The 494,096-nt window shown below is 33.3% G+C and overlaps 9 protein-coding genes and 1 long non-coding RNA gene across 22 annotated transcripts; 5 read left to right on the top strand and 5 right to left on the bottom strand.

The window, feature by feature from the left end:
* The first annotated feature begins 12,014 nt into the window (after positions 1-12,014).
* On the top strand, positions 12,015-28,572 carry LOC118679864 (uncharacterized). The gene is made up of 6 exons (XM_036357137.2): positions 12,015-12,139; positions 22,751-23,140; positions 23,212-23,939; positions 24,009-24,158; positions 24,224-28,055; positions 28,127-28,572. The coding sequence occupies exons 1-6, from the start codon at positions 12,093-12,095 to the stop codon at positions 28,398-28,400; spliced, it is 5,421 nt and encodes a 1,806-aa protein (XP_036213030.2). The 5' UTR covers positions 12,015-12,092; the 3' UTR covers positions 28,401-28,572.
* Positions 28,573-29,997: 1,425 nt separating this feature from the next.
* LOC106618959 (uncharacterized) lies at positions 29,998-35,339 on the top strand. The gene is made up of 7 exons (XM_014236902.3): positions 29,998-30,578; positions 30,642-30,763; positions 30,910-31,023; positions 31,112-31,362; positions 31,853-33,409; positions 33,813-34,051; positions 34,118-35,339. The coding sequence occupies exons 1-7, from the start codon at positions 30,366-30,368 to the stop codon at positions 34,577-34,579; spliced, it is 2,958 nt and encodes a 985-aa protein (XP_014092377.2). The 5' UTR covers positions 29,998-30,365; the 3' UTR covers positions 34,580-35,339.
* A 3,699-nt stretch (positions 35,340-39,038) lies between these two features.
* LOC106618957 (very long chain fatty acid elongase AAEL008004) lies at positions 39,039-132,521 on the bottom strand. Of its 10 annotated transcripts, none has more exons than XM_036357140.2 (11): positions 100,188-100,780; positions 82,692-82,740; positions 65,151-65,549; positions 59,021-59,103; positions 55,128-55,235; positions 51,167-51,250; positions 49,745-49,801; positions 46,710-46,815; positions 46,385-46,521; positions 46,142-46,297; positions 39,039-42,014 (listed from the first exon to the last, which is right to left on the bottom strand). In XM_036357140.2, exons 3-11 carry the CDS (start codon positions 65,206-65,208, stop codon positions 41,610-41,612), a joined length of 1,194 nt encoding a protein of 397 aa, XP_036213033.1. In that variant the 5' UTR covers positions 65,209-65,549; positions 82,692-82,740; positions 100,188-100,780; the 3' UTR covers positions 39,039-41,609. The 10 variants fall into 10 exon arrangements, with proteins under 10 accessions (XP_036213033.1, XP_014092370.1, XP_014092372.1 ...); XM_014236895.3 differs by lacking the exon at positions 100,188-100,780 and adding an exon at positions 92,087-92,208; XM_014236897.3 differs by lacking the exons at positions 82,692-82,740; positions 100,188-100,780 and adding an exon at positions 131,467-132,512 and having other exon boundaries at positions 39,039-41,981.
* Positions 132,522-139,259: 6,738 nt separating this feature from the next.
* LOC118679868 (uncharacterized) lies at positions 139,260-143,120 on the top strand. Its single transcript, XR_004975381.2, has 2 exons — positions 139,260-139,677; positions 139,835-143,120. It is a non-coding gene; the product is annotated as an uncharacterized lncRNA (long non-coding RNA).
* Positions 141,252-188,552, bottom strand: LOC106618960 (very long chain fatty acid elongase 7). 4 transcript variants are annotated; one of them, XM_014236903.3, is made up of 8 exons: positions 188,179-188,552; positions 150,282-150,428; positions 148,679-148,869; positions 148,515-148,595; positions 147,677-147,839; positions 147,398-147,534; positions 147,049-147,339; positions 141,252-143,620 (listed from the first exon to the last, which is right to left on the bottom strand). In XM_014236903.3, the coding sequence occupies exons 2-8, from the start codon at positions 150,340-150,342 to the stop codon at positions 143,441-143,443; spliced, it is 1,104 nt and encodes a 367-aa protein (XP_014092378.2). In that variant the 5' UTR covers positions 150,343-150,428; positions 188,179-188,552; the 3' UTR covers positions 141,252-143,440. The 4 variants fall into 4 exon arrangements, with proteins under 4 accessions (XP_014092378.2, XP_036213046.2, XP_036213044.2 ...); XM_036357153.2 differs by lacking the exon at positions 188,179-188,552 and adding an exon at positions 167,654-167,672; XM_036357151.2 differs by lacking the exon at positions 188,179-188,552 and adding an exon at positions 164,976-165,082.
* Positions 188,553-192,715: 4,163 nt separating this feature from the next.
* On the bottom strand, positions 192,716-234,222 carry Elovl7 (ELOVL fatty acid elongase 7). Its single transcript, XM_014236879.3, has 6 exons — positions 233,464-234,222; positions 201,217-201,357; positions 197,200-197,307; positions 197,044-197,124; positions 194,028-194,489; positions 192,716-193,936 (listed from the first exon to the last, which is right to left on the bottom strand). Exons 1-6 carry the CDS (start codon positions 233,500-233,502, stop codon positions 193,724-193,726), a joined length of 1,044 nt encoding a protein of 347 aa, XP_014092354.1. The 5' UTR covers positions 233,503-234,222; the 3' UTR covers positions 192,716-193,723.
* A 17,356-nt stretch (positions 234,223-251,578) lies between these two features.
* beta4GalT7 (beta-1,4-galactosyltransferase 7) lies at positions 251,579-252,991 on the top strand. Its single transcript, XM_014236878.3, has 3 exons — positions 251,579-251,872; positions 251,948-252,539; positions 252,598-252,991. Exons 1-3 carry the CDS (start codon positions 251,758-251,760, stop codon positions 252,845-252,847), a joined length of 957 nt encoding a protein of 318 aa, XP_014092353.2. The 5' UTR covers positions 251,579-251,757; the 3' UTR covers positions 252,848-252,991.
* Positions 252,992-253,470: 479 nt separating this feature from the next.
* EMC6 (ER membrane protein complex subunit 6) lies at positions 253,471-254,078 on the bottom strand. The gene is made up of 2 exons (XM_014236883.3): positions 253,858-254,078; positions 253,471-253,788 (listed from the first exon to the last, which is right to left on the bottom strand). Exons 1-2 carry the CDS (start codon positions 253,982-253,984, stop codon positions 253,580-253,582), a joined length of 336 nt encoding a protein of 111 aa, XP_014092358.1. The 5' UTR covers positions 253,985-254,078; the 3' UTR covers positions 253,471-253,579.
* Positions 254,079-256,932: 2,854 nt separating this feature from the next.
* On the bottom strand, positions 256,933-365,055 carry tnc (tenectin). The gene is made up of 7 exons (XM_036357159.2): positions 364,330-365,055; positions 305,478-305,582; positions 271,465-271,503; positions 268,390-268,587; positions 268,029-268,283; positions 258,266-267,938; positions 256,933-258,165 (listed from the first exon to the last, which is right to left on the bottom strand). The coding sequence occupies exons 2-7, from the start codon at positions 305,569-305,571 to the stop codon at positions 258,063-258,065; spliced, it is 10,362 nt and encodes a 3,453-aa protein (XP_036213052.2). The 5' UTR covers positions 305,572-305,582; positions 364,330-365,055; the 3' UTR covers positions 256,933-258,062.
* A 106,721-nt stretch (positions 365,056-471,776) lies between these two features.
* Positions 471,777-476,164, top strand: LOC106620187 (multiple epidermal growth factor-like domains protein 10). Its single transcript, XM_036357653.2, has 2 exons — positions 471,777-472,612; positions 474,008-476,164. Exons 1-2 carry the CDS (start codon positions 471,872-471,874, stop codon positions 475,829-475,831), a joined length of 2,565 nt encoding a protein of 854 aa, XP_036213546.2. The 5' UTR covers positions 471,777-471,871; the 3' UTR covers positions 475,832-476,164.
* Positions 476,165-494,096: the final 17,932 nt, after the last annotated feature.

Consider the following 494,096-nt stretch of genomic DNA (forward strand, 5'->3'; position numbering starts at 1 on the left):
TAAAAATCTTATACTCCCGATGAGGTCATAGAAAATACTTGTAGTTCTTCAAATAAATTTTTTAATGGTTTTGGAGCGTGAGAGACTAAATCTTAAATATATATTTAACGACCGCTAGAATGTGGTCTCACTGTCAAAAGCATGCTAGATTAAAAGAGTTTTTTCGCTAAAGAAGAACATAAAGCAATGAGACGCAGTTCAAAATACTAATTTAACGATAGCAACAAAGCACTCATCTCGGGACCTATCTGTGGTAAGCCAAGATCTCCCATGTGTTAAAAAGCTCAAGTAAAAGGCTATATTTAGTGTTGCAAATTAAGAAACAAAGCAATTACTGGTACACTAGAAGTCGAAAGATTTTGCAACCAATGCTTTCGATTTAAAACTATTGAGTTCTGGTTTTAACTTAACTCTAATATTATTGTTTGCTTTATGCATAAATACATTTATAAACACTTCTTGTTTTTTCCAACGCTTCAGCTTCCAAAAACGCGCATCTCACAACCAAGCTCACAAAAAAAAAATCCGTACCCTGTATATTTATTTCTCACAACTAATGCTAGATTTACATGCCACACGAAGACAGTAACTCTGTGATAGGTATGTACATAACCCTGCAAACCTAACAATGTTGAGCAATAACAAAGAAACCATAATAATAGTAAACAGCCGTAACAACAACAGCACACATACATATCCACACATAACAGCTATGCCATTTTAAACAAATTTTATGCATGCGAGGAGGAGAACTCAACAACTGCAACTTTCTCTTCTTCTAATTGAATGAAAATAAGCGACCACAACCACCAACCCAACAACACCTACAACAATAAATATAATTTCCTGATGGAGATTGATAACTTTGTCTATAATTTGAATTGGACAGTTGGCAATATTATTATTGTCGTTGTTTTTAGATAAACTTTTTTCTAAAAGATTGTTTCGTTATTATATTTGCTGGCATTCGAAGACTTCAGTTGGATATTTGGGATGATTGAATAGCGCCGCTGGCGAACCTTAACCCAAACACAATTGAATCGAGCAACATTTCTTCATCGGCAAAAAGATCGGTAAATAAATAAATAAAACATAAGAAAAGATACCAAAAAAAAAACAATAGTTGCCTTTTTATTGGGAGTTGAGGTCGTAAAACAAAAGTAAAACTGGAAACATTTTTTGATTTATGTGAAATGAAAGAAAAATGTTGTCTATGAAATGGTCATTAAAAGAAAGTAAGAACTGGCTGTTTGCCATTCCCACTCAGTGGCTTTGAAGCCTGATTTGAATGTTGGTCAGCTTGTTTGAGCACAGTGGCGGAGCAGTGAAAGCAAGGCCCAGAAGTTGGTGTTCTCGTTTCGACTTAGATTAGAAATGAATTGGTAATACCATACACATGTGTAATTCTGATGATTACATTCGTGGTAGAGAGATAAGGTAATGTATAATGAAAAATGATGGTAATTAAATAGTTATCGAAAGGTAATAATAAAGTTGTTGGCAAAAAGTTAAAAGTATTGTAATGTTAATGATTACGATTAAACTATATATGGTAAAAGTAGTATCATATTTATATTATTTTACTTATTGTAATTATATAAAATTAAAAGTATTGAAAACTATAATGATAATGATTACGGTGAAGCTATGTAATATCGTGAAAATATTGATCATCCTAATTATGCAATTATAGCTATGATATAAAATTAAAAGTAATCGTAATATAACTGATTATTGTTAATGTATAATAGTAATCTTATTAGCATTTTATTATATTATATATTAAATATATAGTTAAGTTATAAAATTAAAAGTAATGATTATCGTAATGATTATCGTAATGATCATAGAAAAGTTAATTATTATAATTAATTGGTATACAATTGTAATAATCGTAATAGTAATGATAACTTGAATGATATCAGATATGATCATGTTCTTAACATAGAGGTACAAGTAATGGTATTCAATTTTTTTATTCAAAAGAAAAAGTTTTCGGCCACCCAAATAGTAGACCTCTGTGGTCCGCCACTGCAATTGTTAAAAGCTTGTTGACTTACTGACCGACCGCAACCAGATCTAAGATCCATTCGGCGCAGCAACTGTAACTAAAGCATCAGCTTGTGATGACAGTGAGAGTACCCGCCAGCAGTCAGCAGCAAAGATGCGAAGATCAAAGACGCTGATCTCAGCATTTCAGCATCGCAGCATAGGCAATAGTAGGGTGCGTCGGCATTTTAAGAGCGGAATGGGGTAAGCTGCCACACAACGGCATACGCATCACTTGTCCACTTGTCCAATCCGCACTTAAACGAGCGCAGATTCTGCGTGCACTAGTATATACGAGTACAACAACATGCTTTTAGACTGCTGACTGTTAACGCTTGGCTTTGTCGGCTATTTGTTGATGGCTCTTTGCCAAGCCGGCATTCGTGGCGTTTATGATGATTATGGGCTATGATGTAGTTTATGACTCCGCTGCTACCACTCTTCTTGGCTAACCGATATAATAGCTAAGTGTTTCTACTATTGTTGTTGCTACTGTTGTTGACGTTGTTGCCCATAGCACTTCCCCACCGCTGTGGTTAGTGTTGACGTTGGCTACGATGATGATAATAATGGTGATGATAATGATGGTGCTACAGAAAAAAAGAAACAACACTTTTGGCAGCTGATGGTTGGTGCGATTGCCGGCTAACGGTTGGCGAGCTTCTAATCGAAATCTCCAGCTGAGAATCAATTCAGTACGCTTTATGGTGATCAAAGAAACAAACGCGAATTTCTCCCAGGCACATCGGTGGTGACTTGGCGGTTAACCGCAATTATTTACAAAAATCCATTTGTATTGAAACTAAAGTTGTACGGAACTTTCGAAAATGAAATAGTTTCAGTTGCTTCACGAAGGACGATTTGCCAAGAATTCTGTGCTGGTTAAATATTTAAAAAGTGAAGATTAAATACCTGTGAAGAACAGTGACAGGCTTGAAAGAGTGACAGAGGGCTATCTGTGTGTATTCCAGTTTGGCGAAATCTTTTGGGGCTTTAAAAATCGTTAAATATTTTTTAATTGTGCTAAATTTGGCGATCAACTTGCTAATTATTTGTAGTGTGATAATTCTGCATGTTAGCTTTGAATTCGCATAAAGATAATTTTAAGAAAGGTGAGCTATGTACACGTGGTATAAGGTATATAAATTATGAAAAAGTGGCTGGTGAATTACCGCAATTTTTTGTGCGTACTTTCACCGCTCTCATCAACTTTGATGTTAGGAAAGCTTTGCAAATTAGTTGAAGTTCGTTAAGTTCAAAAGTTAATTGAATATTCTGAAATATAGAACATGTAAGGACGGTTGAAGTTCGGTCAGAATCGAGCATTAAATAATGTCGTAAGCTATAAGCATGTTTGGAAAATAAATGTTAATATGTGTGATATCTGCAAAAAATACTAAATTCGTGTATAGAATGTCACTAGACATTCTCGCATATATTATGATTTAAAGGTGTGCGGAATATTTCCAAATGACTCTAAAACTTTCTTATAATTCAATCTTAGTTAATAGGCAAAAGTATAATAATAACAGACAACCCGTTTTTTTAACACGGAAAAGATACTGTATTTATTTTCTTTAGATTCTGAAATCCAAACCAATGAGAGGGACGTATGAGTGTTGGTGGATATCTTACACTATTACATATACCATCTCATAACATTTGACCCGGACCGACAAAAGAAACTACATTCACTTGTTATCAGTCTCGGGTGGGATGGTCTTCAGTGCTTTCTACAATTTACTTTTAATGGTTTCAATGGACTTATGCCGCGTTTTTTTCATGGTTACCCACACCACAGTAATCATTGAAAACGAAAAGCATTACCTAGATTTTGGACCGACTTTGGCGTGGTATTCGGCTAATTTTTGGCGCGATTCGCTGGTTTGTTGGACATTTTCGACCTACTATTCATAAAATTACATCTCGTCATCAGTAATGATGCCTCAGATGAAGTTTAGGTCCTGAGCTGCGTTGTCAAAGGTTTCTTCTGCGATGTCTACTCCACGTAGTTTTGCAAATTATTGAAGTTATAACATTATATAGCGCAACATGGCATCGAACTTAATACTTACAGTCGTTATTTGGAGATAGAGAAAAACTTGAAAAGATATCAGCCAATTTCAAAATTTCATATCAAATAAAAACAAATTGGTTAATCATACAAGTATTCCTAAACTTTTATCTATATGTTTGTAATATAAATTAGCTAACTGGAGCGTCGTAAATCAGTAAGATTTTCACATATCAGGAGCACTATTTGTGATAAATTTTGTTTCGATATCTTTGTTGATACCTATTTGTAAAGTGGACTGAGTTTATACCTTCCACAATGTCACTATACGATTTCACATATTTTCCAATTTGTCATAATCTAAGTTTAATGCTGACTCATGTTTTACTTTCTAACACAATATTCTAGTAGTTTTGAGCAATACGGTTATATGGGTGCTTTATGCTTATTATTATTTTCGGCTTGAGGAAACAGCTTTATAATCATAGTATATACTTAAAAATATAATATTATATATAAACTTCTAAACCACTGAACCGATTTTAATAAAATTAAGTAAACTGTGTACAGGTTGACTCAACTATAGTTTATAAATGGCCATGTTGCAGCATATTTCACTGACTCCATGAGAATCTGCGTTACCCATCTGAAGGCTAAAACTTCCCATTAATATAACTTTCGCCATGTCTATAATATTATATTATACATATATATATATATATATATATATATTGAAAACTCTCGCGAGTATATATATATATATATATATATATTGTATATATAAAATATATGTGCATGTTTTTAGAATTTTATGTAAAGGAGTTTACTTAACTTTATTTAAAATCAAATTCAATCCCCATAGGTTCCAGTAAAGGCGTAGATGAGCTTGTGTGGGAATCACCTTGAAAATATACCATATGTCCATAGATGTATTTGATTTTTCGATATTGTATGCATGTATGTAATTTAGCTATTTATAATTAATTTACACATTCCAAATTGCGAATAAGCTTAAAATAAATAGTTTGAGATGACGTCATCGCTATAACTAATTGGTAATATATGTACCTATAATACATACATACCCATGCATATTCGTAAGTACATGTAGTATATATATATATACATACATGCACAAGAGCGCTAGTGAATATGATTATGTAATTAGTGAAATATGTCCACTAATTGCTCTGAGTTAACGCTTGTATATACATATATATGTACTACTCGTATATATATTTATTTATGAGTGGCATTATTGTCTTAATTGAAATTTAATTTTCATTCTCATTCTTTGGTGAAATTACTTTTTCACTTATCGTGAATTGGCTTAAGGGTCAACAGGCGCGAGCCAGACTTTTAAGTACACTATGCATCGATCAAAGCAACTGAAGTTGAGAAGAATTTGATTTTTCTTAAATATTTAATATAAAATATTTATATTATTATATATACTTAATCATAAAATTTACGAATTTTAAATATGAAATGCAAATGCAAATGAAATTATGTTTCTCTAGTTGAGTGTGTCTGTGAATATGTTGAAGACTGTTCTTCCAAAAATACGACTTTGTTGGAATAGCGGTAAGCCAAAGCACTAAAGCAGTGTTGTTATGAGTCAAAGATAGCTGTTTGCTCTTTAGTTGAGAGTTTTCAACCTGAAGACTAAACGTGGTGAATACATTTCCGTTAAATATTGCTTTTTGTGCGGAGGTCGTTGGTTAAAGAGTTAATTGAAACATTCACTCTCACCGTTTATGTACATTATTTTACAAGCAATAGTTTATTAGTTCGAAAAATATAAAAAACAAATTTATTTCCATTATTGAATTATTTATACAAAAAAGTTAATTATAGTACAATTATATAATAATCTGTAAGAATACTACCACACATTAAGACAGCTGAAGTAATTATCGCCTACAATGCTTTATCGTGAGATTCGTCACAACTCAGTGAAGCTACAAAATGTTCATGGTCAGTCAATTTGTCACACTGATCAAACTATACTCTTAAGCTTATTACATACTATACTTAACATGATCGTATTTTATTATCGCTTCTGCTGAGCACAGAGTCAAGGGTTTTTTATTTTAATCTGTTTTTAAATAGATGTGAAATTTATTTTGCAAGTAAAGCGTTGCTATAGTTCTAGATGAAGGGGTTATATGGCCAATTTAATTAGATTTCAAATACTCAGAAAGAAAAGGAAAAAAACATATGAGATAGTAGAGTCAAAATCGTTCAATAGACAGAGTTGACAAGATCTATCTCTGAGAACAGCACATTATTTCCTTTGGTTTAATTTCCGGGTTACCCAGCAATAAATTTATACTTCCCAAATATAGTTGTTTACTCATCCAATAAAAAATATGGTATAAGAAACTTAAATAAAGGCGTAACATTTTTCGTAAAATACTTTTTATTAACCATTTATTAATTTCAAAGTGGAAATTATGTGGAAAAGAAATAACTCGCGCCATCATGATGGGTTCGATTGAAACCTTCGATATGTCAAATTAAACGAATTGATGGATCATACGCCATACAGACATAGATGGGCGTCCGTTTTTTGATGCCTGAAGAAGCTTAATGCGAGTGGAACTTTGTTCGACGATTTTTTATGTCTCAGCTTGTTTTTAAACTTTTATATATTTCGATACCACAATAAAACTGGAGAGTAAACCTTGAAAAAAATTCCTAACTTAATTTAGTGTTTTTTTGTAACGTTTCCCAGTTTTCATATCGCAGCAATCCTCTGACCTATTTATTGAAATTTTCTCTGAAATGTTTTCCCACTATACCTTATTCAATCCATTTTCCATAACTCGGAGGCTATAGATATGCGACCACAGGTAACAAAACGTCGTCGTAGCGATTGGTAGTGAAATTTTAACAATAAAAGTCAAACACTAACATTTGCTGAAAGCTAACAGCTTCTGTAATTGCGGCAGTCGCGCCATTTTATGACTATTGCTTATATACTATCAACATTACTAAGACGTATAATTATTGCAAATTAATTTAGATTTATCAGCGCGTCTAATGAGCGTCAGATGGGCATTCCTTAGTTTTATGATGGCATTACTAAATATTTTATTCTAGATGGGCTGTTTATGTGTTTTCATAGGTACAAATACATACAAATATTTATTTATTTATTCCAAAAACATATATATACCACACACATATACACATACATACATACCAAATGAACTGCATGCGATGCGCTGCTACGAATTTTTTACGTGAATCAACACACGAAAGTGCTTTTCAATTACCACTATTTGCTTTTTGTTCAGCTCATAGCTTAATGGGTTAGCTGTGCAATGCATGCACGGCGGATGAGCGAATAAAAGCATTGAAAACTCAATGAGTGTGGGTCTAAGTAAGTAAGTATTGGCAAAATGCTAATGCCATTCAGGCACGTGAGAATAATGCACCGTCTGACTGCCAACAGCTGCACAATTGTAGGAAACGCCACAGCTGTAAAATAATTAGCAAACATAATTATAATTATATTAATTTTTATTAGCTTGACTAGTGACGTCGCGAGACTGGTGTAGTAGCGGCGGCAGGTCTGTGGTTACATTGCTGAAGCGAGTTCGCGTAAAAATTCCATAATTTGGCCAACATTTGTTTGGTGCAGTGTAGTATTTTCCTACGCTGATGTAACACAAAAAGTCTTTTCCTGGAAAATTTTCAAAAAATGCAGTACTCGTATATAAGTAGTGTACCAGTATATTAAGGTTGCGCGAAAATAAGTGATTTTTATTTTGGGAAAAGTTTCTAACATAACGTTAAATTGTTTATAGTAAATATTGTTTTTTTTAAGGCGTTATATGACTTGTGAATTTTAAAAATTTTTTATCTTTTTTCATACATATCGAATGTATTTTTTTTTTTTGAAAATTACTCCGAATATTTGTAGCAGATCCGCTAAATAGTTTTGGAGATATAATCGTGTTTCTAGAATTTTTTAACTTAGTGTAAACGGCTCCCAAAATTTTAAACGTGTTTTTCTCGAATGAGTCGGTGAGGAAAGCTTCTACGAAACGATTGGGCCGTTCAACTTGAAATTTTCACACATTCTTCTTAGATACATATATTTGTCAGGTAATGATGGAATAACAGTTTTAAAAATAATGACGATTTTACAAGTCACTTCGAATTGTAAACCATTTCAGCAAAACTTTTTATTTGGGGAGAAAAAATCAAAATATTGACAAATTCATCGACCTATTACCTATGTCTAAATTAAATATTTTTTTTGTTTTCGGATTTGAGATAATTTTAAGCAGAAAATTTTCCTCACCAGACACTTTTTTTCGGAGGTTCTGCTGCAGATCGGCTTCGGAATCTGGGTGGCTCAAAACTTTAAGAAATTAATCAACGAGCATTAAATTATATTAAACTCTATGAACGTACATTGTTTGTATTTATTTATTAAATAAAACGACATTATCTTCTGAGTCTAACGAACTTCGTTTCAAACATAATATACTCTGTACAGGGTATAAAAAATGTTCCATCCTAATAGCATATTCGTACAATACACTTGTATTTAACCAAAATACCTTCGTAACCACGAGTACATATGTAAGTACATACATGTATATGTACGTAGCAAGCGCTTATTCAAGCAATGCAGTTTGCCACACTTGCACTAAGTCGCAGAACGCTCTGTGGAGTATTTGAGCTGGAATGTGCGCCTGCGATTTTTGCTCGCTGACTTACTGACTCACTGAAATGTAATTTATATGACTTTGCATCGGTGTGCGCTTCTTTTTGCATCGACACATCGTTTGCTTATTATTTGCTATTGCTTCTCCCAGATTGTATAAATTAAATGCTTGTAAAGTAAATCATTATTACTGAGTTATGCAACCTTTTGCCTGAATAAATAAGCGTCATAAAGGCGTTTCATATTTTCCTTGACTCTATGCCTCTATATTGCCTTCATTGCAAACTAAATACTCGTACATACGATATGAATTCACTTGTGTTTTATAATGCGCTGTACCAATTCCCAACCAATTTATTTTATTGACGAACTGCAACTAATTAAATTTGAATAAGCTCATATTGCTGTCATCCGACCAAATACATGTGCATATGTGTGTTCAAAGGTTGGCGGGTAGTACGTGTGGTATACGCATCTTGTTATTTTGATTACAGCAAAGTTTGCCGATAATGCACATACATACATACGTACATACGTACTCAAACATCTCATCATTGACGTTATTATTCCATTTGCTTTTGCAGTCATATCGGAAATGCTTGCCTTTGGTCTACGTCAATTCCTAATAATTGATTGTGCGATCAAATTAGTGATTATATTTAGCTTGACAAAAAAAACTGTATTACAATAAAAAATATACCTTGAACAAAAGGTTAATTTTGCTTTTTTTTGATTTTTCATTCTTTTTATACTCTGAATAGGTATATGAAGTTTGCCAACTCCAGAAGAAAACGTCAGAGACCCTATCGAATATGTATATAAATGATCAGCGTGACGAGCTGAGTGTCCGAACATCTTTCTTAGCTTATTTGTCGGAACGGCCGAAGTCAGAATACTATATTAGCTGCCATTTTTTTTTGGTGAGTTTATATGGCAGCAATAGTCGACGATATCTCAAAAACTAAGAGACTTTCGTTCGCGTATATACTTGTACAGACAGAGTAACGAAAGTACGAACGGACAGCCGGACATGGCTAAATCGGCACAGTTCGTCACGCTGATCATTTATATTATATTTATATACATACATATTTCAAACTTCCTTCTCACTGTTAACAACATCGTGGCACCCCGTTCAGGGTATAATAAATAATGTATTTTATGTGCGATATTTAAATAGCCAAATTATATTCGCATCTTTTTAACATGTGACGAACAAGAAGAGGTACTTTTAAATATAGTTCTTTTCTATGAATTTGCTTGAATTTGAATGTTGAAGTTGAATGTGGGTGATCTTACTTCAATCGTCTTGACTAACTTAGAATCAATTCGAGGATAGTTCGTTCGATGTCCAAAGCCAATAAAATGATTTATTTTAGTTTATTTATCGAAACTGTACCATATATACCTTAGGTACGGCGACCCTATCGTTTATAGTAAAGGTTTTACTTATCAATATACGTGTAAGTATATGTTTAGAATTTAGCTCCTACTTCGTGAATAACGTGTTATTGACAATAAGAAACTTAGTTGAGTTGATATGAAAGAAGAATTTAGTTCTTGCATATGGCAAGAGGTCGCTTGATTTGGGTTCGCTTTTTAACTTTATCTGTACGCTAAGGCGATTTGAATGCTGAGGGGAAGGAGAAATTCGAAAGGGTTTCCGTATATTTTAGATAGTCAAACACTAGCGCCATCTCTGTAAAACATTTTATTTGGGACACTCTTTTAATATGACAAAATCTAACTCTGTATTCGTAAACTGGATAGATAATTGTGAGACATCTTTCTGATAAATTACTATGGAAAGTACTTGACTTGACATTACTTACGAAGTATATATTATATTTTTGGATATGTCAATATTTTATTAGGCAATAATCTCAAGAACCATATAGTACATACATTCATATGTATGTGAATTTAAAGTTTCCAATTTTAATTAGCGCTCTATATATAACCAAAATATATATGTTACAAAATTTCCACAACTTTGTAATTTAACAACAACAATAAACTTCAACACTTGCAAAGTTTCCTTAAATGACGTTTTTCTTGCTGCAATCTTCTCTTTTCATGCAAAAATGCTGTTGTCGCCGTGCCATTAACGCTGAAACCATTTGTATCCACATCATAACAAATACACGTTATATACACGATCACATAACAACCAACTGATGATATGCAGATGCACTTCTCCACACTTTTTCCGCCTCAGCGCGGCGCACGTAAGCCTTGCAGCCAACAAGTCAAGATTTTTATAATTTTCCTCATTGGTGGATTAGCGACGACGATGTGCCATATCGGGAATGTGGCGGCCAGTACAATAACAAAGTATACGGAAGCTCCATTCGCAGCCAGCAATGAAACAACTACACGCCTACCAACAAAAATTATGACCGATTATAACAACAACAATAGTTTGTGTGACAAAAATGGTTTTAGTGTAGAATTGCCGAAACCTCTGTTTTTATTAGACAGCAGGAAGCAATTTGCGAATACATCAGATGTTGTAGCATCGTCAGCAGCAGCGGGAAAACGTCAACAACGCGCTTACTCCAATCGGCCGACGCTGATGGATGTCGCATTGCAGGCATCGGCGCGCGAGGGGCTCAATGCAATGACCGAATTGTATGGAAAAATTGTGCCGAATATACTACGCAATGGTGAGCATTTGACTATATACTTAACAAACTCCTAATGTACTAATAAATATATTCGAATATTTATTTACTAATAAGTATTATAAGTCTAAGGTTATGATGATTTTTCGTTAATTTACAGGGTTTCCAAAAAGTTGTTGCAAATAGAGTATTCAGTTTGAATATATTTTTTTATAAAATTTAAAATATATATTTTTATCGCACTATACCTCCACTCCTTCTCTTACAAGTATATTCTGATAATTGTCCATGCGAATCTTGCATTATACATAACAATTCTAGAAGACTTATTTAATTATTTCTTTAATGACTTTCAAAATTGCATGTGTCTTTCTTTTATACTATAATTTATATAATTTTGCTATCTTATCATATTTATTTTTCACAAAAAATTGCCTAAACATAGAATCATTCTATTACATCAAGAATATAGCTTCTGTGAATTATGAATCCCGTAGAAACAATGAAAACTCTACTATAATTTTTTACTATATTAGTATAATAATTCATTATATTAAATAATAATTCTATATATTGCTATCTTTTGATCACCCTTTACTATTTTAATAATTCGTTGTAATCATTTCCCTCATTTCATTTAGGACACGTGCTTCAAGACAATCATCCAGCTGCACTGCTTTCCAAATTTAGCGAGTCCGTAAGTGAGACTCTGGAGCAGGAAATGGCCGCTTTTGCAACCATATCGGCGACGAAAGCTTTTCGAAATAAGTGAGTACAAATTAACTGTAACCATAACTAAAAACGGTATATTTGAAAACGGGAAAGCAGAAAATATTGAAACAGCATGATAAATACTCTCTTCCTAAGCTTCGAGTTGATTAAAATCAAGTGCGAATTTTTAAGCTAGTTTGAAAACAGACTTCATTTTCTTGGAATTTTGCAATAATACAAAGTTTGGCGTTTAATGTGTAGAAAAAAATTTAAGTCTCTTTATCGCTCCCAGTACTATAGATCAGCATTGTCGAACGAAGAGCTCGAAAAATTCACACATTTAAATTTTTAAGGAAATTAGAATAAAGTACGTTTGGCGGATGTAATTTCCAGCACGCCCCAGCCTTTTTTCTATTTGTGATGGTTCTTTAAGTGGAGAACTGTCTTAAAGTGGTATAGCCTAAACAGCTAACAGAAATACAGCATCCTAGATATATATATACGTAAACATACTCGTAATCCATACTGTTATTGGACTTGCAAGAATCTTTAAAGAGGGCGCTTTTCTTACCTTTCTTCACATTTGCGACAATTGTATGCTTGGTTTGCAATTTCATAGATAATCATAGTAGCCGTGGTTCGGATATTACTACTGTTATGGAAGCTCTCAACAAACGTTATGTAACCCGCTGTTATTTAGAGGTCAGCTTTGACTCCATTACGGAATTGGAGTGCATCTATAAAGTGTGGTTTTCAAGTATTCGCCGTTTAAAAAGGAAAAAAGAAAGTAAGCTGATATACAAAATGACAAAGTATTGTGGCATATACATATGTAAATATTTAGGTCCTCGAGCCTTTACTGCGTTTCTTGAAACTATTGTTGTTGTAAAAACATGTAAAAATTCCTCATAAATTTCGGATTAAATTGTTTCGGTTACAAACATTAGATATACATTCATCAGATAATTTCGGGAAGGTATTTTCTATTTCAGAGCATACCTTGTTATTTGTTCACAAATATGTTGATTTTATTACTATTTTCTGTTATTACTTACATACGAGTATATATTCACGTACTCACTTCGTTATTACTTCTGAGCGGCGCATGTACCGCTATCGCCTTACTGTAAATCATATATACATTTATACGCACAATGTAACACAAGCAATTACTTGTAAAAGTAAACTTTCACTTTGACATTGAATTTGAGGCGCCTATCTGCCAGCGAATATAAAAGCAAATATTAATTCCAAAAAAAAGCTGCATAAATGTCTTGCGGTGCGTTGAAAAGTTAAACGACCGCTTGTGGCAGCCGCATCCGCGATTTATTTCTTTTCTTTTTTCAAATTTTACAGCAAATACCGCAAATGACAAGCTTGACGTCGCGGCGTTCACCAAGCGCTCGCTGAGCCATTTCATCCTTTCCTGTTGGTCTTCGGTTAAACGTGTAGAGTCAGTGGCTGCCTCGCGGTTGCCAGTTCATTGGCCAACCAACGGAAATCCAGGTGAAAATTCACTTAAAATGCTTGGCGAAATTAATAGTTGGACTTGCCGATGTTCGCACATTTTCCGAACTTTTGCTTGCTTATAAGCGGTAATTTGCATTTCAAGATTTTCTTATAATTTCTCTCTGTGTACCCCTGTATGTGTGTAGATGTGGCGGTGTAGTTTTATTGTGAGTTTAACGGTGATTTTGGATCCCGCCCTTCCAATTCCAATTAAATGTGTTAAGTAGCGATTGGTTTTAATTCGATTTGATAAACTATTTCTGTTATGCTCCTCTTAATCATTGATTTAAGAGTTCTAGTTAGAAATGCAAAGGCGTGCGCGGTTTCTTAGAGCAATAATTTATTTTTGATTTAATTTAATATTTCTCGTTATACTAACACTTTTCAGTTAGATATTTTCTTCTTTAAATAAAACAATAAAATTTAATATTTAGGTAGATATGTAGGTAGGTAAAGTGGCTGTCTAACGACGCACCTAGGCCTATAGGAGGCCCATTGTGATACCACCGGGAATAATGTCACTCTCTCGTCTCATCTCTGAACCACCCTGCTCTCCTGATGATGCTCATCAGTACAAATAGTTGTATACAAGTATGTGCAACTTCCGATACGTCGTCAAGGAATCCCCGACCGATAGTTGCGATTCTTTTCCTGTATAGAGCTTTACATTCGCATAGAAGATATTTTACAGTTTCCTCTTCTTCTACTTCCTGACAGCTTCCACAATAGTCGTTGTAAGGAGTTCAGAGGAGGTCAGAGTTCTTATGTCATTCCTTTTGAATTTTAGTAATCGGTTTGTGCGACTCACGCTCCAATCCTGCCACGTTCGTCTGCTAGTAGAGCAAGTTGTTGTTTGTCTCCACCGAGAATCAGCTAGATTTACAGCATGTTCGCTGATTAAGTGTTTGCAAGTTGCCAGAGGCATGAAATTTCCCTCTTTTTCAGGGGTTAGTTGCAAAGTGGTACCAGTTCTGGCTAGTTCATCTGCTTCGCAGTTACCAGGGATATCACTATGTCCTGGAACCCATTGCAGGTTTATCGTGAAGTATGATGTCGGATCCTCTAATAGGTGAAGACACAACTTTTTTCGATTCTAGCTCTGTTCCATTACGTCCATCTATTTGCTTTATACCAGTTGTTTTGTTCGATTTGTCGCAATTTGAAAATTATCAGTAATATTAGCTGTCTCCGTTTTTGAACTCTGGAAAGTCGTGAATCGAACAAACTATACCAGTTGCAGCAAACCAACTGGCAGTCTTTTCGTTGTATCCTGTTCAATCACGTCCTCTAACGTAATTGTGTGAGTGCATTTTAGTTACCTCTTAGTTTCGAGGCTTACGTTTTTGGTAAGCAACTACTACATTTCAAGGCTCAAGTCAGATCAATAAATTTTTTTTTTTAATTTAAAAGGATATTTTTGTAGGAGCCATTCACAATCGTTATCGTAACACTGGTATAAAATATGCAAAATAAAACTTGGTGGCATTGAAGACTGCGGTTATCCCACTTTAATGAGGTATACGCATACTCTTTTGTATCAATTTAGCTCGGTAACTCTTTTGTTGCTTTTACATGTACATTTTTTGATAAGAGAGCAGTGCGCAAGTATAGCGATCAGAGAAATAGCGAATCGAAGACGGATTCAAAATATCTGGAAGAATTATAGTGAACTAGCGTACCCAGCCCAGGGCTAGATTTTGCCTTATTTTTTTTAACCAACAAAATTACAACATTAAATATTTAATTTATCTCTTAAATATATTAAATTATTCAATTATCTTCATATGCATTTTCTTCTATTCTCTTCTTGAGCGGGTGAAGATGATTACCTACACTCATATAAGTACATACATGTTAGTAAATAGAATATCATTCTTGTCATTGATACAAAAGCATATTGGGCATCGGGACAATAAAATATTAAATATAATTTTTTTTTTTTAAAGAATTAAAATAGTAATAAATTAGTACGTGATAAATATAAACGATATAAATAAGATAAAGTACTTTGCTAGTTATTTAAAACCAATTAAAATGATTTCATCAGATGTAAATCTAGAGATAGTCTTTTGTTTCAATTTATAAATAAAAAAAGCAAGGATAAATTAAATTAACAGAACAAAAAGCTTGTAATTATAAATATATACAAGCGATGACCATTTTACACAACAGACTCATAAATTCCTTAAAACTCATCTTAAGGCTAGTTTTTAGATGAGCCGACTCGGGAGCAAGCGACATAGAATTGGCCGGGTGAAAAAAACGAATTCTTCAAATTTAAACTGGCGATAGTCAACGACTGACCTTGTGCTTTGTTAATAGTTATTGCAAAAGCAAGACGCAAAGGGGATTCGGAGCCTCTTAAACTCGAACGGTAAATCGTTGGAAATTATCGGTTTTCGTGGAATCAGTACGCCTTCGCCTTTGAATTTACCACCGATGATTGTGGCTTCGATTGAATTCGGTGACAATTTTTTAATTGTTCATCTAGTGCCGTTGCATAACTTAGGTGCTTTTAAATTGGATTGTCTCGGTAGCCGTGAATTACGCTCTTCTTCAGTTTCCATATTTCTTCTTGTATTACGAGTTTTCTCAAGGCGTAACTCCGGTTCCTCAGCTGTTTTATTTGCTCTTTTTTCCTTACCTTTCTTTGATTTTGAGGTTTTTTTTACCAATACTTTCTAATTTTTTGAAGAAATATGATTGGTGAAGAAAAATACAATTTTCCGTTGTAATAATCCACTTAAAACGCATCAGTAAACGAATACATTCGCGGCGCTTACTTACCTTGAATTCTTAAAAATCCTTAATTATTTACTTTAATATATTTTATTATAGTTCATTTTACTTCAATATACTCCATTGTACTTCAATATGTTTTATAATGACATATACATATATCCACAAGGCATGTGTCAACACAAATTTGGGTTATAAAACAATAGAATAGCATCATAGTAAATACAAACTGTATTTGACAGTTCAAAAAGAAAAGTGCTTCGATCGTCACCAAACTCGTCAGGTCAATCTAAAGATTTCCTGAAAGTTTTATTGAAACGGTCCAGCCGTTTCGGAGCCTACACGGAATATACACACACACTTTCTTTTTATATATATATATGTAGATAAATATAATATATAGATTGGTTCGAATTAGTGCAAGTTTGGTTGTCTTCTGACTGGTTGGCTTTCAGTCATGAATTACTCGTTATAAACTATTTTTGGTCGGCTTAGTTTCATTTTCTTAAATTTTATGAAGAAGCGCAGCCAAAATATTCGCAGTTCAAAAGACTACATTATGGACCCTTTTAAAACAAACAGGCATACATATACACACATTTGCATGCATGCGCGAGTGCGAGCAAAGCTTGCGTTTATGCGCATTTAAATTATTTAGCGAAGCAAATGAATTTGTTTTTAGCGACATACATACATAATTGCAGTGTGTTAAACACCCACAACGAATTTACATTACCCACTATAAAACCAAAGAAACAAAATAAAATAAAAATAAAAATAAAAAAATAATAACAAACTAGTAGGTATTTACAAAACATGCGAATGAGCAGATAAGTAAATAAAAATGTAATTTTGTTTGTACAAATTGTTATTTTTACTGTTCGCAATTATACAATTACAACAACAACATTTTCAGCTATGCACAACAAGCACCGAGTTGCTCTTTGAGTGAATGGTTAATGTCAACAATTCGTGGAAGTCACAAATGAAAGGCGTTATTAACATAAATAACAAAAACGGCAATTACAGCAACAGCAAAATAAAGAAAATAACACATAAGTGGTAAATATTTTTCCACAAGCAATTAGAAAAAACGCAAACTAATGAACAGTATTAGTGGAAGAAAGCTTGCAAAATTTGAAGAATTGATTGACGCGCAAATTGCTAAAGGGCGCAAATTAAGCATAAGCTTACGGATGCGCTTAAAATTAAACACTGCACGCAGCTTATTGTTGCCAAAAAAAAAAATAAATAGATTATAATAATAACCAAGAAATTCAGTTCAAATGTCTGTAGTTTAAACAAGCACCGCTGCATCGAAGCTATAATACCCTTCACAGGTGCACTTCTTATGGCATTTTAGCTATAGTAGTCAGATGTGAACAATATGTTCGGAGATTATAGCGTTACCTTGAACAATAAGCTATGCCCAATTTCGTGAAGATATCTCGAGAAATACAGAAGTTCGTCATACAAGGACTTGATTTTGATCGGTCTGTTTGTATGGCAGCTATATGCTTAAGTGGTCACACATCAGCGATTCCGATAAATAAGCAGCTTCTTGTTGAGAACAGGACGTGTGCAAAATTTTAGGTCGATACCTCAAGAACTGAGGGACTAGTCACGTATATACAGACGGACAGACAGCGTCTCCGACGTTTCCTTCTAAGTGTAACAAATTTCGTGGCAAACAGGGTATATAACTGGTCATGATATAAGTATACATACGGTTATGTATAGTATATTTCGAAATAATGTGTATATGTATGTATGCTATTTTCTAAGCGCTAACAGCAAACGCATTTGGGTGATCGTCTCAGATGTATGCTATTTGGTGCTTTCGATTTCATTAGCTACAATTCGAGCTGTTACAAAAGCCATTCACGGCAAAGTGAAATCAGCGAGCATTCACAAAAACAAAAGTAAACATTATAACTAAAAAATGCTATACTATCACTATCACTATACATACACATGCATACAAGCAGATAGGCAATGCCAATAACATATAGAGTTTCTGTGTATGTTTGCACATAAAACCAAAACAGATGGCCGCACGCTCCGACTAATGGCGATGCTACGGCTAGCCATTGGCCGAATGGTGAATGCGTGTAAGCATACATACATACATACATATATTTATGTACACACAACTAGTATCAGGTTTGTGACAAAAGCGGCTAAAGTTCATTGACACCTGACGAAAATCTGCATCGAGCTTGAGCGCGGCACGGCAAGCTCGGGGCCAAGACATTTTGATTGCGCATAATAATTTACGATTTTATGGGGAGGTAGTTTAAACATAAATACATACATACACATATGTGTAAATGTATATATACATAAATATATAGAGTTACAAAAAGCTCACACCACAAAATAAAAATTTCAAAATCGCTTAAAAAACGCCAATAAATTCGTTAAGCGCCTAAAACTCCAGTGAAATGGTGCACTTTGGTGCCACTTGTAGTTTAAAATTTACATATGTACGTATGTACATGCATGCGTAAAAGTTAATAAGAAAGTACTATTTTATTTAAAACATTTCCAATTCGCTTTGGCTTCTGCTCAACCGAAATTAACTTACTTTTACTTTCTTACAAACGAATAGCTATTTATTGTCCGCGAGTTTTGTTGTGCGGCTTATGGAAAATGTGTATGTATGTGTGTGCGTGCATTGGTAAGCTGTAACGGTCTGTCACAAGTCACAGCGTCTTTTTCCCTTTACCTAAAGATATTTGTTAAGTCTACTCAGTCCATTTCGTTTAAGCCGACCGTGGCAATGCACTCAATGCACGTTTCAATTAGTTACGTAAACGTCGCAGCTGTCAAGTTGACAGTTCGTTCGTTTGTCGCTTTAATAAACTCATCGTAAATAAATGCGTCAACACCGATTATAAATATGCTTACACTTTTATTGTTAAATTCACCTTTCTTTGTCACCTCTTAGTCGTAAAATGTGACGTAGAATTAATTGGTTGTCCGGCAAGTTAGAGAGTGACGTTCAACGACTGTACAAGTATTTGCTTTAATAACAGTTTTCTGCCTACAAATGGCGGCTTCTGCTAGCCTATTCATTATTTGAGAATCTTTTTTGTGTGTGAAAAGCACTCGTCGTTAAAATTTTGCTTGCCGCACGGTGACCATTCCGTGAATAATGACTTTCCAATATCTTTGATTTTGTCAGTTTAGAGTTCGAGCTTATGAACCACCCAGTGGAATTAAAATCTATTTCGACATACTAATATAATATCCCACTGAAACTAAGATTATTAAATCTCTTGACTTCACGTAACTTATACTCTACATAAATATTTATGTATGTTCGTATCTTAAAAAAAGAGCCTATTTTAGGGTGAAGTAAAAAACAAATTTTGCAGAATCATGTAGACTTTAAATTTCTTAAAAGAACCTGCCTCAGCGGTATTTTTTGTGAAAAAAAGTTTTTTTTAAGTGTTATTTTAAATGGAAATTTTGAATGCTCACAAAATTATGCTAAAATACTGTTTTGCAATGTTATTTATTTTTCGGGTATACGAGTATATGTAAGTCATTCTAACCTATAATTTGAGTGGTCAGTTTTTTTGGCTTACCTTAGTACCCAATCACCACTTTCTTCTAAAAAAGTGAATGAAAATAGAACCATCGGATACAGCTTACCCTGCGGTCAATACAATCGGCATAGAACCGTAGAACCATTATTTTTCCCATTATTATCTTGAAGAAGTATTACATTAAAGTGAGTCATCCAACTCATTTGATTGAGAATGACTTGGATAAGTAAATATTTGTAACGGCTTTGCTGATTGTTACACAGGGTGGTTTCTCTATGGAATGACTAAAAGGCATCAAAAGTGTTTATAGTTATTGCCATGTTAAAATCTCCGAACCAATTATTCCGATCGTATCAATATCAAGATAAAGATCTAGAAAGAACTAGCATAGAGGGTTTAGCAATGAAACGACTAAATATGTTCCAAGCATTTAAAATCCAACTAAAACATGCAAGAATGCTTTGTTGTCATACAACTAAAAATACGCTTATTGTCAAAAACTTTGCAACTAATTTCAACATGTATCTGAAAAATAACACCCATAAACTGAAAAAAATCTATTCCAACTATTTGATATCAATCATATAATTAAGAATTAAAAAAAAAAAAGTGTATTTGTGAATTTTCGCGTTTGCATACTTCGTGTTCCACCATTTCGAATTAGAACTCGTCCGTAGCTAACTTCTTCAATACTATTATAGTCCAAGTTTAAACCTATTTCCCTTTGTAAAAACACAATATATTTCTAGTAATTGTATGCTCAACATGGTAAGTATATTGAGTTTGCTAAGAAGTTTGTAACACCTATCGAAGATCATATATCTTTATATATTGTATATTATTATTGATGTTAGAACGTTTTAAATAGAATTCCGGCAGACTGCGCTGCTTACGTGTCAGATATTCAAAAGTATATTTGAGTTTCAGTTGCACCTGGTAAATGGCGCTGAGATCAGATTCTAAGATAGCATAGGTATAGTTTAAACTATGAAGACTATAGACATGTGTATGGTGTGTATTAGTGTCTAAGCATTCAGACTGCTATGCTACGATACATACTTATCTGTACGAAGAGTCATAAAGGATAGTTTGGTTGTACACATTTGTTACTCTTTGGTACATCCATTATTTTCTTCTTACGGATATTACTTAAAACTATTTATTTTGAAATTTGTTACTGTTTTAAAGTACATATTTTACATAATTCTTCATAAAATTATCAATGAAAATCAAGTTATTGTATGAATTTGAGAAATTATCGTTACGAAATTCGGCTTGGATTATTATCAAAGATAAGGCTAGAATGTCCGAACATATTGTTCAAAACAAACCATAATAGCGTATAGCTGCCATACAAACTGTCAGCTTAAAAACAAGATGGAGATCTGCATAACGATTTTTTCTCCTTATTTAGTAACCTTAATTCAACTTGATGGTTGTTTATTATATATCAAACAACGTGGCCATAAAGAACTAGAAAAACTTTCTCCGTTGAATGCAAACAGTTAGCCGGTCTAGATTCGGTGCAACTGAAGTTAACGGTTTTGTTGTTTGGTTTTTAAAAATACCCTTCGAACCGACGAAGCGTTTTATCGGATCTTTTCTCGTGAGAATTGAATATACAAAACCGCGTACTAAAAATACAAATATATGCAAGTCTTCTAAGAGTTTATAATGCTATAAAACATAAAAAAACCGTTATAACCAAAAAAAAAACAGTACAAAATTATAGATGAAAATGCTTTGTGGTGTATTGAACTTTGCAATTCCGTACGAATCTGTCATTTGCTATTGAAATGTTAAAGGGCAAATGCGACACCGCAAAGAGCGTGCACACATTTGTACATACGTATGCATGCATGCTTAAGTGTATACGTGCATTTGAACTCGAACGTTTTACTATGTAGTATTAAATATAAATGCCTATACTATATATGCCGTTATAAATCATGTTTATTTACATTTTTTTGTTTTCGTTTGATGTCAAAACCGGCTCGAGTCGTGACGATGCAACTTGCACGGCACCAAGACTACTAGTCGCCGCGACACCACGATGAACCCAATGAAAAACTGTTTTTTATTGTTTTTTCTTTTTTTTAAAATCATTTGGTCGAGCTTTGCAATTGAAAAGCCTTTTCCACTTTCTCCACTTCTTTTTCCAAAAAGATCGTTAAAACAGGAAAACAAAATGAATATAACTAATAGACATAAATAAATACATTAGCCAGCAAAAAGCATGAATAAAATAAAACAAAAAGTGAAGCGACGATGAATTGGTTGCTAGTGCGAACGCTGCGATTTTAATGGCCGTTATGCGCATGCAGCTGTGCCGCAGCTGTTGTGGCGGACGTTTTGGTGTAGGCAATTGCTGTCCCATTGGCGTGCAACGGAACTTGTATGTGGCCGCCTGGCGGCACACGAGGTGAGCCGAATATCTGGCGAGGGCAGGTGATGAGCATTTCCAACTTGTTTGCAGCTTGTTTGCGCACTAAGCTGGCGCTGTCGCCACAGAGCTTTCTCAGCACCAACGCACGGCCATTGTGTTGCCATTGTTGTTGCTTACGGACCAACTCTTTAACGACGCGGCGACGACTGACTGCCATGGCAATGGCGTAGACCAATTGCAAGCTGGGCGCTTAAATACAGACAAATCGGCGATTTTCCATTCATTTCAAGTGGAACACTCACAGCAATGCGTCGAAAAATGATGCGCCGAAAGCGCAAAGTATCACGCGTGCGCAAACAGCAATTAACTTTTAATTTTCAAAAGGCAAAAATAAAAAATTATAAAAACCATTAACTACCGTGTAGATCCTCCAATGGAAATTACATGAAATCGCATTAAAGTTTCGCTTCATTGTTGCAGCTACAAATACTTCAATGAGTTGGCACGTCAGGCGCACACCTCGAAGATTTCATTGCGCCACACGGCACTGGAAGGACTTTGTCCGCCGCGTGATCCGCCCACATGTATGCCTGCATCGGCGCGTTACCGCACACACGATGGCACCTGCAACAGCCGGCGGCGTCCGCGTTGGGGTGCCTCGCAAATGCCGTTCAATCGCTTTCTGCCGCCCGAGTATGGCGACGGTGTCGACTCGATACGGATGTCCAGTGAGGGCGGACCGTTATCATCATCACGCTTCGTCAGTCTGTTGGTGCATGGTGCGCGCGATGGTGAAGCAGCGGTGACACTGATGACCGCGCAATGGGGACAACTGCTCGATCACGATATGACCTCCACGGCGCAACCGCGGTAAAGCATGTCTATAAATATAAAAACACACGTATTTTTTAACCTCTAACTAAATTTTTACACTTACGCAGCTCAATCAACGGTTCGGTGCCAAGTTGCTGTGGCAACACTGATTTCCACCCATCCTGCTTTCCTATTAAAGTGCCGCTAGACGATCCATGGTTAGCGCCACTTAAAGTGCGCTGTTTGGAGTTTCTGCGTTCGGCGCCTGCGCAGCGTCGCGACTGCATACTCTCTTGGCGCGAGCAAACTAATCAGGCCACCTCTTATATAGACGCATCACCAATATATTCGAACAGCGCCAAGTCTTCCGACAATGCACGTGTTTTTCGCAACGGTTTGCTTGTCTATGGGCGCGGCAATCCTGCTGAGGATGTGTGTCAACGCGGTGCAATAGCTACGCAGTGTATACGCGCAGGTGATGGACGCAGCGGTGAGCAGCCTGGTCTATTGGCTTTACATCACGTTTGGGTGGGTGAGCATAATCGCATAGCGTTGCAGTTGAGCGAAATGAATTTGCACTGGAGCGATGAGAAGATCTATCAGGAGGCGCGACGCATTGTGGGCGCCATGTTTCAACACATCACATACAGGGAGTTTTTGCCTATTGTGTTGGGTGGTGAGGTGTGTAGACTCTTTGATTTAGAATTGTTGAGCAGTGGCTATTATCAGGGTTATGATCCGAAGACGAATCCAACGGTCGCTAATTCTTTTGCTGCGGCCGCTTTTCGTTTCGGTCATTCGCTGGTGCAGAATTCTTATATGCGCTGCGATCGTTTTCACAATTTCATGCGAAATAGTAAGTGAAGAGTTCGACATTTTTATGTTTTAGTTGTGAAAAACTATTGGAGTTTGCCATTGATTTTAGATGTCAGTCTACACGAGGAGTTCCAACGTGGTGATATTGGCTCGCCCGGTTCATTGCATCGCCTCATACGTGGCTTGGTGAATCAGCGTGCACTGAAACGTGATGAATTCATAACACCCGAGCTGACCAACCATCTCTTTCAAACACCAGGTACATTCATCACATGTCACTTAATTGTTCGATATTTTAAACACTATACTGTTACTCTTTCTTAGGCTTTCCATTCGGTTTGGATTTGGCTGCCATCAACATACAGCGCGGCCGGGATCATGGTGTGCCACCCTACACGTCATGGCGTATACCTTGCGGCCTTACGCCCATAAATAGTTGGGAGGACTTTGCTAATGTGGTCGGCCCACAATCGGCACAACGCATTAGTCACGCCTATCGCAGCGTACATGATATTGACCTCTTTGTTGGCGGTATTGCCGAACGACCTGTCGTAGGCGGACTCGTCGGTCCCACATTTGCCTGTATCATCGCACAGCAGTTTAGTAATTCGCGCAAGGGTGATCGTTTCTGGTACGAGAATGGTGATTTCGAAAACTCTTTCACGCCCGCACAGTTGCAATCCATAAGACGTGTCTCACTTGCGCAAGTGCTCTGTCGTGCTGTTGGCGGTGGTACAATGCAGCCACATGCTTTGTTACCGCCGGAAATTGAGGGCAATAAACGCCAAATTTGTGGTACCGGCGCATTGTCGCCGCTCGACTTGAGTCCATGGATCGAACAGGATCCTTTTGCAACTAGTACGACAACACAAGCACAGGAGCCGGATCGCGTATTTGAGATTATAAACACAGATAAAATTAGGGACGACATACCGACTGGCTCCGTACAAGTAGTGAAAGAGAATAAGGCAGGCTTTCCAAATCGTGAACGACCCGTGGTCAATAAGAACTCGGCAAATGGGTTTGTGACTCAAATTAAGGTGCCGGGTGAGATAATTCGTATTAGCGACAAATTAGACATACGACAAAAAGGGACATCTGCTAAACGACCAATTGCGACTGCGAAACCAATTAAGGGCATTAATAATAAGATTGACAAAAATCCGACGAAAATTACGCTTAATATACGTGGGGTAAACATACGACGACCACAAGGTAACCGACGCACCACTGTAATTGTTAACAATATACCTGTCGAACTGCGAAGCGCAACGGATGGCAACACTCGATTGAACGCTGCTGGGAAGATGAATACAACAAATGCGCAGAGTACAACCGAAAGCATGACCGACGGGCAGTTGGAAGCACGTATAGATGACATTGAACTTGAAACGCAAACGGAACTTAACGAACTACTAACTACCGAAAAAGTTGCCGAATTCTCAAGAGATCACCAAAAGAATGCAGAAGAAACTGAAACCACGATTACCTCGAAGCACAACAACTCTATAGACGATCCATTACCAACTCTACTACTACCAAGCATCTCTGACAAAAACGACAGCACAGCAACTGACAATGCACGACAATCAAAGTTTGAACTGGAGGTACGAGCCGAATCACTTGACACTATTAACAATACTGTTACGCCCTCAATTAAAGACATTCTCTCTGACGGAACTATTCACGCAAAAGTACCAACTCTCCATGAGGAAAATGTAGATGAACATATTGATGACAGAGATAGTGAGACTTCACAATCCAATAAAGAACTTACATTCCTTGAGGAAACTTCGAGTAATACCGAAGCAAAGACAAACGTAAAAGACGTTAAAAGCATACTGAGAGAATATTTCAGTAATGAAAGTGAAACCCAATATAAAATGGTGAAAAAGGAGTTAGTAATCGACAGAGACATAGAAACAGACATTGAACGTGCAGATAATAACTCACTTACTAATTGGAATGGCAGAACTGAAGCCCCACATGCATTTTTATCAGACGGCGAACAGAACTTAGCGACAGTTTTGACGGATAACGTGTCTACCAAAGACAGCAAAATGCAGACAACAGAAGTTCAGACGAACAAGGAGAATAAAGACAGTACGTGGACAGATACGGCAAACTTACCGCTTACAAATTCAGCGCGTTCAAGTACAAAAACAAACGACGTTACGCTAACTGAAGGAGCCGACAACAAAAAAAACAATTTTACACAACACAAAATTTTTGACAATGAGCCCAATACCGCTGACCTTAACCCAATGAAACGACTACAAGAAACCGACGACCTTACAAGTTTAAGACGACGCAGACCTCAGCTGAATCGAAAATTGATTGTAGTTAAAGTACCGAACCGGAATAATGAGACAAAAATTAGATATCTTACAAAAACGACAAAAAGTGCGGGCTTCAGAAAAACGACTTTTGTAACGCCGCTTACGAATTTGACCACACGACCCACTTCTCGACAAGTGGAACTCAGACAATACCAAACGCAACCAACATTTTACACACGACCCCAGAAAGTTGTAGTCAACGGACCGAATTCAGATCAATACGAAATCGAAATAAACATACGACAAACAAATAAGCAATCATCTTCAGTACAACCCTTAACGACCGCGGCGAGTCCGTACAAACCATTCCATTATGACAAATTCTCACCCAGTTATGTGGGCACATATTACTCGAGCACCATATCGCCACACGCCTTTTATCCGAACACACCCACCGTATCGGCTAATGTCGTACAAACACGACGCACCAAGCCCCCGACCGTCATTTATATTAATGAACACGAAGACCGTTACACAACAACGACACGCGCACCGGGACTTTTTCAAAATATTCTATCGTTCGCGACCAGCGGTTTTGGCAACAATAACAGGCCACAGCAACCGAGTCCACACAGTACTACAGCACAAAAAGAGCATGCGAATTATGGAGCTAGTGTCTCGAATATTTATGAGAGTAACCAAATTTCCGGACCGAACACGGATGTATCTTCCATATCACACTATGTACCACGCCCATCGAACCAGAATGTGTTACCAGCCTTTCCTGCCGTTCCATCGGCTGCTAGCCTGAGTCAGGTGGGCGGTGTAGCGAGCAGTGGCGTGGTACAGGCGACCAGTAGTGCAATCAGCACTGGGAACTTTGGTGCCATTATCGGTGTGGCGCAAGCGAATGGCGGAGATAGTACTTTCAGTTTTAATATACGGCCAAAACCCAACGTAGTCGGACAGTCACAACTTCCTTTGCCGCCAAATCAAATCAATGGAGGTAGTTACGGCCTATTGCCGTCACGAAATCCACCATTTAACCAAGGGCCAAACACAGGGTTCTTAAGCTCGCAACATTCAGTGGCTTCCCCAAGTGGGCAGACATACTTTGGTAATACGCACAAGGAAAGTACAAACAGTCCGTTTTCAAGCGCACATAAAAGACCGCAACAAGGCACTTATGACTACTATAGTCACCAACAGAACTTACCCCTACAGCAGAAAACAAATTTTGAACATACTCTTACTATCAAGGACTATGACGAAATCGCCATATCACGCACACTCGAACCAATTCTGACTAACAACTCGACGGATGACGAAAATGACGTCGACGACAATGACGATGATTACTATTATAGGGATGATGATGATTTGAGTGAAAAATTTGACCAAGACGGTTACATGAGACCTGAACATATGATACAAGCAGTGATTAAATCGAAAGAGAACGAATTGCGGAACTTAACTGCTAACAAGAACTGTAGTACTAAAATGTTGGACGACAATTACGTGCTGCCCGTACTTAACACAACTATAGACACGCTGAGCAAAGAATATTTACCTAAATCGTTGGAACAAAATATAGGGACGACCAATACTGAGGAAAGCACGACTACGACGACCGAAAGTGTGACCGACTTCCCTGATGTTGTGGGTAAACACCTTAATAACGAGATATTGGCCGAAGACTATGACGAAGAGACGACCGAAACTTTAATTGCTACAAAAACGACTGCAATCCGGACGTTGACGAACGAGAGACAAAGTATAAAGAAGACTGAAACTAATACTGAAACTACGAAGGCGAAATCAGTTCTTGCCGAACGTATTGCTTTTGCGCCCATTAAGATATTAACTAAGCTAGAAAGGTTGGTAAACAAAAGCTCGTAGTGTAACTAAAATCAATTATTTAACTTAAAATTTTTTTTTTTTTATTTAGACCAGACAATTGGATAATTTACGATTCACCCAAAAATTACCCTTCACTACCCGAGTTACCAGCTATGAACGGAGATTCGTCTGCACCCACAGATGAAATACCGATGCCTATAAGAGGTTTGGCTGGCATTTGGCAGAAGAAGATACAAACACAAAAGGGCAAGAATAGAGAGCAATTTGTACCTACTAAAGCGCCGAAGTACATCGAGTCCACGTTACAAGCAGGAGCGGAAGTTTTTACAACCGTTTCACCAGCAAATACTGTACTCGCCTAGATTTAAGTACTGTTGTGGTTGAGATTTTGTTAGAAGCCCAGAATTATGTATACGAATATAATATAATATTTATTTATTTATAATTAGATTAGCCTATTATTCTCACATTAATATTGATGTTGTTAAAATATTGACTATTATTGAAAAAATTAAAGAACGTTTTCAAGTAAAATATGGAAAATAGATAACCTCTTCATCTAAATCAAAAATTTTGCCAGAATATGGATTCTCGGCTTTCAAATGCCAAGACATCCTATTTACGTTAGTGTTTTTATCAGCTTTTGACAGCCAAGTTTGTTGGAGTTATTTGCTAAAAATATAACGGAATTTTTTCTCACTCAAATCCATTAATAAATTTGGTCTTTATGGTGAACATCTAACGCAGGACCACAACATTTGAAGTAACAAAATTAGTTAATGAAAAGTTTCTAGATAAGTAAAAGAGAGAAGTTTACCTTGCGCAGTAATTCTGTTTTCTCTACTTTATAGGAACGATTTCGGGTTAACACTCATCAGCGTTTCTAGAAACGATTTTAGTTATCAAAATGTTAGAACAACATAGATGATGTTGGACAACTTCAGAGATGCTTTTACCTCTATAACAACAACAACATCTGTAACATAAAATTAATAGTGGAGTTTGAGGAACTGGTAAACTGTCTCATTGCAGAAAATGCGAAAGCCTTAGATTCGCCACGGAACTTTAACGCGCAAATATAAGGCTGAAGTTCATTGCCATGCTTTAATTGAAAGTTTAGAATGGTCAGGAACAAAGAAAACGGTCCATATTCGACTGAAATCTAATCATTTTAATAATTCATATATTGTAAGGGATTCTTCGATAAATCGTCTACCTTGTAATTCACTCTTGAGTTCGATCACTGGATTGATAAATAAAAGTCCCAATTTAATGGCTATATACTTATTATTTCTAATCCAAACGTACGCGTAACAACTAATTATCTGAATTTACAACTTCTTATTTACATCTCAATTGCTCTTAACACGGCAGCACTCTAATTAGAACTGTGTCTACTGCACAATCTGGCAGCCCTTATTTAGTAGATCTTTAACAAAACTTCGCCACTAAAACATTCTGCAACTACGAATTCGATGTCTAGTTGATTCTGACAATATATCGTCGTTTCGATTTTGTTCTATCATCCGTGTGCGTCACAATACTTAACAAAATGTTATATTTATGCCTGATACATATATTAAATATTATATCAGCTTTATAATGTTCGTAAATCCTTTTTAAAGATCATAATATACCTTTGCCAGTATAGATCAGTATTTTGTTACTTTATTTGTAGAAAATCACGAAAATGTGTACTTCCCAACAATACGCAAAATAAAGCGATTTACATAAACTTAAACTTTAATCGATTAACAAATTTAATCGTTCACAGAATTTTATTTATATAAGAGCATTATGGCAACCACTGAAAACACCGGACAATAAACAAGCTGATTTTCAAAATAGTTGTCAACTGAGCTTTGCCTCTCACTTTCACCACCAAGATCAAATGGCTTTGTTTATATTTCCCTTTCACTTATCTTTGACAGTTACTGCGTCTCTGCCATGCCGACAAACAGAGCGACAACGGCGGCGACGTTGGCGTTGGTTAGATTTTTATTTTCACTTTAGTGCGTTTGGCTGCGACCATAGTAGAAAAAAATAAATTTTTTGCAGAAATAAAACGGATTCAGCATCAGCAAAATCGTTGTAGATTTAGTAATTGTAGGGCGAAGGTTTAGCAGTGAATTAAGTAGGCTGTAATTGGAAAATGACCGTGAATTGAAGAAACTAAGCGAGCTGGTCTCGATTAGGCTGACTAGCCAAAGACTGGTCAGGAGGAGAACGAGCAAGTGAAGGCGAAATTGTAAGTCTGTATTCGGTGTACATATCGTTGGTAGAGGTGATTGTGGTGGTTTCAATAAGAAGCTAATCAGTTGTAAGCGATGGAAGCTGATTTCAATGCTTTTGCTGAATCACTATCAGCTTCCTCCGAAGAAGATGATGATTTTTCTACGGCTGAAAATAGTTCAGATGATTCCGATGGCGCTAGCAGCAGCGCACAGCAGCAACAAATGAACAAACAGCTCTGCAGCACGAGAAACGCTATGAACATAAATAATCCTACAAACTTGGTGCATAAAATATACAATAGGGAGGTGAGTTTAATTGAAAATCATAACTTTTTAGTTAACACTATATAATGCACTCTATGTATTCAGCGTACTGATAATTTTTCGGGTAGAACGCGGTCAGACCATGCACAACAACGTGCTTATGAGCAAGTGCCAAATAGATTAAGATTTTGCCTCAAGGATATTGTGCCGAAATGCTTCCTACAAGGGTGAGTAAGTGCTTTGAAATGATATTCAATTGGACCCTATATGATGAAATGGTCTTGCAGAATTCACTATTAGTACTACTGCAAAAATGTATTTGTGTATATATAAATATATTATCATATATATATATTGTTTTATCCCTTTTCAGTCACATGTTTATGGGGCTTAGCGCCTGTGGCCAATTCCTCCTAAGCTATAAAGTGTGCTGCAATGACAACATGATGACCAACCACTACTCATTTGGTTATGGCTATAAATATACGTAAGTAACTAATTTGAAATATACATATATTTATATGAAAGTGCTTAATATTTATAACGATTACCAACCATACATTTTTAATTACTAGCTTGTACTTTTGGGTCTACCAACCTCACAAACCACTACGCAGCTTCTTCAAGTGCTGCCTTTTTGACGATCATGGTGTTGACAATCTAAAGAAAGTGACGATGACTCAATGGAAGCGTACCGATCCTCGTATACTCATTGTACATGGCGCAGCTGAAAATGAGAATGAGGATTCATATATTACCTATGTTAAAGTTCCTAAACTCGGTTGTTTAGATTGTAAGAAACTCCGAGATAATGAAGATAGCACATGTAAGTATGTAATTATATCCTAAACCGGATTTATTAAGTTTGCCACGAAGTTATTAACACTGAAGGGGAATGCTAGAGACTCTAAAATATATAATATAAAATGATCAGTGTGTTGAGCTGAGGCGATTTTGCCATGTCCCTCTGTCGGTATATACGCGAATTAATCCGTCAGTTTCTAAAATATCGATTTGAATTTGCACACGTCTTTCTCTCCAAGATGCCGTTCATTTGTCGGAATCAAAATTAAGTTCTACGAAAAACTTTTTTATGTAACGAGGTATCTTCACGAGATTTTGCATGAATCATTGTCCAAGGCAACTGTACAATCGAATCGGAGAACAAATTGTTCAGCTTTGGCAGCTACAAACCGTTCGATCAAAATGCAGTTCTTATTATTTGCGTGTGCAACCGAAGTTAGCATTTTTTCTTATTTTTTTTTTGTTAACAATTTATAGAAAGAAATTATAGTATCTGTTTTATGTAATTTTAGACTTCCGTTGGCACATGCTGTGTTTGAAGTGCAACTTAACTATACACACAAAGTATTCTTCAACAGAATCCGATCCGAAATTCGACCCATATATAAACCTCATATGTCCCGAACGTCTTTTAATAGTCTCCAATGGTTTTATGCATATGATGCATATTGAAATAATGCCTGCTGTAAACACAACCAATTGTCCACCACAAGGACAACAGCAACAGCATCTGTTATCATCTAGTCGTAGCACACCGTGCCATGAATCATCAGCTGTGTGCACATCAAACATGGAGCGTCGCTTACTGCCGTTGACTGCCGACGAACAAGCCAGTTGTGATAATCACAATAACGTTATCGCACGCATTATTGCCGACTTTAGTGATATCGAAACGGACTCTACGCATTCCAGCGAAACCCCGTTACGCGCATCACAAAGTGACGCCTCACTTACCTCACCCGGTTCGGCAGTGACATTTATTTCGCGTAAAACTTACGATGAAGTGATTTTCACCTGCAGTGGCAGCGCTTCACCCAATGCAGGTGCCGCTTCAAGCAGCAACAATACTAACAATGCCAATAAAATGACTGAAACCACGGCGAGTGCCGCTACAACTGGCCTCAATGGCAGTCCCGGCGGCGGTAGCGCAGCGCGTTTTAGTTTAATTAATCACCGCGGCAGGCGTCACCATCGCATCGTCACAAAATCCTTTCGTAATGGCGTTACAACCATCGATCTGCAGACAAGCGCTGCAACTACCACCTCAGCCACGCCAGCTGCGGCCACAATGTCTGATCGGCTTAACGCTTATGAATTCACCGAGGATAATGAGAAGTGTGAGAAGATCTCCACTTTGCGCAAACGTCGTTTGGCCGATAAAAAATATGAATTTTCCGAGGACAACTCTGAGAATATTGTGCCGTTTACGAAAATACGTTCGGCCAACAAAAATCTCACTATGTCGCATTATACCTCGTCTTATGGCAATAGTGGCGCACGTACGCTACATCGTTCAGCCACCGCCACCGCGGCCACTGGTTCGCATCATTTCTATAATTCGCCATGCGCTTCGCCATCATCATCGCCCCGTCCGTCACACGCTTCGCCGTCAAATTGCAACGATGCGCGTCACTGCACACCGCCGCCCATGCATCGCGCTTCGCCCATAACTTCGCTGCAGCAGGGGTTTCGTTCGCCGCCATACAGTTCACCCGTTGCTGGTGGCCACATACGTTCACCCAGCCGTCACGTGACGCCAGCACACATTTACGGCTCCATTTCGCCACCGCAAACCATCTCCACAGCCACACAGCAAATGCTGAGCTTCAAGCCCTTGGGTACATTATCGCCCCTCCAAGTATCGCTGGCCAAACGTCATCTGGATTTGAGCGGCGCCATATCGCCGAATGCCAATGCACCATTCCTATCACCGCGCCGCGAAGAGAATCGTGTAGTGGAGCTGCCATTGCAAGCAAACACCACCGCAGAGAAACCGTTGTGCACGAAAAAGTTCAAGCGACGCTTCGTGGAGGAAGACGATGCCGCCTCGGTCATAACCAGTGAAGAGGGTAAGTTGAAAGTGCTAAGTGTAAAAAGTATTAATATTTATGCTTTCGCATTTATGTTGTATTGTGAGTGCAATATTGTTGTTGTAGTGGCATAAAATATGTTTCCAATAATTTTTGGCAACTTTGCCGAGTTGACAGTTCTAGACCACGACAGCCGGTTTGTTATTGTTGCTGTAGCGGCAGAATTCTGCTGTCAACTCAGTCCCTGGTCGGATAAATCTGGGTCCGTTCCGGTTACATAGACCCTACTGTCGTGGGTGATACGTAGACAGTCGGGTCTACGGAATCGGAACGCACTCGAGTTTTTATAAGATTAAAGGCTGTTTGAGAATCTTTTCTGCTACAACAACAACAACCGGTTATAAATGCACGCTTGACTAATCATTTTCTATAACCTCATTAGATGACTGTATATCACCTGGCTATCACACCTCACTGCCGGTTGAAGTACATGGCTCCTGTTATTCGGAAATGCAAATGATTTCTCAGGCCACGTACCAACAACTCAATTGCCCCAGTGTGGTGATAACGCAGCACTCATTCGATTTGGAGACCTTTACGTACTACACGATAAGCGCTCTATGCCAGAAAAATGAGAAAACCTACGATGTGTTCTATGACTGGGCGTGTGAACTAATAAGGGTGAGTCATTTCCGCTGTTATCAAGCAGAATAAATATACTGAAATCTATATTTTCTTCTCCACTAGGTTTGTCCGCTCAGCCAGACCATCATTTGCCTGCTGATGGCACAGTTTTCTGCGCGCGATCAGCTGCCCACTACACCAACAAATTGCCTGAACTGTTCGCTTAAATTGGACTGCGTTTATCATCGTCGGCAATTTGAGTGCCGCATACTCTTCACTTGGAACATGGAGAGCGGTGAGTGGGAGGTGCTTGACTATGGTGAGTTGCACGAGTATAAACAATCGGATATATTGAGTCCGATCAAACGTTGTGGCCGCATACCGATTACATTGTCGCAGACGGCGAAGAAGCTTGCCAGCGAGATGACCGCTAGTCTCAGCAAAATTGAACAGAATTATGCATGCAATCTGCGCGTGCTCGACTCGAATATAAAGAAGTCCAAATTGAGTGTTGCCGATTTTGATAATGCCATCGAGCTGTGCTTGAAGCGGCCACGCGGCAGCAATGATAATGATGATGCTTAACAACAGCAGCGAGAACCACATTAAATGTGTTGTCGCTTGTGGTGAGAAGCAAACACATATTGCTATATACAAACATACTTTGAGACTGAATGCTGACGTCAGATGAAAAGTGCTCTGGTAGAGTGTGAGCCAAATGCTCAAGTCACTTAGTTGAAAATAGTTTCAAACGTATTAAAAGACTATAACTAATTACAAAAAAAAAAATGCTGTAATTTTTTACTATTAATTAGACTATTAGATATGAATATTTCAATTTGATTAGTAATTTTGTGATTCATTAACTTTCAATTGTTAGAAGTCGGAAACTTCCCATTTAATTATTATTTTTAGGTACGATGAGCTTTGCTTATTGCTCTGTGTAAATTTGAAAAATTATAATATCCACTTGTAAATTACTTCTTTTGTTGCATTTGATAAATGTATGTTCCAAAATTTCTCATAAAAGCATAACTCTACACGCACTTGTGAATTATTTATTTGTTGTAATATCTAATTTTTGAAGTGTATGTTAGTTTTTAACATAAAACAGCTCGAAAATGCTACTTTACGAAAATATCGTTTGTTTTTATTGTAAACTTACACATCATAAATGTATTGAGTACATGTTTTTTCCTAATAATACAAGCTATTTTTGCAGCAACACCAACAGAGTGAGACAAAAAACTAAGTTTATTTCCTATAAAATTCAAGCCATTACTCCAAATTATCTTTATCAATTATCAAATTAAAAAATAAAAATATATCATTTGAATTACAAAAATCCGTTGTTTTATTGTTTACTGCCAGTGTTTGCGGAAGTTCACAAACCATTGCATACTCAAAGGCGCGCACTTCCGCCAATTACTTGCAAGCGCTCCGGTCAGAAAATGTATATATAGAAAGATTATTGCAAATTCAAATTATGTTTTTTTTTTGTGTAATATGCAAATGTGTAGAGGCAGATAATTCATATAAGAACATTCTTTGTGTCTATTTATAGCCTTTTCCCCGTTTCCCTCATTGCGTGTTGACTTTTTCTTTTCGAAGTTGGGTTTTTGATATTCCCCAATGTGAAAACTAAAAATTAGTACTCATAAAGATTTGATTAAATGTTTGCGCCTTCTCTATTTATTAATATTCTTCGCTTCCACGTGTCTGGTTGATTTTCAGAATTTGGCCGTTTTTGCAACTGCTTCTTTGCATTAAGATGGAGCGATTTTTTATATATATATGTTTATTTATTAATTTTTTATACTCGCGCAACATGTTGCACAGAGCACAATAGTTTTGTTCACCTAACGGTTCTTTGTATCAGCTAATACTAATTGAAATTGATATGGAGATATATATAGTATATAAATGATCAGGATGACGAGACGAGCTGACATCCGCGTAACTGTCTGTTCGTGCGTGCGTCTATCCGTGCAAGCAATAACTTGTGTAAGAATATATCTTGATGAAACTTGACATACGTATTTCTGGGGACTCCAGAACAATAACTCACTGAATAAAAGAGCCAAAAGCATTAAATTTCACAGCCAGAATGGCAGCAGAGGGCTTTATGGGAGCCGGTGTTAAAATTGGACAATGGGATTGCGAGAGCATGAAATTTTCGGTTACAACCGAACTTAGCGCTTCCTTACTCGTTTATACATACATTTTTATTTTCAATATTTTTTAATATATCATATTTAGTATTATTATAAGTATTATTTATAATTATTATTTTTTCTTTACCATTTATTTTAATTTTTCGCTTAAAGTTTTAATCTTCTATAAGATAATCTTTTAATGATTTTTTTGTTATAATTTTTAAATATTTATTTATTTATTTTTGTAAATATATTTTTGTTTTAACTTTTTTTTTTTTAATTCAAATTTAGTTTTTTTTTAATTTTTTTTTTCGTTTTTTCCTTTCATTTTATTTAAATTTTTTAATTTGTTACATAATAAAATATTTTCACGATATTAATATTGTTTTTTCTGTAAATATTCTTTGCAAATGTGTTAGCTGTTTTTTGGAGAAAACACACCTCACGAATTTCATACATACATACATACATATGTATATTTGTATATATGTACAACCATCCATATATTTTACTTACTCGCTCTATTTTATTCATAATAAAAAGTATTTTTTTAAATTTTTTTAATAATATTTTAATTTATTTGCATTCTTCATTGAATTTTGCTTATTTTTACCCTCAATTAATTTATACATATTCCTTTTTTTTAAACATACAACAAAAAGAAATGATGTCATGACAATAATATACAAAAAATCGACCCGAAAATGTAATTGTTGTTGTATATTATGTATATGTGCACATTGCCTTCTTCTTTCTAACTCCTACATACATACATACACACATGTGACTTTTTTACATTACATACATACGCACATAACAAGCTACGAGTGAAAGCTTTCGCTTCGAATAAAGACTTTGTTGCATATAAAAACCAATAACAAAAGTAAAAAGAATAAAAAATTAAAAAAAAAAAAACGAAAAGACTTAAGCCTAAGCTATGTGTAAGTTAGAGTAATGCTTTAAATTTCTAGCTATTGTAAAGAATTCATTCATTTCCAAACGCAAATATTTAGAAAATCGTCGCTTACACATACATACATACATTATTTGTTATTTTTTTATACTTAAATTTTACAAAAGCTATTTTTCAATCGAAATTAATAATGTTTTTTTTTTTTTGTAATATTGCGATTTGTCTCAAACACTACTGTCCATAGCTGTGCAGTAAAGGGTGGGAGGTTTAATTGTTTATGATTTTTTTGTTGCACTCATGGTTTAGTTACTTTGTGTTTATTATGAATTTTTCTTATTACTGAAAGCTTTCTAAAGAGCTTAACTAAATGCAGTGAAACAGTTCTGAATTGGTTGATAGCGATACAAAGTTTTCTATATATGAGCTTTTTAAAGAAAAACTTAATAACAAATTTACTTTTTGTGCTTGGTGAAAGCTTCTTCAAACATGGTAATCAAAATCAAATATATGTCAGTAGAAACATAAGCTTAAAATATATATGTAAGATATAATCTAAAGTGTTTTTGTAATTTTTTTTAAATTTTCAGTGAAAGCTTTATCAATGTGCAAACAAAATGCAATGAAAGTTTATAAATATATAAGTATACAAAGCTTATGTCAAGCTTACAAAGGATTTCTAAACATTTTTGGTGAAGGCAGTTTTTTAAAGTTTATCTACAATTTATATATACCTTTCACATTTTATGTGCTTTCATTAGAAAGTTTGCCAGAATTGTAGAAAAAATCAACTCGATAAGTTATTTAATTTATTTCATGCGCGTTGTAATATTAGAATCAACTTTTTTTTGTCCTTAAAGCTGTTTTTTTCTTATTTTCTTTGTTTAAATTAAAGCAAGTGAGCTTTCACTAAAGTTTGATTTTTTTGATTACGTTTCTAATTTTCAATAAATTTTTGTCATCACTAAACAATAAAATTAAATTTAGATTAGAGTCTTTCTGGGGTAAAACTTTAAACATGATACTAAATTTAATACCGTTATCATAATGTGACTGTTGAAAGCTCACATAAGCCTATATTTTAAAAAATTCTAATGAAAGCAATTATTTGATGTCCGATTAAATTTTTCATTTAAATTAAATAAATTACCAAAAAATAAATAAGATGCATGAGCTTTTTAGAAGCTTTTTGAATTGAATTGTATATGTATGCTTCAGTGTCCAAGTTCGTGAAATTTTTTTGCAAATATGTAAATTTGAAAGGATTTCCTAGCTCTAGTTCTAGTGTTAGCTCTAAAATGTACTAAAATATTGGTTTTCTCAGCTTCAAGTCGCTTGAATTTACATAGAAGTTACGCAATTTAGAAGTACTGCTTTTATGTACATATACACATATATGTATATCTGTGTATTAATGTATATATAGACTAAAATTTTAGTTCCAATGTTCTACGACTGCAATATTAATCAATACTTTTCACTTTTCAACTGCGCAATTCCAACTTCAGTAGTGTTTGTTGTTATTTTCTTCATTATTTAGAATATGATTGCTTAGTGAATACTACAAACACACGAAATGTAAGACTTAATGCTTTCCTAAATATTTTGTTTAAGCTTCAAAGGCTAATCTGCTCGACATACATATGTACATGTATAACACAATTAATTAATTTTAAAAAAAATTTGTTTCACTTTATTTTTGGCTAGAGTTTCGCTGTTAAATTATTTTTGACTAACTGCTTGACTTTATACTATACTTTTTTAATTTTTTGCTTTGCATTTTTACTAATCTGCACTACAAATTGCTGCAGTGTCTTTGAAATAAATACAAATAGTTGTTGTATTTACATTTTAATTTTTTTTATTTAATTAGCGCAGTAATTATTTGTTATAAATTTTTTTCTTTTTTCATCACTTTTTTGGTTGTATATTTTGTTATTTCGCCTTTGCTTTACTCTTCATTCATAAACTACAAGTGTTTTGTTTGTGTATTTTCAGTTTCTTTTATTTTATCTCTTTAATTTGTAATTTTTTATTAATTTTTTTGATTTTTCATTGGTTTGTATGTGTTTGTTGCTTTGTGTGTCGACAATTACTGCTTACAGGATTGCTCTTATATTATAAGAAATTATTATGTATTTATAAACAAATATTTCTAAACGCTCACAAAGTTCAACTAACACATTCCCACATACCCCGAATGTCCGTTAATATGTATATAGTTTATGCGCCGCAGCGTTGACTCATGCGGAAGAGTGGCGCACACGCTTCGGTTAGCCGACCTGGTAGCATACTTTTCGCATGCAGTGTGGCATGCGCCTAATTAAGTTCGCTGTAACTTTTGTTTGTTGTTGTTATTTTTTTAATAATAAGCTATGTCATGTATTCTTTGACCCACATTCTTTTTTTTTTAAATATATATTTATTTTTTCACATATTTTTAATATGTATAGAGTTTTTTTTATTTATTTATTTAACTTATCAAACACACTTCTCGCTTACTAAGCCTTACATAGTTAGTTAATTAATTATTTTAGACTAATTAATTTCATTTTTCAGCTAGCAATTATTGATCACAATTAGTTTTCATTGCGTACATGTTTGTTGTTGTTGCTTTTGCCTCTTTGTACGTATGTATTTATAAATATGATTCTCTTTGCTGCGATTTAAATGACTTGATTTTCCATAGTTTTCGTTTAACATTTAATATTTTTATTTTTTACTTTAAGATCTTTACAATATTATATATATAATCGATTTTGTACAACAGAACAACAAAATAAAAGTAAACTCAAATGTTCGATACAGAACACTTTACATTCAAATAAATACAAATATATATGTATGTACCTATGTATGTGTATATATATCGTAAATCGTAAATTAGCAAATGTAACGGTAATATAAATCGTATTTAATTGTATACCTAAACCAGTATTTTATTTGTTGTTTTATTATAAATTAATATTTTATTTGTATTGTATATTGTTTTTGTTTTCCCTACAAGCGTAGTTGCAATCGTTTGTGTACATTTTTGTATCAATTTATACCCTATATGCATAAATATATACTATACATATATATCACTATACATATATTTATGTGTTTATGTATTTATTTACTTATACGCATGTACATACGTATATATGTGGAAAATGCAGTTGCAAATGTAGTTGTGTGTATGCGTTGTATAAGTTTATTGCTAAGTTTGTAATTTGTGTATGCTTAGTGCTGCGCGATATGCTGTTGTTGAAAATAAAGCTGGGGTAACGGAGTTTACGAGTGTATATACAAAATACCGTTTCGAATATAGCAATATATAAAAAATAGTAAATAATCATTTATTTTGATAATGGATATATTGCAAGCAACATTGTTGCGAGAATTTTTTTTTCATATTTTGCAGCAACATTGTTGCTAGATTTTTTTTTCATATTTTGCAGCAACATTGTTGCGAGAATTTTTTTTTCACATTTTGCAGCAACATTGTTGCTAGACTTTTTTTTCATATTTTGCAGCAACATTTCTGCGAAATATTTTTTCGAGATTTTTTTTCAGTTATAAACAGATTCAACGTACAATTTGGAATTTATCTATTAAAGATATTAAGATTAGAAATAATATAGGTTTCTAAGGAAATTTTGCTATACAAAACTTTAGTTATTGATTAAATTCATTACATAAAAATTATAAAATGAAGTATATCAGATATTTAAAAACGATATAACTGACTTCAAACATAATTATCAAAATATTTAAAAATGAAACAAGTGAAAAACATGCAAATGTTTATATAAATTTTAAGTCGTAAAACAAGTGAGAAACGCTTCTATTAGCAACATTTTTGCGCAACACTATTCGCAAGTTTATTTGTTTACATAGAAAGTTTATAAAAAAAATAAATACAAATTGAAAGTTCGTTTTAAGTTAAGCAGCAAATCGCAGCGCACTAATTATACACTTGCAAATGGTTGGCAACGCTTTGCTTACGCTATTTACGCCCTGTTTACTATTTCCTGCTAAGCAGTTTTGTCTTTATGCTTATTATTTCTTTCTCGGTTTCTTACACGCGTGGCAAAAAGTTACCTGCTACTTGTTGTTTTTCTAAGTATGCGCATGCGCATGCATGTTGTGTATATGGCTTGTGTATGTATGTGTGTGTATGTGTATAAATTTATAAATTTAATTTTAATGCAGTATGTGTATAAGATATATAATAAAAAATTAATGCTTATTAACTTTTTCTTCTTTTTTTTTTCCGCGCGGTTTTTGATTTTGCAACCACATGCTATAATTAATTAATTTCCTCTTATAATAACTAACCTTTAATTAATTCATTAATTATAATATTATTTTTCTGGCTTTGTTTTGCGTATTGTTGTTGTTGTGTTTAGCGTTATTTTTTTTTTTGTATTTTTTATGTTTGATTTTTAGCTTTGTTTTGTTTTTGTAATTGTTTTTGTGTTTTCTTAGTTTTGTGTGTTGTGGTCTGCTTTGCTGCCGACGCCGTAGCCATCGTATGCGCCACAACGCCGCCTGTGGCCCTATATTATTTTTGTTGTTGCTGCAATTTGCGTTGTGTCAGCTGCGCGTCCAATTCCCCGCCCACCATTTTGCTGTGTCCGTTGGCCAGCAACGGCGCCTCGCCGTTCTTGTACACGCTGCCGTTCCCCGCCGACGCTTTGACGCTGCCGTTTATGCTGGCGCCGCTGCCGTTGATCAGTGTGGACGCTGTCGTCGACGCCGACGCCGTTTTGTAGCCATTCTTCGGGTAACCGTTGGCTACGCTGCCATTACTGATGACACCATTGCTTACGTGACCGTTGGCGAGTAATGCTTTCTGCTCTTCACCCTCAGCGGCTTTGTTGTTGCTATTCTTCTGCTTCACTTCCACCACCTCGTCGTCGTCCTTCTCTTTGCGCTGCAAAATGAACATCAATAAATTTTTGTGTTTCTATTTGGAAAAAGAGCAAGTATTAATCACAACCGTTAGCCCACAGACACCATGCAAAACAAGTGCGATTCGGTTATTGTGGTGTAATAGGACGCAACAGTAAGTGCATGGCGGAAGTAATGATACACATAAACACATACAAAGAAGTAATTGCATGATGAGTGGACAGATTGTATGAATGGATAATTTTTTTTTTTGCAAATTTTTCCATTATATTTTTTTTTTAATTTATGTAAGTATTTTTTTTTATTTTGTTTAGTTTTATACAATTTAAAAAAAAATCATTATATTTTTTCGTTACATTTTTTTTAAATTTTTTATCAATTATTTTTATTTTTTGAAATATTTTTTGATTTGAATTTAATTTAGTTTCGATTTTGTTTTTTTTTTTTGTAATTTGGCGCCGATGAATTTTCATATGCGTGAATGTTTAATTTTCGTGAATGAATTTGATTAATTCATTGAACGATGATGGTTTTTCGATTGATTGGTTGATTGTATGGTGGATAGCAGATAGTAGCAGTTGATTGTTTGTCGTAGTTGTTACAGTTGTTTACAGTTGTATGCGGCAAGAAAGCAATCGACACGGGATGAAACGAAAATGAAAAAAAATTGAAATTATTTAGCAACAAGTTCTTAGCTTAAGTCTTTGGTTTTTCTCATACTACATATACATATATTTGGCTGGTGAATAAGCACATCGCAAGCTGACACAACCAAAATGCATAAGTTTTATAATAGATATAATATTATAAAGGAAAAGCAATTTGAAATTGAGAAATACTTTTATACTTTATACTATATTAGATAATGCCAATGATATATTTTAGAAATAACTATTCAAAAAGTGTGTTCAGTAGGCCTAATATGATAACCTAAATTGCCGGAAGCAGCCGCATGGTTTGCAGTTATTTTTACTATCAAGTATTGGAATTGATTTGTATGGAGCTGGAATATTTGTGGTAAAAAAATTTACCTTCAGCTGAAATGAAGAATATAAATATAAAAATTTTACGAGTCTTGAAGAATATATGTGACCAAATAAATCATAAAACTATTTTAAATTTTATAAAATTTTTTACTAATTTTGTTCTGTTCTACGAGTATGCTCTTTAGCTTTAAATATTTGGTTTAAGTTAAGGTACTATCTCATACGCTTTATCACAAGGTAACAACAAAACTCAACAGGTAGTGGATTCAAAATTCGACAGAGATAAAACCTGAGAATATAAAAATTGGGAGTTTCCACAAGCAGTATAATATCTATTTATATATTTTTTTATTGGGAATACTATCTTGTATAATATATCAACTACTTCGGGATCCGCGAAAACTTATATGATGTTTAAGGTTAAATGATTTTAAAGGCATGCTTCATAATCTCAAAAGATTCAACACTATACTTTTAAGCTTTTATATATTTCAGAAATTGAAATAAAATTGGGAAGATTATATATTCTTTATTGTTATTGTACTTTGCACACGCACACTTCATTACTTCAATAGAACAATATTTACATCTAAATTTTATTTCAAAATTCGCCTAATTGTAGGCAACATTTAAACTTTTTCGTGTTGTGAAATATTAAAGAAAGTAAATTGACTACGCATTTTTCATAAACTATTATATAAAATGTATTCAATTAAATGTAATTAATAAGGCGCTTTTAAATTTAAAAAATACCAGAAAACGAAATTTTCATATATATTTAAAAACAAAAATTAAATAAAAAAATATTTAAGTAAGTAAATATAAATATTTTTTAAACACTTTTAGCACGGATTAAGAATTGAGTTCTTCCTTATTTCAATAAATTAATTACTATTCTTATATAAATGAAAACGTCTACTAAATTAAATAAATTTCAAAATAAAAACCAATTTAAGAGAGCATTAGCAAAGGGAGCAAGTAAAAAATAAGAGAGCGGCATCTTAAAAGAAACGTATAACTTTATACCAAGCTATCTGTTTTCTCTCCCACTCGCTTGCATTAGCGTGGTCTGCTATCACAGCGATTTTACCTATATCCAGCTCTAATAGCTAACTTTTGCGCTAATGATGGATAATATTAGCATCGTTTATTATGCCTCAAGATGAAGCTAAACATTCCACACATATTACGCTGCGGGGATGATATTGAGAAACGGCTGAGATCGCGGCGAGCCAGTTAAGTAGCCTAGTAACCGAGAAAGAAAACCCACAATGAAGAAACAGTAACATACAACTTATTTAGTAGCAAACCATGAAATTCATTGTTCAATTATGTAATAATCGAAGCTTTCACTTGCATCACCAACGGCGCCAAGCGTCAACACCATCGTCATTGCCGTCATCAGCACCAACTCCAGCGCTATTGTTGTCCACGTATAACAACAAAGCAAATGGTGCGTTTTTTTTTTATATTTTATTTCACGCTGGTTTTTGTATTGAGCTTTTCAATCTTTACAATGCATTAGGAGGCGTTGCGGCTTTACGTTTTTCGCTGCCGCAAATTTTGTAGTTTGTCTTTATTTCTTCGTTTTTACTGTTGTTGTTCGTAATTATACTATGTTTTGGGTTATTTCCTTCAACTTGCATATCTCATGTATATTTGGTTAATATTTTTGCTTTTGGTGCTTGAAGAAGGCTCTCTGACTGATTTATTTATGAAGTTTACTCGATATTGGTACGTTTTTAGTTGCTAAGGAATTATATTCCGAAACGTCCATTGTAATGAAAGTTAAATATTTTTAGGATTCCTAACCCCTGATTTTGATATCTTTTAAAATAATTTAATGTGATCTTGCTTTATTTGAATTCAGTGTTTTTATTGAATTCCATAAAGTAGGTAAGCGCATACATTCCTCATCAATAAGTAAGACACACCTATATTGAATTTTAATTTAATTTTTTATTGCAATAAATATTTAACTTTTTTTATTATAGAAAGGTTAATGTAATATTTTTTCCGACAAATATCGTAGGAAAATTTTTACAAAAACATAAAAGTTTACTAAAAATTTTCTTGCACTATTTTGATATCAAGAATTAGGCTTATCCCGTATACTCTAATATACGAATTAATGCTCGACTGAAACTGCGTCCATATTGCTTGCTTCTTGCTCGGCTAACGGTACTATTTACGCTTGTATGACGATTATGCGCTTTGTTTTGACTAGAGGGTGGTGAGGCAGAGCGAATTCTTTTGGTTCTTACGCGTGTATTCTGCTGAATTTGCGTTTGAACAATATTTCAAAATTTGTAATTCAAAGTAAAATATATAAAAGCAAAATTCGTACAAATAAGCATAAATGTCATATAAATAAATATTAAATGGAAAAGTTTTTCTTCAAGCTACTTAAACGATGAGTTGTAGTGCTATATAGGAGAAAGGAACTATAAGGTTCTAGAAAATCAAATATTTTTATAATGAGCATTTTAAATAAATATTAGTAAACAAATAAAATAAATAAATATACATAAATATGTATTACTCGTTAGTGATAAGTGTGCAGTGCTCGCGAGTAAGAAAAACAAAAGCTAGTTTGATTATATACAGTCGAGTCTTCTTAATTGTAAGCATTTTTTAACCTTCTCCAATTTAAAATTTTTTTATTAAAATTTTTTTTTTTTTTGCATCTAGTCATGGCATTAAATTTTAATATTATTTTTCCATTTCTTGCATTGTTTTTCAATAAGAAATTTTCTGTATAAGCTTAAATAAAAACTGCGTTTGCCAAAATTATATTCAAGCTGAATTCAATACTTAAACAAATTCAATAATAAACAAAAAATTTAATTTTATATACAAGTATATTGAGAAAAAACGATATAAATGCTCTCGAAAAGTAGAAAAAATCGATAAATTAAAAATAAAAATACATTTTTACTAAAAAAATTAAAATATTTAACAAAATTGAAATTATTAAAAAAATATTGAAAAATAGTAAAAGTCGATACATCTGATATATGTATATCGATATATAATATATAATACAATATAATATAATTTTCTACATTCAACTTTTCCTACAGGGTACAATGTGCTTATAGCCAGTGTAGTACTAATAGTTGTGGTTGTAGTTGTGCCAATAGTAGTAGTACTAGTAGTAGTAGTAGTGGTAGCATGCCTTTAGGCGTTAACTTACCGTGCGGCGACCCTTGTAAGCGTTCTTGTAGAATTCATTGAACAAGAAGAAGAACATCACAGCGTGCATACCGATCCACCAAACGAACGCCTTTGGATAGTTGCAATCGATGAAGAGCAATTGGAAGGCGTGCACCATGATCAGCACAAATTGTACCTGAAGAAAGCGAGAGTAAAAAAAAGATAATAATATTATATTTATTATATGTGTGTATATATTTGTGTAAGTAAATTAATACTTTACCATTTGCAGTGTGGTCAAGTACTTCTTCCACCACAAATATTTCTGGAACTGTGGACCCATGGCCGAAAACATATAGTACGTATACATAACGATGTGCACGAATGTGTTGAGCAGACCGAAGAAAGTGCTGTGACCACCTGTTTGAAGGGAGAGAGCGGAGAGGGAAAAGTAAATATACATACATATATATATATATATTTTTTTTAAAGAGTGAAAACATAATTATGCAAGTGCGAAAGTTGGAGGTCAGTTGTAACGCTACACTTGCACGTACGGTACATTTGACTATGAGTATATATGTGGGTGTGTGTTTGTGTTTACGCACCTGGTGTGAACTTGACACCAAACCAGACAGACATCGGCATGCAGCCGTGATGGATGACATGCAGCGTTGTTACTTGACTCGTCTTCTTGCGCAGCACAAAGAAGATCTGCAAAAAGCGAATAACAAACACAATTACATACAATCGTTGACACATTTTTGGTAATAAATAATTTTATGTATACTATATTCATAGGAGCACCATCTTTTGTAGGAAGTAAGCGTTCAAATATGAAAAAATAATAATAGTGCTGTCACGTGCCAAAGTTATAAGAAATTTTAAGTTTTTTGATAATCTTTTCAGTATTATTTGTAACTAATTACTATATGTTTCACAAATTTGCAAGATTATTTATATGAAATCATTTCATTCATCACGATCACAATAGATATATTTTGACTTGTCTGCTTTTTCGTTTTTATATGCTAACACTATTAGACCCTGAGTAATTAGTTTGCCACGAAGTTTGTAACAACCCGACACAACCGTCGGAGGCCTCATAAAGTATATACAAGTATGTATGAATATTAGAGTGGTTAAAAAAACTAAAGTATTTTTCGCTTGTTACTCTGAAGAAGTGGTTGATAGATAGTTCTAAGAGTTTGTCTAAGTATGAGCTCTTAATTACAACGGGAACGTCCTCCGCTTTACAGTGTTCTATTTTTTTCTTATTATCAGATAGAAAAATTTATATCTCGCTTTTAAATACTTAAAAAAATATTTTGTTTTATGGATACTATAGAAAACTTAATGCTTTTACGATTTTTTAGTCTATTTAACCGTTTAAAAGATATTAACGGTGTAAGTTTTACTGTTCCAAGGCAAAATTGTTTTTTTTTCTTTTGACTTTTATAGCTCAATGGAAAAATTCATTTTAATTTGCAAAGCTCATAATTTTGTAGAAAATTTACTGCTTTACAAAAACTGCCTGTAAAATTTTTCGATTAAGTTAAGCATTTACAAGATATTTATTGTCAAACATCAATGCCTATCAACATAATAAAAAACAAAAAAAAACGTTAACTTCGGTTGTACTGCAGCTATAATACCCTTCACAAATACAAAAGGTTTCTTAGAAGAACTTGATTTCGATTGTTCAGTTTGTATGACAGCTATATGCTATAGTGGTCCGATATCGGCCATTCCGACAAATGAGCAGCTTCTTAGTAAAAAAAAGGTTACATGCTAAATTTAAGAACGATAGCTCAAAAACTGAGAGACTAGTTCGCGTATATACAGACGGACAGACAAATGGACATGGCTAAATCAACTCAGCTTATCATGCTGATTATTTATGTATATATGATATAGGGTCTCCGACGTTTCTTTCTGGGTGTTACGAACTTCGTGGCAAACTATATTAAGTATATACCCTGTTCAGTGTATAAAAAAAGACCATGTTTGTAGAGCAGTAAATTTCGTACCAGACAATGAGCTTTGCCATTAAACATTTTTTTTCATTGAGTTATAAAATTCAAAAGAGTAAAAAAAATTTGTTTTAAAAGAGTCAAACTTCAATCGTTAATACCACCATCCACGATTTGAAATTTGCTATTGCATTCACCTAGATATTAACTTCGACTAAAAAAAATGCGTTTAAGCGCTTTAATACACACAAAAGTCGATAAACAAAAATACAAGAAAACCAAATAAATCTCATGCAATGGTAACCGTATATGCTGTACAACAACTTAGACTTAATTATCATTTCACTCAAGAATCGCATAACAAATCGTAAAAATGCCACTGTGCATTTGCATACGTTTGAAAAGCAAATTTATGTAATATTCATAGATAAATAGAAACTTATGAAGGCAACGTACGATTATTTGCGAAATTTATGCAAATTAATATATTGAAACACACAAGTTTGTAGGAGTAAAGAAGACATTGTTAATGAAGTGACTAACACCTGTATTATTTACGACCAACTGATCAGTAGTAGTTTGAGGTGTTCCGAACAAAAGCAAAAAACAAATATATGGTCTGAAAATTTCGAAATATATGCGAATGTAAATATTTTTGGTTGCATTCTTCAGATGTCGAAGTGTGTTGTGCTATTGAGATTATTTATTGTGTTTTTTTTCGTGTGCGAGCGCGGGAATATATCTGCGCAAACTCTTGAAGTAGCTTAAGTCGACTTAACTAAGATAGATGTTTTCAATACTAGACAGAATCTGAGCATTTATGTATAATATTTAAAGCTTCTAGTTATAATATGCTACAGAAGAACGAACATTTTGTCGACTTAAAAAAAAAAATAACACAAATTGATTTTTCATTAAATTGACTTTAGCTCTTTTAATATACTGTCACAGTTATATATAGTGCGTATGTTGATCTTCAGTTACTGTCAAGTCTTTAAATTAAATAATTTATATAATAAAAGTGAACTAGTTCTAATTGGCAAAATGAGAAATTTCGAAACATTTAAACATCTTTTACATTTTAGCAGTAAAAATATGCAGTCATACGGAATTTTAGATCAAGTCGTGTTAAGAAAAAATTAACTGTAACATCCAGCACGCTTTCGTGCTATATTTTATGTTTAGTAAGGAAATTCTGAGAGCTTATGCTTCAGCTTTCTAGTGAGTACAGGATGGCCTTAAATCATTTTTAACATTTTAAAAATTAATTTCGGGCACAGAAATACAACCTAATAAACACAAGATTGAAGTTGAGCTTAAAAAAACTGATGGCGAGCCGAGCACGAGCGAGTTTTTCGATGTAAACACATAAATAATTTTGACTTCATTTATCTTATTTCATCCATAGAAAATACTATTAAATAAAATTTCTTAAAAGTGTAAAATAAAAATAAATAAACTAAACTAAAATAGTCAACTTGATAGAAGTACGAATACTTGATAGAGTTACGAATTCGAATCTTCTGATTTATTACGAAGTATCATTGCGGTATTTCTTTTAAAGAAAAAAAGCGCGTCTCAAAATCGCTACGACTTCATATTACGTATTGGTCACAGGTTTTCTTATTCAATATTTTAAAAATGATAAATAAAATTCTCAGCGCACTTACCGTATCCATGAACTCAGTGAATTTGGAGAAGTAGTACCACCAACACGCGTGAACCATCTATATCAACATTTTGGTTATTCAGATGTGAATAAAAGGAAAAAATATATTAGTATACAAATTTTAAGTAAAATTGTAAAGCATATAAATTGGTTATAATTTTTTCAATACTTAAAATAGTAAAACTTTAAACAATTTTTTATTGGTCAACGTAATAACAATATGCAAACAAAATGAATTTTCATTCCAATAAATTATAGTTTTTCACTTGTTGTTGGTTGTTGTAAATTTGGTGTCGGAAAGTATTTTTACATATCAAATAATTAAATATTTTGTTTTTCTAACTTCTTTGTCAATTTGTTTGTGTGTATTTCGTATTATCTCATTCCTGTGGGAATTTAGGGTACTGCGGCTCTCTCGAAATTATTGTAAATATATATATATATTTTTAGTGGGAATAAAACCAGTTACCCATAAAATTATAGCCAGTATCTTTTAACTATTTTTTACAAAGCCATATTCACCAGTACTTTCTTATGTGCTGTCCTAACCCAAAAATGTTGCTCTTAAAACCAAATTATTGTGTATTTACACCGATTAGGCATATGCGTGTATATATTTACAGTTGAATGAACTCAAAAAGTAAGCAAAAACACAAAAATATTTTAGGCTTATGGCGACATTTAAATTGAAAGCGTTTAAGATTATGTGATTTTAGGAATTTTTAACAATGAAAGTAAAATATAAATTATAGCTGGATTACAGAAGTTCATATATCATGTGAGATAAAAGCTCACTAAAAACGTCACAATAGCAATTTTTAGACATAGAGCTTGAAAGAAATCCGCTATTTACTCAGAACCTGTATATAATCAATGCCAGTGATGCTAAATATTTTATAGTAGTTAATTACAAGTGTAAGCTCAAAGCTTTTTCTTGCCAGTGCTTTCATTTTCATCAAATTTTTTTTAGGCTCGATAAAAAGAGTTCATTAACGTTATATTATTCTCAGTACTCAAACGCTTTCAACTTTGCATGCGATTATTTTGAAAAAAAAAACTCAAAATATAATTATTTGAAAAGCTTCACAGTCATATAAGTATGCCAAAAAAATACTTTAAATATTAGTGACTTTTTAAGAAAAAATATTGTATAATTTATGCTTAAGAGATAACAAACTTTATAAACTAATATTAGATAAATTAACAAAATACGCGTAAATAAATAAATTAGTGTAAACAATTTGGGAATGCAGGAAACTTTGGGTGTGTTTCATAGGTGCATACAACGTTTCAAAAAATAATTTTTCGTGTTTTTATTAACATTTTACTCAGATGCTACTAACAATACTCGTAATCAATAATATGTGATATTAGCAAACGTGATTCTACATTTGCAAAATATTTTTTTTTTTTTAACACATACCCTTAATGTTCTAGGGTTATTACTATAATCGACTGGCTGACATCGGAAGTTATAATGCCCCGTTAGCCAACCGGAAAATGCTATCTGTAAAAGTAGAGAAAGATTTTTTGTGTTTTGTTGATTTTTCATCCAATTTTTATGAATAATTGATATTTCGATTTGCACTCTTGGCGTGTAGAGCTTTTCGAAATTCATGCGCTTGTTGGTATATTTATGAATATTTCGAGAACTTGCGAAGCGATTTTGAATTTTGAAACCTAATAAAACGAAAGGAAAATCAAACGTTCGCATAGAATTTTCTCTTTACAGAACTTCTATATAAAATATTTACACTGGAAAAGTTGGATAGGGCAGATAGAGTGTGGAAAGTGTGGGAGTTTTTCGGTTTGTTGTTAGTGGGAGGGAAAGATAAGCTGTCGTGTCGAACTACCGGACGGTAGTTTGACATGTGGATTTATTTAATATATAAGTTTAATGTATATACTCGTACTTATATAGAGAAAATATTGATAAAAATAATGTAATCATTCATATGTAGTTGAATCTTTAGTCTTTAAAAGTAATGCTTATTACGATAATACTTACAATGAAACGTCTAAACGATGTGCGCAGTTATGGAACTAATATATTTTTACTGATTATAATTACTAATAGATAATGATTTTATAGATTTAATATTAGGACATAATGAAAGTTTTAACTTGGAGCATAGAAATATTACCTAGACTAAAATGAAAATGCTTTTAAATCACGATATTACAGGATCTCGAAAAATATTATGTGAGACTCATTCATCAAGAAATATTATGGATATGTATATTAAATTTAAGAAACATAATCCAATTTTCAGAAAATATTTTCTTTTAATTTTTTATTATATGCATTTAAAAAAGAGAAGTATGCAATAGGCACCTTTATTGTAAGCGAACAGAAAAGAACACTCAACTGGCTTAAAGTTTCACGGAAATAATTGTTTTGTGTTTTGAGTGAAGTTGGCTGCGGTTGTAAGACCTATTTTTTACTAAAATTTGTGTTGTGAATTTTGAATTGAAGGAACGCCAATAAAAGGTCTTAGCGGTTCGTCGTTGCTTTGAAGGCATTTCGTCCTTTTGATGTGAATTATTTTACCACTCGCTTACAAAGTAAGGTGTCAGTAAAAATATTCATGAGAGTTTACCACATTTATAGATAATTTAGTATGTGCATCACAAAGATATTTTATTTATGCATAAATACAAATTAAACGCACATATATACATAGGTATACACATAGGGATGAATTTTTTAATATATTTAAAATGTTTTCTACTCACATTTAACAAAAAAGTACTAGTTGTGAAAATCTACTTTTATTTTGGAATGATAACAAAAGTACATATATATTAAACTATTTCTACGATGAAATATGGCTGTGAGGATTCGTTGATTTATTGCTCAATGCTGGAAAATATGTTTTTGTTAAAAAACGTGTATTTTGAGTAAAAAATTAAATTAATTATTCAAATTGTTATCTGGTTACTATTTAAAGTAAATTTTTTTCGCTGTTTCTCTAATGAAAAATGACATAAATATTTCATATTTTTAAAATTTCCGAATTTTCAAATAATAATAAATTAATTATTATGCTCGGCGGTCCTTTGCTCTCTATCGAAGCCGTATGATACAATATATAATTATAAATAATTAATTAAAAGAATTATTATAATGTATAGATTATTCTTTTTTTAGACTTTTGAATTTTGTGTTAAATAAAATAATATTATTTAAATTTTAAACAATCCTCTCAGCGTTACCTGGAGGAATCCTTTATCTAACGAATTAGTCTTAATTCTTTTTGTTTGTGGAGCTTCAGCATTAAGCTACGAGGAGCACCGCAAATCTACTGTGAGACAATAGCTACCATTGCCTTATTATTAAATATTTATTTATTAAAATTTAATACATTATTCCTCGAATGTCATACTTCAAAGTACAATATTTTAATAAAGAGAATTCAACTACGTCCTCATGAAAAATGTACAAATTCAACCGGTTTTTATGCACGAAAAGGAAACTTGACGCTAATATTAAAAATTATTAAAATTTTCAAGTATTTTTTAAACGAATGTTTTTTATTTTTTGCAAATTATCTTGCCTACTTAATTTAGGTTTGAATTTTTAAAATTATAATCATTATCTTATTAAACATGTATGAAACAATTAACAGGATTTAAATAGAAACAACATTATATAAATAAGAGTTTTTAATAACAATTTTTAAAGTAATTTTCAATTTTTTCCAGCAAAGAAATTGTAGCAAAGTAATAATAATATTAGCTAAGTTCTACACACTAAAAATGATATGGGCAAATTAAAAAAAAACCCGATGATAAGAAAATAGATATTATAGATATTTATGCATGAAGGCACAATTTAAGTGGCTAAAAAAATAATACTGAAAAGAAGAGGAAACAACGAAGAATTGCAGAAAAAAGTTAAACATAAAGATAACGGTTATAATTTAGCTTTTGGCGGTAGTTTAAGCATATGCAGCACTTATATGATTTTCGCAGCGTGATTAATAAGCTATGCCTAGGCTATTTTCTACACTGCAACAAATTTCACTAATTTTTTTTAGCAGCTTTAGGCGAATCCTGATGAAGCACGAAGCGCAACTGGCGGATGATTTCAATGATGATGACAATCTGCAAACTACTACTACACATATATTTACTAGAATACATATGTATGTGTTACTACTGGTGGCACATAATTTATGGTTGTAGATATGTAAATATGTATATGAAGATGAGTTTAGAAGCAGTTTGATTATAAAGATTTATGCTTTGTTCTAACTAATTGTAAAAAATCGAGCGGAGCGCAGTATATTTATTTATCTATTTTGTTACGCGAAGAAGATTTTTATAGCAAATTTTTATTTTTAAATTTTCGGACTTCAAGGTGTCTGTATTTGAATTGGGTTTCACTGTTGTTGTTGTTGATGTCTCGCCGTTTCGGAAATTTAATATTTTCATTACTATTATTTTTTTGTTGTTCTTTTGTTTTCAGTTCATTACACAGTCCAGTTTTAGCATTCGCTCAAACACTTACACGCTTCGTAGTGGGATCATCGCTATAATCCACCGGCTGACATCTAAAGCTGTAATGACCCCACCAGCCGCCCATTAAACACTAAAATAATATACGTTTCGCAAGTAACAGAAAAAGAGAAATATTTCATTTTTAATAAAAAAGAACTAAGCACTAAAAATATTGCAAAATTAAGTTGTTTCGGCAAAATAAAAATAAAAATTTTTTTTTAACTACCAAAATAAAAAAAAACGGCAATAAGGGAGCAAACAGGTGGGCGGAAAGGAAGCAAAAGCGCATATTTTACATTTTACGATGCTTTAATAAAATGTAACGGTACTTTAGTGTGGATTTGAGGTTTTTAGATAAAGATTGAGAGGGATAGGATGTGTTATGCAGGTGTACATAAAAGCTTCATAGAAAAAATTAAAAAATAATAAATTTTGATTGTATGTATGTAAGTTTGTAAGTAAGTATGAATGAATGAGCGCGTGTTTGTGTGTAAGTAATGTGTGGATAGTATGCGCTTGTCACGTGTACATATATACATAGAAGTTATATTTATAGAGAAGTATATATTTGCATTTTCATTTTATTTCGTTGTACATATGTATGTATTGTATTAATGCTTCGATGTACATATGTATGCTTAATGGCAAAATCCTTCGCATGTCCTTGAAATGCATCGCAAACTCACTGCCACAGGTAAAGGTGTGACAGTTTGACACAATGTTAGATTAGAGTTCATCTCTCCGTCACAACGTTAGTTCGAGTTTGTGCGATGCAATAAATGATTGATGGATGGTTGAATGATTTTACTTTTGTTTTTAATTTTTTATTTTTTTGGTTGATCCGCCAATGACCACCAGATGAACCCATTTATGATACATACCTCGTAAAACAGCCATGCACTAAATATCACTTGTACTGCGTTATAAAATATCAGTGTGTTTTGTAACTGGAATGGTTTACGATTCTCCATTAATCGTGGGCCAAGCACCTGCAAAGAGATAAGCGGTCATTAAAGGTCTAATGTTGGGGAAATTTTTGTTTGTTTCAGCCATAACTATGTTTTCGTTGCTGTCATTTGGTTAGGCAAATACAATAAAATTGGTAATAAATATAAATTTTAATTAATATGTGATAATATATTAAGTAATTGTATACATATACCGCAGTTTAAACAGAGAATGTGTTTATATTGTAATCTTAATGCCTACAAGCAATCTACCTACTGTTATTGAAGATACAAGTGTGACTTACTTTAATTTACGAAATATTATATAGGAGCGAATCGAACAAACAACTGATATAATTCATATAAACTTACATAAAGAAATACTGGAGAAAAGAAAGGTGTTACAACTTTTGAAGAGTCATGCAATTAGTACCATCTGATAAGAATTTATCTGGACTGATTTAATTAAACTGTACGCGCAAACCGAGTCGTTTTCCTCGATTGATACATCCTTTTATATGTTCGTGTGAAGTTTGACCTGTATACACGTATGTCAATTAGTGTCTTTGTTTACGACGCGAAAGGTTTGTCCGGTGAATTTTACTACGGAAAAAAAGGAACGGGCAAGCTTGAAATTATGCGTTTCTATTGGAATCAACGCTACGAAATTGTAGAAAATGTTGCAGAAGTGTTTTGAGGAGTCTACTTTATCCTGACCAAAAGTTTTTAAAGACAATAGTATCGAAAGAAACAGTGTATGGAAATCAGCGTATCAAAAGACATTACTAGTGACAAGACGTGTGTTGATCGGTATGACGTTGAAACCGGGTAACAGTCTTGCAAATAGCGCTCCAAAAATTAGTAGAACCCGAAAAAGCCGAAATTTTCTAAAGACACTGAAAGCTATTCCAAATGAGGCTTATAACAAGTGTATGGAAAATTGGATAACGCGTTGGCATGTTTGTCTTGGCTTAAAGGAAGCCTATTAAAGCCTAGAAAATGTTCGGTTACACTAGAATTTAGCTTTGAATTACTTGTTAATATTAATTTTGATTTTTAAAGCCACTCTTAAATGTGATTTTCCCTCCTAGAGATCGGTTACGGAATCAAACGAGTTTTAAAAACTGAATTTCCGATTACTAAAGTTCATCAAATTCTATCAATGTACATATATATTTTTACTTATTTAATAAATAATCCTCTTCAAAAAAAAAAAAAATAAATAAACGCCTTTTTTCTGACTTTCCTTGGGAATATAACCTCTAAATTAAGGCATGCTACGATTTTATCAAGTGCAATCAACGCTGTAGAAACTAACAGCAATGTCATTTAATGAACTTAGCTCTTAAACTTTATCCACTTTGGACCTGACACCTTTGCACGTTTTGAAATTATTTGAAGTAGAAAACTAACATATAATCCAATTATGTGTTTAGCTGTTATTATTCGGCAAATTGAAATTAAAATCAATTGCGTTGAGGTGCTAATATAAATATATATATATTGTTTTTTAAAATTGTATCAATGAAAATTCACCAAAATAAACCAAAACATATATTAATAACCATGAGTCATATTTTAAATCAACATTAATTGCCACCGGCTGTGGGATTCCCATAATAATTGAAATTATGTATATAATCGCTTTAGTTAGGTAATTTAGTTCATAATACTAAGAAAATCAAAGAAACTTTTCCTTGCTACAAATGTTTAGATTCGAATTGTACTTATTTAAGTAGAAAACACTATGTTTTCCAAACGCTAATTCATGGAGACAAACAATAATAGTTTTCAAAACAGAAGGTGGTGAAATTAAATTATAACACAAACTGATCTCAGTTGGCTCATATTCGAAAGGAAATTGCCTTTGAAGAAATTTTCCTGGTAGCTAGCGCCATCTACCGACAAAATATTATCTGAACTATTATCAAAATTCGCTATTTTGGTAAGATCTGGTTAAAATTTTTATCATATAATGACAAAAGTAAAAATAATGTTTTCCAAAACTTTTCAACGGTACCTGTGGAGTCAGCAGGATCAGACTTACTGTTTAGAAACTGATAATGACAACGTGGAAATGAAAGTCATATATCAAAACAATTTGCATGTGTGAATATTCATTCCAGTAAAGTGGGAGGGGCATTTGGAAATTATGAAAATTATTAATTACAATAAATAGTAATTAATGAACGTAACTTGATAATATATTTAAATTCCAATTACACTTAATACAAAATCAATTTATTAACTGCTTTCCAATATATTTAGTTATATAATACCATTAGTATGCGACTACTTTTTTTTATCTATATATGCATGTTTAGTTATTGTATATTTGTGTTTTGTTATTTTTCAACTATTCTAATTGCCGCTCAATGTTTTCGAGCAAATATGTTATATAATATGAATACATATTATGTGTATTAATATTATACCTATATATCTACAAGTATATACATACACACATATACATATGTATATTCGTATTCTGAACTACAAATATAATTGAAATGCGGCTGTGGCTGCCGATAATGGTTATTTTTATTACAGATTATGGATGTACATTTGTATGTAAATATGTAGTAGCGCAAACAATATGTAGACGAGACATTGGTCAGACAGTTATTGGTTACACAGCAGGTGTGTCGAACGGCCGCTAAATTCACTGAAAGTCGATTATTTTTAAATGTATGTGTATATGTGTGTGTGTGCATGTATACATATATGCTTGTATATTTGTTATATGTTATTGTTGCAGCTATTAGCGCTTTATTCCGCCAATTAGTTGAATTTAACGGATAAGCATCTTGCTTCCAAAGCAATTACCTATTGTACATTAGTATTTGGTACAAAATAACAACATTATTAGTTCATAGTTATGGTATTTGATAATATGTATACAGTTGTATAAATATGTACGTTTTTATGGCAGAAAGATGCAGTTAAAAAATTATTTTTTTTAGTACGATTATTGTTATACATAGTACCCTAAACAGGCTATATTAAAAAAAAAAGGTAACCGCCGAGCCTCTATAAAGTACATGCATATATTGTATGTAAATGATCAGATTGGCGAGCTGAGTCGATTTCGCCACATCATCCTGTCCCTCAGTTTTTGAGATCCCTCAGTTTTTGAGATATAAATCTAATATTGGAATTCTAATTGCACACTGTCTTTTCTCCTCTTGAAGTTGCTCATTAGTCGTTACCGTCGATATCGGACCGCTATAGGATATAACTGTCATATAAACTGACCGATAAAAATTAAGTTCTTGCATGGAAAACTTTTTTATTTGACAAAATATCTTTACAAAATTTGGCATAGATTATTGACCAATACAAGGCTACAATCTCTAGACGTTTTCATTTCTTTATAATTTTGAACATTTCCAATAATGCTTATAATATTTTTTAGTCTGTAAAATAGCTAGGCTAAATTCCAAATACAACAAAAGCTTGACTATACCCCCATTTACATACATATATATATATATATACATATGTGCACTGCCTTAAGTTTGTAAATCAAGCACAAAGTAGCTACTCTACTCAGTTGTAAATCATTTGTAAATAATGCGCTGTTATAAAAGTTAAAAACACTTTACGGAAGACAACAACAATAAGAGCTAATATACATAGCTACCGCAATGATATGCAACTTCCTGCCATTCTAACGATTATCAAGCGTGTTGTTTATGCGCATGAGTAGGCATACAAGTGTATTTGTAGACACAAAGTACATACTAAATAAAACTTATTGGCGTTTAATTGCAAATATTAGAAAATATAATATTATCTGTTGTAGAAGCATAAATCGAAGCACTCACCTTAACTAAGTAAACATATGTGAGGCAAACTGCTAATGTGGGGAATGGTGATGACATCATCGGCCAATCCTTCGTCCTTGAATCTGAAATGATACAAACAAAATCAAAACAACTTTAATGCGGATGTCGAGCTGTCGAGTTAAAGAGGAAATGCGAAGTTGTTGCTTAGTTTCGAAAGCATTTTACTATATTAGTCTCTCATACTAGATGTAATGAAAAGTAATATAATTTTTATGTAAAGCCGTTGACATTGATTTCATTTCAATTAATTGCACTAGGAAGAAAGTGGAACCTTGAATCAAATAGGTTGATCTTCACAATCACATAAAATATGTATATATTATGTAAACGTACACATATTTATAAAGTGAACATTAGTTATATTTAAAAAAGCAGTAGTTGTAAAATATTTAGTTTATAGCCTAATAAAAACGCGGAACAGACAATGAACATTCTTTAAATGCAGAATGCTCTTAACATTTAAGAATCCTGTGCATTTTTAGTAGTTTGTGAAATAAATAACTGTTTTCGAGATTTCAACAATTTCATTTAGAATAGGCAGAGAAGAAATTCGAAAAATGTCAGATAATCGTCTGAAGTTCGAAAATGAATTTCTGCATATTTGTTGTAACAACATACAATACAAGTACATACGAGTATGTATTTTCAGTTTGTTTTTCAAAACTTCTACGTTAATGCTGTTGGAAAATTTAAGGTAGAAATTTAGGTAGTTGCAAATTTCAATCTGTGTCTACAATAGGTCTTCTTAAAAAACTTTTGTGAAAACTTTGAAGTGTTTATTTTTTTAATACGAAACATTCTACGATAGGAAATCTCGACATCTTTAGGAAGTAATTTAATTTTTCAATTACAAAATTGATCTATTTCAAGACTTGTTAAAAATTTTAGGGAAGACTTTGTAATTTTTAAGCTTTAAATTCTAAACTGTGCCTATTTACCTTAAGGCTTCTCGAAAACATACGAAAATTGTTTCAAATTTCCATTTTACCGGTAACTCTATTTTAATAACTATTTAAACAATTTTTTTTTTACTTTTTATTTAGAGACCCTCTTATATAATATATTAGTAATTAACTTTGGTTAAAGAAAAAAAAATATATAAACCTATGTTTCTGGAGCTATGGAGTTAAGGCTCTTCATCAAAATTTTCTTAAAGATTTGTACAAAATTTATATCACAGCGAGCCAAAAGACACAATTTAAATCAAATCCTGGAAATATTCACAAGTTCTGAAGATAGGTTTTATTATACCCTGAATAGGGTATATCTAAGTTTGCCACGAAGTTTGTAACAACCAGAATGAAACGTCGGAAACCTTATTAGATATATATGTATACAAATGACCAGCGTGCCGAGCTGAGTGGGTTTAGTCATGTCCGTCTGTCTGTCTGTATATACGCGAACCTATTCCACAGTTTTTGTGATAACGATCTGAAATTTTGCACACGTTCTTTTCTCAACAAGGAGCTGCTCATTTGTCGGAACAACTATAGCATATACAATTCACCGATCAAACTTAATTAAGTCCTTGTATTGAAAACTATTTTATTTGACAAGGTATCTTCACGAAATTTGGCATATATTATTATCAAAAGCAGCGGTATAATCTTTGAACATATTGTTAAGATCGGACAACTATAGCTTATAGCTGTCATGCAAACTGACCGATCAAAATTAGAATGAAAATCTTGTTATACCCTTTTATGCTATAAAAATGCACTTGTGTAGAGTATTAAAGCTTCGGTGCAACCGAAGGTAACGTATTTTCTTGTTTTTAGAGTTAAATTATTACGTTTTCAATAAACATTTTAAAACCCTAATCCACTTCATGGAGAAAACTGTGGATGAGTGGAAGTAACACAATTTGGGCTTAACACTAAGGTGTAGTCGAGGCCTGAAACAAAGTACATTTTCAAAGTATTCATTACCATTCGCCAAATTTTATTTTGCTTTAGGTGAAAACCAAGGCGTCTAGGAGAAAGTAAAATAAACTCTTCTTGTTAGGGTTATATATAAAATTAAAGGATTTCAAGAGATCAACTGACTCATTGTAGAATACATATTCAATGCTTAGCTCACAAAGCTAGCAACTATCTCAAGGAAGATATTATTCTATAAAATTTATGGAAAAAGAAAATATTAATCATCGACTTCGTCTACCTAAAGCAAGTTCAACATTACTTAGTTAATTATCAAATTAAACGTTACGTTTAAACTTTATTACCAGCAAAGTGTGCTTTAAATTTAAATGGTCTTTATACTTTTTGGCAAAGATGAACTTCAATATTTTATGGCCAACTTTAAGCTCGTTTCAAACTCATAAACATTTTTTTTTTACGAATATAAATTCGTAACTATTTTCGTCAGCGATAAGCAAGGCGTTGACACTTGGCACCAAATCTGTGTTTGCATATTCATTTTGCAGCCTTCGAACTATGTTTTTGAGGTGTTAATTGGACTAACCTTGAATGGCGTAAGCGTCTGTTTTTCCTCTTGCTGCTCAATAGTTTACAAAATTTTCTCTTTTCTCCATATTTAAATTTGTTGATTTGCATTGTTTTTGGTACCATTTGTATTTGCCAAACTGCTTAAAAAATAGTTAACACAAATGTAGTAATTAATAATAGCCCATGATGGTTCGGTCAATGTTGGCCATCATGAATACGCATTGGCCAACATGTGTAACACAAGTTCGGCTATTACAAACATTCGAAACATATGGTAAACGCCAAGATGTAGTTTACTAGAGATCAGCTCGTAAGCGGATATGTACTTATGAATCTATATATGTTTGGTAATAAAACCGATTAACGACTTTACGATGTCGTTTGAACAATGCTAAAGATATATGTATGTGTATATATTGGCACGAGAGAGATATTTCAACACAAAGAATATTGTGCCGCTAGGTGGCGCTAAAGTATAGAGTTTGAATAAAGTACATTTCAAGTTTGGGAAAAGAAATTTGCTTTTATTTTTACAAAATCTATACAAAGCAGACGTGCCAGAAATCACAAAGATAATAAAGGCAGGATTCTGCTTTAATATTTTGCGAGATGGATATACGTATATAGTTCGACGCAAAGAACTTATTAACGTTGAAGAAATTCTTCGTCACGACTTACACTAATTTAATTTTCTCTTAAAAACTGCTTTTTATTTCTTAAAGGCTTTGGTAAGAAATCTTACAGTAGCTAAGTATTTTGACCTTAAAAATATATGGGCCTCTCATTATACAAGGTATACAAAATGATTTGGAATTATGAGTCACACGTTAAATATTTGATAAGATAGTAGCGAATCATGAGTAGGAAATTAGATCAAAGGCTTCACTTCGTATCAAATTGATACCGAGAAATGCGTTCTGCGTTGAAAATACCGAAGAAAGAATGACTTGATTTCACTTCGTGCTGAATTGAGACTAACTTTCGAAGGTAACTGTTATGCCCGACTAAAAGAGCTATGATATTAATAAAATCAAAAAACGTTTTTTTTACTAAATCGAAAAACCCGTTATTATTGGGAAAGAATTGGTGATGACCATGATAATTAGAGTTAGGAATGGTTTACTATGTACAACAAATTTCGATTTTCGTCCAACTTTTATTGTAAAACTGTATCAGCACTGACCCCTTGAACAAAGTCAGTGTTTTGACAAACATATTTACGGAAGATATCGGGAGTTAAAGGGCCATCTCTTTTGATATTTAATTCAATACAAATAGAGAAAAATCTAAATATTTACATTATTTGACCCTGTATGTAGTGGTAAAAGGTAGTGTCTACAATATATATGACTACTTATTGTATACTAAACCACTATTTCTCTTCACCAAAAGCTAAATAATTTCTACCTTAACTCTCACACTCACACTGCTTATAACGCCTGGTATAGAGAGTATGCAGAAGTAAGTTTCATTATTTTATTATGGGAATGTTCGAGAATGTTGAACCAAAAGAAACCGATAAACGGCCATCACACTTCAATAGAACCGATACAAAGGCAAACGTCGCTGAGCACACTTATGAGTATGCTGACATTTGTCAAACATCCAAAACGATCAGAATTGCTATGCGCTTTGAATGCGAAATGCGGTGTAAAGCAAGAAAAATGTTGAAATTGCAAAAAAATTAAACTTACATAATCGTAAATTTGGTTTGCACACATGCGCACATATCTACATATGTAAATATGTAGGAAATTAACGCGCATTGAGTATTTGCTTGCAAAAGTGATAAGACGACAGACAATTATTGAGTTTTACAAACAGTTTACAGTTCTTTTCATGCATGTGCTACATATGTACACATGCTTGTGGGTGCCAGGGCGTATGCGTAACCAACACACCCACGCACATACATACCTATTTTTGCACTTTAGCGATTTTGCACAAAGCTGGGTGTGGTTTTTGTTATATTTGCCGCTATGCCTTTTTAATATGGATTTGCTGCCGCGATAACCGCTTGATTAATGAGCTTACAGTCAAACGCACGTTCTTCGGTGTTATTGCCGAGCACCGATCGCTGTATCTCATGTATGTTGACAAATTTTAACACCGACAACACAGAGCAATCAAATATAAATATGTATATTATATAGTATTGTGCTGGATATAAGTATAATCAACGCACCAAATTTTCGAAGCTTACTTGCATATATGTGTAGAATTGTAGATATATACTCACACAACTATACGGTAAAAATGTTGCTACATGTATATACATATGTATACCTGTCATGTAGTGATTTAGCTTTCAGCATTAAATTTTTATGTATTTTTTTAAAAATTTTTGACATTTCTACTAATATTTGGTTGCTCTTTTGTCATGAAGCGTTCGATATAAGGACTTAAATCTATGCTCTTCTTTGAGTTAAAAGGGCATTTTCTGGAGATATGAGAGAATTTTATTTTTTCTATGGAGAGCACATAAGACAATTGAAATTTGACCTGACTAATCGCTGTTCAACAAGCACAATTATGTGAGAGAAAGTCAGGCGGCAGTGAATCAGTGAGAATCGGCTTTTCTACTGTTTGAACATAAATGAGCCTTTGAGTGATCATTGCGTGTGCCGGAAGGTGACACAAAATCGATTTCTCATATTGCGATAGGTTATACGTTTAGAAATAAGTTTGTTTTTAAATTTCCAAATTGTTTTTTTTGTAGACTGTGATACTACTTGTAGATGTGCCCTTTTAAAGTCGGCATAATTTTGCAAAAATAAATTGGGAGCAATTCAGCAACGCCAACGTCAATATCATCATTTGGAATATTGTTCTTTAAAAAATGTGTTTTTCTAAGAGAGACAAGCAAAGTTACAGTGATACTTATTTTGAACAAAAGCAGCTAAGCAGGCAACCCTAACTTTTAATTTATTTAATTTATCAAATCGGTTGTATTTTGAAGAATAACAAAGAAGAAACCTTTCATAGATGCATTGACATTTTATCTTTACCTCCGATGCTCTGATATGCATAAAATAGTTAGAATTATAATATCAATTGTTTCAAAACATAGGTAATCCATACAATAACCTTTAGAAAAACTTTGCATTGCGTTCCTACTTCGACGGTTGGATATTGATCATAACACATAATCCTTTAGTTTTAAACCTATGAAGTGCAAAGTATAAGATTTGGTTACCTATTGATCTTCTATATATTTTAATGGATATAGTTTTCGATCTAGTTTGCCACATTTTTTTCTTTTATCTTCCACTAAACCATTTCCACTGAAAAAACTTTAACCTTTTTCATTGAAGTAAATTGTTTTCAAAAAGTAGAATACTTTCAGTAAGTAGGTTACTACATTCAACTCAAATCTTATTCATAAGTTTTTACTTATGAAACTTTATTCATTGTTATATATTGCGCTGCAAGTTTTCATAATTCTAGCTTCATGACAATTTTCTGTATTTCAAATCCCTTTATTTTTATTATAAAGCAAACAAAATGTTCGATCAAAGCCTATTTTTCAACACTAATCAACCCTACACAGCTTTGCATTAAAAATTATTACATACACATAGCACTTAATCGTTGCCGAGTGCTTTAATAAACACACCTCCACCCACCCAGAAAAACTCACTACAAAGTGACCAGTTACTTACCGCCATGTGAGTCCATATATCTCTGCATACTGTCAATGTATTTCATAATTAAGGCCATTGTGCTAACGGTACTAGTATTTGTCTATGCCGAGTCGATTTGTACGTAAGCTTCTGGTCGCAATTGTTGTGGTTAGTTATTGTAAACGACACACAAACTCAGATTCTCACTGATTCCTGCCACGAACGCTGCAGCTTGGCTGTTGTTTCAAGCTTGCTTGTTGCACGTTGACTTTCGCCGTTCGATTTTAATGCAGTACTTTATTTTCCACGGCTTTTCCTTTGTTTCTGTTGTTGTTGCTTTACAAATAGAATATTGCCCTAGCTAGTTGTAACTACGCTTGTTATTGTTATTCTTGTTGTCGTTGGTTGTTGCTGGTTATGTTGATTGTTTGGTGTTATCTGCAAATTGGTAAATGGTCAATAATTATTTAATTGAGTGTAAAACCATACAAATTAACTACAGTCGTATATGTTTACAAGCTAATATTTATATTTCTATTCGCTTATAGGAAATGTTAATAAATATACATATCTACAAATATACGTAGTAGATAGTACACCTGTAATGGACATCTGGAAGGTCATGCTTTTGCATTGAAGGTGCAAATAAATGAAATAGCTCACGCGATTAGAATATTCTAGGGTTCAGTGTTGTAACGGCGATTCGTTGGTAATTATAACTTTGTAGAGTTATCAATACTCTTAAAACGCATTGTTGTTATTCTTGTTGGGATACGATAAAGGAAAACAAGTAACATATAAATCAGCTTTTCTGCTGAGTATTCAGTCAATTGACATACATATATGGTACATATGTACAATACATAGATACACACACATAGTAAAAAAATGTTGGAAAGCCCAGTTGGACTTTCATCGACGCCTTATTTATTGAAAGTTATCTAATCTCAACTAAGGTTCGTAAAGTAGTGACAGCAGCAATTCGGGAGGTAAATATACCTACGAGTATACATACCTATATACATGCAGTTTACTTTAAAAATAAATTTGTTAATAAAAGCTGAACAGGGCATTTTTAAGCAATCCTACGCCCCAACTGGAGTTAAAGGAAGTACCATATCTACATATATCTGTAATTTTCGTAAAGTTCAAAAACTTAGTACCATTCGCAAATTATTGACTACTAAGCACGAATCAAAAGATTTAAATAACAGTAACAGCAAAATATTACAAATTTTACTCATTTTGAAAGCAAAAATGAATAAGTCATGAGAGACTTTTGGAAACTAATAAAAAATCGGAGATTTAAAGTGTCGGCAAGTTAATTGCACATGAAATTTAAAATTTTATAATAAAGTTTTACCGACACGTGGAGGCATTCCCCAGCTTTGATTCTAGCAAGTTGCAAGAGTATAAAATTTTCGGTTATACCCGAACTTAGCTATTCCTTACTTTTTTAATATAAACTTTTGCAACACCTGAAAGCATATCCCCGCCTTTGGTTTGTGAAATTGCGAATGTATATATACCTATATATATTATATATATATCGTGGGGTTACACCCGAACTTAGCTCTTTATTACTTGTTGTTTTTTTTATAATTTTTCATTTGTGAATTTTTTAATTTTGTATATTTTTTGGTTATCATCTATTAATATGCACATAATTGAATACATATTTCAACAAACACACCTAAATGATCGTTCAATAGCGATAACGAAGCGTTTCTGCATTTTGTTTAACGACCACCTGCGTTGCCGTATAATTATAATTACTTTTTATTGCCAATTTCACGCTATAAATCTAATTGATAATTGAAGCGATAATCTGGTTTTAGACTTAATTGAATTAAAGGCTAAACAGATTTTTATGAACAAAATTAAATTTGATGCGCATACTTAATATTAGGATTTGTTTTTAGTAAAATTTGTATTTTTTGTTTTCTAAGAATTATGGGGCATAATAAATACAGCGATTAAATATATATATGTGTGCAGCAGCTGGTGATTCGAATGAAGCAACATTTTATTCCTAAGTGCAATGATAACTTCCCGACTGCTCGCACATCATAAAGTTAAGATATCATAGTAAGTGTTTTATAAACAGAAAATTCCACAGAATCGATCAAAACGAGGCTGAGTATCGCAATACGCAGATAAGCCGAAAAAGGTACACATATCTCCAAACATTTAAACAATTATAGTAACTATGGTATGCCTAGCATATATTATTACGCTCATATACTAGAAAAGCCAAATATATTTTTATTTAATACCTCACGATTTATTGTATTTCAATAAAAGTGTAACTTAGACTTTTAATGTATACAGGTACTGATAAGCCTTGAGTTCTGGCAACCGAAATCTTTGGTATATTTGTAGTTTTTGTTGCTGTTTATTTAAAGTTTCTAGCGTGTTTATTTCAATGTGGTTTTTTAATAATGTGACAATTGTAGTGGGTCGATAAGACAATACAGATGTCAATGTCACTGCTATTAACATTGGCAATTGTGGTGTCAAAAGTATGATATGATATTTATATCCTGAACAAGGTGTATTAAGTTTGCCACGAATTTTATAATACCCAGAAGGAAACGTCGGAGACTCTATAAAATATATATATAAATGATCAGCATGATGAGCTGAGTTGATTTAGACATGTCCGTCTGTCGGTCTGTCTGTATATACACAAACTAGTCCCTCAGTTTTTAAGCTGTCCTTTCCTCACTAAGCAGCTGCTCATTTGCCGGAACGGCCGATATCGGACCACTATAGCATATAGCTACCATACAAGCTGAACAATTGGAATGTATGGAATACTCTTTCAACTGACGAGTTATCATCACGAAATTCGGCCCGAGTTATAATTTAAGGCAAAAATGTATTCTCCGATTCATGATTCCTCAGAACATATCACTATATCATATAGCTGCCATACAAGTTGAACGATCGGAATCAAGTTCTTGTAGGGAACCTTTGTATTTGTGGGAGTATTACAGCTTCGGTGCAACCGAAGTTAAAGCTTTTTCTTATTTTTCATATATAAAAATAATAAACATGATATGAAAAAAAATAAATAAAATAACATTGTTTTGCTTTGGCCTTACATTTACTGCGCTAGACGCATTACAAACAAACCAAAAATAGAAGGAAAAAATCCAATCAAAACAAGAAAAAAGTTATAACTTCGGCGCAAACCTTTCCAACTGCATTTTTTATAGCATCAAAGGGTATAAAAATATTTGTATCCTGATTTTACCCTGTCAGTTTGAATGACAGCTATATACTATAGCGCTCCGATCTGAACAATATATTCGAGAATTGTAGCGATGCTTTGGATAATAATATGTATATGTCACAATTCGTGAAGATACATTTGTTATAAAGCAACCTAAATGAAGAAAAAATGTGCAAAAGAACTCATCAAGCATTCATCTAACTGTCTGCTGCTTTCTAGTCTCAAAATGTTACACATCAGCACGGTTCATTGCATACAAAAGATGAAAGATAATAAATGTATGCACTGTAATCATATCATTCACAGCAGCATCTCCATATCATCGTCGTTATGCTACGGCCATTGTTTGAAAACTGGGATGCGTCGCACTTTCGTCTGAAGGAATCTGTGTTTGCGCCAGTTGTGTCAATTGTTGTTGACTTCTCATCAATCTGTTGCCGTCGAATAAGGTCAAGGGCGGAAAGGTTTTCGTCAATTTGCAAGCAACAGATTAGCAAAAGCAATTCCATTTCATTGCTGCTTAATAATGATTATATGCGAATGTATGTGTACGTAATCGCAAGAATTTCATTTTAGCTGGCTTTCTTGCTTTCGTTTTCTTCACTCTTCAACACCTTTGTGTGTCGTTCGTCGTTGTAACGTCACTGTTTTGTTATGCAAAACGGCACACTTCACACTCACACATACATACATATGCAAGTGTGTATGTAGATGTGTACATGCACATACAATCATGGTTCACTGCACTGACACTTGGTTACAACATAATTTTTGCACGCCTTGCAACCTTCAATGCTTCACACAAATAAGTGCAACAGTTGCCACATTGAGCTCTGCTAAGTTAGATGCCGTTGTATGTAGAGCAATGCTTATAATAAACGATGTGGGAAAATACCCGGGGACGGTGGGGGCTGTCAGTTAGCTGGGTAAGCGCGCTGCAGTGCCGTTTCGTTTGGTTAAATTGGTCAAAGTCACAAATGTGCTGAGTCGGACAAATTTTGTGTTGGCTACTCGTCAGCTTGTGGATACTGAGGCATGTGTATATTTATGTACATATATATCAATAGTTTTGTATACAAGATGTAGCATTTTGATGGTAAACAGAACTTTATTGCGTTATTTTAAAATACCTCGTTGGGATTTACATACTTAAATACATATCTATTTAGGCTTATAGATATGCATACTAATTGTCGTGCTTTAAATAAATTAATACGGTTACCATTTATGAAATTACATCAATCTCTAGTTATAATAAATATGAACGACCTATAGCGACTTTAAATCAAATTTGAAAGACACTTTGCCATTAAGCGCATTATTCAACAAATATTCTCTTGAGTTGAATACGTGCTGGCGATCAAAAGCAAGACAATTTTGGTCTGGATTTGTAGTCTAATGCTGGAAACAGTCACCGAAATTGGGCCCTTCTACACTTACCGCCCGTATCAAACAAAATTTCTCAAAAGTTATGCTCGTAGCGGCAATGTCGAAATCAGTTGTTCTCTTTTGTTTTCATTTGACCAATGTTACCATTGTTCAAATTCTATACAAAATTTTTCACACATTTAGTTATAATATTTCATAATGAGAAGCTCAAATCTAAAATTCTACTATAAAAAGAAGTCTACCCAATTGTAAATAAATGTATTCGATTGTAATCTGGAGTTAGTTTAAGAACATTTAAAATATATTCAAGTCAATTTTTAATTACTACAAAATATCGAAGCTGGCAACCCTACGGGAAAAACACAATTTTCGCGGATATCCTACCGCACAGTCTGTAGAAATGGACGGTAGAAGTGATGGTGAATGTTCATTTACATTGCGCTCTCATAAGATAGGTCGTATCAGTCTACGGTTTTGCGTAGGTGACTGTTTCTAGCATTACGGTGTCTGCAGAGTGGATGCTGAAAGTCGGGCCGAGCGTAAAGCTGATTTTTATCAGCGCTGAGCGATTTTGTCTACCGTAGAGTCGGCGCTGAGTTCCGTGCATTTATTGCTTTTTAATGTGGTAATCTCTTTGTGCTTATGCACATAAAAAGAGAAGACATGGATTAATCACATAAAGAATATTTTGCTTCCAGATCTGTGCTAAGGGAATGTTTCTATCGAATTTGAATTTTAGAGATGTCGTTTACGAAATCTTCTTAAAGAAGCATAGGTGTATTGCTTATTTTAGAATATTTTTTATAAAATTTTGCTGTGATACAAAATATGTACTATGGTCTATTTATCAACCGTCGGTTTAAAAAAAACCAATTCGGGTGCTAATATACATAAAATAGTGAATTATTATGTAGAAGAAAAAAATGTGAACTTCGGTTACACCGAAGCTATAATACCCTTCACAAATACAAAAGCCATACAAGAACTTTATTTTGCTCGGTCAGTTTGTGTATACAAATTACATTTTATGGCTTTTTAATTGCAATTTAGATTAAACACTTTTAGTTTGATAAGAAAATGTCCACATTTCTAGGTAATGCTGACATAAAAACGCCGAAGGAATGTGTAAAAGCCATGATAAAACTTGCAATTTGTAAGCCAAAAATTAATAATGATAAAATGTTTCGTTTAGCAACTTTATTTGCAGTGTTTTTTTTTCTCAGAGATAAACAGAAATTTAATAAATCATTATCGAATGTAAAATCAGTATAAAGTTCTAGTATACTTTCGGAAGTAATATTTTTTTGAAAATATTTTTTGGAAAATAATATTGGTGTTTGTTCTCATTTAATTTAATAAAATTTGAGTAAAACTGAATGAAAAACTCTATCTTACATTAGTATATACATACATACGAGTATATACACACTATGTATGTATGTATATAGAATAACCTATTTAATAACCACCTTCACAATGATTGCCACAATTATTTCAAGTAACTTTTGATACAAGGCAATACTTGGTCAATAAAAAATTTTAAGTTCCAAGTTAATTCTGTTAAATTACAATAACTTTAATTTGTTTGATACTTTAAAAATTTTTACATTTTGACACAATTTTGCATAACTAACAAATTAATTATAAAAAAAAAAATAAACATTTAAAAATTTAAATTTTTATTATTCATTTTTATATCAAAATTTTTTTTTTACTTTTTTACATTTTTTTAAATTATTATATTTAAAAAAATTTTTAGCTTTTACTTGCACTTAAAAAAAAATTTATATAATTTTCTTATGATCTACTAAATTTTTAATTGACTTAATTTAAATTTTTACATTTTATATAATTTTCTTAATGATCTTCTTAATATTATTGCTTCTTTATATTATAGGTTTTGCAAATTTGCTACTCATCCGAAAGCACATACTTTTGGCAAGTATTGTATAATTTTTAAGCTTAGTCTAAATTAGCGATTGAATTAAGCTCATCAGACAAAGTACTGACTGAAAAAAAAATATTATCCAACAAGCAAAGTTCATTTCAAAATATTTGCAAATAAAATGTATATATGTATATATAAACAAACATTATTTTTGGCGAACGCTTACATACACACATGTCTATATGTATGTATTTCATTATTTATAAATACTATATGGTATGTAAGCATACGTAATATTTAAGAACTGCGCCAAAAATAGATGAAATAATTATCAATTATACAATTTTCAAGCATGTGCACACATTTATGCATACACAAGTACATATATACATATCATAACCTAAGCATGTTTTTATGACATAACCAAAAACATATCATTAACGCTTGATTTATAAATAAACAAAAAATTGTGAGTAAAAGGCAAAAAAAAAAACAGAAAAAGTAGATAGATGTATGTATGTGTGTATATGTGTGTGTATCGTTTTTGACGTAATTTGCACAAGGAAAGAGCAGACGACTAGATAAATCAGCAAATGCAAGACATCATAAACATACACACACATGTACATATATATTTATATATATGAGTATGCCACTGCTGTAGCATTTACGTATGGTCTGCATGTACTATATTGCATAGTGTTTTGGGCGAACAAATGCGGCAGCAATCGTTAGGCGCATTCTACATATAATAGGTGGTGATGGCGGTGACACCCCACCAATGACATCTGTTACCACCGCTCAACGCCAACATAAAGTATTCAGCGTTTAACACTTCTGCCACAAGACAAGTGCACCTACATATACATAGGTATGTATGTGCTTATTAAGTGAGGTGTTTATATGGCCAATGTACAGTGAAAAATGCACTGCAGGCAATTTGGTGGAATATAAATAAGGTGAAAATCGTCATATACAAGAGTATATTAACGATATGCATATATTTTCTTAATTTTAGACTTTTCATATAGATATTATGATTTTCATGATAGGCTCTCTTAAGCAAGATGTTCTTAGAAATCGAGATTTTTTATTTATTAAATGTGTAGCATTATTATATGAATTAATAATTTTTTTTAAATAATTTATAATTTATTATTTCGAACATTTTTTTTTTTAATTTTTATTCCATAAAAATATTTTCACAGATTATTAAAAAAAACAATAATTTTTAAGACTCATTTCTCACTTTCAAGAAACTTTCACTAATATTATTACTTTATTAACAAAAAAATATAAAATACTTGTAGTAGTTGTTTGAAACTTAAAACATATAGTAAAAGAGAAACTGCAAGTTTGTAATATATACATATGTCTGTATTATATTAATTAACAATTTTTGGCAAGAAAATAAATTTTTTCGAAAATATTTTTTTTCGAAAAGTATTTTTATTACATAAATATATGTTGCACACATTATTTTGTAAAAAATATTAATTTTTAGAACATATTTTACACTATTAAGACACTTTGAGTAATAGTATTAGAAATAATATTAATAAAAAAATTATAATAATGTTTGAAAAATGTATGCCAAAAATGATATTTAAATATTTTTGTTATCTTTTTTTTTAATTTTAAAATATTTATTTCAAATTTTCTATTTAAATATGTAAATTTCATAGCTTACTCTCGCATTTGCTACTTTCTTTGTCTTAGTTAGACATTCTAGTGTCAGAAGATTAATTGTTGAAAACCAAAAAATAAATATTTAGCCATTTTAAAGAAAAAATGTATACGTTCTTGCTCATAGTTAATTATTTTATTCGCATTATTTGTGCACAATACATATAATTTTCCAATAACAAAATAAATTATTGAATAAATATAAGTCAAGTTAAAAAAATCTTCATATGGTTTGCTGGGTTACACTTTGTGTATTAATGTGTGAGCGCTTGATACGGACACTAAAAAGTGAGACTAAATTGAAATTAATAATTTAGAATGTTTTACATTTCCACACCAGCCCACATTTTGGGAAAAAGAACAACAAAAAATTTAAACTTGACAACCGTACATATTAAAATTACATTTATTTAAATTTGTGTGTGCTTATATAATCTTTATGTGCTTCGGCATGTATTATTCACACATAATGAAGCAATAAGTATATACAATATACAAATACGGTGCGCGTCACTTAGCCATTGCGGCAGGCAGTCAGCTTGATTTAAATGTAATACATACACAATACAACACACACATAGAAGCGTACAACTTTGATATGCGATAATTGCGAGATAACCACAAAACTGGTGCGGGGATTGGAAGAAAAAGTGCGGCGCCGGTGGAAAGGGTGGACACCACTGACTGACGGGGCGCATCGTTAAGTGGGTGTGAGGCACAGAGCATACTACAATAGTGAGTAAATAATAAAAATCACCGCGCACACTTAGTGACGGAAATATCATTCTGATTGCTAGACTGGCTAACGGGCTGATGACATGACGACCGCACTGACAGACAACAGCTCCAGCTGATAGTGTGTAAACATCGTTTGCACGCGAAAAAGTGGGAGTTGCCATCACACACTTACACACATACAAATTCATGCATATTTACATCTTCATGTGAGAATGAGCTGAGGCCGCTCTTAACCCCACCACATTGCTGACTTTCTAATTAAACATGCAGCGTCGGCTGCAGATTATGCTCTTTAGTTACTCACTGACCATGCCCAAACTCATCTCTAGCTCTCATGCTCATCTCGGTGTTAGCGAAAAGTCTACGGCCGCATCGTGTCTATTTTTACATGCCCCTTCTTTGTCCCTCACGACTGAGGCCGTCATTCACTCTTACTCAGTTCTGTTCTATGAGTGCTCTCTGCTTTTTTGTTGTTATAATGGTCGAAAATAAATAAATAAAAAACGTGCAATCACGTGCAAAAGCGTCGACTCATTTCGATGATGATGATTTTTAATATTTACAAACAGTTTGAATAAAATATCATGGCGTAATTTTTATTTTTGCACACAATTATATACTCATAGTGAATTTCCTTAGAGGAATTTTAAGTTTCTATGGAAATCGTGCTTTACATACAATGTTGTTGATTATTTGAGTAATTATAAACTATTTGTATGTACATAAGTAATATTTTAGAATTACCGGTATATTTCATTAGAAAAGTAGAGGACTTTGACCGGTGTCATTAAACAAATATTGTTTTAATATATCTTAATAAATTTGAATTTAGATGAAAATATAATAGTAAATACAAAAAGTCGCGAAATTATTCCCTTTACATTACGGTTTGCTAACGGTAAAATAAAAAGTGTTTTCGAATGGTTGATATGAGATTGTTGGATCGAAGAGAAGATAATGCTGCAATAGTTTGTTATTTCTGGATCACGAACACATTACAGATCTTTCCTGGTCTCTTTCTGGTAACAGACTTGAACATAATGAGTCGAATTCAGATAAATTTTTCACTTTCATCCAGATTTGGACTAATATACTACAAAATATTTTTTTTAAGTCACTATAAGTATCGGAAAGTGTGATAAACAATATTCCTTAAACTTCAAAGTATGTTTATGGTCAGCAGTTGTTTCCAAACACATTGAAGACAAGAATTTATAGGCTATTAATTTTGAAAAATCGAGGAGGTCATTAAGCTACCTTACCAGTTGGCTACTAGAAGAATATCTTGTACATTACTTTTATTCGACATGGACAAAATATATATTTTTGTGAGATATTTTATAGTCGATAGAGATTGCGTCTTTATAAACTTATACTATAGTCTAAGCCTGGTAAAGGTAAACAAAATATTATAATCTATATTTTTTAGTTTTTTTAAACTATATTTATTTTTCACAGTTTAATGTGCTCTTATTACTTAACCACAAGTGGTTTTTTCACTTTCATTACGGATGCTTTGAAGTAAATTTTTTATGCAAATGACAGCATGGATAGTTAATGCTTTAAGCTGCATAGTTTTAAAGTCGTTGTACGATTTCGATTATTTTCACAGTTTGTGATAGGAATGGGTTGGTAACCTCGCATACCAAATTTGTTTGAAATTAGTTCGATAGTTGCTAAGATAGAAGATTACAGCCAAACGTTGGTGGTGCCACGCGCAATTACCAATTTTTACACCTCCTCCTATTAAGCTCATCCCTAAAATCTTGTTTGTGAAATTTAATGCTTATGGCGCAATTATTTAGTGAGTTATCGCACTTCTACCATCTTCAACATAACCGTTATATGGGGATTGGGCATGGTTATTATCTAATTTTACCCATTTTCACAGCGTGTGAAAAAGTGCTAAAAATATTTCATCCCAGCAAATTTGGTTAAGTTAGCTTCAACGGCTTGGAAGATATGTACATTAAACCATTTAGAGGGCTAGGCTACGCCCACTTTAAAAAAAATTTCAGCCAATAGGTGTCCGTTATTACCATGATCACCTTACAGTTCAGTATCTTATTTAAATGCTTAGTTATGGAACTTAATAGGTTTTCTTTTAATAGCGTTTTATTGGTGTGGCGGTAATCCGATTACGCTCATCTGCACCTCTCTTGAGCGCTAGGGAACCTATGGAGCAAGTTTCATCAAGATATCTCTAAAAATTCCTTTGACTCTTTAAGAAAAAAAACATCCGTAACGCAACAAGCTTTAGGCAATTAAATAAAACTAATTAAGCTTAATAATTGAAAACGTTGATACTCTTTTCTAATCACTTTTAATTATGAAAATGTAATCAAAATTAAGTGTGATTATGTACACACATACACATACAAACGGCAATCGAAAAAGTTATTAAATTATAACGTAAGGTTAATCTCAAATCTGTTTGTAGGTGAGCTACAACTCCCTAGTGTGATTACTGAGCGGCCAAGCAGGACGCGTTTTGCGGGACACACCCTTTGTTTCAATAAGCACGACTGCCACACGCGAAGGTAATAGTAATAGCGAAGAAAAGTTAAATTTATTGAAGTATGTACATATATTGCTTGAAAACTTTATGTGGGTGTTAGTGTGTGAGTATATGTGGAGTGAAACCTATAATTTAAAAAAACTTGACGATTGTGGGCGGTTTGGCGCATATTTTATTCATTATTGCGATGATAAAATGACAAACATTGAATATAATATAGTGAATGTAGCTAACATAAAACTTTTAAGAATTTGTTTTGACGGAAGCACATCAAGATGTATAGAGTAGTTACTTTGGATTTAACCACCGCCATAACAGAATCCATGGAATCTTTCAAAGCAATTATTTCCGACATACAATCTGAAAAACAGCCAATTATGCCAATTATGCTAGCATACTTATAAGGTTTGATATATGTAAAATAGTGGGGTGGCGATTTTTGTTATAAAAATTATTATACATTTATAAAATGTTTCAAATGAGTTTTTTTAAGTGCTTCTTAGAGAAGACAATTATTTGTGTGGCAAAAATCAATTAATGAGGGTCCTGAAATCAGTTTTTGTCATGCTCTCATAAAACCACTAATAACGAAAAATGTAAGAAATGTGTTTTGATAATCCCTTTATTAGTAAAAAAAAGACCGCAGAGATTTTTCATAAGGTTAAAGTTTAATTATTTTAAGACATATTTTTCTTTTGCATGAATTTTACAGCTCGCTAACAAAAAATTTTGTTACCTTCAATAAATTTTGAAAGGTGAGGCTTACGAAAAACTTGTGAGAGGCAATTTTAAAAAAAAATTCAATTTCCTAAAAAAATAAAATACAAAATATTTTTTTCAAATAGTAAATAGAGATAAACATTTTTCTTTCTAACACTGAAAAATTATACGAAACTTAAAATTGGAGGACTATTAATTTTAAGAGCTCATGCTTGGAGAGAGTTTTTTGAGCTGTCTACCAAATAAATTTTTTAGATTATAAAGTGAAATTGAAGCAACGATTTTTCGACTCCTCCAAATATGTTTACAATTTTAGCTATTTCTCGAAAAAATAATATTTTCCATACTACAGAGTACCACCGCTGAAAAAAAAGTATAAAAAAAGTTCGTTTAATTAACTGACGTAAGTATAACTACTTATATTTGACAACAATCAGTTAACAAGGCATGTAATTAATGAAATAAAGCTTCAATGCAGCAAAAATATTGACAACACTCAATTAGAAAAGGCTGACCTGGCCTAATTGAGGAAAATTACAAAAAGAAGAAGAAGTAATGTACACAAACACACATGCTCAGGGCAATAACTGAAGCAAAATTAGCAGCGTTAGTCACACCACATATTTGGTATGTAAATTGATTATGCCACAGGACAAATAACAATTTCAATAGCGCACACAGCTACTTAGGCTCAAAACAAATGCAAATATTTGTTAAGGAGTCATTTGAGGGGCTCGACGTAGCAGTTCAAAACACAAACATCCTACTGTATATGAACAAATATGTTAAAAGTAAATATGTTAAAATTCTTAAACATACAAGCAAACGGGCAGAAACATCGAAAAGTGCCGAAAGACGGACGCAGCGTATACGTAACAAATGGCGTCAAGTGCATATTGATGTACATATGTATGTATGCGCAATAGTATATATTTGTATTTAGTACGTATATATGTATATGCCGTCACAAATCGATCACTGGCAACAGACAGACAGGTGTTGACGTGAAGAGACATATGCATCCACACACATGTGTTGTATTCGCATGGATATTTACTCGCACGTATATCCGCTTATTTCATTGACCTGGTTTTGTCCAAATACTCAGCACCTTAACAGCTTTGTCTCAATAGACGACGGAATAGCAGTAGGCACGAAAGAAAAATTATGTAAATATATATGTATGTACATGTGTGAGTAAATATGCCATGAGTAAGCAACAGAGTTGTATTGTATGTGCAACAACAAAAAAGGCAAAACAAAAATCCACAACAATAATAAGGCAACTTGAGGGACAATGTAATAAGAAGACGAGTGAGGCGTTTGAGTGCAGGCGAAGAAAAGCGCAAAACGCCAAGCTATTTAAAATCACAGAGCAAACACATATCCGTCACACACAAGTTGTACAAACATACATACATACAAACACACAAACACGCTTGTGTTGCTGCCACAGCTGCTCAATCACTGAGTGGCACTATAGCACGTGGTATTGTTGTAGCGTGGCGACAACATATTGCAACGCGCACACATAAACACACACAGCTATCGGTGGCGTTCGTTCGGCTTGGCGACCGCAGCATAGGCTGAGTGGGTTTTGCGCGCGTAATCAACTCCTTTACGTCTGACAATGGGTCACGTGACTGCGCGCTGACGCTCTTCAATGTCGTTTAGTGTTCGCATGAGAACAAAATAAGAAAGCGTTGCTACAACAAGCAATTATGTGCATTCATACATATATATGTACGTACATGGAGAAAATTTCAGTATAGCAAAAACAATGCGCTGCGGCGCCACACAAAGCGCCCACACGTCTCCCGGCGCCGCGTTCATTCACTTGGCAAAGTTAGCAGCCTTTACTTCCGCCGATTACTTTATTTATTTTTATTTTTTTCATACCTAGCTCTCTCGCCACTCACTGTTGACTCTTCATATTACCTAGATTTCACTGTTTGCCTTCGGCCAGCAATTCAGCCCAAAGTCAATTTCTCTTTTATCCCACAGCTTGAACTCTTTCGTAATACGAGTATCCCTTATACTCTTTATATGTTTGGCTCTCAAAGTAAGAGTTTTCAGCGCTTTTCCAGCAATATTTTCTTGAATGAATTGTGTGTTGCGAAAGGATACACACGTACCTACATAATAGTGTGTACGAAATAGGGGTTACACAACACTCACACTGAGCGCGGAGCGTCGCAAACGAGTTGAGAATATGCGTCTTGTTGCACCTGCATATTCGAGAAAATCCTCGTTATTCAGTATTTTCTGTATTCTACAAGTATATGTTCGCGCATGAGAACGATGGGAGCTAGAAGAAGCGTAGAACCTCGGATAGGGTTGAAAGTAACTTATCGATGAGTCAATGTCTAAAACTTCAGCAGTGAGCTTAGTAACATTCTGACACACACACATACAAATATACTTATGTAGTAATGTTTTTCTTTACATCAATATGTCTGTTATGGAAACACAATAATATTTGTACTAAGTAAAAGGCACGACATCGGTGACGCCAAACAGACGCAATCGAAGTTTAATCGCCTACTCCACTTTCTAACTGGACGTTATTCTTATTGTTCGCTAGGTGTTTGGTACTGCTTTGGTATGTGTGTGTAGGGGCTGACACCATTTTATGTAAGTGAATAATTATTTTTTGATTGCAAGACTGATACATTTAGTATTTAATAAAAAAAAGTTTAACAATTTACAAGACAATTGAAGAGTTTGCACTTGAAGAGTTCTTTCTTTAAAATAATGGCTAAAAATGTAAGGATATATTTAGCAAGCTGCAATATTCCCGCTTTCCCGAGGATCACTAATGTTTTCGATTAAAACGAGCACGTGCAGATAGTCTTTAAAACCGATTAAAATAAGACTAAGCAAATAAATCATACTTTAACTCCATTTTATTCATTTGATTTGATTTGAGCGCGTGAAACAGTTCGAAGCTGTCTATAGCATTATAATCCGGCGCCAAAATGCATCAAGCTCTGAATTTGAAACCATACATAACCTTAAAATTCCATTTATAACAGACACTTGACTGAACGTATCGTATATGAATAATATATATGAGTGAGACTTCTTGTTGTATCAACTTATTACTTTTTATGGTAATTGATACGGGATTCAAATATGTATAACAATTTAAAAAAAATGTCATTTATTAGCGGGAAATTTATGATATGGTTTAGTTTTAATCAAATATTCATTAAAATCGTTTTTTTACTTATTAAACAAAACTATTATATATATATAGATACGAAATCAGAAACCAAAATTAGTATTTCTTTAAATCAGATTCCTTAATATGATATGAACCCTCAAATACAAAATCTTTAAATTCCCTAAAATTTAAACTGCTTAAGGTTAAGTACTAAAACACCGCGATTATACGATCAAAATAGGCCATATTAAAAAATATTGAAACTATCAAATAAAAATGTCTCTTTCTGTGATTCCAAATGAAGGAAACAATTTTGTTTTCATCTGTATGAATATACTGATATGTAGGAAAGTCTTCAGTCAAATGATTTTCTTTGCAAGCTCTCTAAAAAACTCATATAAATCATTTGAGAAGCCCTATATAATTTTTAGTGTAGAAATATAACCGAAATCTAACCAAAGTATGTCGAATCCAATATTTATTAATTTTCTTTTAAAAGTGTGCGTACTACATAATTGCATATTATGTGGCAAGGATTATGAGTTTGAGAATATTTAATTTGAAAAGTCAGCATTTGGAACTTGCGTGTTAAGGACCTTAAGTGTTATAAAACTTTCAGTAATTTCATGCCGCTGCCAAGCATACACTCACTTCTTTAAAATGCTTTTCAACATAAAACTTTGTGCTAAGTAAGGAAAATTTCATACAACAAAAACAATTTTGCTAAATCATTCATAGTTTTTTACTCATTTAAAGAGATAATAAAAACATCGCTGATAATTTTTAATGTATTTATTTACAGCCGTGCATTTGCACACCCAACTGATATGTGATTCACAAGGCTCTTAAAGAAACACCATTGCAACTGCCACAAACACACACCCACACCAAGTAGCCCTGCGAAAATGTGCAATTGCATTGTCGAACTAATTATAAATTTATTTTATGTACCAAAAGTTCTATTGTTGTAAACTTAATACAAATACTGCCAACAATGAGTAATTATTTCAAAGTGAAAATGTGTGCTAAAAACACTAAAACAATAACCAAAGCAAAGAACCCACCCTGAGCTGCAAACAAAAAGGTTGTAAAATGTGGCTTCTTTAGTGCAGGGTAGGACCACTGACCGCCCACCCGTTTTGCTGACATATTTCCGCTTTAAGCCATAAAAACGGTATTATGTTACCAAAACAGCACGCACCCTATGCACTATATACTTGTAAAGCACAATTATATGTATACTATATACAAGTATACATATGTAGTGCTATGTACATAATGTGTCAGACTAGACATGAATACCCGTGCACATATGTACATACATACATATATATATATTATATAATGTAATATTTGGGCTTGATTTGACCCGTCTTAGTGGTTTGTGTACCAGAACTATACTTTCCACTTAATGTGTGGGCGTGGCATTGAGGTTACAAGTTGTTTTTTTATTTTTCAATTGCTTTTTAGCTCTTATCTTGGTTTTGATTGCAAAAAAATGCACTACACTCAAATAACAACCGCAGTGAAAGCACGAATGTTGTAAAATTGTTTGATACTATCCTACAAAGTTTCGGCTATTACACATGCTCTAAGTAAGTGTGAAACTACAAGAATTAAATTTTTACATGTGAAATATATAATAGCTAGTAGAACTTACTTTTGACCGTTTGTTTTACTAACAACATCCTAAATGTAGGCCAAAAGATAATAAATATAAATGATTGCCTACATTCTGGCTCTTTCAGAAGAGACCAGCCTACAAATCTTAGTAAAATGATCAATGAACTTAAAGGATCGAAATCGATGCCGCGAATATTGGTGATCTTGTAAATACTAACCTAATGGTAATGTTACTAACACTACTAATAGTAAAAATATTTTTAATTTTAAGGGAGAGTTGCTAGTTTGCCATATACATAAATATTTACTGCTAAGAACCAGAAATGAGTAAATAAGCTTATCATAAAATAAATTCCTTCAAAATGTAATTTTTGTAGTAAAAGAATTCGAGCGGCATATGGTATGTGCTTAATTCAATATCAATGGGTATATCTGCTAGAATTAGGAAATCTAAATTTGGTATTCAGAGCACTCCACATTTCGCTTTTATGATTTAGTTTGCTTACAGCTTATTAAAAAAAAATTTTTTTTTGCTACACTGCACTTTTTAAGGCGCTGTCTTAACCATGAAATATAATAATACGAGATTTTACATATACAGAAGTTAAACTTACTGCAAAGTACAGCTTGAAGACTAAGATATCACTTTAAAAAATGGCTTACCTGCAATAAAAAAAGAGAACATATAATTAGTTATAGTTTATAATAAAAATTAAATATCATTTTAATGTATTTATGGAGATGATATATGCAGATATAGATATAGATATCGAAATTTGTAACTAGTCTGGAAATAGTTCATTTTATAAGTAGCTGTTTGCACTTTTTGCATGTGATTAAATGACTTTAGAAAATAAGCCAACAACAACAAAAACAAAAACACAACTAAGTAAGTACGCACAATTTTCTGTTTCCCATCATTCATAAAGGCATTGAAATGGCCTCGATGAGTGTCTAATTTACTACAAATAAATAAAGCGGATTCTCTTCATGCATTAATATACTTATGGGAGTACATACATACACACATACCTATGTGCACTCATATGTCGATGGCTGTTAATTTGCTCATTTAATTTTTGGTTATAAACATTTCAAGTAAGTTATTTATTTTTAGAGGGGATTTTATAAAACTGCGTCGGTACTTTTCTCAAATTGCTTCCTAACTTTGCCTGCATTCGGTCAACAGTTGTTTGGTGGAGAGAATTATCGCAGGACAGAAAATATTTCATATAAAATATTCTTATGTAACATTTTAAAATAATGTAAGTATAAATGTTTTTGAACTTCCTCTCATTTAGGCACGCTGGTAAAATTTCATGACTGCAACGAAAATGCGCTACACCATGTCACCGTGCAGAAAGAAGGTTGAATCGCTATTTTTCATGAATTGTGCAGTCACAGCTTATTTGTAACGAAACAGACAAGAGGTTGCCATCGATTTGAAAATATTAAGTATAAAAAAAACAGCGCATTATGGATTTAAAATGAAAGAAGTTTGCAGCTTAACATTTTGTTTAGAAATGTTGCCACATGACTGAAACTATTAATTAATTTAAAGCTTAACATTTTGTTTAGAAATGTTGCCACATGACTGAAACTATTAATCCTCAAAATTATTAAGTAAAAATATCACCCATAGGTTGTTTTGTAGAAAGCCTACACTTGAAAATATTTTTGAGAAGTGCTGCCACTTGTTTAAAAATCTGTTTCAAGTAAATTAATATAAATATGATTACTGCTTCAGACGAACATTTTGACGCAATATCTGCGAAAAATATATTTTTGAGAAGGGTTGCCAAATGATCGAAAAATTTAATTCAAACTAAAAAGAAAATAATAGAAAGAAAAATGTTATAACCTTAATAACTTAACCTAACCTAAGCTAAATTGTATTAACAAATGGCGTTAAATATTTTTTCTATTAGAATTTCACATTTAGTATAATTATATTTCTAATTAATTATCATCGCATGTGCGTTGAATAACTACATCTAACATTAGAGAGGAGCCTATGTAAATAAAAATCATAAATAATTAATAAACTTTTTGTAACACCAACAAAGTTAAAATAAATTGTAAATTGCTCTTATAAACTTTTTACATGCAAATTAGAGCTGTCCGTCCCGATTGGGTGGGGAATTGAACATAAATTTAATACCAACCCACTTCTTGACAACTGATTGCAGTGAGATTTTTTTATAAATTAAGCACGTGTTTGCGAAATAATTCAAATGAAAAAGTGATTCGAGTTGATTCACACGGAATAATGATGATTTATTCAGGTGAATTGCTTGTAAGAAAAAATGTGTAAGCGCCTCTTTAAATAATTAAACAGATTTTTACTTTGAGTAAAGAGCAGAATTATATTTGCCTATGCTTTAAGTTCTCTTTGCTAAACTTATACATACATATGACCATATAACACAATTTTATGAAAAATCCCCGAAATATTTATGAATTCCCTAATTAGTTCAGTGCCATTTTAAGATTGGAAATCTGGTCACTTTGTTTTTGTTGAAGATTCAGAAATTAAAATAATTTTAAATGCAAAATAAATTTGTAAAGGTATATATATACATACTACTTACAATTACATATATGTATGTACATATAGAAGCATTAACATAAAACCTGTGTAAGCAGATTTTTAACTCATTGATTTAAAAAGAAAAAGTCATAAACTTATTTATTTAAATCGCATTTACATATGCACTCACATATATAGACACATATAGAGACCCAAAATCAGATACCAAGCCTCTTCTAGCGCTGCTGATAATTGAACTTTTAATAAATTATTCATTCTGGCTTATTGATATCGAAATACAAGCATATATACCTACACATATACTTATAAACATAGTAACAGTCTCTCTGTGGCAGCATGTTGCCATTAATATGCAACAAAAAAAAAAATGGCAACAGAAGAATGAAAGTGTCAATACGCACACGAAATTTGTGAAAGAAACTCGATTTTAAAACGGGATTTTATAGTTTTGACTCATAAATAATATCACTTTGTGCTTTAGAATTAAATTGTCCCAAAAAAACGAGACCTGCGTGTGTGTGTTTCAGTATATCTGGCACACGATTAGCATGCAGACTTTTACTTATATCAATTTAAACTTTATGTATTTATAAAAGAGGTCTGATTAGTTAGTTTTATGACTACTCAAATGACTATGATAATTCCAACTTTCCAATTTGCAAAAAAAAAAAAAAGGTTGAAACTATATTGAAATATTGTATATCTACATATGTATATATAAATTTGTATTTAAAAATATAAATATTTAAATAACTTATACGATGTTTTTTAATCATTTTAAAAAGCAAATATATTTTAAACCCTGAACAGGGTATATTAAGTTTGCCACCAAGTTTGTAACACCCAGAAGGAAAAATATATGTACTTATATAAATGATCGCAATGATGAGCTGAATCGATTTGAATGAGCAAAATTCAGTCCTTATATGGAAAATATTGGTGTTTGATAAATCATCTTCACGAAATTCGGCACAGATTATGGTTCAAGGCGACGGTACAATCTCCAAAGAAATTGTTCAGATCGGCCTACTATAGCATATATATAGCTCAATAATAGTTTTAATAACTTTAATAATAAATAAGATTAATAAATATAAAATATTTAAATTGCATGGCATCGAAAATAAAAAAGAGTTATAATAAACTAAGAAAAATAATGACTTTTTAAATAATTTATTTAATAATGAAATAAAATTAATAAACTAATTTTAAATTGTTTAAAAAAATTAAATAAAAAATGTGTATATGTTGTAAATGTAGTAGTTAAGTTACACACACTTAGTATTTAGTTATTTTATATTATACACAAATAATTGATTTGCAGATTTTTCTATTTTTATAGCTGTTATTAAAAAAAACGAGGTTTAATATTCTACTTTTTATCTTAGTAACTTTTCTTTTTTAATTATTTAATTAAATTTTTTAATTATTTTTCGTATATTACCACCAAATTCTTCACAAATTACTTGCTCAAGTGAACATCAAACACCGACTGAAATTAAATTTAAAGCTAACTTGACAAAACACTTTCGACAACAATTTCTTTGAACAAAATTAATTTATGAAAATCAGTTCAATATAAGCACTAATTGTCGCTTCATTTGGTATATTTCCAAAAAAAATCCAGACAAGAGATACCTTTGCAGTAAATTAGGAATGCAAGCGAATTAAATAGACGTATATAATTAAATATATGTATACTCGTATACAAGTGTTTTGCATTTCTTTTCAAATATACCAACTAATATATACGACATATAAAATATATATATATATATATGATTTCGTATAGAACATATGTGAGTGACTAAGTTGTTCTGAGATGGAAAATGTTTCAAGCTTTAGGATGATTCTCTACTTATTTCTTTAAAAATCTTAATATTAAAATTTTAGCTAAAATATTTATGGATTTTTTCGGAAAAGCTTGGGTAATGACTATATTTTATAATATATCTTACAAACTAATCCTTCCACCGGTAAAGAATTACATAGGATTAGAATTTTAATACAATAATATTGAACGCCTAATTGTAGCCAAAATTTTATATAACAGAAAAAAACAATTACAAAGCCTACATTTACATAGTACGTGTATCTACCCTATACATGCGTACTTTCTTATATACATATATCAGTTTTAATCTAAACATTAAGGTAACTAATTAAACTTGTTTTCGAAAGTTGCAGACAAATAAATTTTATTGAGCTAACAAACCCAATTCGTAGGTCAAAGTAAATTAATTTGTTAGGTCAAATACCTTAATATTAATGAAGTAAAATTTATCGGAAAAACAACAAGTGTAAGTAAAAAAGATTACAAATTGTATTTGTAGAGCACTTAAAATACGAAATTACAGGTTGGTCGAAAAGTTGGTTGGTCTCACTGTGAGAACACATGCAAAGTTAGAAGAAATTCTGTCTATTAAATATTTGTTTACAAGCCATTCGAAGTTGACGTGTCAGAGTATTTTTTTTAATATGGAAAGACTTGAATATCGCGCAGTGATTAGATTCTTTGTTTTAAAAGGTTTAAAAGCAAAGGAAATTTATAAACAATTGTTAAAAGTGTATAAGGAGTTCTCGACTTCAAAACGTACCGTTGAATTTTGGGCTGGTCAATTTAAACGTGGTCGTATTAGGCATGAAGACGAGTCATGCCAAAACCGGACGACCAAAAACCACAACCACACCAGAAATCATTGAGCAAGTTCATAATATTGTTAGTGAAGAACCAAGTTTGACTAAGCGTGAAAGTGCTAAATCAATAGGCATCTCAGTACTTCATATTTTATATGGTGACTTACATATGAAAAAGCTGTTTGGAAAGTTAGTGCCGCACACGTTAACAATTCAACAAAATCTGGATCGAAAACAAATTTTTCAGCGTTACTTGGAGCGTTTTAAGCAGAATAAAGCCGATTTCTCGCGTTGTTTTATAGCTATAGATGAGACATGGATCTAACACCATGATCCTAAATTGAAACAAGAACGTTTACAGTAGACTGAAGAGACTGGTTGTTCAGCTCTAAAGCAGGTGAAGTCACAACGATCAGCAAAGAAGGTTATCACATCAGTTTTTTGGGATGCAAAAGGAATTTTGTTGATTGATTATCTGCAGAAAGGTAAAACAATCAACTCTAAATATTATTGCAGCCTTTTGGATCAGCTGGATGAAAAAATTCGTGAGGAAAGCACCAAAACATCATTTTCCATTAAGACAATGCCCTTGCTGACAAAGGTGTTTTAACAATGATAAAATTTAACGAACTAAAGTACGAATAACTTGAGCATCCGCCGTATTCACCATGAAATGTATTACGGAGGTCTTAAGTGATTACTAGAAAAGTTTCTATAAGACTATGAGCTTGCAATTTAAAACGATTCATTTTCATTGAGTCATTAAATTCAAAAGAAAAAGCCAAGTTGACTTAAAATAATTAAATTTCAACGAAAACATCGTAAGCGATCATTTTGTAGAGCATTGAATTTCCTACAAAATCTATGAAACGAGTTTTTTCAAGTAGTTGCAAGCAAGATATGAATTTTTCTATCTGATACTAAGAAAAAAATGGGAAATCGTTAGGCGGAGGGTTCACGTTACAGTTAAGAGCTCATACTTGGAGAGCTTTTCTTAGAGGTGTCAATCAACCAATTTACCAGAGTACGAAGCGAAAATAAAACCATAGGTTTTTTGACCCACCTTAGTGTACACGTATATACAAGTATGCATTTACGCACATATATATTATTATAGACGCAAAATTAATTAGCAACTGCATAAAATTGAATTAACTCACTTTGCTAATAAAAAGGAGACATTCCAGATTAAAAGCGTTTTTAAATTGCTTATAAAATATTAATAATTTTATTAACAGCATAAAGAATTGCCAGTGACAGTGACAATTGAAGCAATTGAAAGTGTCAGAATTGCGGTTTTCTTTATTTGAAGCATGCACTAGAGTGCTAGAGATTGTAATTAATTGCAAAACCAAAGCGCAAATTAATTAAACGAATCAGTAGCGGACAGCAAAAAGACAAATAAAATTGCAAAAATAAAAAACCAAACGAAATGCGTATAAAATATTTATAAAGTAGTCAGAGCGAATAATTGTGGTCTTCAAGCAAGGGAAATAAACCACAAAGTGACGCATTAATTTAATTTATAAATTTTGTATGTGAGGAAGCGGTGAATTATCTCCTTTGGTTAAGTGGAATTTTTATGCATTTTGTTGTTGCTTTTAATTTCGCAATAATTAGCTTTTGTGGCGTACTTTGATCTTGAATGCCATTGGAGTCAGCATAAATGTTTGTTATTGTTGTTGTTTGTGAACTGTTCTTGAAATATTTGATATTGTGGAAATATTTTGTACAGTTAGGTGTGCGCATATAAACTCCACTAAAGTTTTCGAAGTAAATACTTTTTGTATGGCTCTCACACATTTCCTGGTAATTAACTGAAGCAAATAAAATACTAGTTGCAGAAATTTAGAGTTTAACTTTTTGTACTTTCAGAATTTAAGTTCTGAAGTTAATCGACAATTTTCTTTTTGTCAGCATATTTTGGGTTCTATTTTTTCTAAAAATATAAAAATAATTTTTACTTTTCCTGTGGAAAATGAGTTTATATAAGTTGTATTTATATTTGATCATTAACGATATTTATTCTTTTTTTTTAATACTTTTATTTGATAAAAATATTTGTTCTAATTAATTTTGAATGCCTATATACGCTTAAGCCTCACATTATTTGGTTTAATATCTCACACTATTTGGGTAAAATCGAATATATGTTTCCATAGTGCCTAGGTGGTACATATATGGTTTTACTCATCCATAGTGCTTTAAATATTTTTAATTGAAGATATTTTTGGTTCATACTTATTTTAACCACTTTCCTTAAGAAACTGTTCTAAAATGCGGTATAGAGAGATTTTTTTCTAAAGAAAGAAATGAAAATATCGTAAATGAAATTAATCGTCTGAGCGAATTTGTGGTGGACACAAGACTTTCAGACAAGCTCTGGCATCGCAAAAGTAACTTGTTATTATTCAAGCATGATCAAACGTCAAGCACATAATTTAAGCTAACTATAGGGGTTTTCCCATCAGCTTTGTTAATTCGTTAGTCGTTATTCGATAGTTTTTTACATGCGTTTTGTTTTTGTAAAATTAACAGATTGTCGTTTTATCGTGTAACGAAGTACCTGTCTGACAAGCTTGATAATTTTTTCGTTACTTGGTAACTTCAAATCAGCTGTATGCTGTGAGTCGTTGCCTAAAAAGTTCATTTGATTCATTGCGAAATAATACATTTGCTGCTCGCTACAAAAAAGTTTTAGAAAAAATTTTCAAAAGTAAGTATTTAATAAAATTGAATAATCTGTTTTTATACCCTCAACAAAGTATATTAATTTTGCCACGAAGCTTGTAATACCCAGAAGGAAACGTCGGAGACCCTATAAAATATATACATAAATGATCAGCATGATGAGCTAAGTTGATTTAGCCATGTCCGTCCGTCCGTCCGTCTGTCCGTCTGTATATATACAAACTAGTCCCTCAGTTTTTAAGCTATCGATCTGAATTTTTGCACCTGTCCTATTCTCAACAAGAAGCTGCTCATTTGTCGGAACGTACTACGATATCGGACCACTATAGCAGTAAGCTGCCATACAAACTGAACAATCGGTATAAAGTGCTTGCATGGAAAACTTTTTAATTTGACGAGGTATCTTCACGAAATTAGGCACGAGTTATTGTTTAAGGCAACAATGTATTCTCTGCAGAAATTGTTCATACAAATCACTATATCATACAGCTGCCATACAAATTGAACGATCGGAATCAAGTTTTTGTAAGGAGCCTTTATATTTATTATTATAACTTCGGTGCAACCGAAGTTAACGTTTTTTCTTGTTTCGAACAAAATTTACCACACTACTAAGACAGCGCAAAAAGTATTTCAAGTGTTTAAGTGCTTTAACGAGGTATCAACTAACGAATTACCAGATTAACATTTTCGGTCTGAATAACCCTTATAAATATTTTTGAGACTGAAATTCTCTCCGATATTTTTTTCACAAAATATAATAAATTTTATAAGAGCCCAAGTCTATTTATAGTTAATCTGAGTTTAACAAATAAGTCAAATTATTTTTACATGCACTGGCAGCTCTTTTTTAAAATATTTTGAAATATTTCAGACACAAATTATGGTTTTACTTATTGAACTAATTAATTTGTTGCTGCTAATTTTGCGAAATTTATTTCGAAGTATAGAATGACGCGTTTTGTAGCGTCTACGCATTTTTGGATAAACTTTCGTTTTTATACACATGCAATATTTATAATTAATAATGTTATTATTTCATGACTACCAAATTTGTGTAAATGCATACAACAAAGCATGTGTGCATGGTTTATGTTTTTTTTTTGTTTCTTTCGTTTTGTTTTTTTGTAGCTAACTTTAACTGCGTACTGCCATGGCTTTACACTTAAATTTTCATTGATTAGACCTTCAGTCATGAGCGCCGATTTGTTGTTATAAATATTTGTCTCCTGCTTTTATGTATTTATTCGGTTTTTATCACTTCGAAATTGCTGCTTTTGGACACGTTATACATACGAACACACGCAACTTTGCAAGCGCACACCGAGAAGCTTTTTTAGGTTATGCACGCGCAAGCATGCCAGTGGGCCTACGCAAACATACACACGCAGCTACAACGCATGTGTTTGACGTGTATTTCTTTAATTTTGTTTTTAACTATATATATACGTGATATTTAGCTGGCTGAAATTTTGTGCATCACACCAAACTTGATTATTGGCTAATGACACAAAAAACCTGACCTTATCGCAACAATTAGCATTAGGGAAAATTTGTACGAGAAAACAACGAAGGCACGCACACATACGACACCAAGTGTTTACAATTTTAACAAAAAAAATAAACAACAACAAAACGGGTATGACTTGCAGTGAAAAAGAGATGTATACACACACACATGCATAGTTAAGTGTATGTGTGTATGTAGGTACGTTAGTAACTGTGTAGTGATTCCGCAATAGCTTTTGCACTACAAAAAATGCCAATCCGAACACTTCAATTAACTGCAATAATATTTATAATTATGCGCTTCGTCTTCTTCGCGCCGCCTCATGCAACTGATCTTCAGATATACGCGGCAGTTAGCATTTCAGCGTCTTGTATCTGCAATTTTAGACTAAAAGTAGCTGTTGCATGCAACGTTTCTACATATGTGCGCTTGGCGTGTGTGGCGCGCTAAGATGCACGCGCGGCGCACTGCCAGCGGCTGATAGAAGCTTGCGCAAAGAATAGCGAATACGAGTTTAGAAATAATGCGCGTTCGTATGCGCTTGCAAATACATACATTTTTATGTTTTTAAGTATGCAATCATTTATAAGTTTAATGCTATCGAAAAAAAAGAGACATACGCACACACTTGTACGTAGATTGGTGGTGCGCGACACACTGCCACTGAAAGCGTTTAGTTTGGCGTTGAAGTGACCGAGCCACTGACCAAATGACTAAGTAGTCACGGCACTTATACGCACACACACACACAAATAAAGAACTTGATATAGGAAATAGACGGACGCGCACTTTGATACACAATACACAACACTACAGTTGGGCGAGCGACTAGCTACTAACTTACAATGCGCGCGTTCGACTAACATTAAGTCTACGCTAACTAAGTAACCGTGATATAGATAGCGCGGCACCGGCTGTAGTAATAAAAAAACAAAAACGCACAACCAGGTTGGAGGAAATTCAATCGGCGCGCACATACAAATGACTATCCAGCCGTCACCTGTATGTACGTTGAAGTGACGCGTCAAACCGAACCGCACTGCGCCGCGCCGCGCCTGCACATCAATTCCGGCGGCCAGCAGTCATAATTGTAAGTTTGTCGCGCGGCGCTCAAACAGCAGTTAGCTACATATCTAGCTATCGGCGATAAGAGTGAAGACAGGCAGAACCGCAGTGCGTTTGTTGTTGCTAACTAACCAAAGAAGCTATATATATGGACATAATTTGAATGTATGCGCCGCTCATCGCTCATACGCCGTGTAAGCGCGCGCGTGCATATCGGTATATACATTTGTATTTGTGTTTGCATCTGTGTGCTTTAGCTTAGTGAATAAGTTTTTTGGTGACGCCTTGCGATCTCATTGTATATATATATATAACAACGAGACATACATACATACATGTGCTTATGATAAAAACATACATGCGCGCTTATACGAGTATATACATATATGGACATACATATATCAGTTCACTTGCGCATACAAACTGAAATATCTAAATACTCGTATATATACTTATATGTATTTATAATATGTATGTATAGCCACAGAATTGCACAAGATAGTTAGCCGCAAGCTCGTCACCATCAGATTGGCTGCCGCTCCCCACAAACGCCAGCATAAGTGCTGAAAATAATACTAGCCCAATACACAAACAAATGTTTACATACAAACAATAAATACACACATATATTTGCTTCATTTACGTACACACGTGCATGGTCGCTGGCCCATATCGTGCGATATTGGAGTACTTAATATGTATGTGCCATATGTACATACATACATAAGTCATACACTAACGTTTAATAAACTATTGGCTATGAAATATGTATTTTAAATATATTTTATTCGAATTTATGTTTACATCGCCGATCTATTTAACAAATATTTTTGTTGATTTCTTTGAAAGAGAATCGCTTTGAGTACCAAGTATACAAACTCAAGCATTTATCTACACTAGTCGACATAAGTATGTTGACGCAATACAAATTGTGAATTTTTGAGTTTGGCTTTAAAACGGCTTTATAAATAGTTATTGTTAATGTTATATTTTTAATTACCATATAGGCGATACAAACTTAAAAATAAGAAATCAAATAATTTTCATGGAAACTCAAAAAGTTGTAAAGTAATTATTAATTTCAAGAGTTGCCAGAAATATAATATTTTGACAAGTATGGTAGACTAAGACATATATATTGTAAGCTTGACAAAAGTGAAAAAATTAAAAGAAATTTAGTGAAACATATACTTTCATTTGGCTTCAATAACTTTTTTAGGACGCCTTGGTATGGAATCCACTAAATATTGTCAAATCTCTGGAGATATTGCTTGCCAAAGAAAAGTTACTTCAAAAATAGTTTTCTTCCGTTTTTATTTAGTAAAACTGTTTACGTTTCACAAGAAACCTGAAGTGTTCTATAAAATTAAAATTTGGTTTTTGATGATTATTTTTCAAAAGCTTAGTTATTATCCGAGCTTAATTGTAAGGCACGTTATGCTGTTGCTGGACAAATTATACTCCAATTAGCCTTTCTCCGGAACAAGAGGCACTATTAAGAAGGGTACTCAATTATTGATCTCGGTCCATCAACCTGGTGATAGGAACCAAGGCATGACGCCCATCATAATCAACATATCCCCTAAGCACGACAGTGAAAAAAAGGCATTTTTTTTGGAATTTTACTAAAAGGAGCTGACATTTATCAGCCAATTCAAAGCGAGAGCGGTATATTTAAATTTATTGCAATTAAAAATCGTGAGGCGTGTATATTTTGAGTATATTCTACTTTTATTAAACTATCACAAGAGGGAAAATTTATTCTTTGCACATAAAAAAGCGTGAAAGCAGATGAACTCGTCTTAAAAGCAGTAAGTTGGCAAGCAATGGACAGTAATAGTCAAATCATTAAAACTCATGGCATCTCAATAAGCATCACGTTTTCGAAAAGCAATTTTAAAATTGTTATTGTTTAGTACAAAATGATTAATAACACAAAAAAGGCTTAACTAAAAATTAAGTAGTTTTGATAAGAGCAGGACAAGAGCCTTAAATCTAAAATAATATTTTGTTTTACAGCTACTTTTAAACAGCTTAATTACCTAATGCCTTGAACGACAGAAGATACCTCATTTATAGTCGCATAAATGCTGTAAGGTTTTATTACAATTATAAATAAAAAGTATTACACTGCGGAAAAAAAATGTTGCAGAACTTTTTTATATTTTGTTTTACACGCTTTTCACCGCCTTTTGATTTACTTTTCAAGCGTTTCTTGCTGCTTTGATTTTGCAGATGACTATGGCTCTGCTTTACGCTACAACACACCCTTCTTTTTTACTTTTTGCACATACCTAGGCGCATGGGTGCTATATAAATACATCCAGAGTAAATGTATGTATGTATGTATGTATATATTGTTTGTATTTGTTTAAATGTATATTACACAAAAATATAGTCGCGAAAGCCATGTCAAAAGCCAACACAAACACACATACAAGTCATGAAAGCATTGAAATATCAGCTGAAGTTTAAGGTAAACGGAAGTTCGTATCTTACGTGTGTACAAATTCACAAACACACATATTTACAAACATATATATTTGCAAGTATTAATAGCTTGAAGGCATTATATTATACAATAGGCCGAAGTATCAAGTACGCGTTTGAAAATACTTTCGTTTATTGCTGCAGTCATTGCGATGTGGAAGCACCTATCCTTACCCCACCTTCGGCGCAGTGGCGGCCTTTAATGGAGCTATTAGTACATTTCATTTGCTCATTCGTTGTACATTTTTGGGTGTCGCTTCAGCGTTTGTGAGCATTCATTTCAATTTGTGGGAGTGTGTATGTGCGTTTGTTTAAAAATATCAAAGTTAGCACGCACGCATGCGCAGTGTACGCAACATATGTAAACCGCCTTTGGCACTCTAATGCCGATTGAATGCAAACCCACACAAGCGAAATGGTCGTTAGCAGGTGCCTAAATGGCAGAAGACATTAAAAGTGTTGACAAAAACAAATATAATTTCATATTGCTTACAGAGAGAAAAAAAATCAGGATTTACAAAAAACAAAAAAAAATAGAAAAAAACGGTTAACTACGGCTGCACCGTAGCAATAATACCCTTCACGGGTGAATTTTTAGAGTACAAAAAGATCTTTATCTTGATTTCAATCGCTCAATTTATATGGCAGCTATATGTTATAATGATCCGATCTTAGCAATTTGTTCGAAGATTGTAGCGATGCCTCGGATAATAATGGTCTATGCCAAATTTCGTGAAGATATCTCGTTAAATAAAAACATTTTCCATAAAGGATATAATTTTGATTGTTCAGTTTGTAAGGCAGCTATATGCTTAAGTCGTTCGTTATCGATACAACAAATGAGCAGTACCTTGGGCAAAGAAATCTAAGGAACTAGTTAGCGTATATACAGACACACAGAGAGACGGCCATAACTAAATCGATTACGTTGATTCTAAGTGTTAAAAACTATGTGGCAAACTTAATATACCCTACTCAGGGTATAAAAAATTGATTAAAAAAATATCGAAAAGCAAAAAAAAATTTAAATAACACAAAAAACAAATAAAAATTAAGATTAATTAATAATATGAACAAAGAGTAAGCAATCAGCGATTTGCAAGCAATCTTTTGGCAGTATCTTAATAAATATTTTATAGTGAATAATGAAGTTCATTTATGACAAAATATAAAAACAAAAACAGAAAAAGTTTCTATGACAAAACTATGCAGAGTCTTTTATTGTAACACTATCGACTACGGAGCACAGCTGTATGTACATATAAATACGCACATATCTACATCACAACGGTCACGCACTCACGTCTGAGATGCTAATTTGCATAGACCTGTAATAAAATGTTTACGTTTTAAATAATAAAGCTACCTGTTTGCATAGCAGAAAACCCAAGCTTTGGTACATGGTGACAAAACAAGATCTTCGACATCTTCGAAAACAAAGTAGATGTAAAAAATTACATTTGGATATACATATACAAGTATATGCATATGTCCAACATGTGGTCAATAAAATTAGCTTAAGTGGTCGAAAATACTTCTACGCAATATTAATATATATGTATATATATTTAAATTCATATGTATGTACGTATTTATGGCGTCTCTAGAATTCAATAAATTTCCACTAAGAATTTGTTAAGTATTGATAACACAATCATATGCTGCAATAGTGGGTACTTATAGCCATTAAAATTTCAAAACTTTTTGAAATTTGATTACATCCAGACCAAAAAAAAGTAAATTATTTATCAAACTCGAATAACTTATCCTCCTGAAATCTAAACTAAAATTCGACGAGAGAGCTTTAAAAATATTTTAACTGTCTAACTTCTAGCTAAAGTGGTAACTTGCTAATAAAGTCTTTTAGCTAACGGTAAAACTAAGCAATTTTATTCCATTGCCAGATGCGACTTTTTCACTCACGGGAACTAAATTTTATATTTTATTACTATTCACTTTTGATTTTCAAAAAACGACTTTTTCACTCACGGGAACTAAATTTTATATTTTATTACTATTCACTTTTGATTTTCAAAAAAGTGTAATCGGCTCCCAAAACTGTATAGACGTTTTTTTCGAAACGATGTTTTCAGAGTCAGAGAGTAAAATTTATCGAAACGGCTGAACCGAACGATTTGAAATTTTCACAGTATCTCCTTACATATTTTTCAGGTAATGATCGAACGAACAAGATTTTTGAAAATAATTTCGATTTTTGAAGCCACTCTGAAGTGTAAAGTTTTTCACAAATAATCACGTTTTTTTCTGGAAAACCTTCGTTCATTACCTACATTCATCCATAATAATAATAGGGGTATTCAGACCGAACATGCATATCAGGTAATTTGTTAGTTGGTACTTCGTTATATCACTTAACTGTGATTTGTGAGGTGATGTCCATTGTATCACATCTCAAAGCACATGGTTTGTTATCAGCACTCTTCTTAATCTCACACAGTCAGTATACATATATCACTTCTTATCAACTCATTTGCGATAAAATTCTTTAAGAAACTTTGTGCCACAACAGCGTAGGCTTACTAGGTCATTAGAAAATATAATAAAGATTGTGGAGACTCCACTCCAACAATGCAGTCACACTTGTCTGGGGAAACTTTTACACATCCACTCTCTCCACTGCACACACGCTCTAATGCTGTTGAAACAATGTTGCCTTAACTTAGGGATTCACTTGCTGTCTGTATAAATATTTGTAAGTATAGAAGAATATGTAGGTGAGTTTGTTGTTTGGTGATGTTTTTGAAACCTTGGTGGCGCCAAATTCGACGATTTTGATTTCTTAACAAGCTGAGTGTTAATGTCGTGCAGCATTTACAACAAAAAAAAATCTTGGTCGACTCACTAATATTTACATTGGTTGCTTATATTAAAGAATACCATATATATACGCAAAATATGAACATATATACATATATATATATAAAGAGTAGCTAAAATACCGCTTGAGCATAGAATATTTCGAATTTAGCTCCCTTGGGTATGAAAGAAAAATTTTTCCTGCCGCAACTCCTCCCTCAAATTGCAATAAGTCACGTCTGCTTCATCTGGCTATGATTTAACAAAATTAAAATAAATCCTTGTTTGCTTGGGAAGTGAAAGTGAAACAAAATTACTAAGGTTGACATTTATATTTATTAGCTGGCATGCACACGCACACACATACACACTTCATCAGTGGTGTTTATGTACATAATAACGCCTATCGGTATGTAAGTATGGACTTTTGTGGTTATTGATATTTTGTCATTTAATGTCGACATGTGTCAACTTAATCTCGTTGTAGATACTTTTGTCGCTTTATTCTACATCACTACTTGACCGACAAATCAATTCGTTTAAATATCGGTTTGGTTTACTTATCTGATATGTTCAATTCATTTCACTTGTACTTGAAAGGTGGTAACCAATTGGCATAAGCAGGAAGATATTTGCTATCAAGTTGTTAAATTTAAATTATCTATTAATGATACTTTTAATATTTTTTAAGGCATTAAATTTATTTTATAAAAGAACATTAAATGGTTAATTTCAAATAATAATTATTATTAATTTTGTACTAATTTAATTTTTTTGTATTTTTTACATGTTTAAGACATTAATGTCGTTTATAAAAGAATTTTTATATATTACTATTTCAATTATTTTAGTAAAATACGATTACTATTGAATACGAAAAGCAATTTTTCTTAGTAAAAATTTAAATACACGGCATCAAAACAATTTATAATTATGATTTATTTATTATTTTTTTTAAGTAAACAATTATTTAATTTATTTTTTAAATTCGATATAAAAATAATTCAAACAAATTTATTTTCTTAGAAAAAAAATGAATAATGGGCATCAAAACAATTCATGTTGTTTTTTTCTTTTTTATGTTTATGTACCAATTATATTATTTTGTATTTTTATACTCTATTTCATTTTAATTTATATTTAAATTTGATTTTATATTTATATGTTTTTTAAGTAAAAAATTTAAAATTTTTTAATTCGACATTTAAGTAATATAAAAAACAAATGTATTTTCCTAGAAAAAAATAATATTCAATATCAAAACAATTTATGTTGTTATCTTCACTTTTTTTTAATTTTGTGTAGTATTTTGATTTTGTTTAATTTTTTTAATATTATTCAATTTTTTTTATTCTTTTTTATTATTTATTTTTATTCTCTTTTGTTTTTACTTATTTTGTAACTACGATTTTAGTATATCAAATATATTTTTTGTTTTTATTCCACATTAATAGTTTATGTTGTTGTATACCTATATTGAAATTCAATTAAATTTTATTTAATTTACTTTATTTAATTTAATTGCGGTTATTTTTTACTTTAAATTGGTTATTTTACTTTATTTTATTTCTATGTTGTCTAATTTAATTTTTTATGGACAAATTATTTTGTTTTGTTATTTTTTGTTTTCAATGTGCGTTTTTAACAATTTTGTTAATTACTTGCATCTTCAAATAATTCTGATATATATTTTACATTTATATATAATTTATACTAATAAAGAATGCTTCATTTAAATTTTACTTTAATTCATTAAATTTTATTTACTGTTTAAATTTTACTTTGTTCTAGCATTTTTCATGATAAAAATATATTTTTTATAATATATTTCTACGTAATTAACTATTTTTGGAAGTAATATTTTCTCTAGTTTTTTAGAGCATTTTATATTTTACTAAATATTTTATCAATGTTGGATAACATATATCATTAAATTCTTTTCAGTTTATCAGAAACAAAATTTATTAGATTTCTCTCAGTTTATCAGAATAAATTTGTGTTTGTTTTTAATTGTTTATTGTACATTTTCGATTACTCTATGTTAACCAGTCATCTAAATACTCGAAACTTAAAATTTTAATTTTATAGGCAAACTCACAAAAAAAAAAATATTACTTCAAGTAACTTGAATAATGCCAATAAAGTATGCTTTTTTATTTTACTTCACTCCACGTTCGTGTTTATTTTCACAATTTCGTGTCACATGTGAGCCATGCCAACATATCAAGTTGACGCTAGATCCTTAATAATGTCTTTTTTCCAACATTCGTAGGCCTTATTTACATTCAAGTCAAAATGAAAACAAAAAAAACAACAACAACAACTAATCACTATTGAGGTTTTTCTTACTTTTTTACACGCTTTCCGCACACGCGCCTTCTTTTCTAGTAGGTTAGTCTGGTTCTGCTTGTTTTTCCTCTCCAACAGCCGCTGCCACTTTCCTCTTTCAAGTCTGACAGCTGCGCTGCGACTTATGTGCTTATTTGTACGGTGGTCTAGATATTTACTATAAACGCTCAACTGAATATTTCATAACTGAAGTTGTTTTTTTCGCACATTTGCAGTTTATATCTTCGCACATGAAAAACCGAAGAAGCTTTAACCGAAAACCAACCGAAACGAAACGAAAAAATATTGGTGTTCTTGCAATAAGAAATGTGTGGTGTTTTTTGTCATTTGTTTTTGCTTTTCACTAAAAAATTAACTTTTCCATTAATGCAATGGCTTGAGTATTCGTTACTGTAATATTTTAGCTAATCTTTCCACTTTACCGAGTTTTATTTTATTTATCTATCCGCATTGGATTATGCTAGTTAAACAAAATAATTCTGACTAAGTTCACTTGGGGAAAAAAATAACTTTACACAGTTCAACGTAAATCAGTAGATAATTTTTTCGCGTGTGTATGTCAATTGGACAGGCACAACCCAAAGCGAAAATCAAACTGAAGTGTATGCGTTCAGTGAAGAGAACGTGAACCCGTCACCATAATTTTGCCAGACAGCCGACGTTCACTTGCGTCGACGACGACGTCGCTGCTGACAGAGCACTTTGCCGTGTCGATGGATAACGAGAGAGTTTGTAAAACCAAACTGGTGCAAAAATTGGGAAACCGCAGTTGCTTCGAGCTTTAGCACATACTCGTATAGTCGTAGCTCATCCGGCAGCAGAGCAGACTGTGCTAAGCGTATATTTGTAAAACTAAGATAAGTACATGCTTTTATAGAACGAAAGAGCGGCAAAATGCTGAATGCTCAGCCTCTAACGGCTTGAATGAAGGTAATGCAACCGCTGAGCGATGTGTACATTGGTACGCTCGTTAGAAAGACTACATAAACATCAAATAAAATAAGGTAAATAACCATTACCTCTAAATATAAAATAATACACTAATAATATTCGAAAGAGGCATGCCAATTCACACGCGGCAGAGTCATCAAGGGTACGTGCAAACATTTCGCCTCTAATTATTTACCTATACGCACCTTTGCCTTTTGCTACCTTTAACAAATGCGATGCACCACCGTTATCCGCTCTCTTTACAGTCGCACACCCTCCCTCCATCTTTGGCATTTGTTGTGTGCTAAGTAAAGCTAGTGCTGGAGATTCTTTTAGTGCACACAGTGTTGTAAAACGCTGCAAGACAATTGTAAGCAACAAAGAGTGCAAGTAGCAAACAGTTTGCTCTCTTTCTAACATTTTCTCTTTAAACGGCATAAGCTTCAAGGCATTTTTTGCTTTAGTTAGTCGTGTGATAGCAGAAGCATAAAGAAAAGTGGTATCGACATATTTACGAGCAATTCAACACAAAACCTATTTATAAATATATAAATATATTGTCTTAATGGAATGTAAATATGTACGCATGTATATGTAATGTGCACAATAAATGCACATAGGTGAACAAAAAATTTTTCTGCCAAACATTTTGGTTAAAAAAAATATATATTGAGCCGGAGTGCGATTATAACATAAAAAATTTCCCCTTAACGATGTGTGCTAAATAAAATTTTAATTGGATACGCTATAGTCATGTTTTCATTATTCAAAATTTGTTCTTCAATCCTTTTTGAAAAAACAAAAAACTTAATCCTAAACTATTTCTAAAAACTGTGCCCAAATTATTAATTTTTTATATATTATATATTCTAACAAAACTGTTTAAATTTGTTTTTTCCTGAGTTAGTTACAATGCGTGTTTCAGAGCAAATATTTTAGTTTCGGATGAGGAAAAGGTTAAAGGAGCAAAGTTTGATGGCATCGACTTTTTCGTAAAAATTCGACAAAAGAAAATTTTTCCTTATAGACAAATAACTGTTAAGCACGCACTGACTGTTTCGCTCAAGCTACACGGCCTAAAATTAGGCTTATTTGTAGAAAAAAGTAATTAAAAATATTTTTATCTTAAACATTTTCGATGTTCACAAGAGGCATTTCAATTTGTGTGTACGTTTTCGAACACACTGTGCTTGTATTTCAAATAAACCATGTGGCAGATTGGCGGCAGCGAAATTGTGTAATTGGCACAGTTTTCAACGTACATGTAGAGTAATTCGACATGCTCATTCTCGTGCTCTTTCAACGCAGCAACTCTGCTGTTGACACTCTTTCATTTAGTGCGAGTATCAATGAGTATTTGTACACTTTATCCAATTCGTATGGCTCAGTGGTTGGGTTGTTGTGTTTGGATATTATAGTTTGTTTGCACTTGTTGTAGTTATTTTTTTCCCCCCAACAAAAATTGTTTGTACGTAAGTATGTCTTATCGTACATTACCACTTCTCGTGAGATTTTGTTCATTTATTTAAAATATTTTCGCTTTTTCAATATGATCTTTTGTTTGCTCACCGCATTACTTCCATAATTCATTGAAGTCTCTGTGTGTTTTATATTCGTTTATTTGTGTATTTGGGTGAGTGTGTGTTGCTTTTGCAGATGAATGTGTGAACACACACACTTTATTCTTACAACGGTGCTATTATGTCATCGCGGACACATCGATGTCATCGCTGCTGTGAAAGAGAGAGGGTGGGAAAGTGCGTTAGGGCAAGAAGAGAGAGTGAGTGCTCGTCTTTGCTAAAGTTTTTTGAATTTTTTTTGTTTTGGTTTCTGTTGTTTGCTGGCTTTGCTCGTCCAAATGTTGTTGACTAGAAATATTACGGCTAAAGCACATGGGAGAAAAGGAAGCGCCGCTAAAGCAGTATCCGTTCAAACAACAAGCCAAATGTTGACACTTGTCATAATATGGGCCACACTGGACTTGTAGATTGACGCTTCGTAGACATCCTGTTTGTTTTCGGCATTGATTAGCAGCAGTTTGAGGGTTTGAACTAATTATGGAGTAATTGGTCAATAGATTTATTAAAAAACACGTCTTAAGCTTGATTTTAAGGGCTTATATTCACTAGTGAATTTCAAATTTTTAACTTATACAAGTATATCGCTTGTACATATATTTTAGTATATTCTTCGAAAATTTGCATTTGGTCCGGCAAATAGTTTCATAGATATGATATATATGGTATATATGCAAGAATTTTTTAACGTAATCGGCTCCCAAAACTTTGAACACGTTTTTGTCGAAAATCAATTCTCAGAGTGGATGAGGTAAAGCTTTTCCAAGCTGGGCTTTCACACTACCTTCTTAGATGTATTAGTTAAGTAATGATCGAAGGAATAAGATTGTCACAAAACAAGAAATAGCGCCTTAAGTAAGAATGAGAGCAGCAATATTGCGCCATGCTACATCATAAATGAAATGAACTGTTAAAATTCCATAGTAAAAGTTACACAAAGTCTTCTTGACGTGTCGAATTGATCTGTTCTTCTCGAAGCGAAATCATTACGAATGTTAGAAAAGGCTTATGGTGAATCTATTCTATCGAAAACCCAAGTCTATGACTGCTGTAAAGCCTTTAAGGACGTTGTTCAAAAAGACCGACAGAGCTGTAGTTGTGAACGATTTTAAGACCAAAAGCTCATTAAATACCATCGATTAACCACCGTATTCACTGGACTTGGCCCCACTTAAGTTATCACTCCGTCACCGCGTTTCGACTCGATTAAGGTCATAAAAGAAAATTCGCAGAGGGAACTGCAGGCGATCCCGGACAGCTCTTACAAAGCATGTTTCGATGATTGGAAAAAGAGATGACACATGTGTATCGCTTCAGAGGGAAAATATTTTGAAGACGACAAAAGATGATGAAGATTAAAAATTTTTCGATTTATTTACAATTTCCGAAAAATTATTTATAGGTTTTAAGGTATTACCTAAAAAATTATGAACACAATCTAAAAATTTTGATTCGCTTTATCAACAACTACTAATTAGGACTAAATAGGGAATTGAGAAATAAAATCCTCTCTTTAATAACCAGTGTCGATAATTTTTTATATCAAAAATATTAATAATATAATGAAATTTATTTGAAAAGAAAAATAATAACACAAAAATGGAATAGAAAAGTAAATTACAGGGTGAGGGGGTGTCTGGGTTTTAAGAGTAAACCCGGTTTATATTGATTTCTGGAAAAACTACAAGTCCTGTGAAAAGAAGTTAAAGAGCAAAGTTGTAGCTGATAAAGACATTTACTAATTTTGTGCTAACACTTTCTTTACATAATCTCAACATTTATGTGAAAAAATCAAATAACCAAGTTTTTTTATTTTTATTTTACACAGATTTTTATTTCCTATCACAAACACACTGTAATATCTTTCATCTAAAATATTTATTCTTTTCACCTTATTTTGACTTAATAGCGGAAAGGATCCCAATTACACATACGTAACTATAGTAAGTTTCCTTAAAAAATGCAAAAAAGGACCACAACAAACGATTTAAAGCTGCGTTTTTTACACTAATACGAAATATGTTGGACATTATACTCTCTTTGTGAGCGCTAAATACTTATACTCGTATATCAGTATTTATATGGAACATGATGGTTTTTTAAAATTTCAAAGTGCACAGAGATGCTGTAATATTTCTCTAATAATCTCGATAATGAGGTTACATATTCTCTAAGTAAAACATTACAGCCTGCTAATAAATACAAACATATATGTGTAAACATTTACGTACCAAATACGTTAACTAATTTTATTTAATTTCATTTTCATGTCAATGCTACGCATGAAATCATTTACCGACGAGCCAATAAAATAATATTCTGCACATGCCCTTGGTTTCATTACATGCAGCGGCCAATATTAATGCTAGTACATATTTCTAATTGTTATTCCGAAAGCCATAAATTTCAATAGTTTCACTGTCAACATGAACCACCGGCCAAAATGATAATTGCAAATGCCAATGCAACGACGAATAGTCACAAAAAACACAAAATAAATTAAAACAAAAAAAAACAATTGGTAATTGAAAAAAAGCTATATTATATTTCTCAATTGCCGAAGCGCGCAATTACATGTAAATAGTGTATGTCGTCTTCATATTTTTGTTGTTGTTGTTGTTAAAATTTTAGTGCTCATATATGCAGTTGGCGCTGTGCATTTGCGTTCCAAAACTTACAAAATCTTCACGTCCTCAAAACATCAGCGACGACACATATAAATCGGTCGTCGATTGTGCAGAGCAGTGCAGCGCAGCAAACACATACGCACACAAGTTTTACATGCTGTTGGCGGTGTTGTCGCTGCTGCTCGATGCCGGCGATCCAAAATTACCCACAAACAGCGATGAGCGGTTATTACATAAGCACCTAACTACCTGTTCGCACACAGCTATTGAAGCTAAAATGCGAATGCGAACGCTCAAAATGTACATATGTGTATATACATACAATGTTGTGTGTGCGTGTGTGTGTCGCCCTTTTCATTATTGCTATTTGATCACATTCTTTGGTTTTACAATGTCAAAACAAACGTGTCCATCGCATATTAAAATCATTTTGACCAACCATTCAATACACATTATTTACATGCCTCTGTATGTATGTATGTATGTGTGTGTTTGTGGGTTTGCGTGTTTGCGGTTAAGCACACATTGGTAAGTACACAAACACACCTCCTAAAATTTGATGTCTTTTGCTAACCAACAAATAAGTCCAAGTTCAACTGCAAATATGTACATAGTGTGTGTATTTACAACAACAGCAGCAACAACAATAAAAATTTGTGTTTGTTTGTATTTTATTACATTGCTGAAATATTCGATTTCGACAATATGCATACAAAGATTTGCCAAAAACAATATTGAAGAATTAAAATGGAAATAACAACAACAAAAAAACACAACAAAAAACGTTAACTTTGACTGTACAGAAGCTATAACACCCTTCACAGTTGCATTGCTTACATCACAAAAAGTTACAAAAAGGCCTTTGCCTTGCTTATAAGCAGTCAGCTATATGCTATAGTGGTCCGATCTGAACAATTTGTACGGAGATAGTAGCGTTGTCTTTGCAAATAAACTATGCCAAACTTCGTGCAAGTACCTTGAGGAATGAAAAAGTTTTACACAAGTGGACTTGATTTTGGCCGATCGTTTTGTATGACAGCTATAGCCTATAGTGATCCGATATGAGCGATTTCGACAAATGCGCAGCTTTTTGAGAAGCAAAGGACCTATGCATATTTTCATGTCGATATCACAATACTTATACAGACAGACGAACACGCAGACGGACCAGACGGACATGCTGAAATCAACGCGAGTCGTCATGCTGTTCCTTTGGTATAACTATATACTTTATAGAGTCTCGGACGTTTCCTTCTGGGTGTTACAAACTTCGTAGCAAATTCAATATACACTGTTCATAATATAATAACAAAGGCATACATACATACATACAGGTAAGGTTGCCCTTAACATAAATTGATTTTTGCTTCCTAAAGAGTGGTTAATAAAAGTTTGCGCAGGGGCAACATTTAGTGCACACATATAGTTAGCATACATACAAACAGATGGTATGTACATACACACACACTCATATATAGTTGCATAAATATTTAATAATAGAAATCAGCGTAGATATTTCGTAATTTTAACCACAAAAATTGCTCTTACACACTTCAAACATAAGTATGTATGTATATGAGTCTATGCGTTTGCCTTCTCATATGGTGACAAGACAATTTCGAACACATTGACGCCACTGCTTGCGTTTGACGTGAAGGAAATAAGCGTCATGTGACCTACAGGTATTCCTTTTTTTGTTGTTATTGCTGTCGTTGTTGTTCTGTCTTAACAAATTAGGTTGTCTCATGCATATTTTATAGCGCTAAGCGGCCAACAAAGCAACGCACTGGCCAATTGGGTGCTCATTGCGGTAAATACGAGTAAATATAATATATGTACATACATAAATACACACATACATACTTGCATGTACTTACATAGTCATACATCCACTTGCACTTTCTACACGCTTGCCTATGACAGACCACCTTTTAAGTACTCAATTTGTACATCATCACACATACATACAATGATCTTGCGCAAATTGTGACGTCGATTTTCGAGATGAATTCACTGACTGTTCATAATTGGTTATCGCTGCTGACGCAGCTTAATAAAACATATAAATATTATACATTATTTCATTCATAAAGTTGTGCGTTGAAAAGGCTTTGATGATGACTCATTTGCGCTGGTTTGGCTTGAATACCTCCTTTAAGACTCTAGACGTCAATATATTGTTAACAAAAATTTCAAAACCCGATTATTATTGTGGAATAGAAAAGGCATATAAGAAGCTTTCCATAATGCAATTAGTGTTAGCAGTATTCGATTCGCTAAGATTTGGAGAGGAGTGCATTGAACAAACTATAATTCATTTCAAATTTTCTGGAGTACACATAGTGTGACGATATAAAAACAAGCCGTTTTTTGGGAATTAAAAAAAATGCCACTGTATCAATTGTTTTAAAATTTTAAGATATATTTATACATATGTATTTTAAGAATGCACAGTCCGGTCTTCTCCGTTAATGAAATCTTAAATAAAAATTCTATACTGGAAGTTTTTGTTCATACAATGATCTACGATCGAAAAAAGTCAAAATTGAGCAAAAGGTGTTTAAAAAAAATTTCATTTTATCAAAATTTTTGTTTTTTGCCTAACAAAATTCGATTTTTGATCATAACAAAAAACTGGTCGGTTATTCTACGAAGAACTATATACCTAGTTATCATTTGTCTCCGAATAATCACTGCAGCAAATTCAAAAAATGCAACGAAACACAAATAGTCACGGTGACAGAATACACAAAGGCATAACCTTTATATATTTGGTAGTTAATTGAAAAACATTTGGAAATTTCTTGATATTTTTATTGATGAAGCAAAATACGATTGACGCACCACTGTAACCTAAGCTAATATCGAAGAAAATCATACCGATATAATAACGAAATATTCTCTTACTTTATTCTATTATTTGAATATCGCTAGTCTCTAACTAATATAACATATTAAAGAATAAGCATCGACTTGAAGGGTTTGGTATTGAATATGTTATTAAAATGTAGGAGCCCTTGCCATATAGTACCCAACATAGCTAAAGATAGTAGTGGCAGCATAAAACTCAAAATCTTGTATCCTATCTCTTATGGTGGTGGCAAGTAAAACGGAAATGGAAATCGGTTAATTTCTGATATGCGAATAGCTTTCTAAGAGCTGACAATAGAAAGCAAGTTAAAAGAGTTTGAAATGTCAGTGCGTGTCCCACAAGTGGTTCTGCGCTCAGCTTCAAAATAATATTTAAAATATGTACACATTTTTTTCAAAAATAACGAGTAATAATAAGCAAATTTTTTTTATAGTGCTTAAACAAAAAGTAAAAGATTTTGAGAATATGATATGAAAGGGAATGCAGAAAATTGTTCGCCAACAAAAGTATTCATGTTTGAATCGTGTCTTTGCTGAACTTAGATCAAAACGGGAACATCGATTTCCATTCCGCAACTTTTTAAGTGGCAACTATGACTCTTTGCCTCACAAATTAGCAAATCATAACCTCTTAACTCTCAGTTTTGTAATATCAGTTAGAATAATTATGAGATAGTTTACAGTTAATTAGCAGTCGTAAAAAGATTACACAACTTTAATTGTGAAAGGCGGGTTATGGTTATGCATTTATGCAATGTGATAAGAAGTAAATTCGCATAATTCTCATTAATTGTTTAATTCTAGTTAAAACAGTAGTTTAATATTCTAAATATTTACAGTGACAATCTCAACATTTAACAAATTAAGTAGTACTATTAAACATAATTACACAAGGTGGGCAAGGCAATGAGAATAAAAGCGCGGTAATGGGGGCAGTCTATAAAACAATGGAATGAAGCATAAAATTAGGAATATTTATATGCACCTTATTTGAGTAGGTATGTGTGTATGTTTTGGCAAATTATTATGTTAGTGCGTGTTTCTTTTCTAGATTTTACCACTAATTGTTTTAAGGTTATTTTTTGTTCTACTGTGTAATTATTTTTAGGGTTGTAGAAAAGACTTAAACTTGTTTATAGTATTAGATAGTAAAGTCATACATTACTGAAGATTTATAGGAGGAAAATAAAAAAGAGTTGCCACCAGTAAAAATAATAATTGTAACAAACTTCTTCGAATTTTTACCATATTATTGGAAATGAGTTGGAAAATAAGTTTTACTTCATAATTTAATTATAAATGCTATCATCTGCTTAAATATCAAATGCAATATTATATAATGAAAACATACAACAGATCTATAATAATATGAATGATAAAAAAAATATTTAGTAATATTTTAAGGAGTTTGTAGTTGGAAAATTTATAAAACAAATGTTGCCCTGTACCTGTTTAAAAGTTAAAGAAATAAAAAGTCTTATTATTTATAAATAGCATAAATTGTTGAATATAAATATCAATTAAAATTGTTTACCGATAGTTTTAAATTTATATATACGAGTATGTATATGAAAACGTGTTGATGGATAATCTCTATCCTGACTAAAGTTAGGTGATCGAAACCAATCGAAAATCGGCTACGATCTCAGTGTAACGAGAAAGAATTTAATTGTTCCAGAATGAATTAATTAAAAAATTTCAAATAAATACAAAGAAACCTTGAAATTCAACTTTACTATATTTTGTTTGAAGAAATAAAAATAAATAAATTATAATTCAAATAACAGTTTAAAAAAAAGTTAATTAAATTTAGAAAACAAAATATTTTTTTTACTACAAATTAGGCATATTTTTAACTTTTCTATAACATTAAATTATTTTCTTAGACCTAATGACATTATTCAACATATTTTAATACAATCACACCGTTAATTCATGTATGTATATATGAAGGACAAATTTTCATTTATGAACAACTAACTAATAGCCTGATAGTATTATACCATATAGTCATAACATATTTCGCAGAAAAAACATAATAAAAATTAAGTCAAGGGCGTCGTCCAAACTGCGCTCGATTACAAATAGTCAGCGGTAATGAAGACAAGTCAAAAGAGCCGGAACAACCATATAACAGGTGAAATAAAGCAGTCATTGATATTAAATACCATAAATATTTAGGCATTGGCATTTGAGCATAATGATTCCTGGTTCAAGTTGTTAACGCGTTGAAGTCATCAATAACAACAACTGCAACAACATTATTGATTTTGAATGTCTCTAGCGCCCATCAACCAGCTGCCAAGCTATTAACCAAATCATATGGAAGGTTAAACAGCGCTGGCGCTAAGCCAAACGACAGCGAGTGACGAGCGGTGAGCGCGAGCGATGAGTAAAAGATGTGCTTTTGGCCTAAAATGAATTGATTGTTTGCCAAAAATGGAGAAGGCTCAAAAGCGAGACAAAAAACTTTGATTTACAAATTTTGCCAAAGAAACTGTCACAGTTTTTGTTGTTATTACTATTGCAGTCGCACAATGCGCATAAGCGTTTTCAGTTCGGTGCTTGTTGTTTTTGTTGTTTACAGGTATTTTACAATGTTTTATTGCAAAAACAAAAATAGCTTTTTGAATTTGCTTGCTCTTCTTTCTATTACTAATAACTCTGTTATTTTTGGTGTTGGTGTTTTTACCGTTTTTTTATTTACTTTGTTTGTTGTTGTTGTTGTTTTTTGCCTTCTTTACTGCTGTGTTCGTTGTGTTTTGTCACCATTTAGTTTAACCGTGAACTGACCACCCACCAAAGATAGGCATCAGACAAGTTAGTGAGCCTTTGGCTTATTTGGATGCGCTAGCAGAATTGCGTACGCCAATTTGCTCACTTGCTACACATCCATAATGAAACGCCTGTTTGCATTTGTACATATATTTTTAATTGCAAAACACAAAACGTCCGTTGTGGCAATCGTAGTTTCACGACTGCTCGCAAAGTTTCTGTAAGCGTTTCTTAGTTTGGAGTGAAAATTTAAATCAGTTAATTTTTGGCAAACCACTTTTAGACCTGTCAACATTAAGCAAATTTGTGTATGTGTTAACTAGTTTTAATATTTGCAATTTAGTATAATTAAATTAAATTGCATATAGAGCGTTGTTGCTGAAAAGTAAATTAATTATTTTGAAGAAGTAAATTTGAAATTAATTAATTGGAGTTAGATGAATTTTATATGCATTTTTTTATCTAAAAAATGTTTCATGAGGTATATTTTTTAAGAAATTTTATCCTATCTAGAAAACGCGATGGAAAAAATTTTAACCTAAACGGTTTAAAAGTTATGGTTTTTAAGTGAAATTGATATTGGAATACTTTGAATATCCACTGACCCCATTTTGAAGTTTAGCTAAAAGTCCTGCCCTGCAGATATAGTTTTTTTCTGTATATAGGTCATTTTAATATCCTTAACAAGGTCCAGGTTTGTAACACCCAGAAAGACACGTCGGAGACCATATAAAATAATAACTGATTAACATAACGAGCCGAGTCGATTTAGCTCTGTCCGTCTGTCTGTCTGTATATACGCGAGCTGGTCGCTCATCGCATAGTTAAGCTGTCGCTCTGCCATACAAACTCAACGATCAAAATCAACTACTTGTATTGATGCTTTTGTAATTGTGAAAGGCATTATAGTTTCGGTGCAACCGAAGTCAATCTTTTTTTGTTAACACATAAATTCGATAGTGTGCCTGTTTTTAATTTCCGTTCAATAATGATTGTCAAAACGTTAAAAATAATATTGACGGAAATATCTAATAATATCATGCCTTGCTTTTTATAAAAATACAGAAAGCATATAAGAATGCTTTATATTTTCAAAAACCTTTGTCAGAGTCAATTATTTAGCTCCGAACTACTCCACTTATTTTCTAATCAATTCTATATCTATATTATATGATATAAGGAGATCCCTTAAATATCACACACATTGCCTACAATCTGGCGCTACTTTTAATGCTTATATCAAAGAAATTAGTTTATTATATCACATATCCTAAAATGTTAAATATTTATTTAATAAAATTTTGTAAAATTATACCAAAAGTATTGATAAGATTGATGACAATATCTTGCAGTGTTCTTAAGCCCAATATTGTCTACAGTTAAGAATATGGAATATTAAAATGAAGTCACAACCCAATATATGCACAATAAAATTGAATCCATAGATGATATTAATTTGAGGAGAAAAATTATTTTTATTATTCTTATCAGAAGCAAAATTTTTCCGAATAGAAATTTTGTTTAAAATACAAGTATATATTATATATTTTCTTAAGTTTGAGTTTCTTACAATTTGGCGCACTGTTGCTTAAAAATTTTGATTTTGATGCCAAATAATCTAATACATTAGTGATGAAAACAAAGGAAAACAAATCACCTTTTATTTGAAATTATTATCAGAAAAATCTGCTACCTTAACGAAAAATTTGTCATCAAGACTGTCTTTATTGAAAGACATAACATTTTCATTCTCCAGAATATGAAGAAACCTACCCAAAAATGTATTTAAATTTTTTTTCACTAAAATCTTTGTACGAATTTTCTTTTTTTTCTATTTATCTTTCTACTTTAAAAATATCAATCAAAAGCAATATTTTTAAGTTGAAGCATTCATAAAATGTAACTTTATTCCTTTCATAAGTCAGTATTACAGTAACTCATACATAAATGCCGTTATTTATGTGCAAGCGTGAGCTGTAATTAAATATTATATGTATGTGCTTAAATATGCGACTAATTTGACAACAGCAACTTTCTAAGGTCGCTCACCAGCGAAATGCATACGCTCACGTGCCAGCTTGGCGTATACGCAACATTTTGCTTCCTGTTTTCCAAATGCCTCAACACAAACACGTAAGTGTGCATTATTGCAGCATTGACAAACAAATAATCATTGCTACACTGACAACGACAGTTTTTAAACCCTGAAAGAGCAGCAATAAGCAAAGAAAAAAATGTATTATAAGTATTTCATTTGTAAATCTTGCATTGAGAATAACCAGAAATGTGTATTGTGTTAAGATTTTGACCTTTTCGTTAACGCCACCAACACTGCTGATGATGATGTTGTTGATGGCCACAAGGAACGTCCGAAAAAATTGGTTTATTGGCTTTGCCAGGCATCAAGATTTATGTGAAATTTTTGACAGCTTTTATTTGCGGCACAATGGCAAGACCACAACAATTAGCGCATCACCAACAGACGCAATTACTTACTTAGTTAAAGTTAAATAACATAAAAAGCGACGCAATTTGGACAAAAGTTCAATTTTTGGGTAATCAATTTGTGGTCATGAGTGTGCGCGCACAATAATTAAGCGCATGCGCATGTGTGTATGTGTGTGTAGTAAACAAAGTTTGGCAGCAAACGACGTTGTCACAAAACTCAACTGCGCAGACGCAGAAGCAATTATACATATGTAAGCCTTTGATGTTTTTATTATAATTTATTTTACCTTTTTAAGTACTTTTTTGTTGTAATTTAACTGCGCAAAGTTCATCCGTGTCTTAACATTTGAACTGCGCATTTATCATGTACTTATTGAATAAATGGTTATTTTTTTTACGGTCTTTAATAAGCACATTAATATACAGTTTTTATAGGAAACACGGCTGCCGCTGTAAAAATGCAATATTCCATCATCGATTACATTTCCTATAATTTCTTGCGACACACCTCAGATTTTTTCCAATATTAATTTTCGCTTTATGAATTCAGAAATTAATAACACTCATCTGTTTTAATTACCATAAAACCAATTCATATTTATAATTATTGGTGAGAGCTTGTTGATTATAGCAGGCTCCATTGCAGCTTTCGTGCGCTTAAGAGAAAAACACATAGAATTAAAAGGAAAAAATAACGAGAGAATTATAACCAAGTGCTATGTAAGCAGTTTTAAATAAAATAATACTAGAGTGATGAATGTGGCAACGACGTGTTTAGCTGGGAATAACCGTGCAATAAGCGAAGATTAAGTGTAATTTTAATTTACTCCATGAGTTTTATAAAAAAATATAATTATTTTTAATATCTCTTATCTTTATAACCTTTATGAATTAAATATTTTTTATATTTTTTTACAATATTTTCAATTTAATTAAAACTGCTATATTTCAGTCAGAGCAGCTTGTAATAGTTTTTTCATCGTTTGTTTAACTGTTGCTTCTCACGAAACGTGTCATACACATGCGCATTTACTGTTACTTTTTGTTTTTGATATTTCGCATATTAATGTTAATAAATATTTTATTTTCTTGTGAAGTAAGAACTATTATCTAGATGGGTATTCATAAATAAACTTTATGGCGTTAAAAAATATCTGAACTCGCGAGCAACATAGCCTTAACAATATTTGTTGTTTTAAGAAATATGTATTCATATGTACAAATATCGAATAGTTCATATCCGCTTACAAAATTTAATATTGTTGATATTTGATCTACCCATAATAAATAATATTGTAGTAAATAAATATTGTAAACATTAAAAAAATCTGGGTTTCAAATTTTTATTCTTTTTCTTAATAAAAATATAATGTATCATGTATGTTCATAATAAAAAATATGAAGTAATGTTTTTGTTTTGTATTTATCAAATATTATAAAATCGTTGCTCACTTTGTATTATCCATCGAAAGAGAAATTTTATTTAAGGGAAGTTAATTCAATGGGCTACATCCACTTGTGAATTTCAAAAATTCAATTTGTTTGTCTATATATTTAATGCATATATACAAAAACTAACTGAGGATTTTCTCCAAAAAATTTAAGCTCAACCGGTAAATAGTTTCGGAGATATGAGCGTATTTGTAAGCATTTTTTAACCTAGTGCAAGTGCGGTGTTTTTAGAGTGGGTGAGGAAAATTTCGCTGAAACGGCTAGACGAATAGACCTGAAATGTCCGCACAACTTTCTTATCGAGGAAATGAGGATAATTTTAATCAGAAGAATCTATCTCACTGCCAGACACTTTTGGCACAGCAATGGCAGATTAAATTAAGGTCTGAAAACTGAATGAATTAGTCGATATTAAGCTTGCTAGGAAACCACTTTGCACAGAGCTTTTGCACAACGACATTTTTTTTGCTTTAGAGAATCAACTATTTTGGTTATCGGCATTTTATTATCTACCAAAATCGTGTTTTCTTATGTCTGAGCGTCCACTGCATTCATCATCATCGGCGACCTGTATGGATTTGATTAAACTATAGCTGGTTGCTTCGTCTAGTAAAAGCCTGGACAACAGTCACCAAGCCATTTTTTGGTATCAACATTTAAAAAACATATTTTTTATTTCATATTATAGACAAGAAAACCTTCATTATATGCTTTTTTTCTTTCAAATACCGAAACTTTGGTCTCTCAGGAAGATATATCTCACGAAGAAATTCTCTAATAGCAAAGAAACGTATACACGAATATTTGAAAGGTCTAAATACAAAATATTTGCTGGTATTTTTAAACATTTATTTTCACCGAAGCTAAAAGTTAGCTTTCGCAATATCTTTTATTCCTTTCCTAGGTAAAAATGTAAATATATGAAAAAACTACTCAATAACTTCATTCTTTTATTTTATAAACAAATTACATGAAGCATTAGTGCGTCTAAAATTTAATAATATGTGACAAGCCAATAGTCTTGTTCACCTTAAGTGTTAGCGTCAACACTGACAGTTGTTGATAGACATTTATCCTCAGTTGCCACTGATCTTGTTAGTTGGCTTGCTGCCATAATGTGTACTTTTTATGCTTCTGTATAATTATTATACAGTAATTAAGACGAAGTCGGATTAAGATGTGACTGACAGGCACTTAATTGAATCGACGTGAGTATTAAATTTTGTGGGAGTGCCCAGCACGCATACACTCACGTGTTCTACTTTTTATCATTAATACATAAAATGTTGGCATTTCATTTTATTAATTGATATAAAATTAAAACCACTTCCTATGGGAAGTGTCGGCCATACTGCACTGCTTAATACATGTAAGTTAAGCAATTAACCTCACATGTTAGAATATGATTGCTGGCACTTGGGCTTTCTAGGTAATTCCGTTGAAGTGTTTCACTCGAAGTTGCAATTGAAATCACTAATCGCCTTATTGATTGACTGGCACGTGAATTCTTTTGACTTTTTGCGTCTTAGCGTTGTCGATATGTACTTTAACAAATCAGAATGATTTTACTTTTTGGTTGCATTTTTTGAAGGACAGAATAATGATAAACACCGAAAGAACTGAAAAATTTCTTTAAAAATCTTATTTTTGTACCGGATTTCACCTAGGTGTTGGGTTAATTATTAGCAATATTTTCTAACTTCAACAAAAGAAAAAAATTTTATTATTACGAACTCCCCTCGACTTGGTCTCCCAAAAAATGTCGAAAAATGCAGCAAACAAATTGGAGCCTCTTAAAAAATTACGGTAATACTGCAACTGCAAAACCATTGATAAGTGGAGTGTTTATAGTTACACCAGGGAGTGGAACCAAAAAATTTTAATGTAGATATCTAACAGCATATTTATTGAACAAATCCACTGTGGTTCCATTATAACCATGCCATAAGTTATGTATATTGGAATTACCAAAGAGATGATCACAAAACCAAATAAAATCTCTTCTGGAAGTGGCTTTCCTAATTAGACGTGGCATAAGACATCAGGGCCAGTAAAATAGACTAAACTAGCGATCTGACAGAAATATGCTGCATTTACTTGAAAAATTAGAAAAAAGTTAGTTAGTTAGAAAGATAAGTTGCTACGAAAGACGCCTCATATGACGATCAATTCAATAAATATTGTTGAAAAAAAAGTGATTTAAACACCACAGGAAATTTACTGCATAACAACAGCATGGAACAAGATCTTTTATACCACACACAATTCAATTAAAAGTTGTCTTTTATTTCCCTTCTTTGGAATAAAAATTCATTATACAAATTGCTCATTTATTAACTTAATTTGATTGCTTGTCGAAGGAACAATTTAAATCGTGTAAAAATTTCCGAAATGTTCGCCAGAAGACATGCATTCCTTTTCTCCGTACATTTTTTATTGATACACGGTTTTATTATTATATTTTTCAACAAAGCGAAAATATTTTTATTTTTAATCAATTTTCATTCTACAGAAATACTCAACAACAGCTGGTTAAACAAATTCTACATGCAGAATGGACTCCGTTGATTTTATGACAGTCAAACATTTTGTATACCTTTACACACCATCGCACCCCTTCAAACCCCACCCAATCAATTGCGCGTAAAGTGCATAATTTCAATATTCGAAATCGCCACCTCACCGTTACACACCGCTCGAGTGTAAAGTTATTATTACCTACCTGCCCCACCGCCACATATGTACATATCGTATATGCTGGCCATATATGCCGCATCATTCCCTCGCACATTATAAATTTTGCAGCTAATTTTTGCACATTGTCATGCCAGACACGTTGCACGCGCTACCTGCTCTTGCTCTCCTAATTATTTACTACTTTTATTTAACTTCATTTGCACTTTATTATTTTAACGATGACATCTTTGTCACATTTACCAGACCATCAAACCGACAAATATATACCCGTACATTAGCTGCTGACTACAGTTAACATACGAGCATTTACTTATTTATCTCACCACGACAGTGTTATTCACCTGTTAAGTTACTAAGTGCGGTTCACTATTTATAACCAATTCATTGTTGCATGTGGTACAAATGAAAAAAATTTAAGGATGAAGTAAATAATATAATAAACGGAGTTTTCTAAACGCATGGTAGGCACAAATTATACCACCATTATACACCACAGAACAATAAGCGTTTAATTTTTCGACTTGAAAAGCTTGTCGTAAACCTAAAATGTGCTAAACTCCTCCCAAAGCTTATGAAGCTCCTTCATTTTTCACTGTAAACAAGTAGCTTAACTAAAAATCTTTTACAGTGAATGTTCTGAATGGAAACTTTCGAAGAAGTTTAAAAATTGATAAACCGTAAAAGGATAAGCAAACTTTCTAAATCTCTAATCAGACGAATTAAAAAAATGGTTTTGCAGTGAAAGCGTTGAATGGAAGCTTTTCCTCAATATTTGTAAAGCCGTAAAAGAATAACCAAACTTTCTAAATTCTTAATTAGGCGTATTAGAAAATTTAATTAAATTATTCAAAAACTTTTCACAGTGAAAGCTCTGAGTGGGAGCTTTACAGCAAGCCAAGACTGGTAAGGCCATAAAAAAAATAATTTCGCTTTCTAAAAGCTAATTAGCCGAAATGGGAGAATTAAAACCGCTGCGCAAGGTCAAAACAGCGCTCAAATAAGTTAAAACAAACACAAAAAAAAATAATTAAACGAAGTTTTCATTATCTAAAATATCAAAGTTCATTTCGACAATAAATTTAATAAACATGCATACATCTTAAATTTAAAACATAAGCTCCAAAAGAAGCAATAGTATACTTGTAGAATATTAAACCCACCAACAGTCGTCATTTTTTCTATTTGAACTTTTCAGACCTAATTAAGGGTTAAATATAAGCTTAAATTTACCAGAATTTATAAATATTGTGCGAGCAGACTTGTAAATCATGTAGATGACCTTGTGACGTCGAGTTCAAAGCTCAATCATTCAAATGAAGACGTTTGGAGAAGTTGTTGGCTCAACAAGCTAGTTAATGCATCTTTTTTTATTTTTAAAATTATAAAATATGTATGAAGGGAAAAAGTTGAGGAGAGTTGTTACCATAAAGGGTTAAACTCTGCGTGGATGACCCTCCTGATAGGTTTTATCGATTTATTAATCAAAAATAGAAAATGCTTTTTGAGGGCTTATATTCACTTGCGAATTCGGAAAAACTGATTTGCATATACATATATCAAATGTACATACATATACTCGTATTTGAGAATATATACTCTTTGAAAATTGAAGTTTATCCGGAAAATAGTTTTGTAGATATAAACGGATTTGTAAGAACTTTTTAGCTTAGCGCAATCGGCGCCCAAACTTTAACGTTTTTCTCGAAAACTTTTTTTGAAACACCGCCATTTTGTTAAAACTAAAAATGTTGACTAGTTCAGCGATCATTAACTGTATTCACCTACCAACGTAATCATTTGGATTTGAAATAATTTTAAGCAGAAATTTTTTTTTAAAAGCCAGGCACTTTTTTTCGGAAATCCTCTTGGAAAGCGAGTGGGGAAAAATTTTTTTTTAGAATGAAGCGCTGATTATTAAAATACATTAAATCCTCTAAATCTATATATTTTATTTATTTATTAAATAAAATATCTTTTCAAAAAATATTCACATAAAACGTCAGTAAAACTAACTTGCAAGTGTAAATAACCCTCTAAAGTAAAATAAAGCTTACAGAATAACAAAATTTGGACGAAGCATTTATTCTTCGAAAATATGCGAAAACTCATCGAGAGATCTACGATATGTATATAGGTAGTAAATAAATATTTTAAGAAAGAAAAAATACTTTTTCCACACCTCACCATCCATTTTGAAAATATTGAAAGGGTGCTTTACATCCAATCGAAAAATTGGTGTAAAATTGTATCGAGATTGGTTGTTTTAAGCTAATACAATTCCGTCGCTTTATTTTCGAGATACTTGTATTTTAAATTTGTAACTGCATACACCTTGAGTACACGTAATGCTCAAGTCACCCGAATTGCGCACCTCCTTACTCGCCTTAAATATCTTAAATGCCAAACGACATACTCAGATCGTTTGCTATTAGCTGTAACTTCTTGCCGCCAGAATAAATAAAATGAATATAAAGTGAGTGTACTTTGCTGCTGTTCTTCGTTAACCTCATTGTCATTGTATTTGCATAACTGCCCAGCGACTTGTTGATTTTACGGTCATTTGTCTCGTCGCGTCGTAAAATCCTGTCACCTGTGTATTTGCTTGTTTTACTTCAAACATGAAGGAACAACACTACAGAAGGTACTTTATTTATTAATTGTTGTTTTTTTTTTTTTTTTTTAACAACAAACATTTTACGATTTTCAAGTGCTACGAGCAAATGTCATGCATAATAAAGTTCAGTTTGGACCAACCTTGTTCGAGTACATGCAAAACTCTGCGAGTTGAGTATAGCAAATTATAACAAAGTCAAGTATGTAGTCATGCTTTAATAAGAACAACAAAAACTGCATTTTTTATATTTTTTATAAATTCAAAGAAAAAACTTATTCCAAAACATATGGGGAAAGATCAAAGTATTCGTCGGTGGTAAATGTGTGGGCTTGTTAGCCTTTGCATTTCGTCACTTTGTCACTCGATGCCAATGTCATTGCCATTGTCGCACGGACAGTTTATTACGGCTGACGCTCTACAGCTCTACAACTCTTTTGACACTTTTTCATATTTTTTTGTTGTGGCAAACGAAGATGTAATCGGCTGAATGCGCATGCGTACATAGTATCAATGTAAATGCGATGCGGATTTATTAACAAATTTACAGCTGTGGTTTTTGCTTACTACAAATAAAGTTGATTGATTTCGTAAATTTGTTAAGTATATATGTCAAGTGGCAGTTTTTGGGGGCTCATAATTATGTTATAAAAAAGTGTTCAGCTGAACAATCAACGTCATAAACGAAAGAATGTGAGGAGGCAACATAGTGAAGCTGTAAAAATTGCATACTAATAGTAAACAAAGCCGTTAACTGCAACGATTATGACGTCACGAACTAATATATTGTATTTTTCTGTGAAATGCAAAATGATTGCCGCTAAAATTCGATCCGTTTGGTTCGGTAAATATTATTTGAATGTTTTGTAGACAGAGAATCAATCATTCACATAATCAATTCAATTTCAACTCATTTATCTAGCATCGATTTTTGGTACTTCCCCACGATCCAGTAGATTAAATAAATCGTGTAAGAAGAAGTATGCAAGGTGTTATTATCTATTATTTAAAACATGATTTCAGTTATCGGGAATCATCTCTATATTCACTTATTAGATAAATAGCAAATTTCATCTATTTGGTAAATTAGGTGTAGTACTAGTGCTGATTTATCTCTACGGTTCTTCATAATACAACATTTCTGATTATGTTTTAATTTTTATGGAGACCTTCAAACAAAATTTCATTCCACGGCTCTCGGTAAGAATTTTTGGCAAGTTAAAGCAAACTTTTTTGTCCACGCTGAATGCCCACTGTCTTCTCGTAATTTCTGCTTCACAAATCTGATTAATGATCTGAACTTTATATTGAAAATTGTGACTTCAAACAACGACAAAAAAGTTTTCCGCATTACTACCACTGAACAAGCTGGCTTAAACAGCGATCACAATTTCACAATTAGCGGCCAATATAAGGTAATTATTATTTACATAAAACCATAAAAAGTTAAAAATGGTTCCATCTTACAATGAAATCTTTCGGTCGCTGTTTAACGGTTTTGTAATATAATTGATAGTGTTTTAGTTATATTTTTAAGTAAAAACTAAATTTGACGCTATAACCGTAAGCAGTGAAATATCTTTTCTAAACATTTTAGAACTTCCTGGCTAGATGAGTTACGTTTGCCCCCTCCATACACGCCACTGCGCGCCAACACACCACATCAACACGATCCACAACAGACATCACACCACTCAGACCACCCACACATACACATCACATCACACCACAACTCTACACAACTTAACACTCAAAAGGGGCTAACAGAGGACCAAATCTTCCCTTTTTCGTTAGCGAATCGAACCGACGAGACGTCCGCAAGTTTCCGCCCGTGTTTTTTTCCACAAGCCGTATCTGTTCTTATTTTTTTAATTAAATAAGTGCAAAAGGTGAGTGCGTAAACGAAACAATTATTTACTTCCGAAAGCAAATTTTTTGTTTTGGTACATCCTAACGGAAATCTTTAAAATTTTGTTAGTCGTCTTCAACTAGTTACTTCGCTGCTTTCTATGTTCTATATTGTCTCTGTTACATGTTCTATTCGCTATACTACAAGTATTGGCGAATCGAAGTCACGTAATATACTCGTAACTGATATTGTTTAAACAATTGTAAATAATAATTTTATAATCTTAATTACCTAACCTCAATTATAATAATTCGCAGATAGGCACACTTTTTAGAAATAAATAAAAGGCGGCTAAATTTACGCTAACTTTAGTGGTAAACAAACACAAAAAACAGCTATTTTTAATAAGTGTTTGCACATCCGCCTTAAGCATGCAGGACTTTGAACTCAAAAACTAGTATGTAAGTAAGTACGAATATTAAATGCAAAAATTTAAAAAAAAAAAAACGAAATAAGCAAATAAACAATAAACTTGTATGCGAATCACTATTAAGCCCGCCTTCCTATGTACATTCTCGCGCTGTTGAAAACCTTTCCAACCATTACAAATGCGCACTACCGATATGACTATTGAGTAATTAGTATACTAGAACGAGTACGAGTCGGCAAGTAGTTGTTGTTGTAGTTGTAGTTGCACTTGTTCTGCTATACTGAGCAGTTGTAACTTTCATAGGCAATTAATAAATTCTCTGATTTTATCTAATGGAAGATTTGCACTCGGTCGAGATAATTTATTAAATTGCATATACAACTGTCTTCCACTGAGTACAATAGGTATGATCTAAGGAAAAATTGTAAAGTTCTCTTGAAAAAAGAATTTATTTATTTCCTCTTCGTAATTCTGTATGAAATAATAAAAATCTTTCTTTGATAAAAAAGTATCAAAATCTTATTCTTTCAATCGCTACCTCTGAAATTTATCTGAGAAGGTCGTGTAAAAACGGAGAAATGTCACTCACCGACTCTGAAAACAGTGTTTCGATAAAAACTGTTCGAATATGCTATAAACAGTTAGAAAGTAAGGTATGCAGTGCCAGTGCTATTAAATGGATCTGCTTTTTTATTAATAACTTAAATAATATTGGACGTTTTGCAAGTTCATGGAGTACTACTTAATTGCAACAGACATCTAAATGTAAACTTTTTTAATATCAAAATCGAAAATTAAGTGTGATAAAGGTCCTAGTAGCTTTTCTATCAGGAAAATGATTACTTTATTAGATTTAGATTAGATAAATGATTTGTTTAAAAAGTTCTATGTTTCTTACTTTTGAAATTAGTTTTTGGTATTGATCCCACGATCTTTAATGCCTTAGTACTAATGCGCCGAAATGTAGACAACACAGACAATACTGATACATATTTTGACAATTAATTTGTTGGCGATTCCCTTTAATAACCATGATATAATATATTTGGGAAAAATTTTCAAAATAAAATCACATCTAAAGGACATGACGGATTCGAAAATGTGTGAGAAGGAAACGAAGCAAGATAATATTAAATGATATTAATCGATGTTTATGAGCTTGAATGCTTGCAAGACAGTGCTTGTATTGTTCACTAAGAAAAAAACTGGAATATGAAGCAGCTATATAAACATAGCTGAGTCTCGGTGGAATCAATCCCTGACTTGCTCAACAAGCAGACAAAGGCAGACATGACAGTAGACTAGGAACGCCATAAAACGACCATTGTAGAAGCTGTCAGTAGGTAAAAGAGGAGAAGACTATTAAACACTTTCTTTGCGATTGTAAGACTCTATATAGGAAAATAATCGTAACTGTCGATCGAGGGTTTCTCGACGATGTCTCGGAAGCTGCACAGATAAAACCTTTTGTACTGATGTACTTCATCAGAAGCACAGGGTGGTTCAGAGCGGAGCCAAAAGAGTGAGGGACTTTGGTCATGGTGGTATTACAATGGGCCGCCTAAGGACCTAGGTGCGTCGTTCGACAGTTACTCTACCTACCTACCAGAAATATTGATGCATAAATATATCAAACAATAAGGCAACTTAAGACAAAACTTTCAAAGGGTTCACTTACAACCATATAGGTCAGCGCAACTTTTGCTAATGAAAGCTTTGACTTTAGTTTTTCTTTTTGTTACCCACCGCATACCATACATCCGCATGTATCTAATTTATTTAGTAAGCGATTGCTAGGCATTCTAAAAAAACAAAATTACGAATCAACTGTAAAAAATTTTGTATTCTAAGAAATTTTGCCGGATTTTGCTACTCAGTTATTGATCTTTCTAATTTACAAAATCGCGCACAAAAGCAATTTGAGTATTTTGATAGAGAATGGTTGTTCATTCACGAAATATTCTTATGACGTTGTGAAACCAAGACCTACATAGCGTCACCTAATATGCAAAATAACGTAACATCACTTTTCACAAGTGGTGAGGAGAAGAAAAAACGACATAAAAAATGTAAAGCACTCATATTAAAATTTGAAAATTTATTTAAATTTTGGTTATATTTTGTTTACATCTGATAGCAGAAAATTTAAATTTTGTACACATTCCTAATCTAATTTGGTGAATCGTAATCAATAAAAGCTCAATATTGAATTTTAATGATATATTGTTTTGCATTTTAGGTGATGATATTTAAGCTACTATGTAGAATTCATAGTAAAATAGTTGAAAATAGGTATACATATATTCAAGGTATCAATATGAGGCTTAAAACAAACAAATTAATTTTATTTACCATAAACTAAACTGAAAAGTTGTAAAATTTATGGCAAAACAAAGTTCAAAAATAAAACGCTTCGCGTGATTTATTTAATGCCTAATTCTAGTTTTACAGCCAGTTTGAAAGGTGTGACACCTGCTTACTATTCCTCTAAAGTAATATAATTATAAATAATAGCCAAATAATAGGCCAGGGTTCACAGATTACAAACGCATGCCAGAGCTTTTAACTCTTAACTCTTCCTATTGGATTTCACATGGGTTTACTTGCGTATTCCTACTTTATTTCCACTATTTTTTAATTCATATATGGTATAAGAAATATTATATTAGTGCAATGACCATTAATACTACAGTCGGCTCCCCGCAATTGTAGACTTGAAGATTAATGTCGTCATTGCGTATTCCTGCACGCTTTCACACGTACGCAAACGCACTTCCACATGTAAAATCATACAAAATTATATGTATGTATATATACATATATTTCGATACATAATATGTAGGTATGTCTTTATCTGCAAATTTATTCGCACAGGGGCGACCACGTTTCTGCTACGTGCATGCGTTTATTAATTAGTAGTTTTATAGAGATTTACATTTTTATTTACCATTTATTTTCTAGAAATGTACAAACGGGGCTTCTTCTGATTTTGGTTTTTATTTAAAATTCTTGCTTGGGAAATATCTATAGTAGTAAAGCAGGTAGTGCCCCAAAAAAAAACTATTTTTTTGCTGTTGTAAATTTATTCATGTTGCTATTGTAAAAGGTGTTATTTTTATTTAAGTATATGCATATCAACAATTTTTTAAATAAAAATGTTGAAGTTTTCTAATTTGTAGATAAAGATATTTTTTCACAGAGTCAGGTAGCAAACTAAGATATGTTTATGTTTCCATGATTTATTTTTATTTCAAACAGTTGTGATAACTGAACGAAAAGTGCAGATTATATAAGAAATGTGTCGATAGATTTGTCACATAGTCGGTGATATCTTCTTCTCATCTAAACTTGTCACGATTTTATTCCAAAGGTGACGTAATTATAATTAGTTAAGTTTCTGTTGAACTGATTTTCTGACATTTTCATACAAAACTATTTTCACCGAGCTGGAATTGATAGCTTCACCACGAACCATTTAATTATTGAGGTGCGAATAACATCCAAGAAAAAATCGGAAGTAAAGCTGCATTATAATCAAACTGCCTATAATTATTTCGTTAGGATTCCAAATATTTTTTACCTGTAGAAAAAGTCCTGTTCTTGCTACTTATAAGACATTATTCAAGGGACTTCTGAAACTTTTTAGTGAATGGCATGGTTAGCAGGTTTATTGATTATGGTTCTTCTACTGACATGGTCCCTTATTGTTATGGTTGAAACCAAAATTATTATTTTTTACTTATTTCGATAGCCCAAACAACACTATACGACTATAACGTAGTTCAAACCCGGATCATCGCATAAAAAATCTGGTAAATAATATAAATATTCTTATTCATCAAATAAACACCTCAACAAATTGGTAAATTCGAAAATAGTATATGCAGTTGAAATTAACTCTTTATTGAGCAATTAAGAGATTTTCAGCAATCTGTCCCAATAAGCATTTAATTGACAAAAATATAAGTTTCAAGTCTCCCTACAGTCCTGTTTAAATTAATAAGTTCAATGAGTGAAAGAAATAATCCCTTTGTGACTAAGTAACCAACATGTGTTATTGTAATGCTGCATGTCGCAATAGCTGCCATACTTCCTGTTTTTTTGTTTCCTGTACAAAAGCACATTGGAATCTAAAACCGATTCTACTGCCCGAAAAAATTGTTGTAAACTAATATAATCCAATTCAAAGTTAATTGATCACATTTTTTTTCACTAGGAAGTTTTCACAAACGAAATCGAAACAGTTTTTAGACAGCTTTCAAATACTGTAGTAATTGCTTAAGCAAAATTGAGTCCGCATTGCGTCTTAATTGATCTGTTTGAATGCAGTATTAGGCTTGCGACAGTTATGGCCGATTCACATACAACTTTCCTCGGTTTGCTTGACAATTCAGTATTTAACAATAAGGTAAAGCAATCTAGGGCATGCCAGAATGAAAGTTTTGCCTTCCGTCTACTTGTTAATAAAAATGGCGACTGTTGCTTGGCAAAGCGTAAAAAGATGAGAGCTGCCCAACGTTCTGCTTGGCTTTACTGCGTTTCGCTTCGGTGTGAACGTACTCATACAAAAGCATACATCGAACATTTCATATGTAAGATTTATTTGTATACCCTGAACAGAGAGTCCAAGAAGCTGCATATTTGTCGGAAACGCCGATATCAAAATTAAGTTCTTGTATGAAAAACGTGTTTATTTGTGAATGGTATTCTAAATTCCATGCAACCGAAGTTAACGCTTTTTCTTGTTTATAGTAGAGTTATACTAACTATAACCATCAATAATTTGATAATTTATTTTTCTTTTGATTAATTGATTGTTATCAAGTTATCTCAACTGTAAGTAACTTTTTTTACACATAAATATGTGCATTCGTTAGAATATTTTCCCAAAACTTGATCATGACTTCGCACATAAGTATATTTTGTAATTTTTTTCGGCGGCACTTGTTACTTTCAACTTTTTATTTTCCTAAAAAACCCAACAACTTATTCGAAGAGTGTGTCTATCATATAAAATGACTATGCAAATAGCTTTTGCTGAAAAAAAGAACTGTTGACATGAATTCTGATGAAGGTGCTTCAAATTTTCGCCAGACATCATGCATCAAACATGAAATACTTAAAAACTGATTGATCAGACAAGGATGTAGATTTATAAAAATATATTTGAGATTTCAATATATTTAGGATTTCAATGCGCAAAATGGTAGGCGGGGTAATAAAAGGTACTGATGTGTGTACGAACATACAATTCGTAAAAACCTTTTAGGGGGTATGCTAGTGTAGAATTAAAAAAAAATTATATTTTTTTTCATAGTTTCAAAGTGTAACTATTTAAGAATATGTCTACGAGAGGGTTTTTGAAAATTTAAATTATTTTGGGAGATATAGACATTTTACTGACCCGGCCTCTGAACTGGTTAAACTGGGTCTAATGGAACAAAATAATTTGTTATCGCTAGTTCATACAAATGCGACATCATTGCAGATTGATAATCTCTTTTTTCATTTCAGATGATTAGGAGCGCTGAAATAATGAAATTTTTTGAGACCCCCCACTTTATCAGCTGCCAGTTTTTTAAATTTTAAACTTTTTTTTATTTTCTTTTCTGTACTCTTGTAACATTAATGACTAACTGATCAAAAAATCGATACTAAAAGTATCTCTTGACTAGAATACCCCCTATATTTCCTTATAAGCGATATAAAACGCATATGTGAATTCCAGGTGATTCCTGGTGCGAATTGAAAATTAAGAAGTTTCGAAAGTCTGTATTCACCAGAAGCATGCAAAGACGGTTGAGACCATAAATTCGCATTGGTGAAATATATCAACTTTTGATTCAAAGTTCTATTTTGTAGGCAAAAGATTATATTTTTTTTGTAAAACCTCGGAAGCTCATCCCACACACCCAAATACTGGAACCTGTTTCCGTTCAGAGAAAAAATGTTTCAAAATTCAAAATATTAAGTACTGATTTGTGAGTTTATCAATATCAAAACATGACAAAAATCGTGGTAAACACCTCGTTTAGCTCTCAATCAGAACTTAGAGGTCGTAAGATCTTGGAAGTTGGAAACTTGAACACTTTTTCAAATTCTATCTTAGAATTTCAGTGCTACTTATATTATATTTTTTATGGGGTATAAATAAAATCATGGCTTACCATGCTGTGTAGGGATCACACTATTTTGGCAGACAACTAAATAATGCATTTTTTCCGTTGAGCCGCAATAAGCACAAACAGAACTTTTTACCAGGTTATGCACAAATTCGCTTAAGCCTATTAAACCTTTATGACTTTTATCTACAGTAGAGCATTATGGCTTTTTAGCTCTCATCGCTTGTTTTAAGTTTCATTCCTTCAGCACAAACAGTCAGCCAAGCAGCATCGACCGAAGCATAGTCTTCAAAAAACGCTGGCGAACCTTGCACTTGACATTGCAACAACCGCAGTAACCAATTATATCGGTAGGAGTTTGTTAACTTATAAAAGTCAAGGGCATCACTGCCGCTCGTGTGCGTATGATTACACATAATATTGTTTTCTTTTTTTGCTTTGCGTATAAAGGAGTAAGCTTTACGTTACCTCATTAACGGCGTTAAGAAATTTATGCTGACCGCATGCTGGCCGGCTGATGACCGTTAATGTGACCCTGATCTTTGCAGCATCTTAGTCGCTGTTTCCCCTGCTGAAGCTTCGAACCCTATTGCAGTTTAGTTGTTGTGGTGCAGTTGTTGCTGCTATTTTATTGTTGTCTCAGCCGACATTTATTGCAGTTGAGAAACAACTTTCGAATCACTTTAAATTTCAGCATTTCCTGCTCATTTCGCTTTTTATCTCATTTAAATGACATTGCCCGTCGTAATGATAGACCTGCTATCTCTTTTGTCTCTAGATACAGTTTCACTTTTTTTTGAGTGAGTTCTTTTTTCCCCTGTATTTCGTCATTAACCAACTAATTTTATTGTTTCTGTATGGCTTGCACTGGTATTAATGCCTTATGCGTCTTCAAGGATAATCTAGAATGTTCTGATTGGGATGCATTTCGAAAGTTGTTACACAAGAACAGAAAAGGCAAACCACTTAACTGGAAAACTTTGCCAAGTTAAGGGTCAATTAAGTGCATGTAAGATTTATGGTGAATGGAAGATTTTGCTTTTGTAAATAATAATACAAATTGAAACCAGATATAAGCATTTAATTGAGGAAGCAAAATGATGATGAGTATGCTTCTTTGAAAGCGAAAGGTTTTAAAATAATTAAATTTGTAGGTTTCCACTGAGTTCAAGGGTTTTAGAGTTCATCAGACAGAAAGCTTGAGAACCAAAGCACAGAAAAGATACATTTTATCTGAAACCGTAATAATATTTATAAAAAATATCTAGCGGCGATATCCCGTTTAATTTACACATTTCTTTTAAGAATACCGAACAGAGACTCGTCAATTACCTATTCTTCAGATGTCAGTTACCTTCTTACTCATGAAATTAGAGGATTGGAATATGGGTTACCTTTCGTTATTGTCGTTCTAAGAGGCTAAAATAACGCTTAGTAATTTTTCGGAAATAGTGCAAAGATAGAATATTCTAGAAGAGTAAGCAGCGATTCCAGGATTTCGAAAGGGCAGGTTTTGAAAAATTATGGTTTGTTGGAAGAAAATTATAGCGTTGTTGATAAAAGTATAGGCTAATACTATTATACGGGAAAATAGTTTGCATATAAAAATTTGCCATATAAATTGTAAACTGCTTAAACTAAAAGCGATGGGTATAAGTGCACGATTCATCTATACGTACAGTAAGAAACATTGAAGTATGTACTGCAGAACAAGTGGAATTAAATATATTCCGTTAATAAATGAAAGCAAATGTCGAACTTTTCTTTAACGGCCCCAAAGGGAGGTTCAAACCCGACAACCACCTCTGATTATGTGTTAATGACAATATAATCGAAAAAGTTAAAGAAGTAGTGTTGGAAAATCGTTGTGTTAGCATCAGGGAGATAGCAGAGCATCTCAACTATCTTATGTTGTGACGCAACACATTTTGGTACACTCATATTAAAAGACCTGATCTTCAAAAATCAGCCGAAACCGAAAAAACGAAAATTCGCTGAAGGCATGAAGACCATTCCAGCTGATGCTTATAACAAGTATGTGGAAAATTGGATTATATGTTGGTATGATTGTTTTAGCTATTTTGAAGACGATAACAAATATTTGTATTAGGATACGTGAAAGCGAAGTCGTTTTTGGTACTTCGGGTCAGATTTGATCAGATCGTACTTACTCTTAAGACGAAAGGAGTGCCGTGTTTGTAGTTCGGAAAATATGCTTGTAACCAAGAAAGATATTATTATCTCGCTAATATTTGACACTCAAAAATACGAAAATCAAAACAACTTATAACTACTAGACTCCAGATCTAGTAGGATCATATAGCTATTTATTTCTAAGCTTTCAAGCTAACTAACTTTTCAACATAACTTAATTTCGCCTTTAAATATCTCAATCGAAGGCTTGATATCTTCCATCTACATACGTAGGGAAAACGAATAAACAAATGAAGGCATAAATAATTAGCTCTTATCTTAGTGGGGCTAATATTGAAGCTGCTTCTGTTACAATGATAAGTATTTGGTATGGTATTCTCGGTGTTAGTTAAATGAATTATAAAACAAAATTTCATGCCTATACCAACGGTTGTATGGGACCATATGCCATAGATGTACATCCAATCTATTAAAACTAGTTATGTCAACACATATGTTATATGTGAAAATCCAAACAATTTTGCGTAGGTAGCCAGTTAGAAAGGCAGTAAAAATCAACTCATCTATCTTACTTATATGTATGTACATATATTTTAGACATTGTGTATGAGAATGTCTCATCGGCATAAACAAAACAGTAGACTTTAAAGTCCCATCTTATTATATTTCAGACCGGCTTTTTTGTTATAACGCTGAATTTAGAAATATTTAATATATAGTATGGAAGCTGACTTACCTATTAGTTTGCTCGTATACTTTTCCCGCCTAGGCGCTCTGATCCAACACTAATTGAAACACTCTGTTTAGTTCAAACACGTTTGCAATTCACAGAATGATTTGAATTATTGAAATGCACGCAATATTCTTACTATATTAAGCTTCACTTTTTTCCTATCGCTTAATCGACTTGAATGTTTCCGCTTTGTCACGTCTAAATGCACATGGATGCGTTTTGTTTCGATCGCAGCTCAACCAGACATCTGAGCTAGCACTTCAAGACTATTCTGACAGTTTGGCAGAAACACTTTCATTTAAAGCTCATTGGCGAAGGCTGTTACCGATTATGAATCGTCTGCCTTTGCTGCGCAAACACGTCGTCTGTCCTGTCGCTGCTTTTATTCTCGATATCTGTTGCTCCTTTTTGATATCTGTCTTCTGTTCTAAAGATTTTTCTCCAATTTTATTACATTAACTTTTCATCGCCCTTCTTTCAAAATTTACTCGTAAAAAACATAAATTGTTTTTGTGTTGATAAACACACACCTGCATACAGTAGTTCCGAAATAAAAAGGAAAAACTCCACAGCGAATGCCGTATGGAAAGGAAAAGCGAAAATTGCCGAAACTGTAAAACACCAACTGGCGTATCGGTCAGACAATCGATGATCGTTGTAAGCGAAAAACGCTAGCCGACAGACAGGTTCTTTGCAATTTGCGAATTGCAATTTATTTCTCAATACTTTTTTGATGCTTTCTGCTTTGCTTTTTGCACCAACAGGACGCACTATGTCACACACTCTGTCTAAGCAACTGACTTGTTTGGCACGTTTTGTTGATAATTTAACAACCAAGTAAGAATCAGCGAGTTAACCAGGCTAGCTAATAACGAGTTCAATATAATTGCACGAATGGACGATGGAACGAATTAACAATTGCACACATTGACTTCTCAATGGGGACTGAAATTGTTTTGGCGTTTTGCGTGCCGTTAAACGTAGTCCCCGCCAGGTCGTGGCGTTTTGTCGCCGACTGCGACATCCGCAGCGACAGTGCCGTTCGGACGAGCCTTTCGCTTCAAACTAGATCGAGAATGAAAGCGAGAATGCGAGCGCAGCTTGCCGGTTCCGTTTAGTGGACTGACGTCGGCTGCTGCGTAGACATTCGCCCACAATGGACATTTTACTGCGCAGTCGACTTTTACGCATGCGTTGTGCGTTGTGCGTTGTTCTATGCATACATATCTACGTGCGTGTACATTGCAGCTGTGCTTGCGTTACAGTTAAGCATTTCGTCGCAAGCTATTAACTTTAGTCGTTGTCGCTGCTGTAAATGTTGTTTACAACCAGAGTGCATTCTACAATCAGCAACATATATACTGTTTTTCTGAATACCTCTTATTCAATTATTAGGGATGAGAGCTACAAAAGCATAATTAATAATCGATTATTTTCAAAATACATCGATCGTTGCATATTAATTTTTTTATTAAAATAATGAAGGTATATGGTCTAGCCCCATATCTATTGTGGATGGATTTATTATATTTTTGTTATCAAATTTTATTGTACTAAGCTATAGTCCAAGATAGTAGCAGATGTAAACGATATTGACATCTTAATAACGGTAATATGTCGACACACCAATAGCAATGCTATGATCATCACTATCAATATTGTCTAGAATTTGGCATCGCAAGCGTATCTGGGTTTGAATCCATCGGTCTCTCTGGAACTAATACTAAATCTGCCCTCTTTAGACCTCTTTGCTGAAAACTGCGATGCAAAATCAACGAGACGACTACATGGCGACTTCAGGACAATTTACATATAGAACCTTCGGTCGTAGCTCGGTGATCCTACCTCGCAATTGGGAAAACAGATTCAGAATAAACGTAGAGAGATATATAAATAAACATTTATACGGATGGCTCTAAAACGGAGGACGGAGTTGGTGCGGTGCTATACTGTCCGAAGCAAGGCAGCATTTTGAGCTGCTGGACCACTGCAGTTTATTTAAAGCAGAGGATTTTGCTATTGGGAAAAACGTGGAAAAGGAATAAGATCGTTTCGCATATTGGACATAAGTGCATTGAGAAGCAGGGCAGCGGTGGTGATAATCGCCAAGGAACACGCTACTTCACTGATATAGTAGACGTGATTGCCAAGAGTTGTCTACTCCTCATGGACTACGTAACAGCATTCTATCTAGTATCGCTAAGGACCAAAACATGTATACGCGTGGCTCATTACCCTTAAAAAATAACGAAAATCGTGTACATCTCTATGACTCAACTATAATACGTTAGAAGGGTTAGGCAAGCACATAGTAGTTAAATCCTTAAGGAATATAGTATATGATAAATGAATGTATTTAATTTGCTTAACAATTTTGACATATAAAAAAATATTTTGGTGCTATTCGGAAGAAGGGTATTATTTACAGTAAATAAAAAACCGAGAAGCATTAATTAAAATCGGAATATAGAATTCGCAGCCAAAACTACGAAGAAATACTATATTCAAAGATTTTGACTGGATTATAGCCAACTCGGGCGCGCTAGCAAGGCCACCACACAACTACAGGATACAAGTCTCTGTCATATACAGGGTGTGCCAAAATAAACGCAAGATTAATATTTGACGCCATTTGTATTGACAACCCTAAAAAACAATCGACTGCTGACAGTTTAGGCTTAGTAAAAATGAAGCGTTGCACGATAGAACAACGTGTCTTCCGTACTGAACAATATTTCAACAACAATGAAAGCTTGGCGGCTGCTGTCACACAACCGGATGAAATTTTTTAATTACTGCATGAGACACTTCCAGGTCGAGTACGTTCTAGTTTTGGTCATCATAATTGGCCCCGCGTGGATCGCGTGATTTATTATTATTAGATTTCTTTTTATGGCGTTATTTAAAATCACAGATCTATTGCAACAAGCCTTCAACCACGCGAGCTTTAGAGAAGAGATTCAACGTTGCGTCAATGAAATTCAGCCACAGTTCTGCAGAATAGTCTAGGAAAATTTCGACAAACGAGTGCGTATGTGTATGGAATGCTGTGGTGCCCATTTTCCCGATGTGTTATTCCACAAATAACCCTATCCTGCATACTTTATGATTCAATGAAAAAATTACAATCGAAAGCCTAAAAACTGTATTTCTATTTAATTCCAATCTTGCGTTAATTTTGAGACACTCTTTAAATTTAATAAAGATTCAGTTCGTTATTTATGTTTTTATTTTTTTAAGCAAATCTTTTCAACAGCATTGGTTAGTCCAAATGAGCTTAAATGCGTAAATGCAGAAAAAGCAACTGTGTGCAAACACGTGTCAGAGCAATTTACGTGGGCCCCTACCAAGGTCATGTGTTGCCTGTTCAGCAACAACCGCATTTGTATTCGCCGCCGGAAAGAGAAAACAAAAAAACCATCCAACAAGAGTGAGAGTGACTGAGAGCTGACTCGGAACTTGGTGGCCCTCGAATCATGCATATAAATGACGAAAAATTTGACAATTTCGCCATGACCTTGATGCAAAATTTAAATGTAATTATGGTGCAAATAGAAAATATTATATTATATAATAAGTTATATGAAAAAGATGGTCTATCGATCATGGCCAACATACTGGCAAATTAGGTATACAATAACAATAAAATTCAATAAAAACAGTTATTTGGAAAATAAAGCCTATTTCAGCCTATTATAGTTCGAACTGGTTTCCAAAAATAGTCAATTGCGTCGTCAAATTTCCGAATATGAAAAAGTTGTCACGCGAAAATAGATCTACGAAGCGCACTAACTGTATCTTGTGTGTCATTGTTAGAAGTGGTATTTAACCATAAAGTGGGTGAAACGGTTAAACAGATCTACAAGACTATATTCAATCCCAAAAATACTTTTGTTCATGACATTACGAACTTATGTATGTATTTTTTGGCTGTCAAATTTTTTATATGCTATAGTGGTCCGATAACAGCGGTTCCAACAGCGGCTTCTTGAGCAGAACAAAAAGAGTGCAAATATTCAGATCGATATCGCAAAAATTGAACAAATTTGCGTATATACAGATAGAGAAGCGAACAGACCGACAAACATGACTAAATAAACTCAGCACGACACGCTGATCATTTATATAATATATTAGGTATACAAGTATAACTATATTAGTGAGGTATTTTTTCAAAATTTGAACATTTACGTACAATACTATTATTCATTTCCCATGAAGCTGTAACTTTTTCCAATCTTTCTAGCAATTTGTGTATTCCATCCCGAAAGAACTGTCCCAGCTTGGCGGTCGAGACTGAATCAAGCCAATTTTTGATACACTATTTTGACATGAACCGTATTCCAGTGAGGGTGTTCTGCATCGATCGGAGCAAATGGTATTCAGAAGGTGCAAGGTCTGGGTAAAACTTCTCAGCCGTGGTTTTCAAAAAAGTTTTTGAACGGTCTCGCAACATGAGGCCTAGCGGTGTCATAATGGAAAATTATTGCCTCGAATCTAGTGGTAAATTTGGGGAAAAAATTGTTGTAGTTTACGCTTCAAATGAATAACATAATGACGCACAAGGACAATAGCTTTTCTAATGATTGTTCGATATATTGGTATTGCAGTAAATAATAATAAAGTCTCTTGATAGTGTTTCAGACCCAATATATATTTTATAGGGTCTCCGACGTTTCCTTTTCGGTATTACATATTGAAAGTATCACGATACAAAAAAGATCAAAAAGAACTACAATAGTTCCCTTTGTATATTAGGAATTACGCTCTACTTATCTACTATCTACTTTGTGGAACCGCCTTAAGATTTTATATCTATATATCTACAATATATTGTATACTCATTTGCATACAACAAGTTGTTTCATTTTGTTCTATTTTCAAAGGTTTTTATTTTTTTATTATTTTATTATTGTTTTTTGTGTATAATTAATTTTTTATATGGTTATGAAAATTGTATAGTGATCTTTGTCATGACCGATTTGTTAACTCAATTAAATTGTGATTGAACAAAATATTGCCTTTTAATTGATGTTTAACCACTTTAATGCACTTTTTCGTAACAACCGTTATTAAGTTTACTTAGAAGTTATTCACTGACGTCATTCACCATTACGTCGAGTAATTATTAAGAAAAGTTTACATTATGCAGGTATTCATATGTGTATTTCAATTGTGAATTAAATTGTTTACCATAAAAAATGCAATTGGAGGTGGAGGTATTTAAATTTTGATTTAAGAAAGACAATATTTATTCCATCAGTCACAGTTAGGGAACTAAAAAGTTTATAGCACTGGGTTGTGCAACTATCGGTCGCTGTGCGGTCGCAATATCCTTTTGGACAAATGTAAACCGCAAGAGAATATGCGAACTTTTTGACCTCAGCAAGGTTAGGATTTTCCTGACTGTAGGCGCTCTAACTGGATGCCATTTTTAGAAGCTGGTTGGAAAAAGGCAAGTACTCAGCACTTTCTACTTGATTGCCGTGCATTTGCCAAATGCTAAACCACATCGGATACTTACCTTTGGATAAATTTAGATTAGCTGAGCTGGCGAAATAAAAACTAAACGTTTGATAGATATATTTTTAATAGCTACAAGACGATTTATCGACACTTAAAATGTAATTAACGGAGTTCTTTTTCTGGCTTCACAAAGTGCTAATCGTAATTAGCCCAAGTGCGATCCTATTTTGGGGTAAGCATACTTTTGTTAACTTTTGCTTCAAACTTGACTTACCAATGGCTCGAAGAAAAGGTGCATATTTCAGCGAGATTCGAGACATGCGATCCCATACTACATTAAATGTCGGAATAAAAGCATCTTCTAATAATTTTAAACATATTTACAATAAAACGAGTGGAACTGAGAGAGAGGCGAAGTTATTTTTGGATCAGGTACCATATCCCTTATTGCAATGAATAGTTGTCACTTCAAGACTATATTATATCTATGTATCTCTTCCTATACATAAAGCCATTACAAGCATGATAATGCTTAATCCAACTTTCCATACACTTGTTATAAGTCTCGGCTGGGATGGCATTCAGTGTGCCTTCAGCGAATTTTGTTTTTTTCAGTGTTGCTCATTTTTTAAGCTCCATTCGATACAGTTTCGACGTCATATTCATAAACCCATATCTCGTCACCAGTCATGATGCGTTTAATAAATGCAAGGTATTCAGCTACGTTGTCAAGCATCTCTTTTGCGAATATATAAAATATAGCACTCTATATCATAGATAAAGGCTTTATTGTGATCAAGAACAGTCGATTTTGAAGTAAGGTAAAATCATCAATAGCTGTCTCTTTTCATAAGGGTAGTAGAAGCTATATGGATGCTCACGCTTCAGCAACTTTTACCAGAGAGAAATAGTTTAAAAGTGACCCAACAAGAATGTCAAGTTGTCTCCTAGTTATCCAAACCGGTTTTCAAATCATCAAAAAGTGGTGGGTTGTTGTGAATTTCTTCTCGAACCTTTTTCCACCTTTAGCAGATCTAAAACCACTTTATTTACATACTAGTAACAATAAATTTCCGCGCTTAAAACGCGGGTTGAACGTACATGCATATGTCATATAAGTATAGTATAAGTACGCTTAGTTTACGCAAGTGCTAATAGGTAAGTGGCAGAATTTAATATAATTACGGTCATTAAATGTAACTGCCAGAGTTAGCAATTGTAATTAGTCTAAACTCCGCCGCATTTTAGCTGCATATATATAAATCACAAATTATTAAATCACATATTTTAATATTAATGTATAAAAAACGGAACAACAACAACAAGTAAATTAAACATTAATAAGTTTTATAAACACTTACGTAAATATTAATGCGCCAAAACTATTCGGAATAATCACTGCATACATATATACATACATGCGACTACATACATATTTGGTATTTACGGACTTTAATTGACTCTCACCTGTCGATAGCATTGTATAACGAACAAGCTTGTTATCGATTAAACAGTTACAGCTACATATATATGTAGATGCGCCGATGCAACAGCTAATAAATATTTGTCAGATTTTTAAGTAGCGTGAAATAATTTCATATGCCACTGCCTTTTTACATTAGTTTGTATTTGCTTTGTTGCATGTTCATACATAAATGTGTACATAGGTATGTATGTATGTATTTGCTCGCATGATTCCACTCGATTGTGTGAGCACACTCAGCTCTTTGGCCGAGGCGTTAGCACAATTATAAAATTGTCCACTTTTCAGTTCCGATTGGCTGCCCCTTGTGGGTCACCTTGATTGTGTGTTTGTATGTATTGTATGCAACCACATGTATCCCACCCGCACCTGCCACAACAGCTTCCAGACAATCATTATAGTAACTTTACATGCCAATATTTGTATTTGCTTACACAATTGAGCCGAGTAAATACGATGATTTAAAAAAATGCGAAGAATGCATTTATTTGAAGTGTGTTTATGTCGAAACAAGCCTCGTACAATAACAACAAGCATCGTAAAAATAATAGTAATCATGACTTAGAACTTTTCTGTCAACGCATAATTTCCATTAATATATTGTACTAAAATTGCGAATTCATTTAGTGGAATTCTACAAAAAGTTAATTTTATTTAACTGCCAGTCAACTAATTGCTTGCTACGCTTGCGCAAATTTTCTCAAGTGCTAAATACACACACACAAACCACCGCAGTCGCATAAATTACACAGGCCGTGCTGTTGCAGCGCATTGTCCTAAATTTTGAAGAGCTACTTTAATGGTTACTGTATACAAGCGGTGTTAGAATTGTTTCGAGACCTCTTAACTTTGAACGCTTAATGAGCTCCACCTATTCCATTTTATTTGTCAATTTTTATAGCAAGCAAGCTGAAAGTTCATATCACTTTAAAGGAAAACACAGTTTGCGAATTTCAGTATTTATTAGCATTTTTCAACATAGTTGATAATGAGAACGAGGAGACAACATTTATAGTGAACTTTTGAACGATTTGTTTTTCAACTTTAATATAACACTGCATTTCTCTCGAATACCTCACTGTAAGGCACATATCGATTAAGCCACCGGATAGTTACCCAACAGTGCTACCAGAACTTCTAACCGAAACTCTTGTGTACGTGTGATCGTTCATCCCTTTCTTATGCAAACGACTTATGAGTTGCACGCGTGTCTGCGTTAGTTTGCGCGCTTTTGGAAACTGTGATCAAGAAAAGCTCAATCAAAGGTGCGTAGAAGCCAGATCCGATGCATGCGAGAGATGGGGATGCATTTCGAAACTCAGTTCATACAACTTTACAAACGTTTGCGTTGACTGATTTCAGTCCTCAATCGTTCGAATTACATATGTTAAAGACGTGGTTGATGATTTTTCGCTTTTCCAGATAGTAAAGGAAAAATATTTTACACGTATCTCAAAATATAGGAACCATAACTTTGTCGTTCGACCGTTGCACCATTAAGCACTTTGAATTCGGCCTATAATGTGCAGCCTACTCAGATGGATGTCGATTAGACTCTGATGTGAAATGGTGGGACCGTACTTCAACTTAGGTGACAATGACCGATTGAAAAATTTAACGAATTTATTATCATTCTAGATCTCCTAAACTGCTCAGAATCATCACTGTATGGTTATTTGTGGTTAATTGTTAGCCCGCGCTGTAGAGTGTAAGCTAACTCGATAAAATTGTGTGAATTTTTTTAATCTTTCGTCCGTACCAGCCTCGTTTGAATAAACACAATGCTTATAGTTTTCGAATATCATGCCCCTACATGAATGAGCAAAAAATTTTGAATTGTTTGGTGATGATCAGATAAGCAATAACGACTTTTCTGCTGCAACGAGAGTGATACCATCCCTTTCTCATTACAACGGTTTTTTATTCGCTTCCAGGCTGTTTTAAGTCCCGATAGAGCTACCTGAGTGTATCGTTCAATTAGATTTTACTCAGCAAAGAAGTCGGAATAATTTCTGCTTTACTGCTGAAGATCAAACCTATGGTACACCTACATCTACATTTGAGAACAGTTTGTCATATTTTGCAAAAAAAAAAAGAAAAAACTGTTAAGGCAACCACTTCAAAAGCTAGTGCATTGAGCGAATTTAGGTTAATAACCACATCTAAAATTAAGTTATCTCATGGTGGGGTTTTGATGATAAAGTAACTTATTCTAACCTTACCTACCGCTCGCTTAAAGACGCTGGCGCGAATGTACATTCTCTATTTCTATAGATTTACACCACTACAGTCCAAGGCACGCCTACGCGAATTGTCAATATTATTGACATCATAAATGGTTTGTTTTCACAAAAGTATAATATTTCCTGTGTAATATAAGTATGCAACTTAGTATTTCACTCGCGCTACTTTACTTTATAATTTTTTTTCGAATTCGAACTGTAACGTACCATAAAAATTTAATAATTTAGTTTTTATAAGGAGTCAAAGTCGGAACTTCAAACAAATAAATACTTTATATTTTAAACATATTGAACCGCCTTTAAAACTTTATAGCATCTGACATATAAGATTCCCTTTTTAGTAGCTTACATACAATAAAAAACAATGATGTTTTCAAAAAGTTTTCAATTTCGAAATCGAAGGCAAATATTTCCGTCTGGGAGGCTAACTCAAATAAACGGAGAAATTATACTTAGGACTCAATGGCTCGAGAAAAAATTAGCTTGTTTCAACATACAGAAAAAAGTTCGATTTTGACGTACAAGTACAAAATGTTAACAACAAATTATCTTCTTTATAAAGTATTGACCTTTCTTTGGATTGAGAATCAAACGGCTTTTGTCTTCGATTTGTATGGATTCATGAGTTTATTCAAAGAAACAGAATTACACTAAGTAACTTTACAAAAGTACATTATAAAGTAGACACATTAGGCACATTAACCTTACAAAAGTATGCAAATAATAATTAAGCGTAGCAATACATATCTACTCGTATGTGAATGTTATATGTTTGTGTTGTATAAAAGAGAATTTCTTTTCGTTTTTTGTTTTGAATGAAAATTACGCGATATACATACATATTTCGAACAAAGAATATACAAACAAAATTTGACTACCAGTAACCCTTGCAAAAGGAGAATAATATAATATAGTATATATAAACGTATATATGTATGTATATAAACTATTGCCTTTTACGTGTTTGTGAAAAATACAAATTCCGAAAATATATTTGCAAAGTAAAACCAAAAACTACCGTTAACGCACGTCATATGAAACGAAAAGCAAAAAATGCAACAAAAACTAATGAGTTATAATTAATAATTTCGTAAAATTTCTTGCTAAATAACAGTTAAGTTTTACATTACATTCACTTTGATTTAATAAAAATACAAAGAATAAACGAACAATAGCGCTTAAGCATTAATTTATCTACAAATGTAAAATCCATTATTGCTATCTACATACATATTTATATATACATACTCGCACTTATGCTTTTACTATACACATACGCACGCACTGTCTGTCATGTATTGTAGTATATAAATACATATATATATGTACAACGAGTATATTGTTTAATAGGACGCAGCTAACTAAGTAGAGATATTTGTAAATATTTATAGGCATATACATACATATTTATAAATATAGTTTGTTCTTCAGTTACTTATTTGTCCACAAAATAGAATACCTCCCCCGTTTCTATACAAAATATCATTTGCTTATTTGATTTTCATTTTTTCTTTTTTTCCTCTTAAATTTTGCAACAAATACATAAAATGCTGTGCTATCAGTGTACTTGACATTGTTGTTTGTTATTGTTATTATTTTTTTTTTTTGTTTTTGTTACTTTTTCGAACTTTTATTTTCTGGATATATAAAAAATTTACATTATTAACGCTTTATAAATACATTTACATAAGTCTAAGTTATTGGTAGGCAAATGTATACAAACGCACACTGCGCATGCGCGCCGTAACATTGCTCTAATTGCGCAACAATCGCAATGGTTGTGAGGTGCACGCATGCAACAGCATAATTTACGCGCATAACTGGACTATAAAGTAGTAGAGTTTAATAAAAAAAAAATTAGAATTTTAATTGTAACTTTTTTGGTGGTAGTAGTGTCGCTTGATAGTAGTACTTGTTGCTTTTGTAGTATATGTATAATAAAAGTATTCGGTAGTTGTCGCAATATTAACAATAGTTTTTGTAGACGTCCATTTTATTATATTATTTATTTCCCTGTTGTTGCCAAGTTTGTGTAAAACTTTAAGATTCGCATTTTTCTGTTTCTTCACATATGTATGTACATATATAGGTATATGTGATTTTTTTTTTTTGCATAATTTATGCGTGTGCATGATGTAAAACACCGTTTGAATGCTTACAAATTTATAACAACAAATTGTTTGACTTCGCTTTTACTTTCCCTCCTTACTCCTTCTCAATCTACAAGAAAGCGGCGCGCAATTAATGCTCTTCTATATCTAAAAACTGTACTTAAATAAAATCTATGGGGTTTTTATTTGATTTTTGCTTTTTGTGTTGTTTTTGTTTGCCTAAATGAAACATATGTTTTCTGCATTTCGCTTTGTTTTGCTTTCTTTTCTTTGTTTCTTTTGCATTAAATACATACATATCTACTGCAAATTGTTTGAACAACTTGGTGATACTAGATTATGTCTAGAAATAAATGTATGTATGTATGTACAAATGTACTTGACCTTAGAACATATTCTTCTTTGTTGCTGCTATAATGTATAGTATTTTAATTATAATTAATTCTTGTGTTTCCTTTTCCAACTTTTAAATATACACATATATATATATATATATATAAGCTCCATATTTACTCGATTTAAATTATTAAATATATAATTTATGTATATATAAAAAATAATCAATTTTTTTGTGTGTATGGGTTTTTTGTTGTTGTTTTTTGTTATTAATATATACTTAAGTGCTAACTATTCTTTGCTGGTTATTTCTGCTTTCGTTTGTTACACTTTATGCTTTATTTGACTTTTCGCTGGTGTAGACTAGAGCTACTGCTGTCCGGATTGAGTATAGCATCGTTGGTGGATAGCACACCATCGCCTTCTTTAAAGGCATGGCCGTTAGCGTAGCCATTCTTATAGCCATTGGTGAAGTGATGATTGGGCTGGATGCTCTCGGCTTCCTCGTCCATAACGGGCTGGATAATTGGAAAAAGATGTAGAAACGGGAAATTAATTTAAAATTTCATATCAATTTAAAAAATTATATATACTTGTATAATTAAAAATGTTATAAAACAGTATTGATAGTAAAATTTTTAGAGCAAAATGGGCAATAGTGCTTAAACACTAAAAAAAAAAAAAATAATAATAATTAATTTAAAAAATAAAAAATAATAATAAATTTAAAAAATAATAATAAATTTAAATTATAAATAATAATAATAAATTATTATTATATTTATGAACCTATACATTTGTCATGTATTAAAAAATAAACATTTGATTATAATTGTTGTTGTAGCGGAAGAAACCATTAGTCAAATTATTTTAGGATACACATTAGCACATGAATATATGATAATTGACTTTATTATTATTTGATTACTAATTTACATATATGTATGTATTTATATAAGCAGAATTTCAGCTGTACTGATTTGAAAACGGTAACATTTCTGCGATGACACCTTGACTTTGAAACACCCTTTCGTGTTAATTAAAAAGGGCAAGAGTACCGAACTTTAGCTGAATATTATAATATATCAATTTGCTTATTTCAGTGCTTAAACCGAACTTGTCAGATTAATCATGCTCTTTATACGCTGAACAGAGTATATTAAGTTTGTGACGAAGATAGTAACCCCCAAAAGGAAATATCGGCAACCCTGTAAAGTATATATATATATATATGACCAGCGTGACGAACAGAGTCGATTTAAGAATGTCCGCCTGCTGTAATTACGCCAACCAGTCCCTCAAATATCGATCTAAAATTTTTCACCCGTCGATCTCGGACTACTATAGGATATATACATATATGACCATTCAAAACCATGTCCATGTATGGAAAATTTTTTTAATTGACAAAATTTCTTCACAAAGTTCGACTTAGAGAATTGTCCTTGGAAAATTTTTTTAATTGACAAAAGTTCTTTACGAAGTTCGACTTAGAGTATTGTCCAAGACAATGCTACAATCTACAAATAAATGGTTTCGATCGGACACTAAAACTTTTTTATTTAACAAGTTATCTTCACAAACTTTGTAATAGGTTATTGTCCAAGGCAATACTACAACTCAGAAAAAAAGTTTTCACACCGGATCACTATAGAAATATCTGCCGTTTAAGCTGACCGATCAAAAGCAAGATTTTTTAATACCTTTTACGCTTTAAGAAATGCACAACAAAGTTAACGTTTTTTTTTCTTTCACAATAACAATACAATTAAAATAATTTTTTACAAAATATTCAAAAGTAAACGAGTAATGCTTTTAAAGTTTTGAAAATTGAAGTTTCTTATAACTTCATGAATTAAAAAGAAAATCAAATATGTATACACAAATGTACGAATGTGTAAATATGTATATACCACTGCAAATGCGTCACTGCTACAGCACTACATTCCTCAAATGAGCCTATAAAAATGTTCACTTCCAAATTATGAAGATAGGATCGAAAAACAAATGCCAACACTCTAAAATGTCAACCACGCGCCGCGGTCAATTCATTAAACACTTACACTTTAGACATTGAATTATATAATTGCAAAAATATTTTACTTGAATTAAAGTTTAAAACTTTTACAGTGAAGAAGTAATAGACATTGGTAGCTACACATGCAAAACAACAACAATAATGGCAACGTCAATGTTAATAACTCAACGAATTGGCACCTGTGCGTTAGTTTACTGCTCGATGTTAGTTCGGTAATTAGGCTGGTTTACCTAAACACTTGGCACAAATTTATTTGAAGCGCTTTTAAAAATGGTAATTGACTTAGGGTAGGCCATTTATATAAATTTGTTTTGATTGCTAATCGACATATGTATGTATATGCAGTGGCTTAAGTGTATATCAAATAGAACTTAGAAAAGAAACATTTGTGCGTACATTTTTATTTTTTTTTTCATAAATGAAAATGGGCAACAAAGTACAAATTATTGTGTGTGCTGAAAATGTATGCGCATGTGATACATGAAGGCATTGACATTACGCACTATTACTATTTTTGCTTTGCTTTTATTGTGGAAACTAATTTTGTTAAATGTTTATAAGATTTATTGTCGAGTTTGAACTGTATTCGAGGTTAAAATATTGTTTGCGAATGATACAATTTCTTGAAGATACAATAGTAACAAAAACCTGTGGTGTATAGATATAGATAATTTTAAGCAATGTTAGGTTAGGTTGACAGAGCAAATTTTTAAGCTGACACTTCTTGACCACATCCTTTCTAGTCACTTAGACGCGACCTACTTGAGAAAATCGTTATAAACAATTAGAAGACGGTGAGGGCTTACTAAGTCAAGGCATAAGCCAGTAAGTTTAGTTTAAAACGATATTTCAGAAAACTTTGATATCATTTTTTATTACTACAACAACAAATCTTATTGAAATATTCCAAGCAGATTTCACAAAATAAAAATATAACAAGTAAGAAAGGGCTAAGTTCGGATGTAACCGAACATTTTATACTCTCGCAAAGTCAAAAGGTATACTCGTCTGAGATTTCTTTGTGGATTGACTGATATTTTCGGTAGAAGGTCAACTATAGGCACTGGGGTCCACATATATAGTACTTAGGGGCTTGAACAGTTTTGGTTCGATTTAAACAATTTTTGGTCACAAGGTGGCATACTTTAAACGTATTATTCACGCAAAGTTTTACCCCGATATAATCATTGTTGCTTGTTATGCATAGTGGAAAGTGGAAGAATCAGATGGAATTGAAAATGGTGTTATATGGGAAATAGGCGTGGTTGTAGTCCGATAGAAATATGAAAAGAACGTTATGCACCGAATTTTGATAAAATCGGTTAAGCAGATCCCAAGATATGGGGTTTCCCCCTAGAAGTGGGTGGTGCCACGCCCACTGACTAATTTTGAACGCGGTTCCTATAAAGTCATCTCATATCATCCCAGATATAAAATTTATTGTCTCTGGCGTGTTTAGTGCTTGGTTTATCGCGCTTTTAGTATTTTTTAACAGTACCGTTATATGGGTATATAACAGTCTTGTATCTTATTGCGGAGCTTAGTTATGGCAATTTATTTGTTTTTGATTAATGGCGTTTTGTGGGCGTGGCAGTGGTCCGATTACGCCCATCTGCAATACCAACCGTCTTACGATAAGAAACATGTGTACCAAGTTTCATGAAGATATCTCAATTTTTACTCAAGTTACAGCTTGCACGGACGGACAGACAGACGGACGAACAGACTGTCATCCGGATTTCAACTCGTCTCTTCATCCTGAACATTATATATAACCCTATATATATAACCCTATATCTAACTCGATTAGTTTTAGGTGATACAAACAACCGTTAGGTGAACAAAACTATTATACTCTGTAGCAACAAGTTGCGAGAGTATAAAAAAATAAATAATACAAGTACTCACCATGCAAGCACCCTTATTGTTGTTGGACGCCACCAAATGATTGGATAAATCATCATCACTGACTGCTATGCATTTGCCATTCGACGCAGGTAGTTTGGTATAACCATTTGTGTTGGCCTTCACCGCCGCGCTACGGGCACGTGCATTTGTGTACTTGGCTTTATAAAAGTCAGAGAATAGAAACAGGAACATAATGCCATGCAGACCAATCCAAACCATAAAGCCTTTGGGATAATCGCACTCTCTGAAGAGCAACTGAAACTGATGCGTGAAAATGGCGACAAATTGTACCTAAAAGCAACCATGTTAATAATTACAAATACAGCCATATATTTTAGTGACGACTTACCATTTGGAAGGTGGTTAGGTATTTCTTCCACCAGATGAATTTCTGGTATTTGGGACCCATTGCGGCGATCATATAATAGAAGTACATGACAATGTGTACGAAGGTATTAAGCAGCGCGAAGAATGTGCTGTGACCGCCTAGAGTGGTGAAAGAGTGTTCAATGTGAATGAATTAGTAACTTTATGTTGTTGTTAATTTTCGTATTTTGGCAAAAAAACAAAGAAAAAAAAGCGTTTTGTTGAAGGCGCGCGTTGCTAGCAACTAAAAGCCGATTTTTACCTGGCGTAAATTTCATGCCCATCCATACGGAGAAGGGCATGCAGCCATGATGAATGACATGCAACGTTGATACGTGTTCATTTTTCTTGCGTAAGATGAAGAATAGCGTATCAAAGAACTCTGTGAATTTTGAAATGTAATACCACCAACAAGTACGTGCCATCTGCGAGTGAAAATGCAAAAGTTCAAAATCAAAATAAATTCGATCAAATATATGTATGTATGTGTGTGTAAGTATGTATGTATTTACTACATGCGACCGTAAATGTATGAATATATGAAGCGCATTTATGAATAGCATCAAAGTCTACAATAATAATAACAATTTAAGTATAATCGGAGAATTAGGAAAAATTGTGCAAATACTTTCACCAACATATAATTGACATTTTATGTACCTGCCTAGGTGTGCATGTGTTTTGTTTGTATGTGTTTATTGTGCCCTGAGCAGGGTATATTAAGTTTGCCATTAAGTTTGTAAAATATATATATGTATAAATATAAAAAGGATCAGCTCGACAAGCTGCGTCGATTTAGCCATGTCCGTTTCTCCGGCTGTTTGTCTGTATATACGCGACAAGAAGTTGGTCATTTGTCGGAATCATCAATATCGGATCACTATATCATATAGCTGCCATACAAACTGACCGATCAAAGTCAAGTTCTTGTATGCAAAACGTTTTTATTTGTAAAGAGCACCATATTATAGCTGCGGTGCAATCGAAGTTAATGTTTTTTTATATATGTTTTACGCACACACATACACACATACACACTTTACTAGACAATTCGTACTTATTATGTAATCAAAATAAGGATATTAAAGAAACACACTTACACGCAATGCCATTGGATTGTTGGAGTAATCGACGGGCTGACATTTGAAACTGTAATTACCCCACCAGCCACTTCTTAAGTACTGCAAAGCGAGAATAACAAAATTAAATTAGTCTTTCTATTTGCTGATTCATGTATGTGAGTTAAGGTAAATCGAAAAGTCACCTCATAGAAAATCCACGCGCTGAATATTGTCTGAAATAGATTATAGTAGACGAGTATTTTGCGCAGATCCAACGCTTTTCGCTTCGCCATCAGACGCGGCGCAAGCGATTTGCTGAAGTAGGCATAAAATACGCAGACTACTAAGGTGGGGAATGGCGATGACATCATGGGCCACTCTTTGACACGTGGATCTGTAAAATGTATAGAATATTAAAAACCGGCATTGAGTCATTTAAATAATCAATACTTAAAATAACCATAAAATTCACACGTGCAAAGCTTTATGAATGATCGGGCTTACTACTAATGTAATATGTTATGTACTAAACAAAAGCATTTCTGCCACTTGGTAAGAAGTGAGCGAAAAAATAATGAAATTGTAGCTGTCTTCAATTCAACAAATATATGCAGTGAAGAGTGGCGAATCGAACAAAAAATTGGCATAAATTAAATGAACTGGCATAATTAAAATGGGTTGTCTAAAAAAAGGTTATGCGACTTTAATATGATATCCACGTACTCTCTTGTTTTGAATTCAACTGGATAACTTTGTTGTTGCTTTTAGTTTGCAGATTCACAAGAGAAGTGCCGAATTGAAAGCGACTCATAAGACTTTGAAGATGATTGGCTAACTTCAATTATAATAAACATTAATTAAACAAACCGTGAATTTTGTTGATTTATATATTTTAAGTGCAAATGCTCGAACAAAAAAGTTATTCACTATAAATGATTGAACTAATGCTTGAAATAGTACGGTCTTTAAGCGTAAATTTGTATATACAGAATGTTTACGATTAATTTAAGAACGCTTCTAAGCCCTTTAGTCAAGAGCTATATACAAGTATAGCATAATCTTAACTTAGTTTATTTTAGGTTTGAAGCCAAACAGCTAAGGGCACTGGAAGTAAGATAAGAAGTGTAGCGATAAAAGCTTCTACGTCACCCCACCATGCACTTGGCCTAAGCTAGTTGAATTTTAGGTGAATATTTTTTATAGAGCTCTATAAACCACTTCCACTACAAAACTCTATAAAAACTTTTTCAACATATATTTTTTATGATCGATAGAAATATGCCGAAGAAAGAAATTTTCGTGAAGACATCAAAAACGTGCCGCATGCGATAATATCGAAAAATTTAAGAATCGTCGTTTTGGCATCAGAGAGATAGAAAGGATCTCAACTTCATTTACAGATCCCTTCAACACATTTTGGTTAATGTTTTGGTTATGAAGCGGTTCAATGCGTATCAAAAGACCTGAATATTTCGCAAAGACTACGTCGCAGTGATGCTTGACAACGTAGCTGAGGACCCTATGTTCATCAAACGTTATTTACTGGTGACGAGACATGGGTTTATGAATATGACGTCGAAACTGTCTAACAATGTATCGAATGGAGCTTAAAAAATTGATTTACGACACTTTAAAAATTACTTAAAATTCAGGTCTCTAGACAAACCGCTCGAGACTACCGCTTAATAAGCTGAATTTTAAAAAATTTGCCACTTTCACAATTAATGTATATTAAATAAAATTCATATAGTTTTGGATATGTTTTAACGACAAGTAGAGCTACGCATATTTGTAATTACCACTCACCACTTCGATTGTCCATGAGATCTCTGTACCAGTCGTAAACTTCATGTAGTATAACAGCCATTTTGATGTGCGCTTTGTTTTTGTTTTTGTTTTTGTTGTTATTTGTTTATTTTTTTTAGCTTTTAGTAATTATTGCTCAGTTGCCAACTGCAAAAAAATATAAAATAAGGTTTTTTTTAAATTAAAATTCATTTTTATTCTTAGCGGCTGAGTGCCGATAATCAAAAAGATGTAAAAATACAATTTGGAAGGGATGAGTAGAAATAAAAATAGTAAACGAGCGCAACAACAATCTCTTTTAACGCCGCATTTAGGAAAATCCCCAGTGCAACAAAGTGCAATGCCGCAAACGATAAGGACGAGAACAAACGAGCGAGTGCAAAAAACCCGAACAACAACAAGAAGATGGGCACAAGACTCTTCATTGCCAACGACGTGAGGATTTTAAAAAATATTCCACGGCTAAGTTGCAGTGACGTTTCCCTATCAGCTGCCGCTGCTGCATACCCACTCACACACACAGAAAATATTACAGTTAATTGTGCACGGTTACTGCCATTGTTGCCGCTGTTATGGTTAAGCGGTTATAAATTTAAACTGGTTTAATCGTATTATACATCGGAGGTCCACTGATTGACTGCTTAAGCGTACGTGAATGCACACTGTTTTCCTGTGCGCTGTTTTGTTGCTGCTGTTGTTGTATTGTTTTAGTGCTTTTTTTGATTAGCAATCACCACTATGGAAATTTATGCCTAAGCACATATTACTGGCAGCTCATTACGGAATATTACAGCACTAGTGCAACAGCAGAAACAAGAAAAGCAATAACAACAACAACAACAAAAGCTGATATTAATTTGTTAATTGAAAGGCGGGTACGAAGCACCGTAGCATCACTAATCAGCGTCATAATAACGGTCGCTGGAAAAAAAAGTATTGTTGTTGTTGTTATCTGGTTTACGTTTTTATGTTGATATAAAATTAGTGTCATTAATTACAAGCTACTTTGTAGTGCATTAATTTCGCGTTACGCTCGGTTATTACAATTCAAAGCACACATACTATGCAAACATACATATATACTACATGTATGTATGTATGCATATGCGGGTGAGTATAGGTATTTGGGTTTGGGTGTGTGTGCATTTATTCATATGCGGTATAGTATATTCAATAACTGGCAGGTAATCAAAACGTTACACTAGCAATTACAACAACGATTTGGCAATTAATTTGACATTGAATCAGCTGAGACATCAAAAGTTGTAGCGACAGACAGACAGACAGACAGACAGACAGACATACCTACATACCATACATACACACAAAATAACTGGCAAGCTAGTAACTGACATTCTCGAGCTTTCAAAAGTGAATGTGCGTAAATTGTAAATATGTAAGTGCGTGAAACAGGATGTTGGCAATGCGAAAATTTCCATTAAATCATGTACTATTTTAATTCTCCAGCACATTAATTAAACCTTCATAGAGATAGATGTAGGAAGGCACATAAATACAAAATTACTATAAATTAAGTTTCCTATATGCATGACATAGACACATGTCGCCGATACATTGTTTAGCAACATCAATAAACTGCAATGTTCACGAATGGAAAAAAAAATTACTATAAATTAAGTTATGTAGTTAAACACATGTTGCTGACACATTGTTTAGCAACATCAATAAGCTGCAAGAGCTACTCAACGATGAATAAATTGTAAGTTAGACTTACAAATAAAGACATTTTAAAATTTTTAGTACTCCAGTTTTAATATTATTTCATAAACATTTTAAATAATATTGAATTCAATTAATTTAAAAAAAAAACAAGTAAGGAAGGGCTAAGTTCGGATGTAACCGAACATTTTATACTCTCGCAAAGTCAAATGGTATACTCGTCTGAGATTTCTTTGTGGATTGACTGATATTTTCGGTAGAAGGTCAACTATAGGCACTGGGGTCCACATATTTAGTTTAGGGGCTTGAACAGTTTTGGTTCGATTTAGACAATTTTTGGTCACAAGGTGGCATACTTTAAACGTATTATTCACGCAAAGTTTTACCCCGATATAATCATTGTTGCTTGATATGCATAGTGGAAAGTGGAAGAATCAGATGGAATTGAAAATGGTGTTATATGGGAAATAGGCGTGGTTGTAGTCCGATTTAGCCCATTTTCACAATATAACATAGAAATATGAAAAGAACGTTATGCACCGAATTTGGTTGAAATCGGTTTGAACGCAGTTCCTATAAAGTCATCTCATACCATCCCAGAGATAAAATTTAATGTCTCTGGCGTGTTTAGTGCTTGATTTATCGCGCTTTTAGTAGTTTTTAACAGTACCGTTATATGGGGAGTGGGCGGAGTTGCCACCCGATTTCATCTATTTTCACACTGTAGGTAGAGGTTCTAAAAACATTTGCTTCCAGTGAATTTTGTTATTATAGCATTAGCGGTTTAGGAGATATGCACATTAAACCTATTAGAGGCGGGACCACGCCCACTTAAAAAAAAAATTTTTAACTGCAGATGCCCCTCTCTCATGTGATCCTGTGTACCAAATAACAGTCTTGTATCTTATTGCGGAGTTTTTGATTAATGGCGTTTTGTGGGCGTGGCAGTGGTCCGATTACGCCCATCTGCAATACCAACCGTCTCACGGTACCAAGAAACATGTCTACCAAGTTTCATAAAGATATCTCAATTTTTACTCAAGTTACAGCTTGCACGGATGGACAGACGGACAGACGGACGGACGGACAGATAGTCACCCAGATTTCAACTCGTCTCTTCATCCTGATCATTTATATATACATAACCCTATATCTAACTCGATTAGTTTTAGGTGATACAAACAACCGTTAGGTGAACAAAACTATTATACTCTGTAGCAACAGGTTGCGAGAGTATAAAAAAGTAAATCCGAAAGGAAATAATTATCTTTCATAGTCAGCCTAAAGGTAGGCAACAAATTTTTGATCAGCTTTGCGGCTTATGGTGACAAACTTTATGCCGCGAATTCTGCCTGATTTTGAAAAAGGTAAATTTAAATCGTGTTATCATAGGTTTTAAAATAAAAAATTTCGTAATTTTTTTCGCTCTAATGCATAAGTTGTTATAGAAATTGAAAAAAAGCCTGTAATTTGAGCGTTACACTGCCTAATAAAGAAAGATTTTGAGGTAAGAATATTAAAATTTCGACGACCCGAATGTGAGTTGGAAGTCAAAAGAAAATAAAGATTTCATATTTAAAGTACTAGTATTTGGAAGAACAAAAATTTAGCTGATGGGACGATCCCTATTTAATAATTATAGTTAATTTTTTTTTATCTTCCACCACTGCTTTATTCAAATTTTCAAAAGCTTACACAATGAGTTAACGCACTAGTCCTTCAAAAGGAAAGATCCATAGGCATATAGTACACATATATGTGGCGTTCGTTGACACTCGCATTTTTGCATTTACTCGTACTAATAAATATAAATTCACTAAATCAAACGAATGAAAGAGCGATTGATAGTTGCTCAAATGCGAACTTTGTTATCCGATAATGTAACTCTTTTGCATGATAATAAGAACATTCTATTAGACAAAATAGAATAGAAAACATTATAAATAATTAATTCAAGCCTTATTGAATTTTTTTTCTATGACACCGCTATGCAAATTTCCAGAGCCCTACACTAAAATCTACATGTCTCGCCACAAAAGGGTTAAATCAGTGGTTGCAAATGGAAAAATGCATCGGTATATAGTACACATCGGTGTGGCGTTCATTGACACTTGCATTTACGTGTAGTCATGAATATAAATCGAGTTAATCAAACGTATCAGAATGAGTGATTGATAGTCGTCCCCTTGTTACCTGTTAAATGTAACTCGTTTGAATGCAATAAGTATTTAAAATCATATAAATTCATCCAATGAATTGTATGTCGTCTAAGCATTATGCATAACTAATTAGAGCCATTTTTTCTCTTATCACACCTCTATGCAAATTTTCAGAGCCCTACTCTAAAATCTTCAAGTCTTGCCCCTAATGGGTTAAGGCAATAGTTCTTCAAATGGAAAATGCATAGGTATATAGTACACATCGGTGTGGCGTTCGTTGACACTCGCATACTTGCATTTACTCCTACTCATAAATATAAATCGAGTAAATCAAACGAATGAATGAGTGATTGATAGTTTTTCCATTGGTATATTGAATTTCAATATGAGTAGACTCTCAAGTGCACGTGATTTGTTTTAGTCATTTTTGCAAAAGACATTTATGCACATACATATTGTATGTATATATGTATGTATGTAGTTATGTGGGTATGTTTAAGTAGCGGCAGTCGGTAGTAGTTGGCGTATAAATGACATATGCATATGCTGCAATTGCCTGAGGTTTTTCTTTGTAATATTATGGGGTGTTTTACCCATTTGCATAAACAGTAGCATAAATCCATTTTGTTTTTGTCACACAAATTATGCAAACTATTACCGTTTGCTAGTTTAATGGAAATAATACCATATTAAATATTTAAGAGGAAAAACACAATATAAATAAAACATACACTATTTTATAAATGCATGCATAAACTCGAGTTTAAGGTTTTTGTGTTTATGAATAGCTGGTGTTTAAGATAACTTGTGTTAATTTTTACAGTTCTTATGATTCAAATGGATTACGCTAATATTTGGCTGCGATAGAAGATTGTACGCAGATGGTGATTTAACTCACATATTTTTGACTAAAATTGTACCTAATGACTTCAAATATTTTAAGTTTGAATCTCTGCTCATTTTAAATTCTTGAGACCCCAAAGCCAATCAAATTGTTATTTATTAATAAGTAAATATAATATATTTAACTAACGTTGAAATTTCTTACAAAACTCAATTTCTCAATTTCTAAACCATTCATATAGACCAGGGCTGATGTTTTTTGAAAATGGTAAAAAGTGAATAAAATAACTGAACTCAGATCGCTCGTAAATTATTATTGCGTTCATTTCTGTTATATTCACTTTTTTCCAATGAGTTTCATCGTATAATTATTATTATCATTATTTTTTTTTTATGTCATAAACTATCGACTTTTCGATCAATGAATTACAAACATATTAAAGCACACATACAATTTACTACCGGGCTGTTTTTATTCGTATTTAACATTATAGTTGAAGTATTCACGTTTTTTGCCTGCATAATTGAACTGATAAGAGACTTCATTTATTAAGGATTCTTGAGACTTATTCGACAAGTAAACATTTGCGCAACTTTACATTTAGTAATGCTGAATATGTGAAAGCTAGGCTATTCGTATTAAAGAAATCTATATACCATATAATATACATATATATGTATGTATGTTTGTACACATATTCATATTAATAAAATAGCCGTACAGTTTTGCAGTTGTATGTTTAAATAAATTTGAAGTAAAAATCAATGAGCTATGTAAAAAATATTGCAGTATGAACTATATTCCACGACTTGGATTTACCAACTAAATAAATAGTTTACTTGAAACTTTATGTCTCTACTGTAAATCATTAAAAATAGTGCAAAATCGTTCGAACAAGTCTGCTATATCAAATACAAAAGCACTCGTGTAACGTGAAGAATTGTAATAATTGAAGAAACTATTACTAAAGACCTCTATTAATGAGCATAATAACGAAAAAGTCACGGCGATTGCGCCCGAAAATTTAGTTATAAGAAATGGCGGGGTTCGCGTCATATCGTGTGGACACAACAGATTATAAAATTTAATATTTCGTATTAAGCGTGCTCAGAGAGGCAGGTAAAAAAAATTTTTTTTTGTAATTCTTTGTAACTCTTTGCCCATTTCCGAAATGAAACTATTCGCTTCAGGGAAGTTGCATTAGTCGACTAAGGTTCTAAAAATAAATTCGCTGAATTAACTATAACTCAATCTGCGACAGATTTAGGTATGAAAAGTGTATGGAAAATACGATAGGAACATTCCCAAGCTTGTATTGATTTAAAAGTGTCATTTATAGTGATGTAAACAAAGATATTAGAAGATTGTATAAAATAAGATATGTTTAGGATAATTTAAGAGAATAAGTTAAATTTAGTGCAAAGCCTATTCATACACTGCGCGTCACCAGGTCAGCACACCTTCATTGGCCTAATACAATTACGTCTGATTTTTTTGTTTTCTGACTTACTCATCTTTGTATGAACTATCACTGGTCAAGAAAGCATGCGATAAGAATGTACCGTTATGTGGTTTTTGATATTTTCAGTGCTATTAGTTGTTCTAGCGTCGGAATCGAACGCCAAGTTCCGGGCAAATTTGGGTGTTAATGTGAACGTGTCTACTGTTCAAAAGATGTTAACGAATGTACATATTTGAAATTATTAAAACTAGAGAAAAACCCCCCACTTAAGGTTCCATGAAAAGAAACACGATTACATTTTGCACAGAGCACATGGCTTTAAAGCCTGATCGCGTTTTTCAGACAAAACAAATATTAATTTGAAAGGGCCGATGGATACAATTATTAATTCATGATTTCGTAAATAATCGCTTATAATTTTAAAATTGTAGCTTTATTAGTTTTGTTGCAAATTAACCAAAACTATTTAAACCTCAGGTGTGCTAATCTGATGTAGCATAGTGTATGTGTGTGTGTATGTAATAAGCAATAAAGGAAATCTCAAAAATGCTTTGAAGCACAGTATCTAATTAAACTGATTTATAATAAATCGTGCAAAGAAGTAATATTGTAAAAATATATAAAGGAAAAACTAAAAAAAATAACTCAAAAAGAAGAAAAAACGTTAACTTCGGTTGCATCGCAACTATAATACCCTTTACAAGCTTTCATTTCCACCCACAAGTTGTATGCTATTTTTGAGAAAATTGCTTCACTATATAATGAAAAAAATGCCTAATTTTGCAAAAATGTGTCAAAAAAAAAAGAAGTTTTCCATACAATGGCTTAATTTTGATCGTTCAGTTTTAAAAAAACGCTAAGACATAAAATGAATTTAAAAACAAAGGAATTAACAAACAAATAGAAATAACAATTTCTTAATGCAAAACTTTAATTGAAAAATGCATATGTAACAACATATAAGTAGCATATCACTGGAATGTTGAGTGCTTCTGTTTTTACTTTTTTTTTTAATAAGCGAAAGAGTAAAAATTCCATTCATGGAAAAAATGTGATTAAATCGGTAAATAGGAGTATAAAAAATACGAACATTTATATTATATTATATATATACATATTTATCTAATTGTTGTTGTCGCTTTGTGGCGCTCCAAATGAAACACTGCATCGATTTGGCATGCCATCATAAGCGCACAAACACACACACACTCACAAACACACATTGAAAATTGCGCAAACATTAATTTTCAATTAAACGAATTAAATATGTAATTAATTTGAAATTCGTGGTTTCGCTTTGAACTGTTTTCTGACTTTGACTTTTTTCATGCACTGACTTTTGCGACTCTTGCCGGTGTTCTAATTACTAACAACCGTGAAATTTGTCACTGTTTATTGGTGTCAAAGTTGTCTTAATTCCTATTCACCGTTTTATTGGTTTTTTCATGTGTTTTACATACAAGTATTGTTTCGCTTTCAACTACGCAATTGCATTGAGTTTATGCATGTAAAGCGCTTGTGCGAAGTTCGAAAAACAAAAGCATTAATTTGGAGGCAATCAAAGGGGCGTATTAATTTCTAATGATTTGACGCTTCAGTAAAATTTTTATTGCAAAAACAAAAAAATGTAAGCAATCGTGCTTTAGCTGTTTTTGCTTTGGCAATTGTTGGAATTTTTTCACTTGTTGCTTAGTAGGAAAATCCCCACTGATTTGAAAGTTTTATGTCTTATGTCGATTTAGCGTAGTTACACTCCTTAGAGAACTTAAAAGCGGGTAGCAGTAAAATTCTAATGTTTAAAAGCCGGAAATCTCTTTCAAACCCGTTTATACATTTCTGGTCTTAATTTATAAACGGGTTTCCGGAAATTGTTCCGGAACAAATAATACTCCTTATTGACCGTCTGTCTCGTTGAAACGAGTTCATAATGAACCAAACCGCGAATATCGAGAACAAAACAATTTCCGGAAACTTTCTGGTTTTATGTACAACATATTGCTATAGAGTATAATGAACGATTTTAAGACTAAAAAACTGTTCAAAACCAACGATCAAAAACATTTGCCTTAGGAAACTGAAAAACATGCGACTTTGTTTTGTTTCCAAGACTCAAGTTACCACTCCGTAGAACCTGTTTCGACTCGATTGAAGCCGTAAAAGAAAATTCGCAGAGGGAACTAAAGGCGATCCCGGACCCAGACCTACAAGGCATATTTCGATGATTGTAAAAAAGGTGGCATGGCATATGTGTATCGCTTCAAAGGGGGCATATTTTGAAGGCGACAAAATCAATATTGATTAAGAATAAAAACTTTTTGTTTTATTGACAATTTCCGGAAACTTTCTGAGCGGTTGGGCATTTATTACAATTCGGCAGTAGGCGCAGTGTATACAAATGGTCATATACGCGTTTAGTAGTATATCATATATGTAGGTGTACAAAAGTTGTTTATGGAACAGTATTTTGAACGTAACATAGATTAAACTCTATATCAGTTATTGTTCATGTTTTTCAGTTTCCTAAAACCAATTTTTTTAATGAAAATAATAATTTAACTTTAAAAAGCTGCGGAAAAATTGATTTTGGTTGAAAAGATAAAATTGTTATATTTTAATGTAAATCCCGTAGATATTTAATAACATTTGGAATAACAATTTTTTTTTTTAATTGCAATAATAAACAAATATACTAAGCAGAAGACAAAATAAACGTTTTTCTTCTATCAATATAAAAAATTATATTATTTTAAGCGCCAATGAAGTATGTGGCTTTGCAAAAATATTAGTAAGGTAATGCGCCCAGTAGTAGGCAACGTTCTTACATGCACTACATATATACTTTTTTGTGCTTTTTTTTCCAAAATATGAGATGTTCAATAGAAATTAAAAATTTTAACGAATTTGAAAAAAGTTATATGCATACTAATGATTCAGTGTAAGGTTTATGACAGCTTAATAAATACGACTGAAATCTAGATCTAAGGGCCACACCTAGTCTAAAATTTTGAAAACAGATATTTTTTAAATGCACTCAGTAAAAATATACTGCTTATCGAAACGATAATAAACTAAGAAAATATTTTAAAATTAGTATAAAATCTAACGAATTTCCATTTAATTTGCACTACCTGCAAACAACTTGAACGAATCGTTTAATAACTGTATACATATGTATGTACTCGTAGGTCTCTGAACAGCTAATAGATACGGAAGATCATAAATATGGTAAACGTTTACAAACAAACAGCAGCAAGCAGTCCAATAAAACTGTTGTCAAACAACAACAACAATGAATTAATTACGAGTAGTGTAATTATCGTTTGCTGCAATTTACAACCTTCAACAAGATATGCAGTGAACCGTTATATAAACAAGTCAATGCGCACAACCATACAACAATAATAACAGCTTGACAAATGTAGATTTTAATAGCAAGCTATAAAAACAAAAATAGTGAAAAAAAAAACATAAATACAAAAAAAAAATATAAAATACTAAACAAAAACAAAAAACAATAACAAAAAAGACAAAATGATGAAAATTGAAAACAAAAATCATAAATAATGGCTGCTTTGTAACAAGCTGCAAAGTTGGACTAGTGTTTGAATGTAGTATAACTGTATAAAATTCCACATGCATTCCGCGCGTTACGTTAGGGAAGGTCACGGTTTCTTCAGCGTTTGCTTTAAATTGCCGCAATGTTGGACTTCAACGCATTGTTGTTGCTGTTGTTGTTCGTTGCAATTACAGCTGACGCAGCAAGTTTTACCGTTGTCGCTATGTGCGCGACTTTGAAATTTTTTAATGTCATGAACGAAACAAAATTATAAAAAAAAAAAATTACAAACTCTGCTTTTGTTGTTGTTAGCGAGCAACCGCTGCAAGTTCTTGTAGTGCGCGTTACAATCTTTCTGCTATTGCAACGTCTAGCGAGCTATTAGCAGGTCAGTAGCACTGGTCGTTGGCCTCGCCATTGCAATTAGACATCAGCATACAACAACTAAGACAACTTGACGAGTGGGAAGCTAATGAATGGGCTAAACAGCATACAAGAAGCAGCAAACTCAAAAATATTGATCGCATGAGTTCATCAACAGTTGGAGGAGAATAAACAAAAGAAAAATAAAATGAAAATATGTAAAAAAACAAAAAACTCCAAAAAATCACAAACCGGAAAGTGAAGAGTAAAAAAACAAAGCGATAATTTAGACAGCCTCCACAGTGTAGGCGTTTACCGTTATTTCTTCACTTGTTGGCGCAAATAAATTTGGCCTACACTCGCTGTCGCCGCTTAAAGTTCATCAAAACACGCCAAAAAGCGGCAGCAAAACGAAAGAAAAAATACATAAATGCGCAAGCAAAAAGCATAAGCCAAATGCGAATGCGAATGCGCCAACAAAAGCGCTTTGTCAAGGTAAACAAGCAGTAGGCGCTCATCCGCCAACCGTTGGTCGGCTTGTGCAAGCGCGGCGGATGCGCACAAGCGCGAATGACAGCGCAGCAGGGCAGGCGGTTAGTTACATAATGACAGTGAAGAGCATGGCGGACGGACGCGTGTGTAAATATTATTTTGCCGTTGATGCAACTGCTGCTGCACCTTTTTTCACGTACCGACAGGCGTTGAGTGCGTTTGGCAGCGTCGCTAACAGTCAGTTGCAGTGCTTTATTGTGCGAGCTGCAGTGACAGCGCGGCGATGACAGTCGCAGCCAACTAACTGCAGTGCTTCCGTCTTTTTGTATGTGTTGTTGGCTGTGCGCAGGGTAAATGAAAGCACTTGGGAAATGTAAATTATTGTGACTATGAGGTGGCATTTGCTGCATTCGATACAACGAAATATTAGATTCAGGCGGAAAAAGACTAGAAAACTAAAATTCATGCTCGGACATTGCTGGCATTATGCGACGAATTATTACTTAATCTTCTTTTTTGTCTTTTTTTAGATTAAAATTACGTAATGCAGTCAAATAGATTGAAAACACCAAAAAAAAAAATATTTTTAAATAAATTTAACTAAATGGATATTTTTAACTTGATTTCGATCGGTCAGTTTGTATGACAGCTATAGGCTATACTGGTCTTATCTGAACAATATGTTTCGATATTGAGCATTTTTTTGGACAATAATTTGTGATAAATTTCGTGAATATAAGTATGTATATATATATCTTGTCAAATAAAAGAAAAAATATTATACAAAGTTTTGAGTTTGATTTGTCAGTATAAACAGACAGACAGACGAACATGGCTAAACCGACATAACATTCAAAAAAACAATTTTTTTTTTTTTGATTTTTAATCTAGATCTCCATTTTTCTTGATAACTCTTTTAATTGAATTATAGATAGTTTGACAGCTGAGTTGCTATCATTAGTGATTTTAGCTCACTTTAACCCAGTAATCTTTGATAATTCCCCCAGTAGGTAATTTTTATAGATAGGCGTGTGCGTTTTACGATGTCATAAATTGAAATCAAAAACATTTTTTTGAACAAAAAAAGTACACCACAATGGCGCATTTAATTGGTAAAATATGCATACTTGTTAGAAAGGCAGCTTTTATAGCCAAAGTTTGAGTAAATACCAAATTATTGTATTTGATACCGACTAACAATATAAACTTTTTGATCAAAAAAAGTAGTCGCGGTGGAATTGTTCAACAAAAATATATAATATTTGTATATAACATGTATATACACGCATGTTTACATATTTGTGGTGTTCTTTGGAAGATTTTAAAGTTTTTTTTGGATTTGGATTTTTTCACAACAAAAACAAAAAAACGAGCGTTATTTTTATTTATTTATTTATTTTTTGTTTATTTTTTTTGGTTTTTTTATTAAATATTTTATTTTTTTTACTTTTATTTTTTATTTTAGTTTTTTTTTCTTTTATTTTTTTATTTTTATTTAGTTATTTTTTATTTTTATTTAGTTATTTTTTTGTTATATCTAATTTGAAGTTGTGAATGAATTTTATTTTTGTTTGTTTATAATTTACCATATTTGCGTTAAATTACAATATTTTAATTTATTTTTTCTGGCTTCTATATATTTTTGTAAGGCGAAGTCCGTAGCATTCAAGTGCTTTTAGTTCATAAGTAAACTAATTGGTGTGTTTTAGTGTGTGCCTTATACACATAAATAATAATATTTTTTCGTCAAAAAATTAGTTTGAATATTTCTACTATATTCTATGCAAAATTTTATTCACATCTCTTTTTGAAAATAATTTAATAACTTTTGGAGCAGTAAAAATGTAAATCATTATTGAATAAATCGAATATTAATTAAAATATAAAAAATGAAGTATTAGGCTAGCAAAAGTTCATAAAATATCATATAAAAAATAATGTTTATACGTCAATAATGGTCTGACACAACTCCAAACTACGAAACAAAAACAATAATAATGGATTCAAAATTTGAAATTTATGAACTCCAGAAAAATTATTCCGAATATTCAAGATAAATAAAAATAATTATGACCGAAGCAGTAAAATTAATTAAAGTAAATTTTAAGATGAAAAGAAAACAAAATATATATATTTAATTTTATTATTAATTATTAATTTTTTCGTTTACCATTATTCATAAAATTTTTGTTTTTTATTTTTATTAAAAAAAAATTATATATCCCAAATAATCGAAGAAAACTGAAAAAGGATTAATAATAATTTGTTGCAATTTATTTTGCACACACAATTGCTTTCCCCAATTAATTGATAAAAACTAAAACAAAATTCTTATTTCATATTTTTTCATTTTCATTTTTTATTTATTTTTTCTTAATTTCTATTATTTATTTTTTATTTAAACATATTTCCCAATTGTTTGTTGCAATAATTTGTTTAATTTTTTTGCATACAAACTTGCTTTTCTCAATTAATTGATAAAAATTAAAAAACAATTAATTAATTTAAGTATACATTTTTTCAATTATTATTATTATTATTATTTCTATTTTATTTTTATTCTATTAAGAATGTATTAATTTTTTATTAAAACACTTTATTGTTTGTTCATACCAAATGAACACATCCCTGCATTGTTCTCCTAACTCGTATAAATACGAATTAGAGGACAATGCAAAAGGCTCAACAGCACCAACATAGCTCATAATTCCAATTGGAATTAATCAGCAGACCAAGGAGCAGATATCAACGCGGACGGACAGAAAAGGCGCGAAAATTAGATCGCCCCAGCAATACAAAAACAACAACAGCAGCACCACCAAAATCTACGAGGGATTATTTAAGCCACATCACGTTGTAATTAAATGTATAGTTAATTTATATTATTTAAGCCTAACCTATAAATAACATATAATTTGAATTATACACATAACACTTAACATACACACACATAAATATTGTACAATTAAGCCACACAAATTGTCTATATTTCTACCCTATATACTAAAAGTAATTAAAGTTACATTTTGTTGAATTTTAATTAACATTTTATTTTATTTGGCACACCGGCAAACTCAACGTCGAGTACCCCGACAATGACACAATGTAATAATTTGTGCTAAGAAAAACAAAATACTTTTAAAGTTAGTGCTGCATTAACTTTTATTAAGAAAAATTTTCCGCTCATATTCATAAATAAAAATATATTTAAATTTTTATCAAAATGTCATCCAAAATGTGTCAATTTCTCAAAACCCTGCGTCTAGAACATAAGTGGAACAACGTGTCGTATGAGTAACTTAATAACCATGCAGGATAGCACCATACAAATGTATACATCCTTTTAACCTTCCTTTTAAACCTTAAAATTTCAAAGTCAAAGAAAATGTTATTTTTAGTACTTCTGTACTTCTCAGGCAACCATTTCTATCATTTTCATTTAGTAAATACATTTGTTTTAGTAAAAGCGTAATCACCACTCAAGTGCAACTAACACAAAGGTTTTACAAATATCACAAATATCACAAATATGCTACAAATTTTCAGAATCATTTCAAAATAAATAAACAAACTGCTTATCTACTATATGTACATATTTAGTAAACACAAGAGACTTCAGGGGACTTCAACAAGATATTCCAGATATTTTCTTATTTATTCAATACCACTTTTACACACATGCTCACACACACAGTGAATCTACAGTAAGTCACCGGGTAAAACAACAGATACACACAGAGACACCAATGCACATTTGAGTAAGGAAAACACGTTACGCGCGTTGTAACGTAACCAACTTCTGCACTCGTAAATATTTGTCTGCTGCTTACGATTTCAAGCGTGTCAGGTGTTTAGTTGCAGCGCCGCCGCTGCTTCACTATTACACAATAATTACGCGAACCACGCAACGCGCTGAAATGCCACACACAATAAACAACAACAACACCGCACAGACACTCACGTCCAACTCCAGCTAGTCAGTTGGCACAAAATTAAACTAAACCAAACCAAATGTTGGCCGGTGACTAAGCTGTGCGAGGAAAAGGCGAAGTGTGACGCGCGCGCGTTCTGCAAAAGTGACAAAAAAAACAAAACAAAAAAAAAAAAAAACAAAGACAAGACCGATGACGACACTTACGACAACAAAGATAACAAAAGCGCCGCTTTTATGCTGCGACAATTGTGGCTTTAACGTTATGTGGCGTTAGCGTAAACGAGGCGCGTCCAAAGCACAAGACGGTAACTTGCAGACTGAATTTCGAATAGACGGCGAAGCACAATAAAAGAGAAGCATCCGAAAGCGTAGTCGAATCGGTGAGCTCGTTAGAGTTGGACAATTGGCGCCGACGCTAACGTTAAAGTAGCGCTGAACGTCGTTGGCGCAGTATAGGTTTGTGGAACGTGAGCTAGTGAACCAGTTAAGCTAAGCGGACGTGTGGGAGCATGCGTGCGTGTGCGGCGCTCACTCTCCGCCGCCAGTCGCTCTATTAGTCAGTCACTTATCAGATAATATGATTTAATGGGCCATATAAGGCAAAATGGAAATAGATGATAGTGTTTGCTCTTGATCGTGTTGTTGCTGATTTATTATCAAAGAATATGTCTGTAGTTGGGAGAATGGGGGCGCTATTATGTAAGCTTGAATGTGTGTGTGTATGAAAACTTTGCATATCGTAGACGATAAAAATGTTATCTAATAATAGGCAGCGTTCCCAATTCCAAAGATCATTGTTTTGATAAGAGCAGAGACAAAAGGTTGTTTGATATTACATTTTATGTATAAGGTCAAGGTTGAAATTGTAAAAAGTTATATACAAGATATAACAAAAACGTAAAAAAAAAAATACTATTAACACAAAAAAAACACATCAAAAGAAAAAATTATTATTAAAAAAAAAATATTATTATTATTAAAAAAAAAATATTATAATTAAAAAAAAATATTATTATTATTAAAAAAAAATATTATTATTATTAAAAAAAAATATTATTATTATTAAAAAAAAAATATTATTATTATTAAATAAGAAATATTGAAAGAATAAGAATAAAAAAATATCTTAACAAAATATAAAACAATTTAAACAATGTTTTTTACCGCTATTTATTATATTTATTTTTTAATTACCGATAACTTTTATATTACCGAAATTAATTTGTATACGCTTTCAACTATTAAGTATATACTTTTAGGAAAACAATTATTATGAAGCACACTTTAATACATGAAAAGTTCCATTGGCGTGTTAAAATTTATATATATATATTTTTTTTAATTATATAAAAAAGTATTATTTTAAAAGTCCACTTATAACGATTGTTTATTGATTTTTATAATATTCTTCACCAATAGTTATTAATTTTGAGTAATTCTACAATAAAACATAAGTAATCATTACTTTTGAGCAAAAATATAAACATTTATAATATTATTATTATTATTTAAGCCTTTATTACAATTAAAATTATAATAAATAAGTTAATAAACACTAGCTGCCAAGGCTTTCGGGTTAAAAATTATAAATAAAAATTATTTTAATTTTATTATTCTTTCCGTTTTGCCCAAAAGTAATGATTAAATTATAGAAAAAAATTTTAACATTCATTGTTTTATGAAATTTTTATATTTTTTCATAAAATTTAATATTTTTATTATATATTATTAAATATAATTTATATATTATATTATATGAATGTACATATATTATAAGTAAAAACTTAGTTTTCTTGTGAAAATTTTTGGAATTTAACAATTTAATTTGTTGATTCGAGATACCACCAATTTTTACTTTCTCAATTTATATTTTTTTTAAATATATCATTTAGAATAATTTTTTTTTTAAAAGGTATAAGATAAAAACAATGCACTTATTTCTAAAAGTCTTTCTTAATTGCAGAATGAAAGTAGATGAGGGTACTATAATTAGGGTATGCATGTTTTCACTTTTTACTAAAAAAAATTAAAGAAACATTTTCTTTATAGACAACAGGTGTTTAAGTGAAATTTTGTGTTTCCTAAATTGATAAAAATAATTATTATTTTTGACAATTGTTTTCAATTAAACAAAAAAAATAGATTCCAAAATATTTATCTGTACAAATCCCTAATTTTTACTTTTTATTCGTCATAATGATAATTTTTTTCCCCCAACTTTTCTATTAGACTACTAACAGGTGTGCACAAATAATATAATTTACCATGAAGTGATGAATTACTTATAAGCTTTTGTTCTTAAAAACTAATAGCGAACAATAATGGCAAGCGAAACATGTCGCGATTACAGCGAGTGATAAACAAACAGCGGAAAATAAAAGAAGGAAACAACATTGACTGATAAGAAGCGATCAAATTGGCGAAAATGGGAATAACCGCAATGCTGACCGAATTATGGATAATATGAGTCATACAAATACATATGTATGTACATACATACACACTTAACGGCCCACAGATAGTTGCAATGCATAAAAGCGATGATTGCATTGCTGCTCGCTATAATCACACTAAAGCACAAGAAATATAAAATTATATTTATATATGTATATATATAGCAATTCACTGATAAGTAATAACAAGCCGTGACGATTGTACGAATACCAAAGTGAGTAATGTAAAAGTATATGCATGTCGGTATGTAAATGCAAGCAATTTTACCGAGATGAATTCCAGTGACGGCAGCAACAACTAAAATGTATGCGCAATAACAACAACAATAAAAGCGTACAAAAACAACAACAAATGCGTAACAAAAACAACAATAAACGCGTAATAATAACAACAACAATAGTTGATGCATACGCAATTGCCCCAAATACCAGAAATACTCGTGAAGGCGAACTGTAGCGCGTGTGCTTTGTGAAAGAATGCACCGAGTGGCGACGAAATGCGACGGCAAGGTCCGCGCCCGAAAGCGATTGCAAAGAGACTGAGGCAGCGAGTGATGGTCCCAGTGTAAACAAAAGTCAGTTGAGATTCATTTTGCGAATTTATGTCTGTATGTATAATATGTATGTGCGAGTGTGTATGACAGCGAAAGCGAATAGAGAAGCGAGAAAGAAATGACAAAACACACAAGAAATGCTGATAGTAATCAAAAAGAATACAGATGACGCCTACTATGGTGGCACAACGGCTGGTGGCGCGAATAATAGACAATGACGTTGTTGGTGGTCTGCCTAGCTGGGGCGCAGCTAGTGGTCCACACACACACACACACACATCGGTGATGATCATTAAGAATTGCTGCTGACTAATAACTAACATTGAAGTCATATGCGGCACAACAGGTGTGACAGTGCGTGTTGTCTGTGCGTATATGTGTGCAACGACTGCGAAACTGGAGTTGACGGCAACGCTGATATAACAATACAGCCGTGGCCATAGCACGGAAAGTGGCACACGTTCCAGAGCTGCACCGAAACGAGCTTGACAAGCGCAAAATAAATTAGTAAACAAAAAAATAAAAGAATAATCATAAAGAGACAGGAATTTGGAGAGCAACAGCTGGTTGAAAAAGCCAGAGACGAGCGGAAAGCTGTGGACTCGATATCAGCTCGGCTTTATTAGGTACATAAGACAACCGCGCAAGCTTGCTGACCCGCTTTCGCTTTCTTTGGTGCGTGGTATTGTTGTTGCTTTTATCATTAGCTTTAGCGTTCAACAACAACAACAACAATACTCGTATATATTTGTGTATCAAAGGCATCGACACGCGCCTTTCTACAACAATGTAAAATTAAAATAATAACAACAACAAATTGAAATATTAATAAATGATAAGCATAAAGAAATCAAAACGACTCGAACCTTTTCAACAACCTGTTCGCAAAGTATGCGGAGAATGAAAGACGATCAGGCGAGCTATGTGTGTGACGTTCGGGAGTAACGACAGTGGTAAGCCACGAAAAGTGTTGCGTGAGCAAAATTATTCATTGCGTAGCTTTATGGCGCGAGACCGACCTACCGAGCGCCCAACCGACCTGGCTTACTTGGTTCGGCTGGCTGGCTGATAGCGCTTGGTTACGTGCACTGTCGGTCACTGGATATTACGAAAATGTGTGTTACCGTTATATGCCCTCACAGACTAGGCTTCTATATAAATTAAAATAAATCAATGCATGCAAATGAATTGCGCATGCGCGCCGGCCAAACTATCAAACGCTGAAGCAAAGCGTCTGCAAAGGCGGAAATAGGAAGCAAAGCATATTTGCATATCATTGGCACTGCAAAACGCAACATTTGTAGTGTAAACAATGTATATGTGTGTATGTGTTAAGAGTTGGCTGCACTTTCTAGTCTTCTGTTGCCGATAGACATTAAATATTGCAATACGCACCCGGCAGCCATTAACCAATACAATACAAACATATACAATATATATATATATGTGTGTGTGTATTTTTGCGCGTAAGTCAATCACCAACTCAATGAAACGCATAGCAGTAAGCAACACCACGAGCAGAGCGAATAAAAGTGGCACAAAAATGCCGACAATAAATACGCGCAGCCAATGAACTGACGCAGCTCGCCACAGCACATCAATGAGTAGGCACTTCAAAGCCACAAATGGCGAGCTAATAGAGAGCAAATAGCCAAAGAAATGCCAAGAAATCAAGCAATCAACGTAACAACCGAAACTAAGCTCACCCAACGGCCGACTTTGCGACGCGAACTTACGAGCGGCAAAATGCCTCAATGGCGGCTAGTGAAATGTTGTGTGTAGACAACGACAGCAACGGGGCAAACGGCCGTAAAAGTGACAGCGCACAAATAAAAGCATTACAATAAAAGCAATTGTGGTGGCAAAAATAGTTCCATTGGACTTTGTACTTTGCGAATATAACCGTAAATACTATACACTACATTAGTGGCTGCTCAATCGAACACGCTCTGCTGAATGTGTGCGCCTTTGCTAAAAAAAACCACTTCATAAAACAGTTGTTGTTGTATTAGAAGCCAGCATCCATTGTGGCGGGTTTCCTATATAAATGTGGTTTGTAAATAGTCCGACACTTACTTCTTTAAAATATATCGCAGCAGCGTACTTGATAATAAAACACCAAATGTTTATCGAATATAATATATTTGCTTTGGTTCCGGCTCCACATGTAGACTCGATCGGCATATAAGCTACAAAATTTCACCACGATCTGTGAATCAGAGTGAGGTAAGTTTTATAATTTTCGACCCGGTAACAAGAAAAATTTAGACTATAAATCGCCTGCAGGGTTTTCACAGTCAAAATGTTTGAAGTTTAACATTTTACCCTAAGTTATATTCAATAGAGACCGGAAAAGCAATTTGACTTCACATGCGTGTACTTACTCGTATATGAATTTTTATGAACATATAGGAATTAGAGCATGATTTACGACCCCATTTCCCTAATCCCTAACGTTAGATAATAACTCGAGATATAATGAAGAAATAAAGCGTTATCTAAGAAAGGGTGTACATATTTCTTTCATCGAGAAAATGTATGTTCTTTAATCGAATTCGAATGTACCATATGTAGCGCTCTAAATTATTCTAATATGAATTTAATTATCTATCCCATAAAGCTCTAGTATAATTAATTTCCGTTGTTTTCGATTAAAGAATATATTTAGAATTACGCTAGTTATTAATGTCACTTAAATATTAATCTAAGTACGATTTTATGGTTTATTCTAGCACCAAGAATACTATACTACACGTATATACTATACATATCTTAAATGTTTATAAAAGCTTTAAGGATTATTTAAAAAAGGTTACTGTTTTTACTGCATTTCATCTTCTTCCTGTTTGTCTCGAACTGTAAAGTTACGAATCATATTGCTGCTCTAACTTCTCTTTTTCATACCCATAATTTGTCTCTGACAAATTACTGTTAGAAGTTGAACAAATTAACTAGTAATCGCAGTTTAGGGTCGCATAAATACATATACATACATATATAAATGAGTTGAGGTAGCCATATGTTTAGGATTTTATTCAGCCTTACCATATGACTTTATTTCTCACCAGATTTATAATACTCATACGTGGCTTGGAAACAGCCAGAGTAGAAAAAGTTGTGAAAGAGAGCATTCATAAGTTGATAAGTCTGTATGCTTTTAAGTTTATTATTACGTAAATATATGTAGACTATGGCTAGCACTGATTACCACATCTATTCATATACATTTGTGTAAACACCATGTTGAAATTTATAGCATATTCTTAGAAAGCAAATATGTAAGAAATTTGACACTTATTTGTTACTAGCCTCAATGGCTTTATGTAAACAAAATCAAAGGAAGACATAAAATTTCCATAGAATACCTATTTATTTTAACTAGAAAGAAAGATGGATCATCATCATCACAACAGCAAACAATTTTTACCATTTTATGTATTAAACAACATAATATATCGTCAAAATGTATATTTTTCTGGTTAAATCTATAGTTATTTAAATAATATATTTGTAAATTTAAACGATGGCTTGGTCAGATTTAAAAATACTTTGCAACGGTTTTGCACTGGAGATACTCCCCATATCCGGTTACTGTCTGTAGCTTTTATATCATTGTGGGAAGTTCATAAACTAACCTGACACTTGTGTGAGCATTGCGATAACTCGAAAAAAACAGCTGAGCTATTGTCTTCTAGTGCTTTTAACTTAAACAGATGTTTTGAGCTTTTTTAGCAATGTGACAGATGGTACTTAACATACTTGTATGTACATATGTATATTAATTGAAACTAGAAATTACACTTTTGTTTAAATACTGCTATATTAATTTTTAACTGCCAACGAAATCGTTTTTGAACACGAATTAAAATGAAGAGTATTTTCGAGAAATTTGAAAAATGAAAAAAAAAATTTACATTTAATACTTTTTTAATGTTTTTTTTAAAACATGTTTTTTTTAAAAAGGAGTAGAATATTTAAAATCTTTATATATTCAAAAAAAATATATATGCATACATACTTTATATAAAATTTTAATTTTAAATACACATTTATGTATTTTTTTAATTGAAAATTTTATTATTTTTTATAAATTTTTTAGCTGCTTAAAAAAGCACGACTTAAAAAATAACCTTAAGGAAAGAATTGGATTGATTGTCTTTATATTGTAGTTAGAATTAAAATATCAAATATATTTTCGAAAAATGCTACAATTATTGCTTTGTTTATATTCATTGAACGGTGTTGTAATTGATGATGTCTTATTTTCAACAAACGAAAATAATGAACCTAATTATGTTTGAAACACAAAAATCGGTCAAAGTCAACGGCAAATTTTACGTACAAATTTCAATGAAAAAAAAATTTAAGTATTTAAATTCAGTTTTTATGAACGCTTTGACAGAAATTGGGTAATCAACAACATTGCAGGCGAAAAACAATAAAATACACACACATATTTATACATGAAAAAAAAGTAACTATACAAATGATGCGCATAAAATAGAAACACGTTCGCTTTGGTAAAATTATAATATTTCACGGTCAAGATGCCAGATGAATTACAGGCGAAGTGGCAGAGAAAAGCACGCACTCACACATACATATACACATACAACCGCAGCCACTTGAAGAAGTTCAAAAAACGCTGGCGGGCGTGAAGACAACAATTGTTGTTAAACAAAAAGGGTCAAAAAGTCATTGTAATTACAAGTATTTAAGTGGATAAGTCGAGATTGAAAACGAGATTCACGAAATACATACATACATACATACTTGTATTGGAACATTTGAACGAAGAACGAAAGCAAATACGTCACAAGCACGATTTCGAAGCAAAATTTTGGTTGTTATGAGTGTACGCATATATGTTTGTATGTAGAATTTGCGCAGCTCTGAAAGAGGGTGGTTCTAAACACAACAACAATTCATATTATGAATACATTTTTAGGTATGTGTGTACACTTTTGAATGAATGGCTTTTTAATGGCGTAGACGCTGACTGGCGAAAAAAATATTAAAACAACAAAAACAAATATAACTACAACTCCAACAACAACATAATATTGAAAAGGGAATGCCAAAAAATTGATAAACAAACATAATAGATAATAAAAACAAAAACAACAACAAAGGAACCTTGTAAACCAGCAACAAACAATGTGCAAAAGCATGTGCGCTGGTGCGCATGCTTGATTGTGTGTTTTCATAATTAACATAGCTGAGCGATTTCTAGCGCAAACATCGTTGTTGCCAATGAAATATCGATGTGACACACCATCACAACACCAGTAACAGCAACAAAAACGCCGGTGAGCTTGAACTAAACTAATACTTGCATATGTTTGTATGAATGTTGCCAGCGCTGCCAATTGCTGATAGACAAACGACAGATCCAACAACAACCACACTAATAGACAAACAACGGATAGAAGTGAAGAGCAGGCGCAACTCAAAAGTTAAGCGTTCATATATTTCTTATAAAATTTGGTTTTCGGCTTTACAAACACACACACAAGCACACACAGTCACATACATATTTACGAAAAAACCAATAAATTTAACTAGCCAACTTATTCAGTGTCGGAAATTTGGCCTTTTAGTGGGATTTCATAATTTTATGTGATTCGTAAGTGTGGAAATCGCAAAAGTCTAGATTTTTCGAATTCGGTTTTTCGCTTCTTTTACTTTTTTTTTTGTTTCCTTTGTAAGATTAGCGTTGCGCAAATCTATAATTGTGCACCAAGTATGCCGAGTACAGGTGTGTATGTGTGTGTTTGTCGGTGTGACATGGATAATATCGAACGATTATGAATGCTATCTTTTATTATGATACGAGATATTTCAAAACAATGCCGGTGGAGAAGTTTCGAGTTGAGTTGTTTGGAATTTTTTTTTTTGTTGTGTGGGATAAACAAAAAATTGTAAATAAAGAAAAATAAGAGAAAAGAAAAAAGTAATACTGAATTTAAATTAAGAGTTTCGAAATAGTAAAAAATGAGCAAATGGTTAAACGACGCTGCGTATGTATTTTAATTGTTAATTATTTAAAAAAATATATATAATTCATAAATATTTATATGTATACAATTCAAAACTTGCGTTCTTAAATCTATAAATAAAAAATATTTAATTTAATTAATCAAAAAATTATTAATTGTTATTTAAAAATTATAATAATAGTAAAAAAAGAAATTAATGATAATTAATCAAAATTTATAAGTACAGTTTATTTTATTTATCTTTTTGATAAAATGAAAAATATTAGTTAATTAAAATTTACAAAAATATATAAAATAAATTTGTTCTTTAATTTTTAAATTAAATAATTTAAATTTAAAAAAACAAAATGTTAATTAAATTGAATAATAGTTTTAAAATTTTTTTGCTATAAATGTTTCGTATTTTATATTTCAACATGCCTAAATACTGTACATTTTAAAAAAGTCACTAGAAAGTTAATTAAAAGAACAATTGATAAATACTTAAATAGACAACAGTGTATGCGTTAATTTATCTATTTATTTATTTAATTATAAACAAATATCGATAATAATCAATTTATTGCAATTTATATAAATAAGAATATGCAAAAACGAATTTAATTTAAATTTAAAAAAGTATGAATAAAAAAAATTAAAATAGTTTTAGAAATTTGTAGAAATTTATTTTGTATTTATTTATTTTCATTATTATTTTTTTTCATACTATGGATACTATTTGTAGATAAATAAAAAGTATATGAAAAATTATATAAATTAAAGAAAAAAAGATTAATTACAATTATTAAACTTTAATTAATTAATTAATTAAACAATTACAAAAATTTACTAAAATTTTGGAAAACATTTCTTTATGAAGTTATACACAAATTTAAAATATTCTTAATTAATGCAAATAATTCATTAAAAATACAACACAGTTGAATTAACATTTAAATTAAATTTGGTGTTGTTTTGTAATATCGAAAATATAATCCCAAATACCGAATTGAAAATTTAAAAATAGATTTTTAATCCCAAAAATCGAAGATATTCGGAAAGAAGAATGAAAATTTTTAATCCCAAATACTGGTTTGAAAAATTTAAAAAAAAAATAATCCCAAGTTTGTAATTGAACATTTTTGAATTCGTCTGTTGTACTTCTACCACTATGGTAGATTTATTTTTTTAAAGGGAAAGCTTATTTTTAATAAAACATTAACAAAGTTTAGCACTGGCTGTCTTATTTACAATAATTTTAATTATAGTTTTTTGACCATTTTCTTACCAGCTATTGGTATGAAAAATAATGTTTGTATTTGTTACTTCAAGCTTCAAATTAAGGAATTATTTACTTATTTTAATTCTGGTTTTCGTATTAAAGAATTAAAATTGCAATCAAAATTTTTTTAATTAATGCGCAACCCTGATTATTGCTAATAATTATTACTCATAATTTCATTATTTTGAAGGTATTATTTTATTTCATTTTAAATCACTTTCTGCGTTATTTCTAATAGTTTAGTGTCACTTTTCTGATAAGAAATACCTATTCAAAAGTAAATATAGAAATACTACATATGATGAATTTTGGCTCAATCAACTTTGCCTTTCAATCACAACTGATAACGGATTATAAAAAAACAATCTTATCAAAATACTATGGCTTTACTATAAGCGAAAAATTACAATTTTAACTCTCTCACCAAATGCTAATTATTCATATTTCAAATGACCACACATCAAGCCATATTACTCACTGTAGTGATTACTAGAAATATGACAAGGGCAGCTCGATAAGTTGGTGACATTTGTCAGAACATATACATAATTTGCGGTAAAGTAATTATTTTATTTTTCTACCTCGAGCCTTTTTAGTAAGCGCATGCATTTAGACCAGGTTACTTGGTGTTATTATATGTTTTGTATACTATTTTCATTTCATTTCGAAAAAGTGTTGCCATTTGTTACTAAAAACTTGTCAGTAATCCTTCAAAAGTCGACGATTAAAAGAAAGAGAATTCGTTTAACTTAACTGAGCCTGAAAACGCATGCTTATCAAACTTTCCTTGAAAAGTAGTTCCCGCCTTATCAGTGTTGATAATATTTATGTTCGAACATATACATAAAATATTATAATAGGAGTCATGAGCAATGAAAACCGGTGTGCGGTAATGTCGAATTGTTAAAGAGAGGTAAAATGTATTACGTAAAATATTTTTAAAAAAATGTTATATGAAATATGAATATTTGTATGTACGAATATCAAATTTATACGAAAATTAGATTAGCCTCGTTGTTTGTATAAAAGTAAAATATATACATAAATGTTAGCAAAAATATACCTATATGATATGTACATAAAATGTTTTAAAAATATAGTGAAAAAATTTACAAAAATTATATTTATAAATATAAAAAAATAAATTAATCATAAAATTAACATTAACAAATTATAAATAATAAAAATATAAAGAAATAATAAAAATAAAAAAAATAAAATTTAAATAAATAATATAAAAAAGTATACAAAAATTACCAAATTAAAAAGGAAATTAAAAATGCACGCGACAATTAAAAAGCAGCCAAAAGCAAGTGCAAAGAGGAAGTAAACGCCAACAAAAAAGAAAAAGAAAAAGAAAAATAACAACAACAATACCAACACTTTAATTTCAAAGAGTGGACGCTAAAACTGTTGGCGTGTGTAAGCCAACAAAACAAAAATACATTATCGAAATTCCATTCCATTGATTTTTGGGTAATAGTGACAATGGGCTGCGTGAGTTAGTCAGTCGGTTGATAGGGCGTTTGGGCGCTTGGGTGCACAATCCGTCAGCACTGCGTTTTTGGTTAGTTTGGTTGCATGTCGATATTGTGGAGCTTTAATGTGAGCACAGCGTAGAAATAAAAGCAACGAACGACGACACACCGACTAACGTACCTTTTTCTTTACTGTAAATATTTTCTGCATTAAATGGCACACAAACATACATACATAGAAATAAAGGTAATATGAACGAAATATCAGATGATCGTGAAATTGATTATGCGTTGGCAGCAAGGGGGCGGGTGCGGTATGCTATATGGACATACCATATACATATTTATACATATACATTTATATATAATATTATATGTATGCAGTTGTGAATGAACGTTTGTGTGCCTTTGCCTCGCAACGTTGGCACCAATAAATGAACGCAATCAATGTGTAGCAAGAAATTCGTTTCGATTTAATTTCAATTATGGATTTATTATTTAATTTTGGGTGTACAAAGTCGAATTTTAGCTGATTTTCAACACACACACACATAATAACTGTCACACATACATTTTCTGTTGGTTTACATGTATTTTAGTTATAGTGTAGTCTGCGGTGTAAAAACCATATATGTATATACAAACATGCGGCGAAGAAGACGTGAAGTGTTTATTGACACAAGCACACGCATGTAAACACACACACACACACGCACAAAGGAAGTGCCTGATATTTGGTCAGCACATACGCACGACCATTTCGGGCCAATTACTACGATCCAAAACACGCATTCGCCAGCCAACCGATCGCAGCGAGAGTGAATATAGTGAGAGTAACGGCTGCGAAGGCGCTTACGGGTATCGAGGGAGCAAAACAAAAAAAAATAGGGCGTAAAATGTTGCTACATATTCGTTGGCGCGAATGGCCAACAAGTTATTGCAAATAGCATACATGTACATACTTATACTTAGGTACAAATATGTACGATTATGTACTTATGTAGCAATGAAGTTCAAACATTCAATCGACAGCTTGTGGGCCCGTCAACCGGTGAGTGAACGCGTGAGTCCAAAAGGGTATGCGGAATTAATTAGGCGCTTTGACGCGCGTCAATCACAACAACAACTCACATAAAGGGCTATATATTCGTATACACACCATGTTGTTGTTGTTGTTGTTGGTGGTGGTGGTGCACACGCGGCGTATGAGCGCTGCACACGATTTTGTTCAGATTTCTCTTTTTTTATTCTGTTTGTTGTCGGTTGATATTGTTAAGGTGCTGCCCAAGAAAGTGAGCGCAATAAGATGCACACAGACGCACACACACACACACACACAATGTTAACTAATAACCTCAAGAAAATATGCGGCCTTTCAATGTCCCACTTGTTGCCTGCAGATAACTTGGTTTTCTTCATAATTTTCTACGCTTTAATTGATGCTCTTCAAGCAGGTATTTATAAATATAAGTATATACCTGCTTGATATATATATATATAAATATGTATGTATGTACATATCTTAGTTCGGCATTCAGCATACGCTGGGAAGTCAAGGCGACAGGTGGGAATTACCAAGCAGCAGCATCGGTTGAGAAAATGTTGTCGCTGTTGTTTGTTGTCTCTTGTTGTTATCGTCGAAAGCTTACGAGCGTTGAAATCCTGTTTTTTTTCTTACATTACGCATGCGTTGCTGCTTTTAACGGTTACTTTTGTGATTAGTCATTGTCAGCGTCAACGTCAACGTCAAGCACATGTTAATAATGAAGATAACAGCGAATTGTGTTGATGATAATTCGGCTAGTGCTAATAGTATGGGCGCGCATAGTTGCTGTTAGACCTTGAACCCGTTCGCCCGATACCCAGTTTATCGATGAAAAGGCATAAATACAAATACATAAATACATACATACGTGAAATAGTTAATGCCTTGGACAAATAGTCACGCACCGCGAAGGTAAACGGTTATTCACATAAGCTTTAGATGAGATACAGTTAATGCGAATAGAATTTAAGTTGACAGCGAATCTAGTAGAAAATGTCGTGTACGCATGCGTGTGTGTTTTACATGGAAAGCACATAAAATCAGTATTAAATAAGAACGAGTGATAGATGAAGAAAAAACGTTAACGTCGGTTGCACCGTAGCTAAAATAGCCTTCACAAATACAAAGGCTCCTTAAAGAACATGATTGAGATCGTTTAATTTATATGGCAGCTACATATATGATATAGTGATCTGATCTGAACAATTTCTGCGAAAATACAGTGTTGCCGATCTTTTAGTTAATAGCTAAATGCTATAGTCATCCGATCTATACAATTTATTAGGAGATTGAATTATTGCCTTAAATAATAATCCATGCCAAATTTCGTGAAGATATCTCGTCAAATGAAAGAGTTTTCCATACAAGCACTTGATTCCGATCGTTCCAAAACTAAATAACTCTAAATATTATATATTATATTAATATGTATTGTTGAGTTAGAAATACGTCTGGTATTATAAAAAGTTCACAAGTCATGACGAAGACTTTTGAGCAAAAGCAATGTCACAATAGTATCGGTCAGGAGTTGTTGAATGACGTCAACAACGATTAGAGTTTGCTTTTTTCACCAGATGTGGCTCCCTGCGACTTTTTTCTATTCCCAAAACTGCAAAAAGCAATGAAAGGAAAGTGTTTTGCCACAATTGATAATATCAAGTCAGAATCGAAGAAAGAGCTGATGGCGATACCGAAAAGCGCATTTCAGAAGTGCTTCGAAGGCTGGAACAAGCGTTGGTTGGGGACTACTTTGAAGCGGACAAAATATACATTAATAAATAAATAAGTACTTTTCAAAAAAATTCAAAATTCACCTGTTCCTTTGAACACACCTCGTATATGGAATTGACTAACAAGTATGTGATTTCTGTTAGATCTGAAGCTTCTTCTGCGCTTCTTATTATTAGTCCCCTGCAACCATATAAAAGCTATTTAATTTATGTTTTAAGGGAAGATTGCCTGATTACATAATAATAAGCTAGCATATACAATGCCAGGCATTTTGCTTTGGTGGAAATAGCAAAGCTCACTCCAAGGTCAACGGATTTGGGGAGGTTTGGAGAGTTTTTCCGGTGACAGCTTAAACTTTTAGCTATTGAAATCCTCATACGATATTCATAAACATATACAAGCGTAATCTCTTCTAATGATATTTTTAAATTTTTTCTCAAATAAGTCTAAATATCCGCTCTACCTTTTAGATTTACAATTTTTTTTTAGCAGATTTTTGCGTTTATTAGCTTGTCATTGCTGCTTTTATCGACTTTTTTTGGTATACCATTTATTTTCATGACTTCAATTTAATTAGTTGCACTTATTTCTGTGTTGCTTTGTTTTGGACAAGTAAACTTTTACTTGTTGTAAAATATTGCATTCGTATGCAAAACATAAACGCAATATCCATGTGCAAAAACAACAACAGATTTACATTCCAACGCATAATATACGTACATATGTACATGCTTATATATGTAAATATGTACATACTTGTATACACAAACATGCATTAGGGTGGAGTGAAAAAAAAATTTTTTTGATTAGGCTGAGGGTAAAATCTGTAGAATATAAAAAAAGAAAATTTTGGACAAAAAAAATTTTTTTTAACATCTAGAAACTAAATTTCGGGGAAAAATTTTATTTGCACAAGAAAGTATTATTTTTGGTTTAAACTCTTTACATTTATATAAAAATTACCGAATGTGACTCAAAATGTATTTTCAGGCTTAAGTCGTTTAAGACTTTTTTATAACTCCAATAATGATTATAGAAACTGATAAATTTTAATTGGCCAAATAGAGAAGTCTCCACAGCTTCTAGAACACTTATCAAAAAATTTTACGAAATATAAATTTTAACTCGAAAATTTACTTTAAAACTGAGTGGGCCGTTTTTAGATGTTAAAAAAAATTTATTATTGTCCAAAAATTTTCTTTTTTTATAATCTACAAATTTTACCCTCACGCTCCACCCTAATATGTATGTATAAATGAAATGTTTATATTAAACGATCGTTAAGACTAAAAACCGTAAATTTCAATTGCAACGGTGATAAAAGAAGAAAATAAGCAAAATCTGATGGAAGATTTTCTTCGTGTGATATTGACTCGCCCAGCAGCGCAATTTAATTGCACGTACGTGATTTAAATAAAAATAACAATTTGTAATTCTGAAGTAAAATTGTCATAATTAAACCAAAATCATTGTTGTTGCAGCAATAATTTTAAGCAATGATAAAAACAAAATAACGTTATTTGCTAAAAAAATTTATAATTTTTTTTTTAATTTCAAACAGAAAAATTAAATTGCCATTGTGAATGATGAAAAACAAGAAGCAGCGTTAACTTCGTTTGCACCGAAGCTATAATAGTCTTCAAAGTTAAAAAGTTACCCATACAAGAACTTAATTTGGAGCGGTCAGTTTGTATGGCAGCTATATGCTACAGTAATCCATAGGAATCATGCTCCAAGCAACAATGAAGAGCATATATGAGTTCTTATGTTGAATTGTGGGGAAAATACGAGCAACCGAGCGGCAAATGCGCATAATAAAAACGTGGTTATAATTACCAAATCAGCAGCAAATTAATTAAGCACTTGGTACTTGCTGATAATTAATTCTGAGTGATTAAAGCGGATCATAAAACATTAACATAAATAAAATTGGCGGAATATAACACATAAATAATTTCTTAGCGGAAAAAACCTGAATAAAATAAATAATCGATAAATATATCTGTATAATCGTATGCATAACTGCTAATCTAACGCTATACCAGTATAAAATGTGTCAATGCAACAAAAATGTACATCATTGATTATTCAACAACTAATACAGCAATTAATGAGCGACATCTAAAAATAGAATTAAGCGCAGTACAATGACCTTTGCTCTACAGCAGTTGGTCAACTTTTCGGGCAGCCCAGTGCAATCTTCTAAACTCAGTCAATAATCACAAATATTTCCACACTAATAGCAATATAATAACACTAAACAAAGAAAATAAGAGTAAAAATGTATATTTACTTAATGCAGGGGGCAGGGCAAACAATTTATCGTAGAAACTGAAACTAGCGCGAAGAATCAAGTTTGAGATTGAAGAACAAAACAAAAACAGAAAAAAGAAAAAGAAAACAAAATTAAGTGTAGCGCTTTAAGCTGGTTGGTGACAAAGCAACTTGCTCGATAGGTTCCATTAATTTACTACATACATACATATGTATATACCCGTACACCGATTAAAATAGAGATTCTCTGCACGTAACAAATGGTCAATATGTAAAAACCCAAAATATTTGAATAATCGTTTGCTCGCGATTCGCGTAAGCAATTATATATATTATTCTAAATTATTGAACGAACATGCGCACTGAAACAGTAAATGTGGCCACTTTTGTGATGGACATTGTGCGATCGCGTGGGAATTTCGAAGGTGTTGGCCATGTGTTCAGTGTTTATATTTTTGGCATGCAATATAAGTTTTGTAGACTTATGCATTAATATAATATTAAAAAATATATTATTTGTCGTCTTTCTGTTTATGTTTGATTTTATTTGCTCTGCTTACAGTTGCTAAATAATACATGTTACTTGCGACTTAGAAGCCAAACCACAAACGAGGCATTGACGTGTGTCTTTCTATGTTATGTGTATATGTATAATGAATCTACAAAATATGTATGTAATATAAAGAAATAATGCGTATAAGTTGTGCACTGACCAAATGTACGCTAGCAAACAGACGTGCCCTCTCCACACGCACACAAATTTAATTAGCCAATTGCAAAAACCGCTGGAGTGCGCTCTTTATCTTATCTGCGTCATTAAGCGCTTATCTGTGCGTGTGAGTTTATATTCCATATATTATGTGTATATAATTATATATATATAATTTAAATTTCTAAACAACACGCATTTGTATACCCTGTTCAGGGCATATTTAGTTTGCCACGAAGTTTGAAGGAAACGTCGGAGGCCCTATACAATTTTTATAGTATAAATGAACAGCGTGACGAGCTGAGTTGATTTTGAGCTGTGTCATACAAACTGAGTGGTAAGATCAAGTCCTTTTATAAAAACTTTTTTTATTTGACAAGATATCTTCACGAAATTTGGCATAAAATATTACCCAAATAAATGTTTCAGATTAGCCCACTATAACGTTTCTTCTTGTCAGGCATGTATTAGAACTATTGTATAAAGTACACAAGCACATACATATATAAACTTTAATGTGGCTTTTAATTGCCTGAATGCGCTGTGTGACATCAACTTATTTGCCGCAGCCCAGGATATACTTTTAGTTTTATGCGAAACTAAACACCCTTAAGGTGTGCCAGTTTGTAGCAGGAAATCTTTTATTTCGCTTAGCGCCGGTGTTATAAAAAAAAAAATCGGCATTGCTTACAAATTATACTTGTATTTGTATTATAATACAGCTGTTTAAACAATATATATGTATTGACAAACAAATATCTATAATAAATAAAATTGTTAAAATATGCTTTAGTGTTTGAAAGTCATTAAGTCTAGGACTCTTTAATCGAGAAATTAACAATTAGCTGCTAAGTTTTTAAACAAACTGCAACTTGATGCCGCTCCCTTGGCATAACAATAAATATTTATTGACTATTTGTTTATTTTAAAACAAAAAACAAAACAATTACCGGATATAATTTCTCTATCCGTTCAAAACACTTCAGCATGCCTATTTATAATTGATGTTTTATTTGGCAAATAAAACAGAATTGTAGGACCAATCAAGAATACATGTGTGTGCATGTGCATATAATGTAATATGTAATATTATAAGACTTCCTGAAATGGAGTCAAAATACTTTAGGCTGAGAAGGTCCAAAGTTGCTGTTACACAACTTTTACGTGCTTTGATTTGCGCAAGCATTTGTTTTACTTTTTTTTTGGAAGCATTCAGTACATTTATTAAGAAATGCGAGTTTTTAAAGCTATGCCTCCAAAGTTTCGCAACAGGAATTCGTGTGCATAAGATCTCGCTTTGCGTCGTAGATACGTTCCAAAATATCCCGACTCAAAATGAAACAACGCAAAGTGTATTGCTATTTTCCTTTGGATATCATATAAAAATCCAAAATTTGTTGAACAGCTTGTTTTTTTATGTTGAGGTAAAGTTCTTTGCAACAATTAAATTTATGCTACCGCACGAGAAACTTTTGCACTTCTTTCGCTATCATGATCGTTTTTTGAAAAAAAACTCTATTGCTTCGTCAATTCGATTCATTATTTTTGAAATTTGCTGTCTAGTTAAATTTTGACGCTCACTTAAATCTAGTGAGCTGTCTTCTTAGTTAGAGATTTCCAAATCTAATTGCATCTATCAAACCTAATTCATTTATAAAAACTTCATCCATCCCTTAATCCTTCGCGGATGTCTTCTACCGTACGGTCTGTAGAGGTGGGCGAGGACTGGAGAGGTTTAAGTTGGACCTTGTTTTACACTAATTAACTCTACTCCTTCCTTAAACATACGCTAGGTAAATATATTTTTAAAGTTCTATAAAACAAAAATTATAATTTGCGCATATCATGGATATTATTTTATATATTGAGAAATCCGTTACAATATGCACTTACAAAAATAAATGAGCAATGACCAGCTCCAATCCTCGTGCGAGAACCACCCAGCAACTCCTGGTTGCTCGCACAGTCTGTTCCGTGTGTCAGACCGTAATACGCCGGAATGTGTGTCACTTTCTGTCGTGTTCCGGTCTGCGCACCACACGAGAGTGGAGTGGCGTCACCGATCAACACCACAGTGCGACAACAGCCCATGCGGATAATACAGCTGCAACAACCACCACCTACACGCACCCCACTCACCCCTAGGATCACGACCGAACACCCGCGACAAACGCGACTTCTACAATTCAACTGCAACGGACTCCAGAGCAAGATCGAGGAGATAGTTGCATTCATGATCATCTGCGGTCCAAGAAACCAAGTTAAACAGCCGCTCAGATTTTGTGAGTTGTGCAGGTTTCAACGTTTTACGAAAGGATCCGAGCGAGATAATGGTGGAGGCCTAGCCTTCATATTGCAAAACACCGTGCAATATCGTCTAATCGATGTTGATATCGACCGCAGGTACACTACCCTTGAATGTCAGGGTATAGCTGTCCGGTCAGGCGATGTCGATCTCGAAATATTTAATATATACATCCCCCCAGTTACATGTTGCCCAACAGGATATCACCCGAACATAGATGCGCTACTTCGTGGTGAAAACCGTTTGGTGCTACGCGACTTTAACGCGCATCACGATCTTTGGCATTCCTGCCTATCAAACGATCGTAGGGGGATGGAGCTGGCGGAACAGATTGACGATTTCACATTCTGCACAATGAATGACGAAGCCCCCACCAGAATTATGGGCATCTGTAATAGCTCGCCAGATATTACCATCGCTAACGTTGGTCTGATAAATAGTATAACCTGGCGACCTATGCTAACTCTCACATCAGACCATCTGCCCATAATTATCTCGATCGAGGAACCTCCTGACTTTATTTCTGTGGACAACCGTACCTTTGTTAACTTTAACAAAGCTAACTGGGTCGGCTTCACAGAATTTACCGAGAACACCTTCAACGCACTCCCCTTTCCACCGGCGTCATCGTTGGCGAGCGTCAATTCCGCAAGGTGATCGCCGCTGCTACTGCTCGTTTCATACCGGCTGGAAGAATCGCGGAACTCCGCCCTAATTTCCCAGCCGAGGTGATCCCCGAATAAGGGATCTCAATTTGGAGATTCGGCAAATGGTAAACCATCATAAGCGGACAAAATGGATAGAACACCTGAAGTCTTGCAACCTCTCCACCGGTGTGAGTAAGCTTTGGACTACTGTCAAGGCCCTGTCAAATCCGAGGAGATATGACGATCGGGTTGAAATTCAATTTGATCGAAAGCCTTCGACACAGTCAACCACACAACGCTACTCGAGAACATCGAACAATCTACGCTCCCTTTAGGACTGAAGCGGTGGACCATGAACTACCTGAGCGGTCGGCAATCATCCGTACTATTTTGAGGTCAAAACTCCAAACTCAGAAGAATTAAACAGGGGGTTCCGCAGGGTGGTGTCCTCTTCCCTTTACTGTTTAATTTCTACATCTCGAAACTACCTCAACTGCCAGAGGGAATTTCCGTGACTTCGTACGCTGATGACCGCACGATATTGACGTCGGGCAATGGAATCGATGGCATGTGCTCAACAGTAAACAGCTATCTCTCCGATCCGCTTCTTCTCTGCAAGGAGTCTGACAATCTCCCCCACTAAATCCACATCGACCATATTCACAAACTGGACGAAGGAGTACAGACTGGATCTAAACAACCCTAAAATTTTAGGCGTTACACTAGACAGTCTTTGCTCCTTCACTCCCCACACGACCGCGATAACTGCCAAAGTACAGAGCCGCAACAAAATCCTTAAATCGCTTGCCGGCAGCTCTTGGGAAAAAGACAAAGAAACGTTGCTGGCAACATACAAGGCAATCGGCCGGCCGGTCCTATATTATACAGCCCCAATATGGTCGCCTGGATGCAGTGCCACGCAGACGAGGAAGCTTCAGACTTGTCAGAACACTGCACTCTGGACTGTCACGGGATGCCTCTTGATGTCTCCAATCGAACACCTACACAGTAAGGCCCGTATGCTTCCGGTTAAGGAACATAACGAGCTCCTCTTCAAGCAGTTTCTGCTGGGGTGTTTTCCCCGACCGACCGGACTTCGGACGCAACGAACTTCAGACAGGCACTGACCGCCATTCACAGTGGAGCCATCAACACCTTCACCGACTCCCTCTCAGTGAATGGCGTATTACGAGTCAAACCACCACCCATAGCAGATATAGAGCTCGAGTTGCCTCGCGAAACCAGAGTGACCCTCTCGCAACTTCGTTCTGGATACTGTAGCAGGTTAAACTCCTACTTATCCAGAATAGACCCCGACATACCAAATGCATGTCCTGCGTCCAATGAATCTCCGCAAGACACTAACCACCTCTTTGCATGCTCAACAAACCCCACTCAACACCCTTTTCCCTATGGTCCCGCCCCGTCGAAACAGCTAGTTTCCTGGGCCTCCCGTATCACCCACATGGGGACTAGGTAATCGTTACAACAACAACAAAAATAAATGACCTACTTTTACCCATAAATAATATTCTGTCATCGTTAAAGGACATACATAAAAGAATGAAGCGAAAAGCAAGATTGCCAACCTAACGCTGAACCTCTGGTCTACTTTGTTAAACACCTTAAAAACATAGTATATAATATTTGATTTTAAAATGTTGAATATTGCATATTTAATTACCTATATATTTATAGACAGCAATAATAAAATGCGAAGTAAACATGTATAAAAGACTATTAATAGTGTACCAATTGTTTATTGAACAATTAGCAAATGCTAAGTAGCCAACACATTTCCAATATTATATACATTTTATTTCAAAAGTACTGTTAGAATGCCATTCCATGGTCGAACAATTCCGACGATTATGTAAATTTATTAGCAAAATAAATGGAAGCAAATATCTGAGGTACAGATTTCTGGAGAGGGCAAAGTATTTACACGTTTATTTAAATACATGTGCACGCCAATAAACCTTGCGGCACAAAAATGAAAATAGATATTTTAGAATTTTTATTGAACTTTTTAAATATATTGCAAATTTATTGCAAATGTATTATACGGTTTCTCATTTCTATGCTAATTTATCCTAGGCGGGAACGTAAATGCACATATAAATTATACGCGTATATAATTTATTGTATTTTTTCAATGTACTTAATAAAGAGCAGTATCAGTAATGAATACATTTTTGTTTTTTTTGGAATTTTCTCAATGCACTTAATATATTACAGATAGTAGGAGTAATGAGCATAATATTTTCCCTACGCTTGAAAGCGCAATTGCAATGGCAACACTGGTTGGAGATAACATTACAAGAATAAACAAAAATGCCGGCACATTGACATTCAGCTGAAAATCATGTCAAGCGGCTAATGATATCAGGGTCATAATTTCCAAGTAAGTTTAAGCATATGTCCACCTAAGAGCAAGCATATTTTCGCTTTCACACCATTTTCTAAGCTGAATAAATCACACAGCATTACAAATTAGCTAACAAAACATAATTAAATGCTAATTAAAGCACCTCGCCTCGCTGGTATCTTACCCGCTATCTATAAATATCGCCCACAGCAGAATCAAAGATAAATGTCAGAATAGCGACGTTGCGCCACTTTCGCATGTGACGCTTTCGTTTCCTTTTCAATTACTTTTTCTCTCAAATTCTAGCTCTCTCCTTTTATTTTATTTTTGATTTTTTTGACTTGCCTCTCTTTCACCTCTACGTTCTTCATTGCATTTCTTGCACAAACACTAAAAATGGATAACAAAAAATGGGTGGAATTCCAATTTCACATTTTTCACAACTCAATCTAGCTTGCCGCAAGGGCGCAAGGGTGCGGCAGCAAGTGGTTATAGAAAAAAATTGCCATTTCCACATTCCTTTACCGTATCCGATGACTAATCACTTGAAGGATATTTTAATGAAATATATATTGCAACTTACACTTTAAGTAATCAACACACAACGGATATAAAGCTGATAATTGCTCAGATCGAATTAATAGGATGCACACAAGCTATTGTTGGCGTTTGTTGTTGCGGGCGGGGCGCTGGTAGTTGTTAACTAACAGCGGTCGTTACTTTTTGCCTTCTTGGATACACTAGAAATGCACACGAAAATTGAATGAAAACTGTCAATGACCGAAATTAAACCGCAGAAATTGAAAAAATAACGCGCGCACTAAGTGCTACTCAGTGTTGGACCGATCTTCTCAGTGGCTAAAATTCAACTCGAACCAAATTGGCCGCAACTAGCTTATTTTAAATTGATGTTAAATACAGGCAGCGCGACCAAACACTCCGCTCACTTTACACGCACACGTGCACGCACACTCAGATCTTGACAGCTGTCAGTAAACGTAGCCGAAGTTGCCATAAAGAGCGCATAGAAACACGCAAGCAAAATAACTTATTACGAATGGGAAAAGTCTTTCAATTTTATTTTTTACAGATAATTCAAACATATAAGAAAATCAAAACTAACAATTTTAGAATAATATGGTAATATTTGATCACATATACCCAATTCTAAAAGTTTGATGATAATTTTTGTGAAATACAACTCTGTAGTTATGTTTCAAGCACGGAAACATCAAGCGGTTTGTGTCATTGATAAATATGTGATTGCAGAGAACGTACGTTCTTTGTGTTGTATCAGCAGAGAACGTAAATGAATAGAGACAGAGAACGTAAATGAATAGAGAAGAAGCAAATGTTAAATGAAATCTTTTTGAGTACTAATTTGTAATTCCACATGAGGGAACATCGAAAAATATAACTTCGAAAAAGAAAAATACACCACGTAATGTGCGAAATGCTATAAATAGACACAACGAATATTCCTAAATGAAAAATCGTTGCGCATACCTATTTAGATTTATGTTTTCAATTTCTATGATATGACAAATTTAAAATTATGAAAAGCCTTCTAAATTAAAAATCTGTATTATCGGTAAAAACCCCAGAATTCATAATAAAATAAACATTTAATAGGCAATTTTTCCAACTTATGTATGTGCGTTGCGTGAGTAATTGGTTATTGAGCAAAGGATAACAATAAAACAGTGGCTAAGCGGCCGCGTTTCCACTTTTGTGGTGGCTTAGGTCGTAGGCGTGAAGGAGTTAAGCTCAATCCGAATACGAGCCTATACGTTCGAATCCTAAAACACATGAAACTGAAATTTTATTTAATATTTTATTGTATTAATTGGAATCTAAGCATATCTCAATTCAATTTCTTTACTAGCATATTTTACTTCCTGATATATTTTAAATATCATAATATCACAATAAATATGTCCATATGTTTAGGTTTATTAAATATTTCCTTATTATGCGTATTTACACAAATGTGATAATCACACATACATTCTTAAATACACGTACGCTGATGCTTGCTTCTTCTTGCCCCGCACAAGCAATGACTCTTGACAACACTTTTTGCGAGAAGCAAGTTGAATGATCGCAAGCAAGAAGGGGTCAGGGGCGCACTGCCACATAATTATTTCAGATATATTTTTATTAATCGGATTTAATTTAAAAACAATTATAGGTATGAATTTATTTGTATTTATATTTTTACGTATCTATTAATTATATTACGTCAATAAGTCATAATGCATTAGTATTTTTCAATACAAATTAAGCAGCATATTAATATATTATGAGCCCTCACTTGACACACATGTGCATCATGGATAATATGATCCGAAACTCTTTGAATCGAGAGAGCGCTGTAAAAGTCCAAATTTTTTATAACATTTGGCAATGGTGCCACTAGTAAAAAAAATACGTTTTGAGATTTTTTAATGTATTTCTTGGGTATTTTTCGGTTTCCATTTTACAGAAAAATATACGTAACTAAAATTAGTTTAACAAGCTAGATATCCTATATGACTTCTAAATATATGTAAGTGTATCTTTTAATCACAAAATATTTTCTAAATTAACTTTTAAAACTAATTTTAATAAAATATTTGAATATTTCAAAACATTTTCCAGTTTTAAATAAGTTAAACATGAACATTACTTAGTTTTTATATGCTGAATAAACAAATATCTTTCGATAATTTATTCGGAAGTCAAAGTTTACATAACATTTGCTGGGCTAGCCAAAATATGTATATACGTTGACAATTGGTACTGCTAAGCAAAACAATACTCTGCGACAAAATACACGCTCTTTCTTAAAATCAAAGCTATATTAAAAGTCTTTAAATAAAGATTAGAAATATACGTAAAAGTCACCAAAAAAACTGATCTCACAAATTACCCACTGATTTCGCATTCTATTTCTGCGGGATTTTTAGTGGTAGTTCATTGTTTTGGTTGTCATCTGTTCAGTAGCTCATGAACTCGTGGTTTTCTTGGCAGCACTGAAAGTTCATGAGCTCTCTCAGAAAGCAAAGAGAGGAGTTTCGGATCATTTTTATACTCTCGCAACCTGTTGCTACAGAGTATAATAGTTTTGTTCACCTAACGGTTGTTTGTATCACCTAAAACTAATCGAGTTAGATATAGGGTTATATATATATAAATGATCAGGATGAAGAGACGAGTTGAAATCCGGGTGACTGTCTGTCCGTCCGTCCGTGCAAGCTCTAACTTGAGTAAAAATTGAGATATCTTTATGAAACTTGGTAGACATGTTTCTTGGTACCGTGAGGCGGTTGGTATTGCAGATGGGCGTAATCGGACCACTGCCACGCCCACAAAACGCCATTAATCAAAAACAAATAACTTGCCATAACTAAGCTCCGCAATAAGATACAAGACTGTTATTTGGTACACAGGATCACATTAGGGGGGGGCATCTGCAGTTAAAACTTGTTTTTAAAAAGTGGGCGTGGTCGCGCCTCTAATAGATTTAATGTGCATATCTCCTAAACCGCTAATGCTATAATAACAAAATTCCCTAGAAGCAAATGTTTTTAGCACTTCTATTGACGGTGTGAAAATAGTTGAAATCGGGTGGCAACTCCGCCCACTCTCCATATAACGGTACTGTTAAAAACTACTAAAAGCGCGATAAATCAAGCACTAGACACGCCAGAGACATTAAATTTTATCTCTGAGATGGTATAAATTGGCTTTATAGGAACCGCGTTCAAAATTAGTAGGTGGGCGTGGCACAGCCCACTTTTAGGTGAAAACCCATATCTTGACATCTGCTCAACCGATTTCAACCAAATTCGGTGCATAACGTTCTTTTCATGTTTCTATGTCATAGTGCGAAAATGGGCGAAATCGAACTACAACCACGCTTACTTCCCATGTAACACCATTTTCAATTCCATCTGATTCTTTCACTTTCCACTATGCAAATCAGGTAACAATGATTATATCGGGGTAAAACTTTGCGTGAATAATGCAATTAAAGTATGCCACCTTGTGGCCAAAAATTGTCTAAATCGAACCAAAACTGTTCAAACCCCTAAGTACTAAATATATGGACCCCATTGCCTATAGTTGACCTTCTACCGAAAATATCAGTCAATCCACAAAGAAATCTCAAACGAGTATACCATTTGACTTTGCGAGAGTATAAAATGTTCGGTTACATCCGAACTTAGCCCTTCCTTACTTGTTTTATCTATAATTTTATCTATGATGTGCATGGTGGCAAGCCAACGAAATAACGGCGAGTTCGCGCGGACATTGTGTTGTTGAAAAAAACCAAATGACGACTTTGTCCACAAACTTACATATGTATATACATACATACATGCATATATGAGCTCGCATACATATTGACACCAAATTGTGTGAATCGTCGCGGAGTTGACAAAATTTGTTTGAATCGACAATTTTGCGACAATGTCGGTCGGCTATGTTGCATGAACAATATCTAATAGGGAAAGCATAGCAGTGGCTAAGCGGCAATGCTTCCCCCTACGGTGGCTCAGGTTGTAAGCGTGAAGAAGTTAAGGTCAATCCGAATACGAGCATATAAGTTCGAATCCTAAACCTCATCCAACTTCAATTTTAATTTAATTTTTTATTTCATTAATTGGAATCTTAACATATCTCAATTCAATTACATGAATAGCTTATTTTACTTTCTGAGATAATTAAAATATTTCAGTAAAATATGTTCATATGTTTAGGTTTATTAAATATTCCCTTATTTATGCGTATTTACACAAATGTGACAATCACACAACCATTCTTAAACACACGTACGCTGATGCTTGTTTCTTCTTGTCCCGCACAAACAAAGACTTCACTTTTTTCTTTTTGCAAGAACAGCTAGAACGTAGCAAGTTGAACGATCGCGTACTACCCCTCTTTTGCGTTTACGGTTGTCGTAATAGGGTTTCATCACCATTCACAACCCGATGTAAAAACGACTTATTTTTCTTAAAATGTCAGTAGCTCACTTAATTTGAGTAAATTTTTTGTTATTAAAAATCCAATTGTCCTTTATGGATAATCACTTTCAGCATAATTTTTCCTTAAAATTAAATAAAAGACAAGTAAACTTCTCATCATAAAAAATATAAAATATATTTTATTCACTTGTAAATTTTTGTATACATACATACATATATTTTACAATGTTACACATCTTCTTCTATTAGTGGTCATTTCTTTTAATTGCATTTGTATGTTTGTCTACGCAACTACTTTTATACGAAACTAATAGCTTAAAAGCTATTCTATTATAAGGTAAACTAAAATAAAAACATAAATCAATGAACCGCATAAAATACAAGTACACCAACATTAGAAAACACCAGCAAAGCTTTACAGCACAACAACAAAACACAGAGTACAATGCAACTAGTTGTTTGCGCTTACATAAAATAAAGTTTGGCTTTAAGTACAAAAGAATCACAAAAATGTACCGCAATAAAGTGTAAGCAAAAGAAATGAAAACAATAACAATAGAGTGGCGGCTACGCTATAAAAGTTATAGAATGACTAAAAATATACTGGCATACAAAGAATAAATTGGAATTCCAGCATTTTCAAAACAATTAGTGTGTGTTTTTGCGAAAATAAATTAAAAAGCAAGTTTGGAAATTGGAGTGCGGAGAGCTAGTAGCTAAGTTTGAAAATATCATATATTCGTATTTAATTATTTAAATACAAAAACAATGACAATAGTTTAAGCGCTAGTTATTTAAAAACTTAGATTTAAAAATATGTATGTGTGCACTTTCATACAAATCTAAATAACTTCAATTTTGAAAGACTTTAATGCATTAGTTGCAAGTACAACTTGTCTACTCATCTATTGTAACTATATATTTGTATAAGTGTACAAAATTTTGAATATTTTTTACATGCATTTTACTTAACTTTCTCTTACACATGTCTTTGTTTTCGTTCTTTTTAATAATATAATTATTAAAATACATACATACAAATAACTACAAAAGCCTTAAGAACGAGTAACTTAAAGATACATTTCTATTACTTTTAGGTTTGCATTAATATTTTTTCTCATTTTCATTTAAATTATTTGGTAAATATATTATTATAAATTAATTATGCGCTGTGGCGAAGACTCGCTGTCTCGTTGTTGTTGTGCCACTGGGCAGTTGCGACGCCAACGTGGACTTGTAGTAACCGTCAAATTTGTTATTATCCTGCACTTTCAAATTGCCATTAATCTCTTTGGGCAGCTCACCGTTTGACTTGATGACACCATTTGCATAGCCATTGCTCAGCTTGCCATTGGCAGCGACTTTCCCCTTCTGCATTGCAAAAGTAATTGTAAATATTAAATTATTATATATGTACATTTGATACTTAAGTTTTCTTTCTTGTTGTCAGTCAACCACTCACCTTCTGCTCCCGCTTGAGATAGGCCTGTTTGTAGAAGTCCGAGAAGAGGAAATAGAACATGGCCGCATGTGCGCCAATAAAGTATGCAAAACCAATTGGATAATTACAATCGTTGCGGAAGAACAATTGGAATGAATGCACCATAACCAAAACGAATTGAATCATCTGTAAGACAGTCAGATATTTCTTCCACCACAAATACTTTTGTACTTTGGGTCCCATCGCCGCCAACATATAATAGGTGTACATGATAATATGCACAAATGTGTTGAGAAAACCGAAGAACGAAGAGTGACCGCCGGGTGTGAATTTCACGCCCCACCAAACGGAGCAGGGCATAATGCCGTGATGAATGACGTGCAGCGTCGACACTTGATCATAACGTTTACGCATCACAAAGAAGAAGGTGTCGAAGAACTCGGTGAATTTGGAGATGTAGTACCACCAGCATCCTCGTGCCACCTGTGTTGAGCAAAAACGTGAATACAAAATACAAAATGTTAGTAATATTTTTATTAAGTTTTTTCATCAATATAAATTAAAAATTTTAGTTATATTTTTTGGTTTTTAGGTAATAATGTCACTTGTCACTCATAAAATAAGCTAGCTATAGCTCAACTTTTCGGCCGAAGAGGCTTAAAAGGCTTCGAGGAATTTTGTTTTTGTTTTATAAGTATTTTTTTTTTTGTTTTATAAGTTTGCCTAGAAAGGCAAGTGTTTGATCACATTTCATTAGATTATATACTGTCTGTCGCCCTCAAATTTTAGTTTGCTTTATGCTAATAAGTTTCTGGAATTTTTTTCTTTCTGTTTACACAACATTATTCATAATGTTTGCTAAAATCATTCGATTGTCATTTCGAAAATTAATTAATGCGCATTGATTAAACTCAAGAGACATAAAATACGTGGCTTTGAATAACTTTCGTAATTTTTTTTATAATTTGTCCGTCTATGTTTTTTTTTTTGTTGCAAACTATTTGTCACCGCTATTCTTCTCAAACACACGTGCATTTTAAGTGATCAGTTTGGTAGTTCAAAGTCTTACACTCCGCATAATTTTGCAAAATTGTTGTATGTATTTCAATATATTGATCTAATGTTGAGTTATTTATCTATTTACTTTTGCAAATCGCCTTTACAGACAGCTTGTCACTAGCACGCTGACACCAAGCTTTGAAAGCATTTGAGAAAGTTAGTTAGAATTGACTTGTTGAAAAAGAGTTGGCCAGCAAGTTTTTTATGGCTGGTCGAAAATTTTATTTTAGCTGCTTCATGCTAGCGTCTAGCTGCTGTAACGGCATACATTTGTTACTAATTTACTATTTTCGTTTATTTTCGCTTGTGTTTTTATGTATAACCTCAATTTATGTATGATTTTCAAACAACATTTTGGCGCATAAAAAAATTTAACAGATTTTTTAATTTGAAATTTAACAAGTTTTTCATAATATTTCATTCCCATATGCTTATTTTTTTAAATGAAAAATATGGTGTTTCTTCAATATTTTGTTTTAATTTTGGGAAAATGCAAAATTCAATGTGGCATATTTTCGTTAGCTTTTTACCAAAAACTTACTCTATTTCTTATAGAGTCAGTATATTAATCTCATTTCTTTAAATTTTTAAATTAGTCGATAAAATAATTTGTTTATAAAAATTATTATTTGTGATTTGAAGTGCTTTATTTTCAAATAGAAACAAAGCGAGGGTGCGTCTGAAATAGTTATGTGCGATATAAGAGTTCTAAAGAAGGATTTAAACCGATTGCACACATTCTTATAAAGATTTACTCATCAGACGTTTTATAAGCAATGTATTTCGTTTTGATATCTGTTGGATATCCGTTGGATTTGAAAATGAGAATATATAATATAAAAAAATATGTGCGATTGTCGTCAAGTTTTACTAAATTTAATATTGTGCTTAACGAGAATGTATGAAGAGATTGCCCGCCAGTACGGGACTACCATAAAATTTAACCGGGACTGACACGTCATTTTAATAGCCTTTGATATGCAAAATATTCTGGTTTTGCGAGTCTGGCATTGACGTGCTTTATACTCAAAATATTCAGCAAAATGTGTTGAGTCGCTCCATAAAATATTTTGAGATCCTCTGCTGTCTATGTAATGCCAACACGACGATTTTTAAGCACTGTTTCCTTAACATTTTCAATGTTCGACCTCGCATAAGGACGACACAATGACTACAGGAGCGTCACTGAATGCTTTTTGCCACTCAAATCACCCGACCAACACAATAATTGACATATGGGGATCAGACGTCACACGAACCTAAAAAGGTTGTACAAAATGTCAAAAAAACATCGATTCGGTCTGCGCGCGCAGTTTATATGGACCAGTCCAAGCCAAAACAGATCAAATTTTATGTTCACATTTAAAAGCTAACCTCAATGTACCAAGTATAGCCTGTATTAACAGATTATTTTGATTCGTTACGCTATAATAATAATTTCAAAGCAATGTCAGGATATAGCACCCTTGTAACAAATGCAAGAAAACAAGTCGAATGATGGTCAACTAAAACATTTTTATATACATACAAGTATGTATGTAATATTACTCTAGCGCTAACTCGATTCGTTATAGGCGTTACAAACAACCGTTATCTGAACGAAAATATTCATTCGCACTCTGTGCAAAATTTTTGAGAGTATAAAATTATCTAAAAATTATAGCATTGCTACTCAATTACGAAAATTTAAAAGCAATCTAAAACTTAACAACAACAACAACAATACTAATGTTTGGCTCTTTTTAGCGAAAATTATTATTTTTTTGTACAAAATATTTAGCAAGCACCACTGCTTTTGCAAGTGGTGGGCTTTGTTAAATTTAAATTTTTATAGAGATTTAATGCAACCTCAAATTATGATTAAAATATTAAATACTAAATTCTTTGAACAGCTATTGCAACATAAGCGAATATTAACTTGCTTGCCGAAAACTATTTCCACTAAAAAGTGTAATTACTATGTGCTACAACAACATACCCTTAACGCGCGTGGTGAATTCGAATAGTCTACAGGCTCGCATCTGATATTATAGCCATTAAGCCAGCCGCCAATGCAGGACTGTGAAATGAAAATGTGAAAATCATTAAAAAAAAAATCAAAAATTTTATGTTTATTTATTTATTGAATATTTACCTCGTAGAATAGCCAAGCGCTGAAAAGCACTTGCGCCAAATTGTAAACGATTAAGACTTTGCGCAACTCAAAAGGTTTTCTGTTTTCCATCAATTTGGGGCCCAGCACCTGTCGAGCGATAAATATGTCAAAAAAATCAAACATTAAATGATATGACACAGAAGTATAAAATTTAAAATAAAAGTTAAAATCAACATAGAAAATCAAAGACAGCAAAATAATAACAAAAACTTATGAATATGAGCATAATAAAAGCGCTTGAATTAACGCTTATTGCAAAATTATCATTAACTGCATGTGTGTATGTATGTGGTATATATATACACACATGCATAAATTTCAAGCTTCAGCCATTCCTTTCGGCACAAATTGAGCGCAGAGGCTGTCGTTAAATGTGCCAAAGCATTATTGTTCAAAAATGAAAAAAATAATAATAAAAATAAACAACAACAAACATATAGGAGAAACAACAATAGTTGTAGCGGAGCATGAAAACGTAAAAATTTGGACAATCGCATCACAAAGCACACACACATATACACATACATACCATACATATGTATGTATATGCAAATTAAAGAGCAGATGACAGCAATCATTGCCCACCTTTGATTTCATGATTGCACACACACACACGCGTATACTTTGGGTGTTCAGCATCACAAAAGAAATATGCAAAAGATGTTTTTTTCCACAAATCATTTGCAGCAACAACAATGACTGTTATAATGAAGTTAACATTAATGTCAGTAAACAGAGGTGGCAATCATGTGAACATTACAGTTGTTTGTAATCAAATCAAATTAGAGTTTAAAGGTAGGGTTTGGGTCGCAAACGAAGCCCAGAAAATGGCAAATGGTAAATTACAAAATAAAAAGAAAAAAATGTATGCGCAAATTAACGTTAATATATAGTTTGCACACCAAGCAATTAACAAAATCAACTTCGCGAAATTTGCACGGGTGTGAATTCGCTTTAAGGTATCGCGAGGCAATGTGATCTACAATGGGGCAGATGTGGCGAAAACTGTAACAATATTTTTTCTTGCATATCTTTTTAATAAGATGGAGTGTAGCATATATGTAAATATTAATATGTATTAAGGTGGAGCGAAAAAAATTTTTTTTTTTGGCTTAGCCTGAGGGTAAAATTTGTCGATTACAAAAAAATAAAATTGTTAGAAAAAAAAATTTTTTTGAGTACATGTTAACTCACTTTTAAAGTGAATTTCGAGTTAAAATTTTCTGGTCGTAAAATTTTTTTGATAAGTGTTCTAGAAGCTGTGGAGAGTCCCCTTTTTGGCCAATCAAAAATTATCAACTTAAAAAAATATTTTGTGGTCATTATTGGAGTTTTAAGTTAAAAGTTAAACCAAACATTTTTTTTAAATTTTTTGTTAAAAACTTAAAAAATTCTTTTGTTTTAATTTTTATTTAAATTAAAAAAAATTTCAAGTCATAAAATTAATTGACCCACATTTATACATTCTCTACACACTGTGCACTTCATTTTATAACGAATTGCACACACATATAACTCATCGGAAGCACACAACAGAGCTGTTGACAGTTGACATGTAGTTAGGTGTGTTGTTTGGTCAATAAATTAGTTGCATGCGCATTTCTCCATCAAAGTCAATGTTGAATTAAACTGTTGAAATATGCGTTGATTAATTTAATTCAACAAATTTGCTTAATTTGATAGCATCGTCTGGTTGATTGACATTTGTTTATCAGTGTTAGGAGATCTTCTCAAAGAAACGCCTCAAAGAGAGAGGTGAACTTTATTAAATTACAAGTAAAAGCATAGATAGAGATTATATAAAAGGTGATTTTTAAAGGAATTATTGAAGTCCGCGTAAATATTTTAGAGAAAATTAACCAAATTGACACTCATTTGCTAGAATGACTGGTTTCCATATAATTTTGGACAGTTGCAGAGTGTCAAAACAGTATTGAGAATGTCAAAGAAAGGTTGTTACTGAGCTTCGTGTATATATTTTTATTAAATTAAGGAAGTATAGCATCTTCTTTGGCTGCCCAAATTCAAATAAATTCAAAATATTTCCTGTTAATAACTCAAAGTATACATTTTTTTTTGCTATTTTCAAGTGCATATTAATAGAGGTAAGCGAATTCAACCTATTAATTGTACCTAAATCATCTGTGAAAACCTAACTTATTAGAATTCGAATTGCGAGTTTGTTTCCGTAGTCTTTTGTAGCACTGCAACTACCGAATTAATAAATATTAAATAAAAAATTAAATCATAAGCATATCTGCATATTATAAATAGCATTCTTCGCGCTATTATTCCTAAAATTTGCACCAAGCGCGCAAAAATTGCATTATCGTTAAGCAAACCAATCGATTTTAATGACTTCCTCAACAAGTTCGTCGCTTCAGTCTTTTGTATCGATCAGAAAAGCAGAGAAGCAGGAAGTACGCGAATGCCCAGCTTTCCGCTTTAAAATCTTTATAATCGAAACTATCAATACAGCGACCTTTCGTACAATTTTATGCAGAAGTCGCATATTTTAATAACACACACACAACCAAAAACAAAATATATATGCATGTGTGTATGGCTTAATTAATACAGAGCTAAGTGAGATTCCGAGTGCATTCAATGACCCTGAACTCTTTTAAATCTATTAAAATCGAAACTTGCAGCCAAAAACCCAAAAATATATATATTATTAATAATAATAACAAAAACAAAAGCTATGCGCATGCTTTTTCGTCTGATATGCCATCGCTTCGAGGGTGCAGGGATAATTAGCACAGTTGATTATTTTTTGATAAAAACGAGCAAACAAACTATGAGGGGAAAATACGTTGTTGGTCCAGTTCGTTGCGGTTACTTTGCTAGTTAAGCTATAATCAGTTTTTTTTTATGGCTTGTGGCTTACAGATACACGCAAGCGCATCTAGATTGCTGGGAATGTATGTAAGTGAGCAGGTTGGGTTAATTCAGTGATTTATCATGTGATATACTTGTAGTAAAAATATTGAAGTATAATCTACAAAAAAATTAATATTTGTTAAAAAAAAAACTAAAAAAGTTTATTAAAAAAATTTTATACAATGAATATATTTGAAAATTGGCAATTTTTAATGTTAATATTAGATATGGTTTTTTATGTAAATTTACTATTACTAATTGCTGGAAAATTTATGTTATATCATTTTATAATTATTATTAACAGTGCGAATTATTATTTCTTTTTATAAATAATTTATTTATTAATATTTTCAGACGTTTATAAAAAATGTATTGCAATAATTGTTTGAAATTTAAATTTATGAGAATTTAGTATTAAATATTAATGTAAAATTAATATTATTCAATAAAATTGTATATTATATAATATTATATATATTATAAATTTGTATATTTTGAACTTAAATTTTTAACTTTTATAAAAAAGACCACAATAGCTCTAAACATTTCATTCGAAAGATAATTTGAAAACAAATAATTGAGTAAATTTACTGAAAAATCTAAAATTATGGGCTCAAAGACCATTTTTTTAATCTATAGACAAATTTTTTTGCAAACCTAAGTAGTTTACACAAACAAACTCACATAAGCGTATATTTTGAAAAAAAAAAATAAAATATTCAACACCAACAACATAAGGACGTTGCAACTGCATCTAGCCTGCGAGTCTAATTGGTAGATAGCCTACAACATAAGACTGGTTTTGACTGGACATAATAATGTTGTCTTCTTTATGGCTAATATTAGAATTGCACGATTTCAGCGTCTATTATTTCGTATTTCATTCTCTTTCGCTGCTTTGCTGTACCTATATATTTATATGCATGCACATCCAAGCATGCTAAGCAAATTGTATGCTTTTCATTTCACTCCAATATGGACCTGGCAGCCACACATGAAGTGTTCTTCACTTTTGGATAGAACAAGTTAGTGCCTGCTTTCAGCTTACAACTAGTTTTAGTAAATGTTTCGTGTTTCTGATTTTCACTTTGTCCTTTCTGTGCGTGCACTCACCTTCACGAAGTATGCGTAGGACAAACTGATTGCAATGGTGGGGAAGGGCGAATTCATCAATGGCCAATCTCGTGTGCGCGGATCAGATTTGTTGTCCATGAGATCACGCCAGCCAGCGTAAATTGTGTTGATGTAGTAGTCCTGGAAGAAAAAAGGGAAAATTGTTATAAATACTGACTTTAATTATATATTTTTATTTATTGTACACACAAAGTCATATAAGTTTTAATATATTTGATATCGAAATTCGAGTTTTGAAAATCAATATGCACATATTTCGGGATGAGAATATCGGGATTCACATATTTTTATTGGCTTTTTTTCACTTTTATAATGTACATAAGGTTACATATATTTACAGATTCTGGAATAATTTGGTACCAAGTAAGCGATCTCGAAAATCCATATACAGGTATTTAAGGTTTTGCATTTCAGAATTCATATTTTATCATTATATATTTTTCTCCGATAAATAATTTATAATTCTTTAATGAAAAAGAAGTTTTTATAAATATTATTAAAGTAACACCGATCTATTTTTAGAAACTTTACCGGAAAATTTCTTTGCCACCATAGATTTGTTTTATATTTAAATAATTATACATATATATATGTTTGGTATATACTTGTAGAAGCTTATTTGAAAGTTTAAAAAATTTGCTTCCTTATTAAGAAAGCTTAAAGAATTTTCCAAAAATTCGGAAGAAAGAAGAAGAAATTCGTGGGGTTTTCAACATTTTCTAAAAGCTACGAAAAAAAAAATTAATATTCTTTTTTCTAATTCGGAACATTATAAACCAAATTTATTATAATATTTATTAATAAAAAAATTATGAAATATTCAGAACGAGCATTTTTTAAAATTAAAAAGCATTATTCTCAAAGAAGTTTCTGGCGTAATACAAATTGTCTGAACCATTTGCTGGCTTAGACTAAGCCCCACCCTCGCAAATTACATCCTTAGTTATTTGTAAACAAATTTAATATGAAAATTATCGGTATTAAATAGAAGTTTTACAAAAACTTTGCGTTTAAGTCAAATGCCATACATTCATACAAGCTAACAGTTAATCACTTCAACCCCAATTAAGCTTAAGCACTTAACAACTTGCATATGAGCAGTGAGCAATACTTGACCAAAAGTGAGTACTTGATCTTTGGTAAGCGATTTAAAGGCTTTTTGTAATGGCCACGTTACCATTTTGAGGTTAAGTCAATAAAATATAAGCAAAAAAAAGTTAAAAGTGTTAATAAATTAAAGTAAAATGTAAAAATGACGCAGGGAGCTAATGACGAGTGGGGTTTTAAGTGAAAATAAAAAAAAATGCTGAAGGAAGCTTTGATTAATTCTAAAAATTAAATAGATAAGTGTAATAAAAAATTATAATAAATAATAAATTAAAAAAAAAAAATTGTATAAAAGAATAAAAAAATATTAAATATTATTTTAAAAAATTATCAACTTTTTACCTTCCTAACAACAACTATATATCTTCAGTGAGCATGCTTTTGACAACATTCAGCTTAGTTACCATGATTGCTTTTTATGCACATGTTCGCCTTCCTTTCATTGTGCTCCTGTACAACATGCACGATATAAACGCCGACAATTTTGCTTTCAGTTTTGATTCTTTACTTGTCCAGCGCCATGTTCACCTTCTTTGTAAACTTGTTCGAAACCAGAGCGGATAAGAGAATTACCAAAGGCTGTGCGCGCCGCCTGTCATAGCAAGGCGTTTAACGTGGCAGAATAGACAATCGTTTAGTGCTGCCACTTGTTTTCTTGACGGACATGGATAAGTACCTATGTTTGTATGGAGGTGTGTTTTTTTGGAATCATGTTGTATACATACTTATACAAAGAGATTAAGATTAGCTAAACTTGATATGCAGCAAAATTTGGCTATGAATGAGTTCTACCAACAAAATTCTGTAAACATTTCGGATTAAAATGGCATTCTATAGCTCCAGCTGCAAGCTATGCTGCTAGTACAAATATGACCTCAATTTTTTAGAACGTGCCAAAATTTATAATTCATATTTATTTCGGCATATGCTGGCATATTTAATAATTTATTACAAAATTTATTAAAATGGTGGAAAAATGGCTGCAACACATTGCATATTAATTGAATAATCATATGTTGTATTTGAGAAGGAGTAGTATAACCTTCCAGAATTCTAGTAGCTGTCCTAAATTATTGCAATTTTTTGAGTTTATTTGAGCATATTTATGCAATTAAATGATAAGAGTTAGTAAAAGTTGAAAAGCGATGTTTTAATAATGTTGAACATACACGGTTGCCTGATGCACTTTGTTACTTGTTAAGCCAAAGTATTCTTGAAAAGTGTATAAAAAGCTTTTCGAAATTATTCAAAATCAAAATTATTTCAGGATCCCGAATTACAAAGTAGGTTTACTAACTTTTAAACTAACTTTAAATATTTTTGTTAAATTCAGTGACTAGAGTTACTAAATAAAGGTTATGAAGTGATGAGTGGTTTCAGTATATAGAGTTCTTGGTGAGCGCATTAGAAACTAAAAATTTGATCAATTTTATTATATACGAATACCGCAAAATAAATTTCTCGAAATAATATATTTTAATTTTTCTAACAAATATTTCTTGCACATAAAATGTAAATATTAATTAAATCAAAAATAATTTCCGGATCCCGAAAATAAAGTTTTGTCATCCCGAATTCTCAAATTAATATATTTTATTTTATTATTTTTTAAACAAATATTTATTGTAAAATAAAACGTGTTCAAAAATTTAATTTTTACACACAATTTGGCCACGTTTTAATGTGGATACATTGCTGTTTTTCTGATTTACTATCGAAATTTCAACAAAGTCAGTCAACTTTTGCTAGTATAAGAGATAATTTGTACTCAAATACCTATTAATAATGGCTCAAGTGATTAATTTTGCTTTTACAAAGATTTTTTACAACTTGCGTCACACTTTAGCAGACAGTAGCTGATTTATAGTTTCATTTTTCATGAATATTTTATTATTACTGTTAGAGTTCAATGTGATTAATAGTAGAATTGTACAGTCAGATAGATTTCAGTACTCTTACAAGTTCGTTAAAGAGAAAATATGACTTCGCACAGTTATAAGGAAACAATTTACTTACTTAACAACCACTAAATAAATTTTAGATTTAAGAAAAAACTTAACATGTGCATTTTCCGTCAGCAAATGTTGATTATGTTAAGTACAGTTTAACAGTCAACTGGTAGAGATGCATGCTGACGTTTATACCTCAAAGCGTATATGTACGGATTAAAGATGAGCGATTGCTATAGGAATAATATAAGCACTTATTTTTGTTGTGGTTTAAGTGTTTACTGTAAATTTATTTTCTTTTTTCTTAATAGAATACCATTAACAGTATCTATCAATGTTGTTACAGCAGACAATGTTAAAATTGCCATTGGTTAATAGTATTTGTGTTAAATGAGTCTGTAAAGCCAGAGAATGTTAACAAAATAAATAAAAACACTCACTGGCCACGATCATGCAACATTACTCTGTAAGGCTGTTACGCTAATCAGAATCTTACTAAATGCAACATTATAAATCAAATATAAAGCTCCATAGTTTTATAACTGCACACCTCTAATGCACACACACACACACATACATTTTAGTAAATAAATTTTAGCGTAAGCACTTAAGTGTTGCTGCAACTGTAAACATTTCCTAACAATTTCTATGACAATATTTGCACTTGTATGATGAGAAGAAAATGACAAAACTACAACAAAACAACTTTTTACAATCTTACATATATATTTATTAGATAATCGCACGTCTTTGTATATTGAAAAATAATATAATATTATAAATAAACTATAAGAGCATGCAATCACTGACGTGATTGCGCTTCTAGCTAAGTACGTGTGTGTGTACTGCTTTTAGGTAGTCTGTAATGTGAAGTAACACCTTTTTAATTGGTTTTACTAAGCGTTCACTTAGCGTGTAGAAAATTCCTTTGGAGCGTTGGGAATAACTTTTATAATTATTAATTGGTTTTTATTATACAAAACAATGTAATTTACGTTATTTTTACGCTAGGAGTAACGGGTAAATTAATTTAAATATAAATTTCTAGCTGTTTTTAATGAGATGGAATATATATAATATAAGAAATAGTTAGGAGTTTATTTTTTCATTAACAGTAATTTAAATTTTTTGAAAATTATAAATAAATGTTTTTATAAAAAGTGCTTGATTTATGAATACATAGATTTTATTTACCAAAAATTGTGTATAGAATTTTAATTAAGGCTAGTTTTTAACGACGAAGTACAATAATTAATTTTTTTATTAAGAATTTTAAGAAAATAAATATAGATATAAATCTATAATTTGTAATACATTTGGTATATAGGAATTATGCGTGTTGCTATAAAACTGCTGATAAATAGTTCTCAAAACATTTTAGAGCATTTTCAATACTATATTATTGAGCTTGAACGGCTGGAAAACCCAACGAGGTCAAACCACATCAAATATGTGTACTTGTTGTGTGGCAATTTCTAATCGATCCTCGTAATTAAACCTTGAACAGGGTATATTAAGTATGCAAAGAAATTTGTAACACCTAAAAGGAAACGTCGGAGACCTTATAAAGTATACCTATATATAAGTAAATGATTAGCGTGACGATCCACTCATCTGTATATATTGCGATGTGAAGTGATTAGTTCAGTTAGTTCATTTGCCGGAATAGCCGATATCGGTTCATTATAGCTGTCATACAAACTGACCGATCAAATTCAAGTTCTTATATGAAAAATATTTTATTTGACACAATAACTTTATACAACTTGGCATGGATTGTTGTCCAAGGCTACGCTATAGTCTTGAACATTGTTTTTTAAATTTTACCACTAGGCACAAAGGGTTTTGTCGACTTGTAAGGTACTTTTGATCCAGCTTATAGGAGTTTTTTAGGTACCACAACGGGCCGGCGTTTAAGCTGTCCAAGTAAGATCCTTTTTAGGAACGACCTCCTAACCTAACCTAACAAAACTGCTATAGCATATAGCTTTCATACAAACTGATCGATCAAAATCAAGATAAATATATTTTTATACTCTTTTATGCTGTAAGAAATGCACCTGTCAAGGGTATTATAGCCGAAGTTAACGTTTTTTCTTGTTTTAATTTCCTTTAAGCCGAAATGTAGGCAACATTTATTGGTTTGTTTTTGGGCATACAATAGCTAATTGCTTTTATATTTCTGTTTCAAAAAAAGTGATAAAAATCAATAAAGGAAAAAAGGTCAGAATATTTTCATTAATAGTATCAAGTTCATATGTTAACAATTTTATATAAATTTTATACACTTCAAAACGGAATTACAAAAAAGCCTTTAAACTACTTAACAACATGTTCTTAACTCTGATTCATTCCACTAGCCCAAGCCGCTTGAAACGCTTGCTCTCTATAATCTACAAGTAGCTAGTATTCTAAAGTGCTAAGATGACAGTTGTAAAATTATTTATGTAAATTAAGAAGTGCTTAATTGAAAAATGTTTCAACAAAGCGACACATTGTATATAAATAAGACTACATACAAACGCTCATATATTTTGTAAATAGGAACATGATTCTATTGTGCATTTATTACTGTAATCAAGCAGCATTCCTTGCATGCAGCGCTTTACTTCAGTAGTAGATAACTGCGTGGGTATGTGTGCACTAGCATAAACTGAACTAAAGCTTGCAATTTGCGCCTGCGCGTCAGCGAACAATCAAAGCATCGTTTTAAATGCTGCTAGAAAAGGGGCGTGCTGTTGTTGTTTTCATTGTAACTTAATTATTTTGCACGCTACCGGCTTTTTATAAGTGTTCTTTTCTATTATTTGCTTGCGTTACTTATTCCGACCTTTTCCAGAGTACGTATTACAAAACGGAGACGGAAAATAACAAAAACGCAAGAAAGCGTTGTGTTTTAGTATCTACTAACTAAAAACATGTTACAAGCAAGTTCAATGCACGCACACACTGACAACAGTGAATAGAGGGGGACACCTTCCTCATACATATACGTATATATAATACTATGTAGAATGTAGTAAGTCTGAAGAATTTAGTGGCGTCACTACTAATCACAGACCGGCTGTGGCCGGTTAGACGTGCGGAAAATTTCCAATATTTCGTTTGTGAGCGTACACAGTTAGAGCAGTTCTTCGTTTAAGGCTGGTTTATGCTAACAATTTGGATTACGGGTATTTTGTTTTTATTTTTTCCGCACGCCTCTGTATGAAATACGTTGGAATTAAATGTGTTTGCAAAAAGCGGCAAATGGAAAAAACCGAAACCAACAAAGGCGTAATTAAATTGCTAAAATATTGAATTAATATTTAAATAAAGTAAGCAATTTACAAAAGCGTAGCCTTGGAGAATAATCTATGTCAAATTTCGTGTAAATATCATGTCAGATAAAATAGTTTTTGATACAAAAACTTGATTTTGATTGGTCAGTTTGTATGGCAGCTATATGCTATAGTGGTCCTATATTCGCGTTTCCAACAAATGACCAGCTTCTTGGGAAGAAAGGAACGTATGCAATATTTCAGCACAATATCTCAAAAACTGAGGGACTAGTTCGCATATACCTATACAGACAGACAGACGGACGATGCTCAGGGCATGATAAGCCAGAAATTAAAATAAATATTAACAAATATGGTATACAAAAATGAACTGCTGCTACGTCACTTGCCTCACGAGTATAACAAAAACAAAACAATATACGCAAAGCGGAGGAAAATTACTAGCAAAACAATAATACCGCACAAATAAATCAAAAAAAGAAAAAACAGCATTGCGATTGATTTGCAAAAACGCAAAGTCCACGTAAACAACAACAACAACAACAACAACAACGTCAACACTTGAATTAAGCAACCATTAGTAAATTGAAAATATTGCATAGTCAAACGTTTTATTTATAAATGCAGCATGTTGTGCGCGTTTGCCTATGCGCCGGTTCTTAAGCCACCTACCGGTTGCACACGCATACCACATTACAAGTGCTGCCGCATGGCTGCTCATTGCCAGAATGGCTATCAAGCCGGGCGCACACATGTGTACATACATGCTTACATATGTACAGGTGTGCTTACTACCGCCAGAAGTGGCCAGCTGACGTAGGAAGACAACACTGCAAGTCGATCAGGTTGGTTGGCATTTTTCGTGCGGCGCTGTGCATAGATTGCTTCTGTGCTACTTCCACTGCTAGAAAAATAAAAGCAACATTGGAGACCGGCGCATGCGCGCACTGCTGTTCGCTCTAATTTATATTTTATTCATTTATGTGAGTGTTTATTTTATTTATTTTTTAGACTTTACTACTACTTTTCTGCCACTTAGACGCCTTGCATTGACTGCAATCGATTGTGTTGTAATATAATGACTTTAAAAGCGCACATTTGTTACATGCAACATGAATTCTACATACATATTATGCTCAATCAGTTATTGTTTAATCGTATCCGAACTGTGAGATATTGAGAAGTCTGCTTATAAATATTGTTTCGGTTTCATTTCATTGACGCGTTTACTGATTTGTGGGCAATTTGTAGACATTTGAATTGAAATTGGTGCTTTCTGATGTATTTGCAGCTATATGCAGTAGCTGGTCATTGGAATAAGTGCATTGGAATATTTTAGACATTGTAATATGGCAAAAATTTTGCACTTTATAACTGAAATAAGTTAAAGCCTTAAAAAATTAATTAAGTGGAGATAAATTGAATATATAATCTTCTTATAACGAATTTTAAAAATAGCAATATTATGGCGGAAGATTAGTGCCGTTTCAAAAACCTTACGCTAAGTTCGTCTCTTAAAGCCGAAAAGTGATTCTCTCGGTATTGCAAAAATTTGTCACAACAGACACAAATTTAAATAAAATTATTATTTTTTGTTCTTAATTTTAATTTCAGTGCAGCCGAAGTAAACGTTTATTTTTTATTTTTTTAATTTTTTTTTTATATAGTATTTATATTATATATAGTTAATCACACTGACGGTTAGTTGATTTATTGCTTTTATGAGAGATAATAAAAGTTTACAATAAAAACTTTGAACTCTGCGCATTATTCAAAACAATTTAGTTCAATTCTATTAGCACTGAATGCATTTTACAGCTATACACTTAATAAGTAATCAATCTTATACGCTAATAGAAATTACTCTAGCAGACAGCCTACTGCAAAATACTAATTTGCAATACATTTGTGAATATCAAATCCGTACTTGCTCAGTTAAAAGTTGCAAAAATGAATTAGTTTATAACTAGTGGTTATTATCTATATACATATAATAGTGTTAATTATAAATAGCTAATATTTTTCATACTATATAATTAAATTATGAATATATTTGTATTTTAAAATGTATGACATGATTTGAAGAGTCTAAGTGCATTTTAATGTGATAGGTAATAAAAGGTAATTACACACCTTTTCTGCTATGCATTTTATGGCTTATGACTGGTCTGCAAAATCGATGAAAAATAATTTAATACTTGTACAACATGTCAGTGTTCTTTTGCAATTTTCAATTTATGCTCTTTTAGAAAATTAACTAAATCTAACACGCGGTGATTCCCTATTACCGATCACTACTAATTAGAAAGATGATAGTAAAGTTAAGATAATCATAGTATAATAAGTAATTCTAATTATGTAACAACTTATAATTGCTACACTTCAATTTTCCTATCAATACTATACAATTTTGCCTATATTATTTATAATTATAGATTTTCGGACGTGCAGAAATACATATATATATATATAAACATATACTTATACAAGGGTATTTACTACAATACATATACTATAGTTGATATTAACTTATTAATTTCATTAATTGCAAGTACACAGTGGTAATTTGATCATTTGGAAATGTTTGAGCGTAAATTGCAATTCAGCGAAGAAGAGAATGCATGAAAAGTGAAGTTATTACAAAATCTTATAGATACTAAAATATGTGAATAAAATGACGATTACTATGATGGTAATCACGAATGTTTTGTTGATAATGATAGAAACGATCTTATGGTGCAAATTGTAATGTATGATTTTTAGTAATCATTTTAAAAAAAATTTTGTTTACAATTACAAACGTAGTAATCATTATTTTTTAATTACAATGACTGTAATCGTAATCTATTACTGCAACAATGATTACAATTAAAAGTAATCGTCCATTGGCTTATAGTAATGTACTCGCACCAATGCGTTGCTGAGTAAAAAATTTTAATTATAAAACTTTTCCAATAAAAATTGCTAAAATGGCCACAACCAAACTAAAACTCAACCTTTTCTTATATAAGATATATTTTTAACAAAATGGAGCCATGTGCGAAGTGTAAAGTTCACTGCTTCATATAGGGCGCTTGTTCTATGGGCACTAACAACTAGCCATAAATAAACAAATGTTTACGAAGTGAATTGTGAAAGTCAACGCACAGCTGGAAAATGTATTTTTTTTTCTGATTTGTATTTAAATTAGCAAAGATAGAGTTTTAAGCAAAAATTGATGGAATTTCACCAAACTCATCACCATTTTTATACACATATGCTCATATATGTTGGTGCGTGGAAGAAATTGAACCTGTTCCACTTTTATAGATTGTTAATGAATAAACATAAATAATGAGCTCAGTTTGTCTATCTGCATGCCGATCAGCTGTTTTGCCAAACTCTTAAAACTAATCGAACAAATTTTATACACTAGCGTAAAGATATATAAATTATTATATGATTTTTGAATTCAAAACATGTTTTGATTACTGTAATTTATGAAATAAACGAGTTGTAGCATGTTCTATTCAAAGCATTAAGAGTGAGAAAACTATAAATGTGTTTGTATGTGTGCATAAGTATTTATTATACTGAATATATGCGATCTTGCAGGAATTTTACTGCAAACACTGCCTTTGCACTAATGTTCTCAAAAGGTGTTTTCTATCACTCACTCCCGTCATTCACATTGTTTTATTTGTTACAACTTTTTCATTAAATTTTAAGGCTGAAAAATATTGTTATACAAATGTTATGCACCTGTTGGGATTCCCTTTTAAATTACATGAAAAAATAGGTGATTGTATTTTACATAACAAACATTAAATGCAAAAGCAACAGTTAAACACGCACATCTAAGTGAATACATATACACCAAACAATCAGCTGGCAACCTTAACAATGAAATCACCAAAAATGTACTAAGATCACGCTGAAAAAATGCCAAGCATTTATTGCATTAAAGTTTATTTTGATGATCTACAGCCTCGCTAATGTTTTTAAGTGTATTTTTTACCGTTTGTTTTAAAATGGTTTCATACACACAAATGTTACTTTTTCAGTTACGGAAATAGCGTGAAACTGTTTGTGTCCACGAATACCTAAATTAGAGTGCTAGGGACGCCAGGTGGATTTTTCATTTACACATATGTACATACAGATGTATGAACATATTATATATTTATTTATGTAGAATTGCATGCGTCTAATTGTAATATCAATGTTTTCGCCAATTAACAAAGAGTGTTTGAATAAAAGGGTGTAATTACTTGCATGACGACGAAAATTACTTTTTGATATTATTAGTTATATACGAAACAGGGTAGCCACGAAGTATGTAACACCCAGAAGGAAATCTTATAATATAGATATATATGGTAAATGATCAGCATGACGAGCTGAGACGATTTAGCCATGTCCGTCTGTCTGTCCATGCGCCTGTATATATGCGAATTTTGTTCACGTTCTTTTCTCTCCAAAAAGCTGCTCATTTGTCGAAACCGCCGTTATGGGAACGCTATATGTTGTATAGTTGCCATATAAACTAAACCATCGGAATCAAGTGCTTATATGAAAAACTTTCTTATTTGACGAGATATCTTCAAGGAAGTTGTCATGGATTATTGTCAAAGCAACGGTACAAACCCCACAGAAATTTTGAATAAACAAACTGACTGATTAAAATCAAGTTCCTTGAAGGAATCTTTTGTATTTGTGAAGCGTATTAGAGCTTCGTTGCAATTGCAGTTAACATTTTTTCTTGTTTTAATTTTAGTTTCGTATATTTACATTTCCGAATTTTTTGTATAAGTCACTATTTTACAAAATTACCGTGGACGTTTTTATAATCACATTATCTCAAAAGATTTTATAAATATATAGCTAGAAAATATCATTTAGAATGATTATTAAAGAGAGAAGTAATGAAAAATTTATTTACAATTTTTTTTTATTACATTTGTTTTTGTTTTTTGCTTATACATATTTCAGCCAATTCTAATTTAAAAAATTTTTTACGCCTGTACGTGTTATTCACTTTATAATTGTGTTACACAAGGTTCCTTGTTGCAAATAAATTAAGAGTAACTTATAAATTTTCTGGAATACATCCGAAACTCACGGTGTGACACTTGCGTTTGTTACTCATTTCTTCCACAATTTGCAAGAAATTCTACTTGTTAGCTGTTATTCTATCGAGAAAAAGTTTTGTCTACATTTTAGCGCATTTACTAATTTCTTTATATAGCAGAGGAAATTTTCAATTTTAGGATATTTTTTGACGTATATATGCACATATTGTACATAAATAGCACAGAAAATACAGAGCACATCTGTAACGTTTTTGTTTATTCTACCCATGATTCTACTATATGAGGTTGTGTAACTCCGAAGCGTTCTTCTCTTATATACAGTTTCATTAAATAAAAACACATTCTGTTTGGCTGGAATTTTTGAAAAATACATTTTTGGATCATAAAAACAAAGCAAATGAGCTAACTTTGACAATATGAGTTAAAACAATATAGACAGATTGTTGTTTTTGAGCTATCGACACAACCTTATAACATTGAATCATGAGTTTACCGCACAGCTAGTTTAAAAAGTTGTAGTTGTTGTAACTTGTTTAAGAAAAATTAGTCCAAATATCAACTCTAACGTACATACATATGTATCAACCAGAAGGCGTATAAAGAATTTTTTTCTTGGAAATAGTTTTAGGTAGGTTACCCTGCATCAAAAAAAAAAAAAAATAAATAAAATAAAATTTGAGATAAATGAAAGATTGCAATATAGATTTAAAATAGAGAAATAATGATCCAATTTAGTTATAAAAAAAAAACTGTTACAGTGGCAACTTGGTTGCAAAATTTCAAATGCGGATCTAGAAATAAAGCTTTTGCAAAACACACCCATCTTATGCATATTATGCAAAAACTAAAGATGTCTGATACAAGCAACACAAATTCATTCATTTTGGTATTTCTAGTTTTATTATTTAATTAAAATAATATAGTTGACGATTAATGAGCAGAAACAAAGCATTGAAGCAATGTATACGTGTATATTGGAAGAAATACCGGTTAAGTTTTCTGGCAATATTACTTAACACTTGCTTAGAAATTATTATTAGATAACAGTTTTATTATTTCTATTAATAATAATATTTATTTCAAAGCCTGTTCTCCAAATTGCATAATGTCCAGATTACTTCATAGCGATATTCTTATGCAAACAAAAAGTGTAAAACTAAAATTAAAATTAAATTAAAGATTTAATACGAAATAGAATAACATGTTCTATATCTTAAGCTTTTGCTGCTTTTATATTAATTCATTAATTAAATAATTTATAATATAAAATTTCATAGCTTTTATTTCATTGCAATACTTTTTATCACTACCTAAATGCTATTGAATATTTATATATTTATAAATTTTCTATAAGCTTTTTATTGTTGTATTTGCTTTTTGTTGTTTATACTTGAATAGTACACTTTTTATTTTCATCTGCTGATTACCAATCAATATATCCAGCATTTGTTTCCCGCTTGAGCAAGAATGTTTTGAAATGACACCCATTTAATTTGCGTATGATTTCCTAAAAGCTTTTCTAAATATTAATATTTGAAAACACAAAAGAGAGTTCATTTACACTGAATAATTATTTATTTCTTTATTTTTGTTGGTAGAGTTTTATAGGGTGCCAGAAAATGTTATACGTTCACTCAGAAGATAGTAAGCCTTAAAGAATAGTTACGGTAAATTTTAAATCAAGCGATAAAATAAATATGGCTCTAGCAGATATTATTTTATTATTTTGGAATATCATTCAGTTCAAAATATTTCGATATTATAGCAGAATTTTACTATTAAGTTAAACAAGTAATGTTTATATATCCAAATTTAAAGCAATAGTGGATACTACAAGTTTTAGAAGAGTTACCGGATTATTATAAGTAGATTATAGATGTCTCACTAGAGACCATTGTCGTTAAGAAATAATTTTTGTGTAATTTTTGAGTTTTGTTCCCACCACCCGCTCTGTAATAGTCACGCACTTAATCATGAAAAATAAAAGTTTCAACTCCCCTCATAATTCCTCCCAAACATATAATTAAGTTTTGCTTTGTCATACACTAAAACTGCAAGCGTAAATTTTGTACACAATCGCGATTATATTTTACTCAATGATAATTTTCCACAACTTCAAATCGAACATTGGTATGCATTGCACTCGTTTCGGATGACTGAATAAATTGCAGAAAATAAATAGCTGTAGACTTCATGTATAATTCACAAAGTTTAATGAGCCGTTTTATGTTCCAAAGAGTAAGAACAAAGAATAGGCAAAATAAAAAGAAAACATGCGTTACGAATTAAACAATTTCGCAACTCTCATGATGATGCTGAGATTTTAACATCTTTTCTTGTATGTATAGAATTTGTAATAATTACCAAACAAAACAAAACCAAAAGTTTATAGAACAAAACAAAAAAATAATAAGACAATAATGAAAAAAAGTTAATAACATTTTTCAAAGTGAAAAAATTAAAAATCAAAAAAAAATTAGTGATTCTTTGTATTTTGCTAATTTTCCTATTTAACACGCAATCAGTTTGGCAATATTTTAATAGTGTCATAAAAAGCTAAAAACTTACGCAACTGCAATTACCTACTTGTGGATACATGTGGGTATATATGTACAATATATGTGCGGAGAGGTAGTAACAGCTGTGTTTGTATATTTATTAAACTGAACAACAATGATGTTGCTAAAAATGCGAATAGTTTTTGCAAAAATAAATAAACAAATAGAATTTTTCGTTTACAATTTTGCACAATAAAAATCGAAGCCGTCCAACATGTCGTTCTAAAGCGGATCTTGTAGATATTAGATTGAGTTCATATATATTTTAGTTTTATGATTTTTTTTATAATCATTTATCGTAAAATAAATGGGTTTTATTTACAATCTTATGGGTCTTTGCTAAATGTACTCATTCACTACTAGCCATGGGTGTGTTTTACATTTAACAAATTGCGAAATTGTGTTGCCAAAAAATCTGTGTAAAAAATTCGCAAAACAATAAAGAATAAAACAATTAAAGAACAGCAAAGCAGTTTCAAATTGCCGAGTGACGCGCTGCGTAGAAGAGACGAACAAAAGAATTAAGCGACAAACTTGCGACGTAGCTGCTGCTGTTAACGGCGCTGCAAAAGTTAACATTGCAGTTTTTATTTTACAGACAGCAGGTTTGTTGAACTTTTCTATGCGCTAGTGGCGGTAGCGGCGTTGACGACGCGTGGCTTGAAATTCATTGGCAGCGACAGCTTGCGCTTCCAGCGATTAAGATTAATAATATTCAGACACACAAATCATCGGGTGCGCTGTTAATTTTGATTCTTTTAATTGTTATTTTTGTTGTTACAGTGTTTTTCCGCTGTCTCGTGTTTAAGCTATTTTCATAATTTCTACGAAATTTCATGATTTGACTGGTTTTGAGGGGATATCTTCTCTTACGGTTTCTAATTTCGCTTATTAATGTTTTGATTAAATTGATGGCATCAATAAAACGCACAATTTAGTAAATTTTTATAGTGGTTTAGTTGTTGGGATTGGCATAATAAAAACGTAATTTAGGGCTTTGTTGGCATATAAAGCAGATATAGGTGTCTCCGAGTTCACTGAATTGTATGCCGAATTGTGAAATGGACACCATGCATTTGGCTTGACGGCTAAGAGCGTGCTAAAACTTTCTAGTTTAAAGTCATTTTTAATGAAATTGAATATTTTTAATTTCAACATAATTTTGATGGAAGAATTACTTTTTGCTAGATAATAGATATAAAATTTATGTAGCAAAAAACAACAACAAACCGAAATTTTTTTAAAAACAATAAACCTTACTTTGAGACAAATATTATTAACAAGTCATTTTCTAAAACTGGTCTAAATTAGCAAATTTATATACAAACATATTTCTCGCAAATATATATACTTATTTAGTGCAAAGATGCCAGAAAATAACAATACACGCTCATTTACTACAAAAATTGTGAATTTAAAATGTTGCTTTTCCAACTTTAGAAGCACATCTTTAAAGTAAAACCTCTAAACATGTGACGCTTATTCGAAAACATTACTCTACTGTTACAAATAGACTTTGTGCATTATTTTATAAAAATGTAGAAAAAAAATTATAAAAAAGGTAGAAAAAGACTATAAAAATTATTTTTAGTTTTTTTAAATTTTTAAGTTTTTTGATATTTCGTATTTAAATCGTAAACTTTTAACAAAATACATCTGTTTTTGTAATATTGTTACGAGTTTTTACTTATTATTATTTTTTAATTAGGAGTTACATTAACTAATACTTATGTGTATATACTCAAAATTTAATAATTAAATACACAAAATGTCATTAATTTTTAACTGTTCAATAAAAAGTTTTCATTCAAAAATATTTTACTACTCAAAAGCAACTTGACTTCCATAACGCTAATTAGAAACATACCAAAGAACCCACGGTTTACAACTTCAGCACATAGAAATCGCAACAATCAAAATCAATCATTTGCTTCTACTAAATTTGGTCAACCAATTATCATATATGCTGCGTCATGCTGACCTATTGCGCGTATTTTGTCTATTTCTGATCAACAGTTAGCTGTGAAAAGCACATGACCCCGTCTTTGTCTCTGAGTTCGCATGTAAATGTATACAAAAGAATATTGTTATATGCCTAATTTATGTATGTATAAGTTATGTAGAAATCTGCAAACGAACGACATTCTAATGAATATGCAAATTTGCCCGAGCGGCAGATATATTAACTAGTTTAGGCTAGTAAACTTGAACTTTGAACTGCGATTTCCATTACAAGTGGAATTTGCCGATTTCAAAAGAATAGCAGCGGCGATGAATTAGTCATAAGCCTCTTGAAGGTTTTGATTGTTAGTTAGCATGGTCTACCGTATATATGTATTTATAACATATATACATAGCTAGATATAAATCTGCATATCATTCTATAGCTTGTTTACATGAATATTAATAAAAATTTATAAGTCATTCTAGAAGTATTAGTAGAAACTGCCTGCGTGCGGTTTCAATAATTATTCAACCATTTCGGTTAAAAAATTCCCCTTTTTTAGCATATATGTATATGTGCGGTGAATTTCTGTTTTTTGTGAATTCAAATTTATGCAAAAAAATCGATTTTAGCGTGATGTTAGCAGAAAGAAAGTCATAAACATTGACGAAACTTGCTTTCTTCTACTGGATTGCCAATTAACACGCTTTTTTTTTGGAAATTGCAAGAAAAAAAAAATATAAAAAAAATTGTTGCAGAAGCATTATTGAGTTTAACTCGCTAATTTATTCATATATGACAACGTTTTGAGAAAAAACATATTTTTTTTATAAATTTTCCACTTGCGAATTTGAAAACAAAAGTCAAATTGTTTTTGCATATAAATATATCCAATGTGCATATATCTACTTGAGAGTATTCTCCGACAATTTGAAATTGATCCCGAAATACCTTTCGGTGATATAAACAATTTTGTAAGAAGTTTTTAATTTAGTGTAATCGGCTGACAGAGTCGATGAGGAAAATTTCTCCGAAACGACTGCACCGAGTAACTTAAAATTTCTACACGACCTGCTTAGTTATATTAGTCAGATCGAAAGCACAAGATATTTCAAAATAATTTTTATTACAACTTTTTAAACAACTCTGTTTGCATTTTTCCACAAATAACTATATTTGACTATTGCTTCAATCATTACCTATATTCATCTATTTCAATAATGTGTGATTGTTGTAGTTAGGGGATTTGAGATAATTTTAAGCAAACAGTATTTCGGGGATGAAATGGATATGGGCAGATAGAGAATGTTCATTAGATCAAGCATATATAAAGATAAATCGGGAAACTTAAAGGTTTTAAGATAATTGTGTTTAAAGTTGAAAATTTCAACTATTTAGTGGGCGTACTTAATCGGTTTAAGTTGAATTTTACACTTATATTTTTCACTTTTATAACCACTAACACTGCACTAATTCGTTTGTGCACATTTATTTCAAATTATGGAGTGCAAAAATAACTTTAATTCAATTCAATTCACACAATAACAAAACGGTTGCCTACTGACAATTAGCCAGCTATAAGACACTCATATATTTTTATATCTATATTCTTGATGTGGATAATATTCTCTATCCGCCCATACCCATTTTGTCACCCGAAAAAATTTCCGCAACGCTAGTCGCCATATTTCGTAGGTCCTCATGGAGATCGGATACAGGATCAAGAAATCTAAATTATTTTAAAATGAATCGCTGATTATTAAAGTACATTAAATGCTGTAAAAGTACAATTTTTTTTATTTATTAAATAAAATGCCTTTAAAAAAAATTATTATAAACGCATTTTTTCTGACTCACTAGCGGATTTTGATGGCAAAAGTCAAGATATTTTAAATAATTTTTATTTACTTAAATATCAGCACGGTCAATAGACAACAATAATATTTTACTTTTAAAATGGTTTAAAAACTTTTTAACTTATACGAAAGAATATGAGAAAAAAGTTTTATTATTATAAATCGGTGTCCCAAACATTAATATACAGTTTGCAGCTTTTGATTAATTCGATTTTTATTCATTTGTATTTTTATTTTATGGTCGCACAATTGCATTCGATTGCTATAACAATCTTTCAAAAATTCGTTTAAACGAATTACAGTTGCCAAATATCACAGAATTTTTATAAAGTTATGCAACTTTAAACCGCCTTCTTCTACAAATTAGCTTCTTCTTATTAATTACATTGTCTATACAAACTAACTAACCTAACTTTATATGCACACAGATTGCATAAAAGATGCCTTTCACTTAACACCATGCAACTGCTCACATATATGTAAATACATATGTATATGTACATACTCACAAACCTACTAATTGCCAAATAAAGTGACAATATTAAAGTGACAATGTTAATGAAGTTCGGGTGGCAGCACTGACAGCAAGTTTTTAGTATCATGGCAAATATGCTATATTCATAGCGAAAAAAGTGATTTACCGAGTTGCAGAGAATTTCATTAACAACAAAAAAAAAACTAAATAAACGCTCAACGAAAATTGTGTAAAGGTCAGTTAAGAAAACTGTGAGCGCATAAAATTACAAAGCAAATAGGCTATGTGAAAGATGCACCAGTCTATGTGGCGTGTGTGTGAAAAATACCGTTAAATAAGTAAAACTAAATTGTGTTGAAATGAAAGTTACAACAGCCGAAATAGGCGACTGCACAGCATCCCATTGAGGAGAGCTCAAGCGGCAACAACATTTTCACTTTCAACGGTCAACAGGCTAAGGTGTTGTTGTTGCTGCTTTAAATGAGTACAAATATAAAGATGTGTATGTGTTTGTTATGTATGTGTTTTTTTTTGTTGTTTACTTTTGCTTTTGTTGTACACCAACACGTTCGCGTAACACCTAATGCCATCGTGACCCTTTTCTTCATTAGCCCGCTACGCTAACGGCATTTAATTACTGCTCATTTATGTGCTGTATTGCACAGTATTTATGACTTTAATGCAATATAATGTGCACAGAGATGCGTGTGCCCATTTCGCATTTGCGTCCATACATACGTATTTACATATACATACAAATAAATATTTATAACACACATAGATAGTACATGGACAAATAACAAATTAAATGTAGCACATGAGAAGATAAATTAAGCAATTTTTAAGATTGCAATGTATTGTAATGCAATGTAAAAGTAATGTAATGCAATGTAAATGCAATGTTAATGGAACGTGAATTTTTTTACATCATTTCAAATTTACGAAATCTCGAAGGACTATTTTTCAAAACTCATTTTCCTTTAGTTTCATAAAATTTTTAAAGAAATATTTTTATAATGATTAAAAACTAAAAAAGAATCTATGAAGTTTCCGACTCATAAGCGAAAATTGATAAATTTGTGTTATGTTTTTGAATACAGTTATTTTAAGTATGAGTTGTAGCCATTATTTCTAGCTGGCAATGGCTTTTTAACTAAGTCAACAACACTTGAGATCACAGTTTAGTTCAGAAGTATTATTAGCAGCATGCAATCATTTCTAAGAAAAAAAATCCATCTGTCAGAGGATGGCAGCACACCTCTATTTAAGTACGAAATAATCGACGAGCCAGTTTTACGAACCCTCAAAAATTATTGAAAAATTTAGTTAGGAGACTTAAAACTTCATTTATTTTATCAACCACTACTACTTCTGTTCTTTTCTCAAAAATTCCTTCTTGGTTGTATAATAAAGCGACACAACGCATATTTTGCTCTCTTCTGAACTCTTCTGGACCGACGAAATAACCAAAGAAAAATATCACCAATGAAAAAGCTAAATTGAATTTAAGTCAAAGACGCGAAGTAGCCAGTTAATGTAAATTATGTTGGCTATAATTTTGGTTTAAAAACCTTTGCGATGTTCTCAAAGATAATTTACTAATCAGCAATGTTCGTTGAAATTTCATTTGAATCTATTATATTTCTATTTATTTTCCATTATTGTCAATGCTGTGGATTTAATAATCTTTATTGGAACCTATCGCTTTTTCTTGCAACCTATAGTGACGTATCACAAATCAAAAATTTTTTTGTAAGCAAATTTCTTAGAGTATATTCATTCCATTCATATCCAGTCATTAAACGTAGCTCAATTTGTTACGCATCGGAAGTGAATTAAATAATAGTACCATTTAAATTTAAATTTCGGGTTTCCTTTACATTTAGCCTAATTTGCTTTCTTTTATCGTGTAGATCGCATATGTAAGTCGTTTATTTGCTGTCATTAACGGTTGTTTATATATCCTATGCTTACGTACATTAAGCTATGAGCGCCGAATTGCTTCCGGCACAACAACAATACAATGTTTGTACACGCCCATGCGCGTTTACATATACAAGTATGTGTAAGTATATAGCGTGTATGTATGTGTGCACGTGTGCATAATATGCACGCTTTGCACTTCACTTTCAGCATTAATTTCAAGCACAACATCATCTTGTGGATTTTCCTTTCAACTATAATTACAACTTCACTTTTGGTGACGCTGGCCGCTGACAGACATTTTGGTGGCTTGGCACCGACCAATCGCAATTGTCAAATTTGAGCGTTTCATGTCGGCGATTTAATTTCATTTTGATGCGTTGACTGCATTTTTTCGGTGTGGCAAAAGCTTAGAGCGAACGCCGCTTGGATGCTGAGAAGATGATGGTGTGATGCTGCTATTTTTGTCGTTTCAAGACTTTGGGTTTTGTTGACACACATAAATATGTGAGTTTACTCATATATTTTGCATATATATACCTACATACATACATATTTATTTACAATGAAATTAATGTACTCGTATGGAGGTATGTGCAAATATATTTTATTTATTGCAGGACTTGCTTATACATATATGTATGTAAATATAGTACATAACAATATATATATATATATTATGTAAATATATATGTACGTATATATGTATACGTAAATTTCGTGTTTTAGGGCGTATCCGAATAACATTTCAAAAAGGCTTGTGTTATTGCAATTTTATACCACAAAAATGGGTTAAATGCGTAAAAAAAATCAAATTTTTTATATAATTGTCGAATTGTCATTCACACAGCGGTTAGATATTTAAACTTCAGAGATGACATAATAGTTATTATTATATGGCATATTTATTGGAGAAGTGAAAATTGTGTCGCGTCGCACTTTGTGCTGAGTAATGCTATTTTGTAAATAATTTCTTGTTTTAATTTTTAAATCAGTAAACAAAAATATATATAAATGTATATAATATATATTGTATGCATATATGTATAATATATGCAAATATATTTATTTGCTTATTAACATAGCTAAAGCTAAGTGCATTTTCTTTGTGTTTTAAGCTTATACTAGAAAGTGAAGCGTATCAAAGTTTAATGAGTTTAAACAGTAAAATATGTGTTACAGTGATTCCTTAGTAATAATTACAGTCGTAAATGAATTTTAAACGCACTAATTTATTTGTATAGAAGATTATTAAAACATTTTTAGTTTACATAACGAAAGGTATTTTGATATAACAATGCTAGTGACATTCAGAATGGTTGTATATAAAAAGATACTTTTACGATACCTTCTAATGTACATATACGAATATGTTAGTTGTTTAACATTGTTCTGTAAAAAATGTGTTTCGCGCGCTTCGTTCAACTTATTGGCAACATAATCGGCCTACTAAGAGTATTATTCGCAACACCATCGCCCACTTTGAGACCTAGCTTTTATTATTGAATAATATTCGCCCGATATAGATCATTGACCACGTTCAGCATGCAATGGAGAAAATAAAGCGACCGTAGCTGAGAGTATACACGAATACCCTGGAGAGTCGATTCGGCGACGTTCGAAGCAACTCGGTGTGACATATGGAATGACTTCTCGCATTTTACGTCGAGATCTTAAATTGAAAGCGTAGAAATTACAACTTATGCAAAAACTGAAGGCGCTTGACCTTTCCATGCGACATAGCTTTGCTCTATGGGCTCTTGAAAAGTACCAAGAAGATCCGACGTTTTCGAGCACAACTTGGTTAAGCGATGAGACCGCATTTGGGACGAAGAGCAACGTGAAGAGATTCAAGAGCTGTCATTTCGTCCAGAATAAACAATCAATGGATTTATTGAGAGAACACTTCAGTAAGCAGATAATTTCACGTTTTAAGCCAGTCGATTGTCCACCGAGATCGTGTGATATCACACCGCTAGACTTTCGAAGTCGGAATGCTCGAACGAGTCAATCAAAATTGGACTCAACGGTTGGACAATTTCTCAAAGAATGTTTTTTCCAATATTAATAAACATTCCCCATTAAATTTGATTTTTCTGTATTTCTTTTTCTTTACTAAAGTACATTATGTAAACTCTGTAAATGCACAAAATTTTTATTTTAATATTAAACTAAATTCCTCTTAAAAAAATGAACAAAAAATAGTTTTTTTTGACTTGCAAGTGAATAAAAGCCCTTAACCTCGGATCAAAAGTTAACTAGCGCAGCCGAATTCTTAAGTTTTACTTTCTATTTATATATTTTATTTTACTTTATGTTTTAACTTTTTTTTTTTTAGTTTTCAAAATCTAGAAAAATATAAAAATTATTAATATCTATAATCATATTCAAATATCCAAAGTCAACGCACAATTAACTTCATTCACCTTTCTCCTCCAATTGACACTCCTTTCGGAATGTTTTCTTGCTACTTAACAGGCAAATAACAAATGCGTGTGAAAAAAGTTCAAAAGGCGTTAAAATACCTGTATAATATTTGACTTAACTATCGCCTTGCTCGGAGATGAAAGCCGAATGTCTTATCGGTATCCACATAACTTAATACATATATACGTTAACACCTTTCCATTATGTCAGCAATTATGGTTTTGCGACAATTACAACGTGTACAACAACAAAAAGTACAACGACAGCCGCGGTTGATGGATGCGTGTGTGTGTAAAAAAGTTGCACTGCAATCATTGTTTGAACATTTTTGACAATGCGATGATAGTTGCTGCCGTTACTGGCGATTTACAGCTGTCGATTGCTCTCGTCGTTAATGTTTGTAAAGGTATTGGTTATTTTTGGGCTTTTTCTGTTTGCTGAGAGTTTTGGTTGTCAGTCGCGGTAATTGTTGTTGCTTTTGTTATTTCTATTTTTTGTCGTTTCTGTATTTGTTTTTGTTATGGTTCACTTGTAGTTTTTTTGCTATTTCACTTCAGTTATTGTGCTTGCTTTAGTTGTGTTTTGTTGTTATTGTTGTATATTTTGCTTTCATTGCTCACACACACCGTTCCTTCCTTTTGCTTTTGCCAGTGAACGCCTTTGGATAACAATGTTTTATCTACCTCAAAGCGGTGGTCTCTTCATTTATCGCATTTTTGGCCAACAAATGAGAACAAAAAAGCAACAAAAACAATCACCAAAATAAGTGAATGCCGCCACTTTCAATGCTGCAATGACTTCTGTTGACATTTTTATATATTTATTTTTTAACAAAAATCTTCACGCCATTGCGTTCGCGTGAAAAATTGTAAAAGCAAAAATAACAACAAAAAATACAACTACTAGTATTAATAAATAAGTCAATTAAAGCACGTCGATAGCCAAAAGGAAGCGCGGTACTGAGAATGTAAAACAAAACCGCATTGCAAGGCCGTTGTTCAACAATAAAAATAATAACAATCACATTAGACATCTGCAATGACAACACCATCGCATGTAATATTGCAGCAACAACAAGTGCATATGATGCACATTTGCTGTTATATTTTGACAACGTTTTGTCAGCGCTTTTGGTTGCCATGTTTTATGTTGTTGTTTTTATATGCACATAAACAGTTTTGTTTTTGGTGCAATATACCTGCACTGCTGCAGCGGAATTTTGTATTTATCTCTATGCTTTTGTGGCTTAATATATTTGAGCTTATAATTACGACCAATTCGAGACAAAAATATATTTTATGATTTTTTATATTATTACCGTTAATTTATATGTTTCTTTTGCCTATATGAAAGGGCAACTCGAGTTGTAATTCATTTTTGTAATTAATTCGCTTTGCTGACGTGGCCTGCAATAAATTTCTGCCTGAGTAATAACACACGTATGTTTGTGTATGTTACACAGTATAAACTTCAAGCGCTTTGCAACGATTATTAGTAGTTTTAACTGCTAATTGCTATTGTAGATATATTTGTATTGTCTAAAAATAGCACAGCTTGTTGTGTGTAGTGGAGTATGACAAGGCGTATACGTAATAAGAAAAGAAAACGCACACGTAAAACGGTTGTTAATTGATACGAGTGCAAAACGAAAATTTTGCGATCGAAGCTCTTATAATTGTTTGAAATGAACTTTCGGTAAAGAGTAGGTTTAAATTTTGTTAAAGACAATTTTTTTCCAAATCGAAATCTAATTTTATCGAAAAATAAATGTTATGAGAATAGTTCAACACTAAATACTTAAGGGCAGAATTCAAAATATTTTATAGACAGTAGGAAATAGGTACGAATTAAATTAACATTTTCTAAACTTGCTTATAAAATTTTTGGGTAAAATTACTAATTGATTTTTATAACCCAGGTACCAAGCCATTTAATTTTCAACAGTCCCATGATTAAACATTACTCTTATACTACAAGTATATACAAAGTAACGTTGTATATACATATTACATATTAAGGCTGTACCATCTTTTAGGTCAACTTATTGTTGTATTTAAAGGTAAAATAAACCATTTGAGATTCTTGAAATGCCATTGCTTGGTGAAATAGCGAATCTATATGCTATAGTGGTCCAATTTAAGCAATTAGTTCAGAGATTTTAACCTTGCCTAGAATAGTCCACATTTCATGAAAATATCTTGTCAAATAAAAAATTTTGTATACAAGGACTTTATTTTGAACGTTCAGTATATATGACAACTATAGACTATACTGATCCGATATCGGCGGTTAGGACAAATGAACAGCTTCTCTGGAAGAAAAAGACGCGTGAAATTTTTCAAACTAAATCTCAAAAACTGACACAAAGACGTGGCTAAATCAACTCAGCTCGTCGCGCGACATTGGAAGTCCTGGAGCATAAATGAATTCCATGTTTTCAATATGTTAGTATTATTATTAAATTATAATTCAATTATATAAGGTTGTGTGAATAGTCCAAAAATTACAAATTGTCAAAAGCATTTTAAATTATAATGTCAAAATCAGCAGTTTTCATTTGTTTTTATGACTTAAAAAAATCTTCAAAAATTTCAACCAATGAAAATGTGTTGTTTGAGTGATAACTGAATACGAGTAGATTGTAAATCATACAAAAACATCAAAATGTGACAAGAAATTCATCAGAAAAACCAAAACATAGTTTTTTCGACATTATGGCTTACACACATTTTTCGTAAGAGGCTATGAAGTAACATAAACTTATATGTGTACATAATTGTACAAGCTTAACAATTGTTGCTTCTATGATGTTAAAAAAGATTATTTTTACTGTATAACAAATAATAATTTCTTTAATTTACTTCTTAATGAAATAGAATAATCAATAAAATTAAAACCTTTAAATATTAAATAAAAATATCATAAAAATGCCTTTTGCAAACCATTTAATTTTTATATCAGCCCAAACATTTCATATTTTCATTAAATAACCAAAAAAAAAAAGCATCACCACGTCAATTCAACCCAAATATTCAGTCAAAGCAACCAACTCCAACACCAGCATGCATAATAAATGAATAATCACCGGATCACCGGCCACTGAATAGAAAATACACTTTCCATTTCATTCAGTTTCATTTTCAATCAAAAAATTCGTTTTGATGTCCAAAAAGCGGGTTTGTGCGGCTTTAATTGTGGCAAAGTGCGGCAACAAAGTTTATAGGCGAATGAAAATCGATTAAGGTGTGAGTGCATATGCGTCTGTGTAGAGACATGTAATCACAACCACATTAAGAGTGTATGTATGTAAATACTTATGTAAAAAAGTAAACACGTTTGGGCCACAATGGCTCGTATGGCTTGTATGGCGATCAAAGACGCGGCTTTCGGCTGAAGGCAGCGTTGGAACATGCGGACAGTTGGAACTGTGTTTTCGAACTTGAATTGAGTATAAATATAATATGTAATGGGCGATATGGTTGCATACATACGTTTATGTATATGTGTATATGTATGTGTATGCGTATGTGTGTGCTTGTTGCATCAGGTGATCTCCTGCCTGATTTATAGGTCAAGTTGAATTGAATGGCCGTTGCGGCACTTGACACTCTTTACTGCCTCTTCTTCTTCTTCTTCTTCTTATTTTTATATATTATTTTCTTTACTCTTCTTGTTTCTCTAACCAACTCTTTAGTTTCTTCAAAAACAAGTTACTACTTGAATTGAAACATTGCGCCTAAGTGACTCCAAAAAGTCACTATTGTTGTTGTTTCCATATTTAGCTGCTCATATATTGGTAGGCACACCGCAATTAAAATTCCAAAAAAATAAAAAATTCATAGTAAAACTGAACTTGAGTTACGCTGAGTGTTAATACAATCATCAGCGGCGTCAGTGATGCTGGGCAGCGATCAAATTTTGTTAAAACGACGTTGATCATTTCACCGCGATTTATATTGCCGCACGATTTCACAGTGCGTGTGCTTACATTCCCATGCGTGTATTTGCCTTTTGTTGACGCTCGAAGACTGTCATTGAACTGATGATTTTAGCCACCACATTCTCGCTGAATTAGTTCTTTAATTAATGTTTTTTTTATTTATATTTTGTTTTCAAAAAATTTATTTTGAGTTTGATCATCGCTAATTATGTAATACCGCACAAAATTTATACGCTCAGTTGAAAATCGATATGCTTTTCAAAAGCCAATATTGTATTACTACTGTAATAATGAAGCTTTGCATTTTGTTTTTGTGTTTTAGCTTCACGTACGCACGCTTAAGTTTTTCGTTTATTAATTGATTTGTATTTTTTTCTCCTTCATTTACTTTTTTTAAATTTGTTTGTCGGCTCTGCTTCGCGCTCTCTTCATTTATGCCGAAATCTTTGCAATGCATTTGTTGTTGTGTTTAATGCTGCGTAACGAATTGTGAACGCCAGCAAATCAATGTGAACTATCAACAGCCGGTTTTTCAGGTGAATACCTGCATACTTACTAACATATATATATATATATATATGTATATGACAGCAAAAGGTGCACAGGAGCGATGGCAAGAGCAAATCAGACAGGAGAGTGATTTTGCGTAATTTAAACAATGAGCACATGCTCACATGCATACATACATACATACATGTATATAAATATATACTTTGCAGTGATGTATGGTCGAGCAAGAAAGTAGTCATGAGCATACGTGCATGCATGATTATTTATAGATATGTGTACAGGTGTGCACGTGTGTACGTATTTATAAAAATTCTTCACTAATCTAAAATACCTGGTTTAATTACTTTTGTTTTATTTTGTTATTTATTGCCGTCGTTTACCTTTCTTCACTCTCTAATTTTTTAAATTATATTTGGCACTGTTTTGTTTGTATGTGTATTTGGAAATTCGTGGGTCAAGTTGAAATGCAGTGTACACCAATTTCGTGAGGCATCTGCAAATAAATATATTGAACTTGCATCTTCCAAATGCAGAATATTATAACTGATATGTTGGACGAGAAGTAATTACGTAGCAAAAGTACAAACAAAAGTGGTTAATTTCCAACCAATGGGGAATACCATCAGTAAAAAGAACTTTTTGATATAAATGTAGGTGAAATCACTACTTGTTTGAAAAACTTTTTTATTTGATCTTTTCACTTTTACGAAATTTTGCATGGATTACTGTCTAAGACAATCGGTACAATCTTCATATAAATTGTTTAGATCGAATCACTATGGCATTTATGTAGCTGTCATTCAAAGTGATGGATGCATAGGTTATTGTCTAAGGCAACGCTAGAATATCGAAATATAGTTTTCGGATCGAACCAGTATACCATATAGCTATCAAACAGACTATACATTAAGACCAGAAAGTTTCCGGCCCACAATTCCGGCCGTTTACGACGGTTGTTTTCGCGCATACGCCTCAAAACGCTCAAATAATACTCTTTATTGATCGTCTGTCCCGTTGGAATGAATTCATGATGAACCAAACCGCGAATATCGAAAAAAACAAGTTCCATGAACTTTCTGTTATTCATTTCTTATCATTTTATAGAGTAAACTGAACGATTTTAAGACCAAAAACTAGTTCAATACCATCACCACTAGCGTATTCAACGGATTTGGCCAGATGCGACTTTTTTTGTTTCCAAAACTAAAGTCACCACTCCGTGGAACCCGTTTCGACTCGATTGAAGCCGTAAAAGAAAACTCGCAAAGTGAGCTGAAGGCGGTCCCGGACCTACAAGGTATATTTCGATCATTGGAAAATAAGGTGTCATATGTGTATCGCTTCAGAAGGAGCATATTTCGACAAAATAAATATTGCTGAAGATTCAAAAATTTTCGTTTTATTTACAATTTCCGAAAACTTTCGGGTCTTATAACACTTTTGACATTTACAAGCATTTCGCTGCGAAATTTTTTTTCCAGAGTTTGCTTAATTTTCAATAGAAATGTTTGAAAAAGCCGTAAAAAGTTTAAAAGAGCAGCTTAGACATACCAAAATTATTACAAACAAGAAAAATTTAAAGGAGAAATATTAATACACTTTATAATTTATATCAGAGCTTTACTTATATAATATATCAGTGTTTACTAACCTCTAACCTTATCCTAAATGCGTATTATAAATATATTTTTATACCAAAGTCTGTTTGATATTGTATTACGGAAGATGGAACTAAAACCGAAGAAAAATGTTGCTTATACGCCCTGATGGGTCGACATTACAACATATTTTGTAGTATATATTCAGTATTCAAATTTACAAAGTGTACAAGGTTTTGCCCATAAAAATTCAAATTTTATTTACACTTTACATAATACCATGTTTACGAGCTTCATATTGTATATACATATAGTATATACAAGTATGTTTATATAGTTTCGCACAAAATTTCAAATAACTACATAACACTGCCACTCATAAATCGAATAACGGGAATGTGAATGGCTTACAAGTGTGAGCATTGTAACGTGCAACACATTGTCCTTCTGAGTGTCAGCATTGCATTAACAACAACAACAACTCAACTGCAGCGTGTATGTAAGCACGCATGCGCGCAATGGCAACATGTTTCGTTTTGTAATTAGGTCAAATGCACATTTTCGTGGTAATATGAAAGCAAGAGTGTAACGAAAACAACAACAACAAATCACCGGTTCGCGATAAGCAAGAGAACGTTGGCCACAAATTGATGTGCACATATGTATGTATGTATGCACTACTACATAGTAGGTATGTGGCAAGCACATGCCGACGAAGGCGGTGAATTACAGCGTGTCTACAAACGACGGCCGTAAAATATGGAAAAAACTACCGAAAGTAATTAGTGCAAATGTGCGCATGCGCGCCGCCTGTCTCTGTAATTTGTCTGTTTGCGGTGCTGCTGCTTGGCTTTGTCACTGCCACTCACCCAATGGTCAAACGATCTGCAGCGCGAAAAGCCAACGAGCGCTGAGCGGTGAAATATGTGATTGTCGCTTGCCGCTTGCTACTTGCCACCACTGCCAACTTTAACGACTGCTTGTGGTTGGTACATTAAATTGTGAGGCGGGTAATTATTGTCAGCACGTTGTTTTTAGTTTGCGGTTTAGTGGCGCATTTTCCACGCTTTTAATTATTACTCAGTTGAAGCAAAGTCGGAGAAGCTTCAAAACTTTTCATACTTTATGAGCGCATAATTCACTTCAAATGGTTTGTGGTATACCGCATGGGTGTATTCTGCTAATTTATAAGCTGTTAACTGATGGAATGATTATATTTGAAAAGGGGAAATATAACATTTTTTATGATAATGAAGGAAATCAAGATTCTTCTAAATAAAAAATAATTGAAACATATATATCGTACATAAATGATCAGCGTGACGAGCTGAGTCGATTTAGGCGTATTCGTCTGTTTATCTGTCTATACGTAAACTAGTACTCAGTTTTTGAAATATCGTTCTGAAATTTTGCACACAGCCTTTTATTCCCAAGAAATTGTCATTTGTCGGAACCGCTAATAGCGATCTACTATAGCATACAGCTGCCATACAAACTGACCGTCAAAATCAAGTTGTTGTATCAAAAAAAAATTTTTTTTTTTGAGAATATATCTTAATGATTTGATATGGATTATTGTTCAGATCAGACCATTAAAGCACATAGCTGCCGATCAAAGTCAAAATAAAGATATTTTTACACCTTTTTATATCATACTTTAGGAAAAGTACTTGTGTATTTTAGTTGCGGTGCAGCCGAACTTAACATTTTTTTCAATTCTTTTCATATTTGCTGCCAGTTTTACGCTTAAACAAATTATTGACACAAATTCTCATTGCTAGTTTGTCAACTCATTGAAAGTGCAGTAATTTAATTTTTTTACATACTTGTAATTCCATTACACACATATGTATATCGACAAAATGTAGCCACAAGATTTTAACTTAACAACAAGCAATTTGTTTAAGCTGTGTGTGGGCCCTGAACTGCAGACGCTTGACTTAGTTGGTGTGTTTTTATAGAATTCGCCTAGTCATCTAATTCAATGCTTTCTTTTGTTAAAATAATTATGTGTTTTTCACAATTCCTTATCTTCGCATCTGCAGTATACAAGCATATACTTGTATGTAGAAACATGTGTTAAAATGCCAATAAAATGAATGACATGCATTTTCGTTGTAAATATTTATCATCATATGAATGTAGCTGGAACTTAGCTTAGGTTCCCACTTACAAAAAATAAATAAATAAGAAAAACAATTTAAAATGCATATATTAATTTGTTTTTTTTTCAAAATTCCATAATGACATATTAGAACACACATACACATATGTATAAAGATATATTGCCCACAAGCAACTAATATTATTTTCAACAACAATACACTGCACAAATAAAGCATGCTATAAATTCATAGTATTGTTGTTTTTGTGCTATTATTATAGGTTTTTGACATTTTCTATTCATTTGTTTAACCAACATCGGATTGACCTTCTCATCAAGTGCCAAGTGTCGATGCGTTGATTGGGTATTTCAACAAAAATAAGAAAAAAGTCATTCACATTTGTGGCATAAAAGTGTGATTAAAAGTCAATGTTGATAGTTTGTGCGTATTTGGTGCTACCATTTGGCCATGGAAGGGGGTTGTTGTGGGGATATTAAATACATATATACGCTCATAAAATTATATGCCTATAATTGCTTAAATCGCCTACACCAATATAATGACATATGTGTGCATAATTAAGAAGGTTTTTGGCATTTTCTAGTAAACTAGTAAACGTGTATGCCCCTGTTTATCTATAACGGTTTGTGTTTCACAAGCAAGTAGTTAAGTTTGCGGAAATGATGAGCTCAAAAGTCGCATCAATCGCGTTAAGCACGACCAATTTTGTAAAGTTGAAGGAGAAGCATCTTAAAACATTATACTTTATTATGTTTACCACTTGTTAGGTTATGTCACTGTTAGAGGTTAAGGTAAATGCATATTTTAGCATTTTTATGTTGTTCTGAGCTCAGTAAATTCATATTTGAGGCTATGTTGAGCACAAACAAACAGCACTCAGTCAATTTGACAATGTGAGCTGTTTTACTGACGTCACATTAGCAAATGTTCGTAACATATTTTAGAAACAGCTTTTTATTTTATTTAGATACGTCTTGCTTTCAACATTTTCTCATTGAAAATTTATAGTTTCATTAATATAGAGTGTTTTTATTTTTGAAAAACTTTTACAGCTATTCTAAAATGGAATAAAAAAATTCAAAATGATATTTCGAGAAGAGAAAATTTTTTATATTGAAATTATCGATAATTTGACCAAAAGTTAGTGGATATTTCATCTAGCTGACTGCAAAAACTATAAAGGTAAATTTTTTAAAATAAAAAGAAGAAAATATAAGTAAGAAATTCTCGTAAACAGAAAACTATCAAAATATCGATAATAAAAATCGGGATCTAAAATTAAAACATCGCTGTGTTTGCAAAATATTATGAAAAATATGTCAAAATAATTTTGAGAATAGAAAACTTGCAAAATATAAACAAAAATGTCCACGAGCACATAAAATTTCCAACATATCGATAAAAAATAATATTTCAGTCTTTCAATTACATTAACTTTAACTCGATTTGTTTTACTCACTTTAAATTCCGCCAATTGAGTTGGATATATAGAACTCATTTTGTCAGCTATCAGCGATTATATTGCTTAGATTTTATGTTTGTTGTGATTTATATGTAGGCTTGTTAGTCTGAGCGAACATGCATGAAATCAGATAAGTCAAAAGTTCTACTGATAAGCAAGTGAACTAGAGAGCAAAGGTAGCGATTTTTTTTTTACAAATTAACTTTCTGCTACTTTTACACGAATTTCTTGTGAATCAAATTTGCACTAAGCACTTGCAACAACACAACGGAAAATGCTTTTCCTTCACTTTCATTGTCAACTACAGCTGTTGTTTAACCAGCAATTCTTTTTTGTTGCTTCTTTCTCGTTTTTGCACTTCTGCAACTGCACTTGTTCAGCACTTTGTATATATTTATATACATATGAGGTAGTTTTAACGAGCGTATTGCATTGCTTGCAAGGTCATATTGACGATTCACTGCAGCGTTCACAATGCCGCGTCATTTTCAGCACCATTTAAAACCATAAACACCGACCAAACTGAGCGCACAGTGACCAATTGACTGACCGATCGTCTGACGAATGCATTTACCACGGATTTCATGGACTAACAGGCAATTGTATATATATATATGCATATGGATAAATATGTTTTTGTATTGCCAATATATTTTTGTATGCGTAAATAACGGTTATTACGGTCAGGCCGTATTTTTGCCTTCGCATTTTCTGTGCGTTCGATGAAATTATCGCCTGCACATCACATGTGTTACTGTCGCCGCACTCACAGAAGTTAACGCAATTTATCATACAACAAATTAAGTCGATTATATCAACCCCCTCTACCAACTCATTTACAGCAAACCGCCCACTGTGGGTGCTTGGTCGCGTAGCCTTATCTCATGTTCTAGCTTTTTTCTATTATTATTTTATAATATTTACTCGAGCAATATTTGCTCAAGCCCAGGTGGAGAGAATCGCGTGCTCGCGTGAGAGAAGAAGAACAATAATTATTCTAAGTATTTCCTCCGAAGCGGAAAATATTCACCTAGTGGCCTATATAATAGAGCTGCTAATATTTTTTTTTAATAATTTATTTATTTCTAGTACGACATTTACCAACACAACTATATACGTTTCCACACAAATTCATTTGCTATATATACATACATACATATATAGAGATAGCGCATATTCTTGGTTTCCATTGCTTTTCGACTTCTCTGTAAAAACAAAAACATAGCAAAAGCAGCAAAAACACTAACAGTTTCTGTGCTGTACGCTGCACTCAAATTGTCTGATTAAGAGTTTTATTACATAATTGCTGCCATTGCATACTAGCGGCAGCGCTCACCAACTGGGCGGCTAATTAGCGCGCGTTTGAATGCCGCCTGTGCGCTGTCGCTGTTGTGGCTTGTTGACGACGCGCGCGGCGTACACAGCGAGTGCGTCTTGGTCATATTCTATTTACACTTTTATTTTATTGTTATTATTTTATAATATTGATATTTTTTTCTACATGCAATTGTTGCATTGGGTTTTTTTTCTCGGAACCATTTACGCATGAAACGTAATAAATAGATCTTTTCGCGATATGATAACAAGGAAATGGAAATTATAATCATTGAAATCTTGAAAAAATTCCTAAAGATATTTTTTAAGAAATAAGTTTATTTCCGAATATTATTTATCATTTTCGCTAATTTACAAATTAAATTAAATTAATTCGTTCAGGTTTATCTCTATTGCTATGCAATGCTATGTAAAGTTCTTTAGAATTTTTGTCATAGAAAAAGTGAAAAACCAATATACCAGCATAAAGTATAATAACAATCTGAACTGCTCAAATATATAAAAAATTATGCTATGCTGTGTTATGTTATGTTATGATTGTGCTTGATATTTTGTATATTGATATGTAAAACCTGCTTTGTTATGTACTTGTATACTATGTTATGATATGCTATGTTGTACTAAGCTATGTTGTGTTGTACTATGTTCTACTATGCATACATATTGTTACAAAGCTACTACTGTTAAGTGAAAATATTCTATACTTTGTATAATTTTGTAAACTTGAGGGAGAAGCACCTTAAAACACTTTACTTTATTATGTTCTCTATTTGTTAGGTTGTGTCACTTTTATAGGTTATATTAGATATTGTTTTAGCAGTTCTGCGCTAAGAAAACTCATATTCGAGGTTATGTTAACACTCAGCCAATTTGACAATATCAGCTGCTTTGCTGACATTTCACATTAGCAAATGTTCGCCACATATTTTAGATATGTCTTTATGTGTTTGATTGTACTTAGATACGTCGTTTATTCAGCAATTTTCGATCGAAAGCTTATAGTTCTTAGATTTAGAATGCTTTCGTTTTTGAAAAAATTTACTCAACACATAAATTATTTCACAACTTCTTGATGCAAATAAATTATATTTTCTAAATAATCTTTCATATTTTACTATATCTTAAAACCTGTTTTTGTGTTTCAGTTTTACCACAAGTTATATTTCACGATTAAAATACGTTTTTATGCGCACCAAGCAAAAACCCGATTGAGTTATATAATTAAAATTTAATTTGGCCAATTTAGGTCCAAATATATCTAAAATGCTAATTCTAACAGCCCACTTTTACATGGAAGTCATTTCAGTCATCAAAAAATGGAGAGAAAGGTCAAGGTGTCTGGCTTGTGTAAAGAGGTCATGGTCAATGCACATTTGATGTATTTCAGCCACAATAAATATATTTTCTTACTTGAGTTTTACTTTCGGTTAAGAACTGAAGAAAGGTATTTGTGTATTATAAAATTATATAAATATATAGCGTTAATAGTTAAGTAATATTGGAAAGTTGACAGCATGGAATAACTGATATTTAAAAGCGTTTATGATTTTTTTAATAGTTTAAAAAAATTACGCTATACTTCGCTTTACTAACATTATTATATACATACATAAAAATTTTGTTATTACACAAAACTCTGGCAGCACAATAAAAAAATATGGGTCAACACATACGAGTGTTAAAAAATACATGTCAAATTATTAAAACTTAACAATAAAAAAACTCAAATTTACTAATATATGATACAATTCAGTTTTTAAGGCAGCAATAAACCCAAAACAAATAATAATTTGCACTTAAAATTTATACGTTATGATTAACTAATATACTTGTACACTGATAGATATATGCTTATAAATACAATTGCATATAATTGTGCTGTGTCTACAGCTATTTGGTAATGACTAAATTGACACCTTACCTCAATCAGTAATTTTTGCTGCACAAATTTGAGTGTGACTAATGGATTTCGAATATAATTTGTAATAAATATAAATAAAAGAAGAATAATAAAAATAATGGAAACATAAATTAAAACGCTATAAATTAAGCATTTAGAGTTTTGAGCGGATAAATATATGTATATACAAACATAAACAACTTTGGATCAATTTTTAACAAAAATAATTTAAAAGACATGAAATGGTTGGAACGTAAATAAAAAAACATTTATTTTTTTTTTAGTTTACATTAATATTTACTATTTTTTAATTTTTTAAAAAATTTTTTCTTTGTTATTTTTTTTTTAAATTCTTTTCTTAAATTTTTAACTTTTTTTTTAATTATTAAACATTTTTTTTTACTATTTAAATAAATTCATTTTTTAAATTTGTGTAATTTTTTGTGAATAAAACTTTTTTGTAGCAACTTTTTGTACACATATTTTTACTGTTATTGTTTTTACAAAAGCTCTCTGAGATCTTGTGAGATCTTCAATACAGATCTGCACAGCAATCATCAGCCGATTGACAGTTCATTTCATTTTCAATCTCAATATTTTGCAAGATGTGTTTTTTTTTAAATTTTTTCAATATAAAATCGATGAAGTAGTCAAAATCAAAAGCCCGTAAAGCAACAAGCGCACATACATACATACACACAAAACAAAAAACAAGCAAAAATTGACTCGAAAAGAGCGGGCATTAATATTGATGATGAAAAGGTTGTAAATGCAAGACAGTGGTGAATAGAGATGAGGCCGCAGCCAGCCAGCCAGCAGATGAGCTCAAAGTCATCAATATAGCAACAACAGCAATAGCAAATGGCCAATAATCAGCGCGCAACTACCACACGGTTGCTAAGTAATCGAAGAGCAAGTTGAACACATAGCAATAGCTACAGTTGCTTTTGCTTTTGAATGTGGTTGTTGTTGTTGTTGGTTCTTCTTCATCTTGTTATTTCGATTTTGTAATCTGACCATGAATTTTTATTTCATGTTTTCCCAGTTTCGATTTTTTTTGTTTTACACTTTTGTTTTTTGCTTTTGTCGATTTTACCAGCCGCTTAGTATGCGTTTTAAAGAGGAAATTGCAATGCGCACGGACAACAACGCACCACGCCCCAATTCTACGGACGCACATAAGAGAATTCGTAAGTTTATATGTGCAGATGTGCAGATGTATGTGTGTAGATATGTGTGTGTTTGCAGAGTTAATTATATGCAATTAAAAGCAACGCAGTGCAAACAAGAAGTTCAACGAAAAAATAAAATAAAAATCAAAAATACTAACAATGCTAATTTTATATGTGCATATATATGTTAGTATGAATATATATAATATATACATGTATATGTAAGCATGTATGTAGCATAAGACGAAATTCACTTTCAGTCTAAATCATCTTCTGACCCAAATTCATAGCTGCCGCGAGACCTCCACGTGTAACACTCAACACTGTTGCCCTACATGTGAGGGACGGACGCTTGGTCACTCGTTTTCATGTTTTTTTTTTTGTTTTGCTTGTTGTTTTCCTTTTATTTTTGTTTTCTGTTTGACTAGTGACTTGCGTAAAGGGTGAGAGGTGTAAGCGAAGAAGTGGGAAAAGTGCTAGTTTTGCAAAATTTTGCAGACAATGTTTATTTCATTTTATTTTGTGAAGTGGTATCACTTTTATTGTTGTTTTCTGTTTTTTTTTAAGTTGTTGTATGCAATAAGTCAAAATGAATTTTATTTTTTTTTGTTTTTAATGGTCGATTGGACAATGGGTTTCGTGGATATGCACACATTGGAAAAACTATGAAAAATATATTATGCTAAAATTTTAATAATTACATAATAAAATATAACAAAAACGTATTTTTTGATCGTTAAACACAAAATAAATAGATTTAATGTTTAAGTTATGTTATGTTTATTTTTTTAATATTTTTTTTTATTAATTTGTTGTTGGAAACAGGTAGAAAAAAGCGAGGGGGATAATAATTTAATAATAGAATTATAATTTAAATTATAACTTCAAAATTAGTTAACTAAAATAGTTGATAATTAAAATTCAATTATTTCACAAAGAAAGCAGCATCAAACAAAAATTAAAAAAGTTTAAGTTAAAGTTAAAAAATATTGATTTAATAAAGAAAATCACAAAAAAACTATAATAAAAACTAGAATAATTTAAAAACTTATCAAAAAAAAAAACAACAAAAAGTATTGAAAAGAAAAAATTTTTAGAAAAAGTAATAATTTATAATAATTGGAAAAAATTTAAAGTAGTAGTTAAAGAATTACATGTTTTTTAAACGACTAGCAAGCGTTCGGTTTATACCCTTTTAACGCACTGCGCTGAATAGTCTTTTAATTTTTATTTTTGGTTTTTTATTGAAATATGTTAAAGTGATTTTTGAAAATGTTTCTTACATAATTTTACTCATTTTTTGTTTTATTTCATTATTATCATATACTTTTTTACTTTTTCCTTCTTGTAAATCAGTTTTGATGTTTTGCTTGGTTATAATAAAATAATAAAATAATTTATATAATATTTTGTTTTTTAATTTTTTATTATTTTCATATAATTTTTTACATCAAGTAATTGTGCTAATATTATTAATTGTAATAATTTATATATTTCTATCTTTTAATTTTTATGCAATTCTATATTTTTCTCACATGCAATTTATCTTTTCCATTTATGTAATATTTTATTTCTTATTGCTTATAATTGGTATATATTCATTACATTTTTTTTTTATTTTAATACATTTTGCGATTATTATAAATTGTATGTATTATTTTATATTAATATTTTTATTCCGTTTTTGTTTATTGTTAATTTTAAATTTATTTTAATTAATTTTGCTGGTTTCTTAATTGATTTAGTTTCATATTTTTTATACATTTCCGTATTTGTTTTTTGGTTTTGCTTCAATTATGTTCCCTCATTTATATTTTATTTTTAATAAAATACTTTTTTTTTAATTTGTTTATATTTATTATTATAATTTTTATTTATTTTTTATGTTTTGTTTTAAATTTTAAGTTAATTTGTTTAATTAAATTAAAAACAAAAAAACTCAGCACTTAACTTACCATATTTTATGTGCTTTTCCTAAAAGCTGATTTATGCAAATTTTCGCTCAAGCTGATTCAAGGCGAAATTCAAATTATTGCCAAATGCGCGATGGCCAACAACTAATATCCAATGAAAATTGATGTTGCAGTTGAAACGTTGAGGAATGAGCTCACTGAAATCCGTAATCCAGCACTTGCAGATTTTATTTGGTAAATTGATTTTGAAAATTCGCTTGAAGATTACCACGGTACTCGAAACAGTTTTTTATTTTGCTTTGTTTAGTTTATTTTTATTATTTTTTTTAAACACACTGATCATTTCTTTAAGAATTTATTTATTATATATTATCCTTTTCGTAAATTTAATTTTTTTTTTAATATTTATTTATGTATATAAATAAGTTTTTATATATCTTTAATGTTTTCAAACGAATTTTTTTCTGATTTCTTGTTTAAATTGATATTGTTAAACTGGTTAAAATAACATTTAAACACACTTCGTAGTCTAATCCTTGCTGGCTACACTTTTCAATTATTTCACAACAAAATCCAAATACTATTTTTGAAGGATATTTTACGGCAATCTTTTTTTTTCAAAATTCTTAAGTAAATATTTAGTTATGTCTGTATTATTGGCGCACCACCGGAAATGTTTACGTTTCCTTTTTGTTCGCCTTCAAAATCCGTTTCTAACACTATTCAATGCTCGCTTTTGTTCCCATATATACCAAGTACAATTTGTGACCATTTACGTATGTGTGTGTGTGACTCTATCCGTAGGTGTGTATCTGTGTGTGTGTGTGTATTACCGTTGGCTACTGTCGAGCCATTCAACGTTTCAACGTTCCTACCAAAATCACTGAAATAAGTTCCAAATCGCGTCGTCACTTTACTTTTATATGGAGCGCGCGCGCACACTAAGCTTCTGCTTGAGCTTAGCAACGAATCATCATTGTGTCTCTTTGCGCGTCCAATTCCAATATTCTGAGTGAAACGATCGCGACGAGTTTTGAGCGCACTTTTCATACACGCTCACCACCTATGCTCAATGGTTGCTGTACCTATACAGGTGAGTATGTGTGCACTTCCCGTCTGCTTCCAGTCGGCGATGGTCGGTGCTTCGCTCTGCAGAGCGCACAAACACATAAGCGCTAGCTAGCTTTATAAACTCAAACTTCAGCTTCCGCTAGTGTAAGCTGTGATTGGCGCTCAGTCTACTAACCTGTCGATCAGTTTGTGGCAATACTGATTTTCGTTTAGATTCTTCAGGAGAGCGTTGTTTGAGCTAAGAGCATGGCGATTTAAAGATGCTGTAGTAATGATTAAAAGCAGATCTTTGCCCATCTCGCTCTCAAACAGTCTTATTGCACTCAAGAGCGCATGAAATTCGAGCACAAATTTGCTCACATGCAAAAAAGTTGTAAGAAATCCCTTCGGTTTTAAGAAGATTTAAAGGTTTTTTTTTCTTTCACATTTATTTGAATATATACTCATAAAATATGTATTTGCCGACTAAATGTCATTAATTTTAATTCTGCAATTACTTTACATTAACGCCTGCTCTTCGTCTTTGCGTTACAGAATGTGCTGAACTTTGTATTTCCACAATTATCTTTTTACTTTTCTTATTTAATTCTGTTTTTTTTTGCGTTAAATTACATATTTAGGCGCAAAGGTAATTCTTTTTGTAATTTTAATTACACGAGACATACAATACAATAGCTTAATATGCTTGAAAGGGTACTTGAACGGGTTCGCATTTGTTGTTGCAAAGTGCACTCGTGCAATATAAGCCCTACTCGGTATACTTAGGTATACAAAAAGTGAATCAAAATAAAAAATATTAATTGCAAATGAAAAATATTCAACTCCAAATTAAAATAAAAAAAGTTGTGTTTTTTATAAATTCGCTAGAGCTCAGTTAGGTTAAGTCCATTAAGCCTACTAAGGTGCAACTGTCACCTTTGTACAGATTGTCTCAAGGCATTTGCAAATATATATAAAAAATGAGAATGGCTTAAAAAAGCGAAAGTAAAACAAAATGTAATATATAGCTGAAAACGTTTTTATTCTCTCTATCTTAACGAAAAGGTAAGGTTTTTGTAAATGTGAGGGTTTATTGGAGTTCTCAACCATTTTTTCGGTATGATAAAAAATTGTATAAGATAACATAAATTTACACTGTTATCTCCCAAGAAAAAATCTGTCTTAAAATAGATTTTAGAAAAGTTTCACTGCATATCCGAAGATAATGTTGATATAATTCGTGGCTTTTTTGCATGAAGGGCATACGTACATTAGAGCGAGTTGATTTACAGGAAGCCAAAAATATGAAAAAATCGCGTATGCGGGAAATGTTCTACGGATCTTGCGGAACATAGGTGCATTTTGAGATTCTATTCGGCCAGATGGGACAACTATATCACATATCTCGCATACAACCGATTATGCAGTTAATTTATTTTCTGATTAACTGCTTTTAATTACAATAAAAAGCTCCCATATAACCAATAAAATTTAGAAAAAAATCGACCCGCTCTACCGTTACTCTTTCTACATAACCGCCCTGTCCAAGATGCCGCGCCCTTGAAACGCGAATGAGTCAATAGGAGCATTAAAAAATGATTTAGACAGATTCAGTTCAAAGACTCTCTAATATCGTGGTCGAACAGCTTCACTGTACCAAGGGTTGAGCCTTTCAATGAGAGTATACCTTGAGGCTAACGTTATGCTACGTAATTTTATGTAAATCAAAAACTGTGTTCTCGTAGAATGCTGTGTTCTTTGTTGTATTTGAACTACCCCAAATAAAGATAGAAAGAAATGTAGTGATGGTTCAGGAGCCTTGATTAATTATTCGAGAGAGAGAGAGAGTTTATTTAGGAATAAACAACCTTTTTTTAAGAAAACTTTTAGCTTAATTTTAAAAAGTGCCGTTGAAGTTTCAAAGTTTCCTACATACCATAATTAAATAAATAAAAAATTGTTCTTTGAAAACACCATAACTTTTGAACCAAATGAACAAATGAACCTTGTTAAGCATAAAATTCCATAAAATATTTACTTCAAGAAATTTTTCTAATTAGAAAAATCAAATTTAAAATATTTTTCAAAAAGCCTTTTTCTCTTATTTACATTTTTTTAAATTAATATATATGTCTATATAAACGTAAAATGGGAGACCTAATATATGAAAAGGAAATGGTATTATTTGAAGAACACTTTCCCTTTATTTAAAAATTATGACCTTGTTATGTAACACCTGTATATATAATATATTTCGCAACTTCCTTCACTCTTATATTTTGGGAATAGTTTTCTTAACAAACAAAATTTGCCGTGTTTGATCACCTTTTTAATTTCTTGGAAACGTTTCTCTTTTTCGAACTTTCTTTGAGTTGCCATTTTGGAGTTTTGGAGGAGTTCTCTGACCACATTTTGCCTTGTCGAGATCCTATAAAATATATATATGTATAAATGATCAGCATGTTGGGCTGAATGCGATGACCGTCTGTATGGATATATTCAAACTAATTCGTCAATTTTTAAGCTGAAATTTTGCACCTGTCTTTTTCCCACTAAGAAGCTGCTCATTTGTTGAAACGCCCGAAATCGGACCACCATAGCATATAGCTGCCATACAAACTGAGCAATCGGAATCAAGTGCTTGCACTGACACTTTATCATTTGACCAGGTATCTTCTCGAAATGTGGCATGAGTTATTGTCTAAGGCAACAATGAATTCTCCGAAAAAATTGTTCATAACAGATGACTATATCATAAAGCTGCTATACCCACTGAACAATCGGAATCAAGTTCTTGTAAGGAACCTTTCTATTTGTGAAGGTTATTATAGCTTTGGCGCAATAATAATAATTAAATACATTTTTAGAAAACAGTAAATTTTGGTAGTAAATAATAGCGATAAATTTTAAAATGCCATTTGTTAAGAACTCTTCAATCGAAAAATTGAAGGCCGAAGAATAACGGTTCAAATATAAAAAATATAGAAACCCACAACATTTCAGAAAACCAGTTTCACTTTTTGGTACAAATGTAATTTCGATTATACCAAAATTTTCCATAATCACGCTGTTCAAATTGACCAAAGCGAAACAGGTGGTTTTTGCAAATGCGCCATAACAACGCCACCGACATTTTGACAAGCAAATCATCATCTCCGGCTCAATCTTAGTATGGGCTTAAATAATTTATATTCATAATTCGAACAATCAATTAAACAAAGAGCTGAATGCGCATTACAAATTACAGACCTACTCATACGCTAATAGATCCATGTATGCATGTGTGTACAAGTATGTATGCTGGGAATCTTAACCTAGTTAGGTGTCTGAAAACTAAGTTTATGAATATTTATTACACACACACAGAGGTAATCGTGTCACTTAAAAGAAGTACATCGGTTTATGAATGATGGTCTGTGACATATATGGTACATATATGTATGTGTATATATGAGTGTGTGTATGGTGCGAAGGATGCTAATGGCGATCTTTGGATTCGCGAAACTCAGACATTTTGCAAATTTTTTTTTGTTACTTTTTTGCAAATCTCCGCGTAATGAATATTTTAACACTGCTATTGTCATTAGGTGGGAGGCAGCTGCGGTCCATCTTTGCATTTGTAAATGGTTGTTGTGTAGAAGCTGGTAATTTGCTAGCTTTTATTTGCAAAACACACGCACATACATACATCACCCGATTGCATATTTGGCTATTTTTCAAGCACATTAATTTGCCGACAATACAAAAACATGCATATTTATGTGTCTGTATGATAACAAGCGTTCATATAGGTATACAGGGTGGTTCAAGAAGAAAAAAGGTAAATCAGACTTTTCTTATTTATATTATGCCGACTTTTAATATCAAGAAAAATTAAAATTGGTTTAGATAAATCAAAATATTTAGAAAAAGCGCAAAGCCAAAAATAAATATGCCCGATTAGGCAGTAGCAGAGCTTTTGGAAGGCTTACAGATTTTTGGGGAAATTTTAATTTAGGAACTCGAAAAACCACGCGCTTTTAAGATTTTTTTATGGATATGTAAAACACTTCGACTTTGAATTTTTTGGGTGACATAGACACCGCATTTCTTACCACATACCTTATGCATATAAAATTTAATAAAACTAATTTTTAAAACAACGTTTCTATTTGAAGCAAGATAATTTAAGAAGCAACGTGAATTTCAAATACTTTATGCAACACTGTTGGAAAATGAGAGGAAACGGAAACGTACTTGAAAAGTATGCGCTTCAAAACCTGCTCAACTCATTACTAAGACCGAGGTCAAAAACTTTCAAAACATTTCAAGTTTGCCTCTTGGATATATTATCTAAAGATTTGAGCAGAAATCAAGTTTTGTGTATTTAAAAACCGGATCCCCCACTTCGATCTATTTACATCGCATCGAATACCAGCCAATTGGAGCTTATTACACATCACTAAGAAAGTGAATTACGCAATTGCTGGAACTAGAATTCGACAAAGTCCATTGTTTCCATTTCCGATCATGAAAAATCGCTTATTGTGAAAAAAGAAAACTTGTCTAATGTTATCAGCACTCTAAGAACCCATAATACTATTAGTGCGTTTTTTTCTATTAGAAAATATAATAAAACAAGAAAAAAGATAAACTTCGGCTCTACCGTAGCTCTAGTGCATTTTTTATACCATAAAATGATATAAAATTATATTTATTTTGATTATGATCAGTCTCATTGTATGGCAGCTATGTGCTAAATTAGTCCGACATTAGCGATTCCGACAAGCAGTTTTTTGGGGGTAAAAAGCACGTGCTCAAAATTTCATCGCAATATCGACTGAGCTCGTCATATTGAAGGAGGCTTCGTCAAAAATGATTGTTTTTCGAGCAAACTGGTTTGAAAATAGATACAAAGCTATGTGAGATATGACACCGACTTTCTGTAAAGATTTTTTGCGCAAAAGAAATGATACCTCCGAAATATCGTTTTACTGAAAAACAAACACACCAAACGGACCACACTTTAAATGTAATATATGCATGGCTATTGCCTAAATTTGAAGTGGTATCGAATTCGCTATTTTATTCATTTGATTTCATTTTACATTCAGTTGGTCTTTGTGCTGATTATATTTATACATAGTACACACATACTTATGCATATGTATGTACATTAATTTTGCTAGGTGCCGGCAAAGTTCAAGGTTAAGCAAAATTAGGTTGTTTAACTACGACGCGTCGACGAATTAAGACACTATGCCAAATATGCGAAACCAGTGTATTAATGAGCATCCGATTAAAGCACACATACACACAACCGACTGTATGTAACGGCAGCGGTATGCACATACATATGTATGTGCACGTATGTAATATGCAAAAACGCCACATACGTAAAAGTGGATTATAAATTTTCAGAAATATGTCAGAAAATGTCTGCTAAGAAAAAAATTAAAAATTAAAGCGACACTGCAACAAGTGCAACTATGATTAGGCATTTTTGCCATAACCCAAATATTTCGCAATGATATGTTAAGAAAACCTAAGCCAACAAACCACACCACATTTAACATATGCACTATATGTGTACATATATATATGCATTTATAAGTCTCTATAAATTTACTCGTGTACTAATGACGCGGCAGCTTAAATTGTGCAACAACAATACAGCTAAGTGCACACCACTCGAAATCTTGATGGGCCGATCGAACAAACTCCTAGATAAAGTGGATAGAGTGGGTTTGAAAATGGGTTGAATCCGTTGACTAGTGCACATGTGTGTGTGTGCGCTCAGTTGCTAACTGGAAAAAAATCTATGAAATATGAAAATGATTGATAGATAGTGACGGCAATGACTGCATTCGCGAAAAAAAAACATTCAACAAAGCATTGGTTTTTGTTTTTGTTCTTGATTTTCTATGAAACACAATCGGCGGTTTGGCAAATTCATTGCAGCCGGTAGACGGAGCTGTGCGCTTTTGAGGCACAAATTAAAATGTAATCATATTTGACTAGTCATTGTAGTAAATAACTAACACACGGCACAAAGAAATATAATTCCACTGAGTTTGCAAAGCGACAAAGGGTTAGCACTCTTGTGTCCCACGAGCATTCTGCTAAATCACACTTAAATCGGTGGCGTGGTTTTTTTTGTTGTTTTATACTGTTTTGAAAATGGAAAGTAATGAATTTTCGTTGATCATGTGCATCGCTAGTACGGTTTACAATGCAATAGACGGTTAGATGAGCTTGGTGTAGATATTGAGAACTTCGGACTACTATACGAGATGCGAGCTCGTACACTTCGAGATTCTAACATAACTTTTGTGTGAGGAAATTAGTCGGCTTAAGATCTGAACTTTCATATAACCGTATTTTTTTGTAATGTACGGTGCTACAAATAAGGCCTTCCTCTTTAGCTTTCAAAATGGGGCATAAAGATGACGACCGATTTTACACCTTTTAGCATCAAACTTGATTACGCTATCAATATTTAATATTTTCATCTAATTTCATAGAGATATTTATTTCCCTCATTAATATAAACAAGAAAAAGACGTTAACTTCGGCTACACCGAATCTATATTACCCTCCATAGGTGCATTTCTTAGAGGACAATAATATTGTTAAATAATGAAGTTATTCATACAAAGACTTGCTTTTTAGCGCTTATTTTGTAAGCCAGCTATATGCTGAAGTGGTTCGATGTCGGCAATTCCGACAAAGAAGCAGCTTCGTTCGAAGAAGAAAATGTCGTGTACAAAATTTCAGATCGATATCTCAAAAACTGAGGAATATTCAGACGGACAGACAGACAGACGTACATGGCTAAAGCGACTCGGTCAAGCATCATCGTCATTTATATATGGGTTACTCCATCGAAAATTTTCATTCGAAAATTTTTTTCGTATTATTTTTTTTTTGTGTTATTTAAGGCAAACTATTCGACATGTACTTTTTTATTTCGACTCAAAAAATTTAGGAGTTATGAATTTTCAAAATTTTAACTTTTGAAAAAAGTATCTTTAAATATTTGCATATACGAGGAAAAGCATTTCAATATAAAATAATTAGGCAGCTCATTCTTTACGACTTTTTCTCAGCTTTCCAATGAGATTTATGTTGAGTTTTTTCAACTTTTTTATAAACAAAAGCTACGTTTTATTAACAAATAATTTTTTTCTAATGTGGAACTATTTTTATTTAGTTTTTTTTTTTTGCAAAATGTACATATCCTGATGTTGGTATTAAAAACTAAACTTTAATTTTTTTAATCCCGAAGACGGAATTAAAAATTAGATCTTTTATTTCAAGGTGTTTGAGATTAAAAATTGAAAATTTAAATTATTACGAAAAGCGAAAAAATGTATATTCTAAAGCAAATTCTTTTTTTAATTCTAAAACCTAACAGCTTAAGATTAAAATTAAAAAATTAATAAAAAAAAAAATTTTTTTAACCCCGTATTTGGGATTAAAAAACCAAAAACAAAAATTGAATTCAAATATAATACAATTATTTTTTTTTATGTATTTTTTGCAACCCTGATCACTCGTAACCAGCCGCTTCAAAAATGGATCGATTTTGATGCGACTTAGCAGCAGTTTACAGATGAAAATTCGGTTCTTTAAGTTTCTTATCTAAATGGTTTCGAACGGTTTTTGTGCAATGTTTAGCACCTGGACAATTGAAACAGTGCTTACATGAAGATCAGACTCGACGGTTTCCAATATTTTATCGATATTTTCGACAATTGTGCATGATTGACACTATACAGACCATAAACACTTTTCACAGATTACCAGAGCTATCTATTGGTAAAATAATGGATATATTTTAATTAAATCAAATGTAAGTACACTATATGCATTAGTTTACACTTACAGACATATCTACACACATGTGTGATATTTTAATTTTATACATTATACAAAATGATAAACCAATTTATGCCGTTGGCTACTACGGAAGTCTAAGTCCAAGTACAAGTAAAGAACATCCAATTTAGTTGGAACTTTTTGTTTATCAAACCAAAAAACCTCAAGGGCGTGTTGTTGTTGTACGATGTTCACCCATTATTTAATTTCAGGCATGCGAAAGCAACATACTCACTAAATAATCACGAAGGTGCTCATAGTAGTCATACCTGGAACCAGTTTTTATTGTTTAATCTGTACGAAATATATTTTAGAGTTTATGTACAAACATGATTGCAACGCAAGCATAACCGATGACTAAATATTTACTATGTTAATATGGATCTCCAGTAATTTACAAAAAACAGTAATGATGATTACATTATTCAAAAACCACTATGTACATACGTATAAAAAATAAGTGCTATTCTAAATCACATTAAGATTCGAGTACTATAAAACATGATTATGTGCATGTAAACATAAGTTTTTGCATGTGGTTAATCTTAGTAGAGACTTCTTTTACCAGAGGCTATGAAATCGTCAATAAAAAGTTAGAAAAAATCATGATTAAGTGCATATGTATGAGTAAATAATAATTAAAATAACATCATAAAAATGCTGCGTCAACTATTTTGTTCACTATTGACTAATCACTGATATAAGTACAATTTTCGTCTCATAAAAATAGAAATTATATAAACAAATAGTTTTTTTGCTATAGCCATAGTAAAATTTATTATAATCCTTTAAAGATCTAAAGAGATCCTTAAGAAGGGTGCGAATATGAATAAAGGAGAAGTTGACTCAGTGTTTAAGCGTTTTGGAGAAGGCTAAAAGGTTTATCCTATATACTATTTAACTCGCTTTGGCTATATCGAAGTCTCATGATTACCACAAACTCGAAATTCCATGGATTTTTAAACGAAGACCATAAGAAGGAGAAGAAAGCACATCAATCGACTACAAAGAACTTAGCTTAGTCCTTCTTCAATACAGCTTACTTCATCTTTGGTAAAAATGTAGAGATGTGTTGATTTACTTCTAAATTTCAAAACCAAAAAAAAAGAGCTTATTTCGGCTGCATCACAGCTGCATTGCTTATAGCTTAATAAGGTATAAAATATTTTTATCGGTCAGTTTGCATGGCAGCTATAATATAGACAGCATCTCCCAATAGGGACGGCGGGATTTCGATAGCTCGTGGCGGCCTTGCTCGTTTAGTGACTTGTGTCAAATTTTGTCAGTGTGTTCAGTAAGGTTTGCCATTTTATCATGTCATGTTTCACTTTGGTCCAGCGCTTGAAAATTGTTCAAGATTATTACGCAAATGTACGTTCTTTACAAAAATTCACAAATTCACATACTTCGAAAAGTCATCTTCTAAAAAGAGGCACATTTTTAGCTTAACACTCGTAGCTTCATCAATCAACAAAATTGTCAGTTTTGGGGCGAGTCACATGCGCGTGTGGTTCAGGAAACGTACCTTTTCTTGCCGGATTATGGTATGGCAGCATCATCGAGCCTTGAATGAGTTGTTTATGTTTCCAGTTTGCTATAAATTTTCGATGGCAATTTGTGAGAAGTTATTTCAGAACGCCCGCCTGCCCTGACGACCATTTAAAGATAATTTTATTTTATAATGTTTACACATTCGCTCAGACGTGATTAAAGCCCACCATACGCCGCTTGCCTCTGCAGTCCAAACCCGTCTCCGAACTACATTGATTTATGCTTGTTTAGACTGTAACAGAATTAATAGATTTCGTCTATGAATGGAAATTTTTTATAATTATTTTTAAATAATAACATAACATATAGTTGTAATAGTAAGCTTAATTCCGAATTGAACGAAAGAAGAAAAGCATCAATTAAATAAGGATCTGCTTCACAGTTAGTCATTTTCTAGCAGTTTAATTTCACACTTGTAAGTGAGCAAATGCCTAGTTAGTAATTAGTATTTCCGCGAAAGCATGCCCAATACTATCTTTCCAGATCTTTTAGTAATTTCAGGTGCGATCTTTCCGCGTAACGACTATTTAACTAATAAGATTATATAATATGTAGATAAAGGAAATTATAAACTAAACGGTGATTACATAGTTTACATGTGCCGGTCGTTCACTAGTATGGTGTAAATCAATTTTCCAAATACTTGTTTTATTACAAATACAGTAAACGCTGCTATAAAGACACTTTTGGCGATTAAGCGGTTATGAACTTATATTTTGTTGGATATTTTGACAATGATGAGGACTTAAGGAAAAGCTATATGCTGAAGATGGACTCTATAAAGTGGGTTTATACATACATTTATTAGAGTACTTTTTAATAAATTCCAACTTTCGTCCCACCATGTTATATTTAGAAAGCGATGCATGTACTTAATACCATTTCAATATTTGAGCCGACAGTGGAATAATTTATAATTGATTTGATCGTTTTCGATGGTTCTTCTCCGGGGTTTTCACTGCTTTTGAACAGATTGAATATGTGCTTTGCCTGCTACTTAAATATTCCTTGATTAATAATCATGATTTTTTTTTAATTCTTATATTATTCATATCCTTTTATTAACCGCAACATGTGACCCGTCTGGTTTCCTTTTGAAGAGAGTTTTTGTGTACATATGATCTTTCATCCCTTTCATACACATACGGCTTCTGAGTAACATGGTGTATGTTAGTAACCATGCTACTTCTTTCTATGTATTGGAGTTTATCAATTCACTTTTATATTCCCATATTTACAAAACACCATACATAATCCAAATAATTTTGTAAAATCCGCTCGTAAACAATTCAAATCCAACACTATGGCAACGCTTTATTGACAATCAGCTGGAACAAAATATTTATTTTAAACTCTATTCTCAAATTGTTATTAATAAACTTTAGCTGTTAAAAGTAAACGTAGAATATATTTCATGCTAGAAACATTATAAAAGTTAATTAAACCTTTGGTTATCACTGAGAATGATAGTGAACAAGGCCAAGGTGTTTTTCGAACAACTACGAGTGGTATGAAGAAGAAAGATACAATGCTTTCAATAGGAACTATCAACTGGCTATTTGTGTGTGGACTGGCATTTTGTTTAGGAGGAGTAGTCGTATTGAGTTTCATGCCATTGGGCTCAGGTAACGCAACTTCAGTAAAAAACATAAGTGTATGTGTGTCCAAAATCCACAAAATTTGGTTTTTTCTTTTCGTAGATTGCATTTGTCCACTGAGTCGCGGTCAAAAGAAGGCTAGCTCCGAATTGTATAATGTGCATTCTGAGTTAGATGGCACTGAGGTGAAAGCAGAACACAAGTTGGCTGTATTAGTGCCATTTCGTGATCGATTCGAAGAATTACTGCAATTTGCGCCACACATGACAAAGTTCCTCAAACGCCAAGGCGTAGTTCACAAAATATTTCTACTTAATCAAGTAGACCGGTATCGTTTTAACCGCGCTTCACTTATAAATGTTGGTTTTCGTTTCACTAGTGGCGTGTATGACTATATTGCCATGCATGATGTGGACTTATTGCCAATGAACGATGCATTGCTTTATAAATATCCAAGCGCAGCTGGTCCACATCATATAGCAGCACCTGATTTACATCCCAAGTATCACTATGAAACATTTGTAGGCGGCATTCTGTTAGTGCGTTGTGAACACTTTAAACAAGTTAATGGGATGTCGAATAAATACTGGGGTTGGGGTTTAGAAGATGACGAATTTTATGTACGTATTAGAGACGCTGGATTAAGAGTTACGCGACCAGAAAATATTAATACTGGAGTCAACGATACATTTAGGTATTTAAAAATCAAATATTTTTCACAACATTCGACTAATATACTTACTCTATTGCAGTCATATACATAACCGTTATCACCGCAAACGCGATACACAAAAGTGTTTTAATCAAAAAGAAGTTACCCGTAAACGTGATCGACAAACAGGTCTGAATACGTTAAACTATAAAATTTTGAAAGTCCATGAAATGTCTATAGATGGTGTCTCGATAACTGTTTTAAATATTCTGCTCGAATGTGACATTAAAGAAACACCTTGGTGTGATTGTTCTGGCAATGCCGCAGCCGCTTCTGCTATGTCCACATAATTGTTCTTGGTGGAATTAACTGTGCTATAAACTCGTAATAAAGTTGTTCTCTCTCATTTTGTATGAATTTATTTAAAATTAAAACTTACTTTATAGTTCCTTAGTTCAATAAAAAGTGACTTATACCAGAGATCGGGATGAAAAGATTTTAGTTTAATGTGCATATATATTTATAAACTGAATAGGATAATTTAGTTTGCCACTTACTTTGTAACACAAATAAGGACACGTCGGAGACCTTATAAACGAGCTATGTCCATTGTAAGGAAAACTTTTATATTTGACAAGATATGTTCAGGAAATTCGGAATGTATTATTATCCGGACTACTACAGCATATAATTACAATACTATGTGACCCACTATACCATATATTGGCCATACAAACTAACCGATCAAAATCAAGATAAAGATCCTTCTATATCCTTTCATGCTATAAGAAATGCCTATGTAAAGAATATTATAGCTCCGGTGCTAAAGATGGTTGCAGGAACGTCTTCATAAAATGTTGTTGAGTCTAAAATGACCTGTTGCTCTCGGCTCATGATCATAATTTTGTAATATATGTGTAAATATAATTGCCTCTGTAGCAAGCCACTCTTTATACATTAAAACACTTTCATATCCTGATATATAATACATACACATAGTTGTATTTCTTTAATATTAAATGTCCTATAAAGTTCCTTATTTTATTATAAAAGTTATACGCATCTATACCATAAAACCTATTTTAATAAACATGTACCATGCCATAGAGAAACGTCCAAAATAGAACGTATGTACATAACCCGCCCATGAAATTGTTGGTCAGCAAACTCTGGCGATTAATGAAAAATTTACGCCACTGCGTGCCGGATTTTGCCAAAACCAGCAACCACAACACGAATACTGATAGAAAGTAAAACAAAAATCCAAGCAGTCCATTCAGTCCTAAAATACCTGCAAAATATATGTTTGTTTTTAATGCATGTTTGTAGGCATATTCAATTCTATAATATTGAAGCTTACCTGCAGCACAACCAGACAGTGCAGCCATCGAAGTACGGCAATATTCTACAGCTGAAATATTACCGCGTATAGCAGCCTCACTATAAGCGACAATTTCGCCAGTTTTTGTTGTTAATCTGCCAGTCATATCTGCAAAATTAGTTCGTTTATTTTATAGAAAGAAAATATTCCGTACGAAGTAATGCCGTGTTAATTTCTCAATTCAAGAAGGCAAATGTCAATAGACAGCTGTTTTCAGTTAAATCGATACAGAAGTTATCGATAAATATTAAAATTAAGAGATTATTAAATTTTGGAGACGGAAAGTTTTTAATGCTTTAAAAATTGTCTGCTACAATATTTTGTAATTGTAAAAATATATATATTTATTTATTTTGTTTATAATATTTTTTTTAGATCTTTATTTATAAGTAAAATATGTAATTAATGATTAAATTACTTATATGGTCACGAAACACAGCTAGGTTTCCATATACAGCTGATAACGCTATTCAATGAGTGATCGAGTATGGAATGACGTTAGAATATTTTTTACATTTATATATACAGATATTGAGTAGTCTATTTATATTAAATTCAAATTCAAATTCAAATTCAAATTCGAGTTTTTTTTTGTATTTTCAGAAAAGTCATGTTATTTAAGTAATTATAGCGAATAAAGGAGTGTTATTAGTTTGTGTGTTTTGATGGGAAATTGGTTTATGCTGGTGGTTTTTAATGAAATAATGAAAAATAAAGAAATAATAATTGCAAACGGTGTGCAAAGTGTCTTAAACATTACAATTTTTGAACTTTAAATACAAATATCAAAAGGCTGAGGCGGGAATATATGTATACATACATTTCTTAAAAATTGCTCAATGATTACAGCTCCGCCCCCCTTTAAGTAAAATCGTATATCTAAGGAAATACTTGACCAATTTCAACCAAATTTGGTGCATAACACTATATCGACCATCTTTTGTTTCGTTGTTAAAATTGGAAAGCAAGTCCGCCTACTTCCCATATTGTTCACTTGAGCCAAAACAGTTTAGTTCTGAAAATGTGTGTGTGATATTTTTGATAAAAATAATGTGGTTTAGTGTTGTATATGAATCGAATTGGTCTAGACCATTTGGTTTCTTTGGATAATACATGTTGATTTCTCACGCAACCACTGAAAGTATTTCCCCCGTCTTTAAGATTTGCAGTTTGTGAGAGATTAAAATTTAAGGTTACACTCGAACATATCCCCTCCTTACTTGTTTGTTTTGTTTAGATTTGCTTATAAATAATATATGTATATTGAACCAATGGGAGTCGGGAAGGAATTCAAGTAAATATTTTCTGTTTTACTGCTATATGTCTACATTTAAAAGATAGCTAGCGAGAACCTCAGGGTAGGAAATTGTTGTTGTAGTGACATAAAAATTATACCCAAGTTTACGGACAATATCTTTACACTTATGTTATTATATTTTCCATTTAACAAAAACACAATTTTTTTTTACATTTCATACAATAATTTATTATCGTCTTTTATTTCGAACAAAATATAAAAAATTATTATAATAATATTTACTTATATATAATATCGTATTAAGTTATAGCTAAAACTGAGTTATAAAAAAATTAAAAAATTGATAATAGAAATAATTGTTCAGTTTAATATCTACAATTGCGATTACACGCGCGAATATATTCATTATTTCGTTTATTTCATTATAGTTTAATTATAATATTAATATTGATTTAAGCCCAATTCTTGTCTGACAAGTGCGAATTGTACAGATTATACTACATTTACAAATTGGCAAACAAAAAGAAAAATTGAAAAATAAACAAAATATTGTTTAAGGAAAATATTTAAAAATCATTAACTTGAGCTGTGCGCACACAATTTCTTATACATATGTATGTGTGCGTGTTATTGCATACTGAATTACTTATACTTTAATTTTACTTTTTATATAAAATCTAAGTGTTTGTTTTTATATAATATTGTGTTCTATTGTTGTGTTGCAATTATTTATTACGTACGCAAGTGTTGCATAATATGTAACTGTTTGTGTAGTAAGTTCAGTTATTGGTATGGTTACTTTCCGTTATTTTTCATATACTACTTTTTATGCGTTTAATTGTAGATATAACTAAGCAGTTTTATTTTTCTGAACTATTCGCTGTGTTTTTGTTTTTATTTTTATTTTTACTTTAATTGCATAATTCGTATTTTTTACTTTAATCAATATACTATATATTATTTTAATACATTTTTTTTGCTGCTTTAACCTAGGTGTATAAAAAAGTGAATATCTCGGGGGTTTTACATAAATGCCGCCCGTGGAAATTTCACTGCTAAAGCTCAAGTGACTGAAAATTGCGTTAAAAAGTTACTATTTTCGCTAATACTAAGTGCGTTTGCGCTTTAATTATTAATTATTTATAGTTGCCGCATGCCATACATAACTATGCGTGTATGCGTGTATACACATACATATGTAGTTTTACTTAAGTATATACTTTCATTTACGTTTCGTTGCATTTAGTGTAGAAAAGTTCATTGCTATTGTGGTTTGTGTTGTTTTAATTACAAATAGTTACATATAAACTTACATTCGTACGTATTTTGTTTATTATTAATTGTTTTCTATTAAAGACTATGCGTTTAACATTAAGGTTAAAAAATTTTCAATCAGTCGAGCATTAGTGATATATACGGTTTTATTCATATTTTTATTTATATTTATATTAACTTGTGTTCACTAAACTATAATATATTCATACTTGTATGTGTTGCTTTAACTTTACAAAACGTTTCTCTGCTGCGTGCGCTGACAAAATTTTACGCCTGCGCGCACAGCTTGCTCTGCCACGCCTTATGCGTTTGCTAGACGGCTAGTCTCATACATATTACAATATACAATTATTATTTTTAATATGCTTAAAAGTATTTTTGCGCATGTGTGAAGGGTAGAACTAAGCTAGGAGCGCATAAAATCAAATGACTCAGCAATTTTATGCATTAAGGAAAAACTTATTTTGTAAATTCGTTTAGCAACACATGAAGGAAACATAAAAAGCGCGTGTTTTTTAAAAGTGATAGAAATTAAAAAAAAAATTTTATTTGAAAATATAAATTTTGAAAAAAAAATATTTAAAATAATTTGAAAATTAAAACTAAAATTAATTTAAAAAAATTTTTTTTACAAATTAATTGCTTCGTTTTTTCCCGCTGTTGCTCGTACAATATAAGAAGACTAGTAGCAACATTAAAAATTATAAATATTTATTAAAAAAGTTCGTTGCAGTGTCGCATTTAAAAATTAGTAAAAATCATAGTCTACAATTAGGCGCTAGTGCGTGTCTAGCATAGTGGTTAAATATATATATATATCGAATACAAATATAGTTAATGGCAAAGTTTTTACAATTCATAACGTTATTCTTTGTGGCAGCCACAATATGCGCGCCACACGATACATGCGGGTTGGTGTTTTCGCTTTTAACATATTTTTTTTTAGTGAGAGTCTCTTGAATATTCGCACATGTCTTAACTGTTTTTTCTTCTCTTGCACGTCGTGCCGCTGCAATCGTTCGCGCACAAAGAACTACGTTACAAACACTACTACAATTTATTGTTTTTTGTTTTTATATAAAATTACGTTAGGTTCGTTTGCTTGCTTTGCTTTTGTTGTTTTTTTTTTACAATTACAAATTACAAACGAAAATTTCGCTTAAGTAAGTGCGTCCTTAATTAAAAAATTGTTAATTGCACCTATACTAGGTATACAGCACAATATCACTGGTTGTTTGCTAGTTCGAAAAAAAAACAAAAAAAAATAATAATATTTATGTATAAATATAGTATATACCTACTAAATAAAATAATATTAAGGGTTTATGTGTTCAAAGCAGAAATAAAGGAGCTACATATACAACACATACGCAGATATGTACGTAGGTATGTGTGGCCAACTCATTTTTCGCCTCGAAAACATTCGTTTTTATATTTGTTGTTGTTTTTTTTTGTTTAATTTTTGTATAGTTTTTGTTCGTCTCTACAACATTTGCTTCGACTCCTCCATAATTCCATAATGTTTCATTGTGGTTTTGGCACCGGTTTGCAGATTCATTTAAGTTCACTAGTCTTGCTTTGTGTTTGTGTATGTGTGCGTGTTTCTTATCTGCTGTGTTGTATGCGTAAGCGCTTATGCTTAGCGATTATTTCATCTTTTCCGGCCGGTCGCCACAACAGCCATCACCTGCTGCATCGTGGGTTCGGGCACGCACGCCTGAGGATCACATTTCATCTTTCCATCGCCGCCGCAACTGCAAAAATTTGACAAAAAAAAAAATAGCAAATCATCAGTTTCATGCTGTGACAAGTAGCAATAGAAAGTAATATAAATAATTAAAATTCAATACTCACGTGCAATTGATGCAGGGACCGCTCGTCGATTCGATCTTTTCGCCAACCTTGTATGATCGGCCGTTGATCAGACAGCCGTTACGTTGCACCGCACCGCCATACGAGTGATGCAGGAAGTGTGGCGGCAGTGTTGTGCTGGTCGTTGTCGTACTGGTGGTGATATTCAGTACGGTTGCCATCGACACGGGACATTCGTATCGTGGACAACAGAAACCAGAGATCGGTTCCTCGTGACAGCCGGCAATTGGTGGCGGGCAAGATTGTTGCAAGCAGATAATGTCACTTCGGAAACAGAAGCAGAAATCGCAGGGATCGTCGCGTGGTATTTGCTGTGCGGATACGTAAAGTTTGCCGCCGTAGCGACAGGTGCCGGGACCGAAGACCTCAGACTCATCTTCGTCGGGATATTCATCGTTGTAGGATGGATATTGTCCGTAAACGGGCGCCGGTGGTGGATAATGTGTGATGGTTGGTTGTGTGGTAATGAGCACATCACTGGCGATGAGATTTGTGGGTGTGGTGGTTTCCGTGAGAATTTCGGGCAGCGCAGTTGTATTGGCGGCGACGTCAACTCGACTGTCGATAGCTGGCGTTGGCAGTGTGGTAACAATATGTGGGAATAGCGGATGCACAGTTGTGATGCCTTGTTGCTCTTCTGAACTGACTTCAGGCTCTTCTCCAGATACTTCTGCCTTTTCAGTGGAGCTGCTGGGCACTTCTTCTGTAGGAGTGGGTTGCTTTTCACCTTCTGTTTCGGAAACCGGTTGTACAATTGCTGTTTGTTGCTCTTCGCTAATATCGGCATCTGTTTTGGTTGCTGTTGGCTGCTTCTCAGCTTCCGATTCAGCTCCAGGCGTAAGTGGGACTGATGCAGTTTCTTTGTCCTCATCGACTTCACCTTCTGGTTTGCTTGTAGCTGATTCTTTTTCTGTATCGAATTCGGATGCAGGAGTGGCTGTTGCAGGAATCTTTTCTTTATCAGATTCGACTTGAGGTTTAGCGGTCGCTGCATGTACCTGATCTTCGGAATCAATTTCAGGTTGAGCTGTTGGAGGTTGTTTTTCTTCTTCCGATTCAGTTTCAGCTGTGGCTGTTGGTGTGATCTTTTCTTCATCAGATTCGACTTGAGGCTTAGCTGTCGCTTGTTGTTCCTCCTCTTCGGACTCAATTTCCGGTTTAGCTGTTGCAAGTTGCTTGTCTTCGTCGAATCCGACTTCAGGAACAGCTGATGATGGGTACCCAGCTTCGACTTCAGGCTTAGCTGTCGCTGGTTGTTCCTCCTCTCCTGATTCGATTTCGGGTTTAGCTGTTGTATGTGGTTTTCCTTCTTTAGCTTCATCCTGAGGTTTAGCTGTGGCTGGTTGTTCATCCTCTTCGGATTCGATTTCAGGTTTAGTAGTTGCAGGTTGTATTTCTTCTTCCGATTCAGTTACAGGAGCACCTGTTGCTGTGATCATTTCTTCATCAGATTCGACTTGAGGTTTAGCTGTCACTGGCTGTTCCTCTTCGTCGGTTTCGTCTCCAGGCTTAGCTGTGGTAGGTTGTTTTTCTTCTTCGGATTCAACTTCAGGAGAGGCTGCTGCTGGGATTTCAGATTCGACTTCAGGCTTAGCTGTCGCTGGTTGTTCCTCCTTTTCGGATTCAATTTCAGGTTTAGCTGTAGCAGGTAGTTTCTCTTCTTCTGATTCGACCTCAGGAGCCGCTGTTGCTGGGATCTCAGCTTCGACTTCAGGCAGAGCTGTCGCTGGCTGTTCCTTTTCTTCGGTTTCGCTTTCAGGCTTAGCTGTTGCAGATTGCTTTTCTCCTTCGGATTCGACTTTAGGAATGGCTGATGTTGGTATATTTTCTTCATCAAATTCGACGTGTGGTTTGACAGTCGCTAGTTCTTCGTCCTTTTGGGATTCGACTTCAGGCTTAGCTGTCGCTAGTTGCTCCTTCTCTTCGGATTCGATTTCTGGTGTAGCTGTTGTATGTGATTTTTCTTCTTCAGTTTCGTCTTGAGGTTTAGCTGTTGCTGGTTGTACTTCCTCTTCTGATTCGATTTCAGGTTTAACTGTTGCAGGTTGTTTTTCTTTAGCGGACTCACTCACAGGAGCGGCTATTGCTGGGATCTGTTCTTCATCAGATTCGACCTGAGGTTTGACTGTCGTTGATTGTTCCTTCTCTTCGGATTCGATTTCGGGTTCAGATGTTGCAGATTGTTTCTCTTCTTCGGATTCGAGTTCTGGAGTGGTTGTTGCTGTGATCTCAGATTCAACTTCAGGCTTAAGTGTCGCTGGTTGTTCCTCTTCTTCGGATTCAATTTCAGGTTTAACTGTTGTAGATTGTTTTTCTTCATCGGATTCAGTCACAGGAGTGGCTATCGCTGGGATCTTTCCTTTAGCAGATTCGACCAGAGGTATGACTGTCGCTGATTGTTCTTTCTCTTCGGATTCGATTTCGGGTTCAGATGTTGAATATTGTTTCTCCTCTTCGGATTCGACATATGGAGCGGCTGTTGCTGCGATCTCAGCTTCAACTTCAGGCTTAGCTGTCGCTGGTTGTTTCTTCTCTTCTGATTCAATTTCAGGTGAAATTGTGGCAGGTTGTTTTTCTTCCTCAGACTCAATTACAGGAACGTCTGCTGCTGGGATCTTTTCTTCATCAGATTCGGTCGGAGGTTTGGCTGTCGGTGGTTGTGCCTCCTCTTCAGATTCGAATTCTGGAGCAGCTGTTGAGGGGATCTCAGATTCGACTACAGGTTTACCTGTCGATGGTTGTTCCTCCTTTACGGATCCAATTTCGGGAATCGTTGTAACAGGCTGTTTTTCTACTTCAGCTTCGAGTTCAGGTTGAGCTGTTGTAGGTTGTTTCTCCTCTCCGGATTCGAATTCAGGAGCGCCTGTTGCTGTGATATCAGATTCAACTTCGGGTATAGCTGTCACCGGTTGTTCTTCCTCTTCAGATTCGACTTCAGGCTTAACAGTGGAAGGTTGTTTTTCTGCTTCAGTTTCGCTCTGAGGTTTGGTTGTCGCTGGTTGCTTCTCTTCTTCTGATGCAGTTAAAGATTCAGTAACGGCTCCAGCATCCTCAACTAAAGGTTTGGCAGTAGTGTATTGGTCTTCTTTGTTAATTCCTATTTCCGGAACAGCAGTGACAAATTCTTGTTTTTCGACCACGTCTTGTGGTTTAGCTGACGTTTGTTGCTCTGCCTCCTCTTCGGGTTTCGATGTTACTGGGGCTTCAATTTCGACATCAGATCTGAGAGTCACAGATTCCTTTTCTTCCTCAATTTCTGGAGCAGCGGGAGCAGGTTGTTTCTTCTTATCTGCCTCATCCAACGCTGGTTGAGCTTCCTCGATGATTTCATGTTTCGTGGTCTCTTCCTCGGCTGTAGGCTTATCTGTAACTGCAATCATGTCTGCGCCGACAAGTTGTGGTTTTAAAGCAGGTTCAACAGTTATATCTTCAATATCTTCGCTTTCTTCACCAGAAGCTTCCAACTCGTCCTTGGATGGTTTAATGGGTGTAATAGCACTTTCAGTAGTGCTATGCAAGATATGATCCGTAACGAACTCTCCAATGTGTTGTACCTTGTGCTCAGTTGTGCTTTCTTCTGATTCTACTGATGTATCGCTTTCCTCTACTGAATCTAAATCAGCTATTACTGCTGGAGCAGGAGTAACATTTATGCCTACTAGAGCTGGTACAATAGGTTGACCGGTAGCTCCTTCGATGTCCAAGTCCAAGCGAGGAACGATAGTAATACCTTCGCTTCCTTCCTCAGTTGGAGCAACAGTAGTGTACTGATCTGCTTTTTGAATTTCAGAATCATCCGTTTCTTTCTTGCTATCATCACCAACGATTCCAGCATCCACTTTAGGAGCTGCAGTAGCCCTGTCAAATTCTTCATCGACCGCAGGAGCGGATGTGACTTTTTCATGATCAACATCTTGAACTCCAGGTGCAGAAGTAACTTCTTGAGGCTGTTCAACTGTTGGAACATACGTGACTTTAGTTGCCGTTTCAGCAGGAGGTGTAACTGTGGTTCTGTCAAAGTCTTCCTTCTCGGGCTCTTCTGCACTCGGAGTTGAAGTGACCTTTTCAATTCCTTCGGAAGCAGGAGCAGGAGTAGTACCTTCCAAAAATTTATCACCTCCGATAGCAGGAGCAACGGTTTCCTTTTCAGGTACCTCACTACTAGGAGTAACAGAGATCTTATCGACTCCTTCGATTTCAGAAACTTCGTCAATTTCGATTGTGGGCGCAAAAGTAGATATTTCTTCGACTTCAGGAGTAATTGTAACCTTCTCAGCACCTTCCTCAACATGGTCAGCGTCACTAGGCTTTTCAACTTCTTCAGTGCCAGGAACGGTGATAACTTTGTCGATTTCCTCAGTTTCAGGAACTTCATCCTTTGCAATTCCAGGAGCGACGGTAATTGTTTCAAATTCTTCGATATCAGGAACAATAGTAACCTTATCCACAACTTCGAATTCAGGAGCAAGAGTAGTTTTCTCCAAAACTTCACCTTCTCCGTGTTCAGGAGCGACATGAGTCTTTTCAGTTTCTTTGCGAGCAGGAGCTGCTGTGACTCTATCAATATCTTTAATTTCTGGTGTACGGGTAGTTTTCTCCGCATTTTCGAATAATGAGGTGTCAGGAGAGACAGTCGTTTTTTCGGCTTCTTCGATTTCCTGTGCAGGAGCAGCTGTTGATTTCTCAGTCCCCTCGAAAGTAGGTGCAGTAGTGATTTTTTCAACACTTTCGAGTTCAGGTGCAATTGTAGATTTCTCCACACCTTCTGATGGTGCTGGTGCAGACGTAATTTTTTCGACATCTTCGCTTTGCTGCACATCACTGATCTTTTTAAGACCTTCCTCGATTTCAGGAGCAGCAGTGACCTTTTCACCTTCCTCAACGCTTTCACCTTCTGATGTAACCTGTCCGCTTCCCTCGGTTTCTTCAATTTCAGGAGCTGCAGTAGTTTTGTGAACACCTTCGATTTCAGGAGTAGTAGTGACCTCTTCACCTTCTTCAACAATTTCTCCTTCAGGAGTAATCTGTCCGCTTCCCTCGGCTTCCTCAATTTCAGGAGCTGCAGTAGTTTTGTCAAAACCGTCGGTTTCAGGAGCAGCAGTGACCTTTTCACCTTCTTCAACACTCTCACCTTCTGGTATAACTTGCCCACTTCCCTCGGCTTCCCCGACTTCAGGAGCTGCAGTAGCTTTGTGCACACCTTCGGCTTCAGGAGCAGCAGTAGCGTTTTCACCTTCTTCAACGGTTTCATCTTCTGATGTAACCTGTCCGCTTCCCTCGGCTTCCCCGACTTCAGGAGCTGCAGTAGCTTTGTACACACCTTCGACTTCAGGAGCAGCAGTGACCTTTTCACCTTCTTCAACACTTTCGCCTTCGGATGTAACCGGTCCACTTCCTTCGGCTTCCTCGGTTTCAGGAGCTGCAGTAGCTTTAGGAAGACCTTCGATTTCAGGAGCAACAGTGACCTTTTCACTTTCCTTAACCTGCCCACTTCCCTCGGATTCTTCAATTTCGGTAGTTGCAGTAACTTTGTCAACCGTTTCAATTTCAGGGACAGTAGTGACCTTTTCGTCTTCCGCCACACTTTCAGTTTCTTTTTCATCTGCAACCATCGTAGGAGCGGCAGTACCCAATTGCTCTTCGATATCCAAGTCAAGACGTGGAATACCAGTAATCGATGCAATTTCTTCTTCATCTGGTGCTTGTGTAACCTTTTCAGCTTCATCAATAACAGGAACAGTAGTGACCTTATCTTCAGGTTCTTCGGCAACTGGCGCAGCGGTAGATTTGTCGGTTTCTTCCACGATGGCAGTAACAGTTGTTTTCTCAATTTCCTGGACAGTTGGAGTAGCGCTAACCTTCTCACCTTTTTCGGAAGTAGGCTCAGCAGTAACCTTTTCTACGCTTTCGCCCAGAGGAGCGGATGTTGTCTTTTCTATTTCCTCAGCACCAGGAGTAGAAGTTTCTTTCTTTTCTTCTTCGGTGGTAGGAACTGCAGAGGCATCAGTACTAGTCTCAGAGATGATCTTCTCCACATCTTCAGCAACGGGAGTAGTCGTAGTCCTTTCGCCTTCTTCTGCAATAGGAGCACTAGTTGTCTCTTCAGTTTCAATCTTTTCTTCTTTTTCAGCACTAGGAGCGGAAGTAATATTTTCAATTTCTTCACCAATAGAAATGGGAGTAGCCTTCTCAACATCCTTGTCAACTGGACCACTAACAGTCTCCCCAACTTCTCCATCTTCATCGGCAGGAGCACTAGTGGTTTTCTCGATTTCATCGCTTGCAGGAACAGTTGTGATATGCTCAATTTCCTTATCTTTATCGCCAGATATAGGAGCTGTAGTAATCGTTTCAATTCCTTCGACAGTAGGAGCAGAAGTGACCTTTTCGACTTCTTCATCAACTGGAATAGCAGTGGGCTCCTCAGCTTCTTCACCATTAGCCTTTTCGGGTTGTTCAGTGACTGGAGTGAAATGTCCTTCCTCCTCGGCACTAGGTGCAGCAGTAACCTTTTCAGTATCTTCAACGTCAGTGGCCTTCTCACCTTCTTCATCCGCAATCGTAGCAGTGGATTCTTCACTAATAGCTTTCTCAGGCTCTCCAACTGCTGGAGCACTAGTTGTCTTTTCAATTTCATCGCTTGGCGGAAGAGTTGTGTCAACTTCCTTTTCTGCATCGCCAGAAATAGGAGCAACGGTAACCTTTTCAATGTCTTCGATACCGGGAGCAGGAGTAACCTCAGCAATTGGTTCAGATTCTGGAGCAGTTGCTTTTTCTTCAGTAGCAATAGGAGTACCAGTGACGCCTGCTTCTTCAGCAGATGTTGCAGTAGTAACCTCTGCAATGTTTTCAATTTCAGGAGCTGTAGTTGGTTTTCCTTGTTCTTCAGCAATTGGTGCAGCTGTGGCTTCATCAATTTCTGCAGCAGGGATTGAGGTACCCTTCTCTGGTCTTTCTTCAACCGAAGTTGAAGTGACCTTTTCAATGTCTTCAACATCGGTAATAGGTGCATTAGTGACCTTCTCAGAACTTCCAGCAACAGGGGCGACAGTAGTCCTGTCAAGATCTTCAACGACGGGGCCAACAGTAACCTGTTCAGAAACTTCCACCTTTTCACCTTCAACGATTGCAGGGCGAGATGTTGGCCTCTCAACCTCCTCAGAAACCGGTGAGACTGTTGGCTTTTCGACATCGGAAACTGATTCTTCTTCTGGTGGAGCAGTACCTTCTTCAGCAGTTGGAGCAATTGTTGCCTTTTCAATTTCGGCAATTTCAGGAGCAATGGTAACTTTTTCAATAGATGAAACACCTTCTTCTTCTTTAGGTACAGCAGTAATCTTCTCGCCTTCCTCGACAGCTGGGGCAACTGTTGTCTTTTCAATTTCAGTGATTTCAGGAATTTCGTGCTCTATATTGGCTATGTCTTCTTCCACGGGTGGCACACTTACTTTTTCAGGTTCAGCAGTGACCTTCTCACCTTCCTCGGCAGCTGGGGTAACTGTTGCCTTTTCAATTTCAGTAATTTCCGGAGCAATGGTGGTTGTGTCTACTTCGATAGATGGAACAACTCCTTCAGGCACGGAAGTAACCTTCTCAACGTCCTCAGCAGCTGGCGCAACTGTGGCCTTTTCAATTTCAGGAGTTTCTGAAGCAATGGTGACATTGTCTTCTTCGACAGATGGCACACCCGTAGCAGTTTCAACATGTTCAGCGTCGACGATAGGTGCGGCAGTAGTCTCCTCTTCTTCAGTTTCAGCAGCAGGTGCGATAGGCGAAGCTGGAGCTGCCCCGATTTCCTCACCACTTTCGGTAATCGATACCGATTGGTCAATTCCTGGAGCAGCTGTACTCTCTACAATTTCTGGCTCTTCTTCCTTGACATGAGACATTGGCTGCTCAGTAGGAGCAACATGTATGTCAATATCGGAGATAGAAGCAACTGTGGACTGTTCTTCATCTTGCGCAATAGGCGCTGTAGTTGCTGCAGTTGCTTGTGGTTCACAGATATATGCTGGACAACATTTGGTAGAGCTGGCTTGATCAATAACACACCTGTTAATATCTGCTGGGATATCGCATTTAATTTTCTGGCAGACAACAATGCTGCTAATACACTTGCAAGAGACATCGCATTCATCCGCTGTAGGTATAATCGTATTGTTTTCGTATGTCCTGTGGCCGACCAAACAGTCACCTTCTCCTGGTATAACTGCTGGCAATTGCATATCGGGTACTTCCTCTTCAGAACTAGAGATTTCGGTGGATTGTTGTGTCGATACCTCAGCTTCTGCAGACTCGGTTGATTCGTCGCCGCTCTCATTACTGACTTCAGTGCTTGTGGGTTTCTCTTCCTCCTCTTCAGATATAACCGTAATTGGATGTTTAGTGGTTGCTTCTTGCTCCGCAACCTCTGTGGATTCTTCAGCACTTTCTTTCTCGACGATGGGCTGCTGTGTAGTGGGTTTTTCTGGCTCCTCTTCAGATACAATAACGATTGGTTGTTTTGTGATGGTTTCTTGTTCCGCAACTTCTGTGGATTCCTCAGAACTTTCTTTCTCAACGACGGGCCGTTGCGTGCTGGTTGGTTTCTCATGTGAAGCAATAGCTTCTTCAGATGTTTCTGTTGATTCCTCACTTTCGACGTTCTCAGCGCTTGTATCTTCACCGGATTCCTTATCAGCTTTCGTTGGTGTCGACACTGTAGTTGGTATTTCAGCGATTGTTGGTTGAACAGTTGTTACTGCCTCATCGCTAATCGGCTTACCTGTTTCTATATCAATTCTGTCTTCGAATTCAACTGTTGGCTTATGTTCCACATGAATACTTGGTACTGTAGTGACCTCTTCTTCAGCGGCTGGCTCAGCGGTAGCCTCGTCATGCTCGCCAATATCAATGCCAATGCGTTTGGTGCTATCAGGTGCAGCTGTTGTTTCGTATACATGCTCAGCAGCCTCAGTACTTGTCGATTCTTCGATCGAAACTTCTGATTTAACAGTGGTAATATGCTCAACATCCTCAATGCCTTCTTCCTTTTGGGCTTCTTCGGATTCTGCTGTTACCGCGGTTTCGGTGGCACCAATTGCTGCCAAATCAGGAGTTGAAGTAGTAACTTGATCGGCAGGTTTACTTTCCACTGGTTGTTCGGCTTCAATCTCAGGCTTGTCGGTGGACACCTTTTTTTCTTTATGTTCATCAATGTGTTCTTGTAGTTCCATATCCTCCGCTGGAATGGAAACATGCAGACCCTTATCGGTTGTAGCAGTAACTGCTTCTTCTTCCTTAACGTACGGCAAAGTAGTGGTTTCAAAGGCTTCCGTTGTGGCTGAGTCATCGTCGCAGACATAATTGCTTGGACAGCACTCATCTTCGGCTGGTGGTAATGCATGGCAACTCTTGCCATTGCTAGCCAACATTGGCATGTCACATTTTTGTACAGCACAAACAATATCTCCGCGCATACAATAGCAATGTTCGCAGGCGCTTTGGCCAGTGATGGATGCGCCATCGGCGTAAAGTTCGCCATTGTGTACACAATCGGTGGAGACCGAAGGCGACATGGTGGTTGTGAGTATGAAACCAGGCGTTGGACGTTCCGTGGTGGTGGTGGATGTGGTCGACGAATGATCCTCCAATTCCAAAATGTCATTCTCGTGATCTAAATGAAAGGGAAGGGGTGATACAAATTTTCAAATTATTTTGGATTTCTTCGAAATTTTAGTGGTCGTAAAATTAATGGCGAACTTACCGCAATTGTAACGCACGGGACAGCATGAACCCTTATTGTAGATGGGCGTGCAACCGTCAATGTGCAGCGTGCATTCCTGCATTAAACACGATGTGCGGTTCTTGATGCAATAACACAGCTCGCAAGGCTTATTTGGATTTGATGGTACTTGTGCGCCCTCTGGATAGAATTTACTGTCGATACTGCAGCCATATTTCTCGGGAATGCTGAGTTCAGTGCCTGGTTCGGGTGCATGATGCGCAATATCAACTGGTACTATGTGTGTAGGAGAGTAGGAGTAGAAGAGAATGTGTATGAGATTTGAATATAAGTAACGCCGCCACTAATGAATTGAGCTGAAATGATCAGCATGGTAACTTACCCTCTGGACATGTGATAATTGGACAGCACTGATCTTCACGTTTCTCCACAATGCAATCGTGACCGATTGGTTTCGTGAATGGGCAGACACGCAGATAACACATGAGCATCTTATTGTGGCAGGTACAATTCAGACAGGGTTCATTCGTCAATATTCTATCGCCTTCATTGTAGTGATTGTAATTGTAGTAACAGCCTTCTGCAAAATTGACGAAAGAGAGAAATTGGAGGTAAATATATTGTAATAAAATAAATGTTGTGATATCGGGAATTTCGATTTGGTCGCATACACAAATTGTCAAAATGAACTCAACTATTAAGGAAGCTGTGTGCAATTGGTGCCAATGAAGAGAATAATATATGTGGTAGTATATAGAACGAAATGCTCTCACCACAGGTCATACTTGCGATTGTATAACGGTCTACAAAATAATTGTAGTATCTGAGGAGACTCTTAGTCGGGAGAGTATTGCGCTCTCACTAAGTATTTGTGCAAGGTTTTCATTATCCGACATATTAAACACTATATGACGACGTGATCTCAATCAAACATGCGTCGTGTTAACTGCATAAACTTGTAGGTCTATCGCACTGAAACCGGCTCTTTCAAATTAAATAAACAGTTTTTTTTAATCAAAATTAGACAAATCACAAATAAACGGAAAAGAAGACATTCGGAAACGAAAAACGTAAGATGGGTCTTACGATAAGAGTGGCCGTAGCTCGAGCGGGAACTGTAAAACGAGTTCAAAATTAATGCCACAGTAATTGTTTAGAGTCTATAGGGATTCAGAGAATACGTTAGATGGAAGTTGCTTTTGCTTTGGCCGGTATTTGGACTCAAGACCTGCCGAAAAATACTCATTCATTGTACTAATTTTCTTAACATAAACTGTTGAGTGCTCGATTAGTTTGACAGATGGCTAATCGGTAAGGTTTTCAGTTGCCTACAAGAGTTCTATTTTCCTATCTCTCTTTCACTCTCTCTGTTTCTCTGTATCTATTTCTCTCTCTCGAATCTAATCAAAAAGCTCTCGCGTCGTAAAAAATATTAGGTAGCCGATTTTTCTTCGCAAAATTTTAGAATTATTAATTTTACTTTAAATGTTCGATTTAATTAGCACCAAACATAATTTATTATAACTGTCGTATGCGTATATATGTATGTATGTATGTTTTTGCATAATTACACCATCATCGAATAACTGAGATTTATTACACTGTAAACAACCAATAATTCATGTTTGTTGCCTACACTTAATTAATCTGACGCATAATGTAATTGTAATTACCGACGCGCACTATATTAACACTGCAACAACAACAAATACTACAAATGTAATAAATTAGTAAGCTATTTGGCCCAACAACACGCGACCACATTAATGTTTAAGCCAACAAAAAAGGCAAAAAAACGTTATTTACATACAATAACGAGCAGCTGATTAGTGTTCACACTGCCGCCCACAACACACATACACATAACTGTAAACAAAACGTGTGAACAGCCAAATAAATATGTTGTGTGAGAATAATTTATGATTTATGAAGGCACGTGAACAAGAATACGAGAAGAGAGAAGAGCATGCAAATTTACTGTTTAGTTTCATTTGTCAACAATTAGACAATGAAACACTGAAATAATGAACAAAAGTGAATTGTCATAACTCACTGACAACGCAAACAAATATTAAATGGCACTTTAAGTGGCGGCGGCGAACTTGCGTTTAAACAGTTTTGTATCAAATAAAAAAACTTGCAAAACAAATAAATAAAAAATTTAACAAAGTATAGTAATAAAAATAGAATAGCGCGCGTTGCAATAAAATGCCATAAAAGTAAACCATAATTTACGATTGCTGAGCGGGTGGTGGTAGATAGACAAGCAGTTGAAGTTGTGATTGTGTGCTGATTTTCACAGCTCGTCTATACGCTTATGAGCAACTGAATGAACTGAGCTGTCAAATGGATTGGCGCTTAATGTAGTTCTGTATGTTTTTGTATGTATGTATGTATGTTACGTAGAAAAGTTATAGCGATCAGACAAGCTAATGTCATTATTATTGTGCTTTTTGCTGTTAGATTTGGTAAGGTAGGTGTGACTGTTATAAGCATTCGGACAGTTAATGAATTTACTTCACTTATCTAAAGCATTTGAGTTTTTAATTTATTTTTATTTTCTTAGTTTAATTTTAATTTTATATTTACTTCCAAATATAAGTTGAAATTTTGTTCACGACAAAAGCTCGAAATTTTTCGACACTCGATAAGTAATTTTGAGCCTACGAGTATTTTTTGGTAATATAGCTTCGTAAAAATTTGCGGTCGAATTATCACAGGAAATTTGGCCTATACCTTAAAACTTATTTAATATATCAGACGCGATCTGAAATTTTGCGCACGTCCCTTTCTCCCTAAGAATCGATCGAAAAAAGCTTTACATGACTCAACGATAAAGTTGTTCATAATTATTTCTTATTCAGATCTCGTATAGAGGATTGAAATAAAGCAATCTATACTTAGATTACAACTGTAAAAACTTAAAGGACATATTTCAAACTATTTTTAAACTTAGATTAATAAATGCTGAAGTTATCTGTTCGTTTTAGTTGCTGAAAAAAGATACATACGACATCAAAGCAAAAGCTGGTTTAATCTGTCAGATTTCAGTTTTCAAGATAATTTTCCAGTAATAATTTAATATGAACTATATTTATGGTTCAAAACCTTTCGAATAAGTCTAGTTTTATAGCTGTTCACGTTGGTCATATTGTTTAAGGTTGCTACTTCAGCAAATGGCAGTTGAAGTAATAAGATCTATATTCAAAACGGTCAAAAATACAAAAGCTACTAATGAGGAGACCGAAAATTTATCATATTTGTGAACTTGCATCGAGTTTTGTCCTCCTCTAGTTTTCAGGTAAATAACATTATCTGTGAATATTTCTATTTATTTATTATCTTTGGTGATATTATATGGCAGAAATTTAGATCACGTCAGAGAGTTTTTAATAGTAGTTTCTTAATTGTGTGCTTTTAATTATTTTATCATTTATTTATTCTTAATTGTACGTACCTGTGTATTGTTGAATTTCAGTTGCATCTTGTAGGGGAGCTAAAATGATAAGATAAAAGCAGACATTGATTAGTAAAAATTTAAAAAATAATAAATATTTAAAAAAAAAAATTTTTTTATTAAATAAATAAAAATATAAAATAAATTTTAAATTTTTTATAAATATTTTATAAATTTTTTTTTATAATTTTTTTTAATAAAATTTTTTATAAATTTTTTGATACAATTTTTTATAAATTGTTTAATACAATTTTTTATACATTTGCTTTTTTTAATAAATTTTTTTATAAAAATTATATATAATATTTTATTTCAATTCCTCATAATTGTACTGACATCTCATATCCCCAAATATGACATAAAAATACTTGCATCCAGAATTAACATTAATAACAACAACAAAATGGCACACGAATAAACAACGCAGACAATGCGAATGAGATTGGCAAAGAAAGCTATGAAATTGCGGAAAGTTGCCGCTATAAATAACAAAAATGGCAATAAAGATATCTAAAAATGTAGACAAGTACTCACACACACACACACATACATATACAATATATAAACATTTCACGCACACATAGCGCATAAGAACGAAATAACAACAACAGCATGACAAGTGTACAGCAATCCAGTTAACTTTGGCAACATGTCATTATCACGTAATAGCTGCAACATGCTGCAACAAAAACAAAAACAATTACAATGAAGCGGCAAAAGTGGCAACCAGCCGCAGACGCGGATGGTGAACAACAACAAACACGAAGTTTCTATTTTTTTTGCAACAAAAATGACAACAACAACGGAGTGCAAAAAGAAAGCAACAAATTTGTACAGCAAATGTTAGTTCACTTCATCAAATCAAATATCAGCTTGTTGTTGTTGTTGCGTTGTTAATCGTTGCATGCAGCAGCGCACAACAAGATTATGTGTGTGTACGTAATGAACTTGTAGAATGTGAACTTGCAACAATGGAAAAGCCGACAATTTGAATGCGAGCAGCAACAGTAATAACTTGTGTGTGTGTGTGTTAGAGTGTATGTATGTGTCTGGCTGCCTTGTTAGTGGTAACACATGCATGTAAGATTGCCGCTAACAAATTGTTCTGCGCTGACAGATTGTGTCAAGCTGTTTTGGATTGCAACAACTTATTCGTCGGTTGCCTTGGTGTGCTTGCTGTAGCAGCAGGAAAGGTGTTGCTTGTGTTAAATTACAGTCACGTTGTTAAAGTGGCGATGTTGTTAATAATCATTTTACTTTATTGTATTTAATTTAATTTAATCTTCCGCATTGATATTTTTAATATTGTAAAAACCTCACACAGTGGGTCACAAAGTCGAAGCTGTGTGTGCATAAAATTCGCATATTAGCTTTGCTTTGCTAATAGCGTAAGGCAACAATGCCGATACAACAACGATTGTGGTGGCAATGCCAGCAAACGGCTGATTTAGCAGTCAATCTTGAAGTAGGTTCGTGCCTTAAGTCTTTCATTTTATGCGTTTGATAGCCGAATGGTGACATTTTGTTTCAAATATCAAAGATGTTGTTATTTCTATGCAATTTATTGTTTTTTTGTTTTATTTTAAAGAAATGACAGATGAATTTGCAGACCAACATTTATTTTATATTTGTTTTGAAGTAAAAATATTATTTTCAAAATTTTTTACGCCTAAAATGTAAGTTTTATTAAATTTATAATTTGTTTTGTGCTGTTAAGCATTGCTTGAAATTTTTTATCACGGTAAACAAAGTTAGCTGGACGAATTTTATTTTAGGTGGCCTTTGTTTGTTATTTTTACTATTTTATTGTTATTACGTATTATTATTATTTATTTTTGTTTATTAATTATTCCCTTTTTATTTCTATGTATTCCCAACATACATATATAAAATTATTATTATTTTTTTTTTAATATTTACATTTAATTTATTTACATTTTTTTTATTATTTTGTTAAAATTTTATTTTTTTGAATTATTTCCGTTTTATGTATTTTTTATATATTTAAAAAAAAATTTTTTTTTTCATTTTTTATTTTATATGTTTTTAAATATTTCCTTTCCATGTATTTTTTATATACTTTGAAAGTTTTTTGTTAGTATTATTAAGTGGCAGCTGTCATTTTTTATCTATTATTTCTTTCTATAATAAAATCGGTTGTAATCTATTAACATAATAAGCGGATGAGCGCTAAAAGGGATATTGCGCCTAAATGTAGGCAATATTTGTATATATAAATAAAAATGCCTACTTGATAAATGTCATTATATTGGAATTTCATCACTTTTTATAATAAAAAAAAATTAGTAAAATTTGTCTCTGGAATCGTGCCTAAATGTAGGCAACGCTGCATGCTTATTGTGTTATGAGTCTTACAGCATTATAAATAATAACTTTGCTTACGTTTAGGCTATCGTTTGATTAGTTAGCCTATTTTTTTTTATTAAAAAAAGGTTTTAATATACTATGAAACAAAAATACTTTAACCAATATTAATAGCTACTTTTCCTGCTTTGAGAAATATACTTAAGTAGCCAACTAACATAAAGTTGTCAATAAAAAGTTCAGTTTTTTTTTCCAAATATTTATGTAAAAACCGATGAGACTCTTCATCACTTAAATCTACTACCTTGCCATGAACTTTGCTCTAGCCGAAGACCCAATAACCAACTGACTTGGTTGACTTAAAATGTGTGACTATCAAATAACCTGTATAAATATATTTTCCCATATATCTATGCATATGTGTGTGTATATATTTGCATGAATTTGTGTATGATGCACTTAACTACATAATTCTGTATGCACAGGAAACAACTCACTGGCTGGCAACGCACATTAAGTCACTTCTTAAAGATCAAACAATTTGCAAGCTGTGCAACGAAAACTGCATTATACATGCAATGGCTTTTACGACCGATACAATTATATATTATATTATACTGCCAAGCATAAGCAGGCACACATAAACATATATTTGTGTATGGTAAAAAGTAAAGAAGATGCTTGAAAGAAAGAAGAAATAAAGGAAAATGCATACTAAAAATAAAGTAAATAGTGAGAAAATAAAATTTATTACAAATTCATCTTGCAACTGCACCAACTAAACTAACAGTGGTTTGTAGCAGAGCGTCTACATAACATATATGGGTTGACGGTTAGTCTCGACTCACTGCTGACGGCATGGGAGGATGGATTTAAATGCTTAAACAAACATATATTTAATTATGTAACCATATATATGCATATGTGTGTGTGTGTGTATGTAATACCTCATAAGAATTCTTAGAAATGAACTTGCCACACCGACCAATAACAAGTATAAAGATCATATCATATGGGAAATAGTTGCAGCGGAGAGACTGTCAGGCATCATAAATACACATATACACACATACATGCATAATTTATATACATATGTATGTCTACACATAAATAAATATATGCATGGAAGGAGATATAAAACTGTGGCAGCAATAATTGCATGAAATGGGGTAGACGAGAGTAAAAATTTGCAACAGCCAAACGGACAACAACAACAGCAACGTATAGAATAGCATAAATAATAGAAAACAAATAAAAATAGCACTGATAACACATTGCAAAGAAGAAGAAGAATAATTGCACAATTACAAAAACGGAGATGCGAGTAATTTGTTGTTATAATTTTTTATGCGCAAAAAGGAATTGAATACATATAGACAAATATAAATATATATGTATGTGAAATTGAAGTTGCGCTTGTAGCAGCTGTTGTCAGTAAATTGGATTAAATTGAATTGAAATTATATTTTTTATGTTTACAACAACAAAGCAACAATAACCTGCTAAATGTTTAAGCTTGGGTGAGGAGTTTGGTGAAAAAATGAGGGTAGAGAGCAGAGTTACGATTACTTTAATTAAAAGAATTGTGGATTAAAATTCAAAATTTTATTTTTATTTTTAAATCTCCAAAATGTTTGGGAAATTAAATTTTTTATTTCAACATCGGAATTATAAATTGAAAATTCAATTTTTAAAGGATTTACGCAAGCGCTAAAAAAAGTAAATCAAAAACATTTTTTTTCAATTTATAATTATGAACTTGGGATTAAAATTTTTAATTTTTCAATCCGCTATTCGGAATTAGTAATATGATAAGAATATAAGTTTTTAAGGTATTTTTTGCAACTCTGTTAGAGAGTAAGCGAAAATCGGAAAAATTTATTTCTGAATAATTATTTCAGTTTTATAATTAATTTTTTTTATACTAGAGTTCATAAAAATATTTTTCATTTGCTAAACAAATCTTTAGTTCTTCACTATGAGAAAACGAGATTTAAAATTTAAAGCCTTTAAAGCATCAAGTGCATAGAAATTGTCTTTTAGTAATAGCAAATCACCGGCATGCAACACTTTTCACGGAAAGTTTCACGGAAAACGGAAGGCGCCGCATGGCATACAGTACACACTAAAAGTGAAGCGCGGCTACCAACCGAAAGATAATCATGCTGGGAACTCTATAAAGACTAAGAATTTATATGCAGTTGACTTGAGATTCGCGCTATGCACGCTCGAAATAATGATACATCAAAACACCATACAACAACAACAGCAAGCAACACTGAATTGCGCCACTTTGATGGCAGACAAACGAAATTCAGGCGAAATGTTAGTTGTTGCTGTCAACACAAGCGGCTGCAACGGTGGAATTACCTGCCGCAAGTATGCACACACACTCACACACACACAGACAAATTGCATATAAACAATAGATGGAGCGCACGAATGCGAATATGATTGCACTACATCTTAATTTGATGCCATTAAAATTTATACTATGCATTTATACAGAAGATTCTTGGCGAAAGTTCAAGCAAAATGGAAAATAATAACAGCAGCAAAGCAACTTAACATGCAACGACGACGCCGCTGCGCTGTGGCATGCACACAAAATTAATTCTAAGTAAATAAATAATTCACATAAATACACATATGTGGAAGGCAGAGCGCAGCACAAACAAGTGCGAAACAAAGATAAAGGAAAATGAGAGAAATGCGAAAAATGCATACAAAGTATGGGGCAAGCTGCATTTGAGCCACCCCACAATGATACTAGGCGGAGCGCAATGCTATTAACTTTGGTTGGTAGTGCAACAACACACATGCACACATATATATATATACATATATATAATAAATAAATCCATTCTTGCAACCAACTTGTACGTCTATGACTTTCGGGCATTCTTGTAATTTGCCAGTCAATTGTGTCTACCGCAGCCATCTTCCGCAGAGCCGGCTAGAGCGCGACTCCAACCGCCGCTAACCGCTTAACTGCTGCTTTAGAAACAATGACTCCGACGAGCAGTGGCTGGCGAACGCACGCAAGCGTGAGCCAAAGCCAACACAATGTAGCCGGCAGCAGAAGTTACAACAACAAATAACTCTAACATTGTAGATAATAGCAATTATAATAAGCAAAAGTAAAAGAAGCATAGCAAGAGCAAGAACAGTAGGTGGAGTTGTGCAGCGTGAATTGCAGTAGCATGCAATAAAGCCCATCATCATGCCATCAACTGCGCATCATCGGGCAAAATGTGGTGGCAGCGGTGTGGCAGCCTTGATATCAACTTGGCTTTTGTTTGTCTGTTTCGTTGTAAACTTATACGTCCATTACTATGTGATTGGTTAAAGAATAGTTAAAGTTGAAATGTCCATATGTGTGTGTGCGCGTGTGTATATTTTATATATTTGAATTGGTGCACTGCAACTTGCCTCATTCCCAGCGTAGGTTGCATGGAATTCGTAATATATATATTTATCGTTGATATATAAATATTTTTGTGTGGAAATAATATTCTTCTTCAATAGTAATCGCAGGTTTTTGTTGGAGTATATAGTCCAGACTTAATGCCGTGAAGTTAATAAATATTATTCTGTTTGTCATGATCGCTTAAATTAATTTATGGTTTAACTTTATGAGTGAAAACAGTATTCATGTTGCAAAACTGCTTACAATTTTTTTTTTATAATAGTATAACATTAAATTTTGACCGTAATAATAATAATTAATAATATTGCGCTAAAAGAATAATGTTATTGCTATTGTTATTACAAATTGTCTACCAGCTTTAATGAATTGGCTCATGCTTTATTTTGCAAAATATATATTTTTTTAAATTATATTCGACATTTTGCCTTCAATAATATACAGCTGGAAAAAAAATTTTGCGCTCGAAAATCAAATATTTTAATTTCATATACTCCTCGTTCTGTTTATTATTATTAACGTTTTGAAAAAAGGTTAATAATCCTGTTCTTTATCGTACTATTTGATTTTTATATTTATACCCTGAAAAGGAAGGCAAACTTAGGCTAAGAAGTTTGTCACACCCATAAGGATACGTCCGAAACACTTTATCTTTATATACACGAAATTTTGCACACGTTCTCTTCCCCCAAAAATCTGCTCATATGTCAGAAAAGCAGGTATTAGAACACCATAGCATATACATAGCTGTCATACAAACCGACCGATCAAAATCCGGTTCTTATATGTAAAACTTTTTAATTTGTGAAGGGTATAGCTTCGGCGCAACCAACATTAACGTTTTTTTCTCTTGTTTTATTTTAATTTTAATCAGATAATTACAATATTTAATCATTTTAATTACAATATTTAGTAATCATCGAACAAAGAAAGCTTAAAACTTAAGATTAAAATGCCATTTCGTTTTTCAATTTTCTGCCATCTAAGAATCTTGCCAAATCGTTTATAAAATATCTCTAGAAGCACTTCATTGCTTATTTCAATTAAATTCATCAATATTCGTTTTATGAACAGACCAAATTGTTCGAGTTACAATAAAAAATTACTACACATATTCCAACAACAATAAATACATTTTGGTGTTCCTCAACCTCCATCTATTACCTCGATAACTATTCGAAAAATTCCTTCATTCCTTTTTCCACCCTTAAATAACAGCAGTTGATTAACTTAGTTGAGAATAACAGTCCTAAAATGCAGCTGAATGAAATCACAATCAACAACAACGAACCAGTAAACAAGCACTCTGATTAATTGCCCAGCAACAAATTGGCGCCAGCTGCTGCTTTGGCTCACTTCATTATTGTAATAGTTATTATTATTGTTGTTTTCTCACGTTTTCGCGCATCACGCAGCATTGACTTGCCACAAATGTGTGTGAGAGTGCAACACCAGCAGTAAATGAAGTGCATTATATGCCAACAAATTACCGTTAGCGGCGCACGTTGTCGCCGTCAAGCGTCAATGCCAATGTCATTGCCAACAACCAGCGAGCCACAAACCCACACACACACGGAAACCGCCAAGTGCTGCAATGCGGCAACACAGTGCGCCGTTTTTGTTTGTTATTTGTTTAGCTTGTTGTTGCCGTCGCACAGCATTGAATCGGTCATTTGTCAACGCTTGAGTGAGTACACAGCGCCAAGCGAGTCGTCAAACGAGCAGTAGCAACAAACAGCGAAAATAACAACAACGCGACTGTAGCCAATATCACCATTGTTTATTGTCGCTTCATTTTGAGCTAGTTGTTGTTGCTTTTGTTATTGTTGTTTAAGTGTTTGATGCTGTGCGCGTGACAGTTAATCAAATCGAGCGTAAAGTCGCCTGCATTTTTTGCTACAACGGCCTCCAAGTTGAATTTATTTATTTTTTCCACTATGTTGCCACAATTAGCAATGGCCTGCCGGCGCTGCTGCTGCGGCCGACATTGCGGGCAACATTTGCGAAAATGTCACTTGCGCACGCGCAGCCATTCATTAGGCGGAAACGCGTGCCTGCGTGCAGCAATAAATTTGCAACAGCGCCGGTTGTTGTTATTATTGTTGTTGGGCGGAAATGCTTTTGACATTTTTAAAATTAGTTGCGTGCTGCATTTCGGCACTGCAGCTGGAGATGTGTGTTTGCGCGCGACTTTGCTGTGGTCAAGAGCATCAAACGTGCCACAAAGTGGATGGCAACGCATGCAATGGCTGTTAATTAACTTGCAACAGCTATGTTGCAATGTGTTATTTAATTTTATAGGTAATCAACAAAGCACAAAGAACAACAACAATAGCAAAGTGCACATGTGCAACAACAACAAAAATCATATGTGCAACATGCAACAACATACCACGCGAGGAACACGCCACAATAATCGTTAATAAAAAAGTGTAATGCAATCAGTGCAACAATTTGTTGCGCGAAAATAAATTGCACTTTCGTGCCTGCGCTCAAAGTGGCAACTAAAACTGGTTGCAAATTACCGCGTCGCTATTACCATGGTTAGCGGTTGAGTTATTGCCACTTCATGTCTGCCAGTTGTTGCTGTGCTATTGATACGACAGCGGCGCTAATTCCAAAGCTGTTGACACCACCACAACTTAACCCTGATGCTCGGCTTTTCGGCACCAACTCGTTTTTGCTGTTGTTTCTATATTTTTTTTTATCTATTTAATTTCATTTTAATTAAATCTTAACATTATTTTTATTTATACTTTTTATTGCCGCTGTAATGCATACGCTGTTATCAATAACAACTAACGGAGGAAATGCGCTCATTTACAACGCGCGATCATCACATAAGATACACGCATGCGTCGCGTGCTGATCGCGCGGCTATACGTTTTCCTGGTTCGTTTCTCCATCAGCTGGCATTTGTAGATCAGAGGTAAATTTAAGATGATAAAATTAAATAGATTAATACGTGTTTAAAAATAGATTTCGCAAATAAAAGAAAAACATTTATTAGATCAGCGCTATTCCCAATGATCATCATGAAGTGATTGCTTTGGGTGACTAATTAACTTGTGGAGATATTATATAAATATAAAATAGCAACGCAAATTATCATCTGCAAGATCAAATTTTTTAAAATATCTCTTAGTTTTCGAAGCTTCATCTGATTTATAACTGAAATTTGGCGATCGTTGCTTTGAAAAAATTTAACTCATTAATAGTTGTGGCCTAAAAGTTCGACAAAATATTTATTTTAAGTTCTCGACCAACATAATAAACCTGAAATTATGATTAAAAAATATTGCGTCTTCTTACGACTTTTTTTATTTTCTGCATGAAAAATTTAGTTTTTCTTCTTGACATTTTGGTGGAGCAAAAGAAATCTGTGAATTTTATAGGGTTACTTTTATATATCATATTTTGTGGACCAAATCAGCACAGTAGAACCTTCCAGGCTTGCATAGGATTGTTGCTGACTAAGTTTTGCTTCCCACTCTTTCGAGTCAAATTCTTCTACCAGGACTCAGAGGAACATTTGTGAGGAGATAGTCTCCCTCAGAACTTTCTGCTTCAGAGTTTTTAAATCGACAAAAAGCAAATATCGGTATTAAATTATTTATTAAGACTAAAGTTTCTAAGGTATAATACAATATAATTTGATGAGCTTTGTAATTCTGATAAAAACTACAAAGCGCTCAAATTTGGGATTTTTGACTACATTTAAAACTTTTTTTTTACCTTCTAGCTAGACTAGCCACTCCAGTTATTCTATTTAAGAACAATGACCTACGAAACATACATACATATATACATACCAGGGTGTAATTGCAAAGATTTCCGATAAAAAAAATAAACGATGTTTTTGAAAGTACTCACTTTAGTTAATTGCGGTTATTGTTTTCACTTCAATTTGATACCACTTGCTATATTTGGGTTCCTCAACTAACTAAATACATACATACGTACACACAGATAGCCACCTAAACAAGCTAAGGGAGTGGAGTTCAATCAACTCGTTAGAAAAACAAGTAATACGAGAAGAATAAGAAGCAGCAGCAGCAGCAGTAAAAGCAACAGCTTCAGAAAGTAGAAACAACGGTTGCCACGGCCGATGAACGGTAGAATCTTGAAATTGCACGCCTGCGCAAGTGCGTATGTATGCAGGCGCTGTAGCCGCAGACTCGTACGCGGTGCCGTTTTGGTCTGGCACCTTCACGCATCGACTAGCAATTGCCACTCACTGCAAACACAAACACACACATACATTTATGTATGATCATACATACATACATATAGATATATGTACATGCATACATTCAAGCGCGTCGTGCAATTCTTCAACTGGCTGCTCGGGTCAAATTGCCGCAGGCTGTATTCTATTGCTGTGGCTGCTGCAGTGATAGTTATTTTTGTTGTTGTTGCGATTTTTAGTGCGCGCCTCAGCCAACATTTTATAATTATCACATTGCTGATCTGGTCAGCAGCAACACCAAGAGCAGCATATCGTGCGCTACGCAACGCGGCAAGTAAAGTGTTTGTGTTCTTGTGTTGTGTTTTTGTTTTTTTTTTTGTGCTGTTTTGCTGGCAGCTGTTGGTGGCGTTTCGCTGGTTGTAAATATGTATATGACTTTTATGGTTTAGTTCTGCGCTTTGTTTTGATTTTTTGTTTGCGGAAGCGTCCATGCTGCTTTCGCACGCAATGCCGACAACAACAACAATCCAACAAAAACAAAAACGTGTGCAGCGGTTATAGCAATTGCGCAACAATATTAATTTACCTGCAATAACAAGAAAAATGCAGAAGAAGATATTGAAAAGCTGTGTCTTGGCCTGGTCCATTGCCACCCAACTGAGGAACAGCCTGCAAAACGAAACGAGTCGGCGTATAGCACATACATACATATGTGTATATGCGCTGTATGTTTATATGTATGTATATGGCTATGTATGTATATATGCAATTTAACTGCAGCGGCATTTGATCATTAAGGAATCAGCAAGATTGCATAAATTTGTTAAAACCAGCAGGCATAAACACTTGCCAACAATAGTATGCGTACAATATGCACGCATATGTGTGTGTATGCGAGCGCCTGCGCGGCAAGTAGGCGTACATTTATGCGTTGATATGCTTACAATTATTTCAATGGCGTGTTAGCTATGTCAAGATAAAGGAAAATGGCCAGAATGGATTATCGCATATGCGATTTCCTGCTTGAGATTATTGTGTAGCTAATGGGATATTTGCAAGTCTTTTGCCTACCGATTGCAGGCATACGGCCGTTGCGGATAAGTGCAGATAAGCGGAGAAAAACGGTGTAATTGAGCTTTGCGCAAGATCGCCCGTATAGAATTGATGGGTTATGGTGAAAGGATAAGAATGTCAGGGGTATAGGTAGGCTTATAGAAGAAATTAAAAAATACACCGCCAATAGTGTGTGTCTTTGATGACGAGCGTTTTGTTTTAGACAATGAATTAATTTAAGCAGTCTTTTGTTGTTTTGCAGATTAGAAATATATTTAGCTTGCATACTTTTATTTCGAAGTTTGCTAGCTAAATTTATTCTAAACGCATTAGGTGCGGATTTTTGGTGATGATAATAAAATTTGCGCCTAAGGGTAGAACATGTTTTAATATTCTAAGTTTATTTTGGTTTTCAGCGCAGAAATATGTAAGATTAAACTGTGTTATCTGTCTTGTGTCTTTGATAATTGTTTAAAATTATAATTTCTTTTAAAATCTTTAAATTGTATTGCTCATTTTAGCACAGAAATTAGCAAGATTAAATTATAATATCTGTCATGGGTTTGCGTTTTGACAATACATGAGCTACGCGCCTAATTGTGGACAACTTATTATTTCTATAGCTAAATTGCCGTATTCAAAGATAGAAATACAACTTCATACAGGTATATCCAAGACGTAGAAACTCGATATAGACAAAAAAATATATAAAACGGCAAACTTAGCTCCATTAATTAACAAAAAAACACATGGTCTTTTCGAAAAAAAGCGAGCTAAGAACGCATTTGAAAGGATTGCAACACTTTTGCAGCAACAAATGTATTTTCGAGACTTTAAAGTAGATCCAAACAAAAGTATTTTTTAGGTGTCTTAAAATTATGTCCGCAACCAACAAGCTTCAAACCCTTAATAGCCTCGGTACTTGATACTCCATTAGTCTTTGCACTAAGCAACTATCTTTCGAAAAATAAATGTGGTCTTATTAAGACAAATTGACAACAGTATTGACAGCATAATTGCAACACAATTAAATTAAAACTTCTCCTTCGCGCTCTCTATATTTGCCAGCCACTATTAATGCAACACGAAGATTCCTGCAATTCTTGTGCAAATGATTTTAATGATCGCGTTGTGCTGCACATTTCACTCAGTTATACAAGTATGTTGGAATCGGAGTATATTACTCACAATCTAGACATTACAAAAACAACACTTGCAAACTTAGAGCAACAGCCCAGCGGCTGTCATGTCTTTGAGATTGTTTTAATCAAATTCACTGTTGCGCCAACGTCATTAAATTCACAACGAAAGGTATTAATATGTTACGTGTAGCTTGAACAACAACAAAAGCAAAAATTGTAGAACGGAGGAAGTCATACACACATATACATATATTACATTTACACGCGCGCTTTGAAGTTTCACGCTAGTCCTGTGTGTGTACAAGTGTGTATGTGTGGCAAGTTTGCATTAAGCTGACAAGCTTGTTTAAGTGACGCAGCGCTCGACACATTACATATCGCCCGACTTCTCCACAAATCACTATTGCTATCCTGCTGTGTTCGTTTGTGTGTGTGTGTGTCTAATGAAAATTCAACTGACCAGGTGCAAGAAGAAGAAAAAGAAGAAGAAAATTAGCACCAATTGCATAGGCAGCAACAAAACAACAACAATCAACGCTTGTTACAATTAGTACTAAATTATTTATAACGCGTTGTGTTAAAATGTCTGTTAGTGAGCGAGTTGTGTGCTTGCATACGCGCCCATGCAACCCAGTAGAGAAATTATGTGAGGCAAAAGTGCATTTAGTAAAGAAAATTTATAAAAAAAATTTAGTATGCATTGTAGGCGATTAATTTTGAGAAATTTGGCTAACTGGTTCACAAATGAGCCAAATAGGAACTAGTTGTCAATCTGGTTACCTTTAAGTAGTTTCGCGAATTGATGAGTGACTATTTTTGAAAATTTTTTCATAGCTAGTGCATATTGAGTCATTAATTAACTAGCTGCAAACCTAGTTACTTTCATAGTATTTTATAACTAGTACGCGGAATTTGGTTTTTGAATATATAATATGTGGATTTAGACATTGAATTTTAAAAATTTTGAATAGTGAATATCAAAAGTAGTAAAATACTAAAGGTTTTTTTCCTCAGTTTGATAAACTTTCAGGCATCTGAATTTGCTTGCTGGGCGCATGCACCATGAGTGTCTAGCATCAATTGTTGCTTGTACGCATTTATTTACGCCATCAAAAACACCTCAGCCCGGAAATATCGCTATAACATACTCCATGACTAAGGCTAATGACTGACTGGACGTTATCAAAAATAAGAGCGTAATAAAATAAAAACAAATCTCCTTGCGGCTATAAAAACTTACTAGTAAAGTTGTTGGCGCTATAATTAGTTGTTGGAACTTAGAACTTGTCTTTTGCCTGGCGTTTGATGACATGACACATATACACTACGTTTGTATTAATATTTATAGCACAGGAAGTGATATGAGGATTAAAGGTTTGAACGAAGAGTGACTGTGGCAAAAGCGAAAGAAAAGTTGCTGACAAGTTGACATGAGCTATTTGCTTTGAAATGGTATATTTTTAGATCGGAAAAGCAGTTAACATAATTCTAAGCTGAAAATCTATAGCTTAAGGGTGCTGAACATTATAGAGAGCATCTCTTAACTAAAAAAGTAGGTTAAATTTAATAAAAATTGAAATATGTGATGTGTTTGAATGTGAAAAGTATGTTTTAAGCGCTGAAATCGAAAGCTTATTAATTTTTATGGAGCAAAATTAATTGAATAAAAGAGATCTAAGTATCTTTATTGCTTTTCTGAAATAATTAAATCGCTCAATATTGCGCTGGTTTATTTGATTTATAACAGTTGTGTAATCGATTCGTCACTCTACAAAGCTTCGTGACAGGAAAAAAACTTATTTTTTGAATGGTAATGTTTTTATTAATCGAAATAAACATTTGTTCTATTATTTGCCTAAACTGTTGTCTAAGTGCTCTATTTTCTATTAAAATTTTAGCTAACCGCAAGCACAACACACTTGTTTGGAGTGATATTCATGTGTTAGCAGTTATTTGAAGAGGTATATATTTATAAGTGTGTATATCAAATATTGACAGGCCATACTTAAATCTTACCAATGAATATTTCCTGAAAACTTGTATGATTTAAGTAGCAGATCGGTGTAATATACGAAAACACTTGAGTGATGATTTGAGTGGTTTGGCAGGTGAGTGAGTAAAATTCTTTAAATTTTTGTTGCTATACCCGTAAATGTTTTTATTAAAATTAGGAAGAAAAAAATTAGATTAAATAGTGAATATATTATTTTGAATTCGCAATATTTTTCGAATTTTTTTAAGGCTAATTTTATATTTTAAGGCCTCCAAAGGCTATGCAGGGACTAATATGTGAACAAAAACTATAACTGCTTGATGATATGCTACTAACGACCTGCAGATATAATATTTTCTCAGAATCAGCATAATATACCGTTACGTATCTATATATTTTTTGTAAGATCGTGATCGCAGGTAATAGTCTGTATAAGGCTCTTTGGTCCATTATTCCATTTTATATTTAAGCCATATACATAGTTATATGCTCCACTATGGGCCCATTGCTCCTTGCTGGTGTAACAGGAAAGATATATATGCATATATATGGTATATACTAATATCAGAGGAAAGACGTGGTCTTTACAATCATTTTAGTAAATTTTGAAACTTTTGAGATTAAACATAAAATCGGCCTTTAATTGAATTACCTCTTGATTTATGAGGAAAATACATTCCTTTATTCCAAATTCACAAATTTACACACCTTGCAACATTTTCTAAAATCGTGCCACCACACTGACATATCTACACCTACTTGTAAGTAGAATTGCGATCATCAAGAGATATTTCAAAGGTATGCATAAATAACTTTTTCGAACACATTAAAATTTGATATATGTAACGCAACACCGTTGTTAAACAAGAACAATGTATAGATGCATATACAATATTGCATAGAAACAAGTCAACACATTGATCGCCAACCAGCAATGATTGCAATCAGCTAAGACAACAACAATAACAATGGAAAGAACGCGTGACAAGCGAGCAAGATGAAATACCAAAGGATGATTAAGGGGTAGTAGTATGCTGCATGCCACATGCCGCATAATCAAGCGTTGCAGCACCCAATACTTGTACATACAACATGCAGGCCAAAGAGGAGTAAGATCACGATTTTTTACCAGTCGACGACATGGCGTGATGCGATCTTAAATATGTAGATAACTGCAAAGTTGTGTGTGTGTGTGTGTGCGTATGTGTGAATACACCTTGAATCTGGCAATGACATTGTGGGAGGGGAGCTGTGCCTTTCGTGGCATGTTGTGGTCACTTCGGTATATGGTGTTTAGCGATTGGCGTTGGAGACATGTATTTGCAACGGTAAATATTGCGGTGATAATGCAATGAGTACTGTATACACACATACATGCACACATATGCATTTACCCATATTGTTTGTAGCTGTGTGCTGTCAATAGTTGAAGGTTAGTTATAGTTAGATGTTGTTTGTTTTGCATTGGTTCGACACCTGCGTCTTGTCATTCGCCTCAAAGGCGTTTTAGTGCGGCTTTTAGCTTGTGGCATGTGGCATGTGGCCTGTGGCTGTTGGCTAGCTAGTTCGCCTGGGAACGCTACGATGGCGAAAAATATTAGTTGCTGGTTTTGTTGTTGTTTGTGGTGTAAGTGATATAGTACCGTTTGTTATTTTTGCATTTTACTGTAATGACGTTTCGAGTTTTATGTTAGTGTTGGCTGCTTATTTTATTTTAATAACAATAAAAATGCTGGTGGAATTGTTAATATGGAATATGCTGATGGTGGCGCCGTTTGTTAGGTGAAGGTGTTGCTGTATTCCATTACTTTTATCAATATTAAAACGGAATTCTTTGAGACGTAAGTGCTTAACAGTTCAATTTCTGTGGAAAAAAAATTCCCCCACAAAAGGAGCTATTCAAATATGATGCTCAAAGAATATATGAATTAAAAGTTCTTATTTCGCCCAATATCTTAGCTCTCTTCGATTCGCCATTTCTCTGCTCGCTTTTGCTGTCTTGTCAAAAAAATTACATGTAAACAACAAGGCTGCACTAAAAGTGCCGCTCGTTTGTTCAAGCATCTGGTATAGTTTGTTCGATTCGCTGGAAGGAAAACAAATTTTGACATGGGACATTGCAAAACATTATAACGGTAACGACATTTTTTTTGTAACGTTTCAATAATTTCGAACTTTATCGATATATATTTGGAAAAATAATCGGTTTTCGATTAATCGAAATTTAAAAACTTTTATTATCTTTTATTACAAAAATAAGTATTGAAGCATTTAAAAGTAAAATAACATCATATTTATTATATAAAAAATGGAGTTCAGAAGCAATATCGCTTTGATTAGTTAAAACGGAACGAATCAAATCGAGCTCCAAGAGGATTGAAAAGTATTCGAATTTGATACATACTTGACACTCGATAACTAAATATCGATTCGTTTTAATTGTAAAAATATCGATAACTTGAAATATGTATATTGGCATATCGATATTATTTAGCCAAACTTAACATACGCTGAACAGGGTATATTAAGTTTGCAACGAAGTTTGTAACACCCAGAAGGAAACGTCGGAGACGCTATAAAATATATACATAAATTATCAGCATGATGAGCTGAGTTGATATAGCCATGTCCGTCTGTCTGTCCGTTTGTCTGTATACACGCGAACTATGGGAAACTTTTTTATTTGACGTAATATCTTCACAAAATTTGGCATGGATTATTATTTAAAGCAATAATGCAATATCCAAGGAAACTGTATAGACCGGTTGACTTTAGCATATAGCTGCCATACTAACTGAACGATAGGAATAAAGTAATAAGTAAAGTTGCATGGAAAACTTTTTTATTTGACGCGGTATCTTCATGAAATTAGATCGGATTTCTTGTTTTTATTATTATTTAATGTTTTGTGTGTAATTATTTTTATGAAAAGCTAAGCTCTAAGTCTTTATGAACTTTCATGTAGTTTTATGTGTTCGAAGAGTTTGACCTCGGTCAAAGAAATATACTACGCTGCTACTGACGGTGTGAATGTATGTGTCTTTCTATTCAGCAATGTTAAAATACAATATATTAATAATAAATCATATACCCTTCGTTTGTTAGTTACTTTAATTGCATATTTAGTCTAGCCTACACCTTGCCGCTCCACCTTTAACGAAACGAACGACCACTTGCTCGCTTAATTCTGCAGCTGACAGCATTTTCGCAGTTCCAAATGTCAACAACTTTTTTCTTAAATACTTTTTTAATATTTTCGGTTATATTACCGTGGTCCCCACCCCTCTGCCAATGCTAAAAAAGCGTCATACTCTTTTGGACTGTGTCTCGCTTTCCTTTGCATTTGGCCAACCGTTGAGATCATGATCTTCGTTGGTGAGGTTAAATGCGGTGGACACATAACATGTGAGTTGTGTGGCATACTGACATTCGTTGTGGTTGGCTTTGTGGTGCGTTGCTATTTATTTTCTGTTTTTTTTTTGTGTTTTTTTTGTTGTAATTTTTCAATGCTCGTCTGCTGTTGCGTGTAGACGCATCTACATAGGTCCCCAGTAAATGTACTCAAATGTGCAACATGTTGCAAGGCATTGACAGTGCATTGATGATGTTACACGCTATATTTTTGCATTTTTGCTTGTGTACTATACTATAAATGTATGTGTGAAGATTGTGCGCTGGCGCAGTGTTGTGTCTGCCGATAATGGCTTTGGCGGTTTGAGGCCACCAACCGGTGGCAAGTGTCAAATGCGACAACAACGCACAACTGCTTCGCACACAGACAGCAGGCTACATACATGCAACAGACATAGTATTACATGCCAACTGGCTTGTGGCCTATTGTTGGCTAGAGTTCCTGCTGCAGCCGGATGGATAATTCCTTGGCGCACAATCAACGATTTTCCGCATTGTTAGATATGGGCACAATTGGTCATTACCAGCCGGCCGACATACATACATATCAATGATGTGTGTGTGTGCATGGCCGAGAGTACGTGTGTGGCATGCAAATGTGGCATTCGACATGTGGCAGACTTTCTTTGACGGTGCCTTAGCCGCCAAGCTGTGGTTGCATGCCACTAAGCGCTGTGCATTTATTTGAGTGTGTGTGCGGAAGCTTCTTCTACTCTCTTGACTTAATGACACAATTTTGAGCTAAATTGTTGGGTTTCATTTGCTTACATGTGGTTGTTGTCTGTTTTTCGATTTCTATTTTTTTTTGTATTCCTCAACAATGTTCATTGAGTTCTGTTTGGACTCGGCGTGAAATTAGGCCAGCACTTTCTCAGCTTAAACGCACAGGCACACGTTTACACATGGCACTCATGTAAAAAAGCAGTTATGTCGTAAGCATATATGTACGTGTGTCTGTGCGCGCTCATTTACATGCAAGCGCTTGTCCGAGCAAATAGCGAGAGATAAGAATGCCGGTGATGCGTTTTGATTAATTGATGACTGTCAAATAAACAAACTAACTGGCAGTTGGTATGCCGTCTCCAATACCGTCTGTGGCAGCGAAGATCAACCGACGATCGGTAAACAACATGTAGTGTTGCTGGTGTTGAGTTGGAGTCATGCAGCTGTGTTTGCTGTGCTATTGAAGGGGCATTGGGGCGGCAAACAAACCAACAACAAGTGCGCAAACATTCTTCACCTCAAATCGAATGAGATTTGTGGCCACCTAAATTTCTATTTTTATTCGTTTTGTGGTAAAGGTCGCTTCCTTCATGGCAAGGTGTGCATACATAGCCATTGTTTTATTACAAATGACCCAATTGTTGCTGATTGGAAATTTGTATGTTTGGAATTGGTGTTAGATCAAACTACAAGTATATAGGAGAAATATATGTATTTGAGTGCGTTATAAAGTGATGAGTTTTACTACGGCCTAATTTGTTTATACTCCAATTTTATGGTACATTTTCTCATTTTTAGTATAATTGGATAGTATATTCGTCACGCAATCTTCATTTGCTTTTCAAGAATTGCTACTGATTTTCTGCAAGGAAATCATAAATTGAATTTTACTGCTATTCTAAAATATTTAGCTGAGGTATTACTCGAGTTTAATGCATTTCGATGCTTAACATTAAAAATATACCGTACAAATTAGTTTCTCTTTTTTTAAATTAATATCTTATTTATTATAAGATAGAGTTTACATTACAACTCTTTATCTACTTTTGTACTTAACTATTTTCCTACACACCACATTTTTGGAGTTTATGGATTACAACCCTGTTTTGTAACCGAATTTGGATGCACGATTGATAACTCGTTCCACACACTAGAAATATTTGGCATTTTTGAAAATCATCATGATGTGAAAAACGTAAAATTAAAGTTCATTGAAAAGAAAATTCAGAGTTTCTTAAATTTCTTAGTGAGCACACTTAAGAGTTAGAGTGAGAGTAGAGAGTATATGCCTAAACACAAAATTTTATACTCGCGTTTACGCCACTACAAGAACATATTGCAACTAAATCTCTTTGCAACAATAATTCGTTTGAACTTCCTTTTTTTAATTTGAAATTTCTTACAAAGCTTTAGAAGTGCGCTCAACTAACGGTATTTCTGCGCTTTAAATATTTAGCATGTCATTAATGCAAATGCTCAAGCACAACGCTTACATGGCGAGCTGTGACTTCAATCGTCATAAAAATGCGAACAACAACAAAAACTGTTAACACAAAATAGATAATGCTCAATTTAACGAGAAAAAATTTTGTGTTAATCGGTATGCCGTTCCGTTGATTGGTGAAAGAATAAAATTTCTTTCTTTCCAATTCGGAAACTTGAGCCATGCATGTATGTATGTGTGTAAAAAATAATTGCAATTTAATTGCGAAATTCCAGTGCTCACCAAGATATTACGGCATTACGAAATTCTAAGAGAATATATGAGCATTCTAATGGTTGTATGTGTGTGTGTGTGTGTGATGGCTCGTAAAATGATTGGCAACGTTTGGCATGTCTGGGATTTTAAATTGCAATTGTTATCTATGCTTCTTAGGCGTTTTTCTTTTGTTTGTTGTTTTTGTTTTTTCTTTCACATGTGGTTTATTATTGTTTTGAGTAGAATAACGGTTTGCCTACAATTGAATAGTAGTTAGTTTGTGAGGAATCAACTTCAATTTGATGTGCTTTCAAAAAGCTGTGTGGATTAGCGACCCTGTATGTATTAAATCACTTACACCAAAACATGAACACATTTATAATGATTTTGTGCCAATTTTGTGATTTTAAAGTATTCGTATACACTTAGAACTCTGACTGAACTCACTCTGAAAATGAAGAAGATGTTTGAAGAAGAATGTGGAATAAATGTATGTACAATATATAAGTTGATATATAATATCAAGTTTAGGTGGTTTCTAGTTGAAAAATAAAATAAAATAAAATTTTTTGGCAGCTATAAGGGAGTAGCAATGGCTTCGAAAATAAGAAACCATCGATTCTTATTTTTAAAAAGTTGGTAAAAATATTTTCTATATTCGCAAAATTAAAACAAAAAAGTTTTGAGAGCATTCGCACAACGAACTAATTCCTTTTTGAGCTTTCACACAATGATTTTCAGAATCAGTATTTTTATATATTGTAATAGCATTCATATAACACACTAAAGGGAATGAAATAAAAAAAACTGTAAGAGCTTTCGCATAATGTAAGCTACTAATTCCGTTAGAGCTTTCAAACTTTCACACGCTAAGCTTTCAGAATCATAAGTTCAAAAGCTAGCAGTGACACCGAGCTCTGATTGCATGTCATTGAAGCATGCAAATTAAATTTTAAATATGAAAATAAAACTAATTAAATAGTGGTTTAATGAGCTTTAACTTCTTGATGGCTACAGTAAAATTATGAAATTAAAAATTATATAAAAGTTTAAAAAAAACTAAAATATTTATTTAGTGCCTACACTTTCATAATGAATGCTATAAACATTATATAATATCCCCCTTACCTTACTTGTATGCCAGGTGACCATATATCATTTACCAAAAAGAAAAATCAATTAACACAACACTAAACATTATATAGACACATACATACATGTATATAGTACATTCTGAGTGAAGCACATGCCGCATGCGCGCACGGATGCATAAATTTTAATTGTTTTCTAAGCATTTTGTTATGCAAATGTGCTGAACAGTAGCTCCTTCGATGCTGAGGAATTGTGAAAAGTTAGTCACCCGAAAACATTAAAAGCCGCCTAACGGTTAAATGAAATATTTTATAAACACAAAAAGTCAAGTCACTGCTGTCTGCTGCTTGTAACCCATGTACGTGGTTGTAATCTAACAAGACTTCCGGCGTTTTGTACGCATGTGCGTGCGTTGCCTGCGCTTCTGGCAAATTAATTAGCGAGCGTTTGTGAGAAAATAGCGGTGTAGGCGTCGTAGACTGATTGTACAAATAACGCGCTAGCAGATATTTACACCGCATAACGGTTGCGAAGACATGCTTCGCTGCAGTTGGCAAATGACATAAAGCAATAACAAATACATATACACAAAATCAACTGAGTGGGATGTAATAAAAGCTAAGCGTAAAACAACAACAATATAAGACGTCTATAAATTATTTGTAAATATGTATGCATATATATGTATAGGTATATTTATGCTGTAACTCTGTGTGCCAATGACCGACAACACCGACTCCGCTGACCGCGTACACCAGCGCCCGGTCGCATAATACACCGCAATTCAACTTGCATAATTTTTACCTTGACAATGAAAACTAAATTTTAATTTTTTCCCCATTTTCATTATATTTCTCGCTTTGTTTTTTGTTTTATGCCTTTTGTCTTACCTTTTGCTCACGTCTGCTGCTCACTACTTTACAACGCTTACATTGGCGCTGTTGCCAGCTGACATTGAGTTGGCATCCCGGCTTGGCAGCGAGCGGTTTATTTTACTCGCAATTTTCGTATATAATTTATATACATACATACATATTTACACATTCATTAACTTAGTTGCTATTGTTGTTGTTTATAAGCAGTTTCCGCCGTAAGGCGGCGAACCACTTTAACTGCCACCCGTTCTACGGAGTCGCATTTCTGCGCTGCTGAGTTCTGAATGAATTTATTTTGTTGTACATACGTACATATGTATACACAAGTAGAGATTTATGCACACACAAGCGCTATGTATTTAATTTTTACCTGTGCTCTGGTCGTTGATCTCTCAATGTAATAATGTCTCCCGTGCAAAAGTCGGGCAAATGTCATGATATTATCATAGCAATAATAAAGGTAAGAAAATTGCCTAAAGTCATGCACATTAGAGCATCGGAGTCAACAGCACAACAAAAACAAAATGTAAAAAAAAGCATATCAAAAAATATTTTTTGCCTCCTTTTTTTAAGGTTATATTATTCCTCGTCAGCCGGCAGTTTGTTAAGCTTCTTTATACTTTATTTTGCATAATTTTAACAAAATTTTGTATTCTAAATGTTTGTATCTGCTTATAATTTACCGGTAGGCGTTAAGAGCATATTTTGTAATAAAGTTATCAGGTTCTGTTAATATCAGGAATTTAATTTTAAGTAAAAACTATTTTATTTTTATCATAATATGTCTACATATGTACATATTTTTTGTTTTGGAAATTTTTAAAGTATTTTAAATTATCGTGTGCAGTACTATGCTTTGTTATGTTATGTAACTTTGAGCTATGTTATGTTTTCTAAAGTTATGTTAAGTAAATTTAAGTTGTGTTAAGTTATGCCGTGTTTTGATTGATTCAGTGTTGTCGTGTTACTTATTATGAGTATGTTATGTTACTTTAAGTTATTTTATATTTTGATAATTTATGTTACATAACTTGAAGTTACGTTAAGTTAGCTGTACTTTGATGTGATTTATTATAATTTATATTATGTCATGAGTTCACATTACGTTATGTTTTTTATGTACAGTTATGTCGTTATTTTATTGATGTATGATGCTGATGTATTCTGTTACGTTATGTGATGTTATGTTGTGTTATATAATAAAAATGTATATTATGTCCTACTATGTTATGTTATGCGGGGTTATGCTATGTTATGTTTTCGTTAATTAAGCCCTCATACATTATGTTATCGTATATATGTGTGCTACGTTACGTTAAGTCGTTCTAAATATTTTACTTCAATTATTATTTAATTAAGCGGTTATATACATTTGTGAATTTCTAAGAATCTATTTATTTTGCTTATACTCGTATATACATATATATGAAAAAATTCTTCAAAAATTTTAGTTCTATCTGGCAAATAGTTCGGAGATATGAGCGTATTTGTAAAATTTATCTATTATAATCGGCTTCCAAAACTTTAATCGCATTTTTTTTTAAAAGCTGATTGCAGAATCGGTGATAAAAATTTCTCCGAAATTGGGCCGGCGGTGTTGCTAAAGAACGGCTACGTGATCAAGGGAATCAAATATTTGTCAAAATGAATATTTCATTTTTCAAGTATATTAAATTCTGTAAATGCCTTAAATGATTTTTAATAATATATCACTTTATATATTTCATTTTCATTTATTGACCGCTCAGTTCACATATACTTTCCATTTAATTAAAAAAATTTCATATGCTTAATATAATTTTATGAAAGTACTTGCCACTTCTGCTCGCTGCGCTTGTTGTGCTCATTTAGCAAGAGCAATAAATTTCAATTTCAATAAATGTTCTGTTCTGCAAAATTTTAAACAATTTTGTAGCAGTCACAAATCAAAAGTATAAAACGGTGATTTATCACTCATGATTCAATACACTTTTTCTATATATAATACAACTGACAATTGGGCGCATACAACAACAAACGTCGTTGAAATCACTTTATTAATGTTGCGGCATGTGAAGTTTATTAAGTGCAACCGAAGTGAGTTGGCACAAATTGCGTTCATTTGGAGTAACAACAGAAATTAAAAATCACTAAATTAAGGAGGAGCTATTAAAAAATCGCAAAGCTATATTGATGGATGGAAAATTATAGGAAATTTAGCTGAAGAGTAGATTATAATTACTTAATTTAGTTCTCATTATGCTTTTCTATTGCAAGAAAGCGATTCTATTAATTTGGTAAATAGTGTTTACGGACATTTAAAAACTAAAATAAATCATATATTAAAAAAAATATTTTTCAAGCATAAATTATAATTTTTTTTATAAAATCAGAAGTTCCTACATTAAGTTAGATTTATTTCACTAATTTAACAGAATTTTTTCACCAAAAATCACGAAAATTATAGTTGTATAGAAACTGAAATACTTAATATATTAAAAAATTATATTTTTTAAGTATAAACTAACAATATTTGTATCAAATTAGTAGTTCCTACCGTCAGCCAGGCCTATTGTATTAAATTAACTACACCTTTTCCCCCAAAACTCTTAATTAGGTTCTTGGGTTGGCGCCAGCAGCTAATTGCCACCACAAGTGTCACAATATTTATTCAGCGGTTTAATATTTAATTTTTTTCAATAAAAAAAATTCCCATATACCATATTGATTTATATTACGAAACCACAAACACCCAATTATCTTTCCTAAAAACCTGACGAGCGCAAGAAAGCGGCTTGGTGTCCATCACAAATCCGCGCAAATGACATGATATTCAATTCTAAATTGCCAAGAAGACGGACAGCTGGACAGCCAGGCAGCGAAGCATTAAATTCACTTAGCTGGGAATAATTTGGTGAAAAGCCATTGAAAGTAAAAAAAAGTAATAAACGAAAAATAGAAATAACAGAAAGAGGGCTGTTGGCAAGGTGAGGAGCAAAAAGAACAACAATAACAAAAGCAAAACTATAAAAAAGTGCCAACAAAGAGCAAAACTGCTAACATGGGAACGAATATCAGAAAAACGCAACTGAGTGGTCAAGCGGTCAGCGGCAAGACGCGGCTGCGCACAGGTTCATTAGACTTTGACTGCCAGCTTTTTACTACATTACGCCTTTTTAGTGAGATATAATTGCAGAAAATCTTTGCAGACAAAAAAATGAAGAAAAAATCCAATTGAAAAAGAACGAAATAGAGACATTAAAGAAGCTATAATGAGTAAAAAATGAAAAAAATAAATAAATAAATAAAAATCAGCCGCCAAAAAGGAAGACGCCCGAACACAGCAGCCAAAGTTGTTGCCTGCCAGCGTAAATAACCGAATAACTTTTGCACAAATAACAACAGATTTACAGAAACAAAAAGCCACCAAAGAGTGTTCGCAAAACATTAATGAAAATCGCACAAATAAACAAATAGCAAAAATGACAGGCTAATTCACCAACAACAAATCAGCGTTGAATGGCTGATAAATAAATTTGACCGTGATCAAAAGTCTCACAAACTATCGATCTCGCAGCGTTAAATGCAAAAACAATAAATAAATAAAGGAAAAAGAAGAAAAAAGTAAATAAAGAAGAAAAAAGAAATTATTTAAACACGCAATGAATCGCGTCGTCGTTGCGCCTTTGAGGTTCAATCAACGCATGCGCAGGAGTGATTGATTAACGAAAACGCCCTCTCATGCGACGCTGAAAGACATCAGCACAAGTGCTCAACTTCAAGTCGAGTGGTAAGCCGATGGCCAAAGCAGCTGTCAACTGTCAGTGGGTGCAAATTTTTTGATCGCATCAGTTCGACAGGCTCGTTTCAAGACACGCAACATGATAGCATCTTCACGCTACCGATAGGGGTGTTTCTATTATGGCGCTGAGTAGCTGCTGAAATGTATTTTTTCTTTTATTAAAAGATATTAAATATTCAAAAAATTGAATAAAAAATACTTATGATTTAATTATAATTTTTTTTTTAATCAAAATCAAATATTTAATTTAATTTTATTATTATTGTAATTGCTATATATATTTTTTATAGATATATGATTATTATGTTCAATTACATTTTATTTCATATATTATTATTTTTAAACTAACATTTGGTTTTATAAACTTCAAATTACTGTTCAAACTTAAACACATATTTTTTATAAATAAATATATATTTTTTTACTTATATACAATATAAATACCATTTTATAATTTTTTTTGTTTTAATTTTACTTAATCTAAGTTTAATTATTTCTCGTTTTAAGTTTTCCAATTTGTTTTATTAATTTTATTGTTATAATATAAGTATTTTAATTAATATGATATATAATTTGACAACATTTTTAGGTTTTTAGTTTTTTTATATTTTTTAGATTTTTTAAACTTTGTATTTGGATGTTTGTAGTCAATTTTAATTTAGTTTTTATTTAAGATATTTATACTTTGTTTATATTAAAATTGTTTACTTTTGTTATTTCTAGCTTTTTTAAACTTTGTAATTAATTTTGGTTTCAGTTCACATTTTAACTTTATTTTAATTTTAAGTTAATTTTATTTAATTTCTTTTATTTTATTTAATTTAAATTTTTTATTTTAATTTATTAAATTTTAGTTTAATTAAAGTTATTTACTTTTGTTGTTTCTCGCTTTTACAAACTTTGTATTTAATTTTTATTTCAGTTCACAGCTATTTTATTTTGATTTATTTTTGTTTAAATTTTTATTTTCATTTATTAAATTTTATTTAATTTTATTTATTTTTTTTGTTTAGTTAATTTATTTAATATAAAATTTTACCAAGTTCATTAATTATAATTAACTCATTTACAACGTTTTGTTAATTTTACGATATTTATAATTATTTACTTTATTCTTCCTAGTGATCTGCTTTCTTCCCGAATATCAAAACCCCCAGCAACCTTAACCTTAAAAATACTATAATTACTCTGCCTCTTGCACCAACAAACCACCGAAAAAATAAGTACGACCTGTGCGTGCTTCAAGCTGTTGATAAACGATATGATTATATCGGTCATGACATTGTTTTTGTAGACTTTAAAACTACCAAGTTGAGTGCTAAAGCCACAACACTCACACAACCAAATATATTGTTAAACTTATTGCTATTTGTTGTTGTTATCGCACAGTTTTGTGGATTATACAATGTGTCTCGACAAATTTTAGACATTTTATTCAACAACTTTTTATTGATGTCTTTTATATTGTTAGTACTTTTTACGGCTTTCTTTTTACACGCTCAGAGCGTTGACTTTCTTCGCGCAGCGCAACCAACGCTGCGGAGTGCTCCACTTGTTTCAGAGCTGGCGACCTTGAGTCCCATTGAAAATGTTCGGTATTTTTATATACAAGCTTTTTATATTCTCAGCCATTGTAAGCCGTTGCTGGCCATCGGCAACGTTCATTCGATCAATTGCTGGCTACCAAACACGTGCAATTGCGATGATCTTGAATTTTCGTTTACAAGGTTTAAGCTGACATTCATGAACAGTTGGCGTAGAAGAGCCGAGGAGTCAAGGAAATTCATTCGTTGTTTTTGTGCATAAAATTTGGCTCGTTTGCAATTTACGTTTGTAAGTACACCCCGTTGTTTGTGCGCACAATTTTCGGTAAACTATTTTGGTTGTTGTGGACAGGGGTCAATTTTCGGTATGCGCTTCCAAGTGCTTTTAGCAGCTTAACTGCTAGATAATATGTACTTGTGTTTTTATAAAATCTATTATCAGCATGCCTCACAGCTGGAAGTTATTGAAGAATGCATTATTAAATCGGTTTTTAAGCGCCAGTGAGTGAGCATTACCTGGTCACTGAAGTGGCACATGAAGCAGCATGACGGTGGATTGTGCGCGCTTAAGTGTGGCATTTGAAGTGATGCTTAAAATTAAATATTGCCATGAGAAATGCTACATACTTGTATGTATTTAAATGTTGGGTTTTTGGTAATATTATATGTTTCTGGGGAAAAAATTGTAAAATATCATTACAACTCTTTTTCGAAAATTCTAATTGAATATTCTGAACTTGAATTTTAATCAAACTGTTTTTATAAAAATATTTGCTTGTTTTATGCAATTCAATGCATTTCTATGAGTTCTTATGCTTTTCTTTGTTTTTCTATGTCTTTCTATGTGGTTCTATGCCGTTACATGTGTTCCTATGAATTTCTATGCACTTCTATGGTTTTCTATGTTTTTTATGCGTTTCTTTGTATTTCTATGCGCTTTTATGATTTTCTATGTATTCTATGTTAATCTATGTTTTTTACCTCCATCATTGTGGAAAATCCAAACTAGGTGTCCATATTATCCGCGAAATCACAAAAAGTCTCAGAGTAACTTTGAACAGAAACAACAAGAAAAGCAAAAACATCACAAGGAAAGCTTGTTGGTGTCAAATGTCACTCAGACACAGGCGGTACATAACTCATTTATTGAATGAATGATTTAAGAGCTTAGCAAAACTGTTTCCTCGGCTAGCTTAATTTTTTACACACATCTACATACATATAGATCACTTACTAAAAAGCTTTACATATGGATTTGTATGAGCTCTATTCGGGTCTGACACTTCAATCACAACGGTAATTGCAGTTAATGTTGTTGTTGTGTGTAATTTCTTTCTGTTGTTATTTTCCTCAATTTATTTATTTAGTTTTATGTGCAGTGCTAATGAGAATTCTAAGAAGTTGTGCAAGTACTTGTACTTGACATAAAGAAAAATTGATGGAGTTAAATCTTCTGCCATAAAGAGTCTTCGAAACTAGAATGAAATAAAAGTAAAACACAAAAAATACTGAACACTTCCTGAAACTAAGTCGACTGCCACTTTGTTTATGCTGCCTTTTGTTAGTTGCTTGTTGAAGTTGTTGTCGAAAATGGAAAATGGGTCAATAGTGACGTTGTAAAGTACGTGGAGGTGGCTTTCGAGTCTATTAAAAATATGTTAAGCACACAAAGCGACAGCAACGCGGCAAAACCAAAGAAAGGAAATAAGAAGACTAACATGGTAAAAAACATGGTAATTAGCATTAGGCGCTATTATACCATCGATAAATCTATTAAAAATATATTCGATGAATAACGATAACATGCACACATAAATTAAAATTAAGGTTATTTGTGTGGATTGTGTCATCACTTATAAACGGGACTCTGACGATCGATAAAATATATGTGAAAATCGATATGAGACCGAAAATATTAAGTATCTTGGTGATTTGAAAAACCTTTTCGGCAGAGGTTGTACCTGACTAATAATTTTAAAGTTTCCGTAATTGAAATTATATAATCGATACATCGAACTAAATCGCAATTGATTATATATTTATCGATAAAAGTTGACAATAATATTAAGATTATGTGTCTGGATTGAATCATATATTTTGAATGTGATTTTTAACATGATTATCGATTAAGCATATGTAAAAATCGATGGAAACCCACCCTAATGTAAGTTCCTTAAATCAATATAAAAATATTATGATCGCTCATCGACTAAAGATGTATGTTTTCTTATTTTGTGTTAATTTACAACATATGCGCGGTTCTTTATATCAAATATGCACGTCCAAATTTATTAAGTTTTCAATGAAAATAATATTTTTGAAAAAATTTCATGAACTATTGGCTGCTTAAAAATACTTTAGTTTAATCCGTTAAATCATGTAAGTAGATATGGTGTGCATGATCATAAGCCAGCTGCCTAGCTACTGCATTTCAATCACTTAATACCTCGAGTTCGTTTAAACCTTTATTATTGTTATTGTTACTATAATTCTTTTATTACAACTTTTATGCCTATTGACCGACATTTTCGATATGTCTGAGCAACATGTTTGAGCACCAACTTGTTATTGAATCGAAAAGCCATAAATAAAAGGAGGCTGTAAGTCATAAAGCGCAACAACCCGTGCCATGAGCTATAAACAAAGACTGGTGATGCGCTGGTGGAATGAGTTATTAAAAGCGGTGAGCGTTTATTGTTTTGCTTGTTTTAATTCTTAAACTTTGCGGAACATTCACATTTCTGTGTATTACACACACATACAAACTAATTTGAAAATTTATTTTTTTTTGTTTTTATTCAATCTTCTTCATATTCATGCCAATCGATTTTAATTTCTCTCTCGCATTCCTGCCAAGACTTATGGGTTATGTGAAAGTCCGCCATTTGCCAGTCATAACGCAATTTACAACTACAAATAAATTAATGAGCGACTAAATAACGGAAATTGTCTAGAAATCATACAGGGCAAATCTGCATGTATTAGTACTGTGTATATGTATGTATGTATTTACTAGTGTCTGGTCCCGCGACCGAGCGACCAACTGACTGAATGAAGATTTCGCCCAAAAACCGTTAAATATTTTAAATGCTGCTTACGAGAGGCGTAAACGCCTCGCAGCCAAACAGCGAAAGGGAGGCTGCAACTGCAACAACAACAACAAGCATTAATAGTCCGTTAAATGCATGGGCATTTCTTTGGCGGAAATGAATGAAAATTAGAGGCTTTTGTTTGTGATGGAAAATAGTAAATAAATAAATAACTAACAAAGAGCAACAACAACAAAGCGAGTAGTACTAACTATGGTAAATCCTCAGTAAAGGCTTAGAAATGGAAAAACCGCAAAACCTCATAAAAGCCTACACACACACACACACACATCCTTACAAAAAAAGCAGACACACACGGTTTTATATACATAAGTATATTTATGTATGTATAAGTGCTTGCATTTGCATGCGTTTGAACACCGCGTGCAGGTGAATAGGCATAGCAGCCTTTCAAAAGGTGCGCTGACCCTACGAGGCGTGCAACCACAATCTCACACTCAGCCGCCGCCAGCACACCGCCACAGCCGGCAGCTTGCTTTGTGGCTCGCCGCACTGGAGCAAACATCTAATGGCTGTCATTTTGATTTGATTTATTTTTGTGGCAATTTTTTTTCGTTCGTTTTTTGAAATACGATTTGAAATATTATTTTCGTTAGAGCAGACTCCGCAGACATGTACGGGCAGACTATTTATTTTTATAGTAAACCAATCTGTTTATTTAATTTGGTGTTCATGTGGTTATATTTATAGTATATATGTTTTGCAATCCTGTGTTAACATATGTAAACAAATATATATAAATATATATATAATATATATGAGGTTAAATTTAGTTAAATTTTTTCAAGAGAGTTCAAGAGACCATGATTTTTTTGTCGCTTATAGAGGTTTCTCACTAATGCTGTAGCGTACTAATCCTCGGAGCACTGGAACTTTATGGAGTCTTTAAATTATGTAATAGTTAGATACCGGTAATAAAAATTCACTTCGTATTTCACACCTTGATTTTCCCGACTCAAATGCATTTATAATTTTCAGTTTATCACTTAACAACAACATGTTGATCTTTCGCTTAGACATTATAAGTTGTTGTAAGAGCTGTACTGCTTGTTGCAAATAATATTTACGAACTGCAGTGAGCATGACAAATAAGTTAATACAGTTATATATTATTTCTTTAAATTACAGGAAAACAACTTAGTTCCTGATTCCTGTAAAAAAAAGAATGAGTCATACATAGGAAAATTGTCGCTTATAGAGGTAAATACAAAATAGGCTCTCAGTTATAGAGGTCAGAGTAGGAAAAACGACTGTCACTTATGGAGGTTTTTGTTTCTCATAAAGGTTTTTGGGAGGTCAAAGTGCGGGACCTGAGAATAATTCTCACTTATAGAGTTTTCTTGTTTACCCAGTTCTCTCTTACTCAGGTTTAACTGTATCTTAATTTTTCATACGCATGTTTTGATTTAATAATTTTTATTTTATTTATATAAAAATCAAGTTAACTAATTTTTTTCGGTAAGAAAATTTCTAAGCAATTTATTTTTAATTTTTCACTCATTATTATTCATAGGAATCTGAACTATATATTTTGTATTTAACTTTATTTTGCCCATTCGTATTTTTAGAAAGAAAAAAGAATACTCAAATTATCGCAATATTTAAAATATATTTCAATACCGACCCAGCAGGAAATCAGTATACGAATACAAATATATTTTTCTAGTAATGTCGTATGCAAGTTTCAGCTATTTGTGTTCTTTGTAAATTTAATAAGTTCTCTGCCAACGAATTCCAATTGGCCATGCGCCAGCACTTGACTTTGTATTAATTTGCGCCGGTTAAATGAATTCGCGTGAATAAAATTGGTTTTGTGGAATCTCTATAAATAAATTGACGCAAAAATTTAACACAAATGGCATCAATTGAATTTGCGCACAATGAAATTCGCATTCAATGTCAATGACTAGCAAAGTAAATGGAAGACAGAAACAAAAAAATTAAAATTAAACCGTGGCACATTTATAAATTGGCTGTGCACACAGACGCATCCCTTCCGCAAGAGGCAGAGCCACCCCAATTTAGCAGACTGCGTGAAAATGCGCGACTGGATGAGGGCAGAAAATGCAACAGATTTTTTGGCACTAAACAAGTTGCAGCAATTTAAATGAAGCAAATACGCTTAATTAAGCAAAAGAATACATTGACCCCACCGAACAGGGCTACAAACAGAACTAAGCCGCCGCGTTGGCAATCTATTATTTTCTGTGACTAATGACAGCTGATAGTGATTTGTCAAATTGGCCGAATAGCAGAAAATGCCAAAAACCATACGAAGTGGGCATAGAAAGTGACAATAATGACAAATCGTAAATAAAATAAATAAATATATAAAATTTAGTATTGTGGCTAAATTTCTGATTATGATGGCTAAGCCGAGTTTATGTTGTGTTGAGGGTTGTATGTTGATACAGTATCAAAGTATGTCTTTTGTTGTTGCTGGCACCGCAAACTGTACTATTTGTGTACCGTATGGCATTAGCGTTGGTGTTAATAGTGTCGGCAAGTACACAAAAATACCCCAACTTCAGTTACAGTCCTCTGTACACACTACTAAACTGCTTTATTTAGAAAAAATCCGTAAAAACGCCGAAAGAAAATCAATTCGTTTTTATTGCCCGTAACGCCAAAAGCGTGTCAAGGGTCACTCGAGCTGCCGGTTGCTTGTAAATGCAATCTCTACACATACATGCACACTTACGCTCATACGTTGACACCTTCACACATGTATATACACACACACACACACACATATGTGTGAGTTTCTGACAACTTGTATACACAACGTATGAGGGCGCATGAGTAGGCGGAGACTGTATGCTAGCATGAGTGTATGCGTATGTGCGTGAAACACAATGGCTCTGAGTCTGTGCGCATTTCTGCCTCTAATATGCGGCACATTAATGGATAATTCTTTTTAATTTGGCAGCTGGGAAATAATTAACGGAGTGACAAGTTCTTTTGTTTAAATCCATTTAGATATTTATATACTTATGTACATGTGTATGTGTCCGTGTGTGTGTGTCAGCAGCGCATTTAGTGCTTACTGCCGCAAATTGGTGACCAATGCGTATTGAATGCTGAGGGGAGCGCTGACAGGTGCACTTTCATCCTTGCCCGCCTCATTCGCACCACTCTCATTACAAAGGCTTTGTTTAAGTAGAATTTGTATGTATTGTTGTATGTGTAGTAAAGCATACCAATTCTAGGAATTTCGTTCAAATTCGCAATGTGTCGCAAATTTATTTGAAGTTGCAGGTTAAGGCATTAAGTTTGCTTATCATGTCACATATGTGCAATTTTTCTGTACTTCTAATGGTAGGAATACCAAATACTCGTATTATATTTGCCCTATATTTCTTGCACTCTAACTTTTTGTGTCTATTTATTTATTGCCATCACAAATGCCCTGCTCTATTTTTCCTTTATTCTTACAGTTGATTCATTACTCATATTGCTTTCTCTTTATTGTTTTTATGGCATTGCAACTCACACAATATTGTATGGTTATTAAATAGCTGCTACTTGCTTTTTTTAATTCGACATTTATTTCATGTCTTCTTAATGGACATTCATTTGTATTTGCAATTTATTGCCTCATATTAATCAATTTACATACAATTTATTTATATATTTGTAATTTACTTACCGGCTTGTGCTAACAATGGCAGAAAGATGAATGCCACTGCCACTGAGACTGCCAACATGTCGAGCCCCAGTGGACTCGAACCTTTTCTGGTCATCTTGCAATATCCTGGAAATAAAAAAAGTATATATTTTAATATTATGAGCGGTTATAAAAAATTAAGTTGAAAATTAAATAAATATTAAAGTTAAAGGTAAAAATTAGAAATTAATTTGATGTCGGAAGGTAAAAAGAAGGCGAAATCAAAACAGAAGTCTGTTGTCGAAATTCTCATCACATATTTTTATATCGAATACCTAAATAAGACAAAGTTAGAAAAAATATTGACTGTTTCTGGATTAAAGGCCAAGTTTTGAGTACCAAGATGAGTTATTCAACCCCACTTTTAGCAGTCAGGGTTACTTGGGTTTTATAAGACAATAAATATAACACCCAAAAATATTTGTACTTTGTATTGTACTGTATATTTTTTTCGACTCAGAGTTCATGGTAAAAAAAAACAATTCTTCAAAACTAACACTTTTTAACGATTTTCATACGTTTTATTCAATAACTTAGGTTCTCAAGTCACCAGGTTTGACGGCGGAGTTTAATAAAATACTTTCTTACTAAATTTCAAAAGTTTTGACCCTAAAGTTCCAAGCTTTAAATTTGAAGCTTTAACTTGCGCTAATTGAGCAATCCTTCGCTTTACCTCATCATATTTTGTACAGGTAGAACTTATGCCACTGATATAAAATATAAAAATTATTATACCAATATTTAAATATCTCTTCTCATATTTTCTGTTTCGCAATAGAATCAACAGCTAAGTACTTAATTTTGACCTTAAAATCTAATTTTAGCTCAATTTTCACATCATGCACATTTATATCATATATATTAACATTGCGCCAAAATGTAGGCAACAATTTTAAAATAATGATAAATATCAAATATGTTGGTTTAAATTATTTCAGTATGCGATCTAACAGAAACATAAGAATATATTTTAATGAATTAAGTTTTATATACCTTAAACTCAAAATAAATATCGTTTCAAACACCTAAGCTCTGATATATTGTTTTAAGAGGATTTTTTTTATCCAAAAAATAAATAAAAAAATTTAAAAGTAAAATAAACAACTGTTATATGCCCACAGGTTCATAATTTTAAAATTGTAAACCAAAAACCAAAAGCCAACCACCCTCATTTAGCTGAAAAAATTAAAAATGCCGCAAACCCTGTGCGTGCGCTGCCAATTTGCACCCCTGGAACTGCCCACCAATTCTATTGTCAGCTTAGTACCAATTGTTTGCTAACAAATTGCGAAACAAAAGCAATTTAAAATGCAAAAGCAAAACATAAACTTAAAAAATTTTCAAACAAAAAAGTGCTGATTGTGGTTTTCAGCTCATTTGTTAGGCATTTGCTATTGTTTGTGTTTGTTTTTGCTTCTTGTTATGTAAACAAAACGCGCCGGAAGCGCATTTGACAAGCTTGTAACGCTTAATGCACCCTGATATATCCTTTAGTCTGCTTGCTTTGACCCCTCAAAGGTTTATTGTTTGCATTTGCTTGTGCAAATTTTAGTCGATTCGATTTCTATTGTTTTTCAGTTTTTCTGTATAAAAAAATAAATAATTTTGAAATTATTTTTGTATGGCGGATTAAAATATTTTTACCGTTGAATGTATTGTGAGCATTTAGGGTTACCACTGGGTTTACATTAAACCAAAGTAAGTAAGTAAGAACAAAAAAATATATTAGAAATTTCCAACACATTAAAATAATGTTTTAGCCTACACTGAAGTCGAAAAATACATATTTTAACATATAACGCCAACTAATTGTGGAAGGATATTATAGAGTAGAGGGTTTGCAATATTTCGTTTTAATAAATTCCCCAGAGATGCAACACGTGTCAAGTATCAAATTACAATCATATGTAACAGTATAAACACACCTACATAGCTTAAAACATAAATACATATACCTACAGTGAGTGCGATAAGAATTACGTCTACACCGCCTAAAGTTGTGATGCTGGAGGGTTGTTTTCAGTTCGACGCTTGGTTGTAATACCCCACCATTTTTTTTATTTGTAAGTAGTAAAAATAAAGTGCAATATCTTCTAATATAATTGGCTTCGGTTTGTTGGCTATATTATAACGGCACTTACGCCATTAGAAGTTATTTCTTTAACCATTAAAAGTTTATGAGTTTAAGATGTATATAAATTACTTGTATACTTTATATACAACCAGCATGGATGCCCACATAAAAGTCCAATGTTTGGCGAAATATTTTAACAACAGGAAAATTATTTGGAAGGTAACGTTAATGTTGAAGAATAGCGGGTTATAGAAAGTAAATAATAAACAATATTTAAACAAAAAATTTTTGTGTTCAATTAAAAACAGAATTATATATTAAGTGCTTAAACTCAAGCTTTTTGTGGTGTATACTATTAAACACGATTCATAAACTCTTTACCATACACAATTTTGTTTTACTTGCCTTAAATATATTTGAAAAAAATATTATATGTTAAAATGTTTAAACTTGAGTTTATTTTGTTGTTAAGCTTAAATACTACTCATAAAACCCGAGTCTACGTAAAAAATTTTTTTAAATCGCCTCAAATACCATCTTTAAATAAGTATATAATAATAAATTATTAAATACAAAAATAATTATATGTTACTATTTTGAAACATGAATTTGTTTTGGCGTTAAGTATTAAAAACGATTCATTAACTCCGAGTTTAACATAGTAAAATTTTCTTTTACTCGAATCAAACACGATTTTTTGGTGTTATGCAATTACTACTCGGTTATGCAACATAATTTTTCTGCCCTATTAAGATATTTGATCTCACTTTTAGAATATCTGTGCTCAGTGCTGACTTCTTAAGCAATCCAAAACGAACATTAGGCAATTGTTTATACATGGAAAATCTTAAACACGACTTTAGTTTACTTAAGTAAATATGAGATTCTAAATGGTTTAATTACAACATTTTCTCGCAAAAGAGCTTAAGCCTTAAAAATATTTATGAATATTTCTTTTTGTTGCAAAAAGAAATAAAAATCCTAGTTAAAAACTAGTTTGAGACTAGTTACTTAGGGAGTAGTTACCAACTCTTTTGTAGGTAATAATAAACTAGTATAGTATATATAGAGTTAGTAAATTTAAGCAGTTTTTCAACACAGTTTGGAATTTGTATTTCTACTTGGTTTACTGCCCTGTAGATCATAAATCAGTCGGTTATGTTGCCTACTAACATCATTTGTCACGGTTTGACAGATTAATAAGGCCGCAAATGAGGTGTTCAGCAACGATAAAAAACAGATATAATAACAAATGACAAGTGCAGTGCTGCCACTTTGGCAAGAACGAAGACACTTAACAAATTGGAAAATCAAATAAGAAATGTAAGTATGTTAATATTTCATATAGTTATAATATGCCACGGTACCACCAAAGAGCCTATCTACTGCGGCTTCGCAAGCAATTGGGAGCGCTTAGAGCCAAGAGTACACAAGGCAGCCATCTGCTTCAGCAGCTACTGGCAGTGCGCGCACTCGGCAGCTACGGCAACAGCGATTAGTGGCTACCGAGGTCGATAATTCGATTTGTGCCAAATGTAAGTGTAGAAATGCCATTTACCTGGCCACAAGCCACACATGTTTGCCCATATCTGTCATGGTGTTTGTGCGCTCCAGGCAGAAGCGAGAAAATAGAAATGAAGAAGCCACTACTGTGGCTGCTGCTGCGTTGTGTTATGACCTCGGCGCGCCGCGCAGCGCTGTGTAATTGCAAATTGCACCGTTAAGCGACCAAATTATAGTCAATAATAAAAAGAACTTGCCACAACCAAGAACAACAACGAACGCGAGGGGCGAGTGAGGCAGCAAACGCCAATTATTTTGAGTATGTAAAATAGCCGCAGAACGCACAAGCATAAAAGCGGCGCTGAAGAAGCTACAGCAGTGGAATGCAAATGTAGCTTCGAGCGCCTGTATGTGTGTGTATGTGTGCAGTAGAAGAACAGCAAGTAGCTAACCAACAGTCAGCTAGGCGATAACAGCGCACAAGAGCAACACGAACAATAGTAGCACACTCGCAAAAGCAGTAAATTGGCTAGGCAAGAGGTTAGGTCAGGTACGCATACGCAGAACGCATACGCGAAAAACACACACAGACAGCCAGTGTGGCAGCAATGACAAAAACCTGCGTGGCATAAAAAGAATTTAGTAGCGAAAAACGGCAGCGCACAATCATCTTCGAATGTTGCTGCATCATGAATGCGACGGCGATTTTGTGGCAATGTGTTTAATTGTAAACTTTCTACACAGCTGGCGGCAAATAAAGCCTACCGATAATGTGTTTTTGTTAATATTCTTTTTTCATTTCCAATTTAGACACTCGTATTTAGTTTCTTATCCGGCAATTAAGCTTGTTAGATTGTCGCATTGCCACAGTGAGCCATGAAAAAAATGAAAAAAACAAATAAAGCGGTAAAACAACAAAATTAAATTATGAAAAAATCTACAACCATGGCACAAGTGCTTGGTAATCATGCGCAGAAGTTGCCTCGGCGTGCAAGTCTTTATACCTTTTGGACTATTAATCGCGCGTGTCATTAAGTGCTGTTTGTTGAACACCTTGCTTTCTACTTTGATTTCCTGCATGTTTGTTGCAGTTTTTGTGTGCCTTTGTTTTTGTTATTTTTATTCTGTTTTTTTTTTTTTGTTTTTTTCTTAATCCACTACTGCTCAAATCGATTATTGCTGGAATTTTGATGCTGTGGCATCATGAACAGCCGCAGCTAATTAAATTCTTAATTGCTTTCACGCTATTGTCGGTCACTGTGTCTTACCGCAATCAATACTGGCTATAATCTTGATCATTAAATGTGCTTTCGTACTTTGTGTATAAGTTTGAGTTTAGAAGGCCTGGTATAGTTTGGAGCACGCTAGTATTGTTTTTCTGATTATTTTGGTACTCTGTATACTGTATCTATTCCACTGTTTTTAAGGTTAGGTTGGAAGATTAAGATCAAATGTACTGTTCTAATCTTTCGATCTAACCTAAATTGTGGTATTCAAAAATTTGCGAAATATATATGGCTGTGGTTTTTCTTAACTAGTTAGTAAAGGAGGTTAGTAAAAATATAAAAATATTCACAAATTTTTTTATTATTATATTAAAGGCAGAGAATCAAATAAAATATATAAAAAGTATTTATTTTGATAAAGGCGATTAAAGCATTTTCTCATAACAAATAAACCGTAGATTTGAGAAAAATTTTAATGTTTGTTATTTAATTGGTTTATGGTGAAAACATAGTGAATAATAATGTATGTCTATTGTAGTCTGAAATTAAGGTAAACTAACATTTGATAACAATTTTTATTTTATTTACTTTGTTTAGTGCTGTCGCTACTTCCTAGCTCAGATAATACCTGGACTACTTTATTACTATAAACATTATATATGAATTAATAATGCCAACATAAAGTGTATATTTAACTATACTCTGCTCTTTAGTCTAAGGTTTAGCACATAATGAAGCTCAGAACCAATTCACGACACACATGAATTATGAAGAAAAGACGAATTATACAAATAGAACCAATTTGTGTAAAATAAATAGCATTCAAATGAAGAAATAATGATATTTGAGTAAATTTTCGAAAAAATATAAAAGAATTGGGAATGTGTGTTTTCAATTATTTATAAAATTTTTATTTAGAGTCAACTTTTATATATGACAATTTAATAGCTAGTTGATACACTTTCATATGTTTTAAGTCAGCATGTGCTTTTATACGCATACAGTTGACAGTTTTTCAAAGCTATATACCACTATGTGCATAGCCTTAGGTTGACATCAAGTAAATTTGTCTATGTCAATGGTTATTTTCTCAGCAATATTCTTATTTTATTTCTAATTTATAATCATTATTAAAACTGCTATCTTTCACTCCCACCACCTCTCTCTGATCGATTTGGGTATCTCATTAAGAGAGAAAAAAATTGTGTGTTCTTTTCTATCTTACTTATATGCTCAGACAAAGTGTCTTTTAGTGTGTGTGTTTTTTTTTTGTTTTTCTCAAATGAATCGCCTCTCCAATCTCTGCAGACTGCAATCGATTAAAATCACCATTTTCCCAAAAACCGTCTAAAGAAATTAGAAAAATAAAATAAAATGAAATTGGAAAATCTGCATTGAATCACAGGAGTGCTCCAGCACGCACTTATCTAAAGAGTGCATCAATCAAGTGCGAGCAACCAATTGCAATTTAATTCGCTTACAAATGCAAATGCATTTCTTGCAACAAATACTTATTGCAAATCTACATGTGTGGTGTGAATTACCGAGTGCTTATGTAAAGCACTTCGTGAAGCTATCAACTGCTTGAAGATCAAGATCGGGACTGCTGAAAAGCGTTTAGAAAACGCAGGGCTTATATGTGTACACACACATGCATACGCACATGCGAAAAGTGAAGCATGAGTGATTGTTGCATATTGCTGCACAGCGCATATTGCTTGTGTGTGGCATGAAGTACCGTGCGATACTTTGCTACATGTTACGAGGTGTGAAATGCACTTGCTGAGCCGTACAATGGCAGGATATGTATGAATGCAATGCTGTGAAGGGTGCAAAAGTGGAGCAGAGCAAAAGAGAAATGCAGATTTACTGGCAAGAATGTAATATATACATATATACATATTTTCACATGCATATGTAAGCTGATGTGCTGAAGGCCCCATAAAATGCTGTTGGGAATGCCTGGCTTTGCGATTGCGATTGGAAATAAATATTTCTCACAGTTTTCGAAGAAGCCAAAAGGGAATATAAAATTTAAATGCAGAAAAATGTGCTTTTCACATACAGACACTTGTATGTACATATACTTAAGTGCCAACACACATATTGTATGCGAGTTATGCCACAACAGGACTTGTTGCAACACTCATGCTTCATTTCGTCTTAGCGCTTATTTGCGGTGGTCACGACGTTGCAAGTTGCCACAATGCGCCGCCTGTGTCCACATTTATATATGCACATAATCAATACAGGTATATGTATAAGTATGTGTGTTGTGTGTGCCTCGGCGCTGGTAAGCATGCGTAGCGTCGAATTGCAACAAGTTGCGCCAGTGGGCAACTTGGAACAGTGCGGCAATTTGTAGGCAAACAACCGTTGCGGTGAGTGTGTATGGTTTTTTTCTGCTAAGTTGTTGTTGTTATTCGTTTGGTTTTTGTTGTTTTCCAGCTAGTTTTTGTTGCTTTTTGGTAAAGTTATTGTTGTTTTCTGCTTTGTTGTTTTCTTTCTGCTTAGTTGTTGTTGTTTTTTCATATTTTGTTGTCGTTGTTTTTTCTTGGTTCCCCATAGTGCAGCAGCGTGTTGGCTTTAGAACACACGCGTGCAAAAAGTGAACGATAAATATTTGTGCAGTTGCAGGTGAGCCACTGCGTGCTGCGGCTAGTGCGTCAGGGTGGGCTGCTTTATGGCCTCTGCAGCTTTGCTGCCTTTTGTATGCCTATGGAGTTAGTTGTCGTGCACCAGAACACACACACACACACATTTATATTTATGCAGCATCGAATTGCCCGCAAACGCATATGAAATGCGCAACAAAAATCAGCAAGTGCTTGCAGTCAGCCTGCATGTGGCAAGCACAAACAATGCCACAGGGAAATGCAATACTTTAAGGTAGCACACCGAGCGTGTTGCACAAATACACATACATATGTACATTCTTGTGTTCGAGTGCATGCTTTGTTAGCACTTTTGTTGCATGTTGCACAAATGCGCGCGGCTGCTGGACAGCTATTCTGTTGCAAATATATAATTTTTTGCTTTTCATTTTGCTATTTGTTTGCTGTGGCATAAACAGTGACACTACTTACTGACGTCTGACCAAAAGCACAACACGTCTCTGTTGCACAAAAGTTTATGTACACACACACATACATGTGCACTTAAGTACTTTTGTGTGTTGGTCGATATTTTGGTCACTGCCACTGACACGATCAAGGCTGTTGTTTTTCTATTGCAGCCCAGTCAAGGGTATTGCCGCTTCATTTGGTCGCCTTCGAGTGGAGGGGGATTTCTCATTTTATTGAATTTTTTTGTGTTTTGTGCCTTTATATGGGCCCTCACGCTTAATAGTCAAGGAAGTGGCATGCCATATTAAATACCTTTTCGTGCATTTATTACTCATTTGTGGCATGTGAAAAAAAGCTTAAAAAAAATTTAGAGCTTTTATAACAAAATTTTAATTTCTTTTTAGTTCCAGTTTGTTTTCCTTTTATTCGCCCTGTCATGTGCGGAATGCGGCACACAGCCCTTCTTTGGCAGCTAACAAAATTTGATATCCTTTTCTATGATTACACGCCGAATATCAGTATATTTTTGGTTTAGACGCAAATACCTTGCAACATTTATAATGCCATTGCCATTTTGGCCATGAGGCGTACGAATTTTCTTTTCCGCTTTGATCGAGCTTCCTTTTGCGTTGCCAACTACTTTTAAAATCATAAATTGTTGTATGACAAAAACAACAAACAAAAGCAAAAACTACAAAACAAGTTTGCCGCTTAAGTCTACGCACTGACCGTGCCAGGGTTTGTTGTAGCCTGTTGCAATTGCCATTTCGGTTGTTCTACAACAAGCGTGACCATGTCCATTCGCGTGCTGTCAGCTTAAAATACGCACTGCCAAATTTGGCTCTAACCCACATATTTACATAGTTCACAACTTGGTGGCGGAACGGAAGACAAAGAGAGCGCTGTTTTGGTGTGAGAGAGCACACATTTACGCCACATGCTCGTAGATAGGAAATGGTGAGGTATATATAGACATATAATATTTAATATTGCAATAACAATAGCAACAGCATTTAAAGTCAAATATGTTGCAACGCCACTCTAATAGCTATGGACAGCAACAATAGCAACAATCTAATAATAATAACAATTACTTCCAGCATGGTGTTGCTCAATAGCTTGGCACTAGGCAATAGCAACAAGTAACCTTATACAAGAAGTCTTGGTAAGAAATTTTGCAGCTGATGTCTGCCGTCAGTTGTATATTGCAATAACACACTTATGTGCGAACATATATGTATGTGTTTATATATATGTGTGTGTATATTTGGTATGCCTGCCTCAATTTGACATAATTGATCAATGAGCCTGTTGCAGCAGCAGCAGCAGCTGCGTGCAGTTTGCAGAAAATCGCCCACCAGCACTAAAATGGCCACAGCAACAGGCATTGCCAACCAGCACTTACTGTAAAGCATATACTCACACACATATTTTTTATATGTATGTACATAGGAAGAAAGCGGCTGTCATTGCAGAGCTATTATAAACTCAGAGTTTATTGAACTGAAAATATTATAAAATATATATTTTTTGGTTATTGTTTTACGGTGTTGGTAATTACTTAAATTTGTATTTAGTTATTATTTATTATTTTGTCTCTTTATTTAATATAAATTCTTTTTATTTTTTATTTCATAAATGATTCAACTTATAAACACAAATAATTATATACTTTAAAAATTTTCTTTAATATTTATAATTTATAATTTTTTAATAATGTTTTTAAGTTATTGAATATAATATTTTTGTTTTTAATATTTTCTTTATTTTATTTTAAAAGGTTTTTAATTGCTAAATATATATTTTTAAATATTATTTAATTATTATTAAATTATATTTAAAATATTTTTTGACACTTTTATTTATTTCTTATGATTTATTATATTAATTTATTAAATTTTTAATATCCCATTTATACACTTAAATTTTTTTAAATAAGTCATTAGCTTTTATTTACTTTATGTAATCTTAACATTTATAATATAGTTATATTAAATATATAATTAAATGTCATATTATTAATTAATATTTATTTTATAATTAGTTTGGAGATTTTTAGAAGATATTGCTGCCAATTATTTATTTTAAATTAATTTTTATATTTTTATTTTAAGTAATTTTAAGTCTACATTTTTTAAAATAAGTTTTTCGTTAATAAATTTGGATCTGACAGTTCAGTTCTTCTTAATTTATGTAAACATGTTTGATATATATTTTTTCTGTTCATTAAATATATTTTTTTATTTAGATATATAATATTATTTCATATCACTAATTCTTATTAATTTTTGTTTATTGGTTTAAAAATTTATAAATCATATTGCTTTCATATATTTATTTTAATTTTTTTTTTATTATTAATTTATATACTTACCATTTAATTTTTATTTTTAATATTTTTTAAAATAATTTTAGTTTTAATTAAAAAGGAAAATTTAGCTTGTAAGTTTATAGCAAATAATTCATTTCATCATTTACGTAAAAAATTTTGCTTAGTAATTTTTTTTAATGCTATAGTTAAATATATTTTTTTCTAAATATATAATTTAATTTCTTTCATATTCTTATTCTTCATTCTTATATATTTTTCAGATAGTTTTGAATTGATATTTGCAATTAATACTTTTTTAATAAAATATTTTTAATTTATTTATATATGTATGTCAATTTATTATGTTACAATTTAATTCTTTTCATATTTAATGGTTTTAATAAAAAATATTTAACTATTTTATACAAAAATAAATAGTAAGTTTTAAAATCTAAATAAAGAGCACATGTTAAATTCCTTTTAATTTTAATAACCAATTTTTTATACTTTTTCCCTAAATACTTTTTGTTTTAATCAAACGTTTAATTTGAATTTATAATTGAACTGATAATAAAAGGTTTTTTTAAATAATTTATTTGCACGTTTTGAAATCATATTGTTATAGCATAATTAATTTTTATTTTTCGATTAATTAAATTTTTTAAAAAAAATTATATATATTATATTAATTTATATATTTAACATTTTTCAAAAATATTTTATCTGTTTTTTATATTACTCGTATAGTTTGAATTTGAAAACGTTTACTCATTTAATTCAGTTCAATTTAATGTATACAGCTATATTTGATTTCCTTTCATATACCGTTTTCTACCATCATTACGCGTTCCGCTTAGTTATCTTCGCTTGTATTCTTGACATTGTTTCCTCTTTATTTGTCAATTCGCATTGCGACAATTTGCAATTTTTCTATTGCCGAGGCATCAACATATCTTTTTTTGGCTCTCCTATTCATTTGTAGCATTTGCAGCCCTGTTTGGTCATCTTAATCCCCTATAGAGTTAATGGTTTCCTCGTAAGTAGACAACTTGCACATTTGATTTGGTTTGTGTTGCACGTGATTCATGGAAGATGCAAGGCATCGTGACAAAGCCGCAGTCTCTTGACAATTAAATGCAGCTGCACCCAAGGCACGCTCAATATATACATACATATGTACAAACAGATAATTTTTTAAAGGCATCGAAGTGCAAAAGGGAGTTATTTTTTTAGGGATTATAAATTTTTTAAAATATATGTGAATTAGTAACGACTAGCGCGAACCTCTCGAGTAAGATGAGTGCTTACACGTTTACATTTTTAAGTCAGTGACTTTTAGAATCCTGGAATCTCGAATCGTCTAGTTTTTTGAATAGCAATATTGAGAATTTTACCATTATTCTTTGAAATCTTTAAAAAAGTTTTTACAAAATAATTAAATAATCCCCAAATTTCGGTTTTACGTTAAAGACATACTGAAAATCATATATTTTAACATACAATTTTATAAAATTTGGTTCAAAAAATTTGAAAGAGTCTCGAAGTTTCGGGACTGTATCATAGAAATCCTGAAAATTTAATTATTTTTAATTTGTGCTGTCATGAAAAATTTGAAGAAACCTTGAAATTTCGGTACAAAACTTTCCTTTAATATTTATCCATGCATATGAACGCACATATATACATATATGTGTTTATGATCCAGGTCTTTCAAGAAATTTATTTACTAATTTGCGGTCGCGCTAGTCATAAGTTGGCAGCTGCCACTAATGGCGATTGACAATTTGCTTAGCGCTTGGCCATATTTGCACGATGTTGCAAGGAGTGAAAACTATACAGTAAGTGTGAAAAATATATACAACTTTATATAATACATAATTCGAAGTGCTGAATGCTACACACACATAATAATGTTGCATACATTTTCAGTTAATTTTCTATGTGATTTCTTCTTCTTCCCCGTTATATCGGCATGTGGCAAATTCATCTGCACGTTGTTTGCAAACATAACGGTACAGAAGTTAACTATTTATTAAGTTGAACCACGTTTGCCTAAGCAAATTGTCTGCAACACGAATGCTGCTGCCGTTGCTGCTACTGCTGCTGCTGTGGTTTGCTTGCAACTTGAGTCACATGCACGCCATTTGTAGCGGCAGCAACAATTGCTGCTGTTTATCTTACATGTGCACTGCATTACACGGCACACATCATTCCCATTTGCCATAGTTATTTCTGTGGCAACAGCTATAGCAACAACAACAACAACACCACTCAGCTCGACAAGATCTTCATCAGCCAAAGAGGTTCAGGCTACATTTTTGTCACTTCAGCGCCTCCCCCAGTGGGCCGAAGCCGCAAAATGCAACAACAACTGCAAGGTAACAAAAAGAACCTGCTATGAGTAGCAGCCTGCCGCTTGCTACGTCTAATACAAGTTGATCTATTACCTTGCATTGTTATTGTTATTACTGTTGCGCTGCTGGCAGCACAGCCTTTGCCACTGCCACAGCGACAGCGCGAACGTGTCGATCATGTATGGCATGAAAAATGCGGAAGCACAACACAATTGGCACAAGTGTGGCTGCTGCACGGCGACGCTACGTATATCACGGCATGCGTTCGTTCGTTCGTTCGCTCGCTCGTTCGTCATGAGGGCGGCCTGGCAGGCGCGTTAGAATCTGTTGATGGAGGTGCCACTTCTGGCACTCGAGTGTGCAAACATCGTTGCTGCGAAGTTATCAATGCAAACATACACAGATTTGTTTGTGTATTCGGTGTTGTTGTTGTACGTTGCACGTTTTGGTATTGCGTCGTTTTGATACGACAACTAAGAGATGCCTACTGACGGTGGCTGGACTGGTGACGCCTATGTACCCTAACTAACTCAACAAGCTGCGGTCTGCGTCGGAGATGAGACAAGTGCGGGAACAAGCTGGCAGCCGAGCCGCTATAGACAGCGTGCAACAGCTATTGGCTGCACCTAACGTCTAATAAGTGTACAAGTATTTGCCATTATTTACACTCCCGCTAGCTGGAAGGCTCTCAGCAGCTGACTACCTGCCTGCCTGCCTAGTTGGCTAACTCCTATTAGATTTGTATTGTTTATGTTGCTGCTTTGCTGCTTGTCTATTCGCGGTTACTGCCAATTTATCCAGAGGCACTTTTGGTTTGGACTTGTGCAAATTTTACATACACTCAGTTTTAATGTACACACATACATACATGTACTTGTATATAGGTGTTTATGTATGTGCATATGTACTTATAAATATGTGAGTGTTAGTGCGTTGGCAGAACTCGTTCCTGTACGCCTTAATGCCATTCTCCGCTAACTGTAGGTGCAGGTGTAGTCACTGCATCCTATATAAATAGTTTGCAACGCTTCATCTTTCACACTACTGATCGATATTTACTTTTTCATACCTAAAAACACAAACATCTATTACTGGTTGTTACTAATACCTACAAATTGCGTTTGAAAAAAAATTTCAAGGATGCAGTTTTGCTTACTATCCAGTTCATTAATCGTTCTTGATTTTATTAAAGATTTCTTTTTATAAACATTTTTCGTTGCTTACTTCCTGTCTGGCGCAAATCAGTTGTTTTCATAAAGTATGTATGTATGTATGTATGAACTATATTGTATAGAAAAAATATTTTGACTGTAATTTAACGATTACTTGCATAATTAGGGGTCATTAACTTGAGGCACTCAAAAAATATAAATTATTAAAAATAATATGTAGTTCCCAATAAAAAGATGAAAAGCAGTAAATGCAAAAAAATTATTAATCATAGAAAAATATTGATAAATAAATATTAAAAAGTATTTTGAAACATATTTGTAGGTTTTAGAAATACAATAAAAATAAATAAAATTTTGAAATATTTTTAATTAATAGTGAAGTTTTTGGAAAAACATTTACAAACCATTTTTTTTTTATAGTTGTTTATTAAAATTTTACCCAGTTTCATTTAAATAAAAAATTTCACTGCTTTCGATATATTTTTTTTGGTGTTTTATAATTTTTTTTTTTAATCCTTAATGCAACTTTTTGAAAATTTAATTAAACTGATACTTGGTGACTTATAGCCAGGAAATAACATGAACTATATTTATTTCATTGAAAGCTCACATATGAAATTGAGAGGAATAAAAATATCGGTCGATAATTCAAAAAACTCGAAGTGTACTCGGATATCAATAAAATTAATCAAATACGCTAAATTAATTGACTTGCTTTGACCTTCAAAGGTTTTAGAAGTAATATATCAGAATTTAACGATGTTAATTGTTTGAGCTTTATATAATATATGTCTTTTAAGTGAAATTCCAGGCCAGGAAGGTAATTTTTAAGAATCTACAATTTCAGCGCCACCTATCGGAAAATATTTAAGCACTTTTAGGACGCTGTAAGTTAATATGCGCTACGGTTTTGAAGTGAAATATTAACTAAGGTTTCTATAAACCAGGAATTTAATTTTTATTTTTAGTAGATTTGTTTTCATATTGACAAATATTGTATTTCAACAAAAGTAATAAAAATAAATATTTATTGGTAGCAAACAAAATTCTGGATCTCTCAAAATACATCATCACTAAAGTATGCAATGTTTTTCACTATTTGAACTAAGTATTTTCTCATTTTCTAAATACTTAGCGATTGATTTGCGTACTCTGTAATATGGATTTTGAGTCAAAAATTGCTTTATGGAAAGGAGTAAAAGTTAGTTTTCAAGATCTTAATTTTATGAACAGAGGAGGTAAACCCAAAGATAATACTATGTACAAAATAGTTAAAAATCCACTCAAATTTAGTAATCACCTCCATTGTGTGTCATACAAAGCTGATTACTGAATTTCATCTTCAAATCTTAACTGATGGTTATCGCACTTAATTATTCTCATCAATTCTAAGCAGCAACACCACAACAACAAAAGCAACGCTTACAACACTATGATGCTAACAGCTGAAATAACGCCACGCACGTGTGAATGAATCACGCAGACGCGAGCGTCAAGTGTGTGGCATAGTCAATCAAGCAATTAGTCAAACAGTTTTTGTTTTTATTTTTATTTTTATTCATTTCTTTTCTTTTTTAATAAAAACGAATAATTAACAAATAACGTAGACAAATGCGCAGCAGTAGAATAAATACTTCAACCATATATTTATGTATTTATATGTGAAATATTTCCATCATCAACTACAAATAGCTGATCATCTTCTTGGACGTCTTCTAACGCGCACGCACACACACACGCATGCGCAGTTAAAACCGAATAAAATTTAAGGAACTGGCAGCCATAAAAGAGTACCATAAAACGAAAATAATCGCCAGTCATTATATAATGACATCACATGTTAAAAATGAAACAGTTTTCGCACAGGTGCAGACAAACCAAAATGCAACAACAACAAACAGCAGCAACAAAAAAGCAGGCATCATCAATTAAATAGAAAAAATTTGCATGGAATTTCCGTGTAATTTACACACAACCAGCAAATATATTATAAATAACCACAGTGAAGCCACAAATTCATCGAACAACAACAAATTGTTTTTTTCACATCTGTACATACAGCTGTGCGCTGCTCTGGAATGCGCGCTAAAACAATAAAAAGAGAGAAAAAGTTGGCGAAAAAAAGCGTAAAAAAATAAGCCAGTGACTTGCCGCTGCTTTAAATAAATAAATCGCATTAAATTACATATCAGACGAAGCCAAGTGACGCCAATGGCGAGCGTTCTTTTCCCCAACTATTATATTCACATATACATACGGACGCGTATGAGTAATCATATTAATGAGTCTTTTATTGAAATATGCGCTTGACACAAGCAGCCAACGCACATTAGTGCTCACAGCATTGCGCGCATGCGCAAACACACTACATTGAAATAGTTATGTAGGCGTTGGTAGTTGGGCTGCGCCATGTTCTAGTTATGTAAAAACAATTGGCTTGCTAACTTTGTCGCGCGGCGCTGCACCAATTTCAGTTATTGTGCTAAAGCTGTTGAACCCTAAGAAAGTTCTTTTTCCCCCAATTATATTTAGTGTATGCGTTGCGTTCTTTAAGCAGATCACGTTTGTGGTAAAGCCGAAATTTGCATATGACAAATTGGCCACTTGTTGCCACTGAACACACATATGTATATATATATATATGTCTTATATTTTGTTAGTGTTGTTGCTGCCGTTTTGGTAGTCTCAGAAAATTGCTACAAAATTACCATAAACCCGAATTGCCTTTTTCGTGCACGCGCCGTTTTAGTTTACTTGGCAGCTGGCTTACAGTGAACCCGTTTCTTCTAAACTAAGAAAGTAACTTCAATTTGTTTCAGTTTTATTTGTCACAGCGAGCAATTAGCGTATGTGGGAGTTCTTAGCAAGATGGAGGAAAGTTTTGCATTAAACACTTTTGTCTTCAAGTACTTATTGTAGCCATAACTAGATATTATTTTGGTTTTTGCTTTTGAGTAGCTTTTTTCGTCAAGGGTAAACATTTTTGTTATAAAGTTTTTTCTATAATTTGGGACCTGAATTGTGTTACTTTCTCTGTTGTTATTAATTAAACAAAATAGGTGGCAACCCTAAATGTTTTTCAAACACTTGTGTTTGGCGCTCATCTGAATGTAAATTTTCCTACAGACAGATTTTTAAATATTTTACAACAGATATCCCATGTTTGGTTTTATTTCAGACCCTATTGAAAACAAGAATATCTTAAGTAATTCCAGAATACGTTCCGCTTTTTGCCTATTTGGTATTTTTTCTTTGCTTCATCCCAAAAAGACAAATTTTATTCCATAGAAACCACCTTTGTACCTAGAACCCAATTATAGTCTTAAAAGTTAATTTAATAGATCACCTGAAAATTCAAATTATATCAAAACATATACAACACATCTGTTTAGAGTTTTTTCAAGCGAATTTTCTTTTAAATAAAATGGGTCCACTACACTAGAAAAATTTCAAAACTCTAAAACACTAAAAATTATTTGAGTGTGAAGCAAAGATATCCTTTTCTTGCTATATCGAAATTCCAAAGTTTATAGAAGCTAAAATCCTTAAAAGCGTTTTCCAATAATTTCTAATTATTTGACTTAAGACATTCTTCCAATGAATAGCCGAGATATGTCTGAAAAATTGGGCGAGCTTATATTATATATGTATTGCAGCGTGATATTGAAATTCAAAAATCTAAAATAAATTGTTCTCCCCAAAATGATACCCTGCAACTTTCTCAGGCTCACTTGGGAACCACTTAAGGTTGACCATAAAAAGTCAATACACCACTTCTCGCATGCATACGTTTACATACTTGTAAATATGTAAATAAGTTTGTATAAGCGTACCTTACAGTTATGAGAACTTACGAATGCATAAACGAAAATCTATGCGCTTCTATGCGGTGCTATGCAAGATTGAAGCTATGTTGGCTAACAAAATGTTTGGCATACGTGCTAGCCAAAACATTCGGTTAGTAACCGGCGAGCTTCTGTCACATTATTTGCTTCTTTATTTACATTTTCGCATGCGATGCACGTTTTTGTCGCGTTTGCCAGCAAACATGCGGACGCGAACAAGCCGAAAAAAAAGAATAAAATTTAAAATAAATGAACTTTTACGAAATTCTGCAAAATGGAAATTTATTTTAGTTTTTTCAATTTTTTTCGCACAACAGCTGCCCAGCAATAAGTATGTGTGGGTGTACAGATGTAAATATATATATATGAACCTCTGGATACATACGTGGAAATATACTTGCAAGTGGCACTCCATAACTATAAATAGTTATCGATTTTGTTGTTAGTTTTGACATTTACGTAAGAAAGCAGTAATTGCTGAAACAAATGCATAAACCTACAATATATGGGTGTATGTATATACATATGTATGTATGTGTATCAATTTCATTCAAGCCTGGCGTTTTCGCTAAAATTAATCATGAGCTGTGGTGTTATACAATATTTAATTACAATAGTAAATTGTTGAAAAGTTAATTAATATTTTTATTAAAGATGTGTGCACATGTGGTTTTATAGTTGCCATTTTTAATTTAATTGGTTATAGAAAAGCTTTAATATAATAAAGTAATTTCAATAACGTCATCAAAGAAAGCAGAAATTTATATATATTTAAATGAATGGGTTTTTACAGACACTGTTTTGAAATAGTGTAGCCACTTAATTTGAATTATGCGTAATTTAGTTTTACCTTATATAAATATTTATTCTTACGGAAGAAAATGTATTTAAAAATTTTCATGTTTTTAAAGGCACATTATAAAATTTATTCTAACAAATTTGTGTTAAATGTGTTAAATATATAAAAGGTTTTTAATTTATGTATAATATATTAGCTCAGCGGGTTGCCATATCCGCTAATTTCAGCGGAAATCTTGAAAAAATCAGCAAAAACGGTAAAATTTATAAACCAATATATTACTGATTCCTGTAAGCCAGTCTTATTTTAATTCAACGCTCACAAAGCAAAAATTTAAATTCGAAGGTTTTTAAAACGTTGCTATTCGTATTACTGCCATTGCGGTTATTTGCACATTAAAATTTTAAGATCTCAAAATGTCTTGAAAAAAGAAATAATTCGTATTATGTTGTAATACTTAAATTTGTTTTAATTTAGATGATCTTGCCAAATGTAGAGAATTAAAAAAAATTTCAGATTTCTTTTAAATGCGATAAATAAAAAAAGTTCCGAGTATTGTAAGGAACTTTACCAATTAAGTGTTTTATATTTCGAGAGTTGCCATATATTAAAATAATATTTCTGCAAATAATATTGATTTTTAATTACTTGGAATTATTTTTGAAAAATAGTAAATATGGCGTTTTTAGTTAACACCTTAAGCAAAAATGTTTTAACCAACCGTTAAAAGTAATAAAAAGGACAATACTCATTTTATTACAGTTAGAAGTTGGCAGGATACAAGAACTGTTAAAAGAAATTATTAACAACTTTTGTAGATACATATTATATTATATATTCTGCTTTGTCCTTAACAAACGGTGTCTGGGTGTGCCTTATGAAAGTTTCCAAAGAAAAACAATATTAATACCAGCAATATTCCCGTAAAAGTTCAAGTCAAGCTCCAGTAAAGCTATAAGCCTTGAATTATTTATTGTTCAAATATTATTCCTATAACTAAATTTATCAATACAATTGAGTTTTCAATGTTATAACATCTTTAAACTTCATTGAAGCTGTGAAATTCCTCAACTATTAGTCATTGTCAATCCCGTCATAGTTGTGACAACCGTTAGTCATCGGCATTTAAGCAATGCAGACACTTCATGCAACTCGTTTAATTTCCGTATTCTAAAGTGCTTTCACGCCAGCGCATCTTCAAATGTTTTCTAAGAAGTGTCAAACAAGTTTATAAGGAATCTGAGCGCTGGCCCAACGGTGTCCTGTGTGCATGCGCAGGCACATAAATTTCGTAGAATTGGCGCTCACGACATAAGAATGCGCAATATAAATGCACACGTATATGTGTACGAGTGTGTGCGTAAGGTATGACAGATACAGCAACAATAACTAAAACGGCACTTGTGGGAGCTAAAGAAAGAAAGCAGGCGGCGACGCATGAAGAGGCACATCAATTCGCAATCGGCACTGCAACCAGGAAATGCCAATCAATATGCGAGGATAGAAGCAAATAGACAAAAAAACACACAAATAAGTAATAAAAGTAGAAGAAGAATTACAAGAAGACGCAGCGAACAGCAAGCTAACAACGTCAACACCGCTTGGCGTTGAAGAAATAATGAAAATAAAAAGCAAAATCAGCTAAGCGCAGCTTTGCAGCAGTCCTTGCATGAGCAGCGATCGTGGCCCAAGCAGCGCCTAGGATGGGTCTACTGCACGCGTAAGTTTGTCTACCGGTGTGCGCTTGTTCAACTTTACTCAGCTACGTGCAAATTAAATATTGCATAAAAATGCGCGGTGAGCTAAGATTTTTTCCGCGTTTTCTCTTTTTTTGTTGTTTTTGTGCTGCCAGTTCTTTTGCATTATATTACTTTTCTAGGAGTGTTGCTGCAGTGGATGTGTGTGCGGCTTCAAGTTGCCGCTCATTCAAGTAGAAGGTGCTGATAGTGATGGAGGAGCCACTCGAGTGTGCTTTGACTGGGCGACGAGCCGCAGCGCGCAGGAAGCAGATGACGTTGCCGTTGTGTTGCACGAATGCTGAGCGCGGTTAGGTGGGGGTGGCGCGCTGGTTGTGATAAACACATATGTATGCGTGTTTGTGGCAGCAAGTCGACAATAAAAAACGGTTTGCAGTAATAAAATCAACAAATCACACACAAATAGCGGCAATCACACAAGTAACATGACTGTCAACTTGAGGTGCCTTTGCGCTGCACCGGCAACCCGCAATGCAAGTGGCAGCGACAAGGAGCGCGTACACACTTATTGTGTGGAATAAGGAAAAAAAAAACGTTGTGAAAAAATATGAGAAAAATAGAGTCGGCAAAAAAGTAGCTAGGAAAATGGCCAGCGGCGAAAATAGGCGGCAATGGAAAGCAAGTGCTTGTGTGGCAAGAGTTGGGGGTACAGCGTGCAGTTTATGGGCAATCACTCAGTCAGCAATAGTCAGGCAGCCAGCAATGAGTTAGCGCTAAAGCAGCCAAAGAAGAGTGCAGAAAAATATGCGAAAATGCAAAAGTAAGAGTTGACATTGCCACAAAAACAACTACAACAAGAGCGAATGACAAAATGCACAACAAAACCAATCAGCGACAGTCAGTGACAAAGGCAGCTATCAGTGGCCGCAACAAGCGCTGCAGCGGCGAAGGTGTAGTGCGGTAGCTGCCACAATGCTTGCATATTTGCGCTTACATATGTAATACATGCATGGGCAGGACAGCCAAAGAATGGCAAGTAATTGTTTGTCTGCTATACATGGGTACATGCATACTTATATATGTGTGTGTGTGTGTGTGTGTGTGGTGTTTAACTTGATGCTGTGTGAATCCGCGATCCTAGCGCGCTGCCGCTTGGCCAAAGTCATGATTTATATGTACCGTTAGTTGGACAGCATGGGCACAAGCATATGCAGACATATTGTTGAACAAATAACCACATTTATACATACATATATATGAATTTATGTATGTGTGGATACCCGCTCGCATGCGTGTAAATTCTACAAATGGTACAGTGTTGAGCAATAACTTGCATATATATATATATATATATATATATATGTTTGAAGAAATTTTAAGCAAACTGGCCACTTGAGTCGAACCAACTAACTGAAATTCACACATGAAGTAGTTGCACGTATCTGTCAAATAGATAACTCCAACAGTGAGTTGATTAGTCTAAGCAAGGTTTGTCAAATAAATATGCGTTATAAAGAAACATTCAGGTTTTTTCTAAAATTTGCATCAATTATCATCTTTTGCTTTATTAAAATTTATTTTCCAAATTTGTTTGTTACTCAAAATTTCCTACAGAGTCGCTTGCATGCCCCTATGGCATTATATTTACTCGCTTACCCAGTTGCAGACTTTGCTATTTTCACTGTTCCAAACTGTGCATGGTGGTTGCAAAATTAATATTCCCAAATATAGTCTGTGCAAAATTTCCTACAGGGTCGATTATATGCCTTTACCCAAGCCTATGAATATTTAGTAGCTCACATTGGATTTTTCACCTCTTATTTTACTAAAAATTTATTTTCAAAATTTTTTTGTTAACTAAAATTTCCCACAGGGGCGGTTGCAAGCCTTTATGGAAGCATATACGCTATCAGTACCTGACCATGCAATTTTCGCCATTTCCAACCAATATGCACGGGTACAAAATATTCTATTATGCGGCATCGCCAACTTCCCTATGTGATTGAACTTGACTTTGTCGCGCGGTCGTGCTGCTGCGCTTGCGCAAATGCAATTTTCGTTCTGCCGCACACAAATGACATTTGCTGCCGGTGTCTAAGTTGATTTTTCACACTGTCGCGCAAAGTTTTCGTTTCACATATAAATTTTTTCTGCTTTCTGTTTTTGTTTTAGCAATGTTGTTACAGTTGTTTTTTTTTTTCTATGTAACCCAACTGTTGTCTGTATCGTGTTAACAAATTTTGTAAATATTGCCAGTGTTTGCACAAACAATCAGCGTCAGTGGCGAGCGCGTTGCATACAGGCTGTAGCTAGTATTTGTTGTAAAATGTGTTGTTGTCGTTTGTTTTGTTTTTTGGTTTTTTTTTTAGGAAAAAGATGATGCACAGCGCTTGCGAGGATTGAATTAGTTCTTCATGGTTGTTTTTTATATTTTATTGTTGTTGTAAATTTACATTTATTTACTCTAACGCAAGGCAACTAACTTGCCACACACATGCATACATATTTATACTATTTATGTGCTAATATGTTTATACATGTGTATATATTTGTATGTCTGTATGTGTAAGTGGTGAGTTCATTGCATTGATTGTAGATTATGACTCGACTATTGATGCTGTTGTCTGCTGATTTAAGCTCGATAATCATGATGTTGCTGATGATTTGTTGATTTTGTGCTTGTTGTTAGTGTTGCTCTTGCTGCTGATGTAGATGATGTTGATAGTGATGATAATGCTGAGTGATAATGAGAATGCTTCTTTCTGCCGCTGTTGCTGTTGTTGTTATTATTGGTGTGTGTTGTTAGTGCATTCACCTTGCCACTTAGTAAGTGTTATTTAACAAGTCGCGAACGTGTGATATAAATGTATTTATGAGTATGTAAATCTGTGTGTGCACATACATATATACCCATGTATATGAATTTACATATATGTGATCTTAGTGCATATAACACCTTTAGCATGTTGCAACAGTAACCGGTAAAAATTGTCTTCTTTCTCACTTTGAAAGTGTAAAGAATGCTGCAAATAAATTTTATTTGCTTACGAAAGAATTTATTTAAGTACCGTTAGTTCCTTTTCAATTCCTCGCATGCAGTGTGGAGATAACGAAATTGTTTTTGAATAAATATAATAGAAATTTATTGTTGTTGGAATGCTGCTTTTAGCGTTTGTATTTGAAGTTTTTGTGAATATAATATATTTTTAGACAAGCCGGTAAGCAATTTCAAACATTTAAAAACGATTCCTATATAGCTTTTGATTTATATAACTTTTTACGAATAAATATTACGAAAATTAAGAACAAATAACTATAAATATTAATTTAGTAGACGACTAAGCGCAAAATGACTAACACTTAACTAGTTTTCTTTAGATTACTCACAGATTACGCGCCAGATTGTTTGCAAATGTCGCTAAAAATCTAGTTTTAATTTTTTCTTTACCAACTTATTTCAACATATTGCAATGTATTTCTTGAACACTAAAAGCCTGCTAGGTTACTGCATTAGCGAAAACTTTGGCCAGAGCCTTACTTTTCTCAAAAGAGTTACTGCTAATCGTGTGAAAAGCATCAACGTTGTGCTATAGCTCCACAGTCACTAGCAAAACTAAATTTATAATCCTGCTGCAACAACAACTCACATCCTTGTAAACACTTGCTCTCCACTGCTCTTCGCACACTTTGAGTGTCTCCTTCAATTTAGCAATATTTTCCCAGAATTTTCTATACATACATACATGAGGACATGCAAAAAAAAAAAGTTATACAAACTAGACACATATCAGCGCTTTCATTGGCCATCATTTCATTTCGTTTCAAGTTTGCTGATTTGAAAAAAAGAATTTAAAACAGAAAAAGTAGTTAAATTCTGCTCTGAAGATCAATAAAGGCAACGTACGACAGTCAGAGAGTTGCTGTTGTCAGAATAAATATTTGCACGATTTGATGATTATTTGCTCAGTTCAAAAAATTACAACAAGAAAGAAGCACACAAACAGCCTAGACTTTGCTATAATCAAGAGTCGTATTTGGTAGAGACAACTTCAACGAAATTAAGGCACGATTTTTGACGTTCGTCAGTCTTTAACCGTTTTAATTATTTTTGGCCATTTGCTTGTTGTCAAGGTTGTGTGAAATGTGCTATTTTTAACTACTTAAACTTACGTAATTTGGCGAGGGAAATTTGCATAAAATTTTGTACAATTTTCATAATTTGTTTGTTTTTCATAATCCGTTTTACTTTTACTTTTATAAAAAGTGGAATTAGTGAGGGGCAATATTTGTATATATAAATAAGAATCAATTTTAAAACAATTTGTTTTAAATATTTTATAATACTATTTTTAAACAATGGTACTAATATTTTAAATAAATAATTTTATAAAAAAAAATATATAAAATTTTAAAAATTAATAAGAGAGAAATAAAAAGTAGTATTAAATTACATTAAGTCGCAATAAATTAATTTCCAAAAAAAAAAAATTGCGGTTAAGTATGGTTGCTACTACGAAATCACAGGTAGATGATATAAAAAACTTAGCTTTGTATCCTTTAGTGTGGTATTTTTTTGCATTTTCTGAGAAAACTTGCTATAGAATGAATATATTTTTTACATCATCAAAAAGTATAGATTTTAACGAATCAAAACTCTGTCGACTTTAAAAAAAAAGCAGTTACTTTCATGTAAGGATTTACGATTGGAACACATAAGGTTAGTATACCCCAAATATCGTAAAAGAACTTTTTGTTTTTTGTATAAGATAAAAAAAAACCCCATAACTTTTGAGTTTACCTGAGAAGGATGTATATATAAAAATTGTAGATCTTTTTATTATCCACAACTTTGTCTTTAACTCCATAAGGCTCGTGGTTTTGCCTACAACCGAACTAAACCGTTTTTAGCCCTTCTTATCCACAACACTCCCCTTCCTCTTCCAACATCAGATTGCTCGTATATTAATTTTCCTTAAATTTTTGTAACTGAATCTTGCTTTTCCAATAGGTTTCAGTCTGCTATGCTTTTTATTAAAAATCCTTATTAAGAAACTTTATAATAATAAAATAAAATGGTTATTCCGACATGAATTACCTCATAGAAAAGCTATAATTAAAACACAATGCGAAAACAAATGTTTAGCGACAAGCCAATTATATCGAGATAAGCTTCGTAAAATCAAAGGGGAAAAAGTAGTAGCGCCACACTTTCAACGTGCTAATAACTAGTAATTAAACATATGCAAAAATCAATTATTTCTCTGAAGTGTGATGATGTGATGACGGTAAGCGTTGAAAAATGTTGAAATTAAGAGAAATTGCAAAACAAAAACAACAACAAAAAATGACATACTGGCACAATCAAACAAATTAATAAATAAAAAGCAAAAACAAAATGCGTAAACAAAATTGATTTGACAAGAAATTTCACTTTTAAAATTTACGCAGCAAATTTCATCTTATAGCTTGCCACGCTGATGTCGTTCGAAAAGCGCTTGGTATTAATAATAATAATTAAAGTTAAATAGCAGAAATATATATATATATAAAAGTCGGCCTTACAGAAAGGAAACTAACCTGCGATCGCAAACGTGCAACATTTTCTTAAAAGCAAACAATTAAACTAAATCAAAAAAATACCAAAAAAGTTAAAGCAAATGAAGCGAAACGAGTTATGTTACTTAAAATTTATTTCATCTTCGCTTTTATTGCTATAATTATTTGAACAGTTTTAACGCGTTTTTCTTTTGTTTTTACCTTTTCGTGAATGAAAGTGTTCTGCATAGCACTGCAACAAAACTAAATGGAAAATAATGTAAATTAATGAATGAAACCTGTCACGTTATGAGCGCCGTTGACTCTGCCACAATTAATGGGCACAAAAATGAGAAAACAACAACAAATAAAACAAAAAAATGTTGGTACGCTAAAAAATGGAAAGTGTTGTACTTGAAATGCATATCTTTTTTGTTGTTTGCTTGCTTTCATTAATGTAAGGTCACAGTGTTCAGTGTGGACAGCGTGTGTCTAACCAGCTGTCAGCATGTTCTCTATGTAATTAGGAGTAGTCTATTGAAGTTGCACAAGTTCTAGCGGCAGTGAGGTGCAAACTACTTGTGTATATGGCAAAAGAAAATTAAGATTTTTATAATCGAAATTTTATCGCCGGCTACTGCTCAACATGCTTTCGGTGCACTTGAAAGTCTTAGTTCTTTTTCTACGCTCAATCTTCTGCTACCTATTTTATTTTAATTTTTACTGTGGTTTCTCATGTGGCGTGAAATTAATGTCAGCAGGAAGCACTCTATAAATGTAACATGGTAGATAAATCGATTTCATGTCAATACACATGCTGAGCGTGGCCTTTGATGGCTTGTGGTGCTCGAGCTGCTCAAAAATTGTATACAACAATTTTAAAATTTGAAAGTGAAGGGAAATTTTTTATATGTTAATATATTTTAGTTCACTTCACCAACTAGTAATGAAACTAGTTATGAATTACCGAATTTGCAACTAGTTACATTTGCGCAATTTGTTAGGACACTTCTTTACAAGCTCTGACTCTTGCTCTGACGACAAATGTCTTGAATGCCATCATGTAACCGACTTTAGCACGCTTACTTCAAACTCGTAAGAGTCTTCTCTGCTGATTTATTGCACATAAAATATGTCAGTGATTGTGCAGTTATATTTTATTACACTATGTTTTTTATATTGTGTAATGTTTAGCGCTATTCCGATCTTTATTCGCAAATAACGGTAAAAATGAGTACTAGTGTACGAATACAAATATAAACATACAAATATAAAAACACCAGCAAATATATTCCGCATTTTTTAAATTGATAATTATTTAACTGTAGAGAAAAGCTTAAATGGAGAAGGGAAATTTAATCACTTAAATTTAATTACCAAAAATTAAGAAATAAATGAGTGTAAGAAAAAATAAGAAATCAATATTCATACTTTATATTTTATTTTAATTATATGGTTAATTAAAATTTCTGTAAAAAAAAATCAAATAACACTTAATAAATAAAAATCCCAAAGCGAATTCCCTTTTTACAGCCGCCTCTGAAGAGTTCAGAATCAAACCACGAAATTATAACAAATTGGAAATAAAGCAAAAATGCTTATTGAAATAAATTAAAACTGAAGCATATATTTATAATGCCAATTCCAAAAAAATATAATAAAAATAAAGAATCAATCAAAAAATGAACAAAAAATCGTTAACAAAACTGTCAAGATATAGCTGTCGCACCACTTGTCAAACGGCCTGTTCATACAGAAACGACAATACCGTTAGGAGTTCTAAGACAACAAGTCAACTTGCAGACAAAAATTTTGTGTATACCCGTGGCATGGCTGACTCAGCACGCCCACTCAGCGTTAATAAAGCAAAACAAAAGGCAATAACGCGGAATAAAAGTAAAATTAGTAATAAAAAAATAAAAATTAGAAATATACAAGTATTAAAATAAAAAATATAATAAAATATAAATCATAATAAAAATGAATATAAAAAAAATTAAGAAAGAAGAAAAATAATGATATAAAATTTGAAGCAAAAATATAAGTGAACAAAATTAATTGAAATAAAAAAAAAGTTTTTTTATTATTATTATTTATTTTGAAATTGATTGGCCATATGTTAACTGGAAATTTTTTCGAAACTGACAAAAGTGGCGAAAAAGGCATAAATAAATTAAAAAATGAAATAATTGAGAGTGTAAATGTTGGCATATATTCAAACATATACAAATATATACACAAAACCTGAAAAAAGAATTAAAAAATAATAATTTTTGGGAAAAACTCGAAAAATTAACAACTAAATTTAATATAATAAAAATCGAATTATCAAAAATTAGTTTCAAATATTTTTGTAATATTTGAGCAGAATTGTAAAAAAAACTAATCAAAATGACAAGAAAAATGTGTTATATATACGTTTCTATGTATGTACCAAATCAATTTATCTGCAAATTATGTCCTTCAATTATTGGATTGGATCAAAAGTCGAAATATGTTTCAAAATATCAAAATGCAATCAATACATTATATAAATCGAAAAGTAAGTAAAACTTCACGCCAATATTTTACTTAAAATTTCAACAAATTAATAGTTGAAATATGGCACAAGTATGGCAAATAAATCTAAATTAGCTGACCAGAGAAGTGAGCTAAGCAATTGAATTTGCCTTTGCTTTGTAATTGACGTTAAACAATATACAATAGGAGTATTTAGAAATTTAAAAAAAAATTTATTATTTTTTTATTTTGTTGTTTTGTTGTTTGCTTAAACTGATTTTTAAAATTGTATTTATTTTTATTTCTTCTTGTGTTTGCCTTTTATTGCATAAAATATTTGGCAATACTTGTTGCGGTTTCATAATTATATGCAAGTAATTACCTACTTATATACATTTGCTCTATTTGTCTACACACAATTCAAATTATTTTAATAAAAAAAAGACAATACAATTTTGTATTTATGGCATTCGCGTGTGAATTAGTCACGTTTGGATACTAAAAATTGTGCATATATAAAGTATTTGCAGCGAATCTGCGCAAAAGTTAGCAAAAAGCTTTTATGCTTGCGAAACTATAACATTTTGACTAAAAAAAGAAATTGTATACGTTTGTGTTGATTTTAATGATTTTTAACGGGTGCTTTTTTTCGAGGTATAGAACTTTAAGTTGGCGACCGATTTAACAGCTGTCAAATGATTTATTCTCAGTTTGGTTTGGTAATGGTTCTGTGTGGAATAAGTATCGCGCACTACGTTCATTTTATCGTATGATGCAAAGAAACGCACTTCTGGTTGAATGGCTACGTCGACAAACAAAACTGCCGCATTTGGAGTGAAGCTAATCCTCAAGTGTATGTCGAAACACCGTTACATCCAGAAAAACTGAATGTTTGGGGCGCTTTATGGGCTGATGGAATCATTGGTCCGTACTTCTTCAAAAACGATGATGGCCAGAACGTTACAGTCAATGGTGATAGGTATAGAGCCATGATTACTAATTTGTTCATTCCTGAATTGAACAACCATGATGTCCAGGAGCTGTGGTTCCAACAAGATGGCGCAACATGTCACACAGCTCGTGCCACAATCGATTTATTGAAAGACACGTTTGGTGACCGCCTAATTTCACGTTTTGGACCTGTGTTATTGGCCTATGCGCATAAGCCACAAACGCCATAAATGTTTGAAAAAGTCATCGTAAATTGGACGTTCAGATTGGACTACATTTGAGCCAGTCGTGGCGGTCATATGCCAGAAATCATATTTCAAATGTAATGCCACAAGATTATCTTTCGGAGAAATAAAATTCATGTCAATTGAATGATCCATCGTTGTTTTATTGCAATTTAAAGTTCTATACCTCTAAAAAAATAACCTTTATAATTATTTTTTTAATTCTGTGTGTGTGCGTAGAAATTCAAATTTTAAATTTTTTCTTATGTTAAAAAAAGTATTTTATCTCTTTTTCTTTTTTTTAAATATATCCAATTACTAGATATTTTCCAAATCCAACTTGTGTGTTTTGCAATTTCGACTGCTTCACATGCGTGCCAATTTGGCCTTAAACTATGAAACATAATTTAGTGGCAATTTATTATATTTACTCGCATCACACTTTAAAGTAACGAATCCCAATCAAATCGAATCTCGTTCACAAATTGGTTTCTTTTGCCATTTTCGGCTAAAATTTGTTTTATTTTATTTGTTTTACAGCTCCTTGTCCTGCTTTTAACGCTTCCGGTTGGCAAATGCCATGCATGCTTGTTCTTCTTTTTTGATAGACATTTTACGAAATTCACCTTAAACCACTTGCCAAACGCCACGCACTTTGAACTTTGAACTTTCGATCGTTTCGATTGTGAAAAAAATATATAATTGCTTTAAGCCGCAATTTTCATAACCAAATTTAAGTTAATTTGGCGTAAAGTTAATAACTTGGAGCACAGGCACACACACATAATTCCATATAAAAATCAAATAACACAAGCGCTTGCAGGGGCATGTGTGGCACACGTAATTAGAATTCATATTATTTGCCAAAAATTGGCATGAATATATAAACCTGAAGAGCTCTCTAGACAAAATATATTTAAAGTATGAACATATTTATATATGTGTGTACTCATATATATGTATGTATGTATGTTTGTATTTATATGTGTAGTCTATTATTACGTACGCCAGCCATCTTGACTTGCCGCCAGCTAAGGCACTTAAGGAGATATCCTTGCGCTTAGTTGTGAGCATGCAAAAGTCTATATGTGTGTATATATAATAAATGAGTATGTATGTGGGCTTTCGCCATCTTCTACTGTCATGCTCCCCTGCCACCTAACATCCTTTGTACTTGTATTTGTACGTGTGGCTGTTTGTCGTTGTACGTGATTTTCTGATGAAATGCTGCCAACAACAACCAACAATAAGTAGAACTTTGTTGTCAAACGCCAACCTTAAGTCATTGACTACAGTTATGTTGTGCGCCTATTCCCTGTTGCTGTCGGTTTATTTAGAAAATTTATTTATTTAAAGCAACAAATATGAATGTGTGTGTGTATATATTTGTGCTCCATAATTTTCTTCAGATAAGTCAGGTTAATTGGTAGCGCGCCGTTGTTGTAGGCATGGTAACAGCATTTTTCTGACAATTAAAGTAGCAAAGTTCTAATATTTAATTTGCTTGTCTAAATATATTTGTAGGAATTTCAAAGTAATTCGCTATTTACAAAGGTCGAAAGTTATGGGACTAGAAAGATGCTTCAAAACATACAAATTTTAATAATTATTTTTCCCGCTTATTGTTAATTAGAACTCGTAATGTGTGCGTTTTTCTTCTGAAAAACATCTAGAACGGCAGAAAAACTTTTGTTTCCGCATTTTTGCAGCGAATTACGTAATAATAGACTTCAAAGGTTGAATTGAAGAATTGATTTTTTCAGTCGATTTAAAAAAAAAAAAGTTATATTTTGAGAATTAAGTATCTAACCGATGTAATATATGTATTTACAATTGAGATGAATAAATTCTCTAGTATTGATCTCGAAATGAACCAAAAATGCAGAGGACTTTTTAACTAAAACTATAAAACTTTCGGCACTGTGTTCACATTAGGGTTGAAAACGTCAAATAACTTTTAATACTAGACACACAGGCTTAATCTATATATTTACACATATTTTTAAGAGAGTAATGTGGCGAGAATTTCTTTGAAAAGTAACACAATAAAGTCAAGGCCATAAGGTCTCAGATCCCGATGCCAGTTCCGAAATTTCGCGATTGACCAAATGAATCGCAGTTGAACATAGCAGTATTTATTAAGGATATAAAGGAAAAAAAATGAGGAATTTTTTTTATTATTTTCGTATATATCTTGAGTAAGTATGTATGTGTTCACGTAAGAGGGAAGTCTTATATATTGGGTATAGTTCATTGCCAGAACCAAAAGTCAAATGATGAGCGGCGTTCGGAATTATTTAAATTGACTTACAATTGACATGAAACGAAATTTCAATTAAATTTTTCATTTCAAGAGCATGCAATAAAAAAAAATCTCGACAATGGCGACGAGTGCCTACGAATTTTGCCAACAACGAGCATGTCTTATGCCACACATATGAACCGGCGACTACACGAAACTGTTATGTGAGGCAATAATGGCGTGTGACATACTGGACTTTATTAAAAGTACATAAGTAGCACATACTTCGATACATATGTATGTATGTATATATGCACATAGTACGTTCATGCCTGCTCGTTGGCGATTTGCACTTGCACAATGCCGCAACTCATACATAATTCATAAAAATGCTGAAAGAGTCGATTTGCAACAACAGGGCGGCTAGAATTTGTAAATGGATGTTGGATGAATTCAGGTACGAAGATTCACATGTATGTAGGTATATATGGGGTATAAAATAGTTCTTATTATATGTATATATTTGTGTGTGTACATGTATGTATGTGTTTGTCATGTGTGCATTTGACTTGACATTCTGATATTTTGACATTTATATTAATATTGTTGTATTTGCGCTCAACTATAACAGGAAATCGTTAGTATCAGCATACGTGTACACATCTACAAAACACCAACATTAACAACAACAACAAAATAAACATAACTTTTTACTCAACCTGTCAGAGCGGAAATGCAAGAAAGCGCCTTTTCACTCGAAATCTACATTAGTGTTAACGTAGAACGGAAGCTGCATTTACAACAACAATAAAGTATTGCACAAAAAGCGAAAAAAAGTAGAAAGAAAATGTCAATTGTGCGCTTACAGCCAGCCACTTAGGCTGACGAGCTGTTTTTTCCATTTTTTGCATTTTCTTCTTGTTTTCCCCCCAGTCAGTCGAAATTATCAACGTTTCATGGTCACTTATGTGCTGCACAACAATAATAAAAACAACAAAAAACATCTTACTACAACAATACTGTTGTGTTGCAGCCTTTGTCATTGGAATCGTCTGCATGCTGTCTGCTGTGACGTCTGCTAGTGCTTGAAAATTTAATGACAACTCTTATATTTGAATGCACACACACACATAGTAACATAGCCATCTGTAGTCTGATTTATATTGTGCTTTGCGACTTTTATTGTTTTTATGTTTTTGTGTATTTAAATTGAAATGTTGCACATTTTAATTGAAAATCAATTTGCAACGTGCCACATGCAGCATTCTTGCTTGCAACATTTAAAGCCACTTAACTATTAACAAGAGACAGTGGTCGTATATGCGGCAGGAAAGTGTTAGAGAAAATATTTGGCAAACAAAAGCGCTTTTCTGGTCAAAATGCCTAACGGGATTGAAAAATTAAATCATAATGCATTCACAAGCGCACATAATTAATTGTTTCATAAAAAATAGATATATTACTTAAATTTAATTATGAAAAAATATTTAGAAAATTTAAAAATATATAAAAATAAAAAAATAAAAATAATTATAACAAAAATTGTATATAATTAATATATATTTAGAGAATAAAATAATATAAAACATTTGTTGAAATGCAAAAGGTTAAAGACAATTGTTTTATAAAAGTTTTGTAACTCATGGCACTAACTTGAATTTCTCAGTAAAATTTTTTTTTTGTAATAATATAATTTTTACTACTGACATTGAATAAAAATTATAAATGACTTTTAAACATGTTAACTATATTTTCAAAGATAATATAATGTTCGCAGACTTTTTTTAGACTTTAAATAAACTAAAAAATTTTTATTTTAAAGATCCGTGATGAGTGAAATTGAAATGTTAAGAAATATGAAAAGTATGAAATTAAATTTTTAGAATAAAAAGATATTATTGTTTTTTAATTTTTCGTAAAATATTTACTATTATATTGAACAAAAATTATAAATACTTTTAATACGCAAATGTAAAATATTTTTTTATAATTTATTTTTATATTATTTATTTTTAATTTATACTATCGTTACAATTTTTCTAGATTTTAACTAAAAATTAATTTGACTTAATTTTTTAATAATGATGATGAGTAAATAAAATGCTAACAGATTTTTGAAAACAAAAAAATTATAAAATAAAACATTTAAGCTTTGAAATTAAATATTTTTTATAGAAAACTATGAAATGACCAATTTTTATTTAAATTTTTAAAAATATACTTTTGTTAATTTTTTAATTTTTTTGTTTTGTTCATTTATTATTATTTTCAAATTTGCTTGTGAATTTTGTTTTCCTTTTGGATCGCACTCCACTCACTTCAAACAAGTATTAAAGCTATACAATTTTATCTATTAAGTTAAAAGTAGTAGTATTGAGGTTGTGGCTGAAGCTGTATATAACGTTTATTTATACATATTGATTCATGCATATATATAAATTTAATTAAACTTTTTTGCATTTAATTAAGCGTGTTTTTATATGTGCCTGCTTGAACATTCCGTTAAGTAGTTAATTAGCATTATAATCACAGCTTAGCCTGTCTAATGACAGACATAAAAAATTTATGCGCCGCGTGCAAGTGAAAACAATTTATATTTATTCAATGTATTTTTAGAAAATTTATTGACTCACAGCTATAACTGTTTAAATATGATTATTAAATAGCAATTAAATATTGTAAATATTTCTTGAAGATAAGCGAAAAGAAGAAATTAAATTTTTGGTGTCAATTAAATTCAAGGAAAGTTATAAACAAATAAATAATTGTTTCAAAGCGATAAAATATAATTGATTGTAGCTTATTTTATTTCTAATTAAGATTTTATAAATAAATATTTTATAGTTAATTTAATTATTAATATTGAAATTGAACAAAAAAATTATAGTTTTGTTATAAAAATATATATATAGCTTAAAAAGTATTAGAAAAATTTTATTTGAGAAAAAAACATCTTGACTTTATATTTAGGAATTGTTTCAATGCTATAATATCTAATTGATTCTAGTTTGTTTAATTTTTTTAATTAAAGTTTTGTTTTCAATGAATACAATTTGAATACAAAAAAAACAAAAATTTTTTTGTAATAACTTTTTAAAACTAAAATAAAAATATTTTTTACTATAAAATTAAAAATTAAATTAAAAAAATTGGTCAAAAAAGTTTAGTTCAAAATAAACTTTTTGAATTTATATTTTTTAATTGGGTTTTGAAAATATAATACCCTTCACAAATACAGAAGATTCCTTACAAGAGCTTTGATCGGTCAGTTTGTTTGGCAGCTATATGCTATAATAACTCAATCTGAACAATTTCTTAAGAGGAATGATCCGTTTGCTTTTGCGTGTTACAAACATCGTAGCGAACTTAATATACCCTGTTCAGGGTATAATAAAGTGTAAATAAATAACTCCATTGAAGAAGCATATATGTACATTTTGCATTCAAAGCATTCATGCCACACGGAAAATAAATTTTCGCTTCAAAGTAATTTTTCTGGCCAACTTTTCTAAGCGCCTTACTGCATTTCCGCCCTTTGCGTTGCTGACAGTTTCTTATAACATAACCTTTTATGTTTACCTGCGACTCTTAACTATCACTCAATCCTGCGCGTTCATTCAAACTCCCCCCTACCAATATATATATACTTTTGTTTGTATGTGTCTATGCGCTATGTAAATGCCAATCTAAACAAACAATTTCAGTGAGTCTTTGATATTTAACGTACACACAGATACACACACTTGCTTCCGCCAACTATTCAGGGGCCCGAAAACTAAGTACCACACTTGAACGTAACACACACATCACACATTTGTACAGAGCACCTTAGAAACGCGCTACACTTTATTTGCGTCAATTGCTTCCACACTAATGCGTCTACTGCCGGCACAGTTGACTGCACCTGTGTGAGTGTGGGAACGTGCAACAAATCAAAGACGGGCATGACAGCTGAGAAAAAGGATTGCGAAGAGAAGACGACAATAAAATAAAAACCAATAAAAATTGCAGCAATGCCGCCTCCAAAAGCACCGACAGCAAGCACCCAACAACAAGAACAATAACAATGAAAAAGGAAAATATATGCAAGCTGTCGACTGCCAGCGCACCTGTAAGGCAGCAGCAACGGCAGCAACAACGAGTTGATTTGTTGTTTGTTGCAGCTTCTTAGCGTGCCCTTTGCTTCAGCTACGCGCAGCTGTGTACCACAGCAACTTCCCGGTGGGCTGTTTGTGCATACATTAAGGCGCTTTGCCGTTGTGTGAGTTTTTCGTTGGCACAACAACAATGCCGTTGTTATTCTTGTTGCAATTGCTTTATTGCCCGCCTTTGTTATGTCTTGTTTGTGCAACGAACAAGCGCAAAACCTCGATCTTTACTATCTAGTGAGCGCGGCGCTGGCTGCTTAGCATGCCAGAGCGTAGCCCGGGAATGGAATGTCCTGTTTCCTCTTGTCCCCACCACCACCACCACGACCACCAGACATCGCCATGCGGTGCGACTGTCTCAATTAAAGCACTTGAGTGCATCCTTCGCATTGTCGCGCGCCACCTCAATAGCTATCTGTGTGCCCACCTGCCTGCCAAAGCGGTGCGCCGCGCTGCCAAGTTGCATAGTTGGCAGCCAGCCGACACAGCCCACCGCTCCTGGCGGCGCGCTGACGTTTTTCCTTGATTTTCTAGCATTTTCAACTTGATATTTTATTTCACTTCGCTTTTTTTTTGTACTTGCCTCTTAATTTGAATATTTGCTTGGGTAAGCCTTCTCAATAATTTATTTATGTAAATTGTGGCAATAAAATTTGCAATCGACGGCAAAGACAGACGGACACTTAGGCCAGTTGAAGGCATTGCCTGCAAGTCTGCTGCAGTGTCAAATTGTTGTTTGTGATTTGTGGCATGTGTGTATGTGTGTTTGCGTGAGATGAAAAGCGCAATCAGCCACTTAGCTGGCCAATGAAATTGTTTGTGTTTGCTGTTTTTTCTTCTAAACGCTGCCTTGGCACCTTGTTGCAGCAGTTGTGTTGCCATATTTTTGCATTTTCGTTGCGTACGTTTTGATTTAGTTTACGTGTGTGTCAGCATTTTATGGCATTCGCTCGGTGGGAGCCCATTTTATTATTTATTATAAGCACTTTTATTAAGTTATAAAAATAAATGTCCTAGGTCGATTTGGCATCGAGTTGACAGTTGTTTTCAAGCAACGACTACGGTTGTCTGCAGTGGAGTTTATGCGATAAAAATAAAGTTTTCTTTATTGGCAAATATGATTTATGGAGATTTAGTGTGGTTTGCTTTTTATGTTGGTTTATATTAACAAAGTTATAAATTGAAAAATTTGAAATTAAAATTTTTATTTAAAGTATTATTATAAATTATCAATACCCTGAACAGGGTATATTAAGTTTACCGCTCAAAATGCAGCAACGGAGACCCTACAAGCACATATATATATATTATATATAAATGATCAGCGTGAAATGCTGAGTCGATTTAGCCATGTCCGTTTGTACGTCCGTCTGTCCGTCCTTCTGTATATATGCGTACTAGCCCTCAGTTTTTGAGATATCGATTTCTTCTCAAAAAGCTGCTAAGTTGTTGGCACCGCCGATATCGCACCACTATAGCATATAGCTGCTATTCAAACTGAACGATCGGAATCAAGTGCTTGTTTGGAACATTTTTTCTTTTGACGAGATATCTTCACAAAATTTTCCACGGGTTATTGTCCAAGGCAACGGTGCAGCTTATGAAGAAATTGTTCAGATCGAGTTATTATAGCATAGCTGCCATACAAACTGATCAAGCAAAAATCTTCTAAGGAATCTTGTATATTTGAGAAGGGTATTATGGCTTCGGTGCAATCGAATTTAATATTTTTTCTTATTTTTACATCATAAAATGTTATTTAAATTCGTCGTAAAAATACTCTATTTTTCACCACAAAATTATGTTAACGAAGTTAACATTTTTTCTTGGTTTTTGTTTTCTAATTTTCGTCTGTGTTCACCTAGATATACGATTTCTATAATTTTTTGGTTCTTAAGTGTTTGTACTTTTCCATTTCCAATACAAGTACAATATATTCTTATCACATATTTATGTATATCAATCTACCAGATCAAACCTCAATAAAAGCGATTCTTCCAACCTTCTCAACAACAAAAAAATGTTACACTGCAACGATAGTTACAAATTCTTTTAGAAACACCGCCATTCTTTGAACTTTTGCTTGCGATCGGTACGCTGCGACTTGACCTAATGGCGAGATGTTTATCGCGCGCGCGAACTATTCAATTGCTTTTATTATTATTTATAGGCCAGTGTGCCAGTTCTGCCACAACGCCTTCGTGCAATATAATAAATTTAATATGTGTATGACAATGAGAGGCAGAAGTAAACACGATGTAGAACACTCGCTGTTATCATAAATTATGCGTGAATATTTTTCAAGAAATATATAATAAAAAAAAGTATAGTTTGCTTTTGATTATATTTCACACTTGGACAAAAAAATGCTTTTAGCGCATAAATTCGCATATAACAATGCTGACAACGAGCGCACACAAATCGCAAATGCGCGAGCATAATAGCAGAAAAATCAGTTCAATTAACTCGTGCGCACGCGCGATGGCACGCCGCCACAGATGCCATCGAATTAAATGGCAGAGGTTGTTGTTAACGCTCACGCAGCTCGCTTTCTATGTGGGTATGTGCATACGTATCGAAGTTTGAGCAAAGCAGGGCAGCGCTTGCGCACAACATGCTTTTGACAGTTCAAGCGCTGTGCTGTTGTCGTTTGATTTTGCTTTTGCTGTTGCTGTATTGTGTTTCTCAAATGTGTGATAATTTTTTATTTTATTATTTTACTTAATTGCTGTTGCAGGCGGTGTTTTTGTTTTCGACAAGAGTTACTGACACTCCAGTGACCCAAATATCGTGTTTCTTTCGCTGTCTGCCTTTGCGTGACAGGTTCTGGGTACTTTATATTCATTACCACGCAATGGCACTCTTAAATTAGCTTAAATTACCTACAAATAAAACTCAAAGCTTCACTTAAATAAGTAATTTAGTAACAGTTTTATTTGCTGTTAAATGTTATTGATTCAAATTAGCGGTATATATAAATATATACTATTGAAACAGATTTTAGACAAAAATACGAAACTAAATACTTTATTAAATTTTCAAAATAGTGTAACTGATTTCTCAATAAATCATCTGCCTTATAACTCACTCTTGAGTTCGACCACTGGATTGTTAAATAAAAGTCCCATTTTAAGGGGAGTAATCTATACACTTTTCTTTATTTCTAATCCAAATAACTTAATGCCTTACTACTCATTATCCGAATTCACAACCCTTACTTATATCTTAATTGCTCTTTACACGGCAACACTCTAACTAGAACTGTGTCTGCTGCAATCTGGCAGCCCTTATGTAGTAAATCTTTAACAAAACTTCGCCACTAGAACATTCTGGCAACTATGAACTCGCTGCATAAGCTGATTCTGACAATTTATCGTCGATTTGATTTTGTTCTATCATCCGCGTTCGCCGCAATACAATAATGAAAGACTCCAAAATTGGAATTAAATTTCAAAGTAGAGAACTTGAAAAACAAAATTAAATTTTCAAATTCGAACATCATATTTTAAATTCGATATTCGAATCCTAAATTTTGATTTTGGTTTTTAAATTTTAAATTCTGCTAATTCGACTGAATCTGAAACCTAAAAATTAATTATATTAAGAACAAATAGTTTGAAATCATAAATTAAAAAATAATTTTCAAAATTTGAAATGCAAAACATTAATTTAAGTTTCGGAATTCAAAATGGAAATTTTTAATTGATTTTGCGAAAATCAAAACTGTAATATAATTTTCGAAATTCGAAATTCGAATTTAAATTTCGAAACTTAACAACGTTCTAAATTCTGTACCAAAATAGCAAAATTTGAAAACAAAATTGAAATCTCCAGATACTATTATTTCTGAATTTGAAAGTTTCAATTTAAAAATAATAAATATATTAAAATTAGCATGTCATTTTTGATGATTTCAAATCTAAACTTCAAACCAAAGTATCAAAATATTTAATCTGGCTTAACCAAAATTCACTTTCAGGCCACCAAAAGTTAGATAGATCAAAAAATCTGCTACTATTTTTTTAATGAAAGTAAATACGATAGACAAATAAATATATTTTTTTCAGTTAAGCCGTTCATCATTTCAAGTAACCTAATTTCGCGAAATAAATCATAAATACAACTTTCAATCATGCGTGCCCGAAACCAAATAAGGCCTTGAGAATATGTCTGATAAATCTTGTAACAGTTTGATTTCCTTAAGTGGAAGCGGAAGAAAGTACTGCCACCTACAAATGCTTGGCAACAAACGGCAAGCATCACCTGTCAGAGAAACTTTCGCTTGTTTATTAAGAATTCTTTTATTATATTTATACTTGTATATAATGTCACTTTGTTGTTGTTTCACATATATGCGTTGAATATGCCTGCCCTTGCAATTAATAGCGCCTACAAAAACAACACAGACGTAAATCGATGTCAAAACGCATAGCTAGCAAAGAATTGGAGGAGATTAATGAGCAGCGTCGCACAGCATTGACGCCGACGCCGCGAGGTCTGTTGACACAATAAAAGCGTAAAATCGGAACACCGACGCACCGAATAGTGTGACTCAATGCGCGACAGCTGCCATTTACGAGTAGCGGTGAAGCTTGCGGGGGGAGGCAGGCCAACGAGTTACCGACATATCACTTTAGAATCAGCACAGCAGCGAAATATTCACTTGTTTGCAGAGAAGCAATTTCTCCCAACCATATATGGGTATTGTGTATGCGACGCGGCAAAGCACAGCCTGTCAACTTGTTGGCTACGACTGACAAATATAAAGTGTGCTTTTTTTCTCGTTTTGGCTTTTGTTCTTGCAGTTGTTGTGCAAACGTAGTTATAGCACAATTATGCGACTCACTATTGGTTGTGAGAGGGGGGTGCACAAAAACCGCTTCGAAACGCGTTCAGCAGACGCACTTCACATTTGCTTGCTTGCAACAAAAGTTGCCATTGATGAAGCTCTATTGTGCAGCGCCAATCGCTATTGTGCTTTGCCAACTGAATTATACCGCGCAACAAGAAATGACAGAATTTGTTGCAAGCAAAAAGTTTGTATATGTATGTATATTGGTAAAGCGTTGGGCAGCGGAAGAAAGTGTCAAAGCGCATGAAGCCTGAAAGAAAAAGTTGTATACGACCACGGCAGCGGCGGCGGCGGCGGTGGTGGTAGCTTTTTGTGCATAGTTGTGATTTATGTGACAGTCGGCGTAATGAAAGTACACAATGGCCGCAGTCTGCTTGTGCGCAGCGTGCGCGGCCTTAGATGGTCAATGAGGCCAAGAACTATTCCGCTGGGCTGCGTTGTGCAGCAGCTTCCGTGATTTTACTGCTCACATACGCGCTTAGGCTAAATACATATGTATGTACCATGTACGCGACATAAAATCGAGTTTGCTTTAGAAATTGAGATTTGCGTCGGGCAAAAGTTGAACGCTTGAGCTTTTTGCTGCTCTAAAGCATTTTCATGGCTAATTCTGTGGTTTTTTTTTTTATTTTGCTCTGCGTATGTGGCGCCTCGTAGGCATTTGTAGTATTTTGTATGTCAAACACATTTGAATACGCTTAGGTATACATATGTGACATACTGCACCGGATTTGTGTTGTTAGTGCTAAGCTTAGTTAATATTCGAGCTACGTTTTATAGATAATGCTTATATTTTCAAACTAAATTTCGAAAATGTCAGTTGAATTCAAAATTTGAAGTGGTTGGTGATTTTCAACAGCCACAATATAAAGTATAAAAGTTTAAACGAAAAATATGAATAAAAAATAATTTTTTAAAGTTAAATTAAAAAAAATTACAATAATTTTTTTGAAATATTTTTTTTTTAATTTAATTTTTTCATACAAATATTGTAAATATTTTTAATTACATATCTGCTACTAACTATGTTACATACTAACTGTATACGATACGCCTATCATATTATATATCGAGTTATAAAGTGAGGAATCGAACACGTGTAATGTAATCCCCATATTAGTAATGAAATTAGGTAAACAAATTGACGTATTAAAAACTTTAGAAATACATTTGTTTTTCAGAAATGAAAGAATATAGCAATAAAAATAAAATAAGTGTAATAATAATGTATTTTACTTACTTAATTTTTAATATAACCATATACGTACAAATTAACAGTAATGAGACCAACCTGAAAATAAAAAAATAACAAATTTATTAATTATGCCACCACTCAGAAATAATATATTAAAGTAACCATAGAAAAGCATAACTAAATTGTATAAAAAAAACTATTAAAAAATCTACTTGCGCGCTTAATACAATAACTGATACTAAAAATGTTCACCTACTTTTAAATGGCGTCATATAAAAAATACAGATAATCATTTCAATGATATTATGCTGTAAACACCTTCCGAAGAGCATCAATAAAGATCGGTTATAAAGTATATGATCAGTACTAATGCCTTGTCTAATTGTCTAAGCCTATTTACAGCTACTATAAAACTATAAATAAGTAGCTAATAAACAAAACGACATACATATATTTAAACATTTATGTGACATGGCACATGACCATCACGCCGCCACTCAACAGCACAATGTGATGACAATGACGATCGGTGATCAATGATTGCGCCTAGGTTAAAAGCCAACAAATGAGCATTGGCAGTGCCATGTAAAATCATAAAAAAACAGAAACTGCTGTAACGATCTTGATAACAGTAATCACGATCAGTGAATTACCTGAAAGCCATTTAGATTCTGAATGAAGTGAGTGGTAGACGGCTCAAATATTGAAGCACCTGAAGTAAAATTATTATTTGTGTGCCTACTTTAGTATGAGTTTCGTAAATTATTATTGATTTAATTATAAATTCATAATTGATTGTGCATAAAATTTACTTTTGCATTAGATTTTTTTGAAAGTGCTGATCGGCTGCATTGCCGTCGTGCCGATAAAACAATTGTTTACTAAATAAATTTATATATATTATTGTTTTAGAGTCAAGTGCAAAGCATATCAAAATAATGCATACCAAGATTAATGGGCTTTTCAGTTTCATTCAAAATGTTATGACTCCGTTGAGTACATACATACAAGTATAACATAGCAATTTAAGGGCAACGATCGATCGCCGAGTACTCAGCAAGTGATCACATAGCTTCCGCATATATTCATATGTCATTAGCATACACTATAATTTTTTGTTTTTTGTTTTGTTTATTTGTTTTCACCCTAGTCGAGATAGCTGTAAATTGTTGAATAAATTTAGTTTTGTGCTTTACAACCAAAACTTGTTTGATTTGTTTGTTGATTTTCTCTGTTTTCGGCATTTTAACGTTATCGCCAATTATTTCAAAAGCGTAAAACTAAAATGTTTTCTTTTCATTTCAGCGTCGTGTGAGCTCAGCTGTGAATGAGGTAAGTCAGTTGGTCACTATTTCAAGTGGTGGTTTTTCTGGTTTTATTTCAATAGTTATTGGGTGAATTATTTGTTTTAATTAATTTTTTTTCTTACTGCGTATTTTTGCAAAAAGCCGAAAAATTTGATCGGTGAAACCACTTGAGATTCTCTGTAGCCATTCATGCAATTCATTTGCAAATTTTTCAAAAACTCTTGAATAAGATTTATTTTTGTAAAATTTGCAGAAATTCCGCAAAGAAAATATTGCGCAAAGCACTTGAGTTTGTATTTTGAAGTGTGGCGTTTGGAAAATCGAATTGATAAATGCTGATAGGAAAATACATTAAATCCATAGTTAAAATTATTTTTTCAGATTTTGTAGTTAATGTAAATTATGTGTATGTGGAAATGTGTCGAAATGTGAAAAAAATATAGAAATTGGTAAAAGTGTTTTAATATGTTTTCGGTTGACATAACCACAAAAAAGATTTTTTTTTTTTGGAATGCTTTTGCAAAAACTAATATTATAGTTGACTTAAAATTAATAGTTTGGTAAAAATTCATTTTATTTATATATCTGATTTATTTGTCCACAGAAAAATATAACTAATTAAAATTATAATCAATTTTTTAATAAAACAAAAAGATATATATTGAAAACCTCAAGTTTTTATTGAGGTGCCACCGTAATTTTCACAAATTAAATTTATAGAAGATGTTAAACTAAAATTTAACTGCCGCTTAAGAAGTTATTTGTTTGTAGGGTTGCCACATATATCTTTAAAAAAATCTTTTGGTAAAGCAGTCATATGGAGTTACCTTCATTCGTTATAAATATCGCACATTAAAAAGTTATTGCTCCCACAAATATTATAGGTAGAGTTACCACATATCAACCGCAATTATTTTTAAACTGCATTTTATTCTATATTTAGATTTAAAAACTGATTTATTTGTAAATTTTTGTTGTCATTTATAAATTATTCTGTTTTTTTTTGCTAATGTATTAAAAGACTAATTTTACTGTAGTTTTAATAATTTGTCACACAGGGTTGCCACTGCATTTTGCATATTTAAGTTTTTAGTAATGATAATATATGCACTTTACTTAGACCTAGTTATTCAGCATTGTATTTCAGTCAGATTGTTGTTTGTAGAGTTGTCATATACATATGTTTTCACTATATATTTTTATTTTTTTTTAAGAAAAAATTATATTTATTTTCTTGAATTTGATGCGTTTCGTTTTTAAAATGTAATTTTATATAATATAAAATATAATATAAATATTTTTTGTGGCTTATTATATTTTGTATAATTTAATTATATTGGAAACAATTTTTTTTTAATTCTGAGCAGAAAAAAATTGACTAAATTGTATAAATTTTTAAACTTTCTTTTTGTTTTAGATTCAAAATTGTTTAGTATATTATTTGCGTTTCCCTAATAAAATTTATGCTTTTAAATTTTTTAATAATTTTATTATTACAATTTATTTGAATTGGAAATTATTATTTTTTAATTTTAAGTATTGCTTTTGTATATAAAATTAGGTATTATATCTGAAAAATATTTATATATGCGCATTATATTTTTATAATATTGCGTGTGTACATTAATTATGATCTTTTGTTCGCTACTCATTTGCCTTTACAAACCACCATTTGTATGCAACTTCAATAATAATGCTAATTATCAGCACAAACATACAACAAATATTTTCTTAAAATCACGTCTTTGCTATTTTTAGTAACAATATAACAATTATAAGATAAACAACGCAACTGTCCATGTCAACAACTAATTCTTTACGCTAAATCTTATTTTATTACGAAATTAAGAAATCATTCGCCAGATTATACAATATTTGTTTTTCTTTTAATAAAAATAACAAAATTATTATCATTTAACGTACAAATTGGCAAGTCCACAAAATACAACAACAAAAATTATATAAAAAAACAGGTGTTAAACGATTATAATTTTTCTTCGCTTCAAATAAAGACTGCCGTTCGAAGTGACTCAGCTTTGAAAAATTCTGCGCTCACCAGCAAAAGCAGTTTCAGCATATGTATAAATTGTAAGAAAAAAAAACCTTTCCATAGCATACGGATATTAATTATGCAATAAATTTAAGCAGCTAACTGTCATTGGGCAGCAAAAGAATTGCTAAAGATAATGAGAAGAATTTGAAAAGTCGCAATAAAATATGTAAAAATAACGGTGTAAGGGTAAAAACAGCGTCAGCTTTTAAAAATAAATGCCAAACTCAGCAAGCAGAAATGTAAAAGTTAGCAGTTTGACTAACTAATTAAATGTGTATGTATGTGTGGATTTTAGAATGGCATAATTACAGGTTGGTAACAGAAGAAATTTAATGCCAATATGCGGTCAAAGAAAAAAAGGAAGCGCAAACAAAGCAAAAAGTATGCAAACGAGCGGAGAAAGATGTTTGAAACTCTAAGAAATTAAAGAAGTTAAACACACTTGTAAATGGTGCTTTGTGGCACACAAAAAACTGGAATTTCCAAAATTAATTGTTTCATCTTTTAACTTTGCTGATTTCTGACAGTCACCGTTTTTTGAATGTTTTATTCTTCTATCTTTTATTGTTTGCTGCTTCTTTTCTAAAGCAATTTGTTACCCAAATATTTGTAATGACTGTGGGTATGCGAAAAAGTTGGTTTGTTCGAAATTTTCTGCAGGCAACTTGAAATTCTGTAAAAGCTATTTATTGAATTTACAGTAAATTATGATAAATTAACGTAATTATATACGTGTGCACCTGAGTCGTACACACACGCGTACCGAGAAGCGTCAACGAAGAAAGAAACATGAATTTGCCAAAGCAATTAATTTTACCCAAAAGCAACCCAGTAAAAAATAAGCTAATGATCTGATCTACGGTTATTTTAAAGTACTCTGTACCTGACAGAGGCAACGAAAGAATGCCAAAAACTGTATCTAAGAAAAATATGCATTAAAAATAAGATTTCATAACATTTTGGTTTACTGGGTGAATTTTCAATAAATTGATGTCATACTGCATAGAAAATACACATATACACTTTTACAATTGATACATCTAGTGTCCGCTTTTCGCTATATTAGAATTCGTAAATGTTTGGGTCTTCAGTAAGATTTCTTTCAAAATTCGCAAAAATATAATTGGCAACACCAATTTCCTGTTGCACTTAGCGTTGTGCTAAATCATTGCTAATAAGCTTTAAGTGTAAACAAAATTAATTATTTCTGCGAAAAGAAACGAAAATTATGCGGAAACAATTCGGATGTCTGCAATGCGAAGAGTAGAGTAATTTAAATACCAAAACAAAAGATTACAGTAACAAAACACATAATTTAATAAAAAATTAACAAGAAGAAGACCAGTCGATATTTATTTGACAAATAAAAAATTATGAATAAAATACTTAGAATTCCACAAAAATATAAGTATATAATAAAATAAAATTACAAAAATATTAAACTTTGAATTTTTAATTAAAAATTTAACCTAAAAAATTAAAATTAAATTAAAATTAAAACATTTAAAAAAAATCAAAATTAAATTAAAAATTAAACATTGAAATAAAATTAAGTTAAAATTTAAAATAAAATTTGAGTAAAATAAAATTATAATTTAAATTAATGTATTATATTAATTAGGACCAGGTTTTTTTTAATTAAAAAATTCCATTTAAAATTAAAATTACATTTTATTATAGTTAAGTTGAAATAAATTAAAATCAAGGTTTAAAATAAAATAAAATCAATCAATGTTTGAAATTTAAAGATATATGTGTATATGTGTATATTAAAAAATTAAGACTTAAGCTTTTACTTATAGTTAGTTATTGTTAAAACTAAATTCAAAATAAATTAAAATTTATTTAAATTTGAAATTGTATAAGAAGAAAAGTCTATTAAAAATATTTTGGAAAAATCATAGAAACTAATCTTACATATATATTTAAAATAAAAAAAAACTACCAAGGGTCATATATAATTTAAACTGAAAGAAGGGAAATCCCACCAAAAAAATTACGCGAAACGAATTTGCCCACGTTGTGCAAAAAAATGTCAAGGAAACGATTGAACCGCCTAACGCACATCTTACTGTTGTCAAACTGTCAGCCGCCTCGGCACATATAGTTTCATCCAACAATAAAATGTCAAAAATGCAACCTTGTCTGCGAGCAGCAAAATTAAATAAATAATGAAGTCGAAAAATCGCAAGCACGCCCAATTGCACAATAAGCCGCTTAGTAATCGCGTACAGTCATCGCCAGTATAATAGCGCCGATGGTCAAGTCGATAAAAGACTTACAACCACAATGACAACAAAAATGCCATACAACTATAAAAACGCATAATAAATATTTGCTGATTTATATGTTCAATGATGAAACGTTTCTGTGCTCAGCTGCCTATTCGAGATATCAATGTGCACAGCAACAGAAGAGCTAACTGGCTAACTGTGGGCGCAGCTGAGTGTACTTTGTAAAAAAGTGCTTTTAATTATTTACCTCAACTGCTGTGATGTGCCGAAATATAATACATTCAATGAAAATATTTAAATTTGTAATTGAAAAAAAAAGGCAGCGTGTAGTAGGCAAATTTGGTCAGCCATGCTTTTGAAGTAGTTTTCTCAAAATGTTTAAATTTTAACGAGAAGGTTTTTATTTTCTGGCATGTAAAAAAGTCAACCTGCTGGTAGTAATATTTTGGAAAAATTTGTGGCGCATGTGCCCCGAAAGAATTATTGTTTACCGACCGTGAACAGCAGCTTTTGGTGTGACTGGGCGTATGAGTAATATGTGCTACAATATTGTTCTGCTCTTAATGGTTATGGTAATTTTATGGTAGTTTTCGGGTTTTATGTTATATTTGTATTGTTGAAGCAGTATATGCTTATAGAAGGGTATAGTTGTTGTACAGAAGCCAAAATGGATTGAAAATGGAAATATTTTTTTTATGTTTTTTTCATGTTAGGCTTCAGGCTTCTTTTAAGTTGTAACGTACTAACTATTATTAGTATTATTTCTGTTTTACAGCAATTAAACACTATTTGTTTTTATTTCTTAAATAGTTTTTTTTTTAAATTTTTTCATTTAGTTTTACATAAATTTTGTTATTAATAAGTTTTTCTAACTTTAACATTTTTTTTAAATTTATCATTCTATTTATTTTTTCATAAACAATGTTTTATATTATTAAAAATGATTTTATAAGCTTTAATTTACTTTTGTCATAATTATTTATTTACTTTTTTATTTATTTTTGATTTTTATTATTTACATTTCTTGAATATTTTTGCTAAGTTATATTTAATTGTTTATTTTAATTTTTTTTTACTTCGATGATTTTATTAGCTTTAAATAACTGTTATTATTTTTAAATTTTATGGCAATTAAATATTATATGTTTACACTTCTTAAATACTTTTATCAAATTATATTTTTTTATATAAAAATATGTTCGTTTGACTTTGTTTTTTATTAAGTATTATTTTTCTAATTAATTTTTTCTAATTTATAAAACGAACTTTGGATTTTTCAAAAAATTGTTAAATTTTATTTTTATAAATATGGTTATTTATAAATTTTTTATTTAACTTTTAATTTTTGTTTTTTAATCTTTATAAACTATAAATATATTTTTTTAAACTAAAAATAAACTATTAACACATTTTTTTTAGTTTTTAGGTGAATGGTTCAAGTGTTTGTTTTTGGTAGAATCTTCCTATCTAAAATTTTGTAATACCTAAAGATGCAAATATACCGCCTTTCATAACTGCCATTTTATTTTATTATTATTATTTTTTAATTAATTTGTTTTTTTTTTGGAATGTACACACTTTCACAATTTCTAATACTTTTCAACTTGTATTGCAGCTTAATTACAAGCTCCGGTTAGTAATAAAAATATTTTTGAACCCTTAAAATGATATTTTACTTCCAAACTTCTCATATAGATACTGAAACTCATACATATATTTATGTCAATGCAAATATATATACATATATATACACTGCGACGCATTAAACGTTTTTTTTTCCAATCTCTATAAATTTTCAACCAAAAGCAGTGAAAATCTGCACCACTCCACAAATTAAAATGAACCTTCAATTTTTGGCATTCCAACCACTCATTGTAGAGACAACTTCATGCAACTTGTCGCCGGTGGCTTTTCACTTTTACGCGTAGACTTTTACTACAATACAAGTAAGTATGCGTCAAAAACAAAAAAAAAAATAACAACGATGAGTAAAGCAAAGCTCACACCAATATGTGCATAGTTATATATAGGAAGTGTGTATGTATAAATTTCGACGGTACAACAAGTGCCAGCTGAGGTTGCAAATGTCTTTTTTATGTTATTTAAATTTTTACTTCCTTTTATTTTATTTGTATTCCTTTATCACACTGTGGCAACACTACATTGCGGCGACGACAACCAGAACGTGCTTTACGCACGTCGCCTATGGCATTGAAACGGCTGAGCATGTCCGATGCATGCGGAAATAAATGGTATAAGTATATATGTGCATGAATATACACACATACATATATACGATAGTGCTTGCCAGAATATAGGTATCGCAAGAAACCGAAAACTTTTAAGCGGAAGCTAGGCGTTTTGCCTGCTAAAGTTTATATATTTTTTGGCAACTTACACCGCCAACTGTGTGCGTGTGTTTGTTTATTGACATTGTTCCCTAGCAGCCTTTTTGCATGTTTGTATATATACTAGTATGAAGGTTTGTGCCTTGACGCCCATCCGCCCAACATTTTCTGGAGCAGACAGCTACTAGACGTAAATGCAAGTATGGTATATTGTACTGTATCTCACAAGTCTTTCGCGCACAACTACAACAACAATAACAAAAAAGTACATGATATTTGAGGGTCGTTGCTTTTCTTCCGTAAACGAACTGAATTTTCTATTTTAAGTGGTTTTTCATATTTTGTTGTGACGCGCGTTTAAACAAAAGGTTGAACTGATAAAGTTTTGCATGTATATGTATATACTTGTAAGTATGCTTTTTGAAGTGAAAGTTATGGTGCGGCAGTTGGGCAAATATAAAGAAAAACTGAGAAAAAATTTTGGGAAATTATTGTAGGCACTAAAAACATTGTATATATAAATGTTCTTACTATATGTGCCATATTTCCCATAAGTGTTATTGCTTCTTCAGGGAATATACATATGCATTTCTCTAGAATGAGTTATTATGTGTCTTGTAAGTGGTAATATTTTATTCTATTGTGCTGATTTATTCCATATACCTCAAAAAAATTGTATCTTGTTATATACTTTTGTTATACCCCGAACAGCGTATAATAAGTTTGCCACGAAGTTTGTAACACCTAGAAGAAACGTCAGAGAGCTTATAAAGTAGCATAATATGTTGATTTGATTTAGCCATGTCCCCCTGTCTGTCTGTATAGATGCGAATTAGTCCCTCAGTTTTAAAGATATCAGCTACTCATTTGCCGAAACCGCCGATATCGAACCAATATATCTTATACTCCAAAAATCAAGTTCTTGTATGGAAACTTTTTAATTTGACAAAATATCTTCAAATTTGGCATATGGTATTGTCCAATACAGCGCTATAATCTCCGTACATATTGTTAAGATCGGAACACTATAGCATATAGCTACTATACAAACTGACCGCTCTAAATCCAGATAAATATCTCTTTATGCTTATAAGTAATACCCTTTATGCTATAAGAAATGTACCTATAAAAGGTGTTATAGCAGCCGAAGTTAACGTCTTTTCATGCTTGAATTGAATATACTTTCCGAAATTGTTTTTATATTTATTCAAACTCTTTTTCGATTTTATAAAAATTTTATATTTAATTTTTTTTTTGTGTATACTTTCCACCTTGTTATTACTTTTAAACATATTTTTTAATTTTTCTTTACTTAATATATTTTAACTCAATTTATTTAATTTTTTAAAATTAATTTAGATTTTATGCATTATTTAGTCTTATTTTATTATTATCTTATTTTTGTTTTTAATATTATTCATTTGTTAATATTCAATAACTTAACTATTTGAATTTATGTCATTTCAGTTGGTTTTATTATTAATATATATATTTTTTATATTTTAATTTTAATTTTAGTTAATTTATTATGTATTTGATTTTACTTTTTAATTTTTATTAAATGAATTACATTTTTTGTTGTATTAACTATTTTTTATTTATAACACTTAATTTTTTATATTTTCCGTTCGTCTTATTTTGTTGTATTTAACAATGATAAAATTATTTTTATTTTAAATATCTTCTATATATTTAGTTGTCTTTGTGTTTATATTTTTCAAAAAGAAAATAATGTTTGCATATTTTATCTTTAATTTAATAAATTATATTTCATTAATAAGTTTCATAATTTTTCATATTTTTATTAAATCTAATAGTAAATTTATATATATGCATATATAAAATTGTATATCCCACATTATTTTCTTTTATTAATTTTATCACCGATTCCGTGTTATTTAAAAAAATTTGTTTACGTATTTTGTATAAAACTAAATTTTGTTATATTTTATTTCAATTTTCCTATAATCAGAGCGATTATATTTTTTATAACAACAAATTTATAACATCAATTGACGTTTAAATTAGCTTATCACAATGACAGCGTACAATCTTGCGGTAATCTACTTGCCTAACAACTCACATGTCATTAAAAGAGAACCCTGCTGCAGAAACTCTCCAAAAAAGCCAGCACTCAATCAGCATCCGTCAAATTTTATATTGCAGACAGACAGACATTGACATTGCCAGAAGTGTCAGCATGACAGCGCATTTGCTTAAAATGTGAATTTTCATGACAAGCGTGGCGGTAGTGGCGGGAACACGCTGACGCAAAGTCCTTCCTCTGCCAACTAGACAAATGGCATATAAATCCTGTTCGGTGCACACACACACGCGCTCACTTACATGTATGGGTGTGTTTTTGCGGTTCAAGCTCTTTGCGAATTTTTTGCTTTATCTCTTGTTCGAATTTTTGGCATTTTGGCCATTTTTGCATAGTTCACCGGTTGTGGCACAGCTGTGTCATTCAATATTGCAAGTTGTGGCAAAAGTATTGTGCGCTTTTTTCATTTAGCCTGCAGCTTTGAGGCTTTTGTGCTTACACTTTTTTAGCATATTCATTTTGCGATATTTTTATTATTGTTTTTGTTGTTTTTTTGTTATTTTTTTGTGTACTTTCGGCTAGCCCATCAATAAATCTCGAAAAAGTGCGCAGACGACAAAGCAGCAAAGTTATGGTCATAAAAAATATTACTACGAAATCCTGCATGCAGTTAAGCTTTTGGGTGTGTGTGTGTGTGTGTGGGCTTGCCGCATATAAATCACATATTTGTTGCCAACTTCGCTGCCATATATAAGCTCTTGCAGCAAATGCCAATACATCTCCCCGCAGCTACACATGGCTTATGATAAATATACGAGTTGGCAACATTTCGACTTTTCGTTGTTCTTTTATTTTTGTTTATCAAACACACACATACATGCAGTGTGTGCATCAAACGCCTTCGAGCGCAAACAATTTGTGTAGAATGTGCGCTGAATAAACTCAAACACCTGCTGCTGCTGCCCTTATTGCTTGTGAACTATGGCCTACCCTTCCATATATACGATAAAAGACAAACTATATAGATTCAAACACATATATGTATATATATATATATGTGTGTGTGTATATATGCTTGACTTTAACATAGTTATGCTCTTGTTAAACGCTCGCACCCTCGCTTTTCATTGACTGCTTGTTTGATTTTATGCTGGTGGTTTCGTTACACACGACACACTGCTATTCGATTTTTATTTTCGGATGTTTGCATTCGAGATTCATTATATGCTACATTCCAGCATGTGAATGTGTGTGTACTAATGGTCTTTTGTGACTTTATACTCTGCGTTGCAGAATAACGTCAGACTGATTTCAAACTGTAATGCTTCTATGAATTTATTGATATGGTCGAAAGTTGACGGCTCTTAAGTGGGCGTTAGAAAATTTTAAAAGTAGAACTTTGAGGCGAATTTTTGCTCAGAAGGGGTGAGTGCGCTCAACTCAAAATAAATTAAAAGTTTTAAATGACTTTGAGGCAGGTTCTTTAATTACAACAAGATTTGTCTAAAATCTCATTCGCTTAATAATTTTACAGCAACTTTAGCATTTCTGATGAAAAAATATTAAAATTTATTAATAATATGATAATAACGAATCCGATTCAAAAATCACTTAATAAAATTGTTGTTCGAAAAATATTGAATGCATAAAAAAGTGAAAATATTCACTCAATAAAATATCAGCTCAAAAAATATTGAGTGTAAAGAAAAATGTATCTGAAGTTTCTAAAAATTAAAATTAAGGTAAAATACTCACTCAATAAAACTTTCGATACAAACATATTGAGTGCAATAAATAATATCTAAATAATAGCTCAAGGTTTTGAGTTTAAATTAAGTTAAAATACATTATCTAACTCAAAAAATTTTAACATCTTATGTCAAATGAATTGAATGTTATTTGTGTGCATTCCTCGAATGCAGCTAATTTTTTTGCTTATTAGTCACTTAAGTACATGCCTTGAATTCATGTGAGTATATAAGCCTTATCGAAAAGCCTTGTTGACTGCTTAGTTTTCATCTTATGTTTTGGTTTGTGCCAAAAATATGAAATTTTCTAACTATAAATAAATCTTTGGCTTACATTTCCTTTTTTATTGGTTTTGCAAAGGTTTTTCCACTTTTTTTGTTTTTGTAAACAATTTTGCCAGACTCGTTGAGGTTTTGTAAACTTTGCAACAGAATGGACCGAATGATATTGGAGTGCAAGGCAAGTGGAGAAGTGGACAAGTGAAAGGGCAGCGGAAAGCTGTCTGAGCGGATGTCTCAGCTTGCTGTGTGCTTTATTTACCATACACTGTGTGACATGCATGTATAAACAACAAATACGTCAGTGTGTGTGACGCATGTGGCAGTAAAATGAAAATGTCATAAAATATGAACGAGTTGACTTTTGTTGTAAATGACCAACCGAACACAAGCACCAGGAAAAACAGGAGTAAGTGGAAGAGAAAAAACTAAAATGCCAGCGCATGTGAGTAGAAGGCAATGACTGGGTAGAGCCTCGGCGGCTTTTGATAAAGACTGCGTCGCTTAGAACTTTTAGATGAATTTTGATGGCACTTTTTGGTTTATTTTGAATTTGTAATGCTGGAGAAATATGTGGAAAGCATTGAATTAAGGTGCTTGGAACACACATGAGAGTCTCGGCTAGCGGCCGGTCAGTAGTTATAAATGCGAATATTCACACATAGGTATTACGCCATATTGAGTGTCTAAGGCCAGCACTTAAGTCAAATTTATAATCCTCATTGGGATGTGCGAAATGTAACAGTTGGAAACTTTCATAAATTTTCGCAATAAATATGCAAAATTAAATTTTTACAATTGCAAGAAAGCTGGAAGGTAAATTTTCACGCGACCGCTTTTCCACCGCAAGCGCAGTGCCAAGAGCAACCTTCACCCATAAATTCTAATTAACAAGAACACACTTACAAACACTCGATGGCGGGCCATAAACAAACACGCACTCACTTATACACACACACACGCATACTTGAATTTCAAAGAGCAACGCCAAAGAGAAATGCTATTCATAAATTAAGTGCCAAAACAAGCAAGGCTGCCAGTTATAACAACAACAACAGCAGCAAACATGCAACTGGCATAGAAATGTTGGTTGTTGCATTCAACCCAGCGTGCCACATGGTTACACGGCGAATGCGGCCATGAACTCAAAGCGCGGCGCGGCAAGTGCATACAAGTGCCGCAGCAGCCACAGCTAGAAAATAACGAAGCGCTATGAGTGCGCCTAGTTGTTGTGGAGAGTACAGTTGACGAGAGGGGCGCATGTAAGAGGACAGCACGTAAAGGGCAGGCAAACGTGTGTAAGGCCAGAAAACGTGAAAACCGCGCACCAGGCAGCTGTAAAGAAGAGCTAGCAACAGCAGCAGTGTAGCGTTCAACGCCATAAACCAACGCAGTCAGGTCACCGCCGCACAAACGCACACACATATCGCACCAGTGTGAGGCGCCGATGGCCATGGCCGTGGCAGTGACAGCGGCCGCAAGCAAAATAAACAAAACGCGTAGCAGGCAAGCAACCCCAACTTAAGCTGAAGCATAGCAGAATCCCTGCGACAGGACAACGTCTAAGGCACTACTAGTACTAGCGTAGATAGTGGGGGTGTAAAAGAGCAGCGCGGTGTAAGCGTGTGCTCGCGCGGAATGCGCGCGGCTCGTCATTAGCAAAATGCTTGCAGGTTGCGCGCGAAAAAGGAAATTACAAACTTTACCCCCAGTTATGTGGCGCATGTTGCGCGCATTTATTGCCCAGCTCAATGGCTCACTCACCCACTACCCTAGTCAACGCCCACCCAGGCGCTTACGTGCCCGCCAGTTAGCTTAAGCCATGGCGCACAGTTCGCTCTCTCCCCCTCTCAGCCACTCACCCACATTAGTCGCTTCAGTGCGCCGGCAATATATGTGCAACTGTTTTATTTTAAATATTTGTAGCGTATCCACCAAATTAGTACAGTGTAAATTTGGTGCGCATTAACAGGACTTAACCTCTAGACTCTCCTCGAAGTGCGCTAATAAATTGCCGACAATTGCAATTTGGTGTAGTGGAACGCGGGGTATTTGTAAAAAAAAACACATATTAAACAAATAGTAAAAATAACAAAATTTTGCTAAGTGGTATTTAAGTAACTAGTTGACTAACTAGTAATAAATGTAACAAGTATTAAATTTATTGGAAATTAAAAAGAAAAACTCTCAAAAAGTTACAAAAATCGAAATATTAAAGTTTATGTACGCAACTAATGATAAAACTAGTTTAATAGTAGCCACTTCCGTTACTAGACAGTAAGTAAACAGTTGCAAAAATGTACGCTATGTTCCACATGCTCCACTATATTAATTCCTTCCTGGGCATGGCGTTGCGCCTAAGGAGACACCACAGCTGCGAGCGGTTCGTAGCGCATTCCGTGCAACTTTACTGTTTACGCGATTTTATTTATTTATCTATCTTTTTTGAGTTGTCTTGTTTTGAAAATCTTTTTAAAAGCATTTTGTTCAGCATTTTATTTAAACGCCAATTTCATCGTACACTTGTGTGCATTCTGTTTACGTTCGAATAGCACACTAAGTGCTGCCAGCCACGCTAACTGTGCGGTGCCGCTGCCTCAATCGCTTAGCTGAATGAATTGCCGCTAAGTTGCCTGGCTCTTTGTATAAGTTTATAATGTAGAGCGCATGTGTGTGTGTGTGTGTATGTGGAAGGCATATAGTTGCGGGTGTGTTGGCTGAGGCGCTGGTTGCGGCTGACTGCCAGAGCATTTTTATGAATGAATGAAATAATAATGCGGTGTCGCTGGCAAATTACGAAATATGTGTTTGTTTTGCACGGGAAGGTACTTTTTTTTGCTTTTACAAATTAATATTACACATTTCTTCTCTTTGATTTTGTTGTATGGCATTACAGCATTATTATATTTGGGTGTGTGAGTGTGTGTGGTTTTCTTTTGGATTTTGCGGTTTTTTCCCATTTGTTGAAGAAGGGATGCACCAGATATCTGTGCGAGTATTCGTGTATAAAGTTATTCTGCGAAATTCGTAGATTCTTCTAACCGGGATTTATAAAGAATGGCTGGAGAAATACTTATGATATGGTTTTAATAAGAATGTTCCTCTTATTGGGGAAATTCATCTTCTTTAGTATTTTATAATCTTTGTTTAATACAAGAATTATTGTTTAAGAAGATTTGAGGGCAAACTTTTAAAATTTAAATTTAAAAATTTCTGAAATACAGAAAAAATTCCTAATTTTAAAGGAAAACTGTGAATATGTAATTATTGTTTGTACCAAAAAATAAAAAAATTTTGCAGGGAATTTAACAATGTATAAAACTATAAATATATACATATGTTTGATACACGAGTATATATTATATTTCTATTAAAGTCGACTAGAGGCATTGAGTATAAATTATAATTAAAATTAAAATTAATTATAAAAAAAAATATTAAAAATAAGTAGAAAAGTAATTAAAAATTAGCAATCTTCATACACAAATATATTTCAAAAACAAAAATATGAATTAAAAAAAATGTCGGTTTCAAAAAAATTAAAAAATTAGAAAATAAATTTCGAAACGTTCTTTAAACAATAAATATAATATAATAAAAAAAAATGTGACAAATATGTTTATCGTTAACGAATTCGAATTGCTTTGCGGGTTTTAAAACATTTTAACGCTGTAATTAAATTATACTAGTTTTTTATGTATATTTTTCTATTACAATTGAAATCACCAAATGTGTTTTTAACAAAAGTTAAAATAAAATAATACAAATGAATGAGTACTGTTTTCGAAGTGTCAATTGGATTTTCAACAACAGTCTTATTGTTAAATCATAATTGCTTAAATATTATCTTATTTATTTATATCACAAAATTTAAGAATAAAAAAAATATTCTCAAAATTAATTTGACTAAAAGGCGTTTACTCATGATTTTATGTTATTAAAGATCATGGGTGGCTGACTCTAAAAATTATGTTTGAAAAAAGCTTTATAAAGGTCGATATTACAAATTTTTTATGAAAAAAAAAATTTATAAAAAATTTGAATTGAGTTCAAATCTCTAAAATAATAAAAGCAAAAAACCGTATGTTAGAAAAATATTTTATTTGTAAAAAAATAATTATAATTAATAAAAATGCGGGTGCGACTTTTAGAAAATAAAATGCAGAAATTTTAATAATAATATAATAATTTTTACAAATCCACAAATTAGTAAAACGTGTTTCTTATGCGCTGACTATTTAATACTTTTAACTATAGTCAAATTGGTATATTTTCGAAAAAATTTTAAAATCACAAGAAATTGGAATGCGAGAAATGTACACATATATTTTTATAATACAAGTATATGTATATTATTATATTATATTTTTATCTTTATATTAAATTAAATAATATGTTATATATGTATATTATGTTATATTTTTATTTTTATTTTATTATATACATATTTAAATTTTATTATATTACTTATGATTGAGAAAAAGTCGTTTCTTATAAATTAATATTTTTAGCGCATTTCTATTTGATATTTTTTGAATAAAAATTATATGATTTTCATACCAAAACAATTTTTTAGAACCGTTCGCCAATTTTCTTCGCCTTTCATTTAAAATCACTTCAAACCCACATTATTAAAATTCACATACAAATATAACAGTGCTTAATATTAAACTTTCAATATTTTTGTTTAATGCTAATTAAATAGATTCCTCATGTCGCGGAAGTCTTTTCAAAATTATATGCTAATTTTAAAATCCATTTAATTTTTCTCCTTATATAATATTACAAAATTGTCACAGAAGGATTAAATATTTTTTAAGCATTATAATTCTCTTAAAAATTTTTAAAATTTTCATAATCAAAAAAAATATTCCTTAAAAATTTTCAGACACATTTTTGATTTCGAAAGCACTTCTCTAAACAGAATCGTTCTCAAATAAAAATTTGGCAATGTTTCAAAAATATTTTACATCTTTAAAAAGTTACACAATTTCTCTAAAATATTTCGCAATATATATTGTTTTTTTAATTTTCAGTTTTCACCTCAATGGTTTTATTCACTATGAATTGTCCTCGAATTATCCATAATACCTAAAGTTATATTCCAGCTAAAAGCTTCTCCAACTCACCTTTTTCACTTGCTAATTTGAATTTCCTCGTACTGATGGCGTCTGTGTGCTTTTTGATAAAAATTAACACACAATTTAAGTTAAAATGTTTGCTAGTTTATTTTTTATATATTCCAACGCAATTTATTTTTTACACTTTCCTGGCAGATTACACTATTGTATATTTCACTTGGGTTAAAGCACCGCAAGGATTGTCTAAAAATACGATTTTTTCGTTCAAAAAGTTCTAAATATTTATTTTACGGTTGCTTATAAAATGACGTTGAACTTCTCACACAGTTTTCAAAATTAATCCATTTCCAGTGGTTGCTGCTTAGGTTATAGTCCTTCTGCAGTTTTTCGTGAACACTGGTCAACACTTTTACACAACACTTTTGAGATTTTCTCTGCAGAAATTTTTGTTTTACACAAAAATTACTTGCAGTAATTTTTCAAAAATATCTAACTGCCCAAAAAGCATTTGCACTAACGCAGTCACTGTTTGCTTACTTTTGTAAAAAAATAGAACGGTTTTGAAATTTGAAAAATTTCGCAAAATTCTCGTTTATTTGCTATTTTCGTTGGTTAGTTTTTAATTAGCTGCTTTTTTGAAATATTTTTTCGCTAAGCAGAAATCATATATTTGTGTGTACTTTTAAATAAGCAAAAACTGAAAAAAATTGCTAGTTGGCTAGTTGCGACGACCAGCGCTGTGGGCTGTTGGATGTTGTTGACACCACCGCTTCATTTAATTCAAAGAGACTCGAAGTCTCCGCGTCTCTACGCTTATTTATATAGCCTCCGTAGCGCGGCGGCTTGTAGAAAAGCGACAGCCATATACTAATTCCATAAAAGCCAAACGTCGAACGCGCGCGTCGGATGATACACAACAGCAGTGTTAGCGGCAGCAATAGCGGCGGCCACGGCAAATAACACTGCACAGCGAAAGCAGCGAAGATGGACAACAGCGCCGAGAAGCGCACTGTTAAGACACTCAATGTGGCTGTTGGTGATGACGATGATGAATTTGGTTGGTAAGCAATCAGCAAGAGCAGCTGATAGTCAACAAGCGCAGCGACGTTCAAATGTGCGAGTCACGCGCGTGTTCGAACCGCTTCAAACAAACACATAAGCAAGTGCGCGCAAACACAAGAAGTAAGCGAGCATCAGACCAAATGAGTAACAAATCAAACCGCATCGAACACACAGCAGCGCGCGCGTTTGAACGTTTGAGCCGCGCGGTTAGAACGCTGAGATTGCTGACGCAGCTGCAGCGGGTGCTGTTGGTAGCATAGAAGCAGTGAGTTGTTGCAGAGAATAGTGGAAGCACAAATGCAGTTGGGTGTTAGGTGATGAATCTGGACATATATATATGTATATGAGTGTGTAAATGCGGGTGTGCGCTTCTGTAAACTCGTGGCAGTTGCGTGTTACCGCATGCCTCTTCGATAGTAGCTGTTGTTATTGCCGCGCTAGCTGTAAGCGCGTTGTTAAAAATTTTATGTGTGGATCGAATTATAATAAATTATAAAAAATAATTTTTTGTTTAATTAGTTTCAAAGTATCGCTGAAAACGAATGCAATATACGACTCAACAACAATTAAAATGCACATATGTATAAAAAGCTCAGCTGCTCTTTGCTTTGACCATGTCCAAAAACCAAAGTCAACATTACACGCAACGGTACCAGCAGCAGCAACAACATGCGCGCAACAGCATCACAGCGTTAGCAGCAGCAAGCGTCAGCTTAGACGAGAGAGCGAAAAAGCGCGTGAGCACTAAAACATGCCGAGCATATGACAACCGGCACACTTCGGCTCATACTCAAACCAAATCAACTTCGTTCGTGTCGCAGCGGCGCTTCAGCAAACGCAAAGCGCTGCCATTCGGCAACCAGCCAGCGTCACCGTTGCGATTGTTGTTTGGTGGTCATGAACAAGCCAAAACGAAATGAGCCGGCTTAGTGATGGTCGACAACTTTGGCGTGCACGAGTGAGCAACAGCAATAGCGAGCAACAGCAGCGGCGACGACAGGCAACTTTGGTGTTGCAACACTTCTTCAACACAGCGCATTGGTGTATGTGTGTGTATGCTGACCGATGGTGCTTGGTTGTCTTGACTCTGCTTTTGGTCTGTGTTTTGGCTAATTTTCAAGTTCGTGGTCACGGACGACGCGACAGCGACGATGGCACTGGCTTTGGCTTTGACTGGCGTTGGCGTTGCTGTTGATGATAATGATGTTGCTGCTGGGAAGCGTTGCGCTAGGTGGTGTTGGCGGTCGTGCTAGCAATGAAAAAAAAAATCGCAAAACAACAACAATTACTAAAACGTAGAAGTAACACAGCGAAGAACTAAAAGAAAAGCGCTTGGCTTTTTACCTAAAACGGCAGACGCAAAAGAAGTTGCTACACCCAACAACAACAACAACAAAGGCAATACCAAAAAGAAAAGCTGGAAAGAAGTATTGTGCACGATGGTTAGTAGCATGTAAACGAAGTGAAGTAAGAAGTAAAATCAGTAACAAACGCGCTTTAACCGACGAGGACGCAGCAGCCCCCAAGCCAAGCGTTGATCATTTGGCATATGAGGCGGCTGCCAAAAGAGCGCCAAGTCAGAGCTACGAAAGAACATTGAAGATCGTCGTCAACTTAAAAACCAAACAACCAAGCGTCGACCACCGGTCCGAAGCAGCCGTAACGAGCTCGACACGACGAAGAAAAGTAGACACTTGAAGAAGACATGACTTAAATCTAAGCTGCTTCTTCCACAAACTTTGCAAGCATAAAACAATCAAATAAGCCCAGAAAAAGTAAACGCACATATGAGAATACAGACGAGTGAACAGGCGTACTTTCAGAAATACATATAAATATGTAATTATGTGTGTACGACATATGTATGTGTGTAAGTGTGTTTGACATGTCTGTCGGTCTCTGCGCGCGATTTCTGCACAAATCTCGTGCAAAACCAAGCAAGACCATCAGCGTCCATCCAAACAACAGCAGTTAGCTGCTGGTGGAAATACACATATATATATGTATGCACGTATGTGTGTATGTATGTATGTCTGTTCGGCCACATGTAGTTGTGTAAGTATGTGTTTAAGTTACCCCAACTATGCTAAGACACGATATACAATACTGTAAAGATAATAACAACACCAAACGACTGAAATAACGCTTACAACAACAACTTAACAACAACAACATACACATACATACATATGCACAGAGTTCTGGGTTCCTTGTGGTTTTGTAGCTTTGCAATATTTAGCATATATTTCTGATTTAGCCGACTTATACTCGTGCGAGTTGCCAGCAGGCTCAGTAGTCGCAGCAGTGAGGCTCAGACAATTACATTTCCACAAAACGCTGCAGCAGCAGCATGCGTGTTTGTGTGTGTGTTTTTGCCTCGCAATGTGTTATTTACATTTACCCACTATGGGACGCCGTTAAACAGGTGTCGTCGACGTTGTCGCCACTTCTGGCCACTTTAGTCATTGTTGCCTTCGTCATAGTCACCGTTGTTATTGTACTCGTACTCGTAATCATCGTCATCATTGGCGATTCGAGAATTGGCACTTGTGTGGCCCTTTAAACAATGTACTTATGTACTTACTCGTGTGCTTGGGTAAATAGTTTTCTCCCAGCCGCAAAATGCTGTTGTGTGACGATCACTTCACTCACATAGCACACCCAGACACATACATATGTATATACACAACTGTTTCATATGTAATTACAATTAATAAATTACTCTTACGTCTTGCAGTGACGATTCATTCATAACAGACGTGTTACTCATTTAAAGTGAAGACTATTATGCACTTTTTCTAGAATTACAATATAACTGTAAAAACTAGTGTATATTTTTTCATTTTAAATAATTATCAGAGTTTTGCATCTTAGTAGCTAGGAGCTAAGGTTTCCTATCGCATAACCTCAATTTAACTACACAGTCCAATTTAAATAGAAAATATTTTACTTTAAATCGTAAAATGAAAAAAATGTCACCAAATATCTTTACCACGACAACACCTACCCGCCAAGAGCTTAGGTTGAATACTTAAAATTTTATTCTGTCAAAGCCATACAATATCAAGTGGATGAACTTGATACAAATCTTCTTTTAGCTATCGTAAAATTAAACTTCTTATCAAGAATGCGCTTTCTAGGTGATAGAGATGTTCTTGAAACTCTTGAAATCCTGTAATATTTATAGAGCAGAAAAATACTTATATATCACAAATATTTCGCTCAGCGATTTGTTTTGCTACTACTACTTTCGTTCTTTACTTTACAATATGATAAAACAAAAAAAAGTTTTTGTTTGTTTTAGTTCAAGGAATCTTCCGTCATTTCTGATAAAATATTGTGGCAATTTTTAGACGCAATAAATTGTCAGTTTACGATTCCTTCTTAGTGGAGAAATTTTTTTTCCGTGTCAACAAATGTTTGAGTGGGGTTAGTTTCGTTTTCTATAAACTGTTATAATTGATTTTAAGTCTTAAGTTCTTAAAACCAAAAAACCACAAGAAATTTGTATTTTCATTTACCATTCAGAATACTAAAAGTGATCTATAATATGCAAAAATAAACTTGGAAACATAGAAGATAGCGGTTATACCACTTTAATGAGGTAACCGTATACTCTCTTGTACGAATTTGACTCAATGAATTTGTTGTTGGTTTTGCATGTAATTTTTTGTCAAGAGAAAAGATACTGAGAGAAATTACGAATCGAAGACTACTTATATCTCCAGTGAAAATCGGTCAACTATAACATAGCTATATATACCATCTTGCATTCATGGTCAACCATTTAAATACCAAGAACAAAAACATATATTTTTTGAAATAAAAAGTTGTGCAAGAATAGACTACTTAAGACAAATAAGGCAACCAATAGGTGATATTTTACAACTAAAATATAAAATATTTTATTATTAGAAACATAAAATGGTTTCAGCATTGCGGTAGACTACGATTCTACGACAGTGAAGTTAATCTCACAAGACTACTTAACCGGATCGTACTCAAATTCTATTCCTTCTAGGAACTGTTAACTCAACAACTGTTATGTAATGAAAAAACAATAAATTCGAGTTTTTTTGGGCCTTCATTAAAATTATTTCTCTAACGCATTTTTCGTGAAACTCCACTTTTTTTATATATTATATTTTTAATAAAACAAAAATATACTATATTTGATTTCACATTTTGCCGGTATTAACCCACGTACATCAGTTATTTTGGTTGCTTAACTCCGCATTTATAAACAGTGTTTAACAAACACGGAGTTTATCAAATGTAAATCTTTTGAAAAACTCCTATTAAACACCACAGTTTTGGTGTTTATGAAGATACTACCTTGCTTTGCAACAAAAATTTACCGCGTGCTGATAAAATTTGGTTTTGCAGTTGACTTATTTGATAAGTAACCATCATATATTTATGCATACATTATGTACAAATTATGTACAAAAATATTATAATAAACTCGGAGTTTGTGGGACCCTAAATCTTAAACCCAAATTTAATATTATCGAACGAAAATGTCCAAATAAACTTGAAGTTTTTTAAACTCGAGTTTACCATTATCGTAATCTGAGTTTACTTCTGATAGAATTTCGCGTCATTTTATTAACCAAAAAATATCAAAATAAACTCGAAGTGGCAATTTCAAAATAAACTTTTTGTTTAACCCAAAATATTAAATTCGAGTTTATGGCGTAACATTATCGCACTATGGGTTTAGTTATTGTAAAGCACAAAACTAAGAAAATCTTAGGTTTGCGAAATTTTTTGCAATCGAAAAATTGGTAAAAATGCACAACTACCATTCAACGCTATGAAAAAGCACATTTTACATTCTTGACATTTACTTCCCCACTAAAAGCATTTTTCGGTCACTAGCTGAAGAGAAAATAGAGAGTTCAGTAGCAAGCAAGCGCTAGCACACGCACTTGTTGACGGACTCCGAGAAACATGTGTACGCAAATACACAAACACACCAACATACATGCATACAAACACAATGTGCACATATGAGCGTACCGCAAGCTTTGCATTAAACAGAAAGAAGTTGGTATGCTGCCACACTCCAAACTAAAAGCAGCTAAGACGCACGCACTTTTTGGCCAAAAGCTGGCAGCGCTGCCACAACAACACACAAGCGCACATAAATAAAGACAATTGCTGAGTGCGAATGCGAGTACAAAAAATACCAAGAAGGTAAAAGCAAACTTATGAAAGAAGACTATATGATTCTTTACTAGTTTGGAAGTGGGGAACCGGTTTTGAACGAGCCAACAAAGCGTTGGTCTTAAGACTCTACATAATTCTTTTTTTATGCGCATTTTAGGTCTTTCGCTTGGCTATTTTTTTGTTTGTCATTTGTTGTTGTTGCTGCTGTGCAGATTTACAACACCGTTTGCTGGATGGATGGCTAGTTGCTTGTCTGGCTGCTGGATTTTGACCTCTCCGTATAATTAAAGCAAACAACACTCTGCTAATTGTTCGCAATTTTCTTCTATCCAACAAAAACATTGCTAGCTACTAGCTACCAGATTAGCCAGCAGTGAAGAACTTTTCGATGCTGTCTGTCGCTTGTTGCCTATTGACGCTTGGCTCCTGTGCGCAGACATCGCGTATTCGCTTGAACGCCAGCCTAATTTCGATTGCGAAATATATTTTTGTTGTTTTAGTGGTTTTTTGTTATTGTTGCTTTATTGTTGGCGCTTTGTCTTGAAAGTGTTTTACTTTGTTTTACTCAATTTAATTAATTATATTACATTTACCGCCGTTTGGCTACCGTTTTGTCAAGCAAATGACAGCGCACAGAAATGTCAAAGTTATTCGAAAAAAGTCAATTCACTAATTGGCACGCGTTTAAGCGCGAAAACAAGAACGCCACTTTATAGATTTTCTTTTCAAATCGCTTTTTATTTTCCTTCGAATACCACTCAACGTTCGCACACTTTGTATATTTTAGACATGCCCCATTTGTTTACACACCACCAACCACTGTGCATTAAATATCGCCAACATACCCACACACACTCGCCCTTTGGCCGCTGTGTCCACCCACGACGCCCCCGCCACCCCGCTATTACCGCGCTTCTAACAACACAACAACACTCGGAAACACCCGCAATGCCGTGTCCACACCGGCCTCGTTACCTTGTCGTCTTTGTCTTCGTCAAGCGTCACCGTTTTCTTTGTGGTCGTTGCTGTCCGTCGCTTTCGGCGCACGTTTCACTAATGAACTGCAACATCCTTTTTGACATCCTTGGCAGCGCTATGCCGGCCGGCCGGCTGTATGGTCTCTTAGCCGCATGCTGCAGCTTCCAATGCCGGCAACCGCACCGCACGCCAGTGCGCATGCCTACCTCGAACATTTGAGCGCGTTGTAGAGATGCCTCAAAGTGTGGCTGGTTGCACCACTTTTTGTGGCCTTTGCTGTCGCTACATGGACAATGTGTGCGCTATTGTTGTTGTCACAGTTGTTGTAGTGCCACCTTGTATCCCCATTAAGCGCTGGCACGTTGCATATTTGCCGGCTTTTGCTGGTCTCATTTCGTCTTTTGCGTCTGCTCCAAGTGTTTTCGTTTGGTTGTCGCAGCTGTCTGGCCTTTCGAATGGTCGAGACTGGTCGAATGGTTGGTTCGACGAGCGGTCGGTAGATTTGTCGGTCGGCTGTTCTGTCTGCGCTTCGTTGCTTTGCGGTTTTTGGCAGGAGCAACAGCTTCGAAAAGACGAATTGATAACTCAGCTAACAAACAACAACTGTGAAAATAACAACTGAAATCACAAAAACAAGAGCAGTAAAAAACAATAACAACAAAAATTACAACAAATGAAAATAACAATACAAAAAATACTAAAACAACAAATTACAACAAAAAAAATGCCAACAACAACAAAAATATATAAGTAAAAAAACAACCAAAAAAACAAAAAGAAAAAGCAACAACAGACCACCAAAAACAAAGCCAAGAAATGTCGCGCAAATGACAATCGCGGCACTCTCGTTACATTGTCGCCCAGCCACCCGCTCTCATCCCTTTTCGCAATTATGCACGTACCACGCTAAGTGACACTTAATGCCGGTGTGTGGTGTGGTGGCGTCGATTTTTGTGGCAGTCATTTTCGTTAGTCGTCCGCACATTTCTGTTCCGGGTGGCCGTTCATTTGACCTGCTCTCTGATAGTGGTGTAGGTTAGCTTGGAATTTATTACAGTTTCTCATTTATTTCAGATATGCATGTGTGCATCAGTGTGTGTGTGTGTGTGTGTGTGCAATAAAGTGTGAACTGCGCCGAATATTTATTTGGTGGAGGTCATCATTATGTTACAAGTGTGGTGTGTTATACTTCCCAGCGTTGAGTGACAAATTTTAATTGAATATTTATCGATGCTTTTAAGTAGTTTCTGAGAAAGCACGATTAAATATTTTTCGCGGGCATAAAATGCAGATCCAGGTTGAGAAGAGAAACTTCTCGATGGTGCTGTGACCAAGAGTGTGGGAAATAATATTCAAATCATCAGTTTATTTTAGTTTAGAAGCCGAAAGGAAAAGTAAGTCTTGTAGTCATTATGTTTTTTGCCTAAGTCTGTGAAGTTTATGAGTATGTAGGGCTGAAACCCTTCAGTACTTAGTATAACTTTTCGAAATATTGATGTGATTAATGGCTCTTGAAAGTTTTAAAAGTATTATTATAGTTATTAAATTCGTTGTTAGATCTGAACCCAGTTTTTCAATGGTAAAAAAATAACCTTCAGACAGTACTTGTGTTAACGGACTCAATTTGAACGAGATCAGCTTCTGATGTCTTCAAAGCATTTAAAATAGATGATACATATGCTTTCGAAGATTAAACTTTGGCGAATTTCTAAAATTGCTTGGGTCGTTGCAATTGTGACTTTTCAAACTGACATCGTTTACAAGACTAAGTAAAATAGTTTAGAAAACTTTAGTTTTAATAGTTTGAAATATAGGTATCATGATAAAATATATTTACTAACTTAACGCGATATGTCTATAAATGGGTTGTCTACCTTCTTGGTTAAAAATAAAAATTGTGTCTTTTTGCATTTTTCTAATGAAGACAGTGCTAGAAATATACCGAAAGTATGTCGGCTTACAAGATATCGAACTAAAAACCCGATCCGCGTAGCCTCTTCATGTCGCTCTGTCAGCTTTAAACACGTTTTCCGTTTTTAAGTTTTGGCACAATTTTGACAAAGTCTCTGTAAATTGTTGCTGATTCCCAAAATATCTCGCTATGTTTGCATTTATTTTGTTTTTTAGTCTTTTTTATCTGAAAAATTTTAAAATAATTAAAATAAGTCAAGCTTTGCTTTCTACTCATAAGTGTGGTTACAAACATTAAGTAAGACTTTTTTTTTTATTTCAAGGTTCTGAACCTGAAACAAGAGGTCGGCCACGCCGCATCGGTAGTGATGCATTCAAGAACGCAAGCTTTTTTTAAAAAAAAAAAAAAATATTGCTGTTTTTTTTCTATAACAACGTTTTAGAATTAATAATAAAAATGTAAATAAGTTTATTTAGACTGATATTTTTGTCAACCTTAACATACCCATTTGGAGTGCTATGACTTTCTATCAGGAGGCAGCTCTGACTTGAAACGCGCCTTACACTATATATAGGAATGATCAACAATGCCCTAAATATTTTCGCTGAAGCCTGTAAATCACTTTTACTTATCACAACGGATTTAGTAGTGTAATATTTTTACAACTCGACGAAATGCGCCTTACGACTTACTTAGGTCTCAAATAGCAAAAGTAATATGGATTAGATACTCACCAACTTTAAATGTCAATTATCCAATTCAAATGTAAGTGAGACATCTTACAGTAATTTTTTTGCTGGAAGTAAGAAATGTTTTATTATATGGGCACAGCACTTATACATATCCTGTCGTGCAAGATGACGGCAAAAGGATACAGCCCATCAAAGTCAAAGTGCGGTTTAACAGCTGCGACATAACGTATCAGTGTAGCAGTCAATTACAGGTGAACTTTTTCAAATCAGAATCGCACACACACACATAAACCAGATATTGAATGAGAACTTAAATCGGAGACAGCAGCAGGCAAATAGGTACCATGGCTTGAATTTAATGCCATAAAGCCATAGAAACGGCGGTCACACACAAGCACAATCAAATCTGGCAGCAAATACATGTATGTATGTATGTATGTACGTATGTGTGCCTTATTTATACACTTAATGCGGCGATATCGACTCACATGCTCTGCACCAGTTGCTCCGGTGACCATGACCGCTGTGCAATTAGCGTTGTTAAGGACAAATGTAAGCCTGCGAAGTACTAAATTATGAGATCGAATCACCAATAATAGTTATTGCATTTGTGTGTGTGTATATTTATATACGTTTGAGTGGAATGTGACACGCGAACAGTTTCAGTACGTTTGTGTGTTGCTAACTTTCTGTTTCTTTTTGTTGTTGTTGTTGTTGTTGCTGGCGAAAATGTCTGCGCGAAATTGATGAAATTCAATAAAGTAGTTAGTTAACCTCATTGTTGTTGCTGTTGTTGTTGTACTTATCGACTTCTTCTTTGTTCAGCGCGCACACAATTTTTTAGCAATCATAGAAATGGCGGTAATTTAATTTCGTACATACTACTTTCGCAACGAATAAGTTCACATTTTACTTGGCTGTCACACGCACACCCGCAAACCCACATACATACATACACGCGGACGGGCATACTCAATTTAGCACAAAATTTAGCTATCGTTCATTCGCTTGCTGGCTGCTGCAGCCTTGATAGCATCGTCGGCGCTCAATTTCCTCACAGTTCGACAATACTTTTATATTTACCCGCCCACCCTTGCTTACCTTTCCATCCACTAACACACATTTACACAAACATACATGAATACGTTAGTATTAACTAGCAACCGTGTCATTGAAACCGGAAAGAAAATTCGTTTATTTGCCGGCTGTCCTTTTCTTTCCATATTTTTTCGTTATTTTTGATTGCATTATTATTGGAATTGTCGCTGCAATATTTTCGTGATTCCTTGCCGCATGCGATAATGTCGTACAGCAGTCCATTCAAGCTGTCAAGCTCACCCATACATACATAAATAAATATCCAACCATGCCAATGGCAGGCGCTCAAATTTCCAACCACCAAAAACGTTGCTTGGCGTCTTCGTTCGGCCGGTCTGATTTCGTCTGTTTTTCGTCCTTACTTAATTTCGGCTGTGCGGGTATGTATGTAGTGGTGCGGAAGCGTCTGGTGCGTTGTTGTCTGGTGCTGTTGTTGACGCAGTTATTGTTGTTATTTTTGTGGTAAAGATGACTGATGTCGTCGCGGCTATGGAAAGGAAAGCTATGGGTAAGTAACGGACAATTGATGGGAAGGAAAAATTTGGCAAGTAACTCATATATACCTTTATATATATGTATAATATTTGAAGGAGTAAGTTTGTTCATGCACATTTTGAAGAACTCAGAAATGTCTTTGATTTTTTAGAAATTTGTACTAAGTTTTAAAGGATACTAGCTACTACACTTGAAATAAGTAAGTGAAAATATAAATAAATTTGCCGAGAAAGAGAGAGGTCTCAGGGTACACATTTTTTTAGTAATATTATGATAGAAGTATAGAGACTAAAATTATTTAAATTAATTAAATATAAAATATTTTAAAAAGTTTTCGTTTTCCAGCGAAAATATGTCAAAGTAGAGATAAGTTTTCGATGACTTCACGACCTTCACTAAATACTTTGTGCCACTCAATTACTTGTGTTCATGATAAACTTTATTCTATACCCCATTATATATATATTCTGTGATATTTGTAACGATTCCTAATTACCTAACATACTTTTCACGTCGGCAACCAACAGCTTTCAATCACAATCTTATTCCGCGCAGTCTAAATGGAGCCGTCCGGGTCGAATTAGATCATATGATATAGTTGTTGTTATTATTGCGGCGGCAGAAAGAAGTTATCCCAATAATATTGAGGAGTACTGTCGAGCTGACAGTCTGATTGCGTAGACCGACTGCCTTGAGAACGATCTTAGTTTATTTGTGTACGAAAATACGCTTTTATTTCAAATAGCCTTAGCCTAACCGAGGACTTAGAGCGATTCATTTCTCTATTCACAAATTTTAATAGTCTGAAGAAGGTATATTAAGTTTGCCACTAAATTTGTTGCACCCACCAGAAAACGTCAAAAACCCTTTATAATATATACCATATACCATATATGCGTATGAATAATCAGGGTGATGAGCTGCGACATGACTGTCTGTCTGCATACACGGAAACTAGTCCCTCAGTTTTTGAGATATCGATCTGACATTTTGTACGCATCCTTTTCTCTCCAAAAAGCTGTTAATTTTTTGGAACCGCCGATATCGGATCACTATAGTATATAGTTGCCATGCAATCAATTTGAACGATTACGGTAAAACGGTAGTATGGAAAACTTTTGCATTTAACGAGATATCTTCATGAAATTTAGTATGGATTATTCTCCAAAGCAACATGACAATCTCCGAAGAAATTATTCAAATCGGATCACTATAGCATATAGCCACCACACAAAGTGACCGATCTAAATCAAGTTCTTGTATGGAATCATGTGCATTTGTGAAGGGTATTATAGCTTCGGTGCAACCGAAATTAATGCTTGTTTTTGTTTGTTTGTTATAAAAAATTGATTGTAGTATTCTTTATAATTGTTAACGAGGGCCACATACCCATTAAAGCAATGGCCTGAAGAAAGCCATTGTTTCGCATATTAATCAGCACTATGTCCTATCACCTCAATTTAGAGTCCGCCACACACACTTTTCCGATGTTTTTATCCACAACAGTTCATTGGAAGTCCACTAGGTTCACCTCATTACCATTTACGAATGATTGCTTCACCAGACGCAGAGCCATGAAAACACTTATTTGGTGATCTGGGTATTATTATGGGTTTGAGAATTACTACACTACTGCATTTGATGCTTAGTCAATAATTGTACAAATTTGGAAAGACATCAATTTTATATTTATATGACGACTGTTGGAACATTTGAGTGTGTCAAAGCACAGCAATAATAAAATTTTGATAATTAACTAAAAATTCTTAAAATACAGCTAAACTTACTTGCTTACAAGTTGAATTAGAATTTCTATAAAATTCAACAATTTAAAAACAGTATATAAATGTTAATACTCCATCAAAATAATTTTAAACTGGCAGCAAGCCCCGCAAACAAAACATCGCTCATTCCTAGTGAGACGATAAAACATAAATATTTGCGAAATTCCACAACAGCAACTAAGCTTCGACTATTTATTGCACCCCAACATGACTAGAAAACTTACACATATAGTACATCAAGCCATAACTATACATATTTATATATATATATAAATTACCTTTGTATTTGAGTATTTTTCGGCTACCAGCATCAAGTCATTGCTCCTGAGCGACCCACAGCAACAGACTGTGTAGAAATATATATAAATATTTAGCATTTAGTACTTATTAGGGTGGAGCGAAAAAAAATTTTTTTTTTCTTAGCCTGATTACTTATAAAAACGCCTGATAGATTATAAAAAAGGAAAATTTTTGGACAAAAAAAAATTATTTTTGGTTTAAACTCTACATTTATATAAAAATTACCAAATGTGACGGATTTTGACTCAAAATTTATTTTAACGCTTAAGATAAGCATTTTTGACCAGAAAACTTTTTTTTAAGTTGATAACTTTTAATTGGCCAGAAAGAGGACTGCCCACAGCTTTTAAAACACTTATCAACATTTTTTTACGAAATAAAAATTTTAACTCGAAAAATTACTTTAAAAGTGAGTCTAGATGTTAAAAAATTTTTTTGTTTGTCCAAAACTTTTCTTTTTTTTATAATCTACAGATTTTGACCTCAAGCTAAGCAAAAAAAATTTTTTTTTTTCGCTCTACCCTAGTACTTATATACGTATGTGTTTGTGTATACTTATATGTACACGCCGTCGCGCATTTATGCTAGACTGCTGACTGTCGACTTACTACGATTTACTCTTACTTTACCTTTGACTTATGTTGCAACATAGTTGCTTTGTTCTTGCTGTTGTTATACTCGTACGATTACTTGCCACAACTAAATCTTAACAAAACAGTTATATATTTTATTGCATTCCTTTTTTTGTTTTTGTATATTGGCGATTGTTGTTGCGTATTATATTATTTGTATTGTGGCTGGACGCTTGATATCGTGCCACAACATTGTTTAGCAGTACATAATTGGTTGCCATTGTTGTTGTTGTTGCTATTGCTGTTAGCAACTTTATATTTGGGTCTTTGAGCGAATTAGTCTGGCACTTTGCTATTGTTTAATTGTATTGCTTTCGGTTGGTTTGTGTGCGCGGAAATTTAATTACCAGCATCATAGTCAGCCTGTCAGCCTCCCTCATCGGGGCAGGGGTGTGTGCGAGACAAAGTACAGAGAGAATACTTCCAAGTGCCCACATAGTACTTTCCTTCTTTCTCTTGCTTCTGGCTTTCTGTATTTTTCTAGCGCTTATTTATTACTTCTTTGTGCTTTTCGTAATTCCTTTAATCCCTAGCGGGAAATAGACACTCAAGACAACTCGTAAATTTCCGAAAATCAAATGGCCAACAAATGTAATTTATTTAGTTTAATTTTATTAAAGCTATTTTAAACACGAACATGTTAGCTAGCTAGTAAAATTTAGTTGAATTCAAAATTTTTAATTTTTTGAGGTTATGATATAGTATTTCATAAAGTATGGTAGCTAGTGGTTCTATGATTTTAATTGCGTCAAATGTTGTACTGAAAAATTAAATTCATGCTTCAACTCTTTTGTGAGCACGAAATATACGAGGTGTGTTCAGAAAATAACGGGAATTTTAAAATTTCGCAAGTTTAGAGAGTCCAATTGTTAAATACATGTCCCTGTAGTAGAAAGTACGAAAATCACTGAGAGAGCTAAGGGCTATTCCAAAAATCGAGTTTGCGAAGAGTTTCGACGATTGAAAGAAGCGCTGGCATTATATCGTAGGCGATTATTTTGAGGGCGACAATATTACTGAAGGCGAGTGATAAATTTTTTTATTTTTCAAAAAAACGAAAATTCCCGTTATTTTTAAACACGCTTCGTACTCAAGATCCGATTATGATCCACTTTTTTGATATATCATTCCAACGTAACCTCCGGTATTCAGGTAATAAAAAATAAAATGTTATTCACAGGGTTATTCAAATTGGTTTCTTATCTCTTGGATAGAGCTTTACTCTTAAGCTTTAGTCTCAGAAAATGTGCTATAATTGCCATACACAAATGATTAGTGTCTTCTTTTGTTTTTCGTATCTCTAAATCCTACCAAGTAAAGCAACCGATAGTAGATCCAACATTTTTAGATTTTGTGTGTCCCTTTAGCAAAATGGATTAAGGGTAAATTTAAACATATTTTAAGATTAAACAGTAAAAATTTTGTAGAAAAAAATTAAATATTTTTTCAGTTAACGCGATTTCCGATAGCGCTAAAAAAATATTCACCACTGCTGCGGTGATTTCGGCTTTCTCTGTGGATGAAACTAAAAACAAGAACAAGTGTTGACTTAAATGAATATTAATAATCTAAAAACTGAGAGTGATCGGTTCACCGAGTAATCACTGAAGCAAATTTAAAATCTGTAAATTTGAAAATTGAGCGAATTAGAAGGTTGTAACTCAAAAACTATTTGAGATATCGAATTGTATAATTTTAGTGAGTTATTTTTGAATTAATAACTTATCGATATATGAACATGTTTTTTTTTCAATTTAAATGCTGAATCCGCCGGGTTGCTTCGCTGGGTGTACTGTTTAATTTTTTTTTAAGTTCTATTTGGAAAGTTCCACCCATTTAAGACCACTTCCGTCTCACAAGAGTTTATCGCAGTAATTAACGATAAATCTCGGTTATGTCTTACGCCGACAGTTTGTCAATATTGCGTTGTGACCTGGCCCTCATTTAGCACATTAACTTTCATGTTTTCTGACTTCTTTGGTTAATAAAATGTGAGGAATTTTACTGCCACATGTCCCAGAAGTTTATTGAAAACTTCACACACTCGTTTACTAGCCACTGCGTTTGCACGCATTTATTTATTAACTCAACGCATGTTCCTGAAGTCGAGCTAACGGTAAATGTGTAAGAATACCGTTTAACAACTCTGAAAAAACCGATCCCATTAGCACATATTACTAGCTTCTTCCTACTATCATACTATCTCATTAACATTAATTATCACTTTTATCGGAAGTTTAGAGTTACTCAAATAAAGATCTTGTTTCGCATTGCCATTGCTGTGTGCTTTGCATTCATTGCAACAAGTAGTACTAGGTAGTTTAATGAACTTAAATATTGTAAAAGCAATCGCTTTACAGCGAGCATTCTGGGCACTCCAAGTTATCCATAAAGCTTAAAGCTTTTTGGAGATTTGAATCTATTGTTCAGAAGGAAACCTCCGTCAAATAGTGAAGTAATTCGCTTTTCATTACTTTACAATAAATGCAATTATATTTAAAATCAATTGCATAACTTTAAATACGAAACTCCCAGCTTTGAAATCACTAGTACTTTTTCTCATTGCAATTGTTTTTAAGTCTTTTATTTTTCTATCAAAGTCCAACTTTGTTTTTGATAAAATAATCACTGCTGTAATTATTATGCCTGGTCACGTGCCATAATTTTTGTATAAATCGAACTCACAACTGATTTTATTACACCCTTTAATATGCCCAGACATTTTCACACTTTGCGCATATTAATGGATTTTCCTGTATTTCCCAGCACTCCCCTGCTTAGTGCAGAGAACAGTGTTTGCTTTCTATTAATTTCGTTCTAAAATATTTACAAATAAATTGAGACATAAGTATTTTGCTAGAGCTTCGAATTTTGTACGTTAAATGCCGTCTGTTATATTTCAAGACCCTAAATCCAAACATATAATAAATTTTGTGATAGGTTTGATTTACAAATGATACGAAGTCTAGTATGCAAAAGTCCAAACACATTACTTGAGTAAAGTGAGAGGTATGGTATTACTCTGAAATGGGAATATGAAACCAAACCAAAATAAATATGAAAAGTGAATTCACCTCACATCATGTGTTTTTTCTTTTGAAACTTAAAGACCAAGGCTCTCTATTTTATTTTTCTATCCAAAAGCAGCAGAAAATCTGCTTAGTGGGTTTACTCTTTAGAGATTATTCTTACTACAAGTAAATTGTGGACCATTTAGTTTACAGCGAATATGAGGATTCGACTCAGGAATGTCAAGTTTAGAATGTTCTTCCTTTTAATGGTCCTCTTTTGATGCATGCCTTAGAAACCATATGCCTACAATCAATTGTAAGATGAGGTTAGGTTTAAAGCTCGTTCCTGTGAGAAAAGGCAGTAAAGATCCCACATGAACAACTGAGCACGCCGATTCAATATGTAACCTAAATATTCCTAAGCACTGATTATTAGACTTTGATTTTATTGCTCAAGGGAGGAAAGTTATACTACTACAGAAAACTGGACTCCGAAAAAACCCTCAATTCCTCCATGTTAAAAGGAGGTGTAGATAGAGTGATGTAGAAGCCCTGAAAGAAGCAATAAATTAAGTAGATAGTTGGAAATACGTGACAATACGAACATTACGAATTTTTATTCTTAGCCAAGGTCACATTCTATAAATCTACTTGGACTAACTCAAACCGATTTCGAGATTGAATAGTATTTTCAAAAGCGCATTTAAAGTTTCACGTTACAACTCACTGCTCCCAACACCTTAACGTTTTCACCGAATGATCTTAAGAATGACTGAATTTTAAAAAGATCTCTCCAACTTTATTTTAGGCATGTTAAGAAATAATTTAATGCAAACATACAACCTTGTTTTGTGAATTTAGTTCATCTGTGTACCATCTTATTGGCATACGGATCGATATTATGATCAAATATACTTTCAGAAGATCTGAAAACCTGAGTTTTCAGCACTACTGTATCCTGCCTACCACTAATCAACAACAATTTCGGATTTTGCTCACACGGTTAAGTCCACTAGCCACTACAAACACAAACATACAAAAGTCCAAACACATAATGGACACTGCTAGTCTAACTGCAAACCGCATGCCCAGTGGACTTTTGGCCGCCTGCCAATCGACCATTGCGGCACATAGCAAATAGGAAGTTTCTGCAGAATCAAGTCACCAGTCAACGCCAGTTGCCGCCGCCAACACAACTATGAAACAACAACAACAAAGCTGAAAAAACTATGCAATAACAATAGCCCCGACCCCTGGGAAGGCGACATACGTCGGCATTCTACGAACTGTCTGTCACTGCCTTTACGCGCCGGTGACAACCGACCGTTTCGCACTTGAATAGTGCTGATGGTGCCACCACAAAACAAAAGAAGTTGCACACAGCCGCGATACATATCACATGCCTATCTGCGCGCATGTATGTACATATGTGTGGTTTATCCCTAAGTAATGTTAAGTAATGTTATTCATTAGTAGTATGCCTTTTGGAACGCAGTTCATTGAAGTAATGCGGCCGCGCAGTGCTGCAGCAGCGGCGTCGGCAGCGAAGGAGTTAGCGAGGCGGGCGAATGTCATTGTGGCTACTGTTGATGTTGTTGCTGTTGCTGCTCTTGGTATTGTTGTCGGTGTTGCTGTTGGGGTGGCGCGCGCACGCGTTCAGAGTGCAATAACAGCGCTTGCCTACTTCGTCTACTTGTGCTATAAATAAATAGCAGGAATGGCATTAAATACTCCATAAAACGCAAATTACTGTATACAATGCTTATAACTCAGTGTCGATAATGATTTGATTGTCTCGTAAAATGCAACGGAGCTCTTTTCGCGCCGTGAAAATTGGGATTTTGCATGGACCACCCACGTTTCAAAACAACAACAGCACCGCACTGTTGTTGTTGTTGCTGTGGTACTTGTACTGCATTGGCGCGCAGAGGGCGTAGGCGGCGGCAGCTGCAACGATGACCCAAGCGAATCGCGCGTCGATCTGTCGATCTGTCATGTGCGCATGTGTGCGTGCATGTTTTGGTAATTGCAGATCCTTTTTACTGCCTACTCCACTTAAATTGCAGTTGGCGCGCACGCTCGGTTCTCCGGCGCGTGCACACTTTGTTGCGTGGCTTGTAACGAATTAGCAAAAGTGATCGATAAGCCCATTTCTCATGCAACAATTTTCACATATTTTTAGTTGTTACTGAAAACAAAAACAATAGCCAAAAAACGAAAACAAATAAGAAATGCTAGGAATACATGAAAAATAGCAAAGACCAATAACAACAACATGCAACACCCTGCACGAGTTAGCTGTGTCCATTGGCGCAATGTTGTGTCTCTCGGAACGTGGTCGGAATGGAAATCAGGCGCTCGATTCGCAGGAATCATTTACAATATATGTAAATATATGTGTACGTGCAGGCATACAAATAGTACAATAACAATTTCAACGCAAAAAAAACAACAACAATTATATGTACATCGCCAGCGCACACTGAATGAAGCTTTAATGAATGATTGCATATATAAAACCCTATAAATAATAATAAACAACACGAAACTGGTTTAAATAATTTGTAGCAATACAACAACAACTAAAATATATTTCAACACAAAAATGTCCAGTAATGTTTAATTATACCCTGCACAGCGTATATTAAGTTTGCCACGAAGCTTGTAACACCCAAAAGGAACCGCTGGAAACCCTATAAAATATATGGTATATATAAATAATCAGCATGATGAGCTGAGTCGATTAAGACATGTCCGTCTGTCCGTCTATCTGTCTGTATACCATATATGCGAACTAGTCCCTCAGTTTTAGAGAGTTTCTCACAAAGAAGCTGCCCTTTTTCGGAACGGCCGATATGTGACCACTATAGCATATAGCTGCCATGCAAACTGAACGATCAGAATCAAGTTCTTGTATAGCACCTTTTGTTTTTTGTGAAGGGTATTATAGCTTCGGTGCAACCGATGTTAAATTTTTTTCTGGTTTTTTAGTAAGTTTTGCAATTTGCGAAATAAAATTGAAATGAAAATTGCTGCTTTTGTGGCAATGGTTTTCTATTTTGCCTTCATGCTTGCTCGTTGTATTCTTATTCTTCCACTACCTGGTTTTCCCCCACTTTTGCGTGCTTATTTCATTATGCTGCAGTTCACACGCAGTGCGTGATCTGGAGCGGGTCGCTAATTGGGGCTGGATAAAGAGAGCAATCGAATGAAATTAGTGCGCTGTAAGAACGCAGATGCGTAGATACTAGTAAATAACATATATATGTATCTCTGCATATTGCTGTACTGTACATATATATTTATGTGTCAGTACTTTACATATAAACGTGCCTCACAAGAATTCTTACCATAAGATCCACAGGTTGAAAGCTCGCACTGATGCTGTTCAGTGTAGTGATTTTTTGTTATTTAACATATATACATTTATATGTAATGTAAGTCACTAAAATCTATGTTTAAGAATTACGATACTTTCCATGATAGTGGGAAAATATCTAGAAATAAAATTTCATATTTTTTTAAATGATATGTAATAACTCATTATCATGTTGGAGTGATTGTATTAAATTTTTTCCCCATAATGTAATTTTTCATTATTTATTAATGAGAAAGTACATATCGTTAGTAATAAAATCGATATATTGAATAATAAGACAATAATGAACTGAAGCATAATTTTGAATATTAATATAATTAGCATTATGACAATCAGTAACAAGAAAACAATGTTTTTTCGATGTTTTTTTATTATAATAAATTTAAATAAAATTTTAATTAAAATCTTCAAATCATAAAATTGTAAGTTTATTGTTTGCCAATTATTTCAGATATTAAAACAGAAATGAAATATGTATATTTGAAAAATCGTTTTAGGAACATCCATACTAATAAAATGGTAGGTAAGAATTATGTATTAAGAAAAGTATGAGAAGTTAAATTTGAGATCAATCACATAAAAAACAAACTCGATATATGTATGTATATCGATGCAAAGTTGTGTCGGTTATATATATGGCGATAGGTACATATTATCGATATTTAAATATATTCATTATTTTTAAACTAATGAACTATAATATATTCAATCTAATACACTGCAATAGTGCAATATGTGCAGCTGAGACGAATATAAACTTCAAAATATTATATATTTTTAATAAATCAAATCCTTTTTATTTTTAATTTTCGATAAATTTCTAAAACTGGTACTGAAAATTATTTTATTGTTTCTTATTAGACTTATGCAACTTTATTTTCAAAATAGTCGAATAGAAATGTCAATATTAATTTACCTTGAACATCTGCATATCAATCGAAATTGACTAGTTGCGACGCCTACTACGACGCACACTACTAAAAACGAAATAGTTTACATGCCTATTTCTTATTATTTACTTACTGATTGTTCTGACAAACTTTGTGTTAAGAATGATATGTTATTCCTTCATATAGATTAATTCCAGAAATAAATAACTACTAGTTGTAGGTAAAATTTTTTAACTGACAAATTATATACAATAGTATATTAGTATATATTGCATGTTAGTATTTTTTCTATTTTACATAAATTTGCTTCCACCTTCGTATTTTTTTCAACGCTGTCATATATATGTAAATAAAATTATCTATACAAACATACATCGTAGATATGCAGATATTCGAAAAATATGCAAATTTGCAGCCGATTTACGTTGTTTGAAAAATGACTGGCCGAAGAGGGAGCGCCTGTTTTTTATCTTGTTTCAACACGTGTCTGCAAGCCAAAGAATTGGCTTTTAAAAACTGTTGACCATAACTAAAGTTTAAAAAAAAGAAAAGAACAAAGATAGACAAATATAATGGAAATAATATTTTTGGATATTTTCGATTTGCAAGTATTGAATATATGCGCAAATATACACGTATGTGCATTTGTATAGCTGACAGTGTATAAGTCCATTCATACATATATATTACATAGATATGTGTACATATGTTCGACATATTATCGTAAAGGCATTTAGTGTTAGTAGTGTAAATGTTGTAAAGAACACATAAAGGGTACAATTTGTGATGATAAAAAATGATTATGAGCTCTTAGGCGTCTTTGACATTGTTAAAGTTCGTATGATAATAGTTTTTACTTTGTAGTGGGACACTGAAACCCAAGCTAAAAGAATAAAGAAACGCGGTCGCTTAAAAATGTGTATTATATTTAAAAACTGAAAGCGACTTCTTGATTTATTGAAAATTTTATAATAAGACATTTTATCAAATAATATTACATATTCATGGGTATTTTAGCAAAGTCGCACAGCCAGCACGAGGTGGTAATAAAGTAATCTTTGTGTCCACCCCGACCAACGATTGCTTTATTGCCGCCTTGAATTCAAAAATAATTAATTTATAGAATCTATAAAAGCTTGCCAATTTTTTCACCACTACAATAGTTAAGATAACAAGACTACCATTAGTTATTTAAAAAATGTTTTTTTTTTTTTAAGTTAAAACAGACTAAAGAGCTACTAAATAAATAAACGTCAAAATTTACTTGTTTTCCAGCACTTTTGTTGACATTGTGTTCTGCCACCTGTGGTCTTGTGGCCTGATTCCCCGCTAACTCAAAAATATTAGGAAATTATTGACTCTATTTTATTTTTAGTAAAATATGCAAACATCAAGTTTGACTATTTTTTACAATTTTGTGCTATTACCCTAATTCGCTTATGAATAACATAAATTAATAGAGAAATTTGTTTGTGAGTAGCTCTTGCCACAACATATGGGAATTTATGGAATATTAAGACAATAAATTCGAACAAAGGGTGACAGCAGAAAGAAGTTAGATCAATTATAATATTAACCAACTTACAGCTCAAGAAATATTGGAACCACTCCAACCAATTCAAATGTAAAATCGAAAACCGCTTGAACTTATTTCTAGCTAATTTTTTCCGAAATGCCATAAAATAGCGTTATTTTTGTGTTAGGGTAAACATTTCCATCATATCAATGCATATCCGGGAAGATAAAGTCATTACCATAATACCATAATTTTCTAGAAACTAATATAATCTTCTAGAAATTTGCAAAAAAAGAAAACAATTACTACCATTTATGTTAAATATATCACAATACGAGTATGTTGTATGTAAATACCAGTATGATTCGTGTGCCAAACTTAAGTACTTATCTCTACTTCACGCACAATGATCAAACAAACACTACCAAAACGCAATAAAATACCGCCTTTAAATAATAATTTTATTCAATTACCAAAACCAATTGCTTATTAAAATTTTAATGGATGTTTTATTAGACGCTGGTTGTTTTTGAACTGAAGAGATTATTCAGATTCAAAACATTGAAATTCTTGTTCATATTTTGTTTGCGGTGCTAATTGTTTTAATTTCAGTTTTCAGTAAATTTTTTGTACAATATATTTCTTTAATTGATTTTTTTGTTGTTGTTTTTCTCATTACTTTAGCTTTACGCCAACTAAAATTCACATAAAACTAAGTCGCCTCTTATTATATATACAAACTATTCCATATGTTTAGTGCTAATTATCCTCCACAGTGGTCAAATATATTTAAGTTAGTTAGTATAAGTGGAAAAAAAACTGATTTGCATTAAACATGAAAAAGCAGCCGCTGTTAATCTTTATTTGTTTTCTTTTTTTTAGTGTTTGCTTATTTGGTCATCAATTGTTTGCGTTCTATAGATTTGCTATGAGTGATATTTCATAAAGTTTTGGACAGTTAGGTCGGAGACACTATAAAGTATATTTGGTATACAGATGATCGGCGTTACGCGGAGTCGATTTAGCAATGTCCGTTTTTCAGCTATCTATCAGTATATAAGTGAACTAGTCTCTCAGTTTTTGAGATATCGATCTGAAATTTTGCTTACGTCCTTTTCTTTCTAAAAAGCTGCTTATTTAGCGGAACCGCCGATATTGGACCAATATAAGATATTTATATTCACAATATAATTTTATCGATCGTAACGATCAAGATACCTACCCGAAATTTGGCATATATTACTATGCAAGGCAACGCTACAATCCTCGAACAAATTGTTGAGATTAGACCACTATAGCATACGGTTGACTTTTAAACTGACTTATCAAAATCAATATAAAGATCTTTTAGATCAGTTTTGCTAAATTATACATTTGAAAAAATTCGAAAATAAACTATACATATGCAATGTATTCCGTTTGTTAGTTAGTTTAGTATGCGGTTGCCGAGCGGCCGAGTATAGTACTCGCGCTAGTAGTCTATAATCTAATACCCTTACATATACATGTTTGATGTAAAACCCGGTACAATGACCAAGAAGTTACAAAAAATAAACCAACTTAATTTAACTTAAACGTGATTATATTTGACTTAGTTTAATTAAAATAAGCTATGTAATTCGAATATAGATTATCTCAAGGGCTCAAGGTTCTCATATGCCTGTAAGCCAATCTTGTGACAATAAAATAATAATTTAACCAATTTAGATGACGTTTACTTAATATAGCCATAGTTAACCAAAGTTCTTAGGATTTAGACTAGCAATACTTTAGATAACTAACTTCATTCCAAAATAAACAGAAATACTCAACTTTAACTAAATAAGATTAACTAAATTATTATTATTTTACCTAACCTAACCCTTTTGGTCTAGCTAAGCTGCCTATAACCTATCACAAGCTAACATAAGCTAATTTATTGAAAATAAATTCAAGCAATTCAATCGAACCCATGTCTAACTCAGTTAGAACTAGAAATACAGTACTATTTTATTTAAACAACTTATTTATATTCGCTTAATTGGTTGCGAGTTGCGTAATACTAGTGAAAATGTGCGCTAAATTCACACTTATTATATGTCATCGCAAGCGTGTGTAAATACGGGAACGTGTGATTTTCGGCACCACCCCCGCCAGCTACGGCAGCCACAAAACAGCACGACTAGCAATTATTATTGCATAAATGTATTTATTTAATATCGACGCCAAAGGTGCTGAAGCGCGCAAAAATGTGATAATTGCGCAAAAATATTCAGCACACACGCGCATACACATTGTTAGGGAAATACGCGCGTATGGCCACTAAATATATGTATGCGCACTTATAATCACAGCGCAAGAGTCAACAAACCATAAAAATAACAATGTATGGTTTTTGTTGTTGTTGTACAAACAAACAAAAAAAAACGCAGGGCGATTTTACGACTGCTAAGTGATTTTTCGTTTTTATTTAATTTTTCACATAATTTCGAGATTGTCGTTTTGCTTTTATTCGACTGCCTTTGTTTTGCATGAAATTCCCACGCAATTTATGCGCCTCGTCGCGCCGTGAGCCTGCCTTTATTGTCTACAACCGATAAATAAAATTATTAAAAACTAGAAAAAATGGCTGCACCGACGCTGTAATACCCTTCACAGGTGCATTTCTGATAGCATAAAAGGGGTTAAATTAAGTATTTATCTTGGTTGGTCAGTTTATATGGCAGCTATATGCTATAGTGCCCCGATTTGAAGAACTTTTTTAGAGAATGTAGCCAAAGCTTGAATAGGTAATAACGTATAACAAACTTCGTGAAGATATCTTTTTAAATAAAATGATTTTGTATAAAAAGATTTTGCATACCTTGATTTTAATCGATTAGTTTGTAAGTTAGCCATATGCTATATTGGTCCGATCTGAACAATATAATCGTAGGATGTAGTTTTGCCTTGACAAATAGGCAGTGCCAAATTAGGTGAAGATATCAAATAAAAAAGTTTGCCATAAAAAGACTTGACTTTGATCGATGATTTATATGGCAGCTATATCGTATAATGGTCTGAAATTGTTGGTTCCAACAAATGAGTAGCTTCTTGGGGAGAAAAAGACGTGTGCAAATTTTCAGATCAATATATACAGATAGACGGACAAACGGACATGGCTAAACCGACACAGCTTGTCACGCTGATCATTTATATACTCGCATTTTATAGAATCTCCGACGTTTTCTTCTAGGTGTTCAAAACTTCGTGGTAAATTAATAGACCCTGTTCAGGGTATGAAAGCATAAATTAGTTAGTGTATATGTTGTTTTTGTGCCAATGTGCTGCTGTCTGTCGTGGATGTTAAGTGTCGCTCGAAATTTATATCACCCAGTTATTTTTGACACTTCGCTATTTCTACAATACTTAAAATTTAAGTTCTTCATTTTTACTTTCGCAAACTTTTTTTTGTTGTTCACCTTCCCCGCCCCCTGGTTTGTATGCGGTAAACCGTAAGCGTCTTATATGAAAATTATGTGACATGAAAAGGAGGACAAATAGACGACCATGCGTATATATGTATATACCCATAAGTACCCTAAATACATACAAACATACACACAAACATAATCACTTACTTAGTTGTTAATAACAATCCGTTTGTTGGCGGTTGTGGCACGTACATCATATTATGATGATGTGATAACCATTTGATGTGCTCTTCATTTCTGATGTGCGAAGTGTGATGGATGCCTGCAGGGATGCTTTAACATTCTAATGACAACGCGCAGGCGATCAGGTATACCTGTGCACACGAGCACATACACATATGGAGGCTTGTATATTTATCGCTGCGTGTTTAGTTACGTGTACTTTTATATTTTGCTGCTTCACTGCTGCCTGATTATCTAATTGGCGTTGTGACAGCTGCGTCGTAATAAAGTAACGGCGGCGTCTGTAAAGCCAACAGAAGCGCTGATAAGCGTCGAATGACGGTTTTATTAGACCATTTGACCGCAAAATTCGCACATTAAGCTTGCTCCAAATCACGGGAAGATCCGTAAGTTCAGATACAGTTGCTATATTAGGAGATGTACAGTTATAAATTAAATATGCATGTGGAAAAATGTTTAAAAGGAATAGAAAGAAGGATAAGGTAGAGGGTCTGAATCTTGATCTAGTCTGAATATCTATTCTCACGAAAGTCGAACCGCAACGACTTGGATTCGAATTGAGCGAAAACCGTTGCCTAAGAAGCTTTCTAAAAGACATCACTTCCACACATAGAAAGTTATATGGTAACACCATGTTAATCTACAACTATGACCTCCTAAATATTAAAAAAAAAACTCTCAATACTATCACTATTATAGCGAAACTTTATCTCATTCAACTTTGCCAAAAAGAGATGTATTTCTTTGAAAAAATATTTAAATTTATATAAAATATTTCATCTTAGAAAAGTAATTTTTTAATTTTCAAAAATTTCTTAGTATATAAAACTAACTTGAGCTTAAATAATATCTAAAGATTTCATTATATTTACATAGGTAAATTTTATAACCACATTTTTTCTCTTGTACTCCTCTCTGCAGCATACCCTAAAAGCCACCAGTCGGGTAAATTATCAGTTAACTACCCAACAACGCTACCCGAGATATCTGTTAAAGATTATATTAGCTTAGACATGCCTGCATAATAATGACTATTGTAGAAGTTGTCAGGAGGTATTATAGAAGAAGAGGAGACTATAAAACATCATCTATGCGAATTCAAAGCTTTATATAAGAAAAGAATCACAGCTATCGGTCGAGGGTTTCTTGACGTTGCACAGATAAAACTTTTTGAACTGATGAACTTAATCGGAAGCACGGGGTGGAGACAATGAGAGAATCCTTTTAAATGCCTAAGCCGCGCTTATTCTTCCAATGTATTAGAGTTTCGGTGACCGTGACTTGCTGGGTGGTACCTCTACAAAGTCGCGCAATTTTACACGATTGATAGCTAAGGTATTTGCGCCAGGTGATTTTGATGTAGGCTAATTTGCGCAGTACCTACGTCCTCCATTTTAATTTGGTCGTCCACAACTTCAGCTTCCTTGCGAATTCCAGTCAAGCGCTATCTTCGTTATGCTCTCTGGAGTCTTGCTCAGAGTATGACCATGATCCAGCACCATTTTCTACGTTTTGTTTGCTTTAGTGCGGGTTCCTCTTTCGTTAAACTCCATAGCGTTTAGTTGTTTTGGGTTTATTCTCTGATTGATGGAGTTCGAGACGAACAATATTTCGCTTACATACAACAGCGTCAGCTTCATGTATGCGGAGCATATTTTGGGATTTATGCTTCTGGAGATTTGCGAGCTTGCCCACACCGATAGCAGCCGTCCAAATGCCGCTCTTGTTCATTCTACAGTTGGCAAGCGCTTCTCCGTCAGTTGGTATAATGCTTCTGAGGTACCACATTACCCTAGTAGTTATCAGTTGAAAACTGCTGTAGTTTTGGTTGCTCGTGAAAGTCAACGCACGATTGTATCGTCCGGTTCGTCAAATTTCATACCTCGACTTATGCTTCAAGCTCTTGTCAGCATGAACACACCTCGTATTTGGTGAAAAAAACATATTGATGGTGCCGCAGCCTCCGTATTCCTCAGACCGGGCCCCCTGATCTTTTCAGTATATATTTTATAAGCTCACCGACGTTTCCTTCTGTGTGTTACAAACTGAACTTCATGACGAGCTGATTCGATTTAGCCATGTCCGTCTGCGCGTAAATTTCTTTTTGCTCGAATATGGTTAAGCCATTGTATAAGGCTCAGAAGAATACACACTCATACTAAATAGGGTTTGTTCATTCAAAACTAGTATTTGTTATGTATATATGTGCATAAATCAAATATCAGTATATTTTTGCAGGCAGTGCTTGCTGAGACAAAATCTCCCAAGTGTGACTGCTTTTTTCAATGGTCAAGCTTTTCTCGTACAACAAATTTTTTTGGTTCTAAATGAAAAATAAAAAAATATATATTAAAGAGATTAAGAATCTGCCTCTAATTGAATTTGTTTAAAGAAATTGTTTGTATTTTTTACAAACATTGTTTTTTTGCAAAAATTAGTCATATCAAATGAAGGATTTGCATTTACAATCGTACTGAATATAATCGAAATCGGTTCGGTCTGTTAAGAGAAAATAACTGTTATCATGCAAAATATATGAATAGCAATAACTTTCGAAATTTTTCGAATTTCGAAAAACCGTTAGAGTTGTATTTTTTATTTATTGTTTAGAACCAAAGAAGTTTATTGCACGATATAACTGCGACCATCGAATAAAAGCAGGCACACTCGGGAGATTTTGTCTCTACTCTAAGTTCCACATTTACTGCTTCTTCATCCACTCGGAAACCCTATTTTCGCAAATAATTTCTTCAGTCATAGTTTTGTAGCAAATTGAAAGTATCTAGTCGCGAAATTTGATTATCGCAAGCATATGTGTATGCCTAAATTTCTATGCTTCTCTACAATGCCTGTGTTACCAGTACAATTTTTCTTTAGAATATTTTACGCTGGTTCATTACCACTTTTTGGCTTTTTTTCTTCACTTTAATTGAGAAAAATTGGAATTTGCAAGTATAGAGGAAGGCATTAATTATAAAAGTTCGGTTGGTGCGCGTTCTAACGGAAATAGATGGACGCAGACAAAAGTGGAAGTAAACACATGAGCAGAAAAAATAGTGACTGCAGACGCGTTCAACAACAAACGGTGGCAAAATTTACGATTATCTGTAACTAAGCGCTTGCACACACTTAAATGTGGAATAATACATTTTTTGGCTCATGTGTTTTTTGAGTTGAGTTTTTTTTAGTTGCCTATAAAGTATTTCCAACTTTCCCATCGCAATGCTCACATGAAACATTTGGAATGAGCAGACATTTACGATGAGCAACTGACCAAGCAGCAGCAAAGAATTATAAATGATTGTCTATTTGTCTATATACATATGGTATATATGTATGGTAAATAGGTGTATATATACTCAAGTGCTGTGTCTGTGTGAGCTTGTAGCTGCCGGTGAAGGTCAGTGCACGTGGGTTCGCAGAAGCGGTTTGTTGGCTGTTGATCGTAAAGATCGCAATTAATTTTCTTAGCACCGTTAGAAATAAAAGTCTGATTTCTAAGTTAAAAACAAATACACAAAAAAAAAAATATATTACGTAGTCTACCTGGTAAATAAGAATGAATGATAAGTATAAATTTTTATGAAGACTTTTAAGAAAAAAATCAAAGAGTTGAAAAAGAAGGTTTTAAACATCAGAGTTTAAAAAACGTACAAAAATAAAAATCTAATACATATATAATTGACCCCCTCCATCCTCAAAATACACATTTTTTCATTTTAACCTTACATTTGAATATGAGAGTGCTTATATCGTAGGCTAACTTTGGCTTTAATATTATGATTTTATAGTTAAAAAAAAGTCTATTGGACGCTAGCTTTAATACAAATCCAAACTTCATTTGTTTCATATAATTATTTATTTAACGCACGTGTCTATAACTCCAGCTGAAACTAAAATAATAAGATGTTCGCACTTTGTAACGCAATCATTAATTTCCAGCAAATCGCTCAACCGTCAAATCTCTCTCTTCAACTCATTTCGTCAATAAAACTTGTTTGCTTGCTTCGGTATTGTTGTTTTCCTTGCTGTAAATAGTGCTTCCTACACCCGAAGAAATTCTGTAAGCGTAATCAAGTATTTTTGTGACACAATTTCCCTCAACAATAACAACAAACGCATAACAAACAACTAACAACTTACAGCTTGTAATCAGAACTTTCCGGCTCACACTATCTACCCTTCATTAGGAGCGCTGCTGCGTCCACGATATGGCACGGAATCGCAATACTTGTCTGACGCACTGCTTTCGCTGCAGCCACTCGGACATAGAAGTACATACGAGTAGTAGTAGAAAAGTGACAACAACAAAATACTAAGCAACAAAAGTATTGAGTTATTTATTTAGTTTGGTTTATTATTTGTTTCAAGCTGATGTTGTATTGACATTTTGGATTAATGAAACTTAAGTTGTCGGGGGAGGAAGTTTTGTTTTGCTGACTTTCATATGAGGGAAGTTGTTTTGTGTTAAAATTGTGGGGAGTGTGTGTATGTGGCTACTAAAGCTGGCATTTATTGGTTATTTTTTGATTAAAGCTGAATTTTATTTAAAGTGTAAAAATAATTTTGAAAATAGATTATTGCGATAATAGTAGTGTTGTGGTAGCGTTGTAGGACAAAGAGTGCTCGTAAGTAGAAATAGAGCGTATCACCTATACCTTATATCAAAAATAGAATATTAATATGTATAATTTCTAGTAAATTCGAATTGGTCTTTGTGAAAAAACTATGAAGTTTGCCATAAAATTTGTAGCACCCAAAATGAAACATTAGAGCCCCTATAAAATATATGCTTTAAATAAATGATCAGGGTGACGAGCTGAGTCGATTTAACCATATTCTGTCTGTCCATCCGTTTATAAATATGCGAACTATTCTCTCAGTTTTTGAGATATCGAACCGAAATAGCAATATCTACCATATAAACTGATCGATCGGAATAAAGTGCTTGTATAGAAAACATTTTTATTTGTCGAAATATCTTCAAGACATGTTACGTGGATTATTGTCCAAGGCAATGGAGTAAACTGCCAAGAATTGTTCAGATTGAGTTACTGTAGCATATAGCTGCTATACAAACTGGCTGATCAAAGTTCTTATAAGAAATCTTTTTGTATTTGTGAAGGATATTATAGCTTCGATGCAACCGAATTTGACCTTTTTTACTTATTAAATCGAATGTTTGAGAAATTCCAACGAAACTGTAAAGTTGGTCCGGCCAGTACTTAGTTTCGAAGATATGAGCCTGTTTGTAAGAATTTGTATCTTTGTGTAATCGGCTCCCAAATTTTAAAACGCGATTTTCGCGAAACTCTTTTCGGTGAGGAAAAGTTCGCCAAAGAAAAACAAGATCTCTCTCAGATATATTTGTTAATTTTTGATAACAATTTTGATTTATAAGTTACTCTAAACTGACTTGTATTCATGTATAGCAAAAATAAATATTTTTTTGATTCTGGATTCGAGATAATTTTAAGCAGAAATATCGTTCACACCGTCAGAAGTCCTCCTGAAGATCGGGGAGTAAATCCAAAATGTTTCAAAACTAAACGTCGATTATTAAATTACATTATATGTAATTTTTTTTTATTTACTTTTTAAATAAAATTTCTTTTCAAAACAAATTCACACTAAAAAATAAAACGTTATTTCTGACCTGCAACTGTTTATACAAATTTATTGTGACATTTTACTTCTGTCAAGTATAGTTTGTACTCATATATATATTTCTTTTGTTTGTTGTTTTACCTTGGACGAAATAGTTATTGGTTTTTTATATTTGTAATTACTATAATTAGTTTAAAAGGTTTCAAAAATAATAATACTCATTAAAAAAATATAATCATATTTTCTTTTAATCAATATAGCATTTTTTCTATTATATTCACATTTCACTTATAAAATTTTGATTTTATGTGTATTAAATTGCATTCGCATCTACAATCCGAAAGAATAACACCAGTATTAGAAAACTTAGCGCATCGACGCTACCAAACCAATAAAGGAACCCCTTATAAAGCAACCTGGACCAGCGGTTAGACGGCTGAGGCGCGTTCAGCGATTCCTCGATATCCTGACCGGTCTGAAAAAACATATTGGTGAACAGCATTAATTATTATTGTTGGTTTATACATTTTATAATACCATAATTACATACAAATACAATCATGATTATTTGCTCCAACAAATAAAAGTGACAGATTAAGTGCAACGTGTTTATTAAAATGTTTGAAAAATAATTTTTTAAGAGATAGGAAATCAAAGGCACTTCTCATGCGTTACCAAACCAAATACAGTGACTAAATCAATTTCGTGGCATCTATTGTGTAACGTAAGCTAAACAATCTGCTAAATTGATAATTGAATAATTGAGTATGTCCCATTATTTGCCATCAATTTGTGTTATTGTACAATAAACATAAATTTGTGACTATTTTGGTATACATTATATATATAGGGTTTTCCAATAACATTGATATAATTTCAAAAAAAAAACACTGATTGTTAAGGAAATTCAAATGTTTTTTCATTTAATGTGAAGTACAGTCGATACAATTAAGCTCTGAATTTAACATCACTGAAATGGCCTCCAAGATTTTTTTTGCAGGAACAAATTCGATTTTCGAGTACTTTTTCCACTAAATCAAGTCGTATGTCATGAATAGCACAATTTCTTGAAATTATCGAATCTCCAAAGTTTTCGGTTGTTGAATGTGCTGTATGGCACGTAGCCCCGTCTTGTTTTGAACCAGTTGTTGTTAAGATCAAATTCTTCCAATTGCGGCCAAAAAAAGTTGGTTATCTCGCACTTTAGAAACTACTCAACCAATTTCACACAACTGTGATGTATAACATTTCTTAAAAGTCCATATCCCTTATGAAATTCCATTTGATTCTAGAAATTGCAATTTCATATATAAATCAAGCGCCAATGAACATAACGGAAATAACTTAACACAATTAGTGCCGCAAATGTGTGGCAACTCTCATCTCACAATTTTCTAAACCGGTCTATACATTTTCTAGAATCCAAATACCTAACCCCAGTGCTCATGGAATTAAAGAAAGCCTGCTTGTTTAACGATAATATGATCTGGTGCTAAGGCTGACAAAAATCAGCTTAGAATTTTCGAATTGGTCGAATAGGTTAATTTTGCGTATTATAAATTCAGGTAGCATACTGATTAGATATTTCGAACATAAAAACAAAACAAAACGTTAACTTCGGCTGCACCCAAGCTATAATACTCTCCACAGGTATATTTCTTATAGCAACTGCATGTATAACTAAACTGTACACGTAATCGACCAACGGTTTGCATCCAACAGAAAACGCTTTGCTAGTTATGTCTAGTATCACGCTATTTGATACTAACAACCTTCAAGACGAATTATGGTTACTTAATAGGGAAAAACATCTTGTATAAGGAGCTTTATCCTGATTTTCATCAGTCAGTTTGCTAATTTCAACTATATTTTCGGAAATTGTAGCATTGTTAAGACAGAGATCCTACAGAGATCCGATCGCCTATTCCGACAAATGAGCAGTTTTTGGGGCGAAGTTATAATAAGGAAACACCAAAAAGTTATTAAACGATATTCTAGAACTCCTTATTTAACCTGAAACTTCCATCACCATCAAATCAAATCTGCGATACAATACAAATCTACTAAAGTGCATTAGAGCACGTTAAATCAAATATAGAATTGTTAAATATATGCCAAATACTGTGCGGTTTAGATCAGATCCTTTAATATTCATTGCATTTTACGCAAATAAATAATTTATTCAAAAGCAAAGAATTAAGCCAAGTGACACCACCAGCGAATAAACACACACACACACCCACATACATACATACATAATGGCTTATATTGCTATATTTTCATTATTAATGTGCGATATTCGTACGCGGCAACACTTCCGCACAATTACCTTGTCAATTTATTGATTTTAATGCGTCAATTATTTATGAGCACACAATTTAAGTCCAGCCCCTGTAGCAAGGACATGCCAATGAAGAATAATAAGCACATATACCTGTGCATGTGCGTGTGTGCAAAGCATTTGCATATGTGTCTGCATAATGCGCGGCTATTATTTACCACAGCAGATATTATATATTAATTCGCACGTGATTGGCGGCAATTGTTGATGTTACGTATACGCCGTGTGACGTCTCACTTAGCTGGCAGCGGCGCCAGCGCACGCTGTAACTGAGAGCAGCTAGTATAGCAGTAAAATAATATTTATATGACTTGCAATTTTATCTGCTTACACATTAACACTGTAATAGTATACATTAACCGTTACTTCAGACTTTATAGCCGTTTGCACACACACACATAAAAAAATCAAAGTTCTGTGGCATGAATTCGATATGAACTGCTATTTATAGACACTTTATGAATCAATAAATTTAATATGCAAAATTTGCATCTATAAGTGAGTGTGTATGTGTGTGAAAATGAGTAATTAAATACTTAAAAGGCCGCAATATTAGTGAGGCCAAGCAGCTGAGACGCGTGTCATTAAATAACAGATATCAAATGCGGCAATTAAATGTGGCAAAGATGAAATCAAGAATTGCAATTAAAAACAATACTGCAAAAGAAAAGTACACAAAAAATAAAAATAAATTAAAACAAAGTTGCGTGCAAAGCAACAACTTGAGGGATTTCAAGTAACAACTTTTTCTCACCCGCCGCCACACTACCACTAAGCTTCCGCGATGTGTGCGCCTCATCTCAATCAAGCATTGCAACAAGGAAGGCAAAAGAAATATGCCAGAACACACGAACTGACAGATAAAGATGCAGAAGCAGAGTAGAAGAAAATTATTAAGTTTGTTAGGTTCTTATTATACCTCGGATTTGTGGAGTGTGCGTGGCGTATGAGTAACCACCAGTAACCAGCGAAGCAAGTCAACGCCACGCAATGCAACGCGTCGCAGCTTCGCGTACAGAAAATGATTTATGCACGAGTGGCTGCGTATACTTGTCAGCAAGGTAAACAAAACAACGGAGATTCACGCACGCATGTTGTGGCTATGGAGATTATAGAAGAAACATATGTGCATATATACTTTTGTGTTATTCATAGGAGCGAGTTTGCGGTAGAACAGCGCCACGCTCATAAGCACGCAATCATTTGGAGCAACATCTGCCTGCGAGACCAACAATGAAGATACCGTCTTTTAATCAAACACTTGCGAGTTCAAATACATATATGTGTGTATGAGGCAGGGTGACATATGTTTTTACTTACATACATATACACCTGCGGGTTACTCCATGCCGACTCGGTTAGGTTGATATTGTTAGCGTCGGTGTAGAGTTGGAAGTTCTTTGGATTATGGTTTAATGGACACAATTCATTGGAATATATCATATGTCATACGTTACTAGGCATATAAAAAATCATAACGCAATTTTCATATTTATATTATATTATCACTTTTCAACAAAATATTAAGAGAAAAAAGGAGTAAAGAAGGTCTAGGTTTGGTTAACCGCACATTTTAAATGCTCACAAGGATCAAAGTCGGGGAAATACTTTCAAAAGTTGGCAAAACTTGTTTAAAAAAATTAGAAAGAATACAGCATTCATAATTCGATGAAATTATGACAAGATTATAATCATATTTGGTACCATATTAACTTATTTTATAGGTCGTAGACTTACTTAGCCTCTTTACTATATTTTACTTCATATCCGAGATATTGGTAATAATATTAACTTAGTTAACACAAATTAGATATATGTGATATAAATTCAACCAAAGAGGCATGCATGTTTCCATGCAATTTTATGAAGATAACACACACTCTGACCTACATATGTGGCATAAAGACTGCTAAGATAACGAAGGTGGTTGTATGTAGTTTATGGGGGCTAGGACAAATTGTTGCCCAATTTTATTCACTTTCTGCATTAAACTATAATATTATTTTAATTTTAAACTTAATTTTGTTAAGATATATAACAAATTACTGGTTATTGTAAAGGCAGCTGGAAGTTTGGGTATATGGGGCTAGGGGCATTACTACCACGATTTTATTCATTTTTAGCATTACGATATATTTATTACCAGAAAAAGATATTCTATTAGTTTTATTTAGAATCCTCTCATATTGACCAGAAGCTCGAATTGTATATGAAGGATAGGGTAAATATTGATCCGATTTTATCCATTTTAGACACAATGAGAAAATTCTTTATTACCAGGAGAAAATTCTCTCCGAATTTCAATAATACATCTTACAGACTGACCGATACTTTCCGTAAAAAGTTAGCCATAGGCACTGAGGTCCACATATACGGTATGTGAGGGCTTGAACCGTTATGGTCCGATTTTGGCAACTTTTAGACTTGAGATGGCATATCTTTAAGGCACTATTTGTGATATATTGTGTCCTGCTATATTCATTGGTGCTTGATTTGTATACTGTAAAGTTAGAGAACCAGAGGGAGTTTAAAAGTTGTTTATATGCAAAGTGAGCGTAATTGTTGCCCACTTTCAAACCGTAATATAGAAATGACAGCATAATATTACGTACCGTACAGTGAGATATGGGACTTCATCTAAAGGTCACTTTTCTTATTTTGATATCGACTCGTAAGAAGGTCGGATGTAAAATTTATGTCTCTGGCGTATTTATTTATTGAGTTTTCGCAATTTTAGTTGTCTTCATCATAAATGTGGGATTTCTTACATAATCCACAAAGCGAAATATGTTTTCAAGTAGTTGACACGAGATATGAATTGTTCTATCTGATAATAGGGAAAAAATAGAAAACTGTTAGGCGGTAGACCGTGAAGAGCCTTTCTTAGAGGTGTCTATCAACTAACTTTTCAGAGTACGAAGCGAAAAAAAAAAAAAAATTCGTTTTTTTTTTTACCCACCCTAATATGTATATACCATAGATGTATGAAAATAAATATGTACCAGTGGATAAGTAAAACAGCATGCGACACGCAACTCGAAATGCAGCAAACAACTCGCAATTTGTAGCTGGTTACAAATTGTAAAGCAAAGTGGCTGCCAAACAGCTTTATCTATGTGGAGTGCATTTGTGATTTGCGGCAGACGTTGTTGCTGTTGGCGCTGTGGCAACGACAGCAACGCATTGATGCCTGCCTGGTTCCACTCACTTAGGCACGATGCGTGTTGAAGCGCAAATTTGTTTTCATCTGACTCGTCGTTGGTTGGTAACCAAACGCAACAACACCTGCGCGCCCCGCCACCGCCACCCCACCAAGTAGCCTGCAACACAATGAGCACTGCTGTGGCTGCTGCAGGTCGTTCGCTTACATATGCATGTGTGTGTGTTGCTGTTGCACTCATTGGCATTGAACAAATGTGGACGGCGAACGCATTTCCTGCACTCATTTCCTCACGCAAATGCGCAAAGTAAAAACCAACATATGTTTGTATTTAAATGCAAGTGCGTATATATGTACATGTGTGTGTTTATATGCACGCCACTTGCACCGTGCATATTCTCGTTACACTTGCGAATTATAATCCCGCACAATGGCTCACATATGCGAGCATAGCTAGCAGGCAGCAGGCAGCAGTCGACAAATAAACAAACAGGCGAGTGTTTGAACGAGCGAACAAGTCATCAACGGGCACTTGCACGGTTGCACTTGTTTGTTACTTCGAGTTGTAATGGATAACTTTGACGATGAAATTAATGCTTTATTGAAGCGCTAATGATTTTCTAATTGGGTGCTTCTTAAGTTATTATTTTTTATTATAATGACTTCTGTCGCTTAGGAAGGCAGAGGGAATTCTACAAAAACAAATGTATATATTACATTTATGTTTTATTTTTATTTTTTATTTTTTGATCGAAACTAAGAATAAAAGTAATTAAAATAAAATCAATAGCACAGAGATTTTGCAAAATACTGGTGCGAAACTACAATCTTATTTTAAAGAAATATCTTGTAATTTTAATAGAAATTAAGATGAAATATTTTATTACATTTAAAAATATATATATATATATATTAATTATTATTTTAAACATCAATACTTTTTTGTTAGTACCATTGTATTTTAAACTTTTTTATTTCAAATCATGTGTCATAAAATCATATTTAACTGATCTATTATCATTTGAAGTAAAGATAAATAAAGCTGTATTTAGATGGCAACTCGTCAAATTATTTTTTATTAAAATAAACATACAACAGATGGCAACTCTATAAAATAATATTTTTAGATAAAATGTACCGTTTTTATTTTTAAAATAAAAGATATTACAAGAAATACTATACAATTTTTTTCAACAAATAATATGTCATTAGTACAATAAAAAATTATCGATGAATATTTTGTGCTTGTCACATGCAACTTAGATTAGACTTAGATCTAAATTTTTTTCTGTAAGACGCTTGTCAGTTTAAAACCTCTCAAAGCAAGCAAAATATTAAATTCGTTTCACTTTCTTATTTTGGAACAATAAATATTTTCTTCAGATGCGAACTCAATACCTTAATATCTAAGCAGCTTTAGATTGTTTCTTTCAATAATGTTCTTGTAATGTTTTATGCAATAATAATAAGTTATTTTTTATTTCTTATATAATATAATAATATATGCATGCATATTTTGATTTCTAACCCGACTAAAACAAAAGTCAAATTAAGTCAGTGAAATGTCATTGTTGAACACTTCACCAGTGTTATAGGTACACAAAAGCAATATGCCAATAGAATCGAACTCACCAATGTGACTGATTGATGAATCTTCTTATTTGCTATAAAATTTACGGCATGTAGCCTGTAGTTACAGTGATGATCGAAAAATAAGCATATCAGATCCACTTTGGGTAGCCTAAAGTCAACAAAAGTCGAGAACCCCACTCCAACTACCACGCGCACACCTAAACACACGAACTTACATAAATACATATATACGTATATACATATTTCTATGTATTTTTAAGCACAGGGCATCAAACACTTAACACACTTACGCATATACATACATAAACGCACACGCACAAACACTACTACACGCTTCCATTTGAGCATCTTTCCGTGGGTTTGTGAAATTCTATCACCAGATACGATAATTGCCCGTGGCGCTGGATTGTTTTCGTTGCTGGTCGTATACCCGAAAGGCGGCCTTAATCAACGCGTTGGCAATTCAGAATTTTATGACGCTCATTGGCGTTTTGATTTGATTATAATCGCATAACTGAATGTAGTGCAATCGACACGGAACCTGCAGTTCTTGTCAACATTGTCAGCGATGATCACGAGCATCGCGCCTTTATGCTCATTCACCGACACGCTGCGGCGGCTGATATTCAATCGCCTGAATTAATTTATCCCAATGTTACTTCTTTTATGGAGTTTTCAATTTTAAAGCTATAAAATCAGTGTTCAACTATAATGGAGACAAGGTGCATTTGCTTGGTAGGGAATATATCGATAAATATTTGATGAATATATGAATGTATAAAACTATGGGCGGATATGAGCTCTAAACCAACTAACATCAAATTAAATTTACGGGAAATATGATTTGAAATTTTTCCGATTTTTCTGGACTTTTGACAAATTCGTTAACATAAAATAATGAAACGCTGAAATACTAAATATATGTATGTTTGTAATCAGGATACGAGGTTCACAGTGATTCTGGGTTATTGGTTATTTAATTTTTTCTTTTGTATCTTTGAATAATGTAAGTCTGTTTCAAATTTATCCTGGTTTTACACTACGATGAAGTGTCAAGCCCTAGAACATCTCTCAGACAGTTTTTTGGCAATACAATTTCATAACCGAATCATCGTTAACCTCAAAGTCAGGAGATCCATTGAACTGCTTGCTCTTAACAAGGTTCATCTTGACGCAACCGAAGGATGTTAGGTAAAACCAACCAACACTTTATTTTCCATTCTCCACCACTTGCAAGACTGATGTTTAAATATCTCGGCAGTCATACCTTTTGCGAACCAGAAGAGGTAGTCGAAGCTGATATTAGCTGCCTCAACAAATTTGTGGTAGGCTCAAAGCGGTTTGTCGAATTATGAGGGTTTTTTCGAACTTTATGGTCAATATAACACAACGAACCGGCGTTCTAAGAGGTCCAAGTGAGTTCCCTGTTGGTGCTGGTAACAGGATCAGCCTTTTAAGCTAACCTATCAACAAAGTATGTTGAATAGTTTTCTTATAGACTAGCTTAATGCTTAAGTACAGCCTTATGTATAATATGTAGGAAAAAAGTGGGCTGTGACCACCTCTAAATATCAATAATAAAGTTTCGAAAATAACCAAATCGAGAAACGAGAAAATCGCTTAAGGAACGTGATCAAGACCGAAATTATTCAGGATTCGAAATGCTGCGGACTCTTGCATTTTTACTAATTAGTAAGCTACCAATTTGTCTGGATGATGGATGGTCTTATGAAGATAAAGCCAAGCTGAGGATAGGCACAGTCGATTCTATAAAAAATAGTAAATAATCACTTTATTCTAATATTTGTAGGACTCAGACTCATTTTTTTAGAAAGTGTATATTGAGTTAGACTAGAATTTGTAACTGATTCCCGGTAGGTCAATGTTACTTGAATGATTGTATTGGAAATGGAGTAAATCTGAACCACTGAAGCATCTTAAGCGAACTAGATACTTTTCCTGAAGACCGGCTTTCAGGTAGTAAAGAACCAACATTGGCCGTCAATTCCGTTATATTTCCTGGCGATTCTGCTATAAACAGACAATCAAAAGCAGTAAAAAGGTAAAAAGTTGGGCAACAACAACGTCCGATAGCTAATCGAAATCTCACTAAATCTACAAACATCTCTAAAATACTCGTATACTAACTAGCAACAATAATACATTGAATCATGCTGATCCATATCAAAAAGAAAGACAGACAGCGAGAGACAAGTCGGCAATCATCATCAGCTGACATGGAGGATGAGGGCTTTAAACGTTCGCCCCAACGTGTCGCAGCAAATAAACTAGTACAATTTCGTTATTTAAACTACGTTGAGTGAACGAAGGTGTCGCTTTGAGGTTATAAGCAACTATTGGAGAGTGTAACGAAATTGAAGCACTTAAAAGCTTAATGCCAGAGCGTTAAATGCTTTTAACGTGGATTTGTGAAAAGTAGATAACGACAGTTTCCTTCCAACGAACCGAACAAACGGGTAATTCAAGTTGCTATGTAAAATAATAGAGAAGACGAACTACCAAATGTCGCAGCTGGCGTTTGAATATCCTGCCACTAGAGCACACAGATATGCTGCAAGTAGAAGCTAACTAAAACAAAAAAAAAATCAAGACTAAAAAGTAACAACTGTAATCGTGCTCAGTAAATAATCAGAATTTTATAGAAGCTGTCGTCGTGCCAAGCTCAGGAAATAACTGTCAATCGCTCAACTATTTGTTGACAACTACAACAAGAAACACCGAAAAAATTCTAAAAATATAAAAGGAAGCTCAGAACAGTTCAGACAACTTGTAACATTCTCTCAAGGGCCAACTTTTCACCGCCTTGCTCGAAGCTGTCAATCGCAACTTCACCAGACGACCATTTTGTGGAGCTGTCAACATTCACTTTTGTTGTCAGCGATGATGTACGAGTATGCCAGCGAAGAGCATGTAATTCGCGGAGAAAGGACAGGCCGGGCACTGCATGCCTTGTATACATCATAAAATATACATACATATGAACGTACTAAGTATACCTAGAAATATATTATATCGTATACGTCGCTTGTAAACATAACCACAACTGTCACTACCCATGAGACGTTTGGCATTTGCCGATGGTCAGTATTTGCTTTTGATCACAAGCAGCTTGGACTCGTCAGTAGAAGCTTTCCTGCTTTCACTTTTCGTGAACTTGGTAGTAGGACACACTTAACCACATATTTTATATCAACTACAAGGATCCTGTATGTCCTTTCTGTCGTGTCCACTTTTTCTACTTTCTTTCTTTTTTCGTATTTTTCCCCTTTTTTGGTACACATCACTTAAGGATTTACTTACCAAATTTATGTGTACCAGCATCCACTTTCATCTCACTTCCTATATAGTTTATACTGTAAATATGGATGGAGAGACAAAATAGCGCAAATTTTCAATTAAAAGGCATTTAACTAATCCACATAAAATACCAGTTTGAGTTCTTACAATAGAAGGTGGAGTGGTTCGGTGTGCGCAAGTCGTAGACGAAGCTTTTGTCGATGGCAAATAATTGCTCGTAGTAATGTGGTAATCCCGCGTCTGCCTGTGCGATTATTGATTGCGCAAATAGCGAATTTGATAAGAAAGTAATTCGTCAAACTTCAATGATATTTACAATGACGCAAATTAAACTGCAGGCGTTGCCACAAACATTAATGAGTTATGGACGAGACGTTCGAAAGTTCACAGAGTTTTGAAGGAAATAGCAAACAAAATTAATGTCTATCAAATGAGTAGATAAAAAAATGTAAAAATACTCAGTTTGAAGTGACTTTTAGTAGGCTGCGAAGGGATAGATATAAGAACGCCAAAAGCACTAAAACTAACCTTCTATATAATATGCAGGCTTGGATGATATTTTATATAAAATATCTCGGCATATATTTACACAAATTTTACCACATTGGATACATAACACTTCTTTGAGTGAAAAATCGAAAAATCCAAAATCGGACTAAAACCTCGCCTACTTTCAATATGACATTATTTTAAATTATATTATATTATTTACTTTTACAATGGATCACACAACAATGAAAATATTGCACTAAAATAAAAAGCACAAATAGCGCTTCTAATGTGTCTCTTACTAAAATTAGTCGAAATTGGACTATAACTTTTTAAAACACGGGTACCGAATATGAGGAACCCAGTGAGTGTAGCGTACTTTGTACTGAAAATTTCGGCTTATTTTCGTAATATGTTTATTTAAGCTAAGTGTACATATTTTCTTGGTAATAAAGTGACCTAGTGCTTAGAGTTGATAAAATCGGTTCAGTACTTCTCCTAGCCCCGATATTCACATTATAATGATTTTCGTTATTCTGGTGGACTTTATACCATATATAATGGATATCTTAACTAAAATAGCGAATGATTTATTTTCGAAATAGGATACTGTAGTTTAGTGCCGAAATCAAGTGACATCGGTCCATGAGCTAATGCAGCTTCCATGGTATAATAAAACAAAATTATTTTCGTTATTTTATACGACTATATGCTGGATACCATCATCATCATGAGCTCCACAACTTGTTGTCAGGCTTCGCTTGTACAATTTAATTCTCCATTTATTTCTGTCCCTTGCTTGAGTTCGTCAGCATTGTAGTTCTAACGCTTCTGAGTTATAGTAAAGCTATGCGCGCCAACGCTTAAGTTTTGTTCAATACTGTGGTGCACTGATTTCGTCGTTGAAGCGTCTTAAAGTAGGATAATGTGCACCGTAGCCCAGATCCACGTCTAGATTAGAAATGAAGCCCCTCACCTCTCATTCTTAATTTCCTATTTTGCCTGCATGTGGGGGCACAGTAAACCTTGATTAAAGATTGGGTACTCAACCCCAATGGAACGAAAGGGTGATCTGATACTCCTAGAGGGGGTTGTATACAAGGCATCTGGTCCCACATAAAAAAACTTAGCTGTAATTAATCCTCGGATACGCCGGATAAATATATTTATAATATTCATTACAAGATTTCTCGAATATACTTTACTTTCGAACCAAAAGTATGTGAAATCGGTGCTGACCTTGTTCAAGCCTCAAATACCTTTTATAATGACCCTTGGGATTTGGTGCTGAAATTGAAGAAATGCTTCACTAATCTCCACATACTCAATTTTAAAGATTTAAATAATATATGTACCCGTTAAAACTATTGATGTATATGGTAAATCAATTTTCAAAAGGATTTATTTTACTCATTCAATAAATAGAGGTAAAAACAAAACGCGCCAAAGAAAATGAAAGTTGAAGACACCAAACAAATATGCGTTGCAAATTTTATATAAAAATTTACTTTTTGCAAAGATACTTGAAGACTTTTGTTTGTAGCGAGATAAGTATTGAGAAACTATGTCTATCTTTCTTTAAAAAAAACTTGTCTTTACAGAGAAAACGTTGGATATATCATAACATATAATTAAAAATCTGTGCGTCGAGTACCATTTTTTGAGATATCGATCTGAAATTTTGCACAAGTTCTTTTACAATACAAATTGACAGATCTAAATCAAATTCGTGTATAGAGAACTTTTTTATTTGTTAAATATAGTGTATTATAGCTTCGATGCAACCGAAATTAATTTTTTTCCTAGTTTTTCTTTTCAATTATAATTAACTGAAATGGTTCTTCTAGTCGTTTTGAAGATTACACTTCTGGTTGGAGCCATTTAAACTTGCTTCGAACCTTTGTAATTCCGTTCGCAAGTAGCAAGTCATGTATTATTTATAACACGTAGTTGTGCGCCTTTAATTACACCAGTGCAAATATAGAAATCCAATTAAGTTAAATGTGCTTCTGAAATCGTAATTTGTGTGTGTTTATATAAGTAAACTTTTTTGAGTACATTTTCTGTTTATATTCAGTTGCATATGCAGCTTTTTTTATGTATGTGAAGCTGCACATAACACTCCAAATAGCTAGCAAATTAGTCACCAAAGTACGTCACACTAAAAGCCTACAATCGAGAAAATATATAGAACTTCAAAGACCGCTCGCATTAACTCACACTTACACCCTGTATGGTTGAGCGGCTTGAAATGCTTGTTACCACTTAAATACTACTATAAATAGTAGTAGTCGTAGTAGTAGTAGCTAGTACTAACGCTTTTGCCGCCAAACTACTCACCGAACAACAAACATACAGCATTCTGATTTTTATTTCTCATTTATCTTTGCGTTTGCTTTTAGCTCTCTAAGCATATATCACTTTCAACAGTTTTATATTTTAATGCGTCATGTTGTTGTTGCATACTCGTAATATGCTACCGCCTGGATGCTTAAGCTTTTCTCCTTCAGTCTCTTTTTATACTTCCATTCTACCAACTCCCCCTCAATTTCACCCTGCATATCGCTAAGTTTTCGCAAACATTTCGGCAGAATTGCACTTTAATGATACATTTAACACTATCGTCGCTGAAATACACCCTACAGTGTTGTTGTTGTTGTGATGACAACACTAAACTATTAGTATTCAAACTCCACTTTGCCGGGATGAAAAGGAAACGAACAGCACGTTAGTATGGTGGCGAACAGTAAATGTCGGTAATTCGTTTAGATCTGAAGACACATTCCCCACTACTGGTGAGGTATTTGCGTATGCAGGAGAATGTGTGTTAGTATGCATTAGTGTGTGTATAAGTATGAGGTTGCATGGCTGAGAATGTGTTAAGTATTTGCTAGTATTTACTTGCAAAGCGGATTTGCTATAAAGTAGATAGTGCTACACTTCCATTTATGTCTTCAGCTCACACTTGCATTCAAGTATAACATATGTACAAATATATATATATATAAGTGTATGTGTGAATTTTCTTTGTGAACACTATTAAAGCATTTTTGACTAAATTCATTGATATTTTAAGCGTAGCTGTGCATTTCGGCAGTAATTACTCAATAATTCATAAAAATTCCGGTAGTAATCGAATTGAAGACTTGGACTTAAGTCAACAAAAGGCACTTATTTAATAAGAATTACTTTTACTAAAATGTTAGTTAACATGTTGAAATTTATTGGCAACAAAATAAATATTATCACTTCCCGAGAATATTATTATATATTAGAAATGTGAGGAAGTTAGAAATTGTGAGTGCAAATATAATGAAATCCCTTTTTATATCAATTAGTTAAAGCAGTATTTCAACCAGCACCGTCTTATAAGATAATAAAATATTGTGTTTATGATATCTACATACATATTAAATATTAAAAAACAAATACTGTTTATCGCAATAATAAACATCATAATTTTGAGACGACAGTTTCAGCTAATTTTTTTTTTTTATAAATTATAATAATAATTTTGTTCATATCACTTCTTCTGTTTGAATAGCACTTTACAAGTACAAATCAACCGAAATCTGAAGGTGGTTCGTGGTTATTCCCAAAATATGAAAGTTATTTTTTCCTGCGATCCAATTTTAAGGTCGTCAAAATTATCATATTGTTACGAAGGTAAATTCATACAATTGCTTAAACGACGTCAGTAGAATTTTAAATTTTTTAATCATTAAGGGGGTATTCTAGTCTAGAGACATAGGTAATTTTTAAAGCATCGTAAAAAAGGCAAGCAATATTTTTAGTATCGATTGTTTTATCAGTTATTTATTAATGTTGCAAGAGTACAGAAACAAATTTCAAAAAAAAGTTAGAAATTTAAAAAACTGGCAACTGATGGATGAAGTGGAAGTCGCAAAAAAATGGCACCTGAGCATACCCATGATTTCAACCCTTCTAGTCAACTTAAAAGAAAAACAAAAAGATTATCAATCTGCAATGATGTCGCAATTGTATGAACTAGCGATAAGTAAAAAAAAAAAAAGCTTATGACAAAATGGCGACTGTTTTTAAAATAAAACGATTTTTTTACCATTTTTTTTTATTTTCTCGTATTGTTTAAAAATATAAAAAATTGTAATTAGTGATGCGGCTAGTTCATACTCGAGAATAGTATATGGAGAAGATTCTATGACAATTTCAATTAAATCGGTCCAGTAGAACTCAAGAAATCGTGGGTATCATATAGAAAAAGTCTAGTCTGAGAAAAACACATTTAAAGTTTCGCGTAAAGTCTTTTGTTCGATTAGACCCAGCCGAACCAGTTTGGAGTCCGGGTCAGTAAAATATTTGCAAGTACAATATATCTCCTAAAATAATTTAAATTTTCAAAAATCCTCTCGAAGACATATTCTTAAATAATTAAACTTTGAAAATATGAAAAATAAACGATTTATTTTTAATTCTACACTAATATCCCTTAATAGTATATTATATTATAGCTAGAGTATGAAATTTCAGGACAGTAAGTCAAGATTTATGCCGAATATCGATGCGGTGTTAAGTCAGAACATTAGTTCAATACAGTAAATTCAAGATTGTCGAAACTTTCAAAAAAACAAATATTAAAATATATATTTTATTTATAAATGTCTGAAAATTAGTCTGTAGAATTATATGTGGGAACTTGATTAAGAGAACATTGTTTTATGCAAAAAGAGGTGCACACGTCATGATGCTATTCCCCCTCTCTTATTTTACGAGAGCCAATTGTTTCAATATTAGTAAACGAAGCTATAGATCGACGTGTAAATTTGTCGGCGACTTCACAAGGAATTAAGGAAAGGACCAGACCTAATATGAACACTTGTATATATCTACCGATATCAAGGACTATAGTTAGGATATAGATAAGAGAATGAGGAAAGCAGAAAAACACTCGTTACGAATATTTGTTCTTTAACCTTATAAAATCTGTAAGATATCGGTTTAGAGTATTAAATTGGCCTGTAACATAGACCCTATTCCTCAGCTCTAATACTATATAATAATTCAAAAGCCCCGGTAGTATCAATAATTACGGTATTTTCGAAGCCACTTTAGCATTCATCTTTATTATTAAATTAGCACATAAGTATATTAATGGATGAAAGCGTTTTACCTTTCGAACAAAGTCAATACCAATTCTGTCTAGTATAACAGACACAGCTTCATTACTGTAAAGAATTTAGCAAACACTGAGGCTATATTTGCGTGCTTCCATTGCAGTTCTCATTCATATGTGATATTGTAAATTGTAAACAAACTAACTGTAAGTTTACCCTGCAAAAAATTTTGCGAGCCTTCTCTAAAGAGAGTAGTGAATTAGTCGCCAAGCATATCTCTATACTACAATTAGGTATTAATTTTGTATACCCAAGTTATCTTCCGGTTATATTTGGACCCTTGCGTATGGTTTTTGCGATTAGTCTCTTTTTATATGATTTTCAAATAAATTGGACTTGTTGCATGTTTTGCAGATGTGCGTAGATATGTATGTATGTACATATGTAACAAGTAATATATGAAGCCTAATAATTCTTACTTAACCAGATAAAAGCCTACAGCTTAAGCAAAGTTGTGTGTACACACTCGCACATGTTCGCATAAATATTTGCAAAGGGCATTGCACTTGTGGTCCACATTTTTGCGAATAAGTAAATAATGCATATTAAGTACACAATGACTATTATCAGTATGGCCAATAACAATTTATCATGTGTTGCTTTTACGACCATATTGAGCATTGTGCGAAATAAGTGCACGCCTTTGACACCACACACATGTGTACATACATATGCACATAGAAGTATTTTTATTTATGTATAAATATAAGAACCAAGTCGTTATGTTTACCCAAGCAACGACAAAACCCCCATTTTTGGGCCAATTTTTCGTATTTTGCTTTTGGTAACCCAAATGCAAGAGATGGTAACCAAAAGCAAACAGTGAACGCTGTAATCATCTTTACATCTCTCGAAAGCGAAAATTGCAGTTTGACTTAAATTCTACGGCGCAAGCTAAGCCAAAATATGCATTGGATGTCGCGTTCTACTGCAATTCAGTTGTGCATGCGCAGAAAGACCATGCCGCTACTGTTACTGTCTTCTTCGCCGTCGCCATGCTCATCGCCATGAGCGTCACCGTCGCCGAGTCTGCTGTCGCCCGATCCATTAACGCACAAATGCAACATTCTCGTGCCCTGCAACACCCGAACTGTGGCTGGCACTGGTCGAAGGGCCATCGAAGCCAATAACCGAAAAGTAAATGATGCGCAAGATGAGTTACTTAAGTACGTGGAACCGTGAAGAAGGAATTATGACGATAAATCTGTTGAATGCGACTGAAGCTTAGTGGAGGGGAGAGTGTGAGCGCACAGCTCACTTTGTACTCATACGAAATGCTGTCTACTTCAGCTTAGTAATGATCATTAATGTACATACATATGACGTTTCCCATGGATTGGCTAGCGCTTCTGCTGCTATTGCCCCAAGTGGTTGTTTTTGTTGTGCCAACATTTTGGTGAAATTTCAGTTACTCGTTGCGATATGCATCTGCGGTAATTCAAGCGGTTAGTGCTTAATGTGTCAGAAGTTACCGAGAAATGCCGCTACAACAACAACGAATGCAAAAATGAACGAAAAAAATTCTGCAACAACCATACTAAGTGCCAACGATCGAAAGATGGGCAGCAATTATGTACAATGCAACAACAACATTGTAAGTAAATATGCTTGAAACGTGGCTCGAAGTAATATAAAGAAATTAGCATATTGTTACAATTTGCGGCTAGCTACTTTTACGGTTATATGCTTACATACATACATATAAGGCACATAGTTGCTATTTAAGCAGAACCAAATCTCTTCACCGTTCACATGTTTAGGTGAATGTACAAAGTTTGATAGAATGATGGCATGAGAGAGAAGAAACAGTATATCTACAGGAATCATTTTTGCTATATTTTAAAATGTTTTTAAATGTTGGAGTCCATATGGAGAAAGAACACTTTATGATAGTTTATATTTTTTTCTCAAGGTGGCAAATCTAACATTAAATGTCTAAAAAATATTGATGTCTGTAATAAAATTGCAATATTTTTCTTAAGCACCATACTTTTCCACCACATTCAGCCCAACTTTACCCAGTTTTTCATATTTTCTATATATATATATATAGGTAGTTGGCAACACTTTTACAAAATGTGCCAAATTGAGGAATGTTTTTCAAAGTTGGTTCCAAAAAACATTACGTTGGTTCAATTGCTTTTTTTTTTAGTACGAAAAGAGGTTTCAATATATTTTTGAATTGGCCATAAATATTTCTTTAATCAAGCTTAATTCTTTTATCAAGCCGGTCGTTCAAATATAAATCTGTAGATGGCACAGTCGCGGACTTAAGACGAACACGTACGAGGGTGACCCTTCCACAATTTTCCATATTTAGTATTGTTGGTCATAGCTTGGCAATTAAACCTCGAATGAAATAAAGAAATTATCTTAGTACAGGGGACTCATCAAGTACATAACTCCTAAAATGGGCAAATGGAGTTAGTGATTTGAAAACATAGCCTATCCCTACCTAAGCTTTACCTTACATTCACACGTTACCCATTGTACACTAAGAAAGAACGATCAATAGAAGAAGAAAACCTCGCATTTTTTAAATCATATTTTCAATCTCTCTAAATCAGGTTCCCATTAACAAAAAAAAAAAGATTTAAATATTACCATTGGACCCTGCTATGAACTGCCTTTCAACTTCAGAACACCAGTTCCAGCTCCATGACTAAAAGCCTTTTTCTGTTGGTCAAAATGAAAAGCAATTTTCTCCTCCACTATATTATTATGCAGACATATTCACTGCTACCAACGTCCTCCCCGCTTTTTATCTATGCAAATTATAGTCATATATCTTGTTATATGTTTTGTTGTTGTTGTTCTTGCATAATACTTAGCTTAATGCCCCTATGCGGTTAGATCACTTCCGCTTAAAGTGTAAGCCATTGTTAAGTCACTTGTTTTAAATATGTTGCGCCACCGGTTCTTTCACCATTATACAATAGTTGCCAACATCATGATCGCACCTACCCGCACACCCCTTTTGCACTAGCCTAAAAGTTTGATTTACAGCAGCGTGTAGTTACTCAGATTTACCTGTAGCACATGTCTGACGGATTAGCATAATAAAACGGCAGGTTTTTCGGTATCATATGCAAACAATTCACACACACATAGCTATATGTAGGTATGACGGTAAAAATGCCAGCATACGATACCAAGAAGCACTTACATACATATCGCACATGTATGTACATATGCGCATACCTCCGCTCATGCGCCATCATCATAATCAATGTCTCGCCATCGCTCATCATCCGCTCATCAACATCAAGATCAGCAAACAACAATATTAGCTCTGCAAAGCGCCACGTTCTGCAGCTCCTTACACTGTGTTGCAACGGCAATGGCTAGCGCAGCGTTGAATCCACCAGCGCATGCGCAATTTAATTTTTCTGCCCCTTTTCATTGCCACCCAACCTTGTCCATGCGGTCGATGTATTTGCTATTGTTGTTGTTGGTACTCTTCTGCTGCAATGTTGCAGTTTAGACTTGTCGAGGTGCTTGACCGATTTGCTCGATGCGCTTTCAGCGTCCGTTGGCCTGTTCTCCCGTATTTTGAGTACACATACTCCCAAACATATACATCATATCTATTCGTATATAATGATCCATGTGCGTGGGTTTTGCTACATTAATTTGCTGAAAGTGCTTTTATTTTTTTGTATTTTTATTTTGATTTGCCACATCAGTCTGGTACCGCCTCGGTTCCATTCTTAGTCTATGGCTCATTGCCTACTTATTCCGAAGTTTTAAGTAAAAATTCTGAAGCAATTAAGCTGGCGCACCCTGTTAAATTGAGCCGCAAAATATTTGCTAGGTTTCGCTTTCAATTGGTTGAAGTTGTGGCAATAAATCAGCGATGGAATCTGCAATATTATATATACATATAATGCTGAATAGCTTCTAAATAAGTTGTCAGGTTATTTATAGCTTAATTGCAAAATAATTTATAATTAATCACAGTTTCTTTCGATCACTCCATCGTCTATAGAATGAAGAGTACGCTAGGGATGAGTACACAGAAGATAGTGTAACAATAAAATTCTTTGAAAACCAAATTAACTCTAACACAAACGAGGTTAGCTTCTAAATCTGATTCCAGTTATATTACTTGGGTATCAAAAAAAAAGTATTTTCTGAAACTCATGTAGGTGGATATTATATACCGATGAAGTGTCTTAAACTTATCATAGTAAGGTCACCAAGAAAGCCAAAGCTGAGAGCTCCAAGTTCTCACTGCGACGTAAAACTTCTATCTTGATATTATGATTCTATCTTGCCTTCTTCCACAAAAACTTCTTCAATCCAATATCGACGAGGGTTGTTCTATACTGCTGCAGAAGAGCTATTGGTGACGGATGGGGTCTCTCACCAGAAATAGTACTTTCGATTTCTGAAACCATAATGAAGCTTATAATGTTCTTTGGAAAGGACTACGTTAGCTAATAAAATAGATAGTCCTGAACAAACGTCTCAGCAGCAAGTGCGGTGGATAGCCGGAAAGTGTATGGCAGCGAAAGTTGTTCTCAGGCTCAGAGCAAACTGATCACCATTGCTCTAGAGCACAGCCTCCGTCGAAGTGGCGACTATACATTAGCAGGAAGGGAAATTGTAGGAAACTACAGGACTGATGAGCTTACAAGGTCAGCTTCTTTAGTCTCACCAACTACAGAATAAGAACGAGAGGAGCGCCGCTGGTTTCCGGCGGTCCACTACTAGATGGCTGACCCTCAGACTAGCAACTGTGCAAAAGCAAGGTCCTTTTGGTCCAGGGTAAATTTTAAGAGGTCTAGTCAGCTCCACGTATTCAGAAAAATTCACCTTTCAATAGTTGAAAAAGTTCGAACTGGACACTGTCCGATAGGATTTTATGTGGTAGGATTGAATATTTTACCGGATGCCAGTTGCATAAGCTGTTTGTAAGAGGATGAGCTATAATCACCTCAACAGTTTATTCTCGAATATGCCGCCTTTGCCGGATCAAGGCTGAAGTATATTGGTTCTGCCACATTTAGACATCAAGGCGAAATAGCGGAAATAAAGCAATAAAGCTTTTTTTCACAATTGCTGGCTTCACAATTGACTGTACAAGTATATAGCAGCCTAAGTGTGATCGTTCCGCCATCTTGAGGTTTCAGCTGCCCTAACCTAAGCTATCTTAACCTACTTTCGAAAAAATCAGTTGTCAAGATATTTATTGTATTTCAATCTTGAGGGAAAACTTTTGATTATGCTTTCTGATACTGATCACTTCAGGATTGAATTTTCATTATATTATAAGCAAATCCAACTGCTACCGCGACAATTGTGCCTGAAGGTGAGCTCCGCAATGGAATATAACCAAAAATTAAAATTGTCAACTGTCCACGGATGTACTACCAAACACAACAACTTTAAAACTTCTTTAAGATAGTACGTCGTACGTATATTTTATCTATTTATATTTTCTGCGCACGTTTATCATAGAGTATGTGGTTATAGCCTAAGTTGTGGATCCAAATTCCGAATTTCGTAACATTGCAGTCGTTCCTCGTTAGACAATGTAACTTTCTAATAGCTTTTGGAAGTATAAATTTTCTTGAAATTCATTCAACCTTCGGCGTATTAAAGCCATAAATATTAAGTCTAAGCACCAATAATAATATTTGTTTATATTCTATAAACTTTCTAAAATATTCTCATATTTCTTTTATATGCCAACCTATTATTTTGAACACAATATTTCTCAGATAAATAATGAATATACAGGTGTTCATTAATAAACTCAATATTTTGCAGTGCACTTCATTAACTATTTATTATAATAAAACAATGAGAAACATGTTCTTACCACATACCAAACTATTCGTTCGTCTACCACCCTCATTAATTGGTCCTTGAACTGTGAGTCTTCACGTATCTTCTTTATTCTTAGTACATATTAATTTTTCAATCTCATTTTGCAACATTCAAACTGACAAGGAACGAAATTCCTGCTGTTAAAGTCTGGCAATCACGATGAGTACCGGCCGAGTACGCACGCAAGAGACTGCGGATGACCAAATATGCCGGGCACTTGCACTCACACACGAACCAACGCTTAGTCGAATAGACGATATGGGAGAGCGGAAAAAATGGTCGAACACGCATGGTGCAAACTGTGGTGGAAAACACGCAACCGCAAAACGCCTTGCGGATATTTTTAGAAATTTAACCGCCTAAAAATAGATGTTGTTGTCTACAAATGTAACATAAACTTGCAAGTCCTACTGCCAACGCACAACTACCATACAGCCTGGCTGTATAAATAACGCCTTACAGCAACAATAACTAAAACAAATGAACGACGCACAAGTACACGCTGAAGCAATGTAAACTCATCGCACAAATGATGATAAATATTTCTACTCATTAGAGTGCGTTTTCAATAAGCGCGCCAGCACGCCAATGCACCAAAGACACAGCCGAAGACAAAGAGAGCAGAACAAGGAAACCGAACATAGGCGCACCGACTGGTTGGTGAGCGGCTGTGACTGCCGGAGGAGGAACGGAATGCAATGAAAAAGTCTTACACACTTGACTTAAATTGACAGCGCATGCGAGATTCGTGGGGCCGGCAGTGATAAAGTGCGGTCCCAAGAGGGTAGGACCGCTGTGGGCAGCAGAAAGATGGCGGCAGCGGCGACGAACAGGGCACGGTGTTATGCGCAAAGACTTATTGATATGAAGCTTCATAAAACCATATGTGGTGTGTGCAATCAAACAACAACAGTGCAAGCTTTGACCACTAGTGAGCTCAGGTGGTGGACTGCGAAAGGTAAGGAAGTGCTTACAGATTTGTGGCAAGTTACACATGAGCACCGCCATGTAAGCCCATGGAAGGGTACTTGCATTCACAGTGTAGTTGTAGCAAATGATGCGGACGACGACGACGTCGACAACGCCGGCGACGCAGTTTGGTCAGCCTGTCAATACGGAATGCCACAACTATGCCGACGGTCATGACGTTGAGGATGCGGATGCATACTCCGACGATGACGAAGACGTAGACGATGATGGCACTGCCACAAGAGACGATAGGCCGTGGCAGTATTGGCGTTGCGAATGCGGTTGATGTTGTCGCACCGTCGAAAGACACGGCAGGACGCGGCGTTTTGCGGTCTGGCGGCGTTGCGATGTTGCGATGTTGCGATGTTGCGGGCCCTGACCAAATGCTGTTGCCGCTTTTATTGATAGCACCGACGCTAGTGATGGCGATGGCGAGTGGAGTGAATTAAACTGAACTTGTTATGAATCTGCAATTTAAAAATAGACACTAATGGCGCATGCAAGGCACACACACTGCATTTATATATGTGTATGTGTGTGCTTGCATGTAAATAAATATAAATATAAATACTTATAAGTAAATAAATAAGTGTTGCACACATTGCGGTCGTAACTTAAGCCCTGATGACTGCAGCTTGGCAGCCACAAATTGATAGCAATAGCGCAATAAAGGTCTGGCTCGCAACAAAAACCACTGCCGCGGTGGAGTAGAGCAAGCACAGTGGCAGCACAGCGGGTGCGCACATCGACAACAGTCAGCAAATAGAATCAGCACAAAGTAAAAGGTATTCATGCAGACAACGTAATGACGGCGCTACTGCCAATTGTGTATGCGCTCCGATCATGCGCCGCAACGCGCCCTTCTATTCCTCGCAGCGAAATCACTGATGGTGCTGCTGTTGATGGCGATTGCGATGGCGTGGCGTTGTGGCTGATGGGCCACTGTTGTTGACACTGCTAGTTTGCTAGCTGTCTGCTGGGCGAAATCATTTAATGCAGCCAACAGCAACAAAAACAACAGGAGTGTAAAATAAGAATGCCAAGATATCGTGCCAAGCGGAATGCATGTGGCGAATACGCCGCGCGCAGACGCAAACAATACAAGAGAAACGTGCAACTTGCGCATGCTCAGCAAGAGCAAGTGTTGGGCCTGACCGCGCACTAGTCATTCCATACCACTATATATATGTATGTAGGTATGTAGCGTGCGCTATGATGTCACTTGACTATAAAATCCTTAGCAAGTGCAATGATTTATAACGCAACTAAGTACTTAAATGCATTCTTAAATATCGTACACGTATTCTTTGCTAGTTTATCCACATAAGCTACAGTGTTTGTGTGTCGCTGGGTGTCCCATTGTACTCGCTTGACCGTTGAAAAGTGAAATATGCACGTAGAAATGGAATCTCACGCAGCGCCTTAAAGAATGCTCTCAATTCCCCACGGGTTGGCGGCAATTAGAAGACAATTAGTGTACATATATACATATTCGTACATACTTACATTTAAATTACATTTATGTTGGATCGTTCAGCGGGTGGCATTTCCTGTTTATGAGGCAAGCAACAGGTCTCAATGGAAATCATATGTGAAAGTGCATCGAAGTATATGAAATAAGCGATTATTAAGGAGTGAATTAAAAGCAAATTTACTTAATTATAATCATATTTATTATCACTGAAAGGACACAACAACTCCTCCGGTTTTTAGTGAAAAGGGTATCAAACACTGCAGTGACGTGGTCTCATAAAATGACGCGGCACTCATCGTACCTTCAGCTTTCTCATGCCTAGCATTTCATGCAGGTTATAAGCTACTCCGTTCTTTGAGATGCCTACTGTCGTGTTTACTTCCAGAAAAAGAATCATTTTTGTATTGACTGATATTTATTATTTTCCATTATTCTATAATCCGCGAACACTTCTGCTACCACACGTGATAAAAAGAAACGACAGTTGTCGTCTGCGAAAAGCATTGTCAATGTCTAGTTCGCTGGTGGCGCCATCGTGCGATTAGACTAAGTACTTATCGAACCGGCAATATATTTTGCAATGGAGCTTAATAATTTCTGTGATAGTTTGTAAATCAAGAAGAACTTGGCGAGGCAAATATTTTGGAATATACTTGTACATTCCAACCTACAACAATAGCGAAATCACAAAAATGCAAATTTAATTCCTACCTAGTAGTACTTATAGGTGTAATTACTGGAAACGTACTTGGCATTACATTCGAAGGCACCCCTACTCAACGCAAAGCAACGCATTAACTTCTTTGATGAATAGTGCTAAACAAAAGCAACGAATCACTGAAGTAACAAACGCCAAAACTCGCTCGTTAGCTTTAAATTTAGTAGAATAATTTAATTTATTAGAGAAATTCAATAGGCGCATGCTTCGCACATCCAAAAGTGTTCCCACATACATTTGCAAAGTTTGCCTTATCTATCATTCATGTTTTGTTTTCAGCAAGGTATTCGCTGTCATTGGTCGCTTGAAAGCATTTCTTACGCTGCAAACAAAAACAAAAATCAGGGAAAAAAATTTTAATGACTCACTAACCACATACATATGTGCATATGTGTATGTGTGCATTTCTTGCACACTGCTGGCATCGCTTGGCAAACGTTGTGGACAAATAAAAAAATTACGGCGAAAATTCTCACAAATCGCTTGGCTGCACCTTTCCGAATGCATTCTTTTAAGTAGATTTATTGTGAAAGCATAAAATTAAGTTGCAACACACACACACACATATTTGACCAACACAATGTAAATCACGACCATAAAAAACGTAAGAATAACCAATGAGCGCTCATTTAAAATGCCATTCTGCCACTTCAGCTTTGCCAAACACGCAATGTGACGTCACACACTTACAGCGACTGACGCACCGCTCTTGGTCCAACTGGCACTTAGATGTACCACATGTTTGCGTTTGCTGCAACAACACTTCACTGCCGCCAAACATTGCCGCCCGTCGCGGCAGAAATTCCATTAATAATTTCACTTAGAATCATCGCTGCGTTGTTTGGGTTTAACCCAACCGGTTGGATCCCCCTGCTTCCAACTGTTGTGCATGTCATAAGCGTTCGCAGTGGCGTATCTGCGGTGGCTGGTGGCTGGAGGAATGAACTTCTGATACCAAATTTATAGTCATAAGAAACGCGCCGTGACTTTCCCTAAATTTTGCATAGTTCTGAGCTTATTCTCATAAACTGACAAATTGTGATCTCCGCCTTTGTTTTTGTTCTCTTTTGTTGCCCCAATGCACGAAAGCACTTTCGGCTGCTGGACATCTCTCCACTCTTCTTCGTTGTTTATCGATAATGATGACTAATTTGATTGGTTTCGATTCCGCTTGTGACGTCGTTTTCGCGATAAAAAGATGAATCACACAATAAATAATAATAAATGTAAATGGAGTGCGCTGATTAAGAAATTGAAACACAAAACGAAACATTATATGTATATACATATACTAGTATATGAACTTAGAATAATATCCTGGCTTTCGATTACAAACTAATGCAAGCTTTGGGACACGAATGTGCTGGTTCACAGTGAACGACGTGAAATTGTAACAGAAAATTTAGTTCGTCAAATGGGCCACAATGTACCGTGGCTGCAAATATTAATAATATTAATCCGTATTTTCGAGTAGAGCTGCCACCTGTCGTAGGTTTGAATTAAAATATTGCATCAATTATGCCAAACGTAAATCATTTAAGGTAACGATTTAAATTCCGGAAGTCTTAAATTTTTTAAAATAGAGCTGCCACCTATCGTATAAGTTTTAAGTTTTCAAGCTATCGATCTGAAATTTTGCAAACGTCCTTTTCTCCATAAAAAGCTGCTCATTTGTCGGAACTGGCAATATCGCAAAATTATATAATATAGCTGTCATATAAACTAATCGATCAAAATCAATTGCGTGTATGGAAAACTTTTTTATTTGACAAGATATCTTCACGAAATTTGGCACGAATTATCGCTATAATATCCAAAATAAAGTACGAATCGTATCATATGGCAATTACAAACTGACCATTCAAATCGAGAAAATATTTTTTATACTTTTTTTTTAATTTCACCAGAAAACCTTGTTTCACATTGCGTTATTATAATCTGTAAGGCTTGTTAAATTTCATTAATTCACTTGATATAATTCACTTTACTTATCAAATGCATTACATTTAAATTTTTAAACAGATGGTAACTCTCCTCGACAAATATTTTCAATTTTAAATTTTTTTTTAGTTATATATACATATATAATTAGGTTTTACCCTAAAATTTAAATACAGGTTGCTATTACAATCAATTATCTAATTGTTATGGCATCTCTTCTGAAAAATTTCTTTTCAGATAAAACTGGTTATTTATATTACACATTTTTTAACTAAGCAAGTTGTCAAAATACATTATTTTTCAATTTTGCTTAGTAAAACCCGTTAGTAGATGACAAGCCTAACCTAAAAAATAGTCAAACAAATTTGGTGAGAATTTTGTTAATTTATTAATTTATCATTCTTTTTAAGAGTAAAGAAATCTACTTTGATAACTTTTAAATGTGCTGATTTTTAAAGTGTAACTTAAGACTCCCAAACATTGCATTTTGAAATCATAATCAAAAAGTCAAAAATTATATTCTTCTGATACTGCCAATACAGATAAGTTCACGTGAGACTGCTCTTTTAATGCCGGCCATACCAAGCAAACCTAACCTAAAATTTGCAATTATGAAAATTATCATATAAATCTTTATGATATGCTTCTGGAATTAATTTCTCTTTTCTTCCACATCTATGCATGCGTTTCTGCTCGTACTCAATCGCATTCCGATGCACACGTAGTGGCCATTGTTCTTCTAGGCTGCCTACTGTTACAGACACCGATCGAGGTAGGTATTATTATCATAAAGTGGGCTTATCCACACTTTCAACATAAAATCGCATAAATCAAATAAAGAAATGCACAAATTATAGGCATTTCAATATGGTCGACCGCGCTGAGCGCGTGCACGTGCGCTTAATAAGTGGCAAAGTGCGCTTGAAAGTGCGCCGCACAGCAATTGAGCTAGCTCCACACGCACATATAAGCGTTTGGTTGGCAACTCAAGCGCCGTTTAAACGCTAACTGTGGACTGTGAGAAGCTGCATAGAAAAAAGTACGCACTTGCAGCGTGGATGGCAAATAATAGAACAACAACAAACAAATAAAAGTAAAACAGAATTTTTGCAATGTGGAGATCAGTGGAGGCGGATATCGAAAAGAATAAATAGATAGAAAAGGGAAAAGTGCTGAGCGAACGATTAACCGTGATAGCAAAAACATAAAAATTTTTTTTTTTGTTTTTTATATAATTTTTTTTTACTTTGTTTGTTTTTTATATACTTTTTTTATAAATATTTTTTTTACTTTGTTTTGTTGCGAAATTTCGCGAATTGGTCATAGCCGTGTTTTTAAGATCACTTTTTAGCACAACGCCAGTGAAGAAAATGCGCATGTGCAATCCACATACCTAGCTTTAAGCTGTGACATTGCACGCTTTGTTCGTTTGACAACAAAGAGACAACAACAATAACAAACGCCTGACAATGACGGAAGAAATGCTTTTTAAATGGCAGTGCATTTTTATTTTATTATTATTATTATTTTACATTTGAAAGTTTATACACTGCATGCTAAAAATAATGCGCAACAACAAAAACTAGCATATACGAAGACTTTTGTACTTATATCTGTACTTAAGTGCGGCGCTTAAGTGCTTAAGAGCAGTTGCAACAAAGTTTAAGTTTAATAAACTCGTTTGGAAATTATGCTAAGAGCGGCTTTGCAGGTGTGTGTAAGAATTTTAATATATACGCAGACAGTGTATGCGTGTATGTGTGGCATTCAACAAAAGCCGAAAAATTACTGAAACTGGAAAAACTTGTCGGCGACACTTTTCGTGGATATATTCATTGTTTATATATACACATGTATATGCTCATATATCCGATAGTATCCACACATAACCTGGCATAAAGCTTAAACTGCTAGTAAACTTAGCATTCTTCGGAAATGTTAATATCTGGAGAAAGTAAATGAGAAAATAGACAAAGCACGCATATATGTATCCACTTTAGAAATGTGTTGCCGCTGTGATAAACAAGAAATGTTAAAACAATTCGAAAAATGCGTAAAAGTGCAGAATATCGCTATGGCAGCAGCCGGCGCGGCAGAAGTTCACTTCATTCACAACGTCGCCTAGCACACTTTCAGGCCAAAAAATCACACAGACGCACTTTTCTGTTGCCTAAACTGGCAAATGAAGCGTGAAGAAGCAACGCCGACGCCAACGCTGACATCGAACCATCAAAAGCTCATCTGAAATAAAATTTAGTTAAAATCAGAGAAAGTATTTGTTACCTGTTGCTCCGATGTGTCTTTTTATTTTCAACCGCCCAATCACCGCTCGCCCGCGGTCGTTAATTTGCTGACCAAATCGTTGGCGTTTCTAAGTTTCTTCACCGTTTCTGCCGCTCAATTTTTTTTGATTTTTCGCCAAATTCAACTATTAATCATTTTCTTTGTGCTGCATTGTTATTTGTTGTGGCATGATTTCGAACACAAGTCGTTTTGTTTGCCAACATCATTTTGATTCTGTTGAGCCGCATCGCCGCTTTGCTTCAGTTATCTTTCTCTATATCTACAAACTTTTATTTTATTAGCGAACATTTGTTTGCCAACATTTCTTTAAATAAATTCAATACAAAAAGTAGTTGTAAAATTTTTTTAAAGCAATATGAATATATTTGTAGCCGCACGCAAAGTAAATAAGTATTGTACTAATTATTAATAAAGAGTTCTTTAAAGCAGTTTTATCAAAGGTTCAATATATGCTTATAAGAAATGAGACTGTGGTACTAAAGGACTACTCAACTCATATTTTAGAGGTTTTATTGATGATCGTAAATCAATATCGTAATTTTTAAAAATATAAATTTTTATCTATCGGCTTCGTTTTATTTCAGAAAGACGTTAAATTTTTCTCACCAACTTGAGTGCCGCATATGTTTTTTTGAAAAAACGTACTCTGGGAAGCTACTTTTCTGGAAAGTTCTAAAATTGTATATCTAACCAACTCTCTATTGTAAAGTCTAACTGCCATTACTTCATTGAAACTGGAGGCCTGGAACTATTAACCCTATAATGAGGAGTGCTATGAAATATTCAGTACTACGTGTAGATACCTGGACAGTGGACAACTTTAAATATATATATGTACATACAGTGCTGGCGTGACTATGAATTAGCTGGTATTTTAAACGTATGTCATATGGATGAAGAGTACTAGTAAAAATTCCAAGAAATACTACAATAGTTCGAAGAAGCGTTGCAAGAAATATCATTAAGTTCACCTAACAGCATAGGTAATATTACGAAGTAAAAGCAAATATATTACTTTCCAAATAACTATAATAACCACCAACTAAGCTGTGGAGAAAAAAGCGAAAACCCAAAACAAACACTCCTACATTAGGAGATGAAACAACAAGAACACATTTCGCAAAACGAAAATATTAAATCACCAGCAAAAAACAACATGTGACGGTGAAAATTGCACTAATAACAGTTATTTCCCATCAAAGCAGCCGCTAAAAGAAGAAAATAAATGAAAGCATTTTCAAATAATTGGACAAAATATAAATATTTACGTAATGAAAGAGTAGATGCGAGGTGCTGCTCAAAAAAAATTAAATTAAATGTTGTCTGCTATCGACTGTTGAAACTCGCTGTAGTAAAATAAAGCACATGTATGGTAAATATCTCAGCACTTGACTTTTCCGCTTTTTATATGATATATCATACAAGTTTGTTCCATCTTTGACAATTTTTCGTTGCCATAAAGAACTAACAATTGTTTAGATGCGATTACCCGACTAAGCATCAGAAACAAAGCCAAACCAAAGCAACACAATATTCGTTATGAAGCAAAGTAATGCCAGTGCTTTATATATGTTGCCACAAACAATTTTTTTTTTGTTCTTTATTTTATGAAATAGAAATGTGACATAGTTAGATCAGCTTTCTTACTCTTTTTCGCAATTTGTGTGTTATCGCATTAGTGACGCTAAAATTAATCACTACTCGATACTAATATTTTAATATATGAGGTTACTTTTTGTATATTTCGTGTGGCCCGCCACTTTCAAACAAAAAAACAATCATTGGTGGCTCCACGCGAAAGCGTTTCTTTGATAGATTATCAAACGCTCGAAGTTTTGTATTAAAATAGAACAAACATTTGTTTAACTAAAGCTGTGCCAGTTAGTGCTGCAAAATTTATAAATTTCGTTGAATTAATTACTAGAAAATAAACTTTTGCAGCAGTTAAAAAACCCGTTGACCGAAATATAAATGTACGCAGATCTGTATATATTCAATATTTTTTATATTTTTAACCACTGTAAAGTTCATACTTGGTTTAGTTGGTATAATATTGGCATTGCAAATTTATGATAAATTGAAATAAAGTTGACTTCATAATAACACACAATGTCTAAAGCTCAATTATTATATACATATTATGTTAATTTCTGATCAACAAGCTGCTCGTCAAATAAGACTCTGTGAAAAAGCCAAAGCCAACATGATGATGTTCATCACTACCAAACAATCAAATTCCAATATTGTCAACTACTTTTACAACTAAATCAGAAAACATAATCGCATAACGGCAACCTTGAATGTTAGCTGGTATGCTATAGTGATTGGTTCGGGGATTGTAGCATTTTCTTGAAAAATAATTAAAGCAAAATTTCGTGAAGATATCTTGTCAGATGAAAAAGTTTTTTGTATAAGAACTTGATTTTGATCCGTGAGTTTGTACGGCGGCTATATCCTATAGAAGTGGAATATCGGCGGTCTCAACAAATAAGCAGATTCTTAGGGAGAAAGGGATATGTGTGAAATTTCAGACCGAGAACTCAACGACTAATTCGCGTATATACAAACAGCCAGACGGACTTGGCTTAATAGACTCATAATTTTTCACCAAAATCCAAATCAGCCATATTTACTACCAATAAATAAACATAAATCAATTATTTGATTACCAGCGACATCTGCCACGCAGCATAAATCTTCATAATTCATAGTTTATCCGACATTGCTATCAAAACATTTACAAATGTTTCTTTCTGCTTTGGCAGTCTTTTGGCGCTTTAATATTTTGTTTTACATATCAATAGTTGGCGCAGTTCAATGCCCCGGTTACAAGTCCGTACAGGTAAACTTAGCTTGCTAACAGAAAAATTAACGAAATGATTTAGTTTCGTGCATACTTGTATACTACGCAGGCAATGCCTAAAATATCAAAATAGCGAAAAATAAGCAAAAAAAAAGCTAATGTAGGATTCGCAATTTTTTATTTTTGAAGCGCTAATAATAAACTTAGAACAAACAAAAAAGGGAGTCATTAAAATAGAAATCTGCTGAAGACATGCCCGGCGCTATGAAAAAAGCTGCGTATTTCGAATAGAAGCATATTTGTATTTGCTTTTGCCATCCAAGCAAACAATTATAGTCGCTTAATGGTCGTTTATTACAGTCCAATACCCGACACCCTGTGGGCAAACAAAAATATTATAATATTCTGGCCATTGAAGAAGGAACCCATAATAGAAATTTTAAATTTCATGAACGGCCTTGAAATGACTGGCCGCTTTTAGCAAAATAAGTAATTTACAAAGTTTTTATGATCTAGGTAACTATTAGTATAAAATGCGTACTTTGGATGGTTTGGTGGTTTTTGTTGGATGAGCGCTAAAGATACACAAGTTACGTCTACACAAATGTAAATATGTTCTAAAATATTTTGGATTACCGAAAAAAAATAAATTGCGTTTTTGATTTATTTAAAGTAGCTAAACTTGTTTAACCCCAATTTGTAATGAAAAGGAAAAATAATGTAAATAATTGAGTATTGGGTCAATAGACTCCAAACTTGTAGCAAATTGAACAATATTAGTCAAACACTGCTCAAACAGAGTACAGATTTTCTATATATTTTCAATTCCATTATTTCGATTTCGAAAAGAATTTTATAATAATGGTAATATCGCAGCTAAAAACATATGTATGTTGCTTTATTTCTAATAAATCCAGTTCCTTGTTACATATTTGAATTATCAAAGATTGTGTATTGACTCTAAAAGGTCGAAATTACTTTTGTATTAATAAGCAAAATGAAACCGGAAACTTAATCGTACTTTCCTAAAATTAGAGCTCTTTGATGAAGCCCAAAGTAATCACCTGAAAAATAAGATTTTATTACCATAAAAACTAGCTATGTAATGCGGCCTTACTTGCATTAAGAGCTTTCCTCATCACTGTAAAACAGCTCGAAAAAATTTGGCTGGGTAGCTCCATTTTCTACTAAAATGTCCTATATTATAATTTAATAAAACCTAAACGAAATATAATCCGATTCCGATTTCCTGATTCACCGTACAAAGTTAGTTATGCCTAATTTTTGTGCTATAAACTAGCCTTAATCCTGAAACTACGTTACTTTTCCAAATACCTGAAATAAGTACCAACGTAGATAACGAATAGAAATAATTTAATAAATAATAATGAGGTTCAAATTACATGAATAAAATAGATTATTAAAAATCAAACATTTCTTATTTTTATGATCTATGCACATTTACATAAGCTTAGTGATACAAAAAATGTAGAAAACCAATTAGTCTAGGCTATTTTGTGTGGGAAATTCTATAGTACCACTTTTTATTACAAACATTGAAATTTACTGGATTTTAAAATGCTTTAAGTGGTGCTTTAGGTTAACACTTAATTAATCACATAAAATGGTATATTCTAACTTAAGATAAAATAACTACCAAATTACTATAACAAAGCTTTTTAAGAGTCATCATTTACAAGCCTATAATTAAAATTATTCGCCGAAAGAGCAACCCTTAAACGCACACTCTCACCCATAAAAATCGCCAAGGGATACGCACAGATTCACGCCAACAGCTTAGGCGGTGTATTCTGTCACGCCTCGAGCTGCAAATAAAAATTAATAAAAGTCAATTTATGCCAATGAACTTCAGTAAGGAAATTTGATAGCTAAACGGGCTAAGAAACATGGGTATATTCACACCAAGCAACTGTATTTCTACTTTCTCTGAATAATTATACCGCTAGAATGCTCGTATACATAAAGGCACACACATATGTTTTATATGATTTTTTAAATATTTTTGTTTGTTTTTTTGGTTAAGGTCAGTCAATCAACTAAATCCTCTCTAAAGCCATTAAGCAAATTGGAACTTCTTTTTTATATATATTAATGATAATTTCACGGCACATACAAACAATCAAGAACAATAACAACAAGATGTTTTGTAAAGCTTAATGGAGTGTGCTAAAATTTGATTGTGTTTATGCCGTTGATTGGTGTTTTGATTAGATTCGGTTGAAAATATAAGTTAAGTAAAATAAATAAAAGAACTGAATAATAGCGATAGTGAAATTTAGACGGTCGATGCATATGTCCAAGCCCATACATATGCATATACTTCATGCTTATCCGAAATCATTTCATTCTTCTAATGTATGTTATAGAATATAATAACTTAAACAAAGGTATTTGCACTTAAAATGTGCAAAAATCCACACTTAAGTGTCACAAACTTTATTTTTCAAATTGCCCAGGTTAAAATATGCACAATACAAACAAAAGCACGTGAAGTTTTAAAAAATGTGTGCAGCAGTACTATAACCATTTTAGCAATTTTGATAAATTTAAATTTTCCAACAGGTGGCAAATTTTTTGAAAATATTTCCAGGCCTTTGTTAAATAACTTTTCGGTCATATTATGATAATGTTTATCGATTTGATTGAATACAAAACTTTTAGCGGTTGACATCACTTATTATATTGTAATATTCCATGCATTTTATCAAAAAATTTTATAAAAAAATTTATAACCGGTATCAGAACTAATTAATATTATTTTGCGTATTCAATTTGATATACTCATTGTTACAATTCGCTTATCTTATACATTATTGTAATTTTAATTGTTGAACAGGTGGCAACACTACGCAACAGCAATGTAGCTATATGTTTGCATAAATTTTGATACTTTTTTAACCATTTAAGTTTCTTCTTTATAAAAACTTTTGACTTAAAAGTTTCAAACATGTGGCAAGGCTCTGATTTTTTTGTATTAAACCATGCAAATATTACACCGAACAATTAAAAAAATTTTGAATTTTTTTGAGCATTGCTTATGGTAGTGCACTGCATACTGGATGTGTGATGGAATTCTGTTTTGTCACAAAATTTCGTTGCACTCGATTAATTTTACTACTTTTTCTAAAGAAAAATTTTTTTACTAACAAATGCATGCGACCGAAACTGCGGCAAAGCTGAAGAGAGTTAGTAAACATTAAAATTTATTTGTAAACTTGTAAAGACAAAACCAAAAATTTAAATAATAAAAGTCGCTTAATTGTATAGAAAATGAAATTTAAATAAAAATTAAAATCTTTACTCTAGACACTTCTCTTTAAAAATTAAAGAAAAGCTAAACAAAAAGGCATTCGGAACAAACAAAGAATGGAAGAATAGCAATTAAAATTGAACAGAGCATGGCGTAGAATAAAAAGGTCATAATGCACAGTTAACTGTACATTAATTGTGACTTTTGGCTAACCTTCATGCGTGCATAATGGCATGTAAATGCGTATGGAAGCATTTATTTTGCCCGCCAACAGCTGCGCGGCGTCATTTCGTATTATGTTTCTTAAGTTTTTCTTTTTGTTTACATAAAAAAAATAATTTTACTTTCACTTTACTTTCATTTTTTCGCGCGACACTTTACATATGCCCATGTTATGAATTCTCATTCTAATTTCTGTGTGAAAGTTTATTATGTTGTAATCGTTAAGTGAAACAAGTTGCACTAGCCATAAGAAAACCAAAACACAAAAAAATATATATAAAAGAAGACAAAAGTACGAGAATGCAATATGTATATTTTTTAAACTACCTTTTGCCAAGCAAAAACTTTCCTTACGCCCATACATACTTACAAACAATAAAATGAAGCCAAACGTAATTGCGAAAAAATTTACAAATTTCACACGAAAAAGTTGCATTTTATGCATTCGAAGTATTTTTACTGCAATATATCTCAAAAACTCACTTGCGCGCCGTCTACTGCGGAAGTTCGTTGCTTAAGTCTTTTGTTCCGCAACGTTCGGCCGCGTGGAATCGCTAAATTGCGTGTCGCCGCCACAACGTCAGCATACATACAAACATACACACATAAGTATTTTACATTTTAATCACATACAATATTTTAAATTGATTCTAGCTAACATTGACGCATCGACTAATCAGCTGCTGGAATTTTATAATTTTCTGACGACTTTAATTGCGAAACATCTTAATGTCATCATTATTATCGCCATTGCGCACTATTGATGTTTATGTATTATTATTACTTTTATTTTTTACCACTATCGTATTCTTTTCTATTTATTAATTAATATTTAGTTACGCACTAGTGTTGTGTGTTTTTTCAGTAACGACAACTCAATTAACTAGCCGAAAAAGGAAACAGTTTTCGTAAATCGCCAACGGTTGCATCGCCGCTTAACTTCGTTAACTAATTTGAAATATATATTTAGCACTTTTCAATCGTAAGCTCATTAATAATATTTCCCGCCTAACGTGTCTGTGTAAATCTCAACGCTATAAGGTCAGATGGCATTTATATAAATTATTTTTCATTGATTTTCATTGACAAATCGATTGATTGTGTTTAGATTAGCCACGTCTTTATGCGACTACTGTAGCCGCAAACTAGCGGATTTGAGATTATTTGTTGTCTCATTAGTGTTTTGTGTTTTAAAATTATAGTCAACAAAGTGATTTGGTGAAACTATATTTTTAATCAAGGAAAACTATAAATTAGTAATTTATTGTACAAATAGCTGACGGTTTGTTCTTTTATACACTGTAGAAGTATTGAGAAGCTAAAAATATGCGCCTCCTTTCAATAAACTTATTTGCTGATTAAGTTTTAATAAACACACATATAAATAAAAATATTCAGAATTGTGGCTGTTCTATGTCATAATTTTGTACAAATAATTTTAACATAATATTTAAACCAATACAATATTCATCATCACAACAAAAATTCAAATATTTGAATTAAAAATTTTTTCATTATATTAAATTTTTCTCGAGTATTATACTTTTTTAAAATCCCAACATTCAATATAAAATTAATTCAACAATATTACATACAAGAAAGCCGGTATGTAAGTTTTTGCTTTTCCAAGTACACCTTTTGTGAGTTATATAAGATCAAGAGAATTTCTACATATTATTCTTAACAGTTGGCAATATGGCAATGGCATTTTAAATATGAGCAAATTTAAAATCCACTGGATTTCAAAAAGTTACTATTTTTTGTATAGTCGGTAAGAAAGTTTTCTTTGAAATGTCATTTGCCAGGTTATGATCAAAGTAATACAATTTTATTGTTTTTGGAAGTTTTGTCAAGATTTGTCAAATTCAAAATTTTCCCTAATCCTTCGATCGTTATATCTAGTAATCTATTATAATATTTAATAATTTATTCCGTTTTTAATTTGACATCATTTTACTCAGAAATATCTTCCATGCTGGTAATGACAACTTTTTTCGGATGTCCTTCTGGATATCAGCTATAGAATCAAGGGAATCCAAAATCTTTCAAAATATATCGCTGATTATTGAAGTACATTAAATTCTATAAATGTAAAATATTTTTATTCATTGTTAAGTAAAATGCCTTTTAAGAAAATAAATCACGAAAACACATTTTTCTGTCAATATAAATTTTTCTACAGTTTTCACATATTCGAACTTAAATATTTTATATTAAAATTGAGGACTAATTAATACATTATGTAGCCTTTAAAGTGAATTTCATATTAACTCCGGTTATCGCTGTTATACCTAATAAGCATAAAAGAAAATACCAATCCTTATTACTGAAACTGAATTAGAAAAGCAGCTAATTGACTTTCATCTTGAACTCTTGCACAGCCAACAAAATACTCTTCATCTGATCAACACAATGAATAAAAAAGTATTTACATTATTTATTGTATTGTACTTTACAGAAATTTTGTTAGTTAGTCACTACAAGATGCTCGTAATTAATTGTTGATTAAACACAAATAACTTCGGGGCAAATTAATTGGATTTTGGTTTTCGATAACTAGCGACAAGTATGTGTATGTAGTTGTTTTTGTTTCTCCATAGAGAGTTATTCAGTTAAATGTCTTCACTTTTACCATATTGTATTTCTGCTAATTATTTATATTTTTGTTCATGTTAATGACCAATTTGCTCATCTGAAGTATGCACTAAGTAAACTAAAAGCAATTAAGTCAACAATATTGTTTTTGAAGTTGTTCTACTGCTGGTCAATTTATTTGAATTTCCTTACCAATATTTTATTTAATATTTTGTTTTTGAATATCTATTTTTATTGCTTTTATAACTGGTATTATTGTGATTGGTATCTTTAGTATTTGTCCAATTAAATAACTATTGTATATAAAAATAATTACATTGAAATATTCATATTTTGAAGGTCTTCGTGATCTGTTGACATTATAAAATTCGTATAAATTATTAGTATCCAACTAAAGTAAACCTTATATGTTAGAGAAAAAACTAATCAACTCAATGTGACATGTTACGAATGTATGGAAGATATAAAACGAATTTGGATATTTTTGATATCGCATATACCTTACGACTTGAGCTTACGTAGGCTTACGAATTTTTCTAACTTATAAAATAAAACTTACTATTATTTAGTAATAATTAATATTTGTATATAGTTTTATTTTATTTGTAGTTCGATCTGCTTCAATTAACATCCCATAGAGATTTTAGACACAGCGAAGCTGTTGTCGGTTTAGCAAATTAGTCGATGTAGCCAATTAGGTCTAAGATGCACTAGCCTTCATCAATAACTCAGCATTTCTGGAATAAATCAATAGAGCATTCTTTACAGTTTGTTAATTTGGAAAATAAAGTTCCTAAAGGCAACTTGAATCTAACCTAAAATAATCTGGTCCATTTTTAACAATAATTTATCATTGGTCTAAGGTTTGTAAAACAATATTTGAAAGATTTAAGAAACACTTTAATGAAGTATCTCATACTGTCTTGTGTCGAATTCGAATTGTTATAACTGGTACATGTAAATTTGAGAGGAGTGCCACAAGAAAATGGCGAATCGAAGACGGCGATATAGAATAGGCGATAGTGAGAATGATATGTTAGGCTTACATTCAGAACTTGCTCAATTCTAGTGGAATTTGATATGCTTCAACCAAGCACTAAACCGGTATGATTCACTAAATTTAATCAAAAACCCGTCTGCCGATTAATTTTAATTAATCGCAAATCTTAATTGAATTGCTTAAAAAGGTTACGTTACGTAATCTGGTCTGTTATTAAACTAGAAAAAAAATCGTCCCGTACCTAATTTAACTCTTAGGTATATTATTTATGAGGATTCGTTTTTAGTCAGCCATACCTACAGAGGTTTGGTATTTTTTTCTGAAAGATGACCCTTAGTTCAAAATAAGTTTTGAAGGAAATCGATTCACATTTTAAAAGTCGGACTCATCACCTAGAAGTCTCTGTCAACCTAACACTGCTGCCTTTTATTCTACATTGCAAGAGGATTACCAGCATCCAGAAGATTCTCCATCAAGTTAAATGCTTTGACTTAAACATTATAAATAATTCTCAATAGCTGGCAGAGCTGCAAAATTTCTCCCTACCGTCCAACCGAAACTTGCAATAATGATGTACAAACAAAAGCCGCCTATTAAATGCTCAATGCATTTTCACAGCTGCACGCTCATGCATTTTTGGCAGCTAATTTTTGTAATTAAAACAATATCACAAACAACGAGAAAACAAAAAAGATGGCAAACAAATAGCAGTAGATGTCTAATGCAGTTAGCAGTGCGAAATGCAAATTTGCTTATAAAATTTGGCAAACAAATATAAAAAATTTGCAAGAAAAGCGGCGATGACATCAACAACGTTCAAACAAAACTATCAGCTATGACCAACAAAAGCACGTCATGAATGACTGCATTCTGATGGCCGTCAATTAGCGGCACTCAAAGAGGCATTGCAGCAACGGCAGTTACCAACGGTACATCTGCATTAGTGATAATTGTTTTGCCCCCGCGTACAGCCGAAAGCACTCAACACCTAGCAAATGCAGTCAATCAACCGCAACGAGCGCTTGACTCAACAATATCATCTCTAATTTCAATCCTTTTCTTCTTTTTCTTCTTTCAAGCAATTTGTCTAATTAAAGCATACGCGCGCAACGATGCAGCCGATTTTATAATCGTACATAAGCCAGCTGTTTGCCAGCGGCGGTTATCAGCGGGTAAGGTGACAAGCGCGTCAGCTTCCGCCAACTCGATCGTCTGAACTTTTGCGAGGTGTTAAGTAGTAGATCGGCAATTTATGGAAACACATGTCAAATGCATGTTTCTATTTGCATATATTTATGTACATATTATATTATAAATGTATGTATGTATGTATATATGGGTATGTGTAGCTTTCAAATATTTTTTGAATATTAAATTTTGGTAGTTATTAATTTTCGCCAATTTTGATTTGTTGCTGTAGTCTTCTCACCATTAATTGTTGATTAATCACAAATATTTGCGTGAGAATAATTAATTGGTTGGCATTCTGACACTTCGTCGTCTTGGCTTGCACTCTTGCGCCAGCTGCTTTTGACTGCTTTCTATGCTTTGTTGTTAATCTACCATTTATGCAAACAGTTATTCAGGTATTCACATGTTGTGCTTCGACTTATTTATATTTTTATTTATTATATTATTAATAGCCAATTTGTAAATCTTAAGTGTTCACTAGCCGTGCAAATAGCAATTAAATTAAAAGTGTTATTTTCGACATTGTTCTACTGCAGATATTTTGAATGCCTTTTTTTATCAGAAAAAATATGAAATAATATAGAAAACATATGAAAAATATAAAAGTGCTAAAACTCACATTTTCGTTGGTACTGTTCTTTGCAAAAAATTGTATGATTTGGTATGCACAGATAAAATTTGCGCATTGAGTGCTAAATAGTTTTTACTCACTGATCAAAAAGCATAAGGCATTTTTATAATTTAATTTAAGGGGCTATTCTAGTCTAGACACATGAATTTTACGTAATTTTTAAAGTCGTAACAAAAGGCAAGAAATATTTTTGCCATCGATTTTTGTATTAGTTATTTATTAATGTTACAAGAGTACAGAAAAAAATTTAAAAAAGAAAGTTAAAAATTTAAAAAACTGGCAGCTGATGGATGAAGTGAGGTCTCAAAGAATTTACACATAAGCATACCCATGGCTTCAACCCTTCTAGTCATTTTAAAAGAAAGACAAAACGATTATCAATATGCAATGATGTCGCATTTGTATAAACTAGCGATAAGTAAAGAAAAAATGTTTGACGAAATGGCGACTGTTTAAAAAAAACAATTTTTTTTACCATTTTTTTTCATTTGCTCGTATTTTTTTAAAATAGTGAAAATTGAAATTGGGGATGACGCTGGTTCATACTCGAGAGAGATCTATAAAAAAGATTCTCTGAAAATTTCAAGTAAATCGGTGGGTATGGTATTGAAAAAGTCTGGTTTGAGAAAAGCGCATTTAGAGCTTCGCGTAAAGCCTTTTGTTCGATTAGACCTAGCCAACCCAGTTTGAAGGCCGAGTCAGTAAAATCTCTATATCTCCGAAAACAATTTCAAATTTAAAAAATCCTCTCGTATACATATTTTTAAATAGTTAAGCTTTGACAATATAAAAAAATCTATATATTGAAATACTACCCTAGAATACCCCCTTAAACAAACAAATTACTTTATCTAAGCTTACAATTATTTTTACTAAATGTGTAGCTTTATGATACAGGTTCAACATCCAACACACAACCGGGCTCTTAATGCCTCATCTGTTCATTCAAAGATATTATAAAAAGAAATAGCGTGCATCTAAAATGACTTAGCAGTGGAAAAGATTAATGTGTTTAGAAGAATTTTTTTTCTTTTTCCATTTAATACGATTTTAAAAAAGCAATTTCGCTTTCGATTACATAGGTTCTTGATAAGATAATCCAAATGCTGATCCTTGCATCTATTTACTTTTCTTTTATTTTTTTTTTCTTCAATGTCATCGACTAATTTAATGAATTTGAATTTGAATGGGTGTAATGCCATTTTTAACATAAATAAATGTATTCCTCCTACATTTATGATCAACCTTATCGACATATATACCCGTATGTGTATATACTATAAGTCTACAGGAAAAAAATCTTTGAAAATTCCACACTAATATATTCGAATGAGTTGACCACTTTACCACAATGCATATACCTATATATAAATGTAAGTATGTAACATCTGATAGCATTTTATATTTTTCAAGCAAAACATAAATTTATCAACAGAATACACTGCACACACACACACTCTCACATGTTTGACATGCTGCAGCTTTTCAATGGAATACTCCACTATTTCACCAGCATCAATAGAACTATTTACATAGAGAAGCATGTGTATGTGTGTATGAAAGTATTACTAAATGTAAGCTTTTCATTCATAAGTATGAGTGCACAAACATATAGATTTACATAAATACAAAAAATTACATACGTACGTAAGTACATAAGAATAAGCATGTGACGACTGTTGGCATAACTTACAGATAAACTTGCTTGCATCAATGTATAAGTATCCACATATACACATGCATATTTACAAATATCTATACTAGATGGGTGTATGCATTTCGTTACATATGTTGTTGTAATTAATATTTGTTTTGTTGTTGTAATGTTTGGAATGTGTTAAACTGCAAGGCAAATATGTTGTAAGCAAATATAGGCTTTTACTATTTGCTAACGACAACAACAACAACAACAACGAAGACAAGCAGCAAATACTTGTATAACTTGTACAACAAACACACGGTGAGTATATAACGCGAAATTGTTGCTGCTGCAGCGAGCACAGCAGTATCGAATGGCGGAGGAAGAAATTACTTGTGTGTTTGCTTTGTAATTCGGGTCAGGCGAGTCATGCGTTTCAATTACAATATCCCTTTTCTCGTTCGTTTTTGTGAGGTGTTCTTTTTGAGAACTTTTTGTTCTTGTTGTTGTTCTGGATGATCATATCCACATTGAAATAAGTACTTTCGTAGTACGTTTGTAAATACGCGCACACACCTGTAGTGTTGCACAAAATATTGTGCATATGTATATCGATATGTATCTATATATGTGTATGTGAGTGTTGTCTCTCATCTCTTCATATTTATCTTGCAGCATTTTTGTCTTATTGGTTTTGCTTTTGGCGTTGAATAAATGTGTCTAAATAATTGAAATGCAATGGCTTCTTTCATATCTACATGTATGTACACCCAGTAGGAAAATCCAATGTCTTTATACTCGTAATTATAGTTTTATTATAGTATTTGAAGAGCTAAAAGAAGTTAAACTGTACTCTGCTACTGTCATTTCACACTAGTTGCAAAACAGTTTAATTATCACTAGTACTGGGTTCTTACATAAATACTTGTTCAAAAGGGTATACTCTTTTAAATTCGTTACTACCGAATTTTGATGCTACCAATATTCGGTTTTTTACTTAATCAACTATAAAATTCAACTTTTCGAAATTTTCAACCGTATACAACTGATTCTATTTCCAACTTGTTTTGGCCTAGTACATTTTGAACTACTTCTTCCACTAATTTCAGGAACTATTGTACTTATATTTTAGCTCCTAATTAGATAGGTATCAATATAAACGAAAACTAAAATTAGCTCGCCCTTCTAAGCTAAAATTTCTTCAGAGACTTAAATTTACTTCGAAAGTACAATTGTTAAAGCGCAAAATATGCAAAGTTTCATTAATATGTGTTTATATTATATTTGTTAAATTTTCTCCATATTTTTTGATATTTTTTTTTTCCTTAAACGCAAATAAGACAACTTACAAGGAATAATAAATGATCCCGATTAATGCTAATCAATCCAAGCTTACGTTTTCCTAGCAGTGTTTAAAGAGAAACCGGTAAAAATTCTTCCCCAAGAGCTCGCAAGAATATAGAAATAATTTCTTGCATAAATGAACATGAATAAATGTATGTATATATACCACTAACATATGTGCCACAATGCATACGCGTAGCTCGATAATTTTTGTGGCTGTCACATTCTAGGTGAGGTTTGGTGGCTGCATTGATTGCTTATAACAGGTGTTAATATATCTACTTGTCCGCAGGTTATTTATTTTCCTCAAGCTGCCGCACATAGTTACTTACGTATATGGTATACAAACAGATCTACAGAAATATTACACGGTATGTTGCATGTCGTTGTTGTTGTAAGCTCAAATTGTTGCTACTAATTGGCGGCGGTTGGTCATTGGAAAGTTTATGCAATGGAAAAATGCAGCGGAACTCTACAAACACAAACAATTCAATATATTCCCGTTATATCATTCAGAATTTCGTTATGCAACAAAGTTGAAAGAAATGTCGCCAGCATGGTATGAAAGCAACATGCATGTTGCATTGGTGCGTGACTAAAACAGTTAGCATAGAACTTCGAAACTTATCATAATGTTAGTGTTAAGTGTTTTTGATGATAGACAATCTCTGTGATTTGCCAAAAAAAAAATAAACTAACCAATTTTGCTTTTTCGACTGCAATGAAGGATAGTTAATACTTATTACACTGAAGATTATTTATTTTATTTTATTTTTTACTATTATAGGCATATAGGTATATATATTGTGAGAAAACAGACTAAATTTGCTATATATTAAATATTCAGCGACGACGAGAGCAAGCTCTCTATGCTAGGTCTTTCTTAAATAATGACGTGTTTGTAAACTTCGTTAATATTAATATTCGTCCATAAGAGTGTTACGCATTTTCGATATTTATCTCAATGCTGTCTTTTTTTATCATCTAAGCATACAAGTTCATGTACAGCTTCCGAGATACTACTGCCAATGAAAGTGTGTTAACCTATATCATATACTCATATGGATAACTATTTTTTCCCTCTCTTACTCTAAAACTTCATTCCGTCAACAGTAAAAAAAATATCTAATAATCCATGCAAGTTTTATAGGTCCTTAAAATCAGGCACAGTGATTGAAATCTTAGCGCAGTATACCAAGGTCGATAATTTTTGAAGTAAACAAAAATAGTAGTAGGATGAAACTCATTGGAAAACGGAGAGAAAGACGAAGGGTTTTAAGGGTAAAAAACGCTTTACCTCGATTTCTGGAAAAACTACAAGTCCTATGCAAAAAACTCACATAGTAAAGTTGTAGGTAATAAAAGAAATTTTTGAGTTTACATTTTTTGTCATATATTTCAAAATTTATGTCAAAAATTCAAATTACCAATTTTATTAATATGTTATATATTTTTTTTATACAAAATACTTTCTCCACGAAATTGTGTGTAAACTTACATTTTATGTTGCAAACAAACGACTATTTTTTTTAAATTTAAATTGTTTGTTTTTAACTTATTCAGACTTAATATCGGGAAAACACCGTAATATACAATCAAAAATTCTCAAAATGAAAAAACGTTTTTTCTTCGTGGAAATTTCTACATTCTTATGTTGTAAGAAACATATACATTACTATGGTTTCTCAGAATTTGAAAGAAACGCCCATCTATTTCATCTACTTGTTGTTTCACAGTAATTGCTGCAAAAAAGCAAATATTAATCAAATTTCGGCAGGTAAAAAACGACCAAAAATGCTGCGTAAAGTTTAACTCTTTTTAAAACACCACCATTTTGTGAATTTTTTAACACGTAGCTTATTGTACAGACAATGTCTTTTTTCGTGTTTTACTATATATTCTGAAAATATGTAGTATAAATATGTAATTAATATTCGAAAACAATTGGTAATGTGATTGTTATTTTTTTAATTTCCGAAAATCGCTTTTTAGGCTGAAACATCATCTACAAAAAAGATAATTTAATTTTGAGAAACTCAAAACATATGTATATTTTTCATAACACTAAGCATTAACTACATTTTGTTGCCTTCATTTTGAGGCAAAGATAAAAAAAAAACCAAGTAGTTCTAAAAAAAAATTCGAAACATATTCACGAAATAATTATCATACAATGTTTAAAACTCATTACTGCCGAATAACTTTGATTGTTAAACTTATTATACTCCAACTCAAAATCTAGCCGTTCAGGCCACTTAATATGCTTACTTAATATATAATATTATTACGTGTTTAAACAAAATCACTGCTTTTTTTGCTGCACACGTGCTTCTATTTTCAGATGATTATTTCAGATATTTCTAAAAGTTTCTACTATTTTTATAAACATGCATTTATATGTACGTGGTATACTCTCTTTATACAATATTTTCGCAGTTGCGTGATATCTGAACATAAAGTAAAACTATTTTGCCAAATTATTTGATATGCGCCACCGATATATCCACCAACTAATTGAGTTTATATAATTACTGCTAATAGGAATATTTATTGTCGACTTTGAATTTTCGGCATGAATAATGCAGCGATTAGGCGGATGTGAATATAGAAATCGTGTTGTTTAACATTTTCCCTATTTATAAATATATTTATTTTTATTTATTACAAAGAATATACAGATGTGCGGAATTGTAAATACGAATAACTAAACGTAATTGATTTCGCTGTGACTGCGACGCGAACGGCGATACCGACTTCGGCGCTGCACCGGTGGGGTGTTGCTGATGGCAACTTTGATTGATTAGTCAAAAGGCGTTGCACGCGTGTATAGATTGCAGATCTGCGCACAACAACAGTAAACACGCGCAATGAATCATTTGTTTGAATGTGAAAATGGCGCGCAAATCGATTGTAAATCAAGTGGTGATGCGCCACTAGGCAACTGAATGAGCGCCTTCAACGTAGTGTTATTGCTTTGAGTGGCGCTAAGCGAGTTAATATGTGTGTGTGTAACTACATAATTTATTGTCCGCCGCGGAAGATTCTTTACTACTTTGAATAAGTGTATTAATACTTGTATGACGTAGTGTTTATTTGTGCACATTGCGCTCAGCTTCTGCAAGTTAACTGCCAGCATTTAACAACTCGGTGCAATTTGGCGAATTCGTCTAGCGCGCACAGCTGCAATTCATTAGAAGCAAGTCGACATCTTTTCTTTCTTTTTTTCTGTTTTTATTATTTTTATTTTGTTGTATTCCCGACAGATGAGCATTCAACTTGAAATCTTGCTGTGTTAATGACTAATTGGAGGGATTTTTTGTTGGTTAGCATGTGGTTAACGATCGGACATCATAGGTAGCAGCGAGTATCCAGTTATTGTTCAGCTGTAATTTTTAATTACATTTGTAGCATAAATTTCATGCTGATGCAAATGTCTGCCAACGCAGCGATGGAATTCGCCAATGCCGACATTCAATACCAGCATATGGTATGGCCTCTATGGCTATGGCCGTTGTGATGCTCTCGCCGCACAGTGGATGTGTTTCGGTTACAAATATGTTAACAACTTTTTACAAGCTTTATTTTTATTATGTAAAATACTTTAGTAAATAAATTTATTTTCATAAAAGACGCAGTTTCGCTAAAATTCACAATTGTTTAAAGAAAAGCTAAAAAAAAAATTTTTAATATTTATTATGCCCAAAATAATTTTTGGACTCGTTAAGATGAATTGTTAAAGAACTAAACTTTTTTGCAAAATAGCGTTTAAATTATTTTTGATATTTGGTTACTTTTATATGATTTTGATTTAAAAAAATATATATTTAATAATATTAAAAAGAATTATTTAGCAATAAAAAATATTTTAGAATTAAGTCAGTTGAAAATTGATGTAATTTTGTTTCCGCTGTATAAAAACGTTGTTCACATTTGAGCGCCATTGTGAAAAATGAATGCAAAATATAAGAGAAAAATGTTTAAATAAATCAGGGCAATTTGTTAGAAATATATCTGTTTTTTGGCAATATTTCACGCATCAAGACGTTGCCCACATTTGAGCGGCAAGAACAAAATAATCTTTAGAAACGAGGTTTTCGAAAGAAAATGGAAACTGATATTATTTTTCAATCCAAAAAATAATAATTTACAATATGCTGCACATAAATACGGTTAGCGGGTACCGTTATCACCCCACTATGACATAATAACATTAGCTGTTAACATTTGCATTTGCAACATGTAATTGCATTTGCTACTTGAAACTCTGCAGCAATCCTGTTGTTGCTGTCATTTGCTGTTGATGGTCAACGCTTACAATATGATGCTGGAAGTTATTGCATATTCGTGCAGCTATTTTTAGTCGCTGACACTCAGCCAAGTTAGCTAGCGCTTTTAAGTTGTAAAAACTTTAGTTCTGCGCCTACCTTTATTACTTATTCTTTCCATATTTTTCTTTTGGTTTATTCTACACCCGGAATTTAGTTATTATTTGTTTTTATAATTTAAATTACCAGCAAAGTTGCTTGTTTTCATTATTGTTTAAATACGTTGTTTTATGGCGAATTAATTATTTAATTACCCAGGTACGTATTTATGCATAGGCATGAATGTGCACCGAATAATAGGGCCGTGAAAACTAGCTGCGTTTTTATGTTAGGAAATGTGATATCACATTTCACGGCTCGAAATTTTTACGATGCCATCAAAATAGCAAGTTGGTGGCGATCGAAGAGTTGAGTTTCATTTTTAATAATTATGTTAATATTATACCATATTTGATCTCATCGACAAGGTGTTTTTTGTGAAAAACTTCACACTTCTAAAAAGTTTCAAAAATCGAAATTATTTTCAAAAATCTTATTCTTTTGTGCATTACTTGACAAATGCATCTAAGAATTTGGTTTCGTCGATTCCGTTCCGGTAATTTCGATGTCAAAGATGCACCACACTCTGGACGCAATTATCGAAAAAATCGATAAACAATGGAAATCGCCGAGTCCAAATATCGATTACAATTGTCCAGGACCTAAACATTGCACAAAAAACTGTTTGAAACATTCAGTTTCATGCAAAAGTAATGGATTTATTTTTAATACACCAATACTTTGTACAAATACCTCTAAGCAAAAACTACTTTTTTATAAATCCTGTGCATCTCACATTTTCACTTGTGAAATTATAATTACCAAAGAAACATCACCTTATTGTAATTAATTGATCATACCAACACTGGTACCTTGACCCATAAACATTTTATAAGTGAGGCAGTTAAAATATTCTATTCCATTATAACTGCCAATTTTCAACAGCAATAAAGCATATATAATTATAAAAAAAATTGTAATCGAACTATACACATTGATACATTAACAATGCTATGTCAGAATGTGTGTTTATATAGCAGCGAACCAAATCGATAATATCAACTGTGATAATTGTAATCATTAAATTGAGTAGTAGAAAGTATAAACTTCAGTTATATGAGTTTTCAGTTTTAACGAAAATCGGCAGTGCTTAATGAAAGCATAAATTAAGCGTAGGAAAATTAGCAGCTATGTTTATTTAATGACTATTGATGCTTTACAAGTGCTTAGCATAAATGCACAATGGATAATTAAAAGTAATTTCGCGCAATGGTTCAGAAATGCATACAGATAGTATAGTATATATGTATGTGTGCAGCAGCATGTGTATTCTAAATTATTGTGTTGAAAGTTGAAAAATTTGTAATGAAAAGCTTCTAGCATTTGCTCTGGAAGACATTGTGTATTCATGAATGAAGTTCGTCGCTTAAGTCTTCCGTTGGCTGCTGATACACTGCATTAATAGAACATATGGACTCCACTATAGGTTGTTGCTATTGTTTTTATGGTTATAACTTTTTTATTCTCGTTTATTTAATCAATATGTGCTTAAAATTTTGTAGTAACCACTCTAGCGTAGTTGTAAACAAAGCACACAAAATTTGCCTGAAAAGAAAGCACTCCTCGCATTTCAGGCAACCGAGCCCCAGATGAGTCATCAAAAAATTAATGTGTGTATAATTAAATATTCTCGAAATTCAAATATTTTCCTACGACTTTTATTTATGCATGATATCAGAATGAAATAAACCGCCAAGTTATTTTAGTATATATGAACTATAAAAAGAAAAAAACTAATAGAAATATCAAAAACAAAACAAAAAGACGAAAAATCGCAACACTCAAGCACTGGTTAACAGGTTATTGAACTGATTCGACTATCGGGCTTGCCGCCGATATTAGCGCGCTTCTGCCGCGAGTCTTGTTCTCACTGAACTACATACGCGTATGCTCCGACATGAATAAATACTCGAATGTTTATGAATATGTGCCAGCAAGAGCAGGAGGCTTGCGTTTATTTCGATTTTTATTCTTGTTGTTTTATGTATTTGTTGTGCATTAATTAATGCAAATGTTATTAATAAACAAATTAACTACAACTAATCAACAGTTTATAAGCTAATGTGATCAAACTAACATTTCGCCGCTGACTTGATTATACATATTTGCGTACACGTTTAAAGATGCGTGTTTATAAATCTTTTCCTGCACCGCTAAACACCTTTCAGGGCATCTTTGCCATAGTTCGATGCTGATAAAAATCTAAACACTCGCTTATGCATATTCATGTATGCGTGTGTATGTATGTTGTATGTAGTGCAAACACACATATTTACAGCTATGCTTGTTATTAGCGTGACTTAGCGTGAAAAATGTGACTTGCTTCGGACCATAATTGTAATTTATTTGTGTTGTATAGTTTTAAAGCTGCTGCGCGGATTCATTTCAGCTGACATAGATAATTAAGATTTTATAGCTATTTTAATTGTGCGATTGTGAGCCGCAGTGGGACAGTCTTCAGTTAGTAGCTTATATATCAAAGTGTTAACATTATAAATAGTCGTATGTACATTAAGCAAAATATATTAATTGAAGTTCGAAAGTCGATAGATATTTGAAATGCCTAAGGGGTTGCAATATTTTGATCATATACTCGGTATACTATTTTCGTTGAAATTTTCAACCGTGGGCAACTAAACTTCCATAAAATTATGCCTTTGAGTGGAAGCACCCAATTAAATTTTTGCGACCGATCAGTTTCATGAAAGCTTAAGAAATTATGTAAATATGTCCTTACTTATTTACGAAAAGTACTACAAATGCATATTTACTTCCAGCAGCTCCTATGGATCTTGATGTACGACGGGGTACTAAAAATACATCAACCAACAAACGTGAAAACAATAGCGTATGTGGATGATCTCATAGTGGTAGCAGTGGCTAAACACCTAGATGACCTCAGGCTCAAATGCAACGATTGCATAAATGGTCTGAGCCAATGGTTTGCTACCAAGAATTTAGAGCTGGCGGAGCAGAAAATGGAAGTCTTGCTCATAAGCACAAGGAAATTGGAAGAAAGGTTATCATTCACCATAGGGGGGTGCGAGATTACTTCACAGCCGCAGCTGAAGTATCTGGGAGTAATACTAGACACCAAATTAAAATTCAAAGAACACCTGGTGTATACTTCCGGTAAAGCAAACAAAATTTGTAATGCTCTATCGAAAAGGATGGCCAATAGAGCCTGCGTGCGTACCAGCCGGCGGTTTTTAATATCAAAAGCAATGAGTTTAGTAATATTGTTTGCAGCACCAATATGGATACAAGCGCTAGACAAAAGATCATATGCTAGAGAAATAAAAGCAGTACATAGGCTTTCCGCAATCCGAGTAATAAGTACTTTCCGAACGATATCAAGTGATGCTACTGAAGTACTAGCCAGCATGCCGCCTATTGATATCCAGGTGGACGAATTCGTGCGACTGTACCAGCTGTCAGTGCCATCTTCAGGCGAGGAGAGAACCAAGAGCTTAACAATGTGGCAGCAATGGTGGCAAACCTCATCAAAAGGACGATGGACTCATAGACTGATTCCGGACATTCATTCGTGGATAGACAAACGACATGGGGACCTGAATTTCCACCTAACCCAAATACTGAGTGGGCATGGATGCTTTAGAAAGTATCTATTCCAAATAAATCATGCTGTTAGTCCGTATTGGCCGTCGTGTACAGAGCGCATAGAAGACTTTGAACACGTATTTTTTCAGTGCCCCCGCTTTTTAAATACTAGGGAAAAGTAAAAATCTACTCTCGGCGGTAGTGTAACAGTGGAAACTCTGACAACACAGTCAGTATTCTGATAAATGGAAAGCTGTCAGCGAAGCGGCAGCTCTATTTATAACAAAACTGAGATATTTGCAACAGATTAGGAATCAATCAGCCCGTGCCGTAGAGGACACTTAAACGTCCTTTTCTCTCCCATGAAGTAATACTTAATCCGGTGGTTCCGTGGGTAAAGGAAACTCTTTCGTTATAACCTTTTATTCTCTACCATCTGGACCAAGTTGGTTAATCTCTGTTTCATTGTTCCAGAGCACATATTTTCAATTGTTGAGCATCTCTATAACGGGGCTTCTGGGAAATGCAACCATTTAAAACAATATGACTTTCTTACTCAATATATTGCTTCCAATTAGCTGCAATTTAAATAATTTCAACTCAGAGCCGAAGAAATAGATTTTGAGATTAGATTTGTCTTTCTAATTAGTTGACAACCGCTGTACAGCTTACATCATGTGATGTGATGGCATCATGTTCATAAGATAACATAGCTTAATCCTGATATCATTCAGTTTTTTTCCCCCTCTTGGGAGAGGTTTCATATAGAATGTGAACATCGAACTTGTAATAGACCCCTACCTACAGCCTATGTTCACTGGGGATAGTGTTAGTAAAGTTTTAAGAAGCTTTAAACAATGACTTGTAGGATCGTGAGAGATTGTATAATGCGATGTGATAATATGATTTGACATATAAATCACATGATGTCATGTAAAATAATGTATTTTTATCTGATGCTGAAAACATGTGATGAAATAACTGGCACAAAATAATGTTATATGACTAAACTCTGATATCGTGTGATATTATCGTGATAAAAATATACAAACCATTGTGTAGCGATATCATGCGATACTAAAATAAAATCTACAGAGCTGCATTAAAACGTGTAATGTGATCATGTGATGTATAATAACATGACTCGAGAGTTACTTCAAAATATTGTGAATTAGTGATGCATTGCAGCAGAAGTGATTAAAAGTTAAAAAATCCATCTGTCATCTCTTATGAGGTTAACTTACAGAGTGAGTTGTTGTTGTTAATTTGACTGAAAGCCGTTTAATGAATTTCATCGCTTAGAATGCGTATAGTGCATAAGTGATGAATTTTTAATGGCACTGACAGTTATTAAATGAATCTTTTTAAACATTTTTGTTTTGTCTAAGCACTAAAGAAGCGCATAGCTTATAGCGACGCAAGATAGAAATTTACAGATGACAACCCTACACTTTTTACAATACTCTCAACATGAAAAAGAATTTAAAATAATTTATAGCGATAGCGCTGAGTTTCTATTTATTAATTTTTTTTCTTTTTATACTTTTGCTTTTCACCTGTTTGTTGCAATTTCGTATGTTATATATTTCCTTACAAAAGGAATACTATGTTTTAATATTCTCTCTTATCACTAGTTCCAAGCGTTTGTTTTAAATTAATTAATTTTAGCACATTTTTAATTTTCTAATAAAGTTCTTGTTTACCCGTTAAAAGATAATGAAATGCATATGAACATTTTATTATCATTAGATTAGTTTTATGCTGGAATTTACAACTTTGCCGCTAGTAAGAAGTTTATTTTCAATTTTTTCCTCTTTCAATATCCGACCATTTCTAACCAGTTACAGTTGAGCCGTTGAGCGGTTTAATTTGCCATATAAGTGGCATTCGCTGAGAAATGTAATTGCACACATAAAAGGCTTAGAAAATTCGAACAAAGTGTTTAGCCTAATACTAAATGTAAGTACAAAAGATCAGCGGCGAGCTTGCCAGAATTTCTCGGTTGCGGCTGCGGCACAAAGGAAGTGAAGAAAAAATAATTGGAACGAATTTTGCTGTGCTGAAAATTACGATGTACCCACGAGTGGCAAAATAGAAAATGAAACTAAACCTTTCTATTATAACTCATATGAACTGACTAAAGTTATCATTATATACTACTGGAAGTATAGAATTGCCGTTGTAAGTATTTTTGGTGAATTTCATAAAATTGTGGTGTTAGTGACAATTTTCGCTACTCTCTTCATATCTACAGTCCTGTTTTCACTTTTTTACTATTTTTCTTTGAAATATTGTCGGGTATAATAAAATCAGGTAATTATTACTTTATCTAAGTAAGCTCTTCACATTGATGGCATTCGGCAGAGTTTCTTGCTAAAGAAAACAAATTTCATAATCCGTAACCATAATCTCTAACTACGACGCATTAATATTAATGTGTTATGTCGACTTGTGAATTTCAAAAACGGTTTTTTTCTTATATATATCTAATTTGCATATATTTAAGAATATTATCCAAAAATTTGTATATTTGAAAGAACAATATTTTTTTTAAGCCACTCCGAATTGTATATTTTTTTGAAAAAACCGGCTCTCTTTTGGAAAGCCTTTAAAAATCCAAATTTGACTAGCTTTTCGATGTTTTCAGTTTTTGAATTTGAGACAATTTTAAGCAGAAAAATTTTCCTCACCGACAGACACCTTTTTGCGAAGTTCTTGCTGGAAATCGATTACGGGATGAAGGGAATCCAAAATTTTTCAAAATGAATCGCCAATTATTAAAGTACATTAAATTCTGTAAATGCACTTTTTTTTTATTTATTAAAGCGTCTTCAAAGAAATTGACAAAATAAACGCGTTTTTTCTGACTTGCAATTGGATTTAAATTCTTAAGTCAACAAATATGTATTCGATTTTGATTCACATCCTTAAAATATCTTTGCCGATTTTGAACTTCTCTATAGAATCTTTATTAACAATTTTAAAACCATCTAACGGACTCGATCTTTAGGAAGAATACTAAGAGTTAACTTCTCTTATCCAAAAATAATTCCAGCCTTGCATTTAAATAGCGTATTCTAACCTCTAAGACCTTCATATGAGAGAGGGAAATCTCCGAGGCTCTCCTTTACTATATTTAGCTAGACCCCTTCGATCCGCAATTATATTTATGTATACTTTTGATTTTAAAACATTTTGATATTATTTTGACTGTTAATCGTTTTATTGAGATTGAGACTTAGTATCCTGTAACAAGTCTATCCAAGACTAAAAAGTAAAAAATTCCCGACGAAGCACAATGGAACAAGAAGCTCTACTAATTGTACAGCAGAAATACAAAGAGTAATTTATATTACAGCTTATACTTGTACCATTATTATTATTGAATAAGGCTACTTGTAAATACGCCTGGATTCATAAAAAATAAAAGAAAACACAAAGAAATTGTGAAACAACCAGATTACATTCCACATTTCTCAGAAAAAATAAAAGTTTTGAAAACAAAGAATTAGCGCTAACATTTCTACCAATATTATGAGAATAATATGATTCCGAAAATTTGCAATCTACATGGGCATTTTAGCGCAGCATTAGTGGCATTTAACAATAAGAATTTACCCACGCTAATGTGACGTTCCATGGTAGAACGAATCGATCTCGACTTTCACCTACCGATTAAAGTTGCCGTTGCAAGTTCGAAGCGTATATAATTTATTTTCGAATTATTCACATGCCACCAAATGCTTACATACATACAAGTAGACTTGTGTATATGTTAGTACATGTTTGACAATAAAGTAAGTGTCTACATTCTTTCATATTTTTAAACATTTTTTGCGCGCATTTCATTACATTTGCCTCCAACTATTTATAGGCAATATTGGTAAAATGAAATAGCCAATAAAGCGAGAGTACTAATTCTAGCACAGAACATCGCTTCGTTATGCCTCGAAGCTTTATGGCATTCTTCAAGAATTTATTTACAAACAAGCATATAAATTCGGGAATAGAATTTATTGTTTAAACAAATGTCGATATGTACGTGAGTATTGAGCACAGAATGCGATACAAGTAGGGCATTCACACATTAATTTAATTTCATTTCGATATTGCTATATTTTAATATGGCTACTTTTTGGAGAACATTAAATTCTGTAAATGCACATTTTACTATTTATTGAGTTATTTTTAAGAAATTTGATTTCCTACGTATGTACATACAACAACTGAATGTAATTTTGCATAAGAACTGAATATATTAAGAACTGAGTTGCCACCTGTGAAAAAAATTCATTTGACAATATGGGTGTCAAATGATAAGGAAAGAAAATAGGCTAATTCTGATAATATTTTTTCAAATCGTTGCCACTTTTAGAAAATTTAATCATAAAATATCGAAAAAATATATGATAGATACCACTTGATCATTTTTTGGATACCAGTAGATAAAAAAACGCTTTAAAGCATACTTCAACATAGTAAAACTAAATACATTAATAAACACACGGCAAAACTTGCTAAAAAATTTCAAAAAAATTAAAAATGTGCACAAAAATTTCAAAATAGCTTCACTAATCAACTCACTGTGCTTACTTACTCACACGTACATACACATTCGTATACATGCCACATGCATTTATTTAGCGCAATTTTTGATGTTGCAGTTGACCGAAATTGCATTTGACGGATTAGCGGATGCGCTCGCGCAGATACAACGCGAACATCTAAAAGCAAGCACGCTTTGCATTCGCAAATTTTGAAAGCCTTGAAAATTTACTACACTCCAATTAATTGCCAACACACAGCGCAACGCTCCGCCGCCAACATTTGTGTGTCCGAGAGACGTTGTGCTGGGCCGGCGCGCCATCACTACTGCTGACGCCTTTGTGCGCTGACCCATTTCGCTTTGTATTTTATGGTCTCTATTTTATCATCGGTTATTGCTAAAGTAAGCCTTGTAACTAGATTATTTACATTTAAAAAAAGATCTTCCACGACTTTGTCGGCGAATTCGCAAACCGCTAACTAAGTTCAAGCCATTTCTTGCGTCTCATCTTGCATAACTGTAAATCTGATATGTTTGTAACGCTCACATATCTTGTTATTATTTTGATTGCCTCGGGCAATTCGCTTGTCATGTTGTGCGTTGTCGAGTGCCACTTTGGCACTTCTGTATGCATAAGTGGCGCTAACCTGATTTCAATCAAACCCGAATTTATTGATAACTATGTCAATTGCCTGCCTACTGTGATCACCGAATACGCTCACCGTAGCATTTCATCTGAAACATTAATTGTGTACTTATATAATACAACACGAAAATGATGGCTTAAAAATTATGTTAGCATCTGCAATGACGGCTAAATTAAGCAGTCTTATGTTTATTTAGTGACAAAAATGCTTAATAACTGTTTGCTATTGCAAAATTTAAATAACCAAAATCGCTGAGCTTGGCTTGTAATGATGGTTGATAATTTCAATTTGCACAATTTCTTAATTAAAGTATTGTTTAATCACGCTAACTGTAATGATTAACATTATTACGTAGTCACACATCGAGGTTGTGACATCGAGGCAAAACTAAATCGGTGAATTGGCACAGTATCGATAATTTAAATATTAAATAAGATGCAATTATAGTATTCAATATATTTTTGCATAGTAACCCTTTCCACCATATAAGAGTTAAGTGAAACGAATACATGCAAACTCTTTAAAAGTTACTTTTTTAAGTAAACTGTGATATAATAATTAATTAATATACATCAAATATTTTTTTTGCTTGGTACTCTTAAAAATTGGTTCTTAGATTCTTCTAAGAGGGCCTATCCCAGTATGAGCTCTTAATTTTAGCGGAAAAGTCCTCGGATGAATCGAAAATGATGACAGATTTAAACTGATGTAACAACCTGTTAGAACATAGTAGTGAATGTAAAAGTCTAAGCTCTTAATGACTTATATTTTTATACCCTAAACAGGTTGGCTGGTATATTAAGTTTGCCACGAAGTCTGTAACACCCTAAAGAAAACGTCAGAGTCGGAAATGATCAGCATGATGAACTGAGTTAATTTAGTAATGTAATCAATACAAATAAACCGAGCAAAATATTTGCTTGCTTTCTTCCAAATTCAGATTTACTCGCTATACAATTTGCAAATAAATGACTTAAGACACGAACTTGCCTTGAGTCATTCTACCTTATATTGTCTTTTACACACCTTACGTAACAACTTTGAAAACAAAATATGTATGCAAAATATATAGGTATTTAGTTAATGTAAATCCCTCCATTTGCTTGCTCATCGCCCTTATCAACATAAATGTTTTTATTTAATCTCATTAATAACCTTTTTCCATTAAAACGCTTAAGAACTTTTCACGTGAATGCTATCAAAAATTTAATATCAAAAATTCACACTCCATTTTCATTTAAAGCAAATGCAAACGATTAAATGCTTGTAAGTTGCGATCAACGAACGATTGCCGGTAGCGATAGGAAGCGATGGCATTGACCCGGACGCCAAAGAGCACCCGTCTCTGTATAAGTCCGTATAATTCACTAGGCATTAGTAAGTTGTTGCCACATGTGTGTTTGCTTTTGAGTGTATATTTAAATGTGATTATCTGTGCGTCAGAATTTCGCATAAATACAAAGATATTTGATTTTAAAAGCTACTCCGCAGTATCGCTTGCGGTCGCTGTAGTGTCTTGGCTTTTTTCTTTCCTTTCTTCAGTGTGTAAATTTTGTGGCTGTTAGTCAATGCCCTTTTCACTAGCGTGCGAATTTCCACCGCACAAAGCCAAACGCATGTTAATTAGCCTGATTAACTATCAGTGAGATGTATAATATAATCATACGCATTCTGAAGGACCCAGTAGAAAATTTTTAAATTGAGACATATTCTTAATCCAAAACAATTAAGTTCGATTTTTTCTTCACTTCATACGAGCATTTAGAGCAATACTAAGACCTGTTATTTCATACGCCTTCCCTCATTGATTTTTACACAAAAATGCATTTATTTAATAATCTGGAGGTCTTTTAGCGTGTAAAGCTACCATTCTGTTGCAATAAATATGCCCTACACATGTGGAAATATGAAAAACAGCATTATGAGAAATAGCACCATCTACCGGACTGCGTTATGGCTCAGGTCTTCAAACATATTTTCACCGCAGCGCCATCTATTTAACAGGTTGAACTACTATATGATATTTATGTAATATAAATACAATCTATACAATATTATCAATATTTCTACTTACAAATATGTAGACTTCACCGTCTAGCGCATGCACTTTATAAACCAGATCAACATAAAATTTCATCAAAATCGGTTCAATCGTTTTTAAGAAGAGCTCTTGAATTTGTGATTATTTTTTATTAAATTTTATTGCATCGACTTGCCGAATTCCCTGCAAAGCACAGGCTCTAACCATCCGCTTTGCCAGTTAGTTAGTCACTTCTGTTCAATTCACTCCTTCGTTCGCACGCACTTTTGCCTAGAAAAAATTGAATATATTTATTCAAAAGCGAAAAAACGTACTTAGAGAAAGCAGAAAAAGAATTGCGGTTATATTATATATAAATACAAAAAAAACATAAACTAGAAGAGTAGCCAAATTGAACTAGAATAAGACTAAAGTTGAGCATCATAAGCTTGGCTTTTCCTTTATATATTCCATTTGATGATTTGTTGCCATGTGCATGCCGCTTAAGCGCAATTAAATGAGAATAAAAGCGTGAATGTCATCATGAGAGTTTCAATTAAATGACATGCGAATGGACGAGAAAAATAATAAAATAGTAATAAACGCTTTTAAAACACAACTTGACACTTCCGTTGGGTTCATTAACCGACAGCAACAAAATTTTACCTTTCCTCAATTTCTCTTAGTTTTTACAACTTCTTTTCTTGTGTTTGTTTTATTTATACTATATTCTTTTATCAGCGATTTCGCTCTACTCCTGCTCCAGGTACGGCAGGTCACAGGAAGCTAAGTGGCGTTGGCTTGTTAAATACAGTGACATATTCCTATTAACTGGAGCAGTGTACCGCTTTTAAGTTTAAAATGCCATAAAATGTGATTCCATTGAAATTTAATGCAAAAACAACAAATGCTTGCAAATTTAACGCTGATTTGATCGTGTAAATCACAACATACATATCTCTTTATTATATACAAACATAAGTAGATGTATATGTTATTCTTAATTGTGCTGCTGGCACGTTTCCTTTGTTGTTCATATTGTTGTTGTTTTTTATTCACTAAAATTGCCATTTCGTTCTAATTATTATTCAATTGTTACGTTGCGCAAATGTGGGTCAGTAATGCTTGTAATGAGTGTGCTTTAACATTTAGCTTTGTACAAACTTACATACACACACAAATGTAATGCACGTGAGCGTAAGTTTGTTTAACGGCAGTTGTGCGATAATTTATAGAATTACATACAATACATTGATTTCGCACGATTCCACTATTTATAGAGCAGCTACAGCTGCGGAAATTGAAATGTTTTATTCGACGATATTTTAGAGAGCTTCTGTGACATAATTATTATCATAGATATTATTGTAAAAATTGTGAGAATGTTTTATGTTAAACGCAGAATTTGAATTTACTACGGCAAAAATTCAACCGGAATCCGGAATAAGTTTGCTATTGATATTTTTTAAGGAATTAACAGTTCGACCTTGTGCTGTGAAGAGACTAATTGTATCCTTCTGTGCCCCAAAGAATACGAAGAAAGATTATTCGTATTCAAGCTTTTATGGAGTTCTACGGAGAAAAGCTAACTTCTTTTCTAATTCTAGCAGTTCTATCCAAAATCTTAAAATGCCTTATCTAACAAAATAACATGCTTAGGAAATTTGGATATCTCAAAAACTAAAGAAATATTTTGTATGACATCAAAAACCGTGATATTATATTTATGGCATACAATTTAATTGGTTAATTAAAGACAAAATTGAATTTTTTCATATACCAAATGCTCTCTGTTTCTGCAAGATCAAGAGTAAGAAGTAGTCTCGACCTTATGTTTTAATATTGGCCTGTCAATATACAAGTATACAATATATTTCGTAATTTTAAATTAATAATTAATATATCTTTTAATTATGTATAAACTTGTTGTCTTCATTTAAATTGTACCTCAAAGCAGGCATTTTTATTTTTGCATGGAAGGTACTTACCTTTCACGATTTTTCCAAATAAAATGGTAACTGATCTTTAATGAAATTCTATCCACGTAAGGACAAACCTTCCGCTATTAATTTTGAAACTTTTCAGTTAAGGCATTTAATCTACGGTTACTAATTTACAATATTTGAAAAATATTTTTTACATATCAAATGCGTCTAAACAAACTTAGAACAACCCCGGGTAGAATCAACCAGGGTTGTTTTTTTGTATAATATTATGGTCTAGTAAAAATCCATTATTTTTGTGGAATCAACCAGTGTTTTATTTTGCATCTAATTTTTAGGTCTAGTAAAAGAAATCCATTATTTTTCCCATATATGGCTTTAGTTTGAAATTTTGTCTTCGATTAAGACGAAAACGCAAATCAAACGGCTAAAAATGTGAATACCGTAACAGTGATCATAGGCAATTTTGATTTTGTTGATTCCGTTCTGATAGTATTGATGAAAGGGCAGTTGTCTCAAATACCGATAAAATACAGAAATCGTCGAGTCCAACCTTATGCTTTAGTTAATAGAAATTAGTGATTCTTATATTATTTCCGAGTTAATTATAATATTGCTTTGACTGGTTTTGGAAAATAGTTCGTTAACTTAGAACCCAGTATATCATATTCAATAAACCGGATAAAATCCATAAAAAAGTTGTAAAAGAATCTACTGACAACGCAGAATAAAAAATTCAAAATATTTAATCGCTCCATGGAAATTATATAATACATTGTAAAGAGCTGAGTCTTTAGAATAATTAAAGCCGAATTTATTTTGATTACAGGTATACCACAATAATTTCTATTCGTAAACTTTACAGTGATTTAATTATAAGTTTCAATTTATAAAATATCTAAAAATGGTTATCCAAACAGATTAGTTTTTGAAGCAATCCCAAGCATGGAGAGAAGTATATTTCGGTGTATTTCCACTAGTACTGTTGGATACAAAGTTGTATATTTGCACCACTCCTTAGTTTGGTCCGACTTTCTGAAGACAAATCATTTTCATCAAACTTACCAAAATCGTATTTGGCACACCCACTTTTTTGTCTACCTCAATTATATAGAGGTAACCACAAAGACAATTTCAATAGGCGACCAGCGTTTGTTTTTACAGATTATTGAACTTGACCTTGGTCAAAATCCCATTCTTCTTAACGAGCAAAATTATTTTAATTTTAAATATTCATAGCCAAGCACTAATTAAATAAACAAACCATAGTTTAAAAAAGCAAAATTTAATAGAAATATGCACTTTTATTTATAAATTCTGAAACCTTGGGGATTATAGAACAATGGCCTCAAAACATGGCGACTAAATTAATTGGAAATAAAGTTTCGCTATTGACTTTTCACTAATCCACTCAGCACTTGAAGTAAAGCCGATCCGCAAATAATCTAAATAATATAGCACATACTTGTATAGAAACCTTCGGTAGTAAGCTGGCTGTCGAATGCTGTCGACAGAAAACTTATCGTAATCACATCTGCAATTAATTTGGCTGATACGAGTATAAGTTTATGCATGTACCATATATTTATGAATGTTATATTATATATAAATATGTATATATGTATGTAAATGGACAAATGAGTGATTTTATAACAAATACTCACAGTTGAACATAAATATAATACACATTACACAGAAATACACTAGCGTGCAGTAGTTAACATCAAAAGAAAAGACCAAACTCGTGGTATTGGCGTCAGGCAAAGTGTAAGCAACCCACCGCTGAGGTCATCGAATTTGATAAAAAAAATCTACAGTTTTTCCATTGAATTCGTCGTTAAAAATCTTTCATAATTATCTTTTGCTTATTTTTCAATTTCTTTTTTGTCTTCCGCAATTCATTCTTGTTATAATCTTTAATAGCCATATAAAAAATTGCGTCATATTAACGTGAGATGACTACATCTTGAGCTCACTCTGTGGCGTCGGGTGCTGAATAATTTTATTTCGCATAAACAAAAGCAGTTAAGAATTTTATTACAAAAACAAATGTTGTTACATTACATACATGCATATAGTTTGGAACTACTGCTTTATGTGGGAATAGCAGGAATGATTTATTAATTTTTAAATATGATTTAATTATTTACTACTTAATAAGAAATACAACAAAAGAGATTCCATTGCTAAGTTTTTATTGCTCATTTGACTTTCTTCATATTTTTAGTATAAAATAAATGTAAATTTAGCTAGCAAAAATTGAAATTAGCGATTCGTTATAGTAAATATTTCATATTTGCTAATTCTCTTACTTTATTAGAGAAGCTACTTTCTAATAAAAAAATAACCTGTTTTAATACCATTTATAATAGCTAATTAGGTCTTTTAGTTGAATGGCTACGTTCTACTACAACTTAAACAGTTTTACCGATTTCAGCAATATTAGGCCTTTTATCGCATTATGCTCAAGAAACCTCACATACAAGTACATAATAGCGGTATGTATCTGTCCGAGATCGAGCCGAGATTCTCACTTGGGCTATGGTGAGAGCGCTCTTTCATGGTTTCAGAACAAAAGAGGTTGCTCACTGAAAAGAATTTTGGAAATGAAGAAAATCGCGGAGATGGGTGTCGTTTTAAAAATAACTAAAAAATTTTAAATTCGGCTGCACCGGCACCTTCACAGGTGCATTTTTATTACGTATTTAATAGGGCATAAAAAATTCTTGATTTTGATCGTTCAGTTTGTATGACAGCTCTGTTTCTTCGGAGATTATAATGTTGGCTTGAACAACAATCCATGCTGAATTTTGTGAGGATACATTGTCATAAAAAAGGTCTCCATACAAGGGACTTGAGTTTTATCAGTCAGTTTGTAGCTAAATGCTATAGTTGTCCGATATTGGCGGCTCTGACAAATAGGTAGCTTCTTGGTGAGTAAAGGACGTGTGATATCTAATCGATATCTCAGAAACTGAGGGACTAGTTCGCGTATACACAGACAGATGGATATGGCTTAATGGCCTTAATGGCAGCTCATCACGCTGATCCTTTATGTATATACTTTGTGGAATACCGATGTTTCCTTTTTTTTACAAACATCCTGGCAAACTTAATATACCCTTTTCAGAGCATAACAACAGACATATAAATTATGAAACTATTACCTACAAACATTGCTAAAGGAGTCTCACTGAAGATGAAAAATGCAATAACTCCTCTGCCAAGAAATAAAAAATTCAGTCGCACTTTGGTGTTGTCAACATCATGTAAGGACTAAAAGCAAGCTAATTTTCTTTTCGAAAATCGATCCAGTTTGTAATCTTTTCTTTAAATAAAATTCTTTCTTATCAAATATACGGTTAAAACATCCAGCAATAATATCACTCATCAACATACAAAGTTATAATCTTAATGTTATCCAGTAATACTCTGGCTACCACCTATATTATGGTCTAATAGCTTCATTTTCTCTCAGCCCAATATTGTCGTTTTTTCGTGCTCCTTACTCTTTCTCGTTTTCTTCTGGCTTATTTATCCAATTTAGATTTATAGACTAATTATAGCAGTTTATTATTACTAAACTGGCAAAAATTTCTTATATTTCGATAGTATCCTAGACTCAATATAAATAAAGAATTTGTATATTTCCAAATGGCTCGTTTTATCTATACATATGCATCAAAACGTACCTTTAAAAGTATTATGATTCGGCAAATCGCATTAATCTGTGGCCAGATTCCTACCAGTGCATTCGACCAACAACATCAAAAAATATCCATAACATGAACTAGGTATTATAAGTAGTTGCATAGCTCTTTAGTGCACACGACGCTTTGAAATTCTCACAAAGCCCTTGCCTTCGATTTTAAACCAATGTCATATAAAATAGTTATAAATACTTAAATTAAGAGATCAACAGTTAACCATATCAATAAATTAAGCAAATAAGAAATGTGTGCATAAAATACGTATTGAAATTTTTTTATGAAAACTAATCAGATGAATTATCTGCGCAATTGAATGGCGAGTCATGCACCTTGGCCACCATTGAATAGCACACACAGCACTTACAATTGAACATACCCACGTAGTGAGTAAAGTAAGTAACATGAATAAATAAAATCACCGCGAACGAATGGATGATTGAGTTACTATAAATGTTTAAATGCATACATATTTACAGCAATTAATTTGGAGGTGGCAATAAGCGCCGGCGGCAGCGTCCACAGCGCCAACAAAGCACACAGCGCTCGAAGGCGGTGCCACTGGCAATGGTGTGGTGGAAGTGGTGATGGTTGTAACTCGTGTGGATGTGGCAGTGGCAGTGGCTGTTGACGTTAACGGTAAGTTTTTCAATTACCGTGCCGTCGTCAATGATGGTGACGACGTTGGCGATGACGCTCGGACAAACACGTTAAATAAGCAGTGATGATAGCCTTGATGAAGCTTGCAAAATTTGCAAACAAACAATGTTGAAGTAAATATTTGATTTGACTTTTTGACTCGACATATGTGTGTATGTACAACAAAGAGCGGCTTAAGACTTTTTTAATTGATAGCGTAGTTTATTGTTGTAGTTGTTAAATAATTTTAACTAGCAAAATATTTGCTTGACAGAATGTTTAAATAAAGAATCGATACGTATATATATATAGATATCAATGATCAAAGGTATACACTGCCGAAACATTTTTTAGAATACACATATGCACCGAAGCTGTAAAATCCTTGACAGGTGCATTTTTTATAGCATAAAAATAAATAAAAAGATCTTAATTTTGATTTTGAGCGGTCAGTTTGGTTGGCAACCATATGCTAGTATGGTGTTACTAACTTTATGGCAAACTTAATATACCCTATTCAGCGTATAATTAGTGTATCGAGGCCAAGAGGCCATGTTAGAGATTCTATTTTGGTTATCTCATATGTAAAGATCCTTCCTCTTAGGTGTGTCAACTCCAGAGAAGACATCAAAACTATTTAGAGAATACTTTCTGCCGCTACAATAACAACTAGCATAATCTCAAACTGCATTTAGTAATATAACTTTATTTAATATAAATTGTATTTGTTGGCGAACAATACCATAACACAATCACTCACCTTTTAGCACCTGTTAGCGAATTTTGGAGACAAATTTGAAATAACTTTAAATAACAACACACAATTTTTCTCTCCAGTGTAAATGCTCAAACAATATTTCCTTGCATCAATTAAAATTCTCATTGCTGCGCTTCAATTGAATTTCATGTCAATTTTTTACGGAGCTGCAGGTAAACATGAGCATTTATGCACTTGTCAGTGCGTTGAGCATTTATATTTCTTGTATTTATATTTAATTTCATGTATGTATGTATGTTTATAAGTAAGTGCCAACAAGTTGAAGAGGCAAACTATTATGTTTGTTGTTAATTGTTGCTTCGCTTAAATATTTGCTGCATGTCTCTACTAATTATTTAATAGTATTTACAGCTATTGTTGTTCTTGTAGCTAAACTTTTCCACACAAATCATTTATGCATGCATGTTTTTTCAAGTTTTTTCAGAGTCTATTTGATTTTTTTTTCTATATCAGCATATTTTTGCTCAACCATAAATAATTGCTTCCTCCTCAGTGCACACAGTTTACTATTATTTCTCATGCAAACGAACAGAAAAACGCACAATATTTAGTCAAAATTGATTATTTACCCGTACCCTCGCTTTGGTGGAGCTGGTTGAGGCGCTTACTTGTGCGGCCGTTGTTTGTGTGTCGAGCGAAGGTCGTTAGCGCGGGTGCTGCCGATGGTCGCATGCTTAGTACATGCCAAATGAAGTATGTTTTTTTGTTGTTGTTGGTGCCGATAATCAGGAAGAATTGGATGGCATGTGCGTGATTAAAGATGTCGTACGGTTTGAAGGTCATTAGTTCACAGAGATGATCCATCGCCAAAAGACGACAACTAGATACACATCGAGTAATTAAAGACATTCTTGCATAGTTAGTAACGAGACGAGAACTTTTGCTAACACAAATCTAGTAGTGATTATTAATTATCTTTATAAATGAATAAAGACTTGTTAGAGTGCCGTTAGGAATCTGAACAGTGCAAATGAACTTAATAGCTTAGATAGTGGAATAACTTATTTGTTTGACTTCAGATATAATATTTTTGTTCTATATGCTTAACCTAACCTCGAAAACAATGAAAAATATTGTTTGCTCATAACATCAATTGTTTTACCATTTTTACTGGTGTCAGTTTTTCGCTATGATGTAGATGGAATATGCCGCTTTGCAATGAACTACTATTTTATCCTTCAAATAAAATACCTCAATACTATTTTATCCATTCATTATATAATTTTTGGGTCTGGTTCAATATGGCAATTTTAATAAATTTAATTAAATTCACTGAAAACTAAAAAATACGTTCTAATGGAGCTTAAAAAAGTGCAGGCGTTTTTTTACAATATGAGTTATTGCTGTATTGCAATACTTTCGAAGAGTATGGTAAATCATTCGATAGATGGTACACCATTTTGAATAAACGTCTTTAATTAACTAAATCTAGGAACATACAATTTCGAAAATATGAACTGTACTTTTAGCGTAACATATATATATACAAATATTTGAAGTAAAGTAAGAAAATATCCCCCCATCGTAATATACGGTAAAAGATGAGGGCAATGTTCGATGATATGGTCGGTGAGCTGGTAAAACAATGTTTCTAAATATTTTCTTGGACAAGAACTTGTCAGCGTGTTAATCCGAGAGTTGTCATTATTTTTAAATTGTATGTGTAAAAAATGCAATCGATTTGAATAAAATTTCATGGACTTATGTTCGCAATGTAACTTTAAGGATGGTCTAGTTTTTGATCCGATACAAGCGCTGTAACTGAAATAGTTTTTGCATCGTTTTATTTTGATTTTCTAACTGCTCATTTTAGTCTATTTTTAAGATAACCCTTTCATTTATTATCCCCACATTCAATATTTAATTTTGATAAATTATTATTGTTAAAACTGGAAATTAAAGGTGATTTGTACGGGAGATTTGGAGAATAATCTACAAGAAAATATAAACAAATTAGCCAGAAAAAATTGCACTTAGTCTACCATGATTAATTGATAAAAAATTATATAGGTTAGCGGGACCAAAAATTTTTCACTCTTCTTTAAGAGATCACGTCTAAGGTGTACTTCGTTGGCTACTGACCGAAAAATCTGTTTACTTCAGCTGCACCGCAACTGTAATACCCATCACAGGTGTATTTTTTTATAGCATATAAGGCTATAAATAGATCTTTATCTAAATTTTAATCAGGCTGATCATCTTAGTGAGTTCGATAATCGTAAAAACTGAGGGACTAATTCGTGTATATACAGACAGAAGAATAGATATTCGGGCATGGCTAAATCGACTCAGCTCGTCACGTTGATCATTTACCATATTGTACAATATATACAAGTATTTTTTATAAGGTCTCCTACGTTTCCTTCTAGGTGTTACAAACTCCATGGCAAACTTAATATGCCCTATTTAGGGTATAAAAACGTCGCTGTGTAATTATATATAATAGTTCCTAAAGATTCCTAGAAAGCATAAAGAGTTAGAATGAAATATTTCATGAAAATGCATATTGCTTAAATCAAATAAATATTGACGGTATTTGACTCAAAATTTATTTTAGCGCTTAAGGAACGCATGTTGTCGTTTAAGACTTTTTTAAAACTCCAATAATGACCACAAACATTTTTTTTAAATTGCCAACTTTTAATTGGCCAGAAAGAGGACTCTTCACAGCTTCTAGAACACGAAAATAAAAATTTTAACTCGAAACTTTACTTTAAAAGTGAGTGGGATGTTAAAAAAAAGTTTTTTTTTTTCCAAATTTTTTTTTTTTATAAACTACAGATTTGACACTCAGGCTAAGCAAAAAAAAAAATGTTTTTTTTCGCTCCACCCTAATGTGTATGCACATAACTTGGATAGCTATGTATTTACATAAGTACATACCATGTTCCGAATACTACTTTCATGTTATCGATGCATTTAATTCGTTGATCCACTTTAAATTGACGCTCGTCTTTAACGGTGCTTTTGTGGCTTACTTCTATTTTATTTCATTTTTGTTTGATTGTTGCAAACATGGCATGCCGTAAACTGATTTTAAACCCTTTGGATTCATTTCCCTGTTTCATTTATGTTTTCAGCACTTTTGCTCCAGTTTTTACGACATTCTACAAGCACTTACCTACTTTACCATAAGGCAGCTCTATGTAAATATATATTCATATGTATGTATGTATGTTGTTACGATATTCGTTCGTGTGCCACTATTCCCGAGCCTACGTGTACGCTATCAAATCATTAACACTTGGAAATTGAAATTGGCCACTCGTGTACAACTTCAGTCTCGCGATTAGCGCTTCGGCCGAATTGCTTGTTGGCTGTTGTTCGCTGTCGCTACCGTCTTTCGGCCGCAAATATTCCAAAATGTGAGCTGCATTTGTAATTGATTCTTTTGCCCAAAAATTCATGAATGAGCTATTTTTTCGTCCGGTGTTTTGATTTTTCTCAAAAATATGTCAATGGCGTTTTATGTGTGTATGCATGTTAAGTTGACTATGCTGACCATTGTCTGCTTGAAATCACATGACGACGCGCATGCGTGCAAATTGTATGCGAATATAACACGAGTGGCTTGTGTACCTTTATTTATGATGGTGTGTTTGTATATTTTAAAAGTTTGTGTATATAAAAAAATATGCCTTGAATTGCAGTGAAATATTTATTGATGTACCACGGTTTTAGTAATAATGTGTGGATGTGTGAACAGTTAAAAGAACACGTCGTAACAACGCCAAGCGGTTCAGATATACAACATATATACGTTGGTATGTAAGTATATACGTATATAAGCATATGTATTGTAAGTATGTATGTTTATAATTATATAAAAGCTTTCGAAACCCATGTAAGTAAGTCGCGTTCGCGTTATTTTAGCGAATACCTCCACGCACGATTTAAATTCTCAAGTAGTTTGTCGAAAGAACTTTGCTCCAATTTTTATCGTTAATTGTATAGTTGCCAAGGGCTGTTCAGAGTTCGATAGCAATGTTTAGCTCAAAATTCGGCGAGAAAAAAAGTGAATAAACAAAAGTAGAGAGCTAAACGTCTATGCCTTCTTTTATTGGAGATTTATTTCAATATTAAAAATATTTGTAAATATCTCATACATCATGCGATTTATTATTAGCATGTGTGGTGTCATGTTACTTAATCCCTTGAATACCTTGAACAGGGTATTTTGAGTTTGCCACGAAGTTTGTAACACCCAGAAGGAAACGTCGGAGAACCTAAAAAATATATATTTAAAGGATCAGCGTGACGAGCTGAGTCATTTAGACGGCCAGTCTGTCTGTATATACGCAAACTAGTCCTTCAGTTTTTGCAAGATCGAAATTAAGTTATTGTATGGAAAACTTTTTTGTCTGACAAAATTTTACTACAAAATTTGACGTGGATTATTATCTGAAGCATTACTACAATGTTTTAACAAATCAAGTTCTTGTTTGAAATTTTTTGTTTTTTGTTAACAGAGTATCTGCGCGAATTTTGGCATAAATTATTCTTTAAGGCAATAATACAATCTCCGAAGAAATTGTTCAGATCGGACCACTATAGAATTATCATATACAACCTTTTTTAGGAGAAGGGTAGCTTCTGTGCAGCCGAAGTTGACGTCTTTTTTTTTGTTATTATTTACAAAAGCTGTGACTAACGGCGGATTTGTATAGTACATACCAGTGAAGACAAAATGTAGGAACACTAACCATTAAACACATACAAACCATTTTTAATTTGATTAGTAAAAATATGCTTTATCTTCCACAAGATTCAGAAAGTATTCTGAACAAAGAAACAGAAACTCAGTTAAAGGACAACTCTTTATTGAACAGATTGCACTTGAATAATTTTGACTCATATACACTCATATGAGCCGATACCCATAATATTAGTAATAATTTTGAATATTTTAGTGCATACTTTTCATCATTTCTCATGCATGACTGCGATAAATCAATTTTCATATGAACTCTCATATATTCAACGAAGGTCACAGTGCCTTTGGCTTCAGTCAATAATAAATAACCACACAGCAGCATTCTGTATGTCAATGAGTTCCCTGCTGTTTTGCGGTAAAACATTTATATTGCACAATATCACAGACACATTATTTGCTTACTTAAGTCCACCCACACACTGCTTAGCATAAGTCGCAATTTTTTTTCTTCTAGCGCTTTTCGATTAGAAATAAAGCGGTAAATTGAATTGCTAATATTAAGCTCATTTTTAATTCAACACGATCGACGTGCTACATGTGCAGCTGTGTGTGTTTATAACCATTAGCTTGATCACGCGATCACTATCAAAGCATTAGACATTGTGGCGCCACCGAAATTATATTGGCAACAAATTGTGAAACAATAAAATATTCATTGCATACAAAATAGAATTTATTAATATAGTCATAAGCTCATGGGAATGCTTGGCTATGAGGTAAGATATATGTAGACTTAAGCACACACATTCAGCACATATAAATAAAAAATAAAATATATGTATAGCAACTACAGCTATATGTGGCTTACCAGCAGCGCCAAATCCCAACAACTTTTCGCACACACTGCAACACAAACATACAATGTATTTGCACGCGCATATGTTCCCTGCCACCATAAGCCAAGCCGCGCATTCATTAGCTTTGACTGGTTAAACGCTTGCGCGCAGTATGCTCGGCGTTGCTCGCAGCGCGCCGGGCACGCGCCACAATCCGGTTCAACGGCTGAATGTCATGCCAAGAGTTTCGCCGTCGTCTTGTCATTATAAATTGCCACCACGGCGTTTGGCGGCGGCGCCAGCAGGTACCGGGAATCAAACGCCCACGCTGCACAGCCGTCAACCGGCAACAGAGCAATGCAATATTTTTTTTTATTTTATTGTGCTGCTGAGGCAGCCAGCCAGCTGTTGTTGCTGTGATATAAATGATATTTATTTAGATTTTTTTATTGCGCTGGAATTCAATTTCGTTATAAGGTGCAACTTAATTGAGTTGCAAATCTGACGTGTACACAAGATTACAACGCTTACTGTACATACACATATGTAGGCATATATGTAAATTTATGGCAAGCTGATGAAGATGTTGATGCTGTTGATAAGTGTTTGTCAACAACATTACACAGTTTAAAGGAGCTAATGGGTGGATTAGGTGCTGCCTGTCAATTTTGTTGACTGCTGGTTGCATTCTTAAAATATCGTACAGTGTATTATCACAGTAAAATTGGAAGAAAGCTGTGCAGCTATATGATACGAAGGTACCATCTCATCAATTTAGCTGATCTATTTAAACTGCGCGCGCAAACCGAATCGATAAAAAAATACTTTTATTTTAAGTGTGTGTAAGTAGGTATACATACTTGTATATTTCAGAAGGCGTAGTTACCTAATTTGCCAATGACAGCTATTTTCCGCTAGAAATTGTTATGGAAAATAATATATTTTCCTTGCTCTCTTTTCTATTTCAATTCAAATTATTTTGCATAATTTGTGAATTAGTTATAGCTTTATAGCAAATGGTGCGCTTGGCCCCATCTGTAAAGCTAACAATTTCAGAGTGTCAAGAGATAAATTTTTACGCAAGGAAGGACAGATATCGGAAGTAAATTTGTCTTGTCATTTTAAACATTTCAAAATACATACAAGAAACTTTATATCTTCCTCGTTGTTACAGGAATTAAAAACAGCTGTCAGTTGTAAAAAAATATATTATACATATTATACGAGAAGAAAGAGTTATTTGTCAAAATGTAATGCCTAAAAGTCGATATCATGAAGCGATGAACTGTACATGGTTTATCATGACCATTTTTATTTATTGGTAGAGAACTTTACAGAAATTATACTAAGGATCTAAGGCCATTTATAAAGTATATTTAAAATAGCGTAACCTGCCTATTGATATTAATTGCTACAGGGTACTATTCTGCTTTTGGATCCATTTTTTTTTAGATTGAGAAAGCATTTTTGAATGAACGCACTTCTTCTTCTGGCTTCGTAAATATACAGCGATGTGCTTTTTTTAAGTCGTAAATCAAAAATAAGTAATTGGGGTTGAATAAAGACAGTCTTGTGATAAGTGGACGACATAAGAGGTTTGCATCGTCGTATATAGATTTTGGTGCTCCCAAACCTTACAGCCTTATTAATATGGATTATATGAAACTTGCAAAATCATCGCATGCAAATATTCATAAATATATATATTCTTTGCGGATTTAAGTATGATGTCTTAGCTTGTTGCTTCACAACTCAAACCGTTTCGACTGACTACAATTTGTATAACTTTTCAATAGAAATGACAGATGACACTGTCATTGCCATGAGTATCATAAACTCGTAAGTATGTAAAATCAAGAGTAAACTATGTAGCAATTTCGGCTAGTTACCTTTGCTTTGTGTGGTATGAAAAATGTATTTTAAATTCGGAATACTCGAAGCTTTACATTTTATAGCAAAAACTACTTTTATATAAAAAATATTTTCCAACAAAATTGACTTTGTATGACTCTTTTTTCTTTAGTTTTGGCACGATAACCTCTAATGAAAATAGTATGTGTTGGTATGTGTTACGCAAACTGTTCTTATTCAATATCTGATTTCGATTACGTTCTATCCACTTTTTAGTATTCCAAACTCAAAATGTTATATTCTGATAAAATAAAGCAAATATAGGTCAACACATTGGAATCAGAAGCAGAATCGGCAATGGCACGATCGAAAATTTGCAAACATTTTGCAAAAATCTCCACAAACAATTTTATGACTCAAGCACTGTTTGACGCAAACGTCAGATAACATTTTACTGTTTGCGAATACGAAAAGAACAGAAAGTTAAAATACCAAAAGAGCTCTACGTAGAGAGTTCAATTCGCAAGTATATCTTGCAAACACACTCTTGAAATACATATATGATAATCAAAGTTAAGTACTCAATTTCGATAATTCTAGGAGTAGTATAAAGTAATGTGCTGCAGTTTTAATGACAATTTCGAAGATCGGAATGCAAAATAATGGTATCCAACGCCTTTCAGAGTTTGAAAAATAAAATCTGGCCAGAAAACCAGCTAGAGAAGGAAAACTATTATCTCAGCGACCTCTTGGTTTCCTAGTGCTACGAGTATTGCTGATATTTAGTTTTAGCGATTATTAATAATATTAATGTTACTATATTGAGTTTCTGTTATTCAATTTAAAAAATATAATATAATAAAATATCATTCAAAATGCTCCCTGCCACTCTTATCATCATTAGCTTTACGTACGGTTTGAAGATATGCGAAACCTCGCTGCTCTGTTTATCGCAATAATATGAGTAGCTTTGGCATTATATAAGTTAACTTAAGGGAGGTTCTTCTTATTCAAAAATTAATATCACAATACTTAATGGACGTTTTTAATATTAGGTAGCCAAAAAATCTAATTTTTCTGGATTTTACTTAGAAGGGGATTTTCGTTGAAACACTTAATTTTTTCCAATTTTTATGATGAAAACTTGTATCTATTTATCCCATTTTATACTCTGAACAGGGTATTTTAAGTTTGCCACGAAATTGTAACACCCAGAAGGAAACGTCGGAGACCCTATAAAATATATACATAAATGATCAGCATGACGAGCTGAGTCGATTTAGCCACGTCCGTCTGTATATACGCGAACTAGTCCTTCCGTTTTTGAGATAACGATCTGAAATTTTGCACACATTCTTTGCCCGGCAGAAACTGCTCATTTGTCGGAACCGCCAATATCAAATGAACGACCAAAATCCAGACTTATTTAGCCTTTTTATGCTATAAGAAGATGGCGAAATTGAAAGTCCTTTGTAAAACCTAAAAAATTGCATCGACTCTATTTAACCGCGGAGCCTTAATGGACTAGTTCAAGTCATAGAAGAATAGATTTTGCACCCTAGTCTTAATTATAAAAAGACTATACCATACATAAAAAATAAGCGTCTGAAACTTTCGCTTATCTACAATTGAACTAATACATGTAAAGGAAACACACCCGACTTGAGCTTGCCAAATACTCAAAGTGTTCTGCCTAAGCTCTTATCAAGAAAACTGTACAAAAGTCACAAAAAGAATATCAACAATTTAGTTACTCAACAACTTTCTGGATGTGATGAACGTCAGCTAAATACACAACATAATTGTCAATTTTTTAGTAATCAAATAAAAATGCTACCCCAAAGTCTGCTATTCTCCTTCGGTCTACTGATCGCCGTTCCGCTTACAATAGACGCCGCTTTACTCACTTGCAATGTCCAGCTGGTGGATGGTGTGGTGAAGAAGGTTTGCCGTAGACTCAAGTGTCCCGTTAATTGCTCGAATGGCATCTGTAATATGCAATTACAACGTTGCTATTGTAACGAAGGCTACGAATTCATTGGGGGATCATGTGTACCCGTCTGTGAACCGCCGTGTGGCGAAAGCCTGCTTTGTATTGCGCCGAATATGTGCGAATGTGCAGAAGGATATGCTTTCCTGAACTCTAGGTGTGAGGCATTTTGTAGAACACCTTGCGATGACACACAATATTGTGCTGCGCCGAACACTTGCGCATGCATGGAGGGTTACAACAACGCAACCACTGGTGGCTGTAAACCAATTTGCGTGACAGACTGCGGCGAACACGGACGCTGTAAGGCGCCAAATTTGTGTGAGTGCGACGAAGGCTACAGTGTGCAAGGGGACGGGGGATGTGCGCCTATTTGTGATGCAGAGCTTTGCGCCAACGCCGATTGTATGGAACCATATAAGTGTATCTGTCACGAGGGCTATACGCTTAACTTTGACACCAACAAATGTGAGCTTTTGCAGGAAAGCGAGAGTGATGGGGAGTTGCAGTTAATCGACGTGCGCTCTGGATCTAGTTCGTTGCTTGTAAATCAGACCAATCAAATTTCGGTCACAAATAAATGAATTATTAATAATTGAAAACTATTAAATAATCAAAAAAAAAACACAAATATATTCTCACAAATGTACAGACAATTGTATAGTTTTATTTTGGTTGGTTAGTACCGGACAGACAGATATCAGAATCTGTTATGACTAGACAGTTAACAGTTTGTATGGCAGCTTTATGCTATAGTGGTTCGATGAAAATAAAATTGTCGGATATTGCACCGTTGCTTTGGACAATATGCCATCAAATTCGTAAAGTATTTCGTAAATTAAAAATTTGTAATACATGGACATGATGATGATCGTTCAGTTTGTATGGCAGCTGTATGCTATAGGGGTCCAATATTGGCGGTTCCAACAACTGAGCAGTTCCTTAGGGAGTAAAGAACGGACGGACATGGCTAAATCAACTCAGCTCATCACGCTGATTATTTATATATTTATTTCATGGGGTCTCCAATATTTTCTTCTGGGTGTTACAAACTTTGTGGTAAACTGTCCAACATATAAAAAGGGCAACTCTGAATATTTGGATTAGTTAAATGGCGAATTTCACAAATAATCAATAAAACCCTAATAGAAAATTATTTCAGGTTTATCAGCTTTGCATGTATCTGAGGCACGCGCTGTGCACAATTATACGAGTGCGATTTTCTTCGTTTAACTTTTTATCGCCTTTGTGTATAGTTTCTCTTTATTTGTATACATGTACTCTTATAAAATTCAAAACAAAGAACAAAGGCAATTTCTTTAAGTTACAAGAAAACATATACACATCATACGATATATGTTTTATCCAAAGCCTTTTCAATATTTCCACTTTTAGGGTTGCAAACTTACTTTACATACGAATGTATATATACGAATTAAAGTCTATTGCCACTTAAGGTGTTGATGATTGTTATAACTTATTCATAACTTTAAATATATATTATAGAAAGTTTGCCACTGCACTGCTTCGGTGAAAATTATTACGACCTTTATAAACATTCTGTTCTTCTTTTCCAATGATCCTCCGAAGACTTCTGTTTCGTTTGAAAACCAAGTTAAGACCAAACTTTGTTTTCCTCGATTAAATTCCGAAACTAAAATTAAAAAAATACATGGAAATTGTCTACAATTCGTCAAACTTTAGAGAGCGGCAAATCGAACAACCAGTTGGTGTAAAAACAATAGACTGCTTTTATCATAAGCTGATAAAAATAGCAGAAGATATATCTAAAAGGCTTTATAACCGTGGTTTCACAAGAGCAAATGTTGAAAATTTCATAATACTATGAGTATTAAAACTGCTATTCCATGGCAACACTGTTTAATTTCACAATTTGTGCTTTCAACAAATCTTGAAACTGAATCACATACTTCAATATACAGTATATTATACGCATTCGAAACCCTTAGACATAACACCAGGGCGCATGCAAAGAGGGAACCGAAATGTATAAATCAAAATTACGGTTATTGCTAATTCAAATAGTTATCTACACTCTCCTTTTTATTGAACGCGGTCACGGCAAAACAATGGAAACAAGATGTAGAACATTATTAAATAAAGGTAAATCCCAGCAAATATGTCAAAGGACATGTGATGAAAATTGCGTTGATGGCATTTGTGACTTCAAACCGAAGCATTGCCTTTGTAAACAGGGTTACCATCCGGAGAAAAACAAATGCCAGCCGGATTGTGCCGCAGGATGTCCGGCCAATTCAACTTGCATCGAAGACAGTAATAATTGTCGCTGCAATGAAGGTTATACTCAAGACTCTTTCACTCAATGCTCACCAGTCTGTAGTGTGGATTGTGGCGAAACAAGCTATTGTGCTGAACCAGACATATGTGCGTGTAAAAGTGGCTATGCGAATACAAACAATGGTTGTATGCCAATATGTTCGCAAGGATGTGGCAAACATGAGTATTGCGGCGCACCTAACGACTGTCTATGTAACGATGGTTATGCAAGGAATACTGAAGGCAAATGTGAACCCCAGTGTGATGTGGATTGCGGCGAGACCGCTTTTTGCGCTTCGCCCAACCATTGTGCCTGTAACGTTGGTTTCATAGAAAGTAAAGAAGGCTGTCTACCGATTTGCTCGAAAGGATGTGGCGTTAAAGAGCATTGTGCAGCACCTAATAGCTGCGAATGCAATGAGGGTTATACCAGGAACACCACCGGCCAATGTTTACCCCGGTGCAATATGGAATGCGGCGAGGCTAGCTACTGCGCTGGACCCGATACATGTGCATGTAAAGTCGGTTACGAGCAAACCAGCACTGGCTGTGTGCCCAGTTGTCCTCAAGGTTGTGCAGATCATCAACATTGTGCGGCACCTAATAAATGCGCTTGCAACATTGGCTATCAGCAAACGTTACCTGATGGCACCCAATGTGAACCCATCTGTGATGCGGCGCTCTGTGGTAATGCCACCTGTCTACGACCGGGTATTTGTGAGTGTGCCAAGGGTTATGTGCGACTCAATGGCAGCATTGATTGTCTGCCTCATTGTACGGGCGGTTGTGGGCCGAACGGTATTTGCACAGCTCCGAACCGTTGTGAATGTATCGATGATTATATGCGCATTGGCGCGACTTGCGTACCTCAATGCAAAGTTGGGTGTGGCATAAATGCACATTGCACCGCACCAGATGTGTGTCAATGCATGGAAGGTTTTGAAAACAAACCGCTCCACACATTGTTACAACATTGTCAGCCAATATGTGAGCATGCTTGCCCACTTCACGCTTACTGCGCGTCGCCGAATCACTGCAGTTGCATCGCGGGCTACACTGTGATCGACCATCAGTGTGTGCCGCAATGCAAAAACAAGTGTGGCGCTAACAGCAAATGCATTGCGCCCGACAGATGTCACTGCGACAGCGGTTTTCTGGAGCAAGGCGGTAAATGTTTGAGTGCGTCGGAATTGAAAACATGTATGAAGGAAGTATTATTCATTAGTATGTATGTTTCCTGTGAGACCGGTTCATTTCTGATATATTTGATTTATGGTGGACTGGTCGGTTTCGTACTAATATGCACGTTTGTCACCTACAAAGGTATTGAGCACTTACGCAAAAGGGGTAATTACAGGCATCCTTCACCACAGAATTTCATAATCACCTATCAGCCGCGCAGTCGTGAAGACGACGATGAGTTCACGAATGCCGATGGCGATGTGGCAAGCCCTAGCTATAGCCAGCCACCAGCCTATAATACGCTAACTAGAAAATGTTAAAGATAAGAAAAGCGACAATGCAATTTAATGGCAAGTTATCGCTTAAATAAACTTATTTCCTCATTAATGCAATTCATGTTTTGAAACTCGTCAATATACAATAGTTTATGAAAAATTCTATTATAAGAATACGATAAGAATTAAATCATATACAGGAAATTTAATTAATATCGCATTTGTGGCTTACCTAAGCGCTCTATATATTTATGTTCCGCATATTGTAATTAAACACTTATGTACTCATACTTTTCAGAAATAATAATACTGAAGTCTTGTTACAATTAATCATGCTCGTTTCTCGGTAACTAAATTTTGTTTTTAAACAAAAAAATATTTTTCGATGTTTAATTTGTTGTTTGATTTGCTTTTGAGTGGTTTGCAAGACCATTTTTCATACTTTTCTTAAATTGTTATCGACGAAATGTTTCCAAAAGTAACAAGTAAGGAAGCGCTAAGTTCGGATGTAACCGAACATTTTATATCTCGCAAAGTCAAATGGTATACTCGTTTGAGATTTCTTTGTGTATTGGCTGATATTTTAGGTAGAAGGTCAACTATAGGCACTGGGGTCCACATATTTAGTACTTAGGGGCTTGAACAGTTTTGGTTCGATTTAGACAATTTTTGGTCACAAGGTGGCATACTTTAAACGTATTATTCACGCAAAGTTGTACCCCGATATCATCATTGTTGCTTGATATGCATAGTGGAAAGTGAAAGAATCAGATGGAACTTAAAATGGTGTTATATGGGAAGTAGGAACTATAACATAGAAATATGAGAAGAATGTTACGTACCGAATTTGGTTGAAATCGGTTAAGCAGATCTCAAGATATGGGTTTTCACCTAAAAGTGGGCTGTGCCACGCCCACTGTCTAATTTTGAACGCGGTTCCTATAAAGTCATCTCATACCATCCCAGAGATAAAATTTAATGTCTCTGGCGTGTTTAGTGCTTAATTTATCGCGCTTTACGTAGTTTTTAACAGTACCGTTATATGGGGAGTGGGCGGAGTTGCCACCCGATTTCAACTACTTTTACACTGTGGGTAGAGGTTCTAAAAAAATTTTCTTCCAGTGAATTTTGTTATTATAACATTAGCGGTTTAGGAGATATGCACATTAAACATATTAGAGGCGGGACCACGCCTACTTTTTAAAAAAATTTTAACGGCAGATGCCCCTCTTAATTTGATCCTGTGTACCAAATAACAGTCTTATATCTAATTGCGGAGCTTAGTTACGGTAATTTATTTTTTTTTTATTAATGGCGTTTTGTGGGCGTGGCAGTGGTCCGATTACGCCCATCTGCAATACAACCGTCTCACGGTACCCAGAAACAGGTCTACCAAGTTTCATAAAGATATCTCAATTTTTACTCAAGTTACAGCTTGCACGGACGGACAGACGGACGGACGGACAGAGAGTCACCCGGATTTCAACTCGTCTCTTCATCCTGATCATTTATATATATATAACCCTATATCTAACTCGATTAGTTTTAGCTGATACAAACAACCGTTAGGTGAACAAAACTATTATACTCTGTAGCAACAGGTTGCGAGAGTATAAAAATGTATCAAATATTGGAAATAAGCCGTTCTAGAAACTGCACATCAGAACAGTAAAATTAGGCTCTAATTCTGATATTGTGAGCCAAATGCAGTGATCTGATCAAAGTTTGATCTTTGATTGAAATTTTGAATTTACAATGGAATTACGGGTACGGAATTATTTTAGAGGGGCTTCGGCGTGCCTACTTTATCTATCCACATCCGTCAATGACAATAACATCGAAAAAGTTATCAGAGAGAATAAAAATTGAAAAATTATAGTAAAAATGTAGTTTTTCGTTGTCAATACGGGCATCTTTGATCAGATGATACTACAAAAGTTGATATACAAAAATACAAAAATTTTGTCGAGAAGTCAGACGTAATTTTTTTTACAATCTTGCAACACATTATTATAATAATTATAATTATGTGTAACTAACTTTAGTTTGTGACACCTATAAGTAATCTTGTTAGATGTAGGATTATATATGCCCGAATAATTATGATCACGTGAAAAATGATTTCCGGATGTCTATCCGTTCTCGTACTCCTTACAAGCTGCAATATATTATAATTTTAATGGTAGGTATTGCAAATGGACAAAATCGTACTATTGCCGACCGGCGAAAATATCGGTGACTGGTGATATATAATATTTGCATTAAATTATGCAGGTGTCTTTTTGAATTTGGCATGAGTACCTTCCTAAGGCAACTATGTATGTAATCTCCGAAGAAATTGTTCAGATCAGATCACTATATCATATAGCTGCCTTACAAATTGAACGATCGGAATCAAGTTCGGTGAAGGGTATTATAGCTTCGGTGCAACCGAAGTTAAGGTTTTTTCTTGTTTTTTAGATGACTTTATGTCGAATATAGCGGTCAATATGTGAGATATTTTAATGGCATTAAGTAAGCATGGTATCATAGACATAATGTAAATATGTACCACAGATTCTTGAAATTGCTCCATAATGATTTTTGTCCTTCGGGATTATTGTAAACGCTTCACAATTTTGGCTAACAATGAATATTCAAGACAAATGTATGAATGTAAGATTTACAAATTGTTTTGCTGACTTCTGGCAATATTTCAATATTTATTGTCGCCTTAAAGTCTTACAGCTGGAACCCAACTTTCTTATTATTATTTTATGTTTCAATGACCACAAATAAAGAGAAGAGAAACTTAAATAACGTTGTCTCTCTCTCTTAAAGAATCCTTATTCAGGTTTAGGGTTCGATGAACCCGAATATAGTAAATTATGTTATATTCTACAATTATTATACATCTACATAAGTACGTGTTATATGTGTTTATTTATTTAATATAAATAATAAAAACATCGCATTAAAATAAAAGAATACCGTTAAAATAACTAATCAAAGCAGAACTACAAAATGCTGAAGTACCGTAAAATTGGAATATTGTACGCTGGAGCATCCTTAACGGCGACAGACCGCTGCTTACCGATTCACCGTTACTTTGGTGTGCGTGTAGAAATTAAAGCCAGAGGCGAAGTTCGTGACAAATACACTTCAGCTATTGCTCATAAGTATCCACTCTCATTATTCTACAAACTTTGTGTACTTATAGATAGACATACATATCTGCAAAACCTCCAGCTATATAACGGTACAGTTTGCTGCTTTTAAAAGCAAAATAAATATTATGCAAATTTTGAGTTCTACATAATTTGAGTAGATGTGAAGATACAGAGAATACAAAGGCAGTGTTTAGCACACAAACCCGCGGCCAACCATTTCTAAACTCGTAAAAACATTAAAAAATGTCAAGTACTTTCTTTAAAGTTCGTTTAATTTACACTTATATACAAGCACTTAATTGTTATACCCTGAAAGGAAAGGCTGAGTCGATTTGGCTATAAACGTCTGTCCGTCTGTATATACGTCCTTCAGTTTTTGAAATTTCGACGAGACATTTTGCACATGTCCTTTTTTCATATGTTTTATAGTCATAGCTAACCTTAAAAATAACCGTGCAAAACTTTCACATCTCTCGTACTAACGATTCGGGAGATGTAGCAGAACAAAATTAAAGATATAAGAATGTTTTGAAAATACATAAATTTGGAATTGATTACGCAGCCACCGTATACTTTAGATTAGGGTTTTCCGGATCCTCCATAAATATAAAATTTTCAACATGTCTGACCATCCAACCATCTGATCAAATTTGACCCGAACTGGTTCTTTAAACTGTGCGCGTAGTTCGATGGATATCAATAGCGAATCGATAACAAATTTTGGTTGGATTAGTGAAGTTTGACCACTGAATGAGAGGAGTTTGTGTTTCCAATGGAAACACTGCTAGCGGATCGTTGAAAATGTTGTAAAAGTCTTTCAGCGAGTCTATGTACTTTGTCACAATGTATCATCATACACCTATATAAATGACGATAATGTCGGAAAAATTAAAGAAACAGTGCTAGCCCAGTTGGCAGCAGAGAGATCGCAGAGGATCTCACTAATTTTATCAATGCTAGACTCGTACCAAAAGACCTGAATCTTTTGCAAAACCGACGTGGGTTTATGAATATGACGTCGAAACATATGAAATTATGATGTTCGTAATATAGTATATCAATACCTAACTTATGCTAATTTAAAGATATTTAAATCATCATAAACTAACCAAAGTATATTAATTTAAAAACTATATTCGATTTTAAAATTCACCTCAAAGCGCATAAACTTCTAAAATACCGATTATAAGTAATTCATATGAAAACCTCGGCAGAAAACTTGAATATGCAGAATTTCGCAACAATTATGACTGAGCTGGCCAATGAACTATTCAATTCAGGCAGAGAGGTATTTGCACTTTAACAAGGTGATCAAATGTGAGAATCGAATCAAAGCGCATGCGCACAAGCAAACGCTAAATTTATCATTAAGGCTTTTGTTCTACCATAGTTTTACTGATTTCTAATGAAATATCATTCAAATGCACATTTTAGTTAATTATACGCTAAATCAGCGGAGAACTATTCATTAGCGCAAAATCACTTGTGCTAACGCTTCTACTTTTTACTTGCAACTGCCGACACGAAAAAAAGACAGAAGTAATGCATATTAATTATAGTAAAGAAGTAGACTTCCACGTAAACGCTAACTGCCACGAAACCGCATTAAATCTGAGCTAGCAACATGCCCTTTCGAAGACAAAACCAAAAGCGCAGTCATAATTCAAATTCACTAAATAGAAATTCATATAAAAGAGCAAGGGCTCGCTAATAAAACAACAAATGCAACAACAACAACAACAAAAAAACTAAGCAAGAAATGTAGAATACGCGCACGATTCAGTGGAAGACGGCAGGCATGGGGCAACGCTGGCCACACGCACACACACCGCCTCTGATCGTTATCAGCAACGACTGGAGTTTTATTAGCGCTTTGGCTCGTTCAGTTACTTGTTGCTTGAGAGTTTTGCTGTCTACTTTTTTATTTCAAATATTATTATTATTTTTAGTGGTTGTTGTTTAATAAATGTATATTTGTGTGCTACTGTTGCCGAGGAAGGTGTAAAATTGCAATAAAATGAACTTGTGGTAGCAGCCAAAAGGCGCTGCGTGTAGCAAACGCCTCCTAGCACATTCCGTCTTAACACACTCCACATAAGCATACATACATATGTATATTCTCCGAGTTATTATTTAATAGCAGATTTAAGAACTCAACTCCACTTTTCCTTTTGTTGCCTTCGCTAAGTGTGCGGTTAAGGAAGTGTGAAATATATCTAAGTAAAGGCTTCAAATGCCGGCAGTGCGCAACCGGCGATTTTAAGAAAAGATTATAAATCGTTTGGGCTTCACTTTAGCGCGGGGAAAATAACAATAATTATAATGCGATAATATAATATGCGCTTCTGCTGCTTGAAGAGAATTAAATTATATAGCGAGAGATATATTAAGAGTGCATGTAAATAGCCAGGGGTTATGTTTAAGGTTATGGTTTGGAAGAATTAACATAGCTCTGATAGCAGGAAATTTTAAGTAAAGCTAATAGTAAAATATTTAATGTTGTTTAATCTTATACCAGAGTGGTTGCACTGAACAAATAAAAAATTCCAATACAAGATTCTTGATTTCGATCGGTTAGTTTGTGTGTCAGCAAAACCTATAATACAGGGTGGCTCACGAATCGTGCCACAAAAACAAACCGTAATAAATTTTTTTCTGTGTGAGCTTTTTTGTTTTTATTTGGCAGGTTATTATTTAAGTTTTTTAAAAGCGAATGTACGGGAGGGAAAAGAGAGTTTGGCAGCGGTACCATGCCTTGCAGTAAAACGGGATTTTGGCGGCACTCCCCCGTTTTTTTTACCCAGAACTGCGGCGAAGTTCTTATAAACATAATTTAAGCAGCGCATACAAAACCACCAAGACCACGTCTCAACTAAGAAGCAAAATCAGTCTATACATTTTCATACTCTCAGACGCAGACTTTGAGAACCTCAGTGCATACGACTACTATTTACATCGAAAATATCGCATAAAATAAAATTAAGCAGGCAACCGTTTTTCGGTCTAATATCGACAACTTAGGAGGCACATGGATAAAACAGAAATGTGCAGCCAGCCAAAAGTTTGGCGATCAAATTTACCAACTAATAAAGCCAAATTATTACCCTTTTTTTTCTGTGTTGTATTTGAAAGTAAAGTTCCATTTCGCTAGAAACAACCAGTATTTAAAAACAAATAAAATATTCAGTAAAATAACTGAAGCCATATGTAATTGAGCTCAACTCACGCTTCACATCTCACTTAGCCGAAACGAATTCTGGTTTAAATGAGTAATATATTTTGTACTTTTGTATAATCAATTTTAGTGTAATTTTTTGTATATTGCGTCACAAAATAATTGTAAGTCCAATTGAACAAAATAAAGTCGGAATTCCAAAATTATAAATAATACAAATGAATCACTTTTCGGGAATCCACAGCGATGCTGCGGGAAAAAGTTTTGAATGGACTCTTTGTGATTAATACTTATCAACATTTTCTATATACTCACATTTTTATACGTTTAATTATTTAATAACAAATATACGTATGTTTGCTCTCATGTACCAAGACTACTTTCCGAACAAATGAACTAATTTGATCAAAATGTCAATATCAAGTTGAGCAAATCGCTCACAACTGTGGTATACAAACAGATAAAATGCATTATTAGGCATTCTTTAGTAGGAAAATGCCAAAAGCAACGTGGACCAAAGTATTACACTTGCAAGATTTACTAAACTTCCATTTGTCAAATTGTTATAAATAGATTATGCTGCTTACTCAAAGCCATGCACAGCGCTAATCATTATCTAGAGTCTAAACGATTGTTAGTCATCGACGTATACAGAAGCAAACTCGGCGAACAGCAACAAATATTGCTTTGCGCAAAATTTCCTACTCAATCATTTGCCGTTTCTGATGACTTCATAATTATTTTTACTATATTTTATTATTTATAATTAACAAATTTCATTGTATGTGCGGGTAGTGGTAGTAATGTTTTTTATTCTATACCAGCTGTATACATTTGTTGTGCTTGCTTTTTTGTTGTTATTTTTTTTCTTTTCCTGCAAAGAAGAAGACACTGCTCGAAGTTCAGCAGCGTTTCCGTGATGCTCGAGCTAGTACAGGTAACTGCAAAATATTAGAAACGCAATAATTTCGATATTTTGATATTGTTGTGGCCAAATTACAAAGCCCTACATAAATTAACTCGCTTTTTTAAATTGAAACTACTTTATGCATGGTCTTACAATTGAATAACTACAACAAATTTAAGTTATGTAACCAAATTGTTCGAAAAAAATAATAAAGATATTTTTTATTTGGCGTAATATCTTATATTATAGCTGCCATACAAACTTAACGATCGGAGTCAAGTGCTTGTATGGAAACTTTGTATTTGTGAAGGGTATTTTATCTTCGGTGCAACCGAAGTTAAAATTTTTTCTTGTTAAATAATGTTTTTAACTATACCCCACGGTCTTATTTCATTGCTCATGACTGTATATTTCGTATTAGAAGCCTTATGCGCACTTATAACTTTTGTTTTTTTGGTTTAAAACATAACTTTTTTATCATTATTTGTTTCTAAAATAATATAACTCCGCGTTGTTCATTCATTCGTGATGATTCAAATGGAACTCCAAAGTATAAGCCATTATTTATGCATATATTGTACATATGTAGATATGTATACTACTAGGCTCAAGTCAAAAAAAACAAAGTACGGATGTTTAAAGCTACTATGTTCTAAAAATAATACTCTAACAATACGTTGTCGACAAATAGTTATTAGGGAAGAAGACGCAATCACAAGCTTCTATCATTAGCATTGGCCGCAATGTATTTGCATATACCTACGCACATACTTAAATACATATTTAGAGTAATTGTTTGTGTTTTCAAAGCTTTATACATTTATTAATAAATTGGCATCTTACCCTAAAAATATTTATCATATCTTTGCTGAAAATTTTAAGTCAAATCTTTACACAAACTGAGGGAAAAAATACGTTTTCACGTGTTATTGGTTTCGGCTCATTTTTGGACCGCCATTCGTCAGATTATTGGACAGTTTCAACGTCATATTCATAAACACGATTAATGATGCGTTTGATGAACTAAGGGTTCTCAGCTATGTTGTTCGTTGTTGCAAAATATTTAGATCTCTTGGTACAAGTCCAACATTGACACACTTAACCCCCAAAACATTAATCAAGATGTGCAGAGTCGATCCATAAGAAACTTTGATATCATCCGCTATATCTCTGATACCAACACGACGATTTTCAAGTACTGTTTCTTTAACTTTTCCGCAATAGGCAAACCTTTGATAACTTCACGCCGTTAACAGATTTACTCATTTTTGACACAAGTGCAACTTATTTTCTGATAAATATGCTCTTTGAATTTTATTATTACACACTGTAACCGATATTTTCAGAAAAAAGTCCGCCATAAGCACTGAGATCCACGTATTCGGTATCAGGGGGCTTCAAAATGTATTATCCGATTTCGGTTTATATATAATATTTCAGTGTGAAATGGCATAGCTTAATGGCACTATTTGGACAAAGTTTTTTTCCGATATGTGGGTTAGTCCTTTATTTATGTATATACTCGTAAAGTCAAAGAATCAAATGGAATTTAAATGTGTGTTATGTGCGCCCATAAATACATAACAATATAACTATCTCGATTATTTTCAAGTATTACAAACAACTGTCTGGTGAACAAAACAATCATACACTGTTGCAACATGTTGCGAGAGTATAAAAATATAAATATCAGTTTGCCAAACAGAACGGAAGTATTTAAAATAAATTGCGTTATTCCCGAGTAGACTTTTAGCGTTAATTTTTCAAAGTATACGAAATATAAATAACAAATATGTACATGTGTTTACTTTGACAGCTGGTTTGGTAAATTATACGTCATTCATTATTCAAGCACACTGAATATTTGTAAATAAAATAATGTATGTAGTCCTGTTAAATTAATTAAGACATACATTTTAGTTAAATTAAATAATTAATTAAAAATCAATAAAATATTTTATGTTTGCGAAACAAAAATGTATGTAAAACATGCATATATAAATATGAGTAACATAACATGTAGTATAATTAATAATTTGATGTTTATGTTAACATACGAGCGTTCCGTCCAGTCGATGCAAATATTTCATTTAAAAACAGATTTTCGTATATTAAATTGTATACAAAACTAAAATATAATAATCAGAAAACCCAAACTGTTAATAATAAAAATAGAATATAAGTAAGGCCTCAATTGACACGATCCCAACTAACTGAGTCACGTTTTGTGGTTTCTCGCGCCTACCAACACCGAAAGCACAAGCGCGTGAGTGATAATAAACGCCTTACCGCAGACATTCCCAGCAACCCGAAGCAACAATTAACGATTACAACTTGTAATTCATATTTACATTTACTTTTAATTTTTTAATACTATAGAGCTTTAGAATATTAAATTAAAAGCCATTTACACACATATGCAAATACCAGCACATACTTAAATATATATATATTAATTTGTAGAAGCCTCAACTCGTTTAAAATCCATTGAAGATTTCTTATTATAAAATTGTTTTTTACGAACTTAATTTTTGTGGTGTTATTACTGAAAAGCCGCAGATTACAACGCTGGCTAACACCGTTTGGTTAGCGCCGTTTGAATGGTTCGTGCGAAGGCGCTACGTTTTTTTAATGCTATAAATATACTTTTTAGTTATGTATATATTTAGACGTTGTTTACATATGTAACTGTTTGTTTTTACTTATACTCGCAAAGCTGCTTACATCAGCTCATTTTGCGTTAACAATATCTCCTGCGGCAAATACTCGTCTGTCCATGATTAAGATTTTTTTTGGTCAAGGGTAAGACTTTACGTAAAGTTTTAAGGGCTTTAAGAATATATAATGGTGATGACAGCGGAAATACGCCGAAATTATTCTATTTAAAAATGATAAAGTGTCAGACAGACTTAAGCTGTTGCTAATTGATATATTGGTATTGAATATATTTAAAGTAAACAAAAAATATAATTAGTTCGAATATTAGTATAAAAGAAAAATCATAAAAAAATTAACGCAAACTGCTTAAGTCACAAGGAAAAATACTTCTTAAATCTCAACTGATCTCATCTGAGATTAATTCTTATATTAACCGTATATGGCTCGCCATTTTTAAAAATTAAAGGCGAATGGCAAATATCAATTTTCTTTCATCAAAAATTACCATACATATGTAGTCCGACAGAAAGTATTTATTTATAGATTTTAATAACCCAAATTTAATTAAAATTTTGTTTCATCGTTGGTGTTATTTAGAAGAAAGTAGATTTTCTTCATCAAAAAGAGCAAACAAAAAACACATGGTTTCAAGGGTTTAGCTTGATCGTTACACTACTCGCCAACGTTTGGTGAATTGAAGATAAGTGGTACATCTTTACATAATTTAATCTTTTTTATATAATTTTCTTAAAGAGAACGTATTGATGATAAAAATAAAATAACAACAAAAAAAGTAAAGTTATATTTCTTCTACTATTACTTTACTTTCTTTTTTTAAATTCTGTCTATTATTACAAATGATTGCGATGCACATTTTTTCTTGAAAACTTATTGACGCTAATTTTCTCGAAAATATCAAAAAATAAAATAAACGTTTGGATATTTATAAGCTCAGCGTTATATTTTGTACGGAAATTGTATGGTACGGTATTGTAAAATGAAAAATTAATAAATGATTTATAAACTTTATATTGGCGACATGGCACTCTCATCATGGTTGAAATTTAATTATTCTACAGTAAAATTGCTATTCCAATAACCTCAAATTTTATCTTTATATTTTTTCTCTTCGAGAAAGTGCTCCTCTGTTAGACACGCCTATATCGGACCCCTACAGCATATAGCTGCCAAGCAAACTGACCGATCAAAATGTGTGGAAGTTCTTGTATGGAAAACTCTTTTATTTGACAAGTTATCTCCACGACATTTAGCATGGCTTATTGTACATGAAAACGTTACAATGTCCGGAAATAATTTCTATATCGGACCACTATATGATACATCTGCCGTAAAATCTGAACGTTCTCGCTTCAGTACAACCGAAACTATTTTTTGTTTATATTCAAACTTGCAAAGTATCGAAAATGAAAACCCATTTGAACTAATATAATTAATAATGAAGACTTTTTGGAAAATTCCTTCGAATTTTAAATGACTTAGACCTAGAAAACAAGCTGTTTCATCCGATTATTTATGAGCAGACTTTGATACAGTTACATTTCTAAAGTAAAACTCTTTCACTATCCTTTCAAAGTGGACAAATTTAGTTCTCCACACAGTCTCAAATATGTAACCGCACCTTATATTAATCAACTATCAAATATATAGTTAATTAAATATTAACTAGCAGTAGATAAAATTCTAAATCAAATCATCTGTTCCGTTTTTATTTCGAAATGTTTATTCCTCCGAACAAGCTTCTTTCTTACGCTAAACAATAAAAAATCCAACAAACAAAAAATATGCATTAACCATTTATGCAAAAAAAGTAAATAAAAATGTTATTATCAGCCAAAAAGGTGTAATTCGATACATTAGCAATTAAAGAACTTTTTAATGAATTTCTTTGTTGGTTTGTGTTGACAACTGTATGTACACACCTGCTTATATACTTAGCCAAGGTACATAATCAATTTATTCGAAAAAGTTTTGTTTAAATGGGCACTCGCGTTCTTCAATACTGATTAGCATACACGAGTTTGCGAAATTAATAAAAATGATGTGATGCATTAATGACAAGTCTATTTTTATTTAATTTTTAATACGAAATTCGACAATCAAAATGAAAAAGGCAAAAAGACAAAAAAAGTATAAAAATTCTTCGAACACTTCGCCAAAAATTTTAAATATTAATAATTATAATAAAAATTGTCAGCTTGTCCATGCCCAATTTATGGTAAGAGCATTCTGCATCGCACAGCATTTGGTAGGTGCTGTGCAGTTCGTTGCTTAAGTCTTTGGTTTCACAATAAATTTATAAATTTTTGTATTTTTATAATACCGCAAAATGTTGCGCAGTATATAATAGTTTTCTTCACCTAACGATTGTTTATAACACGTAAAACTTAATTGAAATAGAATTATACTTACTTACTTATGTCGTAAGAGTCAAGATGCGAATTTATTTCCGAGTATCACAACACGAGTAAAATTTAGGCACCTTAATCAAAATTGGTACGCTTATTGAGGTTTCACGCGCACAAAACACATTTAATTTCAAATGGGAGAAATTGAGTTGCACTAAAAATGTAATAACTTTCTGATGAATAACATCAGCAATATCAATTTGTCTACGGCGATGATACTCTTTGCTTTTGTCAAAATCTTTCAAAAATTGGACAATAATTGTGAACCAAAAACGACGAAACATCACCTTCAACAAACTTTGCATTAAAACAAAATACATCGTTCTTAAATTGCGGACGACAGTGTTTACCTATTCGGTTCATTAAGTATCATAACATTCAGATTTAATCTCTTGAATTGATTATTCATGTTTCCAAAACGTCGAAACCCCTCTAAAGTATATATGGGTATGAATAATCAGCGATTTAGCCATATTTGTCTATTCGCTTGTCGGTGTATACGCGCGCTAGTCCTTCAGTTTTTGAGATGTCGATCTGAAATTTTGCTAACGTTCTTTTTTTCCCAAGATGCTCTTTTGTGAGAACTGCAGATATCAGATATCCTATAGCTGCCATACTAACTGACCGATCCAAAGTAAATTTTTGTGAAGAAATTTGTTTTATTTGATGACACATGTGTGCTGAGCGGATCTATAAGCCACATTGAAAGACTCTGGTATCTATCTTACTCTAGCTCGACGACTTTCATGCTATTTTTCACAACTTTTTCGAAGCTCTCATTGTTAACAGTGTTCGCTTGTTGTTTAAAGATTTTTAATTTAAAATGACCAGTTCGTGTAAATGTTAATTGGACTGATGAAACACCAATGAATTTATGGTATATGACTATCTAAATCCCACTAGAATGTCATTTTTACTCAAAAAATTTCCACTGTATTAAGAAAACGAGCTTTATTTATAATAACCAACTTGTGGACCTAAAGTGGATAATAATTTTCGCATCAATGAAGGTATGTAGAATCCCTTTATTGACTTCTATTTTTATAATACTTGTATCTCAATAATTTTATTTTCTCTTTCATTACTTCCACTTCTTAAAATAAATTTCTTTAAACTGAAGAAAAATCGCCAATATTTCTTGCAAAATAATATTGTAAATGCAAAATAATGAACAAACTAAAATTTCGAGCCAATACTCACTTTATTCATACCTGCAGTTTTTGATAGAAAATTTTCACTTTTCATTCTCCACTGACCCAATTGGTAGATCTCAATGAATTAAGGTTTGGAACAAAATCACATTAACTCGACACATCTTTTCATCACTAGAACAATAAACGAACGATTGGAGGAGAAAGAGATTAAAAAGTGGATTTTTCGGCATTTTCTTCTGTTGGGTAAATTTAAATCGGTATTTTAAGTGTGCTAAGGAGTGTAGAAACAGATGATGTGTGATTTGTACACACACATGTAAACATGCGAGTATGTATGGGTAAGTGTTGAAACCCAGTTGGCACATATTCGCAATTCAATTGAATACTCATTAAGCACAACGCCGCAGCGCCAACGCGATAGCGTCTCCATTTAGTTCATTTAGTGAGCCGATGTGTGAGTTGTATCCCACTGCTTAGTTTGTGCAAAAATCTACAACACCATAGAAATATATCTAAATATATTATAGATACATATGTATGTGCATGCGCTATATTTGGTTCATTCAAGAAGACACATTTATATTTCACTTTATATTTAATTTTATCTAATTTTTTTTTGTAATTTGTGTAATCAGTGTTCGCCCGGTGCAGCCGCTCTCACAGACATTACGCTTGCTCTTGATGAGGCTGATGATACTTTGATTTGATTATGTTTCATGGCACTTTCATGCCACCATCAACTACCATTCAACTATTCAAGTATTCCACTTAAGCCTTTCGTTTGCATTTGCTTGCGGTCATAGCTGTGGGCGGCTGCTTACTGGTTGGCCGGTTTGCGAGCCCGTTCACCCATTCTGCTTCGCCGTGGAACGCTGAGCATTGTTGACGTTGCGCTTGTTGTTTTGCACGATTTCTAGTGATCTGCAGGCTATTTGCTTACACCGATTTTACGCTTCATGCAGCATTATTTTAATACAGTTATTTATGTATATGTGTAAATGTGTTTTCAGTGAATTTTATGCTGTTTTGTTTGGCTTGTTGGTCAAGCATACTATTGTATTATCCCATATTTCGCGGCTTTCTTTTTCAATTTTTGCGCTTATTTTTTACATGATTATTGAAGTTTTTAATTTTTTATTTTTATTTTTTGGTTTTTTTTATCATTTGTTTGTAGCAAACATTTGCCATTCGATTGTCACAAGCGCACACGTTTTTCCGCTGCGTAATGCTTGCCGCTTATAGTGTGTGTGTTTGAGTTCTACATTCACTTTTTCATTCAGCAAAGTCGGCAGCGTCCATAAATGTTGAAGAAAAGAAATCAATTTTGTATAAAACGGAGTTAGAGAAATTAAAGCGGAGGGCGAAAAAATAAAAAAAGCAATGTGCACGTGTTGCTTTCTGTTTGTGTTTTGATAACGACTTTGATTTCAGCTTTGGTGTTTAATTAATTTTCTTGTTCCATTACATTTTATTTGCAGAGCATGAGATTTGTTATTGCTCTACAATCTTGCATTGCATCCTAATCTGCCATCAAATCATGCTTTTGGCGCTATAATTTTTACAAAACCTCTTTACCAATTATCATTCATTATTCGCTGCTTCTTCCTGTATTAATTATATGCTGTGCTTATAGCTTTTCTGTAATTAAAGCTAAATATTGCGGTCCGTATTTTATTACATAAGTATGACTTAAGGGGCGTACGTACTTAAGCAAGGAAAAGTAAAGATCGGGTGGTCTATCTGTCGCCTCCGTGAATACTCATCTATCACTCGCTGCTTTAGGTGTTTCGAAGTGGGGCATATAGCCCATAAATGTCGCAACCCCATTGACAGGTCTTCCCTCTGTACACGCTGCGGAACCTCAGGACACGTCGCAAAAGTATGCACTAATGCCCCAAGCTGTATGCTTTGTAAAGAGAAACACTCTGTCTTGAGCACGGCCTGTCCGAAGTATCTAGAGATGAAAAACTTAAAGGAAAAATGAAGATATTACAATTAAATCTTAACCATTGTGCTGCAGCACAAGACCTGCTAAAACAGACGGTGCTAGAACATAACATAGATGTCGCTCTGCTAAGCGAGCAATATACTCAGCGTTCGGAAAGCACTTGGATTAAAGATATAAGTGGCAAGGCAACAATATGGTCATGCAAAGGACAAGCTTTCACATCGTGCTCCAAACGAGCCCAAAACGGCTTCACATGGGCGAATATACAGGGAATATATGTTGTAAGCTGCTATGCTCGTCCAAGCGCGTCAGTAAATGAATTCGAAGACTTTCTCCTTGAGCTGTCTCTAGAGACGAGAAGCAAATCTCCGATAATAATAGCGGGAGATTTTAATGCATGGTCTACTTCTTGGGGTAGCAGACGCACGAATCATCGTGGACGTCTTATACTAGAATTCTTGAGCCAAACGAACCTTACAATAATAAACAGTGGCACGCAAAATACCTATCAAAAGGGCAATAAAGGTTCCGTAATAGACCTAATGTTTGCTAACGACGCGCTTAGCAGGCACATTAAGTGGGTGGTGTCAGACATTTACACAAATAGTGACCACATGGCCATAATTTCGTTTTCGAAAGCGTCTGGAGGGCAGCAAAGGCACCAGGCGACGACGCCGCCCACTTGGTATCCGCTGTGCAAAAGGAACTAGTTGCAGCATGCGATGCAACTATGCGCAGGACGAGATACAACAACAAGCGAAAACCAGTATACTGGTGGAACGAAGAAATCGCCACGCTGAGGAAGCTCTGTCACTCAGCTAGACGTCGCTTACAGCGCAACCAGGGAGGCGAGAATGAAAATCGCCTCAGAGAGGCATTTAAACACAAAAAAAAACTCCTGAAGTCAGCAATCATGCGTAGCAAAAAAGGCTGTTTCGAAAAGCTCTGTGAAGAAGCAAACATAGACCCCTGGGGAACCGCGTACAAAGTATGTATGTCAAAATTTAAAAATATGTCGCAGCAACCTAAGAACGCATCATTTATGAGGAAAATCGTCGACGCATTATTTCCAACACACGAGACCACTTCCTATACTATGCGAAACGAGGTTACAGAGCCCCCTCTATTAGTCACAGAAGAAGAAATATTGGCTATCGCGAAAAAAATTAAAAACTCCAAAGCGCCTGGAATAGACGGTATACCAAATAGAGCCCTAAAAGAAGCCATGACTCTGAGACCCAGTTTGTTCGCTAAAATGTACAATGCGTGTATATTGGAAGGCGTGTTTCCCGACCCGTAGAAGGTGCAGCATTTGGTTCTACTTCCAAAACCTAAAAAGCCACCGGACGAACCTTCATCTTATCGACCATTGTGCATGCTCGACACGATTGGTAAAGTGTACGAAAGCATTGTAAGAAACCGCTTGGAGTTAGCAATCCAAAAAGCCGGCGGATTATCAGAAAGACAATACGGCTTTATAAAAAAGAGGTCCGCTATTGACGCACTAAGAGAGGTCGTTGATACTGCGAAATGTGCAGTAAGTGGCAAAAGATGGAAAGGTGGCACAAAAAAGTATTGCGCGCTAGTTACACTGGACGTGAAGAATGCGTTCAACTCCGCAAAGTGGGCAAATATAATCAAAGCTCTATACGAAATACGCGCTCCCCAATATCTTGTAAATATTATAATGAGCTATCTTAAAAATCGCATATTGTTATTCGACTCTGACGAGGGCACCCAGAGCTACGCTATCTCGAGTGGAGTACCACAAGGCTCGGTCTTAGGTCCTCTACTATGGAACTTGATGTACGACGGGGTACTAAGAATACATCAACCAAAAAGCGTGAAAACAATAGCGTATGCGGATGATCTCATAGTGGTAGCAGTGGCTAAACACCTAGATGACCTCAGGCTCAAATGCAACGATTGCATAAACGGTCTGCGCCAATGGTTTGCTACCATGAGCTTAGAGCTGGCTGAGCAGAAAACGGAAGTCTTGCTCATAAGCACAAGGAAGGTGGAAGAAAGGTTATCACTCACCATAGGGGGGTGCGAGATTACTTCACAGCCGCAGCTGAAGTGTCTGGGAGTAATACTAGACTCCAAATTTAAATTTAAAGAACACCTGGTGTATACTTCCGGCAAAGCAAACAAAATGTATAATGCGCTATCTAGAATGATGGCCAATAGAGGCTGCGTGCGCTCCAGCCGGCGGTTTTTAATATCAAAAGCAATGAGTTCAGTAATATTGTATGCAGCACCAATATGGATACAAGCGCTAGACATAAAATCATATGCTAGACAAATAAGCGCAGTACATAGGCTTTCTGCAATCCGAGAATAAGTGCTTTCCGAACGATATCAAGTGATGCTGCTGAAGTACTGGCCAGCATGCCGCCTATTGACATCCAGGGGGACGAATTCGCGCGACTGTACCAGCTGTCAGCGTTGTCTTCAGGAGTAAAAAAAGAGGAGAGAACCAGGAGCCTAACAATGTGGCAGCAACGGTGGCAAACCTCATCTAAAGGACGATGGACTCATAGACTGATTCCGGACATTCATTCGTGGATAGACAGACGACATGGGGACCTGAATTTCCACCTTACCCAAATACTGAGTGGGCACGGATGCTTTAGAAAGTATCTATTCCAAATAAATCATGATGATAGCCCGTATTGTCCGACGTGTACAGAGTGCATAGAAGACTCTGAACACGTATTTTTTCAGTGCCCCCGCTTTTTAAATATTAGGGAAAAGTTAAAATCTACTCTCGGCGGTAGTGTAACGGTGGAAACTCTGACAACACATATGTGTCAGTGTTCTGAAAAATGGAAAGCTGTCAGCGAAGCGGCAGCTCTAATTATGACAAAACTGAGATACTTGCAACAGATTA

This window comes from Bactrocera oleae, chromosome 2, assembly GCF_042242935.1.
Source record: "Bactrocera oleae isolate idBacOlea1 chromosome 2, idBacOlea1, whole genome shotgun sequence".
Taxonomy (NCBI): Eukaryota; Metazoa; Arthropoda; class Insecta; order Diptera; family Tephritidae; genus Bactrocera; species Bactrocera oleae.

Bases quoted from the DNA above. Each gene is read 5' to 3' on its own strand.
- LOC118679864 (XM_036357137.2), top strand. From the start codon at position 12,093: ATGGCCGCTTTTGCAACCATATCGGCGACGAAAGCTTTTCGAAATAA. The intron at 23,940-24,008 runs GTAAGTGAAGAG...CATTGATTTTAG, and splicing joins TCACAATTTCATGCGAAATA to ATGTCAGTCTACACGAGGAG. The intron at 28,056-28,126 runs GTTGGTAAACAA...TTTTTTATTTAG, and splicing joins ATATTAACTAAGCTAGAAAG to ACCAGACAATTGGATAATTT.
- LOC106618959 (XM_014236902.3), top strand. From the start codon at position 30,366: ATGGAAGCTGATTTCAATGCTTTTGCTGAATCACTATCAGCTTCCTCC. The intron at 30,579-30,641 runs GTGAGTTTAATT...CTATGTATTCAG, and splicing joins ATAAAATATACAATAGGGAG to CGTACTGATAATTTTTCGGG. The intron at 31,363-31,852 runs GTAAGTATGTAA...ATGTAATTTTAG, and splicing joins AGATAATGAAGATAGCACAT to ACTTCCGTTGGCACATGCTG.
- LOC106618957 (XM_014236891.3), bottom strand. From the start codon at position 65,208: ATGGCCTTAATTATGAAATACATTGACAGTATGCAGAGATATATGGAC. The intron at 46,522-46,709 runs GTGCGTAAACAC...CCCTTCAAACAG, and splicing joins TGGTGTCAAGTTCACACCAG to GTGGTCACAGCACTTTCTTC. The intron at 46,298-46,384 runs GTAAAGTATTAA...CGCTTTCTTCAG, and splicing joins ACTTGACCACACTGCAAATG to GTACAATTTGTGCTGATCAT.
- LOC106618960 (XM_014236903.3), bottom strand. From the start codon at position 150,342: ATGGCTGTTATACTACATGAAGTTTACGACTGGTACAGAGATCTCATG. The intron at 147,535-147,676 runs GTAAAAATCGGC...TCACCACTCTAG, and splicing joins GGGCATGAAATTTACGCCAG to GCGGTCACAGCACATTCTTC. The intron at 143,621-147,048 runs GTGAGTACTTGT...CCAATTATCCAG, and splicing joins ACAATAAGGGTGCTTGCATG to CCCGTTATGGACGAGGAAGC.
- Elovl7 (XM_014236879.3), bottom strand. From the start codon at position 233,502: ATGAGTTCTATATATCCAACTCAATTGGCGGAATTTAAA. The intron at 201,358-233,463 runs GTGAGTAAAACA...TTTTTCTTCCAG, and splicing joins CTCAATTGGCGGAATTTAAA to GACTACTACATCAACACAAT. The intron at 194,490-197,043 runs GTATGTTGTTGT...TGCTCAACACAG, and splicing joins ATTCACCACGCGCGTTAAGG to GTGGCACGAGGATGCTGGTG.
- beta4GalT7 (XM_014236878.3), top strand. From the start codon at position 251,758: ATGAAGAAGAAAGATACAATGCTTTCAATAGGAACTATCAACTGGCTA. The intron at 251,873-251,947 runs GTAACGCAACTT...TTCTTTTCGTAG, and splicing joins TTTCATGCCATTGGGCTCAG to ATTGCATTTGTCCACTGAGT. The intron at 252,540-252,597 runs GTATTTAAAAAT...ACTCTATTGCAG, and splicing joins GGAGTCAACGATACATTTAG to TCATATACATAACCGTTATC.
- EMC6 (XM_014236883.3), bottom strand. From the start codon at position 253,984: ATGACTGGCAGATTAACAACAAAAACTGGCGAAATTGTCGCTTATAGT. The intron at 253,789-253,857 runs GTAAGCTTCAAT...TATATTTTGCAG, and splicing joins ACTGTCTGGTTGTGCTGCAG to GTATTTTAGGACTGAATGGA.
- tnc (XM_036357159.2), bottom strand. From the start codon at position 305,571: ATGACCAGAAAAGGTTCGAGTCCACTGGGGCTCGACATGTTGGCAGTC. The intron at 268,588-271,464 runs GTACGTACAATT...TCAATTTTGCAG, and splicing joins TGAAATTCAACAATACACAG to AAGGCTGTTACTACAATTAC. The intron at 258,166-258,265 runs GTGAGTATTGAA...AAATTTTTGCAG, and splicing joins GGTCCCTGCATCAATTGCAC to TTGCGGCGGCGATGGAAAGA.
- LOC106620187 (XM_036357653.2), top strand. From the start codon at position 471,872: ATGCTACCCCAAAGTCTGCTATTCTCCTTCGGTCTACTGATCGCCGTT. The intron at 472,613-474,007 runs TGAATTATTAAT...CCTTAGACATAA, and splicing joins AAATTTCGGTCACAAATAAA to CACCAGGGCGCATGCAAAGA.